The sequence below is a fragment of the Sceloporus occidentalis genome, unplaced genomic scaffold (assembly GCF_023333645.1).
Source record: "Sceloporus occidentalis isolate IW3139 unplaced genomic scaffold, rSceOcc1.0.p SCAF_1, whole genome shotgun sequence".
Classification (NCBI taxonomy): Eukaryota; Metazoa; Chordata; class Lepidosauria; order Squamata; family Phrynosomatidae; genus Sceloporus; species Sceloporus occidentalis.
The window spans coordinates 134,939,304-135,471,777 of NW_028316981.1; the positions used below are offsets into that span (position 1 = coordinate 134,939,304).

Consider the following 532,474-nt stretch of genomic DNA (forward strand, 5'->3'; position numbering starts at 1 on the left):
AGCAGCAGAAAACAAGCTTGCTCCCTCCTCAATATGACATCCCTTCAAATATTTAAACAGAGCTATCATATCACCTCTTAACCTTCTTTTCTCCAGGCTAAACATCCCCAGCTCCCTAAGGCGTTCCTCATAGGGCAAGGTTTCCAGACCCTTCACCATTTTAGTGGCCCTCCTTTGGATACGCTCCAGTTTCTCAATGTCCTTTTTGAATTGTGGTACCCAGAACTGGACACAGTCTTCCAGGTGGGGCCTGACCAGAGCAGAATATAGTGGCACTATTACTTCCCTTGATCTAGACACTATACTTCTATTGATGCAGCCTAAAATTGCATTGGCCTTGTTAGCTTCCGCATCGCACTGTTCACTCATGTTCAACTTGTGGTCTACTTGGACTCCCAGATCCCTTTCACATGTTGTCTCCTTAAGCCAGGTGTCCCCCATCCTATATCTGTGCATTTCATTTTTTCGCCCTAAGTGCAGTACCTTACATTTCTCCCTGTTGAAGTTCATTTTGTTAGCTGTGGCCCAGCTTTCTAGTCTATTCAGGTCATTTTGAATTTTGATCCTGTCCTCTGGAGTATTAGCTATTCCTCCTAATTTGGTGACATCTGCAAATTTGATAAGTATTCCCCCAATTTCTTCCTCCAAGTCATTGATAAAGATGTTGAACAGTACTGGGCCCAGGACAGAGCCCTGTGGGACCCCACTGGTCACTTCTCTCCAGGATGAAAAGGTGCCATTGTTGAGCACCCTTTGGGTTCGTCCAGTCAACCAATTACAAATCCATGTAACAGTTGCCTTGTCTAGCCCACATTTTACAAGCTTGTTTTCAAGAATGTCATGGGGAACCCTGTCAAAGGCCTTACTGAAATCAAGATATACTATATCTGCAGCATTCCCTTCATCTACCAAGCTAGTAATTTTATCAAAGAAAGAGATCAGATTTGTCTGACATGATTTGTTTCTCTGAAATCCATGTTGACTTTTTGTGATTATGGAATTGCTTTCTAGATGGTCACAGACTCTATGTTTAATTATCTGCTCTAGAATCTTTCCTGGTATAGATGTCAGACTAACTGGCCGATAATTGTTTGGATCCTCTTTCTTCCCCTTTTTGAAGATGGGGACAACATTTGCCCTCCTCCAGTCTGCTGGGATTTCTCCTATTCTCCAGGAGTTTTCAAAGATTATTGGGTTCCCATAAGACAGAAGCAACTTGAAGGCACACCATCACTGCCACCACCACCACCAACAGTAACAAAAACATTATGTACCACAAAAGTGACTGCAAAAAAACTGGGGTTGCTTACACATAATTGTTTCTCAAAACTATTTCATTCTAGGAATTTTCCTGTACAGTATCATCCACAACACTATCTTTATTGGGCCAACCAAAATCTGCATTATGCATGCTGCAAGCTTTCAATGCTCCATTGGCTTCTTCAACAGACAAAGGTGTTAAAAATCATACAGGAGGGAAAAAAATGTCAGTGTTATTTCATAGGCCTGAATTTTGTCAAGTCATTCCGGTTGTCATCAGTTCAGATTATATGGAAAGGTATTCATGCGGGTGGGCCCTTCCTCCTTCTGGCCACATGGATACTGGGTCCTCATTCCCAGTTTTTCCCGTTTTTTTACCCAGGCCTTCACATCTCTGTATGTACAGTGCTGTGTACATTTACAGTGCTTTAGAAATAAACTATAATAATAATAGTAGTAGTAGTAGTAGTAGTAGTCAAGAATGATAAAGTTGTCTCTTTCTCCATTGCTTTCCAGCCTTTTTCTGGTTGTATTGCCACTATTACACATTCTGCATCTGTAAAGACTGGTTCAGAGTCCATGTATCAGCTTTTTAGGGGAAGAAGCAGAGCCACTTACCTTGGTTGCAAACACCATTGTTTTGCATGTTCACCAACATCACATCGTCCCCCACTGGTTTTCAATAGATATTCTGCCTTTTTATTTTTGTACATTTTAAAAAATAAATATGTAATAAATCTTCAGGGTTTTTTTTTCTGTAGGATTGCTGTGGCTGCTACAGTACCTCCCCCCCCCCCCCACTATTGTGGGCATGAGATCTGTGGGAGTGTAATAAGGAAGATGATGCCCCTGTATTTAATGTTGTAATGAAACTACTTTCTGGTCATAGTAGAGAAACAGTGTCCCAATACGACTAAAGGTCATGAGCATGGAAGGAGCTTTAGACCATTTCAGCTCAGTGTGTGAAACCAGACCTAAGGCCAACCTGATCTGGACTTGTCTAGACATATATGCTCCAAGTAGATGGATCATCTTTTATATGAACCAGAGCAAGTCCTAGTCAGTAAATTATCTTGAATCTGGATCCTACAATCTGTTTTTGTATTTGTGTGTATATGTGTGTGTGTGAGAAAGAGAGAGAGAGAGACAGAATAAACCATATCAAATTGTTTCCTATAAGTATGTACATTACAAAAACAGCCACTTTGGAACTTACTGTCTACATCTCTTGATTATCTATTGGGAATATTGGGTCTTCCTTGAGAATTGTTAGAAACTCAGGAAGGAGAAGCAAGGTTAACTTTAATCTTGCTAGCAGAGTTCCCCACAGCAAAAGAGTGAGCAAGCAGGAAAATAGTTTAACTAGCTCCACACCTTTCTCCCAGCCCCCAGTGTCCCCAATGAAAATAAACACACAGTCACTTGGTTAAAAGTGAAAAAGAAAAATAAGTTTACTTACAAAACCATGTGTATAAACAAGTACACAGGCACAGCTTTATGTTGCAGGAAAATCAGGTAGAAAAAACAGTCTCTATGTATCTCAAAGGAAAGATGGTCCCTCAAACATGCATCCATCTCCACAAGGACATGCTGATGAGCTGGTCAGCAAGCTAGTAATGGCGACTTGGTCTGTGTCTTCTTCACCCAAGATAAAAGAAATTAAGTGTCCTCATGGTAAAAAGGAAATGAGAGCAGGATGTGAGGAGGGGCTGCTAGTAAACAATAAAACTATCATTGACATGCATTCCTAGAAAAGGTCTTGGCCTAAAAGCATCATAGAGATATAGTGCTAGAAAGGCTTAGCATGCGAAGTTGCTATATCCCAACATTATCTGATGGAAGTGCTTTGATGGTGTATTCCTGCATGGCAAGGGGTTGGACTGGATGGCCCTTGTGGTATCTTCCAGCTCTTTGATTCTATGATTTGGATTATCCTTGCTTTCCTCTTGTCTGTTTGTGTAGTACACCTGTCTTCAGTATGGAGGAATCATGTGATCTTCCAGACTGAATTTCTACTAGTGACAACACCAGTCATCTTAGATGAGTGGCAGTCTTAACAGCTTCTGGAGTCTCACATGATTCTCATCCCTGGTTTTAACACATCTGTTATTTGGCTGGTGAATTTGCTGTTAGCCTGTACTTTTAATTGTTCTTGCCTAGATTCCACTACATCAGTTCCACAATTCCCATCCCATGGTGGAGAAAGTGCTGACAGGGTTAAAGATGGCAAAAATTGCTTGAGAAAGAGGGTAGGTATCTTAAGCAGCCAGAAGGGTTGGATTCAGTGAGCACACTGCCAGGGATGTAGTTAGGATTTTAGGAAGGGGGGGGGGGGTCCAGACTAAGTGCCACCATTATAATGGGGCTTAGGTGCGGCGGGGCAGCAGCACACACCATTCATTTTTCTAATGGAAGGGGGGGTCCGGACCCCAAGACACCCCCCCCAGCTACGTCCCTGACACTGCCTGAGGGGGCAGGAAAAGCATAAGCACTACCTCTTTTCTGGTGCATTGTGTGTGTTCAGCAGGGTATCCTCCATACCTATTCATTGCACTAATTAGCTAACTGGGGCTGTATGCCATCATTACACTCTGTGCATAAGAAAGCACTGCAAAGCAAACCCACCTCTTGCTATGGTACTTCTATTCAGGCTGGAATAAACCTGTTTTCTTACCCCTGACTTGGGAATCTTAATTCTTTTATCCTTGAAACTTTGAGCAAAAGGCACCCTGACGATGCAGTTAATTGCCCCCTCCTGTTTCTGATGGGTTATTTCAGGGGATGTTGGTGTGTGGTGGGATATAGGAGGCAGTAAACGCCAGATGTGCTTCTCTTTGCATCTTGACTCCTTGCCTGGAAAATCCTTCTCATATCAGCAAAAGTGGCCTATGTGAGCTTGCTGGATGTGGTACTTAGCTCCCCGACAGTGAGTCTTCCCCGACTGAACCCATAATCTGAAAACATAATGACAATTATGAGGAAACAGGTTAGTGCAGACATGCGTGGATGCTGTGGCAGAGAAAACAGCCTGATACAGATACAAGGAGCCAGGTTGTTGCATGGCAAATCACAGTGTTCATTTGTGTGTGCATGTGTGTGTTTAATGCTGAGCCTTTCGTTCTGATAATTATCCGGCTCCAGGTATAATGTATGGCTCCAGGTATACTGTAAACCAGCTTTCCTGCATTTGGTAGCTTCTATCATTGTTGAATTGCAGTTCCCATTAGCCACAGCTAACATGTTCTAAAATGTGGGAGCTCATGGGAGTTGAAAATGGAGGGCTCCAGGTTGTCTGAGGCTGCTCTAAATAGTTGCCAATGACATCTGAGCAGCAGTTGAATAAAGGACTTGATGGAAGGTTGTGTCTGCCAAACAGATGTCCTTATGGGAGGGACCGACAGGCATACTTAGAATATTCAGGGGTTATTTATTGTGTGCAAGGTGCTCTGCTGTCCCTCTGCAGGAACAAGCTGTGCTCTGGAGAACCCATTAATGCTTTTCATCGTATTTACTCTAACTAAGTATAGTCGCTATATTAGTTAAACTGGGGAGAGATTTAGCATAGGAGATATTTCATAAATTATTCTTTAAGGTTTCTGCATTCAGTACCTCTAGCCAGAAATGTCCATGGGTAGTCCAGCACCCATGCCCACATATATGTTCCTAGTAGCAAAAATAATACATAAACTTGGCAATCACAGATATAGCTGGCAGCAATTACCATGATTGAGACTGGTAGACAAAGTGCTGCTATCTCTGTGAGCTGCTGTTGATTATATGATTGCCCGGTTCACACATTACTCTTACTGTATGCTGACGAGTGGGCATGATCAGGACTGCTCATGTGGATATAAAGCATACTGGGTATAGGTAGGTGCAAGGCTGCCAAATCAGGAAGGCAGTCAATTTGCAAGGCTTTAAAACCAAGGGCTAAGGCACCAAAATCTCTGAAAGGAAGTTTTGCATCCCACCTACTGGTAGAGTGGTACAATGAATTGGAACGAAATCACACGTAAATGAGTTTGTCCAATACTAGCAAGATATACCCAGTGTTTCTATTCCTTATTTTAATTGACGTCAGTAGAGATGCTTTTATGGTTTTTTTATACCTATTTCAGGATCTAGGTTGAGCCTCCAGCTGCCACTGTGGGGTTTCCTCCCACTGCTTTCAAGGATGATTTGTTGTCTGTGCTCTGTGTTTCCTGGCTTCTGTTGGCTCATGTCAAGCCTTGATATTAATTAAACAGAGTGTTTTGTGTTTAATAGAGTGACACACGAGGGGTGGATCAGCTGACTGCCCTGCTCTTTGCTTAGAAATGTGCTTTACCTGATTAAGACTCCAGCTTTATGGCTGCCAGTCTCTTCTGTTAGAGCCTTCGCAAGTGTGTATGTACTTTTGTCAGTTCTATGAGGGCAAGACTTTGGAGGCAGAAATATGGGCCCCATTCAACAGAGCTGGCTTAGGGCATTCTGAAGCAAGTTGAAATAATACTCATTGCCATCAGTAGCATCCGGTGGTTTCATTGTTAGTGGAAACAATTAATTTGCTCTGGGGTTTAATCTGAATTTTGAAGTTGCTATCCAAGATGCAAAATCTATGTGGGTGCTAGGGTTTAATACCTTGGATAGTTCATTAAAAGTTCAGGCTGAAATCAAGAGCAGATTTTTAGCCCACTGGCACTGGAGTCACCGATTTGCTGTTCTTGTAGACCATTAGGTTTTAGAATCCAATAGTGCTGAACCGTGCTACTGGCAAAGAATGGTGTTGAATTAGAGTTGGAGGGAAGGAACCTCAGTATAATAGAGGATGGAATATCCAGCTTTTAACTGCTGAGTGAGAAGTTTGATAGGGTTGGGAAAATATTCAAAAATATCAAAGAAATGGTTGAAAAACTTGTATTTTGAATATCAAGTTTCAAACACTTTCCTGAAGCAGGAAGAAAATTGAAAATTGTTAAAATAACTCTTTGCTGCCTTTGAGAAGAAGCTTAAAATTACATCTCTACTGTTTGATTGGTTTCTCTGACAGAATTACTGCAGATTCCTTCCATTCATCAGGCCTTCCAGTGGCTCTTAGTATCCACGTGCAACATTTCCTCATGTGATTTCTAATGTAGTTTTCAGAAATCAGGGCTGGATCAGGACATTCTGCTCCCTGGCTGAAGAACAAGATGGTCCCACCTCTAGACACCTGGTGGAATCTTACTTCAATACTGGTAATGGGAGAGCATATTTCAGCAAACCTGAGGGCAGCATGTCATTGTAGGCATTGAACACAGGCAGTGGCATGTGCATACACAGCTCTGTCTTCCAAGAGCAGAGATACATGGGATGAAGAACAATCATGAGACTGCTATAACCCAACTCCCCGCATCTGCTGCCAGAATCACGTGCTCCACTCTGCCTAATAGTAGGACTAGCCCTATGGGAAATGCAGCTGACCAATAATTAAAAGTCATTTATCAGATATGCCCAGTCAAAATTAAAAAAATACATTTTTATTTCAGGTCTTTTGGGGTGGGAAGGAAAGGATTTGTGGGAAGAATAAAAGGTGAATTTGGATTGAGGACACATAACTAGGGCTGAGAATCACAGTGGGGTTCTGCCTGCCTTCTTTTCATCAAAATACAGGGTAGATGCACTGGATATGATCAGGGTCTTAATAGCCACCTGCAGAAGAAATACTGATTATCCCCTGCTGCTGCTAAGCAGCTCTTTAAAGGAAGAGTGTGAACAGGAAGTGGTGGTGGGGAGTGCCAATCTAATTTTCCTAAGTGAAAATGGAAGGGCAAAATATGGGCTCTCTCTCTCTTCTGCAATCCTAGAAAAAAGACTGCATCTTTACTCTGCAAGAGCCAATTATAGAGAGCTATATAAATGACAAGAGTACAAAGTTCAAAAGGAGATATGTTACTGGAAAAGGAGCATTGGCTCCAATTGCGGCTTCCCTTGAAATGCAAATAGCAGCTTTGGGGAGACAGTTTTTCTCAGGACTGGCAGGTGGAAGAAGAGAATAATATCTCCTCCCTGCCACTCCAGTCCCAACACTACTCGGGCTTCCCTGCAGCATCTATTTAGGGGTGATGCAGATAAGTACATGTTATTTGTATTTGCACACAATGAACATCACCTCTAGTTAGTGAGAGAAAGAGAGAGTGCTCCAAGGAGTGATCAGTGCTCAACCTCTGCTAATCTTCTGTAGCACAGGTACAACTGGGAGCCTGATATAGGAAGCTGTGCCCTCTTGGGTACTAATTCCCTCTCACTACTTTATCCAAGCCTATCTATGCTTTGGTAGTTAACAAATACTATACATTTCCATCTGCCTTTGGTTTTTCATGTTGGCATTTAAAAGTTTCTTTTAACCTGCTGTTAAAGATTTTTAAAAATATATATCATGTGCATTGCTCTTGGTGGGCAGAAAAGCAACTATATATATTACTATATATTGTGGTAGAGGGGCTACTTCTGGACTGGACTCGGTCCTGAAGTTCTAGCCTTAGGGCCACCATTCACCTGGACCTGCTCCACTGTTCTGGGGCCCAAAGTGGACATGACGCAGGATATACAGAATTTGAACAGCTGGTATATTTTCTAATTATGCTGCTGCTTTTTATTATTCATTATAATGCTTGGTAAAGTGGAAGGCAATAGGAAAAGAGGAAAACTTCATTACAGGTGGATTGATCCATTCCAGGAAGCCATGGCCTTGAATTCGTTGCCAGAACTAAGCAGTGCACCTGATAACAGATGTTCTTGGAGGTCTTTCATTCATAGGGATCACTAAAAATTCAAGTCAACTTGAAGGCAAATAACATCAAATCACCTAACAGATCAAGAAGGGTTTTTCAGAGAGATAAGTCAACCAAAAACATAAGAATCCCAATAGCTTCTGAATAATTTTCATTTTTCACCAGACTTAATTAAACTTGCAGTTTTTTTCTGGGACATAATATCTATAGTTTTACATTTTTTTGACATTAGATTAGGCCAGCTGCAATGATCATATGAACGGCTAATATTTCATTTTGTTTCAGGACCACTCCTTTCAGTTAACACTAATTTTGAATTTAAGGCAGATTAAAAGTACTCAGATCAAATATATTATTAATCCTAGGCAGAAATGGATTCCATTGAGGTATGCTTGAATAAATACACACACCAGTACACACACACCCCAACAGTGTAACAAACTCACCATTTTTCCATCTATACTTCCAGAATGATTCATGGCTATTACAATAAATCCTGGATATTATATAAATTGTTAACTGTCAGTGATGATGGTAAGATTTAGCAACTTTCTCTCAGCACTCAGAATATGATAAATGTATTTTTAGTTTTCCCCATATGTCAATTTGCAGATTTTTTAAAGAGTTTTGTTATTCAGAAGCTGTTTTAATGCTTATGTTTTCCTTTCATATATGTATATATTCTAAACCCCTTTTAGCCATAAATGTATTTAGCATAAGTGTATAGATATTTTTTCATTAGTATATATTTGAATTGCAAGAATGACTTGAACATACAGCTCCTGAATATCTTACCCCTTCTGTCAAAAATCTCTAATTTGAAAAATATCTAATAGTGAAAGTGGGGTCTAATTTCACCCCACCTCACAATTCCATGGAACTAATTTTGCCATTTTCCATCCCATGCTTGTACTGATAAACCCATCATAAGTCTATGTCAATGCCATTGAGCCAATATATCAATTTATATTCAATTCTCTGTCAATAATAGTGAATGATAATAGCATGGAAGAGTTATCTGAATACACTGCATACCTGTCTTTATTCCTGAACTTCAGAAAATCTATGAAAATACTACTGCCATCTAAAAATAATTATCTGATATCTTTCTCCCCAATTTACTTAAAAGCAGCGATACTGGGGACTGCAAATTTGATTGAGAGCCAGTGTGGCATAGTGGTTTGAGCGTTGGACTACAACTCTGGAGACCAGGGTTTGATTCCAGCTTAGCCATGAAACCCACTGGTGATCTTGGGCAAGTCATGTGATCTCAACCTCAGGAGAAGGCAATAGCAAATCCCATCTGAAGAAATCTTGCCAAGAAAATCCCATGATAGGTTCACCTTAGGGTCAACCATAAGTCAGAAAGGACTTGAAGGCATACAACATGCACATCCAAATGGTAAGATTTGAGAATAGACTCTTCTGCTGTTTGTCTGACTAAAAACCCCTCCCTTCTGAGGCTGCTACTAGCTCAACTAGAGGTTGGTAGGAGACAAGACCCTTATTGTATGTAATAGAGACTAACAGAAACTACTGGTGATCAATTTTGAAAAGGTTAAAGGGGGGGAGGGTTAAAAGCTAAGGAAATGAATAAGGAACAGCCTCCCCCAGCGGCTGATTGTGAGCAAAAGAAGAAAATATCAGGAGTCACAGCTGTCCCTTGTCATGTCTCCTATATCCAGGAGAACCTTGAAGATGATAAATTGATCTTTAAATCCCACTCCCTTCACAACAACCTCAGCCCCTAGGTCTGGTTATTTAGGAGCCATTCCTGGTTATTTTAGTAGGATTTACTTTAAAGCTAGTGTGCTTTAGCACTAGGGGAGTGGATTCCATGTGATTGTGGCCTTGCTTTTAGGTCCTTTTCAAAAGCTGCATCCACGTGTGTTTAAGCATCATGGTGCCACCTGGGGCTCAGAGATGAGTGCAGCAAGTGTCAAATTATCTACATTTATCATTCAAAAACTTGGAAATAACTAAAGGTACATTCCATGGCACTAATAATAATAATAATAATAATAATAATAAAATTTTATTTATATCCTGCTTTTCCATGGTGATCAAAGCGGTGTACAGTATGCAATTAAAATACAGACATGTCAATAAAATGATTTAAAATATCATATTAAAAAAATCTAATTACACAGCCAGCTGAGTTGAAGGTCCGAGAACATAGCCAAGGTCATAATAAATGGAGGGAGAGTGTATAATATCACATCTCATGGGGGGAAAGCTTGGTGAAAAAAATAGGTCTTAAGGTTCTTTTTGAAGAGATCCAGGGATGTGGTGGAACGGAGCTCATCGGGAAGGTTATTCCACATTTTTGGGGCCGAGATGGAAAAGGCCCTTTGCGAGGTCGCCGCATAATGCACAGTTGGGACCTTCAGCAATTTCTTCCCGACAGATCTGAGTGTGTGGGGCGGATTATATGGGGAGAGGTGGTCCTCCAAGTACCCTTGGCCCAAGCCATTTAGGGCTTTGTAGGTAATTACCAACACCTTGTATTGCGCCCGGAAGCGAATAGGCAGCCAATGAAGATCTTTCAAAATTGGTGTTAATATGGTCAGCCCTGGAGCATCCTGTGTGGTCTTTGTTCTGGCCCTACTTTTCAGGGCTTTCTTCTTTTTTTGTAAGGTGATGTTAACATATTTTCAGCTCTACTTTAAACCTGCCAAATGCCATAGTGCACAAAGCCTTGGAAAATTCTTGTCATTTTTGTGAGGATAAGACACTCATCCCCTTCCACTCTTCATTTTTCTTACTCTTCTTCTTTTTATTCTTCTTCTTCTCCCCCCCCCCCCACCCCAACCTCAAAGGGGTTGTTCCCACTTAAGATTTGAAACGATTTAAAATACAACGTTTTTAATAAAATCGATTCAAAATAACACTGTTCTTATCCCGCTATCCGAATCGCTTTGTTCATCGTTCCCATCTGGTTATTTAAATCGAAGTTTTTACCTGCAAGCGTTCCTACTTGGCATGAAATCGGTGTTTAAATAAAGCGATTCTTCTCCTCCATACCTTATTTGGAGCTGTCAATCAATAGTACGTCAGAATGACGTAACGTTAATCCGGAATATTTGGAAGCGATTTATCTTTTGGCATCGTTTCCATTTCATTGACTGTTTGTGAATTTAGCGAATTTAGGAAAGCGAATTTAGGAAACCCAAGCTCTTTCCAGAGGAACTATGGGATAGGTTTTGCATGACAGCATCCCCTCTTCATGTCTCCCAAAAGACAGCCAGGGAGAATCCCTTCAGAGAGTACAGAGATCAATGGGGGAGGCTTCTGGCAAAGCGAATTTTTAAGAAACCCAAGCTCTTTCCAGAGGAACTATGGGATAGGTTTTCCATGACAGCATCCCCTCTTCATGTCTCCCAAGACAGCCAGGGAGAATCCCTTCAGAGAGCCCAGAGATCAATGAAGGAGGCTGCTGGAAAAGCGAATTTAAGAAACCCAAGCTCTTTCCAGAGGAACTATGGGATAGGTTTTCCATGACAGCATCCCCTCTTCATGTCTCCCAAAAGACAGCCAGGGAGAATCCCTTCAGAGAGCACAGAGATCAATGGGAGAGGCTTCTGGCAAAGCGAAGCTCTTTCCAGAGGAACTATGGGATAGGTTTTGGAGGGCAGCATCCTGTCTCCCAAGACAGCCAGGGAGAATCCCTTCAGAGAGCACAGAGATCAATGGGAGAGGCTTCTGGCAAAGCGAAGCTCTTTCCAGAGGAACTATGGGATAGGTTTTGGAGGGCAGCATCCTGTCTCCCAAGACAGCCAGGGAGAATCCCTTCAGAGAGCACAGAGATCAATGGGAGAGGCTTCTGGCAAAGCGAAGCTCTTTCCAGAGGAACTATGGGATAGGTTTTGGAGGGCAGCATCCTGTCTCCCAAGACAGCCAGGGAGAATCCCTTCAGAGAGCCCAGAGATCAATGAAGGAGGCTGCTGGAAAAGCAGGGAGGGAGCACTCTTCCCAAAGATTCTCTTTCCAGGGTTGGAGAAGAAGGCAGATTCCATTTGAGAAATGGAGGGAGAAAGGCTCTATCCCCCCCCCCATTGATCAGAGCCCTTCCTTGCCTGGGCGAGATCAGATGCCTCCTCGCGAGGAGCCTTCCCTTCCCTGCCTGGGCGAGATCAGATGCCTCCTCGCGAGGAGCCTTCCCTTCCCTGCCTGGGCGAGATCAGATGCCTCCTCGCGAGGAGCCTTCCCTTCCCTGCCTGGGCGAGATCAGATGCCTCCTCGCGAGGAGCCTTCCCTTCCCTGCCTGGGCGAGATCAGATGCCTCCTCGCGAGGAGCCTTCCCTTCCCTGCCTGGGCGAGATCAGATGCCTCCTCGCGAGGAGCCTTCCCTTCCCTGCCTGGGCGAGATCAGATGCCTCCTCGCGAGGAGGCTTCCCTTCCCTGCCTGGGCGAGATCAGATGCCTCCTCGCGAGGAGCCTTCCCTTCCCTGCCTGGGCGAGATCAGTGCCCAAGCGGGCAGGGAATGCCTCTTTGAGAGGAGCCTTCCCTTCCTGCCTCTCCTCCGTTAGAAATGGGCTCTCCCCACACAGAGGGGAGGTTGCAATCCACCGGGGGAAGCCTTGTACTCCTTTGGCAGATGCAGGCGCTTGAGCAGCCGGGACTTCAGGCGCTTAAAGCGCTGAAGAGATTAAGCGCCTGTAAACCATTAAAATAAAAAATAAAAATAATCCTTATCTCTTATTGAAAGACCACAGCGGACAAAGGGGTGAGGGAAGCAAAAATGGCGACAGCCAGACGGATGGGGACAGAAAGGGCAACTCCCCCAAGGACAGCCCCATCGCACTCCGCTCCTCCCATTCATCTAATGCAATTTCAAAGGCTGTCGTTCCTATTTAAATGCTCCGGTTCCTAAATCGAATCAATGGAAAAACGTAGGTCGGACCCTAGTGTTTTTTTAACACGCGTTAAATGAGGAAAACTCGAATCAAAATTTTATTCCGCTCTACAATTCGATTTGTAGTGGGGACGATTGCGGGTTGCTCTAGAACCGTTCTAGGTTTAAATCGGATCCTAATAGGAACGCCACTCCTTGGATTCGATTCAGAACGCGGGGTTTCACCTTGTGAGAACAACCCCAAAGCAGGACAATTTGACACACGTGGGCTAATTCCCTATCAACATCCGCATAAACAATGACAATGAAAAATAATGCAAATGTGTCCGGCAGTACCTTACATAACAGGCTATAATTTAGCTGTGAGCGAGGAGGGAAAAGAACATGAAAGATCCCCCGAGTTATATAACAGCAGCGAAGCAGGGCTGTTGCTTAAGCAGACAATGGCACAAAGACTAATAATATGGAACTAATGAGGGGTTTCTGACATGGGCATTTTGAACTACAGCTTCCTATACCTCACGCGATTTATAGGATTAATTTTGCTATTGCAGCGTCTGATGCCTCTTTGTGCTGCTGCTGCTTTTGCTGCTGCTGCCACTGTGAGCTTTTTAAACATTCATATCCTATTGACAAAAGGAGTCTTTCTGAAAGATGGGAGGCACTAGAAGGAGAAGGTTGGGAGAAGGTAAAGTGGGGGGGGGGGGGTGAGAGAAAGAGACAATGAGAGAAAGAGAGATAGGGAACATTTTGTGTTGTTGTTCTGTGACTAAAGAGAAGAATGAAAAGAGATCTAGCTATCTTTAGGCAGGTAGAGAATGAGGGGGAAAGTATTAGAATTAAAAATCTCAAATTGATTGGCATGGTTAACCAAGATTGAATTGGAGGTGTCCCTGGAGAGAAAGGGCATTTCGTGCCTCCCTGCAGGACTTGTCGCTTTTCACAGAATCTTGCCTGCAGCTATATATAACATCCTGTCTTATGGGAGGGTATTTTTGGGGGGCACTGGCAAGGAACCAAAGGCTCCTGCCCAATGGTATAGTGGAACCAGGACTGACAGGGTCCAAGTCCCAGGGTCTTTCAAATATCATGGATGATAATAGCTTCTTCTAACCTTCCAGAATCTTCTGTTTCCCCCTCTGAGTTTAGCTACAATCTTCACAGTAGCTGAGGTGCAACAGATTTCCCCTGCAGTGATATTCTTTTCTGAGTTATCCCTCTTACTATAAACAACATTAGGAGGAGAGTCATGTTTTTCATGGGATAGTTAAGATCTGTTAGCTTTACAAAAGACATGTTCCTGGTAGATAGGAAAACTGTTGGAACTGATGCAATTACGTATTTCACTCTACAGAGCTGCCTGAATTTTGGACTTTCCTTCTGGGTGTGGCTTATGGGGACCAAATGAGGAACAGCTGCATTTCAAGATATCCCACTGTTCCACTACTCCTTGCCACTAACTCTCTCTCCCACACACACATAGAGAGAGACAGACAGACACACGCAGCTCCTTAAGATTCAGTGGATGGGAAGGTTGGCTATTGCTCACTTTTGTTGTGGTTATCTCCCAAGTGCCACTCTTTTGGCTTTATAGCTACCGTATATACTCGACTATAAGTTGAGTTCATGTGTAAGTCAAGAGCAAATTTTGGGGCCAAAATTATGGATTTTGGTATGATCCGTGGATAAGTCAAGGGTAAAACTTAGGAGCATATAGCAAAGGATCTAAAAGATTAAGCAAAGCAAAACCATGTCAAAGAACTTCCAAAATTCCAGCAGACATAACTCTTTGTGCTTACTCTTAAGACTGGAAGGATGAAAGAGTAGAGGGGATTGGTGCTTCCAGGACAGATTATATTCTTCCTTTTCACCAGGAAATGGTTCCTTCATTTAAATAAGAGTTAAGATACAGTACTTACATTGACCAGGGGATAAGTCAACTCAGGTTTTTTTACCTAAATTTCTAGACTTATACATGAGTATATACAGTAGTCACTGCAGGCTAACAATTCATATGGAAAGGGAACAAAGGGCCAAACCTCTAGGGAATCTTCACTGATCATAGGTGAGAATTGGGGTGGTTGCCTAATCTCCTCTCTCCCTCTGAAGCAGGCTTCCTGTTGAATATTTACCCAGGAAACCTGAAGCACAGTGATCACGCTGCCTGTAATTAGAACAGTTTGGATTGAATGAGAATCCCTAAAGAGCTCAAGCAATTGATAACATCCCAATCCAATAGCTGCTAAAGGACCTAAGCTTTCCCTAATAAAAAGGAAAAAAAAGATTAACATTGGCCTGTTACAGACTGCCAAAATAAAGCTGCTTCGGGTCTCTTTGGAGGTATGCTATTTAAATGATGCATGGGTCCTAAGAGTCCGGAGGTCGCGCCAAAGCCACACTCCATTCCTAAGCACTGGAGTGCAGCTTTGGTGCAGCTTCCAGATTCTTAGGACCCATGCATCATTTAAACAGCATACCTCCAAAGAGACCCGAAGCAGCTTTATTTTGGCAGTCTGTAACAGGCCATTGAAAGCTGTGGGAGGGGGAAACCAGTTGCAAAGCAAAATTCTTCACTACCTCATCCTCTCCCTTTCCCAAATCAGGAGAAAGTAATGGAGAAAGAAATTGTTTTCTGGGTTCCAGATTTTGTCTTCAGGCTTCAAAACGTAAGATACCTTCTTTCTGATGGAAATAATGTATGCAGAATGAGTTCTCAGCAGAAAATTGTAGCGTTTGGAATCCCAGGACCATTTTCCCAGCGATGGCTGGTGGTGAATAAGAAGTGGGATTTAGTCTAAATTTTAAAGCTGTTTTTGGTTTGGTACAAAGAGGAAGGCAGGATATTAATTAATTAATCAAATCAAAATTTCAGAGGAGCTATCCGAAGAGGGGAACTTATTTGAGTGATTAGGATTCAGCATCTTGTATAGGTCCTTTAAAGTTCAGACTCTGAATAGATTCACCATCCGATTGACATGGAAGGCACCAACCACTACTGCAATCCCCAGTAGGAAAAAAGTTCCATCATTTCCTTCTCATGCTCTGGGGCAAAGAAGGGATAAGGAGCACAGCACAGATCTTGTTCACCAATAACATGAGTTCCCTGCAAAGTAGTGAAAATGATGCCTCAGCCCTTCTTTCCCTTATTTACTACAGCATTCCCTGAACTTCCCCAGCACTTGCTTGTCTGACCAGTTTGTTTTTTGAGAACCCAGCCCAAACTGTATGAAGATGTTTATAAATGAAATTACATTTCTGAAAGATTTTAAGCAAAAAAATCCCAAAGCTTTTCTAGCTGAAAGTATACAAAAGCAAATGAAGTAAAATACATGGTTTTCTGTTAGCAGAAGATACAAAGTCACTGATGAGCACAGTGAAGTCCACTGAAATGTTGATGCCCCTGAGACAGAAGAGAGTTGTCCACATTCCTGACCTTTGGTCTGTTCTTAGTCAAGTACCCAGCCTTCCCACTCGTCAAGAGAGAATTTCTTGGAGCATATTCTTCCCAGGCTTGTCCTTGTCAACCCTGACATCTGTCTGTCCTGAGTCTTTTTATTTTTCCTAATGGCATTGGGCATTAGCAGATACTAGATGCAGAGAGGGACCATAACAAGCTCATCAGTTTGTCCTGACCTGACCTTGATGCTGACAGAGCAAGGCAGCAAAGAGAAATCCAGATGAGCAACTTGACAGCTTTTATGCTTCAGAGGCTGAACTACTTGCTGCCAGGTTCCACCCTTTCCTCACATAGTGGAAGTCCTTAAAGGAATGATTCTCAAACTGTGGGGCAGGACCCCCCCCCCCCAAGGTGTGTGTGGGAATTGCTCACAGGGGTGATGCACGATTTGAGGCTCTGATCCCTCCCCTTCTATTCCTCATGCTCTTACCAAGCCTTTTCTATCTTTGGGAGGGGGGGGGAAGAAAGACAAGGAGAGCACTTGGAGCATCTGCCTCTGCATGAAGGTCGAGAAGGAGCAGGGAAGCTTGCTTGCTGGATCATGCCCTCTGGTGGGGCCCATCCCAAGCCGCTGCTTTTTCTTTCCCCGCCCATTCCATCACTGTTCCAGTTGTTGGGATGAGACACTACTGCATGAATATGTTCATGTATGTGTGAACAAAAATATGCACACTAAACAAAATATTTTTATTCATATATTAATTACATTGAATGGGTGGGGGTGACATCCGCATGTAGATGTAAAGGGGATCACAAGGGTAAAAATTTTGAGAATCACTGCCTTAAAGGAACAGGCCTCAACCTAAACTCTAACACTCTATTTGATGGCTCTGGGTGGATCTCCAAGTCAAGCCTGCTCAAGAATAATCAGTTCCTTGACATGCTTTTGAATTTTTTCATCAGGGACAGCAGGAGCAGCTGGTGACGTCCATGCTAGTGGTGTGATGAATCTGCTCTGGGTTTTAGGACCTATCTAAAATGCTGAAACTAAAGGTTCCGAAATATGTCCATCACCTTGGATAGCTTCTTAAAATGTTTAGGCTAATTAAGATGTTGAGAAACTGGAGCATATCCAAAGGAGGACGACTAAAATGGTGAAAGTTCTGAAAACCATGCCCTATGAGAAACGACTTAGGGAGCTGGGGATGTTTAGCCTGGAGAAGAGAAGGTTAAGAGGTGATATGATAGCCCTGTTTAAATACTTGTCATATTGAGGAGGGAGCAAGCTTGTTTTCTGCTAATCAGACCTTCTTTCTCCTCACCTTCTCACTCGGGCCCTCCATTCTGGTAGTCAAGGTCTGCTGTCTCAGCCCAGGATTTCCTCTGCCCCATCCTGGATTCGCCCCTTTTCACTTGCTGCCCCTCACTCCTGGAACCTTCTTCCCCCACAAGCAAGAGCCATCACTTCTTTAACCAGCTTCAAAACGGAGTTGAAAACCATCCTGCTCAGAGAAGCCTTCCCAGGCATTGCATAATTGTCACTTACTATTTGAAGTTCTTTTAGTGCCTGTTTATCAAACCATTTCCTGTATTGCTATGTACTGTATATGTATTATCCTACTTGAGAGTATGTATTTTCCCTGGAAAAAGATTAACCATCCATTATGAAGCCAAACCCTCCCTCCAGTCCCTCTGCCTTGGTCCAGGCCTTGGAGGTAGAGAGGAACTGCTGGACCTCTTACCCTTTCCCTCCACCACTCCCTTCTCCTTCTGTGTCATGTCTTTTTAGATTGTAAGGCCAAGGGCAGGGAACCGTCTAAAAAGATTTTATGTACAGCGCTGTGTAAACTTACAGCGCTTCATAAATAAAGGTTAATAATAATAATGGGACCTGGAGCAATGGATGCAAACTACAGGAAAAGAGATTCCACCTCAACATTAGGAGGAACATCCTGACAGTAAGGGCTGTTCAACAGTGGAACAGACTCCCTCAGAGTGTAGTGTAATCTCCTTTCTTGGAGGTCTTTAAACAGAGGCTGGATGGACATCTGTTGGGGGTGCTTTGATTTAGATTTCCTGCATGGCAGGGGGTTGGACTGGATGGCCCTTGCGGTCTCTTCCAACTCTATGATTCTATGATTCACACACACCATCTGTTGATGCAAGAGTCACCAGCCATCGTTGTTCAGTTCAGTTCATCTTTATTATGGTCATAGACCAGCACAAAGCCATCATTGGGTAGTAGAAGACAATACATTTGGCCCTTGCTATCCATGGCGGATCCATTCCAGACTGCACTGCACCGTGCCACACAGTGCCACACCACGCTGCCATTGGGGACAATGGAACTCAATGGCGTTACAGCTATGTGTACGCACTGCCATGGAACAATGGGGGCTGTCCCTAATGGCAGTGCAGTGACATGCATCCATTGCCATTGGGGACAATGAGGGCTTGTCACCTGCAGATACTTGAATCTGCAGGTATCAAGTCCACAGATACCGAGGGCCGACTATACTGTAGTTCCACAATAAATAGGAAGGAACAGGTTTTACACTTTGTTTCCTCCAGCTCATTGCCAGCCAAGGCTCACTGGGATTGATTTGGCTTTCCAGCCAACAATAATAAGCACATTGGGATGAACAGGTGTGCTAAAATGGCACTCTGGGTATCTCTGGTGAGGCACACGGCCTCATCTGTTGTGTGTTACATGGCAGAGACTGAAATACAAATCCTGCCTCAGAGTTCCAAGTCAGCAATTTCCCCGCTCCTAACAACAGGCAACTCTGCCTTCTCAACAGGGGTCTTGCTCTTTTTATATACATATATACAGCTGCAGACACTGCTGCCACCATCACCACCACCCACAGGTGGGTGGCCTCCCTCTTTCTCTTCTTTCCCTCCCCACCAGCTGCCAAAATTCTCTCAGCCTCCTTCCAGTTGATCTCTTGTTCTAAAGCTTTTCACAGCTTAAAGCACCAATCCTCTGCAACAAATCCAGGCAGTTTACAGTACATGTTGCTGACACTGCAAAAACACATTGCTGATGGCAAACTCCTTCAACTGTATTCCAACCATTTAGCCGTATCCTGTTATATGAAGTTCTGTAGGCAAGTCCTTTGCATGGCAAAGGTCCCAGGTTCAGTCCCCTGCATCTCCAGTTAGAAAGGTAGGAGGAGGTAATAGAGAAGAACTTTCAGTGCCTGAAAAACTGGAGAGCTGCTGCTGATCAACGTAGATCAGGATTGGATAAAGTATGGCTACTTGTGGCCCTAAGCACATCAAAGTGAGGCCCCTGAAGCCCCTCACATCTCCCAGACCAATACCAACCCTAATTTTATTTTAAATTTATAGGCAATGATTCATCCCAGATCCCCCAAAGCAACTCAGAACTGCTACAAAATGTAACAGTTTGGCTCCCCTCACCTCAAAGGTCTCCAACAAATGTTGAACCATCCTAGAAACCAGGAAAAAAATCAGTGAAAATCAAAACCAGAAATGATCTTATTTCCAGTTTTCAACCCTGCACTGCATTGGTAGGCTGCACTGGCACACTAAAGCCCCTGGACCTCCATAAAAATTAGAAAAATGTTTTTCTGGTTGATTTTCTTTTTGCCCAAAAGACACATCCCAAATGTCTCAAAGCTGCTGCAGAATGCAGCAGTTTTACCATCAAGCCTCCCATAAACCTGAAAAATTACCCCACCCCAAAACATCAGAAAAACAACTAAAATAGAAACAAGAAGTGAGCAATCTCATTTTTTTTTTCAATTCTGGACAATTTGGTGTATTTTGGGGCTTGTGGGGATTCATATATTTGGGGATGGTGTGTGACACTTTTGCAGTGGTTCTGAGCCATTTCGGAAGGTGACAGAAAATCACTCAGAAAAAAATAGAATCTTTTAAAGGAGTTTTTGGGGGATTCAGGGGGCCATACTGTAGTGCTCCAAGGGCCACATGCATGGGCTCAGGGACGTAGCCAGGATTTTGGGAAGGGGGGGTCCAGACTAAGTGCCACCATTATAATGGGGCTTGGGTACGGCGGCACAGCAGCACACACCATTCATTTTATCTAACGGAAGGGGGGGTCCGGACCCCAAGAACCCCCCCCCTTGGCTACGTCCCTGATGGGCTGCACTTTGCACACCTCTGCCTGGTCCTCATCTCAACTTTACTTGGTGGAGCAAAATGCCTTGGGCCTATCCTGATGACATCCTATTTGCAAGATGTACTTGCAAATTAGAAGATGTACTTCTTGGAACTACAGCCAATTTGGCCAAAGGATTCTGGGAGCTATAATCCAAAAAACAAAAAAATAATTGTTCTGCTGCCTACCAGTGCAGGCTCCATATAAATATAGATTTTGTCAATCTTGATTTTTATCCTCCTCTTTCGCAAGAACTAATTCAGTAATACACACACATAGGCATGGTACAGACCGCCTGCCAGCGCCTGTTTTCCCACCGGAATGAAGCCACAGCTGCCAATCTGCACGGCTTCCCTCTGGCGGAAAAAGAACATATGAAAAGCAGGTTCTTTTTATGCTGCAATGGTGGCGTAACGGCACCATGTGGACTCTGTGCAATGCCTATGTAACAATGGTGGCGCCTTGTATACAGGAACTCCCATTATTACGCCCTCATCACATGCTAGGGTTGTGGGGTGTGTGGGCGCTCCACCCTGAGGCAACCCTAGCACATGATGAGGGTGTCACTGAGGGCCCATTTGTACGGGGCCATACACACACATTTTGATGCTTTCTGTAAAAGAAGCAGCTAAACAAATTACTTTTTAAAAAATAGCTACCCTTCTCCTTTAAAGATAGTATTGTTCTGATGCTGTTTGGCATATACCATCATCCCCTTGGTTGCTGCCATTTTCATCTTCTTCATTCTTTGCTCTCTTAGTTCTCATTCATATGCGTCAGCTCAATAGAGTGCCCATGATGCCATCACATGGGATATAGCATTGTGACGGCATTGACAAAAGTATATTGGTTGCCACAATCAATTGAACTAAGTGGTAATGCTAGTTTGGCTGTCTTGGGATATGCTCCAAATGGATTGGAATCAACTTCAGTGTCAATTTTATTCATATGCTGCCATTCTATATACAAAAGGCACTTAAAACTGACAGTCATAACTGTCAAAATAATACACATGTCAACAACAATAACAAAATTTACAGTACAATAAACAAAGTATCTATTCATATCAAGATATTAAATAATTAAAGCAACAAGCAAGTAAGTATGATTAAATAAATATCCACAGAGTCTTTCACAGCTCAAAACAGGTCACAGACCAGCAGTTTATATCTATTAACCTGTACCCAACAGTATTGTATGCTGAAAATAATGCATACCATCTTTTAGTCTTAGGATGCATCTACACTGTCAAAATAATGAAGTTTGATACCACTTGAAGGGCTGTAGCTCCATCTTATGGAATCTTGGGATCTGTTGGGTTTTTTCCTAGAAAATCTTTAGCCTTCTTTTGTGTGCTGGTACCACACAATACAACAAACCCCAAAATTCTGTAGGATGGAGCCATGACAGTTTGAGTGATGTCAAACAACATTATTTTTATAATGTAGATGCACCCTGAGTGTGTTCAACAGAAATTCTTTGTGATATGCTGGACTGAATAAGCCTTTGGTGTGGCTTGATTTACAAGACTACTGGATGTATAATCATCAGAGGGAAATGGCTTCAGAATCTTGCCTGTGCTGGTTCTAGCTCATACTCCACCACTCTGTGTAGTGTTGCATTTTCAGCACATGACAGCATCAGCAAACTTGTCAAAGCTAAATGTTGTAACTGCATGATGACAGAAGATGCATCATCTACATTGCAGGGTTTACACATGTCTCTAAGCTAACAGCCAACATACATAGGATTTTGTACTCGAGTGTCATGTGAATTGGTTTTACATTCTGGGGAATTTAAGGGAAACATCAGAGTGTGAGATCTGACAGTGTCTGGTTCAATATCTGCAGAAAGATTACTGATAGAAACAAAGCTCTCATATCAAGAGGTGTCAATCAGGTGGGAAAGAGAGTTTTAGTGAACTGAAAGATTGCAATCCATTCAACTGGGTACATTAGGTTTGGAAGCCCTAAGGCACTGAAGGATCTTCATGTTAGCAGTGGAGGCTTGTTGGAATAAATACTAAAAACTGCAGGTTTTTGAACCAACTGGGCAACAGTTTTCAAAGGCACAATTTCTCTTCAAAGTTCAATGACTGTGATTTGTTTTTTAAAGGTTAATTATAATTTCCTATCATTCAAACTGACTTTGAGAGTCTTTTGTGTGTGCATGATTACTCAACTTAAATATTTTGTTCAAAGTGCCCAACATAGTCACTGCCCTTTGAAATATCATGGGTTTTGGTGTGTCATATTGCTGATAACAATTTCTTAACATTGGACCTAGGGGATGGTGCTGTCAGGGATGCTAACTCTTCAGTTGATATCCTTTCCCCAATATGTATATATAAACCATATGAAATTAATGGGGTCACCATAATTCAACAAGTGATTTGAAGGCACATATGTACACCTACATATGTATATTTCAGAGACATCGCCATGTTAGTCTAGAAAATATCAGTAAGCAAATGGATATTGTAGCACTTTTGAGACTAACTGCAAAAGAAATTATAGCATAAGCTTTTGTACAGAGTCAACGAGAGAGGTGTCTAGTGACTCTGTTAATGAGGTTATCTTGGAACAATTTCAGTCTATGAGTACTGATGATGTAGACAAGCTGCTTGGTAAGGTAAAAAAGACCGCCTGCCCTCTTGATCACTGTCCATCTTGGCTGACCATCCAGGAAGATGAGGCAACTCTGAAATTGCTACAATCTATAATTAATGCCTCCTTCAGGGAAGGTTGTTTTCCATCTACTCTAAAATTAGCAGTGGTAAAACCCATTCTAAAGAAACCTTCCCTAGATCCTCTGGACAAAAACAATTACCGACCAGTATCTCTACTCCCCTTTCTGGGTAAGGTGATTGAGAAGGCAGTTGCAAACCACCTCCAAGCAGTCTTGGATGACACTGATTATCTTGATCCATTTCAAACTGGCTTCAGGTTGGGATACAGAGTTGAAACTGCCCTGGTCTCCTTGGTCGATGATCTCCGTCTGTGCATTGACAGGGGAAGTGTGGCCCTGTTGGTGCTCTTGGACCTCTCAGCGGCTTTCGATACCATAGACCATGGTATCCTTCTGGAGCGCTTGAGGGAACTAGGAATTGGAGACACTGCTTTGCAGTGTTTCTGGTCCTATCTCTCGGGCAGGTTCCAGATGGTGTCGCTTGGCGACAGTTGTTCCGCCAAAAGGGAGCTCAGTTCAGGCATCCCTTAAGGTGCGATACTGTCACCAATGCTATTCAACATTTACATGAAGCCGCTGGGTGAGATCATCTGGAGACATGGGGCGGGGTGTTATCAGTACACTGATGACACCCAAATCTATTTCTCTATGTCTCGGACTGTTTCAGTGACCAAGGAGGGCCTCTCTCCTCTGCATGACTGCCTGAGGTTGCTAATGGATTGGATGAGGGAAAATAGACTTAAGTTGAATCCAAACAAAATGGAAGTACTCGTGATAGGTAACCCCAACCGAGGTTTGGAGATATGTTCACCAGTTCTAGATGGGGTTACACTTCCCCTGAAAGACTGCGTTGGCAGCTTGGAGGTGCTCCTGGATTCGTTGCTTCATCTGTCCTCTCAGATTGATGTGGCAGCCAGGAACGCCTGTTTCTCAGCTTCAGCTGATATGCCAGTTGCGCCCCTACTTGGAGCAGTGGGACCTAGAAACAGTTGTACATGCCCTGGTAACCTCTCATCTTGATTTCTGTAATGCGCTCTGCATGGGGCAACCCTTGTGCCATGTCCGGAAGCTTCAACTGATACAAAACATGGCAGCCAGACTGGTCACCGTAAAATCTAGGTTTGACCAAATTACACCTATTCTAAAGTCATTACACTGGCTGCCTATTAGCTTTTGGGCTCAGTACAAGGTGTTGGTTATTACCTACAAAGCCCTACATGGCCTGGGTCCAGTCTACTTGAAGGAACGCCTCCTCCCATGTAATCCTTCCCGTACATTCCGTTCCTCCGGGAAAAATCTTTTACATCCAAAAAAGACCAGATTGGCGGTGACCTCCCAGAGGTCTTTTTCTGCTACGGCTCCTAAAGCTTGGAATGACCTGCCGGAAGAGATTCACCAATTGCCCTCATTGGAGGCTTTTAAAAAAGCGACAAAAACCTTTCTCTTCCGGCAGGCCTTCCCTGAGTGATAACCACCCAGACCCGATTCTATCTGTCCTTCTTACTATATCTCCTCATCATTCGCAGATTGTAGAATAATCTTGTAATGTTGTGTTGTATTGTTATATATTTTAATAATGTTATATGCTAATTTTATAGTCTGGGAGGGAGGGTTCGGTCGGGTTTTGTGGGTTTTATTGTTTTTATATTGTCTGTCATAAACTCTGTTGTTACCCGCCTCGATCCCCAAATGGAAGAGGCAGGATATAAATAAATATTTTATTATTATATATTATTATTTGTAGACTTGGAGGGAATATAGACCAGCAGTTTGTGCCAGCCTGTGGGTGAAATCACAGCATAGCATTTATACGTTGGACGCCATGACCCCACCCCATCACACCATGATGCCACGTGCCCTTCTAGATGGTGCTTGGCATCTTGGTACAACTCTCACACAGTGCCCAAACAGTGTGGCGCAGAAGGGACGTCATCATGATTCCCCTTGACACCCCTTCCAGAGAATGAAAAAGAAGCTGCTTTTCAGGGATTCATTTTGCTCCCTGTGGAGGCCACAGTATGCAGTTGCCGTAGCCTCCATCTGGGGAAAAAAGGGGCAGCGTCCCATTGGTGTACTTCCTCAGATGCAAACCATGCATTAAGAAGTAGACCAGTTGATGTTACAACTTGTTTTGCACAGTTAGTCTCAAAGGTGCTACAAGATTCCTTTACATATTTATATATTATTCATGTCAAGTTTTGACAACATCCTGTGACGTTTCAGATTTGTCCTTCCCTCTTGTCAAAGGATGCTCCATTTTTTGAAGGCATATTGTGATGATGTCACAGTGTGCTGCACTTTTTGATAAAAGGGTCATGTCTAGGATTCTGGCCTAGGGTTCATGTTGGGGTCTGCTTTCAGCTCCTTCTGCTATATCATCATCTTTCTAATAGAGATTCAGGAGGACAAGTCCACCTCATGTATTCATATCATGTGGAAATGGCTACCTTTTTCTGTGGCATTGCCTCCTTTCTGGACATTCTGCCCATTAGCTTCCCTATGTGAAGATAGCCTTCCCCATGTTCACCAAGTCTCTTCTTCTTCCTGGAGGTGTTTCCAATCAATTAGCTCCCCTCCTTTTTGATGTCTACATTTGCCCAGCCATTCCTCTCTCTGGGGGCTTCTTGAAAGCTTTTGGATTAGAATAATGACATGAAATAAGTCCTTCTGAGTGTATAAGAATCAGCTTAGAATCATCTGTGGCTGTCAGCAGAGTGGTTTAGAATATCTGTTTAGATGGATTCTTTCAGGGATGCACAGTGTCATTTTCTTTATAGCCCTTTCCAATGACTCCCATTAAGAAATAGCCATAATGGAATTTCTACCAAGATACAGTGCAGTGTTTCATACAATATAAGAGTAATTTTGAAATATCACCATTCTGTTTTTCTGAACACAATCGAGGGACCTCAGGGGAGGCCTTAGCCTGGCTCTTGGTTTTGTGTTGTTGTGTGCTTTCAAATAATTTCCAACTTATGGCAACCCTAAGGCTATCACAGGGTTTTCTGGGTCTGTATGTGTGTGGACTCACCAAAGGTAACTCAGTTGGTTTCCATAGCCAAGTGGGGAATCTCTGATCTCCAGAATCATAGTCCAGTGCTCAAATCACTACACCATGCTGGCTCTTGGTTTAGCTCACTGATAATCTGCAGATGACAGATGTTACCTGGGTGACATGGTTGTTATTGGGAAGCTAAGTCATGCATTCACTCAGCTTTATTTTAGGGTGAAATTATAAAATAGCCAAAGATGGGATGAGTGGCTACTGGATGCCAAACTGGCCAGAACAATGATGTCATATTTTAATTAAAACAAACAAACAAAAACAAAAAACACTAAAACATTGCAGTCCTACATATCTCAGTTGCCTAATGCCAGGATACAGGGCAGAAATATAGATAAAAGATCTAGATTTTTCTCATGACAAGGAGGATTTACAAGAAAAGCGAACAAGGTAGGAATTGGGGAAGCTAAAGAGACTGGTGGTAAAGATCTGGACTTGGTGATGAGCAGGCAAACAGAGTGAATCTGTGTAAAAGGTAGGCCTTCATCCTGATGCATAGCTGCTTAGGACTTTATTGGTTTATTGGTCTGGTTTATTCATCTCCTAGACTTTTTCTAGGGAATTAATACTGGCTTTTCCCTTATCATATTCAAACTGCCAGTTCAGTGGCCAATTAGCACCAGATTTGTGGACATTTTTTTGCACCAGGAAGAACTATGTGTCCAGCAAATCATTTCACACACTTTATTGCTTCAGGGTAATGAGTTTCAAGCTTTGAGGAATTCTGACACTGCATTATTATTTTATTTTATTTTTGCACCCACAGATTGATTGAAGCAGGTGAGAATAGCCCTGCATATCAGTGAGCTGTATGGTTATTGCTCTCAGAGCCAATTGCTCATATAACCAGAATTTGGAAGACAGCTTTGAATATCTGCTGGCACCCCCAGGGATACTGCTGGTGTAAAAAGCAATTGAACCAGTGACCTCTCACATGCTTCGCTTTGAAGTAAGAAAATAGGACACTTTGATTCATTTAATTACATAAAGTTGACTTGAATAAAAAAGAATGGTAAAACTGGCCATTGGGTGATTCTATATTATTTGGATAAGACATGGTTGCATGTGTACTCTCCTTGAATCTCAGTTTCGGGGAAAGGGCAGTGAGGGAAGGGGGAGGCCATCAAAGTCACCCTTTGGGGAAAGCCATTGTAATACAGTGGCTAGGATGGTGGCGTAGGAAATATAGAAAAACTCTGTTTGCTTGTTTGGAAATCTAGCCTATTAATGGGATTAATCAGATTGTGTGTGGGCTGCATGCTAGCATGTAGAGTTCATTTTCTCCTGTATTCTTCCACCCATAGAAGTAAATAACCAAATGAGGCATGAATAGTCTAGCATTAGATTATGTCTTACTATCAAACAAGCCAGGATTTGTAAATCAACAAAATTAACACATCTTAAAGCTGCCTTTGCTATCTATACCTGGTTTGTTTACTGGTTTGCATAAGTGGGAGGAGCAAGGTGTATGTGTCAGGGTAGGAAATGGGCTGTGCAACTTATACACTCTGTGGTTTAATAAAGCAGAGTATGTAGAAGCCATATTGCCTGAAAAGAAGAAAGCCCTCCCTCCAGTCCATCTGCCTTGGTCCAGGCCTCAGAGGGAGAGAAGAACTGCTGGAGTTTTTCCCTTCCCCACTTCCATTCCCTTCTTCTTCTGTGTCTTGTCTTTTTAGATTGTAAGCCTGAGGGCAGGGAAATGTCTAATTTAAAACAATGTAGGCCACTCTGATAGCCTTTTGGCTAAAGAGCGGGGTATAAATACTATAAAGAATAATAAATAAATATTCTCCAGAGGATACTCCCCATGCACCAACTGTTCTCTAATACTTGAAACTAAAGAGAGGCCCCACTTTTAGCTGTCTCTTGTACATAAAGCAGCAGTGTGGTTTCATGAGTGGGAGCCTGTGGAGTTCACTTGTGGGAAATGTCTGATTATAATTAGAAATCCATGGCCAACAAAGAAACTCACTAGGCCAATGACCTAATCAAATTCAAAGGGTTATTTGAAGACAAAAGCCAAATGGAAAAGCATAAAGCCCTTGGAAGAAGGCTAAGAGAAAAATTAATCAATCAATCAATCAATCAGTTGGCAGGCTGGTAGCTGGGTGCTCCTGTTAGAAGGGGTCCCATTCTTTGGAAATTCTGCAGAGAAATTTGTTTTGCTTGTCTGCAGTTCACCTCCAAGTGTCTTAGTCTGTGCTGTTTGTGCCCTTTATTTGTCATGGAAGTCAAAGAAGGATTTGGCAAGAGCTGAAATCTTTCTGATAAGCAGGAACATACACTTTTCTTATGTATGAAAACAAAGTGGAAGCAAGCATTTCCCTATGGCAGGATACAAGTATAACATTACGGGGGAGGAGTGGGCAAGGAGAGAAAGAAAATAGAAAGAATTAGCAGAAACAGCAGTCTTGGTGAAAGGTTATGTTTCCATAGGATGGCTTGTGACATCGAGGCACCCTGGACAGCATCTGCCTCTGTAAAGTCAGCATCTCTCACTTCTCAGCTACTTGCAACCTGTCTTGCCCAAGCCTCCGACCCCTTAGCATTTTGAAATATTTTTCTCTACCCCCTCCCTGACCTCTTTCCCCTTACATCTCTCCCATCCCACCCATCTTTCCTTTTTCAGTGCCATTCCTTAACAAGGGATTGAAGGGGCCTGTCGCCGGGCCCCGAGTCCCTTCAGGAGGAGGAGGCGGTCCCATGGGTTCCATAACTCAAAACCAGAGACAGTAATATGCTGCAAGTGACTTTAATAACAACAAAATAACCAAACCGCAAACACTTGGCGGGTTCTTTCCACCGCTCCTTGCAAACTTGAAACTGAAAGTCCTCCAAACAAACTTAGAGTCCGGAGTAAGACCACGTGACTTAGGTCTCCTCGGTTCCCGCGTCCTCGTGGGCGGGGCGGTTGTCTTGCCGTGGGCTGGGAGGTCCCCTCCTACCTACAGGCCAGCATCTACCTCGAATGTCCCACAATAACCGAGGACCAGGGTGAAGCACTGGCCGGGCCTGATATGGCTCAGGGTCGTTCCCGGTAGGGTGTACAGGCCACCACTTCTCTGGAGGGAGACGTTCCTCCGACCGCTGTCCTGGGCCACTCCGCGAGCCCCTGAAGTGTAGCCGGTTAATCTCTGCGGCCAATGCCTCACTCACCCTTGCTTCTATCTCCCCCTCATACCCTGTGTCCTCCGGCCGCCACACAGGTCCCGACGCTTCTCCTTCCTCCTCCCCCCTCTCCTTAGCGCCTTCCCCTTTTCTATCCTGGGGCTCCGCCCCTCCCTCCGCCCTTGCTCTGGACCCAGCTGTTTCACCACTGGCTGGTGCTTCTTCCGGGTCCAAGGTTCCCTCTGGGTCCTCCAGGGTGTCTTCCTTCAGGGCGGGACCCCAACCCGACTGTTCCCCCTCCTCCACCCTCTGACAGGGCCTTATACAAGCAAATAAAATGGAGGTGTTATTTGCAAAAGGGCATCCTAGAGAGCAGTTCAATTGTGGGTCAGGACAAGTGAGCAAGCTTTTTGGTATGGCTTGATTAATATTGGCCACTATGTAAGATGTCTTCCTAAAGGGGAATACATATGGGCACACACGTGCATAGGGCAGACAACAGCAAGGTGCTCCATGTGTGTGGATGTGTCTGGAAGAGCTGAGTCAACACTGCTGGGGCTTCTGCTTGTACTGGTGGGGAGTCCCTGACAGTTGATCTCCACTCAAAATCATCAACCATTATCTTTGGCACAGAGACTGTGATCAGCAAGGGAGTAGATGTGCCGATCATGAGAAATCTTACCACCCAAGCTTGAGAGTCTGGGTTTTATAGAAAGAGATAGGTAGATCTCCCCAGCAGGGACAAAAAGGAGGAGTCAGAAATGCATAAGTAAGAAGGTGTAGACATGGGAAGAGGAAAAGTAGAAATGAACAACGACCAAACTTGGGTTCCTAGTGATTGCCAAATCTCCACCAGTCACTGGTCAATAACAACCAGAACATATAAAAACTACTTTTTTGGATGACACCTCTCAGAATACCCCAGCTAGCATGACCATTGGTTGTGGTGTTTCCAGTCTTAATTCTGGGACCTATAAATTCTGGGAGCTGTAATTGTAACTTTTCCAAGTTCTGGTGATTACTTCTGTTGGCAGTGCTTCAGAGGCAACAGCTGCTATCAAAATGTTTTTCTGTAAGAAATTCATAGGCTTATAAAATCAATATTCATGTTTGAAATATTTACAATGAATATAGGGTTGTATTTTATATTTCAATAATAAAATGCTTTGAGAACAAGTTTGGTATAGTGGTTTGAGTGTCAGACTATTGGGCTGTGCTGCATCCACCCCTTTTACAGCCAGAGCAGGGCCGTGGCAACCTTTATGGTGCTCCTTCGATCATATGGATGCCATGACCCAACTCTGCCCCCAGGCTGACCTTTCCTGCTGGTATGCACAGCCTCTATGACTCTGGAAACTAGGATTCGAATCCCCACGTGGCCATGGAAACCCACTCAGTTATCTTGGGAAAGTCACACTTTCTCAGCCTCAGAAGAACACAAAGGCGACCTTCCTCTGAACAAATCTTGCCAAGAAAACTCCATGATTGCTTTAGGGTCACCATAAGTCAGAAAGGACTTGAAAGCATATGACACACATGCAATATAATGCTTAATTTTACATATTGGTATGCTACATGGATCCATTGACCATATGAAGAAGAGCCCTCCCTGTAGTCCATCTGCCGTGGTCCAGGCATCAGAGGGAGAGAAGATCTGCTGAACTTTTCCCCTTCTCCACTGCCATTCCCTTCTCCTTTTGTGTCTTGTCTCTTTAGATTCTAAGCCTGAGGGCAGGGAAATGTATAATTAACCATTTGTAAGCTGTTCTGATAGCCTTTTGGCTGAAGAGCGGGGTATAAGTTATTATTATTATTATTATTATATCTTTAATGATTTAAATAACTTTGATTCACCTTATTCTAAATGCCACTTAGATGTACTTTCCAATATCAGGCAATAGACAGATGTGACACTGCCATATTTCATATTTCTACAAGCAGAAAATCAATATTATTCAAGAGCATAATATGTCATAGATGAGAGCCAAAGACTATTGGAGTGGGAAAACCTGGATATGATTCCCTCCTCAAACACAAAAATGTGTTAGTTGAACTTTGGCAATGAACTTTGGCCTCCCAGCTAGGACTATCTAATTTTTATGTGAAAACAAAGTAGAATAAAATAGAACCTGAAAAGAAAACTATGAAGCAACTAGATAAGATCCTCAGATGTGAGAATTGTCCATGCCATTACATTTCTAGGTTCTTATGTCTGGCTCTGAAAGCTGGACAATGAAGAAAACAGATAAGAAGAGAATTAACTCATTTGCAATGTAATGCTTGATGAAAGCTCTATGGAAACCACAGGAAAAAAATAAATAAATGAATAAACCCCAAAATAAATGAAGCCTGAAGTTTTCCTAGAAGCCAAGATGATAAAATGAGGCTATCATGCTTTGGACATAACATGAGAAGACATGACCCACTAGAAAAGAAAATAATGCTTGATAAGGTAGAAGGCAGCAGGAAAAGAAGACGACCCCATTCCTGCTGAGTTGACTCAATCAAGGAAGCCATGGTCCTGAGTCTGCAAGGCCTGAACAGGGCTGTTGATAACAGAATCTCTTAGAGGTCTGTCATTCATGGGGTGAGTTGAAGTTGACTTGACATTAGTTAACAACAACGAGTCTGAGCCCCAGAATACTATTTAAGTATGATAAATGAAGCTGACATGGAGATGGAAGTCAACTCTTAGGATTCTTTATTGGAGCTGGAAAATACCTGGGGTGTGTCCTGCATGTGCTCTTCCCCTCCAGTGCCCCCAGTTTCTAAAGTGAAGGCAGGCCAAGTGCTTCTTCAGACCACATTCCTTGCTACAGAATAATTGGGCTGGATACTGTGCTATGACATAGACGGATATGCAGACAATTGCACTTCTAGTACAAAATTATATATTCCACTTCTGTTTTAGGGAATGCATTGGCTGCATTGAACATTTTTTTTTAAAATGAAGAAGATTCTTGCTAATTCACAGAAAAGACATGCATTCTCTCTGTCTCATAGCAAAAGCACATGTTGGGCAACGCTCCAGGTGCAGATGGGATGAACGCATCTGAAACAAATGTGCCCACAATTCTCTGTGGCACTTGCAATAAACACACATCTTAAGACACAGCATTTTGGAAAGAGCCTCTGTATTGTGCCCATGCAGGGTTTCTAGCATAAACAGACCTCATAGGCCACACAACATTAAATAGGATCAAGCAGCAATAACCCTGGGAGAAATAATGACTGGAGAACATGAGATTGTTTGTTTAGCTGTTTTGAATGAGTGACTTTTCCTGATGGCTCTTCCTAAGAGTGTTTTCTCTGGCCCTGTATCCCAACCAAGGAAGAGAGAACTCCCTTTCGGCTTTTCCCTGATCTAGAGGCTGCAAAGACTCTCTGGTAGAAACAATGAAGCTGAAAGGCTTGTAATTGCTGCTTCTTCCTGGGTTCCCTGGATTTTGTGGTCCTCACTTAGTTGTCATATCTTATTGATTCCTGACACCTACATGCTAAAGATATTAAGGAAGCACTGAATTAATCAGTGGCTGCTATTGACCCAGTGGAGCTGTAACTTTTCTTGTGTTCCTGTCTCTGAGCTGGCTCATGTTCACTGCCCTAAATTAATCTTTCATAGGCTCACTTCATGGATTTTTAATAGCTGTGGGATTTGGTCAAAGCATGTGCCAGTTTCAGGCTATGGCTTTAAAAAAAACTGAGAGGGATGGGGTATCCCTTCGTCTCTAAACTTCAGAACCTGCAGAACCGGTCAGGACTTTTGTGGGTTAGGAAAGGCTTCTGGGATACTAGAAATTTGAAAGAAAGTGACAAGATGAGTGAGTGCTGCCAGTTAGTGTGTGCAGCCCTAGATTGCTGCCTGATGTTTAGCCAGAGGTATTTCTTAAACTGTAAACTTTAACAATGCCCCCTCCCAATTTGAAAAGGCTCAAATCCTGCCACAGGCTAACATTACCAGATTTTCCAGAGATATTTATTTTCACAAGTTCATATACATTCATGTTCAAGTATAGTTGTCCATTGTCTTGGTCTTGAAATCCACTGGACAAGCAAGAACAACAACAGCTAGGATTTTTACCAAGGTGTTACTGTAATTATTGATGCCAGATAGCTGGAAAAATCTCAGCATGTTCCCGCTAGGATCATCCAGTAGTGGCTTAGAGATCGTATGATGAGTCAGTACTAAGGCAGATGATCTTGATAGGGGTTTTTTTCAACCCCAAAAAGACTTGGAGCCTTTTCACACTACACAGTTATAACACTATGATTCTACTTTAATAGTCACAGCTCCATCCTATGTAATCCTGGGATTTGTAGTGTGATGAGGCACCAGAGAAATTCTCTGGCTGAGAATTCTATATTCCCCTCCCTCCATTGCAAATCCCAGGATTCCACAGGACATAACCATGGTAATTTAAAGTACAATCATAGCACTATAAGTATGTAGTGCAAAAGGGCACCGTTATGGGTGGTAGGTAACCTGGAGATTTAGAGCAGAAATCCCATGGGTCCATGTTGGAAGACATTCCTAGTGCTTGGGGGCGGGGGGGGGGGGAGGAGAGGAAACAGTTTATTCTGTTGAAGCATTGTTTCCAAATCCACTGCAAGTCCCAACTAGAGTAAACCAATTGCATCAATGATAACTTGGTAAGTTGACATTTATCTTAGGCCTTGTCTGCATTGGCCAAGATCTTCCAGGAGGTGCCTTGACCTACTCTTGTTACCTCAGCCATTATTTCTATGCCCTGGTAGCTGTCTGTATGAGCATCCTTCTGGGCCACCTGATGTGTCCACCACCACACAGGTCACTTGCCTCTGAGGTCAGAATGAGGCACCAAGCAATGATCACATGCTGAAGGTCTTGTTCTGCCCTCAGAATGAGTGACCTGAGGAGGCAAATATACCAGGCAGCCCAGCAGGTTGCCACTATAGACAGCCACCATGGCATGGAAATAGAGGGCTCTGCATCTTCCTAGATGATCTGGAGAAACAGATAAATTTTTAAAATCTATTATAACCTTGTTAAGCCCTGGTTCTGGTGTGGGACATACTGGGTGTTGTCCAGACTGCCCACACCAAAACTGGGGTTTAGGCTGTGTTTAACAGGACAATGCAAGAACAGGGGGAGGAGAACTGGCCTTTTGGTTGATGTAGATAAGGTCTAAGTTCCACCAATTCAATTCTAATGGGACGGGTCAGGCACTAACAATTAAATTTAGACCCAGAGTCTACTTTTGTTTTGCTGCTGTTAAATTTTTTGCTTCCAGGGTTTCCCACATAAACCTTCGAATAGGGTGTGTGGTTGTTGTTTTGAAGTAACAATGATTAGTCGACCAAGTCTTGCACTACCCCTTTCCAGTCACTGCCTTATCTTTTCACTTTCATTATCAGTGCTGCTGCCTTTGGACACTTGAATTTGTGTTCCTGTGTACTGTCTCTGTTCCATCACTTTAGAAACCATGCTAATTGCCAATTTATTTTGGCAGAAGGGAAATCTAGTCAGTCTTCAGTGCTAGGTATTGGTTACTTCATGATCTCATCTCAAATATCCCTTCCCCCTTTTAAGGCACACTTTTAGAAACTGCATCCTTCAGGGGTTGAGGGGTAGCATATGGCTGCACTGGTGTAACTGTTCAAATGAAATGTGATTTACAGTGGACAAAGGATGCCAAAGTGTGCCACTCCAAGAAAAAGCATATATGAACAAGAAACGAACCTAGATCAGTATTGGACAGCAAGGGACCAAAGTAAACAGAACTAAACTTACATTGGAGATTTTTAGCACCAAGTGAAGACCTTATGTTCTGCCAAGCACCTGAAAAACTGGTTTAGTGCTTCTATATCTTTGGTCTTCCATCCTGCCCTGGCTTTTTTCTTTTTAAAAAATACAGTACTGTAATCTTTTTTCTCTGCTGCTATTTTTATCTTGATTTTATATCCTTTTCTTTTATTGTACTATTGTGTATTTTTACTATAACTAGAACTCTGGTTAGTGTGTGTTTCAAAAGTGCAGTATGTTGGTCAATCTGTCTGTCATCTGGATAGCTTAGAGATGTTGGCTTCTTCATGGTCACCCACAACTCAGCAGCCAAACTCATCTCTCCCAAACAAAAAATCAACAGCTGATACATTTCTGCCACCCAGCTCTTAAAACATGGGGTCTGTCTCTGTGTCATCAAGGCATCATGCTCTCAAAGCACTCTTTATGTGATATCCCTGTTTTTTTCTCCTGTACTGTAGTTGTGTGTTTTGTGTTTTTTATTTTGTCCTGTATGACATGCAGAAAAGAGTCACCAAAGTTATTTTACTGTCGCTAGAGAAGTAAAATTAAATGTAATCATCCTGAGTTGTCATTGCTAGTTTTCCTTACAGCCATGTGCTGATGGATAGACAATATCTTCCTTTGCCTTTATGCACAGAGGGCAAAGAGGCTCAATTCTCCCCTTGATATTGGGTGTGATTTGAGACCGCAATACTAGGATTCCCAGTGACATTATAGGGGGATCTGTAAAGATGTGCCAACTTTGTCAACATTCCATTAGTTCTGTGCCAAGAAAATACTGATGACCCCAGCTCTGTCTCTCCATCTGGCCCAGACCCTGCAGTCTCTGTCTGTGCTCAGTGCTGTGTTATGCTCAAGAAAGAATAGTGGTAAGCCAAATTAAGATCAAACTTCAGAAAGCTGAAATGTAGCCACTGGCCTTTTGATTTTAGAAAAGAGGGAACTAGACTCTGATAGTTTGTGCTTCAGTTAAGCATGCAGTTCACAGGCTTGCTCCGTACTATTCCTGGGACTTAGGAGCACCCAGGGAATAATGATATGGGAAGGGCAGTCACTCAGGATGGCACATGCTTTGGGTTAAAGAGGTAGCCAGGTGCAATCTCGGTCATCATCAGGTAAGGATGGGGTGTAATAGCTTAAGTGTAATAGCCAGCCCTGGGATAGACCAATAGTCTGAATCAGTACAAGGAAGAGCCCAGTGTTCCTACTATTCCTGCTTTTAGAGTAAGCTCTTTTAGAGTCAGATCATCACTCATACTCCCGTCATCGCAAAAATGTGCTATGCATTCTGTATCCAAGTGGTACAGAATGTGGTAGATAACATCCTGCTGTTTTTGTTGTATGGGGAAAGGGAAAGTTTTTTGGGAATGTTCTGGAGGCCATATTACTTCTGGTGTAGCATACCACTGTGAAGAGGGAAGCCAGTAGTGGGGAAACCCCACTGCCTCTTGTTCTCATTCTTCCTGTTTCTCTCATATAAATTTGTAACCCAGAGATACACTCACCACCCACCACAGCAGCTCCTTCTTTAATGGAGCTACAGATATGGAACATTGGCATTACGTTCAGATTATGATGTGCCACAAACCCTTTGTATGTGTGGGGATAGAAACTGTGATCCAGATTCAAGATCCCACTGAATATGAAATTTACTAGGCTACCTTGAGCCAATCAGACACTCTCTCTGTCCAACCTACCTCACCAGGCTGCTGTGAAGATAAAGTAAGAGAAGAAAATCTCACCAGAGAAGAAGCAAACAATGTAACAAATAAATAAATAATAAGAATAATTTAGAACACACACGCAGCAGTAACAGTAGCAAATACATTTCTATACTGCTTATAGAGCTAATTGCCCCCAACAAGCTGGGTACTCATTTTAGCAACCTCGGAAGGATGCTAGGCTGAGTCTGCTCTGAGCCCCTGGATGGTATTGAACTCACAACCTTGTGGCTGTTAGAAAACTAGTGTGTTCTTCTTCCTTAATAACTTTGGCCATCTTGATTAAAATCTGATGTTGCTTGGCCATACATAGCCTGGTTTTCATTTGTGACATGTTGGAAGGTATACAGTAGGACAACAATTGTTTTCTGCTATGCACTTTTCCTCCCATGCTCAGACTTCTGATCTGGAATATGCCAGGACCTGAACAAAGAAAAGAGAAGCAACTGCAGCATTTGTTTTGGCTGAGACTCCTCTGCTCTCTCCACATGCTGAGTGAATTTAGTACAAACTACAGTCAGACCTCTGTATCCATAGATTCTTTATCCACAGACTCAACCATTCATGGCTTGAACATATATATAAGATATAAAACCACAAAAGCAAACTATTTTACTGTGCCATTTAATGGAACTTGAGCATCCATGGATTTTGGTATCCATGGGGGGGCAGGGTCCTGGAATCAAGCTCCAGTGCATAACAAGGGCCCACTGTATTTTTGCACTTTGAACTCAATTTGCAGCACTGAAGTATGCTGCAGACAAGGGAGAGAAGTGAGGGAAGGAGAGTGCAACTGGTGCATTTTAAAAGCAACTAAAAAAGTGAGATGACAGAGAATTAATTGGGGGTCATCCCTGCCAAATCAGGATAGTTGGTGAGTATGCTGCCATCCAGCCATATCTGAATAGCTATGGCAACATGCAAGTACACCCTTGCCATGGAATACTTGTGGCTCATCATACTTTACTTTATATTTTTCTTTTTTTTTAAAAAAAGTAATGTTTGAAACAGTCTTAAGTTAGGTTTTATTTTTTGCTCCCCTTCATCCCCCTTTGCCTTTATGGCCTGTATGAAATGCTACTTGCAAAACTAGATGTGACTGTTGTGTTTATCGTTCCTTTTTCATCTGCTTAGAAGATAGAGAATTTCTTATCAGAGTTTCCTTCAGGAAGCCCTGAAGAATCTTGAAAGCAAAAACATTTTCTCTCCAAATAAAGCTGTAGGAGAAGCTTTTTGTTACTCTGTCACCTCCAGTTTTACTTCTCAAAATGCCATAGAACTCTCTCCATTGTGCATCTTCTGCCCTGTTCAGATCAGGTCTCTTGACTTTGCTAAGGAACTGCTCTACTTTGAGTAGATTCTCAGGTCACACCACATTTGCAGCTGCTCTGGTGCCTGTAATCAGGAAATCCATCTCATAAACCTCTATATTTCACAAAGTGCTTTTTAAAAATTTACCCTTCAATTCTAGATGCCTCTGGATCTCTTTAGCCATCATCTTAACTTTACTGTTTCTGTAATAGTTTGCATGTTAAAACAACTGAGAAAAGGGAAACTAAAAATAGGTCCTGAAAAGGGAAAGAAATAAGCCGGCCATGTCATCTATCCCAACAATATACCGCCTTGGAATGCTATAAAGATTTTATTGCTATTTGTTTAGGAGGGGTTGTGTAACAGCCTTGGCTTCTTTCATATGTATCTGTTGTTCATGATAAGCATTATAATGTGGTCCTCTCAAACACATTATAGGCAACAAATATACCCTGTTTGACTGTGCTTCTTTATATGTACATGCTTAAACAGTATTAAGGTGAATATGAATGTTAGCACAGTAAGAGGACAGGCTTGATGTGGGGATCTCCAGTGACGATGTCAAGAATGTAACATGATTTTCTTAGCTCCCATTGTCTTCTGGGGTGCTTTTGGGATCCCTAGCCTCCCAATCACTGCAGAATGTTCTCCACACCTTTGTGTTTCAGAATTTTGAAATTTTAGATTTCTGTTTACTAACTACAGTTGGCCCTCTGTATCGATAGCTTCTTTATCTTTGGATTTAACCATTCATGTCTTCAAAATATTTTTTAAAGTATAAATTCCAAAAGCAAACCTTCATTTTGCTGTTTTATATAATATTTTACTACCACACTGCATATAATGGGACTTGAGCATCCATGGATTTTCGTATCCATGGGGGATCCTGGAAGCAAACCCCAGTGGATACCAAGGGCCCACTGTATAACATTTTTTAAAAAAATCATTTTAAGTCGTTTTGATTTAAAATGACAACTTCTACACAGGATCAGCTAATACTAGTTTGATGAAATATTTAACTGTAAATGGGCTAGTTTTCTCAGACTTGTTCTTCCAAGTGAGCAAGCACCCATCTTGATACTATATAAATTTCTCTCCAAACCTAATTTGTGTTGAGACTACATTTGACATAGAGCTATGCCCATCCTGACAGGAAACAAAGTTATATATTAACACTGATTTACAGCATGAGAATTAAGCATATATTTAATATCTCCCATTGTAATCAATAGGAATTTAAAGCTGCAGTCTTATTCCAAAGTATCTGACAACTCAATGGGATTTGCCTTTTAGAGAAAGCATGGCTTGGCATGCCTTCTCGAATCTAAATTGATTAAAAATGGTTGGCCTATACCAGAGAGAGAGAGAGAGAGAGAGAGATTTCTGGTTCCATACACACACACACACACACACACACACACACATATATATACACACACACACATACATACATATACAGAGAGAGAGAGAGAGATTTCTGGTTCAGCTGTAATCTTCTGAAACATTTTTGAACCTCTCTAATTAAGAAAAGCCCCAAAATGTCACAGTTAAGAACACAACAGTGTATACTCTTGGGTGTGACATCTAGTTCCTCTTCTCACTTAGGCCCAGTGTTTCAGTGTCTTGACCCAGCTGGATGCTAAATCTGAAAGTGTTTTCTATAATGATGATTTGAGGGCTGTGATAGAAGCACAATATCGGGAAGCTTCCCTAACTCATATTTATGTCTATAGCAAACAGCAAACATTCTCTCACATATCATAAATATAAAGGAAACAAATGTGAACCCTCCTGTACACTGCTTTAACTGCAATTGCTTTATCCTTTGGAATATTGGGATTTGTAGTCCGTTGTGGCACCAGAGCTCTCTGACAGAGAAGGCTAAATATCTCACAAAATGACATATCCTAGAATTCCATAGCATTGAGCCATGGCAGTTAAAGCAGTATGAGACTCCTTGTAGATGCAACCTAAGAATTTTAAACATAATTTTTGGCCAAAGCCATGTGAGCTCTTCCATGTTGTAGGAGAAGAGTAGAGAACAATCTCTTCCTCCCTGTCCCACTGCTGAATGGCCCCAAAGATGCTGCCAGCTTGCCTTGCAGCCAAGTCACCCAATCATTGCTCCACAATGAAAGGGTTCCATCTCCCACAGTGAAAGGACCACCTCCCTTCTCCCACACCCCACATAGCAGGTGCAAATGCCTCCCTCTACCCCCAGCAAGTGGATACTTATGCTTCCAGAAGCAGGTAGCAGTGTACATTGTCATTAGAAATGATCCAAGAAAAACTTTTTTTCCTGTTGGTAAACATGTCTGACCTCAGTTCAAGGTGAATTCTGCCTTGTCTTGATTAGTATCCCAGTAATACACCATAACTGCAGCATCCAAATCTAATTTGTATTAATGTGGTTAGCTTGTGAAATCTAACAACCCAGACTTTTTAGCTGCCCCCCAGAATCTTAAAGAGCCCTGGTAATTGGAAAGTATTTTTTTCTGAACGTAGCACCATCTATCTGTGAAATCCTATACACATCTATTCAAAAGTAAGCTCCACTACATTCAGTGTGACTTCCTCCCTGGTAAATGTGTATGGACCGCAGCCTTAAATCTCCTAACAGTGGATACTAGGGAGCTGCTAACATGCATATTGTTTCTCCTGCAGTGAGGGATATAGACTGAAGCGTTCACACTTTCCTGTATTCCTGTATGAATTGGGGAACTGCTGCAAAATATGTTTTCCCCACCAAAATACAAGCAACACTGTATGTTCTTTATCAATTTATTTATTTATTTTGTGGCAAAGAAACCAAAAGAGTCTTGCTCATAGTTCCCAAACAGTGTTCTATCTGGGCCACAGAAAATTTAGACTGTCTTGACTTCAGAGCTAGAAATGTGTTAGACTGCCTACAGACTTTTAGTTTGACCATTGCTTCTTGAGCTTTTCCCTATATGGAGATGGGAAGCATAGCAAAGCTGTCATGTATGGTTTTAAAAGCTTTAGGTTTGAGACCAGTCATTCCTTTTTGACAAATTACCCACCCCTCTTCTGCCAAAGCATCCCAAAGGTATATATCTGTTCTGCCAGTAGAAGAAGTCCTTGAGCCAAGTTCCACCATGAGAAGGTGAGGTTTTTTTTATTGCCCCTGCTTCTGCAGGTCCCAGTGCCACTTCCCTCATGGTTTAAGAAGGTTCCCTGTCTTATAGCAGATTTCCAAGGAAGGAAGGAAGGAGGTAGTCAAGGTCGGCTGTCTCAGCCCAGGATTTTCTCTGCCCCATCTCGGATTTGCCCCTTTTCACTTGCTGCCCCTCACTCCTGGAACCTTCTTCCCCCACAAGCAAGGGCCATCACTTCTTTAACCAGCTTCAAAACGAAGTTGAAGACCATCTTGTTCAGAGAAGCATTCCCAGGCATTGCGTGATTATCATTTACTATTTGATGTTCTTTTTTTGTTGCCTGTTTTATTGAACCATTTCCTATATTGCTATGTATTTTATATGTATTATCCTATTATTTCTTAGATTGTATGCCATAGGCAGGTTTACTCTTATCCATTTATTTTTGTATACACAGCGCTGTGCAAATCTACAGCGCTTTATAAATAAATAAATAGATAAATAAATAATAAGGAAAAGACTGCAGGGAGAAAGGAAAATCAACAAAAACTGGCCCAACTTCCAAGAGCAGGTTACCTGTGTATAATCAGAAGCTTCCCATGGACAGAGGAACCTTCTGTTGTGGAAGAGTTAAGCCAGACTAAATTTATTAACTAGTTCCCTCCCCAATAGATGATTAGGAAGCTCCCTTACACTAAGGTATTGGTCCTTCTGGCTCAGTATTGTTAACTCTGACAAAAGAGACTCACCAGGGTTTTAGGAAAGAGTTTTACCACCCTTGGAGACACCAGGGGGTTAAAACTAGGACCATGGATGTCTGTGCGTGCACAAAGCAGATGGCAATATGGCCAAGAATGAATAGAACTGTCAAGTTTTATCTGTGGAAGCTGGATATTTCCTTAACCCTCGTTACCCTTCAGAACAAGTGTTTGAAAAAGCATCTCACTCTGTGACTCATACATAAGGTCTCCCTTGGTGTAATCTCTCATTGTCAGCATCTTGAACTGGTGAGGGAAATGTTTCCTTTTTTTAGTTGCATTAAGTAAGTTTTGTGGAGCTGTCAGCATGTAAAGGATGAATTATCATTCATTTTTATGCAATAGACTTCAGAGCCTCGAAGGTGTTTTGGAATCTGGCAGCTGCTGGAAACAATATATGACGTTTCCATCAGCCAATGCTTTGTGGAAGTAGAAACGTGGAGAAAAGCACTCCTGACAACTTGCCATGGTCTGTGTCTCTCATATGCTCATATCTCCTGGTGGCAGATACCATGGGAAAGAATAAAGGGTTGGTCTTGGCTTTGGGAAACCAACTGTTGAATGACAGTAGCTGGCCAAACCGACAGCAGGGGTGGGGAGACACCCAAGCCATTATTTTCAGATAATTATCCTCCAACTCCAGTAACATTATCAGTGATAGCAGCTGTTACCAAGATGTTAAGGTGAGTGGTAGAGTCCTACAAAATATGTTGAGGTGTAGGTTTCACTGATCAGGAAGAGATTTGTCCCCACTAAAGTTGTACCCATTTTTCCATCACTGTTGATGTTTGATCTTGTAGCACAGGGGTGGGGAACCTATGGCCTTCCAGGTGCTGATGAACTACTATTCCCATTATGCCTCACCACCAGCCAAACTGAAGGAAGTTTTAGCCAGACTCATGCAGACTTGGTTGTAGCTCCTCCCCTTATGGTGATGCTACATGTAGTGTCACCATAAGGGGAGGAGCTATAACCAAGCCCTCATGAGCCTAGCTAAAACTTCCTTCAGCTTGGTTGATGGTGAGGCTTGTTGTGAATTGTAGTCTGTCAGAACCTGGAAAGCTGTAGGTTCCCCACCCCTGCTGTAGCAGATATTGGCTCTGCTTCCTTCCTTCTCAGATGATGTGGAACCTTGTATGGCTTCAGCTCTCAGTTTTTCACTGACATGTTGTCAGTTGTGTTGTGCTATAGATAATATGAAAGTAGGGCATCAGAAAAGTAATGGTGTCCAGTATTTTCATTACTTCAAGGGAAAGAACCAAAAGAAGGCCACTGCCTTTCTTGCTCTCCTGCTTTGTTCAAAGGAGTTTCTATGCTGATATTCACTGGCCTCAGCTTTCTCCCCAAATAATCCTCTCCATTCCTCCAAATAACATTGACTAGATCAAGTGTTCCTATTGTACAGTTTCAAACTAATGCTTAACATTTCATGAAGCGAGTTGTTAGCTGAATTTCTGAGTTCCCAAAGTAGAAGCTTGGCAGAACAGATTTCTGTTAGTTATAAAAAACAAAAATGCTGAATAAAATTGGCTTTTTTATTTACAAGAAGCCCAATTTAAAGGGAAACAATGTTATTTCTACTCAGCTACTAGGCAATACAGCAGAGTCTTGGTTATCCGACATTCGATTATCCGACATTCCGGATTATCCGACTGCCGGATAACTTGGGGGCGTGGCTGTGGGCCTTTACGCACCCCCCTGACACGCCCCCAAACAAAAGGCCCCTAGTGGGTGGCGGCTTGCTTTCCCTCGGCTTGAAGGGAGCTCTGTGGACCTCCCTTCAAGCCGAGGGAAACCAGGCCACCGAGGAAGGGACTCTGGCCTTGTCCCAGTCACCTCCCTGGTGGCTTGCTTTCCCTCGGCTGGAAGGGAGCTCTGCAGAGCTCCGTTCGAGCCAAGGGAAACACACCCAATCCTCCCTTTTCCGGCTTCGTTCCCTCAGCCCACTGGCTGAGTGGAACGAAGCTGGAGCGGTGAGGGCTGGGCCCAATCCTCCCCTTCCCGGTTTTGTTCCCCTCAGCCCACTGGCTGAGGGGAATGAAGCCGAGGAGGTGAGGGCTAGGCCCAATCCTCCCCTTCCCGGCTTCATTCTCCTCAGCCAGCGGGGAGTGCACGCACTCCCCGCTTTCTGAGGAGATCCAAGCCGAGGAGGTGAGGGCTGGGCCCTGTCCTCCCTTCCCAGCTTGCATCTCTTCAGCCCAGGGGGAGTGTGCACACTCCCCGTGGGCTGAGGAGATGCAAGCTGCTGAAGAGGGGAAGAGAAGAGGGGAAGGGAGGCGAGGGACGTGTCCCCAATGGTGGTGTGTGTGCATGTGCGCGCCATCATTGGAGACAATCTGGATTATCCGACATATTTGGTTATCCGACGATAAGCCGGCCCGTTTATGTCAGATAATCAAGACTCTACTGTATTACCAACATAGTTTAAACCCAAGGTAATTTACTAGCTCCACATCACAAATGAGCTTTGCACTTCATAGTTGGTTAAACACTCCAAAGTGCTTGGGTTGTGCTTTTTTCTCAGAATGGGACTCCCTGTCTTTCCTCTCCCAACACAAGCTAATGGGCAAGTGGTGAGTGATCAAATGGGGGCTTCATGGTGCATCCCAGCTGCACTTCACCATCCTACCATTTCATTTGGATAAAGATTGCATTTCTAGCATGCATCCCACTTCTGAGAAAGATGATAGTATTTCTGTAACACAAGGTTTATTTACACTATTCAAAGGATGAGCATAAAATGGATGTTCATTATATTAACATTCCGGCTGATTTGAGTTCTCCATTAAACTGTAAGAACTTAGAAATTCCCTGTAAAGAGCTAAGTCAGCTCTCTGGCTGTTTTTCAGAACCAGGTCCAGCACAGACACTTTGCTGCACACAAGGAGCTCCCACCTTCCTTCAGGAAGAAAGACAAGCAATCTCTGCATAGAGATTGTTATGCCAGCCTTCTTGGAACATCCTAGTTCCCACTGAAATACATTATCAAAATATTTTGGGCTATCAAGTGTCTTTTGCCAGGTATTAAGAGCTATGGCCTCAGGATACCCACATTAATAACTCTAATTACTAAAATGGAAGTCAAAAATTACAGAGCAGGAAAGGATCCAGTGGGGTCATCTTGACCAACATCCACCCCATAACAATATTCCTGCATTCCCTCTTCAAACATTACAGTATGCTAAGCTAAGCAAGGCATAGATTCAATAGCTGAAGATACTGAAGAAGATATTCAAAAGATATTTGCTTTGCTTCTGCCAATTTGTAGCAAAGATAATTTATTTCATGTTGATGTTCAGTAATGTGGCTTAGGAGGAAAGAGTACTTATCTACTACTCTCTTCTGAATTATTTTTATACAACTGGATAGGTGTGCAGCTGTACTGGAGAGGGTTGAGGGGAAACAGCACGCAAAAGGGACCATTTTACAGTACTTGCAGAAATTAATGTATTTTGTTTAACAAAAGACCCACATAATTTCAAACTGAAAGGTTTTGTCTCAAGTGATATCAGATATCTATAATTTTTCAGTGCTCTCGTTAGATAGGCCCGTTCCACACGGGCGTAAAGTACGTCCCCAGGACGTACTAGGGATAGGAAAGAGCATGCTTTACGCACGCCCCTAACCCTAGTATGTCCTGGGGATGTAAAAATGGCAGCGCCCGTTCTACACGGGCGCCGCCATCTTGACATCGTGGACGCATAGCATCCGCACGTCCTGCGGCAGAAGTGATGTTGCGAGTGTGCCATTGGCCACTTGCGGCACCACTTCCGGGGCACAAAAAGAAGCTTCTTTTTGTTGTGTCTGGGAACTGTGCGGTTTGACTGCTGCGGTTCCCGGACACAGCAACCGGCAGCGCCGGCAGAGCACCCATTTTGGGCACTCTGAAATGCACCATTGTCAAATATTTAAGTATTCACTTAATGTAAATTTGGATTGTGTGAATCCACACAGAATTACAGAATTAATTAATCTGGAATAAAACTAATTCTTGCAGTGCATTCATATGCATCTTTATTCCACAATAAGTCCCTCTGTGATTATTTGGGATTAGTCCCAGGTTAAGTGTACAGTACATAGCACTGCAGTATGATTTCTGTTACCATTTCGTGTCTTGCACTGAGAAGTAAAAGTGGATGTACTGTGTTTGTGTCTGTAAAGCAACATTTTTTTAGTCACCTTAATTCTGTGATCCAGGCTTTGAAAGGGTTAATGAGCTCATATTCATTAACCCAGAATAAGTAGCTGTGGAGGTGAGCTGTGGAGCCCTGAAATGCTCATCATATTACTACAAAGAAGGAAGAATGCAAGGACTGGCTTTGCCCCAAAGTTAAACATCTTGATATCAGTTCTGCAAATGGCAGCCATTTCTAGACCTGTAAAACTGATTCCATGGGGATATCTTAAATTCCTTCTGATTTGCATTTTTGGCCTTAAATATTCTTATAATCTAGCAGCAGTATGTTTTGATTCTTGTTCTGGTCAGCAGAAGATGTAATATTTTGGGATGTGATCTGTTAGGGGTATGGCTCCTGGGAAGGACAAAATGATAGTGTTGCCCCCAAATAAGAACTCTCTCCCTAAAAATGAAATTTTCCTCTATCTACCAAATTTCTAGAATTCCATTTACTTAAAACCTCTACTGAGCATTTAGAAATACAGTATTATTATTATTATTATTATTATTATTATTATTAATGCTTTATTTATATAGCGCTGTAGATTTGCACAGTGCTGTACATAAAAACAATAAATATAAAAGAGTAAACCTGCCTATGGCGTACAATCTAAGAAATAATAGGATAATACATATAAAATACATAGCAATACAGGAAATGGTTCAATAAAACAGACAACAAAAAAGAACATAGCAAGTGACAATCAGTTTAGGCAGCCAAAGAAAAGGGGAAGGTAAAGATTCCAAGAGAATGCAGACACAGCAAATATAAGAGTTCTACGTGTGAATGATTTTTGGTGTCTTGCTTTATTGTTATTATTCTTTATTTATATAGTGCTGTAGATTTGCACAGTGCTAGTAATTTTGGGACTGAAGGAAAATTTCCTTGGGAGGACATAATTTTTATTTGAAGAGCAATGCACTCATCCCCCACACCATGTAGCTATACCCCATGGAATTTCATGCCACAGCTATGCAGATGCTTCAGAGGTGCTGGAACAACCATGCTAGGGTGAATTTGGGATGCTTCTGCCTAGTACTTGTAACTTTTTTTCACCAATGTGAATTTCTCAATACTGCATATACTCTGAACAATTGTCTCACTGAATTTGTTGTCCAATAAGTATTCCCATTTTCTTGATGGTTTGGTCTTAGTTAATATCAGGAGTAGGTATCATGCAGCCTTCAGAAGTTCTAGGATTGTAGTTTCCAGCATTCCTCACAATTGGCTATACTGGCAAAAGTTGCTTTGAGTTATAATCCAACAATATTGAGAGGGCCAAATGATTCTCACCCATGGGCTAGATCAGGGGTAGGCAACCTTTTTGAGCCGGGGGCCGGGTTGCTGTCCCTCAGACAACTGGGGGGCCGAAGCCAAAAAATAAATAATTAAATAATTTTTTAAAAATTAAATAAATAAATAAACCGGGACAAATGTAGGACAAAAATTTCAAATGGAGGATACTTTTTTTAAAAAATGGAGGACACGCAAAAAAAATTGCTGATTTTTTTTAAAATGTTAATATAAATTCATGTTTCGGAGGCTTCTATAGACAATTGCCCCCCTTGCCCGCCACTTGCCCCCCTTGCCTGCCACTTGCCCCCCCTTGCCCGCCTCCTCCTGATAGGCCAAAGGCCCCACGCCCTCACGCGAGAGGCCAAAGGCTCCAGCGGCAATCAGAAGCAGGACCGGGCTGGGGCCAGTCCCAAGGTCTTGCCGGGCCGCATCCGGCCCGCGGACCGCAGGTTGCCTACCCCTGGGCTAGATCCATCTCTTACGTTAATTATTATGATTGGGAATGTTTGATTATAGACATCACCCTTCCATTTAGGGGGTTGACTGCATAATTACTGGTGTACCTCACAGGCCTATAATAATAAGGTTCTATTAAAATAATACCAACATAGTGAAGTACTGAGTGCTGGAGGAAATGGTCATTACATTTATTTTGGCATATCCCATGCACAGCTCATGTATGACCACATGTTTCCTTTAAATTTCCTGATAGAAAATCACTGAGCACAACTGAGGGTAAAGGTTAAAGAAATTCACTAACAGATGAAAATTGTAAAAGCAAAGCAGTCCTGCTTCTAAACTTGAACCAAAAATAGTGTGCACTGCACTACAAGAGACCAACATAGGCATGAGCTATGATCTCATTTATAATTTCCAATGCAACACAAAACAGTATAAGACAGGAGAAAAGTATGAACATTGTTATTACACTTGATATGGCTGCGGTGGGAAAGGAAAAAAATTTAACTGCTCAATTTGCCATCCATCCTGAACATTGCTGTCTATGTAACACATCACACAATCAGATATGTCTTTAATGTTTATCATAAATAAAGCAAATTGACATGGTTTGGCTGCAAGCTGCTTTGTGGGCTTCATGTTTTGATCCCTACCATTTTTCTGAGAGAGAGTAAAACCTTTCAACCAGCATACTTTGTGTTTTGTGGAGAAATCACGGAGTAGCTTGTTCTTCCTACAGTAGGAAATCCTTGTTTGTTGCTGTTATGTAACTTCAAGTTGACCCCAATCTATTACAACCATATTCTAGAGTTTTCTTGGCCAGATTTATCCAGAGGAGTTTGCTACTGCCTTCCCTGTGTGTGACTTGCCCAAGGTCACCCAGTGAGTTTCCGTGGTTGAGTCGATATTTGAACGCTGGTCTCCTGGAATCCTAGTCCAACGCTCAAAACACTATAGTGCACTGACTCCTTATGTTCATTAAGAGGGGGAGAGAGAGAGAAAGAGAGAGAGAGAGTTATCTGTTATAGGTTATTTGTAGTCAATTATTTTCTTTCTTTGTGGCAGAGAGGTGATGTGCTGTATAGTGGAGGGGAATTATTTATCTGGTTTGGTGCTTTTGCAACTAAATCTGAAACCATTAAGTGAGAAGCCTGGCCCTTAACAACACCAAGGAAAGCTAAGGACACGTCACCTTGAGCATCTGAAAATGAGGAAAATAAATTAATCATGAACTCTTCAAACTGTGATAACCAGGACCCATGTCCCTCCTTCTCAGGCCTAATTCTGAATTAGGTTACATGCATAATAATAACTTTCTGTCCTTCTTCTGCCTGTAAATTAGCCAGAGTTAAAATGGCTGTGGGGCTTTATTGCAAATCTATTCCTCATCCTGTAGACACCTGGCAATGGCTGTTCTTGGTTTGTGGCACACTACGCACTCCAGATGATGAGTGCGCAGTGATGCTTGAAGATTTGAGGAAAAATTATCCTGCCTGATATTCATGGTTTCCAGTCCTCATTTGAGAGAGAAATTATAACTTGTCCAGTTCAGCTGTAACAACAATATAGTTTATTGTGTAATAAGTGCAGGAGAGCATGAGAAGAAGGCGCAGGGCTCATAATATTGGGGGAGGGAAGCATGGAGGACCTAACTTTTCGCATTTATGTTAGACCCCTTAGATACTGTTTTAGAAAGCTAGGCAATGGGAATGACACAATTTTAGTACAGTAATCACAGAAGGATTCAGATGGTCTGGTTTGTAAATTAGCTCTCCCATCTACTTCTCTAACCTTTAATTTGAGCCCCTGGAGGAGGATGTCACACTCATGTGAAGACAAACCATAGTTTGGTGTTACCTCTGAATTAGCTAAAGTATAGAGGAGCTTGGGTTTTTATTGTCATTAGCACAATAGCCACATCAGTACAGTAATTTCTATGAAGGGGGAAACACATCTGACCTTGATCTTTGTTTTGCTGTTTGGAGAGTAATGCAGTTTAAAAAAACAACGTACAGAGTTGCTCTTAGAGTGACTCAGAACAAACTCAGTCCAGCTATTTCCATAAAAATAATTGCAATAGAACAACCAGGGCACTGTATGCTGGCAGCAGCTCACAGGTGCCTTGAGTGTTGGGCCACCCCAGAGTGAAAATGCTTTTTATCCACAGCTAAACAAACAAACAATACATAGAGAAGAAAACATTCTGGAAACTGGTAAACCTGACTTCCTTTTTGAGTCCACCCCCCTCCAAAAAAAAATTCCATACAAATGTCCAGCATCATGATAGAAAGTCTGTAATCCTTTGATCAGGTTTTACATCAGGAATCATTTTCTGCCTAAGGGATTCTGACAGACAAAAGAGATCTGTGAGAAAAATAAATGTTAAAGGCTTTTAAAATGTGCACTTTGGTTGGCCTTTATGGATGTCTAAGGGCTATTGAGATTTCTTTGTCTCTCTGTCTCAATCTCTTTCTCTTTCTCTGTCAAAGCCAAGCCCTGGAAATCTTATTTTTCTCTTGTCAAGAGGGTGTATTTCTTTAGTGGATGCTATGAATGAAACTTAAACATTGCATTCTCATTAATGGTTGTAGCATAGGATTGTGTCATTTTTGAACTGCCAGGACTTACTGGACACAGTAGCAGGAGGCTGTCATTACTTCAGCCTGATTTTTTTATATCCCCTGTATTCCCTTGGCTCCTGAATATTTTCATTTTGTTTTCCAACCAGGATCTGCATAACAATCAGATATGTTAAACAATCATGATAACAGAGCCACATAGAATTTGTATGTAGACAAATTCTAGAGTAGGGATAGCCTTCCAGATGTTGGCAAAATATTATTCAAATCACACATGGCCAGACTAACGAACTAATGAGAATGAGTGATGTTGCCATTCATATTGTTATTACACAATACCTCCCAAAAGCAAGGTTCAGCGTTATTAGCAATCTAAAGCAAATGTAGTGTAGCTAAAATATACTAGGAGAGCCTGAGCGATATAGTGGTTTGAGCATTGGACTACAGTTCTGGAGACTAAGGCGGGATACAAACCGCCAAATAGTACGTCATCAATACGTACTAGGGTTAGGAAGGGGCGGTGCTTCCGCACCCCCCTAACCCTAATACATATTGAATACGTACAAGATGGCGGCGCCCTGTTCATACGGGCGCAGCCATCTTGACGTATCGGACGCTGAGCGTCCGTACGCGTCGCGTCCTTTGTGACATAGTGAGTGCGCCCCTGGCGCCTCGCTACGTCGCAAACGCGACTCCGAAAGAAGCTCCATTTTGGAGCTTCTTTTTTGCTCCGCGCGGGAGCCGCGCGGTTTGGCTGCTGCAGCTCCTGCGCGGAGCAAACGGCGGCGGCGGGGAAGCGCCGCAAAGCGGCGGTTTGTATCCCGCCAAAGGGCCTGAACAGACAGGCCAAAATAAAGCTGCTTCATGCCACTTTGGAGGTATGGTGTTTAAATGACACGTGCATCTTAAGAGGCCGAAAGCTGCACCAAAGTTGTTCTCCAGTCCTAAGGACTGGAGCATGGCTTTGGTGTAGCTTCCAGCCTCTTAGGATACATACTTTATTTAAACAGCACACTTACAAAGTAGCCCGAAACAGCTTTATTTTGGACTGTCTGTTTGGGGCCTATGGTTCAGTTCCCTGCTCAGCCATGAAACCTACTGGGTGATTTTGGATTCCCTATCACTGAGCCAGGGCAGTTAAAGCAGTGTCAAATTGGATTATTTTTGTAGTGTGTTTTGGACCTAGGTTAGCATTTCTTTCAATTATGGTCTGTGTCAAATATCTTACCTATTTTATTCTGTAACTTTTACTCTCCTGTTCTGCATGGGCATAAAATCTATGTTGTTCTTTTAAAAATAGGAATCAGACCTTTTATTCAGCATCTTTTAAGACAGTTTTTTAAAGGCTGGAATCTAGATGCAGTTTGCCTAGAAATATGGCCTAAAACTGCTCCATCACTACACACAACACAAGGAAAAGTTACTCAGACAGGGTCAGTCTCTACCATTAGGCAGAGTGAGGTAGCTATTTCCGGCAAGTGGTCTAGCATGTCATGAGAAAGCAGCACATTTTTAATTATTTACTTTGTTATTATTGAACTTTTACTCCCAGGGATAGGCATTTATGGGATTTTCTGTCTCAGGTGTCAAAATAAGTTGGCCCACCTTAAGTACTATGCTCTTTTGGAGCATATGTGCTCGCTGTTTACTGTTTTGCCTTAAGAATTAACAAAAAAGGTCATGGCCTAGTCTTGGCCTCATATATAGTACAGTTAGTACTTCTTTCAGAAGATCCTGGAACAGGTCTCATGTGTCTTGGACTGTGTTATAATGGCTAGGCTGCACCCTCCTCTCATGACCCATATCCTGGGAAACAGCTGACCTAGATGAGCAAAAAGTGTGTGCATCTTCAAGTCACTTGATATGAATTTTGTTTGGTTTTCACAGACAAGGAATAGTCATACTAAAAGGACCCACATCAAAGTTTACAGGAGAGCTAGGGCCAGACACTGGCCTCAAAACCAAAGCTGAGCTGGTGTCTTTATCAGCCAGGATATGGCTAGGTGAGAATCCCCAAGGACTATGGCATAAGCCCCAACTGATTCTCTTTTTGAACTGCTTTTAAAAAGTCCCAGTTTCTCTCTCATTCCTTTCTCACTGTTCTCAGTTTACTTTAATTGGTGCAAATATATTCAAAATGCAAAAATTAGCTCAACAGCAGGGGAGGGAGAAGATGGAATCTTACCCTTCCCAGGAGGACTTGGGTGAAAACAAACTGCTACAGCCTCTCCTAGTTTGTGTGTTCTTCCTCATTAATAACTTTTGCCATCTTCACTAGTGGTGTCACTAGGGTTGGTGTCACCCAAGTGTGGTAACTCATGCTGTCACCCACAGGCTTGGAGCTGTCAGGCCAGTGGTCATCCAGGAGTAGATTGGGCCACTGTGGAAGAGAAAGGCTCTGGTCTACTTTCTGCCAACAGCTGGTGGACTGGGCCCAGTGATATCCAAAGAGATTTCCTGTGTTGTCCTGGGTTGTCCCATTCTACCTACTTTATTTGTAGGTCCGCAAGGAATCCAGGCACCATTTGACAATGGGAGAGACCACCAGGAGTTCATTGTTGCATATCGAGAGTGTCTCAGCTGCCAGCCTTCTTGCCACTTCCAGGCAGGTAGAGTGGGTCCTTCCCGAGACCTTCAGTCTCCAAGAGTCCTGGTCTACCTCTAGAAAGGTAATATACTCCACAATGGAAATCAGACACTCCCCTCTGAGGTATAACCCACTGAGGCCCACAGCCCCCCCAACCCCAGAGAAATGGCCCTGATCATAACCACATGCATTCTGGTTTTCATCAGAAAATGTGCTTGGCCACACGTGTCCCAGATTTCATCTGAGAAATGTTGGGGGATATGCTATGACCTCTGAGTCTGAGGACTCTAAGGAATCAACCTGGAGTCTGGCATTCTCAGTGCTGGGATACCAGCAAAGGCAGGGACAAAAAGAGTGCAGATAAGAGTGCCAGGCCTTTAAGTTCACTGTATGCCTGAAAAGAAGTGGGTCCTGCAGTATCCCTACCCCCTCCATCTCTGCATTCTGTGCATTTTTTAGTCTTAAAATGCTTTTATTGCTTGATACTGAATGTTGCAATTTTATATTGTAAGCAGCCTTGGAAAGCCATAGTCTTGAAAGAAGGCTAGATCTACATAAAGGATATAAATCAAGAAAGATATAATGTGCATGTAAGATGTGAGACAAATAAGGTTATGCATTTTAGCATGCTATATTCATATGTTCATAGTTTATACCCTCTAGACTCCCAGCACTGGCTATACTCTCATTTTGAAAATCTTTCAGTGGTCACAGTAGACCACTCTCAGCCAATACATTTAGCCTGAGCAAATAGACATTTGTGGAAGGAGCAGAATCTGGTAGCAACACAGTTTTTAACTTCCATGTGTTCACCTGGCTCTGAGCTGTCCTTCTAATGAGGTGGTGGAATTCAAAAATAAGCAAAGTGCACAAGACCCCACCTACAACTTTTGAGGTCTCCAAGGGACTCATAGGCCTGCCCAACCTGTTGTCCTCTGTGTGTATTGAGACCACAGATCTCATTATCCTCAGGTAGCACTCTTTGCCCTGAATCTTATTGGCAGTCCCAAACAGAGCAAATCTGTTGAATCAGTTGTTGAATGGTGAGTCAACACTTACATAAATCCCATTGATTCTGTGGGTCTGCTCTAATTAGTATTAGAGTAAGACGCAGGTCCCAGTTACCATGCTGTTTGGGAATAATTGGAGTTATAATCTAACATATCTAGAAGACACCAATGATCCTTTCATACTACAGAATTATAGCACTATGATTTCACTTTAACTGCTATGGTAGCATCATGTGGAATCCTGGGATTGATAGCCTGGTCAGAGGCACCAGAAGAGCTCTCTCGCTGAGAATTCTAAAAGCCTCTTCCTAAACTACAAATCCCAAGATTCTGTAGGGTGTTGCCATGGCAATTGAAGTGGAATCATAGCACTATAACTGTATGGACCCAAGCTGCGTAGGGCTGGGCTTTGCACTGTGTCTTTACAGTGTTTTCTTATTGTACTGCTTTATTGCCTTGTCATGGGAAGAAAACTACAGTCAGACAGACCTCCTTATCCAGTGATTTTTTTTATCCATGGATTCAAGCATTCACAGCTTGAAAATATTCCAAAAAAGTATACATTCCAAAAACCAAACCTTGATTTTGTGATTTGATATAAGAGACACCATTTTTGTTATGCCATTGTATTTAATGGGATTTGAGCATCCATGCATTTTGTTATCCATGGGGGGGGGGGGGGGGGTGGTTCCTGGAACCAAACCCCAGCAGAAAACAAGGTCCCACTGTACTTCAGAGATCTTGGATCATGTTGACTTATACTGCTGTCCAACCTGCACATGCATATTTAAAGAAATTAATAATAGCCAAGCAAGGCACATACAGAAAACTTACTTCTTTTTAAACTACAGGTCCTTAGACCTCCCTCAAATTTGCTGTGCTGGGTAGATAATATAAAAACATAATTTTTCCAAACTATAATTATACATATGCTGGATGACTCAGAGCTGACAGTGAAAATCTCTCCTGGAAAACTATTGTTTGAGAGTATAGCCACTTGCTGGCATTCACAGGACTGTGATTGAGACAGCAAGATTGCACACCCAGGTTTCAGCCCCTGTTCATATCTCATATCACTCAAGTCTGCCATGGTTGGAGGGAGAAAGTGTAAGGTAGGGAGTCTGTTCTCCATGGGTAGGCTGCCACTGCAGCTGTGGCTATGGCTAACATGCATGAATCCTCTGTCTGTTGTTTATCTTTGATGGCTTATTCACACTTTCAAGGACTATTGATGTTGCAGATAAGTATAAATGAATGGGCAAATTATCCAAAACCATATCCTCCAACATTTCCCCAATGGAAATTGGGACACATGTGGCCAAGAAACATCAGACCATGATCAAGAGAGCAAAAGTTACTGAGGAAGAATACACAAACTAGGAGAGGCTGCAGCATTTTGCTTTTGTTTAAGCCTGCAGGGATGGCAATGATTCAGCATTGTTTTGCAGTCCACAAGAACTTAATGCCAAGTAAACCTTATTAAACTTTAAGATGCTACAAGACTCTGTGTTACTTTCACCTGAAAGTGTCTCCCATTCTCCATTCTCTTTTGAGAAAAATGTGCCATTGGGAACCTATGTATATCCTTCATAACTTATATTTCCATTCTGAGAGCTGTTTCATTACACCAGCATCCCCCAACACCCCTCATATCTGGTGTCCTCTATATATTTGGGACTATACCTCCCATCATTCCAGGCTACACAGGCTGGAGAGTTGTGATTCAGAACAGCTAGAGGCACCAAACTGGGGAAATCTCTGTCCTATGGTGTGTGATAACCATTTGCTAATGGTTATCACACACAAGAGCAGAACAAGGGGTTAAAGGCACATTACTTAAGGCCCAATGTGAATTTGGCTATCAAACAGGTGAGGATAAACCCCCATTGCCAGCTTGGAAATACCTTTTCTGTGCATGCTCCAAACTGTCATTTCCACAAGTGCCCCACTTTAACCTTCCAATTTTCCCCATGTGAAAAAGTAGTGAGAATGGGAAGGACAGCTATGAAAGAACTAGACAAGATCTTACAGAGAAAACATATACAGCTGAACACTATAGTTAGAATCATCCAAGCCATTGTATTTCCCACCACCATATATGAATGTGAGAGCTGGACTGTGAAGAAAGTGGATAAGAAGAAAATCAACTCATTTGGGATGCAGTGCTGGAGACAACTAACTGTAGTGCCTTCACAAGCAAAGCTGGATGATACCTAAGTACAGTGCATCCATGCCATACGTGGGCACATTATACGCAGCTTCAAGCTTACACTGAAGCTGCATGACAAACATATGCCATGCGTGCTGCCACAGGCATGCACCCCTTTTTTCAATGGGGCATGAGCATAGGTGGAATTTCCCCTTACATGGGGGCGGGGGGAAATCCAGAATGGATCCCCAGCATAAAGGAAGGGCCCACTGTATTGTTTTGTTTTCAAACATTCACTGTTTTGTTCTTTAGTATCTGACAATCACACTGGTGATGTAAAGCTGAGATCCATAGACTCCACCCTTCTGGCATTTTGAAAGTCTATAAAAACCATTCAGTTCAGTCAGTCTTTGAAAACTGGTCAGTTTGTGATCCAAGCTTATATTGATTTTAGCTGTGCTGTTTTCCTGCATTTGGGAGTGGTTTGGGAACTTATGTTTATTTTGTTATCATGCTGGTGTTTCTTGTCTCCTCTAATCCTGCAGAGAACTACATGTATATATTTTTGTGAATACAAACATAGAAATATTTTTAAATGCAAAAGGAATACCAAAGTAACTACTAATAATGTATTTATTTAAGATGTTTTTACATCGCTCAGTTGGCAATTTCCTCAGTGACATGTATAGATATTGGGGAGGGGGGAATCCCTTAGAAATTTTTATAATAAAGACAAATAAACCAGTGAAAACTGTGTCAACATGTTAAAAAATGTTAGAATGAGTCACTAACAGAATGTAAAGATAAAGATAAAGTAAACCATAAAGATAAAAATCAAAATTGAGGACTTTATGCCTGCCTAGCTAGGAAGGTCTTAGCCTGGTATCTTCATTCTACATTTTTAAATATGTGTATATGTACACCATAAGATGACCAAGATGAAACATGGGTCACCTATCGCCAACACCTACGACTCCTTGAACACTTTCATCAGCGCTGTTTACGCACAATTCTAAATATGTCCACGATGCTGTAGCCTTTTTCGAAAGCTCACGGCGAACAAGTCTCGAAGAGAAATGGCAACGCAGAAAGAACCACAACCCGGAAACATCACCCAAGGAGACCTTCCGCTGTGCTTTCTGCAACCAGACCTGTTTGTCCCGGATTGGCCTTTTTAGTCACCAACGTGCTTGTACAAAGCGCGGGATGAGTCCTTCCTGAATCTTCGTTCGCAAAGCAAAGCCAGAGAGACACCTAAGATGTTTTATGTATAGTACATTTAAAAAACTAACTAGGATGTCAGGCAGGCATTTCTTGAGAGAGCATTCCACAATATCAAGGCATAAATGGAATTAAAAAGTAAAGCTAATCAACAAATTCTTACTGAACAAAACCATATAAATACAGAGTGTAAATACACAGTTCTAAAAAGGCAAGGAAAAAAAGAATGTGTTCACTTGGCCCTGAAAGGGCAATAGTTTTCAGGCCATGTAACCTTGTCTGGGAGACCCAGTGTAATGTAGTAGTTTGAATGTTGAACTACAAATCTGGAGACCAGAGTTCGATTCCCTGCTTGGTCATGACACCTGCTGGGTGACCTTGGGCAAGTAACATGCTCTCAGCCTTGGGGGAAGGCATTGGTATACCTCCTCTGAACAAATCATGCTAAGAAAACCCCATAACAGGTCTGCCTTAGAATCAACATTAGTTAGAAATGGCTTGAAGGCACAGAACAACAACAGCAACAAAGCTTGTCTGGAGAAGTTCCAGAACCAAAATAACACTGCAGAGAAGGCCCTATGAAATTGTGGAAGGGGTCTAAGGAAGGACCTCTGGGCACATTTTAATAAAGAGGCAGAATAATTTAGGTAAGATGAGGTGATTCCTCAAGGCACCCTGGTATTAAGACATTGCTTACATTCTCATACTGTTTTTAAATGTACTGTACACCAAACATCTTAGATGTACATATATTTTAAAATGTAATATGGAGAGAGGCTGCGAGCAGTGCTCTTTGTAGGAGTACAAGATGCTGAACAGTGGCAGGCTATTTATGGGGTCAATCACCAATCACAGTGTTTTTCTGAGTTGCTTACAGTGGACTGCTGACACTGAGAAACATCCCCAGCCAGGAGGAAACAATGGGAAGAAAATTAATCGGGTTGCTTTCTCAGGTTTGTATAATGTTTTCCATTGTTTCACCAGGCAGATCCATTGGTCTTGAAGAAAAGAATCAAGAGTTCATGAAAACTTTCATCAGTTTTAAATCTGAACTAGTTAATTATGTGAAAGGCACCCTATGATGCATATTAATTTGGTATCTCAGTAGAGTCCTACTGGCTATTTGGGAAAGTTCCAATCTACCCAGCCCAACACCATGCTCTAAGATTTTCCCACATTCTCTGAAGCATCAGTGAAGACCACAGGATAATGTATAATATCAAATGAGTTGGATTCACATTAGAGAGCTATGACTATTTTGCCTTTGAAGAAGCATGAGAAATATATTTCTCTTTCATGCTTTGTTTCTGTTGCTCATCATATGCTGGACTGGAAAAGAATATTTGCTTCAGACCAAATGTTGTTGATCTCCAGCTAGCCAAAGTGGCCAACGGTGGGAGATGCATTTCCGCAACAGCCTGAGTTGCAGAACAATTGTACATCCCTGCTCAGGACAGATGAGCTAGTTACTTCCTTAGCTCCTCCTCTCTGATTTTTTTGCTGTGTGTTTTCCCTTGTAGCATATAAAACATCTTGTTTGGCTGAGCAGTCAGTGAATACTGGTGCCTCTGTCATGACATAAGACATCCTGCTTCAGGATGCAGTGGTGGGCTAGGAAACTTACATGTTTTCAACTGTACAACTTCATGTTGTAAGCACTGTGAACTTGTTCATTGCTTCTCTCAGAGTAATAGTAGTGAGTGAGGGCAAGATCATTTTGCTATCTGGGACAGAGTACAAAATATCCCCTGTTCTCAAGACTTAGCAGTACTGAGAATGGACATAGTTCTGTCTTCCCAAATCTTGCCTGGAGACAATCCCTGCCTCCCAGCAGCCATGTCTTGAGGTGGCTGCCTCACTGTGCCTAACAGTAGGGCCTGCCCTGAACATGGCCTTTTAGACAATCTATTTGCTGCTGAGGCACACAGTAAACTAATCAAGGGGCCAAGGAAAGGCACAGTATGTTTAATTATTGATTTTTTAATTAATTTTAATGATAGGAGGGTTTAGGGGTTAATGCAACTTTTTATTGTGTTTTTATAATTTTTTATGCTGTAATCCCACCTCGATCCACAGGGAGAGGCGGGAAATATAAATAAATCATGTTGTTGTTGTTGTTGTTGTTATTGTTATTTCAGGAGAAGTGTTGTCCACTCACATTGGCCTGGATCCTTCAGATGTGAATCTAAACACTTGTAGTGTATTCATTTGGTAAAATGTGCTGAGTTGGTTGACCAGAGACCAATGCAATCTCACCGGAGCTGGCCCTTCTGTTTGCTTTGCATACCTTTTCTAAATTTACTGCTGAAGTTGTGGCACCAGCCAAAAATTTCAAGACAATTGCTTGTGCCCCGGCTAATTGAAGTGTTTTCCTTTGTCAGCTGCTTGGCTGAAACAATATGAAGTACAAAGCGGTAGCCATCAGCACGTTGGGTATCTCCGAAATACCATTAGTGGTAGAAAGAGCTTGAAGTTTCATTTGGCATTTAAAAAAGAGATAGAGTGAATAAGAAGAGGCACTGGATAGAAAGCTTCCATCATCTGTGTATTATTCCAGTCTGAGTTACTCTTATCCCACAGCCATGGAAATTCTTAATCAGGATAAAGTCATATACAGTATGCAACTGAAATCTTTGGTTCTGGGGAGTTTAAATGGCTGATCAGAGGGTCTGCCAAATAAAGTGGGGGTGGGGAAAACTTCCAGCCAATGCAATTCATTCTTGTTTCTTTCTCCCCTTCTTTTCCTGTAGGCATGTTTGCTATACAAAATTACAGAAATATCTTGATGAGGAGGTGATAAATGGCATCTTCTTACTACATCATATGTAAGAAAATGCGGCAAACATGGGATATAGCAGAACAGAATCTCCACAGTTCAGCCAAAAATCTCCTGATGTAATTATTTACAGACAGGGCTGGACATATTTCAAAACTTGGAGACAACTATTTTATTTTTTAATTCCACCAGTAGGCTGAGGACCCTATCACATGGGCAGCTTACCTTTCCCGAAGAGCAGCTTACCTTTCAGTGCTAATTCAGGAGGCAGCCAGTTCCTATCACACATAAATCACTGCTGAATCGCTGCCCAGGTCCATCCCGGATGCAGCCTGGGTCATCTAAGCCATTGTGGCAACCATTTTTAGAAGTTGGAAGCTTCTGTTTTCGAAAAAGGGGCTACAGAAGCAGTTTGCAGGACCCGGGCTGACTCCAGCATGGACCTGGGCGGCGATTTATGTGTGATAGGAACAGGCTGCCTCCCAAATTAACACTGAATTCAGGAAAGGTAAGCCGCTCTTTTAACCTTATGTGATTGGGTCCTGAGTCTTGAAATTGTGGATGGGACTGTAGGCTGCATCCAGAGGCAGAAGCATGATTTGGGGGATGGAGCTAGTTAGGTGCACACCATGAATAAAAAGTCTGGAGAAGGAATGAGAAATGATCTGGCCGTGTAGGTAGAAGTTTGGATCTTCAGATACTAAAGATCATAAACTCTAATATAAAGCTTAAGACTGGCCAATAGAACTGCACAAAGTTCTGATACACAAAAATCACCTCCAATTTTACAGGCAAGAGGTACTGAGACTGATGAGCAATTAGAATAAACCAGCCTTATAATATTTTTTATTGCAATTTTATTTGCTATTTCAAAATATTAACAGTGGGTAATCTTTGTTTATCTGCTGCAAATAACTCAGATCAACTAGTAGATTCTGATCTATCTTTTATTAGCCCAGTTTACTTGTTCTGGCTATTTATAATGTAATGCAGTCTGATTTTTTCCCCCCTGTGGGCAAGGGACTGGTACCATATTTGTACCCACCAACTACAGATGTCTCTTTCTTTAGTGGAAGCTTGGCATGCATTAGCAGTCAGTAACGTGCTGGCTGGCACTGGTCTGTGGACAACCAGTTTGAGTAACACAGGACTAGTAGCAACTGCTGAGGATAGAGACAGCATTATTGGAAGAGTAGATGAAATTAATAGTATTGATTTGCCTGGAGAGAATCAGCTTCAGTCTCTTGCAACAGAGCTGTGAGGTCCCACCTTTGAGGATCCCTGTGACTCTGCTGTAGCTGCCAGTGCTGTAGCTTTATGGTGCTCCTTTGGTGCTGTGTCATGTGGATGCAGCACCAGAGGAGCACCATGATGCCGTGAGCGCAGTGTGCAGCATCACACCGCCATGGGGCAGAATTGGCATGTGTCATGTGGACGCCACACCCCAACTCTGCCCTCAGACCAGCCTTAATGGCTGGTCTGCACAGCGCCATAGTTGTTCATATGAATCTAACCTAACTGTCTTCTGACTATTTTTTTAAAGGACATCTGATAGCATTAGAACAGTCCTAGTGCACCAGACAAGAAGCCTATCTAGTTTATCATCCTGTGCACACTGCAACCAACCTGAAGTCTATAAGGAAGACATGTTTCATTTGCATCCCCCCATTTGTACTGTCTTGATGCATGCTGCCTCCAACATTGGGGGTTAATATACTGCTGTCATGACATAGTGGTAGTTATTGGCAGCCTCATCATCCACAAAATGTGTAGATTTTGTAGATGTGTGATACCCAAGGGATCCAACTCTAGCCTCTTTGGAGAAGAGAACAAACGAGGTATGTTTGGAAACCCTGAAAATATCTCAATTTTTATCCATATGTGGATCAAAGTGACATCTGGAATTGATGCCATGCCTCTTTTGTATGCCATTTTGGCCACTATATGGCCCAAACTGGAGGTATTTCAGAGCACTGTCAGCCAAGTGCACCCATGGTGAGGAGGGCTCGGGTGGGATTGTTCCCTGCCCCCTTCAGTTGCCCTCCCTGGCTTTATATATTGTGCTTTACTATTATTGTGCACTGCTTTGAAATCTGTAGGTGTAAGTGGTTTACAAATCCTCATAAGTGTAATGCTGCCATAGGGCTGCTACGCAGCATCCAGGGTGGCTGGTAACCATGGTGACTTGGTTCCCAGCATAAAAAGCAGTTTAATGCTTGATGCATAAAAAGCAGTATACATTCATCTCTCCATATCCGCAGTCTTGCAACTTGCAGTTTCGATTAGTTGCAAATTGCAAGTCCGTGGGACAACTCCTCCCTCCCCTCCTTCCTCCCCTCCCTCCCTCCCTCCTTACCTTATTGAGGCAAGGCCTCAGCTGGCGTGGGCCTCTTCGTGCCAGCGTGGCCTTGCCAGGCCGGCTGGAAGAATGGCCACACCGGCTGAAGGAAGGCTGCGCTGGCCAGGGCAAAGCCATGCCAGCCAGGGTCTTGCCTCAGCCAGTGTGGGCTTCTTCTGACCAGCGCAGCTTTTAGCCGGTAGGTGCGACCTTCACTCGGCAGAAGCAAGGCCTTCAGCCAGCCTGAGCAGGCCTTCAGCTGGCCGGAGCAACCTTGCTCCTGCTGAGGCAAGGCCGCACCAGCTGGCTGAAGGCCATGCTGGCCGGAAGAAGGCCACGCTGGCCAAGGCAAGGCCTTCCTTACACCGGAGCAACCTTCTTCCGGCTGGTGCAGCTTTCTTTTGGCCGGAGTGGGCTTGTGTCGGCAGGAGCAAAACCGCACTGCCCGAGAGAATACTCAAGTTCCCATAGTCCCCAATGGAAGTGCACCATGGGGGACAATGGGACTTGAATATTCACGAAATTTTGAATTTTCTGGGTCACCCAGCCGGAATGGATCCTCCGCAAATTTGGAGGGACGACTGTATTACACTCTCTAGAAGCTTGTAAAGGTGTGATTTACCATTTTAGGCCATTATAAATAAATACATAAATACATAAATAAATGGGAAGGGGCTATCCCTTCAAGATCCCACAAAAGTTTCTCCCCTCTGATGTAAGAGTACATGATGTCTTGATGTCTGACACAAGCACTCTTTGGCCCCACAGAATCTTACAGTACATACATGGGAACATACACTGGGAGGGGTCTAGTACCTTCACATCCTACTTATGGGCTGTGTAAGGTAATGGAATGCAGGATGCTGTGAATAGAAGAAATAGCTGCTGGGTTTGCGTCGTAGGCCTTTGCATATAATAACACACAGCTTGGCCTTAAAAAGTTTATTGATGTTTCTTATCAATGCCTTATGGATATAATGATGTTCTTGAGGAAGATAATTTACACAGGGTATATTAAGCAGGGGCTGCTAGAAAGATCAGAAAAAACATCCTTAAAGGATCCCTCCATTTGCTGGAAGTTGGGATAATTAACTGGATGTAATCTATACTGCAGTTGCTTAGAAGAATCTTATTAAGTATTTCATCTTAAGCAACTAGTACTGATCCCTGACTGGTTCAAGGCATCATTTGATTGAGATCTGAGCCATTGCATTCGAAAGATGGCTTACTTTTTTTTTAATTATTATTTTTCCTTTACAACATTTCACAGTGGAAGTTAAGTTCATTGTGATTGGCTTCATGATAATGTAGCGCTGGTACAATTCCAGTCACAGTGAGGCAGGTATTTCCTGGGGCCCTTTCACACTACAAAGTTGTAGATGTATATTCCCCTTTAACTGAAATAGGAACATCTCATATCCTGGAGTCTGCATTGTGGTGAGGCGCCAGAGGAGTTCTCTGGCGTAGAATTCAAATACAGTGGACCCTTGTTATATGCTGGGGTTTGGTTCCAAGATCCCCAGTGTATAACAAAATCCGTGTATGCTCAAGTCCCATTAAATATAATGACATAGCAAAATTGTGTCCCTTATAAAAAATGGAAAATCAAAGTTTTATATTTGAAATTTATACTTTTTTGAAACATTTTTTGAATCCGTGTATTAAAAATTCACGTATAAGAAGGGCCGACTGTACCTCCTTCCTAGATTCTAAATCCCAAGATTCCACTTGACAGATCCATGGTAGCTAAAGTAGAATCATAGCACTGTAACTGTGTGGTGCGAATGGGCTCCAGCTCTCTTCTAAGGTAGAGCTTGGGCATCTGTGGCTCTTCAGCAGCTGTTGGACTCTAATTTCCATTAGGCATAGTCAGACTTAAAAGAAGTTTCAGCGGAGCCCTACAGTTGTATCATTTGAGGACTCATCAATGCTGTTGGTTACCCTGTGAAATAGATTATTTGTTCTAAAAGTGGAAAGATTAAGAGAAGTCTCTAATAGTGCAATTTACCCAGATGTAAATCTCACTGAGTTTAATAGGACTTCATTTCAGAATAAGTGTTCCTAAGATTGCAGTCTGAGAGAATTCAAGGGCTTGAGGATTGGGCTTTTCAGTGGGTGGACTTGGCATAGGTAGAGTGCTGTTAAATTCTGCGATGATGTTGGTGTTCATTAACTTAAAATTTTTTTTTTAATTCCAAGGAAATATTTACACAGAATGAGAATAGGAATTCCAGCTGCCAGCTTAGGTTACATCTTGGAATATTCATCCCAAATATAGCAATACGTGGGCAGGCAAAGCAGACAGAGAAGAGAAAGAGGTAGAACCATCTGGGAAGCTGTAGTTCCCTTCATTTGACAGTGTTTGGATAGCATCCATCTGTGGGAGCCAGTGACTTCCAGAACTTTGCCAATGATGAGCTGCAAAGCCTTTAATAAAATAAAGTACTACAACATGAACTGTTAGGAGATCCCAGAACAACAGCAGAATGAATGTGTCAGGAAAGAACAGGGAAAGAACATGTGAAATATCCAGCACTTGATCCAAAGGGCTTAGGACTAACCTATCTCAGTCCTCTGAACACAGTTCGCTCTCTCTCCAGAGACGTAGCCAAGAGGGGGGTTCTTGGGGTCCGGACCCCCCCTTCCGTTAGAAACATGAATGGTGCGTGCTGCTGCGCTGCCGCACCCAAGCCCCAATATAATGGTGGCACTTAGTCTGGACCCCCCCCCTTCCTAAAATCCTGGCTACGTCCCTACTCTCTCTCTCTCTACACACTTGAAAGCACATTTAATTTCTATTCCTCCAAGGTAGTGCTTTCATTACAAATAGATCGTATTTTTATACACCTCAGTATGCAATATCTTATACTTTGAAAAATGTTGTGTCTCTCTTCCTACCCACCCGGAGGTATATTTATTACCTCTCCCCCACTAATCTTCATTCCTTATTTTAGGAATAAGAAGCAGTAGGTGCAGTCCAGTTTTATACAGATGCAAAAAAACAAAAACAAAATAACATTTCTACAGCAGACACTGAAAAAAGCAGAGGTGGCAGGTAGCGGGAGGTAAAGCAAAAAGGGAGAGACGCATGCACTCATTACAGGTGATGGGGAAATTAGTCAACACAAGGAAAACAGAAAGCAATTATTTTGCTAGCAAAATGGCAGGAGATTTTACAGGTTTCACCGTAGTGCCTCAAATAGTTTAGAGAATAAAATAAAATTTAAAAAACAGTAGTTGGTTTTGTTTTATTTTTAAACGCTAGAGTGAAAGGCAGGAATCTATCTACATGTGATAGAACAAATGCCTCTAATGTGCCAACTTGCTAGGATTTGTGCTGCACTACAGCAATGTAGAGATAACATTACATCTTAAGGAGGCAGAAGAGTTTATGCATATATTTGATGACACTGTAAAATTGCAGAGAAGACATTGAAACTGGAATAGTTTTGTTCCCCCTGCAGATTACTCAGTAGATGTATCTCATTTAGTTACAACATAAACCCTAGCTAGGCATTAGTAAAGTGTAAACACATGAGAAGAATGAATGTGCTAGCACAACCTCCCTCCCTCCCTGCATGTTTCTGTGGCTTTCATGGGTAGAGAGCAGCTTTGAGAGGGCGAAAAGTTCTCCCATGCAGTTCTAAGTACTGGAAAGTCAGTGTTCTAGAGGGCATGGCAATCCTTCTCAAATGAGACTCTAAATTTTACCAGTGCTTTCCTGTACTCAGAATACCTGACATCATTGGAAATGACCAGTGAGGAGACATAGAGAAATGAGGTTAGAGGTAGCATACCAGAGGTTCTAGTCATTCATGATTTTGACTGGTTATGAGAAAACTAATGTGCATTGCTCAGTAAGATAGCACACTATGGACGGAATTTGACATGATAGATAAAATATGAGTCTCTTGTTTAATAGTGGGGTTTTGTAAAGTGTGTGTGTCTTTGCATAATTCTAAGATAACATATTATTGAGAAATATAGTCTACTTTGTCTGGTTTTATAGAACCCTTTTGTTTTTATTTTAAACCACACTCTTAGTAGGAAACAATTCAGAGCAACTACCTTTTAAAGTACCTAGATTCAAGGCACATTACAATTACAAAAACATTTTATTGCCATTTGCCAGATTTAGAAAAGTAGACAAAAGTGTGTTAGAGTCTAAAGACTACTTCAGCAATGACGAAGTACTTCCCCATAAGAAACAAAAGAGGTGTTCATGCACAACTCTGTTTGGGTACCTGTTGTCTTCACATGCTGAGATGCTGCAGCCAATCACAGAATCCTAGTGAGGTATCTTACTACACGTGATGTAAACAAGGGTATAGTTTTCACCATGGCACTCCAGATTGCACACTTGTTCTGTCACAGAAGTGTTTTGTTGTACCGTTGCTTCTCTAAAGAGTTCCTTGAAGCCTTTTCAATGGCAAAAATTAAATTGATTTTTTGATTTTCTGTGTCTGCTGTTACAACCAGAGTATACATTTAACTTAAAAATGGTTCTCTTCCATTTTGTGTGTCTAAGTAATAGCATTCTTTTTATTTATCTTTTAATTTTTAAAATATAATTACAAAGAAGGGGGAAAGAGGGAGAGAGAAACAGAAGAAAATGAAAAATAGAAAAGAGAGGGAGGAGTACATACAATATAAATGTGACCTAGGCATGTAGGTTGGCCATACTTCCCAACATTTGTGTCGGTTTTTTACATCAGCTACTTAGTTATGTATATGTAACTATGTATAACTAACTAGTGTCTCCTGGCTTGATTCCCCACAGCCTACCTTAACAGCCAGAAGCTACATTGAGTGAAAGAGGTCTGTCCAGTTGCCCAACAGGACACAAAGAGGATGATATTTCCAGTCTCCTTCCAACCCCGAGGGAGGCTGTGACAAGGAATTGCAACAGGAGTCCTGCTTCTGTCTGTCACAGCCTTACTCAGTGGTGGGAGCAGGACTGGAAATATCATCCTCCTTGTGCTCTGATTGGCAAATGAACATACCTCCTTAGCTCAATGCAGCGGTTAGCTTTTAAGATAGGATGGGAGGGGTTAAGTAGTCTTGCATTAAGGTTATGTAGTCTTGCTGAATACAGAGCAGTTATGGATCCATAACTCTAGGTTATGGATCTGTAACTGCAATACAGATTACCAGCCATGGTTTTGTGAAGCTGATGCCTTTAACATGCATATTTTATTAACAGCATTTATAAGTTCAGTAGTCAAGAATAGATGACACTCACAGTGTGCCATTTATTGAAATGCCATTTTCAAAGAGGTAGACATGTTAATCTGTTTCAGTATAAAAAGGAGATATAGGATGAGGAATCCCATGGCACCTTTTATTAAATCATCTTGTTTTAGAGTGAGCTTTCATGGATTTCAGTCTGCTTTTTCCAATGCACTGATGAAATAGTCTTGAAGCTACAAGTATTTAAGAACAATTACATAGTCGTGGGACTGGGATCAGAAGGCAATGGAAAAGCAAAGGATACAATTTGTGACATTGGCCATAACTGTTTAAAGGCCGTATAAGGTGATATGGGTCTGTCAAACAGCTGGCCTGTTAGTCTTGAGGTGTGAAAGCAATACATTCTGCTTAACTAAAGTTAGCTGCACTGAAGTAAATTACTTATCTGAGGAGGATTCTTTTGCTACATATGTAACTGTGATGAGAACTGGCATATTAAAATATGAGTGTCCCAAGAAATCATTATTCCTGTTCATACCTCTGATAAAGTATTGGAATGGATGAATATATCCCAGTTTTGCTGTTTCTCTTTCCAGTCTTCCATTGCAATTTGCAATTGAAATTGAATTTTACTGTGTAATCTTCAAAAAAACTGCAACCACTAGTGTTCTGCACCATGAGGATTCTGGCTATTCTAGAGTGGGTTCCTTGCATAGACTCTTTCAGCTTCTATCCATAAAACTTTGAATATGATATCCCATCTCATCAAAATGAGGCATACATTATTTACAATGGAACTGGACTGTTCTAACATTCTCTGTGAGGGCATACCCTCCATTTGTCCCTGTTAGCAGGAACAGTCCCAATTAATCATCTGCCATCTCACTTTTCAGCTGTTTTTAAAATGTTCCCGTTTCTCTCTCTTTCTCCTACTTTCCCCTTTTGTCCTTAGTTTGCTGCCATCTGAGTACTGATGCAGTTTACACTCAATTAACTTAGTAGGAGGGAGAGGATACAAAAGGGTGGAATCTCGCTCTTCCTTTCAGATCAATTAAAAAACAAACTGCTGCAGCCTTTCCTAGTTTGTGTGTACTCCTCATTAATAACCTCTGTCATCGTGACCATATTCTGATTTTGCTTGGCCACATGTGTTTTGGTTTTCATCTGAGAAATGTTGGAGGGTATTTGGGGGGGTTGCCTTTGATAAGTGTTTGGAAACTTTGCCTCCTGAAGAATGCTACAGCCAGATTATTGACCAATGCCAGTTACGAGGGAGCATAGGGCTGCTTTTTAAGGACACCTTTACTGGCTATCAGTCTGTTTCCAGGCACAAATCAAAGGGCTGGTTATGACCAATAAAACCCTATATTACTTGGGACCAGGCTCTTTGAAGACCGTATTCTCCCATGCCTGGGTTTTAAGGCCTGCGAACATGTTTTGTGTGGAAAACATCACAAGGAAAGGTGCCCATTCTCAGGCTGGAATCATAACGTGCCAAAGGAAGCTGGTTGGCTCCTATTTGGTTGTCCTTCCATGGGCAGGCAAAGGTCTCTGAATTCAGGCAGGCTTTTGGCTGTAAATTAGACTTTTGTTGGAGGAGATTTATATGCTTGGGTGCCAGTACTTTTTTGTTGGGGGTTATGTTTTTAATTGTGTTTCTAGTTTGTTGAAATGTATGCTGCATTTGAATCATGTTATTTTTCAACCTTTTAATTTTATTCTTGTTAGCTGCCATGAATAATTGGGGGGGGGGGGAGATATGTTGAAGTATGAATTTAATAAATAATATTAAATAGCAATTCATCTTAAAATGACAAGACCAATTCTGTTGCCACACTGCAAAATTAATGCAGTTTGATATTGCTTTAACTGTCCTGGCTCCACCCTATGGAATTCTGGGATTTGAGTTTGTTGTGGCACCAGAGCTCGCTGACAGAGAGGGCTAAATATCTGACAAAACTCCAAATCCCAGAATTCCATAGCATTAAGCTATGGCAGTTGAAGCGGTGTCAAACTATGTGAATTCTGCAGTGTATGTGCAGATTGTTCATCTGCTCAGTATTTTGTAACTGAGACCTATGAGGCTGTGCCAGTGATCCTTCCTTTTCTTTGACCCTCATTTCAGTGCTGCTGCTTATACACACTTGTTACTGTTGGTTGTTACATTTGCACCTCACATTTTCTCCAAGGCCTTCAAGGCAAAGAATATGTCCTCTCCTCTTTTCTCTATACAATAACAGTATGAGGTAGGTATGTAAGACTGAGAGGTAGTGACAGGCCCAAGGTCTCCAGTAGGCTTCAAACCAAACTGTGGAGGAAATGAACCCAGTCCAAGTCCAGCAAGTCAGTCAACTAAACTGTGCGGCTTTGTCATCCACATGTCTACTCAGTATGTCAAGAATTTCATTCAGAATTTCTTTCCCTAGAAAAAGCCATTCGCATTCTGACAGAATGTCAACTACTAGTTTAGAAGTAAAGAAAACATGACTAAATTTGCTTGGTTTGCCAAATATATTCACATTGTACAACATTGCTTTCAACACTGCTGCATTTGCCTTTAATAGCAAAAACAATCTAGGTTTCTTCCCACTCCACTTATAATAGAAATTTTGAGTAGGTTGTTAAAGTATAGTAGACATTTCTCTGAAAGAGCTGTTCTACAAAGGCATGAATTTTAGAAAGAGGTTCTTCTCTCTCTCTTTTCTTTTTCTTTTTTTATGGAAAATAGAACCTGGTTGTTTCCTGACATTAAGGAAATTCTATTTTAAAATTTGTCATCTCTTAGTTGAGAACATATTGTTTCACACAGACGAGAAAAACCATTTGCAATGGATGTGTTGGTTTACAGATGGAGACAGTACACCAAGTGCGCCCTACATTCACTTCAGCCCAGACGAAAACAAAACAAAAACAAAGACTGAAACAACAAACAGAAACAAACTTGTCAAAAGCCAGGCCAACATTGCAAAAACCTTGTATGGATACAGTCTAATTTAAAAAAAAAAGAAAAAAAAAAGAAAACGGGGTCTTTCTTCACGGAAAAAAAAAACACCTGGAAGTATAAATGCCTTTGGTTTTGTTTAGCAACATTGTCTGGGAAGTCATCTGGAGATATATTGATTGTGTAAGGTCTTGAAAGTGACAGAGCCAAGAAAAAGCAATTAGAAGTAGTACCTGTAAGTTCCTACCTATAATGATATCAATGATGATACCACAGCCACAGAAACATTTGGAAGATATTATTGTATGCTCCAGTCTTCCTCTCCTTTAGGGTTGCAAATGTGGCATAATGTCTATTTGACGTCAGAGGGCAACAGATACTAGATATATGTGAATAATCAACTTCTACATGAAAAGGCTTGGTAAAAACAAGGCTGTGATGTCCATTTAATGTCCTAATACTTGGTAATGTGGTTGTTTCTGGTGCTAATGGATAACTCTTAATTTCTATCCTTAAACTGAACTCTGAAATAGTTGTTTTCCTTGACTGACTTCTTGTGCACCTGGTTTGAAAGAGTCAGCATGCTGGTCATTCTCCTGAACTGTGTCACTTTGGGCATGTTCCACCCTTGTGAAGATATGGGCTGTGATTCCCCACGCTGCAAGATTCTCCAGGTAAAGGCTATTATTATTATTATTATTATTATTATTATTATTATTATTATTATTAAAAAACCTAGGGGCTATACATACAGCCACTAAGGGGTGGCAGGACACTGCCCCTCTTTCCTAGCTGGATTGGGGCTGTGGCAACCTCATGCCATGGCTCCGATCCAGCCTTTCGAGGGCGCAAAAAGGAGCCGCAAAAACAGTGATGCCCTGACTCTGCCCCCAGAGGGCCTTACTTACCTTACTGCTTGTTTGCATTATACTTGGGAAGAGCACAGCTCAATGAAAGAACACCTGCTTTTTGTACAGAAGGTTCCATTTTTGGTATCTCTAGGCTTTGGGGAGGGAAAGTGGTAATGATCAGATTGCACATGATTTGAAGTAGTGGGACCCTAAAAAGCAGCTGCTGATCCATATCAGGGAAGATGAATAAATGTTTTGACCTGGTAAGAGGCCTAGACAAGCTCCTTTCAGGGGGAACCTAATCTCCATGATTTACCTGTAACCCTTTTACTGAAAAAAGTAGCTAAGATTAAGTCAGGAATTCCTTATTAAATATGCCTTAATATTTTGTTCGAGGGCTATCATTATGCACAGCTTTCAGCAGAAGTAGTTCCACCACATCTGATAGAATCTGGTATAAGGTAGAGTTGAAGAAGCATCCATGGATGTGTGGAAGTGAACTTTCATATCAAATGTGCGAGTGAGGGAAAGATGAGTGAAAAGAAAGCAAAAGCGACCACACTGGCCCACACAAAGCAGCAAAGGAAGCCCATGTGGCACTTAGCTATTTTTTCCAGGAGCTCAAATCCCCATCCAGTGTTAGGAGCTTTTAATGTGTGCCATCTTTAGGTAGGGTAGCTTGATGATATGAAATTTACTCTTATTAATTATCTGAAAGGGGGGGGGGGGTTCGAGGTCTAGTCTACACTGACCAAAATCCCCAGACTCACCCCATATCTGGTGCAATGCTTCCTCATGCTCCACACAGTGAATCTGCTTCTTTAAATTGTTAATCCATTTTAACAGAAAAGGCTGTTTACTCTAGGGTTTCCAGGAAACTGTGGAGTGAACCTGGGTATGGTGGATGTGAAGAGAGCTGGATCAGGCTGTGTCTGAAGTGACCCAGCTGCCCACACATTTACACACTCACTACATTGTCCCTGCTGGCTGTCCCCCTCCAACCCACTGCTGCCACTGCAGCTTTGCCAGCCAAACAGTTCTCTGCAAAAGCTTAGCTGTTGCCGTTACTTCCATTAAAGTCAGAATAGGGGTTGCTGTACTCCCTCGATCATACGGGTGCACCGTCCTACCCTCAGCAAAAGCAACAGTGACAGCAAGGCTCTTGCAGGGACCTGCTTGGCTGGTGAGGCTACAGCAGCGGCGGCAGCAGCACTGAGGAGGACAGGCCAGCGGAGACAATGCAGTGTTGCCCAGTAGCCCATCTGGACATGTTTGGCTGGCATTGTGTCAACTGAGGCAGCTCCAGAGCGTAATGCTCCAGAATAATGGGACCAATATAGATGCATCCCAAATCACTGTTAACAACTGGAGGAATTCCATGTTACACAGAAATGGGACAAGTGGTCTGCCAGCTTAAGGGCAGGTAATTCATAGTACAGATTGTTCAGATTTTGTCTTCCTGCTTAAGGAAATTGGGTGTCAGCTACCAGATGCAGCCAGTTGCAGATGGTATTTTTGGCCACTTTTGGACCTGGAGAACAGACAGTCCAGCAATATTCTGCTATAGCTCTGTGCACTTTCCTCACACCTGCTCTTAGAATAAAATAGTTTTCTTGCCAGACTGGTTTATTCAGCTGGCAAGCCTATATGCAGGAGGGTGCATGGACATAGGGATGGGGAACATTTAGCTTTCCCATTATCAGATGGCAGTTCCTTTCACTACTAGCAGTGCTTGCCAGTGGTTTGTAGGCTGTTGCCTTCTTTGGGTGAGTATTGGGGTGTGTGTGTGTGTGTGTGTCTATTGAACAATTGATTGCCATCCATTCATATCTCAAATCTTGCTTACTTCCTCATCCTACTTCTTTCTCTTACAGAGCTTTGATGATTTTATCTTTGCCTTCTTTGCTGTTGAAATGATAATCAAGATGATTGCACTAGGGATTTTTGGGAAGAAATGCTACCTGGGAGACACATGGAACCGGCTGGACTTTTTCATTGTTATAGCTGGGTAAGTTAGAAAATTATTTATCTGAAGAAAAAGCAACTTTGTGTTGACAATGGCTGAGACAAGCAGATTATTGTGTCCATTTTTAAAAAAATGTACAAAGTAACTGATTCAGGATAAGTGTAGAATGCTTTTACAAATTAGTGTACCAAACAAAAATTGTACATTGCCTTGAGTCTCCAATAGCTTAATTCTATCGTTCAGTGTTTCAAAATATGTTGTTGGAATGGCAACCATAACATAAAATTGATGGTTGTCCTCATAATCTAAGTGTATTCACTGTATTTCTTGAATTCATTTCTTAGCTCCCCTTCCAGCCTACAGTCTTCATAATCACAGTACAGATGTCTCTGAACATTTCCACTGTCTTTGGTTACGTTTTCAGTTATGCCAAGACATTAGAGACACTACAAACATCTCATTGGAAATTTATTAAGTGTTTTTGTCTATTCCAGCCAAGGTTTGCAGGTTTTGGTTTTTTTGCACACTTTGTAAAGTTTTCTGGATTTCCTGTACAAATGGCCTTGCAGTAATTGCCATGTCCTTTTTATATAAAGGGCCCAAGCGTTATTTATAAGGACTTGTGGAGATGACATATGGAAGATCTGGGCAATGTTAGGAGCCAGGTAGGAAGTAGAAAGAGACCTACACTGCAGGCCAACTAAACACCTGCCTACATCATACTGCAGATTTTCCAAAAATCATTGCATCTGTGTTCTGTATTGGAGCTGGTGTAGTTCCAGGCCCCCACAAGTGCCAGACACTGACACACGTTACTGCTATAAGATAAGCCTTATTGGTGAAATGATGCAACAGATGGGGTACCACAGAGAAGCATTCCAGGTATTTTTATTTTCCTATCAATACACATCATACTTCCCATTTCCAGTTATCCAAGTACCACAAAATGCAGAGGCAGTCTTGTAATGAAGCCAGCAGGAGCAAACTCCATAGATGGCAGATAAGGGAAACCCGTTTTAAAGGAGCAAGAGGAGAATGCAAAATTCAGAAAAGTTACTTTTTCAGACTAAAGCCTAGATTCTGCCATCCAGCATGAACTTTACCAAGCTCTGAGTATGAGACAGGCAAATTTTGTTTCGGGGCCAAGTTGATCCTTGATGTTCATATTGATGGGATTGCTCAGAAATTTCCATTGGATTGTGCTCCCTAATGTAGATCAGGTATGAGCTACAATTCCGAGGCAGAGCACTTGTTTTACAAGCGCAACATTCCAACTGCAATTCCTGACATCTCCAGTGGGAAAGGAGTTCAGGAAGCTTGGTGAGACATGATCCCTGCCTGAAATCCTTCAAAGCAGCTGCCAATCAGAGTAGACCATACTGGCCCAAATGGGCCAGTGCTCCATATCAATGTAATGTTCAGAAAAGAACTTGGAAATGATATTTATTTGGACTATGACTCCCAAACCTCTTTCCCCCTCTGCTGTCATGGATAATGGTCATGATCAGGGGTAGGCAATCTTTTTGAGCCGGGGGCCGGGTTGCTGTCCCTCAGACAACTGGGGGGCCGAAGCCAAAAAATAAATAATTAAATAATTTTTTTAAAATATATATATAAATAAACCAGGACAAATGTAGGACAAAATTTTCAAATGGAAGACACTTTTTTAAAAAAATGGAGGACACGCGAAAAAATTTGCTGATTTTTTAAAAAATGTTAATATAAATGCATGTTTTTGAGGCTTCTATAGACAATTGCCCCCCAAAGGCCCCGGTGGCAATCGGTGGCAGGACTGGGCTGGGGCTGGTCCCAAGGCCTCGCCGGGCCACATCCGGCCCACGGGCCGCAGGTTGCCTACCCCTGGTCATGATGGTGGGGGGTACCTGGGAGCTGTAGCTCCCATAAGTTACTTTTCCGAGCTCTGGTTCATAATGGCAAAAACCAGTTGCCACTGGAGTTTCTGCATGAAGGAACAAAATCTCTTGGGCCAGTCCTGGCAAGATATGTAGATTTTCTTTTTTGTTCCTCTTTTTGGTATTCCTGGAGGCTGCCCTGTGTATTCTGAGATCATCCAGGAATTCATGTGTGGGAGGAAACGTCCTTGGGCAGGGATCCATCACCATATCACTACCAGACTAGAAGAACAACTGAAGAAAGTATTGTAAACAAAAGCATGACTTCAGCTGCAGACCCTTCCTCTGCCGCCATGCTGCCCCTCCCCTCCCCTCCAGCAACTTCTGTGGGTGCCTCACTGGCCACATGGGGTGCAAATAGGGTCCATGGCACTCCTTGCCATCCACGGGAGCCAGGACAACACTCTCTCTCTCTATTTCACTCTTGCTCTCTTTCTTTCTCTGTCTTTTCAGTACTTGTAGTGTTAAGTTCTGCAGACGGCAGCAACAAAAGAATGCCACAAAACCCGCTTTCCTTTGTTCCCTGCCAGCCTGTGAGCTGCTTTCCATACTGTAAGGTCTTTCACTCCATGGCTTTGGGCGGACTCAGCTGGCATTGTGCTCAAGTATTTTCTCTGGCTCCAGAAATATTGGTAGTCTCAGTTTCATGCAGATTGTCCAAATGGATGAGGTTTCAGCAAGTTTGTTTAAAGCATGGAGGCTGAGTTCCAAAAAGGGAATATTTCAGTCAAAATGTGCGTGATTGCCCTTTTGTTTTGAGGGAACGAGACCAAGTTTTTGCCTTTCATGAAGTGTTTTTCTTTCAGAGGCACCTGGTTTAAATTAAAGGCTCTTTCTAGCACCCGAGAATCTCCTGGCTGAGGCTTGAAATCCACATGAAAAAGTTCCTGGCCCACAGCCAAAAGGGTTAAGTTTCCTTGACACATAAAGCGCTTGGAGGCTCTCTCCTCACCTTCCTATTCATAAAGAGTGCCCAGAGTCAGTCTATTAGGGCTCTGCCCCTGCCCCCCCACACCCCCTCCCATATAATTAAGTGGAATTTCCTGGAATGGACTGGAGGATTCTAGAAATAAACCACAACTTGCAGTATTTTTCTAGGTTAGGAAGTCAGCAGCAAGAGTTTACCCCACTATAAGGAGCCATGCTGAGTTTTTCAGGGGTCTTGGGTGCTTGTAAAATTGCTAGTACTACCATCACCGCCACTGCTAAATAACAACAACAATAACTAGTATTTGTATAGTTCTGTACTTTCAAATTTTCTGAGCATTTCCCCTACATCATTTCAATAATCCTTACAATCACCTTATAGTGTAGGTTGGTAGTATTTACATTGCAGATGGCTTAGGGGCTGTTCACACAGGTGAGAAAGTACCACTCCTCTTCGCTGTGCAGCATTACCACAGCAACCAAATGGTGCGGGAAGACTGCACAGCAAAAAAAGGAGCTGCCTAGAATGGCTCCTTTTTTGCAGTGTGATAAGGGCTACGATGCAGTCCTTATCACGCCACTTCCTGTAAAAGTTGTGTAGGTGCTCACATCATCTACACGCCCTCCGTGTGGGCGGTGCTGCTCTATAATGGTACCGCCTGCATGTCATAGGGCTCAGGAGTGTGCAGTTGGTGCACAGTCTCAAGCCCTACTATCACTGCCAAGACACCGCTTCCTGGCGGTGTGTACCGGGCCTTAGGCAGAGGTGCTAAGATTGAATAATGTTTAAACTGGCATAAGGTTAACAAGGGCGAGGGGAAAACTTGGAGACTGGCCAGCACATAAACATGGGCACCACAGTATAATAGGCCTAGTATCAGCTTGACACTGTGTGATTCCCCTGTAGAACCTTAAGATATGTTTACAAAAAAGAAAAAAAATGGTGATAGATTTCTGTAACATGGGCCTTGTCTGCACTGGCCAGGATACTCTGATGGCTGCCCAGACCATCCAGGCCCCACAACCCTGACCTGTCCCTGATACCTCAGCCTCCATTCCCAAGCTGTGGTGGTTGTCTTACTGGGTGTCCATACAGACAGCTACCATGGTGCAGGAGTAAAGTCTCAGGAGCCTCAAAAAATCTGGAGGAACTGGTAACTTATTTTAGACCATTTTAAGTGTGAAGTTTATCATATGGGCCCTGAAATGGGCCCATTGCATTCCAAAATGGGGGCACGCACAGGTGCGCACGGAACGGGATGGGGCTAAGAACGGAGTTTACAGCACACTGGAATGCTGCCGCTGCTGCCAGGCATTCCAATTGCGTCCTACATCCGTTCCAAAGGATGCAATTTCTGATAACTGTTCCAAAGCATTCTCAGCAATCTCACCCTCTGGAATGGATGTAGGACATGATTGGAATGCCTGGCGGCAGCAGCAATATTCCAATATGCAATAAACTCCATTCTTAGCCCCATCCTGTTCCATGTGCACCCGTGCGCGCCCCCATTTTGGAACGTAATGGGCCCATTTTAGGGCCCATGTGATAAACATCTGTGTTATATCCCAGTTCTGGTGTGGAACATGCCAGACATTGTCTGGAGTACTCACACAAGAACCAGGATTTGGGACATGCATCGTCCAAACAGGACAATGCCAGAAAGTGGGGATGGGGTCCCCATTTTGGCCTGTTCAGACAAGGCCCTGATCTCAGAAAATGGTTTAATGTATCACTATATAACTTGGCAGTGTAGATTTGGTCCATGTGAAGATGTTCTGTTCTGATTTTGAGGTGGAACATTTTATTTATCATTTACTATTTAATGAATGAACCCCAGATGTTTGCCAGTTATCGTCTGGTTTCTTTCTGTATAAATATTGCCAGGATTACCCATTCTCTCCATTTATATGGCACCCTTCAGGGAACAGTTTGATGTTTTCAGTTAATAAGAAGGTCTAGTATGTGCTGTGCACAAATAGCAGTATAAATTGTTAGTTTTTATTTTTTTTAAAAATGTTTTTCAACACATTTAAGGGCTAACTTGATTTTGAGTGAATGGCACATCAAAGCTTTTCTTTTTTTTTTAAAGAAAGAAGGAAAGAAAGAACTATGCAAATGCCTTAAAACAGTCTTTCATAACCTGGCATCATTGCCAGTTAGTATGGACAGTGAATGTCTTAGGATTTGCAGTCAGACACACCTGGAGGGCACCAAGCTGTGAAGGATTGTCATAAAGAGATACTTGGCTTGTGTTTTATGGGCCTCAAAAGGAGATGGGGTGTAAACAGAAAGCCAATTTGGTCTGTGATGGGGCCAGGAGACCTGGCGTTCTTCATATGTTATAGATTATGGCTGTTTTCCCATGGAGGAAAATAAATGTTTCCACTCCTTTCCTGCAATTGCCTGTTTAGATGACGAACAGGGCCAAAATAGGCAAAACATGGGTTCAGTCCATGCTCAGGGAGATCTTCCAGAGTAAAAAAGAGCCACTGTTTTTTTTCCCCTCCAAAACAGGCCAGAAACTGTGGAGAATCCCCTGAGAGTGCAGACTGTATGCCAGTGTGGGGCATCGGTAGGCAAGCAGAAGAGGCTGGCCAGGAGGAAGCATCCTGGCTTGGGCAAGCCACTGACCTCTTACTATCAGGAAATTCCAGTTCCTACCACAGCACTATCACTTTCAAGTTTGTGTGGTTCCTCCAGCATATACTGGGATTGGGGACAAGACAGGAGGGTGGAGTGTGTGGATAGTGCTTCTTTATTGGCCTATTGTGGTTGCTGGTTATGTGGTCATCTTATCCTCCCAGCGGAGCCAGAAGCTAGATTGGTAAACCAGATTTTCCTGTAAGTGCAGATGCAGTCTATAAGCAATATAAACCTCAGCCATTGTGATTAGTGATCAAGGTTTATGCAAGTTGTAATATGAAACTTCTAAAAGGCACTAGCTGATCCCTGTTCTTTGGATTTGTATTGGTCAGAGGAAAGAAAGAAAAACCTCAGAACAAGGCATCCATGTGTTCATCTTTGTCCCAGTAATATTAAAGTATGTAGCAGTCTGGGAATTTCCCCCAGAAAACCACTCCCCTCTCTCACTTCAGAGACTCATTTATCAGGCTTCCTAGAAGATATTATTAACCACACAGCTCTGGTTGGTTTGGCCAAGTACTGGGGCTGCAACTGTGGACTAAACATGTGGCTAGGAGAGCAGAAGTAGACTTCCTGCTGTTTCGATCAGCTTTACAACTTGCAGTCTGAAATGGCTCTTTCTTAATTTTTTTTCCCAACTGCTTAATTTGTTTAACAGGGCAAACCCAACCAAAAGTTGGGACCAGTTTCCTTCTGCTGAGCCAAAACACAATTAAAATGGTAGCTTGGGATATTCATATATGTGTGCCTGTATGTCAGAGCAAATACTTCAATGGATGCTAGGTATGTAATGGCTGAACTCCAAAACTACATTCAAAGTCAGTAACACATTACTCCACAGGACCAGTTGCATCGTGGTAACTATGAAAATACAGCCCAAGAGCCCAGAGTTGCCCTCAGGGGAACTATGAAGAATGCAGATCATGATTGTATGTGTCTCTGTATTCCTTTTTGGTATCTAGGTTGCATTACCCTTTTTCTCACCAGCGCATTCAGAGAGTCGCGTGCAAAGAAGACAGCATGTAATTTTGAACATGTGCTAAGCTGGCTGAGTGAAAACCTCGCCTAGGCTTCCCTCCTAGGCTTTCACTTGGCCAATTTAGCACAATACTAATAACATCTGCCGTCTTTTGTTCTTGCCAGGATTTGGGGGCCCATTAGAGTGTGCTAGAAAACCCCTTCTAACATACCTTTCAAAGGCCAGTCTGGACAAAATCCTCCTGGAGGTTATCCCAGTTCCTGCCTAATAATGATCCTCACCTACAGTACGAGAGCATGTGCAACTTGCTGGCCTCTGCAGTGGCCCTCCCCCTCAAACAAAAGACAGTGGACAGTGTGGGGCTTTCTGAAAATCTCAGTAAGAGTCTGGAAGCTGAAAATGACGGGGGATTTGGGGTGGAGAAAGAGCAGCTGAAGATTTTTGGGTTGTGCTACTTGGAAACTTACATTTTGGGAGGGGGAAAATACACCTCCTAGTATCCTGCAGTTAGCAGGGCTACTGATTATATCAGCTGGGAGATGTTAAGGGTTGTAGCATAAAAAGTAACTTTTCCGAGCTCTGATGGGTTGCAATTGTACTTGTTATTTTAAGGCAGTTTTCACAGGGGTTTGCAGCATATTTATGGCTCCCTTCTGCTTCAGGATGTCCTTATTCTGCAGGGGAACTGCAGTGAAGTAGGGCCACTTTCCAGGTTGCTCAAGTGCTGGAGACTTCTTTTAAAATCTGTTTTTTTTAATGATGTTATTAAAATAATAATATCACCATTGTCTTTATCATCACTTTAATCGGAAGTGAATTTACAGGGGATTTTTCACTGGATTTTTTTTTTTTTTTTTTTTTTTTACAAAATATTGAGAGGGGACTGCAGGATTCAGAAGTTCCAGGGGGGTTAAGGTGGGCTGTAGAAACAGGGTCTTGTGGCCACTTGCAGCCTACAAGGCATGGCTTCCCTGATCCCACTTTACAAAGCACACATTTAAATGGCTGGATAAAAAAAATATTTATTTTATTTTGTTTTTATCCTGCCTTTCTCCCACACCTTTCTCCCACCCAAGGTGACTTATGGCATACACACACACACAGAGAGAGAGACATTAAAACATTTTCAAAACAATTAAAATAATTCAATTAAAACAGTAAAACATTTTAAAATATACAAAATTTAAAATATACAATGTTAAAAATAATCTAAACCAACCCTCCACCCCCTGATAAAACCAGGCCTGCATGATTTTAAAAAACTTGCTGGAATAAAAACATCTTTTGGTTTTGTTTCTCTTTCTAGCCAACCCCCAGATAAAGTGTGTCATTTGTGTACACAGTACTTGATCCACTTTTGTCAGTGGTAAACAGGTTTTGTGAGGGCCAGCGAGAGGTAGTGGTTTTAGTGTTGCAGTGAAGCTCCAGGAGACCAGGCTTCAAATCTCCACTTGGCTATGGAAATAGGGTCGCCATAATTCTCTACTATAAACTGGGACAAAATGTAGGACAAAATTTAGACCAAAATGTAGGACATTTAAGAAAAATGGAGGTCCTTAAATGTCCTACATTTTGGTCTAAATTTTGTCCTACATTTTCTCCTGGTTTATAGTAGAGAATTATGGCAACCCTATATGGAAACCCACTCTCTCAATCTCAGAGGAAGGCAAGGGAAAATCCCTTCAGAATATATCTTGCCAAGAAATCCTCATGATAGGTTTTTCTTAGGCTTGCCATAAATCAGAACCAGCTTGAAGGCACACATGCATGTACACACTTGTGCCTGCACATACACACACAAACACACACACACACACACACACAATCAGTTTTTGCAGTGGTTTAGATTATTTCTGAAATCTGCCAAATTCTTTGGCCAGAAGCAACAATAGGACAAAGCAAATATGTGCATGTGCCAGCTTTCCCTAAGCTGGCCAGTGTGGTCCAGATGCTTTGGGTAACAACTTCCACAACTCTCTACCATGTTTGTGGATGATGGGAATTGATGGCCTGCCAGTCTGGAGGAGGCCAGATTGGGAAAGCTGGCATACACATATATTTGCCTTGTCCCACTGATGCCTCTGGCCAAAGAATTTGTGAGGTTTCAGAAAAGCATGACAACAAGGGGGCAAATTTTCAGGTACTAAATAACATGAATGTAATGTAGTTACACATGAACAGATGACATTTTTTGGAGTAAAACACTTCTTCTGAATTGAGAAATTTTATGAAAAGCAGCAGCAGACATCTAGGACTTTCTGTTTGCCTTTGGGTAAAAAACCTGTCTCAAACAGAACGACATGGGCAAAACTGCTTCTCTTGTGAATCAACTCTCTGCAAGAGTTTTACTCGATCTGGTGCTGAATATTTTGTCCTCCTTGTTTTTGCTACCTTGGTGGCAACCCACCGCACCCACGTGGTCACAGAAGGTTCTTGCACACCATGGAAAGCTGTGTCTCAAATCACTGTTCTCAGCTTTTAACTTTTCAAAAAGGGTGCTGCCCATCTCCAGCCACAAATAAGTTGAACCATTTTTAAAGGAAAGTGAAATGAATTGGGCAGTACCAGGGGAGTTCATGCACAATTCCCAACCACACAGCAACCTTTAATATTTATTTCTCTTTTTAAATTAAAGAAGTATACAGTTGGCCCTCCATTTTCATAGGGGATCTGTTCCAGACCCCCCCCCCCCCAAATGGAGGCTTGCACGTATTCAAGCCCCATAGGCTTGAATGGGGCATGTGCCTGTGTATGAGCCTGTGTGTGTGCATGTGGATGCGTGCCCCATTAAAAATAGCAGAGGTCACCCTTCCATGGATTTTCAAGGTCATGGATCCAAGATCTGTGAGTTAGGAGGGGCCATTGTACATTTTTTAAAAAACACAGCTTTTGTTGCTCTCATAATATTTACTTATATTCCATCTTTTTCTGAGTTCAGGGCTCAAGATGGCTTATAATAGCTGAAACAAACAAGCTAATATAAATTTTAAAAAATCACAATGTACAAAAATTAAAAATGTGATTAAACTATTAAAAAATTAAAACCTGTTAAAAACATAAATCTTTAAAAATATAACAGCAAATGGAAAACCCAGCACACTAGGCAAGACCATTTCCCCTTGTCCTGAAAAGACTGTATCTGTCTGCAATAGCTGGAAATAGATTTCCAGAGCCTGGGGACAGCCATTGAGAAGGCCCTCTCCATGTTCCCACCAGATGTACCTGTGTGGGTGGTGAGACAGAGAGAAGGGCCTCCATGGAAGACCTCAAAACATGGGCAGGTTCATATGGGAGAATATGATCTTTTGAGTAAGAAACTTGTGTGGTCAAAATTATTACACTGTGGGAGTTCTACTTGAATTGGCCATGCTTCATAACCCAATATGCTGCAGATTATTCCCACAGTCATTTGTTATATATTGACTGTACATGAAAAAAACCTGCCTGTGATGAAGCTCAATTTGTAGCAACAAAACATTAACAAAAAGGGTTTTGTTGAGCTCATCCAATAATTTCTCTAATGAAATTTTGCTGATGATGCAATTCCCTGATAGTAGTCCAGGGGTGCATAGTCTTCAATTCTCCAAGAACAAATGTAGTGTTTTTGTTTTAGAGGGACTGCAGGTTTGCCATCTGACCAGCAATTAATGACTCTTGGCTGGCAGGGACGTAGCCGGGGGGATTTCCTTGGGGTCCGGACCCTCCCTTCCATTAGATAAAATGAATGGTGCGTGCCGCCACACTGCCACACCCAAGCCCCATTATAATGGTGGCACTTAGTCTGGACCCCCTTTCCCAAAATCCTGGCTACGTCCCTGTGCCTGGACCGCTTTCTCTCTCGCTGCAAGATTTTCCCTTACTTTGAATGTCTGAACTGCTCCCATCTGGGCCCTGTCAAAAGCAATCAAGCTGACAAAGGATCATATTTTAAATATGAAATGAAATGTCCTCTTTCCTTTTCCCACTCCCCAAACTCATTGACTTTCTCCTCTGTTTCATTACCAAGGAGGACATGTGCCTCTTCCTTTCTCCTTCCTTACCCAAAATAGCTCTGCTTTCTCCATTTCTAGTGAGATAGCTGTAGGGGAGGGGGGTTGAAATGTCGGGTGTAGATTTTTTTTCTCTCTCTTTGTCTTGGAGCCATCAAAACAGGTTTGTGTGTGTGTGTGTGTGTGTGTGTGTGTGTGTACCATCAAGTTGCTTGTCAACTTGCGGAACCCCATGAATTTCATAAGGTTTTCTTAGGCAAGGAATACTCAGATGTGGTTTGCAAATTAATAAATTCATTTTATAAAATGGTCCATTTTTAATCTCAGAGGGGTGTTGTTTATTAGGGATTGGTGTGAAACTCTTCATCTGTCTCTTCATGGAAAGGGCTTTGACCTGCTCTTATAAGTCTAGCTTTGAATCTCTCTGTGTTGTATGTGTTCTGAAGTGGAGTTGCCACTTCTTTTCTTGTAACAGGTGCACATCTTTTAACAGCTTCAAAGTCAATATGGAGTGAAATGTCCCTGCTGAATTTGGCCAATGTGATTGGTTGGAAAATTTGGTGCATTTTTGTTAAATTAATATTGGTTGTTGTTGTATGCCTTCAAGTCATTTCCGAGTTATGGCAACCTTAAGGTGTATCTATCACAGGGTTTTCTTGGCAAGATTTGTTCAGAAGGGTTTTGCCCTTGCCTTCCCCTATAGTTGAGAGAATGTGACATGCCCAACGTTGTCCAGCACAAGCGGGGGATTTGAACCCTGGTCTCTAGAGTCATAGTACAATGTAAAACCATTTGATAAATATGATAGAACAAGAGAAAGCAAAACTGACAGTTTTTTCTAGTGCTAACACTGATCAGTTTTGTGTTTTTTTAATTATTGTTTGTCTGTTATTATTGTTTGTTATTATTGTTTTCCATCCATGAAATGCATTTGTGAATGTGTTTATGTTTAATAAAAATAGCTTATAAAAACACTGATCAGTTTATCTTGCCCCTTTGGCACTCTGTTTCTTCCCATTTGTATCTCCAACCAGGGGCTTTAACCACTGCCAGCCTTTAATCTTTGAGAAACCCTGAGACTGACAGGTTGCTAGATGGAGCCACAGAGATATTATGTCAGAGGATTCCTCCCCTAATGAATATCAGGCTTACAAAGAGAAAATAAAGAAAGCTCCAAACTGTGGCAGCTAATCTAGGCATGGCAAAGTTCCTATCTGTTTGCAGCAGGATTTTAATCTCTGAATTTTCAGGTGTGAGATTTAAAATGGCTCTTCTTTCATTTCCATCTGGTATGTGAATGGAAAGCCAGCCTTGATGACAATGTTAATGTGCATTATGCATTTTTCCCGTCCACTTTCTTGATCTTAATAACAACATTTAGAGCAGGGGTAGGCAACCTTTTTGAGCCGGGGGCCGGGTTTCTGTCCCTCAGACAACTGGGGGGCCGAAGCCGGGGGGGGTGGAACTTCCACCCTCCGGGGGCGGTACCACACACTGAGGGTGGAGCTTCCACCCTCCAGGGGCGGGGCCAGCGCTGGAGGCCTCGCCCTCTTTCCGGGCCCCTGACGGGCCCCAGGCCCTGTCAGGGGCCCGCAAAAAAGCCAATGGCGGGCACCAGCACTAGAGGCCTGGCCCTCTTTGCCAGACCTGCCACCCCCCATCTCACATTCATTCTCTTTTCTTCCTCCCTTTTCCTTCTTCCATCTCCTTTTCTCATTCTTCCACTTCCTTCCCTCACTCCCACTCTTTTTCCTTCCATCTGTCCCTCTCTTCCTCCCTTTTCCTTATCCTTCCCTTTCTCCCTTTCACCTTCTTACTACCCTTCCATGCCTTTCTTCCTCCATTTCCTTTATTCCCCCTCTCTCATTCTCCCTTTTACTCTTTCTTTCTTTCCTTCCATTCATCTTTCTTCCTCCCATTCTTTTATTTCCCCTTTCTTCTTTCCCTCCATTCCACCTCTTCCTTTATTTCCCTCTCCCTTTCTCTTCCTCTTTCCTTCTTCCTTCTCTCCTGTCTTCCTAGCTCCCTTCCCTTCCCCCCATCTCTCTCTCCACACCTCTTTCCTTCCTTCCTTCTTTCCCTTCCTGCTGGAGGCAGAGGTCCATCCCTTCTTCCTTCCCATCTCCCCTTCTCTTTCTCCTTCCTTCCTTCCCTATGTCTCCCTTCACATCCCCCTTTCCCTCATGTCTGTCTTCCTCCCTCCCTCCCCCATCTCTCCTTCCACACATCTTTCAATCCTTCTCGCCTTCATTTCCCCCTTTCATTTCCCCCTTCCTTTCTTCTTTCTTCCTGGCTCTCTTCTCTTCATCTCTGCCTCCACACAGCTCTTTCTTTCTTTCTTTCTTTCTTTCTTTCTTTCTTTCTTTCTTTCCATCCCTTCCACTCTCTCTCCTTCCTTTCATCTCTTTCCTTCTTTCCACCCATCTTTCTCTTCCTTTTCCTTCCCCCTCCCTTTCTCATTCTCCCCTTTCCCTTTCTCTCCCTCCCTCCACCTCTCTTCCTTCCTTTCTTTCCTTCCATCCGTCTCTCTCTTCCTCCCTTTTCCTTATTCTTCCCTTTCTATTTCCCTTTCACCTTCTTACTACCCTTCCATGCCTTTCTTCCTCCATTTCCTTTATTCCCCCTCTCTCACTCTCCCCTTTACTCTTTCTTTCTTTCCTTCCATTCATCTCTTTCTTCCTCCCTTTCCTTTATTTCCCCTTTCTTTCTTCCTTCCCTCCATTCCACCTCTTCCTTTATTTCCCTCTCCCTTTCTCTTCCCCTTTCCTTCTTCCTTCCCTCCCTCCTGTCTTCCTAGCTCCCTTCCCATCTCTCCCTACACACCTCTTTCCTTCCTTCCTTCTTTCCCTTCCTGCTGGAGGCAGAGGTCCATCCCTTCTTCCTTCCCATCTCCTCTTCTCTTTCTCCTTCCTTCCTTCCCTATGTCTCCCTTCACATCCCCCTTTCCCTCATGTCTGTCTTCCTCCCTCCCTCCCCCATCTCTCCCTCCACACATCTTTCAATCATTCTCACCTTCATTTCCCCTTCCTTTCTTCTTTCTTCCTGGCTCTCTTCTCTTCATCTCTACCTCCACACAGCTCTTTCTTTCTTTTCTTTCCATCCCTTCCACTCTCTCTCCTTCTTTTCATCTCTTTCCTTCTTTCCACCCATCTCTCTCTTCCTTTTCCTTCCCCCTCCCTTTCTCATTCTCCCCTTTCCCTTTCTCTCCCTCCCTCCACCTCTCTTCCTTCCTTCCTTTCTTTCCTTCCATCCGTCTCTCTCTTCCTTTTCCTCCCACCCTTCCTTTCTCATTCTCATTCTCCCTTCTCCCCATCTCTCCCTCCACACCTCTTTCTTTCCTTCCCTCCTTTCCACTCTCCTTCCTTCCTTCCATCTCTTCTTCTTTCCCTATCTTTCTCCCTTTCTTTCTCTCCCTTCCACTCTCTCTCCTTCCTTCCTTCCTATCCTCCCTTCCCTCACCTGCTGGAGGCAGAGGTCCAGGAAGGAGGAGGCCAGCAGCTCCCCAAAGGCCCCGTCCGCTCGCGGGATAGACCTTTGGCCTCTCCCGCGAGCGAGCGGCGCCTTCGGCCTCTCGCACGAGCGGCCGCTTGCGCGACAGGGAGGAGGCCGGCAGCCCCTCAAAGGTCCTGCCCGCTCGCGCGTGAGACCTTTGGCAGCTTGTGCGCGAGAGAAGAGGCCAGCGGCCCCCCCAAAGGCCCCCCCACTCGCGCGTGAGACCTTTGGCAGCTTGTGCAAGAGAGAAGAGGCCAGCAGCCCCCCCAAAGGCCCCGCCCGCTCGCGCGCGAGACCTTTGGCCTCTCACGCGAGTGAGCGGCACCTTTGGCCTCTCGCGCGAGCAGCGGCTCGCGCAAGAGAGAAGAGGCCAGCGGCCCCCCCAAAGGCCCCACCCACTCGCGAGACCTTTGGCCTCTTGCGCGAGCGAGCGGCACCTCGCACAAGAGAGAAGAGGCCAGCGGCCCCACAAAGGCCCCGCCTGCTCGCGAGACCTTTGGCCTCTTGTGCGAGCGAGCAGCGCCTTTGGCCTCTCGCACGAGCAGCGGCTCGTGCGCGAGAGAAGAAGCCAGCGCCCCCCCCGAAAGGCCCCACCCGCTCGCACGCGAGACCTTTGGCCTCACGCTCGAGCGAGCGGCGCCTTTGGCTTCTTGCGCGAGCAGCGGCTCGCGCGAGAGGGAGGAGGCTGGCGCCCCCGCAAGGGCCTGGTGCTGCCGCCGATTGCCGCTGCGGCAGCAGCACCGGGCGCAGGCCGGTCCCCTGGCCTTGGCGGGCCGCATGTGGCCCGCGGGCCGGGGGTTGCCGACCCCTGATTTAGAGCTTCATATGAATAATGAGAAAGAGGCTGCAGTCTTTTGTAGGAGAATGCTCTGAGGCGGTCCCAAAGTAAAGGCCCAATCATGATGCCCAAAAGCATCCCCTCACCCACTTCATGTTTTCTGCTGGTGATGTGTGAGAGATTAATATGGTCACAAGGTTGTTGGAAGTTGACAAGAGATGGAAGAGATATTTGTTTGCATTGTCACTGAAAAAATAAGCAGGAGGAGGAGATGTGTTAACTGGAGTGCAAAACAGTATATCATATTGTTCATATATATTGTTCACCCATGCCAACCTAGTTTATAATGGAAGATTTATCATGTGTGATCACATGCCTTTGGGTTCCTAAGATTTTAGTTTTGTAATGAAACTCTTTAGTTAAACTTCTGCTAGGCATTGATTCATGTACTGACTTGTTGATTCAGGCCAGGATATACACTGCTCTGGACTCAGAAGCAGGGTGCTGAAAAAAGCAGTTCAAAAATGAGATTTCCAACTGATGGGGGTAAATTGCCCAGACTGAAATTCTGAAGAAATCATTTCTTTGGGAGAGTATGATGCAACTATTAGCACTACTGACTAGGGGGAGAGTGTAATATTTTGCTGTACATTCCTGTAATTAGCTAGTCTGGGAAAGAATAGTGCCATGTTATCAGATTGTTTTCAAAAATCTACAGCTCTGGCTAGAACAGAGCTGGACATAGAAATTAGAAGTTTTGATGAATCACATAATTATGGTCCATTATTTCAAAGGGAATTTTGGGAAATGGATTTTAAAAGAGTAGTTGAAGGTTAACAGGAGCTGGAAGGCAGACCTTTGCCATCCAAAAATAATGTAATTGTAGCATCTAAAAGTGCAAAATCCTGAAGCACTTAGGGTGAACACTTATATCCCAAAGTAGGCAGAGTTATGCAAGCTAAAGTGCATCTTAATTTTGGTGTATATCCATGGCGGAATAATAGTGCATTCTGACTTGCTGTCTCTTTGCTCTTTTTAGTCATGACTTTTTTGTCTGCTAGTACCAGGGACATAGCCAGGATTTTAGGAAGGGGGGAGGTCCAGACTAAGTGCCACCATTATAATGGGGCTTGGGTGCAGCGGCGCAGCAGCACACACCATTCATTTTTCTAATGGAAGGGGGGGGTCCGGACCCCAAGGACCCCCCCTTGGCTATGTCCCTGCTAGTACTGTTATGCTTTGCCTCAAATGCATAGCTGGATTTCCATTCTTCAAAAGCTTTCCATCCTTCAAAATCATCTGGCTAAGCTCGGCTGGGAGATGGGTAGTGGTCACCTGGCTGCATAGGCGGCGTTTTTCTGTGCAATAACACCCGTTCAAGCTCATTCCCAGACCATGCCCAGATTGGGCAGAAAATGCCATGTGATAATCACCTAAGAAAGTTAGCCATGATCAGTGCCTAAGTAGATAAACAGCCAGAGTCTTCAAAAGGGTTCATGGTGCTACAGCTATTTCAAAACTCTGTGAATCCAGGCTATACAAGATCCTTGGTAAACAAATTATAACATTAAAAGCCTTGAATCTGTTGTTACTTGCTGCAGAATGCCACATGGTCTGCTTTCTTAAGAAGGCACTAGTTGTACATTAAGAGATTAGGGTCTGTTTTACCATTTTGATGAAGATACCACACCAGTGAGCCACAACTTTTCAAAGTATTAAATATGTGCTTGTATGTGCCTTCAAGCCTCCTGTTGCCTGGCTCCATGAATTTCATAGGTTTTCTTAAGTGAGGAATATTTAGCGGTGGTTTTGCCAGTTCTTGCCTCTGAAATATAACCTATAATACTAAACAGTCATAGTGAAATGCCCCAATGAATCTACTTTGACATAATGTAATGAGAAGGTAGATGCCTCAGCATGTGATTGAGCATCAGATGTATTGGGATGCTAATTATTTTGAAAAGTCATTCTAGTGGCAAATAGAGGAAATGCAGTGTTTAGAGGATGTGATCTGGGGACACATTATGCAGTTATTTTACAGAAACTAAGAAGATCAATCTAATATATACAGACAACACCATAATACAAGCAGAAAACCTCACAGACCTTGGACAACTACTAAAGAAGATCAAGGAAGAAAATGCAAAGACAGCCTTATTGTTGGACAGGAATAAAGATAATGACCACAGAAAATCTACACAAATTCAACCTAGACAATGAGGAAATAGAAATAGTAAAAGAATTCTCATTCCTGGGATCAAACACTGATAGAATAATAATAAATAATAAAACTTTTATTTCTTCCCCACTTTTTGTAAAAACAATCAAAGCAGCTTACAATATTAAAAGAATACACCATATATAGAAAATATCCCCCCTTAAAAAAGAATTAAACAATTTAAGGTTAAAATTACATAAACAATTAAAACAATAGTGGTAGGCAGAGTCATCAGATATATGTGGGGGTTGCTACGTAGCTGAGTATTTTATTCTGGGAAGGCCTGCAGAAGAGATCCATCTTAACAGCTTTATTGAAGCTATCTAGATTGGTGATTTGATGGATCTCATCTGGCAGGCCATTCCATAGTCTGGGTGCGATTGCATAAAAGCCCTCTGGGGAGTCGCAGTCAATCTGGTCTTTATAGGCTGCAGTAAGTTCCTCCCAGAGGATCTGAGAGCACAGGACAGATTGTATGGAAGTAGGTGATCCTTTAAATAAGTTGGGTCCAAGCCATGTGTGGCTTTAAAGATGATAACCAACACCTTGTACTGTGCCCAAAAACTAATAGGTAGCCAGTGGAGTGACTTTAATATTGGTGTTATATGATCGCTCCTAGATGATCCAGTGATTAACCCGGCCACCATATTCTGTACCAATTGCAGTTTTTGAACTAGGCACAAGGTAGAGTGCATTACAAAAATCAAGTCTTGAGGTTACCAGTGCATGTACTACAGTTTCAAGGTCTCCTGGTTCCAGGAAAGGGCACAGCTGGCATATCAGCCAAAGCTGATAACAGGCACTCTTGACCATCGCATTCACCTGATTTCGCATGTGAAGCAACGGGTCAAGAAATACCCCCAGACTGCAAACACAGTCCTTTGAGGAGAGTGTGAACCCCTCTAGGACTGGAGATTGTAACCTGATACCTGGTTTAGGGGCCCCTACTGTAGGTACCTCCATTTTGTCTGGATTCAGTTTGAGCTTGTTTTCCCTCATCCAGTCCATTACTGCCTCAAGACACTGACTGAGGGAAGAAATGCCATCTGTCGTTGTCGCTGATGACTGAGACATGGAGAAATATATTTGGGTGTCATCAGCATACTGATAACACCCCACCCCATAGAAATGGGGGCTGCAACCAGGAAATCAGAAGAAGATTAAGATGAGAGACAGCGGCTGTGAAAGAACTAGAAAAGATTCTAAAATGCAAAGATATACAGTTGAGCATAAAAGTTAGAATTGTACAAACCATTGTATTCCCTATTATCATGTAGGGATGTGAGAGATACACAGTTAAGAAAGAAGATAGGAGGAAAATCAATTCATTTGAAATGTGGTGCTGAAGAGGAGTGCTGAGGTAGCCAAAAGGACAAATAAATGGGCCATAGAGTAGATCAAGTCAGAAATCTCTGTGGAAGCAAAGATGACAAAACTTAGGCTGTCATACTTAGAACACATCATGAAGAGGCATGAATCATTGAAACAACAACAACAATAATGTTAGTAAAAGTAGAGGGAAGTAGAAAAAGAGGAAGACCATATGCTAGATGGATGGATTCTATTAATCACGAATATGAATTTGCAGTAGCTAGGCAGAGCAATGGAGGACAAGGTGTCTTGGAGGTGTCTCATCAGCAGGGTCGCCATGGGTCATGCTGACTCAAGGGCAGTTGGCAATAACAAAATAAGGTCACAGTGTGATCACATCTAGTTGGAAGGCCACTTGGGAATCTCATGTAAATGACTTTTTCATCACTAGACATGTATTTATCTGTTTATTCAAGCTAGATAGCTTTATCACCCTTTAACAACTGTTAAATGACTGCTGTTAAAATTTTCATTTGCACTTCAATTCTCTCACATTCTCCTTCCTAATTTGATTATGTGTTGATAAAATGTCTACCAACTGGATCTACCTCCATAGAGTGGGTTGGAGTCAATGAAAGCTTATACCAAATTAAATTTGTTAGTCTTTAGGGTGCTACAAGACTCCTTTTTTATTCTGGAGTAGACAAACATGGCACCCCACTCCTTCCCACCCTGTCCCAGGTACCTTGAGTTCTATGATGGAAGAAAAACCATTAGTGGGGCCTTTAGTATCCGCTTGAGTTTGGTTTCAGGACACCCGTGGCTATGAAAATCCATGGATGCTTAAGTCCCATTATGTTCAATGGCATAGTAAAATGGTGTCCCTTCTATAAAATAGCAAAATCAGAGTTTACTTTTGGGAATTTATATATATGTATATATTATTTTTTCAAGCCGTGGATTCTTGAATATGTGGATAAAGAATCAGTGGATACAGAGGGCTGACTATATAAAATAAGGATAATTTAATTATTTGTTGCTGGGGTTAGGTAATTCCCAAACTGTGGTGTGTTACATCTAAAGGGAGTTAACAGCCTTTTCATATCTGTCTCTTGAACTCCATGCCTATGCTATCTTTCTAACACTTCAGCTGCAACTTCCTTCCTACATCACTTAGCACATACTTTCAAAATCTGAAGTTCTATCAGGAAAAAAGTGCAGTGGAGCCTTTAGCTAAGAAAGTAAAATATTGAAATGAGGAACTCTGGAAGTAGGTGAGTAAACCCTTTAGCTTCACTTTTGATCAGGCTGCACTTGTCTTAGTGGATGCAAATATTTCTGAACACTGCCACACATCATTACCCAATGTGCAATGCGAGCTATACTTGTAATTTTTTATGCAAATTGCACTGGTGCAGTCCCCAGATTACCATTTCTGGGACTCCATTATTCAGCATAAGCCAATGAGCAAGCCAGCTTTCTGAAGGGTAGTGTGAAAACTTTCTCCATGTGTTTATGTAAATAACCATTGTCACACAACTCCTAGATTGCCATGAATGCAAATATAATTTCAACACAGGCATGTTTCCTTTGCCCTTTCTGGTTCTTCATAGGAAACTGTTCAGGCAGGCAGGTGAACTGAAGCTGTGGCTTGATCACTTTTTCTCCCCACCCCCAATGAATTTAATGTGAACACAACAATTCCTGCTTAGATCACTGTGTCTTAGCTGAGTCCATTTTCTAACATTGGCCAATACTGAATGCTCTAGCTGATCATTAAAAGGATCAGAACAGACAGAGATTGATTTCCCATGATTCCCCCACCTTTCACCTCCATATTCTTGTGTATCTGCCATCAGAAGATAGTCTCCAGAATGACAGCACATTCCCAGATCCATTTTGGATAAGAGCCAGAACAGCCAGTAAAACATGGGCATAAGAGAGAAGGAGGAGAAGGTGGCAAGACTGTGTTAGTTTGTCTTTGTAGATCTGTGTAATTATACAGTATCCAAAACTTTACCCAAACACATAGAGAGAGACTGTGTGCGCAGTATGACAAAACTATTCTGAAAACATAGCTACTCAGAACCACAATTTTTCATGCTTCTAAACATAGTTTACACTAAAAGTGAATGGGAAATGAGTGTTGGGATCCTGGAATATCTGTTGCTCTCATTAACTAAAGACTTTTCTGAAATCTCCAGATAAATTTTTAATGCCATTAGCCAGGAGATCTCCAAAGCCCTTTAGACCCTAATATGGTCAAGTTAGTTGGTTCTAATTTCAGATCAGGTTTAATGAGTCTCATATCCTTGGTTGGCATGGCAGTTGTGTGTGTGGAATCATCGACCCCAAATGCAGCTTGAGGAAATGCAGCTTTTTCTAATGTGGCATTTCCCAGCTTTCATTGTGTTGGCTCCCACTGAAAGAACTAAATGGGTCAGATACATTGCCTTTTCATTTAAGATGATGAGTAACAAGTAATGAATAGTATCTGAGTGATGATTACTAGGGACAAAACCTTCAAGTGTCCATAAAGACATTTGTCTCTACTTTTCTTGAAATACAATTTGTTATAAAGAGAAATACCTAGAAATCATCCTCTTCCTGTCCCCTGATTACTTAATGTGCTTCCTTGCTCTTTCTCTTTCCTGATGGCTCCAATTTGTAGATAATAAGGAATCATGACATGACATGACATATAACCTGCATGTTGGAATGTTGGATAGTCCATTATCTCAGGAAAGACTAAAATACAGCCGTATAATTTCTTCTAAAGAGCATCACTTCCTCAGGAAATGGAACAGATGCAGAGTGTGTTACTCAAGAGCATGTGCCACTCTAGGGAGGGTGTTAAGAGGTTCCCCCGTAGGACTCTGCCCACAAGGGAGTAGGAACTGCCACAACTGTCCACCTGTCCCAGTCACTGTCAAGAAAGCTCCCAAAACTATCTCTGTAACAGCATTATCTGCCTCCTATGTAGAAAAGTGGGGAGACATTGTACTGACATCCTAATGTCCTTCAAAGTAGTACCATATTCATGGTAGTACCATATTCAGAGTCAAGCCCAGTTTCTACCTTTTTAATCATCTTTACCAGTGATTCCCAAACTCTGGACTTTCCAGGTGTTTTGGCCTTCAGCCTCACCCATCTTGACAAATGGTGTGAGATACTGGGAGCTGAAGTCCAAAAGACCTGGAAGGCCAGAGCTTGGGAATCGCTGAGCTATATACCCTACCTGGAGTTCTCCTCAGTTCAGAGAGCCATCTTGTGGCTGATTGACATGGAGCAACAAATATATTGTTCCATACTTCACCTGCTACAAACCAGTTTGTCTGTGCTACAAATGTACACAGTACTGATGCATTGGATGAACTGTCATAGCTGTTCCCACAGAGAACTGTAGTTTAGTGAAGGTATGTAGAATTTTGTATTAGAAATTCCATAGCTTTCCTTGTGTGAACATGTCTTCTCAGTATGAAGAAACATATCAGTAAGTAAGAAGACATAAACTGGAAAGCCACACTTATCAGATGCAGATAAAGGGCAAGTGACCCTTTTGATGTTATTTGAACCTCTGGTTTATAAGTAGTCATCCTAATTTCTGCTTCAGTTGGAATACTTTCAGTAATAGTGGCTGGTGGCTTACATGTCAGTGGAGTGTTCAGTCTGCTCAGTGTTTTAGTCTGAATTTTGAGTATGTAGAGTTCAACAACTTTAATACCTCCTTTTAAGTTCAGAACAAAACCCAGAATAAAATCATTCATCTGCTCACTGATATAAGAAATAGAAGCCAACAATGCAGTCCCTGGGGGAAACAATACTGCAGCAGAATGAGCTCCCATCTCTCTCTTCTTTTATCAGAGAAAATGACTCACAGGAACAAGGTGAGCCACAGCAGTTTGAACTGGGCTGTCTTTGCCTTTATCCCATTCAGCTACAGATGTGCTGCAGGTCAGACACTTCCAAATCAATTTTGCAAATGGAGTTCAGCATTGTGTATTGTTGTTGTTAACTACCATCAAGTCAACCTCAATTTTTGGTGAACCTATGAATGTGAGACCTACAAGTCACCCTATCATGAACAGTCCTGCCCAAATCTTGCAGACTCAGAGCTATGGCTTCCTTGATTGAGGTCTTCCTCTTTTCCTACTGCCTTCTACCTTGCTAAGCATTATTGCCTTTTTTGTGAGTCATGTCTTCTCATGATAAGGCCAAAGTAGAACAGTCTCAGTTTAGTCTGCTTAGCTTCTAGGGAGAGTTCATGCTTGATTTTCTCTAGGATCCATTTATTTGTCTTTTTAACAGAGTTCTTCTCCAGCACCACATTTCAAATGATTTTATTCCTTTTCCTATCAGCTTGCTTCACTATCCAGTGAAAACTTTCAAAACCATACATGGAAATAGGAAATATGATGGCATGGTCAATCCTAATTTTCATGCTCAGTGATATATTGACACTTCAGGATCATGTCCAGTTTCTTCATAGCTGCCCTTCCAAGTCCAAGTCTTCTTCTGCTCTCTTGGCAGCAGTCTCTGTTTTTATTAATGACTGAGCCAAGGTATAGGAAATATCTCATTATATCAATGTTTTCATTGTCTAGTTTAAAGTTATGTAACTCATCTGTGATCATTGTAAACTTGTCTTTGTACTTTCTTCCTTGACTTTCTTCAAAAATTGTTCCAAGTCTGCTAGTTTCTGCTATAAGGATGGTGTCATCTGCATATCTTAAATTGTTGGTGTTCCTTACCCCCATTTTTACACCTCCTTCCCATAAAGTCTAATAATGCTTTAGATATGATATGTTCAGTATACAACTTAACTAGATAGGATGATAAAATTCAGCTTTGCCTCACCTTTGACAATCGGAAACCCTAATTTTCTCCATTTTCTGTCCTAACAGTAGTCTCTTGTTCTGAGTACAGGTTACACATTAGGACAATCAAATGTTGTGACGCACCCATTTCTTATAACATCATGGTGGCTAATTTTTTTTTTTTTTTTTACAATGTGGGCAACTGACACTTTCTTTTGTTGTTTTTTCCTTGAGCATTTTTATGCATGAGCCTAAGTTGTTTGTAAATCTTCAGGCAACACACATTGAATTGCTCTGATCTGGCCTACTATGCATCTTGAATGGGCTCAGATATCTTGATGCTGATAGTATGCTTGGTATCTTCCTTCTTGAGTTTCCGGGATATGTGGTCCTCAAAAAAGAATTTTAAAAAAATATTTTTTTACTGACAAAATATTATTTTTAAAAAACCACACAATACAAAACACCTTTTCAGTGTCTAAAACTACATCCACCCACACTGATACATTTTCACATACATACTATTAATACGATAAAAGACTTCATAACCTCGATTTGATGGCTAACATCAATATATCAACAATGTATTCGTTTTTGTTATATATTCTCTATTTAACAGATTCTCTTTTCTCTTTGTCTACTCCTCCATAACCACTATTCCTATATCCCCCTGAGATTGCTTTAAATACATCAGCAATTCTGGCCAATCTTTCTTGAATTTCTCTATTGAGCCATTTCATATTAGACAAGTTAATTTATCTGGAAAAGGAGTTTGAGTCTGCTGCATGCATAGTTTTGTACTCTGACACTCAACTACAAGAATGGGAGGTAGGGCATCCTAAAAGGTTATGAACAACTTAATATATATGGCTTTCCATGTCCTTAGTGTCCCTTTATAATTCTGGATGGTGCTGCCTCTCCAGATCATACAGCCATATATTGGAGAGGAAAGAAGCCATTGATCACTGAACATGGATAGTTATTTCTCAAACCCATTTTCTTTTGTTAAAATCATTGTGGGGGGGGGGGGACTACCAACAATTAAAACTGCATCACTTTTCTGATGAGTACTTACTTGATATTATATCCCTGCATGCTTGTTGCATGAGAAGATAAGGAGGAAAATCCAGAAAGCTGCTGGGCTGAATGCACACCATAAAAGGAGCAGTGGTCCATCTCAAAAGCAGCTTTATTATAGTTTGCATGTGTGTCACTTCTGTCTTTTGAGAGAGTATTTGAAGGAAAGGAGGGAGCTGGCAGGACATGCTAGGAATGTGAGAGAAATTAATTTGTTTTGCATTTTTAATACAAAGCTGCCTAATTCATGCTCTGAACTAATACACAAACCAAACACAATTATCCTTCAGGGTTTTGTTTTGGTTTTTACTTCTCCAAATTTTGTGAATCAGTTCTTTGATAAGAATATGCATAGACAAGGGAAAAGTCATATGAAATTTACATACTGAAAAAATTGCAGGCAAATGTGTATGGATTTTTTTGGTAGACATTTTGCAGAAACATTCACAAACCAGTACTTAAATGGGTCAGAATGAAATTGTGCTTCAGAAAAGTTAAAATTAGTAGACTTTTTTATTTGAAACAGATGAGTCCGTTCTTACCTGTGCATGTTCAGGAAAGGCATTCTATGCAAAAGATGAAGCAGGGCAGAATGAGTGGAGTGTTTCATTGAGATGAAGACCTTGGGTTGGCTGAGGGTAATTGAAATGGAATGGAGATGATGACTGGTAGGGATATAATGGGAAATGTAGTAATGGGAAATATTATTCAAAACCAGAAAGCAATATTTATTAGATGCTGTGACAATGAAGAAGGTGAAGAAACTCTTTTGGCATTGGTGTTACCTCTGGTTTATTAACAGGTCTAACCATTCTTTCTTAAGTATGAAGGCTTTGATAGATTCCTTGTACTGTCGATAGTATTGTAGGATTGGAAAGTACCCTGGGCCTTCTAGCCCAAGCCCCTGTTAGTACAAGTGGTTAGCCAACTCTGTCCAAAAACCATTAATGAAGGAAAATCCAGCACTTTCCAAGATTGTCTTTTCCACTGTTGAACAGTTCTTACCACCAAAAAGTATGCAAAGGGATCTTTTAGCACCTTTGAGACTAATTGTAAGAAAGAAGCTAGTAGCAGGAGCTTTCATAGATTTGAGTTTATTTCCTCAGATGCATCAGGTCTGCATACTGATTTTCCAGACTAACATGGCTATGTCTTTGAATTTTACCATCAAGAAGTTATTTTTAACACTAAGTAAAAATCTCTCTTTTTACAATTTGAATCAGTTAGTTTAGCACCTACCCTCTGGTACAACAAAAAACAAGCTTCTGTGTAACAACTCTTTAGAGGTTTGAGCATGGCTCTCTTCTTCATAGCCCTTTAGCATCTTGGTTGGCTTCTTTTCACTCTACCATATACATGTGTAGCACCTTTTCTTCTTTCTTCTGCTGTGCTGAATGTCAGATCATTCTGTGACTATAGGTTATAATAGCCTTTTTCTCACAAATGTGGGCACATCTAACATTCTTCCTAGGCTAAAAGGTCCTGTGGAAAGCTGTGGATAGTTTCAAAGATAAAAAAGAAAGAAATGTATACTAGATGCAAAGGAAGGATGAGCAGCCCTTGAAAGCATCAGTGGAAGGTTGGAGATATGATTTGAGTGATGAGAGAGAGTAAAATGGTTTTGACAGTGGATGTTTGGATGGAGGTGAGAAAAGTGAGGTGCAAATTAATGCAAATTGACTAGTGAAACACTGCCTCAGCATATTGCCATCACCAAGATGTCTCTTTTTCTCTTTTGCAGTGGTTCTGATGGGCATTTTATGTGTGAAAATAATTCTGAGAGATGATTCATATGTATAACAATAAATCACTCCCAAGATGATCCCATAAACTCAGACTTGATTTGTATGCACAGCCTGTTCTTTGGTTGCATTTCTTAAAATCATAGTAAAAATCCTGAAATCTTAAAATACTGGTTTGGATCCAGACTTAGTATTGCTTAGAGTAGACCAAATGAAATCAATGGGACTTAAGATCATTATGACTTAACTCATTTAACTTAAGTTCTAGCAGTTATGCTCTAAGGATGACTAGAGCTGGATCTAGTCCTGTATTATTGATGTGCTGTGTGGACAAGTTCTTCCTTGGATGTTTCCATTCTTCAACAGTAAGATAATATGTGGAAACATGTTTCTTCCCAGAAACTGTAGTACAAAAGAACAGTATACGATGAGAAAGGAAGGAGTCTTTATAGCTTTTTCCATGTGAATTTTATTCTGATATGCAAATAACAAATAATGGATTCTTCCAGAACTGTTCCTTCATGAAGAGAAGTCCAGCTAGAGAACTCTTCTCTTGTAGCCTTGTTTAAGATGGTTGACTTGGGATGCTTCGTTTAACTAGTTCCCTGCAGAACTCTGATGTGTTTCCTTTGTTTGTGGCTTTTTTTCTTCTTTCTTTCAGCATGCTGGAATACTCGCTGGACTTACAGAATGTCAGTTTCTCAGCTGTTCGAACTGTCAGGGTACTTCGGCCTTTGAGAGCCATTAACAGAGTTCCTAGTAAGTTGAATCCCTTTCCTCATTTTTTTCCCCTTCCCCTTGATACTAGCTCATTATTTCTGACAGCCTGGAATTAGAAGAATAAGTGGGACACCTTGCATCTTTCCCCGAATCCCATTTAAGTGGCTCCCCTAAATCTCTTGGCCAGGCTCTTGTAAATGTCTTCCCTCTGTGTAGAGCCTGATGTCGGTGTCCTCTTTTTAATGAACATTGCAATCCATCTCAGCCCTCTTCTCAAAAAGGAATGAATCATTAATCATACAGACAGATAAAGACTTGCTATTATATTTCTAATGCATTTGCCTTCCTTGTGGACACCTTCCATCATTGGACAGCACTTCTGGAAATGTATTTCATTTTACTCAGCTTGTAAGTGAATTAGAAGTTAGTTTGGAGACCTCAGTGATGTGTGACAGCAAAGAACAGATAAGCTACTGGTCATTTGGGGATGGAGATTCAAGGGCATGAATCACATGTGCTTGTATGAAATATTAGGTTAGCAGGGAAAGGCAAGGTTCCCTCTTGGACAAGAAATCCCATGGTTGCTGGGCAGAGATGATGGGAATTATAGGACAACACTGTGGAGGGCATCAGGTTACCTTTCTGTGTTTTTTCATAAAAACAAGTCCTCTTCCTAGGCTTGGCAGATATTCCTTACTAGAAGCCAGGCAAATGTGTGGCCTTCCAGCTATTGCTAGACCACAGCTCCAGCAGTTCTAGTTAGCGAAGTCAATGGTGAGAAACTGCAGGGAGTTCAGTCCAAGGGCTGTACTTGGCCCACCCATTTTAAAGGAATTGCTATTTCTAACGTCCTTGGATCATACAGGTTAATACAGGATGCCTGTAATTTCAGACATTTCTGTAGCTTTCTTCTCAACCTGTTGCTCCTCCCTTATGTATCTTGACACCATTTCATGTATTCAGCTGTCATATTACAGCTTTTCATCTGTTCTCCATCTCCATCCATTCAGTGTGATCCAGTTTATTAGCATATGTCAAAGTGGCACAAGGAAGGTTTCTTTGACCTTGCAGAATCATGAGATGGTCCACATGGCTTACATTCTTCTCAGCTTTCTCAAAAAAGCTTGCAGAGGAAAAATTATGTGTTTGGGGACAAGTGGACTGCGGAACACAAAACCCACACTTTGAATAAAATCAGCCTTCTTATAAACTTGTAGCCTCACTGTTTTTCTTTTTTCCCTTACCAGATGGGGACAAATTTATTTGCTTCACATAAGGCAAACAGGCCTAACAGATACTTCACAAGCCAAAATGTGAACTAGAACACACTTATCCTTCTGTTTTCACACCTCTCTGAGTTTTGTAATACATGTTTAAAATCTAAAAATGTGTCAAATTGCATGCAAAAGCCATATATCAGGGGAAAGTGTTTGTGAAAAAAAAAGTAGATTAGTTGCATCTTCCGGCAGACAAAAATGCATAGAAGTACATATGAATTTGGGGGGCACAGTCCAGCCTATTGTGGACATGGGACAGCATGATCTGTCAGCTGTAAAAATTTGATCAACATAAAAATAAAACAAACTCAATCATCCAGTAACCTCCATCCTAATCCTTTACCTAAACTGAGGAATTATATGTCTTTGCCTGTCATATGTTGATATTTGAGTTTTTAAAAATAAAAATAAAAAAATAAAATCAGCTGGCCATGTCCAAGAGTCTATCTGATGTACACAACTGAGACAGATTCCCTATGAGAGTAACTAAATCTGCCCAGACTTTTGATACAACATGGGTGTCCTGATAGCTTTCATTTTGAACCCCTCCTGTTACTCTCGGCTAAAGTGTGATCATGATGTTTGCAAATCACTGCCAAAATATTTTCATGGAATGGGTTGCTTTTCTCTTTTCAATATATTTTCCTGATGAAAAATATTTATTGTTATTTTTTAAAATCCTGGAAATATATCAAACAAACAAAAATACACCAGTATCTTAGGGAACTGCCACAATAGTTTGTGCAAGTCATATCAGTACAGTAATATTCATATCCCACTGAAGCTCTGCTTGCATATGAATTCTGTGTATCTGAACTGACTGTAGTCAATTGACCCAAATTAAATTGGGGCCTCAGTTCTGTCCCCCTTTTTAAGAGAATGTATAGCTGCAAGGATTTCTAGCACTGAATCCTGTGTGACACTCCCCCTTACAAAAAAAAAAAAAAAAACAAAACTATCTTGTCAAATTATCCTGTTACCTTGACAACAGGAGGTATTCGGGCCTTGATCCATCTGTCAAAAGCCGGAAATGCCAAGGCTGTGTTTGTTTTTCTCATCCCGTTGAATTTAACTTAATTTGTCAGGATGTTCCCTGTTGTTGTTTTGTTGCTTTTATCATTTCATGGCTCGAGAATCTTACTTGTAATTTTCTCTCCATAACACCACTGATGGATGACTGAATTTATGTGCCACTGTCTAACTGTGGATGTAATTCACTTAATCTAGTTTGCAAATCCTGAGTAATTTATCTGTGCTCCATGCAGCAAAACTGCAACGGTACAGAAACATAAGGAAGCAAGGCAAGAAATAAAGCTGATTCAATAATAAATGTAGGGAGCTAATGCAGGTCAATGAGGAATGGGGTAGAGTTGGTGTGTGTGTGTGTGTGTGTGTGTGTGTGTGTGTGTAAAATCAGCTTTACATTTGTCATTGGGGAAGCAAGTAGGAACTAGCAACTGATGACATAACAAAGCAAAAACCTTGTTGAGGAATAACAGTAAAAGTTGAGATAAATGACATGGCATTAAATGTTCCTTTAAATAAAATCAGTATGAGCCACAGTGTAGTGGAAAGCGACAAGGAAGAAGAGAGAAAAGTGAAAGAAATAGAGAAGGATGATCTGAGTATTACAGAGATGTTGGGAGAAATATTATTTTCTTCATACAAATGTCAAGTTACAGAACTGAATGTTCCTGATCTTGTGTGAATTAATTGTCTTCTAAAGTCCCATGTATTTGAGGAAAGGAGATTTAAATTAACAGAGCAGAATTACGAAGGAAAGGAGAGTTTTATTTGTTCTGTACACACAGAAGAGTCACATCATGTAAGCAGTGCTGAAAATGCAGTAGAGAGGTTGTGTGAGCATGATGTGAAAACAGCATGGACAAAACGGAGTTCAGGTTTTAGAGTTGTAACCAGAATCCTGTGGCCTTTACAGATTCATGGCAGACAGGAACTGACAGAATAATGTTTCCACAACAAATGTAAGACATTAAGGAAGAGCTTCCAATTGTTGAAGTTTTGCCTATCAACCGAACCAATTGGGGGAAAAATGGCTGCTTTAATTTAGTGGTACTATCTTTCTGTGATGGTGGAACTGCGCCGCTCCTGTGAGACAAGAGGTTATCCTGACAGTAGTAGCGTTGCTGGGAGGGTCTCCCATGTCAGACAAGCTTTTGCTGAGGAGCTCGACTACATGTGACGAATAGCAACTGGTGAGCAGCAGTAGTGCAGGGACACAGTGGATGTTTTCTCAGACAACAGCAGTAGCAGCATAGCTAGCACTTGTTAATACTGGCAGATGGAGGCACAATAAATTCGTTTTGAATGTCTTTTGCCATGAAAACTCTATGATGAGACAATCCAAAATGAAATAAGAGATCCTGCCGGAAGATGAAACTTCAGAAGGTGCTCAGTGAGCTACTGAAGAGCAGAGGACAAATATGAACAGCGCTGTAGGTAATGACACAACTGGATTTAAGCCAAAAAGACATTTAGCTATTGACATGTTCAGAGGTGGAAGGAAAGTCTGAAGTTGCACAACTGATTCTGTGGCCTGGTACAGGCCTGGGCGCCCTGGTGGAGGCGTCTTTACAACAGCCAAATTGCCCAGCATCCGCCCGCCCCAAAAAGAACCCGGAAAAAACAGGTTCTTTTTAGGACAGCGCGTGCATGTCATGAATGCGCCATTGGTGCACTCATGATGTAATAAACGCTCAGCAACATCTATACTGTTGCTCACATCAAGATGGCGGCCCCCGTGTGGACGGGAGACCACCATTAGGCTGCCGCCCACACATCCTATGATTCTGGAGCGTGCAGTTGCCGTGCACTCTAGAACCCTAGTATCGGTGGCAGCACGGCACTTTTGGAGGAAACTGACCACATACCAAAACAGGGCATGATGGTAGTCCTAGACAATTGGAACACAAAAGTAGGAAGAGAACAGAACCAAACATTATGGGAGATTTTGGCCAAGGATGCAACTGATTGCATTTTATGAAAACAATGGTTTGTTCATCAGAAGCACATTATTTAAGTAACCAAAGAGGTGGCTGTATGGATGGAAATCACATGGGGGCCAATGCAGAAATCAGACAGATCATATTATTGAAATTAGAAACTCAATTCTCTTTGCAAAAACAAGACCAAGAGCAGATTGTGAGAATAAAGCTAAAGAACACCAAGTCAATCATTGGCAGGTTACAAACGGCCCTCAAGGGGCCGTTTTCCTGCCGCCGCCATTTGCTGCATAGGGAAGCCCCAGCGGCCAGACTGTGAGGCTTCCCCGTGCAGTGAAAAAGGAGCGCCGAAATGGCGCTCCTTTTCTAAATGCGGAAGTGGCGCCATGAGGGGCGGAGCACGCCCTCACGGCGTCACTTCCGCCATGACATGTCTGGACGCACAGCGTCCAAGACGTCAAAATGGCGGTGCTCATGTGGATGGGTGCCGCCATAAAGTCCGCGCTCCGCGCGTACTGGGAGGAAAGGCCATCAGGAAGGTAAGAACCTTCCTAACCCTAATACAGCCCTTCCTAACCCTAGTACGCACGGAGCACATACTTTATGGCGGTTTATAACCCGCCATTGTAACCAAAATACAACCCAGTGAACATCCCTGTAGAATTTAATGTGCAATAATAATAATAATAATAATAATAATAATAAAACATTTTTATTTATATCCTGCCTCTTCCAATAGAATCGAGGTGGCTTACAAACACAATAAAATACAATACAGTAATACAATAATAAAAACCAATGCACACATAAAATACAATACAACTGTAATACAATACAATACATTATAAATAATTCCCTCTCCCCCTTCCTTACAATACAAAAATATACAAAAATATACAAAAGCTAAATATAACAATGATAAAATATAAAATAAATCATTAAAACCATTAGTTAAAGCAATTGAGACAGGAAGAAGCGAAGATGTTGGATAACCAGTAGGGAGTGATCAAAATGATGGTCAAATATAAGAAGGGCGACCGAGTGTATTATTCAGGGAAGACCTGTCAGAAGAGATCCGTCTTGATGGCCTTTTTAAAGGTATCAAGTGTAGTAATGTGTCTGATCTCTTCTGACAGGACGTTCCATAGTTTGGGAGTGGCAGATGAAAAGGCCCTCTGGGTAACCGCTACCAGCCTAGTCTTCTTTGGCTGCAGTAGGTTTTTCCCAGAGGACCTAAGTATGTGTGATGGATCATATGGAAGAAGGCGATCCTGCAAGTAGGCTGGACCCAGGCCATGAAGGGCTTTAAAGGTCAGCACCAACACCTTGTACTGTGCTGGGAAACTAATGGGCATCCAGTGAAAGGATTTTAAGATCGGTGTTATATGGTCACCCCTGGCTGCTGCGGTGACCATTCTGGCTGCCATATTTTGAACTAGTTGAAGTTTCTGGACTAGGTACAATGGTAGCCCAATGTAGAGTGCATTACAGAAGTCAAGTTGTGAGGTTACCAGCATGTGCACTACAGTTTCCAGGTCCCCCAACTCTAGGTAAGGACGCAGCTGGTATTTCAGCCAAAGCTGATAGCAAGCACTCCTGACCGTCATACTTATCTGATTTGACATCTGAACTGATGAGTCCAGGAGCACTCCCAAGCTGCAAACACTGTCTTTTAAGGGAAGTGTGATCCCATCTAAGACCAGTTAACATATCTCCTTACCCGGGTTCGGGATCCCAGCAATGAGTACCTCTGTTTTATCTGGATTCAGTTTCAGTCTGTTTTTTTCCTCATCCAGTCCATTACCACCTTAAGACATTCATTGAGAGGAGAGACACCATCCTTAGTAAATGCTGTAGTACGAGGCATGGAGAGATATATCTGGGTGTTATCAGCATACTGATAACACCCTGCCCCATGTCTCCAGTTGATCTCTCCCAGTGACTTCATATATATGTTAAATAGCATTGGGGACAGGATGAAGCCTTGAGGAACACCACATTTAAGCTCTCTTTTTGAAGAGCAACTGTCCCCAAGCATCACCATCTGGAATCTTCCCAAGAGAAAAGATTGAAACCACTACAATGCTGTGCCTTCAATCCCCAACTCTCCCAGGCATTCCACCCCTGAACATGTGATTGTGTCAAAAGCCTCTGAGAGGTCTAGGAGCACTAACAGGGTCACACTTCCCCTGTTGCTGCTCAGATGAAGATCATCCACTAAGTCAACCATGGCAGTCTCAACTCCATATCCTGTCCTAAAGCCGGTTTGAAATGTATACACATAATATATAAAAAGAGATTTTCTCTATTAAGCCTAATTGACCAGGAGCCAGAAGAACTCTGGACTCAAGCCAGGGACACTGTGTGAGAAGAATGCAAAAAGACACTAACTGCAGCCAAAATGAAAGAAAAGCTTCACTGGATAAAACTCTTCAAACAGTTAAGGACTGAGGGGAAGCAAAAGAAAAAGGTGACAGAAATAAGTTCAAAACCCTAAATGCAGCAGTTCCACTACTCCTGTGCAGGGATGAAGAGATTGACTGGGTCAATCAATGTAGAGAAAAAGAAGACTATAACAAAAAAGGTAGAACAAGAAACCTCTTCCATAAGATCCAAGAAATAAAAGGGAAATTTAAACCAAGAGTGATGATGCTCTACGATCAGTGGGGGAACACACTTATCATGCTCTGTGTAAAAACTGGAGGCTCAGAGGAGGAAGCAGAAGAACCCAGTCTTGAGTCTGGCCCTAGTTCCTCGGTGCCTGTGCCAGCAAAGTCTGCTGCCAATGAGGACAGGCAGGAACCTGGCACCAGTGCAGCAGAGGTTCCTGCCAACTTAGGCACTGAGGAGAATGGGGAAGCAGACTTACTTGTGCCTTAATTCAGCCAGCGGAGGTCAGAAAGAGAGAGCATGCATTGTTCCCAAAGAATGCCAAGCAATCAAGGAACAGCTGTACCAGTGAGAACTGGAGATAAAAGCCTGGGAAGAATGCCAGGACTTTGTCAGAGGTTAACTGACATCTCTGACAAATGCACCCTTGCCTTGAACTCTTGGGTTGCCTGACTCTCTGGATTGGACCTTTGACTGACAATTCTGTTTGCTCCAACCCTGAACTCTTGGACTACCTGATGACCATGCTGTTCTGAACTCCTGGTATGCTCTGATTTTTTTGGACTTCAATACTCTGGAATTTGGCTTATTCTTGATGCTGTGTTCTTGTTGCTTCTTTGTCTGGTTGTTATCTCAGTTTCTAAAGAGAACTGCAACTAAGGAGGGAGTAACCTAATGTGGGAGCAGCTGCAGCCAATGGTCTTTTCCCCAGACCACCTCTGCAGCTTCCCCAAGGCAATCACACCTGAGCCCCAAAGAGAACCCAAAAGAGAACCCAAAGAGAACCCAATTAGCTTCCGGGCCCAATACAAAATGTTGGTTATTATCTTTAAAGCCCTACATGGCTTGGGCCCGAGTTACTTGAGGGAATGCTTCTCCCGACATAATCCACCCCGCACTCTCCAAACATCTGGGAAGAACTTACTTGAGCATCCCAAGGTGAGGTTAACATCTACTCACCAAAGAGCATTTTCGGCTACGGCCCCAATGCTTTGGAATAATCTTCCGGAGCAGCTCCGACTTATTTCTACCCTGGATGCCTTCAAAAAGGCGTTGAAAACTCACCTCTTCCGGCAAGCATAGCCCCCTGATCTTTTATAGACCTCAGAAAAATACTACCTACTGATCAGGAGTCTACCTCAGGTTGTCAATGAGATTTTATATTGTATTAACTGTTTTTAGATAGCATATGGTTTATATTGTGATTTTAAATAATTGTTATTAGAATTATTGTGGATTGCATAATTTGACTGTAATTCCACTTCGATCCATTGGGAGAGGCAGGACAATATAAATAAAACTTATTATTATTATTATTATTATTATTATTATTATTAAAAGCTGGGTTGCTCTCTGGCCGGGCCACATCAGGAAGACCAACCAGAAAATCCCTCTCCCAATCCGCAAGAATTAAAGAGAGGGTTTATTATTCAGGCCAGCACCAAGGGCTATTCTCTTTCCCCACCTCCCAGGTCACAAGGCCTAAAGAGGTAGTTTCAGAGACCTCCCTTCCACCAAAACAGTAACCTAGGTGCTCATTGAACTCTAAATCTCACCCCATTTCTGCCAATGACAGCCTGTTTAGACACCACCCTGGCCATTTGTCCAAGTCTGACTGGGAACAGTATGGGAAAAAACCTGTGGAAAAGGGAAAAAATTTCTACCCAACTTAGAAGCGACCAAGAAACTTCATACTGCACCAGCGGTAGGAGGGTGGGTCAACTGCCTGATCCAGAATGGAGAGCTGTGGGAAAGCAGGGCTCAAATCACCTCTGGCCATGCTCAAGGCCTCCTCTTGCCATGGCATAACTGCCATGGCTCAATTTAAACTTGTCCCCCTGTTCCAGGTAGGCCAGCAAACTATGCATCATCCCCCAACATCTCTCTTGTGGGGATGATGCTGAATATCATATAATACATAATAGTAAAATCAAGGTGCTTCTTTCAGAGCTTCTCAAAATTACAACTTTTTCTCAGATCCATACTTACTGCATGAACTCTACTTTCACACCCACTCTGTTGCCCACGACACATAATAAATCAGGTGAAATCCCATGTTTCCCGTAAAAGAATACACATGTGGTCATCTGAAGCAATCGTGGCTTCTCAGCTCAACCTACTTCACAGGGTTGCTGTTAGGATACAAATGGGGTGAGAGAGTGGGGAAAATGTACAATATTTTTTGCTCAAAAAGATGAATTGATTGAAGTTGTCATAAAGAAATCCGTACAGCCTAAAGGCCTTTTAAATGAGTGAATTATCAATCTGATTGGATATTATTTTGCAGGAAGACTCAGAATAAGCAGCTAGTAAATCTCTTCCAATGCTGGACTAATGCAGGACCTTTACAAGTTACAGTTCTTTTTTTGTGGTCCTGTGGAGACCTTATGTGCAAGCACATGCTCATGCACACAAAGGATTAATAAATCAAAAAGAAGAGGGGTGACGAAAACTAGTAAAACTACCAGTTGTACTAGCAATTCTGTTTTTACTGGCTTACATAAGGAGGTAAGCAATTTGCTTGGCAAGGACAATAGTTACCACCCAGTGCCCATGCACATATGTCCCCTAATCCCAAAAGTTACTGATTCACTGCAGGATGTGCTAGGAAAGCTGTCATGCACCACTGCTGAGTTGGACATCTCAGTCTTCACTCTCTAGCAGCCCACAGTCTGCATAAGTATATTGACACAACATTGTGCTTCACTAGTTTTAAGTAGTATCTCAGCTGTTATCCACAACATGCCTGTTTCCTCTCACTGTGGATGAGTGAAGGATTTTAGGACTTTAGCTAATCCTCAGAGTTAACATGGGAAGAGGAAGAGAAGAATGAAAAGAACTCCAGGGCATCCAGTCTAATTCCTTGCTTATTTTCAGAAGCATGGAGAACTAACCCAGTAAATCTTCTCTTCTTTAAAAGCTATCTTCCCTTTGTTCTTTTCAGGTATGCGCATCCTAGTTACACTGCTTTTGGACACTCTTCCTATGTTGGGGAATGTGCTCCTTCTCTGTTTTTTTGTGTTCTTCATCTTTGGCATTGTTGGAGTTCAGCTTTGGGCAGGGCTGCTCAGGAATCGTTGCTTCCTACCAGAAAACTTCAGTTTGTAAGTATGAGTAAATTACACTGCAAGTTTTCAAAGTACTGTATGTATGTGCACAAAAGTAAGAGTTTTTCTGAAAGAAAATATTGATTTCCATAAGGTTCACAGCTCTCGTACCTGGGCTTATGTGTATTTTTTGCATACATTATGGCAAATGTGATGGACTTCACGTTGTGCAGAGGATGTGCAGCTCACCTAGAAGTTAGAATAGACAATGTGGGCACACAAAGATACAATTGTTTCTTTTTCTTTCTTTTTTTCTTTTGTATCCTTTTGCCACTGTTAATAACTATCAAGTAGTAGATGATAGAAATACCTATGTCAAGAACGTGAAGAACTGCTGCCAGTCACAGTAGGCAGTACTGGACTAGCTGGACACATAAAACATTTTAATAATAATAATAATAATAATAATAATAATAATAATAATAATAAATAAAATTTATTTGTATCCCGCCCCTCTGAGAACAATCAATAATAAAACCCATAGTTATATTTGGTTATCACAACTATGAAATCAGATAATGGCTATGAAAGCAGCATAACACATAGTTAATTACACAACTGCACAACTGTGTAACTGAAAGTGCTTTAGTCCTGACAAACTGTCATGTACAGTGGGCCCTTGGTATCTGCTAGGATTTGGTTCGACCGTGGATGTTCCAGGCCTATTAAATATAATGGCATTCCTTATATAAAATGGCAAAATCAAGGCTTGCTTTTTTGAATTTATATATATGAAAAATGTTTTCAAGCTGTGGGTGCTTGAATTTGTAGATAAAAATCCTGTGGATATGGAAGGCTGGCTATACTAACTTGATTCAGAAATCCAAGCCTCAGTGCAAAAAGTAAAATTGTTCACAGCAAGGCAATGTTGTTGGAACTAAAGCAATGTTGGTTACATAGTATATTAAAAGTCACAAAACAAACCAAATCTTTTTGCATGCCCTCACTCCTCATTTGCTCCCATTCCAAAACATCCCTTTCCCAAAACACCCCCGTTGCATTACCATGGGGACTGACCTTGGGAGCTCCCAATGCATATTACCTCCCCTTCACATCTGCCCACTACTCAGTGCCAAGAAAGATAAACATGCATTCCACCCAACAACACTAAAGATATGACATAGTCCATCATCCATAATACAAAGCAAAGCAGGCACAATATAATTGACTAGCAGGCATGGCAGGAACTCAAACCAACTAAGATCCTGACAGTGATCTTGGACAAGTCGCAACTCTCTCAGCCTCAGAGGAAGACAAAGACAAAACCCCTCTGAAGTTTTCTAGCCAAGAAACCTCTGTGATAGGTTTGCCATGACTCAGAAATGACTAGAGGGCACACAACAACTACTTACTCTGGTTTTGGTCATCCTTGAAAATGATTTTCTAGGATGTTATCAATTCAAGTAGGAAATTGGGCAGGAGGAAAGGAACCAAGCCAATATTACACATCCAGATGTTATTTGAACCATCTAAACAGTTTTTGAAGCTGTCATGCTTCACTGTGTACAGGAGTTCAGTACAGATTCTCCTGGTGTTATGAAAGTGGACACACTGAACCATTTCCTCTTTGAACCATTTCAGATGGTGCACAGTGAACAATTACCTCAGCCATTTTAGATCTGATCCTAACCAACAAGGGACATTATCAGACAAGGGAAATTGAAATTATAATCCAATCTGAATGCAATCATGGGGTTTAACGTTATTGCGTGATAGACTACCACATGCAATTTCAGGAAATGGGACGTCAGTCCGAACGCAATCATGGGTTTCACGTTATTGCGTAAGAGGTGATCACACACAATTTTGGGCAATGGCAAGCTATTTTCAGGTGATGAGAAGTCAGTTTAAACCCAATTTGAATTCACATAAATTCGCTGAACTAGCAAATTCAAGTGAATGCGTTCTGGCCCCACTTTCTTTTCATTCGAAATTAAGAGAAATTCCTCCCATGTGATAAACTCCTAAGATGACCTGGTTAATGAGATGGAAATGGTGGGATCTTTAAGTGGGAGTGACCATGGTATCTTGCAGTTAGTTATACAGTGGAAAGGAGAAGCCAGACATAGTCAGACATGCATTCTGGACTTTAGGAAAGCTGATTTCAGTAAATTTAGGAAAATACTGGGGGTTAGGAATAGTAAAAGAGAAGGGAGTTCAGGATGGATGGGAGTTTCTCAAAAGGGAGATACTGAAGGCACAAGTTCAAACCCTTCTAACAAGAAGGGAAAATGGGATGTGTCTCAAGAAACCGGGATGAATGACTAAGAAACTTTCAAGTGAGCTAACTTTTAAACAGGGCATATATGAGAAATAGAAAAAAGGGGAAATAACAAAAGAGGAATTCAAGCAAATAGCTAGCACATGTAAGGGGAAAGTAAGAAAAGCAGAAGCACAGATTGAGCTCAGGCTTACTAGAGAGATTAAGAACAATAAAAAGGGCTTTTGGGGGTTGTCAGTAACAAAAGGAAGAAGAAGGAAACGGTATGGCCACTGCATGGAAAAGGTGGCAAATTGCTAACAGGGGACAGAGAAAAGGCAAGACTATTCAACACTGTCTTTGCCTCAGTGTTCTTAGAAAAGGAAAAGGGTGCTCACCCTGAGGAGAATGGAATAGAGGTCACAGCAGGAGAAATGCAGCACAGAATAAGGAAAGAGGAATACCTGATTAATCTAAATGAATTTAAGTCTCCAGTACCAAATGAACTACATCCAAGGGTATTAAAAGAACTGGCAAATGTAATCTCAGAGCCATTGGCAATAATTTTTGAGAACTCCTGGAGAAGAAGAGTAGTCCCAGCAGACGGGAGGAGTCCCCATCTTCAAAAAAGAAAAAAGAACAGATCCCAACAATTACCATCCAGTTAGTCTGACATCAATACTAGGAAAGAGTTTAGAACAGATCATTAAACAGAGAGTCTGTGAACATTTAGAAAGCAATACCATTATCAGAAAAAGTCAACATGGGTTTCTGAGAAACAAGTCATGCCAGACTAATCTGATCTCCCTTTTTTTAAAAAAAGGTAACTGTTTCAAGAGCAGCACTACTTTTAAAATTTTAGCATATCGAGCCAAATAGCCATTCTATGTCTGAAATATAGAAAATATGTATTAGTTAGAATTGACCATTGCCTGCTTGCTTGTGCCTTTCTCTTTCTTACTTTAGCTGCTGTGGTGGTAAGGGATGTTCATGGACATTCTAACTCACTCTCAGTCTTGAGCACATAAGGCCAGGGTCTGAACAACAGGCCTTTTGGCATGTGTTCTGTCTCACTGACTAATCATTATGCAACCCACCAGATCTTTTCTGGGTTCTGCTTTCCCTTAAATGACTTAGTTGTTTTATGCAACCCACAAGAATGTAATAATTGCTATACTGGGGTCAGTCAATTCAGCCCATCCAGTTCAATATCCTGTCTCTGATGATGGCCAGTTCCCAGAAGTTCAGATGAAACTGTTTTTCCCCCTTCTCTTAAACCATTTTTGAGTGATGTATTATCTGACATTCATTCTAAACTTCAAAACTACTGTAACGCAATTTAAAGAGATCTGAAAAATGAAATTTCACTCCCAGACAGTTAAAATGCCCCAATCCTCAATTAATTTGCCTAATTGCTTTTCCTGAACTCAATTATCCTATTTGCCCCTGTGACCTCTTGGGTCCATGAGTTTCACAGGTTATCCTGTTAGTGACATGAAAAGGTACTTTCCTCTTTTTGCTTTTAGTCTGCTGTCTGCTAAACATCACTGGTAGTGTGTCCCCAGTCTTTTGTAATAATAATAATAATAATAATAATAATAATAATAATAATAATAATAATAAATTTTATTTATATACCACTTTTCCAAAAAGATCAAAGTGGTTTACATAGAGTTTAAAACCAATTACAAAAAATCATAAAATAGATAAAACCAAGAGCACTAAATACAATATACAATCTAAAAACAATCATTCAATCAATCAATAGGGTGAGGTAGAGAGTCAATGGGATCAGAGCACACGACTTTATTTTCCAGGGGGGAAGGCTTGACAGAAGAGGAAAGTTTTAAGCCTCTTTTTAAATGTTTCCAGGGGGGTGATAAGATGGAGCTCGTCGGGAAGACTGTTCCAGATTTGTGGGGTTGCTACTGAGAAGGCCATCTGGGAAGTAATAACATATTTAGAAGGTGGAATTTCCAACAAGTTCTTCCCGGTTGTTCTGAGTGTGCGGGGCGGATTATATGGGGAGATGCGGTCCCTCAAGTAACTATGGCCCAAGCCATGTAGGGCTTTATAGGTAATAAACAAGACCTTGTATTGCGCTCGGAAGCGAATAGGCAGCCAGTGCAGATCTTTCAGAATAGGTGTTATATGGTCAAACCTGGACGCACCGGTGACCAATCTGGTCACCATATTTTGTACTAACTGAAGCTTCCAGGCTTGGTACAAGGGTTGCCCCATGTAGAGCACATTACAGAAATCCAAGCGAGTGGTTACCAGAGCATGTACCACAGTTTCAAGGTCCCTTTGGCCCAGGTAGGGTCGCAGTTGGCATATCATTACATTGTACTGTAATGTAGGGTGACTAATGAGCCTTGATTGTTTCCTATACTTCCAACATGCCATTCTTGTGTAACCTGCTATGCGTCTGTTTTCTTTAAGCCCTTACTCAGTAGATCTGGAATCCTACTACCAGACGGAGAATGAAGACGAAAGCCCTTTCATCTGCTCTCAGCCGAGGGAGAATGGCATGCGCTCCTGCCGCAGCATCCCGACACAGAGGGAGGAAGGCCTGGAGTGCACCCTGGACTATTACTCCTACAATGACACCACTAACACCTCTTGTGTCAACTGGAATCAATATTACACAAACTGTTCTGCTGGGGAACACAATCCTTTCAAAGGAGCAATCAATTTTGATAACATTGGTTATGCATGGATTGCAATATTTCAGGTGAACATTGTGACTTAATTTCCAAACGTATTCTGTCAATAGGCTGTTCGTCAGTAATGATGAAAAGTGGGAATTTTTAATCTTTTTTCTAAATATTTTCCCTTTGATATAAGAAGAAAACAAATGTATTAGTTTAGATCACCAATTGCTTGCTATTTTTTCTTATGACTCTATAAGTATAGGATATACTAGTACAGACTAATGTTCGCTTGCTTGCTTTTCACCCACCCTTGATTCTTGAGTATCTCTCCATCTATTTCTTATTTCTTATCCTTTATATTAATAGATGTAAGAGATGACTCAGAAGGAATAATAAAATTGGTAGATCTTCTTCCAGTTCAAGGACATAGGCCAACTTTTTCTGACTTTATCCACACACACACAAACACATACCTGATATATGCAATAGATCTTATATGTCAAATTTTTAAATTAAATATTGAGCTTGTCACTAAACTGTTATATACTAACTGTTCCAGAGATGCAATCAAATTAGAGTAAGAGTGACTATTGGTGAGTTTCTTTAGTAAATTTATTTGATTGCTCCGTGCTCTTCTTTTGTTGTTGTTGGTGGTGCTGTTGTTTTTTGTTTCTTCTCTTCTTACCTTTAATTCAAAATAAAATGAAATTCTGCGAACTGCTGTGTCTTTCTGGGTTTCTCTAGCAGGTGTTTTGTAACTTCTATATAGGCTTGTTTCTTATCCTTGATATACCAGATAGGCTTGCCTCCACCAAGAGAACCTAAACAATAACTCCATTTTCTTTCTTCTTTAACACAGGTCATCACTCTTGAGGGCTGGGTAGATATAATGTACTTCGTCATGGATGCCCATTCCTTCTACAACTTCATCTATTTCATTCTCCTGATCATTGTGAGTTAATGCTCCTGTCTTTGTAGCAAACAAGGACATGAACAGATGCCAGCAAGAAGGAAAATTGTGTTAGGGTGTGTGTGTTTGTGTGGAAAGAAAATGAATCAGACAGTATGCTTTAAATTTGGATGGACAACTGCTAGATGTTGGGGGGGGGGGGGATTAGCCCCTGCAAGGGACCCAGAAGAGCTGCATCATCACCCCATTCCATTTTTATTTTTAAAAATGCATCTAGTATCTTTTCCTCTCAAATATAACTAATAACTTCCCTGAAGGCTCCAAGGTGCACTTTTGGCTATTTTACTACACTTCAGTGGAGAGGTTCCGTCTATTCTATTCTATTCTATTCTACTTATATTCCACCTTTCTCCCAACCCAGAATTAAAGGTGACTTAACAGTGTTTATGGATTCTGCCCCCCACACCCAATGCAGAATCTTGATGAGGCTTGTTTTCAATTTTTTTTGGGGGGGGGGTTGGTGGGGGACTTGTCCAAGCCTTTAAAATATGACCTCCATGATTCCAAAATATGACAAAATGGCTCATAGCATTTGATAATGGTGAGGAAATGGACCTTAAAATGGGAGGGAGGTATGCAGATCCTTAGGGTACAGCAAAGATGGCCTTGGGGTTCACATGCAATTCAAGGGTGTACTTTGTCCACCTTAGCTTTAAATAGAACCCAAGAGAGTATACAGCCTGCTAGCAAAAGGATGTGTTCTGAAAGTACTCCTAACAATGATATGATACAGCCACATGTGAGTTTGGAACTGATGATTTTATTTTAGTCACAGATGGAGATAGTGAAGGCAACTTCTCCATCACCATCCTATCTCAAATTTGTCATGGGATTAATATTGGCTGTTCTCTTTTTAAAACAACATCAACAAACATGAGCTTGCAACTATCAAAATACTGGATGAGTTTGAAGTTTGACCTACAGTAACAAAAGGAAGATAGTCTGGTCTCTTTTTGGCTTTTATGTTAAAGAAAGCCTATTGACAAGAGACAGTTTTGCTGTGGCCTTCGGCAATCTTTACAATTTCCTTACAGTGTATATAATTTTTTTTAAAAACCCACTAAATGTCACAACAAACGACAATCCCAGGATTCTATAGAATGGAGCCATGACAGTTAAAGCGCTGTCAAAGTGCATTCATTTTGTAGTCTGGCAGTAGCCCAACACACACCTTCACAAAGCATTCTCTCTCTCTCTCTCTCTCTCACACACACACACACACACACACACTTGCATTCTCACCTCTCTCATATACACACCCTCCCTTGGCGCTCTGCTGTGAATGCTTCCTCCTCCTGCTGTTTTGTGCTCTGTCATACAGGACAGAACAATTCTGGAGCAGTTAACTTTTATTATATTTTAAGGTTAGTCAGGAATGGCTGCAATTGTCTCAGCAGCTCTTCCTGCCCAACACTTCATAAAATAGATTCACTGGTCCTGGTGCTGGTCTGGCAGTGGCAGAGGAGGCCTAAACATATCCATCCCTTTATAACCATTCCTTCTGTGTTTCCCTGCATCAGTGAAGGAATGTTCTGAGCTTGTGCAACTCGGGCACATGCTCAATAGTCCCCAGCATCTTAGCCATCGATGGAGATTTAGGAAGCCTTTGAGAAAGAAAAGGAAACAAAGTACACTTATTTGCTTGTGGTCTGGGGGCAGGAGAGAGTAGAAGCAGCACATGAGAAATGGGAAGTTTTACTGATACCCCACTCCACCCCATAGCATTGGGCTCCCTGTAACTCAGAAGTTATCTGAGCTGGAGGAGAATGTGGATACATTTAATGTATACACAGCTATCCATCAAAGCTAGCTCTTAATGTTAAAGGAGCTATCCAAGGTGCTGACTAAATTTTCAAAACTGGGTGCAATACACTTTGAATTGCTCAGTTAAAATTTGACCAAGACCCAAAGAAAACTCACTTCTCCACTGAGATAGGAGCCAACAGCTTCTACTGCTTACCTTATTCAAGACAATATCTCAAAGTGGTATCTCAAAGTGTGAATAACTGAGGCCAGGCCTTACATTGAGTAAAGCTAAGCTATATGCTTGGGTGGAAGCTACCTGATATGTTCTCATTTAAGCAAATCAATCAGCTGTTTCATAAGTATGTTAAATCTGCACCTTTCTTTCCCTTCTCAATGGCACATCGTTCAGCTCTACAGTTTCCTGCTAAGGGCATCCAGAGAGAAAGCAATGCCAAGGAAGATGAATCAGCATCTTCTTACCACTGAGATAGCATGAATGGATAGTGTATCTGTTGGTTTAAGGTAGCCAGGAGAAAAGGCCTAGTTATTGGCTTCTTTTCAAAACATTCAGACTGAATAATGATCGTGATCTACTGAAAATGCAGTCTAATGAAAAGCCTGTTTCAGAATAAATTATCAGATCTTTGGCTGCAAACAACTGCTTTTGTTGAGTAGCAACATCTCCAAAATTGCAGTTAACAAAGGAAAAGATCTGTGCACAAAAGCTGTCAACCTTTCTGCAAGGGAAAAATCTGTCATGAAATGGTTTCAAGTGAACAAGCATGAATTTAAAAAACAAAACAACCCAAAAACACAATAATGCTTCTGAATTGTGATAATTACAAACACTGACTCCCAAGAAGCAAAAATTAGAGAAACTCCTTTAAATAAAAGAAAATCCCTGTTCAACTTGGCAATGGCATTGCCAGCCCTAGTGTCACCTGGTGCAGGGGGGGGATGGCTGTGGGGGCCAGAAGGCCGTGCTCATCCCTTCTCATATACACTCAGCCTCAGGAGAAGGAAATGGCAAACCTCCTCTGAACAACTTTTGCCAAGAAAACCCCATGACAGGGTCATCATAGGGTCACCATATGTTGGAAGTGACTTGAAGGCACACATCAACAACAAACGACAGAGGAGAGTGGCTCTCTCTCAAAGCTATCTTCCAAATGGTATGAAAGCAGCATTAGTTATGAGCCAGTTCCTGTAGCAAAACTTTTGGATGGCTCATGTATTTCCCGAGTGGCTTTCTGAGGTCTAGAGAGCCAGCATGTGGTAGTGATTTGAGCGCTGGACTAGGACACTGGGAGACCTGGGTTCAAATCCCCCTGGGTGACCTTGGGCAAGTCACACTCTTTCAGCTTCAGAAGATGGCTGTGGCAAACCCCCTCTGAAGAAGCTTACCAATGAAACCTCATGATAATAGGTTTGCCTTAGGGTCGCTATAAGTTGAAAATGTCTTGAAGACACACAACAACGACAAACAATTTCTAAGGTCTGAGAATATCAGTATACCCCTGGCTGCAAGGGGGGGGGGGCTTTTACCTTGAGAAAGGGCAGCAGTAGAAGTTTGCATTGTCAGGCATCTGTCAAGGCCCACACACCAGGAGGAGCATAGCTGTTGGCCTCTAGATTTTCTAACCATGCTGCTCCTCTCTGTTGTCACTGCCTGATTGCCTTCCTTCCACTGTCGCTAAGAGGGACAATAACAAAAAGGAGGAGCAGACACCTCCCTGCACCTCCCCTTCTGGGCCCTGACAGTGGGGACAAGTGGTCAGTGATGACAGTAGCGAGGTGACTGGGGCACTTTTACTAAGCCCTACCCCCCCTCCCAAATCTTTGAGCAGCATTGTTGTGATGTCCTGCTCATGAGTTTTCCAGATTCAAGTCGGCCATGTACTTTTCTTGTAGGCAAGGGAAAGCTTCTACCTTTCTTTTTTTCCCCTTTCCTTTCTTTTTCTTCTTCTTTTTTGAAGGGTTTATTTTGCACTACCAAGGTAATTGTAGGAATGCATTCAGCTTGGGAGGAAAGGGTTCCCAGATGCTGCAGCCTCTCTCTCAGAAACACCACCCATATGGCATATCAGTCTCAAAAGTCTTCCAGCAGACCCAATGAGAGTCTCCCCACCACCACTGCATATCAAATCATAGCATGATGGAGTCATCTGAGATGGGTTCATCCTTCCTTAGGAGCCTGTGTGGTGTAAGTGCCAGAACTCTGGGGGATCAGGATTCAAATATTTGTTCAGTCATGGAAACCCACTGCAGACCTTAGACAAGTCAAACTTTCAGCCCACAGGAAGGGAAAGGCAAACCTCCTCTGAATAAATCAGCCAGGAAAACACTAGGATAGGGTCACCATAAGTCAAAGTTGTCCTGAAGGCACAAAACAGCAACAAAATACACCCTTCCTTCCTTCCCTGGCTTTGCTTTCCCCCCACCCGTATACACACACAAACCATCCCCACACCAAAGTTAAGTTTGGGGATGTGGTTTCACATATAAAAGTGTGAGGAGGATGTGACTGAATAGATTCAGATGAATGGGATCTGCATCTTTGACCTTGCCTGCTATTGCCCTGTGGAAAGTTGTGAACATGTGAATGCTGTTCTCAGTGTTCAAAAATAAAATGAAAAACTTAATATCTGCTGTCTACAATTACTTATATATTCATTATGTTTTAGATAGAGATTAAGGTTGTCAAACCTGGTCCCACTGAATGAAATGGAACAAAACAGTCACAAAGTCTCTTAATTTCCTTGGAAACCAATTTGCAAAAGACTGCAGTTTGATACCACTGCCCCATGGGAATAAGCCCCACTGAATCCAGTGGTACTTACTTCTGAGTAGAGATGTCTGTAACACAAACTTTAGAAAAGCTATGTTTTCTACTCCCAGAATGTCCCAAACAGCATGGTCATAGCCATATTTCAGGAGTTGAAATTGAAAAGATTAGAACTTTCTTCTTTGCAATTGGTGTCAAGCATATTATTGAATTGATTTATGTCTTCATTCCTAAACTGTGATAGGGTTAGTCTGGACTGAACCCTACAGCTTTGTCTCATCTTTGTTCAGTAATGGAATTCAAAGTAATACAGTTGGACCTCCATATCCATGTATTCTTTATCTACAGATTCAACCATCCACAACTTGAAAATATTTTTTAAAACATATATTCCAAAAAACAAACCTTGATTTTGCCATTTTATATAAAGGACACAATTTTACTAAGCCATTACATTTAATGGGACTTGAACATCCACAGATTTTGGTCCTGGAACCAAATCTCAGTGGCTACTGTGGACCCACTGGATAGAGAGAATTCTCAGGCAGTCTTCCACCAGTGAGAACCAGCATGGTGTATCTTGAGCATTGGACTTTGACTCTGGAGACCAGGGTTTGGTTCCCCGGTCAGCCATGGAAACCCTCTGGATGACCTTGGGCAAGTAGGCTCGCCTTAGCATTGCTATAAGTCAGGTGTTTGTGGCAGGATTATTTCTCTTTCACTATGTGATGAAATTTTTATTTATGCCTGTTTGTTTCACTCCCTCCAGTATGTGTTTTCCATGTTTCTTGCTTGGGGATCAAGCTAATTGCTCTCCTCTTCCCCTTTTAGGTGGGCTCTTTCTTTATGATAAACCTCTGCTTAGTTGTCATTGCAACTCAGTTCTCAGAGACCAAGCAGCGTGAGAGTCAACTGATGAAGGAGCAGCGAATCCGCTACCTCTCCAATGCAAGCACTTTGGCCAGTTTTTCAGAGCCAGGAAGTTGCTATGATGAGCTCCTCAAATATCTTGTCTACATCCTTCGAAAGGCCAGCAAACAACTGGTGGAAGTTTACCGAACAACAGGGGTGAAGATGGGTTTGCTTTCTAGCCCAGGCAGCAGGAGTAGTGCAGAGAGACAACCGTGCAAGCATCGACCACGGAAAAGATCATCAGTCCACCATCTCATTCACCATCACCACCATCACCACCATCACTATCACCTGGGCAATGGAAGCCTACAAGCTCCACGTGCCAGTCCTGAAATCAGTGATGTTGAAACCAGTTCACTTCACAATGGTGCCAACAGGCTGATGCTTCCTCCCACAGCCAATCCTCATATTGCTTCCAGCAATACTGAATCTGTTCACAGCATCTACCATGCTGACTGTCATTTTGAGCCAATTCACTGCAGATCATCTCTCCCTCAGCCTGGTCTCAGCCTGCCTGGACCAGAGGTGCTTCCCAGGACTGTAGTTGGCAGCAAAGTCTACCCTACAGTACATCCAGGTACCTCCCATGAGCTGCTGAAAGGTTTAGGAGAGCCCACACTGAACCCTGGGGCTAGCACACTGATGAACCTTAACATCCCTCCAGGACCTTACAGCCCAATGCAGAAACTACTGGAGACTCAGAGCACTGGTAAGTGTTAAAGTTGGCTAGCAGATATTGAATAACCTTTGTGGTGGATGAGAAATCTGTTGATCCTCCCTATTCCCACATTTCTGTTCACTCTGGACAACCATTGATGGAATGTGGCATTCAAGTAAGGTGAAAGCTGAATTATTAAGTTTGTCCTCCTTTCAGAACTATGATGAAATCACCCATTCATCATACAGGAGCAAAAGAAACTGATTCATCAGTTACTTATTAATTTTAGGTTGCATTGTTTTTTGTTGTGATTTTTGGTGCTAGTGAAGTTATAAAAAATTACTTTTGGGAAACTGAGGAAGTGAAAAAGCTTGAAAAAGTGAATAGTAAGTCAGCTTGATGTAGTGGTTTGAGCATTGGACTATGACTCTGGAGGCCAGAGTTTGAATCCCTGTTTTGCTATGGAAACCCATTGGGTGACCTTCGACAAGTAGCATTCTCTCAGCAAAGGCTTCTGACCAAATTTTGCCAAGAAAACCCTTAGGCTTGCTATAAGTCAGAAATATCTTGAAGGCACACAGCAAGTCTATTCATATTGGTAACAAACAGTGACCCCCTTAAACTGCTGAAATCCTTCATATTAATAGGAAACTGACATGAATGAAGCATTCCAGACTCAGACATTTCTGCTTGTGTTTAGAAGTGTTACTTCCATATTCTAAGAGCTGAAACAGACCGGCTCAGAGGGGTGGCTTGATGCCGCTCCTTTGAGCACTGGGTTGGGGTCATGGCAACCACCCGTCATGACTCCAACCCAGCTGTTTACTGGTGCAAAAAGAAGCAGCAAAAAATGCTTCTTTTTGCACTGGCAAAATGCTGGCTTTTCCAGTACCGCTGTGGCTTTGTGATGCTCCTGCGGCATCTAAACACTGCACCTCTGGAGTTCTGCAAAGATTCCCCTCGTATGGTTGGATGGCGGCTTCACTGCAGCTTTGTGCCAGCTTGGGGGCATGCATCATCTAAATGACATGCCCTAAGCCACTGGGAAGCTGCCACAAAGGGTCCATTTGTTTCGCCTATAAGTCTCAAATAAAATCTCAAGTCCTTGTAAGATCTTTTCAAGTCAAGTCTCAAGTCTGGGATCCAATTTTTAACAGAAGAAAAGGATTCAGGGCACAGTTCTTGGAGATGAGCAGCAAGCGTATTAAGCGATGGGTTCAGGTCTGCTTGGCAGCCTGTCTCCACTGCACATCAGAGGAGCCTTCTAAAGCTTTTGAAAAACTTTAGAAGGATCCTTCTGCCTCAAGCCCATTGCCTAATGCATTTGCTGTTCCCCGCCAAGAAATGTGTCCTGCACTCTGGTGGAGGTCTTGCCTGCTCTTGGAAGTGAATGATGCCCGCAAATTGGTAGCTAAAAATATACTAGCTGTGAGTTCAGTTAAGTCGGTGCATCATTTATTGCCAGGTTGAGTCCAAGTCATGTCACTGAAACAACTTGAGTTGAAGTCAATCGACTTGAGTCTTCATCACTGTGCAAAAGCATCCTAGACCTCTCTGTGTAAGGAAAAGCAGGAGGCCCATTGGCAATTGTCACTTGCACAAAGCCACATGTGGCAATCCAGCATTATTAGGCTGGCAGGTCTTCTTGCTTCACTGGCATTCACTGGGATCTTGGGCTAGTTTTCATTAACAAAGTAAAACCTGTGAAGGGCTGGACATTCAGCTATAACCTTGTAGGAAGCTGATCTCTTTTGTTTGTAATTTTTATGCACATTTATTTGAGAGAATGGATGTAAGCCTTCATTCATTTTGTTCCTGCATGCAATAATTTTCTGCCTGCTGGGCAAGATTAGGAGAGGTTTTGCACATATTGTGATGCATTTTGGCATTCTACAATCTTCTTTTGCAATTTATTTATACAAAAAACTTTGTACAAAAAATATGTACTTATACAAAAAATACGTCAAGGTACAGTAATAAGCAATGTCCATGTAATGTTTTCCTTTGGGAGAAGTTGCTGTTAGAATTAAGAGATTCCCAAGATATTGGAGCATACCTTTGGAAATTAGTTCAGGTTCATATCTGATCTAATCAAGGTAGACAATACATGTATGGACAATTTTCTGATTGGTCTGAGGTCAATACTCAGAAAAGGAAAAAGAAAGGAAGGGCAGATATTTCTGATACAGAATTACTGAAATTTTCTGTGGAAATTCTTACAATTGGATCCTGCCCTATTCAGGTGGTTCAGCTGGTCCTGAAAAGGAATGCCAGGAAAGGAATTCTGCTGAACTGAAAGGGGGATGTTTGGTCTCATTTCAGGTCCTTGCCAAGGTTCCTGCAAAATTTCCAGCCAATGTGGGAAACCTGACAATACTTGCAACCCAGATAGTTGTCCGTACTGCATGAAGACCTTGGCCAACAAACCAGAGCAGACAGACTATGAGACAGGCGATTCAGACAGTGATGGAGTTTATGAATTCACCCAGGATGCTCACTACAGTGATCAGAGGGACCCTCAGCGTTGGAAAGCCCGGGGAAGAAATGCTTTAAAGCTTTTGGCCTTCTGGAAAGTGGTTTGTGAGACATTTCGAAAAATTGTTGATAGCAAGTACTTTGGCCGTGGGATCATGATAGCTATCCTGATCAATACCCTCAGCATGGGGATTGAGTATCATGAGCAGGTAAGCAGAACTTCATCTGTACATCACCTACAATAGGTGAGCCCCAGTTACTGGCCTCATCAGTTCCCTCTTGGTTTGGCTCTTAGCCCCTTGAATGGGATTTCATACCATACAACCCTGATTAATGCTGACCCCTTCCTTTATGCCTTACTCTGCTTAGCTATGTTTGTTCTGTCATTCTGTTAAATGAGCCTGCAGAGGGTGGCAAGGTCAACAAAGCTGGCAGATCCTGAGGGATCTCTTTGCATGCCGGCTAGTGTGAAGGTCTGCATTGGTGAATACAATTCAGTTAATCTTGTTAGATTGGAGCGGGATAAGACAAGAGGAGGTGAACGTGGGTAAAAAGTTTATAACACTTCTCAGAATGGCTTGGTAACTTTTGCAATCAGTTCTTCATATATTAGTGAGAGGTGTGCCTGACTGTGGTAGTGGATGCTAGGAGGCAGTAGGTGGATAGAGCTGTGAGCAAGCTGTGACGAGATGTTGGAAAATCAAGTTACGTATGTTGTATGCCCTCCCCCCACCGCACCCCTTCATCTAGCCTGCTGCTTGTGAATGCAGAAGGAGACACAGATCATGATCAGTGTTGTCTGTCTGTAGGAAGAGCCATGTTTTCATTTGTCTAAGGCAGCAAAATGTTTTGACCAAGGCCTATTTGCTGGGTTCTTAGTGCATAAGTCTCAGCTGGTGTGGGTGTATTTATAAATATGTAAATACTAAATTATCTAAAACTAATTACCTGGAGGAAAGGGCAGCTGAGGGCATGGTTGGTGGGCCAGTGAAACATTCTGAGTTTTTGTTTGGACTTTACAAGAGCTATCTGGGATACTCAACACTATTCCGCCAATAGCTTGAGCACTTGGGTTAGTTCCTTTAAAATTCAAACAAAGCCCAGAGCGAATTCACAGCTTTACAGACTTAGAAGATACCAGTCTCCTCTAGTAGTGTATGAAGTCATGTTTAGGAACTGTTGCATTCTTTTGAATGCTACATTCAAATAGTAGCAGATTCCCATTAGTCCTCCACATGCCTCAAGACTATTTTCTTATGTTAATCAATCATTTATATTTGATTTTGTAATAGCTACCTTGCAAACAACATATCATGAAATATGCAAACTGTACCATAAAATGAGTACTGTAATTGCATGCTTTGGTTTTTCTTTTCTTTTTCTCTTTTTAAATAACAGTCTTTGCCATGCAATTTGGATGATGGTATCTTCCTCTACTTAAAACTAACTTCACTCAAGTCAATCATTTTGTGAGGAAGATATTTACTTAGAGTTTATTTTCTGGAAGAAGAAGTTAATATGACCAAAATCAAAAATACTGGCACTGACTGGATTCTGTTACTGTAAAGTGACACATGGGGTGTGAAGCACACTCTGATTTCTATAGGTTTGTGTCAGGACTGTTCCTTTTCAAAGGATGAATCAAAATCATTTCCTCCGGGTTCTGTTAAATGTGATGGGTTTCCCCTCCCTTAGTGTCACATTTACTTTATGCTATTTCCTATTCAGACTCTTAAATTATCAGTAATTAAATTTGGTTTTTAGAGAGTGCTGCAGTTTTAAATGTGTTTTTCAATTGATCCATTGCACTGGAAAGGATTCCAGAATTTGAAGTTTAGAAAGGGTCCAAAGAGGTGCATCAACCTGGTGTCATCTCCATTACGAATTCAGGGGTCTTGACGATATTTATTCTAAGACTCTCCTTGACTGAGGAAGAGCAGTCCAGAGATGGATCAGGTTTTTTTTTCTTTGAAGTTCATTAGTGATGTGCCCATCACCTAAGATGTGCCTCTGGCTTCCCATCACAATATTAATTTAGGTCCCTGCTGAGCTTCCTAGATGCATCTTGTGTGCTGGGTGAGGTCTACTAGTTATTGCACCAAAGTTCTAGACTGTGGCCACTGGTTTTAGAAACCACAATTTGGGGGAAGTAAGAACTTGTGATGTCATTCTGTAGACATTGTGCAGATTACAAAGCAGCAAGACAATCTATGCTGAACTATGAGTGGCAGTCAGTCCTAGCTTCATAATAAAGGTGCCTGTGTGATATATGTGGTTGCTGCAAGAGCAAATAGCTTTGTTCAACTGTTATCTTTTTGGGAATACATTTTAAATATATTTGACATACCATATAACATACATGATGTATGTTATATCTATTTTTAATCAATAAAAATAAATTATATATATACACACACACACACACACACACACACACACACATATATATGGTCTACACTTTTAAATTGCCATATGTAACCTGAGAAGCAAAGTATTCATTATGAGTTAACATGCAACTTAATCTCAACTCCCTCCCCCCCTTTAAATGAAAATTAGCCTTAGTCACTTGAAGATTTCAGTGAGGGTACTGGAGCAGGAAGTAACTTTCTATGACAGCCATTTTCTCACTCACAATATCTATCCTAGCCTTTTTGCCTACACACAGAAGAACTTACACATCTATATCATTTTCTTATTGGGAAGGAGAGGAACAACTGAGGATGGAGGATGAGAATTTGAATAGGAAAAAAAAGTATTGAGGAAAAAAGATTAGGTATTTGGATGGGGGGGAAATTAATTTGGTTCACATTTTAGTATGAACCAACATAATCTGCAAGCCCCCAACCAATGTGTGACCCAGAATGCAACTTTCCTTCAGCTTTTGCATGTCTCAAAATGTGATGGAGTTCTGTGGTAAGTGCAAAGATAAGAAATAAGAATATTATAAGAATAAGAAAACCAGAAAACAGATAGATGCTGTCACTTCTATTTATCCACCTTCCCACTGCCTGACATTCTGTACATTAAACAAAAAAGAGGCTAAGTTGAACACCTCTACAAGTAATTTGTAGCTTGCTCCTACACTGCTATGCTTTGTTAATAATTTATTTGTGCCTTTAAATTATCTTTCTCATTGAATTTTCCTCCCAGGCAGACATGGTAGGGAACAAGCCATACTGGGCATATTGAAACTTAACTTCCTCTTAAATGTGTTAAGAAGCCATTGCGACACTGGTGCCTTACATACATGTTGGACTGCAATGTGCATGTTGGCTGTTGTCCAATAAATTAGATTGGCAAAGGATGACATACAAGACCAAACTGTCTTTCAGTTGTTTATTTTGCTTCCTTCGTAGCTCCATTTTAGTTTGTACAGTCACTTGATGCTGTTGTGTGCAGTTGCCTGAATTCTAATTTTTGCAGCTAGCTCTCTGTGCCAGAATGGTAGTTGCCAACTCAGTTCTGCAGGTGTAATTGCTAATCCTGCTGCCATTTTGGTGTATTAATGCATCAGTGGCTGTACATGGTGAGGGTTGAGGCCCACTTGGTGTGCTGAATGTGTCCCTTCAAGCCAGCATGTTTCTTGAAACCTTAATGCAATGTGGCTGATTAACCTTTGTTTTCAGAATGCCTTAAATGGAAAGGCACTCTTTTGGCCTACCAGTTGGATCTGTCACATGCTGCTTGACCTTCGTTTGAAGACCTTACTCAAAATAAATCTCCATAGTCAAAAGAAGGATTGACTGATTACTTTAGAAATTCATTAATTCTTACAACAATAATACCAAGAATATCATTTCTTTGGAGCCTGGGGGAAAACTAGAAAACTTGATGTAAAGTTCACATTCTACATTTCTGATCATTTAAAGCACAGGCAGAAATGTCATCTCTGTATAAGTTGGCTATTGTTTCCTGCACAGCACCTCTCCTCCTCTTTCCTATTACCATTCTATTACTATTACTATTTTTCCATACAAAATAAACTGACTAGGGAAATGGTATGGAGGGGATTGGAGTGATGGCTATGGTACTCAGGCTGATGGTATGTTTGACCTCACCCACAAGATCAGAGGGGGTGGGGAGTGTTGTGGAGGGACAAGTTTCTGTGGGGAGGTAGCACCTTTAGCACCAGTGTGCCTAAGAATGTGGACCAAAGATGATTAAGTGAGGAGCCCAGAGGGATGTTGTACAGGGGGGATCTGGGACTGAGGCAGGATGTTAAGTACTCTTTGAGTTTCAGAGTACTGTCTTTAAAAAATAATAGTATCATTTCAGAGAGTGTAATGTCCCAGTTTTCCCCCAAACTCTCAGAATGAATAGTGGATGTTGAATCCTGTTTTATTAATTCATCTGATTAAAGTGGCAGAGGAGAAGGAGGAGATGTTTTTTCAGTAAACTCCTGCGGCTTACAGTGTGCAGTTTCATAATCTGACAGTTATGAGATAGGGAATTAGAGTTGAGAATTGATGGCTCTGGTCTTTCTGCTGCTATTATAAATGGTGAATGTGACCTTTTCTCCTAAACTTAAGAGCAAACAAATCAACTTTGCTAAATGTATCTTCATTGCTTGGTTGTTTAAAAACAAATGAAGGCTCTTAAGAACACTTGCCTTTATTAGTTTTTATATTAGGCTTTTTTACTTCTTTAATGCAAATGTACAGCCTGGCTAATTCCACACTGAGAGAACCACGGCTTTGTCAGTTATACCAAGATGAAAAATTTGGTCTCTAACACATTAGTAATATGCCATCACACTTGTAATACTGAATAGTAATGAAGTTTGCATCACAGGATACAGGATATTATGACAACTGCCATGAGCATTGGCAACGATGTGTCCTAAACTGTAAGTTCTGGTAGAGTTCTAGAAGATGTTAGGCTGCTAGGAGATAATGTGGTTGTAACTCAGTCTCTTCAAATTTTCATACCAGTCCACATAATTTGGACCACCCACATCAGTAACAGAAATGAAATGCATACCAGAATTTGTATTTTCCAGATTTACAGAATTTGCATTTTTGCATAACTTTCCCATTCAAAAAAATTGTAGAGGAATGCCTATATTAGGGGAAAGTAAACACAAACATGCATATCTTATTAGAAACCACATTCAAAGATCTGTACTATATAAGGATAAATTGTATACATTAAGGGGGAAAATACATATATTAGAAATTGCCTACAGTCATGAATACAATTTTTGTGAGTGCTTTTTTTTTAATTGTCCAAAACCAAGCCAAAATTTGAGCTCAACAAATTAAAGAGGAAGACAAACTGAAAGATTCACTCATCATAGCTCTTGGCACAACAGAAAGGCTAATGATAAATTAAACGTAAAGTCTATTATAAATTAAATCCCCAAGAATGGACTGCATGGTTTCTTCCTTGTGTCATTTCTGAATGCATTTACTCATAGATCTGTTTCATGCAGTTTCTCAATTCATCTGCAGATTAGGTGTTTTAATCCACATAAACATTTGCTTTTCAGTACAAATTTCACAATATATTTTCCCAATAATACATATTTCTAAACAACAGCAAAGAATCCCATGGAACTTTAAAGACCAACAAGTTTTTCTTGCGCAGGCTTTTGTGGACTGCAGTCCACAAATCCTTATGCCAAATAAACCTTGGCCTGTTACAGACAGGCCAAAATAAAGCTGCTTCGAGTCAGTTTGGAGGTATGGTATTTCAATGATGCATGCGTCCTAAGAGTCCAAATGCTGCACCAAAGCCGTGCTCCAGTCCTAAGGACTGGAGTGCAGCTTTGGTGCAGCATTTGGACTCTTAGGACGCATGCATCATTGAAATACCATACCTCCGAACTGACTCGAAGCAGCTTTATTTTGGCCTGTCTGTAACAGGCCCTTGTTAGTTTAAGGCCCTGTACAGACCAGCAGTTTACACCAGCCTGTACATGGACTAGGGTTTGGAGTCCACACGGCCGAGAACCCTAGTCTACTGCCCGGGTACCATCATGGCATGTGCCCGTTTACATGGGGCACACCATGATGATGCACGGGCAGCACAGAGCCCAAATGGTGCTGGCCAGAAGGGGTGTCATCATGGCCATGAGTGCCACTATGATGCCCCTTCTAGGAAACTGCTGACAGCAGCTTGTTTTTGCTCCCAAGAGGGAGCAGATCATTGACACGGAGTGCAGTTGCCACAGCAGTGATCTGGGGCTAAAAGGAGCGGCATTTAGCTGGTCATCTGTCAAGCCCCTAAGGCGCCACTAGATTCCTGTCATTTGAACTATAACAGATGAACACACCTATCCCATCCCTATTTTTCTCGTTGTATGTCATCTCAAATTACATATTTGAAATGCCTTTTTATGTATCTTTCAAGATGAGAACTGCATCAGAACATGCAGAACCCATGAAAACTGGTGGATCATTGAATTCTGATTCACATGCTAATCAAGGAGCAGCAGGTGGCCACACTAGAGTTGCAAAGACGGAACTCCTGAGGCATCCTCCTGTTCAGCAGGAAGATAGTGTTTTATCTCACATTAATAAACACCCTTTGGAAATGTGCTGTGAGGAGTTTGTGCTAATACTCTTTATCATCTTAAGGCCCATCATCACGGGAGTAATTATTTTAAGGTATTAACATTTTTGTTCTGAAACAAGCTTGCTTTAGGAGCAAGTAAGGATGGATCCTTATAACAAGATGCAGAGCTATGGTCATGGAGGCACAAGTGCTTGAGCCCGCCCCCCTCCCAGACAAAGGTAGGGTGAGAAGAACCCCTCCCCCAGAATCAAGCAAAATTACCTCCAAGACTTCCATGGGTTGAGCCTCTTCCAGAGTTATAAGTCAGATATGTACTAAATGCTTAAGCAGTAAGAAATATAAGTATTTTATCCAAAATGCTTGGGACCAGAGGTGTTTTTTATTTTGGATTTTTTTTTTTTTTTGGATTTTGGAACACCTGTGTTTATATATACATACACAATTAGATATCTTGAGTTGGGACTCAAGTCTAAACACAAAATGCATTTATGTTTCTTATACACCTTATACATATAGCCTGAAGGTAATTTTATACAACATTTTTAATAATTTTGTGAATGGAACAAAGTTTGTGTACACGGAACCATCAGAAAGCAAAAATGTTACTATCTCACCTGGGGGGGGGGGGGGGGGTTGGAATATTTTGTATTTCAGAATTTGGAGAAGGAACACTTAACATGTATTGTTGCTAAGTCCTCCCAGCAATAATAAAGCCCGCCTGCAATCTAGCCTGCCACCTACTTGGGAGTAAGCTAACTGAACACATGGAGGACATTTCTAAGTGCACATTGTGCTTGTAAGAGTCTTCATATTTGAATATGTTTGGATTTTAATGAATGGAATAAGTAATTTTTCCTCTCTGCTCCAAGTATCTGAAAATAGATGAAATTTATCATTTCACCTTAGCTGTTCAACTTATATGCAGAACATAAAGAAAACAAAGATAATGACCATGGAGAATCTGCACAAATTCAACCTAGACAATCAGGAAATAGAAATAGTAAAAGAATTCTCACACCTAGGATCAAGGATTGATTAGAACAGGCACTGCAGTTAAGAAATCATAAAAAGACTAAGAATGCGTAGGGCAGCTATGAAAGAACTAGAAAAGATCCTAAAATGTAAAGAAATACAACTGAGCATGAAAGTTAGAATTGTACAAGCCATCATATTCCTTATTACCATGTATGGATGTGAAAGCTGGACAGTTAAGAAAGCAGATAGGAAGAAAATCAATTCATTTGAAATGTGGTTCTGAAGAAGAGGATACTGTGGACAGCCAAGAAGTCAAACAAATGGGTACTAGAATAGATCAAGCCAGAAATCCCTCTAAAAGCCAAGATGACTAGACTAAGACTATCATACTTTGGCCACATCACAAGGAGGCATGACTCATTGTCGAAAACAAGAATGCTAGGAAAGGTGGAGGGAAGCAGAAGGAGAGGATGACCACATGCTAGATGAATGGACTCTATAAATGAGGTCATGGGTATAAACATGCAGGAACTGAGCAGAGCAGCAGAGGACAGGGCATCTTCAAAATGTCTTGTCTACAGGGTTGCTATGGGTTGAGATCGACTTGAGAGTGGATAACAACAACAAAAACTGCCTCCTCACACATACCTTAAAAACCATTCCAGGGGCTCTGTAACAAATATTCTGTGAGCAGCAGTTCATTCAGGACAGTCCAAACTATTTGATACTCTGCAGCAAAAGGTGGTAGAAAACCATATCAGAACACACAGAGATAAATCCAGTTGCTACTCCCAACTACATTAGATCCATTAAATCAATTACTGAATGATAAGTCAATCTTCATGTAAATCCAATTGATGCAATGGGTCCACTCTAGTTGGAACTTGCCAGTGAACATGGGCTATTGTGCCCAAAGCTATTTTGGCACCCATGTCTGACAATCCATTGTTTTGTAATAGGTTTAAGCATTTTGGAATGTGCTGCCTATTATTTCTGAATATATGTCACTAATGAGTCATACTCATGAACAGTATACTAAAAGAGCATTAAAAATAGGAAAATCTCAGTACATTCATTTTTAGGAAGACCAGCTATTTAGTAGGAGCTGTCATAATTACTTAAGGCATCACATAAGCTATCCATAACCAGGTTTCTGTAATAAGAAGAAATTGGGGTTTTGTTATTAATAGAAATAAGTGGCACATTTCACTAACATTTTAGATTTGCTTCCTGCTTTTAAAATGAGGATGTAACTTACAGAGAAAGAAATTCAAGAATCATGTTAGCAGAACAGAAGGTAAATGTACTTGGATATAGCTATATTGAACCACAGTGCCTGGGCCCACTCTGGGGAGGTTAATGGTACGCCCTCTCTCTCTATCGTCTACTGAAGAGAATTAGTATCCCTGCTATCCTAGGGCTATCACATCAGTCTGCATTCAACTGCTCTGCCTGCTGTAAAGAACCTTGACCCCACCAATTATTCTGAACAGAGGCCCTCCTAACATGCTGAAAATCAATTAATCTGATGATACAATTATCCCAGCCAGAGCTAAAATTGGCCTCCAATAGTACCCTAGGGATTAGATTAAACATTATTGGATGTATGGCAGAGTTCCCATTGGGCCAAACAACATGATAATAGATAGAAAATGTAAAAAGCAGCAAATAAACCAGTCACTTCCTATTTAAGCTCAAATAAGCAAGGAAAGAGAGATAATCTGGGTTCTGAAGGAACAACCAGCGGTGGGATAGGAGAGGGGATAATGATAACTGAAATGGCTTCATTGTGGAGGAGGTTGGGAGAGATAGTAAAAAGATATGCAGAGCCTAAGAAGGTTGTGAGACTTCCCCCTACCTGCACCAAGCGAAAAGCAGAACAAATACTTAGGTGTTAATGTGCAAAAGAGCATCCAACCAAGGCAGGGAAGGCAGTCTCAAATGTCTGCTTGCTGCATTTGAAAAAAGGCATTGGTTTCTGAGCACTGGTTTTCTCCAATAAACATCTGTATTAATTTTCTCTCTTACTCTGATGCCTCCCCTCTAGTTCATTCATTTTAGATACCATTGATTACTGCAGGCTGTATTCTGACAGCACATTAGCCTACCACTGTTTCACTTTCAAGCATGCCTGTCCTATCAAACTAGGTCCATGGACTGGACCATAGGAACTATGCAGCCAGAGGTTTAGTTGTTTCTAAATCAGGCAGATCCCCAACCATTATGCCTAAAAAAGAGAATGAGCAGGAGAGACGAAATCTATGGATGTTTCAGGAGCTGTGAACTAGCCCACTGTGACAGAACTACTGCTGGTAAGCTATTGTTTGAAAGCCTAGCAAAGGAAGTAACTCAATAGGAGGGAACTTTTTAACATCAAAAAGCCTACAAAGGAAGCCTCACATGAAATGATGGCCAATGTGCACACTCAGTTTGCAAAATACCAGTGTAACCTTTTCTGGCACTTTTTGAGCTCATTTAAGAGTTTTAATGCTTAGTGCATCAAACAGCAGGGGTCTTGAGCAGGTGACTGTACAAATGTTGTAAAGTTGTCACTAAGTAACATTAAAACCTAATAACTACTGCAATGTGAAAACATCAACCATCTGTGCCACAGGATGTAAGAAACATTTGCTTGCAAAATGGATCAAAAACTAGTAGGTCAACAGGAGAATTCAAGATTTTTTCCTTGAAAAAATGTGGGCTATTCTTCTAACAGTTGCTCTTATGCATAAGAAGTCCTAAGATGCAAAGGTACTTTGGTCTGTTAGCAGAAAGGTGCTGAGTAACTGAGTCACCTCCTTTGACTGAGGTACTTCCCCCCTCCTGTTTGTTTATTTTTAATTTGCTTCTCTTTCTCCTCTGGTGGTTGCCACTAACTAACAAAGAAAGATTTGTTCCATCTCATGTCATAATTTGTAAAGGGGACCAGGGAAGGGACATAAAGCTCACAGTAATCCCTCCCCCCCCCCCCAAGTTTACCTTTCCTAAGCAAAATGATAGTGGCTCTGAACTGGAGGAAGATGAGGTTGCTCAGCTGGTTTTAACTTTGATCCAACATGCATGTAAAATTTGGCTCTGTAGGTTGCTTTAAAAAGCTGGCAATATATGCCTGAGGTACAAGCGTGATAGACTTCATTGCTGACAGTTTAAATTAATTTAGTCTATGGTCTTGTCTGCATTGACTAAATACTGCCCCAAACTCCCCCTGGGCTTGCCAGTCCTGATTGCACAATGTGGGCTCAAAACCCTGAATTGGGGCTGGACTGTCTTCATGATACCCAGAATTTTAGGCAAAGTAGGGGAAAAGGAGAAAGAGGATGTGAGACAGAAAAAGGGAATGAGGAAGCAAAGGATAAGATTGTCATAACCAGGAGTTATGGAAAGATGATGAAGAAAAAGAAGTTGAGGGAAAAGGGGAAAGATAAGACATTTAACTAGGAGTTGTAGTATGACAAGAAAAGGGATGAGAAAAGGAGAGTGAAAGCAAGAAAGGAATCTCACTCCTAAGGAAAGATCAAGAGGAAAGATTAATGCCACACATATAATCATAGAATCAGAATTGGAAGATAACCCAAGGACCATCTAGTCCAGCCCCTTGCCATGAAGGAATACACAATCAAAACACTCCCATCCAGCCTCTGCTTAAAACCATCCAAAGAAGGAAGCTCCACCACACTCTGGGGCAGCATATTCCACTGTTGAACCAGTCAAGAATTTCTTACTACTATTGGTTAACAATAATATATACCAAAAAGTTATATTGTGCCAAGTTATATTGTGCCATTGAGGACAGAATAAGAAAGATGGGAACAGAACAGGGCAAGTTAACAGAAAGATACAAGAAGCCACAATGAAGTAATACTATAGCACCACATTCAGTGACTCCAGAAGCAATGAATCCCAAGTCAGCTCAATCTGTCTCTATGTGGAATAAACTCTCCTGTTGATTCCTGATGCTGGCAGTGGTTTGAGAAACTTTGGGGGAGACAGGAGAAGAGAGGAGGAGGTGAACCCCTGGAGTCTACGACAGCCGCTTCAATACAGCCTGTGGGGTGGTGGCAGTAGCAACACACTGGGTTATTTTTTTCAAAACTAGTTTATTTTCAAGGCATCACTCTTGCCTTGAGATTTCTGATGGTGTGCACACACAGCAGGGCTAGCAATGGAAAGCCAGCAGCCACAGTAACTAGAGGATTCCAAGAAATGCAGCCCCCAAAAATTGACATTTTCTGACTGATTCTGGTTGTGGGCATGTGGAAAAGCAATAAAATGATTGCATTAACTCTAAAATTAATAAATACATTGACTGGCATGCAGCTGAAGTTGCAGCATGCTTCCATCCCCCCCCCCCAGGTGTGTCAGCTTGCAAGGTTTATGCCCTAAGGGGCAACTTTTAAATAAGTACACAAGTCAGTGAATAAATGAGGGATAGTAAAATACCCCATTAAAAGATCCTCATAAATTCGCCCTAGCTGGAAAGCAAGAGACAAGAGAATAGTGATTCGATATAATGGCACGTCTTAGAATCAAATCAGGGCACCATGGTATATTACGAATGCATACATATATTTTCTATCAAATTATTTTAATTTCCTTCATATTAAGAATAAGCACTTGCTTTTTTATAATGCAAAGAAGTGATTTGACCACAAATTATCTTCTATTGATTATTCTGTCACTTACAATAATAATGGCATTACAATTATTATTAGTGATGTTGTTCACCTCTCCTGACATCATCATTAAAACAACAATGGCAAAGGATGTTTGCTGGGTTTAGGGGGGTTAGTAGGGATTGTTAACAAGGTCTCATTCATAGAGTCACCTTAGGTCAAAGCTGACTGACAGCTTGAAAAAATAACATATAAGTGTGCAGGTGTGGGTGGGTGTGCATGCACAAATACACACACACACACATTTTCGTATTTAGTATTAATTTCCTGCCTGCTTCTGTTTGAATCCTCTCAAGTCAACATATATGAAGTCAAGCTTTATTCTTAGTGCTGCCAAACAGTATCATTGTCACTGGAGTCAATCTGGAGTAGGCGGATTTCCTTTTACATTTATTGTTTGCTCACCTTGAGTTGTTTAAGCAAAAGCAGAGTATTTTAAGTAAAAAAAAAGAGTGGCAATTTCTGTGCATCTTCGTTTGTACTCTGTACAGAGCATTTTATCTGTTTCCACTTGCCATCACAAAATATTAAGTAGGACATGGATTAATTTGAAAGACGTCAGGGTAGAACCAAGTTCAACATAATGTGTAAACACCCAATGTACATTCTTCTCTTCAGTACATTTGTTCTGAAGGAAATGCTCCTGTGATACTTAACAATGGTGATGCCTAATAAGAACCTTTTATTTTTATTGTTATTAACTGTTGTTGTTACTTCAAGCATGTTTATAAGATGCAGAGTGCTTTCCCTATGTCCAGAAATTCTCAATCACATCTGAGCACCATCTCATAGAATAGTGCAACCTCCAAAGTGGAGGTGATATGGGAGGATTTGTGGATCAACACTCAAAGCAGATCCATGTGAATCTTCTATAATTTCCACCATGAAATGACTGGATCAGGTACTTCCTTTAGACATCTCTTATGAATGTGCCTTTAGGTGAGCCTTTTTTGAGTAAAGTAAAATTAATGAAATAGCATCTGAAAGAACTCAAATAGCTGTAGATCTTCATGAGGTGGTGACACTTGGGCCACTGACTGGTGGAGATTCTATGCCTTTGTCAATGACAGCAGGGGATTATAAGGAGAAAGCTGCACTGTCCAGGGATGGCCTGTTCCCCATGGCCATAGTGAGTCTAGTGATTTTTATTTATTTATTTATTTATTTTTGCTGTATGTACTTTTCGAGGTGACATTGACTTTTCGGAACTACTATATATAAATGATGGACATTCAACAGGTCCTCTTATTAATCTCACTGCTCGCTGGTCTTCCAAGATCAGGGCAGTGGTTTCCTTTATTTGATTTGCTCTCGTATTTGCAAGTAAGAGTCTTGATACTACTGACTGTGAACTCCCTCTTTTTTCCTCTGTTATTTGCTAGTTCTTCAACTTCATGTGGGTGAGCACCACATCCAATAATGATGTATCCCCATTTATGGTTTGACATGTATCACATTTTTCTGTATATCAATTTGCTATTACCTTTACATCTGTGTGTCAGCATTCCTTGGCAAAGTGGTGAAACGTTGACATCATTTTTAGACTTTTCTTCTGTTTTCCCCTCTTCTTTCCCCACTCCCAACCCCACTGAATCACAAGCTTGCATGAAATATGAATTAAAAAACCTTCAGCAAGGCTAGCTGAATACATTTTCTTGATGTGGTAGAGAGGGAAGACAGTGCCCCCAAAACATTTAATTTGCTTGTTATTTAAACAGAGATTATTATTATTAAAGGTATGCTTTTGGAGTCTAATGGAATGAAATCAGTGTTAATGGCAGTTGTTGGCACTGTTATCCATGATGATGGGTGACTTTTGGAAACCCACTTCCTATCTTGTATTGGAAGTAATTAGTTTAATGAATAAGAAGCTAATGAGGGCACGTCAGCACATAACTGAAATTGTGGATGTGCTTCTCTGTGTGTGTGTGTGTGTGTGTGTGTGTGTTTATTCAATATTATTTTGACACTTTGTGCTATAAAACAGCAGCTATAAAGGCATGGCGCTGAACTCAGTGTTAGTTCCAGCTTGAACCCATCAAAATGAATGGGATTTGTTACTCAGAAGTAGCATAAATCATATTGATTTCAGCAGCTCTGTTTTAAGCAGGGTGAAAATTGGGATTTGCCCATAGCATAAAATTCCTTTAGCTATTCCTGTCCAAGGAAATTGTGAATGAGCCAACTAAAATGTAATGTAAATGTTTTACATATGTGGCACCTCCCAAATCTGAACCGTACTCACAGTGAGAGCTCATCTCTTTTTGTTGTTAACTGCATTTCAGTCAGCTTTGACTCATGGCAACCCAGTGGATGAGACATCTCCAAGACCTGCTGTCCTTAACTGCTCTGCATAGTTCCTTCAGGCTCATAGGGCCTGAACAGACAGGCCAAAATAAAGCTGCTTCGGGTCACTTTGGAGGTATGCTGTTTAAATGACACACAAATCGTAAGAGGCCAGAAGCTGCACCAATGCTGCGCTCCAGTCCTTAGGACTGGACCATGGCTTTGGCATGGCTTCCAGCCTCTTAGGACACACGCATCATTTAAACAGCATACCTCCAAAGTGACCCAAAGCAGCTTTATTTTGGCCTGTCTGTTCGGGCCCATAGCCTCTTTCATTGGGTCCATCCATCTGGAATGCAGTCTACCTCTTTTTCTCCTACTTCCACCTTTCCAAGCATTATTGCCTTTTCCATTGAGTCAGTCCTTCTCATGATGTGACCAAAATACAACAACTTCAGTTTGGTTTCCCTGGCTTCTAGGGACAGCTGAGGCTTGATCTGTTCCAATACCCAATTTGTTTGTCTTCTTGGCCATTCATGGCATCTTCAGCACTCTTCTCCAGCACCTCATCTCAAATGAGTTGATTTTCTTTCTGTCAGCTTTCTTCACTATCCAGCTCTCACAACTGTACATGATGATGGGAAATACGATCGTTTGAATGATCCTTATTTAGTGTTAACTCTTGTACCTTTGCTTTTTATTATCTTGTCTCAGTAGTTCTTTCATAACTGCCCTTCCCACTCCTAGTCTTCTTCTGATTTCTTGTCTACAATCACTGTTCTAACTGATGATTGAAGCAATATGGGAAATCTTTTGCAAATTTTCATCATCTTCTTGACTGAATTTATCTAAGACCTCCATGGTCATTATTTTTTGTTTCTCCAACTCTCATCTCAAATTAACTCAGAAATTATGCAAGATCTTCCATTGAAATCTAGGATGTTTGTGAGACTATCTGAGGTCTTGGACCTCACTCCTACCCCCTCCCTTCTTTTTCTTGATCTTAAAATACAGCCTAATTGTACATCCATAGGTGTGTGTGCAGCTGTGTTCAGAGACAAGGAATGGTTCTAAAACAAGGCTGGGAAACATGTGGCCCTCCAGATGTTGTTTGTATGTCATTCATAGATGCACTAGCCAGCATCACCAATAATGTGGGATAATGAGAACTGAGGTCCCACAATGAGATACTTATCATCTTCATCCCAAATGAAATGAAGCAAACCAACAATGTGCCGAAAACAGATGTGGAGGTTACTTTCCATGTGGATGTATAATGTGGTGATGATGGTAAATGTGTATCTTTCACATGAGCCCATTCGTCTACAAGTGGTTTAGAATGTCAATATAACTACTGTTCAACTTTCAATCTATATTGTTTAAAAACAAGCCTCCTTTTCTTCCTCCCCCCACCCGTGAGATCTGTTGCTGCCCCTCAGAGACAGGTGATGCAGCTGAAATGCTGGTTTTGCACGATTATCTCCTGCAGGTGGTTTGTCCATTATTCCTTCACCTCCACATTTCTGCCTTCTTCAACAGGGTTACACACACAGCATGCCACTGACATCCTGTTGATTCCTTTCAGAAACAGAGAAGGAGAGCAAGACAGAGCATCATGGAACAGACCTTAAGAAGCATCTATCTCCTTGTATCTTGCACACATGCTAGCTCAAGTTATTGTGGTTGTTTCTGCTGATTATAGGCATTTCTGATGAAGAAATCAGTCAGTATTAAGAGTAGCTTTACCTGTATGAGAAAACCCAGTTTCAGCAGAGCTCATGAAGAGCTATGAAGAAAGGAGATGAGGGAGAGAATATCTGATTTCATCTCAGGTATATGTTCAAGTACTGTTGAGGAGATAAGTCTAATATAGTTTAGATTAACTAGACACAGATGGCATTAAAGCTCAAGTACTTATGAGGTGTGTGACCAAGTGGAAATGTATCTTTTTGTTCAGCTTAAGCTCCTTCCAGGTCTAGGAAGCGGAATGAGTTGGACTGAAGTTTTGTTATATTACTAGGATAATATTCTCTCAGCAATCTCACAGAAAGATGGAAAACTAGTGGCTTAAATTTCTGTTACTTCTTTTGAGAGCTGCTATGGTGCAGAAAAAGCACAGCCCCAGAGGGACAGAAGGGCATCACTGTCATATCCAGTTGTATGCTAGTTCATCTGCTTCTTAGTACTTGGATTTAGAGCTTTGCATTTTTGACATGTGATTGGACAAGGGCATCACAATCTGAAGGACAAGGTAGAAACCTGGAACTAAATTGACTGTACAGCCCCCTCTCCCCCCCCCCATATGTCTCAATACTCATCAATGGAGAGTTGCTATCTTCACTGACTGGATCAGAACCTGAAAAAGTTACTATTTTGGATTACAGCTCTCACAATCTCCAGACAGCATGGCACAATTTGGGGAATGCTGGGAGCTGTATTCCAAAAGGTATGAGTGAGATCTGTAGCTCGGAGTGTGATACAATCCTATCCCTTAATGATAGATATAGTTTAGGGGATTATGTGAAAGTGAGGGAGATTATCTGTGGTTTATGTATATGTAGAATTACAAATTTGAAGGGATGGTCCTACCATTATGTAGACTGAAGGAGGAGTCACTTCCAGTGCCAGATGCTGGAAACTGGCAGCAGGGTATTGAAGGAGATAGCCATGTGGCTAGGCTAGCCTTCAACAAGACACAGATGCTCTCCTATTGTCAGTGGCGAACTGTCAGTGTGTGGGGAGGGGATTCTCTCTTTTTTCTTCAGGCAGCAAAATGCCACATGGTTCACTCCTAAGGATCTGTGAACATATTTGCTTTCAGTCAAACTATTTCTTTGGTAAACAGTGACATATTAAAATAGGAAGAACATTTATAGCAGTGATGCTGAACCTTTTAAAGACTGAGTGCCCAAACTCAAAGCTGTTCCTGCACCGGGATGGGTGGAAATTCCTCTGAGGGGCAGAAATTCAGGGGGAACTGGACATCCGGGGGAAGGCTTTTGCCTTCTGTGGTTGGACAGCCACCATCTGGGAGCAGGAGTTTCAGGGGTGGGACTTCCCCGGAGACAGTTGAAGGCCAGGGAAGGTGGAGAGGAAGAGGAGGAAGGAAGAGGAGGAACAGGTGAGCGCCTGTTCCTCCTCTTCCCCGCAACCTCCCAGGCCTTCAACTGCCTCTCCAGAGACTGCTGAAGGCCCAGGACAGCCGGCAAGAGGAGGAATAGACATGCACCCGTTCCTCCTCTTTCCCGCCCTCCATGTGCCCTCACATGTTATCTCTGGCACGTGTGCCATAAGTTTGCCACCACAGATTTATAGTCTTGTTTTCAACAATCAAACATGCTACATTTAAAAAAACAGACCACCCTGTAGTGTTGCATGAATAAATGTTCTCCACATGCTTGCATGCATTCCTATAGAAAGTTTGTCTTCTCAATTTGTCTAGACGCCTACTGATCCACTGATGTAACTACCCTAGCACAGGCAGTGGCAGCTGGGGGGGGGGGGGGGAGGCCACAGATAATGGCCATAAAGGAAGTCAAGCTCTGGAGAAATAGTTTGCCCAGAGCAAGCAAATTATTTCTGTCTTCCCTTGCCACTGCTCCATGACCAATTGCACTGCATTTCCTTGCTGCTGCATCATGACACTGGTAAAAATAAATATAGTAGACTATCAGGATTTCATCCATTGGCTGCACCAACAACAACAACTGGAAAACCAGGATGTGGAGCATGGAAGGATCCTTGTGATGGGATTTTGGAAGAGAAGCACCATGTTATATGTAATGAAGGTTTCTGTTACGAATACCAAGGGAGGGTTCCTTTCGATGTTACATCAGTGGAGTAGGAGCTACTCCTCTCTGTGTTAACCTAGGGATATGATTGTAATGTTTAAAAGGATACTGGTGTGGGGGTAGGACCAATCATATGGTTTCTTTTCATGCTGGTAGTTTCTTTGGTAGGACCAAGAATGAGAGAAGGCAAAGTCCTACCCAAATTGATTATACCGTATAGCTACACAGCAGGTCTTTGTGATTAGCCTGTTGAGAAACAACTGCTGTGCTACTGCTACCATGATGTCTAAAAGACACTTAGTCTAGCTAGAATCATGGCCTTTTCTTTCTTCTAGACATAAAAATGCACAAACAATTGGTCAGGAAAACCTGTAGAAGACCTTGCTAGGAGGGAGGCATCTTCCAAGTTTGAAAACATAAGAGCCCTGTGAATCCAAAATTTTGTTCGCAGAGTGGCTAGCCAGAAATACCTTTGGGAACCCCACAACCAAGACAAGAATGCATCTACAGGGATGTCATATTCCCCAGCACATGCTAGACAGACATGTGCTGCTTCTGATACTGTACAGGATGTATAGTTATTCTGACCGGTAGCCATTGATGGAATAAACTTCCATGAAATTGCTTAATACCCTTTTAAAGCCAACCATTTGTCAGCCATTGATACATCTTTTGGAGTAATTTCCAAGGTTGTAATTAAACAGTGTGTGCAGAAGTCTTAAAGAAGTCATAAGGGATTGGCACCAGTCCATTGATCATTTTACTTGCCATTTTCTGAATTTAAGGAAGGAAGAAAAAAAGATCTCACAGAAAACCCCAAGGTATTGCCCATGTTTTTCCCAAATGATGGGGAGGGCAAAGTGAGAAGATAGGATTTGGAGAACTTAATGGTCAAGAAGATAGAGGAGAATAGATATATCATTACTAAATGAGAGATATTATTATTATTAACTTTTATTTATAAAGTGCTGTAAATTTACATAAAGGCTCAGATGATGATGATGGATATAAAACCAGTCAATGCCAAATCCTTTTAGTTGATGCTGTGCTACATGCATTTATTACCTTAATTCCACCTTCAATAATTATTATTATTATTATTATTATTATTATTATTGTCCCGCCTCTCTACAAAATGCAATTGAGGCGGTTTACAAGATTAAAAATATACAGTCCGAACCATCAACCCCCCCCCTTAAAATACAATTAAACAATGTAGAATTTAAAACATAAAACGTACTTAAAAACAATACAATAACTGTGGTGAAGTCAGAGGTCAGCGATTAGATTTTCCTTTTGATAGCTGGAGAACTATTCAGGAAAGGCCTGCTGGAAGAGATCTGTCTTTATAGCTTTTTTAAAACTGTTTAGAGTGGTAATATGATGGATCCCGTCCGGCAGGCCATTCCACAATCTGGGAGCTACAGCTGAAAAGGTCCTCTGGGAGATTGTAGACAGCATTGTTTTACAAGGCTATAACAGATTTTTCCTTGAGCATCTAAGTGTGAGGGGAGGATTATATGGAAGGAGGCAGTCCCGAAGATAGGTTGAACCCAAGCCATTTAGGGGTTTAAAGGTGATAACCAACGCCTTGTACTGGGCCCGGAAACTGATGGGTAGCCAGTGGAGTGATCTTAAGATTGGTGTTATGTGGTCTCTTCTGGATGTACCGGAGACCAATCTGGCTGCCATGTTCTGAACTAATTGAAGTTTCTGGACCAAGCACGAGGGTAGCCCTATGTAGAGTGCATTCCAGAAATCAAGGCGTGAGGTTACCAGCGCATGTACTACAGTCTCAAGGTCCCTGACTTCCAGGAAAGGATGCAGCTGGCGTATCAGCTGAAGCTGATAACAGGCGCTCCTGGCCGTCGCATTTACCCGATTTGTCATGTGAAGCGACAAATCTAGGAGCACCCCCCAGACTGCGAACACAGTCCTTTGATGAGAGTGTGACCCCTTCTAGGACTGGAGGTTGTATCCCGATACCTGGGTTCGGAGCCGATACCATAAGTACCTCAGTTTTGTCTGGATTCAGCTTCTGTTCCTATTGCTGAGGCCTAGTTTGTTGGCCTAGTTTGAATGGAACCAACGTCTGAAAAGTCTGTGAGAAGAGGGCCATCAAGAGCTGAGCCTAGAAAGCTTTTATTTCACACAGAGCATTGTTCTGAAAACACATGTTATCCATTTAGGAAGTCATATTCTTAACAGGATGGGGAAAAAGTGAAAGCTCTCAGAAGAGGTCACCATCCAGAGAGTGAGAAGAAAAGAAGAAGCCCAGTGTAAAACCTATTGTTTGTGTGAATAATTGTGTTCTTTAAAATGTCATATTTAACGAATTCTGTAAAAGTAGAACTGATAGGAAGACTGTGAATGCAATCAGATAGGTTGGAGCTGTCAGTAGTCACAGCACAATGGAAGAGAGCTACTTCCTTCAAGAAAGGAAACTCAGAGACAATGAATGTCATATCTATGGGTTCTGTTTCTATTAATAAAACAGCAAGATGTGTCTTATAGCTTCTCAGAGTTTTATATACTGAAGAAAGAGGGAAGCTTTCCTCCAAAGGGCCATTGCTCTGCAGAAGTTGTCCTGAACCCTCTCTGAGGATAGACTATAAGAAGCCCGCAGAGGTGCTATGAGCTGTCTTCTCAAACCTTTGGAGGAGGTATCACATTTCTGTAAAAGACCCAAAGGCACATCGGAAATAATGCAGTGCATGGGTGTGACAAGGAGAAAGAAGGAGAAGATATTTAGAAGACATGTCATTGCGTGACTGGAGAAAAGTAGCAAAACCAAAGAAGAGCTTAGCACAGGGGTAGGCAACCTTTTTGAGCCGGGGGCCGGGTTGCTGTCCCTCAGACAACTGGGGGGCCGAAGCCAAAAAATAAATAATTAAATATTTTAAATATATATATATATATATATAAGTAAACCAGGACAAATGTAGGACAAAATTTTCAAATGGAAGACACTTTTTAAAAAAAAATGGAGGACATGCAAAAAAATTTGCTGATTTTTTAAAAAATGTTAATATAAATGCATGTTTCTGAGGCTTCTATAGACAATTGCCCCCCCAAAGGCCCCGGCGGCAATCGGCGGCAGGACCAGGCTGGGGCCGGTCCCAAGGCCTCGCCGGGCCGCATCCGGCCTGCGGGCCGCAGGTTGCCTACCCCTGGCTTAGCATCTTAAATTAAATAGAAAACAACAAAAGCAACAACAATGTGGATCATTTGTTGTGTTTCCCTGAATCCCGCCTGCCTGCCTTAAACCAGAAAATGAGCTAGGGGCATGTTCATCTACTTGTTTGTTCCAGTTTTCTGGTGGGGGGGGGGGGGAGAGGGAGGAAAACTAATTTGCAAAAAGTTGGAGGCAGGATCTTGAAAGATGATGAGTGACAGCTCTCCCCCCCACCTCTTCCACCCATAGTTGCAATAGTATGCCTTCAGCATATAAACAGTTTCAACCAACTGTGGCCTGATGTGACATCTAAGAAGATGCCTAATTGTTTTCCTCCACTTTCATGGCTGGAAATGCCTTTTCATCACACACAGTCCAGATTACATTGGAGAAATGGCTGATTAAATTAATGCCAGCAAACAAATAAGTTGCAACCGTAACAAGAAATTAGCGTTAAGAAACTCCTAGTGACTAAGGCCCATTACAAACGGGCGTAAAGTACGTACCAGGTACATACTAAGGTTAGGAAAGGGTTCCCTTCCGGACGACCTAACCCTCGTACATACCTGGTATGTACAAAATGGCGGCGCCCTATACACATGGGTGCTGCCATTAGGACATCACTAACGTGCCACCTCCAAACGGGGCGGCTCAGATGTGACGTCCTCGTGTCACGCGAGGGTGCCTAGGGCACCTTTTTTGCGGCCCCGGAAGGAGCTCTGAAACGGAGCTCCTTCTAGAATTTGCGTCACTGGCGCAGCTTTTAGACGACTGTGCCAGCGACGCAAGGCAGAAAGGGGCCCCTTTCTCCTCCTCCCTGCTGCCGTCGGGTGTCCTTGGGGCATGAAGCCCCAAGGACACCCCTTTCCAGGCCACGGGGAAGCGGCCTTTTGCCGCTTCCCCGTGGCCTGGAAAGTTGCAGATTGGGGCCTCAGAGGCTGCCGCTGTGGCAGCTGAAGCCCCGATCCGGCGGGGAAAGGGCTGAATACAGGCCACCCCAAAAGGGCGGTCTGTAATGCACCCAAGTATGAGCTTCTCCATAAGGGTGATTTAATGAGTTTAGATGAGAACAAGCTGAAGCAACCCTGTGTAATTTTGCAATCACCCGGTACCATAGGAAAGCTTAGTACCATCAGAAGACATCAGACAGATAGCTGTGGAGACTGAGGGCTTTTCTCTTTAACCCCAGAACACATTTTCCTTGTTGTCCAAACCATTATATTCCCTGTCACCATGTACAGATACAAGAGTTGGACAGTAGAAAAAGGTGATAAGAAGCAAAATAAATTCATGTAAGACTTGATGCTGGAGAAGAGTGCTGAAGATACCATGGTCATCTAAAAAGAGAAAGAAATAGGTCCTTGAACAGATCAAGCCTGAAATCTCCCTGGAAGCCAAGAATTGAGGCAGCCATACTTTGGCCACCTCATGAGAAGGCAAGACTAGTTAGAAAAAACAATAATGCTAGGAAAGGTGGAGGGAAGTAGAAAGAGAGGGAAAATGCACACTAGATGGATAGACGCAATGAGGAATGTGATGACTATGAATTTACAGAATCTAAGAAGACCTGTGGATGACAGTGACTCTTGGAGATGTCTTACCCACAGGTTGACTCAAAGACAGTTAACAACAATAATTATTCGTGGACTGCAGCTCCCAAAAGCCCCAGTGAGTGCAATGCATGGTAAAGTCTTGGCCTTGCTAATCCTGACTTTGTCATGAGGTTAGCTCATGCTACCAAGATGTGAAACAACAGCAACAACAACACCTATTGAAATAAGGTCACCTGCCCATCCCTGGGATGGATTAGGGATGGAGTTGGTCATCTCAAAAAGCAGAGCAGTAGCTCTTTGCCCACTTTTATCAGGGCCCTTTTGGCCAAAATAAGTCAAGAAATACAGAATATGCTTCTATCAATGAGCTGTTTAGTTCACTATTTCCATGGATCTTGGCTTGAATAAACCCTTCACAGATATGGCGCTAGTAAATTAATCTATTTTGTTCATTTTTTTTAACAGTTTATCAGGAGCATTTTTCTAGATCAGCATTAACCTTAGAAGCAGAAACAAAAATCTTGTGTTCTTTTCCTATCCCCTTTTTTCTTTCTGTTCAAATCAAGTGTCTTTAAATGATGAGTCAGTAAAATATTGTTTGGCTGTTCCTAAGGAATAGCTGAAGTCCCCCCTCCCATGCCTGCTTTCTTCTTTTGTAAAGAATCTTCCCTTCAGAATCCTTCGTTACCATGGTAATGGTTTCAGGCCATGTTTGCAATTCAGTGATTTTTTTTTAGTAACTGGGAAGTTCTGGATGCAGAGTGGGCAGAATCATTTGGGTCACCAGGGGCTTTCTGACTGATCATCCCTGTTCATCGCTTTGCCTCATGGCAGGGGCCAATTCTGTTAATGTTAAAGGGATAAGAGTAAAATCCTCTTTGGGACTTTTTCTTCTTTGTTGAGACATCTTAGGAAAAAGGAAAGAAGGGGCTGGATGACAGAGACAGTTTAGGCTGCCTGATCTCAGTCATTTGATAGATACTCTATCAAATGGGAAATTAAATGTAGGTTTCTGAGGAACTCATAAAGACCCAGATATATCCATGTCATTTGTTCCCTATTGTGGCCTTTTAGGCTGACAGAAGTAGCAGAACAGTATTCAGAAACCTAAGATTGCCATTTCCCTAGAAACCGCCAAGACCCAGATGACACCGCAGATAATTTCAAAACATTGAGAAGTGAAGTTTTGGTACAACGACAGGTTCCCTGTTCTTCAAGAAAAGAATTGCTGTGACAGCACTTCAGGTAGTAGGTGTCAGAATCCTCTAGGTGATTTAATACCACCATAAAACTCCATTACACCAGCCTAAGGCAGTTTTTGGATCAGTGTCCAGTGGTGGCAGGGGGACAGATGGCAAAGCCATCTCTGCCTTCAAAGAAAACTTTGCTGGCAGCCTTTGCCAGGGTCTTAAGCAAAGCAATAATTGTAGGTCCATCTGTCATAAAGCCATGATGACCACTTCTCTTCATATATCAAGCTTATATATGCCCCTGTGGGAGACATCAGGCTTTTAGAATAATATATACACGCAGCAACCCATGCCCTGTCCCCATCATGGCCCATCTGTAACCAGTAGCAGAGTACATAATTATGTTACTCATTTGATGATGGTGGTAATAGAGGTGGTCGCTTCAATGGCATAGTCCTGATTTACATCTGTAGGTCCAAGGCTAGATTTACCCCTAGGTGACATTAGACAGCAACCTAAAGCACCAGATATGGGGTGTCATAAAAGGGCAGAAAATGTCAAGATGTTTGTTATTTTACTGCAGAGGATGAGAAGAGGTGCTTGTGGAATTTTCTGCACAATAATAACTTGACTGGTTTGTTTGTTTTGCTTCTGTATACTTTAACATTCATGGGTTCATTTGCTGCTCCTCCTCAGGCAGAAAAATGTTTTAGGCAAGTCCTGTGTAGGTCTGTTTAGAATACTAGTGCAAACTAAGGTTATATTATCAGGTTAATAATAGTATCCTGCTATAGTGCTCTGTGTGTATATTTTAGTGCAACAATGCATACTGTTGGACTTCAGAATGTTAATTTAGGGCATGTCTACACTGTCTGCTTAACCCAGAGCCAATCTGGAACATTATACCCCAGACTGGTCCTTGAACAACCATGAGAGTAACCACATGCACAGGGCCAAATATGGTGTGGTGCTACATTGCTGTGTACACAGGACACTGTCCCAACAGCCAAGGAGCTCCCTGTGAGAGGCTGATCATTGCTGTTGCTTCTGATGAGGTCAAAATGCAGGATCAAGACATATGGTCAACAAGGAGGGAGTCACTCTATCCCTTCCTCAGTGATTGCACAGGCACCCCATTCTGACCTCAGCAGAAGTGATAGTGCAGGGCAGGCTTTCACAGAGACCTGCTTGGCTGGCGTGGCAGCGGTAGTGGCAGCTCCGAAGAGTATCCATCCCCTCCCCTGTACTGCTCAGCCCAGGATGAGGGAAATAGAGCCACATTTGCTATCTAGACAACTGCTTCAGATGTGGCCATACATTGCCTGGACAGATCACACCTGGACTGGGGCGAGTCCAGTGTATATCCTTAGTGCAGACAAGCCCTTAGTTCTGTATTCTTAAAACAAAATACTTTGGTGAACCTACCATTTGTTACTGTGGCATTTTCTGCTTTGCTTACATGTGCTGTTAGAGTAAGGAGATTATTGCACCCAAGAATCCCGGTTGGAGAGATGCAAGAGACAAAAATGGATGTTATTGCATTTACCTGTGTCTGGGCTGTGGGCATCTTGTATCCACTCAGGCAGCCCACCTGCACCTGGACTTTTTCCACAGCTTTTTCAAGAACACAAAAATCTCATTCTTGAAAAAGCCACATGAGAAGTCTGGGTTGCAGGTGGGCTGCCTGAGTGGATACAGGCTTCCTACAACCCAGACACGGGTAAATGCAATAACATCCATTTTCACCTGTTAGATTCCGTGTCTCTCCCACTGAGATTCATGGATGTGATAATCTCCTTTGTCTGCAAAGCGTCTTGGATCTTTTCACTTACTTGAACATTTTCCTTGTGTACAGGGTTACCTCAATTCTTAAAAGTTAGTTGCTCAAACTGATGCTCTTTTTAAAGCAGTAAGCTAGCACATAAGAGTTGATTAGCTGCACTTAGAATCATAGAATCATAGAGTTGGAAGAGACCACAAGGGCCATCCGATCTCCCTGCCACGCAGGAACTCTAGATCAAAGCATCCCCGACAGATGGCCATCCAGCCTCTGTTTAAAAACCACTAAGGAAGGAGACTTCACTACACTCCGAGGGAGTGTGTTCCACTGTCAAACAGTCCTTACTGTCAGGAAGTTCCTCCTAATGTTTAGATGGAATCTCTTTTCCTGTAGCTTGTATCCATTATTCCAGGTCCTGTTCTCAGGAGCAGCAGAAAACAAGCTTGCTCCCTCCTCAATATAACATCCCTTCAAATATTTAAACAGGGCTATCATATCACCTCTTAACCTTCTCTTCTCCAGGCTAAACATCCCCAGTTCCCTAAGTTGTTCCTCATAGGGCATGGTTTCCAGACCCTTCACCATTTTAGTCGCCCTCCTTTGGACACGCTCCAGTTTCTCCACATCCTTCTTTAATTGTGGTGCCCAGAACTGTTGGAACTAATAAACCACATTCCATTGAGAGCAATGACATGCTATCAAATGTCTGCATTAGAATGTGGATTCTAATGTATAACTCAGCCAATGTTCCCTTCTCCTTTCCTTGAACTGGAGTTTGTATATAGCTGCCAATTTCTTATTTTCCCTGGACAGAAAATAAATCAAATAGAATCAGATGTAAAGAAGACCTGGCATAATTATCTCCACTAGCAGAACAACAATATCAGCATCAGATATTATTGAAAATAATGGATTACTGCAGCAGTTTGACACTGGGTGCTGCCAGTACAGAAAGCAGAGTTTCTTTATAAGAGATGATTCTGTGTGTCCTGTGGGGAAGGCACACATCTTAGCAACATCTGAGTTCTTCTTTCAAAAAGTGGTCCCTGCATTTTAGCTAATGTGGTGGAATGAATCAACTATGGGTATCCTTGAAGACGTCTGTGCTTACTTTCACCAAGAGCCAGAGGCAATAGCTTTATGAACAAGTTCTGCCATTAGTTTCAATTGGGGCTAATTTAGAGGCCAGAAGTGGTAGATTTAATTCTGTGTTTAATTTTATCATTTACTCTGTTGCTGCTTAAAGCTGATACCTAAATATTAGCAGTCAGTGAGACTGTGATTTCCATTGCCTTTGAGAAGAAAAGAGTACACTTTATTCATTATTATTCTGGATGAACAGTGTGAAAAGTGAGCCAAGGGGCTACCTGCACCCACCATTGTTTTTGTGGCTCCAGTTCTTCTGGACTTGCCAACTGATCTGGAGTTCTTTGGTTTTATGAACACCTGGAGCAGCAATACATGATGTCCCACTGTCATAGGCAGGAGGACAAACACCAAATGCTCATACCTCCCACACACTCACTTACAGAAGGTAAGTGTGTGGACTCTCTGGAGAGCTATGACAGCTGCAACAAGATCTGCTCAAGCCCTCTGTTACAGAGATATCCCTCCTCAGAGAGGTATTATGAAAGAGGTGGCCATGGAGACTGACTCAGGCAATTGACAAAGACAGACTGACTGCTATCCTTGGGAAAGGGAGCTCTGGTGGACAGTGGTTAAATGCTGGTCCTGTAACCACAATGTTGTAAGTTTGATACTGGAGGGCTCCAAGGTTGACTCAGCCTTCCATCCTTTCGTTGGTTGGTAAAATGAGTACCCAACGTGTTGGGGGCAATTGGCTCACACACTGTAAACAATGTGTGAGGAAGTGCTAGTTCAGTGATAAGCAGTATAGAAATGTGCTTGCTATTGCTTGGGGTCAGGGAATAATAATCAGTCCACTGCAGAGAATCTTCTTATTTCAGAGGATTCTTGCATGGATGACTTTGGACAGGGTTGGCCCTGCCACTAAGTGGAGTGACTGGAGGCACCATCTTTGGGTGGCAGCTGCTGAGAAGAGGACAGACTCCCTTTTGAGCCCTCCACCACCACTGCACTCCGGGTGTGCTGACCCCTGTGATTTCCCCAAATGCGGGAAACTCGATTGCATAATTTCCCTCTCTGGGACGCTAAACCATACAGCTTCACCTCCAAACCTAATCTACTGCCCTTGGCTTTTGTGGACTGCATCCAGTAAGAGTTAGCTGCCAATCCACAAAGTTCTGTAGACCAAAAGTGGAATGGCTATCATCTTCTCCTTTGCCTTGGGCAGTATATTGTCTCGGTTCTGTCTTGGCTCCCATTCTCACCAATACATTTCTATTCAAAGCAGCTGCCTACCAGAGCAGTGGAAAAATATATCTGTTACCTTGCAGGTAATGTGGGAAATCATCCTTATTTTTGGAATTTAATCCAAGTTGGAGAATAATTCAGTATTTTCTAATTCTTGCCTTGTTTTTAAGGTGAACATTTCCTAAACTCCAAAGCTTGTTTCTTGGATGAGCCCAACAGACTTCACCAACATCTGTAGCTTGAATCTCCAGTTACTCTTCATCACTTTTGAACTCATTCACTGGTTTTGAAAGAAGCAGCATCTGGTCTAATCTTATTGGCTTGTATTCCTGCTGCTGCTGTTACTTGTTCCTAACTAGTGATAACTTTTAAGCAAACCTGGGTGATACAAATACATTGGGAGGCATTATAGCCCAAAGTCCACTGCATGCAAGAGCTCCTCAGCATATTCTATGAAGAATCCATAGAGCAATTTCCAAATGTCAGCAAAGCATTATCTGCTCCAAAAAGGAGAATGAGGAAGTACATGCATCTATAAAACTCAACATTAGTGGATTTTGTTAGACTGGCATTGAAGGAAAAACTCATACAAATGAAGGGTTCAGCAACAAAACATTTAACTCTCCCTTCCTTCCCCCCTCCCCAGTACACGAACACACACATTCACATATTTTATTTATACCCTGTCGTTTTCCTTAAAACTAGAACTCAAGATAGCTTACAAGATGAAAAGAAATATTATAGCTACATCTATTTAAAAACATACAAAAAGCTAAGATTAAAACAGCAAAATAGCTCTATAAATATTAAATTGCCTATAGAGTGAAAACAATTTAAAACTTCATTTAAAAACACAGAATAAAGGTAGTACAGCACACTATAAGAAAAAGCTATTCATATGTGAAACGACCAGTTCACTCACTAACAAAAGGATAGCAAGGAGCAAGCCAGCTCAGCCTCCCTAAGAGGGGAAATCTAGAGCCTGGGAGCGACCACAGAGAAGACCGTCTACCACATTCCTACCAAATGTGCCCTGAAAAGGTGGTGGGGTTGAGAGAAGTGCCTCTCCAGGAGTTCATAGAGCTTGGGCAGCTCATATGGGAAGATTCCTCCTAATCCCTTAAGATGATGGTGAGGTATGTGGGAATTATATCACATGCGAATATGATCAGCAAACAAAATATTGCAATAGGGAATGTTCCTGTTTGGGATGCCAGCCAGCCATGCCTTTTTCTGGGTTATTCCATTGATCTGCTTCCCCAACAAATGAACAGAATTCATGTCTACCAGACATGTTCAGTCCTCACTAGGCTCACTCCCCTTGTTTAGTTGTTTCCCCCTTCTAAATAATTGTATTTCTGCAAACCTAGAGATTTCCCCTAAGCCTACTAATAACCTCTCTTTTGTGTACAAAAGAAAAGAAAAAAGAAGAGAAAATATCCTAACTGAAGATGCTGGAAACAAAATGGCATGTGAACAGGAGGCTTATACCCATGGGGGAGATGGTTGGTTACTTTATCCTTGTTTACATATGCACCTCAGCTCCGAATGTGTCTTGATAATAAGCTATTTTCCAAAAGAAAATCTTGAAGTCAAGAGTTCAGAGTGGTGTTGATGGGATACTGCAGTTGCTCTGTTTGGTGGATGACATTCATCTCACAAATGCAAAGAATATTTATGGTGTTTCATTCTTTAGCTCCAACTGTCCTCAAATTTCCCTAAGTATTATTATTATTATTATTATTATTATTATTATTATTATTATTATTATCTTCTTCTTCTTCTTCTTCTTCTTCTTCTTCTTCTTCTTCTTGCAGTATTTCAAGATTATTTTCTTACCTCATTCTGGATATCTTTCAGCTTCCCTTGCCAGCAGTTCCTTCCTTGGAATCTCCTCCCCACTTTTTATTTCCAGAGAGTTTCATCTGACCCTTTTCTTGACCTTTACAGGCACACACAAAATGTGTTGAAGCATCTTCATGATTACAGCTTACCATCTGGTCTGTGTCCTTTCAGTGATGATAAGTCAAGGGCTCCATTCAACAACATCATGCCAAACCATGTTTTAAAAAGTTTGCCTATAGTTTAGTGTAGGGATGAGCAACTTGTGGGCTTTGAGGGGACTGTCATTAGACTGCAACTGCTATCAGTCCTAGGCAGCAAATCTAGTAAAAGAGCATTCATAGGAGTTGACAACTAGCAATATTTGGAAGGCTGCATTTTAACAAATCCTCGTTTGAGATCAGCCAGAATTGTTGTTGTTGTTGTTAATAATAATAATAATAATAAATTTTATTTCTACCCCGCCCTTCCAAAAAATGATCAGGGCGGCTTACAAAGTTATAAAAACATTACAATACAGGTTAAAAATTCAGTAAACAATTAAAACCATTATTACAAAGACAGGAACAGGAAACGATAAGATAAAAAATACATATATCAGGGGCAGAAGAAAAATGCAAAACGTTCATCGATCCAGGGTCAGAAAGGAAAAGGGGGCAGGAAAAACAAACAAGCAAATTAAGGTGGGAAGGCCAGCCGGAATAGATATGTTTTCAGCTGTTTTTTAAAAACATCTAATGAGGCGGCGGAGCGAAGCTCTGCAGGGAGCTTATTCCAAAGTAAAGGGGCAGCAGTGGTAAAAGCCCTCTGTGAGGTCCGAGTAAGATTAGACCTAGGGACCTCCAACAATTTAGTCCCAGATGTTCTGAGTGTGCGGGGTGGATTATGTGGGGAGAGACGGTCCTCCAAGTACCCTGGGCCCAAGCCATTTAGGGCTTTATAGGTCAAAACCAACACCTTGTATTGAGCTCGGAAGCGAATAGGCAGCCAGTGAAGATCTTTTAAGATAGGTGTTATATGGTCCGACCTGGAGCTACCAGCGACCAATCTGGCTGCCATATTCTGCACTAATTGCAGCTTCCGAGTTTGGTACAAGGGTTGCCCCATGTAGAGCGCATTGCAGAAGTCCAATCGAGAGGTTACCAAAGCATGTACAACAGATTCTAGGTCCTTTCGGTCCAGGTAGGGACGCAGCTGGCGTATCAGCCGAAGCTGATAACAGGCACTCCTGACCGTCGCATCCACCTGAGAAGTCAGCTGGAGCGACGAATCAAGGAGTACTCCCAAGCTGCGCACCGAGTCCTTCAGGGGGAGCGTGACCCCGTTCAGGGCCGGGTGACAGATCTCACCACCAGGAACCGGGGAGCCTATCACCAGTACTTCCGTTTTCCCTGGATTCACACTGAGTTTGTTCTCCCTCATCCAGCCCATTACTGACGCCAAGCAGGCATCTAGAGGAGAGATGCCATCCTTAGTTACTGCATCAGTCGGAGACATAGAGAAAATTATCTGGGTGTCATCAGCGTACTGATAACACCGCGCCCCATGTCTCCGGATGATCTCTCCCAGCGGCTTCATGTAAATGTTGAATAGCATAGGGGACAGAATCGCTCCCTGAGGGACACCAGATGTCAGGGCCCTCCTATCGGAGCGACAGTCCCCCAGCTCCACCATCTGGGACCTGCCCGAAAGGTAGGAACGGAACCACTGCAAAGCAGTGCCCCCAATTCCCAACTCCCTCAGGCGTCCCAGAAGGATACCATGGTCAATGGTATCGAAGGCCGCTGAGATGTCCAAGAGCACTAACAGGGACACACTCCCCCTGTCCATGCCCAGACGGAGATCATCAACTAAGGCGACCATGGCAGTCTCAACTCCATAGCCCGCCCGGAAGCCAGTTTGAAATGGGTCCAGAAAATCGGTGTCGTCCAAGATCGACTGAAGCTGGAAGGCGACTGCTCTCTCGATCACCTTCCCTAAGAAAGGTAGCAGTGAGATAGGTCTATAATTATTGTAAAGCAGGGGGTCTAAGGAGGGCTTCTTTAGCAGGGGTTTAACCACTGCTAATTTTAATTTAGATGGAAACTGGCCCTCACTTAGAGATGTATTGATTATGTGATGCAACATTAGTCGCACCACATCTCCCCCCTGAGCTGCCAACCATGAGGGACAGGGATCAAGAGAGCAAGTCGTCCTCCTAACACTTCGGAGGATCTTGTCCACTTCATCGGTACTAACAAACTCAAAGTGATCCAGTATAACAGGGACAACGGACGCTTCGGACACCTCTCCTATAGGATCTGCACAAAGACTGGCGTCGAGATCAGCCCTTACCCGAGAGATTTTATCCGCAAAGAAGTTGTTAAAATCGTCGCAGCAGGCTTTAGATGGCTCCAGGATAGGGCTCAAGGTTGGAGGGAGCCGAGTTAGCTCCCTCACAACCCTGAACAGCTCTGCCGGACGCAACTCTGCGGACGCAATACGTGCAGCATAGAAAGAATTCTTCGCTGCACGTATTGCCACTCCATAGGCTCTTAAATGAGAGCGAAGGAGTGTCCTGTCAGACAAGCGCTGATGTCTTCGCCATTTGTGCTCTAGTCGTTGCACGACCCGCTTCCTTGCCCTGAGATCTTCCGTATACCAGGGTTGTTTATTGGAAGCAGGCCGGAAAGGACGCTTGGGAGCGATGCTGTGTATAGCCCTAGAGAGATTAGTATCCCAGATGTCAACTAGGGCATCAACAGAATCGCCGTCAGAGCCAGTCGTATACCCCCCTAGGGCTTCTTGGAACCTTATGGGTTCCATCAGCCTTTGAGGGTGGACCATCCTAATAGGTCCGCCACCCCCGGGAGGGTTAATGGTAGGAGCCTTGATTCTAGCCTCAACCAGGAAATGATCCGTCCATGACAAGGGCGAGACATTAGAAATCTCTACCCATGGAGCCTCCATGTCCGTACTGAAGATCACATCAAGAGTATTACCAGCACAATGAGTTGGCCCTGAGACTAATTGAGACAGGCCCATGGCTGCCATGGTAGTCATGAACTCCCGAGCCGCACCTGTTGGAGTATCACTGGCCTCGAAAGGGATGTTGAGGTCCCCCAGGACAAGAAGCCTAGGGGACTCCAACACCAGTTCCGAGACCAGCTGTGTCAGCTCGGCCAGGGAGTCTGTTAGTGCACGAGGTGGCCGGTAGACCAACAGAATCCCTAGACTGTCTCTGGCCTTCAGGGACAGGTAAATACATTCGATGTGATCTGTTTTCCGGACTGGGATCCTGGTTAAGGACAGGGTGTTTTTATGGACCAAGGCAACACCACCCCCCCGCCCACCTAACCTGATCTGGTCCTTAACTGAGTACCCGGCTGGAAGGGCCTGGGCCCACACTGCCTCACTCTTAGGCCCCAGCCAGGTCTCAGTAATGCACGCCAGGTCGCAGTTTTTATCTTGCAAAAGATCATATACGATGTGGGTCTTATTTTTTATAGACCTGGCGTTGCATAGGAGCAGAAACAGGGTTTGTGGTACGACTGGGCTGACCCTCAGGCCTCTTTGGTTAGGAAAGTGGAAGGAAGGAGAGATAGGTATCACACATCGATCTCCCCTTCCGTCTAAACACCTATCCACAGTCCTACCGCCATACCTCCCCTTACCCCGCACAACCTCAATTGGGGCTCCCATTATATATGCATCCGCCACCACAGTTGGCCTCCCATATCCCATTCCCACCCCACAACCGACACAGTCTGATAATAACAATAAAACCACGCAGCAACAAAGGAAGACAGCAAAAGTTGTCATTCCTGATAACACTAGCTAATCCAAAAATTACCCCAAATTATAAAAGACCCAGCTCAAAACCATAACAAACTGGCGAGCAGATAGATTCCTGTCCCTTCTAAGGAAGGAGCGCCAGCACTTCGCCCAAAAAAAAAAAAAAAAAAAACCTGGTGAATATGATAGCGCGCCCAGCTGGTCTGTGGCGGCGTCCTCAGGTAGGGGGCCGGCGGGCCGGCTTTTTAAAGAGAGAGCCGCTCCCACCGGCTCAACTCCTCCCTCCCCTCAAAGCGCCGCGGGCGGCAGGAGTCCTCCTGGCGCGGGGGCGCGCCCAGCTGGTCTGTGGCGGCGTCCTCAGGTAGGGGGCCGGCGGGCCGGCTTTTTAAAGAGAGAGCCGCTCCCACCGGCTCAACTCCTCCCTCCCCTCAAAGCGCCGCGGGCGGCAAGAGTCCTCCTGGTGCGGGGGCGCGCCCAGCTGGTCTGTGGCGGCGTCCTCAGGTAGGGGGCCGGCGGGCCGGCTTTTTAAAGAGAGAGCCGCTCCCACCGGCTCAACTCCTCCCTCCCCTCAAAGCGCCGCGGGCGGCAAGAGTCCTCCTGGCGCGGGGGCGCGCCCAGCTGGTCTGTGGCGGTGTCCTCAGGTAGGGGGCCGGCGGGCCGGCTTTTTAAAGAGAGAGCCGCTCCCACCAGCTCAACTCCTCCCTCCCCTCAAAGCGCCGCGGGCGGCAAGAGTCCTCCTGGCGCGGGGGCGCGCCCAGCTGGTCTGTGGCGGCGTCCTCAGGTAGGGGGCTGGCGGGCCGGCTTTTTAAAGAGAGAGCCGCTCCCACCGGCTCAACTCCTCCCTCCCCTCAAAGCGCCGCGGGCGGCAGGAGTCCTCCTGGTGCGGGGGCGCGCCCAGCTGGTCTGTGGCGGCGTCCTCAGGTAGGGGGCCGGCGGGCCGGCTTTTTAAAGAGAGAGCCGCTCCCACCGGCTCAACTCCTCCCTCCCCTCAAAGCGCCGCGGGCGGCAAGAGTCCTCCTGGCGTGGGGGCGCGCCCAGCTGGTCTGTGGCGGCGTCCTCAGGTAGGGGGCCGGCGGGCCGGCTTTTTAAAGAGAGAGCCGCTCCCACCGGCTCAACTCCTCCCTCCCCTCAAAGCGCCGCGGGTGGCAAGAGTCCTCCTGGAGCGGGGGCGCGCCCAGCTGGTCTGTGGCCCGAGAGCGAGTTGGCCAGGCAGGTCCAGCTCCATCAGGACTAAGCCTGAGGGAAGGAGACTCCGCCCTCCACAACTGCCATCCGCCGGCCCGAGAGCGAGTTGGCCAGGCAGGTCCAGCTCCATCAGGACTAAGCCTGAAGGAAGGAGACTCCGCCCTCCACAACTGCCATCCGCCGGCCCAAGAGCGAGTTGGCCAGGCAGGTCCAGCTCCATCAGGACTAAGCCTGAAGGAAGGAGACTCCGCCCTCCACAACTGCCATCCGCCGGCCCGAGAGGGAGTTCGCCAGGCAGGTCCAGCTCCATCAGGACTAAGCTTGTTAACTACCATCAAGTTGATTTCCACTTGATGGTGACTCTTTGAATGAGAAACCTCCAGTTGATGATGAAAATCATCCAGAGCCCTGCTCAGGTCTTGCAGACTTAGAGCCATGGATTCTTTGAGTCTATCCACCTGGTCTTCATCTTTTCCTACTATCTTCTGCCATTATTATTTAAAAGAAAATGAATTTGTCATGGATTGCCCAAAGCAATTAACATGGTTTTACTGTCTAAACTGATTCTATTTTTTTTTTTTTTTATTAAAAAAAAATGCTGTCCCCAGTCTTATCTGGATTTGTAAAATTTGAAAGAATGGCCATCCCTTCTGGATGGGTTATAGCAAAATGGCTCAGATTAAATATGTGGTTCTCTACAGGTCTAGCAGAAAGATGTGCTGACCATCCATGTATTCATAATATGTTTTAATAAACACCTGGAGTTCTGTGAACCTCTGCATGCTGGGCTAAATATTCTACTTTTTCAATATGTTTCTATATATGAGACTCTTTTTAGGTTGGCGATGTTTGTATATATGTAATGCAAGTGTTTTCCAACCTGCTTTTTTCTGACACTAAGATTGACAGCTTACAATTGTTAAAACATCAGCAATAAATCTCAATATATAATAGCACAATCATGTCTGCATATCTTAAAAGTGTGAGCAAATAAAAGTTACTTCACTTGAGTGGAAGAACTTACCAAAAACAACAAATAAAATGCAAGTTTTGACTACAGCTCCCTAAATCCCCCAGCTAATATGGTCACTGGACATGCTGGCTAGAATATGGTAGGATCTATACATAGCTTTTTCAAGGTCTAGAAAAAGTATGCTCTACTAGGCGAGCTTCCCTCCTATGGAGGTACCATAATTGGGATGCCACTATTTAAAAAGACCACATTCCCATTCACTAGCTGTCTCTCTCCCAGAGGGATTCAAAAGACATTATCCTAATTCTTGGGTACATTCAGGATGATCAGCCTTGGTTGTACTTGAATGGGAGACTACCAACGAATGCCAGTTGCTGTAGGCTATATTTCAAAGGGAGGAATTGGCAAATCACCTCTGAGTATTCTTTGCCTTAAAAAATCCTATAAAATTTATGAGGTCACCATACATTGTAAAGTCAAAGGCTTTCATGGCCAGGATCCATAGGGTTTTTTTGTTTTTGTTTTTTGTTTTTGTGGGTTTTTCGGGCTATGTGGCCATGTTCTAGCAGAGTTTCTTTCTGATGTTTCGCCAGCATCTGTGGCTGGCATCTTCAGAGAAAGATACCATACATTGACAGTCAACTTGAAGGCACAGGCATACACATGTTCAAGAGAAAGAATCCCTTCAGGAGCAATTGATTCCAGATAAAAAGGCAGGCCCTTTGGCCAAGTGCCAATTTAAATAGAAATGCAGCACATCAAGGGGAGCCAGCCTGGTGTAGTGGTTTAAGTGTTGGACTCTGACTTTGAATCCCCACTTGGCCATAGAAACCCAGTGGGTGACCTTGGCCAAGTCACATTTCTCTCAGCCTCAGAAGAAGGAAAGGGCAAATCTCTTTTAAATAAATCTTGTCATGAAACCCCCATGATAGTGTAACCTGGGCCCAAAACAGATTGCTTAGAAGGAGCAGTCAGAGGCCATTTCGGCCACAAATGGGCTGGGACCACGGCTACCACACAGCTCACTCCTGAAGTGGGCCACGGCCATGGTCCCAAAATTGACCCCTTCAAGAGTTAGATTAACCCATTCATTTTTTATCTGGTCCAAAGGACTGGATTGCACCACCGGAGCGGCTGTCAGTCATTTTTTTTGGGGGGGGGGGGGTTGCCTTGTTTGAATTTTTTTGCCCATGCATTACCATAAGTCAGAAACATCATTCTGTACAGAAGAAGACTGTGACCAGATGACAAGTGTATCTATCTGGTTAATCTGCTGTCCCAACACTTAAAACAACTGGTGGACCATTGCAGGGCCCCTGATTTCCCTTTTTCTGTTGTATGTTCTTTACCTTTAAAATGGACTTGGGCCAGACTTCTAGTAGAGTACAACTTCAGCCAGAAGACTGTCTTCTCTTGCCATGCAGTTAGTGGTTTTAAAAGATGGACAGTTCTGTTGTGGATCCCCACTGCCTCTGTTCATCTCTCACACAAGTTAGCAACTTGTGCCAGAAATGTTTTATATTTTTGTACACTGCTGGATCTAAAATAATCTTTTATTTATTTTACTGCTGTCTCCCCACTCCAGATTTTATATTCTTGCTGATTTTGACAAAACTATATTCGTGTTCCTTAGTTTGCTTTCAATGTAGGTCAGCCTTCCCCAACCCAATGGCCATATTGGCTAGGAAGGATGGGAGCAGGAGTAGAAAGAACACATTTTCTTTGGGAATGGTTTGGTAGATGGGTTTTGCTTACAGTCAAGATAGAGTTTTTCAGATCAGGGAGATTTTTTTTCCTGAGGCCAGTTAGGAATTGCGTTCTTTCACAATTTGTCATTGCCTTGTTGTATGAGTCATCTCAAACTCCCTGCCATGTAAAGTTCTTTCTGGAGGATGTTTGTGCCCTTTATTCATTGTCCATTTCATGGCAACAATCTGTATGGCATAAACTGATCTCTGATGGACTAGAGGGTGAATATGTTTGCCTCATGGTGATATGTGTTCCCTTGCATCTCTATGATTTCGTGTAAATGTCATTTTTAAATACTTTGTCTTTGGCTTAGGATATGAGTTTTGCTGATTTCCAGCTTGGGGAATCATGATCGGTGACTTGTGACTGCAAGTGGATCATTCTCCATGATTATTTCATAATTTCCCATCTTTTATATAGTTATATAGTTATATAGTTATTTTTCCATTCTATATGTTGGTGATAATGCTCAGCAAAGTGGCAGATAGTATTAAAGATGAGGACTGCTTTACAGGTGGATAAACTCAGTCAAGGAATCCATGGCCCTATGTTGGCGAGACTTGAGCAGGGCTGTTAATAACAGAGGCCTGATACAGACAGGCCTAAATAAAGCTGTTTCGAGTCACTTTGGAGGTATGGTGTTTCAATGATGCATGCGTCCTAAGAGTCCAGAAGTCCAGGTGGATGTGATAATGCGTGCAGCTGAATGCTTGACAGAAATTAAAGGACAGAGGTGAGAAAGAGGAAGCCCAGCCAGGAGGATGTTACAGCAATCAAGTCGTGATACCACTAGGGCATGGACCAGGATCTTGGCAGTAGAGGCGGAGAGATATGGTTGGATTTTGGCAATATTGTATAAAAAGAATCTACAAGCCTTGGCTGTGGTCTGGATCTGATGGATACATGACAGAGAAGAATCAAAGGTAAAACCAAGACTACAGGCTTGCTGGACTGGTTGAATAGAAATGTTGTCCACAGAGACAGAAAAGGAGTGTTGAAGGGCGGACTTAGGAGAAAAGACAAGAAGCTCCGTCTTGGACATGTTGAGCTTCAAATGCCGATGCGTATCCACTGCGACACAGCTGTGAGACCAGATGAAACTTGCTGGAAATATACAACTGGGTGTCATTGGCATACAGATGGTAGGAAAAACCAAAAGAGCTAATGAGTTTACCTAAGGACAGTGTGTAGAGAGAAAACAGAAGGGGACCCAGAACAGAGCTCTGGGGCACTCCAACAGATAAGGAAACAGAGGACGAAGTCTGACCACCTGTAACCACTGCAAAAGATCTGCCTGACAAATAAGCTCTAAACCAGTCGAGAACAGAGTCTGAGAACCCAAGGTCAGAGAGTATATCAACTAGAAGACAGTGATCAACGGTGTCAAAGGCTGCAGACAAATCAAGAAGGATGAGAACAGAGTAAAGGCCATTAGCCTTGGCCCATAAAAGGTCATTCGAAAGCTTAGTGAGAGCTGTCTCTGTAGAATGCCGTGGGCGGAAACTAGACTGAAAGGGATCGAGAATGGAGTTGGTTTCAAGAAACTCAAGATAGCGAGAATAAACAACCCGTTCCAAAACCTTAGAAAGAAAGGGAAGAAATGAAATCGGACAATAGCTAGACAAAGAGGAGGGGTCAAGAGAAGGTTTTTTCAGAATTGGGGAAATGAGAGCATGTCTAAAGTCCAAAGGGAAAGAGCCTGCAGAGAGAGAGAGATTGAAGATATGGAGAAGCGAGGGCAAAAAAGAGGGAGCTATGGAAATTAGAAGATGAGTAGGAATTGGGTCAAGAGAACAAGTTGCAGGTTTGGAAGAGCTCAGAAGTGTAGAGAGTTCATCCAAAGAAGCAGGAAGAAACACAGAAAAATTTTTAGGCGAGGGCGATAAAAGATTATGAGCAGAAGAAGAATCGGGAGGGACTATCTCAGAGCGAATAGTGGTAATCTTTGAGACGAAGTAATTAGTGAAGTCATTGGGAGAGAATGATGAAGAGACAGGAGGAGAGGGAGGTTTAAGCAAAGTGTTGAAGGTGGAGAACAAACGCTGTGGGCGCCTCTCATTGGCAGAGATCAATGATTTGTAATAATTCTGTTTTGCCATAGACAGGGCGCGTGAGAAGGAAGAAAGAACAAATTTGTAATGAATAAAATCAGCCCACTGTTTGGACTTTCTCCAGAGACGTTCGGCCGCTCTAGAGCAGGACCGGAGAAACTTAATGATGGGGGTAAGCCAGGGCTGAGGCCTAGTCTTAGAGGAAGAAGTGCATACAGAGACAGGGGCAAAGCTGTCAAGAGTCGAGGAAAGAGTGGAGTTAAATAAAGACATTGCTGAATCAGCAGAATCCCCAAGATTTAGGGAAGAGAGAGATGAATCCAGGGACTGACCAAGATGGTTAGAGTTAATAGAGTGAAGGTCACAAAAATAGCGTTGAACAGTGTGGCGAGGAGGTGGAGTATAAGTAAGAGCAAAGGAGATTAAATGATGATCAGATAGTGGAAAGTCAAGTGCCAAGTAGTCAGAAATGACGCAGTTTGCAGCAAGAACTAGGTCAAGACAGTGACCAAGAGAATGAGTTGAAGAGTTGGAATGTGGTTGGAGGCCAAAAGAAGCTAGGAGAGAGTTGAAGCGAGACGTTGTAGGGTTATTGGAATCGGCAATGTGGATATTAAAGTCACCTAGGATCAAAGTGGGGACTGAATCTGAAAGAAAGAATGTCAGCCATGATTCAAAGTCTGAGAGGAACTGGGTAGTAGAACCAGGAGGGTGATAGATAACTGCAACCCAGAGCTGTAGAGGAGAAAAGAGTCTAATAGGATGAAACTCAAAAGAAGAGAAATGATAGCTGGGAGGGAAAGGTAGAACTTGGAACTGGGAGGAGTTAGACAGCAAGATACCAACCCCACCTCCTCAACCCTCAGGGCAGCTAGTGTGGGTGAAGGAGAGACCACCAAAAGAAAGGACAGCAGGGATTGCTGTATCATGGGCTGGGAGCCAGGTTTCGGTGAGAGCGAGGAGATTAAAGTATTTGGAGAGAAAAGGGTCGTGAATAGCAGTTGCTAGGGGCAGCAGAGCGACAGTTCCAGAGTGAACAGAAGAATGGAAGCAGGAAGACAGGAAGAGGCCAAATGGGGATCAGGTTAGGAGAAATGTGTGGACCCATGGGAAGGATAGGATTCACTACCCAATGATCAATAGAAGAAGGTGAGACAATGGCAGAAACAGGAAAGAAAAAGAAAAGCTGTAGCTGGCTCTCTCTTTCTCCTGTCAAAGCACTGGTTGATCTATGAAAAGCAGAAATGACTGTTTCTTGGTATCATTGCTCCTGAATGCTCTCTTTCACTTAGCTCTGCTCAGTTAAGCCCCATGATACACTCCAGAACTGAGACCAGTGAAGCAGGCCTGGGACGGCCTTTAGTATAGGTGAAGGAAATCTTTCAACAAATGTAAATGATCATTGGTTCATGATCCATGATGAGATTGGCAAAGAAACTTTTCTTCTCACCTCCACTGCATCCTATTCATACTGCCCAGTAGAGCTTTCCTGAGTGGTTCAGGGCCTATGGCACACTGGCCTAAAGGAGACTGTGTGGAGCCATCTAGTGCCCACTGTGGGCAGTGAGAACAGATTCACCTGCATGCACTGGAATTTGGACTACTTAGAGCAGGTTAACTGAGCAAGAAGTCCAGAGTGCCATCCGGCTTTGTTGGGTGTCTTTTATCCTTTGATGAGAACTGTGGATATGGATCAAATGCTTGTTCTTGTTTTTAAAATGTTTACAATTTAACTGTTCAAGGAAGACATCTAATAAACCTAAACCTAACAGATATACACTGAAATACTGTACATCTCGGTCGGTCGGTCAGTCGGTCTGAGATTCAACATAGTAATATTATTTTCTGAACAGAAAATACTGTTTCCTGTGAAGAAAATACCATTTTCTTTGCAAAATAACCATATACAGATTTTGCACAGAATAAGTCCTGAACTGCAAATATTTTCCTCAGTCTAGGATTCTTCTCATCAGGGTTTCTCAACAGTTAAAAGCACGTTTTCAATAATTTTTAAAATATTCTTCCTGTCTCCACTGTGCACAGGTGCCTGTGGTAGATCTGGTACACTGTACACATTCAGAATTACTATAAACTCCTGTTAACAATAAGCTACTGCAAACTTGTGATGAGTCTTTTTAAAAATCATGTTACAACTGTCATAGTCAAAAGGATCCAAGATGCAAAGGAAGCGAATAAAAAAGAGAATGTTTTCTAGTCATCACCAGAGAAGCATAAGAGTTGGGGTTAGATGACTATTCACCCAATACTATCTATAGCTATTTCTGTGGAGTTATAGTTATTTGTATGGAGATTATATCTAAGTAATTATGCAAAGGATTGCAATTTAAATTATGAACCCTGATATGAAAGATGTTGGAAAGGAATTCTTATTTAAGTTATGTACCCCAATCTGAAAGAAGTTGGAAAGAAACGTCTAATTGGAGGAAGGCTGATAATTCCCAAAATACCCACTCTGCAACCCGCATCCTCAACAATCTAGGCATGCCAACTAATATTTGTTTCACTGGAGCACATATGGAGGTAGAATATGGGCTATGGGGTTATGATTGTGTCATAAGGAAGAACCTCAAGGGAGGCACAAGGAGCAAGGGGCAAGAAAGCTAAGAGAAAACAAGATCTTAAGAATAAAACAGAGAGGAGGATAAAAACTGTGCCTCACAATTGTTCAAGAACAGTAGTTAAAACAGTAGACAGAAATTATGCCAGTTTCTGAAAAAGTGGGCTCTCTTTAATTATTCAGCATTTCCTGCCCTCACCCCAAGATTAAACCAAATATATATTTAATCTAATCACCCTTTTCCATCAAAGGCCCAGTACATATGAGAAGAAAGGGGCCAGAGGCTGCCCCTTTCTTTTCTGGATTGCTGCTGTAGCAACCGCACGGCTGTGGCAAGGATCCGCTACCAAAAGGAGCTCCGCCATTTGCACCCTGGGGCATTGCGATGTCATCACGCACGTGCCATGCTGTTTGGACGTCATCGATACACGTGCTGTGTGGTTGTCACCGCATAACAATGGCACTGTCCACACGAACTAGGGCTCGGGAAACGTGTGGTTGCTGCGTGCTCCTGAGCCTAGTTTTGGTCCAAGGCCGCCACAAGGTGCCCGTTGATATCAGGCCTTAGTTGGTAGTGTTGTCTGTGTAATTTACTAGCTGAATGCATTCAAATACCTACCGTTGGCCTTCCTTATCCCCATATTTTTTTATCCACAGATTCAAGCATCCATGGCTTGAAAATATTCCCAAAAAGTATAAATTCCAAATAGCAAGCCTTGATTTTCCATTTTATATAAGGGACACCATTTTACTATGCCATTGTATTTAATAGGAATTGAGCATCCACAGATTTTGTTATCCACAGGGAGTGCTGGAACCAAACCCCAGAGGATAACAAGGGCCCACTGTATTAGGTATTTTCTGATGGAACCATGCAGCATGATATTTTGGTAAGAAGGAAGAAAAGTAGAATCCACTGAGAAGGGTTTTGAGTCTGCTGAAATGTGTGAGGTGCAGTGAGTCTCAGGAACTCCTGGAGACAGTTTACACCCAAGTTCTATTCTCAGTTATTGGGAATGTGGGGCATTCTAGGGGTAATTGGAATCTGGATTCCATCAGTTCTGGCAAACTCAGGGCCAAAGCACATGACCTGGAAGGAGCAACCTCCAGCCATAATCTGGCCGGGACCACGGTGACTACATGATGTTTTGACATGAAGGAAGTCCCCAAGCCAGCTGCCAGCAAGAGAAAATTATTTCCACTTCTTAAAGGTCCATCTTCCCCCCCCCCCCCCCTTAGCATTGCTTTGGAGCAGCTTCTGGCCACTTTGGGGGCATGCGTCATGTAAACGCCATGCCTGCAAAATGGCCAGAAGCCACATTGTTTGGCCCATGTGTTTTGGTCCTCAGCTAATAGTTAGGGATGGTGAGTGTTGCAGTCCAACAACATTGGTAGGGCATATGTTCTTAAGCCTGTATAGGATTGTTGCACCTTCGGTCTTATATGAGGGACAGAATTATGTACAGACAGTATCTTCAAGCAGTTTATAAGTTGCAAGTTAAAAAAGAGTAACTCTTTCTTAACAGCATTAATATAAATAAGCTTATGTAAGAAAAGTACAACTGCAGCATGGAGTGACCACATCCATTGAGTATTGCCACATAACATTCAGATTAGATATACAAAACTGAATACATGGGGAGTTATTGAGGTCAGGAGTCAACTTGTAAAGTTTCAGTTACTATAGAGGATTGCTGAGGGAAAGAGGTTTTCTCAGATTATGTAAAGGTTAGCTTTCCATTTCTTGAGATAAGGCTTTCATTGTGCAAGTTCCACAGAATTACTAGGTAACAAGTGGTGAGTTAAAACATGAAAGTGCAAAGACCTCTGAATATCTGGTGGTTTGGATTTTCCTATGCTAAAGGCACAAGATCCCATTTGATCTTGGAAACTAAGCAGGGTCAGCCCTGGTTAGTACTTGGATGGGAGACTACCAACAAATACAAATACTGTAGGCTTTCAGAAGGAGGAACTGGCAAAACCACCTGAATATTCCTTGCCCAAGAAAACTCTTTGAAATTAATGGAGTCACCATAAGATGACAGGCACTTTCAAGGCACGCGTGTGCGCGCACACACACACACACACACACACAGCAAATGGTACCAAATGATTTCCCACAGCTAATGTATGTGAATTAGGCAGGGAATGTTGGTTCACTGAGGCAGTGTGGTGGTGACAGTGGCTTCCATCTTTTTAAAGAAGCTATCTAAGGCCCCATACAGACAGGCCAAAATAAAGCTGCTTCAGGTCACTTTGGAGGTATGCTGTTTAAACGATGCATGCATCCTAAGATGCCAGAAGCCACACCAAAGCCACACTCCAGTCCTAAGGACTGGAGTGTGCCTTTGGTGCAGCTTTCAGACTCATAAGACACATGCATCATTTAAACAGCATACCTCCAAAGTGACCTGAAGCAGCTTTATTTTGGCCTGTCTGTACGGGCCCAAAGATACAGAACCCTGTCCCTTAAAATATGTATGTTCATCTCATTTAAAGTTCAGACTGTGTTCCAAAGCCATTTCACTGCCCCACTGGTGGGAGCCAATAGCTGTCATTGCACCCAAGCCTTGCAACTATGTGGTTACAGATCACAGTTCTACTCTCCTGCTGAAGAAAATCTGCTTTTTGTGTGATTTGTAAGATTATACATATTGTGTAGGGTTTTCTTTTTTTTAAAAAATAGTGCTACCATCACAGTTTAAGAGATAGAGGGGAAGAGGACTGAGTGGTATGACAGCAGATAAATCGCCCACCTTAAACCCCAGAGTGGGATGGAGACAGGGTCTGAATGCACTTTCGAGTACAAATTACCATAATTTAGCTTGAGTAGTATGCCATAGTCCAGACAGAGGACTCCTAGTGCTACTGATCACAACACATAGCATCACTAGGTCTGGTGTCACTTGGTGCAATAAGTCATGGTGCCACACACACACACGCACACACACACACACACACACACACACACACCCCTGTTGGCCTCCTTCTCTGCCAGACCATACAGTATCTTTAGTAAGAGCCTGGCCCTGGGGTGGTGGCTTCTCTTCCACCTTGTTAGCACCACATACACCCCCCCCACCCAAGCCTTCCAGGCTAAGTGGCCAGAGAAAGGAACTGCCCTTCAGTTTATCCTGACTGATGGCGACCCTGTGGATGAGACATATCCAAGATCCCCTATCCTTTACTGCTCTGCTTAGGTCCTATAAATTCAGGCCTGTGACCTTCCTGTTTGAGTCTATCCATCTGGCATGTGGTCTTCCTCTCTTTTTACCACTCTCTACCTTTCCTATCATTATTGTCTCTTCTAACAAGCTGTGCCTTCTCAAGATATGGCCAAAATAGGACAGCCTCAGTTTGATCATCTTGATTTCCAGGCTTGATTTGTTCAAGGATCCATTTGTTTGTCTTTTTGGCCACCTGCGGTATCCTCAGCACTCTTCTCCAGTACCACATTTCAAATGAGTTGATTTTCTACTTGTCAACTTTCTTCACTGTCCAGCTCTCGCATCTGACTTCTGTGGTCAGTGGTATATCATTACTCTTTAGGATCCTGTCTAAAAGGTGGGACCTAGTCTTTTTATTTCTTGACTGCAGTCTCCCTTCTGATCAATGTTTGATCCAAGGTATGGGAATTCTTTAGCTATTTTAATTTCCTCATTGTTTAGGTTGAATTTATGTAGTTCCTCCGTGGATATTATTTTTGTTTTCTTTATGTTCAGGATAGAGCCTGCCATTACACTTTCTTCTTTCACCTTCATTAGTCATTATTCCAACTCTGTGGTGTTTTCCGCTAGTAGTATGGTGTTGTCCACATATCTTAAATTGTTGATTTTCCTTTCTCCTATCTTCATTCCTCCTCCATCTGAGTCTAAACCTGCTCTTTGTATGATATTTTCTGCATTCAAGTTGGAAAGATAGGCTGACAAAATGCAGCCTTGCCTGACCCCTTTGCCGATTGGGACCCATTATGTTTATCTGCATTCTCTTCTAACAGTAGCCTCTTGTCCATAGTAGGACTATCAGCTGTGGTGGTACTCCCATGACCTTAAGAGCCATCCATAGCTTTTTGTGATCTATGAAGTCAAATGCTTTGCTATAGTCTATAAAGCACACGCTAGGTTTTTGTTTTGTTTTGTTTTTTAATTTCTCTGTATGCTCCATTATCCATCACATGTTTGCAATGTGGTCCATTGTGCCTCTTTCTTTTTTGAAACCCAGTTGTACCTCTGAGATTTTTCTCTCCATATATGATTGGAGTTACATTGCAGAATTTTGAGAAAAAAATTACTTGTGCGATAAATTAATCCTATGATGGTATAGCTGCTGTAGTGTTTGTGAAAGACAAAAACATGAATTTTTAAGAGTCAAAGTTTAATCTGTGATTTTGGAGAGGCACTGGATTGTTTTGTCAATGTTCATCTTGCCATTCATGTTGGGATCTGGGTGTAACTGAGGGTGGGGTGGGGTAGGGAGAGAAGAACGTGTCAGGAGGTGGGCCACCTGGGTTGGGTAATCATTGAGTTACCTGATCATTCCTACCAGGTGAAGTCATGCCTTTCCTTTGTTTGGAATTGGCATTGACAAAGGGCCAGCCCCATTGTTTGTTTGTTTGTTTGTTCTCCTGTGCTTCAGATCTCCATGTATTCATAATTTGCAGCCTCCTTGTCCATTGTGTCCTGATAGTTTTGCCTGGATGAATCCCCCTCCTCAAGGGACACACTGCTGTTTCAGGGGCAGGAGTCCTAGAGGGGATGCTTGTACTGTAGATCCGTTACACAAATGTGTGTGTGTGCACCCATCTGTAACAGGGATTTCATCCTGTCTACAACCAGAGAGCTATCTCATAAAAGCCCAAATCTCCCTTTGAGCCACCATTTCAGTTCTGGAGCAAAATGTAGGGTTTATTGGGACTCCATTGTCAAGCAAAAGTGAGCATCCATGAATGTGTGTATGCACAGCTGGGGACAAAGGCATGTGGTGTTGCACTGGCTCTTGCAGACATGCACATATTTGCATGCACATCAAGAAACCCAAAACAAAATAAAATTATGCCTGATATGAGTTCCACTCCTATGTGAGCAAAACATAATCTGATAAACTGCTAGCACATGACCACAGCAGATATGCCCTCTTGTGCTGCATTAGCTCCAGGCTGGCATGCTTATCATCATGATTCTGATTTGCATTTAAAGGGATGTATGTGGTTGAAGGTGAACCAAACTAAAACAAGAATATCTTTGAGTTAACTTGATTTTCTTTGTGCCTGTTGAATTCTCAGTCATTAGTTTCAAGATGAAAATATAGTGATGAGTATATAGTCATTAGAATAAATGCCATCTATTAATAAAAACCTCAGAGTGTCCTGGAACAGTGTTAAAAATCTATTAATAGCACTGTTGCAATAGCTTATCTGGTATCTTAAAAACTGTACTTAATAAATAATAATAAAATGTATGTGGTTGAAGGTGAACCAAACTAAAACAAGAATATCTTTGAGTTAACTTGATTTATTAATAGCACTGTTGCAATAGCTTATCTGGTATCTTAAAAACTGTACTTAATAAATAATAATAAAATGTATGTGGTTGAAGGTGAACCAAACTAAAACAAGAATATCTTTGAGTTAGCACTGTTGCAATAGCTTATCTGGTATCTTAAAAACTGTACTTAATAAATAATAATAAAATGTATGTGGTTGAAGGTGAACCAAACTAAAACAAGAATATCTTTGAGTTAACTTGATCTATTAATAGCACTGTTGCAATAGCTTATCTGGTATCTTAAAAACTGTACTTAATAAATAATAATAAAATGTATGTGGTTGAAGGTGAACCAAACTAAAACAAGAATATCTTTGAGTTAACTTGATTTTCTTTGTGCCTGTTGAATTCTCAGTCATTAGTTTCAAGATGAAAATATAGTGATGAGTATATAGTCATTAGAATAAATGCCATCTATTAATAAAAACCTCAGAGTGTCCTGGAACAGTGTTAAAAATCTATTAATAGCACTGTTGCAATAGCTTATCTGGTATCTTAAAAACTGTACTTAATAAATAATAATAATAATAATAAAAGAAGCAGCAATGAGAAGTTTGGACAGTTAGTTCTCTTAAAATGTTTGCTTTTAAAGTTATAAGAGTCTTCTTTTAAAGCAACGTAGTGTTACAGTCAGAGACATAATGGATGCAGAAAAACCATGTGATTGATAGAATCAATGTAAACATAGAACCATAGCTCCTTTAACCTGACTGTAATGAAGGTGTTTCTTTCTTTTACTGACTGTAAATTAAGCATGGATTATTCTGATATGTAATTTCCCTATAGAAATACAAAGAGTGGTAAGTGGTGGACTGAGTGACATTTCTAGAAGAAACTGCATACGAAATTAGTGGGATAGTAGATTAAAGAGAAGATAAGTATTTCTACTGTGAGAGCTTACAGTGTTCATTTCTGGAATAATATGGCCTCCAGGATGAAAATAACTACATGCCAGCTCCCTCGGTGCCATTGAAATTGTAAATAAGATTTTTTCCCCCATTCAAAGCACATGTTTTAATAAGGCCATTTGAAATTACTTTATAGTGCAGTTCGCCTACCACAGGAGTTTAGATGTGTATATAATTGTATACACAAAATGGATGAATGGAGAGCTTTGTTGACTTTAGATGAAAAATGTGTTTAATATCAAATATGCTTTAAAAACGTTCAGAAAATAAGTAAATCTATGCACTAATAAGGGCCACACTGTGTCTCCCTTCCAACCCTCAGTGGAGAATATAATATTAAGATAGCAGGGGAAATGCTCAAAAAGTCAGTTTAGGTTTATTTCTGTATTACACACCATGCAGGGAAGCCATGTGAATGAAAAAAGCCAGTTTCATGGACTGCTGTTCATCCATCACAGCCTAAGCAACCTTCCATGTAAAAAATGTCCATGCAACTTCAGCCATGGTAGCTATCAAAAGAGGAAAACATATACATGCATGCCTCTTGTTATAAGGTGACAGTGCCTTTTTTCCCAGGGAGCAAAAAAGAGTGTGTGTCAACAGTGGAGAAAAAGCACTCCAGAAGGCCCATTCACACTGCGCAAATATAGCACCACTTTAACTATCAAAGCAGCATCCTAGAGAATCCTGGGTCTGGTGAACCACTAGAGCTTTCTGGCTGAAAATTTGAAATGCCCCTCCCCAAACTCCTGCCTGTTGTTCTTACAAAGCCCCCTGTGCTAGGTGAGCATCACAGCCTGATCTTCTGTTTCTTTTGCCAGTCCAACTGCCTTCTTTCAGGGAGTCTAATGTTTTGTGTCTGTTTAACACCACTAAAATTCGCAGGCCCAGAGAGTCAACGCAGATACAATTGGGGACTTTTAAAAAGAAGGAAGCCAAAGTCCAATGGGAGTAGCCCTCTATAGGTAAATGTCCAGAGCATTAAGAAAGGGCCAGTATCCAGCATGTTGCCAGTAGCCACTAGTCAAGTCTCAGATGGGGATGGGAGAAGGGGGACAAATGTAGTATTTCAATTTTGATTTTCCCTTATGTTTGTGTTACTATGCATTTGTGCAAACTTAGCCCAGACATTTATCAGAGAGCTAGAGAAACTTTAAAGTATCAAGCAATAATCCTATGTCTTGTTCTGCTTCAGGGCTTCAGTTCCTTTTCTTTGATGGCAGATAAACATTTCCTTAGAGCCAGGCTGCAATCCTGTTTGGTGGCTTAAATCCCAGTGTCTTAAAGCGAATTAAAATGACTTGGAGAGCTAGTTTGCTACATTGGCTGGACATGTTTGCCATCTCATTTGCCCTGCCCAATTTTTCTAGCACAGCAGGTGAGGAAACTGTGGCACCTCCAGCTGCTGTGGACTTTCGACTCCCAGTCACAGAAACCACAACCCATCTGGCCAATGGTAAGGGACAATGGGAGATGTAATCCAAAACATCAGGAGGGCTGAGGTTTTTCCACACCTGCCCTAGTATATTGATGCTGTCTTAAGGGCTCAACAGACGGGTGGTTCCGTGCCGCCCATCTTTCTCCCTCATCAGTGCTGCAGCACCTGCACCACACGGCACTGACGCGCGCCCTAAAAAGAAGCTACCTAGAGCAGCTTTTTAGGAGCGCCATAATGGCACTCACATGCATTGATGACTATGCTTCTGGCGAGCGCCGTTTGGGCACGCGGATGCCCACGTGTCATCACGGCACCCATGTGGGCAGGGTGCTGGCAAGATGGTGCACAGGCTCCGCTAGAAGGGCTGGGTGCGTATGAACACCCAGCCCTCCAGAGCCTGAAAATCGGCCCTATGACGGCTCTTTTGGCCATCTGTATTGGGCCTTAGTTGCTGAGATGTAAACCCTTTTGCTGCACTTCTTGACATGAAGTAGCACCTTTGGGTTTAGGCATCTGGAATGCGACAGTATTCTAGGGTTCACAGTGAACCAGAAGTTTACTTTGTGACCAGCTTTCCAGTAATTCCCAAGAGAAAGAATATATGCCATTATAACATGCAACATAATCCTATGGATTAGAGAGCATAGCAGCCAAATCACATAAATCAAAGTGAAGCTGGTGACTAGCATCCTATATACCACCAGGCCCAGCTCTAGGTATTTTGCCACCCTAGGCAAGAAATATTTTGGGACTCCCTGTTGCCCTCATAATTATTTTCACCCCTTGATTTCCGCTGTTTCGTTTGTTAAAGCTAAACATGACATAAAACTTAGGTTCCAATCTCTCGTCATAGTATTGAGAATTAGTCAAAAAGCCTTTTATACAACAACAATCTTTTTCTGATTTCTGAATACGTAATGATAAAAGACATAGAACACAGGGCGGCTGTGCGCCCCTATCCCCTAAGATAATGTAATAATAAATATTGTACTCACCTAAACAACTAAAACATCCTCTTTACTTAGTTTAAAACTTGTAGCAAGAATGCAACACAGTATTAAACGTACTAGGCAAACATTCAAAATCAAATCAGTTTGTTTGTTGTGAACAGTAAACTCAAGACAACTGGCGACTGGCATTCTGTTTGGTGGCACCAAGGGTAAGGCGAGAGGAGAGGGGGATGTTGACCGTGAAGTTACATTCAAGCACATGCAGAAGGCGGATGATGTACCATGTGATTATAACACAGGCACAGGGGGGCACACATTTATATTTTGGCCATTTTACAAAGAAACCATCATATGGTAGCTTGCTTTTATGTTGCTTGCTATTATGTTCTGTTTTGGGTCCCCTCTTGTTCTCTCTATACACACTGTCTCATGGTAAACTTATCAGTTCTTTTGGTTTCTCTTATCATCTGTACGCCGATGATACCCAGCTGTATCTTTCCACCCCTGACCTTTCGCCAGGGCTTGAGCAGCAAGTTTCATGTTGTCTGACAGCTGTCTCCCACTGGATGTGCCATCAACGCTTGAAGCTCAACATGTCCAAGATGGAGCTTCTTGTTTTCCCTCCTAAGCCTCACTATTCTTTTTCTTCCTCTGTCAACAACATCTCTATTCAGCCGGTTCAGGAAGCCTGCAGTCTTCATTTCGACTCCTCTTTGTCATTTATCCCTCAGATCCAGGCCACAGCCAAGGTCTGTAGATTTTTTCTCTATAATATTTCCAAAATCCGTCCATATCTCTCTGCTTCTACTGCAAAGACTTTGGTCCATGCCCTAGTGGTCTTGTGACTTGACTACTGCAACCTTCTCTTGGCAGGGCAGCCTCTCTCTCACTTCCACCCATTGATTTCTGTTCAGCACCCAGCTGCTCGTATTATCTCACTCGCTCGCCCCCCTATTGTCATCCCTTCACTGGCTCCCCTTTCCCTTCCATGTTCAGTACAAGCTTCTCCTGCTCACTTTTAAAGCCCTGCATGGGCTGGCCCTTCCCTATCTCTCTGAACTTCTTTCTCCCTACATCCCCACTCATTCCCTCCGTTCTGGTTGCCAAAGTCTCCTGTCCCAGCCCAGGATCTCCATGGCCCCATCCTGGATTCGTCCCTTCTCGCTTGCTGCCCCTCACTCCTGAAACCTCCTCCCCTTACAAGCATGACTCAGCTTTAAAACCAAGTTAAAGACCATATTGTTTAGGGAAACGTTCCCAGGGAGTCTGTGATTGTGACCTGGTTGTTTTGATGCTTGACTCAATATTGGATATTTGCTGTTTTAACTTGTTTTCTTATGATGTTTTTAATTTGTTCTTTTAACTTCTAGATTGTACACCATAGGCAGGCTTTTTATATATTCTTGATTTTACTTGGTTTTGTACAGCGCCATGTACATTTACGGCGCTTTATAAATAAAGCTAATAATAATAATAATAATAATAATAATAATAATAATAATAATAATAATAGTGAGTTTTCACTTTAATATTGTTTAATTACAAAAAAAGTTATACAAAAAAAAGCCACCAAGCTGCCCCTAAATTTTGCCACCCTAGGCGGCTGCCTATTTCGCCTATATAGATGAGCTGGCCCTCAATCAAAAATAGTTCAAAATAGGCAAGGATGTCATTTGCATATGCAGTGGTGCCCTTGCCTAGGGTGTTCTTTGCTACTGCCTTTCCCACCATTTATGTGATAGAGGTTTTGCCATAGCTGACTTCACAGGTGTCAGCTCTGTTTTCTTCCCACTGCATTTCAGTATCAAGTTGATGGCAAAATAGTTTGGCTGGCTCCAGCAATGCAGGGTCTAAAATGCAGCATGAAATATTGCACTGGAAGAAGGAAATCAAAAGACACAAGAAAAACTTTAAATACAAGAAACACATTTAAGCACAAACAGAAATTGCTTCAGAGAAATTAGCTGACTGTGTCTGCCTGGTGCTTCCTAGCTACCTCTTAATCCAAAGAGTAGTCATCCTCATCTGTTGGAGCAAAAACAATAGACTACTATGTGTCTGAGTTATAGTACACATCTCAGGAAGTAGTCTTAAGTCTACGAAAGCTTAGGCTAACAACTCCTTTCTTCCTCTTAGTCTACAAGATCTCTTGGTCACGGTGATAACTTGAAATGCTGAGACATGGCCAATAGTAGTGACCCAATTCTGTATTCAGCCTTATGACAGATGTCCAAATCCAGTTTAATCCAGTAAGATTTAAAACACATACATGCTAACACACACACACACACACACACACACACACAAATGCAAGCTGTGTTTAAGTCCTACAGTGATTAGAGTCCAAGGCTATTGAAGCTGTAAATTCTAACTCTTTCAGTTATAATACAGAAAGCTGAACTCAACTAACTGACAAAATACTTTTGTTTAAACTTGGGAGATGCAACACCTCAAGTGGGAATTTCATCATGAAAATCCATTTTTCCTGACTAAATCAGGAATGCTGATGACTCTTTTGTCCATGGAACCTTATTTCATAATCTTGTATATTAATGATAAGCTCATACACCACCCCAAACACACCTAATCTCATGAAATTTCAGAAGCTGAGCATGGTCAGGCCTGAGTAGTACTTGATTAGCAGACCACCAGTGGACAGCAGAGTAAACCTATTAGCCAAGTATGAGTATACTCAATGGATGTATGGAATGGCAAGTAAATGTTGGTAAGGCTGCCAGAGTGAAAACTGGAGAGGTTCTTCTGTACCGTTAATGGTTGTGCAAAAGGCAACACCTGCTGAAATTCCTCCTTCTACACAACAATTAAAAGTACAGGAGCCCAGTTTTCAGTTAGACTGCCCTAACTCTTGGAGAGGGATGGAAAATCAGGAGTAAATGAGAACATAATGGAATTTTCGGGAAGAGGGCATTTTGCACAACAGGAATATTTCATGCTGCATTTTGGTTAACACATTAAGCATAATATTAGCAATTCTCTCACTTCAATTAACAGGAAGTTAATATTCTTCCATATGCATATTTCTCTAGTAATTCTGTTGCAGTTTTCTAATGTTATATTACTGTACTGTCTTCTCAATATTATTTATTATTATGTTATTATGACATTTCCATTCCACTCACTAGCTGAAGAAATTCGCTATGCATTTCACAAAAGCTGTTTGCAGGGACATCACTGGGGAAGGTGCCAGCAGTGAAGGCTGTATCAGGTGACACCCTAAGTGGGGGTGACACCACTGCTCCCCAGACTTCTGCCTTTTGGTAGAAACTGGCTGTGGTGTTTGCCTGCATCTTTTTAAAATGTTGTCAGTGTGTCAGTGGGGCAAGGCTCAGTAGGAAGAGAAAGGAGAAAGTCCCCGTTTTTTAAAAAAAAAATTAAATAAATTCAATTAAAAGTTAATTACTTAAATTTAAAAAAAAATCATATCTTACCAAATTTTCACTTTAACCCCATGACACTATGTACATTTAAGGTGGTCTTATGAAATTATAACTGAAAGGTATAATTTTAATTTTGCTAATTGTTTATGTCACAACTATTACCATTACATTCAGTGATATATGGGAATTATGATTTATGAATAACATTAGTGCAAAAAAAAAATACTGAGGATTCTGTATGGGGTGGTATGAGAGGAAGTCAATGGGGGCGATGACTCCATGAGTTGCTGCACTGGATGGCGCCAGCCTTAGTGACACCACTGGCTATATGTTGAAGATATTCAGGACAGGCAAAAAGAAGAACATATTCACATAGCACATAACAGTGGCATTTACTGCGCATAGGATTTAGTGATGGGTGTCAACAACAGAGGACTTTAAGAGGGGTTTAGACTAACTCATGGAGGACATTAGGCAATATGGCTGTGTGCTACTTTGAGATTAAAAGGCATCAGAAAGAGTTCTAAGCACCAGGGAAACATAAGTAGAAAGGGTGTTCATTTTCTTCTAGTTGGTCAATGTGGAAAAGAGAATATTAATCTAGATAGGCTGTTACTCTGGCCTAGCAACTCTCTTCTTAAACCTTTCCTGATTAGTGATTAAGTGCATGACAACCAAACAGAAGACCCTTCCATCCATGGCCCTCCATCCATTAAATGTCCTCAACTGCTGCCAATGTTGTTTTTTGTTATGTACCAGACTTTTTAATGGGGGAGGAGGTTAAAATCTTTTCAAAAAATATTTCATTTTTTTTTGTAATACAAAAAGGCTTAATAAAAAAAGGCTTAATCAAGACTTAATGCTGGCAAGCTTACTATAAAGACTTTACAAATAAAAAGCTTTAATATTTTTGCTGATTGCTCTGTTGTATTTGTGGGTTTGAGTTTTTTAATGATGTGTGTGGGGGAGGGGGGAATGGTTGTGATGTTTTAATTCTGTAAATTGCCACAGAGTTAATCTCAATGAAGGGCACTATGTAAATACTTGGAGACTGGGTCTCAAACTGCACATTCACAAGTGAAAAGAGCAGTGAAAATCACTATTCATTATTCTAAATATTGATTTCACATTGCTGATAATTTTCTAAAGACCTTTAATTAGTGTTTATATGAGGATAATGTGCCCCCTGAGTTTGCTCATAATACTTTATTTGTGAGGCAGTGATACATGTGTCACCTTTTTATAGTAGCTGCTTGCTGTATTTAATGTGCCCTAATTAACTCAGAAATCTATAATGCTGTGATTTAATTTAAACTCTCATATTTGGATTTACTAGTGCTTACTTGTCAGTAGCTGATAGGTAGAGTGGAGATGAGGAGAACTGTTCTATATCAATATGATCATATTGGTTGTTCACAAGGCTCCAGGATCAGATTCGGTAGATTCAAAAGAACCTCTAGAGTCTGGAGACTGAAGAAATGATTTATAAGCTGGAAATTCTCTACTTTCATATCATCTGCTGAAATGAGTACATGATATGTTGCTCTACTGTAACTTGTATGACTAGCAGTTTTCTAATTTTATCAAAGTATACATTTCATTCAACTTTGCATATTTGTTTTTTCTTGGTTTTTTTATTTCTCCAGCCTGAAGAACTCACAAACGCACTGGAAATCAGCAATATTGTCTTTACCAGTCTCTTTGCCCTAGAAATGCTTCTCAAGCTCCTTGTATATGGCCCTTTTGGCTACATCAAAAACCCATACAACATCTTTGATGGGATCATTGTTGTAATCAGGTAATTGACACAGAATCTCCTTAAGCCCACACAATTTCTCCCAACTGAATGCAGGCTAAAAGAGCTGAAGGAAAGTAGTAAGAAGAGGCTGTTTTGGGACAGGTGCCTGGTTTATTTTGTCGATGTGTTAGATACTGCATGTGCTTCAGAACTGCTGGGAAACCATCATAAGAGGTATGGGGAACCTCTAGCCCTGGGGCCAAATCCAGCCTTCTGGGGTGTTCCCAGTCAATCATACCCTTTCCCCCATGACACCACTCTTTGACAGTATTCCATTTTTAAAAAATAATAAATTGTCTATTGACTCTCATGACTCTGTACAAGAGCATTATTTTACTTTGTTCTCCAGGAAGAGTTTAAGGATACCGGTCGCCTGAACAGAGAGGGCAGGCAATGGAAATCATCTAGTGCTATTGTCTTCTTTCCTTCTAATTTTCATACCTAAAAAGTAGCTGTGGCTACGAAGTCTGTTTATTCCTCACCTCATTTCAGTTTAACATGTAGGGTGACCATTTATTCATACTAAAAAAAGAAAAGGTCACCATTGTATTAAACAAAAAGGAACTCTTAAGAACAATATGCAGACTCCAACATTATCAGGCAGAAACAGAGGAAATGAAAGTTTGCAAGAAACAGCCCAGAATTTCAGTTTGTATAGTGGAATTAAAGCATCAGTGTAGTACAGTCGGCCCTTCTTATACACGGATTTGCCATCCGCGGATTTGAGCATCCGCTGATGGCAAACCCGGAAGTTGTTCCCAATGGCAGCACACATGCATGCACGCCACCGTTGGGAACAAAAGTCCCTGACCTCCCTCCCTCGATTCCCTCCCTGCCTCCCTCCCTCTTACTTACCTTTTGGGCCAAGTGCTTGTGCTGGAGGACTTGGAGGCCTCTGACGCAGCTGCTTGGCCTCCTCACCGCCGCCATCGTGGCGGGAAAAGCCAGGTGGTGGTGGCAACGGCATAGGCCAAGCCTCAGCCTCCTTGCTGCCGCCGTGAAGGGCCCAATGGCAGTGCAAGAGGCCCCCAGCACCAACACCCGGCACTTTTGCAGTGGTGGCAGTGAGGCCGAGTGGCGGTGCGGGAGGCCTTGAAGGCCTCTGGCGCTGCTGCACTCTGCCTCCTCGCTGTGGCCACAGGAAAGGCCCGGCAGCGAGGAGGCAGAGCACAGCAGCGCCAGAAGCCTTCAAGGCCTCCTGCACCATCACTCGGCATCCTCGCCACCACCGCCACAGAAGGGCCAGGTGTCGATGCTGGGGGCCTCTTGCCCTCCAACACCGGTATCCGGCCCTTCTGCTATGGCAGAGGTGTCGAGGAGGCCGGGTGCCGGCGCTGGAGGCCTTGAAGACCTCCAGCGTGGCAACTGTACCTCCTCGCCGCTGCCGTGGGAAAGGCCCGGTGGCAGTGCTGTTGGGAGCCAAGAGGCCTCCAGCACCACCATCGGGCTCTTCCACGGCAGTGGCGAGGAGGCCGAGGCTTGGCCACCCCCACCCCCACCAGGCTTTTCCCATGGTGGTGAGGAGGCCAAGCAGCCACGCTGGAGGCCTCTAAGGCCTCCAGCACCGGCACTCGGCCCGAAAGGTAAGTAAGAGGGAGGGAAGGGAGAGATGGAGGGAGGAAAGTGAGGAGGGAAGCGAGGGAAGGGATGGAGGAGGGGAGGGGAGGCCAGGGACTTTGGCACCGCCATTGGTGTCCAGAACGGATCCCCCGCGTATACCAAGGGCCCACTGTATATGCCTATCTGGGAATAATACTTATTAAGCTTGATGGGATTTGTTTCTGGGTAGAAATGCATCAGATTATGATATAAATTTTACTGATCATTTTGCAATAAAAACATTGATTAGACTCACCTGTTTTTGACAGCATTTTTAATGTTTTCCCCAAGCCTCAGAAAATAATAGTAAAATGTCTGTTTATTATTTTTCTTCATGTGGATCTCTATCTCCTTGGAATACTTACATGTCGGTCCCTGCTGTCTGAGGATCTTTGCTCATATTATTATTAGAGTTATTATTAGAATTCCATAAGCATCCCTGTTTCATATCTACAAATTACCCAGGAAGTCAATTTTCTAGCTTGGACTGTAAACCTTCCACACTTTTGCTGTACGTACTTATATGGGGAATATAAATGCCCCACTGTGGAGTAATGTAACATTACTTTTTTCCTTTCTTAGTGTATGGGAGATAGTGGGACAGCAGGGTGGAGGCCTGTCTGTTCTACGGACCTTCCGCCTTATGAGAGTCCTGAAGCTGGTCCGTTTTATGCCTGCTCTCCAGCGCCAGCTAGTGGTCCTCATGAAGACAATGGACAATGTGGCCACTTTTTGTATGTTACTGATGCTTTTCATCTTTATCTTTAGGTAAGTACTTAGTAAAGATTTTAATGCATTATACTAGTAGAAGTCATGGTAGCAATAATTTGTGTAGCCAATGCAACCGTTGCTTCTGTGCTTAAGGAACTTTGTTTCAACCTTTGTTTGCTAAGATGATGAAGTCTCATTTTGCTAGTCCCAACATTGTCTTGTTCCATTTCTGTAGTACCTTTCTCAGCCCATTTTCCTTTTGTATTCAGTATCCTTGGGATGCATCTCTTTGGCTGTAAGTTTGCTTCAGAGAGAGATGGAGACACTCTCCCCGACAGGAAGAACTTTGATTCCTTGCTCTGGGCCATTGTTACTGTTTTCCAGGTAATACATCAGTCATGTCTGACAATTGCTTAAGAAACATGAGCCTCCTGAAGTTTGGATTATTGAAAATGTAACACAGAATTTTAAGAGAACAATTAAGGCCTCGAGTACAGAGTTCCTAAAGCCAACTATAAAATATACTATGAAGATTAGGCTAGCTTTGTCTGATAAAAACTTCAGAAAGCAAAGAATCTATAGAAATCAAGGTTAAAAGCAGAATTTAAATAATTGTTCCATGAAATGCTGATATTCTGAAATGAGGAACAGTCTTTAAAATAACAAAATGTCCATTAAAAGAGAGGGCAACTGGTCACATTAGTCAAGATATCCATTTCTTTCAACTAAGAGGCTCAAACTGTCTTTAATAAAATGGGAGCTTGCATTCTTAGGATATTGGAAGACTGGGATTTAGTTGTCCATTTGCACAAATTGTTAGCTTTGGTATCGTTGGGAGAAAGAAATGAACTTTACAATAAAAAAGGGAGACATTGTAGATTAAAACCAAGATCAACCTATTTCAACCTTGGACTTGTGTCTGAGTTTTCAAAAGGCTGTTGTTGTTGTTTTGTTATTTTGGTTTTTCTTAATTTTTTTTTTTTTTTTTTTTTTTTTTTTTTTTTTTGCAAAGGATGCTGAGGTTAGTTGGTGACCCTACAGGAGAAAGCAAAATAAAGTGACTAGTAGGGAATGGGAATTACAACCCAAATTTCCATGTGCTATCTTTGATTACTTCATTGGTTTGTGCATGGCTCAGATACTCTGAGTAGTAAATAAATGTGGAATGTATTTTGGTTATTTGTTGGAGTTTGTGCCAGCCTGGGACTTAAAGTAGGGCTAGACCAGGTTGGGCGTCCACATGTGCCTGGCTCTACCTTTGCCACCCAGGCACCATGTTGGCTCACGCCCATACACACAGGGTGCACCATGATGACGCACAGGTGTTGGAGCACCCAAATGGCGTTCTGTGGAAGGGGTGTCATTGTGGCACACAAGTGCCATAATTGTGCCCCAGAGTGGATCGTTGCTGTGGCATGCAGTTGCCACAGCAACGATCTGAGGCAGAAAGGAGCGGTGTCTCGCTGTCCCTTCCTGCCTGTCTGTCAAGCTCCTTAGTCAAGAAGAAATAACCAAACAAATTCCTCATTTAAGGCCTTAGAATTTCTGATAGTGACCAATAGACCCCAAGGATCTAGTTGTGTGAATGTTATGACTCTTCAGACACATCTGGAAATGATAAGCAGTGAGTCTTCTGTAGCCTTCAGATCATCAGTCAGGAGTGAGCATTCTTTCTTAAGCAATGACAAATGGGAGTTGTAATCTGCAGGGAAGGACAATGTATGCACATGTCTGACTATAAATCTCACAGGCTAGGTTCTTCAGTGTGGACTGTGCCTGTAGGGACCTGGATTTCTCAAGTAGAATGAGATCTATACAGTCTCAGGTGTGTGGGAGAACATGCTGTGAGGCATAACAAGTACTATTCATATAAAATTACTGTTTTAAATTGCCTATGCATAAGATGCTTGGCCTGGGGAAATAAAGTTTCTCCTACTTTGAACACAAAAAAATTAAGTCAGGTAAATATTCATCCAGGCTCATGAAAAATTATGGTCTCTGGTACTGCTGCATGTCATTTGGTCCTTTTTTTTCCCCATTCCAGATACTTACTCAAGAAGACTGGAATAAAGTACTATATAATGGCATGGCTTCTACCTCTTCCTGGGCTGCTCTATACTTCATTGCCCTCATGACATTTGGAAATTATGTTCTCTTTAATTTGTTGGTTGCCATTTTGGTGGAAGGTTTTCAGACAGAGGTAAAGCCTTGAATAACACTTGTTTTATCTTTCATAGAATGTATTAAGAATTCTGCACCTATCTCTTTATTATGATTTCAACTAGTTTGAGAAGAGGGAGATAGGGTGTGTGCTTTGCTCCTTTCTTTAGCAAAAATTTCAGAACAACCCAAGCTTGGAGTGTTATTTTTTAAAAGTAATTAGCTACATTTGCAACTTTAAAAAGTTTATTAACTGATGTCAAGTTGGTTTTGACTTATAGTGACACTGTGAAGGAGAAATCTCCAAGCTCTGCTCAGTCCTGCTAACTCAGGGCAACCTTGATTAAATCTATCCAGTTCTAATGTATCTTCCTCTTTTCGTACTGCTTTCCACCTTACCAAGCATTGTTGTCTTTTCTTGTTTACTATTATAGTTTCCATGTTTAATTTTTTTAAAAGTAAGGTTCTCATTTCTAAAAACGGTTCCCTTTTTAATTACTTTATGAAAGCTGAACAGTACAAGCTGCTGCCCTGTGGTTAAAAACAAATCACACTTAGGAGCTTCTCCAGACAAAAAAAGTCTCTGAAAGTCCAACATTTTGTTCCTGTCAAACCAATTTTATTTTGGAGATCTACATGACATTTTCCCCATGCTGAAGTATTCCCAGGGAAATTGTGGCATTCAGGTGGTAGGGAGGGCTATCTGCAGGCTGGCACCTCCCCCTTTGGCCATGCGGTCACTGGTAGATTTTCAAAGTCAAAGAAATTTAGTGTCCATTTGCAATTCAAAGAAAATGTTTCCTTGGAATCCAGCTTGTCTCCTTCCTTTGTGAAGCCACAGGCTCCTATGTCAGCAGAGAACACTGAATTTCTCAAGAGGTCTTCATGTTTTGCATCAGGAAAACTTCAGGTGGTCTAGAGGCAAAACATGCCAATCAGTCCCAATATTAGAAAAATTGTTTTACCTTTGTTGGAGGCAGAACCCTCAGATGGCAAGGTCCCAGTGCACTAGCTCTCTCTTTAGGATTCCCCTGTGATGGCTAAAATGTAGTATTTTGAAATTCAAAAAACATCTAGGGGTAGCTGTGTTGGCCATATAGCAAATCCTATAACATCCATACAATGATACCATTATGACTTCTTGAGAAATTCAGTGTTCTCCACCTACATAAGAGCCTATGGCTTCACAATGCTGGATTCCAAGGAAACATCTTCCTTTAATTGAAAATGTACACTAAATTTCCTTGACTTTGAAAATCTCCCAGTGACTGCATGGCCAAAGGAGGAGTGCCAGCCTGTAGACAGCCCTCCCTACCATCTGAACTAATACCAGAAACAGAAAATGCAGGCCTATGACTAACATCTTCAATTTTTTTTCTCCTGTTTGCCTGATGAATAAGCGAATGTGACTTTGAAAGTATCAAACATGTAATTGTACATTTTGGTTGGCCCAATAAAGGTATCATTGTTTGAATGTTATAGGATTGCTATATGGCCAACACGGTACCCCTAGATGTTACATCATAATGTTATTATATTATACCTTTCATATTATTATTGAATTATACTTTTTTATTGAGAAAAGGGACTTATTATAAGTAGCTAGGTATTTGTAATCAGTTACATCCAAGCTCTGTTTATACATCAATCCCTTTTGCTCTTAAGGCTAAGGTTTAAAAACTGTTAATATTAAATACAAATACATGTTGAATGGAACAAATATAATAGTGCCTTTGAAATGTACTTGTTGGCTTAAGCCAAGTGACGAGTTGCCTGATGAATATATATACCATACGCAGTTGAGGGATGAGTTAGGTTATTGTTTTATTTGCAGTTGTGCTTTAGTGAATATTTTCCTGTCATCTTAAGGTCAACATTTTGACATCTGTATTAATTCAGCTTTTTGCCTAGTCTTTACCAGAAGCTGGATCTTTCGTGAACTAGAATCCATCTCTGCAGCCATCTTCAGATAGCTGGAAAGCAAATTTCTGCAGTGAACTTGGCCTGCCTAATATACCAGCAAGCAAGTTTACAAAGTATACAACAGTTTCAAAAAGTAGCCGGAAGATGGTTCTGCCTGCAGCTCAGGCTTGCAGAGAAAAACTAGTCTTAAGGCAATAAATGTCAAAGTGATGAAGGTCTAAAGGTGGCATTATTCTGCATGAGGCCCTAGGCAGAGGGAATATGATAGCTAGCATTATTCAGCAGTATCTAGTAGTACCATTTCTAAATTAAAGTTATATTGATAATGTAGGTTTGACAGGAAAATAACAACCTTTTGGGTTTGTTACCTTTCTTGCCATCATGTTCATTCACACCATAAAAACTCGTTTAGAAAACCTCTTGGGCTTTTCACTTATTTATTTATTTTGAGCACAGTTTTAGGAAAAGATTTACTGAGGCCTTCCAGGGCAAGGCAGGCGGAGTCTCTGCTTGTTTAATCCGATCTTCCTCAGATCACTGTGTTTCGTTTATGTTGTTTCTGCTTGATGTCATGCCCATGCCTCCATGTAATAGTCTTTTTGTCTTAGAGGAAGGGTCATTGTGCGAGTTCAATGGACACATTTTTATTTCCAAGAAGTGGGTGATTCTTCACACTTCAGGCATTAGAGGCAAAACTACCTCTGGCTCTTGTCAAATGATTAGAGGGCTTCTGTCTCCAGGACTGAGTGGGCTGATTCCAATGAGTATTCCAACTTGACTGGAATATCTCTCACTGCCAGTTATTAATGTGCTGTTAATAGCCCAAAATGAATATAGTGCCTAAATATACATTGTCTAAAGATGATTCACAGAGCATAGACAGATTAGCTATATAGTTGTTGTCAGGATGTCCCTTACAATGAATTAGCAAAATTCCAGTAATGTCATTAGTATCAACATTGGCTAGAATCTTCTTGGTGACTTTCAAAAGTATAAATCATGCTTATGCCTTCATATGTGATTTCTGGTCATTTCAGAAGGAGATAGCCTGTATATTCTTGTGTGTAAGATTCCTTGCCCTGGGTGCTGAAGAGCCACAGCTCATGGCCACCCATGGGATGTGAGAATGTTACCTGCTGTTGTGACTGCCTTTGGGTAGAAGGAACAGCCCTATACTGTGGCATATCTCTGCAGCTGATTAGCGGATGAGGAGACAGAACTGGGCACACAAGCCCTCCAATTGCTATTTTACATATATATGGACACATACAATGATGGTGGATGTACACTGGGAGAAAACATGCACTCTTATAGTCTCCATATTGCATCCCAGCTATAGATTTAGGATCTGTCCCACTTATTTTAATGTTTATTCCTTTAAAAATATATCTTTAAAATTCCATGGGGATTGTTCCTTCTTTGCACTATACACTGCTGTCAAATAATCCTCTTTCCAAAAATTAGTGTGGTTTACTTTTGTCTGTCTGGTGTATCTTTTATCACTCAAGAGCCATTTTGTTCCTTAAGCACTTCCATCCCTTCTTCTCCTTTGAAGTCCTCTCTCAGTGTAGCTGAATTTTTAAAAAAATCTTTGTGTTCCTCAAGTGCCTTTCCTCAACTTTGGAAACACCTTGTTAATTTTAGTCTCTGACTATGCAGGACCTTTTGGTTGCTTAGCAGCAAATGCACCTATGAAGAGATGAGGCTGCTCTTAAAACACACATGCACACACACAACCAAAGTGAGCGCCTCATGCAAGAGGCACACACAGCACATTTCCTGTTGCATGGAAATCAGATTCAGTTTTCAGTGTACATTCTGAGAATTTTCCTCACCCCGATTTTTTGGTCTCAACTTCCAGCAGTTGCTAGGTATAAAAGAAGAGCATGAGGAGGAATCTGTTTCATAGAGCTAGTAATGCAAAATTACTGACTGAGTGAGCTGTCAGTGAACAGTCTTTGCCCTGGGGGATTTATCTGAGAAACAAACATTGGCTCCTGGTGAGCAAGCTCTCTGTCAGCGATAAAACTGCTCTCCTGTGGGACTTCAGGATAATATTATCTATCAAGCATATTCTTCCATTAGTAATCCTTTCATGTTCCCCACAGTTTTTCTGCTTGTCTCTGACAGTCCTTAGTGGCTTGCTTATCCTTTGTCCCTCTTTTGTGTTGGCATATTCTTCTAACTTCTTATCTTCCACCACTAAGCTACCTGTGAGTAAAGATGACAAGTTTTATTGGAAACAGAAATTTGTAAATAGAAAAATTCAAATTGGTTGACAGGTTGCACCTAAATGAGATGGATCAGTAGGGTTCTAAATTCTGAGAGGACAAAAGGAGGAATTATTTTTTTCTACCTTCACTCATCATCTGGAGATGTCTCTGGAATGATTTTGGACCATCATCTAATCTGTACTGCAGAAATAATGCTGTTTGATACCTCTTCAAGTGCCATGGCTCAACACTGTGGAATTTTGGGATTTGTAGTTTTGTGAGCTATTTAGCCTTTTCTGTCACAGAGCTCTGGTGCCACAACAAACTACAAATCCCAGGATTCCACAGAATTGAGCTATGGCTGTTCAATGGTATCAAACGACATTGTTTCTGCAATGCAGATTAGAGCCATGTCTTGTGCATAAAACATACTCATATTACATTATTATCCTTAGGGGAAATAATGGTGCTCCTGTCAAATTGTTTGTTTCTGCAAAGCCAGTCTGGTAATACTTTAAATTCTCAACACAAGCAAATTGAGGCAATTTTCAATCAAGATATTATGCTGAGTTAGGAACAAACCTTTTGCCTGTGCATGCAGCCCCTCCACTCTGTCCTTTGTGCAAGCTGATGAACAAATCAAGAATGCTTCAATTAGCTGTAGCTTCCTGTTTTGAATGAATGAGACAACTGTGGTTAACAGATCTGGAGCACTTTGCGTAGTGGTTTAATATCCTGTCTTGTTCTGAAGCCACTGGCCATGGTTGCTGGGAAACTATTAAATAGGTTAGTTGAAGAGTTCCCAGTTATGTTTGCTGGCTCATACAAAAGAAGCAAGAAAGAGCCAGTTTGCTGTTGTTAACTGCCCTCAAGTTGATCTCAACCTATGACAATCCTATGCATGAGACACCTTCAAGACCCCCCCTATCCTCCACTGCTCTGCTTAATCCCTGCAAGCCCATACCCGTGACCTCTTGAATGGAGTCCATCCATCTCTTTCTGCTTCCCTCTACCTTTCCTAGAATTATTGTTTTTGCCAATGAGTCCATGGGATCCTCAGCACTCTTCTCAAGCACCACATCTCAAATCCATTGATTTTCTTCCTATCTTGTTTCTTCACTGTCCAATTCTCACATCCATGCATGGTAATATGGAATACAATGGCTTGTATAATTCTAACTTCTGTGATTAGTTGTATCTCTTTGCATTTTAGGATCTTTTTTGAGTTCTTTCATAGAGCCAGTACATATGTACAAAAGGTTTGTTCATATTCAGCCTATTAAGCTGTGACATGACTCTTCTTCTTAGATGTGAATTTTGACCAGTCTCCTTTCAAATTTATTGACATCATTACCTAAAACTCATGGTTGCATCCACCACCAAACACAGCAGGCGAGAGAAATACAACATGTGTGTTACATACTACAAATAATATGAAAATTATTGTTTGTTTATTTGTACAACAACATATATCTCAATTAACAAAGCTTGTTAGCAGTTTTTGTACCTCAAAATGCTTTGTTACCTCATTTCATAGATAGAAAAATTGAAATGCAACCAGAGTGAGGAACATTTCTGAAGTTCCAGAAAAACAGAGATGCACTGTAGTTATAATTTCAAATATAATTGAGGGGGGCAGTTGTTTGGTTTATTATTATTATTATTATTATTTGGTTTAAATCTTTATCTTGTATTTTGCCAGGAACAAGAAGTCTATAGGATACTTTATTTGAGAAATGCTTGTCAAATTAAGTACTGTAACAGAAATGATTGTAGAATTATTAGGGGGAAAATAGATACAAAGCATATGATTAAATAAAATTAATTTCTAGAAACAAATCCTGCTAATACAGTGTGCCTGCTCCATATGCGGGCACACCATACGCAGCTTCTGGTTTACGCGGAAACCACGCAGCAACTAAGTGAATGATGTACGCGTGCTGCCCCACCGTGAGCACATGCTCCATTATACTGAATGGGGCTCGAGCATATGCATTATTTGCCTTACGTGGGACCGTGGAGGGGGGGGGTCTGGAATGGATCCCCTACATAAGGCAAGGCTCCACTGTATAACATTCTAAAATGGGCACAGATTCAAGATAATTCATCACATTTAAGCTCCAACAGCTTGTCCCAAAGTACACTGAACCTAACAAGGGTGTCAATGTTGTTTATGATATTTGAATTGTGATCCTGTGGCGCTTGGTGAAGGATATAATTTAGAGATTAACTGTTCCCTATTATTAAAAGAGCATCTGGTATCTCTGTTTAAATGGCTGGTGTGAAGGTACCTTTGTAGTTCCATTTATAGTTTTATGCCTACATGTACTAAAAAGTCCCTTTTAAGCTTTGGTAACTAGTTTCTCCATCACTGGAATAGAGTCCATTCTGAGTTTTAACTTGAACTCTACTCTACTATACTAGAGCTATACAAAGTACTGCATCTATTTTAGATAGGATTCAGCACCTTGGACAACTCTTTTATAATCTGGACTAAAATCTTGATCAGATTTACACACACCCCACTAACACTGGTGTCATCAGAATGCTACTGCTTGTAACTATTTTCTCCCCTTCTTGTATCTCTCTGGCCAATAAAGCATGGAGCTGCTGGACATGAATAAGTAACTGAAGCACTTTATTTTGGTAGCATTTTAGTGTGACAAGTAGGTGTTCAGCTTTAAATGAATCAGATAAACTCAAACAGACCTTTACCTAGCCCTTGTTCAACTTGTAAGGTGCAAATCCCTCCTAACATTGGCATTAACATTGTATATTGCCTCATTTAAACTTGCTTTATTTTATGGTTCTTCAAATGTTGGTACTGTATTTACTAATCCAGTGTTCATGAAATCCTTGCATTGCTGCATGATATTAAGTAGATACAGATATTGTTGTGGACCTCAGAAAAAGACAATGGCTAAAATTGCCTTTGGGTCACCATAAACTGGAAGCAACTTACAGGCACACAATAACAAAGGGATTGTGATTAGGTATGTCGACAGTTTAGTTATGCCTAGCACGAATATTTTCTTTCTTTTCCTTCTGACAGCAGACATACAATCCTTGCCATATTACAAACTACTCTTTAATGTCCCCCTTTAATGTTTTAAAATGGTTTGCTGTGGGACCCAGCTGGTGTTCTGTCTGAGAAACAATTTAGTTTTGTGTGAGAAATATGAAATGTACATGATGGTTTATCCTTAGTTCTTTACTAACCATTTGTTAACACATTGGCAGTGAACTATTAAATAAAACTTTCAATATAGCTCTTAATTGAAAGGTAAGGTGGAATCTACCATAAGGGAGCATTAAATAATCCTTATTTGTGCAGAACAGACACAGAAACATCAGATGACACAAGCATAGTGCAACCTGTTCCACTGCTTCTCCATGATATGAAATTGACCCCAATGGGTACCTTCCCCTTCTCTCACCTTTCCCTTTTTGTTTTCATCTTTTTTCTATCAAAACTTTTTCCACCCTTTGAGCCACTCTTTCAGTTTTAATGTTGAAATTTGTAAAAACCTGAAAACCCTCCTTCCTTCCTTCCTTCCCTGACTTCTTCCCCACCTCCCTTCCTCATTTTTACTTCAGGAAATCACCAAACGGGAAGCAGCGAGTAGGCAGTTAAGCTGTATTCAGCTGCCTGTCGACTCGTCAGTGGTATGTAAGATCTTGTGGCATGAACACTCCCAAACCTTGTTTAATAGTTCTCTCTCTCTCTCTCTCTCTCTCTCTCTCTCTCTCTCTCGCTTTCTTTCTCTCTCTTTCTCCCTCTTTGTAGTTAACAATCACACCATCACCACTGTTCTCATCATGGTAGCTGTTTGGTTTTGAATTTGTTGTGGTCATCAAGTTAGCCTTGATTTTAAGTCTCTTCCTTCTTTGAGAGAATTCAAAGCCTCCATAATGACTAAGAATCTCCTCGAGATTTCTACCTGCTGCTGCCAAGTTCCTTTTTTGTGCCCTTGAACTGCCCACTAAAAGAAGAGGCCATTTTAAGTGAGATATAAAGATGGATTGATAGATAGGACATGACAGTCCAGTTGCATGCCTTAGCTGCTGCTCTCCAAATCACATAGGGAAAAAGAACCTTGCTGTCTAAGGTCCCTCCATGGCCCCAGGATTTGGTAGAGCTAGGGTAATTGGAGCCTGCTTATATTTATATTTACTATGTTAATGCATTTCTTTGAGTATTGCTCTTGTGGACATAAGTTTGTGTCGTCGTTCCCCCCCCCCCCCCACTGCCATTGAAAGAGCAAATTATCTCAGCTTACTTGATTATATTATTGCCCATGCCAGACCACTGCCTTCTGAGGACCAGATACTGTTCTTGTCATCTTTCCTGTCCTATCACTGAGAAATTACCTGTAGAAAACAACTCATGTTGTTTTTGTGATTGCAGAATACAAAATGTACTTTAACCCTTTTGCAGATGAAACTCAGCCCCCTTTTAGATAGAGACAGAGACAGGGAGAAAAACTAGGAAAGCCCATCAAAGACAGACGGGACCTAAAATCAAGCATGCATTGTGGATGCTCATGTGTGAGAGCACTCTGTCTTGGAAAAGCCAATACAAGAACTGAGGCAGCTACAGTAAATGTTGGTGTATTTTTTAAATAAAAAAAATACTCTAGGTTTATTCAAAGAATCTGGACATACAATCACATACCCTGAATGATATTATTTAAATTGAAATATGTAGGAAAGGTGATAACAAAGGTTAATACTCCCTGCTTTGCATATATTTATGAAGTTTTGGTTGACCTAAATACCAGCAGTATTGTGTAGCCTTTTTAAATGTAAAAAAACCGACAACATGTTAAATGCTGACATCATACATGTACTTATCCTTGTTTTATATGTATGAAATCAAGCACATCCATAATTCTGCCTCCTTTCCCCAGCCAATGTCTAACATATGTCTCCCCTTTCACCCTTTTTCACAATTTCAATTCAGTATTAGAAGCAGTACCTTTTAATTAGATCAAGGCAAGGGAGCCTCTGTATTAATTTATTTAAATGTTTATACCATACTTTATATCAAGAGATCTCAGGGTGATTTACATTCCATATGTTTCTGAACTTCAGCTTCCATCAACCCTAACCAACCTGGCTACTAGTAAGGTGTGATGGGAGCTAAAGTTTGATAGTATATGGAGGGCCACAGGGTTTCCATACCCTATTTGGATCCAGGGTTGCCTATGCTATAAATGTCACCTTCCATATGCAATGGCATGTCTCCAGTATCAGTATCTCAAAGCACTAATAGTTCCACAGATAAACAAGCAAAAATCATCTACATTTTTCATGTATTGCCTTTTTCATCCAGAAAGGCAAACTAGGAGTACAAAAAAAGGTAATATTTATGTTGGAGCCCTAGTAGGTGATGATTGCCTGCAGCTAAACTTAGTGCTTACTATATATTAAGTAGGTGATGGTGTGTTTCTTTGTCAGGGATGCTTTATTCTAAATCAAATATGGGGTTTGGTGCTGGAAAACTGGAGGAATAATCACACATTATTTCTCTCCCTGCTTGCCCACCCCCACAGATATGCATTCCTCCCAACAATTACAAAGCTGTCAGCACCAACTAAATCATGAAAAAGGACACCTAATTCCAAATCTGCAGATTGCAATGTTATTTTTAGGTTTTTAATCCAGTCTCACACTCTTATTTAAAACCAGTAGTAAATTAATTGACCACTGTTAGTCAATTAGTATTTTTGGCTCCAAATATTTGTGTTGACAACATTGCTTGCAATGAATACAATGTAATATCATAAATATTCATCATCATATTCAGCTAGTCTTATAAAAGGCACATATCTGCACAATAATTTCTCTCACTTTCAAGAGAGGTTTTAGTGCCAAATTAGGAGGAAAAGTACATTGGAGAAATAACTTAACTACACAACCCACCCATGCAGACATTTTAGGCAGTCCTGAATGTCTTAAGCCCATCATGCCCCTGGCCCAGAGACAGCCAGTGACTTCCTCATAAGGAATCTGCTCCAGTTTTTATTCCAGACTTGGAGCTATCCAAGGTACAGAAACCTGTCCCCAAAATAGGTTCAGAACTTTGGAAAACTCCCATAATTAAACTCAAAGCTGATTCACTAATGTGAAGCATCCAACAGCCCCTGCCTAGACTACATTGATTATGAAACATAGAAATGCAGATGCCCTTTGTGGGATATTTAATCAAAATAGCCATTTATCCTCAGTGAATGAGAGAGTATTATTGAGGAAATGGCCTTAAATGCATTGTCTGAATAAAGAGAGAGATACAGCTCTTTCACAATAATGCTATTGATTCTGGACATCATTTCACACAGTACAGTTTCAGTTAAAACTGCACTCTGTAAAATGTTGGAGATAGAAAACAGGTAAAGGTCATATCTTAACTTTGCAAAAAAAGAACTGTTGACCATGGACTTGATTGAGATGCTTCTGCTCATAAATAAATGGGCATTTGATTCTGTAAGAATTAGTATCTTTGCCTATTTTATACAGATTATTTTTATAGGAAAAATGGTTTAAAACTTTTCGTACTACTAATGAATTAATCCATTTATTTCAAAGATTAATAGATTACTATTTCAAGTCATGTTTAATCATTTTCTTAAAGGAAGCATGGGATTTTTAGTGTGCCTGTTGGAAAACATTCCACTGGACAGGCATTTTGATTCTATGACATAAAAAAATCAGTAATTCAAGTCCATCCTAACCAAGGGCGGTGGTGACTCCCATGTTAGTGGAGTATTGAATACATTCTGAATTTTGATCTGAAATTCAAAGGAGGTATTCAAAGTGCTGATCCTATTTTGGGAATATAGGTTCTTTGGAGCTGAAACCTGAAGCAGTTTCCCCATTCCACTGACATCAAAGCCACCAAACACTACTAATCTTGACTGACCAGTCTCTCTTCTTTAAATAGCCCCTCCTGTTTATAACCTAAGCCATCGTGGAGATGGGTAATGAAATTCCTCTGAGTCAAACTGAGATATTCCAGAATGGATAGAGATGTAAAAGTACACGATTTCATAATTATGCATACTCTGTACTTTGATGAAGAAGCATCTTTGGGAAACATCCCCAGCTTGATTGGAGAGAAATGTATTATGTAGATATGCTCATCTGCATACATAAACAAATACACACTTAATTGGAGAAAATAAAGGTCATTTATGTTGATGATGTTGCCCTGTACTCTTTAATCAGGCAAAACTTCAAATTATTTTCTCAAGTCTGCTGTTTAACATTATCCTCCCAGCTAATGCCCATTCTGATTTTCACATTTTACCCAAGCACCAAATGTCATCAGAGTGAGCCAAGGCTTCTTAGCATAGCACTGTAGACTTTGTTGTACTTTGCTGGGGTTTCTGCTTCTCTTTCCCAATTTTCTAGCTTGAAATAGGGTTTTGCTTGGCTTCTCTGTTATCACTGCATTTATGTCCTCCATTGACCACATCAAACTCAATGGGGGCTACTATTTGCCAGAGGTATGATTTCTGTAAGAAATCAGGCAGAATTCATTGTTGAGCACTCCATTCCTGGCCAACAGACTTGCTTATATAAAACAATGCTTTCCAACCACCACTTGTGGAGGCAAATTGGTTCAAAGGACCAGAGGGGGAAAGGTTGAGGGCCTTTTGTTTAATGATGCCTGATCTAAGAAACTCATCAGTGAAGGAAATGGCAGAGGCTAATGAGCAAGTGAATTATTTAACATAGTATTAAAGAGGCTGTAGGGCAACTTTCTAATAGGGAAAACTGCTGTCAGCTATGAGCATTTGAATTTGTTAGAAGGGACTTGCCAGTGTGGCAAAAAAGTCGTTTACCTAGAGCCAAATGAACCCAGTTTTACTGATTTCACAGCAAAAATCCCTATATCTGTGTTCTCAATTATTTAAAATAATTTGTCCTGTAAGAAAATTGGCCACACCAGTCTACTAAGCTTCATACAGTCATCTTGCTTTCCTTTCAGTTGGATTGGAAAGGTCATTCTCATGGTCATTCTCATTGTCCTGTTATCTGATATGCTCCCTCTTATCCTCATTTTCCAATATTATTCCCCAAGATATGGTTTCAGATTCCTGCCTATTTTCACAGCTTGGAAAGGTATCCCTCAACCAGCAGGGGGATTCTGGGAGTTGACTTTACCCAGCACTGGCTCTTTTGGACATATTTCAACTAAAAAAAAACTGTGAGTGCCTGGAATATAGAATTCCTCCAAAGAACTGAGAAATTACATGAAGAGCAGAGACAGTGCCATATTTGGCCAGGATGGGATTTAACTGTGCTTCAGTCTGAGATTACTTTAAATGAAGGTTAAAACACTTTGTTTCTGCCTCACTCAGGTCTTTAGCTGCTTCTAAATCATGTATAGCCTCTGCCCTTTGACAGGGCCCTGCATAGTGAAACTGATGTGGTATATTGATATGTGCATGCATCATTTTGTGGAAGGTGGTGTCCCATTGTGGTAACAATTTCAGTGGAACAGTGGATATCTTGTTGTTGGGCAAAGAACTTTTATTACCCAGAAAAGGGAATTTGAAGCCCTCTTGTCCCAGTTCCTAAGGCATTTTCTTTTGCTCTAGGGTGATGCTACTAAGTCTGATTCAGATGGGGAGCTTTTCCCCCGTGCTCTGGAAGAAGACTGTGGACTTAAGAAAAACTTTTCAAATCCAGCCTGTAAGTGACAATGATGGTTGCATTACTGGTCCACCTTCAAGAAGTTATTATTTCAGTTTATTGTCTATAGTAGAATTCCCCTGCCCTCTTGAACATCTAATCTGGAGTAGTGTTGCTTAAAGTAAGGTTGTTTGATTCAAAAGATAACATGTGGAAGACAGGATCTTGCAAAGAATGTGCTCCTTACTGGATCAGATCGTTAACAATAATGTCAGGGGTGGGGGCTCATATGGTAAAATATTTCCAATATGACTCATGGATTATCATCTGATGGCAAAATGGTAGTTGAATCATTACCCCAAACTAAAGTGTAATGATATCATTGGATGTGATTGGACTCCCTGTCACTGACAAACACACAGTGTACTCATACTGCATAATTATCTCAGTTTAATACCACTTTAATTGGCATGTCTCCATCCTATGGAATCCTGGGATTTGTAGTCTAGAGAGATTCTCAGAATTCTTTAGGGCATGTCCCCTGAGCTAGAGCACTTGAGGTCTCTGGCAGAGTATCTTCCATCCCTCACAAAACTGCAAAACCCGGGATCCTTTAGGATGGAACAGTAACAGTTAAAGTGGTGTCAGAATGTTATTATTGTGTAGTATGGATATATTCTCCCTTATTTATAACAGTGCTGTTAAGAGGTACACAACAAGAGAAAGGAATTTGCCCTTGTTGTCCTTGCTAAATGGAAATGGGAACCAGAAGTGCCACTATCTGTAATTCATACGTAAGGAAGAGGAAAATGCCCATAGGTAAAGGAAAAAGAGAGGGATACTATGGATTTTGAATGTGTATTATGATATTGATGTTAGAAGGATGGGGGAGATGAGAAGAGAAACTCCATGAGAATAGAAGCTCAACGCAAAGATACCAGCTGCCCTGACCATGTAGATTGGCATCTCTCTACCAAAAATAACCTGAATGTATCATATTTTTTTGTCTGCAGTGATGGCTCTTTGTGATCACCCAGAGCTAAAGAAGAGTTTAACCCCTCCGCTCATCATTCACACAGCTGCTACGCCCATGCCCATGCCCAGAAGTGCCACCTATGGGGAAGCAGCTCAGGGCTATGATTCCCGGAGAGCCAGCAGTGTCTCCATGGATCCTAATACATATGATCTCAAATCCCCGGTATGTAGGTTGTGTTTCCTCTCATGCACTCTGTTTTTTGTATCTTCAGTATTTCCAGCTGCATTCTTTCTGAGCTGATGCTTATGTCCTTGCTGAGTGGAGGCCTGGGATGGGTTTATACTGGTCCTGATTCTTTCTCTGCTTCACTTCAGGTGAGTGCCCGGAGCTCTCCCCACAGTCCTTGGAGTGCAGGAAGCAGCTGGAACAGCCGCAGGTCAAGCTGGAACAGCATTGGGCGGGCTCCTAGCTTGAAACGCCGCAACCAAAGTGGAGAACGCAAGTCACTTCTCTCAGGGGATGGGAAGCAGAGTTCTGAGGAAGGGGAGAGCTCTGAGGAAGAGCAGTCCAGCCGGACCGGGAGCATTAATGGCTCTATACCTCACCGCATGGAGTCACTGGAGACCAAAGGCTCCTTTGACTTTCAAGATACCCTGCAGGTGCCTTCTCTTTACCGGACCAGTAGCATACACAGTAGCCGGAGCTCTGCATCAGAGCGCCAAGACTGCAATGGCAAAACCACTTCACGCATTCTGATACAGCAGCTTCATCTGGAAGATCCTTTGCCTGAATGTGATGATATGGATGATGAAGGCAACTTGGTAAGTGAGAGCCAGTGTGACTAAAGTCCTGCACTTTAATTTCTTTCTTTCTTTCTTTCTTTCTTTCTTTCTTTCTTTCTTTCTTGTTTTCTGTGTAAGAGCAAGAAGGTAGTGTTGATTCTTATCTGTTTGGCTATAATCACTGCCAAATGCACTGGGTAAACAGTGTCAGCTAATGGCTTCCATGTCAGTGGGGTAGCAAATCCATTCTATATTTTAGTCTGAATTTTAAAAGGAATTTTACTAAACCCTAATCCCCCCAATTGGTCCAACAGCTAAGACTGCTCTATTAAAAGGTCCTCCATTTTTCTTAAATGTCCTACATTTTGGGCTGAGTTTTGTCCTGCAGTTGTCCTACAGTTTGGTGTACATTTTGTCCTACATTTTGTCCCAGGTTTTAGTGGACAATTATGGCAACCCTACACCAGTAGCATTTAGCCATTTCCACTCCACTCCATAGACACATTTCTAAAAACACTCAGCTGCCTGAGACAAAGACAAAGACAAAGACAGTGTTGCAACATTCATACAGAAGCTACTGAGACTGGCAGGCAGTTGAATCTTAGCTCCACACAGGAGTCATAGAATCATAGACTCATATAGTTGGAAGAGACCACAAGGCCCATCCAGTCCAACCCCCCTGCCATGCAGGAACTCTCAGTCAAAGCATCCCCTGACAGTATCCTCCATAAAACTTGAAGATAGCTAGTTTGAGCAAGCCGTTTGTTTTCCCCAGGTTTGTCCTCCTCCCTCCTTCTCGTATCTGCCACTTAAAGTGTCCATTTTCCTCCACCTGCCTAAGAGTAGGGCTGGCCCTGCTTTTATCCAGCACAACTCTTTAAAAAGCATGAAACCTTAAAACATGGAGGTCATGTTTGTCTATTAGCTGTGCATGGCACTCCTTTCCCCTGCTTTCACCTTCTGCAGACTAAGCAAGGCTGGCTGAGAGATTCTGGGCATTATAGTAACTTTCTCAAACTCTGGAACAGATGTGGGCACCAGCTGAGCTCCAGTATGCAGCAAGAGCATGGCTTCAGAATTCATTCAGGATTATCTCTGGGTCTTCCTTGATAGCCAGCAGCCTGACCACAACAGACACAACAGAACCAAGTGAGCCAGCTCCAGCTGTCTGGCATGCAGTTTTAAAAGAGTCAGCCATGTTAGTCTGCTTCTATACAAAAAGAGTCTCTTGGCACCTTGAAGATGAAGTTATTTATTTCATCATAAGCTTTCATGGACCTCCATTTTTGGATACATCTTGCTTCTGAAGACATGGGCTATAGTCCATGAAAGTTTATGCTGAAACAGATCACTCTGTCTTAAAGGTGCCACAAGACTCCTTTTTCAACATGCATTATAAGCATATAGATGTGGAGAGAGTGACCAAGGATTGTCCCCTTGGGTCAAATAAAAATCACCTTTTGCTCCAGATCTTCCTGGAAAATCTGATGCCCTCAGTTGTGATGCCAGTCGGCTGTTTATAATGCATCCCACTGTGCCAGCCGGTGCTGCCACTGCTGGTGTGGTGTGGGTCACACACTGGATTCCTCATTCTGATCTCAGAGTGAGCGACTTGCAGCAGTGGTGGCAGTGGCAGCTGTGGCCGGCACAGCAGAACATGCATATGAACAGCCAATTGGTGTCATAACAGGGGGCCCAATGTAATGGGGAGATGTCAGAGCCAGAATACTCCAAGCTGCTCCCAGAACATTCTGTTCTCTTCAGAGACAAAGCTCTATACTGTCCACAGTTTGAACTGGAAGGTTTCTACTTCTATAAACTCTCACTGCAAATTCCCAAGCAAAGGCAGAAGTGTCCCTGCTCATGGAAAAGGATTAGCCTTTTATATTAATTTCATATAAAGAGGGAATACTCTAATTAAAGGAAGCACATTTCTAGGCCTTGGAGGACCCATTTTGAAAATGTTACTTAAAAACAACGGGTAGCGGTAAAGCAGGAAGAAAAAAACATCTGCACTTCAGAACTGATTAGGCAGGTGATGCTCCAATATCCCTCTGTATTTCTACATGTCAATGAGCCTCTACAGTTTGCACAGAGGTATTACAGGCAGGCTTATGTAAATTCCGGCATAGCTCTAGAGCACAGAACAACAACACATACAGCGGATTAGAAGGATGGATCTGCATGGCCTGACAGGCATCTCCAGCTTCAACTCCATCAAGAGCAGTTAGAGAGATTGAACAGGGCATCCATTAGGAAGGAACAAAGCCCCTGGGCACCCAAAAGATGGAGGATGTGACTAATCAAATAAAAACATGCAGACATCCTTCCTCATACAGCATTGGCTCCCGGAGGGGCAGACGAGGTCTCTGGGGACTGTGTCTCTTCTCTGCAGTGCAGGTTAAAAACATGACATTAACATATGCACCTATTAGAATCAATTCTAGAGAAGGCGCTGTGAAAGCATGTGGTTGCAAATATAATGAATCTTCTAGCTACTTAATGACCAGTCAAAGTAATTGTGGCTGGAGCTTTTTATGGGCAAGAGCCTGCTTCCAGATGCATGAAGGGGTGTGTGTGTGTGTGTGTGTGTGTGTGTAGGTAATCCATGAGTCCAATAGCTGGGGGAAGTGTTTCGCAAGTGAGATACTATAACATGGATTCACACATACAGAAATGCCATACTTGAGTCAGTCAACTGAAGAAAACAAGTTTCAGTCGTGATATATGAACTCTGAATCCAACTATAGTGCACCTGCGTTATATGCGGGCACAACATACGCATATGCTGAATGCCACGCCGGAAAAGCCTCTTGTGTGCCCCGGCAGAAGTAATGGGCCTGTATTTCATGCTGGAACTCAATTTGTGTGATACTCCTAGTGAAAATAAACCTACTTCTTTGGATGTTTACAGAGCTCATTTATATCCATAAAAGCTTATGTGAAAATAAAAACCAGTTAGTCTTAGGTGTTGCTACATTCCTTTTTTTTCCCCTACCCCTCTCCTACTTTTTATACTGCAAGAGTCTAACACAGATACCTCCTTGAAAATTCCTTCTAGTGAGGTATTTTTTAAAAAAATTATTTCTGAATTCAATTTACCATATATCTTCAACTATAAGTCAAGAAACTTATGCCCCAAAATTGACCCTAAAATCCTGGGTCAACTTATATACGGGTCAATAACTAGTACTGCTTAGAAAGGTCCTAAAACAAGCAAGCCTTATGCCCCACTTTTGGTGCCTCGAGGCACCCCCCCCCCCCTGTGTGAAAGAGGTTCCCAGTCCAATTTGCAAGCCTTTTTTCCCATGGAAGAAACTCCACGTTTAACACCACTTGCTTCCCTCCCAAGACTGATTTGCAAGCCTTCCCTTCCTAGGGAAAAACACCTCATTTAACATCACTTGCTTCCCTTCCCAGTACGATTTGCAAGCCTCCCTTTCCCATGGGAAAAAACACCCCATTTAACACCACTTGCTTCCCTCTCATCTGATTTGCAAGCCTTTTCTCATCATGGAAAAAAATACCTCATTTAACTCCATTTGCTTCCCTCTCCAATCCGATTTGCAAGCCTCATCTTCCCATGGAACAAACTCCACATTTAACACGACCACATTTAACACCTCCTCTTCCCATGAAAGAAATACCTCATGTAACACCACTTGTTTCCCTTTCCACTTCGACTTGCAAACCTCCTCTTCCTATGGAAAAACACCTCATTTAACACCACATGCTTCTCTTCTCAATTCGATGTTAAAACCACTCCTCCAGCACCTGGGAATTGGTGTTAGGTGGTTGGGAGAGGTCCAGAGAAGGAGAAGGAGGGATGGAAGTGGTATTTTCCTCTTTCCATCCTTCATTATAGCCCCCTAAATTTTACTCTCTACTTATTATGGATCAAAATACTTGATTTTGACCCTGACACCTTCCCTCGACTTATACATGAGGTCGACTTGTACACGAGTATATATATGGTATATCCCAATTTTCTGGCTGTAGTCCATATGAAGATGTTGACTTGAGACTTAAGCTTAGAAGTGTGGCCTGGTTCTGACAAGAGTGCTTGTTGGTATTTCCTCCCCCAGATTTTTCTGAAATCCATTAAAATCAGTGGGATGTTGGGTATTATGGTCTTCACTTCAGTAATACAGAAAATGATGGCTTCAGGAGAGAAAAAAGACTAGACCCATAACATCTGGATTTACAAAGGTTAGTGAGGGGCTGTGCAGACCAACCATAAGGGGCGGGCTGCAGGCACCTCCATTTTCACCGTATTGGGGCCACGGCAACCGCATGCCGCTGTCCCAATCCAGCCTTTCCAGGGTGTGAAAAGGAGCCACAAAAAGCGGCTCCTTTTTGTGCCCTGGAAAGGGCACGATAGCTATGGTGGCGTGGATATACGGCACTCCTTTGGAGCTGCATCATTTAGACATAGTGCCAGAGGAGCACCATAATGCTGCACACTGTGTGGTGTGGCCTGCAGGGTTGCGGCACCCTGGAGGTGGAGCTGGACCGTGCATCATTGAGACACTACGCCCCAACTCTGCCCCCCATCCGGCCTTTCAGGCCAGTGTGTAAAGGTTCTGATTTGTTTTGGAGCCTCAGTTTTGTCTTTGGAAAGTTAAATGATGGCAACCTCTTTTCTTCCCCTGCAAGCTGTGCCATGCTTTCTTTGCTCTTTCTCACTATCTCCACACACTGTGTGTCATGTTTTGAGGACAGTGTTCTTTTTCGATGACTTTAATTGTAAATTAATTTCATTAGTAATATCAAGGAGCTAGCTTAATTCCCATTATTGAAATCTCCAAGCAACTTTTCTTTTTAGAAGAATATTCGAGAGTCATTTATAAGAAAAACTCATTATCAAAGGGAATGGAGCACATGTTTCATCCACCAAATGTTGTCCTTGGGTACACATATTCACATCTGGATCAACAGGGACTTTGCTTACATTAGGATTTTGCAGATTCTACTTCTCATAGTGTTTACTACCAAATGTATCAGTTACAGTGCTCTGTTCCTCCACATCTTTATTCATACCAGCCAGGTGTGTCTTCTGAAGTAAATGTGGTTTGAATAGCATAATTGAGGCATCACTTTGAACATAATGTGAGCTCTAGAAGTAATCAAGCTGATTGTACACAAGCTTGCAGCTCTATCCTTTCCAGAGAAAGGATCTCATGATTTGGGCTAGAAGGAATCCTTTAAAAAATAGGAAGGGAGGGAGAGTACTGTATATACTCATGTATAAATCTAGACATTTTAGTCAAAAAATTGACCCTCAAAAATTGAATTGACTTATCCACAAAATAAGTAGTGTACCTTAACTCTTATTAAAAAGGAACCATCGCCTGGTGGAAGGCAAAAGTCTTATCTATCCAGAAAGTACTGATTCCCCATTACTCTTTCATCTATCCAGCCTTTAGAGTGAGTACAGTTACATCAGCTGGAAATTTTGTAAGTTCTTTGGCATTGTTTTCCTTTGTTTCATCCTTTAGATCCTTTGTTGCATGCCTCTGTGTTTTACCCTTTACATATCTATGAGTTATATCAAAATCCATAATTTTGACCTCCAAACCTGCCCTTGACTTATACATGAGGTTGACTTATAGTCGACTATATATGGTAATCTGCAAATTCAGGAATATGAAAATATACTGGCTTTCTCTGGGCCAAACTTATTCTCTCAATATACCTTTCAGCTAGGGCAGATCTGGTCTGCTCCTTGAGTATTCTGGACATAGACCTGGACCTGCCCCAAATCCCCCCCCCCCCCCCATTAACTCCACATTCCGGAGTGACACTGGGTGGCTGTTTGGACAACATCCCATTGTATCACCAAATATTGTTGTCACTGGTACACTCACTCCTTCTGAGGTAAAAAAAGAAGTGCCCAGTGTGAATCACATGTCTAGGTATCTTGTTGTGAGCTCAGAGGGTGCAAATCATGCCAACTGCAATGCCAATATGGGACGCGTGTGTAAACAGATGCCCCATGTCACAATCTAGAACAAAAGGTAAGTCTTTTTCATCCGATTTAAGGGAGGGATGAGTCAGATTCAGTGAGGAATGGGCTTCACATTGTGAAGACAGTTCTCAGTCAAATCAGGGCTTTAGCTCTGCCTTGTCGGGGCAGGTTGCAGAGAAAGCTGGGGGGAAATGGTTCATTTGGTCTGTGTAGACATGCCCTAATTTACTATACCTACCTATAATATAATACGCACTATGCCTGTGAATAGTATATAGTACTGTAGTTTTGTATTTAAAGCATTGTGTCACTCTTAGTTGCATTGTCTCAGTTTGCATCCATAGACATCTGTGCCTAAGCAAACCTTTAGCCAAGTCAAATTGTCATTTTTTACAGAACGAGTGCTATGGAAAGGGAGAGATGGAAAGCAGGATCATTCCCCGCCCCATCACCCACCCCTTTTGTTATCTCATTTGAGTGACTTGCTTGAAACAATTACACAAACCCAAAATATCTCTGGCATTAAAATTGGACTAAAAGGATATAAAGGGGGCATTCTAGGCTGCTGACACGTTCTGATTTAACTACAAAGCCTCAAGATAAATACCAAGCTATGCTTTGAATCATAGATGCCTTTGGAACCCATCCAGATTACAATATTATCTGGACCAAGCTGCAGCTATTACTAGATGTCCCCAGGGAAGCCTTCTAGCTAGGACGTCAAGTGGACATAACATCTTTAAATAACCCTGCCTAATTAAGCCAGTTTGACTAGTATTTGGGGATTAGAAGCTGCACAGTTGAAGCAAGCCATCGGGCCATATTTGGGGGTAGGAGGAGCAGAGCAATTCCCCCTGGTGAAAAATGAGATTGTTCACTAAACAAATAATAAATTTCACTATGAGGCAAAGAAGTGAAGATCAAGGATAAATTTGTCATTGTTATCCAAATTGTTCCAAACTCTCTTGACAGACAGTTTTCTTATTTCAGAGTTCAGTTTGTCACTGAATGTTTTCATTACAATGGACATTCTTCTCCCTCTTAACCTGCAGCTAATGAGAAATTTAACTGAGCTCGTGGTAAAATAGAATCCATTCTGGGTTTTGACTCTCCAAATGACCTAAAAGAAACCCAGCTTTGCTTAGTTTGACGAAATGCTGAGACTTGTGTTTGAGGTGCCATGGTTCAGAGGTATAATAACGCACCAGTTTCCAAGTTCTAATAGTATGGGTTGCCATGGGACTCTGCCCCACTCCACCCCCCATTGCTAGTGTTTGAAAACACTAACTGATGATAAATGCCAGTCTGAACCCTTTAACTTATTGATTACTTTTAAAAGTGCAAGTGAAGGTCCATCTGGACTGGAAGTGCTGGAGTGAATTATTCATAGTCACTTTTTTGGATTTGGCTGCTGATATGCAGCAAATTTCCAAGAATGAAAGAAACAGTCGTGCTCAATGGGCACAAATATGGTTTCATTGCTAGTTCCACTCAATAGATAGCCTGAGAAGCACTGACACAGATCCAACTTTGATTAACAATGATTGAACACATCCAATCATAACATGGAATAGTTTGCACCAACTTGTATTTACAAATCTTCTGTGCCCTTTCTCCAAACAGATGATCTGGCCATAGTTATTTATCTTCTTCCAACTCTATGATTCTGTGATTCTATGATTTTGCTAACAAGGCTGAAGGAATAATGTTAAGGGAAAAAACAGTGCAAATATAGGCTCTTCTAGACTGGTGTAAAAAGGGTAAATACTCATGATAGAGCTTCTTGTGTTTCATTGATTATTAAAATCTCTATCCCATTTGCTTCATTCTTTGGGATAGAGGTTATTTGTAGTGATTTCTTGTATCTACACTAGGGTCTTTCAACAAAAGTTTTGAAACTGGGCTGTGGTGTGATCTAAGATTTGCTGAGGTGGTTCAGAGTTTGTTCTTTTATTTTTTTTGGGGGGGGGGGGGGCAAGTCATATGCTCTCAGGGGAAAGCAATGGCAAACCTCCTCTGAACAAGTCTTGCCAAGAAACCCCCATGGGTTGCCATAAATCAGAAATGACTTGAAGGCACACAACTAAGTGCTACATACAGTGCTGTTTCACTGGTGCGCCATAACTCTAAAATACTTTTAAAAGACAGGATGATGATATCTTTTTTTTCATATGTCTCAGAATAAAAAAGAATTAGGCGGGTTACACACTGCCATTTAGTACGTAATGAATACGTACTAGGGTTAGGAAGGGGCGGTGCTTCCGCACCCCCCTAACCCTAGTACGTATTCTGTAGGTACAATATGGCGGCGGCCGTTCCACACGGCCGCTGCCATATTTACGTATCGGACGCTGTGCGTCCGCACGTGTCGCGGCGTCTATGACATAGCGAGTGCGCCCCTGGCACCTCGTGATGTCATAGAGGCGCCGCTTAAAGAAGCTCCATTTTGGAGCTTCTTTTTCGGTCCGTACGGGAGCCGCGCGGTGTGGCTGCTGCGGCTCCCGCAAGGAGCAAACGGCGGCGGCGGCAGACCGCCGCAAAGCAGCGGTCTGTAACCCGCCTTAGACTTGAGGAAATAAAATGTTGTAGTGAGTGCTGGAAATTCTCAAAATATAGTCTAGGATTACAGACGTTTAAATATTTTTAAAAACCAAGAATTACCGAGAAAGCAACTAATTCTGCAAATTCCATCCTGATACATTTGCCTTGTCTGGAGGTTGAACCAAATGCCCAAGCAGCTGGAGGTCTATATCATTAGAAACAGTTCACCCACTGAACTGAATCCCTCTACACACCTACCCAATATCCCATTAGCATTTAACTGCATTTAAATGGGAGAGACAGTGGGCCTTTTCTTGATGCAGTGCTTTTTCAAGCCCACTGAAAGAGAACTCTGATGCTTCATTATGTTTCTCTGGTTTTCCAACTTTTGAAGCTGGGTTGAAGCTAGAGAGCTACCGTACTATTATGTGGTTGGATGGTCACACTTAACTGGGGTGACATGGGGAGTGTTCTCAACCCTCCAGTAGGGACAGGTGAGAATTTTGTTTATATTTTTTGATAAGTATTTGCTGAAACATGTAATTTTCTTCATATTCAGAAGGGGAACGTTTTTGAAGTGAAGAGGTGGAGCTCAGAATGTAGGGAGAAACCAAATCTGACAGATTTGTCTATCTAGACTGTGTGGCTTTGAGGAACTAACTCTTAAAAGCCTGCATTTCAAGACCTGTGGTTGAAGCCATATTTCTGCACAATTAGGACTGCCATGTCTTTTCCATTTTTCACACCAGCATACAGACAGGGAGCCAGCGTGGCATAGTAGGCTGAGTGTTAGTCTAATACTCTGGAGAGCAGGGTTCAATTCCTAGCTCAGCCATGAAATCCACTGTGTGACTTTGGGCAATTTCCACTCTCCCAGCCTCAGAGGAGGGCAAAGGCAAGCCTCCTCTGGATGAATCTTACCAAGAAAATCTCATGATAATTTTGTGTAGGGTCACCATAGTTTGGACATTACTTGAAGGCACACAACACCAAACAATATGGAGCACTCTGTGCTGAAGTGGCTGTAGCTGTTTACTAGAGATGTTTGAGAATCTGGTGTTATTTTTGCAAATTGTTGTGTGTTGTTTTTTTAAGGAGAAAGTGAAAGTAACCATTCCCCCACCCCATCTACTGTAGCCTATCTGCCATTTGATCCATCCACATGTCTGGCACTAATATGTGAAGTGATAATAAAATTCTAGGGACTGGAAATGTATTTAACTTTATGCATAATCATTTATTTCATGCTGCACATGCCCAGAGAGGGGTGGATAAATAAGCAACAATAGAACTGTCAGATGTTTCAGAGTTGAAACAAGGGGAGATTTTCCAGTTTGTGAGTAATATTCACATGCTCAAATTATTTGACATCTCTTTAGGTTTGTACTTGTCCCCTTGGGACCTTTTTGGATTTGTTTTGTCTCACTTGCTTTAATTTGCTTTATAGCAGACTGTGATTTTACATCTTTGTGACCTGACCCATGTAATAGCAGAACCAAATATAGCTTTGTTTGGCTCGATTATTTCATTCAACAATTTTTTCCCCAGTGAATTTGAGCATCCTGCTTAATAATTGTCCATGAGAACATACCCTGTAAACTAGATCAGGTTGTAACCATATTATGCATTTTGAATTGGCTACCTTGCTCTACTAACCAAGTAAATACCCCAAAGGCACCGGATCTTGTCTGATTTTGGAAACTAAGCAGGCCAGCCCTAGTTAGTAATTGAGTGGGAGGCTGCCAAGTAATATCAGGTACAGTAGGCCATATTGGCAAAGGAAGAAACTAGTAAAACCATCTCTGAGTATTCCTTGCCTAATAAAACCCTATGAAATTTGTGGGGTTGCAATAAGTTGACAGGAAACTTGAAGGCACACATGGACACACAACCTTGCTCTACTTTGGGAGCAGGGAACTCCCAGGAGCCCAGGGGCTGTACATTCCTTTGCTCCTCCCTGGTGTTTTTTCTTTTAACACGAAATGCCCTTTTTGCTTTCCAGGTCTGCAGAAATTGTTGTTGTTGTTGTTGTTGTTGTTGTTGTTGTTATTTGCTGAAGGTGACATTAGTGAAAAGGAAGCTGGAGATCTTCAAAAACAGATAGGGGCATCACCTGGCCTGCACACCTAGGATTTTTGAGGAGTACTAACTTGTAAAATAAATAAATTCCTTTCTGTCTTACCTGATAGATTACACACACACATTTGGAGAATTCTGGGCTGGGGGGATGTTTTCCTTTTTGTGCTCTGGAGTAATGTCTTGACATTTTTATTCCTTGATAATATCTGCGTTAGAAAGGCAGTTATGTTTATTCTTTCTTAAATGCTATGTCTGCATGTTCCTCCCAGTGACTGACTTCTAAAATACCATTGATGAGTTGCCATGTCTTTAAGCAGATACTGTGCACAGCAGTGCATGTCTCTGCAATAAATTTCTCTAAATCTATGCATCTCCACACCGCTTCAGAAGACACCTAACTCTTTATACTGCTTTTGTACATGGAGCAGCCGGCCAAGACTGCTAGGTGACATTAATCCACCCTTGAGAAACGCAGCATGGGCTACATTTTCACACAGCCAGATGCATTGTTTTAATTCTTGTTTTACATCCAAGGTGTCCCAGTCAGAGTCAACTTTCAGCTTGCAGGCCTGCAAGATACTTTCAGGATTGATGGGAAAGGTTGAGAATTAAATCATTGACACTTGTCTGTTTTCCAGGTTTTAGATCCAATTTTTTAATTGTTCTTATAACCATTCAAGAGTAGCCAGTGGATACCTCTTTGTACAAGTTCTCAATTCTCTCTCTCTTTCTCACTCTCTTTTTCTTTAAGAGTAAAAAGGACCGTATGAAGGCTTGGATAAGGGCACGCCTCCCCAGCTGGTGCAAAGAAAGAGATTCCTGGTCTGTCTACATCTTTGCTCCTCAGTCTAAGTAAGGCAACTCAGTTTGATTGCTAAAAGTGTGACAGGCAGGGCTCCAGGATGCTGTGCTGAAAGCAGTGTTGGTAGAATGTGGCAGAAATAAGATTTGCAAAAAAACAACCAAAGAGTCCTGTTGGCTGAAGAATCTGAATTTGTGCTACTAATAGCTAAGCTAGTCAACTCTGAAGTTAATTTAATACATTTAAAAAAAAAACTTGGGCCTGTTACAGACAGCCAAAATAAAGCTGCTTCAAGTCACAGTGGAGGTATGGTGTTTCAATGATGCATGCGTCCTAAGAGTCCAGAACCCACACCAAAGCCACACTCCAGTCCTTAGGGCTGGAGCGTGGCTTTGGTGCAACTTCTGGACTCTTAGGACGCATGCATCATTGAAACACCATACCTCCACTGTGACTCGAAGCAGCTTTATTTTGGCTGTCTGTAACAGGCCTTGGTTACAGACCATAAAAACTAAGAACATTGGGTGGGAACTATAACTTATTTAGAGTACATGATTTGGATGCAGAAAGTCCTGTCATCATTGTCATCTCCTTTCTGGTAAAAAGAAAAAGACCACATAAGCAGCTGATGAGAAAAGCCCTTCTCTTGCTTGAAATACAAAAAGCGGGGAAGTTTGGCTCGGTACAGACTGGCCATTTGCCTCGATATTACGGCTCGATAGGGTGCAGCATCCATATGCGCCAAGCCCTAATATCAACACCCTTATGTCACAAGGCTGCGGCCCCATCCACACGGGGTGCAGCCTTGTGACGTAAGGGCGCCCGAGTGTCCAAATGGCTCGGGGCGGAAGAGTCGTCATAGGGCTGTGTTGCAGTTGTTATGACGCCTCAAAAAAGGAGCCGCCTAGAGTGGCTCCTTTTGGGGAGGGCGCATCTATGCTGCAGCATGCGGATACTGCAGCACAGATGCGGGGCTTACAGGGATGGCTTCTAGATGCCCATCTGTACTGCCTCTTCTTCCCTGACAATTATATAACAACATTGGTCATACATTTTGGAACTGGTAGGTGTAGCAGCCATTTCTGAATTGCTTCTACATCTGCTCAAGACCCCTTATTTTGTTTTATCTCACCTGCTACTCATTTAATTTTACCCCTATCTTACCAAGATATATCACAAGAAATGGAACAACCATGAATTTCTTTAGTTAGGCAGGACTGCATACATAATTTGGTTACAGCAGCAAAGAGTCTAGTGGCACCTCAAAGATGTAACAAATTGGCCACCATCACTTCATCTGATGAAGTAGGCTTCATCTGATGAAGTAGTCCACAAAAGCTTGTGAGAAAATAAAACTTTTTAAGTCTTTAAGATGTCATTGAACTCTTTGTTGTTTTTGTCCTACTTACTGGAAATTAATTATTTATTTTCACAACACATTGGAATGAAGCAGAATCTCAGAACATATCAGAATCCAGAATGGTAGCCTCATATTTTGGAAGCTACTGTGCTGCTAGAACTTCCCAGGTGCCACAAAGAAAGAAGAACTCAATTTCCAGAAGAAACAATGATGGACAGTTTGTGGACATTAGTTTGAATCACTGAATCAAGAAGGGCTAGTGACCGAACAGCTGCTTTGCATGCAGCATTTGCCAAGTGGCATCTCTTTGCAAGGTTGAAAACATTTTTTTCTGAAACCTTGGAGAGCTGCTACCTGTCAAGAGAGACAGTACTGAGCGAGAATGGACCAAAGGTCTTACTTAGTACAGTTGGCCCTCCATATCCAGGAGTTCTGTATCCACAGAGTCAATCATCCATGGCTCAAAAATATTTTTTAAAACATATAAATTCCAAAAAAAACAAACCTTGATTTTGTCATTTTATATAAGGGATACCACTTTACTATGCCACTGTATTTAATGGGACTTGAGCATCCACGGATTTTGGTATCAACAGGGAGTCTGCAATCAAACCCCAGCAGATACCAAGGGCCCACTCTATAAGGCAGCACTCTGATTATCTGTATTTGTCTTCACATTTTCAGACTAGTCCTCCATGGGGCTATGTCTGAGTGAGAACTCCCCCACCTATCTGCCATGATAGTTCTACCTGAACAGCTGCATCAAATCAGTTTCAGTGGAACACTACAAAGTGCTTCACAGTCATTTGGCCATATGGCAATGTTTTCCTGGAACCTTACCTTACTTCCCTTGCAGCATCCATGGACATGTTTATAATCAGTTACACATTTATGTTCTGGAGGGTTTTTTGGCAACACTATCATTCTTTAAATAGTAATTAAGAACCAGATTAGATATAGTTTGTTTTATGCAAAGGAAAATATACAGGTACCCATGATGATGAATGACAGGTCTTGGGGAAGCATAGAACCATCTCAAAGTAGAGATAATTTTGTTCCTTCAGCTCTGCTTAGCCTTGTCAAGCTATTTCGAAGAGAACGAACATCAGGGCCCTAATTCCTGTCTTGTCCTTCTGAGCTGAGATATTAAGCAACATGATTGCCTGTTTTTGCAAACATTTATCACAGGTTAAACATGGAATCTTTTGATTAATTTCTGGGGAACTTCAAATTGCAATCATTTGTTTTGAAATTTGATGAGATCAAGAAGTTTAAGGAGAGGTAAGACCACACAAAATCAATTTCTCTTGGGCTTCTGATAGCTGAGAGAGTATTTCTTAATGTTAATTTAAGAGGACTCTTCATACACCCAAAAGCCTAGCTTTTAAAAAGATAAAAGTTATCTTTCCTCATTGGATCCATTCCCCCACTCACCCACTCACGTTCTCCCCTTCCATGTTTCTGCAAGGCAGTAAAAACAAACTGAGTGGCTCATGCAGAGACACAGTGGGCAGAGCATCTTCTTCTGATGAATTACACTGTGGCATCTCTGCTTCAGGAATGAATGTATGATCCTGTTGCATGCAATGGAGAAGCATGGCAAACTGGATTATTTGGCTCCCACGTAAGCTAGGTGGAAATTTTCCAGGCCAAGAATGGTGAGATGTACAGATAGAGACAGTGAGACGACTTTCTTCCATAGCACACAATTTGGGAATAAATGGAATACAGCAAGACAGGTTTTTAAAATATATGATACTCTTGGAAATTGGAAGATCTTTAAGTAGAGAGGAAGAAGAAGGAGTGTGAACTCCTCAGAAAAAGATTTTAATGGAAAGAGAAATTGGAGAACAGTATTGTGCCTATCAAGAAACTGCTATTCCTGAACAATTAATAGCAAATTCAATATTGTTCTAATGACACACAGACATATACTATTTGATATCCAGTGTCCCATGAGAGAGGTGGGGGACTGCTGTAGATGTCTATTTTAGAACAGAAAAGTGGTCTGTTATTAAAACAATTTCCTGTGCCTTCTCTTCTTCTTCCCCCTAGATTCCGTCTGATATGCAATAAAATCATCACTCACAAGATGTTTGATCATGTTGTCTTGGTGATAATTTTTCTGAACTGCATCACAATTGCAATGGAGCGTCCCAAAATTGAGCCACACAGTGCTGTGAGTATTACCCAATGATTTTACCACCCTGACAAGCAGATTAAGCTAACATTGGACTTTTATCTGTGTTGACTCTTGGCATCAGTCTCTTAACCAAAGAGGTTGGGCTTGGAATGGTGGTTATTCCCAATTGGCCTAAATTACAATAAAGGCATTAAATCAATCTGTCATATTAGCAACAGGTAATATGATACAGGTAGTTGCTTCAGCACACCCTACCCACCTGTTTATTATCTCATGAAGACCCCACTTAGATTACAGCCTGGGGGTTACAGTTTCCATATTACCTTTTAGAAGTATTGGCCATGAACCAAATTATACACATCAGAATCAGGTAATTCCCCCTACACACTTTTCATCCTTCCATGGCACCATAAAACTGCTCTAGAGAATTTCACTGCCCTCTAGAACTCATCTTTAAAGTACATGGGAGAGCTGTGAGGGAGAAAGAGGAGATAGCCAATTTGGGCTAAAGCAGTAGGATCCAGCAGAAGGTCTCCATCGACAACGAGAGTGCATTCCTCTGCCTTTGGGATCATTAAAAAGCAAAATGGGAATGATTAACAGACTCCCCCACCCCCAAACCACTTCCTCTTGGAAGTGATGCATGTATTACTTTCCCAGTTTTAATGTTTCAGGCATAGTGTGGAAACACTTGGTTTCTAAGTGCTTTGCTTTATACTTGGGAAGAAATGGCTGGGTCCCCTGGCTGCATCTTCTCTACCTATTCATTATAGGAGTCAGAAACAAGTGCAGAATCAGAGCTCAAAATTGAACATCAGCACCTTGAATTCCTAAGCCAACTTTTCAGTTAAATCCAAACCACTGTTCTGATCTCTTAACACATAGAGACACAGAACCAAAGCTGGCTTCTGTTCTCATCCTGGCTGATCTTTGCTGATTACTTTGATTCAGCAACATTCTAGGTGCACATATGACCTCTATGTTGGCATTTTCGTGAAATATCCTGTCTGCTTGCCTTGTTTTCCATTCATAGCGTATGCATTTTGGCTGCCAAAAAAAAAAAAAAAAAAACAGGCCACATCTGTTTATAGTTGGACATAGTTTTTGGTTTGGGTTTTTTGTTAAGTTCTTCACCTGCATGTTTAATTTCAGCAATAAATGCTCATTCCCAGCAGTGAGTGAAAAGGGCTTCCCCTGCTCTTGCTATGTCTCTTGCCAAGCTGTCTTGTGTTCTGCTCTGCAGTATCCAAGAGCATCCATGCATCAGAGACAACAAGACTGCCTCTTATTTTCTTTCTCTTTTGCACCATTTTCCCCAAAGCAGAATCAGCCTGTTTTAATACTTGACACAGCAATGGCATCTGCCACACTTTTCCTCTCTAATAAATGTTCAATTGCTTTCTTTGCTTTCTTGGTGCAGTATTGGGGTTTGGTCCCTTCCATCTGTTCTGTGCTGGCACTGAGGCTGGGAGGGAATGGAAAAGAGGAAGAAAGGAATGATTTCTTTTGCACTTCTTTCTCTCCTCTTTTTGCCATCTTTGTTTTGATGTGAACAAACATTTAGTTTCCCCACAACATTTGTTTTGCTATATTTGTGTGAAGTTTTCCCCCCAATCCAGATCTTCATAGTGTCTATGAATCAAATGCCAGCGACAAAAAACACATTAATCTGATTGTTCTATATATTATTTCAGTTTCTTACTGCCTGATTCTATGCATGTTTACATGGGCATAAGTCCCACAGAGTTCAGGGGGGCTTACAGCCAGGTAAGTATGCTTAGGGCTGCAGTTTTAGAGGGGGAGAAAGTGCAGCTAATAAATAGCCTGAATAACAACAAAAATGGAAAGCCTTGAATTGCTTCTCTAACATTGCCTAACTCAGTTCAAACAATGACCCCAATGAGATCCTTTTCCTGAAACTTAATAACCACAGCTGGTGGAAGGAGGGAAATTTTTAGGTGGTCAGAATCCAATAAAAGAATGCATTTCAAACCTATCAAATTTAGATGTCATCTGTGGGTGTTCATAAATTTTAAAATCCTGATAAATTCAAACTTTATAAGTGTACTAGCACTTATTTTGGTACTCTTGCGTTCTATAAATTTTGAATATAAAGGGAGTTTAAGTCACTGAACTGCTTTAACTTCAGCGCACAGGCTGCTGAAATTGCTCCATTTTGTAAACAGCCACACAATGGATTTTACTGGGATGGGTACTTCTTTGCTAGGATTCAGTCCACAGTTATCAAACACACATATAAACACTAGAAATAGACATTCTTGCTGTTTTTAACCCAATTGTAACTCAGCTACGGATACACATTGTTTGTGGATCTGCAGCCACATCTTCACACTAATTCTGCCATCATATTTTTTGTGGGATAATTCCCAACACCAGTCTGTCAAAGTTTTTGAGGAGTAGGGGCATTTTAGCAACAAGTTGCAACAAGTTGCAGACTTGGTTAATGGAGTGCAAGTGGTGAGATCCTTAGGTGGGAGTGATCATGTTCTCCTGGAGTTTGTTATATAGTGGAAAGGAGAAGCCAGGCATTATCAGACATGCATGCTAGACTTTAGGAAAGCTGACTTCAGTAAAATTAGGGAAATACTGGGGTTTATCCCATAGCCAGGAATACTAAAAGAGAAAGAAGCTCATGATGGATGGGAGTTTTTCAAAAGGGAGGTACTGAAGGCACAATTTCAGTCTGTTCCATTGATGAGGCAAAATGGGAGGTGTCTCAAGAAACCAGGATGGATGACTAAAGAACTTTCAACTGTGCTAAGTTGTAAACAGTACATGCATAAGAAATGGAAAGGAGGGGGGGGTCACCAAAGAGGAATTCAAACATATAGCTAGCAAGTTTATGGGTAGTCAGAAAAGCTAAAGCACAGGATGAGCTCAGGCTTCCTAGAAAGGTTAAGAACAATAAAAAGGGGTGTTTTGGTTATGTCCGTAGCAAAAAGAAGAAGAAAGAAATGGTAGGGCCACTAGTAATATGATGATCATGGTTTTGCTAAACATATGAATTGTCGTTTTTTGTGGATTTTTCGGGCTATGTGGCCATGTTCTAGAAGAGTTTCTTCCTGATGTTTTGCCAGCATCTGTGGCTGGCATCTTCTGAAGTATTCACTATTCCCATTATCCACTCACCCAGTCCTCCTCTAACTGTTGTTATAATCCCAGAAGCATGGATCTAGTGCATATGTGGTAGCTCTCACCATTCCAAGGATCCTGTCCACATGCTCAGGCTACACAAATTGAAAAGTATCCATTAACCTGGGACAAGCAGGAGCCAAGATTACATCCCTTACAACATCCAGGTTGGAGTGGATCTGAACAATTTTATCTGCAAAGTGTTGTGCAGACTTCTCACTGTGGGATGGCAAATGGTCTACATGATGCTCCTCTGGGGCAGAATCTTAAACCCCTCTGGCCACTCGAGACAGCTCTTTTGGATGACACTGTGCAGATGCAGGGGTGGCAGAGGGTCTGTAGAGTGTCAATGGCATGAAACAAATATAAGTTTTGCTCTCTTTTTTTTCTTCCTTCTACTCAGAAAGTGAACATGTGTGTTAGTTCATTAAATATGCTCTTCATTAAAGCAGGGAGCTTTCTGACTTGTGTCAAACAGGACTTTGCATGAATCCCCTTGAAACTGTTACAGAAAAGAACACCCTTTTAATGAGCAAGCATTGATGCTGCTCTCCATTAAATCTTTAAAAAAAAACCCAGCAGATCTTAACATGAGTGGTTTGTATGGGGCAAGAGCTATTTTGAGCTCCCAGGCCATTATTAACTTTCAGATTCCTATTTTTTAGAAACCATTTCTTCTCCTGTACATGTTGTTTGGGAAGTTGTTAGGAAACTGTTATATACACTTTTTTTTTTCCTTTTTTAAGGACCAAACTGACACCTGGTTTTGTTGAATTTAGCTATAGTTCTTTGCATGCAGGCCCATGCAAAGAAATTGGAGATGTTTTGCTAAGTATTATCATTTTAAAGATCATAGAATTTTACAACTGTGCTTGTCAATATGTCACACGAATGATGAGGGTTCACAGGGAACTGTTTAGTGTCAAATGAGGAATATTTCAGTGGCAGATGTGATCAGAAATAAATGGATTTTGTTTCAGGAAATGACCTGCTGAGCAAGACATTGATCCAGAGGCAATTGAAAACTTGAGGCATAGGTAAACCATGGGGTATAGAGAGGACCAGAGGATTTTGAAATAAGAGCTAGGGGGAATAATAAAAAAAGAAAAAGAAATAAGAGCTAGGGGGACTAGGGGTGGTTGGAGTGCTGAAGCTGAGAACCAATAGGATTAAATGAGAATCATGATGAATATGGGAAGAATGCCAGGAAGAGAACAGTGAGATTTTTGTTCGGGAGGAAAGCTTGAGATGCAAGAGAGAACAAAGTGGAACAGTCCAGAATGAAACATGCACTGATGCATGTATACAAACCATGGAAATTAATTTTATTTTATTCTGTGGCCAGAATAAAAGAAGATGTGGTCTGCGAAACATTGATTGGCAGAGGATGTTAGGACATGTTGAAAGTGAGGGGGCACTGAAAGACTCCAAATGGAAGTTTTCACCATATGAGAGACTTCTTGCCTAGAGACCAAAATAGGTATTATTTGAGCTCCAGTTGTCTCAAATAATTATGCTTTGCCTTCCAGAAAGGTGGATTTTCTAAGTGCCTCAAGCCAATCTTCCTGCTGCCTCAGATACAGCCAGCCTGTCACCTCAGTGAAGAGAGAGCAGGAGAATAGGGCAGAAGGGGAACTCTCTGTGGGCAACCAGAAACCCCTTTCTAGAGGAATTCTCAATGGCGCCTATACACAAGGCACAGAGATGACTGCGTGCTTCACATCAAGGAGTCTAGTATTGTACATATATTCCTGCCCACTATTTATATTCGAAGGCCTGCCGCAGATAAAATTTTATTTGAAGGAATGCAACATATAAGACAGTACTATCCAGCAGTTTGTCTGCATGTCACACTTCCTGGCCTCAGCGACCTATCTTTTGTGCTGTGCTCAGAGAGAGTATAGTAATGCTTGCCTAGAAAAACACGTTTGCTCACAGCGGGAGCCTGGAATATGTTATTAATTATGGGCGCCAGCTTAAAAAGTGGATGTCTACTGATTCCTGAGTCATCCTCTATAAGTCATGATCTAGCACGTTTGAGTTTTCAATAGCTCTTTCATCTTTAGAGCCCTCTTCTTCCCTCTTGATGCAAGGGAAGATTGCAAAGAGCCTTGTATACAGTATGGTCTCTTTAATGATTGCCATTATAAAATGAAGTTTCCACAAACTATTTCTGTTGCCTGAAACTACTTATTTCCCCATAGTAAAGTGATACAAGGGAGCCAACATGGTGTAATGGTTTGAGTGTTGGACTATGGCTCTGGAGACCAGGGTTTGATTCCCATCTCAGCCATGAAACCCATGGGTGACTTTGGGTAATTCTGACACTTTCCACTTCCCAGCAACTCCATTTATTGTGCAGTTTTTGGTGCAGGTAGAAAAGGAATGCTGTTCATTGTAAGTTATTGGGGGGTTTATGTAAATAAATAGACTATACTGGACAAAAGGGGTCTGAATATCCCACCCCTGTATGTTGTCGACCTGGCAGCTATCCATGGTGCTAACACAGATTAAAAGCATTAAGAAAGACCAAGGACTTTAACCAAATTAAGACTCATTGTGAAATATTTGGATACAGGGTTGTTGTTGGTTTTTTCCTTTCTTAGTAGCAAATGTTGGTGGGTGTTTGAGCATGAAATTGAGGAAGCATTTAACATATACCTGGTATGGTATGTACAGCATGGCAAGGAAGTGTGTTAAATTTTACATCTTTTTTCTCTTTTAAATAGGAACGGATTTTCCTCACACTCTCGAACTATATTTTTACAGCAATCTTCCTGGCTGAAATGACCATTAAGGTAAATGACCTTTCTGACCATTGCAGTTCACATAAAATTTGCATAACAAACTGCAGCTTTCATACCTACAAGTTAACATGGATTTGCACATTCACTATGCAAATGGATCTTTCCAGGAAAATGTGCTTCCCAGTATGTGTATGCAAAAGGTCCATCAAGACACATATATAGGAAGTGTGACTTGTCTTGCTAGGATTTGTTCTGTGGCCTTGAAATTGGCTAGCATCTAAATAAACTAAATGGTTTTCATGGCTTTATAGTCTGTGTGGGTCCTAGGTTCTGTGTTGTGCTATATGTGTACATTTCTAATTTGACCTGTTTGATAAATGTCAGCAGTGCAAATAAGAGATTTCCATAAGTCTTTTCAATTGAACTTAATGCAATTACAGTACAGTACTTTAAGTTAAAGTAGTGCCTAAAAATTTCCTACAGATGTAAACATCCTGGTGATAATATGATGTACATGCATATGTGATCTCTGTGGAGCCAGGTTGTTTCATAAAATGGCCCACTAATGTCTTCACCTACGTTGCAGGTGTTACTTTGCAATCAGATATCATTACCATGATGCTATCAATGGTATCACTGCTGTAAAATATTATAAATATTATTTCATTACATTTTTGATTATTATACAATATAATTGTCTATAATATTTTATAATAGAAAGAAGGGAGGTGTTTTGAGTTTGTTACTGAACAGAGGAAGAAAGTAGAAGAAGAAATTGGGTAAAGAGAAGAATAAGGATTAGTACAGTTATATTCAGTTATATCTATGGACGTTACTACATGGAAGGCTTCCATCCTCCTCCTGTGATTAATTTGAATTTAAAGCATCCAAGTAGTGCAGTTGGAGTTTTCTCCCATCCTCCTTCCATCAGTAAATCACAATTGCACTATTTGGATGCTTTAAATCCAAATTAATCATGGGAGGAGGACAGAAGCCTCTCATGTGATAATCTCCTGTATCTGCTTAGTTATAGAAAGACATGGTGTTTGTATCATCTTCTGGTTTATATTTTTAATCTCAGGCTACACTTCTAATAATGGTCTGCCTATAACAGGATCAAGAGGCTGGGCAGACTGGCATTATACCCCAACCTCAGCCAGAGAGGGGGTGTGGCATCCACACAATGCATACCTTGATCCTGCCTTGATGCTGTTGTCATACCATGCACTTGACCGCATGGCGGGTGGCATCACAGCGCTCCTTTGGCACTGCGTCCAAATGACACAGCACCAAAAGGAGCACCAGAAAGTGCCACAGTGGTAGCAAAACCGCCTTTTCCCTGGCGCAAAAAGGAGCAGCATTAGCATCGGGGAAAGGCCATATCGGGGCCGTTCCAAAGGGGCGATCTGATTAGCCCTAAGTTTCCAAAATGAGGCTGGAATTGTTCCCTCCAGGAAGCAAACAACTATTGGCTGAACATTTTAACACTGCTGGTGATCAGGTCTGCTGAGATTCTCTTTGAGATGGCAAATTTGGAATGTTTTTATACAGAGAGAAAGAATTATTTCCCCAAGAAAACCTTCATGCTAATTTTAAATGGCAAATGCCAACATCTTTCAAAGAACAGTATATTCAGCTCTGATTGCAGAGCAAAAAAAAAAAATCAGTTGGAAAAGAGTAAGAATACTTGGCAAGGTTCGTATAGTGCAGCAGTGCAAGTGCTGAGCATCAGCATTGGAGACATTGTGTTCAATTGCTGTTTCATTTGCTGGCTCCCTGTATTACTGTCTCTCAGCTTACTGTATTTCAAAGTTGTTATGAAACACTTGAAATCACAAATAGGTTTGAAACAGTTTTTAGAGTGTTAGCTATCTTAGCCTGTTAAGCAAAACCATCTAGTCTTGTGGCACCTTAGAAACTAACACATTGATTAAGACACTACAGTCTATTTCATAAGAAGGCTGAAGTATTATTCCAAGGGTTTATAAGCACATGATTTTAGCAGAGAAAGGGAATTAGAAGCATCCACACCAAAGGAAAATGGAACACACACACACACAATGCAGACTGCAACAGTTTTGTTAAGCTTAAATGCATGCTGCAGGGCCAAGTCAAGTTAGTACTTTCTCCGGAGCAGGAATCTCCAAGCAGAGTTGGGAAAAAATCCTGCTTCAGTGCTCAAAGGCCTGCTTCCAAGCAGAGTTGAGAATAGTGGAATAGAATGCAGAACAGTACAAGTTGTTGTTGTTGTTGTTGTTGTTGTTACGCCTTCCAATAATAGGGACTCAAGGCGGATGCTTTGAGTTCCAAATGGGAAAAGAGTGGGTGGATGGATGGATGGATGGATGGATGGATAGATAGATAGATAGATAGATAGATAGATAGATAGATAGATAGATAGATGCTTAAAGAAAATGAATAGTATAATATAAACTGAACTATTGTCAATGGCACCCACCTTTGGCATCCTTAACGGCTGAACTGAACTCCTCTAATAACCAATCATAGTGATGATGATGCATATTCCCAGAAGGCTTGTTTTCTGTTTTGACTTTTCAGTTTATACTTACTATATGTATTTTTTAAAGAGACTTACCATTTAGACCTTTCTTAAATATTCTGCTGAAATGTTCTGAAAAATGATTTCAGAATTGTGAATATTTGTAGTTAGATATGCATAAAAACCCAAAATTAGCAAGCTATCGAAAGTTTTCAGTTCAGGATATTCTTGAGGCCTTCTCATATTTTCCCAAATTTTCTTTGAAGCCTTAGGACCAGCATATGGTCAGCAGCTCCTTAACCATTTATCTCTGCAATCAGCTGTAAAAATTAATCATAAGTGCCATCCTTTTATGTAATTGCTATACATTGTTGCAGACACTTTGGAACATTTAGGTTTTAGCTGCATTAAAAATACATCAGCTGTTAAAGGGACAATCTGGGATGTTTCTACAGAGTTATTGTTATGAACTTCACATTATGCCATTTTGCAAGATTGGCTTAGTGATGATGCTATAACTGGAAATCAAATGGGGCCGCACTCCCAAATGTGTAAACAATGTCTTCAAAACAGGTTGCCAGCATATTGAACACATTACTCATGTTTTGTTGCAATTTGACATCTTGGCAGGTGGTGGCACTAGGGCTGTGCTTTGGTGAGAAGGCGTACTTGAGAAGCAGTTGGAATGTTCTGGATGGGGTACTCGTTCTCATCTCTGTGGTTGACATCCTGGTTTCCATGGTTTCTGACAGTGGCACCAAAATCCTTGGAATGTTACGAGTCTTGAGGCTGCTGCGAACTCTCAGACCCTTAAGGTACGGAAATTGTATAGAAGTACACTTGTCTGGAGGGGAGGACAGATGAATTACATGAACAGCCGAAACAGAGATGATCTTTGAGAGAGAGACCAAGAACAAGAGAGAGAGAGAGAGAGAGAGAGAGAGAGAGAGAGAGAGAGAGAGAGAGAGAGCAAGGAAGAACACTCCTGTGGGTGCTACCTGTAGGCACAGTGATGATCTTTTTTTTTTCTTGTGAAGTCTCCAGAACTCCATGGGCCTTGTCAAAGATGGTACAAGTGTAAAGATGCCCATTTTATACATGCAGCATAAGCGAAGCAGCTACATGGATGTAATTCCATATGGTGAGCCACATGGCTCACCTCCCAGAGTGAAAGCAGTATATAAATAAAATAAATAAATGAAATTGTATGAGTAGCTTTAAATGTTTCTTGCCATTTTTAAACAAGCAATAGCACCCTTTGCTTCTTGCTTTTGCATCTCTGTACTTGAGCCATACTCAGACTACATTGAGAAGCATCACTCACACAAGTAACTTATCCAGATGGAGATTTTGCCGAGCAAGCCCTTTTTTCTAGGGAAGTACAGTGACTGGGGAAATTGAGAAAAGCAGGGAAATATCTCTCTAGAGCCAGATGGCCATAGGAAAGGACAGAAAAACATTTTCAGATGCTTTCTCTTGACTACCAGAATCTTCATGCATTTTATACTGTCCTGGCTTTTAACAGTAACTTCTTGCTCTGCAAGACACACAGTCGCCTTTTCATGGGCATGTGATGATGTGTGTAATTTGGGACTGCATGAGATGTAAGGGCTCTGCTCTTGAACCTGGATATTTTCCTCCTGCTGAAAGAAGGGCTTTCAGAGACAAACCAATAATCAAAAGTGTTATTACAAATGACATGCTTCTGTCTTAAAAGGCCCAGGATGGTTAGGTATTTTCCGTATTTCAGTCTGGGTCACTCTGCATTAAATCACCCTGAGAAAAGACCCTTTAATGGAAAGGGAGCATTGTTTGTAGAGAATTTGTTGAGGTATGATGGTATCCACTGGTCCCTCCCTCAAATGTATGAGTTGCTCACAGCCAAAATGTTTCTACCTAATACATCCAGGCTGCAGTGGCTGAGATCAAATACAAGAGAAATCAACATTAAAAATGTATTGAGAATAATCTGGGGTAGGTTGGAATACTATCCTGTTCTGGTTTTGGCTTCCAAAATAGAAGTATGAATTATTCACTCTTCATAACACTAGGGTACAAGAGTCATTTTATAGCACTTTCTATCATATTCTCACTTCTCCGAGTGTTGAAGGCAAATCTGAATTTCTCCACACTTTGTGACAAATGCTCTGATCAGACTAGCAGGCTTAAAGCTGGCAAACGTCTTCCAACAGAGAGGAGAATGACAGTAGTTTTGGTTGGAGCCTTTTTGCATGGTAGGAGTTTAGCATAGAGGGAATTGGGACCGCTGAGTCTTGCAGAATTGCAGGAAACTTGAGGGATTAGAGGGGGAGTTCTGCTTGTCAGGAGAAAAACAAACAGTTCCTAACTTATTTCCCTCTTTGTCAGGCACCAACTGAAAATGTTCCCACTGCAACCTCAAGTAACACCCAAGTGGGGATAGCTGAATAACTCTTATATGTAGAAACTTTAAGTTCTGAATTAACAAGGGGGTAGATTGGAGATTCTGAAGATGAAAAGTAGAAATGAAAGCACAGTAGTGTGTGTGTGTGGTACACACACACACACACACACACACACACACACAAAAGAGGTGATTGGAAATAGCTAAGAGTGACTTGTTTGAGTTAGCACTAGTCTTCTAGAAAAGTGGATGCTGCATTTGTCAGCAATTCTTCATGAATGTGATATAGTTCTTCCCCCAAAATCAATGAGAAGAACACGTCCATTTAACTTTAATGGTCCCTGAAGCCCTTAAGCGAAAACATGTCGCCATCTTTCAGTGATTAGAGATTAGTTGTTTTCTGTAAAAGTCCTTACATTTTTTGTTTCCTGCAGACATGAGAACTGCATTAGCATTGAAGCCGAGGAAACAGCAGAGACATTTTTAAAGCCAAAGCTGTGGGTACTGTGCACCAAGAAATCCAAATGTGGCTTCAGTGCTCAGGATAAATGGTGCAAGTTGCATAATGCATATTGGAACATTTGCATATGGTTATTTTTCATGAGGTAGCCTTCTTCGAAGAATCTGCCTTCTTTTTCTCTGAAAAAACTGTAGAAGAACATGGCGTGAGTAGGGGAAAGGGACCAAGAGATGGGGAATAAGAGTCATCAGAAAAGGGACAGAGAATTCTTATTGGTTAAGTCGATTGGAATCCCTATCTAACTCATCCAAAGGCTGCATGTTTTCAGATCTTTTCTCCTCTCGCCCCCAGCACAAAGTATTATGTTGTACTTCCCTTTGGTGGTAAACAGCTTGAACAAAAACTCCTCCTTTTCAGCCCAAGGGGCGCCACTTCATACATGCACCCTGTGATGTGGTGTCCACAGAGGATGCAAACCATATGGGCATGGCTCCACGTGGTATGCTGTTTGTGTGAAGCATTGCCCTTGTGATTCAAGCCAGTTTCTAACCACACCAGCAAAGTCCTCATTTCCATGGAAGTTGTGCAAGCTTCTTGAACTCCAGCCAGAACCATCTGGCCCATAATTTTGCACAAGACTTACACCATGTAGGACAGAGCACATGTGGTTTGCATCCGCAATGGCCATCATACCATGCTGCCACACATATATTAAACTCTACCTGAAATAAGCCAAAATGTTTAGAAATTGACACATTAGCCATGTGTGTTTTATTGCTGGAGGAGTTATATAAAGATTATCCATCTGCTTCCTTTAAAAAAATTAAAAGAAGAGAATCCAGTATTCTATTATTAACTTGAAATAAAGCAATTCCTCTGTGTAATTTCTTGCTATAATTGTTCAGGAAAAGTAATGGTGATAGGAAAATAGGATATTTCTATTATTGCACATGAGGTTTAAGCTGTAATTTTCAGTGAAGGAGAAGAGCCATTAAATCACTAATGTGGCTTATTTACTTTCAGCGGGAACATACATGCTTTAAACCAGTCAGTGGAATCCTTCAGGTCATGCTTAGCATCTAGCATGAGTAATTTCATCAGTAGGATGATTTTTAGAATCTAAAAACCAAGTTGGATCTTGTTCTAGCTAAAGAATATTACAGGGCTTCAAAAAAAGATGAGACGGAGGATAGGCAAGAAGGAAGCCAGGGAACAGGGATATTTTGCAGAAGTGTCAGAAGGTATCAGCAAGAGGAAGGGCAGGAGGGAGCCATTAGCCCTCTGATCCCACCAGAAACTGCTCTGGCAAGACCAGGAAGCAAGGAATGGAAAAGGGAAGGGAGCAGGATTCATCTCTCAGGTGCTGAATCAATAAAGAAGGCAAAACAAATGGGTAATATTCACCCTAAATGACATTGTCATTTATTTATTCATTCAACTGTCTGGTAATAAAAAGGGGGAAATCTCCTGTAAAGGATTAGAATCCATTGCTTGTAATACTTATCATTTGAAGGGAACCCACCTTTATGAGCTACCTTCTCCTTATCAAACTCCCTTAATTGGCTGTTGGCAAAATAGAATCATGTTGTATGAACTTCTCATGGGAGACATAAGTCACCTCTGTGAGTAGAGGAGCACATTTCACCAGCAGAGGGCTGGTGGAGGGATAGCCTAGCTGCAGTCACCGCCATGTTATACTACTTTAATGACCAGGATCCTATTGGTGACATAGGCTGGCATAACTACCACTTATGTAGATGTATGTACTTTAGGGAATGTTGCAAAAGGAGGGACCCAATGCCTTCTTCCAGAAAGCTTTGCCCTGGGTGCACAAAGGCAATTAGAAGGCTAACCAGTGCAGCTCCGTCCCTTTCCCAGCTGTTGAACAGCTGTTTAGGAGTGCTTTCTGTCCACTCTCGAGCACCCAGAGAAGAAGGAGCTCCCTAATACTGAGGATGAGGGCTTCTCTTTCTTCCCCCGGTGTGCCAGGGCAGCTGATCAATGGTTGGGGAAGACACAGCTGGGCCAAGGTTTCCCCGAGCTGCTTTGCAAGAAATGGGAAAGAAGGAGCAGTCTCTACCCCACACCCATCCATCGTAAGTATCGTGGCAGAGACTTACGCTCCACTGGCCTGCTAATTGGTTTTTTGCCACTGTGTAATAATACATGGAGTTGTCTTTGAAGATAAGTTCAAAACACAGCTGGTAGACTGTTAAGTGGGAGCAGATGTTGTGATCATATTACATGGGTGCTTCATCAGTTTCAAGGGCACCAGTCCAATATCTGAGCTCAGTTCAATTCCTTCATCATTTAGGGCCATGATCCATGGTACACTGATTGTCTGCTTATAAGATGAGGCAGTCTTTGGAAGTCCTCCTTTGAGTATTCCTGCTATTACACAGGGAAAAGCCTGCTTGATTCTGCTGGTGTTGCTGCATCAGTTGCAGAGGGACATTTGCTTGGGATTGAGCCTGATGTGATTTTGCTGGCAAAGCCCCTTTTCTTCTCTGGGCAGTTTGACTATGAGAACTATTGCAAGTGGTCACTTGTCATATGCTTCTGCCATCTGTTCTTTGAGGTTTTATTATTGCTGTTGTTGCTTTACTATGTACGTTTTATTCATCTTTTCTTTCTTTTTTTGGCAGGCCACCATTCAAAGGTTTCTTTGAAGTTCAGGGTAGACAGGCAACTGCAATTAAACAAAACAGGAGAGCTAGTTTACCACTAGTCATGGAAGTGGGGATTCCTGCACACATGTAGGGAGAAGCCCTATGTGCTCACTGGTCTGTGATGCCTGTTTTTGAGAATATGGATCACAGGGTGCCTCTGTGTAGGAAGCATTTCCTACTCATGTTAATTCTTGCAGAAGTAAAGGAAACTGCCCTGGCAAAAGAAAAGATTGCATTAAGGATTTTCTTGCTTTATCCATGCACTGTTTGGGTCTTAGACATATTGAGGAGACCAAAGAGCATCTGAAAAAAGACACTCAAACTTTCTGTTTATGGAATTCCTGCCAATAGCAGGCACAGAGTGTGAATGCCAGTTGTTATTCACCACTGTATGTCCATCATCATTCTTAGCCCTTTCCTTTCATCTTCAGGAAGCATGTCAAGTATTCATCCCTTAATATGAAACCTCTTACAGCTCATTGTCTTGCTAGATGGAGAGGATCAGTCACTGTCCTGTCTGCCTTTTAATGGCTTCGTATATGAAGGGAGATGAAGTGAAATTACCCTGTCTTACTCCTCCTGTAGCTTGCTCTCTTGTTCTAGCAGAGGAAGAGCCATGAGAGAGTTATCCTCAAAGATCAGCTAGCACCTGCCCTTCTCTTTGCAGCAACTGACAATGGGCATATGGCCAAAGTCTTGTGAGACCTGCAATGTTGGGTCCTGTCTTCTTTATTATAATAACTGGCCCACATAACTAGTCTCCAGAGCCTCTCCTTCTGGCCTAGTCTGCAAATGCATGAAGGCACTATCTATAGGCCATCATGATCATGAGCATAATCCATGTGCAGTTTGCATGCAAATATTTGAGATGGGGGCTGGGCTTGAAGCAAAGGCTGTGGCTGTCTCAAACCAAGAATGGCTTCCTAAGCCAGAAGGAATCCCCATACGCATGTGAGGGGCTGTTGGTCAGTGGCACAGCCCAAGTTTTTTATGAAGAAGAACCCATGTTTTAGTCTCTGAAATCTCTTCAAAAAGATTCTGAGGTAGGAGATGCTGGGAAAGGATCTTTATTGTGACTCTGGAGAGCAATTGGAAGATGAAGTACATAGGATTGAACCAGATGGAACAACAGCCAGACTTGGTAAATAAGCAACCTCATATATTCATTCTGAAATATTCAGGGGGCACAATACCAACTACCAACCTCTCTCACTTTTCTGACAGTAGCACTGATGCCAAATCTAGTAAAGTAGCCAAGGAGAAGATAGGCAGATGGCAAATTATTATAGAAGGTTTTCGTCTTTGTTTTGGGGAAGAAAATAGCTGCAAGGCAAACAGAGCTACTTGTAGTCTTCGGGTAGCCCTGCCCTTGATAAGCCTTGTCCTTGAAAAAGCAGTGTGCAGTAATTCTAGCTGCTTTGTTTTGATCTGTGTTATCTGTCTTGCCCATCGATTTCTTGTTTGCCCTCTCCAAGTGCAGCAGAATATACTCATCCACAGTTATGAAACTGTGGGCTGTATTCAAGACTGATGCAGTACCACTGAAGGTTGCTGGTAAATGTGGCATTAGTAAAACTCTCAGTCAAGGCTTTTGTGAGTTTAGCCAAAGGGCAGTTGAATAGAGGTATAGTGGAATGGCAGTGGTAAAGTCAGAACCAAACCACTTTGAATTAACAATGTGATGGGGAGGTAGAGTTCTAAAGCTGATTTTTAATTGTTCCACAAAAATATAGATAGTGAAACGATAAAATATATTATATTCCAACATGACTATTCCTTAGAAGAAGGACTATTGTACTAATAGCCCAAGGTTTGCATGAATAAGGCTTCACGTCCCATCTCTGCCATCACCAATGAAAAGAATCCAGGTACACTCCCCATGAAATCTCAGGCTCACAGTTTGGGTGTTCTCCTGGTTTCAACTCTGAGCCTGAGTGCCCAGGTGTCATCAGGTGGCCAGAAGTGCATTTATACAGTTAAAACTTGTGCACCAGCTGCCTCTATTTCTTGAGATACAGATCTGGCTATGGTGACACATGCCTTGATCACATTCCATTTGGACTATTGTAACACACTCTACCTAGGACTGAGTTTGAAAACTGTTCAGAAACTTCAGCAGGTCCAGAATGCTGCTATACTTTGCCCAGAAACAAACCAGTAGGCAGTAAAGTTGTTTCAATAACTGGCCCAGTAATGGGGCCAGTTATTGAAACGACTTTACTGCCTACTGGTTTGTTTCTGGGCAAAGTACTAGTTATGACCTATACAGCTTAGGTCCAGATTATTTGAAGAACCATATCTCCCAATATGATCTTGCCAGAACACTAAGATATTTGGAGGAAAGCTTTCTCTCTTGGTGAGGACATGAGAGAGAGCCTTCTTATAGCAATAGCACTTAAGCACTCCCTAAGCAGTTTACAAAGTGTAAGCTAATTGTTCCCAACAAGCTGGATATTCATTTTAGCAACCTCGGAAGGATGCAAGCCTGAGTTGAGTTTGAGCCATTAGCTGGTACTGAACTCGCAACCTTGCAGTTTGTGAGTGAGTGGTTTCAAGGCAAGATGTTTTTATTGAAACAGACATTTGATATATAATCATACCAGGATGGTTTTTATAGCATATGTGTGTTTTAGTCATGCTTTTAACTTTTGTATATTTTTGTACTCTTTTTAGATGATTTAAACTTTTAACATTTTTATTGTAATTTTTTTTAAATGTTTTTATCTGTGAACCAACTTGGGTCCCTTCTGAGAGAAACGTAGCATGCAAATGAAATAAATAAATAGAGAGAGAGAGACATGGGAGGAGGGATTCAGTGGCTCAAGGAACCTTTTGAGGGTCTGCTGGGGGTCTGGCAGATACAGAAAGCTCCTGGAAACCCCATGCCATTTACAGGGTGCAACTTTCCACCTCTAAGATAGGTGGAACAGTGATATAATTGAATACTAAGTAGTAGTTGATGTTTATGTTGCTGTATGCCTTCAAGTCAACCTCGACTTATGGCAACCCGATTATAGGGTGTGGCTTTTTGGCATGATTTGTTCACAGGAAATTTACCATGGCTTTCCTTTGAGGCTGACAGAATATAATGTCTAACGTCAACCAGTGTATTTCCATGGCCAAGCAGGGATTCAAATCCTGATCTCCCATAGTCCTAGTCCAATGCTCAACTACACCACACTCAATAATAAGTCACGTTTTTAATTCTAATCCACAGTTTTTTTATGCATGTGGAGCACCGAGCCATGTAGATGTACATTCAAGTAAATAGTTATTGCTAATATGCAATTGATCATATTTATGAGCATACAAAAGAAGTAAAAACAATTGTACTTAGCCCCAAGGAGAATTCAAGTGATATGGATGAAAATTGATTGATTCATTTTGCCCAAATGACAATTTTCCAAAAATACATTGTTGACCAAAATAGATGAACAATCAAATAAACAAACAAAAATTATCAAATAGTACAAAAAATGTAAATCCAATTTGACTAACACTGCCACATGTTGGGTGATATACTGTCATGACACAAATCTCCCAAGAAATAAATCAAAGCAGATGAAAGCCAATTAAAAAATCTTTCTAGTGGGATCAGCAGAAATTTAAGTTAATTTCTTGGAAAATAGAAATGTTGCTACAACCTGGGAGGGATGGTGGAGTACTCTATGTGCTTCAGCTATTATGAGAGAAATGAAATTAATTTATTTTAAAACACAGGAAAAATATAAAATATTCAAGCTTTGAACAAACAGCAGACTAAATAAGGGGGAAAGATTTTCTTCCTCTAGGAGCGATGCTAAGATATCCCAATCAGGAAATAATGCCACAAGTGACAGTGGGTTAGATTAAAACCATCCATTTAAACTCTTGGCAGAAGCAAACCATTGTCCAAGGGAGCAGAAGGGAGTACACTGATGAATGATGCTGGGTAATATGGTGCCAGACTCAGTTTACAAGAAATGAGAGTGCTGTCCATGCAGCCAAATGGGATACCATTTAATTTCTCAGGCAAGGAATGTGGAATGTGCTTGAAGCTACTGTAACATTTGAAAAATGGGCAAAAAGCAGGGGAGACTCAACAGGAGGCACTGTCAGACAACTAATTTACACACACACACACACACACACACACACACACAACCAGTATCATAACTGTTTACATTTTTCAAGGTGATGGCCTTAATTTAAATACTTTTATAGTAGATATATTTTTATATTTTGCAGAAACTGGAGTTTTCGTTAGCATTAAAAATATCAAAGAGCATAAGGGGAGAATATATTACAGTCCTGAAAAATGGTGAAGGAACTGGAAACCATGTCCTATGACTTAGGGAGTCTGGAGAAGAGAAGGTTAAGAGGTGGTATGATAGCCCTGTTTAAATATTTGAAGGGGTGTCATATTGACAGTGGAGTAGGCTTGTTTTCTTGCAGCTCCAGAGAATAGGACCCAGAGCAATGAATTCAAATTGAGATTCCACCTCAACATTAGGAAGAATGTAAGAGTTGTTTGACAGTGGAAGTCACTCCCTCAGAGAGTGGTGGAGTCTCCTTCTCTGGAGGTTTTTAAAAAGAAACAGGATGGACATCTGTCAGGAGTGCTTTGATTCTGTGTTCCTACATATCAAGGGGTTGGACTGGTGGGCCCTTGTAGTCTCTTACAGCTCTGTGATTCTATTGCTACATGTTTTTAAGAAGGATTCTTCAGGAATCCTGCAATATATATGCCGCCCAGTTCTATGAAATTTTCTAAATTCTTCTGATATTTATTTATTTATTTATTTTGGAACTTCCTCATTACAATATGTTTGGATACTTGGACTGCTGGAAATGCCCCATTGAACATAATGGGGCTTGCTCCTGAATAAAAATATATTGTTGCTATTTCAGGTTGCTTTTTTGTCCCGCTTCCTTCAAAGAAATTGTTGTTGTTTTTCTCCCTTTTAGGGTTATTAGCCGAGCGCAAGGACTAAAGCTGGTAGTAGAAACCCTGATGTCATCTCTAAAACCCATTGGCAACATTGTGGTCATTTGCTGTGCTTTCTTCATCATTTTTGGCATCTTAGGAGTCCAGGTAGGCTTTGTGTAGAATTTCCTGGATTCAATAAATTCACAGACCCTCACACATACATATACCTACAGTAAGATGCGTTACTCCATAGGTGCCTATGGAACAAAGAATAAGTAAAAATAATCTTGTAGGCCTCAGAGTTGCTTCATATACATTGTTCTGTAGGGCACCTTGAGTCCCAGTATAGGGGGAAAGGAAAACAAAATGAATTTACTGGTGCTGCTGTTATTTTAGAGATGCATGCAAAATATTTGATCTTACCAATAATAACATAATGTATTCATCTTACAAATGTGTATTTCCAGAATATGCAGGAGGTGTATACAGCCAGGGGAGTGTAGCTGATTGCCTGTAGCTTCCTCTTGCATGTCTCTGTGTAATAGCAAATATATACTTGCTTCTCCGTAGCATACAATGCAGTTCTCAGGCAAAAAGATTCATCATTTTCACAATCTGCCAGGGAGCAGGGGGTGAGGTATAAGGTCACCAAGCAGTATAATTCACATGATAATTTCCTCCAGCCCAATCCAAATGTTGTCTAGAGGAGTACACAAAAGAAAGGTGGGTTGTTGCTTAATCAATTGCCTCTTTTATAGTGGTGACGTAGTAATATATGTTGTCTTTATATTTAATTTATAGGAAAATATATTCATTGAAATAAGCATTGAAAGGCAACTATAATAGATATAAATTGATGTGTACAGTGAATCCTTGTTATATGCTGGGGTTTGGTTCCAAGATCCCCCGTGTATAACAAAATCCGTGTATGCTCAAGTCCCATTAAGTATAATGACATAGCAAAATGGTGTCCCTAATAAAAAATGGAACATCAAGGTAAATTTATACTTTTTTGGAACATTTTCAAACCATGTATGCTTGAATCCGTGTATAAAAAATCTGTGTATAAGAAGGGCCGACTGTATTTGATGAAGTTGGCAAGAGTCCATAAAGGTTCATACCAAATAAAAAGTTTTCATCTTTAAGGTCTCACAAGGCACTCCACTATTATATTCCTATAACTAGAAAACCTCTCTGTTTTCAGAAAGCAATCTCAGATTTAGCGAACATTACATTTATCCCTTCAGACTTCAACGGTTTAGTTATAAGAAGCTTCTAGTGGATCATTCCCAGTCCTTGCCTGTGTCATTTTCCTAATAAACTGATCTTTACAACTACCATAGATTAGACAGCAAGAAATTATGTATCATAGACACTGGGGCAAGGAAAATTAAGAAGAAGGAGGAGGAGGAGGAGGAGGAGAGCTTGATTCTTTAGAGTTTGACACTAACAACAACAACAACAAAAAGTCATTGGCCATAATTGTGAATCCACTTGTGTTTTCAACACAGCCAGCCATCTCAGTACAATATGTGTGCGCCCTCAAATCACCTGAAGACTTATGGCAGCCCCATGAATATCATAGGGTTTTCTTAGATGATGAATACTCAGGACCTTATCACACTGAGATTATTGGAGCTAAGATCAGGGGTGAGTGCGGGTCGAATGATGCGGATTGACGTTATAACATGACTGTTTTATCACACCTGGTTGCCCTTCCGTTACCCTTCCGAACTGAGGGGGAATCCAATCCAAGGCAAGTCACGTGATGCGGATTCAGGGAAAGCGGAGTGAGTGCAAATTGTATTTCCACACTGGTGCATACCATGGGGGATTGAACGATTCGAATTGGGACCCTTGCGCATGCTCAGTGTGGCCCTGAAGGCATCCTGAACCTTTGCACTTCCGGGGTGAAGAAGGGAGCCTGGCTCCACTTTCTCGGGAATGACAGCTATTTCCCCTCCACTTTCTTGGGAATGACAGCTGCACCTTTCTTCCTCCCTTCTATTTTCCCATCCCTGGCAGCCAAATTCAAAGGGTCCTCTGTGTCAGAGCCCCGATACATTTCATCCACATCTACATCTATTCTCCTGTCATTCTCCTCATCTACATCTCTCCTTTCCTTTGTAGCAGTTGCCTTCTCTTAGGTTGCATCCACACTGGGGAAATAATCCAGTTTAACTCCAGTTTAACTATCCTGGCTCAGTGCTATGGAATTCTGGGAACTGCAGTGTCCTGAGACAGTGAGCCTTCTCTGCCAGAGAGCTCTGGTGCCTCAGCAAACTAACAACTTAAATTATTATTATTATTATTATTATTATTATTATTATTATAAAATAATAAATTATTATTATTATTTTAAAAATATAGTATTATTATTATGGGAGCTGGAGTTTGTTGTGGGGTCCTTGGCTCGAGGCTATGGAATTCTGGGAGTTCCATCTTTCCCTCCAGCCTCCTTAATAATAATTTAAGTTATTAGTTTGCTGAGGCACCAGAGCTCTCTGGCAAAGAAGGCTCAATGTCTCAGGACACTACAGTTCCCAGAATTCCATAGCACTGAGCCAGGACAGTTAAGGTGAAGTCAAACCGGATTATTTCCCCAGTGCAGATGCAGAGGCTAACATTCACATGAAACTGGAAAGGGATGGAAGGTAGATTTCAATCCAGATGACAGATGTGAAGGAAAAGAAACATGAGGCTGGAGGGAGAGATGGAACTCCCAGAATTCCATAGCCTTGAGCCAAGGACCCCACAACAAACTCCAACTCCCATAATAATAATACTTTATTTTTAAAATAATAATTTATTATTTTAAAATAATAATAATAATAATAATAATAATAATAATAATAATAATTTAAGTTATTAGTTTGCTGAGGCACCAGAGCTCTCTGGCAGAGAAGGCTCAATGTCTCAGGACACTGCAGTTCCCAGAATTCCATAGCACTGAGCCAGGATAGTTAAACTGCAGTTAAACTGTATTATTTCCCCAGTGTGGATGCAACCTAAGAGAAGGCAACTGCTACAAAGGGACACATACAGATGCACACATCACTGCCACCAACAACAAAGATTTGTAGTTTGGTGAGAAAACAGAGCGCTCTGTCAGGAGGATAGATGTAGATGAGGATGAAATGGATGGGGGCTCTGACACGGAGGATCCTTTTGGGGATGTGTGTGTGTGTGTGTGTGTGTGCGAGAGAGAGAGAGAGAGAGAGAGAGAGAGAGAGGCAGGGAGGGAAGGGGAGAGCGCTCTTCAAGAAGTTGCAGCGAGGAAGAAGAGGGAAGCAGAGACAGAGCTCTAGTGGAGCCCCGGTTGCTCTGAAACCAGAAGGAAATGGGGCAAATTGCAACAGGGCATCATGGGAGATTTGCAACCCAGGGGTCTTGCGATAGTGTTCTGGAGCACCGGCAGATTGGAATTCCACACCAGACCAATCTGCAGTGAGTTCGAACTGACCATCAATGCGAATCCCGTCAATCCACTTATTTAGCGCACTCGCCAAAATGAGGAGCCAGGAAGGATTCAGTTCGGAAGCCTCACGGAAGGAGGACACAAGGGGCTCCCATTGAAAGCAACCAGGTGTGAAAATACATGAACGTTCTAATGTGAATCCGCATCACTCAATTCGCACTGACCCTAGTTCTGAACTAAAAAAAAAACAGTGTGATAAGGTCCTCAGAGATGGTTTTGCCAGTTCCTTCCTCAGTACAATACACCTTGGTAAAAAGATTAAATGTCACCTTGTATGAGATGCATGGCTTTGCATTGATCTCTGTTGTTTGGCTAGCTCAGACAGAGCCCTAAAAGTTTGGCATCTGTTTTTGAGTTCAAATAAAGAGATGATTAAAGGACCCTGTGGGAAAGGAACCCAACCATAGAGACACAAAACATGATAATGCCACTATCTTCTGTCATTCAGTGAAATGGTGGAGGTGTCACAACCTTGCTTGACACAGGCATCCATCATAATAGCGGTCATGCTCTGCCACTTCCTGTTTGCCATTGAGAAAACAACAAAATTAATCATCTAGGGGGTCTTTATAGCTTTCACCCTGTTGATAATCATATTTGGCACTGTTAAAGTCACTGGCTTGGGATCACCAGATTCAGTATAGTATAAATTGTGTGTTTTAACAGTTCTGTTCATAGGAGAAATTCAGTTGATGCAAGAAGGCACACCTACTGCTTTTTGCTTTCACAGGCACAGCAGCCTTGTCTCCTGGCTGTATATTGCCTCAAACATCACAGTCAGTGAGCTTCACAGTACTGTTGTAGGCATGCCTGCAAGAGAGTGGTGATGTGTTCATGTCCTTCTTCAGCATGGTTCAAAGATAGCTGGCTGGGGAAACAGGATAGATCAGCCTTTGGTCTGACCTCAGCAGAATTCTACCTGCCATCTTGGGTGGGTGGGTGTGGGTGGTCTTTTGTTCTTATGCACATTATAGGTTACCTTATTGGTTGAGGCAGTGCGGCACTGAGTTTCATCTGTACAGAAATAGAGCCATAGAGTCATCGGATCATAGAATCAGAAGCGGCCTTATGGGTCATTCAGCTCAACCCCTGCTCAGTTCAGGATATCCAGCTAAAGGATCTCCAGGCTCTTTTTGAAGACATCCAAAGGAGGAAACCCCACCATATCTATAGGCAACTGGTTCCACTGCTGAACCATTCTTACTGTCAAGACGTTCTTTCTAATGTTCACTTGAAATCTACTCTCATATAACTTCATATGGTTTCTTGCTTATAGAAGGGAAATAGATAAGCATGTGTGTATAAATTGTGTGAGCACCTCTAACATTTATTTTCTCCATCACCAGTTGCTTTGGTTCAGGTCATATAGTCCCCAGTGATGAGGGGGAAATGTTAATGCTAAATGAAACAGAATACAAAAACACTAGAAGGGCATACACAGAGGGCCGCAAAGCCATTTTTGAGTGGGACACATGACCCCACATTCTTGAAGCCAAAAGTGATATTTGGTCACTTCTGGTTGTTATTTTTTATTTCCCTAGACTGTTTCTGGCTGTGGTCCCCAAAACAGATATTTAATGCACAATTGCAACTGTAGAGGGATTTTGCAACCTAAAATTATGGTGGTTTAGCTTATATTTTAAACTTGGGCTTTAGGAAGAAGGCTAAAGTGTCGGAGTGGTGGTGGTGCCGGGGGCATTGGAAGAGATCCAAGGGCAGCAGAATTCACACCCACAGTGTAGATGGAGATCCTCTATTAGCCCACTATCACAAAATATCCTTCTTTTGTGATATTTTGACCTCTAAATAGAAACCCAATGTAGAAGAAGAATTTTGTATGGATGGAAGGAGTCCATCCAAAAGTCATTAAAAGTCTGCTAATTCTTCAGGTGTTGATATTTTTTCCATAACTACCCTCAAAACTCTAAACATTATTATGAAGGTTTTTCATAGCACCATGTAGACCTGTGGAAGTTTTGCTCATCACAATGGGCCAGATTAAAAACCTATTTTGACAAGCATCCTCTTTACCACACTGACCACCAGAATACCCATGGGAAGCTGACAAATAGGAGATGAAGGCCTTCTGGTATAGTGTTCCAGCTTCTGATATTGAGAAGCTGGCTGGTTGGATCCTGGACCTAGTAACTGTAATGACCAGTAGCCATCACTGATAGTCTGATCCTCTATGAATGTTTCATCTCTTTTAAAAATTGTTGAAGTTGGTGAAAATGCCTTTTTTCAGGAAGAGAATTCTGTAATGTATCGATGTACTATGTAAAGAAGGGCAACCTCTTGCATTTCCTGTGGGTATATCCACATTCCAGAAGTAAAGCCGTTTGACAGAAAATAGAAAGCATTTTAATTACCATAACTCCATCCTACAGATCCTGGGATTTGTAGTTTGGTGAGGCACCAGAGTATTCTGACAGACCAAGCTGTATTCCTCACCAAACTACAAATCCCAGGATTTTACCAGATGTAGCCATGCCAATTAAAGTGATGTCAAACTGCTTTATTTCTGCAGTGTGCACACATCCTGAATTTCCCACCATTTGACTTCCTTGTATAACTCCACGTTCTGGATTTATGAGAGAGGGAGGAAAACTCTTCTCTTATTACTTTATCTGATGTTACTCTCCCACCCACCTCCAGCCTGTTAAATACATGAACTGAGTGATCCATTTTATTTGATTTGGTCATTTTAGCGATTTACATACCACCTTTTAATGAAATGGATTCACAGTGGATTCACAAATGCATAAAAATAACCAAACAAAAGTTATAACTCATTAAATATCCAAAGGTCAAAGGAGCAGTAAAACCATTATAAATAAATAAGAGAAGTGGCATAAAACAGCTAAAGAATTTACAGGGGGAGAGAATAACAGCATAACGTAATTCATGCAAAACCAGAGTAATTAAAATCTTTTGAACCTTGTGCCAGAAGCTCAAGGGAAGGGCAGGCATTTCTGGAGAGGGCATTCCATAAATGGTAGAGCATGATTGCCATTCCATAGAGGTACAGCATGATTGCCTATAGGGCCCATTCCAAATCTGTGATTCTGTGGGGTCAGCTGAGCGAAAACTTCAGAATTATCTTATAACTGGGCATTCTCTGTCAGTTACTTACAGCAATTCATTTACCACTTTTCCTTTTCACAGTTATTCAAAGGGAAGTTTTTTGTCTGCCAGGGGGAGAATACGAGGAACATCACCAACAAGTCTGACTGTGCAGAAGCCAGCTATAAATGGGTCCGGCACAAGTATAATTTTGATAATCTCGGCCAGGTATTGATGGAATGGTAATCTGCTTCTTTGCTCCTTTATTTCCTTGATTCAAAACAAATGTGAAGTATTCTTACAGATATTGAAGCTTACCGTGTGCATTTAAAAGGTCCCCATTATACTATTCACAAGTCTGCATTTTCAATATCAAGTGCATCCACCATGTGACTACTTGACAGCTACATAGCAAACCACATATTTCTCACAAAAAGCCTTGTCTTGTGAAACTGGACACCATGTACCCAGCATATCCTAATATCTCCATTCATTTGCAAACTGCCATTGGAAACCATCCATTTTTAGTAGCATGGCAGGGACTAATTAGAAGTGAGCAGTGGAAGCCTAGAGGGTGGAATAGTCAGTCGGCTGTTTCCCTGCTTCTTCAGTTAACCCTTTTTATGGTTACCTTGCTAGCAAGATGAAACAGCAAGCAAAGTGCATAAACAAAGAAAACAGCAGAGTTGTACTGCACTCAGTAAATTAAACACTTTACTCAAATATAATGTAATGCTCTGTTTCCTCTTGCTTTTCTAGGCCCTAATGTCTCTGTTTGTTTTGGCCTCCAAAGATGGGTGGGTTGACATCATGTATGATGGATTGGATGCTGTAGGAGTGGATCAGCAGGTAAGTGTTCCTAGAAATCACAGAGACAGAGATGGCTCGTTGCTTAGCAAAAATTACTGCAGATATGTGTACTGTCATAGATACAGAAAGGTCCAGTCCTGCTTTGCACATATGTTGAACCTTGTTTCATAGACCCTGCTGCAGTAATATTTTAATGATCTCTTCTGTTTTGCAGCCAATCATGAACTATAATCCTTGGATGCTCCTCTACTTCATATCTTTCCTGCTGATAGTTGCCTTCTTTGTCCTCAACATGTTTGTGGGAGTCGTGGTTGAAAATTTTCATAAGTGTCGCCAACATCAGGAGGAGGAGGAAGCTAAGAGGCGAGAAGAGAAGAGACTCAAACGGCTGGAGAAAAAGAGAAGGAGTAAGGAGAAACAGATGGCTGGTCGGTAGTCTTTCCACATCTTTCTGAGTCCTGCTTGACCTTTGACAGTTTCCTCATATCTCCCTGCCTAGCACTTGACGCAGATTACTCCCAAAAGCATGTCCAGCTATGAAATTTGCATGAAGGATCTAGCACTGGCATAAACTAAGCAAAAGGCCATGGAAACAGAGCAATGGCTGCATGATTTGCAACTATAGTATGCTAGTTGAATTAAAACATTGTAATTTTCAAAGATCTATCATTTTCATTGCCCAGTTTAGCATTACGCAAATAATGTCAGATGTGAAAACAAACAGTTCCAGAACAGGCCAAGGATCTTCAGCATGTTACGCACTGTTGCTGTTAATTAGCTTCACTATTTGGTTTATTACAGCCTTGTAATGTCACAGGGAAATCAATTGGCAATTTTTAAGCTAGTTTACATAAAGATTCATGAAATTACATTGTGAATTCAAGGATGTAATAACAAAGCAGCCTTGCTTAAGAAATGCTTGAAAATATAGTGCATTTACTTGAGAAATACAGATTCTTTTTCTTTTTTAAAAAAAAATGAAATTGCCCAAATGAAATTAAGTCAATTTGGAGTAAATCCACTGACACATAAATGTGATGGACTGCTTAAAATACTTTTTAAAAAATATTTTTATACATTCATGAGACTTCTTGGAAATCTGAGAAACTTCACATACTGTCTTTTTTTAACCTCAGTTTCTGTTTGATTAAAAAAGCAGGAAATAATGCTCAGGTCAGAGGTCACAGGTCAGAGGAACTCTCCTCCATTTTGCATGCCTTCTATTTTGCTTGGATTTTTTTTCCTTTTAAGTGTCCATTTGTTTGTTCATGGTACCACTTTTGTTACTTTCACCTTTAAATGTTTTCATGGCTGTCCTCTCCCCCCAATTATCTCTTTCACGTTTATTTCACTCCTTTTGGTCCAACATTATTAAATCTGTAGGAGTCTTTGTTGTTGTTGTTTAATTATCTTAACAGTCAGTGAAATTTCTGATGTGTTTCTCTATATGCTCCTTCTGTAAGTTTAAGAAGATGATACCATGATGTTTGAAAGCTGCGTTAATCAGACACTTTATCCATCTCTGCTGGATTCTGAAAAACTTTTTTAAAAGTTGAAGGATATAGTCTAATTACATTTATTTGAACGAAAGGATTCCATTTCAGACGTTTAAAATCAAGCCACAATGACACAGTGGCTTCTTACTGAGTTTGGCAAAACTGTTGTGTTGTGAAGTAAGAGGTATCCATTACAAGCTATGAGACTGTATGGTACTCTGGAAACAATGACATTAATTTGTCCAGATGCATGTATGCACAATTTCTTATGCATATGTCTTAGGATAGTTGCCTTTTTTTACCCAATGTCCATGGGTTTGTACAAATGATGCTTCCCATTGCACAAACAGATATAAAATTTGAAGGGGCTGGCTGAAGATATTATTGTTAGTGTATTTACAGATACTACATCAGTGAAAAACATCCATGCAGTTTAAATTCTGCTGGTGTAGTATCTGCAAATGCTTTAGTGAAAATAACTGCAATTTATGTCAGAAGCATGGCAAGGAGGATAAACATACAAACAAAACACATTTTTGTGCAGAAAGGCAGTATGGAAATCTACCCTTGGTCTCTCAGTGAAGGCACATACTCTTCCAAGTTTTGATGTCAAATGCACATTACTTTTATAAAACGGTAACATAATCATGAAAAGTAAAACAACAGTTAGAAGAGCCCCTCAGGGAGGATTTAAGAAGGAAGGCGAAAGGTCCTGCATAAAGAAATGTAAGCACTGAGACACATATGCAAAGCAAATGCACTCCTGTGGAGTCTTAAACAATACTACAGGTCTAAACCAAACTAGGAGCTTTATCACACTAGGGGAGATCCCACAGGAAAATGGGAGTTAAACGTGATTTAAAGTACATTTGAATTTAAACCAAACTTGCAAATTTGGTTAGTTTATCACATTAGGGACTGCCCAAGTGAAATAACGTGAAGTTAATCCAAATGCAAAGCAGAGAAAAACAGCAGGTTTTTTTTAACTTTCGGATTGCCAGTTTTCTCTACTTTGCATTCGGATTAACTTTGCATTATTTCACGTTAACTGTGATGCCGTGTGATAATCTAGTTTAATTCCCGTTTTCCCGTGAAATCTCGCTAGTGTGATAAACTCCTAGGTCTGGTATAGTAGGAACCTGTGTGAAACATTAAAATGGTGTGCCACGTCTCACCACCACCACCACCACACACATAAGGCCTACCTTCCTCTATACTTTTTTGTTTTTGTGTTTTTCAGTGGGTCTCAGCCCAGGACTTTATTCACTGTCTCATTCCTTCTTTATGTACTGTCCCACTAGATTCCTTCCTTGTCCCCTTTTCTGCCACAGGCTTAAGTTGCCTGTTCATTGCCTATTATTGTTCAGCTTCTCTTTGAACTCTTACAACAAGAGTAGAGGACCTCTTTGAATTCAGTTAATTCTCTGGAAGAGAAATATACATTTCCCAGTAGACAGCACCAAAGGCAAATGCTCGGACCAAAACTACCAGTATATTTTAGATTCAGGCCCTCTCTTCCAGTGGCTTAAAAGAGGAATTTCTGTTTGTTTGTTTTTTAAATGGGGGAAAAAAGCATGCAGAAACTGAGAAATCCCAAAATGATGGTGACTTGGGGGTGGGAAGCATGTACCTCTGGGAAAGTCTAAGAAGCTCTACTGTGACCTTAGGAAGGCTGGGTTCACCTCAAGAGTCTGAGGTTCCCTCTCCCTGGCCTACAATGTTATCCCCCCCCCCTCCTTTCATGTGCTCCTGAGTAGCAGAAGCATATATACAGACAACATTCCCTATCCAACTTGTCCTGAATCAAACACTTTATCTTAGCTATGTAGCTACCCCATGCCAAGGCCAGTCGTCAGGGTCCAGGAAGAGCAGGCATCACATCAGTTGACATGTAATTCACAAATATACTTATCACAGATATATATACTTACTCTTTTGTTCAGAAAATGGTTTACATTGTTATTTTTAATTTTAATAGTATGAGAGTATTTGAACTCTTGGATAGTAATAAATTGCATTACAGACACTATAATGTACATGAATTAACTGCTGATTGTGTTTATAAACACACAAATTTCACACATTAAATGTAAAGATAAACTATAGCTAAGTTAATATTGTGACACACATTACATAGGTCAGGCTGATTGTGTATTCTGCTTTCCTGAGTTTGAAAATGAATTTAAGTAAGGATTTAATACATGCTACAATACTATAAACGTCATTCATAAACCTCAGAATGATGATCCCCACTAATGAGACTCATTATGAATGGCTGGAACAAATGTGGTGAGAGTTTAATTGCTTCTTCCCCCAAAGAAATATATTGAAAGCGTTTTCACCTAATACATGTTTCCATTTGCGATTAATAATTCCTTGGAAATTAATTTCACATTGTCTTTTATTGTTCCTTTTTAAAGTAAATCACTACCTTTTTAAAGAAACCAATTTCACATTAGCTATAATTGTTATTTTCAAAGACATCTCTTTTACTTTCTCACTTTTCTTTTAAAATTCATGAAAAATGCTGACAATCTGCCTTTCCCTTTGGATGTGAGAGAGCTGCAGTTCAACACATCCAGAATGTACTTGGTTGAGGAAGGGTACATTAAATTACAGAGAGAAACAGTCTATTTGGCAGGGGTGGAGTGCAAATGGGTAATTTCCTACAAACATGCCTCATAACCAACTCTCTGCACAAAAGTCCATCTGTGTATTCAGTTATTCAGAATGTATGAAGGTAAAGATAGGACATTGTGGTCCTCGAGAAAGTTGCTGGACTCCAGCATTCAGCATATTTCCTCACTGGCTATGCTGGCTAGTAGTGATGGGAATTGCAGTCAACCACATATGGAGGGCCACATGTTTCCCACCCTCAGTATATGGAAAAGTAACAGCAAGATAGTCTACTGAGGTATGGGAAACTATTACAAAAGATACTGCCATGTAGACCAGGGTATGGAGAAATCTCTGGTCTGCAAGTGTTCAAAATCAGGCCTGCAGAGGCGCCTAGGTCAACCTTGCCACTGAAAAGTTTTACAAAGGAGAAGAATCTACACTGTTACCTTATTTTATTCATTTTATATATTTATTTCCTTTATTTGTATATCACCTTCCTTCCAGGCTGGGACCCAAAGCAGATTCCACAACAAATTAAAAACATTTACAACAAGTTTTGAAACCAACTTTAAAACACCACATTAGCACAATATAAAACTGATTAAAAATTATACAAAAGTTAAAAACAGGTAAAACATAAATCTGTATTAAAAATGTTGCCTGCTTAACCATTAAAAGTTTGTTTAAATTAAAAATGTTTTTTGCTTGGCGAAAGAAAAGCAGGGAGACGGCCAGCCTAGGCTTCCATGGAAGGAAGTTGCAGATGGTGGGAGCAGCAACCAAAAAGGCTCTCTCTCATGTCCTCGCTATCTTCAGTCAGTGATCTGTGGCAACTATGGAGTGTCCATCTCATACACTGTGCCATTCTGTTCAGGATGACTAGCAGCATATAAAACTAGCTTAGCAGCTGCAGGAACCACCTGAGATTGGGACTCTGCATGCTCTTGCATATGTTGGCCAATTTGTCTCCTCCTCCCAAATCCCCAGAGGAAGTATCAGCAGACCTGGCCAAGCTGTTGGGTGCCATTTTCCAGGCACCAGATGAGCCCTAGCCTTATCAGCTGAGAGCATTTCACTCTTCCCCTGACTTTGCCACACAAAGAAATGGATGAATGTGTTCATCTATGTCCTAGCTATGGCGTACCCTTCAACATCTCACAAATGAAAACCAGGACATATAAGGCCTGGCAACATCAGAGTATGTTCAAGATAACAAAAGTTATTAAGAATAAAGAATCCATAAGCTAGAAGAGATTGCAGGAATTTGCTTTTGCCTGAGCTACTGGGAAAGACAAGTTTCTGCCCCTCCTCTCCTCGCCCAGTTCATGGAGTGCAAAAGGCTTTTTTTCACTTTGAACTCTGCTTGTAGCAGTTTAAGTATAAAAGACAAAGGGGGCAAGTGGAAGAAGGAGAGATAAACTGGGACATTTTAAAAGCAGCTGAAAAAGTGGGACAACAGAGAGTTAATTGAGACTGTTCCCCCCCCCCCCCCCCCACACACACACAGTTGGGACAGTTAGAGGATATGTGATTAGCTGCAGTTATAGAGCCAATGTCTTGCAGTGGTTTGAATGCTGGAATGGGACTCTGGACACCAGGGGTTGATTCCCACTCAGCCATGAAACCCACTGGGTGACCTTGGGCAAGTCACATGCTCTCAGCCTCAGGGGAAGGCAATGTCAAACCTCCTCTGAACAAATCTTGCCAAGAAAACCCCATGATAGGGTTGCCTTTGAGTCGCCATAAGTCGGAAATGACTTGAATATGACAACAATAGTTCCAGGCTTTTCTCTCTCAAGATAGATAGCTTTGCAATTAAATGTTTCCTTTCTGGTTTGTCAAAAGTAACAAACATTATTTTTAAAATTATGTGTTGACAAGAGCATCAGAATGCTTTTAGCTGCTGTACAAGACACTTTCTCTTCCTATCATTGTTGCCTCAAGCATTTTTAAAACAAATTGTTACTGGACATCCATTCTCCCAGTCAAAAGGTTTATGATTGGAAGCTTCTCCACTACATATAACCCTGACATTTAGATTTTGTTGAAAATGATTTTTGAAAGAAAGAAAGAGCTGCAAAAACATTTACACGTGTCATTTGCCTAGCAACTTTATTCTCCTGCCCACTACCAGAAAATAACTGAATTAAAAAGTAGAAAAATCCTTAAAACTCTTAGCAAAGATTTTTTTAAAAAAAACAGTTTAAAATGCAGCTGATCTAGGATTGCAAAAGATATATATTTGGGGTTTTGTTTTTTGTTTTGTAGTAACTTGAAGGAGGCCTTAAAACAGAAGTAAAAATCATGCGATGTACAGATTAAAATTGTCTTCATTGTGTGTCCAAAAGCCAGGAGTAGGTGTGCATTTGGGCACACAACTATTATTTTAAAACACCATGAACACCACTACAGAGCATAAGGTGCAGCACTTGAACCATACAGTGATCTTCCTACAACAGCATTTAATGAGGACATGACCCCATAATTATAAAATAAAACTTCTCCCCAAAAAGCCACATTTTGCTTTGTTAAGTTATAATCATACATAACTTATTTATGCCTTAGATATTATCAAATGAATCAATTATAAGCAATTAGTTATTTGTACCTAGTTACTTCTGAAAGCTGCCTGGAAACCTGCAGAGTAGTTCTGATGAAGGAGCGGATGGAGACAAATATTGGACAGGAGGAACTGTTACTTTTTGGACTACTGCCCCCAGAATCTCTACATTTCCATTTTGGCTGGGAATGTCTGTGAATTGTATTCCAAAAAGTAATAATATTTTTCTTAGCTCTGGAATAGAAATATATATATATAAATACCACTTCATCTTGCCAACTCTACTACAGTTGGAGTACTTTTTGATGTCACATATTTTTAAGTGAGTAAAATATTTCTATAAACATTTAATTCTAGATAACCTGTTAATCTTTCAATTTGTTGAAGCTGGAGTAAGCGGCATGAAATCAATGCTATAGTGAAGAAGTTTCCCTGTCTCCATCTGCCTCTAGCACACAGGGCAAGAATCAGGCCAATTAAGCTTGTGCAACAGTTTTCTGTCTTGGTTCCAATATTCCCATGCAATTAGATAATTATTCAAGTCCAAACTAATCCTGGCAGAGCCCGGCTGACTTTAATGGGGTTTCATGGTGACAATTTTTAGGCCAAATAACTTGAGGAATGCAGGCACCTCATGCCTTCCTTTGAAAATTCATTCTGCATTCATGTTCTCTTCTGATTATAACATATCCCAAATGGCACACTGACACTGTCAGTACTTTACTGACTGAGAACAAGGAAGGCATGAGGTATGATTTCATAGAATCAGAGAATCAAAGAGCTGGAAGAGACCACAATGGCTCCCCAGTCCAACCCGCTGCCATGCAGGAATACACAGTCAAAGCACTCCCAACAGATGTCCATCCAACCTCTGTTTAAAAACCTCCAAAGAAGGAGATTCCACCACACTCCAAGAAAGTGTATTCCCCTGTCAAACAACTGTCATAATCAGGAAGGTCATCCTAATAGTTAAGTACAATCTGTCTTCCTGTAGTTTTAATCCATTGCTCCATATCCTAGTCTTTGGAGCAACAGAAAACAAACTTGCTTCATTGAGGGCTTTCTTTTCCCCAGTGCTGTTATGGAATATAATAATCCCCATGTTATTCACTTGTAACACTGAGATCAATTTAAGGCTGTATTAGTTTATGAGAGAAGACAATTTCTCCCTTCATTTGCTATTATTTCAGAACAGAGAAGAATTTCCAGTCCTATTTCATTTCTCACACATTAATATACTCAATTTTTAAAAAAATCAACTATAATGGAACATTCGCTGGGGTTAGGGGTGAAGGACCCCCATGAATGTGGAAGAACTACAAATAAAAGAAACAGCATTCTTTTTACCTAGGAGAACACCACTCTAAGAATCTCTAGGTCCTCCAGTGCAACTCTGTGGTCAATATCTCCCAGATATTGATCATAGAATCATGCTGAAGGACCTACAAATTCCTAGAGAAGTGTTTTCTTTAGGAATTTCTTAGTTCTCCAGCACAACTCTATGTTCAGCTTCCAGTAGAATTGCACTGGAGGACTTAGAGATTCATAGAGAGAACATATTAATCAAAACTCAAATAATCAAAACTGTAAAAGTCAAAGCTGCAAATGGGGAGGGCCAACTGTAGTTCTCTGTTCCCTAGGGCTGATTTGGGTTTGGGTAACTTGGGTGAGGCTACATCTGCATTGCAGAAATAATGGAGTTTGACACTGCTTTAACTGTCATGGCTCAATACTGTGTAATTTTGGGATTTGTAGTTTGTTGTGACACCAGAGCTCTCTGATAGAGAAGGCTAAATACTGTATCTTACAAAACTACAAATCCCAGAATTCCATAGCATTGACCCAAGGCAGTTAAAATGAAGTCAAACTGACTTCCGGGAAAGATGGCAGAGTGAAAGCTGCAACTCGCAGTAGCAGGTGAGGTAGCTGCATCGCTTATAGTATTTTTGGTGTGGGAAAATCACTCCCCCCGGTAAAGGGGACTCGGGCGGGCCCGCGGGGTTCTCCAGGGACCATCGGATTTTGCAGAGGGAGCCCCCAAAGGGGCTTTTTGTGGAGGATCAGTGGCGAGAAGGAGGACGAGGGCAAACCGCGACTATAAGCAGGGCGCAAGCAAGCCCCGTCGGCCCAGATTTTAGGGGAAAGACAAGAAGACAAAGGTTGAGAGGAAAGAAGCTGTTGCTGGGGATTGAGATCCTCATCAAATATACTTTATCGGAGGTAAAGAGGAGGAAAGTTGGAATCGGAGAAGGTCAAATCTAAGACTATAAAATAATAAGAAGGAAGAATGAGTGGACAGTGGAAGGGGATTTACAAACCGAGGGAGAAGCAACCCAGCCGGCAGCTTGGAGTAAGGGAGAGGAGGGAAGACTGTGGGTGCAGAAGAGAAGAAGGAGTGAAGGAGAAGCAGACCGGGAGGAGAAGAAAATGATAAAAGAGTAGGGGGAGAAAGAAAAGACATTGGACTACGAAGAGATGAAGATAACAGCAGACCAGGAGGAGGAGAAGACGACAACAGACCAGGAGGAGAAGAAAACGACATCGGACCAGGAGGAGAAGAAGACGACAACGGACCAGGAGGAGAAGACGACAACGGACCAGGAGGAGAAGAAGACAGCAATGGACCAGGAGTAGAAGAAGACAACAACGGATCAGGAAGAGAAGAAGACAATTTTTGGATTGGGAAGAGAGGTAGAGGACACCAGGACTTAAACTTACTGCTCAGCGTTTTCAAGGTCAGGCACCGCGTGTAAGGAAGGGAAGTGAAGGGACAGGAACAGGAAGTGGCTCCCAGCTAGAGAAAAGAGTGGAGGCAAGAAAGATCGGGTAGAGAGTTAACAGGAGGGAAAAAAGGAAACGACATCAAGCGGCGAGGAGATATAACTACACTTGGAAATAGAAATAAGGAACTGGAGGAGAATTTCAGTTTATATAAGAAATAGAGCGACACGTGGTGGTGAGGAGGAATAACAACATTGACACTGATAATAAAGGACTTTAAAATGATGACTAGAGGACAAGAAAAGGAGAAAAAGATGATGCAAGGTGTGGAAGCAAGGCAGATGCTGCCGTGAAGACCCTCAGTGGAACTTAAAACTGCAGACTCTAACTGGAAGATATTAGAGGCAATACAAAAAATAGAGACAAATATAAGACAAGAAATCAAAGACTCTAGAGATGAACTAAGGGCAGACTTTAAGAAAGACATGGAAGATTTAAAAAACACAATGGCAGAACTATCGGAAGATATGAAAGGAATTAAGAAGAAAGTGAGTAAACTGGAAGTGAAAACTGAGGAGTTAGAGAGAGTAACGCAAGAATTAACTTTGGCACAAGCACAAGAAAAAGATCAAAATAAAATAAAGGAGATGAAGGATAGAAGGAAATGCATTAAAATAAGAGGCTTAAAGGAGAAATACAATGAGAACCTATATGATAAAGTAGTTCCAGTGCTAGCAAATTTGATAGAGTGCCAACCAGAATTTTTGGACTTGGACGTGGATAAAATCTTTAGGGTAAACCCAGTTGCAGCCAAAAACAGGAATTTGCCACGGGACATTGTGGTTTATTTTACAAGAGAGAGAGTGAAAGATAGAATAATTCAGGAAAGCTATAAAAAGAAAATTACTGTAGATGGCAACGAAATTCAAATTTTTAAAGACATACCTGGTGACGTTTTGAGGAGGAGAAGAGACTATTCAAATTTAACAAGAGTGCTGCAAATAAAGAACATAAGATGTAAGTGGGAGCTGCTAGAGGGAGTTTCCTTCATGTGGAGGCAGAGACATTACAAAATAGATACAGTGGAAAAGGCAAAAATATTCTACAACAAATGGTTCAAGGAAGACAAGAAACTGGATAAGGATTTAGAGGCTGAAAGAAGAAGAGAAGAACAGGAGCAAATCCAAAAGCAAAAGGAAAAAGAAGAGAAAGAAAAGGAAAAGAAGGAAGAAAAGAAAGACGGAGAGAAAAGATGGAACGGAGGAAGAAGACCTCCCCGCAGGAGCAACAGGGGGAGTGGATCTGGAATGGGAAGAGGAACTGAGGATTCTAAGAGAAAACTCAGAAATCACAATTGAAGAAAGGAAAGAGTGGGAAGAAGTGAAGGAGTAAGAAGGAGTAAGAAGTCCGAAAATAAGGAGCAAGAAGAAAAGAACAATAACAAGGAGAAAGTCAAACAGTAACGAAAATGAAGTTCCTCTCATGGAATATAAAAGGAATGAACTCAAGTTATAAAAGGAAAAAGATATTTCATGAGCTGGAAAAACAGAAATGGGATATTTGCAGCATCCAAGAGACGAGAATAAAGAAAAAAAAATGGAAAATATCTAAGAAATCCAAAATTGGGGGAGGTGATTATATCAGCAGGCACAAGGAAAAGAAACGGCATAGCAATATATATTAAAAATAAGATTCCGGTGAAAGAAGTGCTAAATGATGAGGAAGGCAGATATGTAGGAATCGAAGTGATGGTGAATGGAAAGCAGACATTGATAGTAGGAATATACGGTTCAACCGGAAAGAAAACAAAATTTTATAAAAACTTGTTAAAGATAATAGTAAATTTGAAATATGAATACTATATATTCATGGGAGATTGGAATGGGGTAGTTAATCCAAAATTAGATAGAATGTCAAACAAAAAGATAGCAGAGAGTCAAGGGAAGTTACCAGAAAAATTCTTTGATATGTTAGATATACTATCCCTATCGGATCCCTGGAGAATCAAAAATAAGGATCTTAGACACCATACCTTTTTCTCAATTCCGCACAGCTCTGCGTCAAGAATAGATATGTTCTTTATATCAACAGAGATGATGAGAGAAGTGAAAGAGGTTAAAATAAAGATAAATAAGAATTCAGACCACAACCAAATTTGGTTAGAATTAGAACAAAGAGAAAAAGACTATAATTGGAGATTGGATAATACATTACTAAAAAATAAAGAGTTAATAAAAAAGGTAAAAGAACAAATGAAATATTTTTTTTTTTTTAGAAAACACTGAAAAGGACACCAGTATGAAAACCATACGGGACACACATAAGGCAGTAATTAGAGGAATTTTAATAAAGAAAAAAAGTGAGAGAGATAGGAGAAATAAAGAAGAGGTTAAAAAAAAATTCAGAGGAGATACAAGGTATAGAAAAAAAGATAATAGAGGAGCCAGGAAATGAGAAATTGAGGAAAAAAATAAAAACCCTTAAGAAACAATTAGAGGTAAGTATGGTAGATGAGGTAAGGAAAAAAATGAAATTTATAAAACAAAGGCAATTTGAACAAGGAAATAAAGTAGGTAAATTCTTGGCTTATAAAGTTAAAAAAAATGAAAGAGTCTAGACAAATTGTTGAGATATTTGGGGACCAGGGGATTACAACAGAACAAACAAAAATAAGAGATATATTTTATGCATATTATAAAGAGTTATATGGAGAAAGGGAGTATGGCCAAGGGAAATTTAGAAAACTAGAAAATTATATAGAGAAAATAGAGAAAATTGAAATAGAAGAAGGAATAAAGAAAACTATAAATCAAGGGATCACAAAAAAAGAGATTAGTGAACCGATAAAAAAGGGAAAAAAGGTAAAGCACCTGGCCCTGATGGGTTTACTTTATAATACTATAAGATTTTTGAAGAGGAACTGTTAGAACCAATGGAAAGAGTTTTTAATAAAATATTGGTAGAGGGAGTACCAAGCACGTGGAAAGAGGCTAATATAACCTTGATCCCTAAAGAAGGGAAAGATCAGAGATATCCTCAAAATTACAGGCCTATCTTGCTTCTTAATGTAGATTACAAAATATTTACAATCATAATGGCAGAAAGAATTTAAAAAATTCTAAAGGATTGGATAAAAGAGGACCAATGTGGTTTTCTACCAAACAGACAGGCAAAGCAAAATATAAGGATAATAATAAATTTGATAGAGTATTATGAAAAAAAACCAGGTAAGGAAGCAGCTATGCTATTTTTAGATGCAGAAAAGGCCTTCAATAATTTGAATTGGGTTTTTATGACAAAAATATTTTAAAAATTGGATTTTGGGATTAATTTGCAGTCATGGATAGGAGAGATATATAAAGAACAAAAAGCAAAAATTATAATAAACAATGTTAAAACAAAATAATTTACAATCAGCAAAGTTACAAGACAAGGATGCCCATTGTCTCCCCTTCTATTTATAATGTGTTTGGAAATATTATGTAACAAAATAAGACAGGAAGGAAGGATACAAGGGGCTAGGATTAAAGGAGAGGAAATAAGAATTCAAGCATTTGCAGATGACGTAATGGTAATAGTAGAAAACCCAATTGAAAATATTAGTAGAATCTTAGAAATAATAAATGAATTTGGTAACTTAGCAGGATTCAAAATTAATAAGGAAAAGTCAGCAATAATCGCATTTAACATTAAGGAAAATAAACAAAAAAAAATACAGGAAAAAGCAGGGATACAAATACAGAAAAAGGTCAAATACTTGGGAATTCAGATTACAAAAAAAATAATTAATTATTTGATAACAATTATAAAGCAAGTTGGCAAGAAATAAAGAAAAATTTAGAAAAATGGTCAAAGTTACAATTATCTCTATTAGGGAGAATAGCGATTGTAAAAATGTGTGTACTGCCTAAAGTCTTATTTCTATTTCAAAACCTACCAATTATAGTAAATAATAAAATATTCAGTGAATGGGAGAAGGAGTTAAGAAAGTTTATTTGGGCAGGAAGGAAAGCGAGAATTAAATGGCAAACGTTAACAGATGCTGAGAGAGGAGGATTAGGAATGCCAGATTTCAAATTGTATTTTTACGCATGCTGTATGGAGTGGATAAGGACATGGATAGAGTTGGAAAATGAAAAAAAACTAAATTTGGAAGGATTCAATCTAAGGTATGGGTGGCATGCGTATATGTGGTTGGATAGGGTAGAATTAAATAAAGAATTCAAAGATCATATTATAAGAAGATCATTATGGAGGGTATGGAGAATCCACAAGGAAAAAATTTATATGTTGTTGGTTATCACCTTTAAAGCCCTAAATGGCTTGGGTCCAAGCTATCTCAGGGACCGCCTCCTCCTGTACAATCCTCCCCGCGCTCTCTGGTCCTCTGGGAAGAACTTACTGCAGCCTCTAAAATCTAGGCTTGCGGCGACCTCCCAGAGGGTGTTCTCAGCTGTCGCCCCCAAACTCTGGAACGACCTGCCGGATGAGATCCATCAGATAACATCATTAGACAGCTTTAAAAAAGCGGTCAAGACGGATCTCTTCCGGCAGGCCTTTCCAGATTAACCATCCCAGCCCAGGTTCCCTGATTCCCTCATTCCTCCCGTTGCCCCATCTTAGTGATGGTTGAGGATCAACAGAGGGATATCAGGGGTTTTAGTTTTTAATTGTTGTTTTTATGCTTTGATATTGTGTTTTTAATATGTTATACTGTTTAATACTGTCTTAAGGGGGGGAGGGATAAAGTGTTTTTAATTGTTGTATTTTATATTTTACTGTTGTCAACTGCCCGGATTGGTTTCCCATAGGGCGGTATACAAATAAATATTATTATTATTATTATTATTATTATTATTGTCAATTACCAGATTGGGCTTCCCCTCATGAAGCACTATTGCAAAGAGGTAAGCTAGAGGGTAAGGCATGGCTAAGGTTTAAAGATTTGTTGAAAAGCGAGGAAGGGAAAATAGTCATGAAAACTAGGGAAAATCTAAAATTGGAGGGCTATAATATATCCTGGTTTCTTTACTATCAATTAAGGGAAAGATATCAAATAGATGTGAACCAATATGGCATAACGAACAAAAAACAGAATTAGATATAGTTTTAGGAGATGGGAAAGGAAAAAAGATAGCAAAATTCTATAAGATTTTTTTAAAATTGGAACTAGAACAAAATCACATAAAACAAGGAATGGTGCAATGGGCGCAAAACATAGGTCATAATATCCAATTAGAAAGCTGGGAAAAAGCATGGGGGAAAGACCTTAAATTTACATTATGTATGGATATTAAAGAAAAATTTTATAAAATGGTACATAGGTGGTATCTTACCCCAAGTAGATTAGCAAAAATATATAAAAAGGACAAAGCGCTGTGCTGGAAGTGTGGAAAAAGTATAGGTAGTTTCTATCATATGTGGTGGACTTGCCCAGTAGTAAAAAAATTCTGGATCAAAATACATAGGATGTTAATGAAAATAACCCAAATGGAATTTCCATTACTTCTGGAAATGTGCCTGTTGAATATAATCGAAAATAAAGAATTAAGAAGGGAAAAGAAGACTTTATTATATTTGATTACAACAGCAAGGATAGTACTAGCAAAGCAGTGGAAAAGTAAAGATGTACCGGATGTGGAAATGTGGCTAAAAAAAAGTTTAGATATATTAGAAATGGATAAATTAACAATGACATTGAATGAGAATGATGAAGAAGAAAATGTTGCTTGGGCAAGGCTGCTGCAAATATACCAATCTGATAAGAGAGAAAAATGATTAGCTAAAATAAATAAGTATATAAATGAATAAGTAGTAAACATAGCAAATTAAAGGTGAAGGGATAAGACTTGGTTTGTTAAAATAAGATAGAAGAGGATGTAGGGTACATATAGTCTTAGTACTTAAGCAGAAGAGTAAGGAGTAATAAGAGATAAAGAGATACTTGATGGACTTTATGAGGAATTCAAAATTATAGCTAAGAGTTCAGCAACACAAAGAACAATAAAGGGGGGAGGGGGAGGGAGAGGAGTTAAGGAACAATGGATGATTATATTGATTGTATTGAACAGGAATGTGTTTGACTTTCTCTTTTTTTATATTTTAAAATTCAATAAAGATTATTTTTTAAAAATGAAGTCAAACTGCAATATTTCTGCAATGCAGATGCCGCCTGAAATACTCATGACACATGCACACCCCAGTATTTGCAAAGCAAGACTTTGCAAATGGATGACCCCTATAAAAGCAGGTTTTAATGTGCATGGGGGAAAGTGCTACCCCATCAAAAGTCCCTCTCTCAACTCAGTTGATCGAAATGTGCTGATGGTTATTATTAATCTTTTAATATCTAATAGCTTTATTATTACTCATATGCTTAGCATGCATCCTGAGGCTTTTAAATGGAAAGGCAAGATAATGATCAGGACAGTGGTTGCAATTTATAACTGTGGTGGTTGTTTTTGTTGTTTAACAGATTTTTAGCCCACTTTTCAAAGTAAAAAAAATGTAGTCATGGATTGCAAATAAATTCAAATGCAAAGCATATAACCAAGCACTAAAACCAATATTCATACATAGAATGTTAAAATAACAAATACTGTATAATAATTAAAATAACAGTAGCAGAGAAAAATAGTGTGAAAAAATGAGTCAAATGTGCATGGAATCAATGTCTTTTTTAAAATTCCTGAAAGTCAATAAAGAGGGATCTACATGCACTTTACAGAGGACAGCATCTCAAAGATATGATGCCACTGCAGAAAAGGTCCTATCCTTGGTATTCCCCAGTCTCACAGCTCTTACTCATGGAATAGAAAACAGCCCTTCCCATCCTACCATTATGGTGCACAATATAGATACTCAATGAATGACACATCCAATAATTGGTGCTGGCTCCCTTATCAGTGGGTAATCTGCTCTGGGTTTTAGAACATCAAGGGAGCTACCCAATATCTTGAGCCTATTTGGAGGGTTCAGCACATTGGATAGCTTATTTTAAAATTAGAGTGCACCCAGAGAAAAATAACTGTTCCACTGCATGGATGGATCTTAATCCAGACCTTGCCTACAGGGCTATAAGCTTGATTATACCATGGCAAGAAAAGAAAATCTTCTCCTCCTTTGACCATGACAATAAAACACACCTCTCCTCTTTCCTATACTATGGAGTTAGGTACAGTCTGCTGCACTCTGTTTCTACATAAGACCCCTTGCCGTTTGGGGAGGTTGGTGAATGAAGTGCTGACAGTGAAATGAAAGATTTAATGCCCTTTCATTCTTCTAGATCTAATGCTGGATGATGTAATAATGGAGAGCTCAGCCAGTGCAGTGCCAGGTACTGGGAAATCCTTGCCGTCTATGTCTCACGTGAATGGCAGTGCTGTGTGACTTAACGGCTGACCACTGGTGCTGTGAGGCATCTTGCTAGACTGTGTCTGGTGGAAGGCCTTTCTTTGCTTACTCCACGTTTCACACATTTTCTTTCTGTACTTTTCTTTTTAACTTGAATCCTCTGTAGGCTTTATGTATCACTGACACATTTACTTTTTCAACATTCTTGTGTTTTTAATCAATGTTTTCTCTATTATCAGGCTTTTTCATTTTCCTTTTATTCCTTTCAGAAAGAGATTGCTGGATAATTCCTGGGTCTTCCATGTTGGAGCTGTAGGATCCTTCCCTTGAGCTGCCTTACTATTTATTCAATTGCAGGCCCACAACTTTTAGTTCTATTTAATTGTCATAGCTGTCCCTTGTTTCTAACTGGTGCTGATAGTATCCACATGCTTCCAAATTCGGTCAAGAGAACTCAGGGGAGGGGATAAATCTTGCCTCTTGACTTGTGCTGGGCTTTGGAAAGAAGCAGAGGTGTTACTGCTTCTCTCCCTCTGTTTTAAGCCCAGTGAGGGTGACCCAACCTTTCCCCAAAGTCCTCTGAATTTCCAAGAGAGAAAGTCTTGTGTATTGCACCCAGTCCAGCACAGAGGCCTCTCCCAATTTCAGTGGTAAGTGTTAAAAATGGGAAGGAGGTTATTTGACAATTATGCTTGGCAATTGTGAGAGCTACATATAAAGCCATGTTTGGATACTATGCTTATGTGGTTTTTCTGGGCCAGTGGTCTGTAATATACAATATGAGCTCAAGAGTGCTTCCCTAGTGTGACCTAGTTTAAATTCCACCTACTGTGAGAGATGAAACATCACAGAAATGGTTGAACTTCATTGAATTCAACAGTGCATCATTAAACTGTTAATTAAATTGAAGGGATGCAGTGGCTTAATGGTTAAGATGCCAGTTCCAACAAATGGAAGATTGGAAGCAGACCAAATGCTTCATGATTGGGTGAGCTCCTGTCATTAGTCCCAGCTTCTGCCAACCTAGCAGTTCAAAAACATACAAAGTAGGTAAATAGGTGTCACTTCGATGGAAGATAACAGCATTCGGTGCAGTCACGCTGGCCACATGACCACTGGAGTTGTCTTTGGACAACACTGGCTCTTTGGCTTAGTAGATGAGCACCGCCCCCTACAGTTGGTTACAACTAGACATTCATGGCAAGGGAATACTTTTACCTTACATTAAACTGTGGAATGTGCTACCGCAAAAAATAGTGATATGATGGCTGCCAGTTTGGACACTTTTTATAAGGGGCTTATAAAAATCCTTGGAGGATTAAGCTGTCAATAGATATAAGTCAAGATGGCAAAATACCACCTCCACTATGCCTCTGTATATGTTATTACTATCAAGTCATATTTGTGGGCTTCCCAGGGGTAGAGGAATTCTAGACTGGCTTGGCTTCTGTGCTGATCCGGCAGGGTTCCTCTTGTATTAATTTGCTCTCCCTCAAATTACATCAGGGCAACTGATTGCCTTATTCTAATATTGTATGTAGTTTGGGCGTACATTATATTTTAACACATCATTTTGCCTAGGGTGAATTTGTTTTACCTTGCTGCCATCAATCCCCATATTATTCCAGAGGCTGTCAGTAGCATGGAGAAAAGGTGGGACATAGAAGCAATTACTAGGCTATACTAAAGTGGGTTAACAAAGGCCACATCTTTTATGTGTTACAGCTCACTAAATTTGATGTAGAACAGGGCAAAGGATCTGTTAAACACACCTCCTGACTGCTGACTGGTTAATGATGAATGGTTCCAACCATTTCTGCCTGTGTGCTGGGATACCGGAGTGGCAAAATGACTGCTCCCATCAAAGCACTGACCAATTTTAGAGGTCCATCCTGTAACCTGGGTGAATAAACAGCCTTTCAGATCTCAAACTGGGCTAGCACCAGTAAGCAGTAATTCAGAATCTTTTAACTGGATCCTCCAGGGGAATCCTCTAGTGTGGAAACACACTCCAGCATTCTCCCACTATCGGAAATGCCTCATGTATGTGCAATAAAATACATGACAAATATATAGTACAATGCAGTTTAACAACAGCACAGAATGCAAAAAATCCACCAGTCATTAATACAGGTAAAATTCCTCCCCAGCCCCCTTAACTGGCAGCTAGCCTCTGTCCAAGTGAACAGCACTAAAGCCAAGTAGGGGGTGGGCTGGGACTCCTGAAGTTGCTGGCTAGGCCCAAGTTTGTTCCTTAGCTATAGCGTGAGAAGGTTTTCTCCACAATTTAGTCTCTGGGATCTACAGCCAGAAGCAGCCGGTGTAGCCAATTGACACATAGGATGGAGACAGCTGCCTACCAGTTGTACCTTGAAAAAGAATTCCCCCCCCCCCCATTTCCCATACAAGCTTAATAAACAAGGTTTCCCAGTGAATAGAATTCCAAGGGATTACTGCCAGAGTACTTTCACAGGTAACTAATAAAACATTCATAGCCACTTGGTTCTTGCAATCATCTTCCTGAAGTCAAAGACCAGTTGATATAAAATCTATCTATAAACTTCTACTGCTGTAGCTTAAATATTGTCTTCTGCCTTTTAAGTTTGGAGTAGGAGATGTGCAGCCCATGGGTCACATAGGGACCTCCCAGTCCCCTTTCTCAGTCCACAAATTTATTGTGAGAGCTCAAGGACCTTCTCTCCTACTCTTTAATGACAATGCGTGAATAAAGATTACCCAATTACCTGATTGTGCCATGGACTAGATTAGCATGAAGCCGAGTTAAGGTTGTTGTACATTACCAAAATTCCTGAAAAGTGCAAAGTTAGTTTGAGATGCAACTGTAAGAATATGACTACAGTGCTACCTCGGGTTACGAAATTAATTCGTTCCGCGGCTCCGTTCGTAACCCGAAAAATTTCGCAACCCGAAAAGGCTTTCCGTTAGCGCTGGAAAGCCGCTAGCCGCGCTTCGCATTTGAATTTCGCGCCGAAATGAATTTCGTAACCCGAAAAATAGTTCGTAACCGGGAACAGTTTTTTCCAATCTAACTTTTTCGTATCCCGGAAATTTCGTAACGCGATCAATTCGTATCCCGGGGTACCACTGTACTTTGTTATGTTTTTAAAAAATATATTATAGAAGCATAAATCACTAGGAAATTTTTAACACATAAACACATGGCTAAATATAACCCAGCTTGTTGCAATGAATCCTGAATCTCCTCTGTATTATTGTTCTTCAGTTTCATTTCCATGTCTTCACATTCATACTTGCTGTATGGGCTGTCCTGTTCCATCTCTTGGATGAGGGCCTAGAGGAATATCTCCTAGGACTTGCAGTTTCAGTGTGGCTATAATTTTGATGTTCGGTGCACCTTATAGTGTCTCATTCTGCTTGTTTGTTTTGAATGCTTTAGAATTAATCCCGTGTGAGCCATTTTCCTGAACAGGCTCAGAAAGAACTTCATATATTCCTTCTTTTTGTGCATTATTTTCAGACTTGTGCTGTGCGCTTCATTTGTGGTTGTCTCACTGGTACTAGCATTATCAAACATAATGTAATGTTCATCCATGTGAAAGGACAGAGAGAGAGAGAGAGAGATTGTTTGTGAACTTCTTGAGCTTGTGTGATGAGAGGAAAATAATAATGAATAAGTACTCTCTAAAGTTTCTGTAGTCCAGTGAGTAATTCATTTGTGAAAACTCAGGCTGCCTACCTTCTTTTGCATTTTGTAAATCTCATGTGATGGAAAGAAAGTGTGTTATCTATCACTGTTGCCTGTCTATGTTGTTTACTGCTATAGAGAAGAGATTTTATTTTTGGATGTGTAGTCTCTCACAGCTGGAAATCTCTCAATGGGAATAATTTAACCATTTTCCTCTTTTATTTAAAAAAAATGCCATTAGCTAAAAACTAATAAAAGCCACTTGTTTAAATGTCAACATTACTACCATGCACATCACTCTGGATTTAATATTCTCTGGACAGTTTGTAAATCCAGCTGCTTAGTGAGTGCTGAGTCCCTGACCTCTCATCTATTTCATGAGAGCCTGGGGGAGTCATCAGACCTCCACCCGCCTACTCTTTGTGAAACTTCATACAGCACTAGCCATTTCAGATGCCACTCAAAATGATAAGCAAGTGCCAACACTATTAGGCAGCTGGTTACAGCTGCCACACCAGATCACTTCAGAGCATCCTTCTATGAAATCTGAGGGGAAAACCAGGGATGTGTTATTCCACCTTCAGGCTACATCCTGCCTAAACTGTGATTAAAAGGATGCTCTCATTTGGCATGTTTACTCCTTAGGGTTGCCAATCACTATAAGGTCAATATGGTGGTTGTTGTGGGCATTATTGCTCTGACATAATGTGCATCCTGTTAGTCAGTATCTTAAACAATATCCAATATTGATTGTATGCCTTCCTTCCCTTCAGTATTTATAAGATAGATAGATAGATAGATAGATAGATAGATAGATAGATAGATAGATAGATAGAATCATTGATTCATATTAATCTGGCAAAAGCTGGAGCTATCTTAGTTTCTACCAATTCTTTATTACTATAACCACCTGGTAATAGCATCCTTATATAATTGGGTGATGGCAGTGTTGTATGAAGTAGCACTTTGCCATTTATAGCTGAAGTATGTTTATTTGGCTGGGATTTTATCTACAGATCAAATTAGTAGAAGCCTAGGTCAGTGTAAGTTCTCTCTTCCTTTTCTACTTAGCCCTAGCAAAGCAGTTTGATTTACAGCCTGTGTTACCTGCCAGTGTTGTGTTTTTTGTTTTTGGGTTGATTTCTTTGTTTTCTTGCTTTCTTATCGTACCATTTTCTTTCTCTTCTCCCCTTTTTCTCACATAAACACTCTCACAGCTACACACATTATTGACCCTCTCAGTGCCAAGATGTTACCTTAATCTCTCCAATATATCCCTGACTAATTGCAGCATTCCTATTGTTCTTGACCCCAGTGTACTGTAGCAGTATTTGTGGTGTTGTCTGAGTTTGTGTGATGGTTCATCACCCCGGACCTGAACAGATGTCTGTATTTCCCAAGATGTTGGTACCTCTTATATAATTACAAGTGCAAATAATACAGGGGGCACGGACTTCAGGTCTAGATAAGACTTTTAGTTACCAATATTTATAATAAATAATCTGGCTTCTTTACAATACCTGAAAAAAATATTTTTTTTCTTCAAAAATGAATGTTCCCTGCCCACCTAAATGCAATAGCTGTTACTTTAAAGCCCACAGGCAGCATGGTGTTACTATTTGTGGTTCAGTTCAAGGTAAAACCTGTAATTTCCACTAATATGCACGAAAACTAGCATGCCAAGCATGAGAAAGCTAGTAGTTAGCAAGATTTGGAAGCAGGGCTGGCAAAAGTGCCATACTCATAAACTTCTTGGCAGATACCAAAATGTTTATATCAGTGGCATTACTTTATTTGTCACTCTCCAGCCAATTTGAAAATTAGCTGAAGAACAGAAAGTGGTGTGTGTGTGTGTGTGTGTGTTAGACATAGTTATAAATACACGGTGAAGACAGATGTAGAACATTGGAAGTCCTTTTCTTCATTTAGTCCAAAAAGACATTTCTTCTCCCCCCTCTCTTTCTCCAGAATCCAACTTTGGATGTAGATGAGAGAGGGGTCATGTAAGCTTGTAGAAAAAATGTCAATTGGCCAGTGCTTGTGTCACCATCAAGAAACCTGTCTACAACCCTAGGAATTAATGTCTTGAGTTTGATCATATTTCCTTTTTAATATGGCAAACATCAATGCAAAATCAAGTAACCAGAAAAGTGGCTCTAAATAAGATAAACAGGGAGGACAGGAGGATGCTGGCAATCCATTTGGGTCATGTAGTGGGGACCAGATTGATGGTGCTCCAGCATCCAGTTCAATGAAATATATATCTCTCATGCAAATTGTGAAGCTTAGCTCACCCTGCAGAAGAAGAATCTATAGTGGCTTCTGTTGAAACATTACATCTGTCTTCACTCACTGTATACCAAATAGAAAATGAGCAACCCTGCTTATAAGGTTATGCTGCTACATGCTTTATTGCTATGCAGGTAACATTTTACAATCTCTGTGGGGAGAAGAGAATCCTGTTAACGGCCTTTTTTTGTTATTGTATGGAGTTGGGAACTAATCTGCCAGTCATAGCTGAACCCTTGAATTCTAGTGTAATTATTCATAAATAAATCCTCCCAAAGAAGAGGCACAAATGGTGACATTTTTCCTGCTTGAATGTGAATTATGGATAAGCAAAGAACAATAAGGGATCAACAAATTAGAATGGGGCTTCTCTTTGAAATTATAACTTGGTTCATAGCCAAGGCCCCAGTTCATAACTTAATTTTATTCAAACATTTTAGTTAATTTCCTCTTCATATGTTTGCATAATGCTTTTGAGATATCTTAGTTTTATATGGATATTTATGCAGAGTTAAGAGGTCTGATGAAAGTTATGATTCATCTAGCTACCAACCTTTTTGTGTTTGTTGTGTTTAAAATGCTGAATCAATTCAGCATCAAAACTCATTCTTATATGTCTCTCCAATATATTATATCATAGCATTCAAGGTCAGTTTACCTATAGACTGGCTATTGAAATAGCAAGTATCAACATTACTCTCATCCTGAAAAACCTGAATAAATATTGGGGATCACTTGATCAAAGCCCAGAGGAAGGTTCTTAAATGATATATCTTCTCTCTGATTCTCAGACTTTACAGTCTGAAAAGTATTTAAATGTTAACACAACAAATCTTGAAATGCATTGTGCAACCTGTAGCTAAGACCTAGCTTAGACAGCTAACTAACTGGATTTTGCATTTACATATGCCCATCTGAAACACAATGTGGGAAGCACACTGGGTGCTCTCTTACAAAACCTCAGAAACTCATTCACACTGCACAATTATAACACAATGATTCTGTTTTGACTGTCAAGGGTGCATTCTTGGATTTTAAGTTTAGGGAGGCACTAGAGCTCTCTGGCTGAGAATTCTAAGTAACCCATTCCTAGACTACAAATCTAAGATTTGTTAGGATGGAACCATGTCAGATAAAGTGGAATGAGATCAGTATAACCACTTAATGTGAAAGGGGTCTAGATACACAGATGATCAATTCATTTGATTCTTCCATCTCAAAGAATGGAAAAACAGTGGACAAACTGAAGTTTCAGGTGAATAGATCTTTGCAAGAAGAGCCTGAGCCACACATTATGCATGGTTGGAAGGGAAGGGTACCTGCTTGCTCCCACACCATACAAAAGGACTGGCCAGCTAATTATGTGTCTGGCTAGAATATCAGAATCTTGAAAATCTGACAAGCAAATTGTTTATACATGCCTTGAAAAAATGCCATCTCTTGAAAATTAGTTTTTGCTCAAGATCATGGATTCCAGTATGTCATCCTATCCAAATTTCTATTCATAGGGAGCCATGAAATCCTACACTTGTTAACGGCAGCTAAATACCACACCATTCAATTCTCTTGGCTCAGTAATTTTCATAACCAGTTGATCATCTAATTACAGGCATAATATTATACTCTGACATCTTTAAAACAGTCTTTTCCATTTTATGCTACATTATAATGCCTATTTGGAAATTGCCCTGAATTATAGACTCAGACATGGCATTTCTTCTTTAGAGATTAGGTGTGTTAATGAGTTTATCTGCTGGAACATTCAGAGTCTAAAGAGTAAGTGTCATCCCTGATGCATCCAAACACAGAAAACTAGCATGATACCTGCACTTGGGCAATCACATACAAATGGAAGGCCATTTATTCCCTGACTGAGCAATGACCCATATTTTTTCATAAATTGTTTTCATACCACTGACAGCTTAAAGTGCTTCAAGCTGTCCCCTGTCCCAGCCCAGATTTCATGTCTACTAATATATTTTATTCTGTTTATTTATCAAATGTAGTTTTAACCTGCCTTTCAATTCATCGAAAAATATCAGAGTAGCGGTGTATAGGTCATCCTTTCTGAGTTTCCATATTTTTCCTTCAGAATCTACATTGCTCACCCCTGGATTCTGCCTGGATTGGAACATGTTACCTTTTTATGCCCTTGCAGTCTCATATATATGTGTGTGCATGCTACAGTCTTATTTTTGCAGTACAGCACCTGCTTTACATGCAAACGTTTCCAGGTTAGACAAGCATTTTACAATAACTGTCCAACAGAACGTGGGCACTAACCCTTGGACACACAAATGTTCTTTCATGTACACACCCACCCTCAAAATGTTATGAGAAGCCTATAACAATGATTGTCCCTGTTATGGGAATTTGTAGACCACCCCCAATTTGTCTGTTCCCTATATCCCCTAGGCTCCACATTCAGATTGGATAATTACAGGTTGAGTCTCCTTTGTCCAAAATGTTTGGGGTCAGTAGTGTTTTGGATTTCGTATTTGTTTGGATTTTGGAATATTTGTATATACATAATGAGATATCTTGGAGATGGGACCCAAGTCAACATTAAATTAATGTATGCTTCATATACACCTTATACACATAGCCTGAAGGTAATTTTTTACAGATATTTTTAATAATTTTGTGCACGAAGCAAAGTTTGTGTACAATGAATTATCAGAAAGCAACAGTATCACTGTCAGCCACCCATGTGAACAATTTTGAATTTTGGAATATTTCAGAATTATAATTCTAGTTGAAGGAGACTCTACTTGTATTTACTTGCTCATTAAGATATTTATCCCATGCTCTTAAGCACAAGGTCAGACTGGCATTACCAGATAAAACAGATTTAAACCCATTTAGATTACTTTAAATTTAAAACAATGAGAAATACTTTAAAATTTATGAAGTAATGTAAATATGTTTAAATTTAAACACATTTAAATTGCTTTAAAGGATATTTAAGGATATCTTGCTTCTGTTGGCATCATGCCACTTTGAATATAAATCCTGTAATCAGAGACCACAATCTTCCAATTCTTTGTTTTGTTTTTATTTGATTTGCATAAAACTTAAACATGTGTGTGATATATTCAAATAGCAATCTTATTATTAAAAATGGTTCTGGAACCTGAAATGATTCCATGCTATAGTCACTGTGTCTCTAATCCTGAAAGCCTGGCTTTTGTGCATGTTCTATTGTAGCTGCTGAAACAGATGCGGAATTGTGTAGCCTTGCTATGCATTAATAATGGTAACATATAATCCCCTTTCCCCCACCCTTGAAGAAAACAGTATTGCAATGAGCATAACTGCATCAACATGGACATTTTAATAGCCAATGCTGAACTGGTCTTACCAAAGGAAGAAATTACCTGATATGGTTCTCTACTCTTTTCCTTTACAGAAGCACAATGTAAACCATACTACTCTGATTACTCTCGCTTCCGACTTCTGATTCACCAAATGTGCACCACACATTATCTGGATTTATTCATCACAGGTGTCATTGGGCTCAATGTCATCACCATGGCCATGGAGCACTACCAGCAACCCAAGGTAGGATAAAAAGGTATTGGTAGATGTTGGCATGGGCAGATAGTGGCAGAGGATTGGCCAACATTAACAATTTTCTAGAGATGGGCTAGATCTGTTTACATTAATGCAAGGCTCGGGTGGGAAATGCCATTCTCTATAAGTGAGGATACAGAGGAATTGTTTACATCCAGCTTTGAGCATGTCTAAATGGGCCATTTGCAACAGTTTCCCCTCCCACTTCACGTTGTCCTGTCCAGACAACACAGAGCCAAAGGCCCAATTTCACTGCAGATAGTCTACACGTGGGAAGGGCAGTCCCACAGAAAATCCTGGGAATCCCTGTTTAAAGAAGTTGTTGTTGTTGTTGTTTCTTACCTGCATCTCCTCATGGATCAAAGCAGGGAACAACAACAATGAACAGATAAACAACATAAGTTAAAAGACACATCCGTTTAAAATGACAAATAGCATATACACATATTAAAAAGATCCACATTTAAAATTCATCATTTAAAATTCACAGTTTAAAAATCAACCAGATAAACCTTCCAGAAGAGACTGGTGTTCAATTCTGTTTTAAATTTGGACAGCATATTAAGCTGTTGAATCTCTTCCGGCAAGGCATTCCACAGCCTAGGGGCAGCTGAAGAAAAAATCCTCTGGCTGACAGTTGTCAACCTAGTTCTAGATTACTAGAGTAAATATCTGCCAGAGGACCTGAGCATATAGGGCAGATTAAATAGGATGAGGAGATCCTGTAGGTAACCTGGACCCAAACTATGTAAGTGCTTTAAAAGTAATAATCAAGACTCAGCATTTGTTCCTCATCTTTCCAGAAAATCCAGAGCACTCTGGAGCAACACCAGACAGCTGTTTACACAATGTCCTGCTGTGCTTCCTGCCACGCTGCTGCTGACATGAGTCGCTCCTCTGAGATCACAGCAAAGTGCCCAGACATGTGATCAATACTGGGAACTTTGTTTTCAGCCTCAGGGGGAATAATTTTTGGTGACAGACAGCACAGCAGGACACTGTGTAGACAACTGCCTGGTGTCACTTCAGAACGCACATGTAATGGTGGGAAGTCAGGGCATCTTCAGGGCCAGAATACTTGGGGAGCTAACCCGGAATATTCTAGATTGTGTAGATCCCGCCCTTTGTCACTGGAAACATCATTTGGGCCAGAAGAAGTACTGAATTATTACATTCAGTCTATAATCGAGCTATTTCAGTTTTATTCAAGAGGCCATAGCTTAGTGCCATAACTCAGGACATGCTTTGAATGTAGTAGGCCTCTACCTCTTTCACTGGCCTCTCCAGTTAGGAATGAGTCCTGCTTGAAACCTTGGATAGTTGTGCCAGTCTGTATCAACAGTACTGAGCTATATAGACCAATGTTCTTACTTAGTACAAGGCATGTTACTATGTATTCCTGTATATATTTGTTTTTGTTTTGTTTTTTCTGTATAGATTTTGATATAGGTCCAGCATAGTATAGTGGTTTGCATGTGGGAAGATATCTCTCAAGGATCAGGGATTGAATTCCTGTTGAGCCATGGAACCCATTGGTTGATTTTGGGCAAGTCATAGTCTCTCAGCCCAAAAGGAAGCCAATGGGAAACCTCCCTGTAATCAATCTTGACAAGAAAACCCTAGGATAGTGTCACCGTATGTTAGAGTTGACTAGAAGGTAGAGTTGGAAAAAAATATTTGAAAAATGAGATCCATCATATTACCAACTTAGGCCCTGTCCAGATGAGCCAAAAACATATAAATAAATAAATAAATAAATTTTATTTCTACCCCGCCCTTCCATAGGTATGATCAGGGCGGCTTACAAAAATATTAAAACATTCCAATACAAGATAAAAATACAATATAACAGTTAAAAACATTAGTACAAAAACGGAACAGGAAGACAATAAAATATACATGTCAGGGGCAAGGAGAAGAGAGAAGGAGTTTACAATGGTCCGGGGTCAAAAGGGAAAAGGAAAGCAGGAAAAAACAGACAGTCTAAGGTGGGAAGGCCAGCCGGAATAGATATGTTTTCAGCTGTGTCTTAAAGACAGCTAATGAGGCGGCGGAGCAAAGCTCTGCAGGGAGCTTATTCCAGAGAGAAGGGGCAGCAATAGTAAAAGCCCTCTGTGAGGTCCGCATCAAGTTGGACCTAGGGACCTCCAACAATTTGGTCCCGGAAGTTCTGAGCGTGCGAGGCGGATTATGTGGGGAGAGGCGGTCCTCCAAGTACCCTGGGCCCAAGCCATTTAGGGCTTTATAGGTCAAAACCAACACCTTGTATTGAGCTCGGAAGCAAATAGGCAGCCAATGAAGGTCTTTTAAAATAGGTGTTATATGGTCCGACCTGGAGCTACCAGCGACCAATCGCTAACCATGTTAGGGTTGCCTGGGAGTGTCCTTTTCAGACGCTCCCTAACCCTAGTACGTACTCAGTACGTCAAAATGGCGGTGCTGTGTCTACATGGGCACCGCCATTTTGACGCGACGGCCGCATAGCGTCGGCACGTCCTGTCATGCTTGCAATATCACGAGTGCACCATTTGCGCACTTAGGCATCACAAGTGCGACGCAAAAAGAACATGCTTTTTGCGGGTTCTTTTTCCGCCGGGAAGCCTAGCCATTTGGCAGCTGAGGCTTCCCACCGACAGAAATGGAGGCGGTGGCAGACCACACTTTTTGGGTGCTCTGTATCCCGCCTTAGACAGCTTTAAAAAGACTGTCAGGACGGCTCTCTTCTGGCAGGCCTTTCCTGAATAGCAACCCGGCCATCTAGCAAATGGACCTCCACATTGAACACCCTGTAACTCCGCCCGCCCATCTCTGATTAGTTTATTTTAATGGATGATTTAAATGTTAAATGTGTTTAATTGATGTTTTAGGGGAGGGGGAAATAAGTGGGGTTATTGTTGTATTGGATGGATTTTTATTGTAAGCTGCCTTGATCCTCATGGAGAGTATAATAAAGTATTATTATTATTATTATTATTATTATTATTATTATTAAGAACATATCAAAAATATGTTTTTCAGGTATCAACAAACCCTGATACCTGTTGGACAGAAAACAGGATTTTCTACACAGGAAAGAGCTATTTCTGAGCACAAAATAATATTTCTGCAAAGATGTTTCTGCACAGAAAATGCTGCAGTTGCAGACATTCCTTACACAATTTGCACATGGTTGATTTACGCTGAAAAGGAAGCAGCTTTTCCTGAGCAGAAAATAATTTTTCCACATAGAAAAGAGTGTTTATTGTGCAGAAAATGTTGTTTTCTGTGCAAAACAACCACATGCCAAGTTTGCACAGAATAAGTCCCAAACTGTAAATAGATTTTGAAAACAGCATGACGTTTGAGGTCTTTCATAAAGCGGGAAGAAAATTTGTAAAAATAATGATTGTTTCCTTCAAGAAGAAAATTCCTGACAAATTACATCCCTTCTTGAAAGCACATAACAGCAAATTATTCTGAAACCCAAGGGAGTTCTTTTGAAAAAGAGAAATGCTGCATCTCACGGTTAATTCAAAATGTGAAAGTATTAACTTCCTTTTGGCTAAATCAAATAACATTTTTATATACACAAAAATAAACTTTTCTGTATATAAATAAATATAAATCAATAAATATTTCCCAAAGGGAAATTCATAAGTTTCCGAGTGTGTGCCTCCAGAAGAATGAGAGATATCCATTAAAATCTAAAAGGTGCTTAATCATGATGCCTGATAAGCAGACAGAGTATAATGTTAGCCAGGAGCTAAGAACTGCAAAGATTTTTTCATATTAAAAAAGAAACTGGCAGTAATGTTTTCCAGCTTGACTGTCATATTTACGATTTCTTTTAATTTATTCATAATTAAAAGCTTTGTAATTTGGATAATATTAAGGTTGCTAAAACTATCAACCAACAATCATACATTTAACCCACAGTTGAGGATCTGCTGCTTCCTGTGATTCAGGAATGCTTTGCAGATTATTCAAAGTAAGTGACAGAGTGAGGTAACACATGGAAGCCATGCTTTACAGTACAGGAAGTGAGCATTTGCAATCAGCAGTGCACATCCAGACCCCCTTATAAAATGGATGAAGAAAGGAATATATATTCACACCCATACTAGTTGTTCAGTGATCTAGCAACATAGGACTGCATATAGAGATGGACTAGGGCCAAACTGAGTCTCAGTTTGTCAGTGTCCAAGTATCTAGAAATGGCTTAATTTCAGAAGATCAGAAATATTGAAAAGGTTATGCTGAGAACTGCACCATGCAAAATGTGAAGGATAATTGCCTTCCAATCTACTCATTGCTGTTGGAAGTGCAGATCAAGTCAATACACTTCAGAACTCACAAAAATGACTTTTTAATGTTCCAAGATGCCTATGTCTGGCCCCTGAGAACTTGTCCACTTGTGAATGATTGTCGCACAATGCCTTCTTAACATGTTAATTCCAGTGTCTTCGCTGTAGGAGCATCTTCATATTCCAGGTGGTCCTCAACTTCAAACACTGTAATTTCTTAGAATTGCACCCAGATCCTTTGGCCTTTTCCAGCTCTGAATAAGAAACTCTGTTCCATTTGTTTTCTATATTTTCAGTTACATCATCTGTTTACAACAAACTTTTCTAGCAGAACAACTGAACAGAGTGTTAACTGAATTTGTGACTCTTTTTGTACTTAAGTCTTAGCCCTTTTCTCCTAGGCAAACTAATCTCTGTGGGAAATGCTTTCCCTAGGGATCCTTAGTTAATCTTTTTAAAAACTATGCAGAAGTGAATAGTCTTCCCAGCTCACACAGAGAGTTTATCCCTTTGCTTTTAATTACTGCCAAGACAGAATTGGCAAAGATGTGGAGCTTATACTCTGCTGGACCCACTTCTGAACACTGTTTCTGTCAGCTTCGATATTGGTAAAGAACCGCCATGTCAACTTAGTTTCCCAAGGAAGAGCTAAACCTGATGACCTTTTACTTGTTTGGAGGCTGTTTTTCTTGTTTACTGGGAAAAGAATACAAGAAACCCAGCAAGAACAAAACAGTATTTAGAGGTGTTTTTTGGTTTGGGGCTTTTTTTAAATGTCTTTATACGGAGCATGACTCCCCTGTTCATGATGGTACAGTTACCTCTCCACATTTGTGGCGGCCAAGGGGTGCAAATATGTTAGCGCCCCCCAACATGATTGATAAAGAGTCCTCTCCCACCAAGAGCACCACCCATACCTCTCTTTGCGACACTGAAACACAATAGCTTCCCCCATATTTCCAAGGTGCTTCCACTTTCAATCTGATGTTAGCACCCCTGGCATCCACCTTCTCTCCTCCTGTGATTTAGTATAATTTAAGAAATCGGACAAAACAAAGAAACAAATGACAAAAAAGTATTGGAAAATGTATGTGCACAAAGATGGCTAATTTCAAACTGTGTAAAAAAAACAATTGTTTTTAAAACAAAGAAAATGTAGTCTTTGGGAAAATATAGAAATCTTTGCTTCCAGAGTCTTCACTGAGTATTTTCTACAAGCCCAAGAGTAGCCAAATTTCTAGCAAATTCTGGCAGGAGAACAAATGTTAATCAAGGGGTTCAGCAGAGAGAGTAGTCTTTGTATCTTCTGCTACCCCAGCTATAAACTGGGCCTCCAAAGATGGAAGCAGATTCCCTCTTTCCCTCCCGGCCAGACAATAGCAACACCTTATCTTCCCCTCTTTGACAAACTTTGAATACTCCTCATTTCCAAAGTCTTTCCACACTGAATCCAGCATTTACAGCTATCACTATAAAGGGAAAGTGCAATGTTGCTTTTGTCTGGCCATGAGAGCAGAGGAGGAGGAGGAGGAGGAGGGGAGAGAAGTTGGATCCTCCCGGGGGTGGCTGCAAACATTGGATTATAATAATAATAATAAATAATAATAAAACTTTTATTTATATCCCGCTTTTTGTTTCAACAATCTAAGCGGCGTACAACATTAAAATAAAGGAAGGTCTTTGGAAATGAGGAGGATGCAAAGTTTGGCAGAGCGGGGGAATGTTCAGTGTTGGTTTTGTCTGGCTGGGAGTAAGGGTGAGGAGGAGGGGTATGAAGAGGTTGACCTTGTTAAGCAGCAGCTACAAAGTTTCAAATAGTCAAAACCGCAAATCTGAAACTTGTGAATGTGGAGGGCCGACTGTACCTAGTTTTGGCATCATCTTCTTGGATTTGATTTTCTTTGCCCTTGTCATCATGGGCACATATACACAAGTTGTTGTTACTTTTAACTGATCTCGAGTCAACTCCAACTCATGGCAGCCATATGGATGATATATCTCCAAGACCCCCTGTCCTCAACCGCTCTGCTTAATTCTGCAGGCTCAAGCCTCTTACCTCCCTGACCTCCCTACATTTGACATGTAGTCTTCCTCTCTTTCTATTGATGTCTACTTTTTTGAGCATTATTGCCTTTTTTAATGATTCATGTCTGCTCATGATCTGGCAAAGTACGACAGCCTCAGTTTAGTCATTCTGGCTTCTAGAGAGATTTCAGACTTGATCTGTTCTAGAACCCATTTGTTTGTCTTTTTGACCATCCATGGTGTCCTCAGTGCTCTTCTCTAGCACCAAATCTCACATGAATTAATATATATATATGCATACTCACATACACACCTGTCTGCTTTCTTTTCTTTCTTTTTTTCCTTTCTTCCTTCCCCCTCCCTTCCTCTCTATGAAACCAGAGAATAGCTACTTAGTTGTGTCTTATTGTTAGCTTTCTGAGGTATGTCACTGGCTCTAATAGAGGCAAACTATTCTGTTAGAAAGGACCTTGTAATTCTTATGAGAGTTCTTTTGTGCACTGCAATGTTTACTGCACAAGCCAAGTTAACAAATTTGTTTGTGTCTGATGGTGACTATCGCTGAAAATTTTTAATCCTCTTATATTTCATTCCTGTTTAAACAAAATAGTTAAATAAAAGGAGTTGCTGTTATTTTGTAAAAAGCACCACCAAGATATTCTGGCCACATTCAACTGTTGTACTGCATTTAGTGCATAGGGAATACATTCCAGTGAGTCTCAAAAACAAAACTCCCCTAGCCTTCTCTTTTCTTTTGTGTACAGTTAAAATCTTACATTCACCATTTATAAAAATTGTATTGTGATGTTTTGTTTGAAAGTGAAAAATGGTGATTTCCACAATCCATAATTAATGAGCAAGGTATCAAAAATAATTTGATTTTGGTTTGATAGAAGTCATGTTAGTTAAGTGATTTGTACAATACATAGTTTCCCATATTGAGATAAATATGGGAAACTTGTTGTTACAAGCTGGGAATGACAACTTTCTTCTTCTTCTTTTTGTTTGATTGTAAAATGATAGGATAGCCCATAACTCAATCACCACAGATTCTTGTAACACTAAATCACGGTTTAGCATTGCATTGCATTGCATTGCATCTGATGGGAGCCTTGGAGAAAAACATAGAAATATAAGTTTAGAATAAAAGCCTTATGATCGTTACTGGAAAACATTCTATGTTTAATTTTGTTACTTTTCAAAATTACCTTTCAGAGAGCACAATAAAATCCCAAAGTGCAATAACAGTCCTTTTAACAAGAACTTTACTATAAAGAGGTTGGTTGAGATGAATAATCAGGACAATTGCTTGTATATAAAGTCATGTATGTCAAATAATAAAAAAAAATCTGGATTCTAATCCTCATAGCTATGTCAGGAATGGTCAGTTTCTGTCCTGCCATCAGGCTGTAACACTGGAGGGAACATCAGATTTAGGAGAATCAAATGTCATATAAAATGCAAGTAGAAGTAAGTTGCCTTCCAACTCCAAGCTGTCTTGGATGAAACCGATTATCTGGACCCATTTCAAACTGGCTTCAGGGTGGGATACAGACTGGATACAGCCATGGTTGCCTTAGCCGATGATCTCCATCTGGGCATCGACAGGGGAAGTGTGACCCTGTTGGTGCTCTTGGACATCTCAGTGGCTTTCAATACCATTGGCCATGGTATCCTTCTGGAACGCTTGAGGGAGTTAGGCATCGGGGGCACTATGCTCCAGGAGCTTTATTCCTACCTCTCAGGCAAATTCCAGATGGTGAGACTGGGGGACAGTAGCTCCTCTAAGAAAGAACTGACATCTGGCGTCCCTCAAGGCACCATTCTGTCCCCCATGCTGTTTAACATTTACATGAAACCACTAGGTTTCCGGAGGCATGGGGAGCGGTGTTATCAGTACGCTGATGACACCCAAATATGTTTCTCTGTGCCTCCAAATGCTTCAGTGACTAAGGATGGCATCTCTCTTCTGAACACCTGCCTTGAGTCGGTAATGGGCTGGATGAGGGAAAACAAACTCAGGTTGAATCCAGAGAAAACAGAGGTAATTGCAATAGGCACCTCAGGTCTGGGGAAGGAAATTTACCAACCTGTCTTGGACGGGTCACACTTCCCCTGAAGTTCAAAGTCAGGGAGTACTTCTGGATCCGTCTCTACAGTTGTCATCTCAAGTCGATGCGACGGCCAGAAGTGCTTGGTATCAACTTCAGTTGATACGCCAACTGCGTCCCTGCCTAGACCGAAAGGACCTTGAGACGGTGGTACATTCTCTGGTAACCTCTCGTCTTGATTTCTGTAATGCGCTCTACAAGGGGCTACCCTTGTACCAAGTTCGGAAGCTTCAGTTAGTACAAAATACGGCAGCCAGATTGGTCACCAGTTCTTCAAGGTTTGACCATATAACACCAATCTTAAAAGATCTCCATTGGTTCCCAATTTGCATCCGGACACAATACAAGGTGTTGGTTATTACCTTTAAAGCCCTACATGGCTTGGGCCCGAGTTAGTTACGGGAATGCATCTCCCTATACAATCCATTCCGCACTCTCAGAACAATGGGGAAGAAGCTACTGGAAGTAACAACTACCAAATATGTTTCAACTTCCCAAAGAGCTTTCACGATAGCTGCTCCAAGATTGTAAAATAGTCTCCCAGAAGAGATCCGTCTTACTACCTCCCTGGAAACCTTCAGGAGGACAATTAAGATGGAGCTCTTCTGGCAAGCATACCCACCCCATTTTATATAAGACATGAATCCACCTCCTTGAATTTTAGTGTCGCTTTGTGTTCTGTTTTTAATTGCTAATTGTTATGTATTTTATTGAACTCTTGTGTTTTATTCTGTATTGTACCCCCAAATTAGGTTGTGATCCCGCCTTGATCCACCCGAGAGAGGCGGGAAAATACAAATAAATTTTATTATTATTAGTAGTAGTAGTAGTAATAGTAGTAGTAGTAGTGCAATCAACTCCAAGCATTAGGTAATATGACAACTACAGTATTTATTGTATTATTTTGATTTGTATGTTTAAAATATCTATAACCATCTTTTGAACCAGTTGTGATCTGTTGAGGTGACCTTCCAATAAAGATAAACATACTCCAGTATATAAAAACTTCACAACTAGCAACAGCTAAGCAGGAGGGATTCATCATTTAACCATCACTGGATTTTAAATATGGCAAGGAAGTTACTGAGCTGAAAATTATTATAAGGTATCAAACATAAGGGTACATGTAACAGGGGGTGGGGGAATTACTATTCATCAGTGAAGGCTACAAAACAATATGTTTACTCATTTAGATATTCTGTGTCCACCCTCCTCATACACACAGTGGGATCTGCAGTTACTGAAGGATTTAAAGAAACAAGTATCAAGCTGCTGATATATTGCCTTTTCCTTGGAAAGTACTGAAGTATCTGATGGTTGTCTGCAAGATGCAATGAAAGCTGATAAACAGAAGTGTTGTAAGCAGTTTTCAGAGCCCAGGGGGACTTAGCGAAGCAGGGTAGCGGTTGCTAGTCATTCTCAGGTCAAATCCTGAAATCGTTACCCTTTTTGACCCCTGTAGTGCCTCCTCAGCCTCAAGGATATATTCTCTAGCAGGACTGGCTACCAACTGCCTTTCTCTATTTCTGCTGTGGTGACTCAGCATTTTGGCTAAGAGGCAGACCAGACCCCCAGTATATGAACCTGCCAAATGCCTGTATTTAGGATCACATTCAAATTATAATAACAACCACTTGCCACGAACTGCCAAATCACTTGCTTATGACAGCTAGATGGGAATGACTGCCAATTTGTGTCCCCTGTGCTTATTTTTATTCCCCATTGCTCTGACAAGGAGTCAGTGCAATACAAAAAGCAAAGGTGAAACAGTCATTGAGGCTGGATGATGCTTGAATGTCTAATGCGAAATGATTAAAATGAAGATAGTGGGTTAAAACATCATGTTCAAGGTGAGAGCACATGACCTAAGTTGTTGGTTTACCATGTAAATACTTTGGAAGGCTATATGAGCCAGTGCTGAAATATATTGTAAGTGGTGCTCTGAGCTGTGTCTGGCATTGTTCATTGGGATATGTTGATTATAAACTTTAAAAGCATACATTTATTGTTAATTAGTAGTGCACCGGCAGGAAGCTTTTTCTACCATCTGGTCTTAGTAAGCAATTAGATGACAGTGAGTGCCTGTCAAACCAGCACAATGCACCACCATCTTGGGGGGGGGGGGGAGAGGCAGGCCAGCAACAACGGGCCTCACCTGAAGGACAAAGAGCCCTCCTTCCGACCACCATCTTGAGGGGGAGAGAGGCAAGCCAGCAACAACGGGCCTTGCCTGAAAGACGAAGAGCCCTCCTTCCGACCACCATCTTGAGGGGGAGAGAGGCCTATGTGAGAGAGCAGATGAGCTGGATTTCCCCCCTTCCCTACTGTCATTCCCTTCTCCTTTTGACCATCCATTAAGAACGTAAGCCCTTCCTCCATTCCATCTGCCTCGGTCCAGGCCTCGGAGGTAGAGAAGAACTGCTGGACCTGATCCCCTTCCCCACCACCTCTCCCTTCCCCTTTTGTGTTGTGTCTTTTTAGATTGTAAGCCTGTAGGCAGGGAACCGTCTAACTAAAAGTTTCTATGTACAGCGCTGTGTAAATTGACAGCGCTTTATAAATAAAGGTTAATAATAATAATAATGCACCTAACTAATGAGGTCTGTGGTTGCATACTGTCATCACTTTCTAGATCATAAACACCTGTTTAAATTGTATGTGCAGGTTTTGTCTGTAAACAGTGCATAACCTTCAGTAGAATGCATGTGCAGATACTTGTCCTCAGATAGTTAGATCTCATTCATTAAGAAACGGGTGTGCATTTCATTGAAAGCAGTACATTGTAGGTGGATGGAAGCTGTATTTAGATGTGCATTTGGAGGCAAATCAGACAGAAGTGATAATTCCAGTAGATGATTGGTACATAGAAGGTTTCTTTTGAATGGTGATCTCCTTAGTGGGAAAGGGGTGCCTGGTCTCAAAATGTTCTCTTGTGGCTTCATGACATTCCATTACAATGTGGCAAGACAGAGAGTTTTGTCTAAATGTGAACAAATTGAAGTTTCATCCAGACAAGCCAGAGGTGCTCCTCCTTTCAGTGCATATCACGGAACAGGGATTGACCCTTTGCTGGATGGAGTTACACTCCCTCTGAAAATGCAGCTTTGAAATTTGGGCGTTCTCCTGGACTCAGCCTTAAACGTGGATGCTCAGGTTTGGCTGTGGCTAGGAATGCATTTACACAATTGAAACTAGTATGTTGATTGCCACTGTTCCTTGGGAAAGTGCCTTGGTTCAATTCTGTTTAGATTGCTGTAATACATTCTGTGGGAGGCTGCCTTTGAAGAATGTTTGGAAACTTCAGCCTGATCAAGTTGCTGCAAGCAAATTGTTAATGGGTGCTGGGTACAGGGAGCCTACAACTCCTTTCTTGCAGTAGCTCCACTGGTTGCTTGCTGGTCCATTTCCAGGCAGAATTATAAGTGCTGGTTATGACCTATAAAGACCTTTGCAGCCCATGTCTGGACTGTTTGAACAGTCAGATCTTCCCATATGAGCCTGCCCAAACTCTTAGTTCTTTGCAGAAGACACTTCTGTCAATCCCATCACCTTCACAGGCATGATTTTTGGGAATGTAGGAAAGGGTCTTCTCTGTAGCTGCTATTCAGCTCTGGAGGTCCCTTCCTGGGGAAGGTGGGCTGGTTCACTCCTTGCTGTCTTTCTAGCATCCAGCAAGCATTTGGAAATTGTTTGTTTTATATAATGAGTGTTCTATTTTAGTTCTGTACTGTTCTTAATCTATGTTTTAAGTAATGCAGTGAAACAAGGTGAAAAGGGTACCTTTTGAGGGATGGGTTCGATGGATACCTCAAACCTCCTAGAAACCCCTTTTGATGTTAAAACCACAACCCAAATTGGCCAGAATTTTAAGAATGGTTTAACAAGACACTTTTCAAGTAACACACACATTAGGCCAATTGAAAGTGGAGCTGTATAGAAAAGGAGGAAGATAGGATTTTACAATATGTGCTTTTGACAAGCTGTATCTATTGGGTGAACTGGGTCTCTTATTACTGGGTGGAAGGCATATAAGCATGAAGGGGCCTTCTCTCTTGAGTGTATACACACTGAAGAGGAGACACAAAGAAGGCACATGATGCTCTGTGTCTGGCTCTCTATTATTATTATTATTAACCTTTATTTATAAAGCGCTGTAAATTTACACAGCGCTGTACATACTAATGCAGTGACACAGAAAATGAGGAGAGTTATTGGTTTAAGAAAGCAAAAAGTCATTATAGCCACAAAGTATTCAGTCATCAAATTTCTAAGTTATAGTCTGTTCCTTACCAATAAGAACACAAAGCAAATAAGAAAGAAAAAGCTTAAAGGCACAGTGGCCAGGTCACTTGTTTTGTTTATAGCCTTCTAGAACTAGGGCAAGGACTGGGTAGATAATTGTTCTGGGTGTCAGCCCCCGTAATTCCAGGATCAGCTGTGCTTCAGCACTTTTTCCATGTGAAGAAGCACAGTGCATTTAAATACCATTATTATATGTCAAGTCAATCTATTACCTACACGGAGTTTATAGCTGGAGAATCATAGTTGAAATCTGGAAGCAGGAACAAATTGTCATCTGGCTTCAGTAACTAGAAGAAACAAAGATGAAGATGGGTATAAGGTGAATCAGAAATACAGCAACTATCAACTGGAGCAGGGGGCAAGTGCAATCAACTGGGTTTCTCCAGATGGGGCACATGTGTCAGGGATGGCAACATTTTTTGCTGTCGTTCTCAGGCTTTTCCAAAATATCCAAGCAATGTTTCTGTTGACCTAGCCTATTTTCTGATAACTCCCAGCACCAGCTGCAACATTTTATTCCTACCCACCCATTTTATTCAACTCCAAAACATGTGAGAACAACATGTTCCATTTTCATCTCCTCCTTTCTTTTTTCTTTCTTTTTTAAAATTAAAGTTATAGTGTTATAGTGCATCAGTGAAATGGCACATTTGAACTATAACATTATAACTCTTTTTAAAAGAAATAAAACATGCAAGGGGAGAGCATTTGCACTTCAACCCACAGATCCACTCAACACATGATGACTACTTGTTGTTTTTTTAAAAAAAGGCTTTGGAAGAACCCTTGTGCAGAACTAAGATAATACTATAAGCAGTCCCCTACAAAAGAATGAAACAAGTGGATATGAAGGTCACCAACCTCATGGGATGGTGGGCCTTTTAATAGAGCCACTGTGAGGAGTCAGTATTTCAAACTGCCTCCTCACCCCAAGCCAACAAATCAGGAAGTGATAACAAGAACTCATGGTTGTTTTTTTAAGGAAAAGCCTTCATATCCAAGGAAGGCTGGAGTCTTTAGTCCAAACGTTGATTCTCAAAAGGCAAAATCAGGAAGAAGCCATTAGAATTAGTAAAATGCAATTTTAATTAAGGAGCAAAAACACCAGTGGCTTAGAAAACAATCTAAAGTCTTTACTATAGGAACTTGATTCTAAGACAAGAAAGTTACTGAGGGAGTTATTCTAATCTATCAACCTCTCTAGGATGGTCTCAGAGAAGAGTGGAGATGAAAAGGGGAATGGAAACTTTCCTAAGAGTATGAGTTTACATCACAGAGTGGTCACAGGGATAGGTAGAGAGGGAGATCACTGCAGGTCTCTCAGATCATCTAATGTCATTACTAATGTCCACTCAGAGGCATTAACTCTTTCAGTGCAGGGTGTTGTTACACTTCCAACAGAAGCAACATGGAGAACAAGCAATAAATGGTGAGGGTAAAGGTTTGATATGAGAACACAGAAGGAATAAAGTGCATTTTGAAGGGCATTTTCTGTTTCCAGCTGAATATCACCAGTTGGCTGGGTATCAGTGCCAACAAATAGAACTTCTCCCATACGGGGCCAGCTGTGGCTTTCCATTGCTGTGTTCCTTTGACTGCAAACTTCTGTGATTCCTCCCTCATCATTGACTATGTTGGCTAGAGCGCGTTGGGGCTTTAGGCCCCAAAACATCTGAGTGGGCCACATTTGTCCACCCTGCCCTACAGAAAATGCAAGCAGCTTTTAAATGAGAACTAGAAGAAATAAGAGCCATATCCACTTATTAATTTTACAGCAGGAACAACATTTGGCAGTACAGGCAAACAATGGCTTAAGAGTCAAAGAAGCTGCAGGTTCTTCTGGAAGTATTTGTTTTCAGCACAGATCAGCTCTGGCTGATGGTTTGCCTTGAGACAAAACTGGAATATCACCATGTTAGTGCTCCTTACTGAATTGAGCCTGAAGCCAAAATGGTAGCTGGGCCAGGCTCAGAGTGTGGGGAGGGGGAACAAGATCAGATCTCTCTCTCTCTCTCTCTCTCTCTCTCTCCCTGTTCTCCTGCTGCCCAATCAGAATATTGCTGGCGACCTCAGAACGGGCAATCTCTGATTCATTCTCTGGCCTCAGAGACATTTCTCTGCTCAGAGGATTGCAGCCAAAAGAAATAAAAATTAAAAAAAAAACTATGAATTCTGGCCATGGTGACACATACCTTGATTACATTCCAGTTGAATTACTGCAATGCACTCTACATGGGGCTGCCTGTGGAAACTGTCAGAGACTTCCACAGGTCCAAAATGTTGCAGCCAGACTTTTGACTGGGGCTGGTTAAGGGGACCATATAACTCCCATTTGAAACAACTCCACCAACTAGTGATCCATTTCTGGGCCCAATTCAAAGTGTTGATTGTGATCTTTAAAGTCCCAAATGGCTTGGGTCCAGACTGTTTGTAAGACCATATCTCTTATAGAGCACACCCAAGTTTTAAGTTTGTTGAAGAGGGATTTCTCATGGCCCCACCATCAACACAGGCCTAGAAAAGAACCTTCCGAGTGGCTTTTCCCAGCCTGTGGAACTGTCTCCCATGGGAGGTCCAGTTAGCCCATTCTCTGCTTTCCTTCCACTGGTAGATAAAGACCATTTTGTTTGGGTTCTTTTAATGTAGTGTCCTGAGCTTTTATCTTTATTATGTTCTAAACATGTTTTAAAATGCTTTGACTTAACTGGTAAAGAGGCCATAAATAAACATTGTGTTGTTGTTGTTAACTTTATGCTTTTAATAAAATTATTTAATTGTTTTTAACTTTTCTATAATAATAATAATATTTTAGCTTTACTTTGTTTTAATTTGTTGTAAGCTAGCATGGGTCTTATGTTGGGAGAAAAGTAGAATGTAAATTAAATAAACAGTAGCCACTTCTTCTAGAGAGGACCCCTTAGATTTGGAACCATGCTCAAAAAAAGAGGTGAGAAATCTAATTCATTACCACAAACATGGTTAAATGCACAGTGTTTAAAAACTGTAGTTTGAAGAAGTATACATTCAAAGCCCTCTGCCTGGATGGGTAAATTTATCAGGTTCACTGTCTCTTTTGTTTTTTAAAGCTTTTTGTGCAATTATGAAGAAAAGTTGAGACTTAAATATTCACCCATGCCTAGGATGCAATGAGTCATGGTTTTAAACAGAGAGGCAGAGACACAGAGAAAGAAGTAAATAGGAACATTGCAGTTTGTTCAGTTTTCCCAGTAACCCAGAGGTTGTTTCTATATATTCAGGTTCTTGATGAAGCTCTGAAGATTTGCAATTACATCTTCACCATCATCTTTGTCATGGAGTCTGTTTTCAAGCTGATTGCATTTGGATTTCGCCGGTTCTTTCAAGACAGGTAAATACTGATCCAGTGTAACTTTGCAATATGATGTGGGCAGTATTTATGGGAATGTTCCAGTGTCTTTCCTTCATATTTCAATGTGTTAGCATAAATATGGGCTGTAGCTGACCTAATGGATCCTTGATTGCACAGTCCTTAGCAGCAAAACACCCATTCAAGAAAAATCTATCAAAAAACCTCCAAAAAACTCCTTCTACATATATGTATAAAGACTGCTCAAGAATGACCCTTTGAAACCTAAAGCTGAACATCAGAAAGCTGGTCTCTTCTGGGATCATGTTATATAAGCTATTTCATTGACATTTTCCTGCCCTTTCAGTGGTACCTCAGCTTTGCTTTGTAAAGTGGACCTCATGTTTAAGGTCATCCTTGATTCTGCATATTAGAGAGAAAACTAGTATTATTTACTTACTTGTATATTGTAACTTATGAACTACTTTATGGTGAATATAAAATAAAAGGGGCAAGTCATGGAAAGATAATGGTACCTATATCTAGGGTTGCCATAAGTCAGGAGCTCCAAACCAGGACAAATGTAGGACAAGATTTACAAATGTAGGACACGTTTCTTTTAAAATGGAGGACACGCCAAAAAAATAATGATTTTTTTTTTAAATGTTAATATAAATGCATGTTTCTTAGACATGGTCAAAATGGAGGACACTTTGTTATTTAATAACAAAAATAAAATAAAATAAAATAACCAAGGCTGGGTTGTATATATTTAAAAATAAAATAAAATAAAATAAAATAAAATAAAATAAAATAAAAAACCAAAGCTGGGTTGTATATATTTAAAAATAATTAAAAAAACTTTTCTCTCCCCCTGGCCCAGAAGCCTATCCTCCTCCTTTGCCTCCTCTTCCTCCTCCTCCTCCTCCTCCTTTGCCTCCGCCTCCTCCTCCAAGGCTCCTGACACTGGCCAATGGCAGACTGGAGCTGGAAACTAGGCCAGCCCCTGCTCGTCTGCCATTGGCCAGAAGGCTTAGGAGGCGAGCGCTGCCCCTTAAGCCCCGCGAGCGAGCGCGCAAAAGGGGCGAGCATGCACTGCTGCCGGCCGTGGCCCAGGCAAGTGCTGCGGGCTGCGCAGCAGCTGCGCTGGGGGGGAGGTGGAGGGGGAGCGGTGGAGGCGGAGGGCGGTGCGGCACGGCCATGGAGGAGGAGGAGGAGGAGGAGGTGGGTGGCCGGCCAGCCGCGCTAGCGACCGTGGTAATGGCCGCATGAGTGCACCCAGCCTGGAGGCTGGGCCCAGGACAAAGGCCGGAATTGGGGGGGAACCGGGCTGGGGCGGGCAGGGGCCCCCCAAAAGTGGGTATGTCCCGGGGGCCGCCGGGATATGGCATCCCTACCTATATCCCATTGAAACTTGCCCACGTAGCCTTGGTCTATTGAGACAGCCTCTCTCAATTGGGAATGGAATGTTCTTTCCATCCCTAAATCTCCACAAAACTTGTGTAATGTCATTTTCTCCCCTTGTGTTTGATCCCTCTATGTGGTGTATCTTGGGGACCTCAAGAGAAACCTCAGAGCCTTGCTATCCTGTTCTGCAGTGGTGACTGAACCTTGGGACCAAACAGTGTTTTTAACACTTGAAAGGGTGTCCCTAGATTTAGTAAAAATCATACTTGGAAATTTAGTGTGAATAAAACATTTAAAGAAAATTAAACCAATACTTTATCATCCACATTTCCCCGTGAATGAATTCAATTTCAACTTTGCCCTTTCTCTTCCAGTCTACAGTGTGTTCAGTCTTGACTAAATGTATAATCTAATAATAAATCTTTTGTTTAATATGTTTCATCTCAAAAATGGCTTGAGGTGGAATGTCAGTTCAGGAGTACTGGAATAACTGAAATGATTGGAATTCCTTTATCACATAAGTCCCCCTCCCTCCTCTGAAATAATTCAGCCATTTTTTTCCCATTTTTGTGTTGCCTTTAGATGGAACCAATTGGACCTGGCAATAGTGCTGTTGTCCATCATGGGGATCACACTGGAAGAAATTGAGGTGAATGCATCACTGCCTATCAATCCCACCATCATTCGCATCATGAGAGTCCTGAGGATTGCCCGAGGTCAGTCTTCCATTGCACCAGGGGCATCCCATCTTCCAGAATGTTCAGCCCCAGAGAAATGGCTAATTTCTGGCACAGTAGTTTCCTATACAGCATGGCTACACTTCAAACATAACTTGCATGGCTAACACTCATCTCAATGCACTTTGTCTTGTTCTTATTATCATCCCACTCCTAACATCTTTACAGGCTATTATTAACTGTGGTGTGCTCTGACCTTGGAACATCACCAGCCTCCAGAACTGAGGGGAGCCGTGTTTGCCTCTCTTCCTCTGTTCCCACCCACCCCAACATCTTTGTATTATTTTGTTTTGAATGACTTTCCCTGTATAGGAATCAGGAGGACTTAGGATCCTGCAGATGCAAACCATCTCCTGGTCTTTACATGCCATGTCCATATGTTTCCCCTTTTCACCTCAATCGGAGAACAAAAAGCCCGCAGAAGCTGGAGAAGGGACATCTCTGAGTCCAGTGCTCTTATCTTTAATCTGGGGGGGGGGTATTTCCGTCCCACCCCCTGTGGATGCAGGATGCAGTTTCAAGTCCCACAAAATTGCACTGGTACTCATATGCTATATACAAACACACACACAGTCATATATATATGACTTATTTTATTGTATTTTATTTTATTGTATTCTCTGTATTTTTATTGCTGTAACCCACCCGGAATCCTTGTGATTGGGCGGGCTATAAATAAATTATTATTATTATTATTATTCACACACACACACATATGCTCACTAGTGATTAGAGAAACCCATGTTTTTCTTCTCGTTAACTGAGAGCTTGAGGAGAACTTTTTAAAAAAATATTCGTTCCACAAATCTCTCTTTCAAAGGGTGATTTCTTCTCTCCCTTTCAGCAACTAGTGAAATATTTTTCACAGATTTCTCTGAATGACAATAAAAGACAAGGCGAATGATTACGCTAATTACTTTGCATTTCAAACTCAATTACCATGTCAAAAGGAAGTTTGGCAGAGGTTTAAAGAACATTCCTATGCTTAAAATACCCTGAAGGCACACACACAAAAGGGAAAAATAAACAGTCCCAACAAGAAATACTAGTTGAGGGGACCCTCAAGGACTATCCAGTCCAACCCCCTTCTGCTATGAAGTAATACATAGGAATACATGGCATACTAGAGGACATGTATTATTATTATTATTATCATTATTATTATTATTAACCTTTATTTATAAAGCACTGCAAATTTACACAGTGCAGTACATACAATCTTTTTAATCGGACGGTTCCCTGCCCTCACGCTTACAATCTAACAAGACACAACACAAAAGGAGAAGGGAGTAGTGGTGAGGAAGGGACCTCTCTAGTAGCATGTCCTAGAGGACATGTAGTCTGACCCCTGTTCAACATCAGGATGTTACTGGAAGATGGGACAAACTGAGGGTTTTCTTGGCATAAAGAGGAGTTTTGCCATGGTATGCCCCTCAAGCTGAGACAGTGTGACCCACCAGGGACGTAGCCAGGATTTTGGGAAGGGGGGGTCAAGACTAAGTGCCACCATTTTGAGAGGCTAAGAGCCCCCCCAAGACACAAAAAGAGGGTTGAGCGTTTACCCTCGACACCTCGATGGCACCACTTTAACTTCCGTTATGGCTTCGTGCTATGGAATCTTGGGATCTGTAGTTTTGAGGACCTGTTGAGTCATCTGTCAGGTTCCGCAACAAACTACAAATTCCAGCATTTCACAACATGGAGCCAAGGGCAGTTAAAGTGGCCAGCTGGATTATTTTTTCAGTGCAGATGCAAACTGAGTCCTTCCTCTGAAGGTGTTTACATCAGATAAATTCATCTCGATCAAGCAAAGTGCAGCTGCTCGAGCAATGAGCGGCAGCCACTCTGTTCATGCTCAGAGGCACTCTGCTCATGCTTTGAGACACTGTATTCCAACTTCTGAGCTGAGTTAAGAACCCAGGCTGCATCCACACATTTCATTCCCACTTCCAAGAGGGATTTTTAATTTTAAGACACACACACACACACACACACACACACTTTTTAATTCCAAGACCTATCTATCTATCTATCTATCTATCTATCTATCTACCATAATTTTTAATTCCAAGCTATTATACGTTTCTTTCTTTTTATAATAAACAAACCCCTTTAAGAGAATCCTATTTTGGGAGAAAGGCAGGGTATAAAATCAATCAATAAAAAATTATAGTGCAATAGTCCATCAGTGCATGGCTTGCATTATAAGACTTTATACCTTTATACATTTAAAAACAATTAAAATCACAGTAGGCTCAGAGTCCTATAGAATCATGGAATCATAGAGTTGGAAGAGACCCCAAGAATGGCTATCCAGTCCTACCCCATTCTGCCATGCAGGAACTCCCAGTCAAAGCATCCTCAACAAATTATGTAATGGAGGTGTCCATCTACATTGTAGAAAGATATACTATAGCCTTATTAGACTGCAGTTCCCAGCAGTCTGTGGTGCTCCTCTTTTTTATTGTTGCAAAAATCCAGAAATGACTGTTTTTGAAAACATGAGTCCATTCTCAGGAGAAATGTTCAGAGTAGAGTCTGAGTCTCCTTTCTCTGGACTTCTGAAACCTAAATTATCAGCTCAGTGTGCAGAAGCACAACATTATTTTAAAAATATTGTGCATTAAATTACCTTCAGTCTATGTCTATGAGATGCATATGAGACATACATGGATCCCATCTCCCAGTATATCCCATTAGACATACTGTATAAAAATATATCAAACTCTGAAAAACTCCAAAATACATCTAGTGCTCAGCATTTTGGGTAAGGGATATTATTATTATTATTATTATTATTATTGCATGACCTTAGCATCACCATGAGAGAGGTGCAGAGAGAGAGAGTTGGTCATGTCTTGCCTCTGAGGCTGAGAGAATGTGACCCTCACAAAAGAGAATGTGGGAGAATGAGGATCTGCTGAACTTTTCCCCTGCCATTTGCTTCTCCTTTTGTCTCTTGTCCCTTTGGATTGCAAGCCTGAGGGCAGGGAAATATCTAGTAATTTGTAAGCTGCTCTGATAGCCTTTTGGCTGAAGAGCTGGGCATAAATAATAATTATTATTATTATTATTATTATTATTATTATTATTATTATTATTGGCAAGGAGAGTGCAGAATTTCCAGGAATGAGAGAGTGTGACTTACCCAATGTCACCCTGTGGATTTACATGGCTGAGCTGGGATCCTCCCAGTTCACCATAGAAATTCACTGGCTGACCTTGGGCAAGTCACATCCTCTCAGCTTCAACTCCAACTCCTAGGTATTCCTTCATGGTAGGTTTTATTCATGGCAGAATTCTTGCCATCACACCCTACTCTGCTCCTAATTGAGGATTCCTGCTTGGCAGAAGAGCATTGCCACTTGGCACCCGACCCCTCCCCTTCTCATCTGTGAGGGTCACACTATCTCAGCTTCAGGGGCATCCCATGACAAAACTCCTCTTTATGCCAATAAAACCCTCGGTTTGTCCCATCTTCCAGTGTCATCCTGATGAGACAGTGTGACCCACTTGGCTGTTGATGTTTGTTGCCTTCTGATGGGCACTCTCAGTGCTTTGGGAGGACCGTGGCAAAACGGGGCAAGAAGGGGGGGAGGGGTTGTGGGTTTTGTGTGTGTTTAGAGGGCTCTTGCAATGAGGACATGCCAGTGTCTTCCTCTGAGACCCAGAGAGTGTGACTTGCCCAAGGCCTCCCAGAGGGCTCCTATGGCCATCCAAGCCCTGAGCTCCCTTTCCCCATGACCTCTTGGAAACATGGCTGTTGTCGTGTGTTGTGACTTTTAGGACTCTCCTGGCATGCAAGGCTTGTTGGGGGGGGCAGTGCCTCCCTTTGAGGCTGAGAGTCTGTGCCAGGGATATAAGAAAACAACAACAACAACAATAATATCTGGGTATTGTAGTTTTGTGAGACATTTAGCCTTCTTTGTCAGAGAGCTCTGGTGGCACAACATACTACAAATCCCAGGAGTTTCCATAGCATTAAAGTATTGTCGAACTGGATTATTTCTGCAGTGTGCAGCCTTATTAGACTGCAGTTCCCAGCAGTCTGTGGTGCTATCAGAGCAGCTTACAAATTGTTAGACATTTCCCTGCCCTCTCTCTCTGCACCTCTCCCATGGTGATGCTATGAGGTCATGCAATAATAATAATAATAATTGGCACATTCTCTCAGCCTCAGAGGCAGGACATGACAAACCTCTCTCTCCAGCTCTCTCAAGGTGATGCTAAGGCAAACCTACATTTATTTTGCATTGTGTGTGTGTGTGTGTGTGTGTGTGTGTGTGTACTTGAATTTCTTGGCCTTGGAGAACCCAAATCAATGTCTCCACTGCAAGGTAATCTCCAGATCATAGTGATGTAACTGTATTTCATCAAAGTGATTAGTCATTTTTTTATCATCAAAATACCTGTCTTAATCCAAAAAACTGTGGCGAAGACCTTTCCTACTAAGTTTTGAGATTTCAAGTTCTTCTCTTCTGTGAGAATTTGAATGTCAGAGCATGGCATAAAGGGCAGAAGCCTCACCTTTTGTTATCTTTTGTTTTTCAAAGCAAAGCTGCTGTGATTAAGCAAAGTTGGAGCAAATCACCCTAACAAAGGAAATAGCCTCCAGGATGAATGGTAGCTTTTCTTACACAAAATATGCAAATAGTGGCCATCGAGAGTCAGATGAAGGATTCTTCTCTCCCCCTCATTTCGAAATGACTAACCATCAAGATTCTTACTCATTGATCGAGAACTGCTCAGAATTTCTCCTCTCTAACATGTTATAGAAATTGTCGAATTAGGCATATTTCTCCTAATTTTCGAATTTTGGAGAATATTCTTTACATCCCTAAGCTCACGCATATTGGTTTCAGTGGTACACACACACACACACACACACATACTTGTTGTTGCTGTGTGCCTTCAAGTCATTTCCATCTTATAGCAACTCTAGGGCTTTGCCCCTCCTAATGAGAATTCTACCCATCAATGATTTGTTCCTTCATTTCCCAAATTTCTAGCATTGCAATAACTTTAACTTCAGGTGAGCATTTAGAGATATGGCTTAGGCATCCAAAGAAGAGGGGCAGACAAATTTACCTAGGGAAATGCCAACACAGCAGGCCTTTCCAGACTAACCATTCCGGCCCAGGTTCCCTGATTCCCTCATTCCTCCCATGGCCCCATCTTAGTGATGGTCGAGGATCAACAGAGGGATATCAGTGTTTTTAGTTTTAATTGCTGTTTTTATGCTTGATATTGTGTTTTTAATATGTTATACTGTTTAATATTGTCTTAAGGGGGGGAGGGATAAAGTGTTTTTAATTGTTATATTTTATATTTTACTGTTGTCAACCGCCCAGATTGGTTTGCCATAGGGCGGTATATAAATAATAATAATAATAATTATTATTATTATTATTATTATTATTATTATTATTATTAAGGGTTCTAGGTGTGAACAATTTTCAATGTCTTACTCTCTGCAGTGCTAAAAAATTGGTGGTTGTTGTTGAGAACAGGGAAGCAGGCTGGAGATCAGGAAGGCAGGTCAAAGGATGGGGAAGCAGGCTGGAGATCAGGGAGACAGGCTGGAGATCAAGGAGGAAGGCTGAAGGATGGGGAGGCAGGCTGGAGAAAGGAGAGGCATTTCCAAGAGGACAACGGAGAGACAGGCTGGACATTGGGGAGGCAGGCGGGAAGATCAGAGGAAGGCATAGCCAGGGCAGAGAGGCAGGGGAAGCCGGACTGCCAGGCAGATTCAAATCCGCCTGTTTCCCACTTGGCTGAATCAATTCATTCCAAAATAAATCAATTCAGTCCAAAAGATTCACATTTAACCATTATCTTTTTTACGCAGGTTAAACAAGTCAAAAGCATGTCCGCCCCTTTCCAAATCGCTTGAACAATTCAGATTAAGTGGTAACCATGCTCATTTAAACTGGATTGTGATTTGGTACGATCCAGTTTAAACCATAGTGGGAATGAGACCATAGTTCTCTTCCTCTCCCATTCTGTCGTCACAACAATCCTTTGAGATACTTTGTGGTGAGGAATAGTAATTGGCACGAGATCACCCAGTGAGCTTCATGACTGACCTGAGATTTGAACCTAAGTGTCCCCAGCTCTGCACTGATGCACAAAGTGTAAGGTTTTCATCACTGCTATGACCAAGTTGTAAGACTGGGATTGTTTGGCCCTCAAGCACTCTGCATGAAATTCTGATTCCTATGTTTCCAACAAAGGAGGTATAGAATATTATCTTAGGCAAGCAAAGCAGTGTTAAACAAGTTTGTTATAGAACAATTGGAGCTGGTGGTATTGATTTATAAATTCCTTAGCTCTGAAGGTCACAAGTTCACTCATTTAGTGCACCTTGGATTTAGAATCAAAGAATAAGACTTCATATTGTTTCCCAGTCTTGCTACCATTGAAACCAATGGCTTCTTACTTCTTTAGCTCAAAGCTGAATTCTCATAGTCTGTATATTAGCTATATTTCTGCCCTTTCCAAACCAGTTTACTTTACTCACTGGCAGCAGAAAAGGTCGCTTGTGTGTGCTTGGCACAGTGTCAGTAGCACCCAATTTAGAGAGGGAGGGAGGTGAGGTTTCATTCCTGAAGCCCCTGGGCAAACAGTGAAGTCCACAGGATTTTAGCCACTATGTCCTGGCAACAACATCATATATCATGGAGTATGGCCATACCCTTTCATCTCCAGCAGAAGAGACTTGCTGTGATGCTTAGAGAACCTGATGGGACATTTTCCTTTTCACACACCAGTACTGTGGCAATGATACGATGAACATTTCATTTTCTACAGTGCTGAAATTGCTGAAGATGGCCGTAGGGATGAGAGCTCTGCTGGACACAGTCATGCAAGCACTGCCTCAGGTAACCTCTTGTGTCTTACCAACAAGACTTCAGATGCATTTTTCTCAAGTTTCTCATTGCCTTGAAAAGTCTTCTTTTTTCCTTTTTCTTTTTCTACATTTATTTCTCACCCTCATTTTCTCAAGACTTAATACTATGGATGAAGCAACAGTTCTGTTTCCCCCTTTTAGTGGTTAGGTATTTCTAGATCTCTGGGTCATGCCAGAAATCTTCTATTTTTTCATATCTTGTTTCAAATTGGCTTGTCTACTACTTAAACTCACTGCCTGTTTGCTGTTCTTTGTCTACTTGCAAAAAGCATGTACTTCCTTTTCTCAGTGTTGCAGGATTGATGTCTTTCAAAGTAATAACACTCTGTGTGTGTGTGTGTTATACACAAAACAGAAACAGAAAACAACAAATAAACAAACAACCTGATGCAGTGAGCAAAAGAAGAGAGAAAACTTCAAGACATCTGCATAGGACTCTAAATAAAAAAGCTGGGTTTGTGCAAGGCCGGGGGGGGGGGGGGGGAGCCATCCAAACCCTCACAAGAAGAAAAAGATATGAACTACATATCTGTCTTTAAAAATCAGCTTAAAATCAATGAAACAGAAGAAATACCTGGAGTAATGAACCAGAGGATGGTAAAATGGCAGATAAAAACAACATTATGTTTATCCAGGGCTGGCCCTGTTATTAGGAAAAGTGAAGTAGCTGCCACAGGGGGACAACACAGGCAGCAGCATTGCCCCCAGCTGTACTTCTTGAGATCCATGGAATTTCTCCCTATTAGACAACACAGCTATGTGGGGTTACACAGCTTGTACTGCACTCCTTATACTGCTCAACCTTCAAATGTAATGGAGGATGTTGTTCCTGATACTGACATACAATTCAACTGTCCATCCAGTTGGTTCTTGTTGGGATTTCCAGTTGAAAAGCGGGCAGGGTGCTCATACCTTTAACAGTTGTTTTTATAATTGTGCGCCTTCAAGTCATTTCCTACTTATGCTTAACCTATAATGAACCTATTATAGGGTTTTCTTAGCAAAATTAGTTCAGAAGACTTTGCCATCCCCTTCCTCTGAGACTGAGAGCATGTGACTTGCCCAAGGTCATCTAGTGGGTTTCCACAGCCAAATGGGGATTCTAACTCTGATCTCCACAGATGTTGTCCACAACACCATGTAGAAGAGGTAATTTCAGGAGAAGTTGCTTGTTACCTGGTTGCATGGCAAGCAACACTTGATAAAATTCCTTCTTGTACGCAGCCATTAAAAGTATGGGAGCCATCTCCAGTTTTGGCCATTCCTAGTTGTTGTACATGTCTAGCAGCCCCTGGTTGCTGTACATGAAATAGGGAGGGAGTGCTGTCTTGTCCTTTATCTCAGGCATCAAAATGTTTTGGAACAACCTTGCATTTCTCAAACTATGAACAAGGAACATCACTGAATAGTTAGCAACAGCTTAATTAGGAACTGGCTTCCTCACAAACAGCTTCAGAAATGGAGGGTTAATTGGTGTAGATCAGATCAAACCAGGTAAACTAGACAAGCCATTTGCTGTATTTCCACACAAATAAATGGGATGATCTAGACCAGGGATTCCCAACCTGGACCATTCCTGATTGTTAGATAGTACTAAGAAGACAGGGGAAAGAGAGGCTGCATTTATAGTGCAGACTAAGTTGGGGTATCGCCCCACAATGAGAGTTAATTGGAGGAAACATGTATCAATGAAGCTTTGATTTTCCCCTCTGTTTTTTCTTCACAGGTGGGGAATCTGGGCCTTCTCTTCATGTTGTTGTTTTTCATATTTGCAGCACTTGGGGTAGAGCTGTTTGGAGACCTTGGTGAGTTATTTCCTCCACCTGTTGGCAAAGAATTGGTGGAGGCAGAAGAAAGTGGAGTATTTGTTAAGGAAATCTGTGCTTCAATTGTTTTAATTTTGGTTGGTCATACAGAATGTGATGACACCCATCCCTGTGAGGGACTGGGGCGGCATGCAACTTTCCGCAACTTTGGGATGGCCTTCCTCACACTTTTCCGCGTATCCACAGGGGACAACTGGAATGGAATAATGAAGGTAAAATCTGCATTAGAATGAGAATTGAGTAGAAGAAGATGGCATGGTTTGAGGAGCTGTGCTGAATATTTCCCTGTTTTGATTCTTTTAAAGCAGAGATTAGCTATTGTATCTGTGTGTGTTACAGATTGATTTCCCTTCTCAATCTTGCTTGATGCCAGTTTCTTCTAACTGCTGCTATTGCTGCTGCTTCAGCAATTCTATTTTTCCTGGCTAGGGCTTTGTTGTCCTTCCTCCATCCTTCACAGGTTGAGCCTAGCCAATCAGGGCTCACACTGTGATCATGACATCATCAAAATGGTCAGGTTTAACATTACTAATAGCAAACAAAAGTCAGAACAAGGACAATGCTTCCTGAATGAAGTGAACACTTTCAAAACAGTGTCATTTTCAAAGCAATGACTGTAAAACAAACTCAAAGACAGATGAAGGGTGTTGTTGTTTTTTCTTTGTTTGGCTAGCCCTTTTGAGGGATCTTTAGGCACATACCAAAGGCAGATGCTGTGGTCAACACCGTAGGGTTATAGCCCTCTCTTTGGGACTCATGGATCCATCCTACCTACTGGATAGTACAAGTACAGTACAAGTTGCAGCCATCACAAAGGCTCTGAATTCTCCATAGATCCCTGTGATGCTGTGAATTTCTGAAGAACTGTGCATGTGGGTGAATGAGCAATTTTTGCAAATGCTGTGTTCTGGAGATGGGAACACTGAGTTCTAGGAAGGTTCTGGGTGACAAAAGCTGGTGATCAGGTTCCAGAAATTCCACAGGAACATTGGGGAAGGGGTCAAAGAAATTCATCTACAGAAATCCTATGGTGGATTTTACCCACTCATTTAAAAGCTATTTGGGCTTAAAGCTGGAAGCTGAGCAGCCCAAATTGCAAATTCAAGTGGATAGTTGCCTATAGCTCTCTCACAAACCTCAACTGTTTCATCCCTTCCTTCTGTTCCATTCTAGGACACACTGAGAGACTGTGATGAGGAATCCACCTGTTACAACACTGTCATCTCGCCTATCTACTTTGTCTCATTTGTGCTAACAGCCCAGTTTGTCCTAGTGAATGTGGTGATTGCTGTACTGATGAAGCACCTGGAGGAAAGCAACAAGGAAGCAAAAGAAGAAGCAGAACTGGAACTGGAGCTAGAAATGGAAATGAAGACAATTAGCCCAGGACAGCACCCTCTCTCTGACCCTTTCATGTGGATGGGCAGTAATGGAGGAGAGAGCCCTGAGAGCCCTGGAGGTTATGCCAATCCCATGCAAATCAAGATGGAGTCTCAGCTGTCATTGATTCACCCTATGGTGAGAATCTCAGGTGGTGGATGAAGTGGGGAGTGGCGTATGCTCTTCTCAAATAGCATATGAAGAAAACCATAAAGTCCAAGTGTATTGTTACTATACAAGGGAGGTGTATTCCTTTTTCTCTGCCAAATTCAGTTGTGTAGCATAATACCTTGACTATGTACTGTATTGGGTTTTCATACAGGATTGGTATTTGTACTTAAGTAAAAAGAGCATTATACATCCTCACCAACTGAAAAGATCAAACATGTTTCAGGGTCCATGGACACAGTTTGTTCACAACTGCCAAGGTCTGAGGGAAGGTATACAGAAGGCCTGGATCCCTTCCCTTCAGCAGACTTCCAGTGGAGCTATGAGACTGAAAGGATGGGTTAGTGGGTGAGAGACATCAGGCAGAGCACTGCATGTGATACCAGCTTGCTTTTCTAGGTGAATGTGGAGAGTGGATGTGTGTGTTTGCATAATATTCAGATATTAGCCAGTTACAACTAGGCCTGTTATATTTTTATCCTTCCACAACAAAAGAAATTTGCATTCTTTTGCTTATTATCTTCAGTAGGTGTTCTGATATGGACAGTGCTAATCACTCAAAATTTGTAAGAAAACCATGCTGTGTGTGTGTAAATTATGCTTCCACCAGTTCTCACGTTAGCTATTGCTCTGTTATCACTATTAGTATTTGTTTATTCCATTATAAATTAGGCAGCCATCAATTAGATTATCAGGTGATTTTTAATTAGTTTATCATATTATTTATATGACAACAAGAAAGGTGCCTAGTCTGTTTATGCTCTTTCTGTCAAAAGAATTCAAAAGAATTCAATTCAGTTCAAAAATATTCAAATTGTACAAAAACTTTGGGAAACAGCTTTTTTCAATTCTTTGAAAAATAATTTGCAAATTGTTCTTTAAAAGCCTTGGGCAAGTGATACTCTTGACACTCCAAACTTCAGTGTATTTCCCCCCTGTCATTGGGTATCTTGGTATTCCAAGTGGTGTATGAATAGATGCTGAAAGAGGAATACAGCTCCTTTAGTACAACCCTGCAGAATGATGTGATTGGCATGCTCCTTTGCTTGCATGTTCTGTGAAATATATGCACTGCGTTCATGAGATTATTACTGTGGAAATTCATGTCATCATACACATTGGCTCTTGCCTGCGTAGAAAGTATGGTTTTGAAATGACCAGCCATCATATTGCTTTAAAAGCTACATGTGATATATTAGTATTCTGCTGTAAGCACTTGAGGCAACATTTCCAAAGTGACATTTGGAAATCAGAGTAAAATTTTCAAAAGCTCCTAGGCCTTCTCAGTCCTGCTTACAGAGCTCTGTTGGCAATAACAGAGAATCAGGCTGCAATCTTATACCCATTTGTCATAGAATAAGTCCATTTCAATTTAGTTTAGGTGTTCATAGTATTGAACAAGTTGTTTCAAAGGACTGGACCTTTAATAATTGCTGTGGAGAGCCAAAGGAAAGTAGGTAATTAGGATTGCGGTTGGGTTCATCAACAGAAATCAAAAGGTCTATTCAGCCTTCCTCAACCTTTCTCAACCTGGTGACTTCAAAAACTGTAAGGCTATGACACACATCATTTTCACCCAGTATAGGCATAGGAATGCTAACTTGTGACAGTAAGAGTTATGAGTCTACACATGTGGAGGGCACTTCATTGAGGAAGGCCAGGTCAGTGGGTTGCAGCATAAGGCTCTAGCTTTGGAAAAGCTTACATGAAGTTATGGCTGTTACAAGTGCTTCTTGGAAAGAGGTTGTGTTAGAAACTGCTTGTGCAAGCTATTCTCTGCCCCTTAACTATGAGAGGTATAAGGATGATATCATAATACTAGTTTCAGACAGTATGCATAGTTGTGTTCCAGGAAAGCTGTGATAAACCACCCATGACCCCCTTTGCTCAGATCCCCATCAGTCCTGAGGAAAAACAGTTGTGTTTTGCAACTACACTCATCCCTCCACATTCGCTGGGGTTAGGGGCACAGGACCCCCGTGAATGTGGAAAAACCTGAAATAACAAAAACACTGTTTTTACCTGAGAGAACACCTCTCTAGGTATCTCTAGGTTCTCCCGTGAAACTCTGTGGTCAACATCTGCCAGGCATTGACCAAAGAATTGTACTGGAGGAGCTACAAATGCATAGTGGAATGTTCTGTCTATGACTCTCTAGGTCCTTCAAAGAGACTTTTTGTTAAAGTTGACTGCAGAGTTGTGCTAAAGAACCTAGATATTGCTAGAAAGAACACATTAATCAAATCTGTAAATAATTAAATCTCCAAAAGTCAATGCTGCAAATGTGGAGGGATGAGTGGTCTTGTAAAATAGGGATGGAATAATTGTGGCAGCTCAGAATATGTTGAATTTCAATTCCCATCTGCTCTAATTGGCATAGCCAATGCTCAGGGATAATAGGATCTACACTCTGTCAACATCTGAAGGATAACACATGTTCCCATCCCTGCAAAAGAGGCCTCATATTTTGTGCAGAGATGGCTGGTGTCAGTTAGGTGATGAATTCTTCCCAATAGAAATAGAAATAACAGCTACATTTCTATACCTCTTCATAGTGAACTTAGCAGTCTCTAAGCAGTTTACAACATGTAAGCTAATTGCCTTCAACAAGTTGGGTACTCATTTTAGCAACCTCGGAAGGAGTCCACCCTGGATCCCCTGGCTGGAATTGAACTCACAACCTTGTGGTTCCAGATTTTAGTCTACATTTTAAAGGAGTGATCCCAAGGTTCTGACTATGGGCATAGAATATATTCACCATCTTGGATAGTTCCTTTAAACATTGGGCTAAAACTCTGAGTAGGTTCATTGCCCCACTGGAATAGGAGCCAGTAGCTCCCACTACTGTCATTCTGTAGTTTCCCCCAAAGTCAAGTAACTTCTCATGCTGGGAAACAGGCTTAAGTGCCCTGCACATTCCGTGTATGCAACAAACACACACACACACACACCTGAACACACAAAACCCACACACATCCTCTCCTGATTTTCAATTTGTTCACATAGCAGACAAAGAGAATAAGGAGCTCTTCGCAGGCCCAGCAACCAGCAGAAGGGGAAAACTGTGATGCTCCAGAACAGAACAAGAATATACATGTCATTTCCTGCTTTTCATTTATGTATTCTGTTGAGAGCACAGTGCCCTACTTCATAAGTTGAACACTTAATATGTGAATTTGGAGAGTGGGAATCTACCCATATGCTTGGATGCCCTTATATCATAATGGGGCCAATTGTTGCGTGCCTTCAAGTCATTTCTGACTTATGGCAACCCTAAGGAAAACTTACCATGGAGTTTTCTTGGAAAGTTTCTTCAGAAGAGTTTTGTCGTTGCCATGCTCTGAAGCTGAGAAAGTGTAACTTGTCCAGGATCTCCCAGTGGGTTTACAAGGCTGAGCTGAGATTTGAACTCTGGTTTCCAGAGGAGTCATAGTCCAACTCTCAGATTACACCACACTGGCTCTAACATTTCTTTTGCTTGCTGTCTTCCAAGTAGTCATCCAGTTCTGAGGGCCAGTGCAACTTGTCCTGTGCTCGCATGTAGCAGCACATTCAGCCTTTCTTACTATAGCATGACTGGGTGGGTAGAAGCTTCACCCATTTCTTTCCAGAATCTCCCTCCTTTCAGATCCACAAACTTTACCCAGCCTCTTGCTACTGGTTCATCTTATCTCTGTTACTATCCTTCCCCAACTGGCACTGTGAGAAGGGTGGTAGGAGGCAGGGCTGATTCATGGAACAATTTTTTTGAGGGACATTTGTTAGCAATGGTGTCTTTTGGAGAATGGTCGTGCTGGGTAAAAAAATAGAGAGTGGTAGTGTTGAAACCTTTGTTGCCATGTCCCATCCATTGGCTCAGTGATTAAACAGATGCATAAGAGATGGAAAGAAGCCTTTGAAGGGATCTTGGAAATGACCATTCACTTTTTGCTGAAAGCATGAGGCAACAGATTTTCCCCATCCAGTAGCAAAGGTCTGGGCATAGTTTAGATTTCCAAATCAATTTGATTGCCCTTTCCTCATTTCTGGATCTTCTGCTGGTTCCAAAACTGGAGTTAAGTAGGTGCTGCTTACCTTTGTGTTTGTGAGGTTGGGCAAGGCAGCAAGTTCCCTTAGTAGCATGTGATCTGCCTGTTAGATGTGATTCCAGTTTTCAGGGTGAGCTACTCTTGACTCAGGCAAAATAGAATCCATCCTTGAGAAATACCAGTCACACTTCCTAGTCAACATATGAAGGAGATCTAAGTCATCTAATTTTGCTAGTGCTGGAAGGAAAGACCATACATACTGGCACCAGCAAAGAAAGCAGGGGGCTGAAAGCCACTGTGTTGAATCACTTTCCATGCTTTTGAAAATTTAATCTTACACCCATTCTGTGGAGGCTGAACATCTGTGGAAGCTGATTTTCAAGAGATCCCCCAAGCACTTTAATCACAAGACACTGCAAGTCATCCATCCAGCACCTCAGAGAGTCCTGCTGTTCCTGTATGGTTACGGTGATGCCAATGCGTGGATTTTTCAGGCTTTTAACGCTGGGCTTCCATCCCCACCTCCATTTGAAATTGTTCGCATTGTTGTTTAGTTCTGCTGCAACTGTTTCCTGTTGTGTCAAGTATGAGCACCCTGAAAAGTAGGTGTACTTTTGTCAATTAGTAAATAGCTGTCTGTAGTCACTTCAGATGAATGTAATGTGTCCCACGAGCCTTAAAGCATCGCTATGTTTAGTTTTGGTCTAATGTGTAGTAATGTCTCAGAAAGGTTCTGACCGTGGTATTACTGCACTGTTCTTTTTTCCTCTCTGTCTCTGTCTTCCCTTCCTTACCATTTCAACAACTGCTGTTCTGTCTGAAAACATTTCTTCTCTATCTCTCTTCTCTTTCTTTTCTGGCTCTTATAATTTATCTCTTTCCATCTCTCTCTCAATCACAATCTTTCCCTCAATCACAAATTCTCTCTCTCTCTTTGTCTTTATCTTTATCTTTCCTCCCCACCTCTCTCTTTGGCCTGGCCTATCCTTCTGCATGCTATATGGCACTCCTCCCAGGAAAGACACTTGTTTGATACCATATCACTGCTGATCCAGGAATCTCTGGAAGGAGAGTTGAAGCTGATGGACAACTTGTCAGGCTCTGTGTGCCATCATTATGCCCTTCCAACTACTGACAATTACAACTCTGAGAAACAGGTTAATATTACTAATTTCCTGCAAAGTTTCTATCTAACTTTGGACTGAAACCTTTTTGAGAAAGAGTGGTTTTCTTATTTGGTTTAAAGTAGGTCTATCGAAGCTGAAAGTGCAATCCTGTATACTTGGGAGTATGTCCTACTGAACTCACTGGGGCTTATTTCTGAGTAGGCATATCCAGGATTGCACTACTTTTATGGGATGGCAAATGCATTTCTTTTTGTTCACAATAAGATGTGTGTTATTTACTGACCAGCCTACGCATGTTCAGTAAAGAAGTCAGTATGCATAGGAATGCAGCCATAATTACATTCCTGTTAGGATATGGTTCACTAAGATGTCAGTCCTATCCATACTGAGCTGGAAGTAAACATGCATAGGATAATGCTGTACTGCATCATTCTCATATATATATATATATATGATTGTCATGAAGACAGCAGAGAGATGACATGTTTCTTCTGTGAACATTTCCATTAATCTGCGTGGAAGCCTGTGTCCAACTCTCTAGGCTACATGAAGGAGGTCAAGAATGAAGAGCTGGCTTGCTTGTAACCATAGACCAGCATAGGGTTGTGGGATGTAGGATTGCTGCCAGCTTGTTTGGTATATTCATTGTGCCAAAACAGACTGTAATTTAAAATTGAATTGCACTTTATTAGACTACCAAATTATGCTTCTCTTCTATGTGAAGGCAGAGGATGATATACAGTATGTTCAAAATCATATTCCTGGTTGAGCTAAAATATTGTAATCAATTAAACATTAATTTAAACTTTAATTATTAAAGCTTTAGTCTAATATTAAAGAGCATAGCAGTTAAATGATTATTCCTGTTGACTTCCATATGTTACAGAACAGATTTGTTTTTGTGAATCAGAAAGTACCTTTATGTGGCTTAATCAAGCTAATTCACAAATCAGCCATATCAGTGCCTTGTGTAAAAGTTCCAGGGGTGCTAACACTGTGAATAAAAGAGGCATACATACCCTTAAAATACAAATGAAGTCTTGACATTTTTAGCAAACTGGTAGGTTTTAAAAGTAGGACATCACCTGATCTACTTTTAAATCTGGAGAGATTTATCCACATCTTTAAACCCAATTTTGATGGGGGATTTTAGAGATGTAGTCCAAACAAGTTTTTTCTTTTCTCAGCTGTTTCTTAACTCATGTACCTGTGTATATCTATCTTGCAACATGTGTCCACCCTCATAGCCTCCATCTGTGAAAGCGGTTGCTGGCATAAAAATCGTGCATATACAGTCGCATGGGTTAAGAACCCTTTAAATGTGCAACAGGTCATATGGAGCCCTGCTTGTATAAGGTTATTTTTGTGTGTGCCCAGCATTTCTGTTGAAATTGATCCTCAGAAAGGAAGCAGCTGTGTCCAACCCTCAACTAGTATGAATTAAAAACAGGAATTGCTTTGGATAATTTACAGATTTGATGAAATTAACTTCCATAAACATTGGATTTCTATGGAGAGAATGGTTTTTCTCGTGGAAATCTTTGCCTGATTTTGGAAATCTCCTTTCCCTACTGCCACCACATTCAGCAGTGGCCAAAACTCCAATTCTCCTGAGCTTACCCCATTCTTTGATTTCTGCAGTCTTCTGGGTTGTAATGTCAGTGCATTGAGGAGGCCACTATAATGAAGAGAGAGGAAGTGAGAAAGCCTGCTTCCACCAGTGCAGTATTGTAGATGGTATCCCCAGCCACCAATTGTTCAGTTGTAATATATATGTTCTATTGACGGCAGTTAAAAGTAAACAGTTAAATACATGATTATTATACTTATCTCTCAGACAAAAATGCTATATAGACATTTATAGGATGGTATCATGTTGGTCAGTCTCAACTAGAATAGACCCATTCAGTCGATTCATGAATGGTGAATCAACACAAAGATAAACCTAATATATTCAATGAGTCTACTCTAGCCAAGCCTAGAAGAAGATGCAGGCCATTGTCTGATTTGATTTACATTTCATAGGTTAAAATGAAATATCAGGGAGTTAATTGCCTGCCACATTTTCTGTGCCATCATTCTGGGAATAGTCCTCATCTTAATTGTTAGGACTTTCAACCCTGGGTGGCTTTGAAAAGTTTTGGTTAACCATGTAAAGTTTCAGTAGTGTTTCTTGAGGTCAATGGGAATCGGTCTTTAGCACTAGAGTGCTGCTGGCTGAAAGCAACAGATGTAATCCGTTGTAAAAAGCTAGCCTGTCCTGACTTCAAGATAGGAAAGCCATCAAGTGTCATCACCAAAATGACAGTAGTGTGAATAAAATGTAGCTTGGGCTACACTGCTCCCATTACATTGAAAAACCTTCAAATTCCTTCTTTTTGTATGTAGCTGGTAAGAGATGGGTGTTTCCTGGCTGTTAGGAACCATATGCACATGGATTGGATTGATGATGTACTTCTTCATCTCTCTTTTCTCCAGAAAGACTGGCAGTATAGCTTTATCCCTCTCCAGCAGGGTGGGACTGAAGGGGGGGGGGGTAGAAGTGGCTCTTTACCTTCAGAAGCGGAGGCTGGTAGCTTCAGTGGCAGTCAGGTAGTAAATTCATTCTAATGCCATCAGAGCCATCAGCCCACATTGGTTTGCTGCTATAGTAAAAAAAGGTCTACAGATTTTGCATATATGTTTCGTGCACAAACAGAGGTTGCACACAATTTTCACCACTGAGCTGCTAGGGAGCTTGTGGGGAAGTGGTGGTAGTTGCAGCACCTTTTTTCCATATTGCCTACAATTATTTGGTCACTTTTTTGACCATGAGAATGCCATATTCATATTCAGTTTTTGCTAGCTGATGTAGCAAATCCTAATGTAAGTGTCTAACTCTAAATTTTGGGCATGGCTTTAAAATTAGGATGCCTGTCTTCTTCCAGGAAGGGAAGCAAGAACTTAAAATGTCAAGAAGAGTGTAGCTTACCCCATGTCCATTTCTAGACCAGCTTCTTATGTAGCTCTTACTTCAGTTTATCACTCTGCAGCCCCAAGCATTGATAGCCAGCTTTGCACCTGCCTCTGAAAAAAAGAAACATACATTTCAAACTTAGCAAATAGTTCATAATGTAAACCCTACTGTTTCCCCCACTATTCTTGTGGCATTCACCACACAGATGACTTCTTCTGTGTTATGTAAAACAACACAGTTGCTAGATGCTCCTGCTGAACTCTGTTAAGACCTAATGAACTAAATTTCTTTTTCCTCTCTTCCAAATGAATACACGTCAGGTCATGCTATAATCGTCTTAAGATAAGCTTATGCTCTTGCCAGTCACTCCCATTTCTGAGGAGTCAATAAAAAATGTAGTAAAACCAGAATATTTTTACTTGGTGGTAGCAAAGACCTAGTAATACCAATTAATGCTTGTTTGTGATGCCCAGGAATTCCTTTTCATTGTGGTGGTTGAGAACTGTTCACAACTTACCATCAGTTCCATTTACAGCCAAAGGCAGATTTCCTAAGATATCTGGAAGCTACTGTAATTTTTTATCACAATGTTATCACTGTAATTTGAAAAAAAAAATAAAGGGTTTACTGCCCACACTGTATTACATAATTTCTTAGGTATGTGATCCAGATCAAAATATTTACTACTACATGAATTCAGAAAATAATTCATGCATGCTTATCTTACAGGTTCACTCAAATCTATGAGTTTAGCCTTCTTTAACGTCTCCTACAAAACCATATATTTCTGGATTAGATATAAGCCACTCTGATCTCCACTCTATATCCTGGAAGATTCATTGCCATTGGACACAGTTGCTTGAATGTTTAAAGTAAAAGAGCTAATTGGTTGGCCCCCCAAAAAACTGCTGAGAGAAAGGAAAAGTTAGATGGCACTGAATACACATATACCTTGATCTAATAGCAGCTATTGATATGTGTCAGTTTTATGGCAGTGTAAATATTTCTTGCAAAAAAACAAATCTCATATGTTTATAGAGAGAAACACATAAAAATCCACAAATCAGATGCCTAGCTTTGGGGAAATGACTTAGAAATTCAGCACTCCATACTAAAATGTAGTAACATATTGCTTGGGTATGAGGACCGTGACAGTCCTGCTTTATGAATTGATTAATAGTAAAAACTGTGTCTTTTTGAGAAGAAACATGGCTTTTTCAATAGAATCTAAAATAGTCCATAAAATACAAAGGAAAATATTTATCATTAATCTAGGACTTCTTTAAGGTCTTCAAAGAAATTTATGTAGAGAGGATTTTTAAATAAAGAGCTGAATTCTTCATGATGGGTTCCATTAGTTTTAATGGATTATTGTGCCTAGTTACTTTGGACTGATCTTTCTTGAAGAATTACTTTTATCTTCAGCGCAGAAAAAAGTCTCTCCCTGTGAGATGTGCTGGAGGACCTAAAGATTCTTAAAGAGGGATTCTCTCCAGTTTAAAAAAAAGTGGGTTGTTATTTGTGGGGTTTTTTGTTTTTTGTTTGTTTGTTTGTTTGTTTGTTTGTTTTGTGGTTTTTCAACTTCCATGGGAGTCCTGCATCCCTAGCTCCAGAAAATGTGGAGGTTTTACTGTATTCTTAACATAACAGATATAGTGTTTGATAAATGGCTACTTTGGCATTCCCTTTTGCCATGGTGTAAGAAACCAGTAATTCCTAACTCAATCTAACAATTCCATCAGACCTCATCTCACCACGTCCAGTAAACCTGTAATGCAATCCTAGTACTTTAAGAAGAAAAGTTCAACATGTAGCATTGAAAGCTGGGGATTGCCATCCAAAAGAGCTGTGCAAAGGGGGATTGGTCTTAGAGTGTGGCTTCTTCTGCCATACAGCAGGCTGACAGGCTTTTCAGTAATGGGAAGGCATGTGGATGTTCGGTGGGTGGGGAAAGATCATGTCCTCACTTGGCACAGTTGCTCTTTGGAGCCCAGCTTGCAAAATTCAGTTTTAAAAGACGCATCTGAGTAAACAGGGAGTGTTGCCATAGCATTTGAAGAGAAGGAGATACAGAACATTAGGAAATTTCTGAAAGTGTGTAACATTTAAATGTAAATTGGCTAGGTTTTAAAACTTAATTCTGGAGTAGTAGTGTTTTAACACCCTAGGTTAGTCCCTCAAAAGATTATATCAATCAGTGCATCTTTAATGTACGGTTGGTGATTTCTGTCATGCATTATTGGTAAGCCTTTTCAGAATTTATTTTCAATAAAAAGAGGTTAAGCTCTATTTCCTTATGGGTTTATCTGCATGACGCAAATGCACTTAATAGAAGAGGAAGTACCATACTATATAGATGATAATAATGATGTTAGCTTTCTTTCTTTCTTCTTTTTTTCTCAAAAACATTTACATGTGTCCTCGTTTCTTATGTTTGATCATCTCTCCCTTGTTTAGATCCCTCTAGCTGAGATGGAGGCTCTGTCTCTGACGTCAGACATACTCTCTGAAAATTCCTGGTCCTTAGCTCTGACGGATGACTCTTTACCTGATGATAATAACACTTTCTTACTTAATGCCCCGGAGAGCAATGTACATATGCTGGTCACTGTATATTCTGATGTTTACAGGGTTCTAAATACTGTTATCAAGTGGGTGATAGAGCTATGGCATTTTCAGATGAGCAAAATTGTAATTGCAATTAACCATGTAACAAAGAAATGTATTCAGTACCTTTCTGTTTGAGGTTACCCTCAATGTTACCTCAAAGAAATGTATTTAATACCTTTCTGTTTGAAGTTAGCCTCAATGGTACCTCTGAAGTGTTTTGTTGTTGTTGTTGTTGCATTATTTTGCATATTACTTACAAAGAAAGTGCCCATTCTCCCTGAAAAATTAATCTAGTCTATAATCTAACCACATCAGAGACAAAATGCATTGTTTATGGACACATGGAAAATGCCATGACATAAAGGATCCCACTTAATGTTCTGTTCCTTTGAACAAATTATTCTAAAAACATCTGTAGATAGTTTGGCAGTCAATTTCAGTAAGAATTTTTTGAACATAAACTATCAGATCTGGATCTATGACAAAGCTGCTTATGTTGTACATTCATTGGAGACAAGTTTTTTTCAGACATCTTAGAATCAAGGATAAAAGTTTATTAAATTATGAACCAGTATTTTGAGCCCTGCTTTAACCATCTTTCCCTGAAACATTAGATATTTATAGCTGATGTGTAGCAACAAAATGCTTTATTTCTGCCGTAAAATAGACATTAACTACTTTCCAACATTTAATGGATCCATTCTTGTTTTCTCTTGTTCACATACCTACCTTTAGCTGTGTGTTGTGTTGAGTCTTCTACCATTTATAGATTGCCTTCATAATTATTACTTATTCGGGACACATCTCTTTTAAACCGTGACAGTATTTCCCATCATGCTTCATGGCACCATATGCAAAAGACTCAGAATGCAACAATGAATATTTTTAATTGGCCGTTTGTTTGTTTTTCAAATCAAGATACTGAGTGGCAAGAACAGCATTTTGACAGCTCTATCAAGATAAACCTTAATGTAGGTTTTTGGATCCAGAAGATCCTAAAGGCTTATTGGGCCTGTGCTACTCAGCAAACATGGTGACAATATTAGGATATCTAATTTCAGCCCAAAATGCCTGCTGCTTTACTTGCAAATGTAGAATAATATTAACAAATTTTAAAAATATTGAGTGTGCATATCTTGAATGTATAACAGCTATTTTTCATAGCATTCACAATTTAAATGACAACATCAGAACTATAATGCAATTGGGTAAAACCCTTTTTAAAAAATATTGCCATTGTAGCTCTATTTTTTGATGGCATCATAATGAGTTTTTTCAGTATATTGAGAAATTCAACACAATAGGGATAGTAGTATTTTGTTTCAGCACTTGTTTCAGCTATATCAAAAATGGAAAATAAAATACACTTAGCTACTACTTAGGAAACTGCAGGCATTGCCTCACCAGCTGATTTTCACATGAATTGAACTAGCTATGAAATCTGACTCTACATCTAATCTTATATCTTGCCTCTATTTATCCATCACTGTTACTGTCTTCACACTAAAGCCAGCAGTGCCTAAGAGTTACTAATTAACTATACATTGGGCTCCAAAAATACCTTTAATAGTTGTATAAGCAAACATTTACAATGCCATTTATCCCAACCATGACCATGTTCTTCTTCTAACTTTACCATAGATCTTTAATATTTGTACTTTTATTGTTAATACTGTAGTCACACTGACTGTTTCACTGATATAGCCATGTTAGTCTGTAGAATCAGTATGTAGAGAGATCTTGTAGCACCTCTGAGACTCACTGAAAGAAAGAAGTTGGCAGCATGAGACTCACTGATGCATCTGAGGAAGTAGACTAAAGTCTACGAAAGCTCATGCTGCCAACTTCTTTCTTTCAGTAGTCTCAAAGGTGTTACAAGATCTCTCTACATACTGACTATGTCACTCTTTACTATATGAACATTTCACCATTACTTTATTATCCCCTGAACTTGCACAGTTATTTCAGAGAACCCCAGAGACAATCTCATAGGTCTTTCTTCCTTTCTGTGTTTATTTTATTTGCTGAAACAATTCAGCACAATTTGTGTAAATTGTCTGATCTGGCAGTCCCAGTTAATCCTTTTATCATCCCACTTTTTCAACTTTAAAAAAAATGTCCCAGTTTCTTCTCTACCCTCTTTCCCCCTTTTCCTCAGCTTACTTCCACTTGATGCAAACTGAGTTCAAAATGCAAAAGTTAGCAATTGGTTTAGCAGGGAGGGAGAGGAGAGGGTACGATTATGTCCTTCCCAGTATGCTCAGGAAAAAGCAAACTGCTGCAGCCTCTTCTGGCTTGTGTGTTCTTCCTCAACATCTTGACCATACTCTGATGTTGCTTGTCCACACTTACCCCAGTTTTCATAAAATGTTGGAGGGTATGTTGTTACCTGTACAAATAATGCCATTCTGTGTATATATATATATGTTTTAAAAACCTGTAAACCAAGCCTGAAAATATCAAATATTGTACATGGAACTGCACATGTAAAAGTAAACATACAACATGCAGACAACAAGGACCAAAGAAGAGGGGAATTACCACAGGGAGATATACTATGTGCATAAGAGATGTACTCTGTGCATAAGAATAGATTTTTTTTTCATTTTGTCAAAGACTTCCCGTCAATTTCAAAATACATTTGTTGAAGCCACCTGAATGTGGGCCACTTTCCAAACTGGAAGAAAGTATCATCACAAAAGGGAGAAATTTTTACTGAATTATGTAAGCACTTGGGATTGCTGTGGAACAGAAATGACTGCTTATTTGAATTATTAGAGACAGACAAATGTCATATCTAAATCATCAGATTAAAGAAGAAATGAGATTCATACCACATGACAGAGAAGGCTGGTTAAATGGACAACAGTCGAATATCTTCTTTTGTCTCTTTTAAAATAAATTCTATTCTATTTTATTATACTTTGCAATGCACACTCATATTTTGTTCTGCCATTAGTACTAGTAGACATTTGTATTGAGGATATTTGCAAAATCCTTTTGGTAGGTTTTATTTTATTTTTTTTACACTACTATGAAATGCTCTTGGGGTTAGATCTTCTTCACTGAACAATATTGTCACAATCTATTTCTATCTTTTAGAAGTTAATGGAATAATTTTTAAATGTTTTTCCATTTTTGTTTTCATTGCTGAAAATAAACTTGCAGACTCCTTTTATAATTCTGCTTTTGTAAGTGGCCTATTTTTTCTTCTTGCAACATAAAGTCAACGATGGTCAAAACAGTCCATAAGATGCTAATCCCTCCCCACTTGTTAATCAAATTCACTAAGATAATGTACATGCCCCTAGCAAAATTGCACTTACTTTTGGGTGAGGGGGTTGTTCTTTCCTATTTCAAATGATGAATATTTGGCAAAGCATGCACCTGTTACCAAACCTTGAGGCATGATGCTTGTTCAGTTATTCCTGAAATAGTCATGGTTTATAACTGCAGTGTTGTTTTTCTGTTTCCCTGTATTGTATTTTGTTCTTTTTATATGTGATTTGTTCTCTGTGTGGTGATACCTTAGCAGGATAAAATTAGGGTACTATTTCATGGTCAGTCCATCTGTGCAAATTCCATTCGATTTCAGTAGAATTTGTACATTGTGATAACATGCATGCTCTCTGTCTCCCATGTCTGTTGTAGTGGTTGTCAGTAAAAGTTCCAGTGAGTAGCATATTTTTCTACTTCTGTGATGTCCTCTCTTTTTCTTTTTCAGACGAAACTTCCCTCCGGAATTGATCTTCTGACCACCTCACCAAACAAGGATCTATTGAGCGTAAGAAAGCCTTCTGTAGGCCGCACCCATTCTTTGCCAAATGACAGCTATATGTTCCAGGCTCCAGACACCAGCACATATAATGACTCCTCTGGAGAAAAGAATTCATCCCATCAAAAATCCCAGTCAGGTACAAAGCTTTTACCTCAGATATGTATGGAAGTATACCCTCCAACTGTCTTAGTTCATCTTCTGTCATTCAACTTTTTCAGCCACCTTTTAAATGTCCAAGTTTATCTCTCCTTCTCCCACTTTCACCCTTTGTCCGTAGCTTACTTCTATTATTGCAAACAGTTCTTGCACTCCATGAACTCAGCCAGAAAAGAGGGGGTGGAATCTTGCTCTTCCCAGTAGACTCAAGCAAAAGCAAACTGCTGCATCCTCTCCTAGCTTGTGGGTTATTCCTCATTAATTATTTTTGCCATCTTGGCCTGATATTACTTGGCCATACGTGTGCAGTTGTTTTTTTTTTTTTTTTTTACCTTTTAGTTGTTTGTTTTGGTATTGCCACGCTGAGGCTTTTTGCTTAATACTGGATGATAATATGGCACACACAGTTTTATCTACTAAGAAAGAGCAACAGCCAGGGGGCTTGGGAGGAATAACTAGGTCAATGCTGTTGCAGTCCCCTAGTATCTGTTCCCTGAGGCAATTGGCTTAGTCTGTCTAATGATAAAACTGGGCCCTTTGCTAGGCTCTCTGTAATGGAATCATGGATCCTGGAATTAAAGGAGATGAAGATTAGAACCCCATGAAAACTAAGGTTGCAAGCTAAGCACCCCGACCTTTGCAACAACCAGAAAAAATAAGACACCCCCCCTCAAGTGTCCTCTGCTGTTGAGAGGATTTATGAATCAGAAGCATACTAACTAAAGGATCAGGAACAAAATGATTTCCCCCTCCCAAACGTAATCTTCTTTTTCTAGAAAGTACATTGAATAGAAAAAAATTATGGTTGATCTAGTTTCTCTACAAAAGCATCTCACGAAGACATATTTCACATTGAAGAAAAAAAATTTTCCTAGGTGCCATCATCATTCACTGTAGCCCCATAAAGACATAATTTCAGAGTACTGTTCAGAACAGTACAAAATGCAAAGAGATTACTAAAAGGGTATTGAAATTTGCATAGTAATGGGAACATTACAGTTTAGCAGCGGGAATAAAACATGGGGAAACTATAGTTATTAGGCAAAGCAAGTGTACCTTGGCACGAGCATAACATGAAATAATTTAAGATCAAAAGTAATGTCCCAGGTAATGTGATTTTGAAGCTTCTCAAAAGATCTTTATCCAACAGTGCCAAACATTTCCAAGACGCAGCACCCTGCTCTTTAATCCAGATAGCACTGGTGCTGATGCGGCACTTCATTCCATTCACTCAAACAAAACACTGAGGCTCTCCATAGAGAGCTGCTCCTGTACTATGGGAAAAAAGCATTAGAGAGTGAGACCTTTCACAGTCTGTTAGGTTGATTGGCAATGCCACTGAGCACCCAATGCAGCCAAGAGCAGTCTGATTTCAGATTTAGGCAGTCTTTTTTTTTAAAAGTAGAATTCTCATGATCTATCAGTATGTTTTAACAACAATGCAGATCAATGTATGGTATTGTATTTAAACCATACTGTGCATACTGTACATACATAACATTTAATGACAAGGCATCTTGACTCCAATAAATAACACACTCATTATGTTCTCTTGTTAATAAAGATGGTTTTACTGGATCAGCTCATGTCCCATTTGGTCCAGCACTCTTTGCACTAGCTGGCCCCACATAGTGGCCAGTGACCTACCAGTGCACTTTGATCTAAATGTTATCTACCCCAACTTTATATGATATAATTTTCAAGTGGATGTAGGGTCCAGGACAAAGGAACAAAATAATTTTTGCACATTATATGATCACAGAATTTGATAAAGCACAGAATTTGGGGGTCAACAATGTGCACTCAATAGGACCATGCAAAACTCAATTTGGGTAACTTTTTCTTGATTTTTTGTATATTTCTTAAAAATTGTTGTTGTTGTGTGCCTTCAAGTTGCTTCTGACTTATGACCACCCTAAGGCATGGGGTTTTATGGGAGTGTGGGACTTGCCCAAGGTCAAGGTTTCAATGGCCAAGGAGGGAATCAAACCGTAATCTCTAGAGTCATCGTTCCAAAACTCAGACCAATAGATAATGCTGGTTCTCACTTTTTAGGGATGGGAGTATCTAAATATAACATATAGCACACCAGAAGCTTCTTATCAGCACTATTTTCATCAGTTTTAGATATGCAAAAATGTTCTTAGCCAAGAAGAGAACAGAAATTGATATTACATGATCCAGCAATGAACTAGAGATCCTTAAACTGAGGGTGGCAGAGAGAAAAGGGAGTGGCATGATAAAAGAAAGATAGAGAGACATTAAAAAAAAGAGATAGCCCAGTCTGCCACAAATGAGTGGAATGCATCTGTCATACAGACCACCCCGAGGAAATGCCCTTGACAGAAAAATGGTTTCCAATTCTGATATAATGAAACGGTTAGGTAAAGCAGGTTGTATTAGTTCTTCCTTGTTACATAGTCTCAAGGGTGTCTCCCCAAGTGTTAAATTTAGTCTTCAAGCATGCTGACTTTTTCTAAATTCAAGAAAATACTTGCTGTTGTTTACATAATCCCATGACTGTGAATGTTGATTTACAGAATAACATACGCAAAAGTGACAGATTACTGCCCCAAGGAGTTTACAGTACACATTCTGATAGTGAGGAGGACAGCAGATTGAGTAGGAAGGATGAGAAATACAATGTGTGAATGACAAGAGAGCATAAACTGCCAAGCTGCATTTGGAAAGCATCACTATTGTTACTGAAGTTCCTGTTCTGAGATACAGTGGGCCCTCTGGAACTGTGGGCTTCAGAGCCACAATTTCAAGCCACTGTGGATCACCATGGCCCATATTATTAAATGATAGTGACATGAATCGTAGAATCATAGAATCGTAGAGTTGGAAGAGCCCACAACGGCCATCCAGTCCAACCCCCTGCCATGCAGGAAATCTCAATCAAATCATCCCTGACAGATGGCCATCCAGCCTCTGTTTAAAGACTTCCAGGGAAGGAGACTCGACTACACTCTTAGGGAGTGTATTCCACTGTCAAACAGCCCTTACTGTCAGAAAGTTCCTCCTAATGTTGAGGTGGAATCTCTTTTCCTGTAGCTTGCATCCATTGTTCCGGGTCCTGTTCTCCAGAGTAGCAGAAAACAAGCTTGCTCCCTCCTCAATATGACATCCCTTCAAATATTTAAACAGGGCTATCATATCACCTCTTAACCTTCTTTTCTCCAGGCTAAACATCCCCAGCTCCCTAGGTCATTCCTCATAGGGCATGGTTTCCAGACCCTTCACCATTGTAATCACCCTCCTTTGGATATGCTCCAGTTTCTCGATGTCCTTTTTCAATTGTGGTGCCCAGAACTGGACACAGTATTCCAGGTGGGGCCTGACCAAAGCAGAATAGAATGGCACTATTACGTCCCTTGATCAAGACACTATACTTCTACTGATGCAGCCTAAAATCGCATTGGCCTTGTTATCTGCTGCATCACACTGTAGACTCATGTTCAACTTGTGGTCTACTTGGACTTCCAGATCCCTTTCACGTGTAGTTTTGTTCAGCCAGGTGTCCCCCATCCTATATCTGTGCATTTCATTTTTCCACCCTAAGTGCAGTACCTTACATTTCTCTGTGTTGAATTTCATTTTGTTAGCTTTGGCCCAGCTTTCTAGCCTATTCAGGTCATTTTGAATTTTGATCCTGTCCTCTGGGGTATTTGCTACTACTCCTAATTTGGTGTCATCTGCAAATTTGAGAAGTATGCTCCCAATTCTGTCCTCCAAGTCATTGATAAAGATGTTGAATAGCACTGGGCCCAGGACAGAGCCCTGTGGGACCCCACTGGTCACTTCCCTCCAGGATGAAAAGGAGCCATTGTTGAGCACCCTTTGGGTTCAGCCGGTCAACCAATTACAAATCCATGTAACAGTTGCCTTGTCTAGCCCACATTTTACAGGCTTGTTTGCAAGAATGTCATGGGAAACCTTGTCAAAGGTCTTACTGAAATCAAGGTATACTATATCCACAGCATTTCCTTCATCTACCAAGCTGGTAATTTTATCAAAGAAAGAGATCAGATTTGTCTGGCATGACTTGTTTCTCTGAAACCCTTGTTGACTTTTTGTGATTATGGAATTGACATCTAGATGTTCACAGACTCCCTGTTTAATGATCTGCTCTAGAATCTTTCCTGGTATTGATGTCAAACTAACTGGACAAAAATTGTTGGGATCCTCTTTTTTTCCCCTTTTTGAAGATGGAGACAATGTTTGCCCTCCTCCAGTCTACTGCGACTTCTCCTGTTCTCCAGGAGTTCTCAAAGATTATTGCCACTGGCTCTGATATTACATCTGCCAGTTCTTTTAATACCCTTGGATGTAGTTCATCAGGTCCTGGAGACTTATATTCATTTAGATTAACTATATTCCTGTACTATCTTTTTACTCATTCTGTGCTTAATTTCCCCTATTCTGTCTTCTGCTCCATTTTCCTCAGGTTGAGCACCCTTTACCTTTTCTGAGAAGACTGAGGCAAAGAAGGTATTGAGTAATTCTGCCTTTTCTCTGTCTCCTTTTTGCATTTTGCCATCTTCTCCACACAGTGGCCCTACCATTTCCTTCTTCTTCCTTTGCTGCAGACATATCCAAAAGGGACCTTTTTGTTGTTCTTAACCTCTCTAGCAAGCCTGAGTTCATTCTGTTCTTTAGCTTTTCTGACTTTACCCCTACATGTACTCGCGATTTGCTTGAATTCCCCTTTGGTGATTTCCCCATTTTTCCATTATTTATACATGTTCCATTTAAAACTTAGCTCAGTTTAAAGTTCCTTAGTCATCCATCCAGGTTTCTTGAGACATCTCCCATTTTTCTTCCTCAGTGGAACTGTTTGAAATTGTGCCTTCAGTATCTCCCTTTTGAGAAACTCCCATCCATCCTGAACTCCCTTCTCTTTTAGTATTTCTGACCATGGGATCACCCCCAGTACTTCTCTAAGTTTACTGAAATTGGCTCTCCTAAGGTCTAGAATGTGTGTCTGGCTATGTCTGGCTTCTCCTTTCCACTGTATAACAAACTTCAGGAGAACATGGTCAATCCCACCCAATGATCCCACCATTTGCACCCCATTAACCAAGTCATCCTTGTTGGTTAGGATCAGATCTAAAATAGCTGACCCCCTTGTTTCCTCTTCCACATTTTGGACAATGAAATTGTCTTCCAGGCAAATGAGGAATTTGCTGGCCTTGAGGATTTGGCTGAGTTTAAATTCCAGCACAACTTCTAGAGTTGTGTTTTGCATCTACATCTGGGAAGGGAAGCAGCAGCTACTCTGTGAACAGGAGCAAGGAACCCTCCCCGCCCCTGCCCCCCAAACCCCTGGATCCTCACACTCTGTTAAAAAATAATAATTCAGGGTTGTTGTTGTTTTGTTTGTTTGTTTCAGATTTATAAGAAAAGATCCCAAACTGCCCTTGTAGCAGTTTGCCCTGTTTCATTCCCTAACTCACCCACTCCACCCAAATGTTTGAAAACTGAAAACAGAAACCAGAAATGACGAGACATCACTCCATGACCAAAGATATTTGCTCTTGCAATTGTATCTTTGAATTCAAGCCCAAGTCTTATCCATAGCCATGATAACACCAAGCGATAAATGCAGAAAAGCAGGTGACGTGTTTAAGAGAAAAGCAATGTGGCACTTCAGGCAGTTTTATCTGGCTTAAGCTATCATGAACTCCAGCCCATTTCATCAGGAGCATAAGAGTCCATGACAACTTAGGCCAACTACATCTTGCTAGTCTTTAAAGCACTATTAGTTTCACTGCAGCACACTTACATGGCTACTTCTCCCCACCCCCTGCCAAATTAAAGAGAAACAGAATGTTATTAGGAAATTGAATGTGTGGCAGTCAAGCTCCTAATCTGATCTCACATTTTCTCCTTCTCAGGCTCAACAACTTCGGTGCAGTCACAGCCTGCAAATATTGATGCTTTTCTACAGATTCCAAAAGATCTCTTCCACCACCTCAAGCCCCAATGCCATCTTGACTGGGAACGTAAACCCACTCTCCCTCCACCTGTGCATTCACCTTCTGCAGAACGGTTACTTCGCAGACAGGTAAGCTGAGTTGTTGCTGTTACATCTCTCATGGGTTTCATACAAATATGTATGGCCAACAAAGTAAAAGGCTATGCTGGTGGTCCTTAAGAGGTGGCCACAAACTTACTTTGGAAAGAGACAAACATCCAGCATATCTCGCTGAACACATCTGATATCATCTTATTTCAGAAGTGAAGCAGGGTCAGGCCCTGTCTAGTACTTGAATAGGAGGCCAGCAGGGAATACCTAGGGCCTATAGATAGGAAGTAATTATACTTCAATGCCTGGAGAGCTATTGCTTTCCTTCCATTCAGAGTTGGCAGTACTAGCCAACAGGGTGACTTAGGTACAAGGTAGCTTCTTATATTGCACCTGGAAGTGGATTCTGTGAGCATGCCAATATTTGCCTAAATTAGGGCTCATATTGGATTGGCTGTGATGGCACCTCCAGTTTCCATTATACCTTAAGGAGAGGGCATGGCAGCATTTGCCAAGACTACAGCAAATCCAAAAGGCTGATGCAATCATGATGGACTGTGCAGTCTACACAGGTCGATTTCTGAAGTGATCAAACTGAGAGGGGTATATCTTTTTCTTGACAACAAGACAGAATTTATGCTTGTAAATCATTTAATCAGGTTTGCCTCTTAACCCTATCTACTGCTTACACATATGATGTTTCCCTCAATCAGCTGATCATATGATTGGGTCACATGATACTCCTGAACACCTACTTGCATGACATAGGACCCCTACATGACTACATCCCATAATTATTAATGACATTATTAAAGTATATGTTTTCTCTGTACTTATTCAATAGTCTTTAAATAATAAGTGTAATTTGATGCCATTTGATGCCCAGAACTTACCAGGACTGAAAGCAAAATTGTTGTGAATAATTTAGACTCTCATCCCTATTTTTTAAAATGCTAATGGCTCAATGCTAGATTGAGAGTATTAATACATGCCATTAAATATCATTTTTCATTTCCCCAAAATAGCTTATTGTGCAAGTGATTACTTAATAGCCCACATATTCAGGCCATTACCTTCCTTTTCAACAATGCCAAAATAATGCAGCTAATTTATTTAGCCCTCCTCACATCCTTGGCCCTTTCATATGTGAATATGAAGCTCCAAGGTGAGCAGTTGACATTAATCTGGAGTATTAAAATGACAGAGTAAATTCGCAAAGCATATTAGGCCAATGCTGAGCTAGCCTGACAACCCAGGGTATACTAACAGGAAATCTAATTGATTTCATGGTTCCAGTCCATGAATAGGCTCCTTGACGTTGAAAGGATAACAGTCCAGTCCTTTGCAATCAGTCCCACAAGGATAAATGATTGTATTAGCTACCTTCTTTTCATTCTTAGCCAGTAAAAAATAGTTGCTGAGGATTCAGTATTTTAAAATACCAGGTTATGATTTGATATAAAGATTTTGGCTAACTGGAAATGTAGGGTAGGAGCAGCACTGGAAATTCAGGTGATCCATTTTATTTTGGTGGGCATCTCAGTGAGCTTTTTGGGGGAGTCTTGCATGCACCTCAAATTTCAAAGCCACTTAGCATCCATGCAGAGTCCACTCTGTGTCCCCCACTCATTTATAAGGAAGGTGAGGAACATTTTAGCTATACCCATTTGCTACAGTCCATACACAGAATGGTCCTTTCTTTCCCTTTCCTTTTTAAATTATTTAAGTTTATTTGCAAGACAGATTATAAAAGACAAGAGAAATAAACACAAAATTAAGGAAGGAACAAACCATATACAATTAGGCCTGCTGAAGCATTTAAAACATTTTTGTTCATTCAATAGATTTTTCAAGGTGATGTGCTGAAGCAAGAAACCTAGACACACACCATGATTTGACTACACATACAGATTCATTCTTCATCCTTCTAACTGTGCTATATCAGAACAGAGAACCCAGAATTCTTGCTAGTGGAAAATGGCTTGCTAGGCAGCCATTTATTCTGGAATCCCTGCACAGAAGACAACTGTAAAGAAACTGGAATTAAGTCTCTTGAAATGGGAGCTTTTAACATACCTTCTGAAAGTCTTGCTTTATATCAGTGAGGGGCCATGCTGTATCACACTGTTTGCTACTTACTTTATGAGGCAGACACACAAACCTTAACCAGGTTTTATATGAAGGGATAAAATAAACAGGCAATGAGGGGGAGTGCTTTAGCCCTACCCTCCTCCAAAGTCTCCTTGTGACTTTGGGGGGGGGGGGAGAGCCTCCTCAGTTTGTGAATGTTTTCTGCATGACCTGGAATGTTTATTTTCTAGGATTCCAGATCATATAGGGAGCCTCCACGAATGGAAGAGACTGTCTTCTTCAAAACACTGCTCTTCAACTAAGGAGAGGAATGGGAGCAACATGGAGAGGGGGCTTACAGTGGTCCCATTCCTCATTTGTGAAATGTACTCCCGTTTCCTAATGCCTGCCCAGAGCTAAAATCTCAGAATTTTCCAGATGGAAAATTTTCTAGGTCTGACTAAAGTGCTGGTTTGGCCACAACTGGACTGTGGACATGACTGTTCACTGGTAATTTTGAACAGCTGTCATTGTCTTAGTCCTGAAATAAACGAGTTCTCACAGGAAGGTGTGCTGTTTCAAAGCACAGAATTAATGCCCTTGGAACTGTGGACCTAATCAATCCATAATATTACCCTTACTCCTTCCCCAAAGAAAACTGCCTGCTACTGTATAGTCCTTCAAGTTCTTTTTTTTCTCTTTTTTGTCTTGCCTTTGACCAACTCTGTTGGCCTCACCTGCAGAAATGGGAATTGTTAACCATTGTGAGGCTGTGAGACCATCTATTGATAGATGTCCTAAAATGTCCTTCTGTAAAAATACAGAGATTTTTGCCTCGTGCTTTAAACAGGGTAATATGTTTGTTCGAGACTAGGATGTCAATGTCCTGTGTGATCTTGCAGAATGTATCAATCCTTGGAAACTTATCTAATCTTTGGGGTAGAGGTCTGCTGTTAATTTATTTAATTTATAATGTTATTTCTTTACATTTCCACACTTGCAACTATGGCATTATGAGCCCATAGAAAAGAAAACGAAAGTGCTGGCTTTCATCATTCTGTTGCAAATTACAGAATATTGCCACATTCTGTATCTTGTAAGCACAGTAGTACCATTCCTGAGTTGTTCATTATCTGGGCAACTTTTCTTGGCAGTTTTTTCGGCGGCAGCTGCTTTTGCCAAACAAGAGAGTAAAGAAGGCTTTAAAAAATAAGTAAAAAGAATAGCATGCCCACCATGACACCTGCCCTTTTTCTTCAGAAGGCCATGTCATGCTGATGGCTCTTTCCTATAACTTCTATCTATCTTATATATCAGAAGCAAAGAGTTCTGTTCAAGGGCACTATTTACAAAGAGCAGGGATTAGGGACACTTATCCACTATCACTCTTATTTCAGGCTCTGTGTGAAGTTTCCTCAAGACCCTCTTATTTTTTTCTGTTCAATTCACTTCTTTGATGTCAAGGATGAGGAATGTGTGGCCTTTCCAAAGTTGTTGGACTACAACTCCCAATAGCCCTGAGCAGCACAACCAGTGGTGAAGGATGATGTGGGGTATATGTCAACATCATCTCAAGGACCAAATATTCCCCATCTCTGCTTTATGCACTGTTATAACAAAGTATTCACCGGCCATTCATGCCAAAAGTGTAAATCCATACTTACTCTTATAATACACATTTTAGTGCAACTGTGGATATATCCAACCATAGGTCTTTCCACAGTGCTGTGAATCATGGACCTGGAACAACATTCCTGGATAAATAGCCCTTTGCATTTCTATTTTTAAGTAATTTAGCTAGCCATTAAAAAAAAAACTTGTTATACCATTAGCCACAAGGCAGAGCTGTTTTAAATTTGATGTTTGCCACTTTGAGTCACTATATGGGGAGAAAGGCAGTGTAAATAATAATAATAATAATAATAATAATAATAATAATAATAATAATAATAATAATGCAGTATAAGCAAAGTATTTATATTAACAGATGCCAGTGTTCTTTATTATTCTGTATAATGTATGGGTTTTTTTGTTTATTTGTTTTTTTAAATATAATTTTTCCCTACCTTCCTTATCTTTTGTGTAGTTAAATCCTGTTCACCACATCCTTGATCCATATCCATGCCTTAACCACTGAGTCTTCTGTTATTCCACTTCCCTTCCTTTCCTCAGTGCTGTAGAATGGACCAACCACATCCCCCACTGTATCTAAAACCATAGACTCTGGAAGGTCTGGCAGCTGGCTACTAATTCCATGGTGAAGATTAGTCTGTTGAATGCACTTAAGGAACAATAAAGCCTTGTTCTCTGTTGAAGAATATGCTCCCTGCCAGTGCATTGTATGAGTGCTTTTCTTCAGAAGAAAGCTACTTTGATTCTTTGGTTCATGGACCAAGACTATAAAAAAAAGGTGCAAAACATTCCATTCTGCCACTATTAAAATATTCCATGGGGATCTACACAGCATGTGTTGTTTTCGGTGAGGTCAAATCTAGCCTTTAAAAAAATAAAAATAAAAGAATGAGTTCAACCAGTGTTTAATTTCAGTTCTTACTAGCAATTACCAAAGATTTCTGACAGCATAACAAAAAATAAATCATCTGGGCTGTAAAATTCTCTGAATATTAAAAGTGGTGTTTGGAAAGTTACTTCTGAAAGTAATCACTTGTTATTCCAGGGTCCTAAAAGTAGTAAAGTAGTGTTATAGTCATACCTTTTAAAAGGCAAAGCAATTCACAAAAGTTTTAATTGTTGTTTTTACACAACAACAAAACAACAAATACTAGAAGCCCAAGTGTGTGGTATAAAACAAAGCACTCTTTCCTCCCACTCTGTCCCATCTCAATACACACAGTAGAGCACAAGGCAGAAGCATGAGCCATTTCACATTCTTCTTCCAGCAATAAGTGAGGTTGCACTCCTGTAACTATAAAAGTAACTAAAAAGTTGACCTTAACTGCAACAAAAAGTGCAAAAATAAAACTCATTCTTTTATTTTCATTTTTTTAAAGCTGGAAAGACCTCATGGAAAACAACACATGCTATATAGATCCCCATGGAATATTTTAATAGCGGCAGAATGGAATGCTTTGCACCTTTGTTTTATAGTCCTGGCCCACAAACCAAAGTATCAAAGTAGCTTTCTTCTGAAGGAGTTGTACTTCATTATGTTGCAAATAACAATTACATCTTTGTTATTGGGCAAATGAACTAGTTACAAGTGACAAAGAGCCCAAACAGACAGGCCAAAATAAATTTGCTTCGGGTCACTTTGGACGTATGCTGTTTAAATGATGCATGCGTCCTAAGCGGCCAGAGGCCATGCCAAAGCCATGCTCCAGTCCTAAGAACTGGAAGACGGCTTTGGCGCAGCTTCTGGCCTCTTAAAATGCATGTGTCATTTAAACAACATTTCTCCAAAGTAATCCGAAGCAGCTTTATTTTGGCCTGTCTGTATGGGCCCTAAGATAAGTGTCACTAGTTATTGCCAAAGTCTGGGTTGTTGTTCATCGTTCATACAATTGCATTCCGTACCTCTATTGTTATTGTGTCTATAGATTTTCTATATTGTATATGCTGTAATAATTGAATTTTCTTCCATGATAGCTGTCAGGAACCCCAAGATAGTAGTGGTGTTGGTGATGTTGAAGATGTTACACATATCCTTTCCTTCTATTATAAAAGCACCACACAAGGCAGCTTAAAAATAATAAAAATAATTATTGTCTCATAAAAACAGTCAATAAAAGAGAGAAGATCAGCTCTTAAAGCCAAACTGTAAAAATTGTTGGCTGCCTCCCAAAAAAAAAATGCCTGCAAAAACAAGAAGATTCAAACTGGATTTGTAGCTTTGGTTCTGCTAGTTTGCACTTTGCACTGCAGTTACCCAGTTAACTGGTAACCAAGTTAATGGGATACACAAGAACTCTGGATGGCATAGAAATCAAATCAATATAAACAGATTAAACAATTTAAAACAGTTTTTAAATATATTTATTAAAATTTAACAAAAAAGAATACAAACACAATAAAAATATTTAAAAAGTACATACAATCTAGCTAAAATTTCTGCTTGTTTTAAAGTCATATACTAAATAAAACAAAATCCCTCCATTAGTTCCTGCTAGTAAATGCCATACAGTATTTTTAACTAATACTGTATATTGATACCAACTTTTTCTAACTTATACACTAATTGTATCCCTCTTTCTAAAACATCATAATAGCATCATAATAACTTCATAATAACATCACAGTAATTTTGGATTAAACTTTTCAACAAGGATATCTATCCTTCTCTAGATCTTTTGCCATTATTGCCATCTTCTTTTACAATATTTTTGGACTGGAGACCATTCCGCGTCTATCCTATCAATATCTGCTTGGTTGAGCGATCCATCTCTTACATTTCGTTAATTTTAAGCAGCCAATCATCAATACTTGGTAAATCTTGTTTCTTCCAATATTCAGCAATTGATAATCAAATATAAAAAACTCTTTCCTGACTTTTTTGTAATCGTGGATTAATTTTGTCTAACATATTCAACAAATAAATTTCAGGCTTCATCTCAAATTTTATTTCCAAAATTTCTTGTACCTTTATATGAATGTGTTTCCAAAAACTCTTTAATTTTAATTTTTTTATTTAAACAATAAAATAATTTAACTAGATTAAACATGGATCATGTTAACAATTTGGAGTTTGTTAGGTTTAAAACAGTTTAAGATCATGGGGACGAACATTTTAGATACACGAGAAGCTCGATACATTAGCAGGGTGAGAACATAGATGGGCACCCATTACCAGAAGCCCAGTTAGTGATGCCACAGGAAGGCCGATGACTCATAATGCGCTGAAAAATAGCAGAGATGTTAACAAATTCCTCCTACCTATTCTCAAACATCTCTAGCCACTGACTGTCTTCCTGTCATCCTATAGAAAAGACAACTTTTCCATTCTGTTCTAGTGACACACTGGTACTTTTATACAATAAATGATACAATAAAGGTAGTGAGATATTGGCCTCTAGATATGCTGGCAAGCCTCCTCACTTCATATACCAAAGCCTTGCTTTTCATGATAGATACTATCAGTGTATATATACCATGATCAGTGAAGGCAGTGAAGTTATTCCAGCTTTTAGTTTGAATTTTAAATGAGGCCTCCAAGGAGTTAAACCTTCTAACTTTTGAATCTCTGCACCTTGGATAGCTCCTTTTGCAGTTTGGACTAAAATCTACAGCTGATGTTCTGCCTGACACAGAAGCCTTCACAGCCACCACTGCCATCACATACACATATACACACATATTCCACAACAGCAGACACAGTTGACATATAAAAGTAAAACTTCACCAAATAGATTTGGTTGCATTATTTTGTAATAACATGTTCTGCATATCTGACATAAACATTGACATTTACTTTGCAATCAGTAATGCTGTTTTACATTCATACATTTTAAAGCAACCCTCCTGATCTTGCTGTGCACTCAATGAGCTTCTAGAGCAGCTTTTGGAGATTTCTTAGGAATGGTTTTGTGACAATAAAAAAGAATACAGGAGAGGATCTGGTAATAAAGGCTTAAATAACTGAGCATATAGTTAACTGGACTATGTACTTCATTGAAAACCAACGCTGCATAAGTTCCTGAATGCCTAGAAAGCTTCCAAGAAAAATATTGGTCCTCTGTTTCTGTTTAAAACCAGTTGTCCTCAAAGCACCTTTTATAGAATAGCTTTGATGGAGGAAGCCACATTGTCCAATATGAAGCTAGTTCTTCACAATTAGTGTCAGTGCAAGAGAACAAGGAACAAAATTTGGCTTGGGCATGATTTCAACCAATAATCAAATTTGTAAAATGCTCATCTTGTCTATTAATCCCAAAGTGACATTTATGATGTAAACATGTGTCATATTTAGTTATTGTCTATCTTCTGGCTTGTTCCTAAAATACTGTAATACAGTTCTTCATGTGGGTATACAATGCATACTGTAATACTGTCATAGGGCCTGAACAGACAAGCCAAAATAAAGCTGCTTTGGGTCACTTTGGAGGTATGCTGTTTAAGTGATGCATGCGCCCTAAGTGGCCAGAAGCCATTCCAAAGCCACGCTCCAATCCTAGGTACTGGAGCAGAGCTTTGATAAAGCTTCTGGCCTCTTAAGATTCATGCATCATTTAAACAGCATACCTCCAAAGTTACCTGAAGCAACTTTGTTTTGGCCTGTCTGTTCAGGCCCATAGTTTTTCATGATGAAATACAAAGTACACTTTTCACAGAGGAATGTGGTTATTCATATTATCATAGGTTGGAGAAGTAAGATTACAACCTAGTTTTCATGTGCTCAGTAGGTAACGTGGCAGAAAAGGAGTGGAGAGCTCAAAGAGGAACTTAACTGATCACAACATGTTTTACCTCTGGTATTCATATGATTGAGCTTCTATAACATTCAGAATTAAAGTTCCATGATCATGTCTGAAATGCCTCTTAGTATTTGCAGCTACCTTGCACTAACATTTTTCCTCTGTGTCTGTTACCTTCTGTTTTCCTCTGATTCCTTGGCACATCCGTACAGATGGCAATACGGAATGACTCCTCGGACACCCATAGTTCAGAGAGCCGAGAGAACATCCATGCTGAGGTGAGTGAACTCTCTGATCCAAATTTATCAGCTCCATCTGCTGAGGATCTGTCTGTCACTCTGGTGCCCTCAGAAACAAGAGAGTCAACCAGCTGGGGGCGATCAAGCGTTCATACTCAACAACATATCTCCAGTCAGTGTAATATATCCAAGCACATTCCGGATTTGTGTGCCTGTACAGACTCCCTTCAAGAGCTATCTGGAGACCCAACGGACCAAGAAATATCAGAAATAAACAGCTCTTTTACTTCAGGAACTTGTTCAGCCATGAGTGCCTCTTCAGTGGTTCAACCTGAGACCCCTAAGAGAAACTTAGGCAACAGTGGCAATGTTACTTTGAAGGACCTGAAGAAATGCTACAGTGTAGATACACAGGGTCTTCTTAAAAAACCATCATCTTGGTTAGATGATCAAAGGAGACATTCCATAGAAATTTGTTCTATGGAAAACAGCCCTCAGCATCATTCCACATCTAGTTCTTCTGGCTTCATAAGTCAGGTCTTAAGTGAAATGGAAGGCTTACAAGGAACACGACCGAAGAAAAAACTGAGCCCCCCATGTATATCCATAGACCCTCCTGATGAGCAGAGATTGTTACTGAGAGGATCACATACGGCATCACCCACCAGTGCAGACGTCTGCTTAAGAAGACGTGCGCCATCTTGGGATTCCAAGGATTCAATGGATACGGGGGACTCGACACTTCCAGAGAGTGTGTCAGTAATTCCAGCCCCAAAGAAAGACTTGTTGACACTCCCTAGTTTTTCCTTTGATCAAACAGATGTGGACCCTTAAGTTTGTTTATTTTCTGTTGTTGGTGCCAAAAGTTCCTTTTCTCCCTTATGTAATAAATTAAACCTCTCTATTCTAAAATGGCACTGATTTTTTTAAAAATCCAAAGAAAGTTTAAAGAGCTAGTTGGTTTTAGAATGGTTAAGCTATATCACGCTTACTTAAGCAAATGATCTGCTTGGGTAAAAGCAATACATTGTTCAGAGTCTATATGTATATTCTATTTTATTAAATTAATTGAACCTAGTATTGCAGGATGTAGTACATTTTGTGGCTTAAAGACCTGGTTTATTTTCTTCTGTTCTATGTATCTCAGAATATTCCTGAGATTATGTTGGGGGGTTTTAATGAATATTTTAACCTTTAACAATACATATTTAATCCCCTCCCCCTTTTTTCCTTTTTATTTTGCAAAGCACAAGATGTAGCCATTAGTGCATTACTGAGAAAAACATGTCCCATGGTCAAACAAAAATGAAACTATTTGCAATTATAATGTATTTCACTCATCTGTAGAAAATAGCCATTTGGATATTTTTTACAACTGTAATGGCATTTTTAAAATAATAACAACAATAAAATAATCTCTAGAATGATTTTTATTATGATGTAGAGCTAAAACAGGTGCACAAACTGAAGATCATGTGGGACCTGCAGAAAGACTTTCAAAGATACAGTACATACAAAATCCAGCTGTCGTTGGCAATACATGACCATATCTTTTGTGACAGGTATTTGCTCTTGTTGTATGGTGATTTGTAAAATCTTGCTGATTAATACCTAGGATGAGGGCCATTCTCTTCTTCTGTTGTTCCTCCTAACATGTTGAATGTGACCTGGGAGAGGAGAAAAGTTGTTGGAAGGTCTCTTGGAAGCCAAGATGACTAAACTGAGGTTGTCATGCTTTGGCCACATCAGGAGAAAAAATGAATAATTAGACAAGACAATGATGCTAGTAAAAGGGGGCAATAAAAAGAGAGGATGACCACATGCTAGATGGGTAAACTCAGGGAGAACACAGAGAGGACACAGGCCTGAACCTGCAGGACCTGAACAGAGTGGTTGAGGAAAGGGGCCTTGGAGATGTCTCATCCACAGATTCACCATGATTCGAGGTTGACTCAAGGGCAGTTAACAACAACAGCAAAGAAGATTCTGTCCTTATCTGGTAGCCCAAGAGAAGTAATCATATGTGTAGCTTCACCCCATTTACATTTCTGATGGAAGAGCAGGACTCAATAGTGACACTACTGCTTACAAAATTAGTCCAGATCTGTACAGCCCATTCCCTATCTGTGCCAGAAGGCAAAATACTACCCTGTCTCCCAGTATGATCGGCTGCTATGCTACCACTTAATGGCAGTTCACTCCCTTCCTCCCCCATTATCTTCTCATACAGTTTCTTTAATAAGCTTGAGTTCCATAAACAACAAATTAAATCTCTGGGTGCTATTAGGTTTGATCCTTGTTCAATATAACCATGGCTAAGCAGAACTTCATTTAAGCACAGCAACTGCTCTAAGAATCATGAACTCTGGTGGCAGCCACACAGTGGCTACATTCTTGTATTTTTACCACTGCAATTCTAAATGCATTTACTCAGAGGTAAGCTCTATTTATTTCAGCAGAATATACTTATAGTTGCAGTTTTTTAAACAAAAAATGTGTATTTACTTTATCTCAAAAGTAACTTAAGTTATTAGTTTGTTTTAATTTTTTTAAAAAGCAATATCAGAATTTTGCAAGCCTTTGGTTCAGAGCAAAATGTTCTCACATCTGTCCTGTTGTCATTTCAATATCCACAATGGAGCATGAGGCAGCAGCACAAAGCACTGTTTGACTGATGTGATATTCCTCTTCCATTATTAAGTGAAGCCACATTCCCTTTACTGTAAAAGTAATTAAAAATTACTGTTGTGTTGCAAAAAAGAGTAACATTTCCCTGATTGCATTTCAGATGGTAATTTTATGTCATTTTTGGAGGAAAGACTCAGTTACAAGTTAACTACTTAGAATTTTAGAGGTAGAAGGGAGCACAAGGGCCATCTAATAATAATGATGATATAATATAATTTATTTATATTCTACCTTTTCCCGAGGGAATCAGGGTGGATTACAACACAATATAACAATAAAATATCATAAGAGTAAAATTCACAATTGAAAGCAGTCCCATTTCCCAACCCTTCCCCAATCATAAAAACAATAGTCAAAAAGCAGTAAAATAGAAATTAAACAACAAAATAAATTAAAATCAATACGAATTTTCCAAAATAATTTTTTTAAAGGTAGATTTGAGGTGAGACCAATATCTTCTTCTAGGGGGGATGCGGCCATTGATTTCAATGAGAGGGAGGCAAGTCTGATAGGGTTAATCTGGAAAGTTCAAGTCCTTGCCATGTAGGAATGCACAACTAAAGCACTCCTGAAAGATGCCTATCCAACCTCTGTTTAAAGACCTCCAAAGAAGGTGAACCCACCACCCTCAAAGGCTGTCTATTCCACTGTCAAACAGCTATTACAGTAATCAGATTATTCCTAATATTGAGGTGGAATATCTTTTCTTGTAATTTAAATTCAGTGGTTTGGGTTGTAGTCTTTTTATTTGTAACAAGTTATTTGTAACTAGTTATTCCCAAAATCTGTACTGATTTCAGTGGTTAGGCCTCTGGAATGCTAATCTGGACTAGCAATACTCTCTCATCATCTTCAGGTTGATTCTTGTTTTACAGTGTTTGGAATGTGCGTGGCATAATCCCAGCTCAAGTCCAGAACAATAGGGAGAGAATAGCAAAGTGTCCCAACACTATGTATCCCAAAGTACAGGTACTAAAAACTAACTCACTGATTTTGCTGTATGTAAAAGGGCATGTCTTGAGAGAGAGAATAATGGAAATGCAAGATGGAAACTGTACTTTATCATTTTGAAATACGGAGATGTCTATTGTCTCAACTGAAGAAGACTTTGATTTTGAAAGAGCTGTACAACTCTGGAGGTAGTCGTCTTGCTACCTGTGCTACCTTGCTTCCTTCCCGACCTGAATTATTGCCTCTTATTGACTGCCACTGATTAGTAATGTGCCTTATAAGTATTAAGTATTTCACTGTCTTTCATTAGATGTTGGTGTTAACACATATTATTATATTTTGATACATAAAGGTTTTTCTATTATCTTCATTAGTTTTTGGTATATGTACTTTGGGATTCATAGTGTTGGGACACTTTGCTATTCTCTCCCTATTGTTCTGGACTAGTGTTAGTGAAATCCTCCTGTTGTGTTTGGTTATAAGCCCAGCTCAAACCAGGACTGGGATTGGCTAGGCTGGAGGCAGTTTTGCTTTATGTCAACTGGGGTTGATAAGCAGCATCCCAGTTTCTACTTCATTGCTGCCATTTCCACCTGCTTTTCAAAACAGATTTTTATTGTGCTGCCAAAATTGATAGTAGATTTTATATTATTTTATATTACAGTCGCCTCGCCTAACTCATAGATCCAATGGCGCGCGACCCTGGCACACGCGCACAAGAAACGCGCCCCATTCAAGACTATGAGGCTTGAATATGCGCAAGCCTCCATTTTTGGGGGGAGGGTCTGTAATGGATCCCCTACAAAAATGGAGGGCCAACTTTATTGTATTTTAAGGAAATTTGCCCTTCTAATAGACCATCCTAGAAATGAATGTGTTCAGTTCCCTGTTCATCCCAACAAGTCATCTTTTTTCCCCTCAAACTGCAGCCCTGGGGGCTATAGAGAGCATAATATGTTTTCTGAAGAATTTATATACGCTGAAAGATTCTGCTGTCATTTCATCTCTTCTAAACCTGTACTTGCTACTGTTGTCTTTCAGAACATCTTCCTCCAAAGGGTACAACTCACTATGCCACCATTCTTTGTTCATTACAGTGGCGTAAACAGAACTTGACTAGGCTGTTTAGTGGTGCCAGGGCTCAGCTCTGGCAGCCATTTTTAGTGCCACAGCATCACCCTTGAGCTTTATAAAGAAGAAATGGATTAAACTGCCTTAGAGCACAGAGTGTCACCACTAAACTAGAAGATATGGAAACTGGATTCCAAATCAAAATGCTGTTACTTTTTCCTAGATAGACATTGAGCCTTAGCAAATTTTACCAAAAAATTAAATATTGAGAGTAAACATTTTACCTCCATGGGGGCCACATAAGATTCAACAGAGTTTGTGCGACTCAACCACAGTGCTTTGTGGGAAGTTGTTGCTTTTACAGATTTAGCATCCGCATTTATTCCCTGCCCTAGCTAAGATGATACCACAGGCCGAATCCCTGCCTCTTACTTTTGCAACCTGCCCCAGGAGCTCAATGGTGGCCTTCTCTTCTCACCTCAGCCCTGTAAGTTAGGTTTATGATGTGAGAGAGTTGTGAGCCTAAGGCTGCCCAGTGATCTTCCCAATCAAGTGGGGAATTGAACCTGGGCTTTGCATGTCCCAGATGAACCATCCAGCTAATACACAGGCTCATTCTCCACACCAATTTGGCATGTTAGTACAAAAAAGGTTGAAAAAACGAGTCAAATTTCCTGCTACACCTTAGGATTCTGAAAATATGCAGCCACAGATCCTAAATAAAAAAAAATCATAAGATAAGAGTGTTGGGCTAACTCCCATCTTGTACATTTATCAACAAAGAGAAAACCACCCAATTCATAAGGTGCCGGACTATCATGTATATCCAGAGGTCCCTGGTCTGCATTGTCACAATTAGTGAATGCTTATGTGAGATCCAAGCATACACTCACATGTACTGCTGTGCTGGTATTTCTCTTTCCTATAGGTTACTTATTGCCCAAAAAAGACTTTTCAATCCAAGTATGCTGACCTAGCTTTTACAAGCATACATATAGAATAGAGCCACTGATTTCAGCTTATGCGAACTCTGGTAAATGTATTTAGGACTGCAGCCTTGATATACACTGTTAATCCAATTGAGGCTAAAAGAAACTCTATATCTTGCACTCACATTGTCCACATTCACTCTAAACCTGGATATGGCTCCAGCATTCAAGCTAAACTTGGCATTTAATTTAGAAGATCTACCAAAGAAAAGATCAATTGTATTTTGAAATTTAGATTTTGAACTTTTCAAAGCCAAGAAACAACTGCAAAAAATTGCCACCTGCATGACCATCAACTAATAAAAGCCCAGTTAGTGCCATCACTACAAACCTGTCTGTCACTGCAATTTTCTCTGGTGATATGTAAAGGAATAAACTATTAATATTTTAAATAATAATAGCAATGACAGCACAGTGAGAGTCCAGTGTTTTCATTCCTTTGTTTATGATTCTGAACTCCAGCAAGTCTTCCCCACACATCAAACCCCTCTGTAATCAGCCATGATTATACAACATGATAGAATCTAATCATGCGGCCTTCCTTTGCCACTTTCTTTCACACTTACCACTCTGCTATTGATATCACTGCATCCACCATGTTTACATAAGGGCCTTCAACATCTGTCAGGGGTGGGCAAAATGCACCTGTGGGTCACACTTAGTCCCTCAAGCTTTGAGGCTTTCCAAGTTCTCCAGCACACCTTAGTTCTTTTTACTACAAAGGCCCCACCTATGCCCCTGGGAGAGTAGGGATAATTTTGTCATGTTTTAGGTCCAGGAGATACTTTTTCAAAAGCAAAAAGAAACAGAGAAGTAGCAAGTAAAACCTTGGGCACATGGAGGTAATTTCAAATAAAAATACACACCACTTCCCACCCCAGCATTTGCACATCCCAACACACAAAAATGTGTAGATTCCAATCTCATAATGCGTATATTATGAAATCAGAATGTACAGCAGGCATGAGAGAACATTTGGCATTCCACATGTTTTGTACTATAGTCAGCCACTGAGCATGCTCAGTGGGATTCAGGGTGACAAATTTGGACTCCATTCCTGATGTACAGATTCCATGATTAGACCTATACACAATGGTCTCTATATGCAATGGCAACACTATTGATGTGGCAAACCAATGCAATGCATAGATATCAAAAGGGAAATGGACAAGCAAGGATGATCTTGATCTACTCACTGTGCATAGCCTCAAATATCTGCATAAGGCTTGCTGATAATAAAGCAGTGAGATAAGCCAACCCAATGATGGTACTTAATTTCATCATTAGTCAAAATGTACAACGTTGATCTGACAGCAACAAAATCAACTATGTCTACATAGAGAGTGTCATTTCTGGTTAGTGCAATGTGCAATATTTTAGGGTAAAATTATGGTGCAAAATGTCATTTATACTGATATAGCAAAAACTGTAACACGTAGCCTAAAAAAAAACCCTCAAACCTTTCAAGATGTTCTTTTTCTAGTGCTTGAGGATTTTCCCAGTCAGAAGTGTTGTATAAATATCAGTGAAGCAAATAGTTTGCTTCATAGATCATATTCAATAAAGAAAGGCCAATACATAATTTACTGTAAGCTAAGCTAATGCAGTCAGGTAAACAATGCATGTAAAGTACTTTGTGATAGTATTATTTTCTAGTTGCCCTTTTGAAAATCCAGTTACCATACTACAGCGTGTGCAATAATCTTCATGGAGTTTTAAATACCTTTGGAATGGGCTTTTTTAAAAATAAAAAATTGACTTTTAAAAAAAGAAAAGCTTCTAATAAGATATACACACATTGTGTAGAATACCTATGTTGATTTCATTTTTGTATTTTTATAGAAATCAGTACAACAATGGTAAAGCCTACCAAGCATGGTGGAAATAAAAGAGGACAGCATGGTGTAGTGGTCTGAGTGTTGGACTATGGCTCTGAAGACCAGAGTTCAAATCTTTGCTTGGCCATGGAAACCCATTGGGTGACCTTGGGTGAACCACACACTCTCAGCCCCAGAAAAATCCCATGATAGGTTCACCTTAGAGTTGCCATAAGTTAGAAATGACTTGAAGGCACACAACAACAAGAGATTGCATATCTTAGTATGAGGGTTTTGAGCCCAGACTGGGTGTTTTGAGTTGGTTTCACTCATTTTCCCAGCACCAAGGTTGCCTTGTAAGAGTTCCAAAGACTCTGAGACACCCAGTTCTAAAGACATGTGATAGAGGCTAGTCACATGACCAAGTTATTCATAGATGCAACCCACAGCAACCACACACTTTCACAAATTTCATTGGGTCATATGTAAGAGATTTTCCCAATGGAGCATGTGGCTCAGACCTATTATTGTTTTCTTTTTGCTGCTGTTGCTTCTTCAGTAGGATACCGATGGCATCCCTAAAATGAACTTAGCTCTGGCATGATGCCCATAGGCATGGGGATGGGGGCATAGAGGCCTCTCCTCCAAGAGCAAGAAAGGGCTGACCTCAGTGGACTGTTCTTACCCTACCTGCACCCATATTTATTTTCTGGTGGAGGATGTGGAACCTATTTAATAATGTACTGTAATTACAAGTATTGTGGCTCACTTATTTTTCATTTACCCATGCTGACCAGCTTTGTTTATACCAGCTACCCCAGTTCCAAAATTCTGGCTACAGTTCTATCTGACTTGAATTCGGGCATACACTTCATTGAATGAGTTTAGTTATGCTCAAGACTCTTCCCCACTGATGAGTATTGTTTGTATATACAGAAAATATTTGTGATACCTGCGAAGTGGGGCCATATGTTTCAATTCTTTCAACAGTGTGATTGATAAACCAAGGCACATGTCCTATGGAGTAAGTTATCATTGAGTTCATTGAGACTTCTGAACATACGTGATTACATGCATGTTGCATCGATTTAATCACATGCAGGGCACAAAATACACAAAATTAATGAAAATTCTCATCTAGACCCACTATGTGGGCCATACTATTTCTCAAGCATTCTCAACAATCCCACATACAAAAAAGCTTCACTACAGAACACTTTCTGGACAACAAAATAGCAATATAAAGCTGTTGACGATCAATTTGCAAAACATATATGATTTTTATTGGGCAGAAAACTGTTTTCCCTTCTAGTGGTTTTGATCAGGTGCTAATTTATTAACTTTTAATCCATTGATCACTGAGTAATTAGTTTTAAAGCCAATACAAATTCTGATTCCGTTGACAGCCCTACTGACAAGTAATTGTTGAAATTATAACTGGGGCAGAGGAAGGGATTGATTGTGTGAAGTCACTGTTATATGTGTTTATGATTCCTACCTATTGACTTCAGTGGGGCTTTGGTGTCTGATTGTGTTTAGAAATGAATTTCTCTTGTTCTGTAATGCTGCAGTTATAAGGTCCTTTTGGAAATGTATTAATATACAACATATTTCCCCTAGCAAACCTCCAATGACAAGTACTATCCAATTTGTTTTAAAGCACACCAGCACTTTAATATTGTGGATTTACTGTATACTGGTAGGAAGAGAATATTCTGCTTTTGCCAGTGTATATTATGAGGGTAAAGATTAGCTACCATGTCAAAGGGGGGGGGGGGGGAAGACTATGTAAATTCCATATTTGCAAACATTGCACATAGTATTTCTATAACTTTTAGATAGATTACAGGCTATTTAAACTGTAAATAATTTGGAAGAAAACTTTTTTTGGCTTCAGTAGACTGCACTCGAAAGAAAGTTTGGTTTTGGACTTGTAAAGTATGCCTCAGTTTCCCCTTCTGTGCCCCACTGATTAGAATAAACCACATAGAATCCTTCACAGAAATTACTAGAGTAGCCACAGTTCCAAAGTACATTAACAACCTAGTAACTATTTTAGAATTTTGTATTTAATAGTTAATATACTGTTATACTGTATGAGGTACAAAGACCTAAAACTGGGTGTTTGGTCAGGACAATAAAAGGTGGAATGAATGGGGAACTTTGGGTTAAAGTGTTTTTTTTAATGAGTGTAAATCTTTGCAGATGACAAAAACAAATATGTACTATTAAAAGCTTTTGAAAGTAAAAGGCATACATCTTGATTATTTTATTCATATTACTGTATTTGTAACAAGCATCCATTAGGATAACAAGCATCCATTCACCTATGATCATCTCTAAATGTGATCTGTATAAATTTACAAACAATTTCCAGAAACCTATAGAAACAAAATAGTCAGTTTCAAGAACTGGATCACACATTTCAATTAGCCAAAAATGACTTTGCAGTCTACCTCATGAAACAAAGGAACTCCCAACAAATCTCTCCCTAATATTCAGTTAATGGGCTGCAGCAAATAGTAAATACAATGGTTTCATTCAAACTTTGGCTCATAGGAGCACAGGGTTGTATGAAAACTATTTGTTCCTTCCTAAATTATGAAGTATAGGAATTCTTATGCATGAGAGCAGAAACAATGCAGGACAGTGCAATGCAGATTTGAACACTCCTATACATTGGATGCACACAATCAATATCTGACCAAAAGGGGGGAAGCACTTCCATGACTGACAGCCACTACCCCCAGCCTGAACAAAGTACCTTAAGGGCAAGGGGGGGTGCAGTCACACAGAGACAGATGTCAAGGTCTAGGAACCATGCCACCCTCCAGATGTTTTTAGACTGCAAGTTCCATCAGTCATAGACAGCAGAGACAATGGTGAGGAATGCTGGGAGCTGCAGCTCAACAACATCTGGAGAACCACACAATTCCCACCCCTGCGGTAGTGAGTGCACTGGAGGACTCAGATGACCAGTTTTTCCCGACCTGGACAGCACTGGGCCAATGAGTCCTGTCTTTTTTGGTAGGAAATTACACTTTGCATAAATTCTGCCAAGAAGTCCTCAGCTTTAGTAAACCCAGTCTGATCTCAGGCAGACTAAGATGTTCCGCTGGATCTGTCCTAAATTGACCAGTTCTGCTGTCATCTTTCTTTGCAATAAAGGATGTAATTGAGCTCAGGGGAAAGGGGAGGTTTTTTGGAGCATTCACAAGGTCAAGTGAAAGAGAACATAGCTTGTTCACCCTGTTGCAGGCTTGAGAAAGTTACATTTTGGACTACAAACTATGACTCCCACAATACTCCAAAATGTAACTTTCTCGAGCTCTGACCCCACTTACCGTGCTCTTGTCTGAGAACATAAACAAAATTGTGCACTGAGTTCAACATGGACAATACAGCTAACTGCTGCAGCTTCTGTCATTTCTTGCAGCCAAAAATAGCAGTTCTCAAACCTGCTGCTTCTTCAGGAAAACTATCTGCAAGAATGAATGTGTTTGTGGGAGATTGTGTTTTGTTTTGTTTTGTTTTGCAGTGGGAAGAGAAAAGCAGAACTTTTTGTAAAAACCCTAGCAGACTGAGCTTTGTTTCAGGAAAAAATGCTGCTGTTCACACAATTCTCCAGAGAGATTCAAATACGCTTTTGTATTCTAGATTCTCCCAAAATAAATGTCATTCTCTGGGGAATCGTTGAAGGGGAGGAAATGCCTGGAACCAATATAATTGACTGTAGCAACTTTCTCCATGGGCACATACATCCCTTGGTATTAGTTAACATAGATTCCTTAACCCTCTGCCCACCTTTGATGTTAAGCATTGACTTGTGCTGTTTCTACTCTAAGGCCATTTATTCAGGGCTCAGGCACTGCTTTTAAACTATTAACTAGAAGTAGAACTGCAACTGATTTACCACTTCATTCTGTAATGTTTACTCAGAAATAAATCCCATTCAACAAAAGAATGCCTGCAATGCAAATTAAAGATTTCCTCTTTGCAGGTTGTGCCCTTTTTATCACTTTCTAATCAAAGCAGCTAAAGTGAGGAATCCACCATAAATGCCAGTTCCTGCTCAGCAGGCCTCCTTGCATTATTATTTCCTTTTTCTTTCTTTGATAGCAGGACCAACTTCATGATATTTCTCCCAGACAGTGTCCATTTGAAAGCCTAACACAGTTCCCCCTGCTTTTCTCTTGTGGGCCTTTAAATGGCACAGGAGTGCCATAGGATGAACTTATGACACTGTATTCCTGAAATATTTAACAGGCCCCACATTCACAAAACCTTTGGACCTGTAGGAGTCATGAGTTATCATGAGTCTAGGGTGTTTCTTATGTTGGTACAGACTGAGAATACAGTGATATAAAAGCTGTCTCTGCTGTTAACCCAGGATGACCAGATTGGTCAAGTTGATCATTTTCTTGTCCCTGCATTCATGTCATGGTTTAATTGGATGTTAGGATTTCTTGCTGGAAACCACATCAGCTATCAGAAGGGGAAAGAATATTCAGGCCCATAGTTTTGGTCCAAAGCAAAAAAGTACAGTGTCATGTCACTCTGGCTTTTTTTCACGAACAAAGATTCAGGCAGGACTCATCCCACGCTTTCTACAAGCGCGTTGATGTCTAAAAAGGCCAATCCAAGACAAACAAGTCCAGTTGCAGAAAGCACAGCAGAAAGTCTACCCAGGTAGGTGAACTGCTGAACAGACTTAAGCACAGATTTGCCTACAGTGACGTGAGGATGGTAGTGTTCTTCCTGTGGTGCAGGCTGGTGGAGAACTACCATTTTCTTCAGACTGACTTCCAGCCCAAAGAGCTCTGCAGCTGTTGCAAAGCAGGATGTTACACGCTGCAGAGCTGCTTCTGTTTGGGCAACAAGGGCAGCATCATCAGCGAAAATCAGCTCACGGACTAGATAGTTTAGAGTCTTAGTGCGAGCCCTCAGACGGATTAAGTTAAACAAGCTACCATCGGTATGGTAGCATATATAAATGCCATCATCTTCTTCGAGATCTACTGTAGCTCTTTGAAGCATCATGCTGAAGAAGATTGTAAATAGAGCTGGAGCGAGAACACAACCTTGTTTCACTCCATTAGTTATTAGAAACGGCTCTGAAAGAGCATCGTCATATCTGACTTGACCATGCTGGCCTTCATGTAGCAAGATAATCATTTTAAGGAATTTAGGGGGACATCCTAATTGTTCTAGGATTTGCCACAGACCTTTTCTACTCACAGTGTTGAAGGCTTTGGTGAGGTCAACAAATGTTACTTAGGCCTGTTACAGACTGCCAAAATAAAGCTGCTTCGGGTCTCTTTGGAGGTATGCTATTTAAATGATGCATGGGTCCTAAGAGTCCGGAGGTTGCGCCAAAGCCACATTCCATTCCTAACCACTGGAGTGCAGCTTTGGTTCAGCTTCCGGATTCTTAGGATGCATGCATCATTTAAACAGCATGCCTCCAAAGAGACCCGAAACAGCTTTATTTTGGCAGTCTGTAACAGGCCATAGAGTCCTTTGTTCTGCTCTCTACATTTCTCTTGCAGTTGTCTAAGGGCAAATACCATATAGTGGGTCCTTGGTATATGTGGGGGATCCATTCCGGACCCCCCTGCGTATACCAAAATCCACATATGCTCAAGTCCCATTTGTTCCAATGGCGGCGCACGTGCACGCGCGCCGCCTTTGGGACAAAAGTTCCTTCTCCCTCCCCTGCCTCGCTTCCCTCCTCCCTTCCCTCCTTGCCTCCCTCCCTTCCCTTCCCCTTACTTACCTTTACTCTTGTGGTGCAGCGGCTTGGCTTCCACCGCCACCGCTGCAAGGGAAGCTGGGTGGCAGCGGCGCCAGTGGAGGCCACGCCTCGGCTTCTTCGCCGCCGCCATGAAAGGGCACGATGGCGGTGCTGGAGGCCTTTTGGCCCCCAACAGCACCGCCACTGGGCCTTTCCCATGGCGGATGGCAAGGAAGCAGGGCTGCCGCGCCGGAGGCACGCACGCTGCCATTGGGGACATTTTCCCGATTTGCCATCCGCGGATGCTCAAATCCGCGGATGGCAAATCCGCGTATAAGGAGGGCCGACTGTATCTGTAGTGCTCCTATTACCTCTAAAGCCACATTGGCTTTCAGGGACAAGTTCTTCTGCAATAGCAAGAACTAATCTGTTCAGGAGTATCCTTGCAAGGATTTTTCCAGCAATGGAGAGCAGTGTTATACCTTGATAGTTTGAGCAATCGGATTTTGCTCCTTTTTTCTTATACAGGGTGATGATGACTGCATCTTGGAGATCTGATGGCAGTTCACCTTTTTTCCAGCAACTCACAAGGAGCTCATGGAGTTTAGCATGGAGTACATGACCTCCATGTTTCCAAGCTCCAGATGGAATTCCATCAATCCCAGCAGCCTTGCCATTTTTCATCTGCTGTATGGCCTTAAGGGTCTCTTCCAAAGTGGGAACTGTGTCTAATTCATTTTTCATCGGTTACTGTGTCATATGTTGAATAGCTGAGTCTTGGACTACTCGGTTGGCACTGAACAGACTTTGAAAGTGTTCAGCCCATCGGTTCAGAATGGAGGCTTTATCTGTAATTAGTGTTTGACCATCTGTAGTGTAGAAAGAGCTTTGGACCTGTTTTAAGAGCTTCATAAAATCCTCTGGGATCACCCAAATCTGCACAACACTGTGTCTTTTCTGCTAGATTGATCCACCACTTGTTCTGAATGTCTCAAAGTTTTTGTTGAAGTTCACTACATGTGAGGCGAAAGGCTGCTTTTTTACATGGCAAGATGGCTGGGCGAGGTGTCCCTGGTGAGCATTTCTCTTCTTTGCCAACAGCTCCTGGATCTCTTGGTTGTTTTCATCAAACCAGTCTTGGTTTTTGTTGAGGGAGAATCCTAAGGATTCTTCTGCAGACTGCAGGATGCTGTTTTTGATATGTTGCCAAAGCACTGTAGGAGAAGAATCTGTATGGTGGTCTTCAAGTTTTGTTCGCAAATTTGCCTGGAAGTTGTCTCTCATGGCAGCTTGTTGAAGATTGACAACTTGGAGTCTCCTCTTTAAGATGCCACCCCTCTTAGGTTTGAGCTTAAGATGAAGATTTAGTTTACATCTTACAAGGTGATCTGTTTGACATTCTGCACTGGGCATCGCTCAAGTATGACGGACATCGTGAATATTTCTCTGGCGCACTAGAACATAGTCAGTGAAGTGCCAGTGTTTGGATCTTGGATGCATCCAGGTTGTCTTCAAGCTATCTTTCTGCTGAAAGATAGTGTTTGTAATAGTCAGCTGCTATTTTGCACAAAACTCTAGCAGGAGGCGACTGTTATCATTACAGTTTCCAACACCATGCTTGCCTAAAACATCTTTCCAGGCTTCGAACTTCTTTCCTACTCTGGCATTGAAGTCACCAAGAATAATGATTTTATCTTCTGCAGGAACTTTTTGTATGAGGTGGCATAGGTCTGAGTAGAATTTGTCTTTCTCCACAGGGTTGGCTTGCATAGTTGGAGCATATATACTGAAGAGAATAACATGTGGGAGGTGTAAGGAGGTGATACAATCAGAATGACCTGTTGGCAGGGTTTCAAGTTTGGAGACAATGAGGTTTTTAATCATAAAGCCTACTCCTGAAAGACGTTTTTCAGTTTTGGGTTTGCCAGACCAGTTGAGTGTATAGCCGGCACCGTGTCATGTAGAAATAAAGAAAACCTACAAAGATTACAAGGATTCTTTTCTGTAAACCCCAAGTGGCTTAGTGGTTAAGGCATAAATTCTGATGATTGGAAGACTGGAAGGTTGGCAGTTTGAGGCCCGAGTGCTGCATGATGGGGTGAGCTCCTGTCACTAGTCCCAGCTTCTGCTAACCTAGCAGTTCGAAAGCATTCAAATGCAAGTAGATAAATGGGCACCACTGTGAAGGTAACGGCACTTGTTGCAGTCATTCTGGCCACACAACCACCAGAGCAGTCCTTGGACACTGCCCCCTACAATCGGTTACGACTAAGCATTCATGTCAAGGGACTACCTTTACCTTTACCTTTAAAGGGCTCAAAAGACATGAATCAAGAAACTTTCTAAATATTGTACTTTTCATGTATGTGAGTGACAGATGCTTCAGCTGCTTAAAGCAAGATGTTTTGCTGCCTGATGAAAAGGCAAGATGCCCCACTCCCTTGCATGTCCTGAACTGAAACTGACCAGACACTCAACTGAAGTTTACTTTAGATCATATTGTGATGCATGTCACCACCTTCCATTCTACCCTGTGGAAAGCAAGATAACTCAGGAGATGCACCACTGGAAAGGTCATTGGGCCTCTGCATTGCCCTCACCACCATAATCTTACTGCTCTTCCCTTGACCTCCACAAGACCACACCATTGTCTGGCTCAGGTGGCTGTCTGACACAGCTGACAATTTACATTCCCAAGATTGCTTCTAAAGGAAGGGCTCTTAGCCCTGACCCTTTAAAAGCAACTGTGAGGCTTTTCTTGATGATGGGTGTGTTTGTGTGTGGAGACATAAGAAATTGTGAGAAAACACTGGGAAGACTTTACATTGAAAACAATTTCAGCTCCTCCTCTAGTAAAAGTTTCCTGAATGGAGCAGTGCACTTCCACAATAAAATGCTAGAAACATGCCAAGCCTTTCTTTTGATGCATAAAAGATTTCCTTTCAGATTGTACTGGTATCCCAAGTCTTCTTTTCAAGATGCACTTGCATCAGGATGATTGGCTTTCTGCAGAATTCATTTTAAAATGCTGCTTTGTCAACTATGTGATTCCTCAGCACTGACCTTTCAGTGATCAACAGTCTATGTTAATTCTTCTAGCAACATGCATATGAACAATGTGTGGCTGCCTAAGAACTTCATAACAAGCACTCTTCTCCCCCTTCTCTTTCTCTTACCTCTCTCTCACCTCTAACCTGCTTTTCAAATATATAGAAGAATATTTCTGCTCTGTTCAGTAAACATGACACTATCTCAACAGATTGACAAGACAGATCTTCCCTTCCTGTTCATCCTCTTTTGAGATCCTGAGCATGTCTACATAACCATATGAAGCAGTCCCTTCCCCTGCCCCCCGACCATACTCATGCAACCAGTCTTAGTGATGCCTGCAAATCCCCAATTTAAGTATGGCCTGTCTTCATGATGTAAGGCCAGTTCTGTACCAATCTGCCTTTTCCTTTCCTTAAATTGGCTTAAAATAACTCACCTTTTGTTCCAGATTTTGTAGGAATATCTAGGCAACTCCATAGCTATGAGGGCCAACTATCTACACATCTGCCCCTACTGTGCTGCCCAACACCACCACATCTGGTGTGAGTTGCTCCCTCTGAAAGCATATCAAGGGATCCAACTATGTGATCAGTGCTGGGCACCTTGTTGCTGACAGCAGAGGGAGTAACGTATGCCAGTGGTGACAGTGCTGGGTGGCACTGTTGTGTATGTAGACAGCTGCCAGGTGTCAGCATGGAGTGCAGAGGTAACAATGGTAATCCAGTGAAGCTTCAGGGACAGAATACTCTGGGAACAGCCTGGAATGTTCTGACTGGTGTAGAGAAGCATCCTAATGCACCACAGCCAGTGTATAGCCAACACACAGGGATTATCACTGTGGGGTAGGGACTGTCATTGTCATCCTCCTTCCTCATACATGTACACACACTGTTGTGTGAATGGAACTTGTAGTTGTACAGATTGATCCTAACAGCATGTGTATACACAGCCTGTAATCATATAATTTTTGAACATATAGTAAAATATGTCTAAACTGGGAACTGGACACCTTTACGCAAAGATGCCCTCCTTGCCCATACCCTGAATACTGGTGAACGCATGACTTCTGCTATAAAGGAGGCAGAAAGAGATTTTCTGTAATCTGATTTAAAGTATTTGTCCACATGTCTTATGTTACAGTAAACCATAATTGTTCACAGAGTCACCAAACATAGACTGGCATTCTGTTAGTTATATGTGCACGCATATGTTGTGCTACTCATGCAAGGCAAATTATTTGCCATAGTGGAACACATGTATTCTGCTGAGAGAAGAACAAGAGTTTCACATTGCACTTGCACACTGTGGACTGCTGTTGTGCACTGTGCCTTGCACAACAGCACCTGGTCACTGACATGTGTTGTGTGATGTTGCTATTCTGTATGGGGGTTGCATAGTACCAGCACAGCATATCTCTGCATGTGGATATCTATCCTACATTGAGAGGATGTTGCAATCTTGGTGTGAGAGCAAAACAAAGGGCACAGTAATGTTTTGGATTTTATCCATCAGCTAGCTCAGGTATTTCCAAATAAATTGTTCAGATTTATGCATTCTTCCACCCCCACAATACAGATTCATGAACTACTTTTCTCTCCCACTCAAGGAACCCACTATTTCCACCCCAATCAACCAGTTCATATTTGTTAGTTAAGACCAACTCCAAAATAGCTGATCCCCTCTGTTGGTTCCTCCACCTTTTGTACAATGAAATTGTCATCAAGGCTTTTGAGGAATTTGTTGGACCTTACTTACACTCATGACAAAATGTAACTTCCTGCAAATTTCGGGGTAGCTGACATCTCCCTTTACTAAAACAGATATCCTTTTTGAATATTTGGTCATTGATTTTAGGAAGACATCATCCAAATCTTCAATGTGGCTAAGGGCCCTATAGTTAATGTTCATAATGTTTCTCTCCCATTTAATTTTTACCCCAAAGCTCTCAACCTGTTTTCCATGCTCTAAGTCATGTATCTCCTCACAGATGTACACATCCTTGACATATAATGCTACTCCTACTCCTTTCCTGTTTGGTCTATTTATTTAGAATAGGTTATACGCCTTCATTACTACATTCCAATCATGAGATTCATGCCACCAGATCTTAGTAGTGGCTATTAAATAATATTTGCCTACTTGCAAGTGCATCTTGTTTCTTTCCCAAGATCTGTGGACCAAGGGGCAAAATACCTTTTTTTTTCAGAATCTGTCTGTTTGTGGCCATTTTTGCATACCAACTGTAATGAAATAAATTTTAGAAATTGTAGGGGCTACAGTTAGGGTTGCCATACGTCAGGACCGCCAAACCGGGACAAATGTAGGACAGCATTTTCAAATGTAGGACACTTTTTTAAATGGAGGGCACCCTGCGCCCCTTCCCGGCCTCTGAGGAGACCGAGGCCTCATTTAATAAAAAAGTGTCCTACAAAAAAAAAGGGTCCCTCTTTCCTGGCCTCTGAGGAGACCGAAGCCTCCTTAGAAGCCAGGAAGGAGAGCGGGGGCTGGCCGCGATCACCACGATTATGGCCAGCATCCTCCCTCTTCCCTGGCTTCTAAGGAGGCCCAGGCCTCCTTAAAAGCCAGGAAGGGGCGCAGGGACCAACCGCGATCGCCGCGATCATGGCCGGCCTCCTCCCTCTTCCCTGGCCTTTAAGGAGGCCCAGGCCTCCTTAAAGGCCAGGAAGGTGCTCGGGGGCCCACCGCGATCGCCGCGATCATGGACAGCCTCCTCCCTCTTCCCTAGCCTTTAAGGAGGCCCAGGCCTCCTTAAAGGCCAGGAAGGCGCGCGGGGGCCCACCGCAATCGTGGCCGGCCTCTGGGAAGGAGGAGGCCGCAGGGAGGGTGGCGGAGGGTGGCACTGCCTCCACCTTCCCCTCCTCTGCCCCAGGCCTCGCTGCCCTCCTCTTCCTCTGCCTCCTCCGTGTGGCTATGCGCGGTGGCGGAGGAGGAGGGCAGCGAGGTCCCGGCTGCAACCGGGGTTGTCCCGGTTTTTGGCAGCATCCGGGATGGGAGGGGCCCGGTGCCACCAAAACTGGGAAAATCCCGGTTGCAGCTGGGATATGGCAACCCTAGCTACAGTTCAAACATTTCTTTCATTCAAATCCTAAGCAAAATCATCAGAATCAACCAGGCAGTGCCAGGTGAATTTCCTCATTTTCTGTACTGCAGGGTTGGGCAAAAGGTAAATCTGGATCTCTCTCTAGCTCTCTGGGGAGTTTATCAGACAAGGGAAATAAGTATAATCCGAACGCAATCATGGGGTTTCACGTTATTGCATAATAGACTAGCATATGCAATTTCAGGCAATGGGAAGTCAGTATGAATGCAATCAGGGGGTTTCACATTATTGCGTGAGAGGTGATCACATGCAATTTCAGGCAATGGCAAGCTATTTTTGGGCAATGGGAAGTCAGTTCGAATGCAATTCAAATTCAAGTAAATTCACTGAACTAGTGAATTCACGTGAATACGTTCTGGCCCCACTTTCTTTTCATTCAAATTTAAGAGCAATTCCTCCCGTGTGATAAACTCCTGGGTGATTTGCAGAAGATCAGCAAGAGTTCTGACACTCATTTGTTTAACAATAGTGGTATCAAAACAACACTTTCCCCTCTAAATTATACAGCTGAAAAGAAGAGGGCACAGTGATCAGCAGTGGTTGTGGTGGTGAACGCATTCAGCTCTACCTTGAAAGGAAGTTTCTGGGCTCAAAATTCTTAATTCTAGATGTCTTTTACATGACAGTTCCAGTTGGTGGGGTTCTGGTAAAAAAAGGGAAAGGAGAACCTGCAAACTTCAGGTCTACCCAGTACTACACAAGTCAGCAATGGGGTAAACTCTGGCTGTTGACTATAGATCGAGCATCCCTGCCTTTCACAAATGAAGTGAGTCCATGTGAGCTATTTCACAATGCTGCTATAACACAGCTGTACAAAAGTAGGACAGCGATATGAATGCAGCCAATCACAGGGGATCATTCCACTTGCTCATTGTTTTCCCTTTCATTAGCTAATTGTGGGCCAAAATGTTCTGATCCATTTTTTTAAAAAAAAAATCCCTTCCCTGGAAGAATGTAGCTTACATTGCTGCCATCTAGAGGGTATGATAACTTTTACAAGTTTAGAGCATTCAGTGTTGTCGTTGTTGTTTCATGTTGTTTTATCTAGGGTCAGCCCCACCATTAGAAAGTGTGAAGCAACTGCCTCAGGCAGCAAATGTGGAGAGGGAGCAGCAAAGGCAGCCTCACAACTGCACTTCCTGGACTTCCCAGTAATTCTCCTCTGTGCAAGCTCCTAAGGCCTCAAAACTAGGTTGCTGTTATTACCTAGTGGTTGGCCACCATTTAGCCAGATTCTATCCATGCTCTGTTTATACATGGAAGAGGAGATGGTGACAGTCAAGAGGAGTGCAAGAAGGAGCAGCCATAGCTGAGAACACTAACCTTCTGCTTAAAATTAAGGCAGATGATGGTAAACCGTCCATCATTTCAAAATTACTGTATATATAAACAGGATACGTGTGGCTAAGCAACATCAGAGTGTGGTCAAAATAGCAAAAGTTATTAGTGAGGAAAAACACTAAACCTAGCTAATGCTGCAGCAGTTTGCTTTTGCCTGAGCCTACTGGGAAAGGCATGACTTGCCCTCCTCTCTCCATCCCCCCTGCTCAGTTAAATGAGTGCAAACTACTTTTGCTTTGAACTCAGCTTGCAACAACTAAAGTAAGCCAAGACAAAGCTGGAAAGTGGAGGGAGGAAAGTGAAATTGAGACAGTGTTAAAGCAGCTGAAAAAGTAGGCCAACAGAAAATTAATTGGAACTATCCCTGCCAAATTAGAATACTTGGAGGGTATATGATTTCTTCTGGATTGAGCCCTGATTGCTATTTGTCTGTATGGAATAAAGAGACTGCCCTGCAGGGCACTGTTCAGAGAAGTACATGGGAGGCACTCTCCAGTAATGATGCAACCTGAAGGCATTTCTTTCCCTTTTATTATGGGAATACATGGATGTCATCTTGAGTGAAAATAAAATGTTGCTTTCAGGAACATTGCTGTAGCTGAACTAATCTACCGTGTGTGTGTGTGCGCGTGCACGCACTTGCTCACACCAGGAATCTCTAAAGATGTCCTGATGCCCTCCAGGTGGGATGGACTACAATTTCCATTATCTCCAGCCACAGCCATGCTGGTTAGTGATAGTGGAGATGGTAGTCCAATGTATTTGGAAGACATTACATGTAGGAAAGACTGGTGTGCTATGCCTATACATACTATGCACAATCAACATACACACCCTTATGATCATACTGTTTAGTACCTGTGTAAGGAGATATCAAATACTTGTTCCCTGCCCCATCATTTGGCCACAGTACAATTGTGTGGGCACAGTTCTGTCCCCCTCCCCCCCCCCCCACACACACACATCTTACAACAAGAACAGCTACTGGGAAAGCCCTGAAATGGCTTCCTGAACAATTTACATATTGTTTCCTTCTCCTGCCTTCACCCTCATTGCTCCCATCTGCAAAAGCATTAAAATGAATGTCACTAAGGTTGGTGTCACCCAGTACAGTGTTTCCTGGTGTCTTGGGAAGGGGGTGTGGGTGGAGGAAAGGGTCTCACCCCAGTTTTCTGCCACCACAGTCCTCTGCCAGCTGAGGCAGCAAAAACATGATTTCACACTGGGCAAGAACAGGGTTTTCTTTTTTTAATACAAAGTATCTCCACCCTCAAGGAAAGAGGATCACAGCAAGAATCCTCCCACCCCAGAGGATAGTGGTGGAAAGGAGCCAAACAGATTGAGAGTGGGAGGCTGCAAGAGGGGAGAGCAGAGAGAAAGATCTGCAGCTTCATCCCTTTCCTTGCCCTCACAAAGAAAAGTGGCATACAAGAAAAGTCCCCTATTTTTTCTGGGATAGGGGCTTTTGGGCATCTTGCTGCTGTACAGTGTCATCCCCTGTGATGGTGTCACCCAGTGTTGTCCATACTTCCCGCACCCCTAAGTGATGCCACTGGTCTAGCATGTTGGGAAAGCCTGCACTCCGAAAATTAGCTTAAAAATCTGAGACCCACTCAAGTTTCCTGACTCATAAGCAGGCCTTCCTTCACAGTGTTTCCCCCTAGGACTTTTCTCACTTGCCTGTGTTTCCTTTTATCTGTTGTATATTTTCATTCTATGCTTCTATATTTACTGCAGCAGCACAACCCCCATTCCAGGGGCTCCTTTCTCTCATTTTGAAGCACCAGCTTGATGTTACACCCAGCAGGTTCCTCAAGAGGGTTCCATTCCCATTTAGTTGTGCTGGCAAGAGGTGGGAATTATTCCTTTCAAGAGAATAAAAGGCTGGGCCTGCTCAGATACCGTCTTCTGCAAAGACAGATAAACCTCCAGTTTTAGCTGGGCCAACTCTGGCTTTTAGCAGCCTTGGCTCATCATGGGCAAAGTGTGGTTCCAACCTAAAAAACAATCACAATAATGCTGTATTTAATGCAGCATTTCAGAGTGGACAAAGCAAGGCATTTGCAGAAGCTGTCAGAGAAGATTTAACTCCAAGGGCAAATTCTCTTCGAATTCAAACAACAGCAGGGGTGGATGGGTTAGAGGCTGGAAGGACACAAGAGGCTGCATCTAACACTAACACAGAAAAGGATCCCAAAATAAATTATAGGGCTCTGACATGGACTTGGCTCTTAAACCTGAACATGTTTTACACAAGAGGAGGAGGAGATAGGGATATCAGTTCAAGTGCATCCCAACGGAGTTCAGAAACACTGTTTTTGGGGGGTTTTGGTTTTTAAACTGCAACTTTCAGAACCTTCCTGCCAGAATTATCGCTATGTGTGTAAGCTACAGCAGTGCTTCATGTAACTGTTCCCTTGCTGGCAAGGACCCTTGTGCTGAAGAGTAAAGGGGTGTTGCTTGCCCCTTTTTCTTCCTTAGGCAGATGCCAAAGGTCCTTCTGTTGGACATGTGTCCATTGGGCATGTGTCCATTGCTCTTCACGTGCGGTATCATGTCCTCTCAGAGCCAGCAGCTGTCAAGTTTCTGCCTTTTGTTAAAGTGGGATATAAAAAAGGAAGGGAGGGAAGGAGGGATGGTATAGACCAGGGGTAGGCAACATTTTTGAGCCGGGGGACGGGTTGCTGTCCCTCAGACAACTGGGGGGCCGAAGCCAAAAAATAAATAATTAAATGTTTTTTAAAAAAATTATATAAATAAATAAACCGAGCCAAATGTAGGACAAAATTTTCAAATGGAGGACACTTTTTAAAAAAATGGAGTACACACAAATAAATTTGCTGATTTTTTAAAAAATGTTAATATAAATGCATGTTTCTGAGGCTTCTATAGACAATTGCCCCCCCTTGCCCACCGCTTGCCCCCCTTGCCCGCCGCTTCCCCCCTTACCCGCCTCCTCCTGATAGGCCAAAGGCCCCGGCGGCAATCGGTGGCAGGACCGGGCTGGGGCCGGTCCCAAGGCCTTGCCGGGCCGCATCCGGCCCGCGGGCTGCAGGTTGCCTACCCCAGTATAGACCTCTGCTTACCAGGGACGGAAGGAGTGGGGAGGCAGTTCAAACTATAGAGATACAGTTGGCCCCAGCTCCATCAGGGAAAAGAAATGACAGCAGAGCCTCCAACAGAATGCCCCTGCCTCTTCCTTCCCTTAGGAGCTCAAAGCAGCTACAATTCCCTTCCCTTTCCCTTTCTTTCCCCTTGCTAATAAAGAGCAGCAGCATCCTCTCCTAGCATAGCACACATTCAGTAAACCCTTTGCAGTTCACTGCAAAGGCAAGGTATGCCCTTAAATAAATGAATGAATGGCTAATTATAATGGTGATGTGACCATCACCAATTTAATTAGTCATTCATCCATTCATTTATTTAAAGGCATCTTCTGAATAGTGCTCAAGCACTTTTCTGGCTATTTCTTTTAAAATATAAGACAATGACAGTGGTATATCACTTAAACATAAGAGTGTTCTAGCACTATAGCCCCATAATGCTACTTTAATGCCGAGGGGGTGGGGTGGGAATAGCATTACAAGGTTTCAGAGCTTACGCCTATAAAGCTAAGTTCAAAAATAATTTTAAAAAAAGAAAACCTGAACAGTCATTGCTATTAACTAGCTTGCTAAATTGTTGATGACAAAAAGGAGTATAATACTACAACCATTTTCCATTTTTTGGTGTTTCATTTTTATACACACAAAAAATGTATATAAATGTTTTAGCACCACTTAAAAGATCAACTTTCTGCTGCAAAAACTGGAGTGACTGTGTGCTCAGCTGTGACAGGTTCACCTGGCCAATAACTCAGTATGTATGTCAAAACCACATTCCTCAATTATACATATACATACACACACACACACACACAGAAAATTAGTGCTAAGACTGAGGACTGATATGGACTGAACACAGTGGGATATACATGCAAAAAATGCATAATGTGAGCCAGCATGGCATAGTAGTTTGAGTGTTGGACTATGACTCTGGAGACCAGGGTACAATTCCCTGCTCAGCCATGAAACTACTTGGGCAAGTCACATACTTTCAACCTCAGGGGAAGGCAATGGTAAGCCTCTTCTGAACAAATCTTGCCAAGAAAACCCCATGATAGGTTCAGCTTAAGGCTGACATAAGTCAGAAACAATTTGAAGACATGCAACAACAATAAAAGCATGCACTATTAGCATGGTAAGTCAGCTGCAGTTGCACAGAGAGAGAAGGAGAGGAGCTGCTGGGCAGCCATTTTGAGACCGTGTGCTTGTTGCTGAAGGGGTGGAGCTTCTGTGAGTCACATCTGTGAGTCACAAGGGGCGGAGCTAGCAGACTAGCTTTATATAACAGCTTCCAGAGCCTTCCAGAACAGTCCGGCCAGAGAGAGGAGAAGGAGAGGAGCTGCTGGGCAGCCATTTTGAGACCGTGTGCTTGTTGCTGAAGGGGCGGAGCTTCTGTGAGTCACATCTGTGAGTTACAAGGGGCGGAGCTAGCAGACTAGCTTTATATAACACCTTCCAGAGCCTTCCAGAACAGTCCGGCCAGAGAGAGGAGAAGGAGAGGAGCTGCTGGGCAGCCATTTTGAGACCGTGTGCTTGTTGCTGAAGGGGCAGAGCTTCTGTGAGTCACATCTGTGAGTCACAAGGGGTGGAGCTAGCAGACTAGCTTTATATAACACCTTCCAGAGCCTTCCAGAACAGTCCGACCAGAGAGAGAATTTTAATTTTCTTTACCTCAACAACTCTACTCAAGTGGCATCGGGTTAGAATCAGATATTGAAACAGAACCTTGCCTTTAGTATAAGATAGCAGCCAAGACATTCCTTTAAAGTTTATTCCCAGTAGACTGAACTCGCTTCCACAGACTGGTGAAAAAGGCCAAGTCATCAGGGGCCTTAACGTTGGCTTTTACCAGAGAATTTTTTAAAGAGGAACCCCACAGTCCTGTTATAGTCATTACTAAAGACCTTGCAGTATGGATGGCAAGGGATCTGCTGCAGTCACCTGCAACTCTTGTGGAATGTTTGTCTTCTTGCCTACAGAAGTGGAGAACTTCACATGCACCAAGTGCAAGTTGGTAGCACTCTTGGAGGAGAAAGTGCAGCAGCTGGAGTCCAGAGTAGCTACACTTCAGCATATTAGGGAACATGAGGATTTCCTGGACACAACAGAACTAACGATCTTGGATGAGTACCATGCAGAGGAAGATGCTAAGGTGGAGGAGGTCACTTGACATACACAGGAGGCAGACAGCTGGAGGAATGTCACAAAGAGAAGTAGGCCAAGAAGAGATTCTTCAGGGAGCTTGCAGCTAGAGAATCGATTCGAAGCTCTTTCCCTTATCAAGGAGGATGAAGAAGAGCAGCATAGACAGACTTCAGGGACAGAGCAGGGGAGCCTGAGAGTCCCACCCGAGGGAACAGTCGCTGCTAAGCCTCGGAGGAGGTGTGTGGTCGTAGTGGGGGACTCTTTGCTGAGGGGTACAGAAGCAGTGATTTGTAGGCCTGACAAGATGTCTCGAGAGGTGTGTTGTCTTCCAGGTGCAAAGATCCGTGATGTGACAGAGAGGCTGACAAGACTGGTCAAGCCTACTGACCAATACCCCTTCCTTTTGGTCCACGTGGGAACTAATGATACTGCAAGACACAGCATTCAGAACATCAAAAGGGATTACGAGGCGCTTGGTAGGAAGCTGAAAGGAATGGATGTACAGGTTGTCATCTCGTCTCTTCTGCCAGTCGAAGGGCACGGTCCAGGAAGGGAGAGGAAAATAGCGGATGTGAACAACTGGCTCTACAGATGGTGCCGCTGAGAAGGATTTGGATTCTTCGATCATGGGCTGCGGTTCCATGAGGAGGGACTTCTTGCAACAGATGGGTTACATCTCACGCCAGTTGGAAGAAATGTTTTTGCCAACAGTCTCAAGAACTTGATCAGGAGGGCTTTAAACTGAGTTCCGTGGGGAAGGGAGACAATATTAAGGAAGGTGAAAGGGCTGGAGAAAATAGTCAAACTGACATAGAGGAAACAAGAAAAAAGTGCAAGGACCCAACAGTTGGAGGCAAAAAAACTTGCACAAGCAGCAAGTAAATGGGGCCCGTGATCTGCGATGTCTCTACACTAATGCATAGAGCATGGGAAATAAGCAAGATGAACTCGAATTCCTAGTACAACAAAGCAAATATGATATAATAGGCATCACTGAAACCTGGTGGGATGAGTCTTATAATTGGAATGTGGAAATAGAGGGGTATAACCTTTTTTAAGAGAAAAAGGCCAAACAGGAAAGGAGGAGGAATAGCACAATATGTCAGAGATATTTACACCAGTGAAGAGATCAAGGACATCAATACTGGCAGCCAGGTGGAGAGCATGTGGATAAAAATTAAAGGGGGGGGAAACAACAAGGATATTATTGTGGGAGTCTACTACAGATCCCCAAGTCAGACTGAGGAATTGGATGATACCTTTCTAGAACAGATGACCACACACTCAGAAAGGAGAGATGTAGTAGTGATGGGCGACTTCAACTATCCTGATATTTGCTGGAAGTCAAACTCAGCAAAATCCTCAAGGTCTAGCAAATTCCTCACTTGCCTGGAAGACAATTTCATTGTCCAAAAGGTGGAAGAGGCAACAAGGGGGTCAGCTATTTTAGATCTGATCCTAACCAACAAGGATGACTTGGTTAATGGGGTGCAAGTGGTGGGATCATTAGGTGGAAGTGTAGCCAAGGGTCCGTAGGGGAATTTTATTTATGATGTTATTAGTCCAAATATTGCAAGAGGGGCTGGCTACAAGAGCCCACTGAGATCGCCCTCCCGATATGTATACGGAGTAGACCAGGGTATCCCAATATATGGAGCTGAGACAGACTTCTAGAATTAATAACCAATTTATTTATAAGGGGAAAGACACATACGATTCACTAGCATACACTCACACATACAAGGCTCAGGAAAAGCATAGGTTAGCATGGAATAGGATTTTAGGCATCACTGGGGTGATACGTACCAGAATGTAGACTCCCTCCAGGAATCCAGATGGAATATGATGAGGATGGCATGAGGCTCAGCCATGGAATGACTGGCCAGGAGCCAGGAGCCAGGAGCCAGGAGCCAGGTCAGGGTTCAAGGGGACAGAGCTTCCCCCTGAAATCCAGACTGGCCCAGTGAACAAGCAAATCTGGGAGTATTTATAGGCAAAATCTTGCCTCTGGCAAAGGTGCTTGATGGTGAGAACAAAGGTGTTTAATTACTTGCTTTTCACCTGGATGTCCCTGTCTGATTGTCTTAGTGGTCTTAAGCTGCTCGGACAATAGACCTGGGGAGGGGGCAAGAGCCTCAGGCAAGGCAAACATTTGCTCTTCCTGGTCATATGATAATCCTCTTATGCGACTCTCTAGATATGATGATGTGGGTGCCCCTCAGGGGTGTGGTACATGTCCTTGTGCCTTGCTGGCAATGGTGGACAGAGTTCATCTAGGGGTCATTAAGGGTTATCATTTATACCAAAATTTATATGAAGCAGCATGGGTAACAGAAGTGACCATGTTCTCCTGGAGTTTGTTATACAGTGGAAAGGAGAAGCCAGGCATAGTCAAACACACATTCTAGACTTTAGGAGAGCGAATTTCAGTAAACTTAGAGAAGTATTGAGGGTGATTCCATGGTCAGAAGTACTAAAAGATAAAGGAGTTCATGACGGATGGGAATTTCTCAAAAGGGAGATACTGAAGGCACAATTTCAAACAGTTCCAGTGAGAAAGAAAAACGGGAGAAGTCTCAAGAAACCAGGATGGATGACTAAGGAACTTTCAACAGAGCTAAGTTTGAAACGGAACATGTATAAGAAATGGAAAAAGGGGGAAATCACGAAAAAGGAATTCAGAGAAATAGCAGGCATGTGTAGGGGTAAAGTCAGAAAAGCTAAAGCACAGAATGAACTCAGGCTTGCTAGAGAGGTTAAAGACAACAAAAAGGTTGTGTTTTTTTATATGTCCGCAGCAAAAGTAAGAAGAAGGAAATGGTAGGGCCACTGCGTCAAGAGGATGGCAAAATGTTAACAGGGGACAGAGAAAAGGCAGAATTACTCAACACCTTCTTTGCCTCAGTCTTCTCAAAAAAGGAAAAGGGTGCTCAACCTGAGGATAATGGAGCAGAGGACAGAATAGGGGAATTTCAGCACAGAATAAGTAAAGAGATAGTAGAGGAACACCTTGTTAATCTAAATGAATTTAAGTCTCCAGGACCAGATGAACTCCATCCATGGATATTGAAAGAACTGGCAAATGTAATATTGGAGCCATTGGCAATAATCTTTGAAAACTCCTGGAAAACAGGAGAAGTCCCAGCAGACTGGAGGAGGGCAAACGTTGTCCCCATCTTCAAAAAGGGAAAAAAAGACGATCCCAACAATTATCATCCAGTTAGTCTGACATCAATACCAGGAAAGATTCTAGAGCAGATTCTAGAGCAGAGTCTGTGAACATCTAGAGGGCAATTCCATAATCACAAAAACTCAACATGGGTTTCAGAGAAACAGGTCATGCCAGACAAATCTAATCTCTTTCTTTGATAAAATTACCAGCTTGGTAGATGAAGGGAATGCTGTGGATATAGTATATCTTGATTTCAGTAAGGCCTTTGACAAGGATGTTTATCACACTATACTCTTAAAGTGCTACTATTCCACTTTGACTCCTCTAGCTGCCTCCTGTTGCATTCTGGGATTGGCAGTTTTAAGGAGGGGTATTTAGAATTCTCAGGCAGAGAACTTCTCTGCCTGAGAATTCTAAATACCCCTCCTTAAAACTGCCAATACCAGAATGCAACAGGAGGCAGCTAGAGGAGTCAAAGTGGAATAGTAGCACTTTAAGAGTATAGTGTGATAAACATCAAGGTTTCCCATGACATTCTTGCATACAAGTTTGTAAAATGTGGGCTAGACAAGGTAACTGTTACATGGATTTGTAACTGGTTGACCGGCCGAACCCAAAGGGTGCTCAACAATGGCTCCTTTTCATCCTGGAGAGAAGTGTCCAGTGGGGTTCCACAGGGCTCTGTCCTGGGCCCAGTGTTATTCAACATCTTTATCAATGAACTGGATGACAGAATTGGGAGCATACTTATCAAATTTGCAGATGACACCAAATTAGGAGGAATAGCTAATACCCCAGAGGACAGGACCAACATTCAAAATGACCTGAATAGACTAGAAAGCTGGGCCACAGCTAACAAAATGAAATTCAACATGGAGAAATGTAAGGTATTGCACTTAGGGTGGAAAAATAAAATGCACAAATATAGGATTGGGGGCACCTGGCTGAATGAAACTATGTGTGAAAGGGATCTAGGAGTCCAAGTAGACCACAAGTTGAACATGAGTGAACAGTGTGATGTGGCAGCTAAAAAGGCCAATGCAATTTTAGGCTGCATCAATAAAAGTATAGTGTCTAGATCAAGAGAAGTAATAGTGCCACTGTATTCTGCTTTGGTCAGGCCCCACCTGGAATATTGTGTCCAGTTCTGGGCGCCACAATTCAGAAAGGACATTGAGAAACTGGAGCGTGTCCAAAGGAGGGCGACAAAAATGGTGAAGGGTCTGGAAACCATGTCCTATGAGGAACGACTCAGGGAGCTGGGGATGTTTAGCCTGGAGAAAAGAAGGTTAAGAGGTGATATGATAGCGCTATTTAAATATTTGAAGGGATGTCACATTGAGGAGGGAACAAGCTTGTTTTCTTCTGCTCCAGAGAACAGAACCCGGAACAATGGATGCAAGCTACAGGAAAAGAGATTACACCTCAACATTAGGAGGAACTTCCTGACAGTAAGGGCTGTTCGACAGTGGAATGCACTCCCTCGGAGGGTGATAGTCTCCTTCCTTGGAGGTCTTTAAACAGAGGCTGGATGGCCATCTGTCAGGGATGCTTTGATTTGGATTTCCTGCATGGCAGGGGGTTGGACTGGATGGTCCTAGTGGTCTCTTCCAACTCTATGATTCTATGATTCTATATTCCACCAGGGCTAGCCTGAAGAAGAAGAGCCCTCCCTCTGGTTCATCTGCCTTGGTCCAGGCCTCAGAGGAAGAGAAGGATGCTAGACCTCATCCCCTCACCATTCCCTTCTCCTTTTGTGTCGTGTCTTTTTAGATTGTAAGCCTGAGGGCAGGGAACCATCTATTATCCCCTCTGTTGTAAGCCACCCTGATTCCCAGTGATTGGGCAGCATATAAATAAATCCTATTATTATTATTATTATTATTATTATTATTATTATTATTGCAAAGAGCAATAACTTCTAAGTACGATATCACACGACTGAAATTGGAAGTATAATCCAGTGTTATCCTGAACGGAATCATATATATTAATGTTATTGGGCGATTGCTGGCAGTTCGAATGCACTCCAAACGCAATCATGCGTCAATCCACAGTTAAGTAAATTCAGTGAACTAGCGAAGTCACAAACCCTATTCCAAGGCAACTTCGCACTCAGTGCACTGTTGTTTGGTGTGATGTACATGTCTCCTTTGGTCATGGTTCCCCGCCCCCCAATCTGGAAGAGGAGTTCCCATGAAGCCACGCTGCAATTCTGCTTCCATTTTGCTTCCGCTTGTCCTTCAGCATTGCTGAGGGGGGGGCTGCTGCCTGCTAATTAAGAGGCACGGACCCAGAGCTTTTGGATAACCATTATATTCACGTTTTAGCATGACAAAAGTGAACATATGCTCATTTTAATGTGAATAGCACATGTTCTTTCAACCATTCTTCCCGACCCCCCCCCCCCCAACCTCTTTTGTAAATTGTGGGATTCCTTGGCTCCTCTCTCTCACTCACCTAAATATGCTATGCTCTAGTCATCTGGAGTCTCACTGAGCATGCGCAAGGGTACCAATTCGCAATTAAGAACCCACCGATGTGATGGCTTACTTTGCACAGAATCTGGGTCGTGTTCGGGGAGGCCATTTCAGCGAATTTAAGGTGTGATAAGTAATCACGTAATTGTGTGAATTTTTGAATTGACCTCGCTATCTTCTCTTTTGAAATTGAGAGCCTCCTGTCTGGTTTGATAAACTCCAATGCTAGGAGCTGGCTCGCTGGAAGCCCCTTTTACCTCTCCCATATCTCCATTGGTATACATGGAATGAACAAATGTCAGCGATGCCGTTATTGCAAGAGTGAGCTTTACCCCTTCTAATGAGAATTCTACCCCCTAATGGTTCCTTCAGTCCCCAAATGTCTAGCACCACAGTAACTTTAACGTCAAGTGAGCATATAGAGATTCGGCTTAGGCATCCAAAGAAAATAGGCAGGCAAAGTTACTAAAGGAAATGCCAACACAGCAGCTATAAAGGTTCTAGGTATAAACAATTTTCAATGTCTCACTCTCTGCAGTGATTTTAAAAAATGTTGTTGTTGCTGTTGTTGTTGTGTGCCTTCAAGTCATTTTCAATTTACGGTGACCCTAAGGCAAGCCTATCATAGGGTTTTCTTAGCATGATTCGTCCACAGGAAGTTTTCCATTGCCTTCCCCTGAGGCTGAGAGACTGTGACTTGCCCAAGGTCACTCAGTGGGTTTCATGGCCAATCTGGAAACTGAACCCTGGTTGCCAGAAACACAGTCCAACACTCAAACCACTATGCCACATTTGTTCTCGACTGAAGGAAAATTTCATGTTTGGAGCGTTTGAGCAGATTGTGACTTCCCACATAGTACCACTGACACTTCTCCATACCAGCTGTGCTCTTAAGCCTGCTCCCTCCAAAGGCAGCTCTCTCAAAGGAAGCTGATTTTGGGGTGTCAAGCTGACAACAAGAAGTTAGCTACTTTTACTGCTAGGAAAGAGAAGCAGCACTTGTGGGATTTTTCTACCTCAGGAACGAATATAATGTGAGCACTCCTGAGCATTAGGCAACATTACTGCCTGGGATTAGATTCTCTTGCTCAGACCCCAGCCCAGTAGAATCAGCCAGGTGTTTTATACTCTGCAGCATGACCTACACATCTGTCTGCTGGGGTTCATACATGTTCAAAACAGAACTGTTCATCCTTCTACCCAACAATGCATGCTATTAGGAAATGTTAACGAATCCTTCTTCCTCTTGGGTTTTCTCTGCTGATACTGACCCTTTCTGAGACCAGCTCCTTTCCACCTCTGGTGCCATCTGCTGAATAATTACAGTTCTCTGGGAAACACAGAGTGCTGTACAAGAGCAAAAGTGTTGGTTGCATTATTCTGCTAATCACAATCTTGTTGAAGGCTGAGACAAGCCACATCTCTGCACACAATTTGAACATTAGCCTTCCAATGGTTCCTTCTTCTTTTCTCCTGAAACATTTGGTGTAATAAACACATTTCAGTACAATTAGTATGCAGTTATTTGAGATAATGTGTGCCTGGAGGAGGAGCCTGCATTCAGGATTCATAATGCATTTTCATCAGCAGCCCCTTATCTAATAACTTGTTGCTTTTCTGTTTTCCAAACTTCTAAAGGCCAAGGCCTAAATCCATTAGCTCATCCCCACTAGAGTAGATCTGTTGAATCCATAGCTAAATGAATTCAACACTTGTTGTTGTTATAGGCCTTCAACTCATTTCTGACTTATGGGGGGTGTTCTCACTTGCGATTTACAACGGTTTAAAATACATCGGTATCAGTTAAATCAATTCAAAATAACCCTGGTCTTATCCCGTGTTCTGAATCGCTTTTTTTTCTTCGTTCTCATTTACTAATTGATTCGCTTTAAGTGATCCGCTTTCGTTCCTATTCAAATAAAACGGTGTATATATAAACCGGTTTTAGTCTTATTTCGTTCCCACTCACCATTTTGGGGCTGTCAATCAAAGCAACGTCATCATAACATCACTTTTAAATTTCGCGGTTTGTTATAAAAGAGTCAATGAGGAGGCGCTTAAAGTGCCTATGAGTCCTGCAATTATTCCTGGGGAAGGATGGTTGAGGGAGAGAAAACTGCCTCCCCAAAGCACTTCTGCTGCCTTGGAAGAAAGACCCCAGGCTGGGGGAGGCTGCAGGCAAAGCAAATTTAGGGAAAGCTGCTTCCAGAGGAACTATGGGATGGGTTTTGCAGGACATCATCTCCGCTTCATGGCTGCCAAGACAACCAGGGATCCCTTCAGAGAGCCCAGAGATCAATGGGGGAGGCTGCAGGCAAAGCAAATGTGGGGAGCCCAAGCTGTTTCTAGAGGAACTATGGGATGGGTTTTGCAGGACATCATCCCCGCTTCATGGCTCTACAGACAGCCCAGGGAGGGAGCATTCTTCCCCAAAGATTCTCTTTCCAGGGTTGGAAAATGGGATCAAGGAGGAGTAGGCAGATTCCGTTTGGGAAAGAGAGATGGAAAGGCTCTATTCCCCCCCCCCCCCGATTGCTGTGCATCCTCCCTCTCTTCCGTTACAAATGGTGTTCAATGATACACACACACACACACACACATCCAGGGTTTCCTGTGTCTCCCCAGACTGGGAAAGAGAGATGGAAAGGCTCTATTTCCCCAGAGATTACTGTGCATCCTCCCTCTCCTCCGTTACAAATGGGCTCTCCCCACACAGAGGGGAGGTTGCAATCTACCAGGGCAGCCTTTAAAGAGTCCTTTGGCAGATGCAGGCGCTTGAGCGGCCAGGACTTCGGGCGCTTAAAGCGCTGAAGAGATTAAGCGCCTGTAAACCATTAAAATAAAAAATAAAAAAATCCTTATCTCTTATTGAAAGACCACAGCAGACAAAGGGGTGAGGGAAGCAAAGATGGTGACTGCCACGACGGATGGGGACAGAAAGGGCGACTCCCCCAAGCCAGCCCATTGCGCTCTGCTCCTCCCATCCAGCTAACCCGATTTCTGAGGCTGATCGTTCCTATTTAAATAACCCGATTCCTATCTCGGATCAAGGAAAAAATGTAGGTTCGACCCTTCTATTTTTTTAACACGGGTTATACGCCTTTAACACGGATTAAATTAAAATCCGATTGACGATTCGAATTTTAGTGGGAACAATTGCGGGTTGCTCTAGAACTGTTCTAGAGTTAATTCGGTTTCCAATATGAACGATGTACCTTGGATTCGATTTGTAGCACGGAGTATAAGCCAATGGGAACAACCTCAACGTGACCCTAAGGCAAACTTTTCATGGGGTTTATTTGGTAAGATTGGTTCAGAGGGGGTTTGCCTTTGCCATCTTCTGACACTGAGAGGGTCACTCAGTCAGTTTCCATAGCAGAGTGGGGCTTCGAACACTGTTCTCCAGATTCACTGTCCTATTAATGCAGTGAGCCTCCTCTACTTAGGATGAGCAGCTGAATTTAGATCCAAAGACTATGTTTGCCCAGCAAATTGCACAATATTTCTGAAATTCCCAAATAGCCCAAATGGCTGTAGGATGATTGAAAACTACAGTGTGCCCGCGCCATACACGGGCACACCATACGCGGACTTGAGCGTACGCACTCAAGCCGCGGCGCGTGCGGGGCAGAAGGGGCGGCGCGTCCCATTCAATTGAATGGGCACGCGCGCCCGTTGCGCCCCGCGCGCGCCCACCCCACCGCGCCACCACGCACGAGCCCCATTGTTTCCAATGGGGCTCGAGCATAGCCGGAATTCGCCTTACGCGGAGGGATCCGGAACGGATCCCCCGCGTAAGGCGAGGACGCACTGTATGCCATTTCTATTGGGGGGGACAGGTGGGGGGTGTGGCTAAATTGCCAATCTAGTAATTTATAAGTGCTTTGCTATTTATTTTTACTGATGCAAACTCAAGACTGAGAGAGCACAGCTTTTGTTCACACTCATGCCTTTTACAAAGAAAATTGTACAGCCTGAGAATGTTAGAGGACTACAATAACTTCAGTAAAACTTCATATTCATTTATTAATTAATTAAAATATTTATGGCTGTCTCCATATCCAGGGATTTCAGGGAGGCATACAATAAAATGAATTTAAATATTTAACATAATTTAAAATGTTAAACAGTGAAAGACCATTTACACCATATTAAGGAAAGCAGCTAAAGCCATGTATATGTACAAACTGGATAAAATCATTAGAACCTCCTTTTCCCCCACCCCTGGCTTTAATAAAAATCTTCAGTAACATCCTGTTATTGAATTATGGTGACATAAGTCAGATGTAAGCCATCGCCACATACTTTTATGGTTGTTGCGCAGATTGGAATTCTATTCTGAACACACAAAAGACCAATAAGCTTGAAAGCAGTGCAGCCCCTTCCCAGCTCAACATGGCTATTTCTATATTGTATGGTGTAAATGATCTTTCACTATATTGTTGGAGAATGAGGAATCAACTGGATGCATTGAAAGAATGTCATTTCGAAGGGCTCCCAAGGCTCCCAGAGGTCTCTGCAGGTGCCTGCTCCAGCACATGCAGCTATAAGAAAATACCTAGAAGCTTCCCCACCAATGCCAACCTCCCACCACTCCCTGACAACATGGAGCTGGTCATGCTGTGGGTGGTATGTTACCTGGAATTGAAGGTGTAGCATCAAGAGATGTAGTACTAGATGCAGCTATGTGACACACAGAATCTCATGATGCCAGATCTCAGATTACGGTTTGACTCTGGCACAAAAATAAAAGCTGCCTTTGGCACAAATTGATCCTCTCTGGTAATACGTGGCAATAACCTTGAGTTACATTCAACCTTTTGTTCTATATATTTGAAACATTTTTAATTCACCCTTCCTCCAAAAGGTGGTTTTAAGTCACCCAATTAAACCAATTAAAACAACCAATTAAAACCCATTTTTTAAAAAAATGATAATGTTTACAGAGCAGTCTTTAAGCCAGCTAAAGGCAACCTGAAGAGCTATCAGAGTCAGACGGGACAGAAGAAGAACAAAAAAGAAAAAGAAAGCCAACCCTCTGCCCACCCTCCCAGTATGCCAATGGAAAGCTTAACTGATATAAATATGGTGTTAATGGAATTCTTTACCCTGAACTGAAACAGGGCATCCTGAGGATGGGTTGGGACAGCCTAGACTCCAAATTGGCTTCATCCCCTTCACAGTGCATTTGCAGATTGTGCCAGCATTTTGTATGAACCAGGAGCAGGTGTCCATATCCACCACAGTCCACAAGAGTCAATGGTTCAAATATCCTGCACTGCCAAAAATAAAAATAAATGGGTATTAGAATAAATCCAACTGGAACTCTCCCTAGAAGCCAAGATGACTAAACTGAGACTGTCCTACTTTGGGCATAACATGAGAAGACATGAATCACTAGAAAAGACAATAATGATTAGTAAGGTAGAAGGCAATGGAGGCCACATTCCAGATGGATAGCTTATATCAAGGAAGTCAGAGCCCCCAGTCTGCAGGACCTGAGCAGGACTGATGATGATAGGGTGGCCTGGAGGTCTCCCATTTATGGGGCTGTCATAAGCCAAAGTCAACTTGATGGCAGTTAATGACAACAAAATGCAACTGAAATATATTATTTCCCTGCCTTCATTTCCCTCCACTTCCCCCAACCCCCTATATCAGTTTTTAGACTGATGCAAAATTGGAACTTCGTTTTTTTCGCAGGACTCCTGTGTCTTCAATGACTATGTAACAGAACAACTGTAGATGTTTACTAGTACAAAGATGCAATGACACCCTTCTGAAGTCAGGAAGGGAAGAACCAGGGCATAATCAATTTGCATGAACTTAAGCAATCCATTTTCTTCATTTAATTTAGACTATTCATGCTCTGGATTATTCTTTGCTCTGGAAATACTCTCTGCTTGGGAGATTTGCAGAATCAAAGAGGTCCTGGTATCTGGCTATTACACAAGCTATGCTTTTTGAAACAAAAAAAAAATCAAAGAGAACATTTTGCTTCACTTTTTACCTACTTGCTGCTCACCATGTTCCTAGCACAGAGATATGTCTTTTGCCTTGCCAGCACTTCAGTTTATCAACCAGCATTGGATATTGTGCTCTAAATGCAATAAGACAGAACTTTCCAGAAGCCTTTGCAAACATGACCCATTCATTGCTTACATTCCACCTCTCTTACTAGTCTCCATCTGACTGCTGGGTGCTACAGTAATCATGCTAAGTAGTTGTTTGGTTCAAGGATGGGGAGGGTTATTTTTCTTTTAAAAGAGTTCTTTCTTTAAAAAGAGTACATACAATTCAGGCAGCAGGATTCAAGAGAGGAACCATAAGTATAGCACTCTTTTGAATAAACATAGAAGCTGGCTTTCAAGTGTACCTTGTTTCCCTGCAAATCCATCAAGTATTGCCTCCAGTGCCCTCTGAGGGAGGGATAGGGATTGTGTGGTCCATCAGATGTGGTTGGACAGTACACCCCAACAGCTTCAGCCACCAGAACCAGCGGTTAGGGATTATGGGAACTGCAATTCAATTCATCTTTAAGACACTATCCACTGCACTGAGGAAATATCTTTAGCTAGTCACTAAATCAAAACCTATATAAAGGATCATCCTCTTCACCTGATGACCCAATACATTATTTTTAATTCCTTCACATTAACATTTCATTGTCTTTTAAGAAAATGCCAGGGATGAGCAGACCACAGAGTTCAAAAATGCAGCTTTGTGGAAGCCAAAGTGCTGCACTGAGACCTTTAACTGTAATCTTATTCACAGTGGAAAATTCAAAAAAATTGCTAACATGGACCAGAAACTGTTGATATGTGTGTATTTGCAGTCTGTTACTGACAATGCAGGGGTTATTTTTGTTCAGGTTCTCAGAAGATCAGCTCTATAGGCTGCATTATAAGCCACATTGCCAACCAGTGAAAAGATGTGTCATTTGCATTAGAGAGATGTGCCATCTAATACACATTAGTGTGAAACAATAAATAATTTGAAATAGTAATACTCTGGACACCTTGGGTCCAGATTATCTGAAAACCTGAATTTCCCCACAACTGATTTTTCCCTGCTTGAGTTTTCAGATGTTCAGGGAAAGGCTTTCTCTCCATTCCCCCACTTACACAAACTTGTTTGCTGAGTAGCCAAGAAAGAACCTTCTCAGCATTGAATTTCTTCTCACAGGAGACTAAGGAGTTTATCACACAGGATGGATCCCATGCAGAAACAGGATTTAAAAATCTAGGGGAAAAACCACAAAAGTAGGTTGATTTTCAGGCACGTCAGGGTTAATAAGCAATAATGCGTCTTTAACCTAAATGGAAAATCATCAAAGCCCGCTCCTTTTTACTTTCAGGATTTTCTAAAAGTAAATAGGAGTGGGTTTTGTCTACTTTCAGTTCAGGTTAATGTCATGTTAATGCTCATTAACCCTTACGTTGTGTGAAAATCAACCCGCTTTTGTGGGTTTTGTCCACTTTCTGTTCAGGCTAACCCCAAACATCATCAGAAAATCTATCCACTTTTGAGGGGTTTTCCAATTTAAATTCAGTTTCTGGATGGGATCCATCCCATACAATAAACTCCTAAGGTTAGGTTCCTCTCAATTCTCATTTCACCAGCCCAGTAAGTTCTTTATATTCAAGCAGGCTTTTGACAACTAACTGGTCACTGCATTGCCTATGCATGGCTATGCTGCCTGTGGTTGCTGGGGACTACAGTCCAACCACATCTAGGGGGCTACATAACTCCCACTGCTACCACAAATAGTGTTTTAATGTAAGAGATTGAAAGATTGCTGTACAGTTGGCCTGCCATATCCACGGATTGTGCATCCATGGATTCAACCATCGATGGCTTTAAAATACCCCTCCCCCAAAAAAAAATACAAAAAGGAAGCCTTGATTTTGCCATTTTATATAAGGGATACAATTTTGCTACACCATGGGACTTGAGCATCCATAGATTTTGGTATCCACAGGGGGGAGGGGGTCCTGGAACCAAACCCCAGTGGATACCAAGGTCTCACTGTACTTGTTTGTTTTAATTCAAATCCTTTTAAATCATTTTTCACTTGGTGCAATTCTTAATAGTATAGCACTTGGTTCCCAAATCAAAATGTAGAGCACCTTCCTCACTGATCTTCATGAGTGTAAGAACATTCTTCCAGTGTAATGTGGACGTGTAAGTTTATTCTTTGTTCTCTGCCCACAAAGCCTTTTCTTTTCAACACCAGAGTGCTTATCAACATATCACAAAGTCTGTATCACAAAATCTGTAAAACCAAAAGTTTGCTGTGAGAATAAACACAAGCAGATCTTCCAGAATTAACAATCTGGCTTTAATTATATTTACTGAAACCTAACCTAACAGTCAGGCCTAGCTAGGGTTGCCATAACCCGGCTGCAACCGGGTTTTCCTCAGTTTTGGCAGCACCTGCCCGCTCCCGGCACGGGTGCCATCCAAAAACCGGGTAAAGCCCGGTTGCAGCGGGGTTGCAGAGCAACCCGGGGGACCTCGCTGCCCTCCTCCTCCTCCACCGCGCATGGCCACGCGGAGGAAGAGGAGGGCAGTGAGGCCTGGGGTGGAGGAGGCTGCAGGGAGGTGGCGCCTCCTGCACGCAGCCGCGCCAACCTCCCCACCTCCCTGCAGCCTCCTCCCTCCTTCCTGGCCTCCGCGGAGGCCAGGAAGGAGGCGAGGCCCCGGCGATCACCAGCAGCCTCGCGCCTTCCTCCTCGGCCTCTGCGGAGGCCGGGGAAGGAAAGGAGGCCTCGGTGATCACCCGGGGCCTGGCCCTTCCTCCGCAGCCTCTGCGGAGGCCGGGGAAGGAAGGGAGGCCTCGGCGATCGCCCGCAGCCTGGCCCTTCCTCCCCCAGCCTCAGATCGCAGCGAGGCCCGGGGCCCAGGCAGGGAGGGAAAGCCTCCTTAAGAGGAGGCTTTCCCTCGCCGCTTGGCCTCCGCTCCCCTCCGCAGGAAAATGTAGGACAAAATTTTCAAATGTAGGACACATTTTCCCTGTGTCCTACATTTGAAAATTTTGTCCTACATTTTTCCCGTTTTGGAGGTCTGGAGTTATGGCAACCCTAGGCCTAGCTGACTTATTCCTTGACAACTTCTAATTAGGGTTGCCAGTGGAGATCATCTCAAACCCTTGAAATTCCAGGGCAAAAACTGAGCGTAGCTCCCAGTGATGTCATTCAGTCTTATGCATTAAGTATCTGCTACACTTCCTCAAATCTTGTGATTCAAACATCAAGACAGAACATGTTTTCCTGACTGGAAATTAAGAGAGAAGTCTTAATAAAAAAGGGTCTGTTCCCAGACCAAGATGAAATGAGGGAATTATTCCTACTCACTTACTTATATAGATAGGATAAATAACATTTAATCTAGCCTACATGGAAACCCACTGGGTGACCTTGGACAAGTCACACTCTCTCAGCTTCAGAGGAAAGGACTTGAAGGCACACAACAACCATGCTAGAAGGTAGATGCAGAGCGGGTCTGAGGGTGAGCCTGGCACTACAATGATTGGAAGAGAAAAAGGAAACTATAGTTTTTTGTGGGTTTTTCAGGCTATGTGGCCATGTTCCAGAAGTTTCTTCCTGACGTTTCGCCAGCATCTTTCACTAGCATTCTTTCGTCAGGAAGAAACTTTTCTGGAACATGGCCACATAGCCCGAAAAACCCACAAAAAACTATGGATGCCAGCCATGAAGGCCTTTGACTTTACAAAAAGGAAACTAGCTAATTAAATGCATATACTCCTTGGAGAGTCTTTGCAAGTTGCAGTAATAAATCATTTAAGCCTTGCAAATTGTAGCAAGCCACTTCTCTACTAGATGTGCCATACACACAGACCTTTTCAGAGCTGAGTCCACCAAAACTGCAGAATTTGCACCCTTGTCTCCCTCCTGGAGATGACCCATGAAAACTGGAAATTAAGATCTGGCAATCCTACATCCAATGGAGTACTGGTTTTCCTTCTCTCTCAGACCTAGCTGCCATTAAAAATGTCCAGAAGACAGTGATTGGATTAATAAGAGTGACACATGGGACCAATGAAGTTCTTTCTTCTTTGATGAAAAAGCCTCTACCTCCCACCCCACCTGGATCTCTTGCCCCAACCCTCCAACCCTACTGTTGGACAGTGTGAAGCAATGGTCTTAGGCAGCAGATGTTGGCCATTCATGCTGATGGAAAACAAAGCTGTGGGTGGATATTGTCTCCTCACCAGTGCCAAAGTAAGATTCTTCTACACTTTGTCAGGGAATAACATGATGTCCTTTGCCTCAGGCAACACAATGTCTTGGTCCCTACTTCTATCATGAGGCTTGCTTTGCTTCTATATTCCCAGCTTCAATGGCAAATATGCATAGAAATGTGTGTAAAACTGTACACACCCTTTACTGCTCCCATAATCTAGTAACTTTGGGGTTGTAAATTTGGATTTGTCACAATCACATCTCACTGCCCACTGGTTCTTAAAGGTGATAGTGGAGAATTCTGCTGGTCCACAAATTGCTCACTAGAGGGTAACACTGCTCAGTGAGCAAGGAACCACAACCGATAAGTTCGAGTATGGTTTGAGGGGCTCCATAAAATGCCAGCTTCCCATTTCTTAGATTTGCATGATATTATGGTGTGGCGTAACATAATGCTTTCTTGACTCCCTTATATTTAAAGACTTTGACCTTCTACATCTCTGACATTTGAGATTCATGGGAATTTAAGCTGCTTCAGAACTTGATAAAATGTTTTAAAATTCATTCCTTTTGGATGTGTTTAAAGTAAATTAAATATGTAATCCTGTAGCTCCTCTGCTCTTTTATTGCATTATTGCTGAAGTCAATGTGTGGCATAATTGGCAGTCGTTCAAAGGGCCTGAATGGATTATCGTTCGCTAACTAACGCTGCATTAATATAACAAAAGTCCCCCTGGAGCTACAGCAGGAAAATGAAAGAGTTTGGGGGGGGGGGGGGGTTAAAGAAAGCTGTTTAATTACTTATTGTGTTTTCAATTGCTTTGTACTGCCACAATGTAGATAAGAGATTTTTTAAAAAGCTTTTTGAAATCGACAGAGTTAACTGCCCATAAATGGGGTAAGAGGGCATTGTTGAAGGTTTTGAGAGAAAGATTAAAATAGGTGAAAACCTGAAAATCGTGGTGATTCTCTCCCTAACTGTATAATTCTCTTCTTTCACAGCATCCTTTAACAGGAAAAAGATCCTCAAAAAACAGTTGAATTCAAACCATCTGATCTTGTACATGTTTACTTTGGACAGAATCCTGTGATGCCAAACACACACAAACACCTTTTTTGTTATTGGTTTGGGTTTCGTCTAAAAATAATCAAGACCTAAGAGTCTGTATTTCTGAAAACAGATTACTAGAATGTGTCAAATCCATTGGGCAAATTTGGTCTGCTGAGTTTCCTGCTATTATGGGGATAAACTGAGCAGTAGCTATCCTCATGGAGGGTGATAGACAAACCCTATAAACTATGAGTTGAGAAGATTAGAAGCCAGCAATAGTGTAACAGTAAACTCTCTAAAGTACAACTGCTCATCAAGACCATTTCCCAATAAGTCACACCCCAATGAGAGTCCAAAGACAGCCTTTGTTGGTGTATATCAAACCAGTACCAGCAGTTTTCATCCAGACGAGGATCAGGTTTTCTGTAATGCCCAGTCAAGAGCAAGCCACACTGAAAGAGAGGCTGAAATCCCAAATCAGGAGATATACACCTGTCACTTAGATATGTCTCCATAGGTATTCCTCCCAATGCTACCCTCCCCCGCACACACACACACAAGATGACCAGACATCCTCCTTTTCCAGGACATGCCCTACATTTCAACCTTCTGTCCAGGATTAATTCCAAAATGTCCTCCATTTAGAGCATGATAAGAAGCCCATTGAGTAACATCATGTTTGCTCCTTTGCCCCTCTGAAAATTAAAAGCACCCTGAACACTGGAAGCAAGTCTTGTCTGCTCCTTGGAAAAAAGAACTTTAGAAGGATCTGTCATATCCCCCTATTTGCAGTGAGGATGGGATAATATAATAAAATAAAAAGAATGAAAGGATAATAAAATACAGTGTATGTAATATAGATGTAAATAAACTATATAAATAAATTTATATTTATGAGCACTTTTAGCTTTTATTTTGTAATATCCTATATTTTCCTTCAATGTCCTACATTTTGCAGTGCCTTATTCTCCTTAGCAGGGAGGACATCTGGTCACCCTGCATGCACACACAACCTCCTTTTAAGCAATGCAGCACCTTCCCTCCCAACATGGACATTTACATGTCACAGTGAGCAGCGGGATCAGAGGTGATGCATCCAGCTATTTTCCTGTAACCAGACACACTACTACAGACATTCAGAGGGACCTCTGGGAGTCCTTGGAAGTCCCTGCAGATAATGTACTCACAGGGCATCCAACTACAGGAAAACATCTTCATGCATCTCTTCTGATTCTCCCTCTCTCCAGCGACACAGGACTGGCCACGCTGGGGGAAAGCACATTGCTTAAAAGGTGGTTTGGAGTAATTTTGGTCAATTTGCAGTCAATAAAGAATCATAGAATCGTAGAGTTGGAAGAGACCACTAGGGCCATCCAGTCCAACCAACCCCCTGCCATGCAGGAAATCCAAATCAAAGCATCCCCAACAGATGGCCATCCAGCCTCTGTTTAAAGACCTCCAAGGAAGGAGACTCTATCACCCTCTGAGGGAGTGCGTTCCACTGTCGAACAGCCCTTACTGTCAGGAAGTTCCTCCTAATGTTGAGATGGAATCTCTTTTCCTGTAGCTTGTTTCCACTGTTCCGGGTTCTGTTCTCTGGAGCAGCAGAAAATAAGCTTGCTACCTCCTCAACATGACATCCCTTCAAATATTTAAACAGGGCTATCATATCACCTCTTAACCTTCTTTTCTCCAGGTTAAACATCCCCAGCTCCCTAAGTCGTTCCTCATAGGACATGGTTTCCAGACCCTTCACCATTTTAGTCACCCTCCTTTGGACACGCTCCAGTTTCTCAATGTCCTTTATGTTGACTTCTACAACAATTAAAAAAAAGAGTTATGATAGTGTATGTTGGATGTATGCTCATTAACAAGATGTCAGGAGGAATTTGTTTGTGCTAATTCCCCATCGCATACTTTTTCAACAAATACAAAGCATTTTTGCTTCTTGCTTGCACCCTGTACTAGTGGTGCTTTGGCCAAAGGAGGCAGTAGTTTTTCTCTACTATATGGCAATGATTCCTTTATGACTCTGCCTTTGTTCATTAACTAACAAGAGATTCCAATAGCTTATGTGCTTATCATGATCTCAAACCAGTGACACTTAACAACCGTGCAAGAGTCATCCTCTGCTGCCTCATCAAATTTGTGCTGTCAAAATTTGTATGCTTCTAAAACTGGATTTCTCTTTTCACCAAGATTGCCTGACAGCTTAAAAACAGAAAATTTTCCACTGCAATCGATAGTGCGGTCAAGAGTGAAGGTGAAAAGGAGGTGGTTCTGGCCAAAAAGATGTTTTAATATGGTCTGGGCAGTCTGGTTTGAAAGAATGCTAATCAGCGTGTATACTGTCCCTATCATTTAAGTGCTTAATCAACACCTAACATACAAAATCTTATACCACTCATGTCCTAGCATTCTGAAGGACTGTATTTCCCCATGTGAGCTGTCTGTGTCTTTAGATCTTCATGGGAAGCCCTTTTCTGTGTCGCACCACCCCCACAGTATATATCTGGTGGGAACACAGGGGAGGGTCTTTTTGGTAGCTGCTCCCACCATCATGAACACCCTGGAGAGATTAGGCCAGAAACCCCTTGCCTATGCTTTTGAAAGCAGACCTTTGAGGGCTGATTGCTTAATGCGGGGGAACTTTCATGGGTATTTTCCCCCAATGGTTATATTTTTAACTGCTTTTAATTTTATTTATAGCTTGGTTATATTTTAACTTTTTTATGAAATAGGGTTGTGTATTATTTTTTTTTAGCTGCATCTGTTTTGTAAGTTGCTGGACTAGGAAAAAATCAGGAGGAGAAGAGGGTACAGTATAATCTCCATCCTATTTTTCCTGCATGTTTTTTTCCATCTACAAGAGAAACATGCAAGAAAATCCTTGCCTTGCAGTACATTGCATGAAAACAAGTCACAGCAACCCATCCCACTGCAGCTACGGTGAAGGCTGCAGATAAGCTCCAAAGGGGAAAAGAGGCCTGAGAAACCAGCAACTGATGTACCAGGCCTCCTTTTTCCTCCTTGAGTTGCTCCTACATTTCTGAAGTTTTTGAATGTAGTCAAACGTGCTGTCTGGTAGCACCCTCTGAAGTTCTTTAGCACTTACTACAATAAGCTTCTCATTTTTTGATCATTCATGATAGCAAGAAAAGAAATCATTTAAAAAAATAAGAATGAAGACTGCTGTTAACAACTGTAGAATAGCAGGGCTGGTTAGAAAGCCTCTTTGCCAAGTGCAAGACAAACTTACCTTTACCTCTTTTGAGACAAGCCCTAATAAAAACCAGTTTTGTGAGTTTCTAGCAAGTTCCAGTCTGAACTTGGATAGAGTCAAGTGTAAAACCTCCAGCTGGCTCATGCCAATAGTATCACCAACAACCTTTTCCCCTTTTTTCACAGCAAGTATTTTTTTAAAAAAATGTAAGGTGAAGGATAAACAAATGTAAATTTGCCACTTTTTTTTTTAAAGAATAGCCTAAAATGAGAATGGGCAAAATGAAATAAATGTTTGGCTTCTTTTTGCATGTATTGTCATGAAGAATGTTCCAGGTCCCCCTGTGTATACCAAAATCCATGGATGTTCAAGTCCCATTAAAATAGTGGCACAGTAGCATGATGTCTCTTATATAAGATTGCAAAATCAATGTTTCTTTATGTATTTTTTTGAATATTTTCAAGCCCCAGATGCTTCAGTCCGTGAATAAAGAATCGAAGGATACGGAGGGCCGACTGTACAATGTTCATCATCCCTCACAATTTGCTGTGCATGTGAGGGAAACTACAGCTATTCAACATCTGGGGATCTATAATGTCCCACCCCTGGCCTGGGGCTGCCACTTAGGTCAGATAAGAGTAGGGTTGCTATAAGTCAGGATCTCCAAACCGGGACAAATGTAGGATAACGTTTTCAAACGTAGGACACATTTTTTTAAAATGGAGGACACGCGAAAAAATTTGATGATTTTTTTTTAAAATGTTAATATAAATGCATGTTTCTAAGGCATGATCAAAATGGAGGACATTTTGCCATTATTCCTAGACAGATGGCAGAAATGTACTTTCCTTTCTGGCCAAACACCCCCCCCCCCCATTCCAAAACACACACAACAGCACATTTGAGCACTGAACATGGTTTACTTAACATGGCCTCTTGCATACTTCAGAGGCTTATTCCATAACCAAACCCCTTGGGTTTAACACTTAGCATGGTTTAACATGGCTATGCATATTGAACATGTCAAGGTGGTTTCACAAGAAGTGGATTTGCCGTTTCAGCTTTCTTGTGCCAAGTGTACTTCTCAGAAGTGTGTACTTGGTCAAGGGAAAGCACAAAAAATACACCAAAAACACACTTTGGAAGGTGACACTGTCTCACCTTCAGAAAGAGCGTGCGCATGCCTCAGAAGCTGATTGATATCAATATCACCATCCTCATCATCATCACTATCATTGCCTAAGCAAGCCAGGCTTGTTAGCATTCAAAGCACCCAAATGCACTTTGGAAAGTCACACCATCTCAGCTTCAGAAAGAGTGAGCGCATGCCTCAGAAGCTGACTGATATCAATATCATCATCCTCATCATTATCACTATCATTGCCCAAGCAAACCAGGCTTGTTAGCATTCAAAGCACCCTAACGCACTTAGGAAAGTCACACCATCTCAGCTTCAGAAAGAGTGAGTGCATGCCTCAGAAGCTGATTGATATCAATATCACCATCCTCATCATCATCACTATCATTGTTAAAACATTGCTAAAAAACAAACAAACAAGGGAATCTTGGCTATTATTAAGACTAAAAATAACAAAAAAATAAATAAAAAATAAAGGAAACTTGGCTATTATTAAGACTAAAAATAACAAAAAATAAAAAATAAAGGAAACTTGGCTATTATTAAGACTAAAAATAACAAAAAATAAAATAAAAAATAAAGGAAACAAAGGCGGGTTACACACCGCCATTAAAGTACACACGGAGCGCGTACTAGGGTTAGGGAGGTGTGGTGCTTCTGCACCTCCCTAACCCTAATATGCGCTCTGCGCGTAAAAAATGATGGCGGCCATTCCAGACAGCCGCCGCCATAAATAATAAATAAATAAAATATTTATTTCTAGCCCGCCTTTCCTGTGATCAAGGCGGGTTACATACACATGCCAATACAGCATAGCAATACAATATAAACACAATAAAAACAACAAATACATTACATTAAAAATTGCAATAGCAATAACAAATTACAAAATCTAGCTAGCTCGAGATACTTCAACACATACAGTAAGAGAGGGGAGAGGTAAATCGGGGAAGGCTGGGGAAAAGCCTGTTGAAACAGGTAAGTTTTTAACTCCTTCTTGAACTGGTCAAGAGAGGTGGCCGAGTGGAGCTCACCGGGAAGCGAGTTCCAGAGCTTTGGGGCTGAGATAGAGAAGGCCCTCTGCGTTGTTATGGCATATTTTGAGTCTGGAACTCTCAAGAGTTGCTTCCTGGCCGATCTGAGAGCACGAGGCGGATTATATGGAGAGAGACGGTCCTCCAAGTACCCTGGGCCCAAGCCATTTAGGGCTTTATAGGTAATAACCAACACCTTGTATTGGGCCCGGAAGCGGATAGGCAGCCAATGAAGATCTTTAAGTACTGGTGTTATATGGCTGGCCCTGGAAGCTCCAGTGACCAGTCTAGCTGCCATATTCTGGACCAATTGCAGCTTCCGAGTTTGGTACAAGGGTTGCCCCATGTAGAGCGCATTACAGAAATCCAAACGAGAGGTTACCAGAGCATGTACCACTGTTTCAAGGTCCCCCCTGCCCAGGAAGGGTCACAGCTGGCGTATCAACCGAAGTTGATAACAGGTGCTCCTGACCGTCACATCCACCTGAGATGTAAGGTGGAGCGACGAGTCCAGAAGCACCCCCAAACTGCGAACAGTGTCCTTCAAGGGGAGCGTGACCCCGTTCAGGACAAGTGGACAAACATCCAGTCCCGGGCCGAGGGAGCCTATCACAAGTACTTCCATTTTCTCTGGATTCAAACTGAGTCTGTTTTCCCTCATCCAGCCCATTACCGACTCCAGACGCATCTAGAGGAGAGATGCCATCCCTGGTCACTGCATCAGTCGGAGACACAGAGAAACATATTTGAGTGTCATCAGCGTACTGATAACACCGCGCCCCGTGTCTCCGGATGATCTCTCCCAGTGGTTTCATGTAAATGTTAAATAGCATGGGAGACAGAATGGCTCCTTGAGGGACACCGGATGTCAGGGCCCTCTTATCGGAGCACACGTCCCCCAGCTGCACCATGTGGAATCTACCCGAGAGGTAGGAACGGAACCACTGGAGCGCAGTGCCCCCGATTCCCAACTCCCTCAGGCATTCCAGAAGGATACCATGGTCAATGGTATCGAAAGCCGCTGAGATGTCCAAGAGCACCAACAGGGACACGCTACCCGTCGATGCCCGGACGAAGATCATCGACCAAGGCGACCATGGCAGTCTCAACTCCATAGCCCGCCCGAAACCCGGTTTGAAATGGGTCCAGATAATCTGTATCATCCAAGATCGATTGAAGCTGGATTGCAACTGCCCTCTCGATCACCTTCCCCAGAAAAGGCAATAGCGAGACAGGTCGATAATTGTTATGCATCAGGGGGTCAAGGGAGGGCGTGACGTCCTCGCTCCGCGCCAGGGCGCCTAGTGCGCCCTTAGCGCGGACCAGGAAGGAGCTCCATTTCGGAGCTCCTTCCTGGTTTGCGGCGCTGCTTTGGGTCGCTGGGCGCAGCCTTCAGACGGCTGCGCCCAGCGAAGCAAGGGAGAAAGGGGCCAAGCGGCCCCTTTCTCTTCCTCCCCGCCGCCGCGGGGTGTCCTTGGGGCTTGAAGCCCCAAGGACACCCCTTTTCAGGCTGCGGGGAGGCGGCGTTTTGCCGCTTCCCCGCAGCCTGAAAAGCGGCGGATCGGGGCCTCAGCGGCTGCCGTTCTGGCCACTGAGACCCCGATACACCGGGGAAAGGGGCGGGTACAGCCTGCCCCAAACGGGCGGTCTGTAACCCGCCTTAGATATTATTAAGGCTAAAAATAACAAAAAAATAAAATAAAAATAAAGGAAACTTGGCTATTATTAAGACTGAAAATAACAAAAAATAAAATAAAATGATAAAAGAAATTTGGATATTATTAAGGCTAAAAATAACAAAAAATAAAATAAAAATAAGGGAGACTTGGCTATTTTAAATAATAAAAATTAACCAAAATAATAAAATAATAAATACATTCAAACCACACTGACTCTCTTAAACAGGCCTGCCCTGAAAAAAGGAATGAAAACTAAGGGAGACCTGAAATGGCCACTCACCTCCCCTTCTCCTGCTGCTCCTGCGAATTACAAAGAGGAAGCTTTGTAATTCGCGCCAAAGACAAAGAGTCCGATTGCCAACAAGCCTCAAAGATAATTCCCCAAACGTTTGGCCAAAACTCACCAAATCCCCCCCGTATCTCACCAAATATTCAGTCAAAATCCCTGAAAAGTCCCTGTAATGTTAATATGGCAATAAAACATAGCCCTAATTGAATAAAAATAATTGGAACTTATTTCATCTCTCAAAATTACCATTAAAACCAACCACCAAAATCACACCAAAGGCTCTGAAAAGTACCCATTTTGGTGTGAAAATCACCAGATTGGCAACAAGAGCCTTTTGCCCTCCCTCTGGCCCAGAGTCCTCCTCCACTCCGCCTCCTCCCCTTCTGAGGCTCTGCCTCCTTAAGGGGCCAGATCCCATTTTAGGCCAGCGCGCGGCCAGGGTCGCGAAGGAGGAGGAGGAGGCAGAGGAGGAGGTGGGTGGCCAGACGGTCGCGCGTGGCCCTGAAAGGCCAGGGGGGCGCGCGGGGGAGGAGGAGGTTGGAAAAGGAGGCGGAGGTGGGTGGCTGGCTGGCTGGCCGGCCAGAGGGAGCGCGCAGGGGGCAGAGGAGGAAGAGGAGGCAGAGGAGGAGGAGGCACAGGCGGAAGTGGGTGGCCGGCCGGCTGCTTGAGCAGCCGCGGCCATAAAGAAGGCATGCGCAGGGGCAGAGGTGGCTACAGGCGGGGCAGTCCCGCTTTTGGCACGAAACCGGACCGGAACCGTGCCAGCATCACTAAAAGCGTGATTGCCCCGCCTGCAGCCGGGTTATGGCAACCCTAGATAAAAGCATTTCTGCTGCTTATTATTATATTAACTTAATCTGCTTTTAAAAAAAAACCAGCACATGCTGCAGGAAACAGAAGCTGCTCTCCCAGGCCTGTGTGTGAGCTAAGAAAAAGGCAGCTTGGGTGATTTCCACAGATGAAATGAAAGCAACCCTGCAAGTAGGCAGAAGTGATATGCTCCTTTGACTTGTTCATTCATCCAGTAAATCTCCCTTCACAGTAGCAAGACCTCCTGTGACCAGAAGTGCAGTTACACCTGCTGTGAGTTCAATTAAGACAGTTACAAGAAGCAAGCAATTAATCCATCAAGTGACAGTGACACCCTACACAAGTATTCAAAGATTGTTTAAGTTAGCCAGTTTGCTCTTTTCTTTTTCCAGTGCGGCTCAGGTTACAGACTTTTTGAGGAGATACAGAAGTGGGCTTACATGGACTAGTACAATGGATTGTAAAAGATGTATACATAGGGCTCATTCACACTACAAAATAACCTGGTGTGGAAACCAGGTTATTTCCATGGCATTAATACTTGCATGGGGTGCACTCAGTGCATGGGGTGCACTCAGGTGGGGGGCTGCCTGAAAACCCACTTACCCCAATATATTTGATACCAGGGTTTTTTCCACGTCTTTTCAAAAGATACAGATCGCTGCAAATGAGAACGTGCAGTGATTTGATTCAGGGCACTGTGAACCGATTCTTCCAAAACAGGAAGAGAAGGGTTACATCCAGAGGGGTAGAACACACACATTCCACCTGGTCTTACCAATGAAGACACCAGCACCATAAACCCGGTCAGTGTTTCCACCACTGCCTCCATTTCCCTCGGCTTAGCATTGGAAGGCTTATTTATACATTTATACACTTTTCATGTTTGGATTCGAATTACCCATGACAAAGGAAGCAGAGTCACATCACCAATAGTGAAAGTGGATAAGGTATGGCAAAGATTTGCCTCACTTGATTGACATTTTTTTAAAAACCGAAAGCAATCGAGCACGTTCAAAATGGAAGTTCCATTTTAAAACCAATACAATGGCAGTGTGAACAGCAATAGGGTTAAAATGCCATGGACAGATTCATTGCGGTAAACATAGTGGGAACTTTTATTTGGTATCGCATCACTGCAAAGACTCGGATTTCCTCGCTACAAAAACATAAGTGTAAATGAGCCCGTATAACGTGGGGAAAACCTGAACAGAGCAAACCTATGCATGGAGGACAATGGTGCCTACACCTAGATAAGTGGATACCCTATTTAAAAAATAACAACTATCATACCCTGCAGCTTGTGCACTCTAGTAAAACAGCCAAGATGAGAAGCAAGAAACAGAGAATGCCCAAGTTCTTCACAGCTAAATCATGCAGAATAACAGGCTGAGCAGCATCCCATAGAAAGCAGAAAGAATGAATTATTCAGAAATATTCAAAACCTCCAAAGGCAGAGTTATAGTAATTCAAAATGACAAGCAGAAGAACAAATATATACAAGTGAAGAAAAGCCAAGGAGTTTGGAATACTGACAAGGGCTTGTCATGGTATTCAAAAAGAAACTGGTAATCTGTCAGAATGTTTTTATAAACCCATTGGGAACCAAAAATTCAATCCTGTTTGTGATACCCTTGGAGGATTTTTCTAGAGAACCTTTACCCTCATCCTAACTGCAAAACTGCAACAGTTGCTTTGTAGAATGGATTAGATGGAGGTTTAGGTTCAAAACACACTACAGAAATAATCCAGTTTGAGACTGCTTTAATTGCCCTGGTTCAGTGCCAGGGAAACCTGGGACTGTAGTTTAATGTGGCACCAGAACTCTCTGACAGAGAAAGCTAAATGTCCCAGAAAACTACAGTTCCCAGAATTCCCTAGCTTTGAGCCAGGGCAGTTAAAGAGGTTTCAAACTGTATTATTTCTGCAGTTAGTTACTTGAGTTTTGTAAGTGGTAACATACTTCCCACATTCCACCAGTGACAGTAGTAAACTTAGAAAGTGGGCACTTAATATACAAAGGAAATATTATGTATATATGTGAGGGATTAATTAATAGTTGAGCACAGTTTTGAGATAGGATGTAAATAATTTGTTAGCATGTAAGGTGATATGTTATATTAATAAGCTCAGAAAGAAAGAAAGAGACAGTCAGAGAAGCAGCACTTATGCATCTCCCTTGCCAAAGGTCAAAATGCAACATTAAAGAGAGGGGAGGGGAGGAAGGAGGACACAGACATGCATAAAGGTTGTCTATGTTTATTAGAATTCATAGGTGCAAATTTAGAAGGGTATATTATAATTTTAAGTAGAATATTGTAGTGGTTAGAACATTTGACTTTGACTCTGGATACCAGAGCTCAAATCCCCACTCATCCATAGGAATCCACTAGGTGACCTTGGGCAAGTCACACTCTCTGAGACTCAGAGGAAGGCAAAGGTAACCCCTCTGAACATCTTACTATAAAAACACCATGATAGAACTGTCTTAGAGTTGCCATTAGTCAGAAATAACTTAAAGGCACACAACATCAAATTATAAATCTCAGTTTTATGGAGGAGATGACTATTAGTGGCCAAGTCACCTGTGTGCTTCTATACTCTGTATGTTGCTTAAATAGCAATTGTTAATAGGGAGTTAGATGGCCCATACTCTCCCTTCTTACTCTCAGTAAAACACCTCATTGTTGTAGCACTATTATTTCTACTTTAACTGCTATGGCTGCCTCCTGCGGAATTCTGGGTTTAGTAGTTTAGACCTTGGGCAACTGGCAAGTGACAAGTCACACTCTCTCAGCTTCAGGGTAAGGAAATGGCAAACCTCCTCTGAATAAAGCCTGCCAAGAAAATCCCATGATAGGTTTGTTTTAGGGTCGCCATAAATTGGAAATGACAAAGGCACACAACAACAAATTTTAGTGAGGCCTAGGAGCTCTCTGGTTGAGAATTCTAAAAGCCCTTCCCTAAACTGCAAATCCCAAGATTCCACAGGAGGCAGGACTTTCCTGGGGGCAGGACTTTCCTGGTTTGGGGCGGGTCTGCACAGTCCCGCCCCAGTTTGGCCCCGCCCCCAGGACCCACACCCCTGCGACGGACGCCAGGCAGGGAAAGGAGCCTCGCATGAGCGAGGCCCGTTCCCTGCTTGGCCTCCTCTGCCGAGGGAGGTGGCCTGGCTCTGCTCCCTCTTTCCCGGCCTCTGTGAAGGCCAAGCCTCCACAGAGGCCGGGAAAGGGAGGGGGATCGCCCGCAATCGCTCTCCTCCCTCTTTCCAGGCCTCTGTGAAGGCCAAGCCTCCACAGAGGCCGGGAAAGGGAGCGGATTCCTTCTCCACTTGGGCTCTGTTCACGGAGCCCAAGCGGAGAAGGAATCCTCGCTGAGCGGAGGGATTCTTTTCCCCTTGGGTTCCATTGGCAAAAACAGAGCCCAAGGGGAAAAGAATTCCTCCCTGGGGGCGGATTCCTTCTCTGCTTGGGCTCCACGAACGGAGCCCAAGCGCAGAAGGAATCCTCCCCTCAGCGAGGCTCTTTTTCAAATGTAGGACCCCCCCCCAAAAAAGGTCCTACATTTGAAAATTGTGTCCTACATTTGTCCCGGTTTGGAGGTTCTGACTAATGGCAACCCTATGCTGAGGGGTTTCAATCATTAAACCAGTTTTGGAAGAAACAATCATTTATTTCAGAAATGAACATCACAGAACTGTCCTCTGGCAACCCTTCATATTAAAGGACAATGCTCTGCAAAATGGGATACAATGGGCACCCAACAACTTTCAGCACTGTAGAATCTTGACATTCTATCTTGAGGGTTTAATTCATTTCAGAAATCTAGGTTGCCAAATTATAAATCTGCTATTCTTCCATTGCTAACCACCACCACATCAGCTCCCTCAAAGAGTTGTCCTTGTGGCAGAAATTTAATTTATATCAAAAGTCTGAATCTTAGAACAGAATGTTTGGAGCCTAAATCCAAAAGTAGAATAGGCCCATGGAATCAATGGGATTTAGGTAAATCATTATGATTTGTTATTATGTGCCATCAAGTCAGTTTTATCTTACAGTCACCATATGAATGAGAAATCTCCACAAGATCCTGTTATTAACAATGCTCTTCAAGTCAGGCAAACTCAGGACTACAACTTCTTTACTGAACCAATCCATCTGTGATCTGGTCTTCCCCTTTTCCTACTATCCTCCGCTTTTCCCAACATTGGCGGGTTACAGACCGCCCATTTGGGGCAGGCTGTACCCGCCCCTTCCCCCGGTGTATCGGGGCCTCAGTTGCTAGAACGGCAGCCGCTGAGGCCCCGATCCGCCGCTTTTCAGGCTGCGGGGAAGCGGCAAAACGCCGCTTCCCCGCAGCCTGAAAAGGGGTGTCCTTGGGGCTTCAAGCTGCTTGGCCCCTTTCTCCCTTGCTTCGCTGGGCGCAGCCATCTGAAGGCTGTGCCCAGCGACGCAAAGCGGCGCCGCAAACCAGGAAGGAGCTCCGAAATGGAGCTCCTTCCTGGTCCACGCTAAGGGCGCACTAGGCGCCCTGGCGCGGAGCGAGGATGTCACATCCACACCGCCCCGTATAGAGGTGGCGCGGCCGTGACGTCCTCATGGTGGCGGCCGTCTGGAACAGCCGCTGTCATTTTTTACGCGCAGAGTGCGTATTAGGGTTAGGGAGGTGTGGAAGCACCGCACCTCCCTAACCCTAGTACGCGCTCCACGCGTACTTTAATGGCGGTGTGTAACCCGCCCTAGTTCTCTTTTCCACTGAGTGTTGACTTATCAGGTCCTTATTGATTCAGTGGCATTACTCCCTTACTTGGGAATACAAATTGGATTTAGGTCAGAGGGTCTATATATTGTGTTATCTGAATGGCCTTCAACCATATCAGGGAAATTGGGATTTTAATGGGGGAGAGAGGTTGAAATACACTGGGACCAGCATGCATGACTGGAAGTCTAAGCATAGATTGGGGCAGACAGAAATATTAATTGGGACACTTGACATTAAAAAAAATGCCCTCCATGATTATGAAAGCAGCAGTTGGAAGGGGGAAGCCCCAATGAGTTTAAATGGAAATTGTTTTCCTATCACTAATTGCAGCAGGATTGCATTGCAGTTGGTTTATGGATAATTAAATCTCTGCACACTTTGCAATCCCAAATGAATTCTGCTCTGCACCTAGGATTAATTTTTAAAACCTCCCAATGCCTGTAAAAGCATGCAATGAGTGTACTGAGTGTGATGTATAACTAGGCTCTAAAAAGGAAGCAGAAGCTGGGAACCAGAGACACTGGGCTCATCAGTGAGCAGATGTTGGTTAAAGAAGAGGTCAGGTGCCTGTAAGAACTATAACCCCCTCTTTGCAAAGTGTTAAACAAAAGTTACTGTGTGGCCACCAATGTCTTTATGTTTCTGACCCTGACCTCTTATTTGATTATTTAGTTGTTATCTTTTAAAAATTAAATTGCAGTGCTTATATCTTGTAAAGTTTGTAAACCAACTTGAATGGTGTTTTTGCACCAGAAGGATCAGACATGAATGCTCTAATAAAATGAATGAATGTTTATTTAAAGTGTTGGTTCATAATTAGTTCTCTCATTAGGAACATAACATAATTATTGTTTTCATTAGCAATATGGCCAAAAGGACAAAGACATTATTAACATGAGGAAAATAAGCCTCATAAGACACACACACAAACACACCATCAGGAACTCTTAATATAAAAGAGCTTAGGTTTCTTATTTGATATTCACAGAGGACATAAAATGCAGTCAACTAAATAAAAAGAAGAATTTTATATTAATCAAACTCCCATACTTCTCAGAGTTCAAGCAAAGGTTAGTCCCTTTAAATTGCCCCCTTGGACCTCCTCCTGGGCCAAACCTAGACCTCAGGTGTATACAAAAGCTTCATGCTTCATTGTCTTTAATGCAGAGTGGTTCCACTTTTAAATGTTTCAAAACAAAACAACACCAACACACACACAGCAAAAAAGAGAGCATGTGAAATGAGATCCAACTTAGAGCAGACATTTCATGCATTTCAGCAATTCAAGTGTGAGGCTCTCCAGACTACAGCTCTAATTAGACCCAGCCAGGATAGCAAACAGTGTGTGTGCGCGCGCGCATGTGCATACCTTCAAGTCACCTCTCAACTTAAATGGCAACTCCATGAATTGCATAGCATTTTCTTTGTGATGGTAGTTAACTACCCTTGAATCAAATTTGACTCAGGACAACCCTGTGAATAACACATTTCCAACACCTTCTGTCCTCAGCTGCTTTGCTCAAGTTCTGTAGGCTCAGGCCCATGACCTCCTTGATTGAATCTATCCATCTGGTGTGTGGCATCACATCTCAAATGAGTCTTGCTATCTGCTTTCTTCACTGTTCAGCTCTCACATTTGTACATGGTGATGGGGAATATGATGGATTGAATTAGCCTCACTTTTTGTTCACACCACCACTAATGTGTATATATTTGTATATATTTATACACACAGCACACTGAATTTTACCTTTTGTCCTTTTTTTTTGGATGATGCATAAGTGACTATATGAGCCATAACAATATTGAGGAGGCAAATGTTTCATCTGAACTGTGTCCATCTTATACCACTAGATGGCAAAGAGGTCTCTAGAACTTAGGTTTTTAATTAAAGTCACTTTGGAACCAAATTTTATATGGAGACCTAACATGACAACATACTATTTTGGGCACAATAGTCAAAAGAATAGAAGATAAAATGGAATAAATCAAGTGTAAAGAGTGCAATTAATAAAACAATGAGCATTAAGTTTTGACATGCATTGGAACAATGAGATGACGCCATGCAGTTTGTGACTGAATTCCATCACAGTAGAGAACAAAGCCAGACTCCCTGCTAGCTACTAATTGCCCATTAGGAATTAGCAGAATTGTTGACAAACCCTGCATTCTATATGAGCCATAAATGAGAACATGTCTAGAATATGCAATGTTGCAACAAAGCTGTAAGTGATTGAAGTGGAGCAAAAGCCTATTTCTTAATAATTATTTGTGCTGTGGAAAAATTCATGCAAGACCCTGTAAAGAGAAACATATGTACTCCCCTATTGTGTCTCTGACCTGCACACCCATCATTCATCATTATTATCATAATCATTATCATGTTATTTATATCTCCCCCTTTTCTCAGTATTCATACTCAAGGAAGCTTAAAGGTAAAGGTAGTCCCTTGACATGAATATCTAGTCATATCTGACAGTAGGGGGTGGTGCTCATCTCTGTTACTAAGCTGAAGAGCCAGCATTGTCCAAAGATGACTCTAGTGGTCATGTGGCCAGCATGACTGTCTGAACACTGTTACCTTCCCACCAAAGTGGTACATATCTATCTACTTGCATTTGCACGCTTCTGAACTGCTAGGATGGCAGAAGCCGGGACTAGTGGCAGGAGCTCACCCCATCATGTGGAACTTAAGCCTTGAACTGCCAACTTTCTGATCTTCCAATCATCAGAATTGGTGTCTTAAGAAAGCTTACAAAATATTAAAACAAATACAAATTAAAATACACACAAAGCCATTGGTAAAAATATAGGTGTATACACATTATTTTAAAATTCCATTTTAACATATAGAATTAAAACTTTTTAGAAAGCCATTTAAAAAAAAGAAGACAACAAAAATCAATAAGATAGCACACAGTCAAAAATCCATTGCAATCATTAAAGCTTGTGGAAATGTAAAATCACATAGAACAAGGTAATGAGAAAGTTACTCTGAGGTGGTACTATCATGAGTAGAGACAATCTCTTTGTACTTTCTATGCTGAGATATTTTATCTAAGCAGTGTGGGAATGAGGAACAATGTTACCTGTTTCAGACTTTGAAGGAAAGGGTGGTGGGGAAGGAGAAGAGGATTTGGCAGGTTGTGCTCAGTGAGGGGATTCAGGTGCCATATCCTCACCACTGTTATGCGTTCCCTCTCTTACTAAACAAATGCATGTCATTAATCAGAAAGAGAGAGCCAGTATGGTGGTTTGAGCACTGGACTCTGGAGTTCGATTCCTTGCTCTGCTATGGAAACCCACTGGTAACATTGAGCAAGTCACACAATCACAACCCCAGGAAGCCCCCATGTTAGGTTTGTCTTGGGGTTGCCATACGTCAGAAATGACTTGAAGGCACACAACATCAACATTCAGAAGGAAAGTGGAAGATGCTTCTCTGGTAACTAATAACCAAGTAGCAGCAAAGTAGAAGAGAGCTTGTGGGTTCAGCTGCAGAGCCCCCTGCTGGGCTGGGATAATGATACCAACTCTGCACAGGAAAGTGATAAATTTGCCACTCCAGCTTCCTGCATTCCTAGTGACAAAAAAGAGACCTTTGGGGAAATAGGAATAACTCGTTCTTTCACTGCTTCTACAGTGATCTAACAGTTTGCAGATGTCCATATTCAAACTGAATTCCAGTAAATTTAGTTCTAACTTGTCATCTGAAAAACTGTATATATCCAGAGTTTGCAACACCCTCCCTCAGTTTACAAGGTTTTACCTGCCCTTCTTGGGTCAAACTAGACATTGGTGGAATACATATTTCTTATGATTAAACTGTTTTCTCTATGACAAGTGGATTGCCTCAGAGAAACATGCCTCTGAAATCAGACTTGGAAACTAGCTTGTGTATACCTTCCACTGACCAATCACAATACAAGGCATGTTAATTGTAAGATGTGTAGTTAAGGAAAATCACTTGCAGTTATGAACAGTTGTCTTTTACCTCTTGAAAGAAAACATCTGCAAAAAAAAGTGATACGTGCTTTTTCGAGTAGCTACACGTGCTACTCAGTGTGCTTTAATACACTACACCATGTGTAATAATACACATGTGCGACTTTGCTCATGCCATCAGCTGGATATGACCATTACAAATTGCCCCCAGAATGAATAAGGCAGCTTATGCCTGCATATGTCACTAACAAGATGCCAGCCAGTATAAACGGCGATGTTACCTGTGGCAGGTAACCTTTTAAAAGATAGAGACAGGGATAGCGACATTGTTTGGCAAACCTGATATTTGTCCACCAATTAACAAGTAACATGTTACACTTGAAGTAAGAAGTCATGCCTAATAGGTTATTTTTAAAAAATGTTCCTATCAGCATTAGCCATCCACAATGAGCTCTAACTGCATTTAATGCCACCTTCCTCTACATGTGATGGATTGAAACTCTCTCCATTCCCAGCCAACCTAGCCTTGTTAGGGATAATGAGAAATATAATCCAACACATCTGGAAGCTATTGGGCAGGGGAATGCTGGTTTAAGCAGGGTGCCCCGCAGCTGAAGCAGCTTTTAAATTCAGCTCTTAGAGTCCCATGTGAAATTACCCCAGTTGAATGACTCACCTTGTTAAGGATGGGATGGGGTAGGGTACAAGACTCTAGCTACAACCATTTTATGCAGACCAGAAGCTATTAGATAGCAGAGCCATCACCTGGAGAAGAATAGAACCTCCATTTCTCTCCCAGTCAGTAATATTCAACTTGTAAACATATGATGTAGATCTCTCTTGCTAATATAGCGTATAGAATTTCTTTGAACATTTTGCAGCACAGAGTATTAGAACATCTGAGGCCTCACAGTATGAATTGGTATTTCAGAATGTGAACAGTAATGCTTGAAGTCCTGGGTTCAGCTTTTATCTGAATCTCAAATTCTCTGTGTGATTTCAGAAGACCAATATTCTTATATGCCTTGTAAAAATAACTAATGGACATAAAATGCTTTGAATGCTTTAGAAAAGCAATCTATATAATGTGAAGTGTCATTCTGAGAAAGGTTATATGAAACAAGCATACCTCAGGGGCAGCCAGTATTGTTAACAAGATGCAGTCAGATGAAAACAGGGAAAGAACAAGAGGGACTGTTTATTCCTTAAATATTCTTTTCCTCACAGCAAAACATGCAAGCCACAAATCAGGCCTGAAGAGTAGTTTCCTACCCCTGGTTTCAAAGGGTTAGCCCCTGCTCTTTAAGTTAATAATACAACTTTTTGGGAGCTATCCAATTAGTCACTTCCTTTAGAATTTCCATCAAGACTGCTGTAGTTAACCTTTCTCTCACAAACCTGAATGTGCTGCTATTTGCATTACCAGATGTATCCTGGGTGGGGACCAGTCTGGACACTTGCCAGCCTTTGAAATAATATTTGACCGATATCACTGTCAGAGATCTCTTTGTCTGGTTTTTCTTTTGCTAACTCAGATGCAAATATGGAAGGCTAAATAGTCTCTCTCTTTCCTTTTTCCCAATGTGCCATTTTAAAGGCTCATACACACACACACGTATGTGTGTGTTTATACATATACATACATATATAGTGACATGTGCTTTCATGGACTGGAATCAATTTAGTCAGATGCTTGAAGTGCTATCCTTATTTGGCAGGTATATATACACATACTGGACCTGGGGGCAGCATCTGGGCATGTGTCATCTAAACAGCACACCCATACACTGCCCTCAAGCCAGCATATTGTGCCGGTCGGTTTCACCCCTCACTTTGGACTCTACCACTAAGACTAAACAAGAAGCTGGAGACATCAGTCAGATCTGTGAAAAGGGACTCTCAAGGAAACCATAGATGTATGGGCTAATTCTGTGCAGTTTTACTGGGTCATTTGGGATAGCACTGGAATTAAGGCATGAAAAGGTATACATCTAAAAATGGTAGAACTGGAGCCCATTATGATTAAACATAAACATAGTAAAATTGGTTATAGCTGTTCCCAATTCACCACACAATACAGGAAGGCCGGTTACCTCCTGTGGCAGCACAGGGCTAGTTTGAGCTAATGAGATTTTTATATTGCTGTAAAGAAGTGTTGCTCCACAGGGAACACAAATCACAGAAATAAATGACTGCACATATCTTGAAGATATTCAGTTTCCACAAGTGGCCTCTTCTGAAGCAACTATGTTTACTGATTTCTCCTGGAGCAAAGGGTGCCTTTGGAGGAAAGAGGTTTTTATAGCAGTCAAATCTATTTCCACAAGTGCAATGACAACTACTGGCCTAAATAAATGGCTATAATGCATCTTCCTACACCATTGTCTTTGTTGTCTTGTCTCAAAAAATAGGAATGAGGTGAATGTGAGGGGAAACCTTCAGTAAGAAATACTAATTCTGAAAGTATTTTGTTCTAATGTCCTTTTATGTTGATTTCCATTCTGAAATTTACCTAGCAGGATTGGAAATTACCAAAATATATTTTTTGTTTGCTGATGTACTTTTGCAACAGATGTTGCAATGAGTGGCAGAGCTCAACAGAGCTTACCCTTCTAAGTACATATCATTTAATGGCTAAGTACATAGCATTTTATGGATAAAAAGTAAATATATATTATGTATTCATGGGGCCAGTACTGTATCCACAAAGTATTCATTAATATAATACACTAGAGGAGACACATATGCATGTACTGTATTTCAATAACACAAAATAAAATGGGAGAGGATGAGAGTTAGTATGCATACCATGGTTACCTTAAGAGTTTGTTTAGATACTGTATGTTAATACCATATGTTATTGAATTTGTGGAAATTTTACTGTGTGGTTTCCCTATATTTATTAATGAAGAGTCCACATGAAATCTGCTTTTAGAACTTACTTAATCGGACAACTCACATCTACTATCAGGATAGCGATCCAGTACTAATTCATAGTTGTTTTCTCTTCCCTAGTCATCATCAAAAAAATGTAGAAAATAAACAAGGACTAAAGGGACTGAAATTAATGCATAATAAAATGGAAACTGGATAATAAAAAACTGATTATTTAAAACCAAAGCAATGCAATTCTTGAAAAAATTGTAACCCACCCCACAGTGAAAAGACCAAACCCTAGTTTTAAAAACCAAGCTAAACTAAACAGTGTAGTCCTGTCTGAACACCAGAGTCTCAAAAAGAAACACAATTTGGATTGAGAAAAAGCAGTTGGGTAGTGATTGGTTTTGACACATACATACAAGTATGGTTCTACGCTTTGTTTTTATCAATTGTTTCTTTTACATTGATACTACTTGAAGTGTTCCAGGAGTTGTGATCAAAAAAAGTAATTTTTCTAAACTCCACTTTAAGTAAGCCCATTGCAGTTTGGTTGGATTAGTTTTATTGAAAGGTGGGATACATACTGTAACAAAGAAAGCAACATTACCTTATACTTTTTGGACCTTCCATTTACTTTTAGATCTGCAATGCTGCTATGAATAAGATCCAACCAATGTAGAATTCTCATTATAAAGTTATGCCTGCCCTATGTCCAAAGTGAAGATTGTTCAAGAGTTTACTGCTCCTTTTATGATACAAATGTTCTTTTGGTCTGGCACAGATTTACACCTAAAATGTTACACATTTGAAAAGTGGTGGCTTGCATAATGAAACCAGTTATGTATTTCCAGTTATAACCAGTTACATGGTTGTCTCAGCAGTGGAAAAAGGAATCTATACAGCTGGGAACCAGGGGTCGTGTGTCTCTCTGCATGTTTTATACACTAGGGGGTGCCCCACACTGTGTTCCACAGCTACTAAGTGTAAAATATTGGACATTCCCATGGGACACCGAAGATGAAGAACAACAATGCTGATTATATTGGTGTTTTTCTTACAGTATTCCCTGAAGTTAAAAGAGTTTGGCTTTATCTTTCTCAGATTTTTCTCAAATTTAGGCAGTGATAATCTCTTCTGATAATCTAGTATAACTAATGTTTTAATGCTAGGTTTTTTGTTTCATTTAATTAGGCTGTATTATAAATATTTAATTATTAAATATTTTATTTTATATCACCCCCTTTCCCCCAAATAGTACTTAATAAAATTAAAACAATAGAAATCAAAATAAAATAGGCAATTAAAAACAATTAAAAGCACAATTAAAACATAAGATTAATTAAATACTGGTCAAATTAAATAAAAGGAAAAAACTGAATGCACCAATTTAAAAGGCCTCTCTCCAGTGAGAAATCCTAATAAAGATTTTTTTTCCTATGGCAATTTAATAATTTCTTAAAATAAAACTTAGAAAAGAGTGCACCTCTAAGTAGATGCATGGTAATTTCTCCCCTGATCCTGGAGTATTTGAAAGTGGGGCCAGAACGCGTTCACATGAATTTGCTAGTTCAGCAAATTTATGTGAATTTGAACTGCATTCAAACTGACTTCCCATTGCCCGAAAATAGCTTGCCATTGCCTGAAATTGAATGTGATCACCTCTCACGCAATAATGTGAAACCCCATGATGTGCCCAGCAAGTTTCGTGGCTCAGTGGGGACTGGCAGCCTTGACACACTCCCAGGTTCCACTCTAAAACTCTTAACCATGCTAGAATACTTTATCTTACATCCCATTAAGTGCCTAAATTGCTATAGTCATTGAAAAAAATGTGTAAAATAACTATTTGGAGTCTAATTTTAACACAGCACAAATGTCAACTTCAGGTGCCAAAAGGTAGAAGTATAACTAACATCAAGTCTTCAGCAAACATTCACAAACAATAGTCATGCACATTTTAACCACTTGCCAGAATAGTCAGTGTCCACACATTTCTTCCAGCAACACAAGGGATTTATCAAGAATCTCATTAGGAACTATTTCAAAGTTCTTCTCATATGAATATTTCTGTTGAAATGTTGGCACTGTTTGGCTTTCAACATGTGCAAACAATACTCAATTTCAGCCTCAGCCTGTTTTGAATGTGTGTCAGATCTCTAAGGTGCCAGGAAGCTCAGTAAAGCCAATTCAGGTGTTTGGAAAGGATGTTTTGAAAGGTGTTTTTGCCGATACTCAATGGAATTAGGAAATTTATCTAATGATATTTGGGGGAGGGGGGACCCTTGTAAATATATTTGCAAAACTCCTCACTTCTCTGTAATTGTTTTGTGGACTTGAAGCAGGAATCCAGTTTTCAATGAATGGTTTGGAAGTATATTAAATTACTATTTCCAGAGTATAATGATATGAGAAAGTCCCATGGATATTATAAAGTGGGATCAGGACCAACAATTAGTAAACAATTAAGGATTAATCAGAGCCAGTATAGTGTAGTGGTTTAAATGTTGGGAGTACAGTTCTGGAGGCCAGGGCTTGAAACCTTAGTCGGCCATGGAATCACGATCTTTCAGCCACAGAGGAAAGACAAACCCCCATGATCAAATCTTGCCAAGAAAATCTTAGGGTTGCCATTAAGTCAGAAGCGACTTGAAGGCATGCAACAACATTGCTGTCTCAAAGACAGTGCCTTATAGAGGATCCATTTTTATAAAGGAAAGTGGGTATAAATTGAATATATAAATTAACAAAATGAAAAATTCTTATGACTGCTTGTTTCAATATATCCTATGCCTTCATAGAGGCATATAAGCCCAACAGAGCTTCACTATTCAGCACCCTGAAGTACAATATTTGCTTATGAATTTTATATTTTCTTAGAGGCAGCATCAGAAAACTGAGACATAGCCAGCTCTTTTGCTACCAAAAACAAAAGCTAAAAAAGAAGGGTAAACATAACTTTGGACAGTATACTAGAAGATGCTATTAAATATCTAGATACTGCAAAACAAACAACACATCAGTCTGCCAATGGCCAATTTTATAATCACTTGCAAAGTAAAGACTACAGTTCCAGTAATAATATTAAAAGTATCCTCACTTAAAATCTTAACATTTTTTGCTCTCGTTTAATTTTGGTTGGTTTTTTTGTTTGTCTTCTTGTGTTTTGGAGCAGGTTAGGTGGAGGGTGTGATTTACAAATAAAATAAGGTAGTTGGCTTTCTCATGATTACTTCACTTACTTTAACACGTGGCCAGCCAACCCTGCTGTGTTTGGGAGGGCCAGAGCTGTTCTAACACATTTTGCTATGTGAGGCAGGAATAGCACATGGTACTCCTTCATTCATCCAAGTTACACTGCATGATACCAACAGGAGGCAAAGAATCTTCCTGTCCATGGTAGAAAAAGAAAATACAGTTGCGTCAGAAGAAATAACTACCACTTTGCTTTCATGACACTAAAACTGCTGCCTGGGGCAGGTCTTTCACCCTTTGGGGGGTCCTACCGCTCATTCTGTTTAGAGGGCTTTGCTGGACTTGTGCCCATGACATGGCTAACACATGAAGTAAGACCACCCCCTTTGATTCTTCACGCTTCTTTCTCTTTCCCGTTTTTGGGCAGTGCAGAGATGAGCTCACTGGGCTCCATTCTTACCACCACACCTGTCAGAGGGAGAGCCCAGGCAAGTGACCGGGAGGGAAGCTATCCAGCCTCATCTTCCCTCATCTGAGTCCTGCAATCGACCGGGGATGGACTAGGCCCCCTCTGCTCCACTGAGCTCCCCACAGAGAGGGTGCAGCAGATGGACAAACAAGGGAGAGGAAGAGGAGCGGTGTAGGTGGTGGGCAAAGGCACCTTTGCCCCTAACACTCCCTGAAGGTGTGGTCCTTTGTCTCTCTTTTTCTGGGTCGTCCCATTGATCCCAATGATTGAATAGGAAGAAGACTTGCAGATGCCACCCTTGGTTCAACCACAACCTCACTGCTGGTTCGTTCTGTCTGGAGGCTGATTCTACACTGTAGAAATAATGCAGCTGGACATCACTTTAGCTGCCATGGCTCCATCTTACAGAATGCTAGGATGTGTTGTTAGCTGCCCTTGAGTTGACTTAGACTCATGGCTACCCTGTGAATGAGACGTCTCCAAGGCCTCCTATCCTCTACCTCTCTTCTCAGGCCTTGTAGGTTCAGGCCTATGATCTCCGATTCAGGGTAATCAGATGTCCTTAACCATAAAGAAGGATAAGGCACTGTGAAATGTAGGACATTTTGAGAAAAATGTAGGATATGCCCAAAGAAAAGCTACAACTACTCCTAGAAAGATAAACTCATGCTTCTTAGTCCTGCTCAAATGGAGAGCATTTGGGAATCCCTCCTGGACAGCACTTTCTGATTAGATACCGGCCACCCAAAAATCCAAACCTGTTATACCCCTGAACTCCACTACAGCTGCTGTTCAGTTTGCTTATTATTTTAAGGTATGTTTTAAATTGTGTATTGTTTCCTTGTATTTTAGGGGAGGGGGGATATTGGGATGGGATTGTATTGTTCTAATGTGTAAACTGCCCCAGTTGTGTTGCACAGAGAGGCGGGATAGAAATAAATGTTATCATTATTTACTGATTTATTTCTGGGTGGGATAAGCGTGATGTTGCACTTTCCAAATGGGATAACGTCCGGATAAGTGTGATGTCGTATGACAATCTTCTCGTGATGGTGCTATGAGAACGGGAAAAGGCCGGGACGAGGACAATCTGATAATCTCCATATTTTCTGCCTCGGGCATGGAAGCTTGCTGGGCGAGTCACACTCTCTCAGCTTCAGAGGGTGGCCATGGCAAAACGAAACAAAACCAACCCCCCCCAACTCTGAAGAAACTTGCCAAGAAAACCCCACAGTAAGAGTCTAAATAAGTTGGAAAAGGCTTGAAGTTAGGCAGGCAGCCCAAAGGAGCCCTGCCTCGTCGTGGCCTTTGCCTGAGGTTTTCCCCAGGGCAGCCCCCTCCCTCTCAGCCTGGAGAAGAAGGACCCCAGCCCAGCCTCCTCCTCCTCCTCCTCCTCCCTCCTGGCTGGGGCCCTGCCGGGACAAGCCCTTCTCCGCCCTCCTGCCTGCCTTCCCTGCCTGGCTGAGGGCTGGAGAAAGAGGAGGACATCCGCCTTAGGAGGCAGGCGGAAGGCAGGAGCCAGGCAGGGCTGAGGAGGGAGGGAAAGGGCCCGAGACAAGAAGAAGGGTGCCCTGGCTGGTCCAGAGGGAGGCAGCCCGCCTCCTCCTCCAGAGCTGCGCCATGGACGCCTTCTGCGGCTCCAGCTTCTGGGTAAGGCTCCTCCTGGCGCGCGCCCCGGACTCCCGGGGAGGGCATCCTCCTCCTCCTCCCCCCAGCGACCAGGGGCTGCAGAGTGGAGGCCCTTCCCGGGGCTTTGGGGAGGGGCACATGGAGGGCATCCTGGCCAAAAAGAAAGATTCCTAAACACTCCCAGAAAGGGAGAGAAGGGAGTCAGAGCTGTTCCCCAGCGGGACCCACTCCCTCCGAGAGGGGCGGCGGCGGCGGCGGCGGAGTCCCCTTCTTGGAGGGGGAGGCCCTGCAGGGCAGAGGGGGCTTGGCTGGGGCTCCCTTCCATCTCCGGGGGGCTGTGCTTGGGATTCCTCCGAGGCAGAGAGGGGGTCGGCCTGCCTTCCCCTGGAAAAGCTGTGTCGGGGCCGGAGGAGGGGCCCTCCCTGGGGAAAGGAAAACGCCCCTCCTCCAGAAGCGGCCCAGTTGGGGGCGGTGGTTGTGTTCCAAAGGCTGGGAAATGGAAAAGAAGTTTGGTGTGGGTCTTTTGCCCCCTCCACAGCCCCCCTGGCTTCTGCTCAGCTTTTCCCGGACATGTCCTCCATTTCAGCCTTCTGTCCAGGAGGAACTACTCCCCAATGTCCCCCATCTGGAGTCTGACTATGAAGCATGTACTGTAGTTACATTTCTCTGAGGGGTTTTTTTTAAAGTGTCATGTCCTCCATTCCTCTCGCGCGTCCTCCATGCTGTGGCGCCTTGTCCTGCTTGGCGGTGAGGACCTCTGCTTCTGCCAAGCCTGAGGGAACAGGGTTGTTGAGAAGGCGAGAAAGGGGAAAGAAGCTTCCTTGCCTGGTGGGAATGAGGATGCCAAGCGGAGGGAGGAAGGGAAGGAAGGAAGGGATGCTGCCTTTAGGGAGGAGGCCACGAGGGGCACCAAGTTGTCTGGTGTGGTTTAGCAGGCCCCTTTGAACTAGGCATTGCCTTCCACGTTTTATGCCTTATGCCGGACAACTTCACTCTTGGTTTCAGTCAGCAGAGAGATCTTGTAGCACTTTTCAGACTGACTGAAAGAAAGAAGCTGACAGCATGAGGTTTCATAGACTTAAGTCTACTTCCTCAGATGCCTTTGGAAGTAGACTTCAGTCTATGAAAACTCCTGCTGCCAACTTCTTTCTTTCAGTTAGTCTCAAAGGTGCTACAAGATCTCTCTGCTGACTGATTCTACAGACAAACACAGATATAGCTTGAGTTTCAGTCAGTTAGCAGGAGGACACAGGATGGTGGGTGCATCTACAGGGTAGAAGGCATGCAGCTGGTCACCACTTTAGCTGCTGTGGCTCCGTTCTACAAATAATAATAATATAATAATAAAAATTTTATTCATATACCGCTTTTCTAAAAATCAAAGCAGTTAACAACATGTGCAAATACAATCTAAAACCATCAAAATACAAAACATCATATAAAACATCAGAACACCAACTACAGCAATAAAACCACATCTCGTGCCAGCTCAACAGTGCTGACGAGGGGGGGGGGAGGAGCACATCGGGAGTCAGGAGTCAGGAGTGTGCCTGCTCAAAGAGGTGTGTTTTTAACCCCTTCTTAAATTGGTTCAGTGAGGTGGCCGAGCGGAGCTCATCGGGAAGCGAGTTCCAGAGATTGGGGGCCGAGATAGAGAAGGCCCTCCTGGTGGTAGTAACTAATCTGACCTCCGGAACTCTTAATAATTGCTTCCCGGTTGATCTGAGTGTGTGGGGCGGATTGTACGGAGAGAGGCGGTCCTCCAAGTACCCTGGGCCCAAGCCATTTAGGGCTTTATAGGTAATAACCAACACCTTGTATTGCGCCCGGAAGCGAATAGGCAGCCAGTGAAGGTCTTTAAGGACCGGTGTTATATGGCTGGTCCTAGGTGTATTAGTGACCAGTCTTGCCACCATATTCTGCACCAATTGCAGCTTCCGGGTATGGTACAAGGGTTGTCCCATGTAGAGCGCATTGCAGAAATCCAATCGAGAGGTTACCAGAGCATGTACTACTGTTTCAAGGTCCCCCCGGCCCAGGTAGGGTCACAGCTGGCGTATCAGCCTAAGCTGATAACAGGTGCTCCTGACCGTCGCATCCACCTGAGATGTAAGCTGGAGCGACGAATCAAGGAGCATCCCCCAGACTGCGTACTGAGTCCTTCACGGGAAGCGTCCTGGGATTGGTCATTTTGTGAGGCACCAGTCCTCTTTGGCAGGGAAGGCTAAAGACATGGTAAAACCATAAGTCCCAGCATTCGAGAAGCTGGAGCTACAGCACTTAAAGTGGTATCCAGCTGCATTATTTCTACACTGTAGATGCACCCATATTTTCCACATGCCAGAACTCAGAGAAGACATTTTGTGAGGAAGGAAAACTGTGAGTCAGCCCTCAAGTCCATTCATTATCAAACAAGCAGGTAAAAGGTAAAGGTAGTCTCTTGATATGAATGTCTAGTCATAACTGACTGTCGAAGAGCCAGCATTGTCCAAGGACTGCTGTGGCGGTCATGTGGCAAGCATGACTCCACCAAATGCTGGTTACCTTCCCACTTAAGTGGTACCTGTTTATCTACTTGCATTTGCATGTTTTCAAACTGCTACATTGGCAGAAGCTGGGACTAGTGACAGAGCTCACTCCATCATGCAGCACATGGGCCTCAAACTGCCGATCTTCCAGTCATCAGAAGTGGAGTCTTAACCACTAAGCCACTGCATCCTTATTGCCCAAGCAATAAAATGATGCCACCTACCCTAGAGCCAGTGTGGCATAGTGGCTGTAGAGACAAGAGTTCAAATCTCCATTCAGCCATGAAGACCCATCGGGTGACCTTGGGCCTTCTCAGCCTACAGAAGACCCAGTGACAGGTCAGCTTTGGGGTCACCATAAGTCAGAAACAACTTGAGGCACACAACAGTAACAATCCCCTAGTGCACTGATTCCCAACCTTCCTAATGCCACGACCCTTTAATACAGTTCTTTATGTTGCAGTGCCCCCCAACCATGAAATTATTTTACTTGCTACTTCATAACTGTAATTAAATAGGTGTTTTCCAATGGTCTTAGGCGACCCCCATGAAAGGGTCCTTCGACCCCGAAAGGGGTCCCAACCCACAGGTTGGGAACCACTGCCCTAGTGGTCTAGGAGGGAAAGAAAGGATGTTTAAAACTGCCCAGGGGAAGATCCCAAATTATGCATGATGGCACAGGTTTAAATATTTTGCCTGCTTAAAACCTTGCCACACTGATCACACTGAGAGACTACTCCCTGGTAAGGCAGATTGTCACAAATCTAACCGAACTGGTATTTTCAATCTCCTACTACTTATGCTGCCACAAGGCTGTGTAAAACCAACACAAGTTTGAACAAGGCAATTGCTAGAAGCAGCTCTTCAGTGATTATGGCATGTGACTGGTAATTGTTTTGCTTCAAGTGATCAGAATCTCACTCAATCCCATACTGGATGGTCCAGTGGTCCCACTACAGATACATGTTGAAACCTGGTCCAGAGAAATTTTATTTGCATCAAGCCAATGGTCACTGCAGTTTTAACAAGTACATACCTTTACTACTAAAGTAACCATATATCAGAAATGTATATGTGACACTGAAACTCGAGGGCTTTGGAAAACCTTTACAATCACAAAGTTAATTCAACACTTATCAGCATAAAAGCATACTGGTACTGATACAGTCATATATCAAAAATACCCCTCAAGCACTGATACTGAAAGACCTTGGCAAGCAAGCATATGAAATACAGTGGACCCTTGGTATCTGCTGGGGTTTGTTTCCAGGATCACTCATGGATACCAAAATCCATGGATACTCAAGTCCCATTAAATTCAATGGCATAGTGAAATGGTATCCCTAATAAGAAATAGCAAATTCAAAGTATGCTTTTATTCTCCCAACAACACTAGACTGTATGTTAGGGTGAGAGATGTGATACGTTCCTGCTACATGGCTGTGTGAAGATCTCAACCTGGTCAATGGTAATCAATGACTATACCACCTTTCTCTGTGTTAGAATCATTCATCTGTTCTTAAGGTGAATACTGAGGTGTTGGTTTAAGGAGTGCCTCTGTTTGTCTATTGTAGATGACCCTAATGTGCTTTTTTATTAGTTGAATGCACATAAAAGTTTATTATGGCAATACATTTTTAGGTCAATGAGAGTTTTGCATGTGCATGTGTGTGCAACTGACACCCACATTTAGACTAATGGGTCTTTTGCATAAGACCTAAACTTTCCTCCAGAGTTAGTATTTAGAAGATAAAAGCAATGCAGTTGGTAACAGAAGTTGTGAACTCTGCAGAAACTGTTCTAACTAGAAACAGAAAACTAGCTTCCCTCTTTTGTATCTGCTTCCTAAATATCTATTTATATCAAGAGCCAATGAAGTAGTACAGAAAGTAAATCTGAGTAAATCTGGTAGTATAAAATCTAGGAAACACAACCATTGAATTTCTATTGAAATAAATAGACATTGGAAGAATGCTTACAACTTGACATCTCTCACAGAGTTAAAATCTAATCTTCCCGATGCTTTAGGAACCTCAGCCTGAGGAAAATATCTAAAATAGCAAGAGTTTTATCAAAATTATCTATGTATACAGCAAGCAAGAGCAAGGATGCCTTAGGTCAGGTGGGGAACTTTTGTCCCCAAGAGACTGCGTCACATTTTCACTGGAGTGGAAATTATGTGGTGCCGCTTCCATTGTTGTTGTTGTTGTTGTTGTTATTATTATTATTATTATTATTATTATTACATTTTGGGTGACTTTTAGCCAGTTGGGGGTTGGGAAATTACCAGCTCCAGTGTTTGGGGTGGGCTTGAAGTAATTATAGCCTTTACTGGTGGCTTTTCATCAGACAGTTTTAAAATATGGTGTGTGATGGAGGCATTGGGTTTGCTGGTTTTTCAAAACAGCAATAAGGGACAGACAGGACTGTCCAGGACATGTGAGGCTTGCTTACGTAAGGCCGCCTCAAGGGAGCAGGGCCTCTCAGGAGAGTTCCAGGCTCCTGTGAGACCTCAAATTAGCAACCCCCAAACCTCTGGAAAGCTGGAAAGGGGCAGAGGTTTACTGCCACTAGGCCCAAGGCACTGCACAAGCTGCAACTTAAAGAGCAAGACCAGGCTATGTTTATAACTGATATCTCAAAATACAGAGTTTTTAGCATCTCCTTTAATGCTCATGCGGGACATGTTTTCTGGCCCATAAATATGAGACAACCCTTACAGTAAGGCTACCTGGTAAGCTTTTTTGTGAGGCTATCAAAAGGCTTGAGGGTACATACGATATAGTCTGAGGCCACATGTTCCTCATCCTGATGTACAAGATGGCATACTCTGAACAAGTAAACATATCCAGTGGCAGCGATTTTGGCCATGTAGCACAGAACAATAGTATCCAAAATCCACAAAACAGTGATGCCTTTATTGGGTCAACCAAAATGCATGAAATACATATTGCAAGCTTTCGAAGCTCCACTGGCTTCTTCATCAGGCAAAAATATTACAAATCATACAGGAGAAAAATTATGACAATGTTAGTCACAAGCCTGCATTTTGTCAAGATCTAGTTGTTTTCACTTCAGGTATTGTTGGAGGGACATTCATGCAAGCCAGCCCCTCCTCTGTCTGTCCATGTGGGTCCAGAAAATAAAATTTAAGTTCCATTTGCAAGACAAAAAGACAATCTCCTCTTCTGAACAAGCGTTCCATATAGAACAACTTGGAAATGATTTACCCAGCCTTATTTAGTGTACCACATTTTTCAGTTTTTAAATACATTGTGCACATAACACCAAGTATAAGAATTACTGGAGTTTAGAGTGGTGTGGTAGTTTCAGTGTTGGTCTATGACTCTGAAGACCAGGGTTCAAATCCTCATTCAGCCATGAAAACTCACTCGGTGACCTTGGGCAAGTCACATATATTCTCAGTCTCAGAGGAAGGGAAAGGCAAATCCCTCTGAACAAATATTGGCAAGAAACTCCTGTGATAGTTTTTCCTTAAGCTCACCGTAAGTTGGAAATGACTTGAACACACGCAGTAACAACAACCACAATGACAGTCGAAGTAGATGAAACAGTGGACTCCTTGCGAACAGAATACCATCTGATTATCTTTCTCAATCTCTCTTTCTCTCTCTCTCTGTTTTTGTTAAATCATAGCTTAGGTCATTTTCCACCTCCAGACTTCACCTTTTCCCCAGTTCTAACTTGTAGCTGCTTTTATTATTCCAGAAAACTCTTCTGTTTTCTTAACAGCTGTTATCTTTTGTATCAAGAGAAATGTATAATCAAAATGCTAAAATCCTGGGGCTGGGGGATAAACAAATCTTTTCAGGTATTCTGTTAGCCACCTAGTGAACAAAGAGAAGACTTCCTACAGGTTACATAGCATGTTTACCAAACAGTAACTTGATCTTTTCCAGTTTCTTTGGCCTCCCAGTTTCTTCGTCTACAATGCATAGAGTTCACCAGCTTTTTCCTTGAGGAAAAGGCTTGCCCTTGCAAGGCTTGTGGGAAGTCAGTCAATCAAGGGGTGCTGCCAGGCTTTGTGAAATTGTCAATTTTTTGTTTGTCCAAATTTCCAACTGTATCCATATGACCAGTATTGGCTGGTTGCATCCAGGCCAGGTATCATAGAATCATACAGTTGTAAGAGACCTCCAGTGCCATCCACTCCAACACCATTCTGCCATGCAGGAATACACAATCAAAGCACTCCTAACAGATGGCCATCCACCCTCTGTTTAAAAACCTCCAAAGAAGAAGACTCTGTGAATCATGAGTCTGGGTCTTATGCTATACTTTAAAGGAGCCATCTAAGAAGCTGAATCCTGTCCCCAGAACTGGTTCAGCACTTTGGATGGGTCCTTTTAAATCAGAAATAAATCCCTGAGGGGATTCATCATGCTCCTGAAAGGGAAGCCACCAGAACCACTGTCCATGGTATCATCACTCAATCATTTTCCTGAGTTTCCTTCACTGTTTTTAGAAATCACAGAAAATACACAGCAGTGGTGTAGTCACCACAGGTGAATATCACCTTGGCACTCTTGCCTCATCTGGTGCAAGTAGTAGTGCATCTCCATAGTCCGCCAGTAATTTTATCTGAGGATGCCAGCCACTTACAAACTTAGTGCTAGATTTATGGAGGAGGCAGAATGTGTCTTTAAATGGGACTGGGAAGCAGTCAGAAAATATGCTCAATCTACCAGGTTAGGGCAGGTCATCAGATTCATAATATTTGAATAGTGCATAGAAGAGTTACTTTTTGGAACATAATATCTAGAATCTGGGAGTCCAAAAAGAGTAACTTTTCCAAGATCTTTATTTGAAACAAGCCTGGACCACCTCCAAGGCTGCACACTGTCTGCAAATTTTAGGGGCCACTGCTGAACATTCCTATTCTTTCTTGTGCTTTCTGAAGACTCTGAGGTCTGAGCACACACAACTTATGGCAGTTCAGCAGTTTGGGTCCTAACTTCAGATTGTAACCTTTCTGGTTCAATTATTTATTTTATTTAACAGATGTGTACTTTTCGCCCCACCCCAATGTCTCATCTCTGAACTTCACATATTGATAATGGTTGGGTACATTAGAGCTGTTTTGGAGAAAACAGCTCTGCATTATGATTAGGAGACCCCTGCAAGTCAGTTATCCTAGCCATGCTGAAGCAGAACACACCAGTGGCTATTCAGGCCTTTAAACTCTTCAACAGATAACCAGAATCCACATGTGGATGTCAGATGACATAGGCCCACCATCAGGGATGGATGAGGCTAAAAGTGCAATCCTCCTCCTGTTTCACCACAGTTAAGAACTAGTATGCTATTAATGGGTGAAGAGGAAGGGAATGCTTGGACCTAACAATGCTGGTATGAAGCATTAGGCCTTAAAACTGTACTGCAGAAATTAAGATAATGGTCCTCTGGAGAAGGGTGTGTCTTGCAGGGTCTTTTTGGAACTGACATCTTGACCTTTAGCGCTGTTTGTGAAATTGAATGAAGTGCTAAGAGCAGCCTTTTCAGCAGTACTGAGGATTTTGCTGAGTCACTCCTTGAGTCAGCATGCAGAGCAATCAGCTTTTTGGCCATTATATTACAAAACCATCAAATATAAAATATTTCATAGCAGAATTGCCTACTTCTCAGTTGTAACATTTTAGTGAGTTTGCCATTCAGATATTGTGACTCAGCCCAGCCCTAGACAGGAATACTAATTTATGCCCCCTAAACAGATCTTAAATCCAAGTTAGGTTTTTAGTCATCACATTTCATAGCAGGTCAATTACTTTCCTTCAGGAAGGTGCCGATGGTGAGTAAAACTTAGATCATCACTTTAAACAAAGAGAATGTACTCTGAAGGCAAGAAATTCAAATATCTTTTATTTGTGTAGTAGTAAAAACATGAATGTTAACACAGTGAGCCATAAAGGAAAAGATTTATAACCAGTCCATGTAGCATACTTTAAGGTGTGAGAGCAATATAGGTCCCATACTACAGTGCGCCTGTGTCATACGCAGACACACTATATGCAGCTTTCAGTGTTTTATCCTCTTTTATCCTCCCTTCATTGGCTCCCCTTCCCCTTCCACATCCGGTACAAGCTTTTGTTATTGACTTTCAAAGCCCTCCATGGATTGGTCCCTCCTTACTTATCTGACCTTCTTTCTCCTTACATTCCTACTTGCACCCTCCGCTCTTGTAGTCAAGGTCTCCTGTCACAGTGTAGGACTACCACTGCCCCCTCCCGAATTCGTCCCTTCTCGCTTGCTGCCCCTTACTCCTGGAACCTTCTTCCCCCACATGCACACCTCATCACTTCTCTACCCAGTTTCAAAACTGAATTAAAGACTATATTGTTTAGAGAAGCATTCCCAGAGGTGAGCCCCTCTCTGACCCAGGAAGCCTCCTTTTAACCATCCATCAAGAAGCCAAGCCCTTCCTCCAGTCCATCTGCCTTGGTCCAGGCCTCGGAGGTGGAGAAGATCTGCTGGACCTGATCCTATTCCCCACCACCACTCCCGTCTCCTTTTGTGTCATGTCTTTTAGATTGTAAGCCTGAGGGCAGGGAACCATCTGACTAAAAAATTTATGTACAGCGCTGTGCAAATTTACAGTGCTTTATAAATAAAGGATAATAATAATAATAATAATAATAATAATAATAATAATAATAATGCTGAAAGCCGCACAGGGCACAAGAGGCGCCGCTTCCCATTTAGATTAATGGGGTATGCACCCGTGGCATGCACATGCTGCCGCACCGCCACCACATGCACGAGCCCCATTACTTTCAGTGGGGCTTGAGCATACGCACTTTGGGGGGGGGTCCAGAACGGATCCCCCACGTAAAAAAAGGGCTCACTGTACTATCAGTATTAAATTTCTAAAAGTATGGACATGATAAGTTGAGCTTCTGGACTATATTCTGTTACTATAACCTTTCTCTGATTTTCAGTTTAAGGAATTCTAATTGAAATACATTTTGGCATTCTGAACTATGAAACAAATTTATGCCAAATGCTCCATAAATATACAGCAGGGATGGAGAATATGTGACTGACCAGGGTTGGCTATGCTGGCTGTTGGTGATGAGAGTTGGGAGATGGGATGAGAACATCTGGGAGGCTACATGTTGCCCATTCCTGTTGCCCTTTGATGAAACCCAGGTAGTTCCACATGATTCATTGGCAATACATGGTGTGATTTCTGAAGCTAAAGAGATGTTCAGTAGGAATGCTACTGACACAAGGATGTGGTTTCAGTGCTCTCCCTAGTGCTGCGTCTGCAAGTAACAGCAGTGAAATATATCAAGCCAATTAATGGAATAGATGAAAAGCTGATTGGTTTGCTTTTCTTGGCAAAACATTTGGCTTATAAGGGTGCAGATATGTAGATTATAAAGGTGTACACTGAGCTAACATGGTGTAGTGGTTTGAGTGTTGAACTAGGACTCTGGAGAAGAGGGTATTAATCCCTGCTCAGCCATGGAAACCCCTGGGTGACCTTGGCCAAGTCACACTGTCTCATACAAAATGCAATTCTATTTTAATGCTCATCTTTGTGTTTTTAATTGTATTCTTTTAAACTGTAAACCACTTTGAGTCCCGTTGTTGTTGTTATTGTTGTTGTTATTCTCAGAGGGAGGTAAAAGCAAACTCCCTCTGAACAAATTTTGCAAAGAAAACCCCTAAGTTTGCCTTAGGGTCACAGTAAGTCAGAAACAACTTGAATGCACACAAAAATTACATCATTTTTTTTTTTTGCAAAGGATGCACATGTTGCCCTGATTAAGCCATCATAGCACTTTGCTGTCAAATTGTGCTGTTCCTTCCAACCTCCAGTGTACTAGTTGTTGTTGTTTTCTCCACTCAAAGGCTCTTCAGTTTGACTGAAGTCAGCACGGTTGGAGCTGAAGTTAAAGGATAGCATACTCGTCTGAGTCACTGTCTATGATGTGTTTGCAAACAGTGCTGGTCAGAGTTGGTCAGAGTGTTGGCAAGACAAAGACAATCCAGCTGGCTGGATCAGTCTTTCACCTGCCAGGTGGGTTGATGATCCAAATAGCTTGAATGCTTTTGGCCAACAATTATCTTGGAACAAAGCAAACAGCCTTATTGCTAATGAAATGTTTGTACTTATTACTGTCCTATTGTCCATAAGCATATTGGAAGAAGAGGAGGATTTCTGAGTCCAAAAACTGAAGGGACATTTCCCTTACCTCTGTATCAGTTCAGCTATTCTATATTACCTCAGGCATTTGGACCAGAGCATTAACCAGAATGCAAGGGAACAGGGTTGTTCTCCCCACTGAGCAAGAGTAAGCAAAGACACTTTAGATACAGCAGGATTTCTGGAGCATTGAGAGTGGCAGGAGGAGGAAGGGAAGATACTAATCTTTCCATGTGTCCATAAGATGTACTGTGTGGTTTCTTTAATCTCTGCCTATCTGCACAGTAGCACTCCCCAGCAGTAAGCAGTACAGCAGGTCCAGCAAATTAGGCCTTGTAATGCTAATGTTGATGCAGATCTGTGTATGCATGCCCACTCCATCATCTTGCTCATCTCAGTTGTAATGTATTGGCTAGATGCATCTTTTTATGTGAATGAGGATAAACATCTGCCTCTACATCTAGGGTCATAGTAGGTTTCATTCTTCAGTACGATGCTCAAGTGTGTGGTGTCCTCTCAGCACCAGTTCTGTTTTACTTGGATGAGTCAAGGCTGCAGCATTAGACAGGTGTTCTCCAGCATCACCCTGTGAAACTACAGTGTGCCCTTCCCTTACACAAGGATCCGTTCCGGACAGCACCACCACCCGTGTAAGGGAAAAATGTATAGGCTCAAGTCCCATTAGAAGTAATGGGGCTCGTGCCCACAGCGCGCCATGGGGCTTGCACCCCATAACTTCTTCTGGGGTGCAAGAGGAGTTTTTCCAGTGCGGCTTCCAGCATATGCTGTAAGCCACGTATGGCACACCCACCTATAACACAGGTACACTGTATCTCTCATAGGATGGACCAGAATCAAACAGTATCTCATCCAGACACACATCATCCAAATAATTAAGATGTATGCCATGATTGAAGGTATCAAAAGTCACTGAGAGGTATGTCAGAAAACAAGAAAGAAACTTGAAAAAGCTAAAGCAAAACATAGAATTCAAACACATATTGAGGGGCTGGAGACACCCAGTTTTCCTCCTGAGGGACGCTGCAGCAGACAAACCACGTGGCGTCCCTCCAGACCAAAAAGAACCCGGAAAAACTGTTCTTCTTGGCGTGTGCGGACTACGTCATCAGTGCACCATTGGTGCACTGACGCATCCATGATGCAAGTGCGGGGCCCAGAGGTGCGGATGTAGCGCCATGCTTGCGCCATTCATGCATGCCCCATATGGATGGCGCCGTCCATATGAGCTAGGGTTCCAGAGTGTGCAGATGCTGCATGCTCCAGAACCCTAGAATTGGCCCCAGTCTGCCGCAAACCGGAAGTCTGTACTGGGCCTAAGTTCATTCAAATGTTACTTGTGGAAGGGGGCAACACTGATATAGAGAGAGAGTGGGTCCATAGGTTTAGCTCTACTTCTCTGTGGCTCTTCCTATCCTTGTAGGATGAAGGATAATTTCTGCACTGGGAAGCTTCATCTTCTCACAGAGGCTCCCTGCAGAGAGAACCAACATGGCTGACAAAGGCTGTCCGCTACAGAGGTCACTTTTAACACAGGGGCCCAGGAAGAGCTGTGCAACATTGTGAGTGGGACTAAAGACATAGTCCTGTAGCCCCTTCCTTTTTTGTCACTCTGTAAGTAATACTTGAGTTGAGTTTACATGTGTTTGCATTCTGTATTTTTGTGTTTTTCTTTGGCTAGGGCTTGATTACTATCGTGTGTCATTTAATATGAGTAATGTGAGGTTATTCAGAATGGAATTTGTTTTGATATTTTGTGCCCAGTGTACTCTGAGAAGACCATGTTTAGTTTGGAAGTAGGAGGAGAGCAAAACCTCCAGGTTTCGAAATAATAGAAAATGCTGTGGTGTTGACCTCTACTGCATGGTCTCAAGTGTTGCTTTGTGTCTACATGTACACATACAAAGAGTATTTTAGAAAAGGTTAAGTCTGAGAGTGTTTCTGCAGTAGGCAATCTGTTCACTACCTCCTTTGATAAGCAAGGTTGTTGTTCCACTACAGTTACAGGCATTAAGATATAATGTCCTTACTGGCGATCTGGAACAGTTTTCTTTGTGTGCACAACTATAGCTGAAGGAAATGAGTCAGACAATTGGCACTTAGAACTCAGAGGTGCATGTGTGAAGGAGAAAGGCCTCCTTTTCCAGGAGCACAAGGTCTTACTCTGAAATGAGAGAGGGATTCAAAAAATTATGTTGCTCCTGAGCAGACTAAGTATTATATTTAGGGATGCCAAGAAGCTAACCTTTGTAATCCTAACTAAAGTGTGTATGCCTTAAATTTGGTTAGCAACTCTTTCACTGTGAAATAGAGATGCATCTTGTGGCTGCTCCCCATTAAAAGGCGGAAAGCCATAGCTATTTCACATACTGCATTTTAAATCATATTCTCATGTTGGACATGCCAGGGGAAGGTCCATGTTTCAAGCCATATGATTAAAACACAGGTATAAAGTTCATGGCTTTCCTAGTTGGCTGCTGTTGTATAGGAGAAAGAAGTTCTCCCTGTGTAACATGTGAAGTTGACCTCCATTCACTAGCAACTTCCCCATTCCCCCCCTCAGCTGCACACCTTGATTTAAATTGTCTTCACTTCTGAGATTCTTCCAAATCTTTATCCTAGCCAATCTTGGAGAAGCTCCAGGTATATTTGTTTCCCTACAGATTCTGTATTATGTAAAGATAGTTTATTGTGCCCTTGATTCTTCACAATGAAATAAATGGGTTTATTTTTATATTTTTTTAGTGAGATGGTTTTCATTGTCTTTAACTTTTTATTGTAACATTTTAAACTGATTTTATCAGTTAGACACCTTGGGTCCCTTTCCAGCAGAAAGGTGGCATATTAAATATATATATAAATAAATATGATATCAGAAATTACGCTCTGTAACTGACCCTTAAAGTGGTCTTGATGAACAAAAGAACTGCAAAGTAGATTAAAATCTATCATGGAGTTAAGTTCTGTCATCTGTGACCTAACTGAAATAACAGGCTCTTATCCCACTATAGGTGTTGAATAGTCAACCAGTGTCAGGATATTATCATCGCCACTCCCTTGTAATTAATTATGGCAAGAACTTTACATATGTTTAAGCTTTCATACAATTGTGTCTTTCAATTTCCTTGAATTTTACTACAAATAACCCCCTACCAAATCATCTGTGTGCCTAGTAGGGTTGCACACTAACCACAAGATGTGGTACCACTACCAATCTGATATTTGTGAAATAGGCTCAAACTGATCTGCAGAGCGCCAGATCACTTTGACTCAGATTTCAAATCTGTAGTGAAATGAAGAAATCAAAAGATTTATACCTCCCACTGATTGTCATAAGAAACCCACAAATGCTTTATTTTATTTTATTTTATTTTATTTTATTTTATTTTATTGGCTTTTTGACAGAACAAAATTAAACATGCTGATTTAGAATACCCTCATAAGGGGAGGAAGTATGCCAGACTTCACCCAGAAAGTGAAGGGGGTTTCTGCTAAAGATAGAAATAACATTCCAAAATATTTGAAAGAACATCTGAAAGATGTGTTTCTCAAGTGTCAGGAAACCTTGACAAGGAGAAGCAAAATGTGCATCTGCCTTTTTTTTGTGCAGAAACCAGAATTTAAAAAAGAAAGAAAGAAAGAAAGAAAGCATGCACAGTGACATTAATTTTTGTGCAGAAAATCCAGATGTTTAATAGGTAGTTATATGCTCTGAGCTTCAGGCGATGGCAATGGCATCCCCTGAGATGTCTGATGAAATGAAATGTAGCCCACAAAAGTTTGTTCCATGATCAAACCATGATTTGTTGGTCTTTGAAGGTATCCCACTTAACTCTTCATTCTGCTTCATCACACTAGTGGTAAAACATGATTTAAACAAGAATTACGCTAAAGAAAACCAGGAAATGCCTGAAGTTTATCACACAATGTTTTCTGTTTTTCTCTAGTTTAACTCTCATTTAAATCCTGTTTGCCCACTAGTGTGATAAAGCAGATTGTGCTGCAGCAGACAACTACGCCTACCCTACACTTCTGGAAACAGAATGTTTTTGCAGCCCTTCTTTTAGCAAGCTTTCCATCTTCTTGTCATGTATGTATCTACTCTCAATCTTTTATTTTTGTGACAGGAATCTTTCAGCAGTTGTAACCGTGTCATCAGTTACATGGAGTATACTTGCCACAGCTGCTGAGTGCAGAACTACAAGCCTATTCCCTGTTCAAACACAACAACCATCAAGACAAAGGGCTTAGAGGAAATTGTTGTGTGTGTTTCTTCTTTGGCTTTTGAGACTGTACTCTAAATTAAATGTTCTATGCAGACAGATGCTCTGAATTTATGATATGGATTACTCGAGTATATGCATTGAATTAAACTTGTTTTGTCCTCTTGTCACTTAACAGACTTCCTAAGTCCTTTATGGTTTTAGCTATTTGGAACTGAACCACTTATACTGGGGCACCTAAAAAGACTGTACACACTCTTCCTCTCCCTTTTCTCTTTCAACTGTCCTCTTTCTCTTTTTCTCTCCTTGGACCACAAATATTGTGACTGTACACAATAAAGATTGTTCTGAGCCCTGTATGGTTTTTTCTTGGAGTTTCATTTTTATGGCAAAGGTTCATAATGGAGTAAAGTCCATTTTAGAAAACTCACTCCTTAAGCCATTGTGGATGAGAAACATATGATGCATGAGTACCATTCCATATATGTTACTTCTGTTAAGGTGTTTTCCATCTGCCAGTCTTTGTGATCCTGACCTGTTACTCATCTTGGTAGGCTACCGCTTAGAGTTCATAAGGCAGAGACGTTGCAAAATTATGAATGGAAAGTTTTCTCAGTTTTGCTTTTATTGCATTGTTGTTGTGTGCCTTCAAGTCATTTCTGACTTATGGCAACCCTAAGGTGAATCTGTCATAGGATACTTTGGCAAGATTTGTTCAGAGGAGGTTTGCCATTGCCATCTCCAGAGGCTCGGAGCATATAACTTGCTCAAGGTCACCCAGTGGGTTTCATGGTTAAGCAGGGAATCAAATCCAGATCTCCAGAATCACAGTCCAACAGTCAAACCACTATGCCGTTAGAATTGTTTAAATTCTATGTTATTTCCAATTTGAAAATGACATTTGCTAATTTAGTTAAATTCTCCAGGAATGATTTGAATTTCACAACCAAAACAAATCAGCCAAAATGTTATCAAAACATTAAAATGTAAAGTGAAGAGGCAGCAATAAAACTTAAAATTGTAAAAATTAATCCAAAACTAAAAGTTAGGACTGAATAACTTCTGGAAGTGGGTGGCCTTAGCTTGGCATCTGAATATAACTAATGAGGATGCTAGGGAGATCTTCCTTGGAACAGCATTCAGCAGTCTGGGGGCTACTACTGAGAGGGTGCTTTCGTTGGTAGCCAGTTCTTCTACCAAGATGGTTGGTGGTAGCACCAAAGAAGATCCTCTAAAAATGATCTGAATAATTAGGAACTAACTCCTTTCAGAGTTATATACACGAAGCCCTGGACCTAGGTGGAAAAACAAATCCATTTCAATTTGGATTTTTTTAAGCGCAGTTTCTTGTACATTAAAGAAATTATATTTTGATAAATTGTTGTCAAAACCAAACTGAAACAGTATCCATGCACATAACACTCTGGATTCCACTGTACATTACTCCAAAATGTATTTTTGTTGTTATGTGCCTTCAAGTCATTTCTGATTTATGGCAACTCTAAAGTGAACATATCACTGAGTTTTCTTGATGTTTGTTTAGAGGGAAGTTTGCCTTTGCTATCCTTTGAGGCTGAGAAAGTGTGATGTACCCAAGGTCCCCCAGTGGGTTTCCATGGCTGAGCAGGGATTGGACCCTGGTCTCCAGAGTCATAGTCCAGTGATGAAACCAGTGATGAAACCACCATGTCACACTGGCTCTCAGTGTTTATGCACATGGTTTTAAAACTGTTCAAATCTTTTAAGCTTGTTTTTAAGTTGTGGACGATTACTCTGGAGGTCAGATTTCATTTCCCCATTCAAGCGTTAAAACCCACTGGAAGACCTTGGGCAAGTCACATCCTCTCAGCTGCCCTCAGAGGATGGTGATGGCAAACCCCTGCCAAAGAAACTTGCCAAGAAAACCCCCTTAATAAGTTCACTTTATGGTAGCCATAAGTCACAAATCACTTGGAAGCACACAACAACAACAACAACAAAATAGTTCTGTGTGTACTCTGTTAAGGTGAAGATGATGTTGAACATGCTGATATTTTTGGCCCATCCAGCCAAACTACTGTGCCAAGAAGTGCTACATTCTGTGACCTGTCCAAACACAACAAGTGTCAATAACTTGTGGATGATCTACATGAGGGAGTCTCCTTCTCTGTAAATACAACCATCTTTTAAGGTCCACTGATATCTCCATTTTTAGTGTTCCAAGGCCTTTTGAGGTATGAACAACATACAAGGGGGCTTTTCAGTCTTGAACACAGCATAGATGGTATGCTCTGGGACAAGGGGCTGCATGCACATATACGTACAAAATGCAATTCTTACAAATCTGGAGGTTTTTCACTAGGCAGAGAAAATATAGCTCAATTCTATACAAGTACACTCAGAGGTGAACCCTGGTGCAACAACTTTCAGGCACACAAAGAGTGTTGTTTTTTTTATTTTGTGTTTATTGTTTAAATACCTTGCTCATAAACATATTTTTACAATGTTAAAGAGCAAGGTGTTTCAAGTTCATATACATTTAAATTATTCTTATTTCTGATCATTGTTTGAAAGGAAGAGTTTCCTTGCTTAGTTTTGAAACAAAGGAGATTAGTGCACTGGCTTTTATTCCCACAGTAGGCGCAGGCTGTAAATGCACAGGAATGGATTCTGTTGCACGACCCGGGCTTCTCTCAGACTTTTTAAATAATGGTATTTTCCTGTTCTTTAAAAGGTCTGGGAGAAGCCCTGGTCAGGTAGGGATGACAACTGCCTGGGGACAGAGCTGTGTGCTAGAATAAAGCAGGTGCGCTACTCTCCAAAGCCACCCCAAACCTAGTGTTCACTGAGATTGTGGGGAAAAGAGGAGGGAGACTGCACAGCCTGCGGCTGAAGGCTGCATTCAAACTCATGTTGTAGCCAAGGGCATCAGATTGGAAAATGCTAATTTAAATTACACTCTCTTTATGGTCTTTTTTCCCCTTCCTTCTTCCATCAAGCATTTGAGTTTATTGCTGACTGAGTCATTGGCTCTTCAAGCCAGTGTGATATTTTTATCTTAGTGTTGGACTAGGGCCTTGTCTGCAACTGGCAAGGATACTCCAGGCATAGCCTGCTGTATACTGGTATTGGAGCTGCCTTGACCTGCTCCCGTTACCTGTCCCTCCATTCTTGTGCGGAGACAGCTGACTGCAGGACAGCTGTCCCAATTGGTCACCCATTGCATCTGCTGCTGCTGTGGGTTGTTGGCTTCTGAGGTCAGAATGAGGTGTCCAGCGATGGTCATATGTGTGATGTGTGGCAGCAGCAGTGGAAGTGCCAGGAAGCCCAGTAGGATACCCGTGTAGACAGCCATGGCAGTGCAGGAACAGAGAGGTCCAGATGTTCCCAGAAGATGGGAGTAACAGGTAAGATTTAAAAAAAAAAAAAAAAAAAAACCTCCATTTTAAGTGTGTTATAGCCCAGTTCTGATGTGGAATCTGCCAACATCATCCAGACTGTTCACACCAGAACTGGGTTTCGACCATGCATCACCCAAAGGGGACAGTTTGAAACGGGGGTGGAATGGGCTCTTTGGCCCATGCAAACAAGACCGAGGACTCAAAAAGACCTGAGTTTGACTCACCATTCATCCATGGCAACCCACTTGGTGACCTTGGGCAAGTCACATTCTCTCAATTGTAGAGGAAAGCAATGATCAATCCTGTTTGCATAAATCTGGCCAAGAAAACCCTAAGATAGGTTCACTATAAATCTGATTTGACTAGTAGACACAGCAATGTTACTTTACTTAGGTCATGGATGATATGGTTTATAGTTTTTACTATGATGTTGGTTGGATTTTGTTAGCCATTTTAAACCAAAAAAGTAGCTAATGATAAGTGGGATAGAAATCTGATGATAAATGCAGATAAATCCCTGATTTTGATAGCCCACTCACTCCTATCTCATTTGGCACAGGAAGAGTCAGGTGGATTATTATAAGACATTGAGGCTGCTGCCACACTGCAGAATTAATGCAGTTTGATGCTCTATTAACTGTCATGGCTCCATCTTATGGAATACTGGAATTTGTAGTTTGTTATGGCAACAGAGCTCTCTGACAATAGAATACTAAATATCTCATAAAACTACAAATCTGAGACCTCTATAGCATTGACCCATGGCAGTTAAAGCAGTGTCCAACTGCATTAATTTTGCAGTGCAGATCCAACTTGAGTTCTCATTTAGCTGCTCCTCTGGCCTTCAAGGTGTCCTCAGGCAATTCCCATACATGTTCAAGCCAGGGGTGGGAGTGACACATCCCTTCAGGGCCTGTGTCCTGAGGTTATTTTAGCGGCATCCGCACTGTAGAAGTAATCCAGGTTGACACCGCTTTAACTGCCATAGCTGTCTGCTATGGAATTCTGAATATTGTACTTTTGTGAGACATTTAGCCTTCTCCATTAGAGAGCTCTCAGGCCACAACAGACTACAATTCCCAGAATTCCATAGCATTGAGCCATGGTAGTTAAAGTGGTGTCAAACTGGATTATTTCTGTAGTGCAAATGCAGCTTTAGTGGATAGAGAACTTTACTTACTTACTTACTTATTTACTTATACCCCACATTTCTACCAATATGGAGCCTGACCTGCTGTCCCAGGTATATTTATACTGCTGCTCTCATCACCCCAATTGACATTGTTGGCTTGGAGAAGTCCATGTTTTTAATATTTTGTATACTATTTTTGTATACTATAGTATAAAAAACCCCAATCATTTTATTATCAGGCTGTTCAAAATTATAAAAAATGAAAAAAATAGCTTACAAATGAGAAGAAATTGCTGACTTGGAGACCTTGGGCTACTTACTGTATCTAAATATAAGGGACCTCCCAGAATTGGTGACTGTGATGATGAAATGCTTGTGGGAAATCTTAGTCCCAACTCCGAGTTTTCTAGTTAAAGGGCAGGATATAAATACAATAACAAGTGGGGGGGAGGATATATAGGCTTTCTCTCTTAGCATCCCTCCCAGCATCTTCATGGCTCTCTCCAACCCATTAGTATAGCACAGCAATACATTCTGTGTACAGTACTTAACAATTTTTCTCTAGGAAAGAAGTGTTGTTGTTGTTCAAAAGAAGTACCCCTTGTGGACTTACCTGGTATTATGGTACTTACTGAGTTTCAGAGCCCTATTATCAGTTACATATCAATGCTTTTATTTATTTTTACTTTTTTGTAACTGATTCTACTTTTGGAGTATGAAAAAAGCAGGAGGTTATCAGGTAAATCAGGCTGAAATGAATGAATGTGTTGTGCAAATGGAATTACTGTGCTGAATTTTTGCATTGTGGTGAAGTTAAAAGGGCAGAAGAACTCAGGTGACAAGCTTTTCATATTTGGAAAAACATGTAAAGCATCCCTTTGCTGATTTTTGATGGAGCTGCAGAGGAGCTAGTATTCCCAGCATTGTTGTTGTTGTTGTTGTTGTTGTTGTTGTTGTTGTTATTGTGTGCCCTCACGTCATTTCCAATTTAAGGCAACCCTAAGGCAAACCTATAACAGGGTTTTCTGGGGCTGAAAGGTTATGATTCTTCCAAGGTCACCCAGCAGGTTTCCAAGTGGGGAATCAAACTCTGCTTTCCAGAGTCATAGTCCAATGCTCAAACTACTACACCACACTTGCTCATCCGCAGCATATCCACCAATATTAATTCCTGTGCATTTTTTCTCTCCCACAGGATCCCAACCTTACACTGCACACTGACCATCCAGACCTGACACTCTGCTTCCAGAACACTGTCTTGGCGTGGATCCCATGTTTCTATCTTTGGTGTATCTTGCCTTTTTACCTCATGTATTTAAAATACAACAATCGAGGTTACATTATACTATCTGTGCTGAGCAGGTTTAAAACGGTAAGATCATGTAAAACTTACCATAATGACTGTACAAGCAGCTGCAGATCCTGTACTATTTCATTTTAGAAAGAAACATCATGAAAACAATATAAAAGTAGAGTTCAGTATCGTATAAGAGAATATGGCTAGAAATAACTCGGTTGTAAGTTGGCTGTAGGATGGTTTCATATTCTGCTGTTCAATGCAGGGTTTGGAAAAGTTGCCCTTGATAAAGGCTCAGGAAGCATAATGGTTCTGAGTCAAAAGCTGAGAGATGGCACTAGATCTGGGACCAGAGGCATGATCAGTCCAGGTAATCTGCCTACAAACCAGGTTTTGAAGTGACTTAGGTTTAGGCATACGTCTACTACTAGAGTCTAGTAAAGACAAATTTGCGACTTTGACTTTTGTGGATTTGGTTATTCACTGATTTGATTAATATGTGCTCTCTAAGAATGTCTAGGTCCTCCAATATGATTCTGTGCAGGGTGACCAGACATCCTCCTTTTCAAGGACATGTCCTATATTTCAATCTTCTGTAGTCCATTTTGTACTCTGTACTCCAGAGTGCATTATGAGTATGACTAAGAAGCATGACTTTATATTTATATTAGTGTTTTTAACTTTTAGTTTGTAATGTCCAATATCTTTTGGTGTTGTCCACCTTTGCAGTTACCCTGACTTTGTGATCAGCAGTAGTTAACCATAGAGTTGCTCTGGAAGATCTAGAGATTCTTAGAGAGGTGTTCTCTCAGATTAAAAAATAGTGGGATTTTTTATTTGTGGTTTTTCCACGTGCATGGGGGTTCTACGCCCCTAACCCCAGTGAATGTGTAGGACCCAGTGTAGTTCTAATCTCAAGGTATAAAGTTGCACTTTGACATACCTGTTAGTAATTATAGAAGACTTGGATTGTTAAGGAAAATGCAACATGGGACATACAGTAAAAGAAATAAAACATGTATGTGAAAGTCACAATGACTAAGCAAGAGCAATTAAGAAGCCACACAGGTGAAAAAGCTAATGTAATTTAGAAGTCTTGAATGTCAAGGACAGAATTATAGAATGTGCAATTGGAAACACCTGAGATTCATTAAGTGTACAAGGTGAAATGATGAAATTCTTAAGTGTGGGTTGAACTATGTGAACCAATCAAAATGTATGTACACACCCACTGGGTGGAAACTGACTAGTGGGTGGTGATTAACAATGGCTATATTAATTGCAATGTTTGCCAATGTATTTTGTGGGTAGTTGAGTAGTTTGGAGATTGTAGAGATTGTGATTTGTAGGGCATATAGTATTTGTATATAGTAGAATAAAGTAGATCTTTTATAAGACTACTGAGTTGTCTGGTGTCTTGGGTGAAGATACAAGAGTCAGCAGAATCCTGGAGAAGTTTTGGAGACATCTGAGGAAGAAGAGTGAGAAGGCTTGGAGAGTTTGTCAGGGTCTTCAGCCTATTCTCTGAAACTCTGCTGCTTTGGAAGAAAAGCATTAACCACTGACCAAAGCTGGTCAGCTCTGCTGCATAACAAGGTGGTGAGTTAGAGCCAGAGGTGAAGAGCAACAACTCCCATCATCCCTGACATGGATTTGCTGAGATTTAGCAACAGACATTATAGCCTGTCTCTGATCTGTTGAGATACCAAATATAATTTGTAATCCCCCCCCCCCCCCCAACTGTCCAGGCCTTGCAAAGGTCTGGTGCCCAGAGATTTTTCTACTGTTTCATTTCCATCTCCTTTCAACCCAAGTGTGGGCTGGATGAGATTGGGAGTCTTGCCTCCTGCATAGGTAAATGACCTTTTGAATTCTGGTCTCCAAGATATTTGCACGCTAGAAGCTCCTTTTGAGAACTCTTCTTTCAGTTCACACTTGTACATTTTCTCTCTGGAGACAACTGTCAGATTTAGCTACTAAAGCTCCGTTTCAGGTTTAGAAGCAATAGATCGTATAATTAATTAATCAAACATTGAGGTCATGTATTTTAAATTGGATTTAATCTGAGTTGTCTGCTACTAAATAGTGATTTGTGTCAGGGGCATTGTTGTTAATAGTTTAAAAAAATATCTTGAATCAAACAATACCTTTGTTTTGGAGAAAGTGCTGCATACTTTGCCTGGGTTATCTAGTCAAGATAGAAGGGCAGGAATATCTTATCTAAAGGAAATATCTTTGAGATAGCTCTCTCACTGAGATACTGTAACTGTTGCTTCAGTCAGTTAGTTTTATTATCTCATTAAGGAAAAGGGCAGTCTCTTGATTAAAAACAACATTACTCTGCCACTGTGTTGCTGCAGTAATCTAAATTTATTCACCATATAATTTAATAGACTATGGATCCAGTGCTGATGGAAATCAGTACCCAGATCTTTATTGATTTCTATAAGAATTGTGCTTAAACAATATGACTATGTAACTACCAGTTGACGCTTTATTTTTTAAAAATGTCTTCTCTTAGCCATCTGCAGAAGATGTCAACCAGCTCAAAAAGGATTTTAAAAATAAGAATGATTCAATTAGATAAAAATTAAATATACAGTGGAGCCTTGCCTTACGTGGGGGGAACCCTTCCCCCCTGTGTAAGGCAAATCCCGCGTAAGCTTGAGCCCCATTCTGTTGATGCTTCCAGTGGTGTGGCGTGCGTGCGCGGCAACCATGCACACCATTCATTTAATGGCAACGCGACTTCTGCGTAAACAAGGAGCTGAATATGGTGCACCCGCGTATGGAGCGGGCGCATTGTATGCAGTTGCTTGCTGTATGCAGCCATTCAGATATCTCCTTACCCCATCATGGTGTGGCCATCCTCAAGTCAACTTCCAGTTTGTTCATGGGAACAGACTTTTCCTTGAGATCCTTCTATCTAGCACTTTTACCTCAGTGCAAATGGAATGTTACTGTATATATTCTCCACACTGAACAGATTTAAAATGGAGCCCAGTGCAAACAGGCCATATTCATTCAATTGATACATTTTCATGTTTCAATGTATAGATTCTGGCAGTGGATCCCATGCATGTTGCGTGCAGCGTGTTAGTTCCTGCATGCTAACTATATATTTAGGTTGGGTTGGATACACCAAGAGGGCAAGACAGGTTGGAAAAAACTCGTATCCAAACCCACTGCCTGGTGGGTGAACACCTACATGATTTTGTGAGTTATATATAGTTTCCTTAATAATGAAAGCAGACAGGATAACACTGCTGTTGAAACTGAACTTGCAAGTATATTTCACAAAAGGTCACAATACAACACGATCAGAATAACCACACTCTAACATAGGTATGCTCTCCTGTCTGGAAATGTGCAAATAACAATTTCTAAAAGGAATATTGGTACTTTTAAGACAATCTTAAGAATAACTGGTGATTTGTAGCAAGTAAGAATTTGTTCTGGATAACCAGTAAAGAAAACTTGTAAATCCGAAAAGTGCCTTCATTCTTCTTATTTCATGCTACCAGTGTGCTAAAACAACTGTCATAGACAGGATGGGGGCACAGAATTTAGTAAAAGAGGTCAATAACATTCTGTTGGTCAAGGAATTTTTGTGCATTTGCTTGCAAAGATGCTTTAAGAATGTGTGGCAACTTTAGACTGCATCTGCACTGCACACTGCCATAGCTCAATGCTATGGAATTCTGGGAGTTCTAGTTTTGTGAGACAGTCAGCCTTCTCTGTCAGAGAGCTCTTATGCCACAACAAACTACAGTTCCCAGAGTTACTTCGCATTGAGTCATGGCAGTTAAAGCAGTGTCAAACTGCATTATTTTTGCAGTGCAGATGCAGCCTAAATGTTCTTTGAACATGTTATTTGCTCTTGGAGATGATTTGATACACATTCTTTCTCCTTTTTTAAAGGTCTTTGCTTTCCTCCTTTGGTGTGTTAGCTGGGCCAATCTCTTCTATTCTTTCCATGGAATCGTTCAAAGCAGAACACCATCTCCTGTGTATTTTGTAACACCCTTAATTGTCGGCATCACAATGGTTGGTATGCTTTTCTGTTGATGCTGCTATTGCTTACATGGGGCAATGCTGACAATAAGCATGATGTTTTCATGTCTTCCTTAGAGCAACTATTGAAGCCTAACAGAGTTAGTTAGCAGGAACTGAACAAATTTTATAGAGATGGTAAGGGCAATGAAGGCTGTGGTCCTCAGAAGAGCACCCCCAGAACTCCAGGATGGTGTGGATTTTCTTCTCTGCCTATGGTGGAAGATATCCATGAGTAGAAAGGTAGATCTATGTTCACAGGCTGCTGGTGCAGTTGCTTCCATTCCCAGTGCACCTTTGCTGTCAATGTACCAACAACACTAGCAAAGAGGAGAAATTCCAGGTGGGGATCCAGGGAGACCTGGAATTCATTGGGTCCAAATCCCTCCTATGTTTTCAACATGCACCTTGTCAGGAAGGTATGCCATCCCTGGATCAGACATAATTATTTTCCCTCCAGCCTCTTATAAAACACCCACCTTGCTGGGAAATACCTGATAGGGCTTGGGACTTAATGCTTTCTCTAATGTAGATTCTTCCTTACCCTTTTTGGATTGCCCTCCAAGGCATTATAGAGAATTGTGTCTTTCATTGTCCCATTAGGAAGCTTAGGGTGGTGCTGGAGAACTGTCTTAAACTTGTATCCTTCACTCTGGTGTTTATGGAACAGGTGGGGCTTTGACAGAATGTAGAATGTCGCTGCATCTGCACTGCAGAAATAATCCGGTTTGAGACTGCTTTAACTGCTCTAGCTCAATGCTGTGGAATTCTGGGAACTGTAGTTTTGTGAGACATTTAGCCTTCTCTGTCAGAGAGCCCTGGTGCCACAGCAAACTACAGTTCCCAGGATCCCTTAGCCTTGAGCCAGGGCAGTTAAAGTGGTGCCAAACCGGGTTATTTCTGCAGTGTGGATGCAGCTTGTGTGAGTTGCAAAGCTGTTTTTCAGCTTTTGATTCATCATTAAACTTTCTACTGTTCTGTGATTATAGACAGATAGACAAGATATTGCAACATCTGTAATTCTGAAATACCAGAATTAATTTAATTCTATTAATACCTCAATTATATTTTAAGTTTTGTATGTTTTTTACTGATGTGAACTTTTATCTGTATTTATTTTAATTTTTGCAAACCTCTTTGAGTTCCAACGCAGGAGGTATGGAAAAGATTGGATACATTAATTAGTAAGCAAGCAAGCAAAACAAAGAAAACCTAACAACATATAAAAATAAAAAATTACAGGTTCAGGTTTTTAAAACCCACTATGGAATCAATGGGCTTTTATTCTCATATATATTTCACTGTATTTTCTCTCTTTCCCATCTGCAGCTGTTGGCCATGCTGCTCATTCAGTATGAGAGGCTTCATGGTGTCCAGTCCTCAGGAATTCTCATCATCTTCTGGTTTTTGTGTGTCTTGTGTGCTGTGGGTCCTTTGCGGTCCAAAATCATTCGTACTTCAGCTCAGGTAAATGTGTACATCTGTGTATGTTCCAGCATATTGTACCATAGGTAATGCTAGAAGGAATAAGGCTATTTGACACCTGTTTGAGGAAAAAAGACTGGTATAGGGGCAGTTCAGGGGATGTAAAAGTTAGGAGTAAGTTGGGTAAATAGCAGCTGCCTGGCTCTCCAGGGACACTAAGGGTGGGGCCTATAGTAAAAGTCAGAACAAGCTGGTGGACTTTGATCATGGATGCGGGTGCAGGCAGGCACATTGCACTGCAAAGGAAAGGCAGGGCAGATGGAGCTTGAATACCTGTCATTGTGGAAAGATACATTGGAATAAAAATCCTCATATTCAGGCTTTTCTTTCTTCTTTCTTCTGTTTAGCAACTTAATTTTCTTCATGAAATGAGTTAAAAGAGTGAAATCTAGGGGAACAAAAAAGCCATCTGGAAAAGCAGTGTATGGGCCAAATGCTAAGTGTCAGAGTCCTGCAAGCCTTCCTAGGGAAAACATCCCACACAAAATGAGCACGTCTATCAAAAAAGGCCCTCATCCTTGGGACAGCCAATTGTTTCTCATTCAACAGAGCCACTTGTAGCAAGGCCTAAGATAGTGAATACAACAGGCAGGAAGGAATACACAAAATAAGACAGTTCTTAAGGTGCCCAAGTCTCAGGCCAGTGAAAAACAGCACTGTAAACTGAGCTTGAAAAGGAACAAGTAACCAAATCAAACAAAATAGGAGCAATGTGTTTTGAATGCCCGGCCTCAGTCATCAGCTTGGCAGCAGCATTTGACAACAGTTAGAATACTAGAATGCTTTTCAAGGGCAGCTTCTTATCTTTGGATTGAATATTGCATATTGATTCCTACATTTTGATGCATGATTACAATTCCATCTACTCTGGTGCATATTTTCCTCATATTTCTGTATTGAAAATATGGGATGGAAAAGACTTGAAAGGGTCTCTTCGAAAGGAAGAGGACAGAATCTATAAATTGATACCAGTGGGACATCCCAGAGATATCAGGTCAAAAACTTTCACACGATAGTTTTTAGTGGGTTTTTCAGGCTATGTGGCCATGTTCTAGAAGAGTTTCTTCCTGACGCTTCACCAGCATCTGTGGCTGGCATCTTCAGAAAAGATGCCAGCCACAGATGCTGGTGTGAGTCCCTTCTCCTGCATCCTTCCAGTGTAGAGTCCTGGCAGCTGAGCACCTGAAGCCAATCAAGCAGCCTCAAGAGATGATCTGAGAGATGCAGGAAGAAACTCTTCTAGAACATGGCCACATAGCCCGAAAAACCCACAAAAAACTATGGCTGCTGGCCATGAAAGCCTTCGACTTCACACAATACTTGCCCATTTTTATTTAATTTTATTTTCATGTTAACTTAAATTTTAATTATTTTACGTTACTAGTCTATTGATGATTACTTTCATCCCTACCCTGCATAGGCAATTTCATTATTCACTCCTAAAATGATTAAAGAAATATTCTTCTGAATAGGTCTGTGGACAATAATAATCTCTGTCTAATTGTTTTGTCCATCTTTCTTTGTTATCCTTTTCCTGCTCTTTTAGTGGTCCATTTATTGGTTCTTAACCCCTGTCTCTTCCTAGGATCAAATGGAAGACAGATTTAGGATTACCACATTTTATATCTACTTCGCCCTGATTCTCATTGAATTGATTCTTGCATGCCTTAAAGAAAAGGCTCCATTTTTCTCACCTGTGAATTTTGACCATGTAAGTAAGTCTATGTTACAAATATAGCCTGTAGATTGTCATATGCCATGAACAACAATCCAGCTAATCAGAATTTAAGAGCATATGTATGCCCACTACTGCTGTTTTCACCTAAGATGTGTTCCAGAACCAGGGCTTAGAAAAGTTACTTTTTGGATAAGTACTTTTGGATAAGCTCTGATCATGACATAGCAAACACATTTGGTATAGGCATACTTCATCTTAAGCGTATTCTTCAGCAGGGTCCAGATTTTGGGCTGCATTACAGCAAAGTCTGCATCTTAGAACCAATAACATGCAGGCACTGTGTACTCCTGTTCTCTTCTTTTCCCAGTTACTGACCAAAGGAGAAGAATGGTAGAAAGTTTAGACCTTCTAGTTATCTGTTTTGAAGAACTGAAAGGGAGCTTGTGAGTGTGCTCCTTGGGAAAATGGCCCTCTGGTAAAGCTAGTTATTAATAAAGGCTGTAATTCAATAAAGATGGATCAGTTTATCTTCCAAACTTCTTCAGAAAAAGGGGGAAACTGAGGTGGAACATGAAGAGCTGAAGCTTTGGGATTTTGGAGTAGGTGCATTACTCCAAGCTTGTGCAGAAAGAGAAATCAGAGGGGGGGAAAGCAAAATGTGTCTGGCTGAGCAGCTGTAGGGGGAGAAATGATAGACATCCCTCCAAAAAAATTGTGAACATAAGTTGGAAGGAAGGAGGATTTAAGGTTATGATTGTGCAAGAGTAACAGCAGGAGCAATCTGTCCAGGCTGTTCAGAGAAATGCTTTTTCCTCTTTAATGATATACAACCTACCATGTATTTAAAAAACCCAAGAGTGATTTGTTAAGTCAAGGAACAAAGAGATTAAAAACTGCCAAATCTGGTATGTGTTGCAGTTCCTCTCTGTGTGACAGTTAGGAGATGGCTGTGCACAAAATACTGTTTTAATCATGCCTTATTTTCATGTTCCCTAGAAGATGGTGGTGAAGGCACCAAAAGCAAAATCGTTCCTTCTGTTCTACCACCATCTGGTTTTAATCAAGTCTGTTGGCAGCAAGCCAAGAGAGGCTTTCCCCCTGCCTGGCTTTGCTGTTTCCCCCGTTTCCTCCCCCACACTTCTGCATAAGGTTCCCTTCTATTCACTATCTGATAGGAGCAAAAACAGGTTTCAACTCCCTGGTTCATCCTGTGGCAAGCAGAATTTGCTGACATCCGGCAGTGGGACCCAACTATTGGCTTGCAAAACTGCTCACAGCCTTGAGTGGAGAGAGGGGAAAATCCAGTGTGTCCGTCATTTAACATTTATATATTGGGACATATCCCAAGTGGTTTCAAATGCATATTGTGAACTTTCAAAACACTTTTGGCTTCTAAATAAACACCCCATGCTACATTATTATTATTATTATTATTATTATTATTAAACTTTATTTCTAAAGCGCTGTAATTATACACAGTGCTGTACAAAGTCGGTAAAATTAAAAAGTATATAAAAGCCTGCCCAAGGCGTACATTCTAAGATAACAATAAAAGAGGAATAGATAAAATTACCATATAGAAAAGAAAAAACAAATTAAAAATATCAAATATAAAACAAATCACATCACATCAAATATTGTCAGACAGCCAGATGACAATCACAAATTCCCTGAGAACGCTTCCCTAAACAATATGGTTTTCAGCTCAGCCTTAAAGCTGGTTAGGGAAGTGATGAGCCGTGCATGCAGAGGAAGAAGGTTCTAGGAATGAGGGGCAGCAAGAGAGAAGGGACGGATCCGGGATGGGGCATAGGAGATTCTGGGTTGAAAGAGGAGACTTTGGCTACCAGAGCGGAGAGTGCAAGTAGGGATGTAGGGAGAGAGAAGATCGGTTAAATAAAGAGGGGCCAACCCATGCAGGGCTTTAAAGGTGAGTAGCAAAAGTTTGTACCTGATGCGGAAAGGAAAAGGGAGCCAGTGAAGGGAGGACAACAGAGGGGAGACATGATCATAACGGCGAGCGAGTGAAATAATGCGTGCAGCTGAATGCTGAACAGAAATTAATGGGTGGAGATGAGAGAGGGAAAGCCCTGCCAAGAGGAGGTTACAGTAGTCTAGTCGTGAGACCACTAGGGCATGGACCAGTGTCTTTACGGTAGAAGCTGAGAGATATGGACGGATTTTGGCGATGTTATAGAGAAAATTGATCTAAACATGTAATTTCTTTATGTCTTTAATGTTTATCATAGAATCCATGTCCAGAATTAAATTCCGGTTTTCTTTCCAAGATAACATTTTGGTGGTTCACGAGGTAAGAGTGTTGCTTCAAGTTTTCTTGTGTCTCTGCCAGAAGCTTCCATTGTTTGTACAGCAATACTGGAGTGGCACTGGTCCAAGACATTTCCCTTTGTGCTCTTGGTTGCCTAGTTGCTTCCTCATACACTACAGAAGTCCCAAATTACATTCATTTGATGTTACAGAACGATGGAGGTAGAGGAGACTGAAACAGAGGCTACAGCACTAGGTACTCATACATGGGAGAAATTTCCACTGAAATCAATTAGAACATAGTCTGTGTTTGTAATTTGCAGCCTGAAAAATGTTAAAATCAAATGTCCTCTTTCTAAACTGTAGAGCAGGAAGTGTGAGAGAGAACTGAAAAGTTTAAATACACACCCAATATTTCATTGATAAACTCAAGCTTCAACATAACTTGCTAACTTTGTGAATGACTTACACAGTGATGTTTGGCAGTTAAGGTTCATATTTCATTTCCTTTTAAAACCCAATTTTATAGGTATTTTTATTATTCTTACTGTACAGCAGGGAAAGAAATGTGAGCATTGTGTGCAATATGATGAACCACATTGCTGCTGACCTTAACAACTCTTTAAAAAAGTGCTTTTTAAAAAAATTTACCTTTCCACCTCTACAAAGAAGAGGGAGATTTTTTAGATTAATGTTTGCATAAGGAGGGAGGATAGTTGTGCTATACAGGAGGGGACTAGATTAAACAAAACCTTTTTTTAGGTTTTCTTTGAAATTAAAAGAGGTTAAAGTAGGCTTTTAAAAAACAGTCTCTAATGGCAACTCTGACATCACTACTCCCCTCCATCCTTTAGAGCCTTCCCAAATAAAATTGATTTCACTTTGGGATCTATGGCAGCTAGTGGTTCCAAATGTCAGTGGGGCATTGAATCCACTCTGGAGGTTAGTCTGAACTTGAGAAGAACCTAAATCAGTTGGCCCTTCATATAAACAGGCGTTCCATTCTGGACCTCCCACCACTGCAGATGACAAAAATGCAGGAACTCAAGTCCTGCTTTTTCCATTGGCGGCTGGATGTGTGTGCGGCTGCACTGGTGAGGCTGCGTGCATGTGCCAACATTGGGGGAATTGAGGCAATGCCATCCATGGATGCTTTAGTCTGTGGACTTGGTTCAGGCCGACTGACTGTACGTACCTTTTGAGCTACTACTTGCAAGGTTGAAGAGAGATGCAAGAACCTGTGAAATTGCAGGAGACATGGATCCATGCCAAGCACTACACTTGAATTCCCGCCATTTCACAGATCCTCAGTGTCTCTCTAGCCTCATTATGGGAAATACAGGCATTTCAAAATCTCCCCCCCCTCAAAAAAAAAATTGATCCCCAGTATTTCAGATAAGAGATACTTAATCTCTAAGTAACTATTTCATCCTTGCAAGTGAGGATGAATACTTTTCTCCCTGCTGCAAACAAAACAAATACTGTACAACTATGTCCTAGTATTTATGCATCCCATATTGTTTTAGGAAATTATTATGTGCAGAAATATATGTGGGGAGTTTGCATTAAAATTGTAGGGTCCTCCACCCCCACCCACCTCCCGTTTTCAGTCCCTCCCCCACACAAACATGCATACCAAGTGTATCCTTTGTGCAAGATTACTGTTTTCTATGCAAAAAACAGCAGTCTTGTACAGCTATTTTTTGTGGAAAACTGCTGTCTTTTGCACAAAATATTTTTGTAAAAGGTTTTTCTTATGCAAGATTTCTATTTTCTGCTCAAAAATCAGACATAGCCATCTAGAAAAAATGGTTTTTATGCAAACAAAGATAGTTCTCATGCAAAACAACAACCCCCCCAAAACCCCAAATACATGTTTTTCTGTGCAGAATAATTTCCCAAAACACTTTGTGATGTGTGAATACTGGGCAAAAACTGCACAAATTTCTCACCATTGTATTATTATTCCTGACCAGGTTTGTAGGGAAAGTCATTTTTCAGCCAGAAAATTAATAATGGTGAATATTCTTTCCTTCTCCAATTTACCAGTCATCCAAAAGAAACCCATGATGCAGTTTGTTCCTATTTCAGTCACCCCTTCCTGGAAATTGGAGCAGTGATGACATGGGAACAGAGTTCTATCCTTCTAGCCGCTCAGTAGCAAAATTTCAAGAGCCCTGCATTTGTTGATTTACCAAAGAGAGAATATAATTTGTGTAATAAAATTTTCACATACAAAATGCTCTGCTTTCAGATCTTGTTTATCTGCACAACAGCCTAATTTAGGCTAAAATATCATGTAGTCTTGCACTGTAGTCTTTGTCAGTAACCAGTACAGAGACTTGAACAGTAGAGACCCATACTCAGATCATAGGTCAGATGTGAAAATCTCTGTGTGATCTTGATCCAGTTACCACTGATTCTTTACTAAGCCAATTTCAGAAGGCTGTTGTGAGAATAAGAGAGGAAGGCCTTCATTATATTTTGTCAGGGGAAGGGAGAGATATAACAACAGCATACAATAATTTGCTCTAAGCAGGATTCATAGCTGCTGTTTCAGAATGGAGATGTAGGTCTCCCATGCTCCCAACAGCATATTAAAAGCAGAATGTTGGCCCATAAAGCTTACCATGTAGAAATGTAATACAGAGCTTGCCTTCTAGAAACAAGAGACTTAACTGCCCCCTTTGTTAATGGAGAAATCAGCCAGTCCACTGATTTTTTTCCAAAAAGATCTTCAGGGGAAATATGGAGACTTCAGTGAAAAGAGTCACTAATGTTTGGAATGTCCAAATTGGGATGAAAAATAATTAACCCATCTAATTAAAAATGGTAATAAAACAATGTGCCTTTAGGCATGTCATTCAATCAATAGCTTGAACAAAAGTTCAAAATCCAGTCCTCCACATCTAATGTAACATCTAAGGTCACTTCATCAAGTTATCCTAAAGTGGATTAAGAACTCCTTAGTATACTTGGGGTGTGTACAAACATAAAACATTTGCCTACTAAGTTCTAACACTAACTACTACTATTACTTCTTCTGTTTATTTGTACCCCACGTTTCCCCAAAATTGGGACTCAAAGTGGCTTATGGGCTAAAACACAGTACAGTTAAAACCTTACAAAAGTGACAATTGAAATGGAATTAAACTTAAAATATTAAAATAGGTCATTTGTTTGAAAATAGAATACAATTTTAAAAGATAAAAAAAACCACACACTTTAAAATAATACAGCACCCCCAGGCCATTGTCTTAATTTTTTCTCTTTCAAACGCCTATATGAACAGGAAGATCTTAGCTTGCCAGTGGCAGGACAACAAAGAGGGGCCATTCTGGTCTCCCTGGGAAGGGAGTTCCAGAGTCTAGGGGGAGCTACTAAGAAGGTCTCCCACAAGGGTACATGCACACTCCCAGACCAAATTTAGGGGAGACCTATTCTGTCAGAAAGCATAGTTGTGCAACACTGATTGGAAGTCTTGGCAGGGAAAATGATGCTTGAGAGACATACAAGATGCTTGCAGAGGAGAATAAAAGAACAAGAAGCAGAAAGCCTTGTATGTGTGGTATGGGTAGGGAAGAGTAGGGCTCTAGTGGATCCAGAGGCATTGAAGTATTACTGGACTGAAGTCAGGTAGAAGTAGAGCTCTTTCTGGAACAATAGATATCTGGATCTACTCTCAGAATATTCCTCTATTTGCATCCAATATTCTGTAACTTCCAGTACAGTTTACATCTGTCCACAGCATTATATGTTTCCCCCTTCCAACTTACTCCACTAAGGGTAGCATGCGATATAGGGCAGGGGTAAGAAAATGCACAACAGCATGACAAAAGAAGAGGCATAAGTATTGTCCTGGAATCTAGGTCTGCATTTGCATTGCATAAATAATACAGTTTGACACTACTGTAACTGTTATGGCTCAATGCTATGGAATCCTGGGATTTATTGTGGCAAAAGAGCTCTGTGACAGAGAAGGCTAAATGTCTCACAAAACTACAAATCCCAAAATTTAATATCATTGAGCCACAGCAGTTAAGGCAGTATCAAACTGCAATATTTCTGTGGTACAGATGCAGCCTAGGTTTCCCCTGCATGGGTGGAGGCAACCCACAAGGTGGGTAGGAATTGGGGCAAGGCGTCCCTCTGGCCCTCCATGACTGCCCAACCCTTTCACTTAGTTTGGTGGAAATAAGAGTGTGCTTGCCACTCATTGAGCTATTTATGTATTTAATGTAACGATATCAGAGTTAGTAATATGTCTTTCTCCTAAAATGCAGTATGGCAATCCAAGGATATAAGAGGCCTCTCGAAGATAAGGATTTATGGTCTTTGAATACAGACGATAAATCTGATGTGATTGTACAAAAGCTCCAGAAAGAATGGGATAAACAAAAACATGAAAGGCTGCAGTAAGTCAACATTGTCTTAATAAATAGCTCCTTTTCTCCTGCTTTTATGGATAAAATATAACTTCATGCTGTGCTTTTAAAAAATCAGAATTTTGTGTTGTTGTAACCCATGGTCTGTGTCATGAAAAACCATATTTTGTAACCTGTTTATTTATGCAAAGTGTTTGTGTGTGAGTGCACATGTGTGTATGCATGTTTACATAATTTGACTAATTTGCTATTCTTTTGCTGGTCATAAAGAAAGGCAGGGAACTGGTGCCACCACAAAGCTATCTCATGGTGATTGGAAATACTATTTAGATTGCATTCTAGTTAATGTTTTTACCTGTTGTTGCTTGCACATTTTCAAAATTATTTCCATGCTCCTAAGGCTTAGAATGGGTTGTCTCTATCCCATAGCCAAGCCCGGCCTGAAGCCAGATTAAGATGGATCTAGATAATCCATTTCCTCCAGGAACACCTAGAGCTGGGAGGCCACCACACACTCCAATGCCTACAAAGGGATATTGGAGACTGGCCAATAGTTCTCTATTGGTGGCGCAGTGGTTAAATGCCTGCACTGCGGTCACTACTCACAAACCACAAAGTTGTGAGTTCAATACCAGCCAAGGGCTCCTGGTTGACTGGGCCTAGCAGCCTTCCATAGGTAATTAAAATGACTACCCAGCTCGTTGAGGGCAATTAGCTTACACATTGTAAACCGCTTAGTACATCGCTAAGCGGTATAGAAATGTACTTGCTATTGCTATTATGGAGGAGTCCAGAGAGTATTTCTTCAATACTGGCCTCACCACAGCATCTTTTAGACAAGATGGAAACCTGCCTTGCTATGGCGAGGCATTCACTGCAATGGCTGCTCCCTTGGCTGCACCCAATTCTGTGCTCTCTAAAAACTCCATGCTATTCTCTAGTTGCCAGCAGAGCAGTTTAAAGAAAAAGAGTAGTTTAAAGTGGGGGAACCTTCCTTTCCACTTCCTAACAAGTTACTGACCCTGACCCCACCCATGAAGCAACTCCCCCAAAGTGCCCCCCCCCTTTTTGGTGATGGCAATACTGGCTCCCAGCTGCTTGCTCAGTACCTGGGAAGCTGGGAGTCTGCTTCTGCAGGTATGTTGATGGTTATCTCAGCAGGCAGGCAGGAGTACTTAAAGAACAGAGGCAACAGCCAAGTGGGTGATGTGAACTGCTTGACCTCTCCTCTCTGAAATTATCATGGTACTTCTTCTCCCTGGTGTACATGTATAATTAAAAAATGGAAAGGCAGGCATCCTGCAAGGTCATATAGAAGCTTTCAGCACCATCTCTGTTTGAAGAAAGCTTCAGGTAGTCTTACCCAAGCACATAATTTTTAAGTGTGTCTGGACATCCAGCAAAGAATTAAATTGATTAAGTAGAGAGCAAGGAGAGTGATGTCTATGTGTAAGGGTGTTTTTGTTGTTATTGTGATTTTGCTTTGGTGTTTTCATTCGTAAGTGGTCTTGGTGTGCTCTCAGTGTGTGGTGCATGTCTTTTGTGTAGTACTTGTTGTTTTGTTTTTTTATGGGGTAAGGTGTTGATGCATATTTAATATGTGTGTGTGTGTGTGTGTTTCTCTAAGCATCACAGATTTCCTTTCTATGAATAGCTCTTTTTTGTGTTCCATGGAGGCAAAAATGTGATTCAGAATTTAGGGCTGACTCCCTCCCCTCTTCCTGCTTTGTACTTGGTTTCCTGGCCAAGTTGTTTCTCACAGGTAATACCCCCCTCCCTACCTCAGTCTTTAGCTGGTCTGAAGAACGCAGAGGTGGTCACACAATCCAAATACAGCCATTAATAATAAATAAATAAAAACTTTATTTATATACCGCCTTTCCAGGGTGATCAAAGCAGTTCACAACATGAAATATTCATTACAATACAGAGTAAAATGCAGTACCAATAAAATAACATCTTAAAAACATCATATCTAATCATGATCCAGCATCTAGAAGTAACTTTTATGAGGAGGTAGTTTTCTCAGGAAGAGTCAGGAGGGTATGCTAAATGGAAGAGATGTGTTTTCAAAGATTTTTTGAAGACGTCCAGGGTGGAACTAAGGCGAATGTCTTCCGGAAGTTTATTCCAGTAATTTGGAGCATCTGCTGTGAAAGATCTTTGGTGAGTTGATTCAAGTCTCACCTTAGGGTACTCCAATATATACTTCCCCGAAGTTCTGAGGGTGCGAGGCGGATTGTGTAGGGAGAGGCGTTCCCTCAAGTAACTCGGGCCCAAGCCATGTAGGGTTTTATAGGTAATGACTAACACGTTGTATTGAGCCTGGAAGCTAAGTGGCAGCCAGTGAAGGGATCTTAAAACGGGTGTTATATGGTCTGACCTTAAAGTTCCGGCGACCAATCTGGCTGCAGCATTTTGAATTAGTTGAAGCTTCCGAACCTGGTACAAAGGTAGCCCCATGTAGAGCGCATTACAGAAATCTAAGCGAGAGGTTATCAGTGCATGTAATACAGTCTGTCCTCGCCTTACGTGGGGGATCCGTTCCGGATCCCTCCACGTAAGGCGAATTCCGCCTATGCTCGAGCCCCACTTGAAACAATGGGGCTTGTGCACGGCGGCGCGGGCACGCGCGGGGCGCAACGGGCGCACGCACCCATTCAATTGAATGGGACACGCTGCCCCTTCTGCCCCGCGCGCTCGCCGTGGCTTGAGCGCGTATGCTCAAGGCCGCGTATGGCGTGCCCGCGTATGGCGCGGGCGCACTGTACTGTTTCAAGGTCCTTTCGGTCCAGACAGGGACACAGTTGGCGTATCAGCCGAAGCTGGTACCAAGCAGTCCTCCCCATCGCATCTACTTGAGATGATAACTGAAGAGATGAATCCAGGAGTACTCCCAAACTGCATACTTCATCCTTTAGGGGAAGCGTAACCCCATCCAGGACAGGATGGCAAATTTCCCTGTCTGGATTTGGGGAACCTATGATGAGTACCTCTGTTTTCTCTGGATTCAGCTTGAGTTTGTTTTCCCTCATCCAGCCCATTACTGACTCCAGGCAGGCCTTCAGAGCAGAGATGCCATCCTTAGTCACTGTATCAGTCAGAGACATGGAGAGAGAGATCTGGGTGTCATCAGCGTACTGATAACACCAAACTCCATGGTTCCGGATGATCTCTCACAGCGGCTTCATGTAAATGTTAAACAGCATGGGGGACAGAATGGCATTGAAGGTTCTGGCCTGGTTCTAAGAGGAGAAAATTACAAGAGGAAAGCACATGTCTCTGATCCTTACAGGAAGTGTGCTCATATACACACTCCAGATTAGATTATAGTATCATCAACGCAGCAAATTCTGTTCATGTATGAGAGGAGCCCTGGTGGTGCAGTGGTTAAATGCCTGTACTGCAGCCACTCACTCAAAACCATAAGGTTGTGAATTCAACACCAGCAAAAGGGCTCAAGCTTGACTCAGGCTTGCATCCTTCCGAGGTCGCTAAAATGAGTACCCAGGTTGCTGGGGGCAATTAGCTTACAGTTGTAAACAGCTTAGACACTGTTAGTTCAGTATAAAGTGGTATATAAATGAAGCTGTTTGTTTTGTTTATGTTTGTACAAAGACTCGCATTCTTAAATAAGTGTGAAATACAAACCTGTCCTATGCTTCTGCCTGCTTTTCCCCCCATCCTAACTGACCCAACAGTTGATAGGGAAAGGCATAGAGCCAATGGAGGCTGACTTTTGTGCTCATCAAGAGATGCTGAATCAGAAAAAAAGAGCTCTTGTGATATGTGATACAAGGTGTGTCCCAGATCTGCAGGGTTAAATCCAAAATGAAGAGATCACTATTTGAAACTTCAGAAGACCACTGCTCAGCAAGCTGTTTTGTCCTGTATGACTCATGCTTCAGAATAAAATGAGTTGTTTTGTAAATGCATTTAGTTTCTAATAGACAAGTAGTCTCAAACAAACATTTCACTACAGTGACGTGTGCCACTGTGCTTCAAGACACTTTGATGTTTCAAGTTAGAAGTTTAACAGGTCAGGCATTTTCTGCTGCATTATTAAGCTATTATTTCATTAAACAGCAACTTAGCTCTTTGCTCCTTCCAGTCACACCTAGTATTGAGTTTTTATTAGATTATATCTGCTTTCTCACAATAGTATTTTGGGCAGAGCATTATGTGGGTGTTCTGTTAACGGGAAGATTGAAAGAACTCTGTATTGCTCAGCAATTGCTCTTTTCTGAGTCTTTTTAAATTCGGCATCTGCATGAAATCTATTGTCTTAATCAGTACACAGATCTTTACCTCCCTAGCCATCAAGGGTAAAAGGAAAGGGCAAAATTAATAGGCTTCTTCATAATACAATTGAAGCGATTTTGTAAGGCCAAAAGGAAGACAGGAGTAGAAGAATTGATATTATAACAGGCCATAGCTTTTATTTAGGCTTGACACAAATCTTTCACACAAACTGGTCAGCATTTTCCAAGTGTGACTTACTTGTATGTTAGTAGTTTTTATAAAAAAAGATACCTGCCAAGTAAGAAGTGTAGTTGGAAACTTTAATCAGATTAATACTTGAGTTTATTAGGATGATTTTTTATGTCTTTCCTGAATTGATATGTGTAGTATTATATTGACAACACTTAAATGATGGGATTTGATTTCTGAAATAAGTAATACAGTTCCTTCTTGAAGATACATTGCTGTGTTTTAACTAGGTCACATGACAAAATATATTTTAAGATTATGGATACATTTTGTTTATTTAAACCAGGTCATGACACATCTCTTCCACCCCACTCCCACCTGAAGTGCTCCAGTGACTTGTTTCTTTAGGACTTACTTGTCCTAAAATGTGGTGTCTTCCTCATTTCTGATCTCCCTTGTCCTCATCATGCTTAGAGTAGATCGGATAGGCCCAGTACAGATGAGCAGGAAGGGATGGCATCTTGCTGTCCCTTGCTACCCCAGATCGGTGCCGCACCAACTTCAATCCGCCCCCAAAACGAGCTGCTAAAAGCAGCTCCTTTCCTCGCCACTACCAAGGCGCCATTAGCGCCCTGGAGTGGCATGGTGACGTCTTTTGTGCGCTGCTCCATTTGGATGTGGTGCACAAGACACGCCATCAGTGCGCATGGCGTGTGGATGCATGCGCATCCAAAATGGTGCCAGGAGAGTGCAGAGTGTGTGGACACTCCACACTCCCCAGCCCTAATTTCGGCCCTAGGCCATCACAAAATGGCAGTCTGTACCGGGCCATTATGTGAGAAAGAAAAAGTTAAATAAGACTGAGGGTCTATCCACAATGCAGAAATAAAGCACCTTAACTGCCATAACTTGGTGCTATGGAATTCTGGGATTAGTAGTTTTGTGAGATATTTAGCCTTCCTTGTCAGAGAACTCTTGTGCCCCACCAAACTTCAGATCCCAGGATTCCATAACATTGAGCCATGGAAATCAAAGTGCTGTCAGATTGTTTTATTCCTGCAGTGTGGCAGCAACCTAAACATACCTGTGTCAGTAGGAGATAAGTAAAAATGAATCCAATTGGAGGCTGACCATATGTACCATTTTAAATGGGACAGTACTGAGTTTTTTCATATTTCCAGACTGTCCCATCCTTTTAATATAAAAGTCAATTTTGTCCCATTTTTAAGAAAAATGCCATACTATTTTGCAAAAATGGTTTGAAGATCCCTGTTTGAAATTGTGGTTGTCAAAATAAAGTGTGCCATGAAGTGTGAGAAGATTTATGATAAGTTGTTGCAATACTGAAATTTGCTGCATAAGATTACTTCGTCAGGGAAATATTCATGGTATCATCGTCGTGAAATCCGGTCCCCCTCTATGTCTAACTAAACTTTCTGATAAATGATAATTGTAAACTCAATATGTTCATGTAATAAAACTTTTGTTTTCATCTTACTTTTTCATGAATATGGAATATTACTTAACACCGTCCCCGTTTTTGGAAGGAAACATGGTCAGCCTAGTCAATTGGCTTGTAAAATTAGAGGTGCTATAGAAAGCATCTGGGAGATAAGAATTCAGATTAGGGTTGCCGATTTGAGAGCATGACAAGGAACTAATTCAGAGGAATAGTCTAATGACAACTACATGATTTCAAACCCAGCTACACTCTTTGAGGATGTATGAAGGGAAGTCAAGAAAGAAGTTAAGAGATGTCACCAGAAATACAGTTTGTGTCTTTGTCTTGAAATGTAACAAGGATGACAGTATTCCTGGGGCCAGAGTTAGTAGGAGGGTCAGTTAATCTGGTGGCTAAATAGTGGCTAAATTACAAATAATTAGGGCAAACATTACTGGAAAATATTTGCCAGTGTAGTTGAACTAGTAACACTGTCTTTTCTGATTAACAAAACACTAAGCAGAATAGTTTCAGATTAAGTTTCACTACTGCACAAGTCATAAAATTCAAAACTTTGGCGGGGTACACCCCGCCAGAAAGAGGTGCCTCCCTGGTGCCTCTCTTTGCTCTGCAGGAGTGCTGCAGCAACCAAATTGCATGGCGCTCCTGTGGAGCAAAAAAGGAGCGCCCGAAAGCAGCTCCTCTTTGCGGCGTTGCTGCAACACTGCAAAGCGCGAGAGATGTCGTGATGACATTGCAGCTGCGCCACCCCATTTGGAGGCGGTGCAGCTGCGATGTCACCATTATGCGCCGCATCTGGTGGGCGTGCCACAGCTGTGGCACCCTCATCACATGCAAGGGCTGCCAGGCATGTGGACGCTCTGCCCACCAGGCAACCCTTGCACGTGACGAGGGCACCTCAAAGGCCCATCTGTTCCAGGCCTTTGACTCTTGGAATACTGTTGCTGTACTGAGCAAGTAGGTCATGCTTTTGTTGCTAAGCAAGACTAGGAAGTTATCAGATACAGACATATTTTTGTGTTTGTGTCGTCCAAGGCTTTAGATTACAGCTTTATGCTGAAATAACATTTTCAAAATCACTTAATCTTCTTAACTTTTATTATGTTCATTGGCCATTCTCACATGCAAATAATTGTTCTCATAGACTGATGTTAGAATTTCTTTCGGTGAAAACACCAAGCAAAGCAACTACAGTCATAATATTTGAGATAACTCTTTTAGAAACATTTGTAAAAGTGGTGAACAGATTCCAGTTTTATTTCCCTTTGAAAACAATAGAATTTAAATGTAAAGCTCTACTACGTTTAAACATAAAGAGTTTAGATCTTTGTATGGAAAGGAGGATACATGTCAAATATATAAAATAAAATTTTAAAATGCAGGCAGTGCTTAAATCAAAGGTGGAAATCATGTGACACTCCAGATGTTATTGGTCCAAATCCTGGCAGTACTAGCCAGTTTAACCAATAGCTAGGAATACAAGTTGAGTCCCCCTAATCCAAAATACTTTTCATTCCAAACATGTTTGAAACAAGAAGTATTTGGGCTTTCAGATTTTTGAGGATTTTGGAATATGAGATGTCATAGAGATGAGGCCCAACTCTAAACACAAATTCCATTTATATTTCATGTGTACCTTATACACATAACCTGAAAATAATTTTAGACAATATTTTGCATCATTTTGTGCATGAAACAAAGTTGGTATACACTGAACGAAAGCAAAGGTGTCACTATCTCAGCTACGCATGAAAAATGTTTTGGATTTTGGAGCATTTTGGATTTTGGAATTCTGGATAAGGGAGACTTAACCTGTACTGGGAGCTGGAGTCCAATAATATGTAGAGGCCCACATGGAAGATTATCACATAAGGTAAAAAGCATTAAGGAAGTGTATTGTTACACATTCTTGGGCAATTGGAGGAAAGATTTTCACACGACATTGTCCTCCTATCATTCCTGTAACTTCCGCGAAGCGTCGTACTACTAGAATAACCCATTAATGATACAAAAGCATGAATGGCTTGGCGATCATGATTCATTTGCACTATTGCAGAATTTATGAAAAGTAATTACGATTCAATTATATATAGACAATTTGTCAATCAATTTGGGTATTTCCCCAGAGTGCAGTTCTGCAACAATGCTTCCTGTGCCACACAGGAGGTTTAAGTAAGTGGCGAGAGATTAATCGGTTTCCCACCCCCCAAACAAACAAATGCTAAAGGCTATTGACATGTGGAATCAATTGCACTGTTTGCCGCTCTTGAATCGTTAATGAAGTGTTATTGTGACCAGTGTATGAAAGTAAGGGGCGTTACAGACCGCCCCTTAGGAGCGGCCTGTAAGCGTACCTTTCCCCGCCAGAACGGGGCCTCAGCGGCCAGAGCGGCAGCTGCTGAGGCCCCGATCCACCGCTTTCCGGGCTGCGGGGAAGCGGCAAAAGGCCCCTTCCCCGCAGCCTGGAAAGGGGTGTCCTTGGGGCTTCAAACCCCAAGGACACCCTGAGGTGGCGGGGAGAAGGAGAAAGGGGCCGTTTGGCCCCTTTCTCCTTTGGCCCGCTGGGCGCAGCCGTCTAAAGGCTTGCGCCCAGCGGACCAAACCAGGATGGAGCTCCTTCCGGAGTTGCGGAAAGAGCGGCCTAGGTGCCCTGCCGTGACCCCAATACGTCACAACTGTGCCGCCTCGATGGTGGCGGCCATGCAGAACGGCCGCTGCCATTTTGTGCGCGCACAGCGCGCACTAGGGTTAGGGCGGTACGAAAGCACCGCCCTGCCTTAAGCCTAGTACGCGCTCTACGCGTACTTTTTAGCCCATGTGTAACGGGCCTAAGTGTTTTTAATATTGCATTTGTATCGTTCTTGCTCAATAACGATAGAATAACACTATAACGCTGGGAAAAGCCTCATGTGATAATCTTCATGGTTCCTATTCCTGCTTTAAATGGAGACTTGGGTTATTAATTAATTCCCTTTAATTTTCTAGAACCAAAGAGCTTCCTGCTTCTGTCTAACAAAATGATACCTCTGTGTCCTGTTAAGATACCTTTGCTATTACCACAGGAACTGTACCAAGCTAGGCCGCAGACTGTTATTCCAGTCTCATTTATTATCTGAGAGGTACTTTCAATATTTATAATGGTGCTCCTCCTTTCAGTGAACCATAACAGTATGTTTCATTGTCCTAGGAAAAAAGATGTATCCTATATGAAAAACTCAAACAATGTGATGAACCATATTGTTGATGGTCCAGAAGAAACAGAAATTCTTTTAAGTAGTAAGACAGAGCAGAAAGAACCATCTTTTCTTAAAGCCTTGGTCAAGACCTTTGGTCCTTACTTCTTAATTGGCTCCTTCTTCAAATTGGTCCAAGATCTATTGTCTTTTGTCAACCCCCAGCTGTTAAGGTAAGTTCCATTTTCCCATTGGTTTTCATGCACAAGGTAATTTTCATGTTTATAATCCATTTTTAAAAAATTGATGCTGAATAGGCCACAGTTTAGATCACACATAGTTGGATTTAGCTGCAGTATTATTTGACCTTTGTTCATCAGACTGGGTTGATACCTTTCCTGCCTGCAGGATGCTTTAAGAGAGGAATTGCACTCCCTATGTGGGAAAGATGCTGGTGATGAAATTAATAATACTCTTTCTCTCAAATACTGTTTATCTACTTCTAATTTCTTATGGAAACACTTTAGTGGGACATACGATAGGCTTCCACATGGATATATCCCAAGTACAACTTAACTGGCATGACATGACCTTTGTACAGTTCTTCCTTCCAGTTCATAGTGAGTCTTGTTTGTCTACATAGTGTGATTCCTGTTTAGAAACCAATTTTGTTTGGAAATGCTATACACACCCTCCCTGCCTCCATGACCATATATATAGATTATTAAGCATAAAATTATATGTATGGTATATTTTACTATGAAGATGCAGATTCTTCAGATACTGCATTTGCTCCAGATTCTCAACATTTATACACTCTAGTTTTACACAATGAAATGTGCCATGTGTTCCATGTGCCATTGCTATAGGTGGTGGTCTGCATGTACAGTATTGGTTGTCATTCAGGCACTATACCACCAGTCCTGTTTGCCAGTTTGGCCTGTAGACATTTTTAAAAATAGAAATTGTACATTTTTTAAAATTAAAACATCCTTTGAGGTGCCCCTTAGCATTATCTGAAATGGGAATGAAGTCTGGCATTTCACTCGAAAGAAGGATTGAATAATGTAGTGTTTAAAGACTTGCTGTTGTTGCTTTGGGTAAAATAAAATGTTGTGTTGCTTTTAGCCCTTCTAACCTCAATATTTTTCACCTGGTTGTTTATTTATTTCAATCTTTTCTTTAAACAGCATGCTAATTGGTTTCATTAAGAATGAAAGAGCTCCTTCATGGTGGGGGTATCTTATTGCGGCTTTGATGTTTTTCTGTGCCGTGCTGCAGACAATCATCCTTCACCAGCATTTCCAGTACTGTTTTGTTACTGGAATGAGATTGAGAACTGGCATCATAGGAATGATCTACAGAAAGGTAAGAGAGAGGGAGCTGATTCTCCTGCATTGCCAGCCAGCTGTGGGAATTGTTTTGCTTAAGTAGGGCAAAGCAGGATTGGAAGGAGGGAAAGTGTCTGCTGGGAAAGCATTCACTCTGTATGTATGCCTCAGATCAATATCTGCATGTGAATGATTTAAACATTCTAAACAAAGGAGGCTGTCTCTGTTGCCAGGAAATACACAGTGCTTGGACTGTGATTTTTATCTCTCATATAATAATCTCTACAGAGGAACTATTATTGGCTTATCAAGTGTAAATGTGTTGTTTTTTGAGAGTCAGCAGGCAGATGATATTACAGAATCTGCACTGGTGTAACAGTTGGTTTTCATGCTGCATGTTCTCACAATGAAATGGCAATGAGCATGCATAGGTCAGCCACACAATGTCCAATTTGACATATATTTGCTGGAGAGGGATGAGTTGATGAATGAATAAATCAGTCTTGGAAAAGGCTCAGGTGTGCAAACTCTACTGAACCCTGTGCTTCAGGCACTGGCAAAAAGCTTATCATTTTCAACCATCTCTAATCGTGCATGCACCGAGCATATGTTTCTTCCCTGGTATTTACACTTCACTCTAAAGACTTTTGAATAATCTACATTCCATGCATCTGTGAACTGCTAGCCATTTGCCACATTAATTCCTTAATGCTTCCTTCGGGGCCTTTAACTCTGAGCCTGAGCCCAAGTTCTTCATTTGTCCACCCACAGATAACCAGACCCAGAAATGACCTGTTTGCAGTTCCTTGATTCTGGTTGGCATCATTATTTAACCCTACCCTTTTCTTACCTGGAACTGGCTTATCCAGTGTTTGGTTGCTGAATGTCCTAAAGACATCCTGCTGTTATTGAAACATTCCTTGACTGTCTCCTTGAAGAGTTAGGACTATCTTCTCATTTATGTTGAACCATATGGAAGCAATATATGGCAGTGTTTGTGTGAGAGAATTACACATCTGTGTGACTGAGGCCAAATGTATGGGTCCTTCTCTTCCACTAATTGCACTCCCTTCCAACAGAGCCCCACATGGATGGGAAAGATCCATATGGTTGCAGTATTTTTCAAAGAAAAAGCTATGTTTCAGAAAAGTAGCCACATTAGTCTCTTGCAACAAAAAAGAGGAAAGGAGGGGGAGCTAAAAAAAAAAAGGAACATGGCAGCATCTTTTGGACTAACTGGTTTTTATTTTAACATGAATTTTTTTTGGCTATAAACCCACTTCTTTATATGCAGTACAGAGTGATATTAAAGCTTCAAGTTATGAAGCATATTTATACAGTTGTGGGAAAGGATAGGATGTAATATGATCCAGAAAGATGCAAATCATGTTCTCTCACTCCCGTCCTCTTTTTATGTTTATGGTATGGATGCATATATTTCATAGGATATCTCATAAGTTGGTGTGCTTGTGAAGGGGTGGCCAATATTGTTTGTTCACTTATTACTTATTAATTACATTTATATTCCATTTGGACTATTATAATGCGCTCTGTGGGGCTGCCCTTGGAAACTGTTCGGAAACTGCAGCAGATCCAAAATGCTGCGGCCAGACTGTTGACTGAGGCTGGCTACAGAGATCATGTCACCCTCCTGCTGAAACAGCTACAATGGCTACCAGTGCGTTTCTGGGCAGGATTCAAGGTGCTGGTTTTGACCTTTAAAGCCCTAAACAGCTTGGGTCTAGACTATCTGAAGGACCGTAACTCCCTATACAAGCCAGCCTGAGGTTGGTGAGGATTCGGGAGAGAGCTTTCTTCATGTCTGCTCCCAGACTCTGGGACTCTGTGCCACGGGAGGTCAGGTCAACCCCCTCCCTGCTGTCTTTCCACTGGAAGCTGAAGACATTTTTATTTAGGCAGGTGTTTGGTGAGTGGGTTTTCTTTGAATAATATGGTGTGCTGGTTTACTGTTTTAATGGTTTTTACTGTTTTAACTATGTTTTTAACCTATGTTTTAAGCTTGGTATTATTTAATTATCTTTTAACTTTGTAATAAATGTTTTAGCTTTGTCTTCTTAAAATATTGTAACCTGCCTTGAATCCCATTGTGGAGAAAGGTGGGACATAAATCCTGGAAATAAATAAATAAATAAACAAACAAACAAACAAACAAACAAACAAACAAACAAATAAATCCTGCCTTTCCTTCTGTATTCTGTATAGACCTTCCCAGAATAGTTCAATCTAATTTCTGAACTCTCTCTACTTTATGTAACCACTGCCTCTACTGGAAAATTGCTGTCATTTTTACAGGTTGAATTTTTAAACTGTATTGTATTTTTAAACATTTTACAATGTTTTAAAGGGGGGGGAGTTAATTTATTTATTAAGAGTATGTACTATTCCAATATATTCTAGTCATGTAAGCTGCAGCAGAAAGGCGGGGTATAAGAATAAAGTTTATTTATTATTATTATTATTATTATTATTATTATTATTATTATTTCTGTGGGCATAAAGTGACATACTTATCTTTCCTTGTCCTAACTCTGTCTTCACAACAACCTTGTGGGGTAGGTCAGACTGTGCATGAAAGAGTGAGTGCTCCAAAGACATCCAGTAAGTTTCATGATCCAGCTGTAAATCTCCCAAATACCAGTCAGGTATTCTGGCCACTATAGTATAGTGGTTCCTTTAGCTTAGTAAGTGGGATGTGTTTTTGGTGATTGTGGTCAGATACTTAGGACTATTTTTCCATGCTGTTTACTGTTTCCATAATTTTTTGCATGTAATCCAAGTTTCCCTTGCTTCGGCTATTGTTTTTCCAAGACCACAAATTTTACTATCACCCCATCACCTAATTACCATTTTGCTGTGTGTTTATGGTATTTACAAAGCAAAAACACATCAGCAAAGAAGGTGTGTGAAGGACTACCCATGAATTAACACGCACCATCCAGTGTTATGCACTTTTCAGGATGGAGAATAATTTATCATGATAAATTTTTAAAACATTAATCAGGTCTGTTTATAACGTTCATATTAAAACTAAGCAACTGTGTAGCAGTTGAAAATCATTCTTGAATTAACATTTCTTTCAGGACTAAGTAAATAGTATTATGTAACACTAACCACTATTTGTATGAGTAAAACTGGAGTGTTACACACTGTGCTCATGCTACTGTGTCTGATGTGCTGTACACAGTGTGCTCTATCTCTGTTTCCCTGCTACAGTTGCTTGTGAAATCTTCATAAATAATGATGCTTCTTGCCAGACTATCTTGTTATTCATATGTTTTGCAAGTTCCACAAGCCATTTGTATAAACAAGATTGTACTATACGCCATTGTGCTTATGTTTTGAGTAATCAAATGAGAGCCTTAGAATAAATACAATGTATAATAGAAGGCCATTTCTTTCATAAGTACAAGTTGAGTATCCCTTTTTCAGAATTCTAAAATACGAAATGCTCCAAAACCATCCACATCCCTCCCTCCAGCCCATCTGCCTTGGTCCAGGCCTCGGAGGTAGAGAGTAACTGCTGGACCTCATCCCCTTTCCCTCCACCACTCCCTTCTCCATTTGTCTCACGTCTTTTTAGATTGTAAGCCCAAGGGCAGGGAGCCGTCTAATTAAAAAGATTGTATGTACAGTGCTGTGTAAATTTACAGCGCTTCATAAATAAGGGTTAATAATAATAATAATAACAACAACATCTGTGTCTGAGATAGTACACCTTTGCTTTCTGATGATTCAGTGTATACCACCTTTGTTTCATACACTGAATTATAAAAATATCGTACAAAATTATTTTCAAGCTATGTGTGTAAGGTATATATTAAAACATAAATGAATTTCATGTTTAGACTTGGGTCCCCTCTCTGAGATATCTCACTATGTATATGTAAATATTCCAAACCCCCCCAAAAATCCAAAACACTTCTGATTTCAAGGATTCCAATAAGGGATACACAGCCTGTACCAGGATTTCAAACATATCTTTGCATAAGTAATATAAAGAAACCTTCATGATGAACTCTTGTGAACAGCTGGCACATAAAGGGATTTATATTATGAGTTATTGTTATTATTATTATTATTATTATTATTCAAGATCTAACTTGAAGTAGTCATTCACAGGACAGTAGTGCTGCAGTGGCTTTGCTTTAATTTAACAAATTGTTAAATTATAATAGGCACAATTTATTTCAAGCACATATTTCAAGCAATAAAGACAGCCAGCATGGCATAGTGGTTTGAGCACTGGAGTACAACTCTCGAGACCAGTGACTGATTCTTCACTCAGCCATGAAACCCACTGGGTGACCAAGGAAAGGCACTGGCAAACCTCCTCTGAACAAATCTTGCCAAGAAAACCCCATGATAGTTTCACCTTAGGGTCGCATAAATCAGAAATGACTTGAAGGCACACAAAAACAAAGACATTTCAAATAAAGTGTCTCAGGAAAAAGAGGGAAAAATATGTCTCCTGTGGTCACGCTGTGAGTTAATGCTGAACCAGGGACATCCAGCTCATCATTCATGTTCTTAGTCACTGTCTGAAACCAGAACTGCTGTGCTTAAGTAAAGGTGACACCTGAGAGGCACAAGAACTAAAGAAAATATTAACAAAATTAGCTCGCTTTTGAATTTGAAAAACCAATGAAGTGGTACCCCATGCAAGGTTTTTACCAAATAGGACATTAGCATTGAGCACCAGTACTTTGAATATCACTTGGAAATATTTAGATAATTGGTGACGTAGCAAAACTGGTAAGATAAGTTCCCATGAGACAGCCCCAAATAGCAGGTGTGAAATTGTATTTTGGACTAAGTGAAGTTTCAGAGATAGACATCACAGGTAGCCCCAGGACTGACACATTGCAGTAGTCCCAACTGGAGCTATCCAGAGTAGGAATAGTTGAGTTCAGGTCATCTGTTGAAGAGGAGATACAGCTGGCACTGTAGCTGAAGCTCATGGAAAATACAGTACTCCAGACCATGAAAGCTACTTGGACATCAGGTGTTAGGGTGGGACTGGTTGTGTTTCCAAGTGGCAAATTTGATTCCTTAGGAGACGCCAACCCATTCTACAATGGATTAAACATGCCCCTCCCTTGAGCAACAAACCAGATATTGCAGATAATGAGAGAATATGAAGAATCAGAGTACACTGCGTTATAGTATACTGTATTAACTCTGCTGTTACCCGCCTCGATCCTCAAAGCGGAAGAGGCGGGATATAAATATATTATTATTATTATTATTATTATTATTATTATTATTATTCCCTGTGAGTTAAGAGTCAGTGTGCTGTAGAAGCTATATTATTGGGTATGTACCAATAAGCTCCAGGTTCAAATCCCTGCTCAGCCACAAAGCCCATTTAGCTCACCTTGGACCAATCATTCTGTCTCAGCCTAACCTACCTTACAAGGCTGTTGTAAGTGAAAAAAACAGTAGGGGAAAACAGTGTGCAATATTCTGAACTTATTGGAGGAAAGGCAGATTGAACATGGCATAAAATGAGAAAATATGTCCAAATAACTGAGTTTCTCTGTCTGTGTCTCCAGTCTTTAGTTATTACCAATTCAGCAAAGCGTTCTTCCACTGTTGGAGAAATTGTCAACCTGATGTCAGTAGATGCCCAGAGGTTCATGGATCTGACTACCTTCCTGAACATGTTATGGTCTGCACCACTCCAGATATGCCTTGCATTATACTTTCTCTGGCAGGTACAAAACCTCTTTGGTTTGTTCTCTGTGATATAACACAATACAGAGCCGTTCAGGTAATGCTTAAGGCTGATCTAACTGTAGGGTAAATTTATTAGGGAAAGTAATATTGTGAGCAACCTGTAACTCCCAGCAGAATTACAAGTCCTTGTTTTCAAAATGTTCTGTATGAATAAGTGATTAACTGAGGACATGGAACTAGAAACCCACAGGTGAGTCACAATATGTTTAGCTTTTAAAACACTGTTATAGGAATTATGTGAGGAAAAGAATATGAGAGATGGCTTGTGCCAAGAAAGTGAATCATCACATTATAATTTTATTTTCAAGGCTGTAGTAGTGCATGGCAGTCCTCAATTTTCCTTCATTCTGTACAAGAGATATTAGATAGACAGTAAAACTGCTTTGTTGGCTATTTCTGGTCTGCCTTTGTCTCTAGACTACAGGAATGAGCAACTGCGGCAGGGTTGCGGTGGGGGACATTCAGGCATTTGGAACTGGTTAAGGGCATATATCTTATATACCTTATATACTTAACTATAAGTTGACCTCATGTATAAGTTGAGGGCAGGTTTTGGAGGCCAAATTATGGATTTTAATAAAACCCATGGATAAATCAACGGTAAAATTTAGAGGCATGGAGCAAAGGATCTAAAGCAGTGTCTCCCAAACTTTGGTCCTCCAGATGTTTTGGACTTTATATCCCAGAATTTCAGATGGTTGACTAAACTGGCTAGGGCTTCTGGGAATTGAAGTCCAAAACACCTGGAAGACCAGAGTTTGGAAAATACTGATCTAAAGGATGAAGCAAAGGAAAACAATGCCAATGAACTTTTAAAATTCTGGCAGGCATAACTGTTTGTGCTCACGCTAAAGACCAGATGGATGAGAGAGTAGAAGGGGATTAGTGTTTCATTTAGATGCTCCTGGGACGCACCCCCCCAGCTCTTGTGACTTATACATGAGTGTATACAATAGATAGATAGATAGATAGATAGATAGATAGATAGGCTGACTATTATACAATAATTAAAATTTTAACTGGGATTAAAGTGAGGGGAAATGAATGTTTATAGGCAAAGGACAAAATTTTAAACCAGGACTGGAGTGAAGCTGATGGAAGGAGAGGGTGGGAACATCTGCAGATGAATGAAGAGATGTTAAGCTGGGATTGGAGTGAGTGAGGGGAATAGAAAAATGTGGGAGCATTTGCACAACATTTGTTTGCCACAGCAAGCCAAAGTTTGTCTATAGTTTTTTGTGGGGGTTTTGGGCAATGTGGCTGTGTTCTGGAAGAGTTTATTCCTGACTTGTCACCAGCATATGTGGCTGGCATCTTCAGAGAATGCTGGCATGGAAGTGAGTGGGGTGCATATACTGTGTAAACCTTGGTTGAGAAGAAGTGATTTACATGTTAGTCTCTGTGTTGGTCTGTTGTTGAATGGCAAGGCCTCAAGGTGTCTATTTAATTAGTGAGCCATTGTCTGCTGGGAAAACTTCAGACCCCTGGGTGGCTGCCATTTGCACTTGCTGGGTCTTGATTTTGGTTTTCCCAGCAGACAATGAATCGCTAATTAAATAGACACCGTGAGGCTAACACACAGATTAACATGTAAATCACTTCCTCTCAACCAAGTGTCACTATGGATGCTGGCCGGGAAGTATTGAGAGTCTCTCCACTTTGCCTTTCCAGAGGCTTTGGGAACCACACATTTGGGTGTGGTGACTGAGCCACACTATGTCCACCCCTGCTGTTCAACTTTTTTCAGATACAAAGGAGTTCATACGCCTGTCTGGTTATTATCACTTTTTTTAAAAAAATGCTTCTGATTACAGCGCTAGAGACAAACAGCTGTGGTATTTCCAGTATATTGGTTAAAACAAGCCAATTGGTATTCCACTGTCCTTATACCTTTCTCATCTATAAAATATGCATGTGCCTCCACATCATGGTGAAGAAAGAAAGGAAGGGCCCATAAGGAGTAGGTTACACTGCCCTTGTTGAAAATCTATTCTGGCAACATTAATCATATGAGTTTCATTGGAGAGTGGAGAATTGTAATTTCCCCCTTGTTAATGCTGGAGAACATAATGATAACTGATGTGTTTTACATCCTTTGAAGGGTTTAGGACCTTCTGTGCTGGCAGGAGTTGCTGTAATGGTCTTACTTATTCCATTTAATGCTGTGATTGCAATGAAAACCAGAGCATTCCAGGTAGGTAAACTGTTAGTGCTCTTTCCTGACATCCACTTCAGAATAACTTTGAATTGCCTTACAGAGTCTCCCTACTAAAGGGAGCAGAGAAGTATGTTTCTGGCATGCCACATGCCACATGAAGAATCCTGCTTCTCTGAACCTGATTGCCTACCCTGACATTTTTGCATTTCCTTGCTCTTACCTCTCTCTGTGAGGCTTTTGTTGAATCTGCTACCTATATCTAATTCTTGATCTTGTTTGGCATTCTGCAACATTGTTCTGGTGATCTTCTACCTCTGGACACAACTTGCCTCCAGCCATACATAGTTAAAACATCTGATAACAACTAAAATCTAAATACAGTTTTGCAACCACAGCAACAGCCTAAAAAGCAATAAACAGAAGCTCTCATTTGAAGTAGAATTGTTAACAAACTGCTGAAAGGGAACAGAGAACAAACCAGACAAACCATTCCTACTAGGGTACTTCATAATCAAAAATTAATAAGAGCAATAATGCTAGCTCTGGAGCTTTAAAGGCTTAATTTTGGGAACTACTGTTCCCAGAATTTTCCAGAAATTAGCATGTGAAATTAGCAACAATAGCATGTGTTCAAAAGAATTCAATGAAAAGTTAAGAGAAACATAAAAACCAGTGCATAACTGTGCAACGCTGTACACTGCATTATTTTCCTCCAGCTGATATTCAGTAGCCTCTACATAACAAGGACTAAGACATGATGAAAGTGTTCAGAAGAAAGCCTCCTTGCGTGATGAATGATTTTCATAGTTCCTTTATCATGATGGAACTGCCTGTCAGGGAAGCAATGTTGGTTTCAGCCTTGTTCTCAGTATAGAAAGAACAAAATATGTGTTCTAGCGCTTGATCTTTGTGCTTCCAATACCCTCATATTTGAAATCATCCTGTAGATGTAGCCACCTGAGGCAAACAGTAGTAAAGTGTCCAAATAAAAAAGCATATGTACCTGATCTAGTGCACCTTATATCTTGTATCTTTTGACACAAGGAGGTTTATTGCACTGGGGATAAAACGTTCCCCGATGCATTACCACGAACGCGGGCGCGCACGGAGCATGATGGGAACCTGATGGGGCCCAGAACACGATTGTACTGCATAGGGAACGCTGCTGCCGCCGAGCGTTCCCATCGCGTTCCCATCTGGTTCCAGAGGGCGCCATTTCTGGGAACTGTTTCAAAAGCGTTCCCAGAAATGGCGCCCTCTGGAGCCCGATGGAAATACTCGGCGGCAGCAGTGGCGTTCCCTGTGCGGTAAAGTCGCGTTCTGGGCCCCATCGGGTTCCCATCACGCTCCGCGCACACCTACGTGTGTGCTCGTTGTAATGCATCGGGGAACGTTTTATCCCCGGTGCGATAAACCTCAAGTTGTTGCTTATTCAGTACCCAACCTAACTGTCTTATTGTTAACAGTTGTTCAAGAGCAAGTCAGAAGTTTTTCTGAACACCTGGAGCCTCTGACATTTTCAGCTGGAGATGCTAGGGTAGATTAATCTAGGAATTTTTTTTTTACATTTAAACTAGATTTTTAAATTTTAAATTGATTTTTTAAAATATCAATTTTCTCTTAAAGAATAACGTGATTACTTTGACTGGATATAAGCATGTGATCCTTCAAAACTGAATCCATACTTTGTACTAGATACAAATATAGTGGGCCCTTAGTGGTCTGCTTGGGTTTGGTTCCAAGACTCCTGTGGATACCAAAATTCATGGAAGCTCAAGCTCCATTATATACAAATGTGTAGTAAAATGTTGCCCCTTATATAAAATGCCATAATCAAAGTTTGGATTTGTTGGTGGTGGTGGTGAATATTTTCAAGTCATGGATGGCTGAATCAATAATATTTTTAAATTCACTAAAATCTCTCTGTTTGTGTTTTCTTGAAGATTCAGATACAGAAAGCATAGTGCAAGTAACTAGTCTGGGCATAATAACCATAGCTCAAAGATTTTCTTTATTTAGGTGGAACAGATGCGCTATAAAGACTCTCGCATTAAGCTAATGAATGAAATCCTAAGTGGCATAAAAGTCCTCAAACTCTACGCTTGGGAGCCATCCTTCGCAGATAAAGTTCTGGAGATCCGGAAGAATGAACTCCGTGTTTTGAAGAAATCGGCCTATCTAAACTCTTTGTCTACATTTGCATGGGTCAGCGCACCATTTCTAGTAAGTTTCATTCATTCCTTCATTCCTATTTCATTTCTTCATTTCTACATAATTCCTGCAATATGGAAGGAAAATATCTTTGTCATTTTTGCCAGGGAGAAGATTCAGAAACCTGTGAAGAGTCTGGTTTTTGAGTTACTGTTAATACAACACTGTCAGTTGGTATGGGTGACTTCCTCTCAAACAATGACTGCAGGAGGAAGGAGTTAAGGAGCAATAATAGAAGGGTGTAAAAACAACTGAGGTCGAGCCCTCTGAGCATAGCAGTTTTGCACTACTACCCTTAGTAGTAGTATATCACACAGTGAGAATGCTGCCACCGCCAAGCGTTCTCCTTCCATTCTGGAAGCGTTCTAGAGGGCCGATTTTCAAGAACGCTTGAGAAAGCGTTCCCGAAAATCGGCCCTGGGGAACGCTCCCAGAACGGAGGGGGAACGTTCGGTGGTGGCGCCAGCGTTCTCGCTGTGCGATATACAGCATTCCCCGCCGCCTCCCGTCCCCAGAATGGTCCCTTTAAAAACGCTCAGGGGCCATTCTAAGCTAAATGCAATAAACTCCTTTGTCTAGCATTTTGCCTGCAGCAATGACCAGCTAAATATTCCCCAGGTAGCTCACAAACAAAGGCATAAAGGAGAAGATTTGTTTCTTCCCACTTATTGACCTCCATCATCAGCCTTGAACATGAATGTTCACGGTGCTGCTATTAAGTGCAAACAGCTATTAACAGAAAGACTCTGTATATGGTTCTCTGTTAAGTTTTATATTCAAAGAGCAAAATTCCTCAATGAATTTTAAATTAGTGTCAATCATCAGCATCTCCTGACAGTGAATTCTATAGTGACAAAGTTCTTTCTCTTCTGAAGCCATTGGTAATCCATATCAAAGGATGCCTCTGAATTCTAGCATTCATAACAAATTTTCTGTAAATACCCACAGATTTCTCGTTACATCCACTGTCACCACATCATTTGTCATATACACTAATAGTGATCTGATTCTCAAATTACCAATCCTTCCATAGCAAAATTGGCACCATTCACAGGAGGATATTATCAGCAAGCTTGGGAGAAGGCCAGGGTTTGTCGAAGTACAAATGTTTAACAAAGTAAAACTCTTAAGGGGTAGGAGAACTGAAACTAGCTCACTGAGGACTGTTTCCTCAACAGCTATGAAATTCTCTCTGATTGTTTTGGAAAGAAAGTAGACACTGAGACTGGGTTGTACAATGGAATGGTTTGCTGTGAAAGACGGTACTGTTATATAGCTGGAAGCCTGTAGAGATCAGCATAATAAATAATCCAAGCAGTTGTTAATTGATCCAGTACAGGTGGTTGCTTTTAGCTCTTCTATTGCCAGTAAGGCTTTAAAAGAATCAAATAAGCAGATGTTGTTTATTTAACACATTTTCCCCCTGTCTTCTAGGTTGCCCTGACCACTTTTGCTGTTTATGTCACTGTGGATGAAAATAATATCCTAGATGCAGAGAAAGCCTTTGTGTCTCTCTCACTTTTTAATCTCCTAAGGTTCCCACTCAGTATGCTCCCTCAGGTCATTAGCAATATTGCACAGGTAAAAGTGGTGCCAGTCTTCTTTCTTTCTTTCTTTCTTTCTTTCTTTCTTTCTTTCTTTCTTTAAGCCCACACTGAATGCAAACAGCACTTTGAGAATTTTAAAATTTTATGCTTTGTGATTTTAGACTGTAAGCGACTGGCAGGACTTATTTTATTTTTACTGTTTGTGTATTGTTACCTTCTTTTATTTTTATCTTCTATTAATCATACAGCGCTATAATAATAATAATAATAATAATAATAATAATAATAATAATAATAATAATGGCTGTCTGGACCAAAGAAGACTTAACAATGAAAGGCCTGTTGGCTTAAATCCAGCAAATCCCTCAGTCAGATAGGGTAGGGAACACAACAGTTTATGCTTTGTGAACATCCAGCACATTACTATAACATGCTCTTCTGAAAACTGGCCAGAAGCTTTAGTTGGGATGGAACGTGCCCTCTATATTTTTATTGGAGATTGCTGAATGGAGAGCTCATTGGGCCATTTAACACACATTTTATGTTACCTTTGAGTTGGTTTCTGTCCCCTGTTCAAAGCAGAGATCTAAACTGCTTTGTGATCTGCATTCTGAATATTTCAGAAGTCTCCTTCTTCCATATGAAAACATTACTCCAATTTTACAACAGCTATGTTGTCTCTCAGGAGTGTTGCCAGAAACTGCCTGCTCCATGCAAAATAATGGTGGGCAGCAATGCGGAATACTCCAGTTTTGGTTCCAACATTATCAGACATCCTCCTTAGTGTGTGCCTCACACATTCTCCTTGTTTTCCATTTGGCAGCCGGTTAATGAAATGTTCTGAGAGGCTTTCGCAAATGTATTATGCTGGCTTTGGTATGGATTTGTTCTGTTTGCAGCCGTTAATGATGTTGGGTTGATGGATAGCCAGTGACATTTAACTTGTGTTGATCGTGTGGCATTTTATTGTAGTTATTTGTTATCCATTTAGTTTTTTTTAATGGAAAGATGGAACAAAAGTGTTAATAAGTTTACAATAGGGATAGGAAACCAGTTTTTATAGCAAAAGATGCACAGGTGTGAAAAGAACTAAATTTTTGTCTTAAAGCAGGTATAGGAATCATATGGCCCTCCAAATGTTACTTGATTGCAAGTCCCAGCATTCTCCAACTGGTTATGCTGCCTAGGCACTCTGGGAGTTGTAGTCCAACAATATCTGGAGGGCCACCACAAATTCACTGCTCATTCGTCTACTTCTACCCATTTTTTTCTCTTGGTTAAGCTCACATGTCATCTTGAAGGGGACAGAAAAAGCACCCTGAGCAGCGGTAGGGCAGACAAAGAGTAAGCTGCAGGTTGCAGGAAAGAACCTAGCCCATGTCTATATGTATATGTATTTTTATATGTATATGTGACTACACACACACTCACATGTATGTGTAATATACATATGTAGATGGATAGATAGATAGATAGATAGATAGATAGATAGATAGATAGATAGACATCTCCTTCCATATATATCTTCTGTTTGCAGATCAGATACACATATCCAGCTCATGCTGTATACATAGTTGCTTAACTCTATGGGGATTATCACATGGAGGCGCTTACTGTCACTAAAATGACGGCATTCACTAAAATGTTCCTGAAGCATTCCCGAAGCGCAAAGATCTAGTAGCTGGTCACGCTTCTAAATCGTCATTGAGGCATCCTGCTTCACTCCCGTCCTCACAGTGTTCAAGAATTGGCTGCTCCCCGAACGCTTTGAAGACGGGGGAGAAGCAGGACGCCTCAATGACAATTTAGAAGTGCAGCCAGCTATCACACCTTCGCACTTCAGGAATGCTTCAAGAACGTTTTGCCAATGGTAAGCCTCTGTGTGATAAGGGCCTAGGATTGCCCACAAGGATTCTGGCTCCCCAATGTGTCTGTTCTTTAGCCCAGGTAAACCTGGTTATGTACTGATATAGCTTAGCTACTAGCCATTGCACCAGCAAAGCAATTAAAAGATTAGGTTGATAACCTCCTTAATCTACCCACTCTCAGTGCCTAAATTGCCACTCTTCCTTTAGGGCAGAATTCACAAAATGTCCCGTCTCATTAAAATGATCTCCCTACACCCTTCATTTTATCCTTCTTTGTTTCCTCAGACAAGTGTTTCACTGAAGAGGATTCAGCACTTCTTGTCACATGATGAACTTGATCCAAGCTCTGTGGAAACCAGATTAATTGCTCCAGGTAAAATACTATTCCAGATGGTTTGGCATAGAGGGTAGGATGGTAAGAGGTTTTCAGTTACATGGTGGGGTTGGGATTTCAGATCTGTTGGGGGTGCTTTGATTGTGTATTCCTGCATGTCAGGACATTGGACTGCATGGCCTTTGATGCCTTTTCCAGTGTGATTCTATGTAAACCATGCATAGAGGAGCATTTTTCTGCTAGAGATGTGTTTACTCCAAAAGAACGCTTTATGCATCCATGGAAAGACTGTGGCATGCAATGGTTACATGGATGAATTTGAGGTATCACACCTCAGACATTCAAGGTGGAACCTGCAGCTGTCCTGAGAGAAAGGAGCTTGCAGGTCTCCTCTTTGAGAGAGTCAGTTTATGCATTTATGCATGTGGTACAGATATTGCAAGTGCTTCTGAGTGTATCCCTGTAAAATCCTTTTCCACTGATAGTGTTCTTTGCTTGTTGTACTAAGGGGAAAGGGAAGAGATTTATACCATCTGTTTTGCTGGGTATGTTTACTTACCTTACCCAACAACTGCCTGTTTCAAATGTATTTGACATATTTCCAGCATTCACACATTTCATTTTGAAATGTTTTTAAACTGCTACAACCTCTTCCTCCCAGAATTTACAATAATCTGGCATAATTTATTAAAATATATTTAAATAATAGAATAAATACATAAATTAATAATAATAAATCATACTTTGAATGTTCACAGGTGCTGTAGAATTTACTTTATACCATAGTATAATATATGATTGGAGCCTTAAGTGTGCAGCCAAGCGCTGCATTTGAATTCACAGCAAACCATGGTTATTCCACCTACCTCCAGGCTCAAAGACTCCCATCACTAATTGTGCTATGAAGTGATGAAACCATAATTGTTTTGAAATAAGCCACATTTGTGATATGTAGCATGAAACTGGTTTATTTCAAACCCTAGGTTGGATTAGCCACAATTTGTGGGTTTGAATGATACAACATTTTTTAAAGAGCAAAGTTGACTAACCTCCTGCTCATCGCTCTGCTGAAAAAGGAAAAGGAGGAATACATAGGCCAGGAGCAGGCTATGTTTGTACCTGCCACAATAAACTATGACTTGTAGTATTATTCAACATAGCCCATAGGAGTGAGACATGGTATGATGGATGTTATTATATATGATATGTGTTTGGACTGCATACTGTGAATACCACAAACTGAAAGGAAACAGAAAATGGGAGAAAAATGTTGCACTATAGCATGAGTTATCACAGCTTGTGCAAATGATAATTTGGAAGAGCCCTCTGGCTCCTTGAGGTGTAACTGGCTAACAGAGATCTGATTGCTCTGGGCTGTTTTGCTGATGTATAGCTTTCTTTGCATTTGTGGAGAGGAAAAGAGGTAAGACAGAGGAGAGCTTCTGATGATTAATTTAGTTACACAAGTAAAGCCTGCGTGAATGTAATCCTCCAACATCAAGGGAGCAAGTCAGGGCTTCTCAGCACATATCCCTGCTCTTGAGCATCCTCCTCCCTCTTGGCACTGATGGCTTTTAAGCAATTTTGTGGGTAGCCACTCTTATTTGCAGGAAAAGAGGGGAAGAAATGTTAAGTTGTCCTTGAGCTGTTGGTTAGACTGCACAAAGCATAAGTGCAATCTCCAGAGAACATCCATGTCTGGCTGGGGGAGATAAACAAGTGTGCATCTCTGTAATTGCTACTGGATAAATATTTAAGTTGGAATTATTGGATGTCCCTTATTTTTTGAAAATATTTCCTCGTATTCCATAAACACAACCTCTGCAGAGAGGATAATGTATGTTACTGCAGAATATTTCCATTACACTCTAAAAAGCATCCACTAGCTTTCCAAAGTGTTTTTTTTTCTTGCTTAAAAACCTGGCACTAACCTCAGCAATGTGACTTGTGGCCAGACATGTGACAGGCTTATGCAACAAGAAAGAAGGAAACTTCTTGTAGTGGTTCCTCATATCTCATGAACAAATATATCTCATCAGTCCTCCCTTCAGTACTTCAGCACCACATCTTTCACAATAAAGAGTCCTGGCTTCAGACTCTCATCTCACATTCGCATATAAACACACATCCTTTCTTACAGTGCAATCCTATGGATGTCTACTCAGAAATTAAGTCCTACTGATTTCAGTGGGATTTCTTCCCAGGTATGAGTGGGTGGATTTGTCTCATTTATTTTCCATGTACATAAAAGTGTATGTAGATTTTTACAAGCACCCCCTCCCCCCCATGTACTCTTTTCTTTCAAAGAACTGCATTTACCACTAAAATCAGTGAAGTGTGAAAGCTAAAGGAGAGTTGCATTCCAATTCAGGTATTTATACAGGAAGGGTGAATTAGGTCATTTCAAATTAAAATGTAAAGAAAATTAATTTCTCCCTCATCCTATTCACAGGTGAGGATGCATAAGATTCTGTTGTTTTGTTTTATTTTATTTTTAAACAGGATATTCAGTTACTGTACGCAATGGAACATTCAGCTGGGCGAAAGATCTTGAGCCAGTTCTGAAAGAGTAAGCACACTTTACTCAGTTGTGTATGTTGATGTTTTCTTATATCTGAAGCTTGAAAAGGTTGAAAAATAAGCCAGAACTTATGAGGTTAGGAGCTTTCCTCTAGGTCCAAAGAGTTTTAGCGGCCTGTTACAGACAGCCAAAATAAAGCTGCTTCGAGTCACAGTGGAGGTATGGTGTTTCAATGATGCATGCGTCCTTAAGAGTCCAGAAGCCACACCGAAGCCACGCTCCAGTCCTTAGGGCTGGAGTGTGGCTTTGGTGCGACTTCTGGACTCTTAGGACGCATGCATCATTGAAACACCATACCTCCACTGTGACTCGAAGCAGCTTTATTTTGGCTGTCTGTAACAGGCCAGCGAATGTTGACTTTTATTAACAAATTGTACTTTCTTAATTCTTCAAAGCAAATTTCTGTCTTTAGAAGGCCAAGAACTCCATTCTCTAACTAGCAGTTGCACTAGTAAAACTTACACAAATAGAGGAAACACATAGCTTATAGAGAAGCCATCACTGTACCTCTTCTCAGTCGCTCAACTGGGGCTACTGTCCCCATCATGCTTTCTTCCTGACCCCCCCTTAACCCCTTCTCCCTGCCTTATGCCCTATCCAGCATGTCTTTAGCTTTTTCTCTCCCAATTTTTTGCACAATTCTGGAGCTCTGCTACCATAATGAAGTTTTAAATAGGAAAGGAAATAGAAAAAATAAATTAAGGTAATCAGGGTGCTTGGAAATAATGAAGGGGACACTGACATACATGACTGTCAATTGCGCAACTGCCCCAGGAGCAATGTTTTGCACCTGGAGACTTGTGCACTTGTCAGGTCATTGGCAGTTTCCCCACATCATTAAAAAGGGACAAGACAGGGACAGAGCAGCTACAAGTTGGAAGCAGAGTTGTGTGTTGTGCACACTCAGGTCCTCTGGGAGGAATTTATTGCAGCCTATGAAAACTAGACTGTCTGCAACCACCCAGAGGACCTTTTTGCCTACCACTCCCAGAATATGGAATGGCCTGCTGGAGGAGATCCGCCACATGACTAGCCTGGACAGCTTTAAAAAAGCTGTTAAGGCGGATCTCTTCTGGCAGGTGTTTCCTGAATAGATAGCTGGCCACCAAAATCAGAAACCTTTACTCCTCTGAGTCTGCTATGGGCATTGTCTGGTTTATTTATTTTAAAGTATGTTTTAAGTTGTGAATTGTTTAATTGTTATTTTAGGGAGGTGAGATACTGGGATCTGGAAATGTACAGCTTTAACTTGTAAGCTGCCCCAGTTGTCTCGGGCAGAGACATAAATAAAAATTTTATTTTATTATTTATTATAAGTATCATCAAAGACACTTCTTTCCTCGTGTATTCATGGTTTAAAACCAGTGTAGTAATGTCCTAAGTTTCTATTTCTCACATTTGTGGTTGAAAATTTTTGAAAATGCATGCCATGGCTGGAGCACTGAACCTTTGGTTTTACAGTGCTCCCCACACTTGATATCTGAACAAAATACATTTTATACTAACTTCTTATATAAAAATGGCTTTACCTTTTGGAATGGTTATCCCAAGCCAAAAGGAACTCTGAAAGTATTTTTACCCCTGTGGTTTGCATTTCTTTTCTGAAAGACAATTTGGAAAAAAAAATATTTATTTATTCTGCTTACCCATCACTTTGCAAATCATAGTAGATATTCAGCAAAATGGTGCTAAACAAGAGTGTCTCAATGCAGAGAACATATACTGCACTGCCATCTTAAGGACAGAGAGAGAAAGATCAGCCAGCACAATCAGGCTTGGTGCCAGTACTGTGCTGGCATAAGTGGGAAAAGGGAGCCTGTTGGAAGTATAAATATAAAAATTATGTAAAAATAATTTGTGAAGTTAAACAAAGTTATAAAGTTAAAAACATTAAAAATCATTAAAGGCTATAATTGTTGCATGCCTTCAAGTCTTTTCTGACTTATGGCAACTCTAAGGTGATGCTCTCATGGAGATTTCTGGGACTGAGTGTGTTAATCACCCAGTGGGTTTCCATAGCTTAGTGGAGAACTGAACCCTGTTCTCCAGGGTTGGCTCAAATCATTACACCTGGTGGCTATATACAGACCTTAAAAACTGCACTGCACAGCAGTAAAAGACCACTCCAGTCAGTTTCTTTCATTTTTAATATTCATTTTCCAATTATTAACATTCTAAAAACCATTCAGTCAACAAACATCTACTACAGAAACATAAACAATAACAACAGCAACATTATCCACAAAGACAATAAAATGACTTCTTAACCCCTAATGTTTGGTTATATCACTAGCCCTATTATATACAAACACTTTAACTAAACAAGAAAAAAAATTAAATTAAATCTACGTTCCTCTATCTTATCCAGTTTCCAACTGTTCTTACATTAAATTCTTAAATTAAAATTTGGATACCAATTGTAGAATCTAAAACACTGCACTGCACAGCAGCAGAAGCCCACTACAGTCAGTTTCTAAAAGACTGAGAACATAAAAATGTTTTAACTTGCTGACAGAAGGAGAGCAAAGACAGGGCCATCCTGGCATCTCTGGGGAGGGAGTTCTAAAGTCAGGCAGCAGCCACCAAGAAGACCCTTTCCCTTGTTCCCACCAAATGAGCCTGTAAACATGGTGGGACAGAGAGAAGGGCCTCTCTAGAAGATCTTATTGCTCTGGTAGGCTCACAGAGGGAGATATAGGCGCGTTACAGACGGCCCAGAAGGGGCAGTCTCACGCTGCCGCCGGTTGCAGCGTCCAGGAACTGCAGCAGCCAAACGGCACGGTTCCCGGATGCTGCAAAGAAGGAGCGCGATTTTCGCACTCCTTCCTGCTGCCCGGAAGAGACGCCGCAAGTGCCAAAGTGCACACTCGTGGTGTCACTTCCGCTGTGCGACGTGCGGACGCAGAGCGTCCACTATGTAAAAATGGCAGCGCCCATCTGTATGCAGCGCTGCCATTTTGATGTAGTCATTACGCGTGAGGGGCAAGGCGCATCAGGAAGCACCGCACCTCGCGCGTAATGACGGCGCCTCATGGGCCCGTCTGTAATGCGCCATAGTTCTTCAAATAGCCTAGACCCTGGCCCAGGCCCTACATATGAAGCTGTCTCTGTGTTGCTGTTTGGATTTGGGAAAGAAGTGGTAAGTAGAGGAAAGCTGATACATGGCTACCGATGGGACCCAAGAGCTGTGCACTGGGAACAAACAAGACTATGTGGAGATGGAATGATGCCATTTTAAGGCAGAGGCAAAGGAGGGAGGCATTGTAGGATTTGGGTGGCAACAATAAGGCTAGTCAGAGTCACAACCAGATTTTTCTTGCCTGAGTTGAACATCTGCTGTATAAACCTCTTTAATCCTTTGTTGATATTCAGTGTTTGAAATTGCCTAACTGTCAAGCCACCTATTAGTATCATGTCTCTTTTTGCAGAACTGGGTACTTACTACAGAAGTATAAACAGGAGAAGGTTTTTTAAAACACGCACACACACATAAAGGATTTCCTGAGGTACTGAGTCAGAATCATGCAGAAGGTGATGAAAAGGGCTGGACAAACTTAGCAACCACTTTTAGTAAAGGATTGCACATCTTATGATCAAAACAGTCATTACAGAAAAGTGTAGTTGATTTCTTATTGCCATTAATTACTCATAGGGAAGCATATGGAATTTCACTGAATCTAGTGTTCCTAATGGCCTTTTTCATATGATACTGCAATTGTGTGATGGTCACTCTCACTGGATTCATCCCAACATTATGGCATTCATGTTGGTCCATTGCAAAACACCTTTCCATAAAATTGTCACTTTTTTTTTCTGGCCAATGTCAGACAACAATAGGTTGGGAAAGACAGGTGTGATTGGCCTCATCCCAATATTTCCAGTCTTTGAAACAGATTAGGTTGTCATGTTTCCTGTTTTATTCTGAACACCCATCCACAGAAGCTTACAGTGATAGAAGATACAGACAATAAAACCAAACACATAAAATGCAAGAAAGAAATCAGAAAAGACTAGCATTATAAAAACAAACAAAATCTAAAATTGCCAACAAAAAGAGTGGGAAACAGCTGAAACATTGACATAGCAAGAAGAAAAGAAAACAGGGATAATATATAAATAGCAGAGAGAGAACAGTGTTTTCATCTATTCCAAAATAGACAGGATTTCAGCAGACAGTTAATATTACAAGGAGATGAGGCTTAATTAATTTCAATTGAGAAAGAATCCCACCAAATGAGTTCTGCCACCACAAAGGACCTGCCCCCTAATGCTTTATGGAAGGAAGCTTACATGGTCAAAGCACCCAGAGCCTGAAGTGGTGGAGAGTATGTAGAGAAGAGCCTGTGGGAGAAACTACAGTGGATAATATGAAAGAAAAATGGTTCCCCCACTGTTGTGGTTATGTAGGAATAGCCCTTAGGCTTGCAGTAGGGTGGTTAAAGAGACATGGATAGTATGAGAAATGGGAAATAGAATCATGACCATTACATAGGTCAGTCTCATGGGTGAGTTGGAAATCTATCCAGGGACTGCAAGTGTTCAGCCCTGTCTATGTAACTTTGAGTGTTAATAATAATTTTTGGGGTTTCTACTCTGTCTTTCCATTCTTCTGCTGCATATATAGTGCCTTGCAGTGTTTAAGGCAATATATAAGACATATCAGAATAGTAACAGTTCCATAACTAAGGTGGATATGGAACAAATTCTATCCAGAGCTAAGTGACAAGTTCCTTGGTTTCAGTAGTAAAAGTTAAACATACGGTTAACACTCTTTCATTGGAATTAATGGAACACAAGAATACCAAGTTTTATTTGGAATGGATCCACGCTATATCTGAATACACACACACCTACAACAATCTATTAAAGATAGAAATTGCCTCAAATTCCTTCCTTTTGTCAATTACACATAAGTCATCTCTTCTTCTCTGCAGGGGGTCTGTTCCAGAACCCCACCCCTATCCCCCAGATAACAAAAAGCATGGGACCCCAAGTCCTGTTCTTTCCTATGGCCATGCAGCATGTGCGCAGCTGCTAGTGCAGCCGTGTACACATGCATCCATTTAAAACAATGGGGTTTGCCATCCGCAGAAGCTCAAATCTGCAGATGGCAAGCCAGTAGATAAGAAGAGGCCGCTGTATTGAAGTACATAATAAATGAGTCCAAAGCAGCAGGGAGGTCAAAAATAGAGTGGGTCATTAAAACTCATTTTAGTACAATTTTTATTGACATTCCAGCTCACCAAGAGACAGATTTCTCAGGCTGAATATAACTAGCTGCATTATTATTATTTTTTTAAAAAAAGACATACCCATATTTTCCAGCATATAAGACGACCCCCAACTTTTCCAGTTAAAATAAAGAGTTTGGGATGTACTCACCATATAAGACTATCTCTCTTCCAACGCACACCAAATAAATTTTTTTAAAAACCATCAGATTTGATTTCAATATGGTAATTTAAATTAAAATGCTTATGACATGCAGGTACTTAGCAGGAAACCTTGTATACAAAGCCTGCTTGGATTGGTCAGCTCTCCCTGCCTGCTCAGTGCTTCCTGTCTCCAAGACTATCAGAGCAGTAGCTGCTTTCATACGATCGCCGCATATGGTGGTGATGCGGCTGCGGACGTTTTTGAGCTTCCCCCACCATATGCGATGACCACAGATTCTCCAGTCCAGCTCGGAAGTTTCAGCACCTGCAGTATAATATGACACCTGGCGTATAAGACAACTCCCAACTTTTGAGAAGATTTTCCTGGGTTAAAAAGTAGTCTTATATGCCAGAAAATACAGTATATCAAAGTTATTGTGCTGTATCTCTGCCAGAATTGTGTACAGGTCTATTAAGACAACTACAGTGTTAATATAAAGATAAATTTGTGTCAAGTTATGTGTTTAAGAAGCCATGTGAAAACTCAAGGATAGGGAAGACTCATGATCATCTTTCAGATGACTGAGTCAGCATGAGTAAACTTTTTCTGTCGGTCTTACTCTTGAAATTATCTTGTAAAAAGCTTTTCTGATGACAAAAACATGATTCATCAAATTCTGCAGTGTGAAGAACCTTTGAAATGTAGAATGTGGTATGTTGAGATAGGATTCATGAACTTTTGCATGTCTGACCTGAAGCACTACTGCAAAAGTCAAATTCCATTAGCTCGGTACATTATTTAAAATGTTCATGTCAGTGTTGAGAAAGACAAGTTGCAAAATGGTAACAAGACCTTCACAACCCCACCTTGAATGGAATCTGTTGTTGTTTTTTTTAATTAGCTATTAGGTTCCATAATTTCTTAAGATGGCTATTAAGCTTGTGAGTGGTGTCAAGCCTTCCTCACCTGGAGCCATTAACTCTCCATTCTATACGCTTTATTGTTTGTCAAACTACATAATTAAATCTGTGGAAACCTGATTAAACAGAGTCTCCAGTGGAATGTTGAACTGAACTCCCACCCAGTAGAATCCAATAAACTTTATGCAAGCAAACAATCATGCTTACACACACTATGTAAAGCGGGGAAAAGCTATTTAGGACTTTTATTATGACAAATTCCAGAGGCGTATCTGTTTTAGGAGATTATCAGATGGGGAAAAGGCCAGGAGTAAAAGGTATACTCCCAGCAAGATTTTCAGAGACATTGTGCTTATCCAGGACTTAACCCATTCACGGGCAGGTCCCGGGAAGGTTTAGTTGCTGGAGCGTTCCTGGATCTTCATGGGTTAAGTCCTGGATAAGCATGACATCGTCTGAAAATCTTCAGTGCAATCACATGACTTTGCTGGGAGTATGCCTTTTTCTTCCCTGGTTTCCCCTTGTCTTATTGTAGCAACAAAAACAGTGATCTAGTTGCACCTTTAAGAAGTCAACTTTAAGCCCCCAAAAGCTTATAGTGCAATATATTTGTTAGCCTTGAAGATGCTAGAAGTCTTTGTTGGTTTTACTTTGCTGAGTTAAATCCAATTGTTGATCCTGGCTAGAGTAGGTCCTTTGAATCAATGGGTCTTCCATAAGAATTAACATTCATTCCGTGGGTCTTCTCTAGCTGGACTAATGATTATATTTAGCTCATTATCTTTACATTAATCAAGCAAATTAGTCTATCCTGGTTTTCTTTCTCCCCCCTCTCCCATACAGTATAAATTGGTTGATCCCTAATGGTTCTTTGGTGGCAGTTGTTGGACACGTTGGGTGTGGAAAGTCTTCCCTGGTGTCAGCTCTTCTTGGTGAAATGGAGAAGCTCCATGGGAAAGTGGCTGTGAAGGTTAGTCAAAGTAATGTGAGAGAACATGTCTTCATTTTTGAACATTTGATCATCTGTGTGATTTGATGTATTGTGTGTGTGTTTTGGTAACTCCTTATAGGGTTCAGTTGCTTACGTTCCCCAGCTTGCCTGGATCCAGAATGCTACCTTGAAGGATAATATATTGTTTGGTCAACCTCATAATGAACAGAAGTACCAAATGGTTGTAGAGGCATGTGCCTTGAAGCAAGATCTGGAGATGCTGCCTGGGGGGGATCAGACTGAGATAGGTGAGAAGGTAAGACTTTCAGCAGCAAATGTATATCATAGAGTTGGAAGAGACATCAAGTCCAACCCCTGCCATGCAGGAATACACAATCAAAGCACCCCCGATGGCCCTCCAGCCTCTGTTTAAAAAACTCCAAAGAAGAAGATCCCACCATACTCTTAGGGGGTGTGTTCCACTATCAAACAGCTCTTACTCTCAGAAAGGTCTCCCTGATGTTGAGGTGGAATCCCTTTTCCTGTGATGATCACTGTCAGGCACACGGTAAGGAAACAGAAGCAGGGAAGTAAAAATTACAAGTTATATAAAGGCCAAAACTGAGTGCAAAGGATAGAAGCCAGGGAGGTTTTTTAGGAGTTGCATTATAAAGAGAGAATGTTGGAGACCCAGGCATTGAGAAGAAGAATCCTGTTTCCACCTTCTTCCTTCCTCTGCGATCTTTTCTCATTGGGAAGTGTGTGGGCTTAAGTTTACCTCAGACATAAAACCTGTGAATTTGATAGCCCATAAATCAAGGTGTGGTTGCTGGTTATGCTTTATTGCTACACACGGCACATATTAACAAACACTATTCATGTCACTGCCCCTTGTATGTCCACCATTGTATGTCTGCCACGAGTCCCAACATTAGAAAAGATTTTGTAACATGGCGGTAAGAAGGTCAAGCTGACATTATGTCCAGCGTCCAGGGAGGACTGTTACATGAAACAAAGGAAAAGTAGGGATTTAAAAGGGGAAAGTAGTGCTGAAAAGGCTTAATGTTAGGAAAGAGTCAAAGGGGAAAGAAACTCTTGAGTAGAGAAGTGAAGATGAGATAAATAAGAGGAAACAAGGGCTTTGTGTTTAAAGACATGTAAAAGAAAGAAGAAAAGAAAGTTGTAGAAAGAATATTTTGTGAAAGTAAAATGGGGGAGAATGGCAGCTGTATAAGGAAAATATGCCAATTTAAAAGGGATAGGACTGCTGAGATGAAAATGAAAAAGGGTAGAAAGGAAGCATGAATAAAGTGTGCAATGAAGGCAGGATATAGAGTAGGAAAAAGAAATGGAAAATGATAAAGAAAGAAGGACAGGTGAATTTTTAATACTTTTTTTCCAGGCTGTGAGGAACACCTGAATATTGGCTCTTAAGAAAAGTAATAGCTACTGAAATTCCCCTCATTACCACATTTTTAAAAAAAGATAATGGGCTTCAATACAGAGTATAAAAAGAAATGGAAAATGAAAAGGAAGGAAAGAAGACAGATGAATTTTTGTGTGTGTGTGTGTGTGTGTGTGTATTTTAAGGCACTAAGAGACACATGAATATTTGCTCTTAAGAAAATTAATAGCTTCTGAAATTCCCCTCATTATCACATTAAAAAAAAGATAATGTGTTTCAATAAGACAATGGCCAAGTTCCACAAACATCTGCATAGGAACATGCAGCTGAGCCTGATCTTGTCCCCAGCAACCCAGCTATCACTCACTGGATCCAGTTAATTAGATATCACTGACTAATTGCTCATGTGAAGTCTTGCACCCCTGTTTTATACCAGTGCAGGAGTTTGTGGAATGCTTAATCTAAAAAGGAGAGGAACATGACCAGGATATTCCACTAAATCAAGTGATCCATGATTCATTGAGATATTAATAACCTTTACTTGTTAACATAGGTGTTTATCACACTGAGGTTTTTGCAGCTCTGATCCAAAGCCACTGCAGGTCCAACGATGCAAATTCACGTGATAACGTGATGTATTATCACACGTGATTGCTTTCTATTGGGGGTCGTTCCAAGGCACATCCACAGTGAATCCGAAGTGACTCCTCATTTTTGTGAATTCGGTAACAAGCGAATTCACAAAAATTGCTTCTAAACTCACTTCAATTTCACTCCAAATTGGTCTGGTGTGGAATGCAACTTTGATTCCGTCCTGGTACACCCCCCCCCCAAAACTCCAAGGTCCCACATTTCCCATGATGCTGCGCTACAATTTTCCCCATTTGCTTCCAGTGCTCCTTCAAGAACATATTTGGATGTAGATGACACGGATACAGGGAATGAAACAGGAGGCTGGGGGTAGAGATGGGAGCAATGGAGGAGGCCATCGGAGGCTGGGGAGGGAGCAACAAACTCCAACTCCCAGAATTCCATAGCCTCGAGCCAAGGACCCCACAACAAACTCCAACTCCCAGAATTCCATAGCACTGAGCCAGGACAGTTAAAGTGGATTCAAACCGGATTATTTCCCCAGTGCAGATGTAGTTTAAGAGAAGACAACTGTTACAAAGGGAAGGAGAATGGATTGGATTCAGGGAGGTGGTACTTTAGCAAGCATGGAGAATAAGGGACACCAGATACATTTGAAGGAAGCAGGTGGGGGATGTAGGGAAATCTGACACGGAGGACCCAGGATACATTCTTAGGAAGCAAGGGGGCATGGAGGGAAATCTGCCATGAAGAATCAGGATACATTCTTAGGAAGCAAGTGGAGGATGCAGGGAAATCTGACAAGGGGAATCAGGATACATTCTTAGGAAGCAAGGGGGCATGGAGGGAAATCTGCCAGGAAGAATCAGGATACATTCACAGGAAGCAGGTGGAGGATGCAGGGAAATCTGACACGGAGGACCCAGGACACATTGTCTCTCATTGTCTCTTCCAACTCTGTGATTCTATTATTCTACCATTTTGTATAAGGGACACCATTTTACTACACCAATGTATATAATGGGGCTTGAGCATCCACAGATTTTGGTATCCACAGGGGGTCCTGGAACCAAACCCCAGTGGATACCAAGGGCCCACTGTATGTTGTCTGGTTTTAAATTGTTGTTGCCCTTTAAGCTAGTTTAGTATGTTGACTTATTTGTCATATTTTTACCCTGTTTAAATTAATATTTTTTTAAAAATCTGGAATTGTTTTAAATTGTTTATATTGTTTTATTTGTATGTTGCTCTGAGATCCCATGATAAATGGCAGAATATAAACATTTTAATCAATTAATCTAAAAAATTTAAACTGTTATGTTTTATTTTCCTGTTACACAGGGCATTAATCTCTCAGGTGGCCAGCGACAACGGGTGAGCCTTGCCCGTGCTGTCTTCAGTGATGCTGATGTTTATTTGCTAGATGATCCTCTTTCAGCTGTAGATTCCCATGTGGCCAAACACATCTTTGACAAAGTTATTGGACCGGAAGGAATACTAAGAGGAAAAGTGAGTTCACAGAAATGCACATTTACAGACAGTGTGCTGCACAACAGAGACCATGATGGAACATATGAAATTGTGACAGTCTCAGTTTTTCTTTGAAAAAGAGAATCCACACTTTTTTTTTGAAAAAGTGATTGTCTTTTGTAGTTTGCAAAGTCATAGAAAAATATGTGAGCAAAGTACTTCTTGTCTTAATAGGTGTTCAGTGTGGATGTTCTATTAGTCAGACGACAAAATTTGTTCATCTTCTCTACCACCACCTCCCCCTAAAAATATCTACACCCCCATTTTCAATCATGCTCAGAACAGCAGAGTTCTAATTTGGTACTTGTAGAACAACACTGATATGGACCATCAGTAGATATGGCTCCTGTCTGCCTCTCAGCCACAGTCACCTTCCCTTGTCACCCCCAGTACTGAACTGTGGGTTGGGAGGGAAGAGGGGAACAAGCCTCATCCCTGCCCTCCTCCAATTTTAGCCAAATTGTGCTCTCCTCCCAATAACGTTCTCAAACTAAATAGCTAAGCAGTCTGTCATAAAAGCTAAGAGGGCTAACTCCCTCTGCTTCCTGTATAATATTTTAATTGAACATCAGTAAACATCCTGGGCAAATAAAACAGCTAAGCACTGGAAGACTAGCTTTCTCTCATCAGCTGCAAAACCACAAGTAGAGATGATGCATCTGTCTTGTGTTCACTTTCAGACACGCATTTTGGTTACTCATGGCATCAACTTTTTACCTCAAGTGGATCACATTGTGGTTGTTGTGGATGGTATGATCTCAGAAATGGGGTCCTACCAAGAGCTTCTGCAACAAAACAGGTCTTTTGCAGAGTTCCTCCGCAATTATGCACCTGATGACGATGTAGAAGAAGATGAGCCAACAAGTGAGTAGGTTTGTCATTTGTCACTTGGTGTCTTCAGTCTATTAATTTGTCATGCCAGATTAAAAGGTCAAGAGCAGTTTGGAATTGTGTATTATTATTATTATTTAAAAATGAACACCAATTTATATGTGGACAATAAACAGGCAGAGAGGGAATCATAACGAAATATTGAACATTTCTGTTCATTTTAAAAGTTTCAGATAAAACTGAAACGAGATGAGCCCAAACCTGCTTGCAACACAGACCTGTCAGTTCCACCACTATTACTGACTTCTATGGGGGTGGTTCCCACTACATTTTAAACCGGATCTCGATCCATTGTAAACCACAATGGTTCCAACTTAATTTGAATCCCTGAAGCGATTTGGAAAAGGGGGGGCATGGTTTTTACCCATTTAACCCGCATCATAAAGAAGCTGGTAAAATGGGGTGTTTTGGGGGCTGAATCGATTTATTTATTTGGAACATGAGTGAACAGTGTGATGCGGCAGCTAAAAAGGCCAATGCAATTTTAGGCTGCATCAATAAAAGTATAGTGTCTAGATCAAGAGAAGTAATAGTGCCACTGTATTCTGCTTTGGTCAGGCCCCACCTAGAATATTGTGTCCAGTTCTGGGTGCCACAATTCAGAAAGGACATTGAGAAACTGGAGCGTGTCCAAAGGAGGGCGACAAAAATGGTGAAGGGTCTGGAAACCATGCCCTATGAGGAATGACTTAGGGAGCTGGGGATGTTTAGCCTGGAGAAAAGAAGGTTAAGAGGTGATATGATAGCCCTGTTTAAATATTTGAAAGGATGTCATGTTGAAGAGGGAGCAAGCTTGTTTTCTGCTGCTCCAGAGAACAGGACCCGGAACAATGGATGCAAGCTACAGGAAAAGAGATTCCACCTGAACATTAGGAGGAACTTCCTGACAGTAAGGGCTGTTCGACAGTGGAATGCACTCCCTCGGAGGGTGATAGAGTCTCCTTCCTTGGAGGTCTTTAAACAGAGGCTGGATGGCCATCTGTCAGGGATGCTTTGATTTGGATTTCCTGCATGGCAGGGGGTTACACTGGATGGCCCTAGTGGTCTCTTCCAACTCTATGATTCTATGAAATCAATTCATCCCAAATGGGAACCAAGCAGAATCGAATTGAATTCAAATCTGCCTTAGTTCCCACTGGCAGCGGCTTTCCTGGCCATGCCTCTGTCCTCAGTCCTCCGTCCTCCCAGCCTATCTCTCTCCTTCTACTCTGGCCTCTCCTCAACCACTGGTATGGCCAGGAAAAACGGAGGGAGACATGGCAGGGAAGCCGTGGCTGTCACTCCTGCACCAATTCTTGAAACCGGTGCAAACATAGTGGGAACCACACTGTTTGCTGAACTGGTTTCAAGAATTGGTGCAGGAACCGATTCAAGAGTTAGTGGGAATGAGGCCTTAGAAAATTTCTGCAATTAGGATCCAAAATAATAACATGCTTTCATTTTTCCATGTGGCAAAACTCTTCATTCCTCTCTTTCTCTCTCCTCCTTACATTTTGTCAGTTATAATTGCTTCCTGTTCTCAGTCAGAACAAATGCCACTGTAATTTCAGTTGTTCCTGTTGGTTTTCAAAAATGATAGCAAGTACCCCAGCTAGAGTTCATAAGGTCATCTTGGCTCTTTGTGATCATTTGGGCCTACTGTATATAAATGGGACCCTGTTTATGCCCACCCACTGAAGCACAGCAGGTCCCCAAGCCACCCAAACCTTCTTGTCAAATGGAAGAGGAAAGAATCAGACACACTGAAGCCTCTTATTATTCCCAAAGAGCCACGGGTTGTTGTTGGTTTTTTTTATTCTCAGCATGAACTCTGTAAATGATTCAACATGAGCTTTCAAAATGATAAATTTAGCATGGGTTTTCTAAATGTAGTCCAAATGAATTAAAGATTTTCTGTTCTTTTGCAGTAGTGGAGGATGAAGAGGTCCTGCTTGCTGAGGACACACTCAGCAACCACACAGATCTGGCAGACAGTGAACCAGTGACAAATGAAGTTCGTAAGCAGTTCCTAAGGTAAGCCAATAACTTGCTGCCATTATTATTATTATTATTATTATTATTATTATTATTATTATTTCTATCCTGCTCTTTTCCCAAAATTGGGACTCAGAGCGGCTTCCAAGATTAAAAACAGCAAAATTAAAACATAGGAAAATGTTACATTAAAACAGAATTAAATTATTACAATATTAAAACAGATTGTATAAAAATAAAATACAGTGGACCCTTGTTATACGCTGGGGTTTGGTTCCAAGATCCCCTGTGGATAACAAAATCTGTGTATACTCAAGTCCCATTAAATATGACATAGCAAAATGGTGTCCCTTATAAAAAATGGAAAATCAAGTTTTGATATTTGAAATTTATACTTTTTTGGAACATTTTCAAATTGTGGATGCTTGAATCCATGTATAAAAACATCTGTGTATAAGAAGGACCGACTGTATAGTTAAAAAGATAAAGGTGTTTAAAATACTTTAAAAGAATACAACATCCAGCCCAATCTTTAAAAACCTTCTGTTTTAAATGCCTGTCTGAACAGGAAGGTCTTAGCCTGCCAATGGAAGGACAACAAAGAGGGGGCCATTCTGGTCTCCCTGGGAAAGGGGTTCTAGAGTCTAAGGGCAGCCATGGAAAAGGCTCTCTCTCTTGTCCCCATCAACCAAGCTTGTGATGGGGTGGGACAGAGAGAAGGGCCTTTCCTGAGGATCTTAGAGCCTAGGCCGGCTCATACAGGGAGATACAGTCTGCCAGTTAGGTTGGACCTGAGCCATAAAGACCTGATGGAAATCCTGTTCATTGTTTTGATCTGTAGTTCCTCTGCTTGAGGCTCATGGTTCTTTTTGTTCTTTCTTTTAAAAAAATGCAGACAACTCAGTGTAATATCTTCAGATGGAGAATGTCCTAGCAAAATGTCAACAAAAAGAAGGGTGTGTGATAAAAAGCCACCTGAGCCTCCTGTCCCCAAAAAAGGTCCTCCTGAGAAGCTCATCCAGGCAGAAACCACTGAAACAGGCACGGTAAGCAAGACTTACAAAACTCCTTCTTCCAAGTTACTTTCTGACTAGTTACAGGGCATACAGATTAGAAACAAATGATCAACTGTCCCACAGCCATATGATAATTTAGGCTGTATCTATACTGCAGAAATAATCCAGGTTGACACCACTTTAATTGCAATGGCTCAGTGCTGTGGAATTCTGGAATTTGTAGTTTTATGAGATGCTAAGCCTTTTCTGTCAGAGTTCTGGTGCCACAACAAATTATAGTTCCCAGAATTCCATAATATTGAGCCATGCCAGTTAAAATGGTTTCATCCTGGATTATTTCTGCAATGTGGATGCGACCTTAGAAAGGGATTTTCAAATGTTGCCCTTTTGCAAGAAGAAAAATTATTTTAATTCTTCCGAAATTTCATTAAATACTAAGTGTGATGACAGAACAAATGATTTGGCTTGTAAAATTACTATTCCTTTTAAAAATACAGTGGTCTTTTAATTCAAGGACCACTGGCAACTCAGTTCATGTTGCTCCCTCCCATAGCACAAAACAAAGAGACTGAAAGAAATGCAGCGGAACAAGGAATTAGACCATATGGACTTATGTAAGACCCTAAATTAAGATGTGAGGGTTTCATCACATCTTAACTTAGGGTCTTACATAAGTCCATATCTCCAGACATTGTTAGGCTGCATCTCCCATCTGTCTTAACCTATCGTTTATATTGGGAGATGGTGGGAGTTACAGTCTACATCTGGTATACTGTACATTGTCCACCTCTTCCCTAAGCAAAAAAAGAAAAAGCATAGAAGCATCATGTGATGGAGTAGTTAGGAATGTGCAGTCCTGCCCATCATCACCCTCTCTGGATGGGTCTCCTTGAGTGTTGGGGATGGGAAATGTGGTGAGCTTGATGGGCCTAGCACCTCAGTTAACCATATCTGCTTATAAACACTGAGCCTGAACAGATAGGCCAAAATAAAGCTGCTTCGGGTCACTTTGGAGGTATGCTGTTTAATGACACACATATCTTAAGAGGCCAGAAGCTGTGCCAAAGCTGCGCTCTAGTTCTTAGGACTAGAGCATAGCTTTGGCACGGCTTCTGGCCTCTTAGGACTCATGCAGCATTTAAATAGCATACATCCAAAGTGACCCGAAGCAGCTTTATTTTGGCCTGTCTGTTCGGGCTCATTGTTGTGATACAGAGGATGAAGATGTGCTCACAAACTTCAGAGGAAGCCTAGATTTCTCACATTGTTCTTAGTGGTATGGGGTTGCATTCTGGGGTGTTAACTTGTGGGTGGGTGGAAGAATGACTGCTACTGTCACAATATGAGTGAGATAGGCGCTTTACAGACCGCCCGTTTGGGGCAGCCTGTAGGCACTGCTTTTCCCGCCGGATTGGGGCCTCAGCTTCCAGAGCGGCAGCCTCCAAGGCCCCGATCCGCCTCTTTCCAGGCCGCGGGGAAGCGTCAAAAGGCCACTTCCCTGCGGCCTGGAAAGGGGTGTCCTTGGGGCTTCATGCCCCAAGGACACCCGATGGCGGCGGGGAGGAGGAGAAAGGGGCCGCTCAGCCCCTTTCTCCCTTGTGTTGCTGGTGCAGCCGTCTAAAGGCTGCGCCAGCGACGCAAATCGCAGAAGGGGCTCCGTTTCAGAGCTCCTTCTCGTGCTGCGGAAAGGGCGCTCTGTGCGCCTTCGCGTGGCGCGATGATGTCACGTCTGCGCCACCCCGTTTGGAGGCGGCGCGTTCATGACGTTGTAATGGTGGCCCCCGTGTGGAACGGGCACCACCATTTTGTACGTCCTGGGGACGTACTAGGGTTAGGTGCGTGCATAAGACACGCACTTTGCCTAACCCTAATACTTCCCCATGACGTACTTTACGCCTGTCAATAATGGGCCATTAAAATGCATCTGTTACAGAGGGGTACACTGGAGTTCTAATTGGTGCTTTTTTATTGCTCTTGACATGGAACCCAAATGAAAAAATGTAAATGCTATGATTTTTAAAAAAAACTTTGGGATGCACTCGCTCTTCTGGGCTTAAACTGAGCAAATATGTCTACACTCTGGCTATATGCAATTTCTATTTCTAGAGTTGTTCTGTATGTATTTCATGTAGTGCATCCATTTGGGGCATCTTTTCATTATACCCTACTTTCTTGTCTTAAAATATTTCTGCATATGTCCCTGTAGGAATTCATAGCTGTGATTTCAAATTCCCTAGGTCACTGGACAAGTTCTGTCTCTGTTAAATCACTAGTATTTCTGTGAAACCCAGGCTTCAGTTTTGTAATCTAAAGAAAACTACTTTGTTTGATGTCAAACTGCAGGTCAAATTTACTGTTTTCTGGCAATACATGAAGGCAGTTGGCCCCATAGTTTCTTTATTTATATGTTTCTTGTACTGCTGTCAAAATGCTGCTTCAGTTGGGGCCAACGTTTGGCTTAGTGACTGGACCAATGAACCTGTGATAAATGGTACTCAGCAGAATGTGCACAGGCGTGTTGGAGTCTATGCTGCCCTAGGTCTTCTGCAAGGTAAGTGTGCTCTTTGCTATTGTTTCTCCTTCTTATGCCCACCATGACCACTTTACTGTTTTGTGCTGGTCAACAAAAAAGTACAAAATCAAATATATCTTTCTTAATAGATAACAATAATAAATGCCGCTTCATACTGAACTAACAGTGTCTAAGCGGTTTACAACTGTAAGCTAATTGCCCCCAACAATTGGGGTACTCATTTTAGTGACCTCAGAAGGATGCAAGCCTGAGTCAAGCTTGAGCCCTTTTGCTGGCATTGAACTCGCAACCTTGATAGCCTGTGGTGTAGTGATCACCGGGGCTTCTGGAGTTTGTTAGAATTCTAGGGTTTGTAGTTTGGTCAGGCCTCATTAGAATTCTCTGGATGAGAACTGCAAATCCCAAGATTCCATAGTATGGAACAATAGCAATCATAGTGTTATCACAGTGTAGTGTGTAGTGTAGTGTGAAAGGCATTCTGATAGTTGCAATGGAATTTGCAAATAATGATTGGCAGTGTTAGTGGTTCTCCACTATATAAATTTTATCAGATCATGGCAGGTTACAATCCTGACTTGTAAACTGAGGCCTTTCCTATATATTTACATTGTATTAACAGTGGCAAGAATAAAGAAAGGCTGTAGTTTGCAAAAGACAAACAGTTCAGAGTATTAGTCCTCAAGACATCAGTATTTGGGAACCACATGTGTGTGCAAACCTTTTCTTAATGAACTGTGAAGGTTCTTTCCGCAACTAGTTCTTCATTCATCTCCATAAGTAGTACTTCATCAATAACTACACTGTAATTTTTTTACACTGTAATTGAATATTAGCATCCTGAATAAGAAATAGGCACTTGTACGATGCTGCTTAAACAACAAGGTTTTTAAGGTGTTCTTGACAATTGAAGTTACTGTGTGTATTTCTCTGTTTTTACATCCAGGGCTTCTTGTGCTGATTTCCTCTTTTACCTTGGCAATGGGTGGCATTAGAGCAGCTCGCACTCTCCATGCAGGACTGCTGGCAAACAAGCTCCACACCCCACAGTCGTTCTATGACACAACTCCAACAGGCCGGATCATCAACCGCTTCTCTAAGGACATCTATGTGATTGATGAAGTGATACCACCAACCATCTTGATGTTCCTTGGAACATTCTTTACCTCCTTGTCAACAATGATTGTCATTATGGCAAGCACCCCGCTCTTTGCTGTAGTCATAATACCTCTTGCAATCCTGTATTTCTTTGCTCAGGTAACAGAATTGGCTTTGCTTCATTGAACTTGCTTAAACTGTTCTTTTATCAAATGCTGCATAGACAGTGTGATATGTCTCTGAATATTAGTTCTTAAAATCAGAATTTCCAAGAACTTAGTATATGTATTAACATTGAATGTGAATTTTTCTGAGTGTAGAAGTTGATCTTTTCCTTGGAAGGTCCTCTGTTATGTTTTGTGCAGACTAAGTTTATCCTCAATCATACTGTTACTGTGATAATATATGAGGGTTCCCCACATGATTCACTGTACATTTTTTGCTATTTTTATTTATTAAAATAATTGCAGGCTACCTTTCAGTCATAAGGGCTCAAGAAAGAATCCAAAAACCATGAAAATGTTTTAGGGCACAACAAGAATAAAACAACAGATCACTAAAAAAAAAATTGCAGACAGCTAAAACCAGTTGTCAACCTTTGAAAAAACAATCAACAATTTTAAAAAAACAACAACCATGAAGGTGTCCAAATCCAAAACACCTCTAATCTCAAGCATTTTGGATAAGGGAGACTGTATAATAAAACAACCCATGCAATCCAGTACATTCAAACTTCTGCAAACTTTGTCTTAATCACTATTAATCACCAGAGCTGATTTACACATACTGTACACACAAACATGTTCTGTTCTGTCCCAAAAGTAGCCACTGTTGCAGTTAGTATGCTCATCAAAGGGTGCTTCCAAATGGAGAGCTCTTGTTGTTACTAAGGGGTGCAACAGATCACCCAAAAACGCCAGATTGGGGCTGCCACAGGGCTGCAGCAACTTCATGCCATGGCCCCAATTCAGCTGTTTGCTGGCGCAGAAAGAAGCGGCAGAAAATCACTCCTTTTTGAGGCAGCAAAAAGCCTGCTTTTCTGCTACCACCATAGCTTTGTGGTGCTCCTGCAGCATGCGATGTCTAAATGCTGCACTGCTGGAGCACCGTAAAACAGCCGCCATGTAAACAGCCAGGTGGTATGACACCAGCTTTTTGCCAACTTGGGGGAGTGCATCATGCATACGCCATGCCCCCAAGCCACTGGGAAGCAGGATATTTTTCCAGTCTGTTCCAGCCCTAGGTCAAGATCATGAGCAGCTATTTTATTCTGTCTTTCATAATGGATTTTCTTTGATAAGAACAAATAGAAGAAGCCATGGGAAAGCTTGCAGAGGTGGTTTACAAAGGTAAGGTCATGACATCTGGACTTCCATAAAATTTGGTGAATGGAGCCAGTCATTTACACATTTGGAAGGACTCTGAATCTCAGCCACTGGTTTTCCGAGTTTGAGAATAGAAATTTTGGAGAAAATGTTGCAGGGAGCAAACAGTTTATATGGACTTTCCTAAGGCTGCCAGGAACATGTGAATATTTGTAGCAATTATTAAACCAATTGAAGTGGCACATTATACCCTTTGAATACATTTAAATGAGCCTGTCTACTCTTATATTAAACAGAACAGTAATTTAAAAACCCATTTTAAAAGCATTACTTAAATCAAGACAAGCATGTTTCCAGCTCAGTTTAATATATTTACTGAATTGATAGATGCATTCAGCCAAACTTTATGAAACATTAGAGGTGCTTCCACACTAAAGGTTGGGTGCTTTGTTGAATTTCATTTTTCCTTCTCACATATTGCATAGAAAAAATATATCTTTTCATGCTTCCTGAGAGCTCTCATTTCCTAACAGAAGGGGGGAGGAAGAGAGAGGGCAGCTTCCAAAACAGGAAGTGATGTCATATTCCTTTGGCAGTAGGGAAGACCTAATGGAAGAAGTTCAATAAAGATTTCCTGATACTCTCTACCCATCCTCCACCAAGGAGTGTGGCTTAGTGGAGTATCTAGCCCATTGTTGCTGTTGCCCTCTTTGCTATCCTCTTAACAAGGCTCCCCTTCTGTCATGATATGGTCCTTTGTTCAGTCATTCCATGGCCATGAGAAACAGTCTACATTTTCCTATTAAAAACTTAGTCCAGAGAGCCGTTGCAAGAAAGTGATGAAGAGCAAGGATGGCAGAATGGCAGTGTAGGAGCCAGTTTGTACTGTCATTACTCTTGAGTGGTAGTATATTTTTCAAAAAGATACAACTTCAAGCTACAAATGGAGGTGTACATATTTGAACACTCTTCTATAAAGTAGATTCCTCTGCAAGCTAAAATAATACAACCCAGGGAAGGTTTTACCATGGTTCTGATGTCCCACAGAGAGAGATTTGGTTGGAATATAACCTGGAATTATGTACAGTCTTTTGCAAGAATCCTGTTGATGGTTTGTCTGATTATAATCCTGGTTACACTACATTAAGTATCAAGTGTTGCACAAAGCCATAATCAGTGCCCACTTGCACAGTGTCTCTGCTCCAGCTGTGCCACAATATCCAGATGGCTCCCTAATGCAGTTCCAGCCACCTACTGGCTGTGAGGGTGGGCCTGGAAGCACCCCTATAGTCAATTACGTGTTGGAAGTGGAGCTTCACCAGGGAGCCATATGACTCCCTCTGGAGAGTTGCTAAGGAAGAAGGAGCAACTTTTATCTCCATGGCCATCTACCTAAATACACTGACAGCTTTAGAAACTGCCAGTGTTGAAAGAGGATCTTGTTCTTTCTTTCCTAGGTATCTCTCACTCTGAGACTATGGCAGCATCTGCACTGCAAAAATAATGCAGTTTGACGCCGCTTTAACTGCCATGGCTCAGTGCTATGAAATTCTGGATTTGCAGTTTTCGGAGCTATTTAGCTTTCTCTGTCAGAGAGCTCTGATGCCACAACAAACTACAAATCCCAGGATTCCACAGCATTGAGCCATGGCAATTAAAGTGGTGCCAAACTGCATTGTTTCTGCAGTTCAGATGCAGCCTAAGTTAAATTTCAGTAGGATCATGTGTTGCTGGTTCAGGTCAAATAGCTAAAATGTTTTTGTTTGTTTCTGTTTTGTTTTGTTTTGTTTTGTTAATCTTTATGCTGTTGAATTGATTGATGGCAGCGGTTTTATGTAGCTACATCTCGCCAATTAAAGCGGCTGGAATCTGTGAGCAGATCCCCCATATATTCTCATTTTTCGGAAACAGTAACTGGATCAAGTGTCATCCGAGCTTACAGAAGAGAGAAGTCTTTTGTTTCTATCAGTGACACAAAGGTGAATGATAATCAGAAAAGCTATTATCCTGGAATTGTATCCAACAGGTAAAGAAATATTTTATTAAATGTAGTTTTAACTTTTGTATTAAATAAACAGCATTTTCTTACACTGGGTTCTATTCTAACATCTCTGTTTTTCTCTATTAACAGATGGCTGGGGATCAGAGTTGAATTTGTAGGCAACTGTGTTGTATTTTTTGCAGCTCTTTTTGCTGTGTTAAGTAAAAGCAAGCTGAGTGCTGGCCTGGTTGGACTTTCTGTATCTTATGCATTGCAGGTATGTGAAGTGTATTTTGGAAAACTGTTCACATAAGTAGAAGAGAAGACTAATTATGCTGTGACCTTTTCATTAGGTATCTCTGGCTTTAACTGCTTATTGCTACAGCATTTTTGTTGTGGGAATGGGGAAGAGAGCAATCTGGTTGAATGAATTCAGTAAAAATAAGTAAAAGATAAAAGAACAAAAGAGAACAAAAAGGGAACTCTTTTCAAGACAATGTCTGCTTAAATTGTTCTATTCATTGTTGTACAGTGGGCCCTAGGTATCCATTTTGGATCCCCTGGTAGATACCAAAATCCATGGATGCTCAAATCCCATTGTCCTCAATGGTCACATCGCGGCATCACCATTGGGGTCAATGGGACTTCACCTAATGCATCCTCCCTCCCTCCTTGCTTTCACCTGAAATGGGCATGTGGTGGCAAGGGACCTCTACTGTCACCACCACCACTGCTGCTCTTAGAAAATTAAGGCCTGTGATCTCTCTGATTGAGTCTAGCCATCTGGTGTGTGGTCTTCCTCCCTTTCTTCTACCTTCTACCTTTCCTAGCATTATTGTGTTTTCCAGTGAATCATGCCTCCTCATGATATGGCCAAAGTATGACAGCCTCAATTTTGTTATCTTGGTTTCCAGGAAGAATTTAGGCTTGATCTGTTCTACGCCATTTGTTTGTTATTTTGTCCATCCACAGTATCTTCATCACTCTTCTCCAGCATCATATCACAAATAAGTTTATTTTCTTTCTGTCTACTTTCTTCACTGTCCAGCTCTCACATCCATACATTATGATGGGGAATACAATGGTTTGGATGATTCTAACTTCAATGCTCAATTGTACATTTTTACACTTAGGATCTTACATTGTTCTTCCAATAGCTGAAGTTTATTTAAGAGCAGTATATTATTGTAACTATCAGTTTGGATAATCTCTTCTGTATTTGATCACATTTTCTTTACGATCATAGCAAGAGTTTGGTATAATTTTGATTTCTTGAAGCAAAAGATGATGAAGTTTCAGTTCAAATGGTGCATTGCTGTAGCTCAGCCAGAAATTGCCATCTTTGATGGTGAAATTGCTTCTGAAACACGTAGGCTTATACTATGCCTTCTATCAGATGGAAAGATTTGAGTTACGCCTCCTAGCTTTAAAAGCTATGAATGCTGATTTGGTAGAAGAGAGAGGCACACTGATTGAATGTTATCTTCAGTAACAATGGGGCCCTGCATTAAAATTGGCAAAACAATGAATCCTACCACTCTGCGTTTATATTAAATGTAATATAAGAAATAGTAATACCCTTTATACTATATAATCAGCCCATAGAAAAATTCATGAGGTACAATCCTGAAGATTCTGTGGTTTACTGGATGTTTGAATTCTCATTTCCTTATACAGATTTGCAGTATGATTAGATTCAGGATTTTTAAGCATATTGAAGTGCTGCAGTTGTAAGCAAGGGGCAGCTACAAGATTTAGAGGCCAAGGCCTTTTCCTTTCTGGTTTAGCCTTCATTTCACATGCATTTGTAGCTCTGTGTGTGTGCGTGTGTGCACATACATACACACACAAATACATTAAAAGCTACAAATGCACTTATATGTTAAAACAAAAAGAGAGAAAGAAATAAGAAATTTAAAAAAGAAACTACAAAACAACTAAAAACCCCAAGAAAGAGAAAAACAATGATTTCTGGCTTTCTTTTTGGTGGTTATATATCTAAATATTTAAGGTCTAACTTCTCCAAATAAGAAATACATATACAGTTATCATAGTCTTTTTTTTCCCCCTTCTTGTTTTTCTTTTTTCCTTAGGTGACAATGTCTCTGAATTGGATGGTGCGGATGACCTCTGACCTGGAAAGCAACATTGTGGCTGTAGAAAGAGTGAAAGAATACTCAGAAACTGAAACTGAGGTCAGTCCCTAAGATGAAACTGTTCTTCCAGGAAATGCCCCATCAAGGGCTTTAGTCTTCATGTGTGCAGACTAAATGTGTTTCTCTCTAAATTGGCTTGCCACGCAAATGTATAATTCTTATACTGACAAGATGTATATGAGTGTGTGTAAACATATGTGTACAGACACAGAGTGTTGTGCCTGTCTATTGATGTCTGTTCATTTTTTAAAATTGACTCCTATCTCATGTCTGTCGTGAATTAACAGGATGTCTCAAATTAGAGCATTGGTGATTAAACAAATTGTGTATTCCAATTTAAAAGTTTGAAAGTCCACTCAAAGGAAGAACAGTTGACCTACAGACCTACATTATGGATCCAATATTAACTTGATCATTCTCTTTAAATTATCTGTTGCAACATTCTTGCCAAGCAAAAGTTATGAAGCAGCTGCAACAATGATCTAAACCATATTGGTGCCTTACATTTTGCAAATTGTCCTTTGCACTTACATTAGACATTTTTTTGGAATGGTGCATAGCAAACAGCAGGGGTGGCAGAGAATGCTGGCTTGCCAGATCTTAATCAGGACAGTTGTCTCTCCTGAGTGAAATGTTTTTCACTACTCTCCTCCCCACACCTACAATCCACTGAGCCATTGTTACAGCACCCACAGCTATTTTATCCTTAGCTGCACTGTCACCACCTCTGCTGTTGAGCCTACATTGACAACCAGGATCATGGCAAAGGTTTTCCTGAGTAAGGTTCAAAACAAACTGCAGAAATAATCCAGTTTGAGACCACTTTAATTGTCCTGGCTCAATGCTGGGGAATTCTGGGAACTGTAGTTATGTGAGACATTAATCCTTCTCTGCCAGAGAGCTCTGATGCCACAATAAACTACATTTTCCAGAGCAGTTAAAGCAGTCTCAACCTGGATTATTTCTGCAGTGTGTTTTGGACTTCAGGCAGTGTGCAAGTTTTTAAGATTTACATTGCTGCTTGGATAGAATGAAAATTGTGGCTCATCTATAGAAAGAGCAAACTTAGCTATAAATGCAATTATTATTATTATTATTATTATTATTAACCTTTATTTATGAAGCGCTGTAAATTTACACAGCGCTGTACATGCAATCTTTTTAGTTAGACGGTTCCCTGCCCTCGGGCTTACAATCTAAAAAGACATGACACAGAAGGAGAAGGGAGTGGTGGAGGGAAAGGGTAAGAGGTCCAGCAGTTCCTTTCTACCTCCAAGGCCTGGACCAAGGCAGATGGACTGGAGGGAGGGCTTGGCTTCAAAATGGAAGGTTAATCTTCATCCAGGGAAAATATATACTCTCAAGTAGGATAATACAAATACAATACATAGCAATACAGGAAATGGTTTGATAAACAGGCACTAAAAGAACATCAGATGGTAAGCGACAATTATGCAATGTCTGGGAAGGCTTCTCTGAACAGGATGGTTTTCAACTCCGTTTTAAAGCTAGTTAAAGAAGTGATGGCTCTTGCTTGTGGGGGAAGAAGGTTCCAGGAGTGAGGGGCAGCAAGTGAAAAGGGACGAATCCGGGATGGGGCAGAGGAAATCCTGGGCTGAGACAGCAGACCTTGACTACCAGAACGGAGGGCCCTGGTGGGAAGGTGAGGAGAAAGAAGGTCTGATAAGTAAAGAGGGGCCAGTCCATGGAGGGCTTTAAATGTCGACAGCAGGAGCTTATACTGAATGCGGAAAGGGAGGGGGAGCCAGTGAAGGGATGCCAACACAGGAGAGATGTGGTCAGAGCCGTGGGTGGAAGTGATAATGCGTGCAACTGAATACTGAACAGAGATTAAAGGACAGAGGTGAGAAAGAGGAAGCCCAGCCAGGAGGACATTACAATAATCAAGTCGGGAGATCACTAGGGCATGGACCAGGATCTTGGCAGTAGAGGAGGAGAGATACGGTCGGATTTTGGCAATATTGTACAAAAAGAATCTACAAGCCTTGGCTGTGGTCTGGATCTGAGGGATACACGACAGAGAAGAGTCAAAGATAAAACCAAGACTGCAGGCTTGCTGGACTGGTTGAATAGAAATGTTGTCCACAGAGACAGAAAAGGAGTGTTGAAGGGTGGGCTTAGGGGGAAAGACAAGAAGCTCCGTCTTGGACATGTTGAGCTTCAAACGCCGATGGCGCATCCACTGCGAGACAGCTGTGAGGCAGGACGAGACTAGTCTTTGCATCATGTAGATGTGTAGATGTGTATTCCCTGCTGGCAAATCAACTCTTAAATGATCTTAGGTGCAAGCCATGATCTAACTGGTCATAAGCACTTTGAAACTGATTGATTTTAAACAGGAGAAAGTTAAATGTAGTCTTTGTTATCTCCCTGATATAAACAGAACATAAAAGTGTGTATCTTTGGCTTGATTATACCTCTTGTAATTAGACTATAAAATGCCTGAAGTTATTTTAAATTTATTTGCATTTGCAACTAACCCACTTTGTGAATGTCTTAATAATTGCCATGTTCCATTCTGCAGCTAAAGGGAGAGATGCAGTTTGAAAGTTTTCATGTTTCCCTGCCAGCAGGATACTAACATAACAAAGGACATTATGCTACTTATCCTTCCTTCTCGTAACATGAATGTGCACATTTCTAGGTCTACATTTCTAGGTCGCTCAAGCAATATAAGAACAAGGATCATGGTCCTCCATTCTCACATGTGATGTTTTAGAAAATCCGTTTTTATTTTGTTATTTTATTTTGGCTTAGTTATTCTTATGCTTAATGAACTATAAATGTATGGTATCAAATTCAGCAATCATGATTCTTATTTATTTTCTATCCATATAGTTATAGAAGGGTAGGCAGTAGATTTTATTTTACAATTCTTTTTTGTTCAGTATAATTAATAAATGAATGTTACATGGGCTTTGCATATACTAGTGCTAACTGAAAGTAAAGATTCTTGTACACTTCTCAGAATGGGAATATGTTGGGGTTTTTTAAAAAATTTTGATATAGACTTCATTGTGGCATTTATACACATACAACACATACACAACAAAATCTAAACAGTGAATCAAATCAAAACAAGAAAAAGAAGAAAATAAAAATAAGAAAATAAAAAATAAAATACATCTTACTTCAAACATTAAATACATTTAACACAGTTATCTCACATATTAAAAGGAACTGACCAGCTAACACTCCTTATATTTACCTCAACACAATTTCTCTTTCATACCAAGTCTTCCACCACCTTCTCTTTATATTTCCTGGTACTCTCTTAAATCATTCTATTCAATATATATTTAAAAAAAATCTCCATTCTACTGAGCAGAACACGAATAATCTTATACAGTGGACCCTTGTTATACGCTGGGGTTTGGTTCCAAGATCCCCCGTGTATAACAAAATCCGTGTATGCTCAAGTCCCATTAAATATAATGACATAGCAAAATGGTGTCCCTTATAAAAAATGGAAAACCAAGGTAAATTTATACTTTTTTGGAACATTTTCAAACCGTGTATGCTTGAATCCGTGTATAAAAAATCCGTGTATAAGGAGGGCCGACTGTACATTCCCAAAGGTATATTCTTATAACGTTTAAACCGAGAAACGATTTATCCTCTTTCTATCTTATCATTCTATGTATAGCAGATTATTCCCAAAACATCAAAAAGGGGCATAATTGTATACAGAGAAAGACCATCATTATCTGAATGTTATCTTTCATTTTTAACAGAAGAGGTAAGGGAGAGAGGAAAGAAAGGCACACCAGATGCTACATAGAATCTACCTACAAATTTATACACTGTCTTATCTTAATCTAATATACTATTAGGATATCTTTCCATTTCATCTTCATGTATTCTATTACTTTTGTCCATTCTTCCTCTATTTTCCCATATGGAATATTTTTCGTCATGCTTGAGAGTCTGTCCATCTGCATCATATCATATAGGTAACTGACCCATTCTTCTACATTGGGAGTTTCCTTGACTCTCCATCTTTTGGCATATAAGATCCTAGCAACAGAAACCATATATGTCAAGATCTTTACATATTTTTGGCTCACTTTATCTTCAAACATCCCTAACAAGATACTTTCCGGGTTTTTTTCCAGCTTAATATCTAACATTATATTTATCTCACCTATTATCTCATCCCAAAATTTTTTAGCCTTCTTACAGGTCCACCAACAGTGGAAGTAGGTGCCTGTTGTGCAACCACACTTTCAATAAAGATTATTTGTTTTGTTATTTATTTTAGCTAATTTCACTGGTGTCAGATGCCATCTAAAGTACATTTTGTACCAATTCTCTTTTAAATTTTGAGCCGCCGTATATCTTTTACTTTTAATTTTATTCGGGGGGTTTTCCCCTCCCAAATAAACTTCATCATCTCTCCTTGCCAGATCTTGAAAATTTTCTCTGGTATTCTGATTGGTAAGGTTTGAAAAAGAAATAAAATTTTTGGAAGGGCACACATTTTTACTGCTGAGATTCTTCCCAATAATGATAGGTGTAATTTGTTCCACTTTATGAAGTTCCCTTTGATTTCTTTCCATACTTTAACATAGTTATTATCAAACAGTTCATTTGATTTCTTTGTCAATTCTACCCCTAAATATCTAACACGTTTCTTTACTGTCATACCTGTATCCTCCTGTAATAGTAGGTCTTTCTCTTGCTTTCATATTCTTCGTAATAATTGTAGATTTACTCATTATGTCTATTACAGTATTCCAGGATATTTAAAACATATCTGACATTTTCTGTTAGTTGTCTCCCTGGGAGAAACCCTCTTTGATCTTCTCCAATCAAATTTTTCAGGCAGTTTTTAAGTCTTTTAGCCAGTATAGAGGTATAAATTTTGTAATCGACATTCAGCAATGATATGGGCCTGTAATTGTTAGAGTCTTCAGCTTCTTTATTATCTTTTAAGATTAAAGTAATATTAGCATCCTTCCAAGATTCAGGTACTTTTTTTAACAATGCGTTTCTAAAGACTAATTGTAAGGGGTATCCCAGTTCCTTATTAAACATTTTATAGAATGATAGTGGGAGCCCATCTGTTCCTAAAGATTTATTCTTTTTACCTTCCTGGATAGCCTCCATAATCTCCTCAATTGAGATGTCCTTATCCAACATATTTTTTTGTTCCTCATCTAATTTCATAATATCTTCTTTCGAGATCCATTCATTCAATGGTACGCTATTTGGTTCCTCATTATCATATAAAGATTTGTAATATTTGACAAATACTTGTTTGATTTCCTCCTGTTTTGACTTAATTTCCCCATCACTTTTAACTTTATATATCTGATTTCTTTTTTTCTTTTCCTTTAATCTATATGCCAGCCATTTCCCTACTTTATTTGCATGTTCAAAATTCTGTAATTTCGTTGCTTTCAATTTATTCCCCAATACTTGATTCAATAATGAGTCTAACTGTTTTTGGAGCATCTTAATTCTCCCCTTTATTTCTTTATTCTCTAGTTCCTTTGCTAGTTTCACCTCTTCATCTTTTATTTTTTATTTATTTTATTAATATTTATTTCCTGCTCTCTCCTTTTCCTACAGCTTTGTTGAATGAAAAAGCCTCTAAAAACGGCTTTAGCTGCATGCCAAACTGTTTCTATACTTATGCCTTTATTCAGATTTTCTTCGAAAAAATTTCTGATCGTAATTCTGGCTCTTTCACATATCTTTGGGTCTAGAAGTAGATCTTCATGCATTCGCCATTCAAACTTTTTCCTTTTACCCTTTAGAGTAGCTTTCAACATATTATGGTCTGAAATAGACCTGGGTAATATTTCCATCTCTTCCAAATCTCTCACTAATGATTTACTAACTAATACCATATCAATTCTAGCAATTGAATCATGCCTATTTGAGTAAAACGTAAAATCCATTTTTTTCCCCATATAGTTGCCTCCATGCATCTATTAAATTTAGATTTTCAACCATCTCAAAGAAAGAGTTAGGAAGCTTGCCTTGTCTTTCTTCTATTTCCCTTTTAGCTAATCTGTCCAATCTTGGCTCCCACACTCCATTAAAATCCCCTATTACAATTATGTCTTCATACAGTAGTTTAGATAATTTTCCCTGTAATGTGGTATAAAATTTACTTTTATTTTTTAAGGGACAATACACTCCCACAATTAGAATCTTCCTATCCTCTACTATGGTCTCTACCCCTACATAATGTCCTTCATTGTCATTTATGACTTCTTTAGATTCCCATTGATTGTTAATATAAAGTAGTACTCCTCTTTTCCTTTTGGGAGCTGCAGATACATATTCTTTCCCTAATTTTTGTCTAACAATTAATCTTCTGTCCTTTGTGATAATGTGCGACTCCTGAATGCATATTATATCTGCTTTGTGTTTAGTTATTAATGTAAAGACCTTACTCCTTTTCTTAGATGAGTTCAAGCCTCTTACATTCCACGACACTATTTTCATCTTTAGCATTGAATTCATAAAAACCAAGCAAACAGCAACAACAACAACAACAACGACAACAGATAAAAAAGACAAGAACCTATCTCCCACCCTCCTCCACACTCCCCTACCCTTCTAAATACAGAGACCTGATCTCATTGCGAAATTTACACTTAACTCATTCACCAATTGGTGTAATTGTAACATCAGATGGGGTATTTTTCCCCCCTCTTTTCTTCTTCTTCTAATCTTATTGTTACTTGTCTTGTCTGTATTCTCTCTGGGAATCTTTTTCCGAATCTTTCCTTGTCTGGGCTGTCCCCTTTGTTCTTTTCAATGTCTTTTTTATATTTACTCCAGAAATCTTTTGCGTTAGATAAAGAGTCCAAAATATATTTCTTCTGTTTCCATGTCACTGTAATTCCTTCTATTTCATTCCACCTGAATGGTATATTATATACCTTCAGCTGATCCATTATGAAATGGTAATCGCGTCTCGATCTTAGCGTTCTAGCAGAGATGTCCTTAAAGATCTGGATTCTTCTCCCATCAATTAACAAATCTTTATCATAACTATTCTGGATGATCAGGTCCCGAGTCTGACATCGCACACATTGTACCAAAATATCTCTGGATAGAGACTTGATTCTTGCTGTTCTTGTGGAGATGCGGTAGATCTTATCTATCTCCCAGGGGAAGGTTTCAGCTGATTCCTGCACCAAAGATTGGAACCAATAATTTGTATAAATCTTCATTTTCTGCCTCCGGAATTCCTCTTAGCTTCAGCGAAGATTCCCTTAGTTTATTTTCCATTTTAATTATATATATTCTGTCTTCTTCCTTTTCTTGAATTAGTCTCTTCAATTGTGTATCCATTTGTTTTTGCTCAGTCTCAATATTTTCCACCTTTGCCTCTGTTTGTTTTTGGTCAGTCTGTAATTTCTCAATTTTCTCTGTTATTCCTCCTATTTCCTTAACAGTGGTCTCTAAGTTCAGATTTATCCCTTTCAGTTCTTGGTGTAATTCTCCCTTTAATTCTTCCTTTATCTCTATCTTTCATTATCTTCCCTTATCCCAGTCCTTATTTTCTGTAACTCCTCTGCCAAGGATTCACCTTGCTCAAGGTTTTTCCCTGAGTTCATGGGGTTCTCCATTGAAGGTCGTCTTTGAGTTTGGCTTGAGTACATCATTTGTTGTGTATTTTTTTCCCCAGCAGCCATGCCTTCCTTATTAAGTTACCTAGTTTGTTTAATTTAATCACAAATATACTCCAGAGATACCACAAAGATTTCCTACTTGCTTCCTCCAACGTTTTTTTTCCCCTCTGCCTTCTCGGAGCTCACTTATCAGCTTGTGCTTATTAGTCTGTGTAAATCCTTGGCATTTTCAAGGTTAAACAGCTGAGTCTTGTTACCAACCCAAATGCTGTCTCTAATTCACAGACCCAAGAGCTGTTTCAAAGTATCTTAATGCCTCTAGTTTGTAGCAGTTCTAAATAGAAAGTTTGAACTTTAATGGAAACTCCTCAGAGTAGGTAGAGACTAAGCAGCCAAACACAGTCTTTGAATATTATTTTCCAAGTGTCTTTCTCCCCCTCTTTTTTCCTTCTAAGACAGTGGATTATTATTTCAAATCTTTTTTTCCAACTTTTCCTTCCTTTGATCTGTTATCTTTACTCTTTAGCTCTTCTGTGACTCTTCTCTACTCTCATTAGCTCACTTTATTAAGCAAATTGAAACAGATCAAATCAAACCATATATCTTCTAATTGTTAGCGCCAGTTTGTAGCATTTCCAAAAAGACTCACAAGAAATAATCATTCCAAATCCGATTGTAAACAACTCACATTACAGTCTCTCAGGATCTTTCCCTGTTTGGGGCAGCAGTAAGGAGAGGAGCTATCAAAGCAGCTTCCTAATGAGCAGCATTTTATTCTTTTATGTTTTCCCTTCTTCCTTCTTTCTTTAGTTGTTAAATGCTCAAGAAAGCAGGGAGGATCCGCATTCAGCAGAAACGCTGAGCTGGGTCGTAGTTTTAGGCTTGCCCTTGAGGCTCGGTCTCCCTTCAGACCTTGCAGTCTCTCAATAACCACTTTGATTTTAACTGTCTCTCCTTTCTGGGAGGGGACTTGCCTTGCAAATAAAGGGCCCCTGGAATCCCCTTTATCGGGGGGATATTAGGGCTCCACAAGCAATGTAAAGCAGGGAGTTTGCCACGATCAGCAGCTGCAGTTCTCAGAGCTTCCCTAAACTGCAGCCATTGCAGAGCACATCCTGCCGGAAGCTCCAGAAAGGGAATATATTGTGTATCTGTGTTCTTGTATACGATATCATATGTGTCTAATTAGATACACAATAAAAGAATGGGAATATATTGTGTATCTAATTAGACACATATGATATTGTATACAAGAACACAGTAACATTTGCATCATCTCTTCATTTGTTTGATGATGGCACACAGTAGCATATGGTGAAGGATAGCTTGTTCATATTACTTTAAATACTTCTGCAAAAAAGCAATGCAAATGAGAAGAGTGAGTTAATTATTAAGAAGACGACTTGAAAAAAAATCCTTGAACAAGTCAACTATCCTTGAACTTTTAGTGTATTATAATATAGTAATATAATATAATATAATACTTTGATTTATTTATTTATTTTTAAAAAGAAAAGTCTTACTACTAATACAATATGTCTGTGCTATCTCATTCTGTTACTCTCCCTTCCAGGCTCCCTGGGTAATTGAAGACAAAAGACCACCAGAAGATTGGCCTAACCAAGGGGAAGTGCAAATTGCAAACTATTCTGTAAGGTATAGGAAAGGCTTGGACTTGGTGTTGAAAGACCTCAGTCTCAGTGTCAAAGGTGGAGAAAAGGTATGGATGATCTCAGCACAATCACTTAGTTGGAATGAGTAGAATCAAGTTATGTTTTCAATAAGCTGATTTGCAACACTTCAGTTTCATTTGGTGCTCTTCAGAACCTTCCTTTTCTTTAGTCAAACCTTGGGTCTGTCTAGTTTAATACAATTTGCACAAGTGGTAGGGAAAGTGCAGCTGCCAGGCAGCCTCCCAAGCCCCACTTTTGCAGCCCACGTAGCCCCCACTTCCAGTCCCCCCCCAAAAAAAACCTGTTTTTAATTCCTGCATGACTTGGGGGCAATTTTGCTTGAAATCCATGCAAAAATCTCCCCCGGTGATGAAAATGCAGACAACCACACAGATGGTGATAGGAAGTGATGTAATGTCATTTCCTGACACCATTTTAGGAAAGATGCAGATGTAAACAGAGGTAATTGGAGTGTTATTGTGGGTTGTCATTGACCCACAGGGGGTTGGGAAGGAAATTGTCTCCTGATCCCTGTGTAGTTATCCGTCCCTCATTTATGTAAAGGGTGAGAATCATACATACCTCTAGAAGTCTTTGGACTGCAAGTTCCAGTAGTTGTAGCCAACCTAGGCTATGATAAAGCATGCTGTACAGTAGCATATGGAGGGCCAGATGTTTCCTACCTCTGGGCTACACTGACTTGCAAAGCTCTCCAAAGTTTCTGGGGAGGGGGTGTCTTTCCTACTCCAACCTGAGGATGCAGGAGACTGAACCTCAGACCTTCTGCATACAAAGCTTGTGCATTGCCACTGAGTTTTGGTCTGTCCTCTTATCAGCTTGTAAACTCAGCGGCAACAAATTCTTACAATGTGTGTAATTATACTTGTGGAATTCCTATTGGAGAGATAAAGGTGTATGTGACAAAGATTACCAGCTCTAATTTGTGGATGCTGAAAAGTTCTTCATGGGTTAGTTTCATCCATACTTGTTGTTCCTTAAGACAGGCTGAGTTGTCAGCTGTATAAGAAGTAACCCCTATGCCCACATCCTTGCTTGAACATGTCTGCACAGGTCTGATCAACCGCCATTTGAGTCTCAAACTAGCCCTGAAGATCAAGTCACATAAGTACTTAAAGCAGTGGCTGTCATTTCACAGCATTTATTAAAGCTCTCTGATATCCCTTAATTACTAATAACAATGAAAAAAGTTTGTGAGGTGGGTAGGGAACCACTGTGGGCTGGAGGTAAAGCATGAAACACATTTACTGTTGAAGCTAGTTTTAAAATCCCACTTAGATCAGCATACTGTATCACAGAAAACATATCCCAAAGGGCAGTATGCACCAGATAAGTTTTAAAACAAAGGGCTAGATCAAGAATTTTTATTCCACCTACAACTGTGTCAACTGAGCAGAGTTCCACACAATTGTTCAGAGAGAGAGGAGACAGTTTGCTCCCATTTCATCTCCCCCCGCAGCCCTCTGCACAACCTCTGCCACTGTTGGAGAGGGCCCCCAATTTCCTCCAGACATGTTCAGGAGACATAGGGCACTGTACGGGAAAGGAGGAAAACAGCAAAGATCTTCTCCTACCCTGTTCAGGGAGACATTCTGTAAGTTTCAACCCATTCCTTCCATTCACAAAAGCTCTTTGATCCAACAGACTACTATCATTTATTCTGCCCTCACCCGCACGTCAAAGTTTTCTCCAGAGGTCTGGTGGACTCTCCAGATCAATATGAGAGATGAGATTTGGGATACAGCTATACTGTAGAAATAATGCAGTTTGGCACTACTTTAAGTGTCAATACGCTCCATCCTATGAAATCCTGGGGTTTGTAGTTTTAACAGATGCTTAGTTTTCTTTGCCAAAGAGTGCTGGTGCCTCACAAAACTAAAAATCCTAGGATTCTATAAGATGGAGCCATGGCAGAAAGTGGTGTCAAACTGCATTATTTCTACAGTGTAGGTGCACCATCAGTTTGTGGTCAAGAAAAGTGAAATTTATGCAAACCAAACACACATTTTTCTGCCTGTGGAAGCCTCCACTGACTCAAAGAACCTTCTATATGGAGGAAGGATTCCCCTCTTTTCCATACGCATGATAAATGTACATTACCTTTGTTTCAGATACCCTTTTGTGGATCATAATGAAAAGATGAAAAGAAAAAACATTGTTCATAAACTATAATCTGGAAAAGGATTAAAGTAAAATTCACCTGGATTGGATATTGTGCATTATCATTTTCTTCTATAAGGGAGCCATTATCTAAGTCAGAACTATACTTTGTCCCTAATTTTTCAAATGTTTCAATTAGGTTGACACTGTTTTAAGATGGTAAACTTGCAAGAGAGAATATATAAACTTATTGCTTTGAGGATGTATGTTTCCCTCTCATAACATAACCAAATGACCCCTTCCAGGGCATTGGCCCACCAACAACACAAATTTCCTTTTAGAGGGACTATCTTGCAATGAGAACACTCACAGAATGATTGAGGGAAACCCAATCATATAGAAGATTAAAAATATCATTGTATTTCTTCTCACAGAACTACAAATAAAATGTCCAATAGTAGTCTTAATAGTTTTGTTGTTGATTTTTAAACCTAGTAAATAAGTTTGATTTTAAAGACTAATAAATACCCCCTCCTTCAACTATATCAATTAGGTTGGGATTGTTGGAAGAACTGGAGCTGGCAAGTCCTCTATGACCCTCTGCCTCTTCAGGATCTTAGAAGCTGTGGAAGGGGAAATCAAAATTGATGGACTGAGAATTGCAGATATTGGCCTTCATGACCTACGATCCAGGTTGACCATAATTCCTCAGGTAAATCAGCTTGTGTCATGAAACTTTGGTTTATACAGCAAACTACTCATCTGTGGTAAGGCAGGGTCTGTAAAGTGAGAGCCAGCATGGTGTCATAATTTGAGTGTTGGATTAGGACTTTCAGAGACCAGGATTCAAATGCCTATTCAGCCAAGGAAAACCATGGGATAACCTTAGGCCAGGGTTTCTCAAATAGGGTTCCCTGGAACCTGAAAGTTCCATGAGAGATTGATAGGGATTCTTTGAGAGACCATGATGGGCGAAGGAGAGATTGAGCTGCTACACTGTTATGCAAAGGTTTCCTAAGACCTAAAAATTGTTTCAAAATTTCCTCCATGTCAAAAAATGTTGCGAGAGACTGTCAGGCAGTTCATATTCTCTCAGCCCTTTCTGAACAAATGTTGCCAAAGAAGCCCTGTCACCTTAGGGTCACAGTGTCATAAATGATTTAAAGTCATACAACAACAACAAAGTCCTGTGTGGATACTATTGGGCTATGTATCCAGGATTAGTAGTTACATGCCTAGCTTCAGAAGAATTACTTTGTGTCCCATGACAGGTGTAAGGTGGAAACCAAGGGAAAAGATTTAAATGAGTTCTGAAACAGGAATACATTATTCTTTATAAGTCCCATTAAGCTGCAATGTCCAACAAAACCAAGATACAGTAATTTAGTTTGCTCCCTGTGTACAAGAAGAAGGAGGAGGAGGTTTCCTCTTCCATTGCTGCAGCCTAGGACATGCTGTTGTATTTTTTGGGCCTATCACTGACTATTCTGAAAGCTGCTGGTGGGTAGCACAACAACATATTTACTTAGACCTAACTCCTACCTTGTTACGGGGGGAAATGTTGAATAATGCAACTTTATTGCAATCACAGATCAGTTGTAAAATGGACAAAACCAAAACAGAGCTGAAAATCAAGGTTAATAAGATCAGCTCCCAGCTATAAGAATTCTTGTTTGTACACATGCATACACATAAGTGGCAGTTCAACATCTAAATCAATACCACATAGCATCCACTAGGATTCAGCTGAGCCATGATGGGATTTGACCAGCTTGCTCCTAGCGGGAAATGCTAACATGCCCATCTTTGCAGCCTTCAGCACAGATTCGTTACAGAAATCTGAAGGGAGACTGGAGGTATACAGGCTATCAGTTCTGCCTGGGAACTAACCATTTCAGCCACGCCTGACCGGCAGAGGGAGACTATTTATAAGGAATTCCTAAATACTGTATCTGCTTTCCAGTACAGTTTATGGCAAAGCATTGAAATGAAACAAACCGAAGGGTTCTAACAAAAAATGTAAATAGCCAGGATAAATAGAAGAATAACTGAACCCTGAAGCAAAAAAACAAAACAAAAATATTATTTCTAAAAGGGTATAAATACCCCACTGAGAAGTCTGCAAATGCAAAGAGTGAATATATAATGATATTAAAAATTTCAAAATTCAAAGCCAGAGTAACTAAATCCTATGTACTGTCTGGACAAAAAGAAATCTGAGAAAAAACTGTAGTTTATAGATAACAGCCACCTCTCTAGAACTGGGGTGGTGGGTAATTTCCACATGTCCAGGAGCCCCCCCATACACACACACACACAAACACACCCAAATGTTCTGGGAGGGACCATACTTCTCATCACACTCACTTCACCTGGATTTTGTTTTTGTTTTTTACCAAAGACACAATAAGATTCAATTTGACCATGGGCTTATTTGTTTGTGGCCCAGCAGAAGACTATTTACCAAACAGTTTTGGAAACACTCCCTCATGGTTTAAAACAGGTCAAACCTCACCCCCACCATGTTGTAGAGTTGCTCATCCCTACCCCTAGAGGGTATAGTGGTTTTTTTCCAGTTAACAATTGAAGAGGTGGATACCACAGAGCACATGTAGTCTGTGGAACATGCTTTGTCCCCTGTTGCTCTATAGTCTAAACAACCACCAAGATGACCAGTGTCATTGTTAAACAAATGAATAACGTGATGACAGATGGTCTGGTAGCATTGTATCTTAGCAGATGATGAACTATGGGAGTAATCCATCCCATTTGTTCTTCTATGCTTGTGAGACTTTGGAAGCTGAGATTATGTTTTTCCCATGCATTGGCTCAGAATCCAGTGCAAAGTATGGTTCTAATGAGGACCATTAATCATTTCCCAAAACAGATCATAAAATGGGATTACTTAAATCTCAGATAAATACTATTACTGAGTTGGCAGTGTTCAGGACTGATATCCACAAAAATGGGAGTTCTTTATTCTTGGTGCGAATGAGCCAGGTAACACACCAAAGAAGGGAGAGTCCGCAGTTTTATTTCCTTCAGCAAAAAGGTGTAAGTGGTGTAGTGACAAAAAAGATTGATGCAGAGGAAAAAGAACAGACATCCAAGCCTATATACATTTCCATGTTAATCAAAGCACTTTATCTCTATGTAGATACGATGTCACTAATTAGATGGTCATATTGCCTGGGCATGCATACTAGACAGAATTATTGCTATTCCATAATGATCCCCTGTTAGCATGGTAACCCTAAAAGATGCGGGGGGGGGGGGGCAAAGGTGTGTGTTTTTGGCACTGTGACATCAATAGGGATCCAAACAATTATACACTTTCTTTGATTGGGGTGGGTGGGGGGTGGGAAGGCGGTGCTAGGGCTGCCAGCATGATGGTTCCAGTTGGTACCCTTATCTATACTTGGTTTCCATTAGGCCTTGCAATTGCACATTTTCACCTTTTACCACTTTCCAACCTGTTTCTCTGTCATGCTGATATTATCCAAGGGCACTTGATGCATTTTGCTATGGCTATAGAAGGGAGAACACACATATGCTTTCTATCTAGTATTTTTATTCAACTATCCAATACTGGTATCTCATACAGTTGGCCCTCCTTATCCACGGATTTTTTATACATGGATTCAAGCATCCACAGCTTGAAAATATTCAAAAAATTATAAATTTCAAGTATCAAACCTTGATTTTCCCATTTTATATAAGGGACACCATTTTGCTATGCCATTGTATTTAATAGGACTTGAACATACACGGATTTTTTTATTCACGGGGGTTCCTGGAACCAAACCCAGTGGATAACAAGGGTCCACTGTACTGGTTTCTTCATTTCCCCCTGTTTGTCTTATCAAGATGGCATAGTAGTTAAGGGGTTGGGGCAGTCTCCAATAAGGTAGTTCTGTTGCCAGAACTATTTCGCTCCTGCAACTCCCTAAAGCCTGCTCTGAAGAGCTTGAAAACACACTTGGACTGGAAGGAGGAGAGGAGGGGAAGAAAGTTAATCATGTGACTGTTTGTTTCAAATTGATTTTTATTAAAGGTATACATAGAATGATGGTAAATTATCCTTTATACTCCCTCTCCTGCATGCATACCACATGCCATGATTCAGAATACAGACAGTCACAAGGAAATGCAGATAACAGCAATTGAACACAGTCAACATCCAAAGGTGCCTGCCATGATAGCTTCCAGAACATTGTGTGTTTTGATGATGAGCCATGTTCAGAATTTACATATGACATATATGCTAAAACTTGTGGTCATGAATTGTGAAAAGTATCTTTAATTATGTGACCACATTCTCATGGTTGGACACTATTGTGACATTGGTTTTGCCCTTGGCTTCCATTCCTGAAGATCATGAAGTCTAAATTTTGGTTAGATAATAGCTTCATGTCCACACAGCTATAAAGAATCTAGTGAATTACAGTATGGAAATCAAAAAGAATCTGACACATTTGTGGACATAACATCAGTGCATTGGCAAACCAGATCATAGCGAGAGATTTTGCATAAATTCACTATTGAGTTAGAAATACATTAAAGGACATTTTATTATTCCTAGATGACCCTTATGTTTTTTTAAGAGTTATTTTCTAACAAAATTGTGATTTATTTGTTAAGGATCCTGTTCTTTTTTCTGGAACACTTCGTATGAATTTGGATCCCTTTAATAAATATTCTGAGGAAGAAATATGGAAGGCTCTTGAACTCTCCCATTTGAAGAGGTTTGTCGGCAGTCAGCCAGCTATGCTGGATTACGAATGTTCAGAAGGAGGAGAAAATCTTAGGTAATGGAAATCTCCTTCAAGAGTAGATATTAAGAAAAAAAATTCCTATCTATTAATGAGATATACCAGAATGTTGCTATGTGAAGTGCTCCTGTTGACCATTCTAGCCAGATTATTCTTCTATATCGAGTTAGGATTCTGTTCTCACTGTGTATACTGAGATCTCATTGGGTGCTTCAAGGTTGTCACCCTCCTCCAACTCACTCTCCATTCCCCACACGTGCGCACACATACATAGTCATCCTTATGAGTGTACACAAGAAAGAACAAATGGTACAAAATCCAAACAACATTAGAATCAGGGCTATTAACCCAGGAGCCAGTGCAGTTGGTAGAACTTACAGGCCCAAAATATATGTAAGAGGGTCATGTTACAAGTTTCTGCCAGCCAGCCCCCCCCCCCCCCCCAAAGTCCTGGGCACGGTTGTTAGTCTAGTCAAATACCAATTTCCCCACTTCTTGAGCAGTATATTATATAATGCAGTTGGCAAAATAGTTGTGTGTTGCATTTTATTGTAGTCTAAATCCACCAGTCAGGCCTAACTAAAGGTGGGGCTGCCAGACATCCAGAGCTAGGAAGCATATGGCTGGCATCCTATTAGGAACATACACCAGCATAAGTTTCTCTTATGCCTGCATATTCTTTTTTTTTTTTTTTTTTTTTTTTGGGGGGGGGGGGACATTCTAGAGGTTGATAGTTCCTTCCTCCTTCCAGTGCCCAAAGTCTGCACCACCAATTTCCTGTTTAGCCTCTGAAGCCCACTATCCACTGCATGACCATTCCATGCTTCATGGGAAGCAGGTGTGGGCAGAATGAAAGAGGTGCCTGGCTGTGTTCCTACAGCTAGACACAAAATGATCAGATTACATCATCATTGGGACTCCAATAGATCTGAACACTGCTGTAATTCCCATCTGGCTATGGGAACATAGCACGACTTTCTCTGATCCTGCCTGTGCCCCACAAGGTATACAATGGCCATGCAGAGAAGCTTCAGAGGTGTACATGAGTATAGGGGACAGGACAAGAGATAGGGCTCAGCCTAGACTAAGTCTGTATGCAGAACTACTGTACTACAGTGAGCCATGCTAAATTGAAGCCAGTATTAAAAACACTACTGGTATTTGTTGTTAAAAAGAACTCCGTGCAGCAGATGGGTTGAACGCAGACATTTTTTTATCACATTTTTTTTTTTACCAATGCCATCAGATGCCTAATTCTGTATGGATTCTGCAATGGGATGTGGCCCATATCCTTCTTCTTCCCTCCTCCATCTTGTAGTAATGTCTAGACCAAGGATGGACAACTGTAGCTATGTAGAGCACCCATGATCCCTCACTATTACTTACACTACATAGAACACATTGATTTATTTAATGAATTTAAATCCTTTCATTCTCCCAACATGGGGCCCAAGGCCCACTTAAAACAAATTAAATAAAGTACAGCTAAAACATATCAGATACAACAGTTTAAAAGCCATTAAACAAACAATTCTATTTTTAAAAAAACTAAATTGAAACAGTGTAAAAATGCATTAAAACACAGTATAAAGGAGAAAAGCAAGACACACCTCAGTAAAAGACCCTTCTGACATAGTAATTTTTTTACAAGACAGTCTTGCCTAAATAAACAAATCTTTAGTTTTTTGTGGGTTTTTCGGGCTATGTGGCCATGTTCTAGCAGAGTTTCTTTCTGACGTTTCGCCAGCATCTGTGGCTGGCATCGATGCCAGCCACAGATGCTGGCGAAACGTCAGAAACTCTGCTAGAACATGGCCACATAGCCCGAAAAACTCACAAAAACTATGGCTGCCAGCCATGAAAGCCTTAAACAAGTGTTTGCCTGCCAGCATAAAGACAACACATGAGGTCAACTGAGCTCCTGTGGAAGTTACACAACTTGGGAGCAGCCACTGAGAGGGTCGTCTTCTGTGTCTTCACCCAATGTACCCATGATAGTAGTGGAACAGAGATAAAGCCTTCCCCCAAAGAACTTAAGAGTCAAGCAGGCCCATAGAAGGAAGTATGGCCTTTCAGCCCATGGCAGCTCCATCGAACAACATGGTGACAGGAGGAGTCATCACTTGGAAGAAACAGTATAACACCCAGACACTGTAGCGTTCAGTGTTTTCCAACTGCTGTTCTGATTTAATAGGGTGCAACATGCAAGGAGCAAGGAAGTGCTGAGCATGAGGATATCATGCATTAGGTTTTTGTGAAAAGTAGAGCAGAAGCAAGTAGGAGGAACACAAGTAGCAGCAGCCATGAATCCCTATGGCATTTAGTTAAAACACAGGTGGGCAAATCGTGGCCTAAGCTGACTTCTAGGGTTTTTTTTAAAAGGCATTTGCTGGAACCCCCAATGGCTTAGGGAGTCCCAAAACTAGGTGAGATAGTTCCTCATTCCCCTTAAAGTGTGTGGGAAGCATTTTGATCTTTAAAAAAAAAATAATGCTTTACAATGTTTGTGTTGAGGGATACAGCATAGAGATATAATCTTCTGAGCTCCTGGGGTGGGGGGGGGGGCAGTACAGCCTCCCCCACCTGAAACTTCCAGATGTCTACCCCTGGGAGAGAATCTCAGTCACTCACATAGAGTTAAGAAGGATGCAGGCAACAAATGCTATAGCCTTGGTGTGCCTGTTGCTTTAAAAAACAAAACCAGACATCCTCATATTCTTTTTTTCAGTGTTGGCCAAAGGCAGCTTGTTTGCTTGGCAAGAGCCCTCCTCCGCAAAACACGGATCCTTATTTTGGATGAAGCCACAGCAGCCATTGATCTTGAAACAGATGACCTCATTCAGACAACAATAAGAACACAATTTGAAGACTGCACTGTGCTGACGATAGCACACCGGCTGAATACAATTATGGATTACACCAGGTAGCTACGTATCTTGGTCTTTTTGTGTTTCCAAAAATGGTGTTTTCAGAAAGCTTTGTGGAATGCTGTTTCATAACTGGCTTTTCACTACCTTGAAATAGTAAACAGATTTACCATATAGAACTTACAGTGAATCCCACTATTGAATTAATTAAAGAGTCTTAAAAGTCTTGGATTCAAGTTTGGGAATACATCTTTATTGATCTTTTTCATGGATCGGTAATTTCATTTTTCTGGTTTATTGCAAGGTGGTTATTGAAAAAAGAGGGCTTGATTCCCATTCCAGGCAATGTTTTTACAGGTCAGTTTGTGTCAAGTGGCAGGTGGAAACTAGTGCATTTGCTTATGGATAAGCACATCAGTCTGCCTCTTGATGTTGGCAAGTAGAAGTTCTTATTCCTGAGAAATGATGGTACTACTCTTTGTGTGTGCAGCTTGCCTCACTCAAGTGCAGCAAAATGCTCTGTAAGGAAGAAGAATAATTTGCCATTTTCCTGGAAAGGAGCAAGAGTTGATTGGGGAAGTATAGCAGGAGCCAACCCATTCAGAATACTGAACTGGCCATGTAGGGAGCCCACTCAAAATAATTAGGGCAGTGTTCTTTAGCTGCAACCAACCATTTATCAGTTTATTTCACCAAATACAGAGAAAATCTTTGGACTTACTAGAGATGAAACAAGAATTCAGTGGTCACTAGGACACATTTTTTTCTGCAGGTTAAGCTTTTTGTGAAAATCTTATGTATCAGAAACCCATTACAGCTACATGTACATTTGATCTGCAGAATCTTTTAATTTAATTTTATTTATTTTTGCTTTGCTTATACATACTGCCTCTTGAGGTAATCACTAATATTCCAGATAAGGAGATGAAGCTAAGAATGAATTCCCCACAGGACCACGCAGTGTGATGGTAGTGCTCTGTGCTCTCTTAGATTCAAGTTTGCAATACATGTCCACTGTAAAAACAGATGTGTTCAGTTGTAACTCTGTTCAGGATTTTTCTAAACAGTACAAGTCTCTTTAAAAATGGAGATGGAAGATTCACTGTGATTCTTGAAGAGGTACTAAATTTACTAAGTCAACCAGTCAATCCAGGTTTCTGTATACTTACCAGATAACACCATCTCAGAAAAGTATTTTTCAGAAAGGTAAACAACATTTCCCCCTCTTGTTTTGCAGAGTTCTCGTTCTAGACAAAGGAGCAATTGCTGAATTCGACACACCTTCGAAACTTATAGAATCCAAAGGGATTTTCTATGCCATGGCCAAAGATGCTGGGCTGGCATAACAAGCTGGCTGGTACCATCAAAGGACTGAACTGGGTTGGTGGAATTTGGGTTTTGTTTTGCTTTTTACCCAAACACAATACCTGAATGTACTGTATTTTTCAAAACAGCATTTCTACCTGATTATGGTAATACAGAAGCAAAATGTTTCATGTTGTGATAAACAAAAAATAATAATTTTATATTTTTAAATATATTTTCTATTCTCTGAAGTATTTTTTAATTGACAGATATCCTAATAAAATGGGATGTGTGCATGTAATGTTTGTGTATGAATAGCAAGTGACTATATTCCATTTTATTTCTAGTAAAATACATCTAGTTATACAAAACATTTGAGTATTATTATTCTGGAACAATTTTCTGACAAGTGCAAAGAATCCACGGAAGGCATAACTGTGATCTGAGATTAATCTACAAGAGATTTACTGTACTTCTTAATTTCATTTCAATGAAACTCTTGCTAACAAAAGAAGAGGTTTTTGCTGCTTTGGGTAGAATGACTCTGGTGTATTTCTAACTGGAGGAAGTCCCATGAAGAAAGGTTAGTATCAAAAGAAGCTCTCATTTCCCTAATCCAACTATGGAACCCCCCACAGAAATCTGCATTTGCATTTCTAGAAAAGAAGCAGGGGACAAAAAAAGAAAGAGGGGATTTCACCCTGTTTCCTGCCAAGCAGATAACTGGCAAGCCTTGAAATGAAGACTTTGCATACATCCAGCTAGCCTGGAATGTATGTTTTGAGTGGGAACCAATTGACCTCAGACAAGGGTTGTATAAGTACCACATGCTGTGATCATAGCTGGGAGAGGCACTAAGGCTCTAGGGCAGTGGTCCCTAAACTGTGCCCTTGTAAGAGATTTTAGACTTCAGCTCCCAAAAGTCTCAAACATGTTGGCCAATAGTCTGGGATTCTGGGAGCTGAAGTCCAAAATCTCTTAAAGGGCACAGTTTGGGGACCACTGCTCTAGGCTATATTGGCCTTGCAAGGTTAATGTAAGTACAATAGGATTTGGTTAAAAAAAATTTTTTAAAAATTAAAAATTTAGCTACTACACTTGCCCCTTGGATCTCACATGGGGATCTGTTCCAGACTTCCCCTCACAAGTTCCAAAACTCGTGCATATTCAAGCCCCCTAAGCTTCAATGGGATGTGTATATGAGGGGGGGGGAGGACCATAGGCGCGTGCCCCATTGAGTCCAAAAAGCTGGTGGTCACCCCTTTGCAGATTTTCAAGTCCACGGATCTCAAGTCAGTTGTTTTATTGTTCCTATGAAAACTACACAGAACCTGTGTAGCTTCCAACAGCAGAAAGATGTGCTTTGATATTCTAGACCAGTCATTCCCAAACTTTGATCCTCCAGATGATTTGGACTTCAGCTCCCATAATTCCTTCATATTGGCCAAGTCAGCTACAGCTTCTGGGAATCATTGTCCTAGACCAACAGGTGCTTCTCAGCTGTCTGGAAAAGTTGTTCCACATAAAACCTGCTATAGGAGTCAAGTAATGTCCAAAACACACTGCAGAAATAATCTAGTTTGAGACCACTTTAACTGCCCTGGCTCAATGCTAGGGAATTGTGGGAACTGTAGTTTTGTGAAACATTTAGCTGCCTCACAGAGAGCTCTGGTGCCACAATACAGTTCCCAGGATTCCCCAGCACTAAGCCAGGGCAGTTAAAGCAGTTTGAAACTGGATTATTTCTGCAGGGTGTTTTGGACCTAAGTTACTGGGCCATTTAAAACCATAGAAAAGTTCCTGGAAAATCGCTTCTCGGCCTTTTGGTTAAGATCAAGTGTAGTATCTTAGAAAATCTTTAAGGCAAAAATACTAATTCAGAATTTAATGCCCACTTCCCATCATGAAGACATTGCATAATTAACATTCTTTTGAATGATATATGCTGCAGAGAGTTAAAAAAAATCAGTTTTAAAGGCAACAGCATTTTATTAATTATAAAAAGGATACAACACATCAGAAACAAGAATCTTAGCCATTTGGTTAATTCTTCATTTTCACATTGTTTATGTAGTAATTCAGGAAGTTGTGAATCCTTTATATCCACTGATGAGAGAAAGAACCACACCGTTGTTGTTATTAAGTTAATAATAATTTGGTTAGCAAAGCTAATAAAATCCTCTGTTATAAATTGCATAAGTTACACAATATAAAAATATTTCTCTGAGTGCATAGAAAGATGCCAGCAACTGTGCAGTATGATCAACAGAACTGCAATTTGTTCATTAATATTATGGCTAATCAATAGACTGCATCTGTTTCCCCACATTTTGGAGTCCTGCAGATATCTGCTTTTGAATGTAAATCCTAAAATTTTATCATCACAATTTGGCATAGAAAGGAGCACACTTCAGCTCACTGAATCTGTGCTGGATTACAGCTGTCCTCTTTTAAGAGTTTGTCCTCAAAGGTGCTGGAATTTCTAAGCCAAATCTTATAACACAAGAGCCTGTTTCCATTCAATCATATTTAGGACAGTTGACAGTGTAGACCAATGTTTCCCAAACTTTGGTCCTCCAGGTGTTTTGGATATCAGCTCCCAGATGCCCCAGTCAGCTTGGCCAAAAGTCAGAAATTCTACAAGCTAAAGTCCAAAACATCCAGAAGATGAAAGTTTGGGGTCCACTGGTGTAGACTGATTTAAGGTACACGTTTAAGTGTGTTGCAAAAACAGAAACAACAGATTGTTCCTGTGACATTATGCATATTTAAAGCCCTATGCTGAAGTTTAAGGCCTACAAGGATTCAAAATTAAAATCTCATAGGGCATTAGACATGTCAGTGTATTAGGCCCTGAACTGGGAAAATGGATATCTTAGCTCAGTGAAGTCAGGTGACAAGAGGACTAAATATAATATAACATTCTCATGTAAGACCTCACTTACACAATCTTAGGTTATCTTGAATCAGTGTCTACATGAATATGGGTTGTGAGCATCTTTTCAGCTATACGCTGTATTTTGGATTGTCACAAATTAATTTGTGTCCTCTGATTTCTAGTCACCAGAGATAACAATGACCCTCCAACTGTTTAGTCTTGGCATCTGTGATGAATCAGATCTCCTGTTCATGTCACTTAAAGATTAGCTACTACTTTTTTAATAGTTAATTCACTTAAAACAAAATATATTTGTTCAACAGTTTAGTTGTTAAACAGTTCATTTTAGACAAATACTGTAAGTGCTTTGCCTGTAAGTTATACATCTATTTAAATACTTGCACAAGTATTTTAATAATACTAATAATTCCCCTTACGTAGTCCAGGCAAACCTCATGTTATTTAGATCCTAATTTTTAATATATTGCCTGAATCAAAACCTGTATATAGAGAGTGATTGTTCACAATAATGCCATCAACTCTGCGCTCCCTTCCATAAAGGGATTGTTCAGATTTTAAACCCTGATCTTAACATTCTGTGATTAAATAATCACAGTGATTCTACAATGCATCTTTCAAGCACTAACCTAATAGAGGCAAGTGATCATAATGAGTCACTGACAGTAACTGACATTTAGTATTGAATTTACTTGTCAAAAGTTCTGACTAGAGAGGAAAGAATACTATTTGAGTAGGAAAGCAAAGTGAGATGGAACTGGAATGCAAGTGCACAGACTGGCACTCCTTTTAACTCTGCCCCATACAGAGTCTAAAATAAAAGGGCAGGATCTAACAAGGTCTGCCTTCTTACTGTTGTATGAATAAATTCTACAGATTCTTGGTCAATAGCCTGTTCTGCCAGTGAGCCAATCTTGAGGAGGCAGTGGTCATGGGAGCAATAGTCACAGATAACAGAAACACAGACATGTACACCTCAACTTGATGTAGGAAATCCAGAACTAAAGGATTCCTTCCCCCTTCTCTGATTGCATAAGCAGCAGGGAGAAGAGGGAGACAACTAAAAACGGTGAGCATAGTGGAAAAATCCCTCCACCTCCAACTGGGAGACATTTCTGACTCCTTTTAGTTCTTGCAGATGTAAATCAATGGGTAGACTGGGGCTTGCTAATTTAGATAAGTAGCTGCATAGGAGCCCTCAATTTGGATTTGTTCCAGTCACTATCAACAGGAACACCTGTTAGGATGGATGGAATCACCCAGCTGGCCATTCAGATCAGTTAGCAGAAACAGAACAAAAACTACTGTTCTAACCTATTCATTTAAATCTTTATTTCATCCACACACCCAAATGTATAACTTCTGCTATTTTCTCCCTATTCGTGAAAACATGAGGCTTTCAATGCAATTTCCTGGCACTTGATACTTGGGAAAATTTATTTGCACAAAAAACATTTCTGGGTGTTTTTTTAAAGCAGTACTTTGTGCAGAAGACTGTACTTTGCATAGATTATACTCACTCATGCAAAAATATTGCATTTAACATAAAAAATACAATTTCTGCCCACGAATGCAGAAAATAGTATATTTGTACATCTGAAGTAAATTTATACAACTTGCACAATTTTACACAATTTGCAAAAATGCACTAATTCCATACATTTTCTGCACGTGTGTGTGCGTACACATGTAAATGCACATAGACACAGAGAGAGAGAGAGAGAGAGAGAGAGTACATATTTTTTGTGCAAATGTATTTTCCCAGAACCCTGAAGTGCAAATCTTATTACTGTTGTTCACCTTTTCCTCTAATAGGTGCATGTGTGGATGTATTTTTGCTGTTGAGGATGGGAATACTAATAAATATTTTTCACATCCTTATTCTGGTCACATACCTTTTCTGAAAAAGTTTATAGGAATGAATGGTTCTGGCATTCCGGAAGCATTCCATCGGAATGCTTTCCAAATGCATTATTGTAGACACAGCCGTCACTTCAGACCTGACTTAGTTCTGTGGAGATAGCTGTTATTCAAAAAGCCCTGGTCCATACCTGGGATCACAGGGCTCATGAATACTTGCCCAAAAATGCAGGTTAGAAGCACTGACAAGTGGGCACCAAAATTAGCAAATGAATACTTTTTTTCCTGTTAATATCTAGTTCCCTAGCTATAGTTCATCCAACTTGCAGTACACATCTCATCAGACTGCAGTTAAAGTAAACAACATCCCTCAACTAGTACACAGAATGCTAAATCTAGATATATTATTTATTATTCAAAAGTGTTATTATGTTCCATGCTTTTCCAGATTGTTTACTCTAGTACCTGACAGCAGATTATGTATATAGAACTTGAAAAGCTGGGCATGCCTATATGAAATGCAAGCAAGTTGGTCAAAAATGCATAGAAATTCCAAGATTTTAGCTTAGTTATCTTAGTATTAAAAGTAAATCTGCTATTTAAAATGCTAGATTATTTTACTTAAATAGGTAATAGTTTCAAAACTGGAGGACAGATGGTATAAAAGCTAGGGCAGGGGTGGGAGAAGCACACAGCCATCCAAATGTTGTTGGGCTGCAAATCCATCAGGATAGCCAATGGTGAGAAAGGCTGGGAGGTGCAGTCCAACAATATCCAGGCAGTTGCATGATTCTCACCCCTGGAATGGAGGCTAAGGAAAATTGTGCTCAGTCCACATGTGGCTTCAGGCTGTCTCATGCAATATCCATCCTAATCAACCTTCAGAAAGCCCCATAAGTTGAAACAGAAAAGCACCAGACACTGGCTGATACTGCCAACCAGTCTACATTGTTTACTGACAAGTAATCATAAGTCAGACACACACATCCTAAGAGTTTTGGTCAACACCATATTTATAGTTTGCGTTAATACAGTAAATATGTTCAAATGTTTGAGCACCATTTTGAAGAAATCACAGCTAATTTGGGTAAATTATTTTTTAAATCAACCAAATTAAAAATGTTGTGCTTTTGTCAGAAGTCCAAGCTTTGCTTCTAAAAGAACTGGGCAAAGCTGGAGCTGTCTTGTCCAGCAATTCTGTGGCCAGAGTTTGAGAAAGTTCCATTTTTGACTGCAACTCCCAGAATCCCCAAGCCAGTGTGACCACTGGCTATGCAAGCTAGGGGATTGTAGTCCAAGAAATCTTCCTTTCCCTCTGAAGTTCTGCCCAAGCCACAGTATACCACTGAGAGGGATGACTTTCCAGAAGCTTACTGGAAGCTTGTCCTAATAGTGGCAAGGCCAGGTTTCCCTCTTGACGCATACCTTGCCTCTAAAAACACTGCCTGCTCCTCCTGACATGTAGATGAGGCAAAACAGATCCCGCTTGCACATATACAGGGGCTCTTCCCAAAGGGTGGCCTATTTGTGCAACTCAGAATTCTCTTGCTACTCTGTGCCTGTGTACCTATTGTCTGAGAACCTTTATTCTCTCCCTTCTCTCTATAAAAATAGCTTATTCACCTTACATGTTGCACATTTAACTCTAGTTAGACATTTCGGGAGTCTCTGCATGTTAAGTGTCCTATTAGAAGCTTTACATGGATCCCAAGTTCTGCCCTTCAATATAAGTGCTTCTGCTCTCTTTAATCAGTAGCAATTATTAGAACAGTTTATTTTAAGTCTTTCCCTGAGACTTCTAACTCTGCAGCATTTTGGGAAGAAATAATATCCTTGCAAGAACCAATGCTGCATGGTGAGAGGAACTCTTCTGTCACTGTTTAATATTCTATCCCAGAATTTTATTTGACTGCCAGTTCACTCTAAGATTAATGGCAGACACTACAAATATGACATCCTTATGCAAGCACAGTTAACTAGAAACATGTTTAGCTGTTTCTATAGGAACATGCTTCCAAATAAGTATGCTCAATAGGTTAATGCTGTAAAGTAGAATTTGAGGTTATAGCCCTTACAAAATCCTAAGTTTAATAGTTAAATATTAGTGACAGGTATTATTGAGTGAACAATTAGTAAGTCAGTGTTGATGCTTTCTTATTATAACAAGGCCTTTCAGTCAATGGTGGTGCAGCATTTCTGAACAGGAAGTCATTTTCACTCATCATTAGAACGAGCTCTAATTCTTGGAAGTCTTGAAGCCTTGAGACATCTTTGTCCTTAAAGAGACAAATAGAGTAAATTTTAACAATAATGCTTAGACACTCACATGCAGCATGCAAAATACCCAAAGGTTTTCAATTTTCACTCATTCTGTTATACTCTCTCATTTGAGATGTGGTGCTGGAGAAGAGTGCTAAGGTCACCATGGATGGCCAAAAAGACAAACAAATGAACAGATCAAACCTGAACTCTCCTTATAAACCAAGATGACTGAACTGACTCTGTCATACTCCAGACACACCATGAGAAAAGTCAGTAATGCCAGGAAAGTTGGAGATCAGTAGCAAAAGCGGAAAACCACATACTATATGGAGAGATTCAACCAAGGTGATCATGGTCCTGAGCCTGCAGGATCAAACAGCGGCTTGGAGGTATCTCATTCATGCAGTTGCCATACATCAAAGGCAGATAACAACAAACATCTCTTGCATAACTATTTTTTTTAATGTTCAAATAAAGGAGTTTATCACACGGGAGGAATTTCTCTTAATTTCAAATGAAAAGAAAGTGGGGCCAGAACGCATTCACGTGAATTTGATAGTTCAGCGAATTTATGTGAATTCAAATTGCATTCAAACTGACTTCCCATTGCTCGAAAATAGCTTGCCACTGCCTGAAATTGCATGTGGTAGTCTATCACGCAATAACGTTAAACCCCATGATTGCGTTCAGATTGCCATTGGAATATACTTCCAATTTCCCTTGTCTGATAAACTCCAGTTATCTTTGCAATCCAGCAGGCAGATCACAGGTGGGGACTGTGTGACTCATGAACTGCAGGCAGCCTGTCAAAGCCTTTTGTGTAGCCCCCAGAGCCCCTGCCCTTCAGTGAATCTTTCTTGGCTGAAAAATGAAAAAATGTGGGTCTATGAGCTTCTAGGGGCAAAGTACAATTTTCCTTTAAAAAATACACCCTGCCCACTTCTTTGGGGGGGCGGGGGCGGGCACTTTGGGAGAAAATATTTTGGTCTTGTCTGAAGAAGAGGGTTTGGGGAAGAACACTTTTTCTTCCAATCCTGTCTTTCCTCAACATGTAATATCTATAAAACTGCAAACTTGCAGGGAGGGTCTGTCTTGCTTTCCATTTCTGTACAGCACTTTACAAGTTTTAGATGATTTATTACTTAAACACTTAAAACATCTACATTTTCTAAGTGTTGTGCAGATATTGAAAGATGTAGTCTGGAATCCTATTTGTTACATATATGTACAAAACCTGAGGATACAGCATGGCACAATGATTTGAGTGTTGCACTATGACTCGAGACCAGAGTTCTATTCTCAGCTTGACCATGAAACCCACTGGATGACCTTTGGCAAGTCACATGCTCTCAGCCTCAGGGGAAAGCAATTGCAAACCACCTCTGAACAAATCTTGACAACAAAATTCCATGATAGGGTTGCATTAGGGTGGCCATAAGTCAGAAATGACTTGAAGGCACACCACAACAACAACGTTGTTTTTAGAAGCTGCAGAAAGAGGGATTTACTTTCTTCTGCAATAACTCCCCTAATGCTTTCCAGAGCCAGAATAGTCTGCTATTGCCATTTAGAGGGGAGGCAGATGTCTAAGAAGTACCAGCTCCTAGATTTAGCTAACATAAACTAAATTCTGCTACTTATCTAAATCCAATTCAATCCTTGAATTTATGTCAGCCTGTGTTTTGAAACTCTTTCAATGGGAATTGGCAGTTGTCATAGCAAAGGAATTAGAAGTTGATCTTCTTGACTAACTAGCTGTAGAAGACTCTTAACAATATAGCAAAATGACATATCCCATACTACTGTGCAAGTCTGCAAAAATCAATTGTCAATCTAATACAGTACTCATGTTTACTGATATTTCTAAGTTCCACTTTATACATTGAAGCTTACACACAGGTAAATATGCACAGGGTTACCTTGCTTGACACAAGAAGACAGTCCTCATTTAAATCATGTCTTACTTGCCATCCATGATCTAATCTGAACTTCCATTAATAGGAGACAGTGTGCCTCCTACCATTATTGGCAAGTATAAAGGAGAGTAAGCATATAGTTTCATCTACCTCCTTGCCATGGCTTGATTTCCAATGTGAACAAGATGTTCACACTAGTAACGAGGAATGCATTTTGCTTCATAAAGAAAATAACAAATTATGTACAAGCTTAAATAGATATGTGTTGCATGCTACAAAAGTATTAAAACTAATAATATGTTTTGAATCCTGCTAAGGAGTATCTAGTGGACAAATGGACACTGTAAATGCAATTGCTGGAAATTCATGTACATTAAACAGTCAAGAAAACAGCAACAATGCCCATCAGATGTCAGGAGGAGGAACAGGAGGGCTAGATTTAGTTTTAGGGGCATTCCTCTCCCTATAGATGTGCAAATGGATGAGAGCAAGAGTATTCACAAGGAGCAATCAATCACTGCTACAGTTCAGTTAAACTGACTAGAGCAATTAAGGACACATTATGCTATTTTCAATATCTTCATTTCCCTTTCTTCCCCTTGTACAATTGTAGTCTGCTCCAGAGAGTTCCAAAATCCTTTGAAAAAGAATGTTGCTGATGTAGAAAGAATCAATTTCATCAGCAATGTTGGCTCTATTAGCATATGGACACTGGTGAATAAAATCTAGTTTATTTTATTTATATGTTTACATTACAAATAATCCCACAATAGTTGGCTGTTAAAATGAGACAGAACTTGTGAAGTTGTTAAAAGAAAAGAAGGTACAGTGTTGCATGGGACTGTGGAACAAGAGCCTGATCATTTAGTACTAAATTGAATTAACTCTACCAGTTGAAGGAAAGTAGCTTCTTAGAGATTTGGTGACAGGATAACAGTAATTAATGAATGGTGTAGGAATGTTTTGCTCCTAAACGATTTGCACAACAAATGTTTGCTCTTTTTTTTAGTAAGTTGCAATTTTTGGAGATATTTTTAAGGGATTTTTTTTTGATGCCATATCTAAAAAAAAGTTTAAAAAATGTGAATTTACCCAGACATTAAATACTCACAAACACTACTATGTGCAAAATGCTACTGCAGCGTTCCACTGATTTCAAGGAGCTGATGGTGTGATAACTGCCACACCTACAAACTCAGATTGAAGGGCTATGGTACCACCACTTCTGCACTTCTGGACACAGTCTGAAGATTTGCACGGCCAGGTTCTTTCAAGATTAACTATTTTATAAAAACTGTAAACAACAAAAATTAAAATCAGCCTAGGTTTTCACTGCTTTGACAGGATAACTAACTTCAGTAAAGGGAATTAAAGAGATAAAGTAACTCAATCCCATCTTGTCTTTTGATAAAGTTCCAGACCTCAGAGGGAGAGAAGAACTGCTGGACCTGATCCCCTCCCCACCACCATTCCCTTCTCCTTTTGTGTCATGTCTTTTTTTTAGATTGTAAGCCTGAGGGCAGGGAACCATCTAATTAGAAAGATTGTATGTACAGCGCTGTGTAAATTTATAGCGCTATATAAAAAAAGCTTAATAATAATAATAATAATAATAATAATAATAGAGCTGGAACAGGCTGCCAAAGCCATATTCACAGCGTTCCAGCATACTGTGGATTTCAACCAGAGTAACAATTAGAGGTTTGCTATAATTTAAATTTTATGGGGATGCTTTGATCTGGATTTCCTGCATGGCAGGGGGTTGGACTGGATGGCCCATGCGGTCTCTTCCAACTCTATGATTCTATGACTCTAAATTGGGAAGCTAAATGATGTTTCCACAGAGGTCTGTCCTGGACCAGGACTATTCAGCATTTTTACAAACATCAATTACCAGCTTGGTAGATGAAGGGAATGCTGTGGATATAGTATATCTTGATTTCAGTAAGGCCTTTGACAAGGTTTCCCATGACATTCTTGCAAACAAGCTTGTAAAATGTGGGCTAGACAAAGGAACTGTTAAATGGATCTGTAATTGGTTGACCGGCCGAACCCAAAGGGTGCTCAACAATGGCTCCTTTTCATCCTGGAGAGAAGTGACCAGTGGGGTCCCACAGGGTTCTGTCCTGGGCCCAGTGCTATTCAACATCTTTATCAATGACCTGGATGACAGAATTGGGAGCATACTTATCAAATTTGCAGATGACACCAAATTAGGGGGAATAGCTAATACCCCAGAGGGCAGGATCAAGATTCAAAATGACCTGAATAGACTAGAAAGCTGGGCCAAAGCTAACAAAATGAAATTCAAGACAGAGAAATGTGAGGTATTGCACTTAGGGCGGAAAAATAAAATGCACAGATATAGGATGGGTGACACCTGGCTGAATGAAACTACGTGTGAAAGGGATCTAGGAGTCCAAGTAGACCACAAGTTGAACATGAGTGAACAGTGTGATGCGGTAGCTAAAAAGGCCAATGCTATTTTAGGCTGCATCAATAGAAGTATAGTGTCTAGATCAAGAGAAGTAATAGTGCCACTGTATTCTGCTTTGGTCAGGCCCCACCTAGAATATTGTGTCCAGTTCTGGGCACCACAATTCAGAAAGGACATTGAGAAACCGGAGCGCGTCCAAAGGAGGGCGACAAAAATGGTGAAGGGTCTAGAAACCATGCCCTATGAGGAACGACTTAGGGAGCTGGGGATGTTTAGCCTGGAGAAAAGAAGGTTAAGAGGTGATATGATAGCCCTGTTTAAATATTTGAAAGGATGTCATATTGAGGAGGGAGCAGGCTTGTTTTCTGCTGCTCCAGAGAACAGGACCCGGAACAATGGATGCAAGCTACAGGAAAAGAGATTCCACCTGAACATTAGGAGGAACTTCCTGACAGTAAGGGCTGTTCGACAGTGGAATGCACTTCCTCGGAAGGTGATAGAGTCTCCTTCCTTGGAGGTCTTTAAACAGAGGCTGGATGGCCATCTGTCGGGGATGCTTTGATTTGGATTTCCTGCATGGCAGGGGGTTGGACTGGATGGCCCTAGTGGTCTCTTCCAACTCTATGATTCTATGATTCTATGAATTATAAAATGAATTATGAGTATGTTTAGATTTTATGGACAGACAGAATTGGTTGAACAGCCAATACAATAGAGGATAGAATTAATACACTTAAGTAAAGACAAATTTTGATGATTTGGGACCCCCAGACATAAATTTAGAATGAGAGCGAATGGACAGGGTTTTAAAACCTCAAGGGGAAGATGTCAAGGCATCGGATGACCACTTGGAAATAGCAATGGGGAGGAAGATTAGCCTTTCACATGGCTATAGCTACTGACAACTAGCTAGTCAGGAGCATGGAGCTGAGGTACACAGCCAGCAATTGGGTAAATCACCTCAAAAATGTTGATAGAATTCAGAAAAGACAATCTAAACTCCCTAAATCCTTGAATATTTAAATCTGAAAATTTAAGTGCTTGCACCTTGAACTGTTCTGTGCAGACTAGGAGGACTGAACTGCTCCTTAACATGGCTTTATTTTATAATTTATAAGTCTGGAGTGTCAAAATTCTTGTCCTGCCAATTATCTCATAATATCCATAAAGTTTAGAAATTATAGGTTGCTCCAACCTAATCTTGTGGGTAATGATAGACAGGAGCAGGGAAGTAGTTAGTGAGACAGGTAAAGGGGTAAAAGAACAATCTGTTGGGCAGAGATGCAGTAACAGTTACAAGCAATAGCAAGCACATTTTTATACTGTTTATCAGTGAACAAAGCACTCTCTCAGCAGTTTACAATGTGTAAGCTAATTGCCCCCAACAAGCTGGGTACTCATTTTTGCGACCAACAGAAGGTTGCAAGGCTGAGTGGACCTTGGAGCCCCTGGGATCGAACTCACAACCTTGTGGTTGCAGTACAGGCATTTAACCTGCACTTGTGGCTGCAGTATAGGTATATAACCATTATGCCATCAGGCTCTGGATGCATCTTCTCATATATGCTATTGAAGTCATTGGCCTTGATCTAGTTGCACAGAACTAATATTACAAGCATGGAAAGGAAATCATGCAAGTAGCCCTATTTAAAATGAGAAATGCACACATATCACATCAAAAGTGGATGGGAGATGTTTTATGTTCATCTGCACAATGCAGGGTATGATAAGGGATAAACAGAGTAGGTATGCACGTTTAGATGACCAAATCCTCCGTCTCTACCCACATACACCCACTTATGAGTCAGTTCCTCAAGAACAGCAACCTCCTGTACCAAACTACAGGATCTGGTGAATCACTGGCTGGCATCTTGCTGGTGAATTACAACGGTTAAGTCAAGCCATCACCACTCAACTTTTTGTTTGCTACAGATGGCAGAATTCTGTTCGAGTCAATAAATAACCAACCCTCCACCAAAAACACCCACCTTGTAAGCAGCCCAACATAGTAATTTCCATTTTGTCAGAGAATGTGGAGATCAGCAGAAGTTTCAACTATTTTCCTGTAGTTGGGTGTGCTGCAAGGAAGTCATTTGCAGGGATTTCCCCAAGACTCCCGGAGGTCCTTGTCAATGCCTGTCACAGCTCATCCAGCTACAGAAAATAACTGAATGTCTCCATACTGATTTCCCTCCCCCCAATACTTTCTGACTACACAGAAATCACTACACTGGAGGACAGTATTGCCTACAAGGTGTGTTTGCAGGAAGAATACACCAGAAAACATATTTACATGATACGTGTATGTCTCCTGATACTAGATCTCAGTTATTACATTTTTACCCAAAACATGCAGCATCCACTGTAAACTGGTGTAGGCAAGGGTCCGTTTAGGGGAATTTTATTATTATTGTTATTAGCTCAAATATTGCAAGAGGAGGGCCTGCTACGACGGCCCTTACAGAATCGTCTCCCGTTGTGTATACGGAGTAGACCAGGGGATCCCAATAAATGGAGCTGAGACAGACTTCTAGAATTAATAACCAATTTATTTATAAGGGGAAAAACACATACGATTCACTAGCATACACACACACATACAAGGCTCAGGAAAAGCAAAGGTTAGCATGGAATAGGATTTTAGGCATCACTGGGGTGATACGTACCAGAATGTAGACTCCCTCCAGGAATCCAAATGGAATATGATGCTGATGGCATGAGGCTCAGCCATGGAATGACTGGCCAGGAGCCAGGATTCAAAGGGACATAGCTTCCCCCTGAAATCCAGACTGGCCCAGTGAACAAGCAAATCTGATGATATTTATAGGCAAAATCTTGCTTCTGGCAAAGGTGCTTGATGGTGAGAAGGTGTTTAATTACTTTCTTTTCACCTGGATGTCCCTGTCTGATTGTCTTAGTGGTCTTAAGCTGCTCGGACAACAGACCCTGGGAGGGGGCAAGAGCCTCAAGAAAGGCAAACATTTGCTCTTCCTGGTTCTATGATAATCCTCTTATGCGACTCCCTAGATATGATGATGTGGGTGCCCCTCAGGGGTGTGTGTACATGTCCTCATGCCTTGCTGGCAATGGTGGACAGGCTATTAGAGTTCATCTGGGGTCATTAAGGGCTATCATTTATACCAAAATTTATATGGAGCAGCATGGGTAACACTGGCATATGGTATACCAAATGTGCATGCTCTGTTTATCCCTTATCATACCTTGCATTTGCACATGCAAATCCTAACATGTGAATTGATTTTTTAAAAAATCTGGAATATGAAAAGCCATGTGTATTGGCTAGCAATAAAACAGAAGATTTGAGGAATAACAGAAAATCCAGTGCAGTAAAATTAGAGAGATCATTAGTTATCTTATGTTTGGCTTTTCGCCATTTTTATGAGAAAACCCAGAAAACCATTGGCACTCATTCTAAAAACTGAGCATATTAAAGGTCTTACTGATCATAAAAGTGGGAATTTGCAGTATTGTAAGTATTAAAACATCAAAATCAAATAGGAACTGCAAATCATAAGACCTGAAAAAATGCATTACAGTACCTTTCTACTCTTAACTGTTTGGTTTTCTACAAGAAATACCTTAGTGTCATTCATTAACTATGGAATACCCGAGACATCCATTTGTTTTCTAAAAGAGTGCAACACTGATCGTACTTGATATATTGTAAATTATAAATATTATGCTACATATACAATATTTCTGGTTTAGTAATATCAGATTTTACTATGTGCAGTGCAATGCTACATATATCTTCTCAAAGGTAAGGCCCATTGAGAGGATTATTTGAGAGGATGATTTCCATATAAATGGTATCAGGTTAAAGATAAAATAACACAACAAAAACAACAGAACACACCAACTCTTGAATGGTTAACATAAACCTGTAGTACGTAAACTACATGTACTGTCAATTGCATTTTGAATAACCAAGCCCCAAACTGGTAGTTTTTGCTGCCTGTTTCAAAACGTTTTGAAAGTTCAGAAGAACAGCAGGCGATAATGCTCAGTTGTTGGTCATACATTTTTCTCTTCAACTATTTTTTTAAAATTTCATGGGTCTCATGTATACTATAGACCTGGTATAACTCAATAAACTGAGAAACTAAGAGCAGAATTAGTTTCATTCAGGTAGCAATGGGTGGGAATGAGGGCACTGTCCCCCATTAAGAATTCTTCCCCCCATGAATTTTTTTCTTCAGTTCTACAATTTCTAGCATTGAACAAACCTAAAACTTCAGCTTAGCATTTTGAAATACAGTTTAGGCACCCAAGGAAATAGGGCAGCTATCAAGGACATATGAACACAGTAAATATAAACATTCCAGGTATTCACAATTATCAACATATTACCCTCTGAAATGTTATAGATTTGGGATTTGAAGGAAAATTTCATTGGGGGGCAGAATGCTTTCATCTCACCCCCCCTGCCCCCGCTCCCATAGCTACCCTACGCATTTTAGCTGAAGATCTTTACCTTCCTTAATATGGTGTTTGGAAGCTTCCTTATTTTCTCCACATGTTCTGGGTTAACCCCTAGTTCACAGCAGCTCACTCTGAGAAGTTCTTTGTAAGTCAGTTCTTGTCGGTCCAGTTCAATTTCAATGAAGTCATTCTCTTTGAGAGTACGATTTTGAACTCTGACTTTGAGCACCAGTTCTAATTAAAAACAAAGACATCCAAAATATAAAGAGCATTAGTAATATGGGCACTAAGTAGTCTTAGGTTTGTTCTGTGGACTCTTATTATTTCCTCTTTCTAAATCCAGTTTGGTGACAGCAAGTGAGTAGCAAGAAGGTCTCCAAATCAATTCTATCATCAGATAAAGCTCATGATATGGAAAAACATGCAGGCAATTGAAATTCTACTGGAAGATACAATCATAATACACTTATCTACTGTCAGAAAACATGGCCAGTATGTTCTTCAGTTGTTTAACTGTACAGTTCAGTTTGTGCTGGTTTATCATGTGGTTTGCAGTACAGTCCTCCCTCCATTTTCGCAGACTTTGAATCTGCGGTCTCAGTCCTTCGTGGACCGGCAAGTGGGGAGGGTTAAAATGGCGCATGCGCAGGAACGTGCGACCATTCAAGCCAATCAGGCATGAATACGTGTGAAATTTCATTTTCATGGGGGGGGGGGGGGGTTGGAACGGATCCACTACAAAAAATGGAGGGATGACTGTATTTACGCAACAAAGCATGCCATTTTCAAAGAGAAAGCCCTGTTTGTTTCAGTATCAAATTTAGGGAAGGAAAGATGGGGAAAAAAGTTTGTGTCATCTTTAAGACTTGATTTATCTTAGCATGAGTTTTCGTGGATTACAATTCATTTGTTCTGATACCCTCATAGAGGACATCTTCAAAAAGGGGAAAAAAGAGGATCCAAACAATTATCGTCCAGTTAGTCTGACATCGATACCAGGAAAGATTCTAGGGCAGATCATTAAAAAGAGAGTCTGTAAACATCTAGAAGGCAATGCCTTAATCACAAAAAGTCAACATGGGTTTCAGAGAAAGAAGTCATGCCAGACAAATCTAATCTCTTTCTTTGATAAAATTACTAGCTTGGTAGATGGAGGGAATGCTGTGGATATCGTATATCTTGATTTCAGTAAGGCTTTTGACAAAGTTTCCCATGCCATTCTTGTTAACAAGCTTATAAAATGTGGGATAGACAAGACAACTGTTACATGGATTTGTAATTGGTTGACTGACCGAACGCAAAGGGTGCTCAACAATGGCTCCTTTTCATCCTGGAGAGAAGTGACCAGTGGGGTCCCACAGGGTTCTGTCCTGGGCCCAGTGCTATTTAACATCTTTATCAACGACTTGGATGACAGAATTGGAAGCATTCTTATCAAATTTGCAGATGACACCAAATTAGGAGGAGTAGCTAACACTCCAGAGGACAGGATGAACATTCAAGATGACCTGAATAAACTAGAAAGTTGGGCCACAGCTAACAAAATGAACTTCAACGGGGAGAAATGCAAGGTACTGCACTTAGGGCAAAAAAATAAAATGCACAGATATAGGATGGGAGACACATGGCTGAATGAGACTACGTGTGAAAGGGATCTGGGAGTCCAAGTAGACCACAAGCTGAACATGAGTGAACAGTGTGATGCGGCAGCTAAAAAGGACAATGCAATTTTAGGCTGCATCAGTAAGAGTATCGTATCTAGATCAAGGGAAGTAATAGTGCCACTCTATTCTGCTTTGGTCAGGCCCCACCTGGAATATTGTGTCCAGTTCTGGGCGCCACAATTTAAAAAGGATGTTGAAAAACTGGAACATGTCCAAAGGAGGGCAAGTAAAATGGTGAAAGGTCTAGAAACCACATCCTATGAGGAACGACTTAAGGAGCTGGGGATGTTTAGCCTGGAGAAGAGAAGGTTAAGAGGTGATATGATAGCCCTGTTTAAATACTTGAAGGGATGCCATACTGAGGAGGGAGCTGACTTGTTTTCACTTGCTCCAGAGACTAGGACCCGGAGCAATGGATGCAAGCTACAAGAAAAGAGATTCCACCTCAACATTAGGAAGAACTTCCTGACAGTAAGGGCTGTCCGACAGTGGAACAAATTCCCTCGGAGTGTAGTGGAGTCTCCTTCCTTGGAGGTCTTTAAACAGAGGCTAGATGGCCATCTGTCGAAGATGATTTGATTTGGATTCCTGCATGGCAGGGGGTTGGACTGGATGGCCCTTGCGGTCTCTTCCAACTCTATTATTCTATGATTCTATGACAATATTGAAGCCAGTAAATGCACAGTCATGTAGCTGAAGAACTGGGATCAGAGTAAAAACAGATACAGAAAATGACAACTGTAATACCAAACATAACAGCAAACCATGGATAATCCTAGCTAATATTTCATCTTTGTAAGGCTGTCTAGCAGAAGGGAGAACATGAATGCATCCCTCTGGACTACAAACTATCTCTGTCCTTAAGAGAGAGAAGTACATTTATTTTATGAGTGTATCTAGACATAAGTCCAATTTAGGAAACACAGGGGTCTTCATTAGGTTCATTACTCTGAGGGAAAGAAGCATCCACAGCAACATCAATGAGTCATTGTCACATTAGGCTGTGTTTGATTTAGAGGTTGGGAAGAATTATTTTAATAAATTATGTTTTCTGCTTTTGCAGAGGACAATGGGTACCCTGAATTTGGAGGAGTTAATTCAAATGTCATATTAGTCATATAAGCAGTGATTTATTATTCTTTTTAAGTAGACAAAATCACTCTCCATTCCATATATGCAGGGCTTTATATGTGGCTTGCACAGTTTTATTTCAACTAGTATTTTTAGCTAGGACAATGGGGAATTTCTTGTATTTCTTCCGATTTTTTGTTATTTCTGATTTGGTTTTTACTCGATTTTGTTCTTACACTGTATATTTTGAATTATGTTTTTGTTTTAAAGAACTGTAATCTGATCTGACATTACAAAACAGGAGATATCATTTCATAGGATCAGTTCCAAAGGTGCTGCTGCATGGAAATGTGTTACTGGTTTTCAGCGATACTGCCCTTCATTTGCAGTGCTGTGTCTCCCAGAGAGTCCTCCAATATTTAGGGACAGATCACAGTAGAAGGGAAATTCCAGTTCCATAAAGTAAGTTTCATTTCAATTGTGAATTAGGATGAAAGCCATTATAAATACATCTAATAAAACAACTGCTGTTACTACTTCAGCCAAGAATACTTCCATTGAAACTCCCGATTTGTGGGGATCTGTTCCAGACCCCCCCTGTGAATCAGAAATATCACAGATATTCAAGCCCCACTGGTTATAATGGGGGGTGCTCCCTGTTTACCGTCCATGAATGACAAAAACTGTAGATCCCAAGTCCGCAAACAGGGAGGGACAAGCGTAGTAATAATGATCATAACTGTCAGGATCATGGTAAACAGGTCTGAGGAAATGACATGGATGTGGCCACTAGGTGGAGCTGTTGTGTAAGTTATTTACAGCTCTAGTGGCAGTTATATGTGTCAGCATTCAAGCCGTGCATCATTGGAATGTTGATGCAACTGTCACTGAGTGAGAGTGACATAGTGCCTCAGAGTGGGTTGTTACTGATGTGATTGGTGGATGGTGTCGATGTATATAGTGTTGTACATAGTGGAACTTCTTCTATGAATGAAAGCCTCACCTGAGAGAAGATAACAGTGTCTCTTTGCTCAATGAGAAAGCAACAGGTGTTTCTTCAGCTCACAAGCTGGCGTATCCTGGTGCCATACGTTGACATGTTGCCTCACGCACTACGCAACGTAGTAACATCAAAAGCGAAGTCAAAGGCTTTCATAGCCGGCATCAATAGTTTTTTGTGGGTTTTTCGGGCTATGTCATATCAAAGGATGACCATAAATGGTAGTTTTTAATTGTTTTAAATGTAATTAATTGAATTGTTTTAAAAATGTTATTGTAAAGTTTTTAAATGAAATAAATAAATAAACATTAAATATAACTAATAAGATATGGTCATGATGGCAATGATAATGATTGTTATTAACAACTCCCTTTATCTCCCATTGTTTCCCAAAATTAAGACTCAAGGCGGCTTACAATCTAAAACAAATTCAATATATAGAGCTTACCTTGCATACTGCTAAATGGAAATGCTCCAGTGAAGAAAAAGGGCTGAAATGCTGGAACAGGTCCTGCATAAGGGCCACGAGGTTGCTGAGTTTCAGGCTGTTTAGACAGGCTGGGGGAAGAGATTGTCCTAGCTGTAGGAAGAGGCATTTGACGAACATGACCATTCTGGAGTACAGGTTCTGGGCATTCTAGAGCCATGGCCTTCATTGCATCCCCATTGGCCTCTACAGGGGATGACTTGTCATGTTGTACCATGGCAGTGCCAGACACCTGATTCTGAGGTAAAGAAACAGGATAGTCCTCATTGTGCTGTCCCATATGAGGGGAAATTCTTCCATTCAAAGAGGAACCTGAGGTGCTGGTAGTGCTGCTACTCATGGAGTTATAAACATAAGGGAATGGTGGGTTAGCCAAGTAATTGGGGATAATGGGCAAGGTAGAATCTTTCTTCACATCCAGAACATCATCATCATCTTCCACTGCAGGAGAAAGGAGAAAAAGAAACTAGCTAAATGTGATTTTCAACTGGAGATGCAGCACAAGAAGCTTGGTGAGGCCATACAAACTTTGGTATGATACATATTTTCATACCAACTTAAGGGCAGAGGATGAAGCCCCTGACTTTGAATGTTAAAATTAATGCATATATACAAAATTCTCCACTTATTAAAGCTGTAATAATATGCAACTATTTGCCATTCCTATTATTTAAAAAATTAGATATTAAAGAATATGTCAAAAAATTCAAAATATAAGGCTAATACAGGACCACACTTTTAATAAGTCAAAGCCCAACAATGCTATGTGATGATTACTCTCATTCCAAAGCAATATATGTTCACATAATTGCTAGTTTTTGCACACACAAAAATTGAAGCAAATTACAGGAAGAAAATTAACTTCCTTAAATTGCTATTGGACTCTAACAGTCCCACTGGCATTCAAATATTATTGATATTATGAATATTAATTAAGCATTTTACCTCCCAGCAACTTTCTAATCTCTCTCTTTGATGTTAACTGAGTTGGTCTTTCTTCTTTAACTGTGAGAATGTTCTTATCAGCGCCAGCATCAAGCAGGTATGATACCACCTGAGCATGGTTCCGTTTACAGGCCCAATGCAAGCAAGTCCTGCATAAGACAAACAGAAGAATTAAAACACCACACTGCACAGCATAACATTTCCTCTCTGTATGACTTTTTCTATGAAGAACGATAGCCTACCTTTTCCTTCCACAATTACAGACTCTTACAGCAACATCTACTGGCAAAACAATTTCTTGCATTTAGACAGCATGTAAATCATAGGGATTCAAAGCTCATTACTTCTATCGTGCCAGTTTTAACAAGCAGTTTTGAGCATCATGAATCAAAACCTGTATTTTAAACATTCCAACAGCTAATACATGTTTTTTTCTAACAGCAATCCCAGAGTAAAGAATGCATTTAATAGTGAGAGCATAAGCAATAAAAACCAAAGGCAAATTGCTGATAGAAATGTTATGGCTATGTTCACAAGGTATATATGTAAAATGTTGCTTAATAGTACATGAATACCCTTCTATGAGCCCAAGAAAATCCTTCAGTTCCCATGCTTCCTCCATCTCCTCCTTCTGCAGAGCTAGACAGATTACTTCTACAGAGTTTAATTTCACTTTGAAAGAATCTTGGATTACTGTTACTGTACTTCCAGACTAGGAGTTGTTTTATAAAATACATTTCATTAACGTAATGGTGAGAAACCAGTGCAAGCCCAAGCTGAGACTGCAAACAATCACATTTCACTCAGTCTTTGGGATAAAACTGGCCACAACTTTAATACAGCTACAGCTGTATAGGTAGGCCTGTCATGAGGCAAATATCTGCACCCCAAGCCACTAGCAGACCCTATGCATTCACAGCACCAACCTCATGACCTGAAGCAGGAGCCATCAAGGGAGATGGTAAGACACCACTGAAGTGCACAGCCATCTGAGGATGAGGCAGGTCCCACCCCTGAGTTAGGCATTACCTATATGCCTCTATCACCAGAGTTCCTTAAGGGAACTCCCCATGAGAAGGATGGGTTTAAAATCCTGTTTCCCACCCAGACAGGATCTTGCCTCATGACACACAGCCCAAAGTAGTGACAATACCGAAAGGGTGAACATAACAGAACATCAAATAAAAACATAATCCACAATTCATATGGCAATTAAAGGTAGAATACTTTGCAGAGCAGAGTGCATGACAACTTCTATCTCCTGGATGGACCTGAGTGATCCATCAAGTGCCTAGAAAAGAACTCCCCTACTGCCCACTGGTTGGCTACCTCTTCCTTGGCCAGAGAAAACAACAAAGGAACCTGGGAGGAAGGAGACAAACGGGGGTGGGAGCGAAGATGACAGCTTTGTGCAACCTGTACTGCTGCAACAGACTGCAAAACTCCATCCAGGTAAGTCTGAAGAACCCTAAAATCTGTGGATGCTCAAGTCCCATTAAATATAATGACATAGCAAAATGGTGTCCCTTATAAAAAATGGAAAATCAAGGTTTGATATTTGAAATTTATACTTTTTTGAACATTTTCAAACCTTGGATGCTTGAATCTGCATAAAAGAAATCCGTGTATAAGAATGACTGACTGTAGTTTGACATTGGTGCTTTAGAAACTGCCTAAAGTTTCTCACTCAAATATAGTGATGAGGTTTCTAAAAACAACAACAACAAGAATAACAGAAACTACATGCAACAGAAGCCCTACCAGACATGGAGGAGGAGGGGAGGAGGAATGCTGGTGACATTTTGCTCAGGCTTCTTGAAGCTGATTATTGTATAGCATTAAATCACAATCTAGTGCAGCGTTCACAACCTCCACCCCTCCAGATGTTCTAAACCAGTTTTTGGAACTCCTAACTGCTCATTCTGACTAGGATTTCTGGGAACTGAAGTCCAAAACATTTGAAGGACTCTGTGTTGAGGTCAAGCATTATGTGTGAACCACAGCACCCACAGAAAGCTGCAGTGGCATGATCCACCCTTGGAGAAGCCTACCCTCTCTGCTCTTGCATGATTGACAGTTCTGATTAGAAGGTGGGTATGCCTTTTAATTATGACACTAGTACTTTAACTGTCCTGGCAAGGGAATTCTGCAAACTGTAGTTTTGTGAGACATTTAGCCTTCTCTGTCACAGTGGTGCCATAATAAACTACAATTCCCAGGAATCCCTAGCACTGATCCAGGGCAGTTAAAGCTATCTCAAACTGGATTATTTCTGCAGTGTGTTTTGGACCACTATCTGCAGTCAAAAAAAAAGAGAAGCCTTATTGGATGACATAGGAAACCCTTCAAGCAGCTAAGGACAGATGGGAAACAAAAGGTGAGAGAGATTAGATCAGATCCATTAATGCTACTATACACTGACTTGTGTGCAGAGACAAAGAGAATAACTATAATAATAAATGTAGAGAAACAAAAGATGACAACAAAAAACAAAAGCCAAGAGACCTCCTCCACAAGATCTGAGAAATCAAAGGATAACTTGAACCAAGAATGGTGACCAAAAGGGGAACACATTATTTGATCAAGTAGAAGTAAAAAGATAATACAAAAACTACATGTAAGAACTATATAAAAGAGATGAGAGGGTGACAGATTCATTCAAGGAAGAACCATATGAAAACTAGTGTCAGTTTCAGAAAGTGGAGTGGAAGAGTATTTGGAAGAAATAAATCACCGGGAACAGATAGAATATAAACAGAACTGCTTCAGGCTACAGAAACAAAACCCACTCTACCTAAAATCTGTATCTGTCAACAACTATGGAAAACAAAACTAAGGCTCACAGATTGCAAACACTCAATATATATTCAATATATATTCAAGGCCTCAAGAAAAAAGACATTAGGGATTACAGTAACCACAGGGCCATTGCGTTAACTTCCCATGCAAGCCAAGCGATGCTGAAAATTAAGAGATTATCAAACGGAGAAAAAGGACAGGAAGGAAACAGGATATTCCCATCCTCACAGTGCAATTGAATTAAGATTATCACACAATGTCCCACAGCACTGTACTCATCCCTTCCTTCTCCGGTCAACAAAGTGGAAAGGTCCCATAATTTTTTATTTATGGGAAACAGTCCTGAATAAAAAGTTACAGGACCATTCCACTTCATTGATGGGAGAAGGACAGGATGAGCGTAACATCATGGGACATCATGTAATAATCTCTGTGCAATCGTGCGATAAGGATGGGAGCATCCTGTTTTTCTCTCGTCCTTTTACTCCATTTGATAATCCCCTTAGAGGCCAAGACTTTTAGCATATACAGTACAAGAAATGCCAGATGTCCAATCTGTTCAGGAAAGGATGAGTCGCTAGAGATAATACTGCAAACATAACAATGGAAAGAGGCCCAAGAAATTTTAGAAGAAAATCAGTATGTGCTTTATAAACACTAGCTAAGCCTTGACTTTGATAATAAAAAATATGCAGGGTTCTTAAAGAAATGGATGTGCCACAACATTTAATTATTCTGATGTGTAATATGTACTCAGGACAAGAGGCTACACCATCTGGACACAATATACATAGAAATGGAATGGCTTCTAATTGGCAAAGAGTCGGGCTATGCTCCATTTTATAACTCTATCTGTTTAACTTGTATGCTCAACATATTATACATGAGGCAGGATTAAATTCAGAGGAAGGTGTCACAATTCAAGATATGCAAATGACACAATATTACTAGCAGAAAATAGTAAAGACTTTGAATGTCAGCTACCCATATCCACTGATTCTGCATTCACAGATTCAACCATCCATGGCTTAAAAATATTCGTCCCTCCACAAAAAAAATCTAAAATCAAGGTTTGCATTTTGGAATGTATATATACTTTTGTTTTGTTTTTTCCATAAAGGTTTTTCCTTACACCAGAAGTAACCTGTGGCCACTGAGCCCTTCCCAGAAGGCTTCTGGCTCCATCCTGGCTTCTGAGGGAGGGGGGGGGCCAATCCCATCAGGCCTCCCCAAAGGAACTGAGCCCTTCCCAGAAGGCTTCTGGCTCCATCCTGGCTTCTGAGGGAGAGGGGGGGCCAATCCCATCAGGCCTCCCCAAAGGAACTGAGCCCTTCCCAGAAGGCTTCTGCCTCCATCCTGGCTTCTGAGGGAGAGGGGGAGCAATCCCATCAGGCCTCCCCAAAGGAATCGAGCCCTTCCTAGAAGGCTTCTGGCTCCATCCTGGCTTCTGAGGGAGAGGGGGGGCCAATCCCATCAGGCCTCCCCAAAGGAACCGAGCCCTTCCCAAAAGGCATCTGGCTCCATCCTGGCTTCTGAGGGAGAGGGGGGGCCAATCCCATCAGGCCTCCCCAAAGGAACTGAGCCCTTCCCAGAAGGCTTCTGCCTCCATCCTGGCTTCTGAGGGAGAGGGGGGGCCAATCCCATCAGGCCTCCCCAAAGGAACCAAGCCCTTCCCAAAAGGCATCTGGCTCCATCCTGGCTTCTGAGGGAGAGGGGGGGCCAATCCCATCAGGCCTCCCCAAAGGAACTGAGCCCTTCCCAGAAGGCTTCTGCCTCCATCCTGAGGGAGAGGGGGGCAATCCCATCAGGCCTCCCCAAAGGAATCGAGCCCTTCCTAGAAGGCTTCTGGCTCCATCCTGGCTTCTGAGGGAGAGGGGGGGCCAATCCCATCAGGCCTCCCGAAAGGAACCAAGCCCTTCCCAAAAGGCATCTGGCTCCATCCTGGCTTCTGAGGGAGAGGGGAGGCCAATCCCATCAGGCCTCCCCAAAGGAACTGAGCCCTTCCCAGAAGGCTTCTGCCTCCATCCTGGCTTCTGAGGGAGAGGGGGAGCAATCCCATCAGGCCTCCCCAAAGGAATCGAGCCCTTCCTAGAAGGCTTCTGGCTCCCTCCTGGCTTCTGAGGGAGAGGGGGGGCCAATCCCATCAGGCCTCCCCAAAGGAACCAAGCCCTTCCCAAAAGGCATCTGGCTCCATCCTGGCTTCTGAGGGAGAGGGGGGGCCAATCCCATCAGGCCTCCCCAAAGGAATCGAGCCCTTCCTAGAAGGCTTCTGGCTCCATCCTGGCTTCTGAGGGAGAGGGGGGGCCAATCCCATCAGGCCTCCCCAAAGGAACCAAGCCCTTCCTAGAAGGCTTCTGGCTCCATCCTGGCTTCTGAGGGAGAGGGGGGGCCAATCCCATCAGGCCTCCCCAAAGGAACCAAGCCCTTCCCAAAAGGCATCTGGCTCCATCCTGGCTTCTGAGGGAGAGGGGGGGCCAATCCCATCAGGCCTCCCCAAAGGAATCGAGCCCTTCCTAGAAGGCTTCTGGCTCCATCCTGGCTTCTGAGGGAGAGGGGGGGCCAATCCCATCAGGCCTCCCCAAAGGAATCGAGCCCTTCCTAGAAGGCTTCTGGCTCCATCCTGGCTTCTGAGGGAGAGGGGGGGCCAATCCCATCAGGCCTCCCCAAAGGAACCAAGCCCTTCCCAAAAGGCATCTGGCTCCATCCTGGCTTCTGAGGGAGAGGGGGGGCCAATCCCATCAGGCCTCCCCAAAGCAACTGAGCCCTTCCCAGAAGGCATCTGGCTCCATCCTCCACTCCCTTCCCCTTTTGTGTCATGTCTTTTTAGACTGTAAGCCTGAGGGCAGGGAACCATCTAATTAAAAGATTGTATGTACAGTGCTGTGTGAATTTACAGCGCTATATAAATAAAGCTTAATAATAATAATAATAATAATAATAATAATAATAATAATAATACTGTTTCAGTCATCTGTTTAAAGTTAGCTCTGCTACAAAAAGAGCACTGTTTCTAAAAAGGTATTAAACTATTCACTTATTTTTAAAAGTTATACATAGCTATATGAATCTTTCAGTTTCAAAAACACATACATATAGTTGATTTTCTTTTGATTTACTAAGATTTTAGAGTAGTCTTTAAGATTAAAAATAAAAAAGTCATGAAGATCTTTTTGTATTATTTTCTAGAAAGATGATTACAGTATTCCACTTTTGAGATTTCTGATTTTTTTAAAACAATAATTCAACTTTCTAAGTGATCTCAAATTGCTGTTATTGTTTGCTGTCAGTTTGTAGTAACCTTATGAACAATCTGAAATTAATAGATAGTTTATATTCTTAAGAAGTATTGTTAATTTGTAATTACTCACTCAAATATAGATAGGGTGTATGTGGTTTTTAATCCAGTATGCATCTGTCAACATTCACTACATCTACTATTAAACTGAACAAGGTTTTCCAATATCCTTCTCATCGGAACAAAACTCTCTCAAAATAATTTCTGTGTAAATGCTCCTTTGCTCGATTTGCTTCTTCCCTTTTCATTATCACTAATCAGCATGTCACCAAAAACACCTTACAACATACTGTATAGCTTACATTGCAAAAAAACAACAACAACATATTCATTACCTAAACAGAACAAACTAAGATATGTTTTTAGTGGAGCTTTTGGGCTATGTGACCATGTTCTAGAAGAGTTTCTTCCTGATGTTTCACCAGCATTTGTGGTTGGCATCTTCAGAGAATGCTTGCCTGGAAAGGAGTTGGGTATGTATATACTGTGTGATCCTGGGAAGGCAGGTTTCCTGAACCATCTGAACAACATACACCCTAACATCCAATTCGCTATGGAAAAAGAAAAGGAAGGAACACTGCCATTCTTGGATGTCCTAGTCATCCACAAACCTAACCAACGTTTGGGCCAACAGTATACAGAAAACCTACACTTACGGACAGATACCTGCACAAGAACACCAACCATCACCCAAGACAAAAAAAAGAAGCACAATAAAAACACAGGTAGACTGGGCAAAACGGATCTGTGAACTCCACTTCTTGGAAGATGAACTGAAGCACCTGGACCCAACTCCTTTCCAGGCAAGCATTCTCTGAAGATGCCAGCCACAGATGTTGGCAAAACGGCAGGAAGAAACTCTTCTAGAACATGGCCACATAGACCAAAAACCCCACAAAAAACTATTGATGCCGGCCATGAAAGCCTTCAACTCCACATGACACTTTTCCATTTTGAAAGCTCGTGGCAAAGGAAACATTAACAGTGAAGATGCACTTATTAAAATACTAGATAATATGCAATTACTGAAATATCTGATTCATCTCATAAACATCATTTTATTTGCAGCCATACAAGTAGTCAAATCCCTTAAGGGTTATTTTAAAATGTTTTTTTATTTACATATCTTTTCTTAAGCATAATGTAGACAATTCTTAAATTATAAATAAATCTCTTCTCCAGTGTAATGTAAGGCATTTTAAGAATGACATAACTTTTTAAAAAAACAAGAAAAGATTAGTTAAAATCTATTTGTTCAACCTCCCCTAGTTTCTCACAACTGTGCAACCATGTTAACAGTGTAACCTAATAATTAGATTTGAGTCTGCTCATATGAACTGTGTGTGCAAAGGGATCTTGAAGCACTTTTGAGACACAGATCCAAAACACACTGCAGAAATAACTGACTTTGAGACCGCTTTAACTGTCCTGGCTCAGTGCTGGGAAATTTTGGGAACGGTAGTTATTTATTTATTTTTTAAAAAGATATTTCCCAAAACATCAATCCATACACTCCATGCATGATGCCTGTTTACAATACAATTAATTCAAACATAACAACACATTCATATCTTCTACTAGTCATACTTCATTCATTATTTCCTTTTCTATAATCTAACGGCTTGACAAAAAGAAAAAAAATACATAGACATCTATCTATCTATCTATCTACACACACACAAATCTATATTCCTTTCTGTAGTTATGTGAGACATTTAGCCTTCTCTGCCAGAGCATTCTGATACCACACCAAACTATGATTTCCAGAATTCCATAGCACTGAGCCATGGCACTTAAAGTGGTGTCAAACTGGATTATTTCTGCAGTGCAGTTGCAGCCTGACTGAAATAAGTTGGTAACATGGGCTTTCACAGACCTGAGTCTACTTCCTCAGACACATTTAGTATTTGCATAATAAGCATGTTTACTCTCAGACAGGTATTCAGAGGATTCAGAGGATAAGTGTTCAAGCATAAAGAATATAGTATTATCCATCTTGGGTCAAAAACACACTGCAGAAACAATCCAGTTTGAGACCACTTTAACTGCCCTGGCTCAATGGTAGGAAATCCTGGGAACTGTAGTTTTGTGAGAAGACATTTAGCCTTCTCTATCAGAGCTCTGGTACCACAATAAACTACAATTCCCAGGATTCCCTAGCACTGACCCAGGGCAGTTAAAGTGGTCTCAAACTGGATTGTTTCTGCAATGTGTTTCAGATCAAAAAGGAATACGTCAATGAGTTGCCAGTTTTCTAAACCAGCAAAAAAAAAGGTAAATAAATCACTCTCCACAATTAAAGTCACGTATCTTTAATATGGCATGACAGATGGATACCAAAAAGAATCACCAATTCCTATTTTTAGAAATTAAAAATGATTTTAAAAATCAAAACAAAAGGAACTTTAAGCTCTCACTCCAACTCTACTCCAACAGTTAAATTCAATATGGCATAATAGTTGAATACCAAAAGGGATCATTGATAACTAATGAATCCCCTTTTCAGAAATTAAAAATGATAATTGAAAAAAACCAAGAGCCAAAAGGGGAACTCCAGGCTCCCTCACTCCAGCTCTAGGGCTGCATCCACATTGTAGAAAATAACCCGGTTTGGCACCGCTTTAACTTGTTGTCTGGCCCAAGGCTATGGAATTCTGGGAGTTGGAGTTTGTTGTGGGGACCAGAGCGGAGCACAACAAACTCCAACTCCCAGAATTCCATAGCCTTGGGCCAGAAGAGTTAAAGCGGTGCCAAAGCGGGTTATTTCTCCCGTGTGGATGCAGCCCAAGTGACTCACCAGCCATTGATCTCATTCTGAGAGTTGACATCCACTCCAGCCTGGACCAAGCGCTGCACCTCCTCCAGGTCCCCCAGAGCCGCCGCTTCCCTCAGCCTCTCTTCAAGCTCTTTCTCCTCAAGCGAAGAAGCAGAAGTCATATTAGACAACAGTTTTAGGGAGAGCAAACTTTAGGTTAGTGCATAGCAGTAGCCTACTGTGCAGCAGCAGCAGCAGGAGGAGGATGGCTGAGCAACTTCATCCCACACAACTCCAGTCCGAGGCGGGCAAAGTCCAGTCAGTCCACAAAGCAAAAGGCCCGGCCTCTTCTTCCTGTCAATAATAGCGGGGGTGTAGCTACGTCCCCTGCTACCTATTGCTCATAAATCAAGCCCTTGTGGCATTCCCAGGTTGCCCCCTCCACTCCACCTCCATCATTGCATAGTTATGGTAGTAGGTCTAAACCGGCCCAGCTTCCTCCTCCTCCTCCTTCCAAGGGGGATCCTATTAACTGAGGCACCCGCGACCAAGATATTTCGTTCCTACCGACATTCAGTCAAGCAAAAACGCCCCTCGGGGAGCAAGCCTCCTCGCTCCCCTTTTATAAAATTATTAGGGACACTTTAAAATAGACACAGGTCCAAAACACACTGCAGAAATAATCCAGTTTGACACTGCTTTAACTGCCCTGGGCTCAGTGCTAAGGAATTCTGGGGGCTGTAGTTTTGTGAGGCATTTAGTCTTCTTGTTGTTGCTGCTGCTGTGAACCTATGAATAAACAAAACAGAAATAATCCAGTTTGAGACTGCGCTAACTGCCCTGGTCTTAATGCTACAGAATCTGGGAACTGTAGTTTTCTGAGGCATTTAGTGTTGTTGTTGTTGTTAATATTAATATTACATATTACTTAGATATTATCCTGTTGCTGCTGCAAACCTATGAACAGAACAGAAATAATCCAGTTTAACACCATTTTAACTGCCATGGCTCAGGACTAGGGAATTCTGGGAACTTGTTTTGTGTGACATTTAGTCTTGTTGTTATTGTTAATATATATTATTGCTGTTCTGAACCTATCAACAAACAAAGCAGAAATAATCCAGTTTAACACCACTTTAGCTGCCATGGCTAGGGAACTCTGGTTACTGTAGTTTTGTGAGACATTTAGTCTTGTTGTTGTTGTTAATATTATATATTATATATATATTAATATAATTGTTGTTCCTGTTGCTGTGAACCTACAGCTCAATGTATCTGAGGAAGCAGACTTTAGTCTATGAAAGCTCCTCCTGCCACCTTTCTTTCAGTTAGTCTCAAAGGTGCTACAAGATCTCTCTACGTACTGATTCTACAGACTAACAAGGCTATAGTCTTTGAATTCTGTTGTTGTTGTTGTGTGCCTTCAAGTTGTTTCTGACTTATGATGATCCTAAGCCGACCCTATCACAGGGTCCTCTTGGCAAGATTTCTTCAGAGGCAGGGTGAGCAAATGTCCTTCTTTTCCAGGACATGTCTTACATTTCAACCTTCTGTCCAGGAGGAATTCCAAAATGGCTTCCATCTTGAGCCGGATGATTATATATCATGTTTTGAGAGTTGAACTACTGCTCTGGAGACCACAGTTCAAATCCCTGCTTGGCCATGGAAAGCCACTGGGTGACCTTGGGCAAGTCACACTCTCTGAGCCCCAGAGGAAGGCAAGACAGACCTGAAGCAAAACCCTGTGATAGGGTCACCTTCGGGTTGTCATGTCAGAAACAACAAGAACATACTATATGTGTGTGTGTGTGTATATACACACACACACAATCTATACACCCTATATCAGAGAGAGAGAATGAGAGGGAGAGTCTACCTCTGGAGACCAGGGTTTGAATCCTGACTTGGTCATGGAAACCCACTGGGTGACCTTGGGCAAGTCACACTCTTGTCAGCCTCTGAGGAAGGCTAAGAAAACCCCATTATTGCTTAGCTTTAGGATCGCTATAAGCCAGCAATGACTTGCAGGCACACAACAATGACATATATAGGGTGGCACTGTAATGTAACAATTTGTACTGCAAACTACAGGAATTTTGTGAGGCTAAAGAGGGGAGGAGAACAGTTATGTACGCCACCTTGAGCTCACTGGTGGAAAGACAGGACACAATTATAACCAATGCAAATAAACAATGGTAATAAATACCGCAGCTCCAGACATTCCCAAACTGTGAGTATGCCTTGACTAAGCAGGAGGTTTGACACAGAAAAGAATGTAAATATCAACACTTGAATATGACACATAGCAAATCAAAATCAAAACAAGGGGAGTTGTTTTGAACTGAGGCCTTGCCATTCAACAATACACCAACACACCGATTCACATGTAAATCACTTCCTTCCAACCAAAGGTCCCACAATATATGTGTGTATGTGTGTCTGTGTGTGTGTACACACACACCACTCTCTTCCATGCCACCATTCTCTGAAGATGTCAACCACAGATGCTGGTGAAACATCAGGAATAAATTATTCCAGAACACAGCCACATAGCCTGAAAACCCCACAAAAACTATGGATACTGTCCATGAAAGCCTTTGACTTGACAAGTGGAGTTAACATTGTACTAGCATTGATGTGTAGTGTAAGCAGCAATGTAAATCTGTAACAGAGGAATGACTTCAGAGTCCCATGGGGTTCAGATTAGGAGGTCTTCAGTTTGAGGCCCTCGTCTCCTTTCCACTGCTTCTTTTGTTTGTTTTTACCAATAAAAAATCCATGTGGGGGAGACTGAATTTTCACACCATGCATTTTTTGTAAAAAAAAATAGCACTGGGAACTCTTTCTGAAAACATCCCTACTCTATTTGTTTCAACTGAAATCACTAAATTTAGTAGAGTTACTTCTCAAAGCCACAGGACTCAAACACTAGGACCTGGAACAATGGATGCAAGCTACAGGGAAAGAGATTCCACCTCAACATTAGGAGGAACTTCCTGACCAGTGTTGCCAATCAGCCTTGAAGGAAATCCCCCTGAAAATCCCCAAAACGCCCCCAAATTCCCCAGGACATCTGGATCAGGGGTTGGACATCCGGCTCAAGGGGCGGGACTTCCAGGTCAAAGGACCACAAAGCACTATGGGAAGGCAAAAGGGAGTGGGGACTTCTGGGTCCGCCATTTTTTGGGGGGTGAGAACTTCCAGGTCGGCCATTTTTTGGGCGGGAAAGGCATTTTTGGTCATTTTGGGGGGATGGGAAGTGAAATAATTCCCTATAAACAGAAAGGCTTTTAATTCCCCAACTGAAAGGTGTAATTCCCCAGAAATTGCCCATAAATTTTTAATAGCCAAAAATTCACTGGAAAGGCCTTTTTTACCCAGAAATCGGGAAATTCCAAGGAAATTGGCAACACTGTTCCTGACAGTAAGGGCTGTTTGACACTGGAACACACTCCCTCAAAGAGTGGTGGAGCCTCCCTCCTTAGAGGTTTTTAAAGAGAGGTTGGATGGCCATCTGTTGGGGATGCTTTGATTGAGAGTTCCTGCATGGCAGAATGGGGTTGGACTGGATGGCTCTTGTGGTCTCTTACAACTCTATGATTTTATGATTTTATGACATTAAGATTTCACAGTCCGATCATCCTTATGTCCAGGTTTTAGGATGCTACCTGAGATTTTGAGGAATTGCTAAAATACTCTGAGGTTGCATCCACACTTCAGAAAGAATCCATTTTGACACCACTTTAACTGCCATGGTGCAATACTATGGAATTCTGGAGATGGTAGTTTGGTGGGTCACAAGTATCTAACTACCATTCCCAGAATTCCATAGCATTGGAACATGGCAGTTAAAGTGGTGTTAAGTGTTGATGTCTGAAAGCAGATGTGTGCCTTCTGTGCTACATCATGAACCTTGTCCCTTAACAAGAGACCAGTGTCAGTGGCTACTAATATCATAGAATCATAGAGTTGGAAGAGACCACAAGGGCCATTCAGTCCAACTCCCTATTCTCTGGAG

The 532,474-nt window shown here is 41.2% G+C and overlaps 3 protein-coding genes and 1 pseudogene across 18 annotated transcripts; 3 read left to right on the top strand and 1 right to left on the bottom strand.

The window, feature by feature from the left end:
- The first annotated feature begins 58,351 nt into the window (after positions 1–58,351).
- On the top strand, positions 58,352–328,716 carry CACNA1G (calcium voltage-gated channel subunit alpha1 G). 11 transcript variants are annotated; one of them, XM_089537162.1, is made up of 38 exons: positions 58,352–58,395; positions 71,221–71,361; positions 73,413–73,546; positions 100,053–100,150; positions 109,906–110,065; positions 114,711–115,002; positions 115,782–115,874; positions 121,255–122,044; positions 124,316–124,677; positions 180,777–180,928; positions 183,110–183,295; positions 183,508–183,622; positions 185,283–185,438; positions 193,132–193,200; positions 198,141–198,234; positions 199,188–199,372; positions 199,525–199,971; positions 211,272–211,372; positions 214,738–214,861; positions 220,708–220,776; positions 223,856–224,040; positions 233,685–233,811; positions 240,290–240,415; positions 240,947–241,036; positions 241,212–241,425; positions 257,679–257,729; positions 267,112–267,263; positions 283,254–283,363; positions 285,311–285,444; positions 292,276–292,346; positions 294,102–294,180; positions 294,292–294,413; positions 295,375–295,719; positions 300,794–300,934; positions 306,318–306,452; positions 310,195–310,384; positions 316,305–316,474; positions 325,086–328,716. In XM_089537162.1, exons 1-38 carry the CDS (start codon positions 58,363–58,365, stop codon positions 325,944–325,946), a joined length of 7,104 nt encoding a protein of 2,367 aa, XP_089393288.1. In that variant the 5' UTR covers positions 58,352–58,362; the 3' UTR covers positions 325,947–328,716. The 11 variants fall into 11 exon arrangements, with proteins under 11 accessions (XP_089393288.1, XP_089393303.1, XP_089393296.1 ...); XM_089537177.1 differs by having other exon boundaries at positions 300,833–300,934; XM_089537170.1 differs by having other exon boundaries at positions 241,212–241,404.
- Positions 328,717–393,006: 64,290 nt separating this feature from the next.
- On the top strand, positions 393,007–498,861 carry ABCC3 (ATP binding cassette subfamily C member 3). Of its 4 annotated transcripts, none has more exons than XM_089537258.1 (31): positions 393,007–393,102; positions 413,728–413,904; positions 417,751–417,876; positions 419,212–419,349; positions 420,953–421,078; positions 423,295–423,356; positions 427,597–427,728; positions 436,779–436,997; positions 437,955–438,132; positions 443,669–443,830; positions 445,954–446,046; positions 448,030–448,233; positions 449,656–449,802; positions 451,922–452,009; positions 454,473–454,539; positions 461,691–461,817; positions 461,918–462,094; positions 465,116–465,283; positions 465,985–466,168; positions 468,103–468,208; positions 469,065–469,215; positions 471,529–471,736; positions 472,662–472,972; positions 475,965–476,164; positions 476,270–476,396; positions 478,213–478,314; positions 487,465–487,611; positions 490,236–490,394; positions 494,324–494,490; positions 497,183–497,377; positions 498,559–498,861. In XM_089537258.1, exons 1-31 carry the CDS (start codon positions 393,073–393,075, stop codon positions 498,665–498,667), a joined length of 4,587 nt encoding a protein of 1,528 aa, XP_089393384.1. In that variant the 5' UTR covers positions 393,007–393,072; the 3' UTR covers positions 498,668–498,861. The 4 variants fall into 4 exon arrangements, with proteins under 4 accessions (XP_089393384.1, XP_089393393.1, XP_089393404.1 ...); XM_089537267.1 differs by having other exon boundaries at positions 468,106–468,208; XM_089537278.1 differs by lacking the exon at positions 449,656–449,802 and having other exon boundaries at positions 393,008–393,102.
- A 1,527-nt stretch (positions 498,862–500,388) lies between these two features.
- On the bottom strand, positions 500,389–528,998 carry ANKRD40 (ankyrin repeat domain 40). Of its 3 annotated transcripts, none has more exons than XR_016282236.1 (6): positions 528,499–528,998; positions 519,608–519,756; positions 518,624–519,103; positions 514,493–514,674; positions 500,637–505,658; positions 500,389–500,472 (listed from the first exon to the last, which is right to left on the bottom strand). XR_016282236.1 is itself a non-coding variant. In XM_089537306.1 (5 exons), exons 1-5 carry the CDS (start codon positions 528,636–528,638, stop codon positions 505,512–505,514), a joined length of 1,098 nt encoding a protein of 365 aa, XP_089393432.1. In that variant the 5' UTR covers positions 528,639–528,998; the 3' UTR covers positions 500,609–505,511. The 3 variants fall into 3 exon arrangements, 1 of the variants encoding a protein (XP_089393432.1); XR_016282237.1 differs by lacking the exon at positions 500,389–500,472 and adding an exon at positions 508,672–508,854 and having other exon boundaries at positions 505,609–505,658; XM_089537306.1 differs by lacking the exon at positions 500,389–500,472 and having other exon boundaries at positions 500,609–505,658.
- LOC149322237 (U2 spliceosomal RNA) lies at positions 500,434–500,526 on the top strand (annotated as a pseudogene).
- Positions 528,999–532,474: the final 3,476 nt, after the last annotated feature.

What these genes read in the sequence shown, in the direction of transcription:
- CACNA1G (XM_089537162.1), top strand. Translation starts at nt 58,363, where the DNA reads ATGGGAAGAAAATTAATCGGGTTGCTTTCTCAG. An exon ending in GGATTGAGTATCATGAGCAG is followed by an intron (nt 124,678 to 180,776) that starts GTAAGCAGAACT and finishes TTATTTCTCCAG; the next exon opens with CCTGAAGAACTCACAAACGC. An exon ending in CGCCGGTTCTTTCAAGACAG is followed by an intron (nt 283,364 to 285,310) that starts GTAAATACTGAT and finishes TGTTGCCTTTAG; the next exon opens with ATGGAACCAATTGGACCTGG.
- ABCC3 (XM_089537258.1), top strand. Translation starts at nt 393,073, where the DNA reads ATGGACGCCTTCTGCGGCTCCAGCTTCTGG. An exon ending in TCATTAGCAATATTGCACAG is followed by an intron (nt 449,803 to 451,921) that starts GTAAAAGTGGTG and finishes TTGTTTCCTCAG; the next exon opens with ACAAGTGTTTCACTGAAGAG. An exon ending in GAAGGAGGAGAAAATCTTAG is followed by an intron (nt 494,491 to 497,182) that starts GTAATGGAAATC and finishes TCTTTTTTTCAG; the next exon opens with TGTTGGCCAAAGGCAGCTTG.
- ANKRD40 (XM_089537306.1), bottom strand. Translation starts at nt 528,638, where the DNA reads ATGACTTCTGCTTCTTCGCTTGAGGAGAAAGAGCTTGAAGAGAGGCTG. An exon ending in CAGAATGAGATCAATGGCTG is followed by an intron (nt 519,757 to 528,498) that starts GTGAGTCACTTG and finishes TGTCTTATGCAG; the next exon opens with GACTTGCTTGCATTGGGCCT. An exon ending in GATTAGAAAGTTGCTGGGAG is followed by an intron (nt 519,104 to 519,607) that starts GTAAAATGCTTA and finishes TTTCTCCTGCAG; the next exon opens with TGGAAGATGATGATGATGTT.